General features: G+C 33.6%; 66 protein-coding genes, 9 long non-coding RNA genes, 1 other non-coding gene and 4 pseudogenes across 120 annotated transcripts; 46 read left to right on the top strand and 34 right to left on the bottom strand.

Annotated features, from left to right (window-relative positions):
- Positions 1-957: 957 nt before the first annotated feature.
- LOC117132056 lies at positions 958-5,284 on the bottom strand. Its single transcript, XR_004455499.1, has 2 exons — positions 3,249-5,284; positions 958-2,870 (listed from the first exon to the last, which is right to left on the bottom strand). It is a non-coding gene; the product is annotated as an uncharacterized LOC117132056 (long non-coding RNA).
- Positions 5,285-18,520: 13,236 nt separating this feature from the next.
- Positions 18,521-21,743, top strand: LOC103851548 (protein UPSTREAM OF FLC). The gene is made up of 4 exons (XM_009128414.3): positions 18,521-19,849; positions 20,090-20,159; positions 20,242-21,075; positions 21,352-21,743. Exons 1-4 carry the CDS (start codon positions 19,312-19,314, stop codon positions 21,464-21,466), a joined length of 1,557 nt encoding a protein of 518 aa, XP_009126662.2. The 5' UTR covers positions 18,521-19,311; the 3' UTR covers positions 21,467-21,743.
- Positions 21,744-23,347: 1,604 nt separating this feature from the next.
- On the bottom strand, positions 23,348-28,934 carry LOC103851546 (subtilisin-like protease SBT5.4). Of its 2 annotated transcripts, XM_009128411.3 has the most exons (13): positions 28,592-28,933; positions 28,403-28,515; positions 28,222-28,319; positions 27,965-28,129; positions 27,583-27,679; positions 27,335-27,504; positions 26,967-27,220; positions 26,800-26,894; positions 24,290-26,710; positions 24,088-24,219; positions 23,923-24,015; positions 23,703-23,813; positions 23,348-23,605 (listed from the first exon to the last, which is right to left on the bottom strand). In XM_009128411.3, exons 1-9 carry the CDS (start codon positions 28,661-28,663, stop codon positions 25,597-25,599), a joined length of 2,178 nt encoding a protein of 725 aa, XP_009126659.1. In that variant the 5' UTR covers positions 28,664-28,933; the 3' UTR covers positions 23,348-23,605; positions 23,703-23,813; positions 23,923-24,015; positions 24,088-24,219; positions 24,290-25,596. The 2 variants fall into 2 exon arrangements, with proteins under 2 accessions (XP_009126659.1, XP_009126658.1); XM_009128410.3 differs by having other exon boundaries at positions 26,967-27,504; positions 28,592-28,934.
- Positions 23,552-24,403, bottom strand: LOC103851547 (methyl-CpG-binding domain-containing protein 7). The gene is made up of 5 exons (XM_009128412.3): positions 24,290-24,403; positions 24,088-24,219; positions 23,923-24,015; positions 23,703-23,813; positions 23,552-23,605 (listed from the first exon to the last, which is right to left on the bottom strand). Exons 1-5 carry the CDS (start codon positions 24,401-24,403, stop codon positions 23,552-23,554), a joined length of 504 nt encoding a protein of 167 aa, XP_009126660.1.
- A 188-nt stretch (positions 28,935-29,122) lies between the features above and the next one.
- On the top strand, positions 29,123-33,597 carry LOC117131760 (annotated as a pseudogene).
- A 2,890-nt stretch (positions 33,598-36,487) lies between these two features.
- On the top strand, positions 36,488-40,471 carry LOC103249160 (zinc finger protein ZAT12). Of its 2 annotated transcripts, XM_033282833.1 has the most exons (2): positions 36,488-37,681; positions 39,774-40,471. In XM_033282833.1, exon 1 carries the CDS (start codon positions 37,184-37,186, stop codon positions 37,655-37,657), a length of 474 nt encoding a protein of 157 aa, XP_033138724.1. In that variant the 5' UTR covers positions 36,488-37,183; the 3' UTR covers positions 37,658-37,681; positions 39,774-40,471.
- Positions 40,472-40,823: 352 nt separating this feature from the next.
- LOC103851542 lies at positions 40,824-43,091 on the top strand. 3 transcript variants are annotated; one of them, XM_009128405.3, is made up of 6 exons: positions 40,824-41,193; positions 41,365-41,392; positions 41,465-42,367; positions 42,442-42,507; positions 42,582-42,780; positions 42,857-43,091. In XM_009128405.3, exons 2-6 carry the CDS (start codon positions 41,390-41,392, stop codon positions 42,919-42,921), a joined length of 1,236 nt encoding a protein of 411 aa, XP_009126653.1. In that variant the 5' UTR covers positions 40,824-41,193; positions 41,365-41,389; the 3' UTR covers positions 42,922-43,091. The 3 variants fall into 3 exon arrangements, with proteins under 3 accessions (XP_009126653.1, XP_009126652.1, XP_009126651.1); XM_009128404.3 differs by having other exon boundaries at positions 40,826-41,193; positions 41,276-41,392; XM_009128403.3 differs by having other exon boundaries at positions 40,828-41,193; positions 41,340-41,392.
- Positions 43,053-45,481, bottom strand: LOC103851543 (ras-related protein RABE1c). 2 transcript variants are annotated; one of them, XM_009128408.3, is made up of 9 exons: positions 45,113-45,436; positions 44,961-45,038; positions 44,799-44,871; positions 44,594-44,694; positions 43,916-43,981; positions 43,746-43,843; positions 43,594-43,656; positions 43,394-43,486; positions 43,053-43,290 (listed from the first exon to the last, which is right to left on the bottom strand). In XM_009128408.3, exons 2-9 carry the CDS (start codon positions 45,031-45,033, stop codon positions 43,207-43,209), a joined length of 651 nt encoding a protein of 216 aa, XP_009126656.1. In that variant the 5' UTR covers positions 45,034-45,038; positions 45,113-45,436; the 3' UTR covers positions 43,053-43,206. The 2 variants fall into 2 exon arrangements, with proteins under 2 accessions (XP_009126656.1, XP_009126655.1); XM_009128407.3 differs by having other exon boundaries at positions 43,746-43,981; positions 45,113-45,481.
- A 1,342-nt stretch (positions 45,482-46,823) lies between these two features.
- LOC103851538 (gibberellin-regulated protein 10) lies at positions 46,824-47,579 on the top strand. The gene is made up of 2 exons (XM_009128395.3): positions 46,824-47,132; positions 47,232-47,579. Exons 1-2 carry the CDS (start codon positions 47,051-47,053, stop codon positions 47,417-47,419), a joined length of 270 nt encoding a protein of 89 aa, XP_009126643.1. The 5' UTR covers positions 46,824-47,050; the 3' UTR covers positions 47,420-47,579.
- Positions 47,580-47,639: 60 nt separating this feature from the next.
- LOC103851540 (40S ribosomal protein S15a) lies at positions 47,640-48,794 on the bottom strand. Of its 5 annotated transcripts, none has more exons than XM_009128396.3 (4): positions 48,673-48,794; positions 48,353-48,515; positions 48,107-48,267; positions 47,640-48,029 (listed from the first exon to the last, which is right to left on the bottom strand). In XM_009128396.3, exons 2-4 carry the CDS (start codon positions 48,483-48,485, stop codon positions 47,931-47,933), a joined length of 393 nt encoding a protein of 130 aa, XP_009126644.1. In that variant the 5' UTR covers positions 48,486-48,515; positions 48,673-48,794; the 3' UTR covers positions 47,640-47,930. The 5 variants fall into 5 exon arrangements, with proteins under 5 accessions (XP_009126644.1, XP_009126646.1, XP_009126648.1 ...); XM_009128398.3 differs by having other exon boundaries at positions 47,657-48,029; positions 48,353-48,520; XM_009128400.3 differs by having other exon boundaries at positions 47,657-48,029; positions 48,353-48,486; positions 48,673-48,792.
- Positions 48,795-48,969: 175 nt separating this feature from the next.
- On the top strand, positions 48,970-50,588 carry LOC103851541 (cold-inducible RNA-binding protein). The gene is made up of 4 exons (XM_009128402.3): positions 48,970-49,161; positions 49,252-49,320; positions 49,400-49,506; positions 49,812-50,588. The coding sequence occupies exons 1-4, from the start codon at positions 49,125-49,127 to the stop codon at positions 49,929-49,931; spliced, it is 333 nt and encodes a 110-aa protein (XP_009126650.1). The 5' UTR covers positions 48,970-49,124; the 3' UTR covers positions 49,932-50,588.
- LOC103851537 (probable histone H2A.7) lies at positions 50,490-51,251 on the bottom strand. Its single transcript, XM_009128394.3, has 2 exons — positions 50,975-51,251; positions 50,490-50,887 (listed from the first exon to the last, which is right to left on the bottom strand). Exons 1-2 carry the CDS (start codon positions 51,182-51,184, stop codon positions 50,651-50,653), a joined length of 447 nt encoding a protein of 148 aa, XP_009126642.1. The 5' UTR covers positions 51,185-51,251; the 3' UTR covers positions 50,490-50,650.
- Positions 51,252-59,085: 7,834 nt separating this feature from the next.
- On the top strand, positions 59,086-60,405 carry LOC108870933 (actin-depolymerizing factor 3). The gene is made up of 3 exons (XM_018656864.2): positions 59,086-59,254; positions 59,667-59,932; positions 60,026-60,405. Exons 1-3 carry the CDS (start codon positions 59,252-59,254, stop codon positions 60,174-60,176), a joined length of 420 nt encoding a protein of 139 aa, XP_018512380.1. The 5' UTR covers positions 59,086-59,251; the 3' UTR covers positions 60,177-60,405.
- LOC103851536 (actin-depolymerizing factor 4) lies at positions 59,141-62,021 on the top strand. Of its 2 annotated transcripts, none has more exons than XM_033284305.1 (3): positions 59,141-59,254; positions 61,344-61,609; positions 61,693-62,019. In XM_033284305.1, the coding sequence occupies exons 1-3, from the start codon at positions 59,252-59,254 to the stop codon at positions 61,841-61,843; spliced, it is 420 nt and encodes a 139-aa protein (XP_033140196.1). In that variant the 5' UTR covers positions 59,141-59,251; the 3' UTR covers positions 61,844-62,019. The 2 variants fall into 2 exon arrangements, with proteins under 2 accessions (XP_033140196.1, XP_009126640.1); XM_009128392.2 differs by lacking the exon at positions 59,141-59,254 and adding an exon at positions 60,762-60,976 and having other exon boundaries at positions 61,693-62,021.
- A 619-nt stretch (positions 62,022-62,640) lies between these two features.
- Positions 62,641-63,321, top strand: LOC103851535 (histone H2B.7). Its single transcript, XM_009128391.3, has one exon. It carries the CDS (start codon positions 62,709-62,711, stop codon positions 63,135-63,137), a length of 429 nt encoding a protein of 142 aa, XP_009126639.2. The 5' UTR covers positions 62,641-62,708; the 3' UTR covers positions 63,138-63,321.
- A 112-nt stretch (positions 63,322-63,433) lies between these two features.
- On the top strand, positions 63,434-66,876 carry LOC103851534. Its single transcript, XM_018656372.2, has one exon. The coding sequence runs from the start codon at positions 64,657-64,659 to the stop codon at positions 66,733-66,735; it is 2,079 nt and encodes a 692-aa protein (XP_018511888.1). The 5' UTR covers positions 63,434-64,656; the 3' UTR covers positions 66,736-66,876.
- Positions 66,877-67,068: 192 nt separating this feature from the next.
- LOC103851533 (THO complex subunit 4A) lies at positions 67,069-70,870 on the top strand. 4 transcript variants are annotated; one of them, XM_009128387.3, is made up of 6 exons: positions 67,070-69,674; positions 69,781-69,909; positions 70,034-70,102; positions 70,182-70,351; positions 70,443-70,591; positions 70,634-70,853. In XM_009128387.3, exons 1-5 carry the CDS (start codon positions 69,531-69,533, stop codon positions 70,588-70,590), a joined length of 660 nt encoding a protein of 219 aa, XP_009126635.1. In that variant the 5' UTR covers positions 67,070-69,530; the 3' UTR covers position 70,591; positions 70,634-70,853. The 4 variants fall into 4 exon arrangements, with proteins under 4 accessions (XP_033140194.1, XP_009126635.1, XP_018511676.1 ...); XM_018656160.2 differs by having other exon boundaries at positions 67,076-69,674; positions 70,446-70,591; positions 70,634-70,870; XM_033284303.1 differs by having other exon boundaries at positions 67,069-69,674; positions 70,443-70,853.
- On the bottom strand, positions 69,307-69,380 carry TRNAV-AAC. Its single transcript has one exon. It is a non-coding gene; the product is annotated as a tRNA-Val (tRNA).
- Positions 70,871-70,961: 91 nt separating the features above from the next.
- Positions 70,962-73,633, top strand: LOC103851531 (protein GAMETOPHYTE DEFECTIVE 1). Of its 3 annotated transcripts, none has more exons than XR_004455122.1 (7): positions 70,962-71,444; positions 71,535-71,609; positions 71,685-71,765; positions 71,874-72,028; positions 72,115-72,992; positions 73,072-73,268; positions 73,365-73,578. XR_004455122.1 is itself a non-coding variant. In XM_009128384.3 (7 exons), exons 1-7 carry the CDS (start codon positions 71,004-71,006, stop codon positions 73,478-73,480), a joined length of 1,956 nt encoding a protein of 651 aa, XP_009126632.1. In that variant the 5' UTR covers positions 70,962-71,003; the 3' UTR covers positions 73,481-73,633. The 3 variants fall into 3 exon arrangements, 2 of the variants coding, with proteins under 2 accessions (XP_009126632.1, XP_009126631.1); XM_009128384.3 differs by having other exon boundaries at positions 73,059-73,268; positions 73,365-73,633; XM_009128383.3 differs by having other exon boundaries at positions 72,115-73,268; positions 73,365-73,633.
- Positions 73,634-74,686: 1,053 nt separating this feature from the next.
- Positions 74,687-86,300, bottom strand: LOC103851530 (zinc finger protein CONSTANS-LIKE 5). The gene is made up of 4 exons (XM_033284302.1): positions 79,976-86,300; positions 79,435-79,593; positions 78,444-78,621; positions 74,687-74,836 (listed from the first exon to the last, which is right to left on the bottom strand). Exons 1-3 carry the CDS (start codon positions 80,366-80,368, stop codon positions 78,448-78,450), a joined length of 726 nt encoding a protein of 241 aa, XP_033140193.1. The 5' UTR covers positions 80,369-86,300; the 3' UTR covers positions 74,687-74,836; positions 78,444-78,447.
- Positions 74,990-77,777, top strand: LOC103851529. Of its 2 annotated transcripts, XR_004455123.1 has the most exons (7): positions 74,990-75,414; positions 75,509-75,623; positions 75,705-75,962; positions 76,045-76,126; positions 76,232-76,298; positions 76,448-77,275; positions 77,365-77,777. It is a non-coding gene; the product is annotated as an uncharacterized LOC103851529 (long non-coding RNA). The 2 variants fall into 2 exon arrangements; XR_004455124.1 differs by lacking the exon at positions 77,365-77,777 and having other exon boundaries at positions 74,999-75,414; positions 76,430-76,661.
- Positions 86,301-89,768: 3,468 nt separating the features above from the next.
- Positions 89,769-103,964, top strand: LOC103851528 (putative respiratory burst oxidase homolog protein H). The gene is made up of 13 exons (XM_009128381.3): positions 89,769-97,836; positions 98,198-98,360; positions 98,445-98,607; positions 99,193-99,996; positions 100,109-100,207; positions 100,328-100,443; positions 100,605-100,707; positions 100,818-100,927; positions 101,068-101,227; positions 101,320-101,493; positions 101,692-101,820; positions 102,201-102,279; positions 102,427-103,964. The coding sequence occupies exons 1-13, from the start codon at positions 97,392-97,394 to the stop codon at positions 102,534-102,536; spliced, it is 2,655 nt and encodes an 884-aa protein (XP_009126629.2). The 5' UTR covers positions 89,769-97,391; the 3' UTR covers positions 102,537-103,964.
- Positions 103,965-105,852: 1,888 nt separating this feature from the next.
- On the top strand, positions 105,853-108,434 carry LOC103851527 (laccase-17). Its single transcript, XM_009128380.3, has 5 exons — positions 105,853-106,251; positions 106,342-106,493; positions 106,569-106,942; positions 107,019-107,990; positions 108,059-108,434. The coding sequence occupies exons 1-5, from the start codon at positions 106,162-106,164 to the stop codon at positions 108,187-108,189; spliced, it is 1,719 nt and encodes a 572-aa protein (XP_009126628.2). The 5' UTR covers positions 105,853-106,161; the 3' UTR covers positions 108,190-108,434.
- A 1,837-nt stretch (positions 108,435-110,271) lies between these two features.
- LOC103851526 (nucleolar protein 58) lies at positions 110,272-111,285 on the bottom strand. 2 transcript variants are annotated; one of them, XM_033284339.1, is made up of 2 exons: positions 110,569-111,285; positions 110,272-110,535 (listed from the first exon to the last, which is right to left on the bottom strand). In XM_033284339.1, the coding sequence occupies exon 1, from the start codon at positions 111,160-111,162 to the stop codon at positions 110,605-110,607; it is 558 nt and encodes a 185-aa protein (XP_033140230.1). In that variant the 5' UTR covers positions 111,163-111,285; the 3' UTR covers positions 110,272-110,535; positions 110,569-110,604. The 2 variants fall into 2 exon arrangements, with proteins under 2 accessions (XP_033140230.1, XP_033140229.1); XM_033284338.1 differs by having other exon boundaries at positions 110,272-110,529; positions 110,563-111,284.
- A 53-nt stretch (positions 111,286-111,338) lies between these two features.
- On the top strand, positions 111,339-119,911 carry LOC103851524 (DNA-directed RNA polymerase III subunit 1). Its single transcript, XM_009128376.2, has 28 exons — positions 111,339-111,513; positions 111,588-111,671; positions 111,758-111,887; positions 111,969-112,118; positions 112,266-112,440; positions 112,636-112,829; positions 113,002-113,111; positions 113,203-113,302; positions 113,404-113,616; positions 113,707-113,855; positions 114,188-114,329; positions 114,411-114,551; positions 114,945-115,133; positions 115,520-115,724; positions 115,819-115,912; positions 116,125-116,341; positions 116,633-116,824; positions 116,969-117,067; positions 117,183-117,386; positions 117,473-117,688; positions 117,772-117,919; positions 118,023-118,174; positions 118,306-118,458; positions 118,543-118,653; positions 118,741-118,835; positions 118,991-119,195; positions 119,284-119,486; positions 119,683-119,911. Exons 2-28 carry the CDS (start codon positions 111,604-111,606, stop codon positions 119,738-119,740), a joined length of 4,113 nt encoding a protein of 1,370 aa, XP_009126624.1. The 5' UTR covers positions 111,339-111,513; positions 111,588-111,603; the 3' UTR covers positions 119,741-119,911.
- Positions 119,825-123,711, bottom strand: LOC103851525 (BTB/POZ domain-containing protein At5g60050). The gene has a single exon (XM_009128378.3). It carries the CDS (start codon positions 121,431-121,433, stop codon positions 119,946-119,948), a length of 1,488 nt encoding a protein of 495 aa, XP_009126626.1. The 5' UTR covers positions 121,434-123,711; the 3' UTR covers positions 119,825-119,945.
- Positions 123,712-123,928: 217 nt separating this feature from the next.
- LOC103851523 (putative serine/threonine-protein kinase) lies at positions 123,929-126,091 on the bottom strand. Its single transcript, XM_009128375.3, has 5 exons — positions 125,877-126,091; positions 125,136-125,287; positions 124,876-125,065; positions 124,383-124,804; positions 123,929-124,293 (listed from the first exon to the last, which is right to left on the bottom strand). The coding sequence occupies exons 1-5, from the start codon at positions 126,040-126,042 to the stop codon at positions 124,063-124,065; spliced, it is 1,161 nt and encodes a 386-aa protein (XP_009126623.1). The 5' UTR covers positions 126,043-126,091; the 3' UTR covers positions 123,929-124,062.
- A 1,138-nt stretch (positions 126,092-127,229) lies between these two features.
- Positions 127,230-133,556, bottom strand: LOC103851761 (probable serine/threonine-protein kinase PBL1). Of its 2 annotated transcripts, XM_009128633.3 has the most exons (5): positions 128,796-133,556; positions 128,379-128,521; positions 128,111-128,300; positions 127,590-128,020; positions 127,230-127,507 (listed from the first exon to the last, which is right to left on the bottom strand). In XM_009128633.3, exons 1-5 carry the CDS (start codon positions 129,226-129,228, stop codon positions 127,277-127,279), a joined length of 1,428 nt encoding a protein of 475 aa, XP_009126881.2. In that variant the 5' UTR covers positions 129,229-133,556; the 3' UTR covers positions 127,230-127,276. The 2 variants fall into 2 exon arrangements, with proteins under 2 accessions (XP_009126881.2, XP_033140223.1); XM_033284332.1 differs by having other exon boundaries at positions 128,111-128,521.
- On the bottom strand, positions 129,651-130,382 carry LOC108870757 (two-component response regulator-like APRR3). Its single transcript, XM_018656395.1, has 5 exons — positions 130,357-130,382; positions 130,228-130,261; positions 129,965-130,153; positions 129,812-129,879; positions 129,651-129,720 (listed from the first exon to the last, which is right to left on the bottom strand). The coding sequence occupies exons 1-5, from the start codon at positions 130,380-130,382 to the stop codon at positions 129,651-129,653; spliced, it is 387 nt and encodes a 128-aa protein (XP_018511911.1).
- Positions 133,557-133,816: 260 nt separating the features above from the next.
- LOC103851522 (AP2-like ethylene-responsive transcription factor TOE2) lies at positions 133,817-136,321 on the top strand. The gene is made up of 8 exons (XM_009128374.3): positions 133,817-134,565; positions 134,662-134,718; positions 134,804-134,891; positions 134,978-135,123; positions 135,294-135,346; positions 135,439-135,542; positions 135,629-135,745; positions 135,837-136,321. The coding sequence occupies exons 1-8, from the start codon at positions 134,156-134,158 to the stop codon at positions 136,152-136,154; spliced, it is 1,293 nt and encodes a 430-aa protein (XP_009126622.1). The 5' UTR covers positions 133,817-134,155; the 3' UTR covers positions 136,155-136,321.
- A 247-nt stretch (positions 136,322-136,568) lies between these two features.
- LOC103851520 (B3 domain-containing protein At5g60130) lies at positions 136,569-138,198 on the bottom strand. Of its 6 annotated transcripts, none has more exons than XM_033284333.1 (4): positions 137,917-138,198; positions 137,755-137,860; positions 137,103-137,693; positions 136,569-137,020 (listed from the first exon to the last, which is right to left on the bottom strand). In XM_033284333.1, exons 1-4 carry the CDS (start codon positions 137,973-137,975, stop codon positions 136,757-136,759), a joined length of 1,020 nt encoding a protein of 339 aa, XP_033140224.1. In that variant the 5' UTR covers positions 137,976-138,198; the 3' UTR covers positions 136,569-136,756. The 6 variants fall into 6 exon arrangements, with proteins under 6 accessions (XP_033140224.1, XP_033140225.1, XP_033140226.1 ...); XM_033284334.1 differs by having other exon boundaries at positions 137,103-137,675; positions 137,917-138,196; XM_033284335.1 differs by having other exon boundaries at positions 137,103-137,666; positions 137,917-138,183.
- Positions 138,199-150,941: 12,743 nt separating this feature from the next.
- Positions 150,942-152,454, top strand: LOC103851518 (dof zinc finger protein DOF5.3). Its single transcript, XM_009128372.2, has 2 exons — positions 150,942-151,250; positions 151,439-152,454. The coding sequence occupies exons 1-2, from the start codon at positions 151,227-151,229 to the stop codon at positions 152,189-152,191; spliced, it is 777 nt and encodes a 258-aa protein (XP_009126620.1). The 5' UTR covers positions 150,942-151,226; the 3' UTR covers positions 152,192-152,454.
- Positions 152,455-153,790: 1,336 nt separating this feature from the next.
- Positions 153,791-157,892, bottom strand: LOC103851517 (interactor of constitutive active ROPs 3). 2 transcript variants are annotated; one of them, XM_033285688.1, is made up of 4 exons: positions 157,668-157,892; positions 156,050-156,151; positions 155,578-155,752; positions 153,791-155,356 (listed from the first exon to the last, which is right to left on the bottom strand). In XM_033285688.1, exons 2-4 carry the CDS (start codon positions 156,067-156,069, stop codon positions 153,950-153,952), a joined length of 1,602 nt encoding a protein of 533 aa, XP_033141579.1. In that variant the 5' UTR covers positions 156,070-156,151; positions 157,668-157,892; the 3' UTR covers positions 153,791-153,949. The 2 variants fall into 2 exon arrangements, with proteins under 2 accessions (XP_033141579.1, XP_018512443.1); XM_018656927.2 differs by lacking the exon at positions 157,668-157,892 and adding an exon at positions 156,312-156,418 and having other exon boundaries at positions 156,050-156,152.
- Positions 157,893-158,222: 330 nt separating this feature from the next.
- LOC103851516 (L-type lectin-domain containing receptor kinase I.7-like) lies at positions 158,223-160,468 on the bottom strand. The gene is given in 2 exon segments (XM_009128370.2): positions 158,223-158,877; positions 158,880-160,468. Coding segments are annotated over 2 exon segments (1,992 nt in total). The 5' UTR covers positions 160,368-160,468; the 3' UTR covers positions 158,223-158,373.
- A 1,264-nt stretch (positions 160,469-161,732) lies between these two features.
- Positions 161,733-164,294, top strand: LOC103851515 (putative L-type lectin-domain containing receptor kinase I.10). The gene has a single exon (XM_018656605.2). It carries the CDS (start codon positions 161,845-161,847, stop codon positions 163,813-163,815), a length of 1,971 nt encoding a protein of 656 aa, XP_018512121.1. The 5' UTR covers positions 161,733-161,844; the 3' UTR covers positions 163,816-164,294.
- A 229-nt stretch (positions 164,295-164,523) lies between these two features.
- Positions 164,524-165,609, bottom strand: LOC103851514. The gene has a single exon (XM_009128369.3). The coding sequence runs from the start codon at positions 165,156-165,158 to the stop codon at positions 164,679-164,681; it is 480 nt and encodes a 159-aa protein (XP_009126617.1). The 5' UTR covers positions 165,159-165,609; the 3' UTR covers positions 164,524-164,678.
- A 51-nt stretch (positions 165,610-165,660) lies between these two features.
- On the top strand, positions 165,661-167,397 carry LOC103851513 (RPM1-interacting protein 4-like). The gene is made up of 2 exons (XM_009128368.3): positions 165,661-166,484; positions 167,083-167,397. The coding sequence occupies exons 1-2, from the start codon at positions 166,100-166,102 to the stop codon at positions 167,247-167,249; spliced, it is 552 nt and encodes a 183-aa protein (XP_009126616.2). The 5' UTR covers positions 165,661-166,099; the 3' UTR covers positions 167,250-167,397.
- A 702-nt stretch (positions 167,398-168,099) lies between these two features.
- LOC103851512 (thiol protease aleurain) lies at positions 168,100-170,678 on the top strand. The gene is made up of 8 exons (XM_009128366.3): positions 168,100-168,523; positions 168,610-168,731; positions 169,211-169,326; positions 169,418-169,491; positions 169,551-169,815; positions 169,897-170,028; positions 170,134-170,269; positions 170,389-170,678. Exons 1-8 carry the CDS (start codon positions 168,327-168,329, stop codon positions 170,424-170,426), a joined length of 1,080 nt encoding a protein of 359 aa, XP_009126614.1. The 5' UTR covers positions 168,100-168,326; the 3' UTR covers positions 170,427-170,678.
- Positions 170,679-171,302: 624 nt separating this feature from the next.
- LOC103851511 (exonuclease V, chloroplastic) lies at positions 171,303-173,359 on the top strand. 2 transcript variants are annotated; one of them, XM_009128365.3, is made up of 7 exons: positions 171,304-171,712; positions 171,791-171,895; positions 172,000-172,121; positions 172,242-172,397; positions 172,463-172,616; positions 172,743-172,819; positions 172,896-173,359. In XM_009128365.3, the coding sequence occupies exons 1-7, from the start codon at positions 171,335-171,337 to the stop codon at positions 173,194-173,196; spliced, it is 1,293 nt and encodes a 430-aa protein (XP_009126613.2). In that variant the 5' UTR covers positions 171,304-171,334; the 3' UTR covers positions 173,197-173,359. The 2 variants fall into 2 exon arrangements, with proteins under 2 accessions (XP_018511773.1, XP_009126613.2); XM_018656257.2 differs by lacking the exons at positions 172,463-172,616; positions 172,743-172,819; positions 172,896-173,359 and having other exon boundaries at positions 171,303-171,712; positions 172,000-172,125.
- A 286-nt stretch (positions 173,360-173,645) lies between these two features.
- LOC103851507 (elongation factor 1-alpha 1) lies at positions 173,646-175,883 on the top strand. Its single transcript, XM_009128361.3, has 3 exons — positions 173,646-173,796; positions 174,306-174,769; positions 174,857-175,883. Exons 2-3 carry the CDS (start codon positions 174,308-174,310, stop codon positions 175,742-175,744), a joined length of 1,350 nt encoding a protein of 449 aa, XP_009126609.2. The 5' UTR covers positions 173,646-173,796; positions 174,306-174,307; the 3' UTR covers positions 175,745-175,883.
- LOC103851509 (elongation factor 1-alpha 1) lies at positions 173,774-183,266 on the top strand. Of its 2 annotated transcripts, none has more exons than XM_009128364.3 (3): positions 173,774-173,796; positions 181,625-182,088; positions 182,179-183,266. In XM_009128364.3, exons 2-3 carry the CDS (start codon positions 181,627-181,629, stop codon positions 183,064-183,066), a joined length of 1,350 nt encoding a protein of 449 aa, XP_009126612.2. In that variant the 5' UTR covers positions 173,774-173,796; positions 181,625-181,626; the 3' UTR covers positions 183,067-183,266. The 2 variants fall into 2 exon arrangements, with proteins under 2 accessions (XP_009126612.2, XP_009126611.2); XM_009128363.3 differs by lacking the exon at positions 173,774-173,796 and adding an exon at positions 180,914-181,118.
- Positions 176,116-178,704, bottom strand: LOC103851508. Of its 2 annotated transcripts, XM_018656713.2 has the most exons (3): positions 176,853-178,704; positions 176,661-176,812; positions 176,116-176,562 (listed from the first exon to the last, which is right to left on the bottom strand). In XM_018656713.2, exons 2-3 carry the CDS (start codon positions 176,741-176,743, stop codon positions 176,346-176,348), a joined length of 300 nt encoding a protein of 99 aa, XP_018512229.1. In that variant the 5' UTR covers positions 176,744-176,812; positions 176,853-178,704; the 3' UTR covers positions 176,116-176,345. The 2 variants fall into 2 exon arrangements, with proteins under 2 accessions (XP_018512229.1, XP_033141580.1); XM_033285689.1 differs by having other exon boundaries at positions 176,661-178,703.
- Positions 183,267-183,392: 126 nt separating the features above from the next.
- On the bottom strand, positions 183,393-184,311 carry LOC103851506. Its single transcript, XM_009128360.3, has 2 exons — positions 183,939-184,311; positions 183,393-183,846 (listed from the first exon to the last, which is right to left on the bottom strand). Exons 1-2 carry the CDS (start codon positions 184,289-184,291, stop codon positions 183,633-183,635), a joined length of 567 nt encoding a protein of 188 aa, XP_009126608.3. The 5' UTR covers positions 184,292-184,311; the 3' UTR covers positions 183,393-183,632.
- A 2,705-nt stretch (positions 184,312-187,016) lies between these two features.
- Positions 187,017-192,646, top strand: LOC103851505 (E3 SUMO-protein ligase SIZ1). Of its 5 annotated transcripts, XM_009128359.3 has the most exons (18): positions 187,017-187,339; positions 187,429-187,571; positions 187,665-187,745; positions 188,042-188,084; positions 188,180-188,252; positions 188,336-188,498; positions 188,585-188,715; positions 188,980-189,048; positions 189,438-189,525; positions 189,603-189,752; positions 189,861-189,968; positions 190,228-190,389; positions 190,495-190,599; positions 190,690-190,770; positions 190,845-191,994; positions 192,075-192,169; positions 192,286-192,339; positions 192,443-192,646. In XM_009128359.3, the coding sequence occupies exons 2-17, from the start codon at positions 187,548-187,550 to the stop codon at positions 192,322-192,324; spliced, it is 2,562 nt and encodes an 853-aa protein (XP_009126607.1). In that variant the 5' UTR covers positions 187,017-187,339; positions 187,429-187,547; the 3' UTR covers positions 192,325-192,339; positions 192,443-192,646. The 5 variants fall into 5 exon arrangements, 4 of the variants coding, with proteins under 4 accessions (XP_009126607.1, XP_009126606.1, XP_009126605.1 ...); XM_009128358.3 differs by having other exon boundaries at positions 192,286-192,645; XR_629790.3 differs by having other exon boundaries at positions 187,023-187,339; positions 192,075-192,339.
- A 2,201-nt stretch (positions 192,647-194,847) lies between these two features.
- LOC108870859 lies at positions 194,848-199,299 on the top strand. The gene is made up of 2 exons (XR_001957425.2): positions 194,848-196,937; positions 197,195-199,299. It is a non-coding gene; the product is annotated as an uncharacterized LOC108870859 (long non-coding RNA).
- Positions 199,179-203,683, bottom strand: LOC103851503. 6 transcript variants are annotated; one of them, XR_004455505.1, is made up of 7 exons: positions 203,301-203,683; positions 202,590-203,101; positions 202,429-202,477; positions 202,072-202,119; positions 201,852-201,981; positions 200,565-201,763; positions 199,179-199,466 (listed from the first exon to the last, which is right to left on the bottom strand). It is a non-coding gene; the product is annotated as an uncharacterized LOC103851503 (long non-coding RNA). The 6 variants fall into 6 exon arrangements; XR_004455504.1 differs by having other exon boundaries at positions 199,215-200,089; XR_629785.3 differs by lacking the exon at positions 199,179-199,466 and having other exon boundaries at positions 201,472-201,763; positions 202,590-202,683; positions 202,774-203,101; positions 203,301-203,672.
- A 298-nt stretch (positions 203,684-203,981) lies between these two features.
- LOC103851500 (agamous-like MADS-box protein AGL62) lies at positions 203,982-214,422 on the top strand. Of its 2 annotated transcripts, XR_004455503.1 has the most exons (3): positions 203,982-205,257; positions 205,495-212,232; positions 212,592-214,422. XR_004455503.1 is itself a non-coding variant. In XM_009128354.3 (2 exons), exons 1-2 carry the CDS (start codon positions 204,934-204,936, stop codon positions 206,014-206,016), a joined length of 846 nt encoding a protein of 281 aa, XP_009126602.1. In that variant the 5' UTR covers positions 203,982-204,933; the 3' UTR covers positions 206,017-214,422. The 2 variants fall into 2 exon arrangements, 1 of the variants encoding a protein (XP_009126602.1); XM_009128354.3 differs by having other exon boundaries at positions 205,495-214,422.
- On the top strand, positions 212,595-213,020 carry LOC103851501 (agamous-like MADS-box protein AGL62). Its single transcript, XM_033284216.1, has one exon. The coding sequence runs from the start codon at positions 212,595-212,597 to the stop codon at positions 213,018-213,020; it is 426 nt and encodes a 141-aa protein (XP_033140107.1).
- Positions 214,423-219,888: 5,466 nt separating the features above from the next.
- Positions 219,889-224,110, top strand: LOC117132169. Its single transcript, XR_004455693.1, has 2 exons — positions 219,889-222,996; positions 223,357-224,110. It is a non-coding gene; the product is annotated as an uncharacterized LOC117132169 (long non-coding RNA).
- A 3,302-nt stretch (positions 224,111-227,412) lies between these two features.
- LOC117132117 lies at positions 227,413-234,401 on the bottom strand. Its single transcript, XR_004455615.1, has 2 exons — positions 228,461-234,401; positions 227,413-228,367 (listed from the first exon to the last, which is right to left on the bottom strand). It is a non-coding gene; the product is annotated as an uncharacterized LOC117132117 (long non-coding RNA).
- Positions 234,402-234,806: 405 nt separating this feature from the next.
- LOC117125687 (agamous-like MADS-box protein AGL62) lies at positions 234,807-235,229 on the top strand. The gene has a single exon (XM_033284215.1). It carries the CDS (start codon positions 234,807-234,809, stop codon positions 235,227-235,229), a length of 423 nt encoding a protein of 140 aa, XP_033140106.1.
- A 15,085-nt stretch (positions 235,230-250,314) lies between these two features.
- LOC103851497 (serine/threonine-protein kinase GRIK2) lies at positions 250,315-253,330 on the top strand. Of its 2 annotated transcripts, none has more exons than XM_033285579.1 (13): positions 250,315-250,526; positions 250,746-250,936; positions 250,968-251,313; positions 251,385-251,459; positions 251,536-251,580; positions 251,663-251,737; positions 251,822-251,909; positions 252,011-252,135; positions 252,222-252,317; positions 252,392-252,458; positions 252,557-252,678; positions 252,762-252,840; positions 252,937-253,330. In XM_033285579.1, the coding sequence occupies exons 3-13, from the start codon at positions 251,026-251,028 to the stop codon at positions 253,098-253,100; spliced, it is 1,224 nt and encodes a 407-aa protein (XP_033141470.1). In that variant the 5' UTR covers positions 250,315-250,526; positions 250,746-250,936; positions 250,968-251,025; the 3' UTR covers positions 253,101-253,330. The 2 variants fall into 2 exon arrangements, with proteins under 2 accessions (XP_033141470.1, XP_033141471.1); XM_033285580.1 differs by having other exon boundaries at positions 250,316-250,526; positions 251,016-251,313.
- Positions 253,331-257,704: 4,374 nt separating this feature from the next.
- LOC117131935 lies at positions 257,705-263,234 on the bottom strand. Its single transcript, XR_004455404.1, has 2 exons — positions 259,164-263,234; positions 257,705-258,209 (listed from the first exon to the last, which is right to left on the bottom strand). It is a non-coding gene; the product is annotated as an uncharacterized LOC117131935 (long non-coding RNA).
- A 242-nt stretch (positions 263,235-263,476) lies between these two features.
- LOC103851495 lies at positions 263,477-266,372 on the top strand. 5 transcript variants are annotated; one of them, XM_033285139.1, is made up of 9 exons: positions 263,477-263,559; positions 264,020-264,084; positions 264,319-264,813; positions 264,872-265,031; positions 265,101-265,383; positions 265,499-265,571; positions 265,662-265,752; positions 265,839-265,918; positions 266,001-266,372. In XM_033285139.1, exons 2-9 carry the CDS (start codon positions 264,022-264,024, stop codon positions 266,196-266,198), a joined length of 1,443 nt encoding a protein of 480 aa, XP_033141030.1. In that variant the 5' UTR covers positions 263,477-263,559; positions 264,020-264,021; the 3' UTR covers positions 266,199-266,372. The 5 variants fall into 5 exon arrangements, with proteins under 5 accessions (XP_033141030.1, XP_009126592.1, XP_009126595.1 ...); XM_009128344.3 differs by lacking the exon at positions 263,477-263,559 and adding an exon at positions 263,577-263,722; XM_009128347.3 differs by lacking the exon at positions 263,477-263,559 and adding an exon at positions 263,579-263,910 and having other exon boundaries at positions 264,322-264,813.
- Positions 266,357-270,994, bottom strand: LOC103851496 (protein disulfide isomerase-like 1-4). The gene is made up of 10 exons (XM_009128349.3): positions 269,395-270,994; positions 268,168-268,463; positions 267,966-268,084; positions 267,805-267,885; positions 267,585-267,674; positions 267,431-267,505; positions 267,296-267,364; positions 267,006-267,221; positions 266,868-266,927; positions 266,357-266,776 (listed from the first exon to the last, which is right to left on the bottom strand). The coding sequence occupies exons 1-10, from the start codon at positions 269,940-269,942 to the stop codon at positions 266,564-266,566; spliced, it is 1,767 nt and encodes a 588-aa protein (XP_009126597.2). The 5' UTR covers positions 269,943-270,994; the 3' UTR covers positions 266,357-266,563.
- A 241-nt stretch (positions 270,995-271,235) lies between these two features.
- On the bottom strand, positions 271,236-278,849 carry LOC103851493 (probable aquaporin PIP2-4). Its single transcript, XM_009128343.3, has 4 exons — positions 272,918-278,849; positions 272,442-272,592; positions 272,004-272,289; positions 271,236-271,904 (listed from the first exon to the last, which is right to left on the bottom strand). The coding sequence occupies exons 1-4, from the start codon at positions 273,216-273,218 to the stop codon at positions 271,791-271,793; spliced, it is 852 nt and encodes a 283-aa protein (XP_009126591.2). The 5' UTR covers positions 273,219-278,849; the 3' UTR covers positions 271,236-271,790.
- A 5,047-nt stretch (positions 278,850-283,896) lies between these two features.
- Positions 283,897-285,472, bottom strand: LOC103851492. The gene is made up of 2 exons (XR_629781.3): positions 284,381-285,472; positions 283,897-284,288 (listed from the first exon to the last, which is right to left on the bottom strand). It is a non-coding gene; the product is annotated as an uncharacterized LOC103851492 (long non-coding RNA).
- Positions 285,473-293,475: 8,003 nt separating this feature from the next.
- LOC103827856 lies at positions 293,476-296,361 on the top strand (annotated as a pseudogene).
- A 7,602-nt stretch (positions 296,362-303,963) lies between these two features.
- On the top strand, positions 303,964-304,796 carry LOC103851491. The gene has a single exon (XM_009128342.3). It carries the CDS (start codon positions 304,056-304,058, stop codon positions 304,554-304,556), a length of 501 nt encoding a protein of 166 aa, XP_009126590.1. The 5' UTR covers positions 303,964-304,055; the 3' UTR covers positions 304,557-304,796.
- Positions 304,797-326,241: 21,445 nt separating this feature from the next.
- LOC103851488 (homeobox-leucine zipper protein REVOLUTA) lies at positions 326,242-332,296 on the top strand. The gene is made up of 17 exons (XM_009128340.3): positions 326,242-328,344; positions 328,418-328,580; positions 328,673-328,746; positions 328,817-328,907; positions 328,977-329,072; positions 329,326-329,439; positions 329,529-329,768; positions 329,847-329,921; positions 329,990-330,096; positions 330,163-330,337; positions 330,413-330,601; positions 330,682-330,762; positions 330,999-331,133; positions 331,212-331,552; positions 331,629-331,737; positions 331,809-331,958; positions 332,020-332,296. The coding sequence occupies exons 1-17, from the start codon at positions 328,106-328,108 to the stop codon at positions 332,179-332,181; spliced, it is 2,541 nt and encodes an 846-aa protein (XP_009126588.1). The 5' UTR covers positions 326,242-328,105; the 3' UTR covers positions 332,182-332,296.
- LOC103851489 lies at positions 332,151-339,909 on the bottom strand. Its single transcript, XM_033284955.1, has 3 exons — positions 335,495-339,909; positions 333,968-334,638; positions 332,151-333,382 (listed from the first exon to the last, which is right to left on the bottom strand). Exons 1-3 carry the CDS (start codon positions 336,571-336,573, stop codon positions 332,361-332,363), a joined length of 2,772 nt encoding a protein of 923 aa, XP_033140846.1. The 5' UTR covers positions 336,574-339,909; the 3' UTR covers positions 332,151-332,360.
- A 1,896-nt stretch (positions 339,910-341,805) lies between these two features.
- On the bottom strand, positions 341,806-346,371 carry LOC103851487 (E3 ubiquitin-protein ligase WAV3). Its single transcript, XM_009128339.3, has 2 exons — positions 345,556-346,371; positions 341,806-343,958 (listed from the first exon to the last, which is right to left on the bottom strand). The coding sequence occupies exons 1-2, from the start codon at positions 345,754-345,756 to the stop codon at positions 342,072-342,074; spliced, it is 2,088 nt and encodes a 695-aa protein (XP_009126587.1). The 5' UTR covers positions 345,757-346,371; the 3' UTR covers positions 341,806-342,071.
- A 6,523-nt stretch (positions 346,372-352,894) lies between these two features.
- LOC103851486 (ATPase ARSA1) lies at positions 352,895-355,936 on the top strand. The gene is made up of 11 exons (XM_009128338.3): positions 352,895-353,697; positions 354,035-354,249; positions 354,326-354,388; positions 354,462-354,566; positions 354,644-354,718; positions 354,788-354,856; positions 354,940-355,005; positions 355,075-355,155; positions 355,238-355,336; positions 355,409-355,543; positions 355,672-355,936. Exons 1-11 carry the CDS (start codon positions 353,568-353,570, stop codon positions 355,807-355,809), a joined length of 1,176 nt encoding a protein of 391 aa, XP_009126586.1. The 5' UTR covers positions 352,895-353,567; the 3' UTR covers positions 355,810-355,936.
- A 490-nt stretch (positions 355,937-356,426) lies between these two features.
- On the top strand, positions 356,427-358,610 carry LOC103851485. The gene is made up of 4 exons (XM_009128336.3): positions 356,427-356,748; positions 356,876-357,013; positions 357,295-357,366; positions 357,769-358,610. Exons 1-4 carry the CDS (start codon positions 356,590-356,592, stop codon positions 358,438-358,440), a joined length of 1,041 nt encoding a protein of 346 aa, XP_009126584.1. The 5' UTR covers positions 356,427-356,589; the 3' UTR covers positions 358,441-358,610.
- A 235-nt stretch (positions 358,611-358,845) lies between these two features.
- On the top strand, positions 358,846-366,686 carry LOC103851484 (P-loop NTPase domain-containing protein LPA1 homolog 1-like). The gene is made up of 7 exons (XM_009128335.3): positions 358,846-363,358; positions 363,852-364,159; positions 364,242-364,323; positions 364,412-364,795; positions 365,047-365,763; positions 365,967-366,083; positions 366,194-366,686. The coding sequence occupies exons 1-7, from the start codon at positions 363,179-363,181 to the stop codon at positions 366,563-366,565; spliced, it is 2,160 nt and encodes a 719-aa protein (XP_009126583.1). The 5' UTR covers positions 358,846-363,178; the 3' UTR covers positions 366,566-366,686.
- Positions 366,687-367,107: 421 nt separating this feature from the next.
- Positions 367,108-384,065, top strand: LOC103851483 (high affinity nitrate transporter 2.3). The gene is made up of 3 exons (XM_009128334.3): positions 367,108-371,877; positions 372,273-372,388; positions 372,494-384,065. The coding sequence occupies exons 1-3, from the start codon at positions 371,056-371,058 to the stop codon at positions 373,164-373,166; spliced, it is 1,611 nt and encodes a 536-aa protein (XP_009126582.2). The 5' UTR covers positions 367,108-371,055; the 3' UTR covers positions 373,167-384,065.
- On the top strand, positions 375,336-384,065 carry LOC103851755. Its single transcript, XM_033284317.1, has 2 exons — positions 375,336-377,460; positions 377,540-384,065. Exon 1 carries the CDS (start codon positions 375,385-375,387, stop codon positions 376,483-376,485), a length of 1,101 nt encoding a protein of 366 aa, XP_033140208.1. The 5' UTR covers positions 375,336-375,384; the 3' UTR covers positions 376,486-377,460; positions 377,540-384,065.
- Positions 376,561-377,599, top strand: LOC117131762. The gene is made up of 3 exons (XM_033284211.1): positions 376,561-376,574; positions 376,662-377,460; positions 377,540-377,599. The coding sequence occupies exons 1-3, from the start codon at positions 376,561-376,563 to the stop codon at positions 377,597-377,599; spliced, it is 873 nt and encodes a 290-aa protein (XP_033140102.1).
- LOC103851753 (uncharacterized protein At4g04775-like) lies at positions 377,879-378,407 on the bottom strand. The gene is made up of 2 exons (XM_009128626.3): positions 378,234-378,407; positions 377,879-378,166 (listed from the first exon to the last, which is right to left on the bottom strand). Exons 1-2 carry the CDS (start codon positions 378,405-378,407, stop codon positions 377,879-377,881), a joined length of 462 nt encoding a protein of 153 aa, XP_009126874.2.
- On the bottom strand, positions 383,945-385,636 carry LOC103851481 (heavy metal-associated isoprenylated plant protein 3). 3 transcript variants are annotated; one of them, XM_009128332.3, is made up of 5 exons: positions 385,402-385,636; positions 385,146-385,284; positions 384,811-385,043; positions 384,636-384,723; positions 383,945-384,524 (listed from the first exon to the last, which is right to left on the bottom strand). In XM_009128332.3, exons 1-5 carry the CDS (start codon positions 385,408-385,410, stop codon positions 384,157-384,159), a joined length of 837 nt encoding a protein of 278 aa, XP_009126580.1. In that variant the 5' UTR covers positions 385,411-385,636; the 3' UTR covers positions 383,945-384,156. The 3 variants fall into 3 exon arrangements, with proteins under 3 accessions (XP_009126580.1, XP_018511708.1, XP_018511707.1); XM_018656192.2 differs by having other exon boundaries at positions 385,146-385,281; positions 385,402-385,538; XM_018656191.2 differs by having other exon boundaries at positions 385,146-385,287; positions 385,402-385,497.
- A 276-nt stretch (positions 385,637-385,912) lies between these two features.
- LOC103851480 (transcription factor RAX1) lies at positions 385,913-392,005 on the bottom strand. Its single transcript, XM_009128331.3, has 3 exons — positions 388,569-392,005; positions 388,302-388,431; positions 385,913-388,102 (listed from the first exon to the last, which is right to left on the bottom strand). The coding sequence occupies exons 1-3, from the start codon at positions 388,702-388,704 to the stop codon at positions 387,379-387,381; spliced, it is 990 nt and encodes a 329-aa protein (XP_009126579.1). The 5' UTR covers positions 388,705-392,005; the 3' UTR covers positions 385,913-387,378.
- A 258-nt stretch (positions 392,006-392,263) lies between these two features.
- LOC103851479 (serine carboxypeptidase-like 47) lies at positions 392,264-394,841 on the bottom strand. Its single transcript, XM_009128330.3, has 9 exons — positions 394,445-394,841; positions 394,152-394,320; positions 393,873-393,992; positions 393,650-393,793; positions 393,435-393,585; positions 393,250-393,338; positions 392,908-393,166; positions 392,582-392,715; positions 392,264-392,481 (listed from the first exon to the last, which is right to left on the bottom strand). The coding sequence occupies exons 1-9, from the start codon at positions 394,777-394,779 to the stop codon at positions 392,368-392,370; spliced, it is 1,515 nt and encodes a 504-aa protein (XP_009126578.2). The 5' UTR covers positions 394,780-394,841; the 3' UTR covers positions 392,264-392,367.
- A 1,874-nt stretch (positions 394,842-396,715) lies between these two features.
- LOC103851477 (vacuolar protein sorting-associated protein 24 homolog 1) lies at positions 396,716-400,930 on the bottom strand. Its single transcript, XM_033284318.1, is given in 7 exon segments — positions 396,716-399,114; positions 399,117-399,165; positions 399,251-399,445; positions 399,651-399,772; positions 399,880-399,982; positions 400,052-400,128; positions 400,335-400,930. Coding segments are annotated over 7 exon segments (687 nt in total). The 5' UTR covers positions 400,447-400,930; the 3' UTR covers positions 396,716-399,085.
- A 334-nt stretch (positions 400,931-401,264) lies between these two features.
- On the bottom strand, positions 401,265-404,961 carry LOC103851476 (cation/H(+) antiporter 3). The gene is made up of 3 exons (XM_009128327.2): positions 404,644-404,961; positions 403,514-404,572; positions 401,265-403,269 (listed from the first exon to the last, which is right to left on the bottom strand). Exons 1-3 carry the CDS (start codon positions 404,905-404,907, stop codon positions 402,148-402,150), a joined length of 2,445 nt encoding a protein of 814 aa, XP_009126575.1. The 5' UTR covers positions 404,908-404,961; the 3' UTR covers positions 401,265-402,147.
- A 3,050-nt stretch (positions 404,962-408,011) lies between these two features.
- Positions 408,012-411,333, top strand: LOC103851475 (protein SENSITIVE TO PROTON RHIZOTOXICITY 2-like). The gene has a single exon (XM_033285907.1). It carries the CDS (start codon positions 408,075-408,077, stop codon positions 409,194-409,196), a length of 1,122 nt encoding a protein of 373 aa, XP_033141798.1. The 5' UTR covers positions 408,012-408,074; the 3' UTR covers positions 409,197-411,333.
- A 922-nt stretch (positions 411,334-412,255) lies between these two features.
- On the top strand, positions 412,256-414,591 carry LOC103851474 (protein SENSITIVE TO PROTON RHIZOTOXICITY 2-like). Its single transcript, XM_033285908.1, has one exon. It carries the CDS (start codon positions 412,568-412,570, stop codon positions 413,675-413,677), a length of 1,110 nt encoding a protein of 369 aa, XP_033141799.1. The 5' UTR covers positions 412,256-412,567; the 3' UTR covers positions 413,678-414,591.
- A 193-nt stretch (positions 414,592-414,784) lies between these two features.
- On the top strand, positions 414,785-416,177 carry LOC103851473 (uncharacterized protein At1g08160). The gene has a single exon (XM_009128326.2). It carries the CDS (start codon positions 415,477-415,479, stop codon positions 416,074-416,076), a length of 600 nt encoding a protein of 199 aa, XP_009126574.1. The 5' UTR covers positions 414,785-415,476; the 3' UTR covers positions 416,077-416,177.
- A 323-nt stretch (positions 416,178-416,500) lies between these two features.
- LOC103851472 lies at positions 416,501-424,201 on the top strand (annotated as a pseudogene).
- A 2,003-nt stretch (positions 424,202-426,204) lies between these two features.
- On the bottom strand, positions 426,205-428,697 carry LOC117132172. The gene is made up of 2 exons (XR_004455698.1): positions 428,095-428,697; positions 426,205-426,739 (listed from the first exon to the last, which is right to left on the bottom strand). It is a non-coding gene; the product is annotated as an uncharacterized LOC117132172 (long non-coding RNA).
- A 211-nt stretch (positions 428,698-428,908) lies between these two features.
- LOC103851470 lies at positions 428,909-433,354 on the top strand (annotated as a pseudogene).
- Positions 433,355-438,531: the final 5,177 nt, after the last annotated feature.

Here is a 438,531-nt window from a genome sequence, read left to right as displayed (position 1 = left end):
ACCATCAAATCATCATAATCTCACTCTCACTAATACGCATCTCTTCGCTCTCAAGTCTCAACTGGCTATTTTCAACCAGTTGTTAAACAATTTTTTTGATTTCCGGCTGATAATGATCCTAGCACTGGTTGTTTTCTTTTTTTTATTTACTTTCTGTTTTTAATACATTTAGATCTCTGGTTGCTACCATTAAAATCAGTGGAAGAGACTTATAATTGAAAAATGCATGGACATTGGCTATTTATAGATTTTGAAAATTTATTTCAATAGTCACATATTTTCAATTTAAATGGTTACATCATTTCAATTTAAAGGTAGTTATTTTGAAAATATACTTATATGAATAGTCACAACTTTTTAAATTTAAAAAGATACTTATATGAATGGTCACAACTTTTCAATAGTCATAACCTTTCAACTTAAATGAGATTCATAACCTTTGGAATTAATTGGGATTGCTATTATTAGTAGATATGATTTATTGGATTTCATTGACCTTACACAGTTGCTCACGTGTGCAATTTATATGGCTTACTTACGTCTTCTAGATGCATGAACAAGTAAAGTAGACAGGGTTCTAAGTACCTGATGTGCTGGTCCATAGAAGCAGAGAATAAGGAGTATATATATCCTTCTTTTCTCAGCATATATCTCTAATTGGCAAAGAGTTCCCAAGATTCTTCAAATTGTTTTGTTCTGTGGAAAACTCTGAAAATGACCTAGAAGAATATGATAAGTATACTCAGATTGATGTTGCATAGTCGTTCTTAGTTCTTACGTAGAAGCAAAAATAAACCGAAACACTAAAAAGTTTCCGGTTTAATTTTATTTTTATGGGCCGTGAAAAAAATCAATACTGATTTACCAAGGTCACAACATCCCTAGTTCCCTTCACTTACCTTCGATCCTAAAATTAAGCTAGAGCTCTATGTGTTTGTGGTTACTATTTCAATTGTATTTTTTTGTGTACTGTACAAGTTTTGTTTTAATAGCTCAAACCTGAAACATTTTCTTTGTGCTTGCATTTTGCAAAGATATCTTTTTTTTTGTAACACAGTGCAAAGATTATCTCAAACCCGAAAACGTTTGTGTTACAAAAATGTTTTTGACTCAAACTTTATGTTTGAAAACAAGACTGTCTTTTACAGCCTTCCAAAGTTCACATCTATAAATTCCATGTTGGTGACTTTTAACGTGGAAGTTTAGACAATTGAATTTGAAACATACATGGTCAGATGGTCTAGTATGAACGATTTGGCTATTCATATATTAGTTCCGGTTTACCATTTAGGTAGAGAAACTTGAGAGCAGGAAGTCAGGAACAAGTCCTCTTATTTTCTTCGAAAATGAACTAACATGCATATCTATTCCATATTCGATTCGCAATAATTGTATCAACTAGGTCACTACGAAAGTTACATGGTCGACCTTTGAGTGGCGCGAGTGCATCTAATGGGCGGCAAACTTTTTCTCTCATCTTCAAGCTTCGTGTTCTCCATGAGTGGAGGCGCTGCGTGTCTTCCGCTGACCTCGTCGGAGCTCGTCTCGTCTTCCCACCCGGTATCTGATCAACAAGACAGAGGATTAATCGTCATGTATCGTCAAGGTGGTATATCTCTCTCTCCCCTTCCGGTTGGGTTAGGTCTCTGGCAGAGACGTGCTTACCATGGTTTGAAAAAAGGTTCTGAAAATGTGCAAATTTAGGCCCCCTAGTTTTATAAAATTATTCTATAGAGCTAAATGTATAGTTTTAGATAGATTTTCACCTGATTCTGAATTTGATTTTTGTTTTTGCTGAATGTTTTATCCTAATCAATTTTAATATGTGTTAACTAAAATGCAAATAATTAATTTAAGAACCGATACGCTCCAACTCACAATTCTGATTTTTGTTTTGCTTTTGTTACTTACTATAATCCAATTTTTTCCTTACCAAAAGTTAGTTGTTTGTATTTTTATTTATACATTATGATAGTTTGATAAAGGAATTCATAAAAAAATAATAATAATAAGTTTCAACATACATATTTTATCTATCAAAACTGACAAAATGTTGTATACTTTACCTACCATTATTTTTATTCAATATTATGTTATTATCACTTTTATTTTTATTATTTTTATCATTTGTATTTAAATGATTATCTTTATCTTTCTAAAATACCAGATTATTATTTTAACTTTCTCTAAAAATACCAGTTTTCTACTTATGATTTTAACCTTTACTTTTAAATTACTAATAAAAATGGTTTTTGTATCACAATTAAAATTCATATTTTCTATTACATATTTTAAAATTTTATTTTTAAAATTAGCCATGAGCTCCCAAAAGTTCTAGCACGACACTGGTCTATGGTGCTGCAGCTCTCTAGGTGAGCACCGTCGCTCTGGTGGTTCGTCGGTGAAGGTGTCAGGCTGTCAGCTTCCTATTAGAAGAGCGGGAACGGCGCCGTTAACCGCTAGTCTACTACCGGAGTTTGGTGCATGGGTGGAGCGAGTTTCTATGTTGGAGGTTCTACTATATGGGATGGCGGTTCTCTTGATGGCTTCTCTCTGGTTCGGAATCTTTGTTTCGCCGCCGTAACTGTGAGAAGGTATATGTGGTCTCTCGGACCTAGGAGGAAGGGTGAGTTTCAGACGGATTACGGCGTTAGGGTTATAGAGCCAACCTCAATCTTTCAGTTCAGGCGTTTGGGGCCGCGGGGCGACTCTACGGGTGGTGCTTTGACGGTCAGGCGAAGGAACATGCGTGGTTCTTGGACACATCGGCACCGTGAGGTCCCATCGAATTGGATTTCTTGCCACCTGTGTCCACCAGAGTTTAGAGCTTTCTCTATTTAGCTTTCTTTCCCTTGACTGTACTCTCCTTTCTGCTTCAACATTTACTTAATCATGTTATTATACCTGATATTTTCACATTTTGTTTATATTTAAAAGTATCTATTTTTTTTTTTTAAACAGAACCGGCGATTAGTTCAACTTTGAAATTTCTAAGTAAATATAAGATATGATATTATCTTTGTTTGGTCAAACAATAATAACTTAGGGGGGGTTATTGGATCGAGGGTTTCACAAGTTTTATGGGATTTCAGATTTGATAGAATTTAGATGGGATTTATAGATTTTGGTTGGGATTTTGAGTATTTGGTGGAAATTTAAATAGGTGATTTTGGTAGAATTAAAAAATAAAATAACAAAACAACCTAAAAGCTTTCCAAAAATCGAGCGTCACTCTTACTTCTATTTACCTCGTGCAACATCTTCATTCTTCATTGCACAAACAAATTCTGTGACGTGGTTCAAATTGTTTACTTGTTCAAAAAATTCTACAGCTGATTGTGCCACCCCACCAGCATCAACCTGCACCACCCTCACACAAGGACAAGTCGATGGAAAACATATAATATCTTCACTGAACTTCTAAACAAAGTTGGCCTCAAGGTTAGCAAGCTCAGACTTAAATGTTACATGTACGTGTGCACAACGTATCAGAGTGAGATGTACCTTGAATTTTTTTCTTTTCTCTGGTGTAACTTGTATGAAAACAAAACCCAATTTGACTTTAACAGTAAATACAAAACAAACGACCACTTGAACCACTTGATTCATTAAAATCAAAAGATTAACTATTAACGAAGAGGTCAAAATTGAAGATGATTGATAGAATTAAAATATCAATACAGTATTAGAGCGGACAAACCCAGTTCTCCGATTTTAACTTCATCTTTATAGTCTTCCCGATCCTCCTCTTGAACTCGTCTCGATCGGATTCTTCTCCGATCATATTGTTCTCCTTTTCAAGACAATTCCCTTATAGGTTTACGGGAGCTTCTTCCAGGTGCAAGCAGGTAACACTAGAAGGAGCCGACACACAAAATTTCAGCAGCTTTTTAATCACCAAACCAGCAGTTCTCAACTGATTCAATTACCTCTCTTTTTTTTTTTATAGCCATTAAGGTCTAAACGATAAAAATCAAAGAACTGTTCTGTTTTATCAAAAACCATCTCATTAGGTGGTATTTGTCACAGTTGTATTTTAACTACAAACTAGATTTTGACCCGTGCTTGAAAAGCGCGGATTTGTTTTTATAATTAAATATATTTTAAACAAATTTCTATATAAGATAATGTATAAGTTTGAGCACATTTATCCAAAAACACAGACCAATCCGTACTAAACTGAAAAACCAAAATTGAACTGAATTGCATAAATAATAGAGCAAACCATATATCTATGACTGAAAAATTAAAACCAAACCGAGAACCAAATGAGTACCTGAATTTTCAAATAAAAACTATATATTTAAAAATATTAATTACATTCAATTTTAAATAACCAAATATCATAAAAATTCTATTTATAAACCGGATAACCCGAAAACTTGAATTACCTGAATATTTTTATTTGGTTGATAAATAAATTAGTTAACCAAAAGTATAAATTATGTATATAATTATTTATTTAAAATATATATATAACTATGTTTAATATAACACATAGTATCAAAACTATTTTCAAAATAATATTATGTTTTAAAATAAGTAAATTTTGTTCTAAACACACAATTCTACTGCTAACCTATTTTAAAGTATCGATATAGTGTTAATACATAACTATGTGTTTTCAAAGTTTTTAGAAGTTATCACTAACCGATTTATAATTAGTTAGACTAAATATTTAACAGAACCAAAGATAAATAGCAATTTTCTGAAAATATAGCAGATGGAAAGATTGAACCAGTTTTATGTAGACCATAATCATATATATGGATTCGTATAAGAACTGGTTTGGTATTAAATAATACAACCAATTTGGAATATTAAGTTGTGACAAACATCCTTTAGTTTGTGAATGATAATGCTGAAGTGTCCATATATATAACATGGTTAATGAGATCAGTTTAGTTAATAAGGTTGGTATAAAATAATGGTTGATCTTTGTAAAAGATGCAATTTTTTTTACAATAGATATTGTATTATGTTTATAGTCTCCAAAGATATTTACTATTAAATAAATTACAAGTAATCATTACAAATATAGGGTGGACATTATTTAATAATAACACAAAATAATTATGATGGAATAATGTGTATATAGTAAATGTATATGTAGAGAATTATGTTAGTATCATTTTTTATGACTAATTTGTCTTTAGTGAAGAATAATGAAGTTAGTAGTATGAGAAATAATAGGAATTCTAGTTAAATGAAATGGTCCAATTATGACTTGTTTTAAGTAGTTTTTTAGGACTCCTTCCCTTTTAATAGTATTGATTACTTCTCAAACCATCTCAAATCACTTTTGATAAAATCCATTGATGAAATTCTTATTTTCCAATAAGGGAGGATTTTATGGAATTTGTATGAAAAACCAATCCAATAAGCTTGGATTTAGTAGAGTTTCTATAAATACTAAATTCAATAAGAGTGGATTTCAAGAAAAAATGAAATTCTTTCAAATTCCCAATTCAATAAGCCCCTCTTAGTTTCCAACAAGAATCAAATCCAAAACAGACAAATTTAAATATATTTATACTTCTTCCTTTTTTTAATGATAGACTTTTTTAAAAAAAAAAATTGTTTCAGAAAGATGTATTTTTTTGTATTTTCTATGAAAAAATTATAAACTTTAATAAAATTAATTGACTTTATTGAATTAGTATTAATTAAAAATTATTAAAAATTAAAAATTACAGAAAAAATACATTTATTATGGTAGTTTAATGTGTTTTCTTAATATGTACGAAAATACTAAAAAGTCTATTTTTCGTGGAACGGAGGGAATACATTGTTTTAAACCAATCCTTACTATCAGGCTGCCACTCATTACTAATTGTTTTCCCTCTTAAATATTGCGTGGTTCTGCTTAATGCCTTAAATATCCTGGTGTGGAATATTCGGGTTCTAATGCATTTCTTAATGAATAAATGCTTCCTCTGTTGCTTTCAGTTTCTCGAATTGTCCATTGTCCAATAGCGAATATAAAAATTATGCACAGCACCACAATCTGAAAGCTACTACATATTATCGCAGTCTGGTTGGTGTGACAACAGCCGTTGCAGTGCAGATGCATGTAATTACAATTTTAAACATTATTAAAAGATTTGTAAAACTGATATAACGGTTAAAATTTAATTCATTTATAAAATAATTATGACTGATTAATTATTAAATACATTAGTGGTTAAATAATAAATTAATAATATTTACATTTTATATAAAAAATATTAAAAATCATATTATTATAGTAAATATAAAATTTATATTTATAAAATTATACTATTAGATTTTCTATAAAAATTAAAGAGAATATTTTTGTTCTAAATTTTTATAATATAAATTAAAATAATATATATATATATATATATAAATATATAAAGTAGTATTTCTATTATGTCAATATAATTTTTTTATTGATTTTTTTATCTTTATGTAATTTTTTAAAAAAAAATGTTTACCTTCCGCAACCGTAAACACTATAGCTGAAAATATCTTTAAATTTAAGAGATTTGAAGTAGTTTGAAATGATTTGTAGCATTTTATATGATTATTGCAAAACACCAATAACCTCTACCAATCATAAAAGTTGCGTTTGCGGGTGGTGGCATGAAGCAAGTTATACTTATACTTAGTAGTTGGATTTGATCACTTATATTAAGCTGTTAACAATGAGGACAATTAGAGTACTGCATTTGGAAGAATATGATTAGTAGGTGACTGAAGCAAAATGATTAGTTAAAGTAAATATCAGTCTCATTTTTGTTAATTGGTTGGTCATCATATAGATGTTAGTCCGGTGTTCAGGGACCGTCTAGACACTAGACAACTTGATTAGTTTTTGGATATTTTCTAAATATTTAATATGTTTCTACTTTTTAATATATTTAATAAAAAGTAGTATTGTTTATAATACGTTTAATGGACACTATTAATAGATTGTCTATACACTAATCACGTCAAAAACATTAACCTTAATTTACCGGTGTTAATCGATTTGGTCGGAATCAAGCCCATTTATTAACATATTGGCCAGACTCATATTTATTCTTCTAAAATATATACTATAAAAGTTATCACAAGTTGTGTAAAATTGCAGAATTCAAGTATTGGCCCCTTCTTTCTGAAGTTGTCTTTGTAATGGAGGCGTTGTCTTTGTAATGGAGGACCCAAAGTTCTGAAGAGATTGGAGTGAAGTAAGAAGACAGATATAAGACTGAGATACGTGGACGGCACCACTTACTCTATGGCCACTCCACTAATTAAGTAAGATTTTTTCCCCTCCAATTCTTCTGGCCCCTGACTTGTGAAGGCATCACGCACTTAAAACAATTTAAGATAAGGCCCTTTTGGTCCCATACTATTGTTTTTCTTTGCTTAGATCATAAAATGACTTCAGAATCCTATGATCTGTACTTTGTTTCAATTTGTAATTTGAGTGCCTTGCATGTGTCTTCACTCTAAATGCAAGCATTTGTCATGCATGCATATCTACATGCAATAGGGATTAGCTATAGAACTTATGTAAACCAGACCATTAACCCATCACAGCATATCCCTTTTTGGGAGTAGAGTAGTGATTGTGTTCTTCTCTGCAACTTTCTTCCACAACATATTTTGGTTTGTCTAACTGGTTTGAGTCAATAAAGAGCATTCAGGAACAAAACTTAGGTTCACCCCCTAGGGTGAACCTTTAAATTCATCCCACCATTTATAACTAATCAAATTTCCACTTAAATTATTAATTAGAAAACATTAAAATAAACAAAAAATAGCTGTAAAAAATAAAAATGCTAATTTTAACGACGCTAACGCTTCCAGCGAATCCCTAAACCCTAAATTTTAAATTCTAAACCCTATATCCTAAATTCTAAACTCAAATCCAAACCCCTAAACCCAAACTCTATACCCTAAACCCTAATCCTAGACCCCTAAACCCAAACTCTATACCCTAAACCCTAATCCTAGACCCTAAATCTAAACTCTATACCCTAAACCCAAACTCTATACCCTAAACCCAAAAACTAGACTATAAACCTAAACTCTATACCCTAAACCCAAGTCATAAACCCTAAACCCAAACCGTAAACCTTAAACCCAAATTATATACCCTAAACCCAAAACTTTAACCATAAGTCCAAACGGTAAATCCTAAACCCAAAACCTATACTCTAAATCCAAATCTTAGACCTAAAATCCAACCGGTAAACTCTAAACTCAAACCCCAAACTTAGATGCTATAGGGTTTGGGTTAAGGTTTACGGTTTAGGTTTAGGGTCTAAGACTTGGGTTTAGGGTATAAGGTTTAGGTTTATAGTCTATTTTTGGGTTTAAGGTATATAATTTGGGTTTAGAGTCTAGAATTAGGGTTTAGGGTATAGAGTTTGGGTTTAGGGTCTAGGATTAGGGTTTAGGGTATAAGGTTTGGGTTTAGGGGTTTGGATTTGGGTTTAGAATTTAGGGTATAGGGTTTAGAATTTAAAATTTAGGGTTTAAGGATTCGCTGGAAGCGTTAGCGTCGTTAAAATTAACATTTTTATTTTTTGTAACTATTTTTTATTTATTTTAATGTTTTTTAATTAATAATCTAAATGGAAATTTAATTGGTTATAAATAGTGGAGTGAATTTAAAGGTTCATCCTAGGAGGTGAACCTAAGTTTTATCCATTGTAATAAAGGCTTTAGGGTTATCATGGTCTCATGGGCCGGGAGCCAGAACAGGTTAATGATTAGTCCCTTCCTCAGCGGTGAGATCCTCTTACCTGAGATATTGAGGTGCACTTTCTTTATAATTTTTACGTATGTGAAAAAGGTATAGGCATGGAGACTTTTAATAATGTCGAGGACTCTGGATATTCTCGAGATCATTCTCACTTAACATTATAACGTACGCCATGAGTTATGATCCACCTATGGGAATAATATTATACATCAACAATACAATAATAATGCTAGTGCTTTAGAAAAATTAAAATACAAAAATATTCATTTGTCTTTTGGCTATATACTTTAAGAGAGAAGATTATATATTCCTCTATATATAGCGACATCCTGAAATCAGGACCACGTGGGTATAAGCGACCGTAGAGCAAGAAAAGTAGATCTGGTTTTTTGGGGCTGGTGTACGGCCGGCGCGTGAGCGACCGTGCCGTCACCGGAACCATCCTTCTCCCGTCAGTGAGTTAGTTCTTTGCTTCTTTTTCGATTCCATCCTCTTATCGTCTTGCCTGAGCTCTGGTTCGGCTTCCAGCTTCGATTTCGTCTTTTGCTCGCAGAGATGTTTGATGTAAACGGTGGTTCTGCTTATTCTGGAGTCAAGGCACGGTAGGATGGAGGGTTTTCGCATGGTGAAGTCAGTTTGTCAGGTTTCCAGAGAAGATCCAATTACGCTTCCTAGGGTTTTCTTTCTCTTGCAATCTAGTCTTGTATCAGGGTTGACGATGCGCTTTTTCCGTTCTGTTATAGCGGTGGGTTGGCTACGTGGCCTTGGTGCCGTAGTGGGTGATAGAGAACGCTCCTGAGGCATTCTTGTTGGGTCTTGGTGTTTGGCTTCTTGGGTTTGATTACAGCAACGGTGATAGAAGTGGTGTGCTTTTGGTGTGTTTTGTGTGTTGTTGGTTAGGTGGTGTGAGGATAGCAGAACAGGTCTAACACCTTTGAGAAGATTCAGGTTCTTTTCGCCGCTATCTCCGTGTTTTGGAGTCCTTCTCCTGGCCTTTGAATAATTATCTCTTCCGGAGAGTCTTGTGTCCTTCTTGTCCTCAATGGCTTCGGTTAATGGAAGCTTTGCAAAGAGGTTGGGGATATTAGGTTCTCCGATGAAGGCTCAGTTGAGGAGGGAGCTTAATCTCATGGCGTTTGTTTGTTTGCTTCTTGGTGGGTGTATGGTGTTAGGCTATCGAGTTCGAGTTCGGGTTTGGTACTGTGAACTGAAGGTTCAGGTATTATTAGTCTTATGCTGTTGTGAAGCCTTTGCATTGCTGCTTCTCTCTTGCGTAGTTCGCGGCAAGGGGACCGGCTCCTCAAGCTCAGAAGTCTTATCTCCAGTCCTAATTGCAAGGTTTGTTTTCAAGGCTGGATGCAAGACTGAAGACCAATCTAGTGATCGTAATCGGTTATGTATGTCACCCTTTGTTTGGGTTTGTGCTTCCCTTCTTATGGGATTTAGGTTCCCTTCCTATGGGATTTAGACTCCCTTCTTATGGGATTAGTTGCTAAGTATATCTACCTTTTCCTTCAGCTCATGTAGAAGGCTTTGTATTCCTCTGTTGTGTTTGTTCTAATAAAATCCAACTTGACGGGAAAAAAAAAAAAAATAGCGACATCCTGAAATCTTGCTACCGCTAATTATAACTTGTCTAGTCCAAATGCCTAATATTTTCTTTCTTTTTTTAATGCGTAATATTATCTTCTTCTTCTTTTGAAACTCCACTAATCCATCTTGAATAACTCAACCCACACGGCCACACATATCAAACTAGTTATCTTGGATAAACATCGCATTGGATAATTATATTGATATTTGTCGTTAGAAATGCATTATCATATTTGTTATATCAGTAGAAGCTTTTTATCATATTTCACACAATGATCTTATTACTTACGACAAGCAATCTAATATCATATACTAAAAGCACAAAACGCTTCCACAACGTACAATTTAAGCTGCGCAGTGCAAATATCCATATATAATAGGATTCTGCATGCAGCATGCACCATGCTTATATTATTTTAAAAATGAAACTCGTGCGATGAAAACAAAATAATTCACGCAATCGTCACTTTACCAAATTAGTTTCAATAATTTCCTTGCTCATCTAGACATTAAAATATATTCATTTCTCATTTTCTCTAAATAAGTTATTACATAGATACAAAGTGTTGTCCAGTTAAGCAGTCACTAGCTTTAGCTTTCGTGATCGACTAGAAAGATAAGGCTTTCATCAGCCTTATACTCTATCTAATGCGTACGATTCTTTTTTATAGGCGTCATATACTAAACAAACCAATCAGCTCTATAATGTTGATACATACTTTTATTTAGATATTTAATCATATCTGACTTTTCGCTAGTGGTATGGTATGTACTCATTTGAAAAAAAAACATCTCCGATGATACTCTATTTTCACTAAAATTAGAGTTTAAGTAAATATATTCCAACAGTATTCTTTTTTTTATTTCATAATAGAATGAAAAATTAATTTATTTTAGAGATAGAATAATTGATTTATTTTTATTCATCATTTTTTTGTAATTCTAAAATAAAATATCATTGATGTAGAATCCAATTCTCTAAAAAAAATTTTTTTAAAAAATAAACAGAATGAACCATTGAAAATTGTCTAATTTACTATTGAAACTAATAATATCACAATTTTATATTAGAGTATATTTGTTTAATTAACTAACTAATAATCTGTAAGTTTGTATCATTACCATAACCAACCAATTGATCAAGTCGGTAAAAAAGTTCATGCCTTGTTTTAATTTTGAGCTCATACATTTTTATTTACTCAGGATTCACACAAATAACGTTTATAAGACCAAGAACGTACATGTACACTGTACACTATAGGTGTTTCTTTTTAGCTATTGAGATGGAGAATTTAAGGTGGTCCGCAACGTGAAAATTTACCTTTAGGTAAAATCAAACAACTAAGAATAACTCAATTAGGTAAAAACAAACAAAACATCTAAACAAACATAAAGCTAGGTGAATTGAATACTACATCAATTTATTCACTCAACCTTCTCGTGATTGGACGACATCTTCTATGTATTTTAAGCTCCTTGATTTTAGATTTTCTTTCCAAAAATTTATATAACAAAATAATGATGCTACAAACTAAAAGAAACTTAAGTCAAAAAAACATAAGAGAATACAATTAAATTTATCTAGACAATATAATCCTTTTTCTATCTCCATAGCCACTGAAAAACAGGATAGAAGATTCAATATGAACAAAATCAGACGGAATCACATAATAAAAAATATATACATAAGATATCCAAAGCAATAGGACGTCACTTAATATGATATAAACTAAAATATAATTTAAAAAGATAAGAGATGATGAATAGGGTTTTTTTAATAATATTATCGTGTGAATAAAAAGATAACAATTGATTATATATATATATATATATATATATATATATATATAATCTAGCAACATTATATATTCTTTTAAGTAAAACTATTAATTAGAATTATCAAGTATATGATAAATAACCAAAATTACCTAAAATTATAAAAAAACGTGACAAATAAGCAAATAAACTAAAACTATGGAAAGCATGATAAATCATCAAAATAACTTTATAAATAATAGTATAAATAATAATAAATAAATACATAGTCGACAACATTAATAAAATAGTTTGCCCTAAAAAGAAAAGACCCATTAACTTACCCATGCGTCCTCGATGCTTTACTTTGGGCTTAGTAGCCCAAAAATATATAACTACAAATATTCATTAATTTTATATAGCCTAGAATTTTGCATTTGCATTAAAATTAAAAATACAATTTAATAAGAATCCTTATAAATACGAAACAAGTTTGATCCTCAAGTGTTTTTGATGCAAACATACACAAACTAATTATTTTATTTTGTATAAAGGCAGGGCCGGCTAAACAGGGGATAAGCAGTGCGATCGTTCCGGATCCAAACATGTCTCCCCGTATATTAATAGTTAAGAGGTCCAAATTTTTTATAAATCTATATTTTATATAAAAAATATAAATACAATAAATAAAATTAAAAAAGATCTAAAACTATTTGATATGTATATAATTTTATTTTCATAACAAAATATTACTGATTAAATTTTAAAAATATTTTAAACATTATTTGAATATAAATTTTAGAAGGTAAAAAAAAAAATTGTCCTAAGATTCATAACATTTTTAAGCCGGCGCTATGAAGAGGAACAATGACTCTTCTTTTGTTTTGGCATTTAAGTTCAAACTAAAAATTAGATTTTGTTTGAGACGACTATGTGAGTTTGTTTATGTAGATCTTCGTAATGGAAATGCAGGTATTAATTTTAAATTCTACTTCGTTACACTTTATATATCCAGTAAAAAATGAAGATTTCATTAAAATTTGTATCTCCATGGTAAACTGAAATATATCCAACAAGAAAAAAAAAACGTGCTTGATCATCAAATCTCTACTATTTATTTTTCGATCATTAAGAGAACCAGGACTGGACTGTATGTATATAATTCAATTGCTATGCAATGCAACACAGACTTGGTGCGAAAGCTATGCATCTGTGTCTCTGACTTTATAAGAGATCCAACACACTTTTAGCATTTTGTATTCCAATGTTTTCAGATTTTCACGCTCACATTACCATTTTGATAAATCCCTATTTGAACACAAACCTAGACACATCCACACGGTTGCTTATTCTTCTTTTTATGTATGCAACTTACATATCTATTACAATAAAGTTAGTTTCTCTCTCTGGTTAAAAAGCCAATTCCGCAAAGGCTAATCCAAAATTTTGAAACATGTCATAAATTTATTAAAATTAATAAATTATATCATAGTATATCTTTATTTTTGACAAATCTATCACCGAAACATTTAATAATCCATAAATATTTTATAATTAGTATTCTATTCTTAATTTAACTAAAAATTTGATATCGATCATTCTATCCACAGTATTAATTTAGCAACAATAGATAGTAAAAGTAAATAAATTTTAATAATAAATAAAAAAATCCAGAAGGCAACAAGACAACTATTTATGATATTTTAGATGTTTCATAAAATCAAGCTAAAAAGGTAAACCTTAAAAAAATACTTTCTATTTTATGGTACCAACTTACGATATAGTTTTTCTTTTTTCATCAAACATAGAACAGAAAAAGAATGAATTCACATAAATTTATGTTATTTCTTTCTCACTAACCTCAAGTTTAGAAAAATAAAAAAAATAATGAAAAGCATAACAAAAAAATCAATACATAATGAAAACAATTTAATCGAAAATCAGTTTGAATATAAAAAGAAAAAAAATAACAAGATAAATTGTTTGAAATACCATAAGTTGACTACCACTTTTCGAAAATACACTTACTCAAAAGTATCATATCATTTGGGTTTAATGTTTAGAGTTTATTATTTAGGAGTGAGATTGAGTTTATAAACATAAATACTGAAGATCAGTATTATTTTTAATTGCGAGTAAAATAAGTTTTAAAAATATGTATTAAATTTAAAATATTATTTTATTGTTTTTATTTGTTCACCCATCCGTATGGCTGGCTTAATTCTAGTTTAATTATATAACTATGCTATTTAACTTCTTATTATCTCCTATTTAAACTATTCATCCTAAAATTTGAAAAATTAAATTAAATATTTAACATTACGATTTTAGTTATGGTTGGCTATTGCCTATTGGAGATGTGTTTGCATTGGATGATATACTGTTTTTTACTATCTGCATTAACAGATTAACTCTCTTTTTCAGTGGCCACTGTAACAACTGACCCCCAAAATCTCTTATAAGGAGGAAGCTTGGTGGTACGTTGTTTGATACTTCTTTTTTTTTTCACCAGGAACTCGTATTCAGCTTGGAGGAACAATAAATGGAACAAAGTATAGTGTCTTGGTTGTATCAAAACTAGTTAATGTGGATAGTAATTTATTTGTTACTAATAAACAACACTACTCCATATGTTTGAGTTCCCACGTGAATAAACAAAAATGGAATGGACGACCGACGGCAGTTTTGTTTTGTTTTTATTTTTGTTGGCCATTGTTATGTCAGCTTTGATATTTTGTCATACTATTTAAAACTATGCCTAGTTAACCTGATATCACTAATTCACTATACACTGGAATCTAAAAACAAAAACTGTTGAATATCTGATACAACAGTGTTTGTATTCATTATTTAGGTTATTTATTGACCGAACAAAATACCAATTTAAAGCTATACAAATGTAATTATCATCCATCTTCATTGAAGAAGAGATGTATGACCCAAAAGAATCAAAATATGAAGAAAAACGAATGTGAGATGTTTGTGTATTACAACAAGCGGTGTATTGATAAATCTCAGTCGGAGTATGAGAGCCATTCGATGAATGGAAGAGAATAGTTGGATTTTATAAGTGTATCTATGTCCAGTGACTCAGACCGTATACAATTACATAATAATGCAGCTGATGAAAGAAACAGTTGATCAAAAAATCTCTTCAAGGGACCACATTGATCCACTGTCCGTGAACTCATTGTCATGATAAAAAAAAAGTCAAAGTATAACCTTTTTCCTTCGAGGAAGACATAAACATTTAAATGAAAAAGAGAAATCTATATGATTTTTAAATGACAAAACACCAGTCATGGTTTCATTTCATTGTGGCCCGCACCTAAAAGTTTAACTTTATTGTGGTGGCTTGTAGCCTTGCAGCATGAAGGTGAAACAATTTCTCGTCGTGCCCGTGAGGATGATGCTATATTAACTTCAGTTGTGAATTTGCGACCAAAGCGTTATAAAAATTATCAATTATGTATTTTCTGTGGGTGTGTTTGAAAACATTCGAGACTGTAAATTTCGAACATAAGAAGCCTACGTCCCTAGAATAGTCTGCATAGAGATCATAGTTGCCAGTATATGGACCTCCGTTTTCACCTTTTTGTATCACTGTTTTGTAAGCAGTAAGCTTATGAGGATATGCCAAGTGGTAGAGGTCCACGGATAACAAGTAGTAGTTGAAACGGACGACACATTTAAAATTGTCGCTTTCATACTTGTAGTCAATAAGACTCTTAACTGGTATCCATTAGTCAACTTCATTAACACTTTAAAATCTTGTGAACACTTTAAAACGCTTTTAATAGCGCGATGCTTGACTCGATATACTGCACAAACCTTATTAAATTAGTCCACTTAATGTAGTTATGCCTCCGATAATTTGGTTTATTCGTATTGACAACTTTTAATTCTAGAAAAAGTACAAAAAAAAAAAACTAGAAACAGTACATATAAGTTTTTTTTGTCTTTTGTAGTTTTATTTAAGTGTATCAAACATGTACATGAATTATATATAATCTCTTTTACCAAAAAATTATATAATATCTCGTAAGTACGTAAGTTTATTGGTCAATAGTACTAGGTTCTTGTCCGCGCTACGCGCGGATTATTGGTCTGTAAATTTTGAAAATGAAATTTGTTGTAAGAAAAATTGAAATCAAGGAAACAATCTATAATACAAACTATTTTAGAGTTTGTCATGGTACAACATAAATACATTCATTATTTTATTGAAATAATTTTGAGTGTTGTTTAGATTCGATTATAATTTGTTTTTTCAATTGTTTGATGTTAGCTTTCCAATAAGTTTGCACTGGTATCAATTTAATTTTATATAAATAATTTTTTTTTGTGTACTATTTTATATTAATTTAATAGACATGATTCTTTAAATTAATACTTTTTTTAAAAAAGTTACATTCTCTAAAACATTTTTTGTTATTTAAGATTTTATATTACTTTTAAAATAGTTATTATATATTTCATGTCAATTCTTTTATATTAAATATTATACATGTTAATTTTAAGTTGGCTTTTAACTTATATATATATAATAAGATGGATGTTTGTGACTAACATAATTTTGCTTTTCTATTTTGATGCTCAAGTATTGATGGGTGCACGTGTGATTTATATATATTAATGTAATATTATATTGTGTATTATTTATATATTTTTAACTATTTTCTACGTATAATAGTGTAGTAATGTAGTATGTGGTTGTAAACGTATATTCTCAAACCATTATAAAAGCATGTAATCGTAATTTATTGTAACTTAACCATATTGATAAATCTATATTTATAAAAAACATATTATTGTATTTTTGGTGGAGTTACATTTTTGTGGTTTAAAATTCAACTAATAATAATTTGTAATTATATTTATTTTGTATAGCAGTATTGACGTATTTATATGTGAATGTACTTATTAGTTTCATTTTGATTTGTATTTAAAAAAAGTTTCATTTTGATTAGAGAATGTATTCAGCGTAAGTGTCTTTGTAGCGGAAAATCAAATCTACAGTTGCTTTAATGCTGTAACACAAAATTTAGAATTTGGTTTTATATAGAAATAATTGGATTAAGAATTAGAACATTTCAAATTTCTCCATAAAAATAAGATATGTTTGATTTCTTCGACCTTCGTAGGAAATATAGTTTTGTATTTCTTAACATTTGTACCAAAAATAGAAAAAAAACAAAGTTTAATTAAAAAAAAGGGTAATGATGCGTGTATCTTTATAAAAATGTTATTGTATTAATAAATATTTATTAGAAAAATATTACGTTTTTGGTTTAGATTAGCAGCGTTTATATTCAGATATACATTTTCATATTGGTATGTCTGTATGTATGATAGCAAAATAGGTACCATTTGGCAGCCTTTAATGCCAAATAAGTAATTTAATTATTTCCAAAACAAATGGTTAGAAATTGAAGGGAAATGAATTAATTTTTTTATATAATAATATATTATCTATGAAAATAAATACATAAAAACTAAAGTTTAATATTTTCTAAATGTTTTTTAAAACCTAAAATAATAGTTTAGATATGTATATATTTTATGTTTAAAAAATATTTAGAAAACACTTAACTTTAGTTTTTATATTTTTATTTTCATTTGACATACAAAATATCAAAAAATTATTTAGACTATTTAAAATTTTATGTAAAAAAGTAAAAATTATGACATCTGAAAAAATCAAAATATATAAATGTCTAATGTGAATAATAAACTAAACTTCAAATTCTTATAGGCATATTATATTAGTAACTAGATTAAGATTCACGTCTTACACGGAATGAACATTATCTATACAAATAATTTTTATATATTATTATTTATTTTGTGTTCAGTTACGTATTATGTATATAATTAAATTAGAGTAATCACATAAATCAAAACAATACATCTTGTTTATCTACAATAATGTTTTTGGTAAATAAATCAAAATAATTATTTTATTTATTTTATATGGTATATAATGATATTGACATATATATAGTATATTTTAATATAAATATTTATTATTGAGAGATTCTACTCATATGATTTTATTAACATTTGTATATTTGTTCTAATAAACAAATTTAACCCATTAATCAAAAAAAAAATCAATATATGAAATATTAAGATCTTAATACATTTTCAATGAAAATTTTGAAATTAACGTACTGATCTATTTTAATTTGATATATAGTTTAATTTAAACAATACTAAGATAGATATAAATATATATACATATATACATATATATATATGAATATCTATTAAATGAGGCTTCATATTCATACGATTTTATGATCATTTGTATCTTGTTATAACAAAAACAAAAGTTAAGACATTGATCACAAAAATTTCAATGTGGGATTTTAAACATTTTTAATAATTTATAATTGTTTAAAACAAATTCAAAATAAAAAATATAAGAAAAAATCTAAATTTTTATTATATGTTTACCGTGATTGTTTAATTTCTTTCAATAACATAAAATTAAAAAAAAAAGATGATACAAAAATTATTATCTAATATTTATTATTCATAATCAATAATCGTCATATATATGTTAGTCATATTAGGTAATTTTGTAACTTTTATTTAAGTAAATAATGGAAATATTCTTTTGTGCACTTTTAATTAATCAATTTGATAATAAGTTTAATTAAATATAATATATGTTTAGATGGATCGACCTATATCATAAAAATCATCATTCTGATATCACGTGTCTATGAAAAAACATTATAATAATTTTTAATTAATATATAAAGGATAGTAAATAGAAATATAATGACATAAAAGGATCACTAAGTCGATGATCTTCCGATCTAATAACATTATGAACTTATACAAAAATGTACACCAAACTTACTAAATTATAACGTTTTTATTACTTAATATTCTTTAAAAAATACAAATAACACGAAGGTCCCATAAAACTGAAACTTAGTGGTCTTCTAATTTGAAAAAGCTGAAATTTTGAAAATTCTTCAAAAATCTGATGTTTCTTTTCGGGTAGCCTTCAAAACCTAATGTTATTCTCTATTAGAGATTGAATTAATTACCCTAGTTCAAAATACAAACATTAGTCTAACAATGAAATGATTAATTACTTATTCAAAATCTCTACCAAACCCTTATACAAAATTTCAAATTTGAAAAATACTCCCCTAAAACAAACTCCCAAAATAATAGAATTAGCCAATTAGGTATGACAGGAATTTAAATGACATTGACTTTAGAAAATGCTTTTCTACTGGCGTAAAGTAAGAGCTGATATCAGAGTAACCAGAAGAGAGAGATTGAGACCAAAGTTTTATTTGTTGTGTAGTCATTTGTCTCTCGCATCCCATTTTTCAAAAAACTCCCCTCTCTCCTCTCCATCACTCTTCTTCATTTTACTTTCTATAAATCCAAAACTCATAAACAAAAGATTTTTGTCTTTCCATCAACATCACTTCCCTCATAACTCTCCCCCAATAACTCTCACTTCGTGTTCTTCCTCTGTTTTCATTCCATCACTTCCAACAAACAAAAAACACAAAATAATGAGTTCAAGAGCGTTCAGAGAAACACCAGATAGCAACTACTTGGTCCCCAGGAGATCTAGAGACCAACAAGACACCAGTCCTGACCGGAACCGGATCTGGACCGAGCCTCGTCATAAACCGACTCTTAACCGGAAAGTCCCTGTCGTCTATTATCTCTGCCGGAATGGTCAGCTCGACCATCCTCATTTCATTGAAGTCACTCTTTCTTCCACCGATGGTCTCTATCTCAAAGGTAATAACTAAACCCTTTTGAATTTTTCTCACATCTTTTCTTGATCCGCAACTGAAAAAGACATGCTTTTCAAAAATAAAATAAAAAAGTTGCTTTTTGAGTTCAAAAGGTTTTGAAACTCTCTTTTCTCTTTGGCTGTTTACTCTTTATTACTATTACTGGAACAGAACAGTGATAAAGGTGGCAACTTTTCAAATTGTATCTTCAAAAACTTTCTAATGTTATTCCAACTCTTTTCAGATGTGATAAACCGTTTGAATGATCTTAGAGGGAAAGGCATGGCAAGTCTCTACTCTTGGTCTTCCAAAAGGTAACCGTATCTCCTCCACCGTCGATTCTATTTATTCATCTGCCTTTTTAAACCTAAACCGTCCGATCTTCTGACATTTCAGGAGCTACAAAAATGGATTTGTCTGGCACGACTTATCGGAGGACGACTTCATCTTCCCCGTTCAAGGTCAAGAGTATGTACTCAAAGGCTCCGAGGTTCTTGATTCTTGTCTCCTCTCTAACCCCAGGAGCCTCCTCGGAACGACGTCGTTTAGAGATACGAGCTCTTTAAACCCAGAGAAAAACTCCAACTCCGTCTCGCCGGCGAGTCGCCGGCGTAACCAGTCGTGGAGCTCTATCGATCTCAGCGAGTACAAGGTCTACAAAGCAACAACCGAGTCCACCGCCGAGTCGACTCGCAGAGTCGCCGCGGACGCTGCCACGCAGACGGAGGATCGAAGGCGGCGGAGAAAGCCGGCGAAGGAGGAGGAGGTGGAAAGTCCGGCGAGTTTCGAGAATCAGAGCACTGAGCTGAGCAGAGACGAGATTTCTCCTCCGCCGTCGGATTCGAGCCCCGAGACTTTGGAGAATCTGATCAAAGCAGATGGACGGCTGATACTGCGTCAAAACGAGAGCGCCAGCGAACATCGGACGGTCGAGAGCTTATCGAGCGGGAGGATGAGGGCTTCGGCTGTGTTGATGCAGCTGATCTCGTGCGGTACGATGTCGTTTAAGGAGTGTGGGCCTGTTTTGTTGAAAGATCATGGGCTGTCGTTGACTGGGCGTACGGTAACGCGAGGAGCAGGGGATAACAGTCTGGAGAGGGCAGAGAAGGAGTTAGCGAGTTTTGGAAGGGTGAAATTGGAAGATAAGGAGTATTTTAGCGGGAGTTTGATTGAGACCAAGAAGGAGCTTGTTCCTGCTTTGCAAAGATCCTCTTCTTACAATGCTGACAGGTAAAAATAAATTAATGGATTTGAAAACGTCGAGCAGTTCACTAGCATTGATAAGAAACGGCGCGTAGTCTGCTTCGTTTCGTTATACTTTCATCCTGTACATGCCCAATAATTGGTTATGGCGTGGGTTGATTGAAGAGCTGAAAATGGTAAAAAGTAGAGAAGTACGTTTTGGTGTGTCTTTCAAACATGTCTTCATAGTAGATTTCTTTTCAACACAAATATGAGATATTTGTGAATGTTATAATAATAATTCAATATTTCATTATGTATTAGGAGTTCAAGAATGGGACCAACTACTGAAAAGGATGAAGAAGAGGCTGTTCGAGCAAAGTGTATTCCGAGGAAACCAAAGTCGGTGGCTCTAAGGAACAATGGTGTGCATCAGTAACAAAAATCTGCAATGAAACGGCACGGAGTCAGACAAGCTTATTGCGTGGGTTTAATAACAAAAAAATGAAGAATAGGGAATGATGAGTAGTTGTAACTTGTAAGCATTGTAATATGTGTAGGTAACTACTACTAAAAACCCCAGTGGGTGCCCAAAAAGTTAAAGAGTAAACATGATGGGTACATATAAAAATCTTGTAGTTTGAGCCTAGGTGTACTTTGAGGTTAATTTCAGACTCGTTTTATTTTACCGCATAAGTTATTGGGAATCTCGCTTAGACCATCTCCAATGCTACACTATAATTTTCTCTATATTTCACTCTAAAATAGAGTAACTGTATTATAGAGTTGGATTTGCTCCAATGGTTCACTCTATAATAGAGTTACTCTATAATAGAGTTACTCTATAATAGAGTGAAATATAGAGTATTTTTGTTTTTTCACTCTATATTTGGAGTAAAAAAACAAGAATACTTTATATTTCACTCTATTATAGAGTAACTCTATTATAGAGTGAACCATTGGAGCAAATTCAACTCTATAATAGAGTTACTCTATTTTAGTGTAAATTATAGAGGAAAAAATAGAGTCCCCTTGGAGATGCTCTTATAAGTTTCAGTTAGATTCAATTGACAACTCTGTTTGAATGTAATATTTTTTACAGTTTAGCATATACTTATAAATTTACAAATTGACTAGTTTGGCGTGATTTGTTAGGGGAGTCAAATATTTGTTACTGGAAACTACCTCGAAATCATAATAGTATATGGAATAAGTGCCATTGAAATGTGGTAAAGTGATATTTGTCCTTGAGATTATAAAACAGCAGAGAGTCAATGTTGGGGTGGTGCCTTGAGGTTACAAATTTATAATTCAGAAAAAGTATGTGACCTTTAATTTTAGCTTATTCGCACTCTTTTGGCGTCAACTTCGATTTCAAATTGTAGCATGTATAAATATTTTAATAATCATACCAATAGAAATTTCAATAACCAACAATGTTGTCTTTTGACTTTGAAAACTTAGAAGTTTCCATTTACCTATATCTAGAAGTCTTCAGTAGCACTGCTTTTCAAAGTCTTTTTCATTTATATCATAGTAAATTTCTATGTCAAAGAAAGAGATACATTAACCCCACAATAGCATTTACTAGAGTGGACATCCATTATACTTACAACATGAACCATGCTATCAAATAGTGAAACAAGGACAACTATAATTAGTGATTAGATAACAGAAAGGATAGAAACAGATGCTTGTTTGGGTTATAGCTTCTTTGGTCTTTAGTGTCAAGATTTATACTTTATCCAGTTCCCTGTCGAAAATGACATGAAATATAGAGTTGTTCGTTATTAACATATTCTAACTCATCTATTAGTAACTAGTATTGGGTTAGTTTCCTACACTTTTGATCAAGAGCGAGTTCGGCTATTCCTCATGCATGGGTCAGACATTTCAAACAACCACCCACATGATATGGAGGGAAAGGAGTCGTAGAAGGCATGGAGAGAACCCATTACCCTCGACGCAGTCAGGAACTGACTTGCTACCATTCGAAGACAGGGGATCACAAGTATGATGAAGGCTTGAGCATTTGGTTTGGCTCCAGAGGAGACAAGGTTAGCTAATTTGTTTCCTTTTCTTTTAGTCTATACTTTATTCCACATTATAAACACCATCGTAGCACTTGATGTACATAAGTTTTTTTATGAATACAATTTACCATTCATTCAAAAAAGAATGTTGGTTAGAGGTTCTTGACCAAAAATGTATAGAGTATATTGCTATATAGGACATGGATCAATCTTTTTCCTCTCTCGAATTAGACACCCGTTGTAGACATGATCATTTGCTAAATACATATCAATTCATATACTGTTTGTAGTTTTTCATCAATAAATTGAAAGAAAACTAAATAATCTTTTGCACAGGAACAAAAAGAAACTGTGCATAATCTTAGTCTGTTAAACAGTCAGACTTGTTGCTGTACATTCAAGATTAGATAGAGACCATACAAATACATATAGATCTTGCAGTAGGCGAGTGACTTCACTGGAGTAAAATCATATTTTGGTTAAAAGACCTGTCATTGCGTGTACTTCACCGGCGCATATCCAGTACCATTACAAATCGCCAAAAGCTGAAAAGGTGTTAAAGAAGAAAACCAACGTCAAACCGGTTCATGCTGTTAAATCTTTTACCCTTCTAAATGATGACAAAAGCTTAGAAAAACTTACCGGAACAGAGTGCAAAACCGACGCAACTGTACCGTTCCCGACAGAGTTCAAGTACCTCTCAGCGGAAACAAGGGACCGGAACCGTTTTCCCGTTTCTTGCTCTGTATAATACTGCAACGAACCAATACAAATGGTTAGTGATACTTCTTTGTTCAATCCTTCTTACACTTAACTAGCCCACATGTGAAACTTGCTGATTCCTTTTGTCTGTCATAAGCACCTTATCAATACTACGAGGGGAGTTTCTCCTCGGAACCTCTTTAACGGTCCATCCTCTAGGCAAACGGAAATCCTTGGAAGCAACGCGATTACCCTGCAAAATCCAAAACACGGTGATTTCAGACAAGAACCCCCCCATATGCTTGTCCACATATCAAATAGAGACCTGTTCGGTTCTGCGTTTCTCATAAAACTTTGGACTTCGAGACAAGCGTCTGTCGTCTACTTCTCCAACCAAGTGTCTTTGAACAGATACTAGAGATGAAATCTCTCTACCACTCCCTGGCTCGTTAAAGCACTGACACACACCAAAAAAGGAAAGATGAGATTTTTCTTCACTCTACGATGGCAAGATCTGGGTCACTTACGGTATCGACACTGCCTTTCGAAGTGGGGTCCACGATGTACAGCTGGGGTTCGCGACGGTGGCGCGGCGGAAACTTGACGAGAGGGACAAGGTCCTGTGGAAGACTCGTCTGCATCTCTTTTGGTTGCCGGGTGTAATGTAATCCAGTAACCCGAGTGAGTTTTAGTAATGGGTCAAGCTTAGCCAATACACACTCGCACTTTATGTAGTACGTCTCGTACTCCTTTTGTCACTGGGACCCGGATAAAGCACAATCCATTTGTCTCGCTCACTCAAATTAGCACTTGTCAAAATATTATGTCAACATAAACATTAGGAGAAATTAAATAATTACATTTCGTTCAGTCACATTAACACTTGTCACAATAAAAAGTTTGCACAAAATATTATGAGAAATTAAATATTAGTATTATCCCACTACTATATAGTCTATAGCATTTATGAGCTGAGCGATTTTTATCACGTAGACAAGAACAATTACATCATTACTTTCGTGATTATAAATTTATAACCATAAGTCCATAACTCCTTTGTGTTTTTTCCGAAGATAACTCTCCAAGATATGTCTTCCAAGCAATAACAAAGAAAAATGTGACACAAATTTGGTCCCAATTATACACTTCCATTGCACATAAGACATATGATATTAGTGCTGATCATGTCTCCATATCAATTCCAGTTGCACTAAAAATCACGACTTTGTTCTTCTTGAGACCAAATTTTCAAAAAGGTTTCACATTTTTGCTTCAAAAACAATCAGCAATCAGAAAAATCTCAGCTTTGACTTACCGTTTCAACACTGCCTTTGCTGCCACGAGACGACGATCGCTGCCGTTTTAGCACGTCAAGAAACCAGGCACACTTTATGTAGTAGTACTACAGTAGTACCCTTGTCACTAACACGCAAACTTGCACTTGGCAAAATATTGTATTTTCGGAATGAATGTAAAATTATATTCAAAAGACATTGGTTGCTCAAAGAAAAATTCAAAAGACATTGTTACATTGCATCTAGTGCTTCTATAGTTAAAAAAAAATTAAATTGGAAAGTTTTTAAAAACAATAAAAGAAGATCCTAATTGGTTGGTCTTGAGCCCACTTGGCAAAATATAGCATAAAACTATCTGAAACTACAATATTATCCTAGAAAAGATTAGATTATGCATGTCGAATTGTTTTTTTAAACATTAAGCTGCCAAACTTAGCTCAAAATTTAAATATTATCCAAAACTAATAGAATGTTCGATATAAAAATAAACGCCAAAAGATAAAAAAAAAAAGTAGAGTGATGAATAAAGTAGCTAGAGACTAGCTTGAAAGTTGGACGACAATGGGAGTCCTGACGTAGTATTTTGAATCAGTCCACGTCAGCTCTCCAAAGACGTACCCTAAAGCCTTCTCTGACGTGGCCCCGATAGTCATCTGAAACATCTTCTCCTCACCAACTTTGCTGAACGTGAGCTGTTTGGGCTCTACGGAGACTTCAACTCCAAGGGGCGCATGGAAATAGGATCTGTACGTGGACGGAGGTCCAACGTTCGTGAGCTTACGAGTGATTGTAACAGAGTCCGTGAGTTTAGGGACAGTGATCGAAGGGTAGTTGAAGTCCAAAAGATTAGCTCCTTGACGGCACGTGTATAGCGGATCATCGGCAAAGAGTTGAACTACCTTGTTCTCGTAACCAATGGCGCAGAGGAAGTCTAAGTAGTCTCCAGTGTTGAGATCGTAGACAAGACCTGGGTGGGAAGCTTTATTGGGCTGAACATGGCCCGACCCATACCCAAAAGGAGTTGCTTTGTGGAACGTTGCATCAACCATTGGCTTTCGAGTGTTATCTCTAGTTCTTGAAGTAGTCATGATGGCGGAACGGATCGCGGCGGGGCTCCATTGAGGGCGGAGAGTCTTCAAGAGACCGACGATGCCGGAGATGTGAGGACAAGACATGGACGTTCCCGATTCGACGTTGAAAGGAGTTCTACGGTTGTCGGATTCTATGTCTGTAGGGCCTGTGGCTTCCGTATAGGCGGCTACTACGTTGACACCCGGTGCGGTTATGTCAGGCTTGAGGATTCCTGGGGTAATGGTGTTGGGGCCTCTGGAAGAGAACGAGGCCATGAAAGGAGCTGGCTTCGTGTGTAGCTGAGTGTTGGGTGCAGTTATGTAGCCTTTGGGGTCTTTTGTGGAGTTTAGGTATGAAAACACAGCTTCACCGTCTTTGTAATTAATCTGAGAAGCGGGAAGGACATGAGCGTCGGAGATGATCTCGTTTCCACTCGCCTTGTCGTTGCATAGTATCATTCCTACGGCACCAGCAGTGGCTGCTTGTTGTCCCTTGTCCACACGTGCGTTGTCTCCTCTTAGACACACGACGATCTTGCCTTTTACTTTCTCCGGGTCTAGGCTATCTTTCTTGCATAGCAATCTATATATATTCAAACATTAGTTAATACGTACTTATGTTATTAGTTTATTACATGCATTACGAAAAAAATGGACATAGCTTTTACTTACGCTTGTAACGCTGACGCATTGGCTGCTTTACCGTCCGCGGCACTGATCAGATCGTACATCTTGTTTTCAGGCAAAGGCGTAGAGAGGCTTGTTCCCTGCGTTCAAACCAATACTTGTAGCACAAGGAATGAAGAGATATTGGACTATTATTATGTTAAGATCAAAACCTCGAAGCGTGAGCCGTTGCTGAGCTCTACAAATGCTTGAAACTCCCGATCCATGGAGCTAGCTCCGACGGTTATAATCCATGGTGCAACGTTAGAGACCGTTCCAGGTTTAGGCCCCGAGTTACCAGCAGAACACACAACCGTCACACCGTTCTTGACTGCTACGAAGGAACCAATGGACAAGCCATCATTCATATAATCTCCTGCATCCCCGCCCACTGAAGCCGATATAACATCCACACCGTCACCGATAGCTGCATCAATCGCTGCCAAGATATCAGCATCAAAGCATTCGGCACCTTTAAAAGGAGGCCAGCACACTTTGTAAGAGGCGACTCTCGCCTTAGGAGAACCGCCACTAGCCGTACCGTTGCCAAGTCCAAATACATTGGCTCCGGGGACAAAGTTTCCTCCCGCTGTGGAGAGAGTATGGGTGCCGTGACCGTCGAGGTCACGAGGGGTTTCAAAGGTAGAGTTGGAGGGGAATTTTGCGTACGCTAAGTAGCCTTTGTTGAAGTATTTTGCTCCAATGAGCTTCCTGGTTACATGTGATGAATCAAACAATAATAAAATAAATTAAAATAAAGTTGTTGATAGTAAGAGAGATTATGTGAACCTGTTGCAAGGAACATCACCGTGGCAACTGCCTTTCCACCTAGCTGGAACATCTCCATACCCTTCATCGCTGAAGCTTTTTGACTCAGGCCACACACCTTCATAAATATACATATTTTAAATCTTCCAAAATTTACAAAGAACAACATAGTAAAATGTCCACTACACCAAATATTTTGCGACTGTTTTTTTAAACTAATATGATGCATTAGAATAACTGTAACCGATATAGCCATAGAGTTTGTTAAAAGTCTGATGGAAACAATAGAACTTTTGAGATGGTCTTGACGGTTATAATATACATATATAATTATTATGAAGCATGATTGTAATAGATAGACTTCGACTTGTGAGCAAATCACACTATTTCTTTGGAAGTTTACCTGTGTCAAGATTAGCGATGATTGTGTCTTCTCCAAACCTTGCTTTCTTCCACAGAGAAGACTTGTGAACGACTCCATGTTTCTCAAGAAGCATGAAATCCCATGAATGAGTGGTATGCAGTTTCCTTCCTTTGTTTAAGAATATAGATGCTACATTTGGATGCTCTACATTTACAAAAAAACTTATTAATATTTTTGGTAGGTGAAACCAAAGGGACTGAGAAATGCATCCATAATCTTAGGATCGATGATCTTACTGGCGATTTCTGAAGCTTTTTTGTCGTCAAGAACAGCGGCGAAGCCATTGATATGTCTTTTGTATGAGTAAAAGATGGCGTCTTCTGCACTTTGATGGCTGCAATATTGAGAGGCGGTTTGTTTCATGCAGTGTTGAGAAATAATTAAATGATCAAACACCCTTATTTTTTAGGATGATACCTTCCCAAGAAAGAGGCGAGAAAAGTGCGATGTGAATGAGCAACACGATCTAGATGAGCTTGAGAGAGGAGAGTAAAAGGATGGGCGTGAGATCCCAAATACACTATATAGGACTGTACACACAATTAAACAATCAAACATGTTCATATTAATTTGTAAAAGCAACGTAAATATAGAGAAAGAGATGACCTTCTTAAGAGCAAACGCATGTGAGTAAAAGAGAGTGAAGATGATGAGAAGAGTTAAACTTTGGAGGCACATTTTGTATTGTGGTTAAATGTTACTCAAGTATCTTCTCATTACACACTCTCATATACAATTTTTTTATTTTTTGCATAATTCTCTCTTTTCTCTCAGTCTATATTTGGAAGATGGATAAAATCACGCACAATCTTAACTTACTATCAACGATTATTTGAGTGATTTTGGCAAAAAATGTCGGCTCTCCTTTTCATTTTTTTCCATGTAACTGAAAAGAGAGTAATAGGATCTTCCTTATTCTCTTTCTATTTTTTCTCCCCATCTTTTGGAGTTACGTTCACCACAGAAATGGAGTAAAACTCTATTTTTTCTTCCAAAATGGAGTAAAAGTAAAAATGGAGTAAAATTGCTCCAATCCTACTCCATTTTATATTCTATAATGGAGTGATAAACAAACAAAAAATAGATTACTCTATTTATAAATTTCACTATAAAATAAAATATTGAGTTGAGTTGGAGTATTCCTTACTCCATATTCATTTTTACTTTATTTTAGAAGAAAAAATGGAGTATGGATAGAGATGCCCTTATCCTCTCAACTTGGCTATCGATGTTTTCAAAAGTATTAAAACTATATAATAATATATACTTGGAAATAATACAGAAGAGAAACGAATCAATCCGTTGCGTTATATGGAATAGAGTCAACGGGGCCGTTCGAGACTAGTATTGGGTTTGAAATCGCACATTTTCAGGTCTAACAAATCATACTAATAATTTTAAATAAATTTGAGAATATAATAATATTTTCCCAATGCAAATATTAAGCAACTAGTGTTGATCATGGTAAAGTTTTGCTAATAGGATCAAACAATTTTGTAGAGAATAACCAACAATAATAAAATTTCATAGAAGTGTAAATTTTATTTGTGATTGTTCATTGTTCGTATGATCTGGCGTACGAAGCAAAACCGAAAATTGATAGATATAGTGAACAAAAAAACGAAACTAAAGAAACAAATACAAAACAAGTTGTCATATCATATGGTCATATGACTTTTATCCATTTACACGTTTGTTGGTAATCCTATAAATCACCAACCATATAAACTTGTGACTTGTCCAGTCATATAAACCGTTTTATAATCGACCCCCCGAGGCTGTGAAAATTAGAACAAGGGTCGGTAGATAGTGTGAAAACAAGAATCTTAAGGTAAAAGTACAAGAAGAGTCACTCTCTCTTTTTATTTTCCTTTTTTTTTTAATCTCCTCTACTTGCTTCTCACGTTTCCATCAAGTTTCCGTACATATCTTCTCGTTATTTACTCTCACTTACTCCCCCACTCCACACGCAGCCGCCCGACGCGTACGTTTCACGCATTTTTGTTGTCATGCCTTTGCTGAGATTGTCACAATGGTCATTGCTGACGACAGTTTTTGAAAGAACATTCTAAAATGAATTTGCTTTTTTCAGCTTAAGTATTCCATTTTAAAATTAGATTTTAAGAAATTCCTATGGTTTAAACCAAAAACAAATTTGCTATGGAAAAAGAGACATGTATACAAAACTAAACTACAAGAAACCAAGCCCAAATATTTAGAAAAAAAAAACTAAATATGTTTATAACCGTTATGTTTCTATATGTTAAAAGCTCATAAAATAATTTAGAAGTATATCTTAGAGTATAAATCAATATATCTAGAAGACAGGCTGAGAAATCACGCGCCGTGCGTGGTAAATAGAAGATCAAACTCAGCGTAGTTAAGTTATCAAATAAAAATATCTAAAAAGGGTTCTCGAGAAAGCAAGAGGAAAATTCTCTCATCCAAAGGACTATTTCCTATCTATCAGTCTCCCAAAGCTACGCGGTTTCGCAAATGGTGAGCATCTTCGCTCTTTACCCTTAATTTTGCCACGTAATTACGATAATACCACACTTATACGCTGCCACTTCCTTACCAAGCAAGTCACAAAGGTCTTATTTGTCATCTTCACACGTCTTCAGTCCACCACACAACTCGATATCTATAAATACATCTCAAACAGACACAAAACACAACAACAACAATCACACCAACACACAAACATCATTCTAACTGTTTAGTTCTATATCATCAGAAGAAAGAAAAATGGTTGCGGTTTCTGAGAATAAGTCGACGGTGGAGGCTACGGCAGCTAACTGTCTGATGCTTTTATCAAGAGTCGGACAAGAAAACGGTGGAGATTATAAAAAACGCGTTTTCACATGTAAGACGTGTTTAAAGGAGTTTCAGTCGTTTCAAGCGTTGGGAGGTCACCGTGCAAGTCACAATAAGCCTAACAACGAGAATCTGTCTGGTCTGATAAAGAAGGCGAAAACGCCGTCGTCTCATCCTTGTCCTATATGCGGAGTGGAGTTTCCGATGGGACAAGCTCTTGGAGGACACATGAGGAAACATAGGAACGAGAATGGCGGCGGCGTCACGTAGCGTTATTGCCGGAGCCGACGATGACGACGTTGAAGAAGTCGAGTAGTGGGAAGAGGGTGGCTTGTCTTGATCTGAGCTTGGGGATGGTTGAGAATTTGAATCTCAAGTTGGAGCTTGGAAGAACAGTTTATTGATTTTTTTTTGTGTGGATATATTAGTTAGTTTCTCTCTTTCTTTGAACTTTTTCTTAATATTTTAGATTGTTACATATACATCTGCACATTAAGGAAACTTTCATAGGGTGTAATATTTTCTTGACTAGTGAATATATATTTATTTAGCATTGGAGATTTTTTTATATATTTGAATATCTTTTGCAAGCTAGATATACCGTCAGAAACCTTTTATCAAAAAAAAAAATAGATAATACCGTCAGAAAGTAATACATAGTGACATTCACGAAAAGTAAGGCAAGTGATTCATTCAAAAGAACTAGAACACTTGCTAACTACAGAAAAGACACATATGCATGTTGCTTCATCCCAATCCCAATATGTAACTAAAAATATACAAAAAGCCTAGACACTCAAGTAAAATCTGAGCAAAATTCAGTTAGGTTCGGATAATAATATAAGAAATTAATTAATAACCACAAAATTAGGATCAGTTTGGTTATAATGTTGGTTCGGTTTAGATTATCTGAAAGAATAGAAATCGAACTAAAACCAAACCAAATCCAAATTATAACTATTTATGACATAAAATGATATGAGATATATCAAATTTTGGATGAACAAATATGAATGATACAAGTCAATGTGATGGATGCTCTCGCAAAGGAGTTTCATTATCAAAATGTAAGCTTTCTTTCTCATTTTTATATTTCAAGTTTCCGGTACTAATCCTTCATGTAGGATCACTTTCATCTCTTTGAACATTTGTCATAAGACCATCTAGTAACTCTATAATAGAGTTGTGATATATTTCAATGATATTAAATTTTAGAGTGATGAACAAATAAGAACTTACTCTATATATAGACTGAAAAATATAACACCACTAGAACATTTTTACTCTAAACTCTATTTTAGATTGAAAAATATAATGGAGTTAAATTATGAAAATTTAGACGTTGAAAACAAGAACGGATCAATAAGTTGCGATATGGATTAGGGTCAGTGGATCCGTTCGAGACCAACATTGGGTTTGAAATATGGACTAGGGTAAAACACGCCTTCGGTTTAATTAAATTTTGGTGATAAATTCCTATTTTTGGAATGGAATGCTTTGGAATGATCAATTCCATTAATTTCATTAAAAAAATTACCAGTTACCATTAATGGAATGAAATGCTCATTCTATCAATTCCAAAAAGAAATAAACCAAATACAAAGAAAACCATTCCATAACAATTTTGTCAATGAATAAATAGAATTGATCTATTCCATTTTTCTACTGCATTCCATTTCTCTTATTTCATTCATTTCTATTCTTTTTATTCCATTTTTGATTCACCGGTTACAGCCAAAATATTTTTTTGTGAATATCTAATCTATTAAAATAGAGTTCTATTTTTTTATCTACTATTAATAAGTCATACTAGGACCATCTAAAAAATTACTTAATATTACATATTTCATTATTTATATTAATAATAAAACAAATATAAATATAAATTTATTTTAAAGTATAATAAATTCTGTTGAGAAAGAATCTAACAAAATCTTACCAACCTTTTAAATATTTTTATAAAATAACACTTAATTAATTTCGTAAATACTAATATAATTTTATAATTCAATGTTAATTAAAAATTTATTATAAAATAAGAAAATAAAATTCTATACTATTATATATATATATATATTAATTATATTATGTATTATATTAAAATAGAAGTACTTTATGAATTAAATATGGGTAAATTATCTATTTTATTTTTAAAATAGTTTCATTTAAATAAATTATCACTCATCATCAAAATGTGTTAGAATTCGTAAACTATATTATATTTTTTAGAAAAATAAATTTATAAACATAAATTCATTAACATAGGTTAAACTTTTATATTTACAACTACATATTATTTTATTTTTTTTTTGAAACTCTCAATAATATATTGTTTAAAAAATAATAATATACAAAAATATAATAGTTTATAACTAACCTTTAGTTCATATACTATTTAAAAATATGTTATTAGAAAACTATGAAATTTTAATTATTCATTCAAAATATTAATGACAAATCAAATATAAATTTAATATTTATATTAATTATAAACATATTCTGAGAGATGAATAAAAATCTTACCGAAATTAAAATTATTTATATAAAATAATGTATTAATTTAGTAACAAAACTATTTCGAAAATCATATAATCTCCCACCTCAAATATAGTTGTGTAATTTTCCAAACAATTTTGACAAAATATAAAATTTTAAAAATAAGTATGCAAACTTAAAATGATAATATTTTAAATTTTTCAAAAGGTATAATTATAGCTAATAAAGAATAATTTCTTGAAATGTAACACGGAAAAACAAACTATGTTATAAAAATTAAAGTAATCTAATATTTTGAAGTCTTAATTTAATAACAAAAAAACTTAATATCATAACATCCAAAAATATTCTATATCAATAAAATTTACTAAAATAATATGATGGATGCTACCATGTATACAATTTACTAAAATAATAGGTTTATATTCATAATATATAACACTAAAATTAAAATTATATGCTTAAAATGTTTATAATAAATCAAAAGTATACATTCATAAAATAAAAAATATCCGCACGAATGTACGGGTCAAAATCTAGTTCCTATTAAGCCAGGGCCAAAGAGCGTTGATCATGAGAAAATTATGCTAACTGGGTCAATTAATTTAGAGAAAACAACCATAAATAATGGAGTAATAGAAGTTGTCAAAAAGGATAAATTTTATTTTTGATTGCTCGTATGTTCTGACGTACAAATCAAAACAAACAATTGATAGTTACAGTCAACCGAAAAAACAAGTCGGTCATATGTTTTATCCATTTATACGTTGGTCGGTAATCTTATAAATGACCAACCAGATATACTTGTGACTCTTCTCCAATCATATAAACTGTTTTATAATCAACTCTTATCGTCTAGCTGCATAAATTAGAAGGATAGATAGTGTGAAAACAAGAATCTTAAGGTATAAGAAGAGCCACTCTCTCTTATCTCTTCTACTTGCTTCTCACGTTTCCATCAAGTTTCCGTACATATCCTCCACTTATTTACATTCACTTACTCCCCACTCCACACGCAGCCTTCAAACGCGTACGATTCACGCTTCTGTGTTGTCATGCATTTGCTGGGATTGTCACAATGCTCATTGCTGACGGCAGTTTTGAAAGAAAAATCTAAAAACGAATTGCCTCCTTTTTCTTTAGAATAATAAGCACTACCTTTCCAAGCTAACATAATTCTTTTTTTTTTTCATCTAAAGTTTATTAAAGGGTCAAAGCCCAAAAGACCAAGCTCAACCGATACAAAGAAAACATAAAGTCCAACAAACTAGGGCTAACCAACCCGCAAATCTATTGGTCCCTAAGTCCAACGTCTTAAACCCAAAAGGCGCCTCTTCATTTACGCGTGATGCGTAAACGGAACACGTGTAGAAATCCTCACAGCGAAGAGCACGTGTCACCAGGCCGCCATATATTGACCGTAACACCAAGAAGGGCACGTGTCATGACCAAAGCCCCCTCACTTCACCGGCATGCAACTTTCGTCGCCGCAATAACCGGACATCCACCGGAAGGAACATCGACTTCCGTCGGAGTCAGAGAAACGACGCGACCAAACTCCACCATAGAGGCCAAACCGATGAAACTAAAGATCTCCAACCATCGATCTACGCTCCAATAAAACATCAATCATCTACGATCGATCCAAAAAAGCCACACGATTTTCAGATCGAAAGTCGATTGGACAAAGAAAACCCAAAAACGTAGATCAGGAACTAGTTCCGGAACAAACCGGAGAAGACGCCGGCGAAAAGACAATGCTATCAGAGCCACCGCTTTCCCGGGACGAAAACCGGCGAAACCGGTGCTGTAGAGCCACTGTTTCCCGGAAACAAAGCTGGCGATAGCGGTGTAAAAGAATCACCGCTTCCCAGAAACAAGCTTGTTAACCGGAGATGGATTTGGTAGAAGCTCCGGTTGAGATTTCATCTCAATCCTTCCTCTGTGTCTGATTTTTAGAGAGAGGACAGAGCAGAAGGAGAGAGAAAGGTTTCGACTTCTTCCAAGCTAACATAATTCAATTTACAATAAGATTTAAAAAAAAGACTAGAGGAAAAAACTTGTATACAAGACTAAATTACAAAAACAAGCCCAAATATGTATTTCTTTGTCGGCTGCCCAAATATGCTTATAACCGTCATGTTTTAGGGGGAACTGTTTTATGTTATGAATTTAATGGCAGGGAAAACACGACAATGACAGAATAATTGCTTTTGGTTTTACTGCTTTTGATTTTGTCATTCATGTTTTCCTGAAACGGTAAAAGCAGTAAACAACGTAGCTGCACACAAACAAATATTTTTGTCTTTTTCTGTATAAAGACAGATGTCCTGCACGACATTCTATCCCTCCAGTTTTTGTAGATGTTCAACTGTGGCCTATTTTTTATACATCGAATAGATGAATTTTTATAAACTAAAACTAAACAAAAATTATTTACTTTTTCTATAAATAGCTAACTATTTGTAACAAACTCACACACTCACATTTTAGTTTTACAAAAAGGCCATCAGCTCCGTCTCATTCTTTTTCATCAGTCCCATGTAAGGTTTTTTTGTTGTTTGAAAGGTTTTTTTTGTTTGAACTGAATTTTTTCTCTTTTTTAAATATCTTATAAATATATTACAGTCACATATGTTAATACATGTAATGGTTATTGCAGTCATCATTGGAGATTCCTTCATTGGTAAGAAAATATGACTCGTTTATTGAACTAAGTTTTTCCAACGTAAGTTTACTTCTTTTATTATATTTATATAATATATAATAGTAATTGTAAATAACAGATTTAATTGAGAAAATATATATATCTTGAGTATATTTTATAGTTTTACCTTTAATACATGCATGTAAATATATATTATAAAGTATATATATGTATTAACTGAAAATAGAAATGTGTAAAATTTTAATTTATAGATATTAAAGACAAACAGTATATATATAAAATCTTTAAGAAAATATATTTTTCTCAAAAAAAATTAGTATAAGAAAATTTATATAATTATTGTAAAATAAAAGTAAGAGTAAATTTATATACATATATGTATGTACATATATTACGTGTTTTGATATTTTGATGTAATTTTTATTAAATTGTTTTATTTTTGTTTATGTATTGTTTATAAATTACTTGTTTTGATATTTTGGTGTAATTTTTATTGTTTAAATATGTGATCTACATTTTTGAACTGTTTTTATCTTTCATAATTTATAATAAACTATTTGTTCTGCTTGATCTGCATTTTTCCTGCATGATTCATTTGATGTGCATTTGTTCTTCTTGATCTGGATGATCCGTTTGAACTGTTTTTATCATTTACAATTTTAATATATTAAAAACAAAAGGAAAAAAAACTTAGAAGTATATCTTTTGACCAAAAATAAAACTTAGAAGTATATCTGGAAAAAAGAGCTTTTTGTCAGAAAAGGTATATCTAGAATATAAATTAAATATATCTAGAAGGCGGCTCAGAAATCACGCGCCGCGCGTGGTAAATAAATTAAACTCATATCGCATAAAAATATCTAAAAAGGGTTCAAGAAAGTACGACGAAGATTCTCATCCAAACTACTATTTTGTATCTACCAGAGTCACCCAAAGCTACGCGGTTTCACAAATGGTGAGCATCTTCGCTCTTTACCCTTTCTTTTTTGGCCAGGTATTTACGATAGTACCAAACTCATACGCTGCCACTTCCTTACCAAGCAAGTCACAAGGTCTTATTTGTCATCTTCACACGTTTTCAGTCCACACAAACTTGATCTCTATAAGTCTATAAATACATCCCGACCAGACACAAAACACAACAACAACAATCACACCAACACACAAACACAAACATCATTCTAACTGTTTAGTTTTATCATCAGAAGAAAAGAAAAATGGTTGCGGAGATTAAGTCTACGGTGGAGGCTACGGCGGCTAACTGTCTGATGCTTTTATCAAGAGTCGGACAAGAAAACGGTGGAGATACAAAACGCGTGTTCACATGTAAAACGTGTCTGAAGGAGTTTCATTCGTTTCAAGCGTTGGGAGGTCACCGTGCAAGTCACAAGAAGCCTAACAACGAGAATCTGTCTGGTCTGATAAAGAAAGCGAAAACGCCGTCGTCTCATCCTTGTCCCATATGCGGAGTGGAGTTTCCGATGGGACAAGCACTTGGAGGACACATGAGGAAACATAGGAACGAGAATGGCGGCGGCGTCGCGTTGGTTACAAGAGCGTTATTGCCGGAGCCGACGGTGACGACGTTGAAGAAGACGAGTAGTGGGAAGAGGGTGGCTTGTCTTGATCTGAGCTTGGGGATGGTTGAGAATTTGAATCTCAAGTTGGAGCTTGGAAGAACAGTTTATTGATTCTTGTTTTTTTTTTTCTGGATATCTATATTATTAAAACTGAAGTACACTTTAGTACTATTTGGAAACATGGATAGTAGTATAATTAAAAATTATTTGGAAATGAGGATAATAGTATTACATTAATTGTATTTCCATATTTCACTCATATTAACAAATTTATTAAATATATTACCTAAAAAATATTTCACATCATTAATTATATTTCCATAATAATAATAGTGTAGATTTATATTTAGTAGTTATTCAAAATTAATTTTGTGCTAATTATAAAATTAAAAAAAGTAAAATAATTGAGTTTTGCATAAGGTTAAATGTTTGGTTTAATTTGTTTTACTAAAACTTTTTTTTTTAATTTCAATCGGTAGAAAATTACGTAGCCAAAAACATAATTCAAAGACATGTTTTGTGAATAAAATCATAACTTAAATCGAAATAATAAAAATTATTTGGAAATGAGGATAATAGTATTACATTAATTGTATTTCCATATTTCACTCATATTAACAAATTTATTAAATATATTACCTAAAAAATATTTCACATCATTAATTATATTTCCATAATAATAATAGTGTAGATTTATATTTAGTAGTTATTCAAAATTAATTTTGTGCTAATTATAAAATTAAAAAAGTAAAATAATTGAGTTTTGCATAAGGTTAAATGTTTGGTTTAATTTGTTTTACTAAAACTTTTTTTTTTAATTTCAATCGGTAGAAAATTACGTAGCCAAAAACATAATTCAAAGACATGTTTTGTGAATAAAATCATAACTTAAATCGAAATAATAAAAATAAATTACATTTATTGTCACTTAATTTTTCACTCAATATAATTGTCTTACTAAATATAAAACTCTTTATGTTTCACTTAATTTAGCAAAACACATAGAAAATGTCTTTTTATTAGTTTATAAAATCAGTTAGACATGAACACTAGATATCCACTTAGGTACGAGTTGTTCCTTTCGGATATCATTTTTTTTTGTTTTAAAATTACTACATCCTTAAATATTATAAATTTATGTGTAGGTTTTGAGTTGGATCATTTTGAGTTTCGATGAGTTTAGTTCTGATGTATATGACCCTAAAAATATTTAAATAACCAATATATTTGAAACGGGTTTGGATATTTTACCAAAAAGTAACCATATTATCCGATTCGATCCAGGTCTTTTGAATAAAATTAGTTATATTACGATATATCTAAAATATAAAACACTAATTATGAAAAACAAATATATAAATATAGTGTTATTTTAGTAATTTCATTAATTATACTACTTTAACAATATATCACATCATTAATTATATTTACCGTAACAATACATCAAATCTTTAATTATAATATACCATAAAAGTAATAATGCAGATTTTTTTATTAGGTAATAATTATTAACTTTGTGCAATTATAAAAAAAAACAAAAATGTAAGATAACCGAGTTTTGCATATGGTTAATAGTTTGGTTTAATTTGTTTTACTAAAAACTTTCTTTTGTCTTAGTTCCAATTGGTGAAAAACTACATAGCCAAACACATAATTCAAATACATAGTTTATGTGAACAAAATAATAATTTAAATCAAAATAATTTAAAAGTTTTACATTTATTGTCACTTAATGTTTCACTTAATGTTTCACTTCATGTAACTATTTTACTAAATAAAAAAATTCTTTCTATATTTCTTATTTTTTCCTAAAATATAAAAAGAGTTTTTTTTTTAATAATAGCAGAATCTTAAGTATGGACATTTGAATACTCATTGAGGTACAAGTTGTTTCTTTCGAGATTAATTTTTTTGGATTTTGAAATTAGGCGCCACTTGGATATTATAAATTTATGTATGAAGTTTGAGTTGGGTCATCCCGGGTCTGAATGATTTTGATTATGATGTGTAGATACATAAAAATATCTAAATAGCCAATGTATCTGAAAGGAGTTAGTATAACTGCACCAAAAATAATCATATTACCCAATTCAGTTCAAATCTTTTGAATATAATTAGTTATACGACGACACATCTTGAATATATAACACTAATTATAAAATAACGAATAAAATTTTATAAAACCGTAAAAATTAACACCCGCACGGGCGTGCGGGTCAATCTCTAGTATTAGTTAAGTTTCTCTCATTCGTTGAATTTTTCCTTAATATTTTAGATTGATACATAAATCTGCAGATTTAGGAAACTTTGATAGGCTGTAATATTTTTTTTACTAGTTGAATATATATTTTACGTACTAACCATTGGAGATTTAAATAAGATTAGTATATCTTTTGCAAGTTAGATATACTCATATACTAACTATATATAACCCGTCCGCAAGTAATACATAGATAAACTAAAAAGACAAGTGATTCATTCAAAAGTGTACTAGTGAAATACTAGAACACTTGGTCTAACTGCTAACTAAAAATTCATCCCAATAAATGTAAATAAAAATATAAATACAATAGAAATTCAAGTATTCGGTTCATGTTGATTATTTCGGATATCAGATAATCTAGAGAGAGAAAAAATGATTACGTTTCATTTTATATCTGAGGAAAATTTTGTTCGGATCAAATCTTTAGTTCAGTTCAGTAATAAAACTAAAAACTAGATTTTGACCCGCGCTTAGAAAGCGCGGGTTTATTTTTGAAATTAAATAAATTCTTCTTATATAAGAGATAATGTATAGGTTTGAATACATTTATCCGATTGCACTGAACCGTACCAAATTGGAAAAAAAAAACTCAAAATTAAGCTGAATTTCATAAATAATCGAGCATAGAAAAAATAGAAACCAAAATAAGGACCAAATAAATACTTAAAATTTTAAAATACAAATTATATAACTATTAAATATAACTAAACCATTAAAAATTTATACTATTAATAGAATTATATGTGGTAATGATCACATTTGAATAATCTATCATATATTCATATGGATTTATTGTTAGAGCAATTATATAATAGATTATGAGAGAATAATAAATGAATTCATTTAAATTATGTAAAGTATTTATATAGTTAGAGAAATATAAGTTAAGACCAAATAAATAGTTAAATCTAATAAAATGGTCCAACAACCTTGTTTAAGTAGATTTTTTAGGAGTGATTCCCTTTTAATAGTATAGATTCAACTAATAACCAAAAGGTAGGATCAGTTTGATATTAATTTTGTTTTACTTCAAATTATCTGAAAAAAAAAAGAAAAGTAAAACCAAAACGAATCAAAATTGTAAGTTCATCTTTAGTAAAAAAAACAGGAAAAGTACACAAAGTGGTCATCTGAAAAGAGTTGAACGTGAATTGGGCCAAATCTATTTATGACATCAATTTTTGGGCCTACAAGTGTTGTAGAGATGAACGGTCAAGATCAAACGTCAGTAAGATAACCTTCGTGGTAACCATAACATCAGATCAAAAAAAAAAAAGTCGAAGCAAAGTTCTGGTGCTTCTCGCGCACCCTATCATCCGATCAAACTTTCTTCTCCGGCGAAAAATCACTCTCTTCCGATCGAGTTCCCGACTATCAAATCGAGGTACCCAATCTTCCGATTCCTCCAATTCTCAGCCATTCCCGGCGAATTTTTTGATTTTCAACACTCTTCACTGAGCAATTAGGTTACAGTGTCTCATAGATTCATATATATATATCACTCTTCACTGATTCGAATTCGTATCAAAGGTTTGATTTTTTACAAAATCTCCAGCTAAAGAGGGAAGCTTGAATCGAAAATGGTAAGTCTTTGCATTAGGGTTTACTCTTCACCCATTCGAAATGCATTCACTTTTTGATTTTGTTTTCTTCAGTCATATGAAAGCAAAGGCTTCTGGGTTCTCAAGAACACTGATAATGCAAACGAGGATGAAGACTCTGTGTATGTTCATCACCATCCACCAAGAGAAGATGCAAAGCGTCCTTACCCTTGGTTTAACGACTCCTCTTCTCGCTCTGAGACCTTCCCAAACAAGAAGCAAGCTGTTTCCCAAGATCCAGGGAAATCAAACGTAGTAGGTCTAGGTCTTCCTCTATGGGAAACATCATCCGTGTTTCAATCCGTCTCGAACCAGTTCATGGATAGGCTTCTCGGCACTGAGATGCCTAGACCCCTTTTGTTTGGGGACAGAGATAGTAGAACAGAGCCCAAGAGCTATATGGAAGACAGATCTGTGGAGTTGTCTATATCTAACGGCGTTGAGGTTGGTGGAAGCTGTTTTGGTGGTGGTGATGGAGGAAGTAGAAAGCTTCAAGTTAGTCGTGTCAAGGAGACGATGAGTGCTACTACACATGGTGGTTTGATAGACGGTAGGAAGATGGAGTCGTCTTCGATTAGAGCTTGTGGTGGGAGGGAGAACGAGAGTAGTAGTAGTAGTAGCTTTGTGAATTTCGCCATGGAGGGTGGTCATCCTTATGGTAATGATGAGGACGCTCATGGGATCACGTTTGGTGAAGAGCTTAACGGTGTTGGCTCTGGGAACTATCAGTCTTATGTTCAAGATCCAGATATGGTTTACGGACAAGAAACTGCACAGACCAGCAGCGAAGTTGTGAGTGAGCAACCGCAAGTGGGTAAACAGAGTTTGGAGTCTCTTCCGAAGAGTAAGACGTCAAAGAAGGAAGCTTCTACGAGCTTTCCTTCAAACGTAAGAAGCTTGATATCAACTGGTATGCTCGATGGTGTTCCTGTGAAGTACGTGGCTCTCTCTCGTGAGGTAAAACACGCTTTAATGTCTACATCTCAACTTATTTTAAAGCTTTGCCGTATTGTTAACAATCTAAAACTCAGGAGCTTCGAGGAGTCATCAAAGGATCAGGCTATCTATGTGGGTGTCAAGCTTGTGATTATACAAAGGTGAGTCGTCAACATAATAAAGCTCTGTTTTGTTGAGGAACCGTGACTGATTAATGATTTGGTTATCATCGAAGGTGCTTAATGCGTATGCATTTGAGAGACACGCGGGATGTAAAACAAAGCATCCAAACAATCATATTTACTTTGAGAACGGGAAGACTATTTATCAGATAGTTCAGGAACTTAGGAACACTCCAGAGACTATGTTGTTTGATGTTGTTCAGACTGTTTTTGGCTCTCCTATCAACCAGAAAGCGTTTCGCATATGGAAAGGTCCAACCAAATCTTCTTCCTCTTCATTGATTTGTGTTGTCTTTCAACTTTCTGAACTGTTTTTGTTTTGGATCAGAATCATTCCAAGCAGCTACTAGGGAACTTCAGCGTATCTATGGCAAAGAAGAGCGTTGCTTCTGAATGTATAAATATTATATTAATGTGGAGAATTCTAAACTTTTACTGGATCTTATAATGTATAAACTTCTCTTCTTTTTTTGCTTTGATTGTGTATATAGAGAACCTTTAGTAAGCTTTAAGAACTGATGATATAACAGAGAAAGCAAAAGCTAAGAAATGATTTTGAGTTATGAGCAAGAGTTTAGCAATCTAGCCACAGAATCTGATATCAAATCAATTTGAGAAGATTCTACTACCCTCATGACAAATTAGTTTCTTTCCCACTCCACTTCAACTTCGGACCTTTTAAGTTCCACAGCATGCAGAGTTCTGCGTGGCTTGTCCGGATCCAGACGCCTGATCTGTTTGGCTCATCCTAACCGTCGCAGGCTGCAATCAACGAAGGAGTGTTGTGACAAACAGAAAAGAGATTTTCTTAAAGTATTGTGCACAAAAGATGTGAAATGGAAGAATTGCTGAAGGAGAATGTAACCTCAGCTCTGGAGTCAGTATCAGTGAGTCTCTGCTTAATGTCCTTTGCTAACGAGAAGAAAACTTCTTCCACATTCAGATTTGTTCTAGCACTCTTGACATATGAATTATGAAATAACTTATTAGCAATGGTAAGTAAAAACGAAAACGACCAATGTAGTATTCTAAGTTGTACTTCTGATGAGACAATGTTTGGCTTACTGTTTCAAAGAACTTGATTCCGTATTCATCAGCAAGTGCTTGACCCCTCGATGTTGGCACAGCCTACAAAACAAAAGGTTACCAAAAACGCTATTCATTTGATTACTCGTGAATCAGGAATTTGTGAGAATGAGCTCGCGTGTACTATATACCCTCTTGCTCTCGTCCATATCAGCTTTGTTCCCTACCAAGATCTTGTTGACATTATCTGAAGCGTGCTGCTCGATATTACGAATCCAGTTCCTGATGTCTGCAAATAAGATCAAGAAAACAGATCCAGAACAAAGCAGAAACGTAAAAAGACCAAAGAAGAGAATTTTACTGTTGAAGGAAGTTTCGTCTGTGACATCATACACCAGCAAAATGCCCATTGCCCCACGGTAATAAGCTGCAAAAATTGAAGTAAAAAAATAAATTCTGGCGCAAAAGAAAAAGGTGCTTATCAACTTAAACAACTGAATAATGATATCACCAGAACATGCACTGAACAAAAACAGCATAAGCCATAACGTTAAGTAGACTGCACAAACTAAAAAAAAAAGATGCCATTCGACTCTTAATCCTCTCTAAATCAGTTTCCAGTGGGAAAATTTATGTTAAGGACACAATTCGATCAAGTAGCTCATATGTAAAGAAGGTCTCACTCAGCTCTTAATCCTCTCTGATTCAATATACAATGGGAAGACCTATGTTAAGGACACAATTCGATCAAGTAGCTCATATGTAAAGAAGGTCTCACTCAGCTCTTAATCCTCTCTGATTCAATATACAATGGGAAGACCTATGTTAAGGACACAATAAGATCAAGTAGCTCATATGTAAAGAAGGTCTCACTCAACTCTTCTGACTCTTAAACCCCTCTAATTCAAAATACAAGGGGAAAATGCATGTTAAGGACACTATTAGATAAAGTAGCTCATATGTAAAGAAGTCTCCCTCGACTCTTAATCCTCCTCTCTGATTCAATTTAAAGGAGACAATTGAAGAAAGTGTGACTGACCAGTGGTGATGGTGCGAAAACGTTCTTGACCAGCAGTGTCCCAAATCTGGAGCTTGATGCGTTTATCATCAAGCTCAATAGTTCTTATCTTAAAATCAATTCTGCATCACCACACCACATGATAAGAATACTAATAACTCAGTGAAACAAACAAAGACAGTCTCTCTCTCTCTAATCTCTTCTTTGAAGAAAAACGAAGACAAACCCAATGGTGGTGATGAAGCTAGTGGTGAAGGAGCCATCAGAGAACCTCAACAGCAAACAACTTTTACCCACACCTGCAACATTAGAATCCATATGTGATCTTATCACACACACACATACACATTGTATAGATTCCGCGATTTCGAAATTGATCGATACGTACCGCTATCACCGATGAGGAGAAGCTTGATGAGATAGTCGTAATCGGCTCTAGCTCTAGCTGGTGGGGCAGCCATCGAATCTACAATGGAGATCAGAAACCGAATAGACTAAGAGATCGATGGAGAACGGAGATGATCACGATGAATGGCGTACCAGATGATATGATGCAGAGACGAGAGCGTGGTGATAGTGATGATGAGCACAGAAGAACGAACGAGAGAGAGAGTGTTTTGAAATGGTGGAAGGCTAAAATACGCTTGTTCTGATTTAACTTCTGCTTCTTTATTATACTACGCCCTTCTTCTTCGATATTTTACCTCCGGCGTAAGTTAGCATCTGAAACCGCGAAGAGAGGGAGAGATAGCGTAGTCTGGCCCAGAAAGCATGAATGGGCCTTTTTTATAAGCTTGTAAATACAAAATATGAGGCAACTTGGGTGAGGTATAGAGATATATGCTTATAAGCTACTCTTTTGCCAACCAAATTCCACTACAACATATTTCTAGAATTACAATGACTTGATGGGTTAAATAAGCAAAGCTTTACGGTGAATTTTGTGAACTTAAATATTTTTACTGATTTCTTTTGTAGAATAAATGTATGTATGTGTACATTAGTGCATAATACACATTGCACACGCATCTGAATTACTAGAGAGAAGATATAAATAGCGGAAGTGAAGAAAAATGTGGTATGCGTATGCCTCATAATTGAAAAGGTGGATATACCATAGATTACTGAAATTTCATCAGGAAGAAATAAATTAAAACAAAAATATAAGTGATGCTTATAATAATCTAAGTTTTGCATACCAATGTAATGCACACTGAACATATTGCTAATGGTCCCGAGAATAATGAAGTTGAATCCATCCCATTTGTTAGCCTATATATTGGTTTGACTAGATTCTTGTACGGATGAGATCTAGTTTAACAAATGTCGTGACAGAAACACACTTCGTTACAAATAGTGTTTAAATGGGTGGTCTATCAGCTAAGTTATTACTCTTGATCTTATTGCTAAGCACACCTAGAATTTTGGTTAACCAAGTGATCTTGATCTAGTGGACTAGGCCAAGGGGTTCATGGACCTTCCGTCATGGGTTTGATTTCCCTTGGTCACCCATAAACGTTTTAAGTAGTAAAAAAAGTTAGATTTTTATGGGTTTTTTATGATTAGTCTTTAGATCTAAAAAGCATTTGGGATCACACCAAAATTATTTTTTTTAAAGAAGAAAAAAATGGTTTTGAGATAGTATAGATGCTGAAAGCAGAGGCTTAACAGAGGTGAAGAGGTATAACTTTCTTATTTCATAAACTCTCTTACATTGTTCTTGTTATTACAAATGCTTAAATAGAGAATTCTACTAGGGTTTAAGATGTCTCTGCCAGCTCATCACATAGAACTTGGAATCTATTAGCCGTTGCAATCACATGAGCTGTCTGTGAGCTTGTGATTGCTTTTACGGACGCCGCCTTCAGACATTTAGCATTAGGAGCTTTAATGTCTTCTTTGTCTTCTTTGCAGGTACGGCTTGTGGCAGAGACTAATGCTGCAGCGTCGTTTTGTTTAATCTCGTTCTTGGGCCTCCATACTTGATGTGGTTTTGGAGTGGGCTTGGGGCTGTCACTAATAGATGCATGCATTGCGTCAAACAACAACTTTGAAGGAAGAAATCTCTAGAAGTTCCCCCTGCCTCTAGGTTCCGCTTACGTGTATCACTCTTGTTATAGCTTTAACGCGATGGTCGCTCAACGTGAACGACATTGTGTCTCCGTATTTCTCCTTTTAAGCAAAATAATAATCTTTGATGTATTGTATATCTAATTTCATCATAACAAGAGAAATACTAATATGATTTTATAGAAAAGAATATAACATAATTTCTATTTCTCTAACCAAACAAATACACAAAATCCATAAGAAGCGTTTCACCTACTCCAAGGTTGTTACACCATATATAACTTACTTTGCTCATCCCAAACCATCACTTCTTTTGCATTGTGCGGAAACTCTTGAGCTTTTGTCTTCATCTTCCAAAAGTAACAAACCTCATCAAATCAGATTAGAATAACTTCAACCTCGCTAAGAATGAAGATGAAACGAGCTGTTGTGTCATTCGTCATTATCTCTCTAATCCTCTCATCTTCTTTGTTCATGCTTTCAGAAGCCTGTAAGTATGCATAATTCATTTACTTATTTAAGAATTATATTTTCTAATCTCGCTAGTTACAACTTCTTAAATATGTATTTGGACTGATACATACACTAGCACCATGTGACGGAAAATGCAATGCGAGATGTTCAAAGGCAGGAAGAAAAGATCGGTGTCTCAAGTACTGCAATATATGTTGCGAGAAGTGTAACTATTGTGTTCCCTCGGGCACTTATGGAAACAAAGATGAATGTCCTTGTTACCGTGATATGAAGAACTCCAAAGGCCAACCCAAATGTCCTTGAACATGTTTTCAAGAACATCCTCATGGACATCATATATATACCCATAAATATTACGTTTGTGGTAGACGCATGATATATAATACGAGTTTGAAAATAATTTTATGTATGAAAATATGGAAGATCTTGATAATAAACGAAATAAATGTACTCTTTTATTTTTTTTGGTCGAAACAAAATAATATACTTTTATTTAAATTAAGAGAATGGTAATCGTACAATATAGCGAATCAAAATTTATTTAGAAAATTGATTATACGATGCTTGAACCATCGAAACAAGACAGCACACATGTCTCATGAAGTGAAGATAAAAAAATGTCTGAAAATAAGCACTTCTTACTGTCTACATTTGCGAGTCTTTTGCGCAAAACAAACAAAATGGCATATTAACTAAGAAACCAAACATCAAAAACTCTACTACCCTCTTTGACCTTTGAGCTCAATTCGAATTCCTCGTCTCACCAAAAGGAGAAGCAAAGTATACTCGGGACAAAGAAGAGTCTCTTGCTTCTTCAGTAAAAGAATCCAAGAACCTTGCCACCAACATTCTTCCTCCTTGCTTCTTCGTGGTCCATGATACCAGCGGAGGTTGTAAGAACAATGTAGCCAAACTGCACAGTTCAATAAACCAGTGTCAGACACAAATCATATGACAAAGGAATACAAGGCATAAAGACTTAAAACAGACCTGTCGGGAAGGAAGAAGACGAGCGGTCCAACCCTCAATCTCCTTAACTCCGACATCAAAACGAGGACTAATAACACCACACTTGTTAAGTCTTCCATTGAGCTCAACCACAATCTTACCAGACCTGTGGTCATCAACGTACTCGAACTCACCAATGTAACCTACAGATTCTCACACGGATGAGCAAGAACAAAACAATCATGAAAAAATAAAACGAAAATGAATATAAGCTTCTCGACATTATACCGTGTTTCTGCATGACAATGAGAAACTTGATGATGACCTTGGAAGAAGGCCTGATCATAACTTGCCTCTTCCCTCTCTTCTCCGCATTGAACATACTCTTCAGAGCATCGTTAAGCACACTGATCCTCACCATTCTTCAGAGCTCCGCAACCAAATAACGAATCTAAACTTTAATACAACAACCTAATGTAAACGACGTAGACAAAGATCTTGCTTCAATACTTTCAGTATGCTATTGTAAATCGAGCTCTAATTAACATGGAAGTAGATCCGAGAAGCGAGAGGAGTATACAGTACGATGCTATGGAGATTTTGCTAACCTTGGAATCGAAATGGCAGCCGCACAAACCTCTCCAGCTAGCTAACGACGAAGACACGAGAGGAGTAAATTTGATCTGAGAATTAGGGTTTTTGACGGCGCCTTTGAGACTCTTCTTTAAAGGTTAAGGGATCTAGGTTTAATTTAATGGGCCTAACGATATAACAATTGGACCTTACTGGGCCTTTTGTAAAATCTCGTTTGTGGTTTTTCTCAATTGTGTGGATTCAAGTTTCAATTAACGGTTAAGATTGACATAACCGAAAAAAGAATTAAACCGAACCAAACATAAAATACCTAAACCACAAAATCAAATGTTAACAGAGAAAACCCTACACTCATACAGCGAAAGTCGTCCTTCCCCGAAACGACGCCGTTTCATAGTAGCTTAAGCTCGCATCAGGAGGTTTCACTTCTTTGTATCGAATTCAAGAATCTTCCTGTGCAATAACGATGGCTAAGAGGTTCACAACACAGCTCTTCGTCAGCAGTATGATAAATTCCTTTCTCATCCTCAGATTCTGCTTTTTTATTTTTCTGTTTCTCAGTTTTTGTCATTTCAATATGTTCTGTTGCAAAGGACTCTCTGGTTACACAACAGATCAATCGCTAAGGCAGCTATTTTCACCCTTTGGTCAGATTAAAGAAGGTATTAACTTCTGATGTCTCAGTCTCCGACTATGTGTCTAAGCTGATTCTGTTGTCTGTGTGTGTGTTTATTATGATAGCTCGTCTTATTAAGGATTCGCAAACACAGAGACCTAAAGGTTTCGGCTTTGTGACTTTTGAGTCTGAGGATGATGCACAAAAGGCCATGAAAGCTTTGGATGGCAAGGTGACGATCTAATTCTTGACTAAATGTTTTTTGATATGAAACTCTTCAAACAGAAAAATCAATTCAGGGAATGTTTCCAGGATTGGTGTATATCTTGATAGAATAGGAATATTATGTGTAACAACTCGGTTGAGATATTACCGTAGATATGAGATTGTGTAGATAAGATATCTCAATACTTTGTGTAACTAATCTGGCTATTTAAAGCCGGTGAATATTGCGTGAAAAGGGAGGGGAGTTTCCTAAAATTTCATATCTTTCAGATAATTTGGGACTGAGATTTGCATTTGGTTATTTGTTTTCAGATTGTTGATGGCAGATTGATATTTGTAGAGGCTGCCAAGGACGTAGAAGCACCAACAACAAATATGAACTCAGTAACAAAGCTTGATGAGAACACACACAGCCATTACAAGACTAGTTAAGACTCTTCACCAAAATCATTGCAATTCGAAAGAGTGAATGTAGTTTCCTGAGTTATTATGGCACAGATTTTAAGTTTCAGATCAGTTGAAAACTCGAGATTTAATTCTGTTGTAGGTTGAGAATATTCAACTCTGATCAGTATCTGCTTCCGAGTAACTGAACAAAGGACAGGCAAAATCAACTTAAGACGTGTGTATGTGACTCTATAAAAGTAGTAAAACGTGTTGTTCGAATGGAATGTATGCACTTGAATTGTTTGTGTACAGGCACAGAGCCATAGAAGAAGATAATCATTACAACATTACAAGCATCTTCAAAACAAGTTCATTAGTATCGAGACTAAGCCTTGCAGAGGTGTTTACACTTACCGTGGCTGCTCTTTCACACATAGATAGGAACCGAGTCCTTTAACTGTTCTACGTCATACAAATGATCTAAACCTAACAGATAAATATGAAAAATGAACGTATATGGGAACATTTGATATTTTCTTTTTTAAGATTGAAATGTTTTCTAAACTTAATTAAAGTGTACGATAAACGATTTGCTATAGATTATTAGCAGAGATTTGCAAGATTTTATAAATTATAAAATAGAACAATGGATCTGAGGAGGAATCAAACCCAAATTACATAATTAAAAAAAAAAAAAAAAAACTAGAATTTTCTACATATGCATTCACGAAACTCAACACAACGCATACAAACGAAAGTATGAATTAAGCTTTCTTGGGAGACTTGGCTGGTGACTTGGACACAACATCCTCGGTCGACTTAGCAGACTTCTTAGGCAAAAGCACAGAGTTGATGTTAGGCAAGACACCACCGTGAGCGATCGTGACTCCACTCAGAAGCTTCCCCAGTTCCTCGTCGTTCCTGATCGCCAAGAGAAGATGCCTCGGGATGATCCTCGACTTCTTGTTGTCTCTCGCTGCGTTACCAGCAAGCTCCAAAACCTAACCGTAAAAAAAAAAAAAAAAATCAAAATCAGAAAATGATTTTTCGATATAAACAAAATCAGATCTGAGAGAACGAAGACTTACTTCGGCGGCGAGGTACTCGAGGACGGCGGCCATGTAAACCGGAGCTCCGCCACCGAGTCTCTGTGCGTACCGTCCCTTCCTCAGGAAACGAGTGATTCTTCCTACGGGGAATTGGAGACCGGCTTTGATCGATTTCGAAACCGATTTGGTTTTGGGGCCGCCGGCTTTCCTTCCTCCGAATGCCTTCTTCACTTTTCCGGTGGTTTCCATCGCGACGAGAGAGAGATTATAATGCAATGAAAGAGGTTATGAGATTTGTGATGTGTAGTACCCGTCCCCTTCCTTGTGGTTTTTATAGGTGAGAGGGAGAGAGGAAAGGGGGAGGTTTGTATCCGTTAGATTTAGTCTTATCGACGGTTGAGGATAAATTCGATAGCGATCCTCGTGCTTGCATTTTTAGCCAATCAGAAACGTTTCCTTGTTTTCGAGATCGCGCCAATTTTTTTTTGTTTTCGTTTTGAAAGTTTTCGCTTTCGTTCTTTTATAGTGATTAATTTTGCTATTTACGCTAAGAAAATGTATAATTGGTAACTGAAAACAAATATATTATATTTATACTTTTATCTTTTTGTTCAAATATTATATTTACTTTTAAGGATGCAGTTATTAAATAAAGTATCCAAGAAAATTTATATTAAACCTAGCACACCAAATTTAAGATTCTAAAAACAGCATCAATTTAGTATCAAAATAACTGAAAACCCTATTGTGATGTTGAAAATTTTAACCTCGTAACATTTATCCTCTTCCACATATGTAGTTGTGTAAAATCAGTGTCTTAGATTTTAACGTGAAGTTTTTTTTGTTAAGAATTACATCACACCATATGTGTGCTTACAAGGAATACATATCATTTCATGTTACAAGTCTGCTTATTCAAACCGACACGGGAAGGACATCTTTCAATGTGGACTATATAAATACATGTTATTTCTGCTTTTATGAACCATGCACTATGAAACTTTTCATGTTTTCTCAAAACAAAAATTTCAATCAGATATTTTTCGTGCGAATGTGTTTTGGCATCTTTTAAGATTTTACCATTGCGAGTCGAGTACATGACTTATCTCTTGCCTTCATTATTGATCATTATTTTCAACATCTTAACAATTGTTCTTAGTATTGTAGAAAGCCATACACCAACTGTTCGGGTTTGTCTTCATAACATAGTCAACGATACTTGAATGCTGTTGAACATCTTGTCAAGATTCTCTCCATTGTATGTCTCATTGTAGCTCAATGCGAGTTTCTATACATGTAGTTTGATTAGTTTTTTTCATGTTTAACTTTCAAGCTTCTCGTATATGTGTCTGGCAAACATTTTATGTCCAATCTCTGGTGACTCTTATCCAGCAGTGGAAACATAATCATATATGTAACCATTTGACAATAAGTACAAACATACTCATTCACCGATCTTTTGACGATCTGAAACAGTATATATCCCTCGTCAGTGTCTTCTAATCCCAAACTAGCTAGCTAGCATTCGCCTTCTTCCTAAACCACATCCAATAATTCAATATGTCTTCTATTCAAACAACGTCCATGCTACATGGTAGATATCATTATCAACATCCTGTCATAGCTAGAGAAACAAACAACTAGCTAGCCTTTAATTTCATTTATATCTTAAAAGCACCTACCAACTCTTATAAGTTGCTTACATGTGGATTTTCCTGAGATTATGTATTGTCAAAGTAAATGTAGAGCACCTACACAAAACTAGACTTCCTCGTTTATGACCATATCCACTGTCACATAAGAATTAGGATTTGACTCTAGCATCTCAACCCCTTTACAGACTGCTCATCATATACGCTAGCTCTCAGTCAGCATCGGTGCTTTATTCCTAGCACATTAACATGGAGATCTTGATACTGTCTCTTCCACCTTTCACTAACCATCTCTTCTATTTTATAGGCAAAATATACTATATGCTTACTCACTTAAATCATATATAAACAATCTTGTATTAACCGAGACTCTAACCATCCGGATTAAACTAAATTTGTTTTTGATATGTTCTAAAAAGATTTTGGCATAGTAGTCAAAATACACTCTGAAATCTCGGCTACTGGAAATCTTAATCAGGATCATAAAAAATCGAGATATACTCCAAACAGTTGGATATTCGAAGATTTTTTAACTAACCAACGAAAGTTGAATAATAAGATTTTCGTCGTTTGAGATATTAGCCATGTTCGTCCCGTGAACGCTGCGGCAGCAGCAACGATCATAATTATCAAAAGAATGTTGAATTTTTTTTGCCTCCGTAAGTTGCGGCGATCACTTTAATGGTGGAAATAAGAGAAACTATGGGAAATTGTGGATCGCTGAATAAAACGGCGGCATGCTCCGTAATTAATTTGAGCCACCAGCGGCATCTTTTGCTCCTTCTCTGTTTTCACCACTGTCTATTAATTCTCGGTTCTCCGTGTTATTTTCTTGTCGCTGCCGCTGCCGCAGCGTTCAGGAAACGAACAGGGCTATTATGTAGTGCTGGTGGAAGCTTGTTACAGCTTGACAGGGTGCCTCTATGTGCTGGCTACATGCCTTTTTACATCTGAATATTTAACTAATCAGCCGACGGTCAAACACCTTCAAAGTCTACTGACGACAACGGTTCTAAATCTTACCTCATTCTATCAATATGCATACTTTTATGGATACAAATTGCTCGAAAATTATACAAACATTGTCGTTGAAGGCATGCCAAGTTTCTGTCAAAAAAATGTGTCTTGCTTTTTAGAGATTTTTTTTTCCACTGGACGTAAAGGTTGTTGTTGCAAAGTGACCCGTGCATGGTTTACAATCCCCTATATATTAATTGAGGAACATTTGAAAAGATGTAACCTCAATTTTGTATTAATTAAAAGAGACCCCAATGCATAGGTGGCACTCAATTAGGTAGTCAATTACATTCAATTGAAAAATAAGTAGGTCCACATTCGATTTTTATATGTTGTTAGATACATAAGTTGGTCAAACTATATGATATAATGATATGATATGATATTTTCTTTCCTTAAATAAAACCTACGGAATTACCATAAATGATTAATATATATATGACAATTAATGATTTTAATAATAAAGATTTGATAACAATTTATATCTCCTCCATCATTTTTTGTTTAATTTTATATTATTAAAATAAATTAAACAATCAAATTAGCAATAAAAATAAAATTTAGATTTTTTCGTATATGTTATATTTTGAATTTTTAAAAACGACAATAAATGACTAAAACTATTAAAAATATTATGTTAAAAATTAATGATCAATGGTTTAACATTTTTATTATAAGAAGATACACATGATTTTAAAACCATATGAGTAAAAAATATCATTTAATAATAGAATAAATATATATATATATATATATAGAGATTAAACACTATATACCATAAGATTACATAAATATTTTAATATCAAAACTTTCTAGGAATTTTCAAGAACATTTATAAATTATAAACTTATTAAAGATTTCAGATTGAAAATTTTGTTATCGATGATTTAAATATTTTGTTATAAAACGATATGAATGATCATAGAACCGTATGATTATAAATTCTTATTTAATAAATAACTATACAAAATATACTATTCTTAGAAAAATAGGTTGGTCCATCTTAACTTATATTATACTTTTTATTAAACTAACTATCGAATTGATAAATAACGTACCAAAAAATGTTTTGCACTTTCCTTAAATAAAAGCTACGAAATTACCTAATATGATTAACGTATATGTGAAAATTAATTATTATGAATAATAAATATTTGATAACAATTTTTGTATTTTAGTTCTTTTTTTTAATTTTATATTATTAAAAGATATTTAAAAATCACATTAAATATATAATAAAAACATTTATATTTTTTCTTATATGTTATATTTTGAATTTTTCAAAACGTCTATAAATTATTCGAAATTTGAAGATTCCCACTCTCAAAATTTTGTGATCAATAGATTAGTTTTTTGTCATAATAAGTTACAAATGATCATAAAATTGTATTAATATGAACTTTTATTTAATATTATAAGAAGACACATATGATTTTAAAACCATATGAGTAAAACATATCATTTAATAATAAAACATATATATATATAGATTATACTATATACCATAAGATTACATAAATATTTTAATATTAAAACTTTCAATGAATTTTCAAAAACATTTATAAATTATAAACTTATTAAAGATTTCACATTGAAAATTTTGTTATCGATGATTTAAATATTCAGTTATAAAATGATATGAATGATCATAGAACTGTATGATTATAAATTCTCATTTAATAAATGACTATATAAAATATACTATTCTTAGAAAAATAGGTTGGTCCATCTTAACTTACATTATATTTTTTATTAAACTAACTATCGAATTGATAAATAATCTACCAAATATTTTTTTGCACTTTCCTTAATTAGAAGCTATGAAATTACCTAATATGATTAACATATATATGAAAATTAATTATTATGAATAATAAATAATTGATAACAATTTTTGTATCTTAGTTCTTTTTTTAATTTTATATTATTGAAAAATAATAAAAAAATCACATTAAATATATAATAAAAACATTTATATTTTTTCTTATATGTTATATTTTGAATTTTTCAAAACGTTTATATATTATTAGAAATTTGAATATTCCCACTCTGAAAATTTTGTGATCAATAGATTATTTTTTTTGTTATAATAAGTTACAAATGATCATAAAATATAATGCATATGAATTTTTATTTAATAAATATTCAAACTAAATAATATATATATATATATATTATATATATATATATATTACTAACCGAAATACCGAAAAAAATCGAACCGAACCGAAACCAACCCGATATCCGGATTGAACACCCCTAATCCAAATGAAGCCAAACTATTGTTTCATTCTCCAAAATATAATAAAAATAATAACTTAATCCCGCGCAAGGCGCGGGTCTTATCCTAGTTGTGTAAATAAAAGACTTTTAAAACCTAAAACGAACCCTGATTTAAACCAAGTTGCCTACTCTGACTTTTCCTAAAACAGAGGAAACAATAGTATAACTATCATTCTCTCAACATTTTAATATTCTAGTCGAGAACAGTCTCAGCTATAGTTGCATAGTTATTAATGAGACAGATATTTTTGTCCAAGAAAAAGCAAGAGGCCTGCATAAGGAGCTTTCTCATTGTCGAATATCTGAAATAGCACTACCAGTAATGTCGTTAGTTCGCCGGAGGAGTTGTTTCTCACTGGAGTAATGAGATCGATGGATGCGCGTGGTGGTTACACCTCGTTCTTAAGTGACAGCAATGTTGAAAGATATGACACATAGCAATGTTGTTTCTCCTAATCATGTTATATATTGACATCAAGGCAGTTTGACTTTTTATAGTTTTGAAAGATTTGCTAGTTAGTAGAGAATCAGATTTGTTAATTGAAAACCCTTTCAGAAAAAGGAGAAAGAATCATATTTGTTAATTACTACGACGTTGATATAAAGTTTGACTACTTTACATTTAATTGGACAATGAATAAAAAGCAAAGGTGACGGTTTAGAGCGTGTGAGCATCATTACACTGACAGTGTATACTTTTACGGAATATCACACAGTCGATGTTGAAATACATAAATTCCACGTACTGTCCTTGAAAGGAATATTCCAGCTCCAGCAAGCTGGCTTCCATTGCAGTTTATCATAAACGCTGAGCCACACCTGAGATTCTCAAAGAGAGCCATATGCGTGCGTCTTCGACCTTTCATTCTATTCTTCCCTTTACAAGTTAGGAAACTACGTACAACACAACTTTTAACCTTTAAATATAGACTATACATGATCTGTTGATCTATGCGACAAAGCAGATTTTATATTAAATTAATTAAATCACTTTTATAAACTAATTGAATGTTGTTTAGTGTTAACGGTTAAGAGAAATTCTAGATGAATAATATTTATTTTATGCGACTTAATTAATATTATTCTAATTTTTATGCAATTTATCTTTCTATTAAACTGATTCATATTATAATAAGTTTAAATTTGTTATTTATAATTAATGTTAAACATTTATCTTCAGATAGTATAGATTTTGAATATTTTCACAACGATTTTTATTATGTTTATTGTAAAATATAGTTACTTTCAATATATCTTTAGATAATAACATTTGTATAAGATATCATTTAATTTAATTTTAGTTATTTCAATTCTTTTGGTTATGAATTTCTAATAAAATCTCTGTAATTTGTTTGATTATCTGTATGATATATTTTTATAAAATTTATTAGATTTCAGTTTATTATACATATTATTTATATATTTTTAATTTAATACGAAAGTTTATTTAAATTTAAATGAATGTAATTTTTAGTTATACAAATATAAATAAAATAATCCATTAGCTTATTTGATTTGATATCGATTAAAATATTTTGTAGTATTACCTGCAAAAATAAATCATACTTTTTTTTATTTTTTCATAAATTATTTGAATATTTTAGTAAATTATTTGATTTATCAAATAATTTGAAAGAAAATTAATTAAAAATCATCAAAACAAATAAGACATAATAAAAAAAATGTGTATTTAATTTAAAATTTTATAAAAAAATTAGGTTCAACAAAATGTTATTGTTTTAGTAAAAGAGCAAACATGCTTAATTATATCTCTCCTTGTTTTCCAAACGCCACAAAGTTTTGAAAACTAAAAAGAGACATCATTTTGCAGATATTTTTTTTGGGAAAAAAAAACTAAGCATAATCATCTGTTTCTCTCTAATTTCCAAAACGGTGTTGTTTGCACTGGCGGCATATCTTATAATTGGTTAATTGAATACAACTATTTACTGAAAACAGTAAAATATATAAATTACCAAAATAACATATATATACATATATATATACATATCTATATATATATATATTATGAACTATTATTAATAGGTGAACAACATATAAAATGTAAAATAGTAATCCGAACCTGAAAAAATTCGAACCGAATCCGTACTGAAAATTTTAAATATCCGAATGAGCCTGAATTTGTTTACCCCAACTAGAACCCTAGGCATCTGTGTTTATATTTCAATAAATTAAGAGTGGGCATTCCGGTTATTTTCTCGGTTTGGTTCGGGTTCGGTTCGATTTGATTAGCTCGGTTCTAGTATTTTCTAACTGAAATAAACCGTAGTTAGTTTGGTTATGTTTAGTTTATATTCGGTTCGTTTATTTTTGGATCAGTTTAATTAGGTTCTTCTTAGTTTAATTTTTAAAAAGAAATTATGTTTTAAAACATAAATTATGTAAATATAACTATGTGAACTAAATTCAATATAAAACTGAAACAAAAACCTTCCAAAAATCACACAAATATATAAGAATTAAAACAAATGAAAGTTAACTAAAAAAAGCCAACATCATTAGTAATGTCGCTTATATCATTATTAACTCTGTAATGAATCATCTTCCATGTGACACTGTGGAAAAGAACTTTTGTTTTTAATAAAATTTGCTTTAGGTTTTAGGTTTAGATTTAACATCCACGTTTACATATATAAGAATATAAAAATACTAACTTTTCTATTATCTTTTAAATCAAATATTTTGATGATTAGATATTAGGTTAGAAGAATATATGTTAATGAATGAAAAATGGAGAATACTTTGTTTGATATTAGAATTTTAGTATATTGATATTACTAATATTTTTAATTTATATAATTACAAAAACACATCAGTTTTTCGATTCGGTTTTAAGCCGAACCAAACCATTCAGGTTGGGAAAATCTTCAACCGAATAGTTTGAAATAGATTTTGGTTCGGTTTGAATCGGTTTGGGTTCGGTTGATTCGGTTTGAATCGGTTTGGGTTCGGTTGATTCGGTTTGACTCGGTTCGGTTCGGTTTTTTTTGTCTAGCCCTACAATAAATTACTGACCTTCATTTCATAATAAAAACTTATAAAGCTATAATTCATTAAATAAGTATGTATTTAATAATCAGTCCTTAAGTTTAATAATGTTTTATGAAATATTATGCTTTTATACATAAGCAATTAAATAAGTAAAATAATTAGTTGTAAAACAATAAAAATCAAAAGTGCTGGTGCTAATTAAAAACCTCAAACATATAATCATTTGGAGTAATAGGCTTCCGCAGAAAGCCGAGGAAAAAGAAGAGAAAAGACGCACACCGAAGAAAAACACAAAGACTTCATCATCATCTCCTGCTTTTTCTTCTCAGCAAGAAACTAGTTTGATTCAGCCATGGTAAGCTCGATTCGAGTTCCACTTCGTCTCGCGTTTTTGATTATTCAAATCTCGGTTCTCGCCTAAAGTTTAATTAGATTAGACCTGGAGATAGATTCACTTGTTGGTTTAGATCTCTGATGTTCTGGGGTTTGTATGCTCTGAGTGACTGATCTAGGCTAGCAATCGGACGATAAACTCTACAATTCCAGCGTTACTGTTTCGATTAAACCAATTGATTTTGAAATCATGCGCGTTGCCAGCGATGAAGATTCATCGACTGTTAGATTGTTCATTTCTGATTTGTTTTACTAGAGATGTTTAGTTGAAAGCTGTTTCAAGGAGATGGGTGGAGAGTCTACTAGTGTCTATGTGTTTGTGTGTTTGAAGAGAGTTGTAGATTAATGTTTATTTGTTTTGTTGGTAACAACAGGCTAATGCGGCGTCAGGAATGGCAGTCCACGATGACTGCAAGCTCAAGTTTCTGGAGCTGAAGGCCAAGAGGACATACCGTTTCATTGTCTACAAGATTGAGGAGCAGCAGAAGCAAGTGGTTGTAGAGAAACTCGGCGAGCCTGGTCAATCCCATGATGACTTTGCAGCTAGTCTTCCTGCTGATGAATGCCGATACGCCATTTTCGATTTTGATTTCGTCACTGCTGAGAATTGCCAGAAGAGCAAGATCTTCTTCGTTGCATGGTAACTAACTTACATACATACCCTCTCTGCTAAAACCGATTTATAACGTGCTTCAGTTCCTTAAAATCTCTTGTTGTTGTTGTTATGGCCAAGGTCTCCGGACACGGCTAGAGTGAGAAGCAAGATGATCTACGCGAGCTCTAAGGACAGGTTCAAGAGAGAGCTAGACGGGATTCAAGTAGAGCTTCAAGCAACCGACCCAACCGAGATGGATCTCGACGTTTTCAAAAGCCGAGCCAATTGAGGAACCGGTTGAATCGAACTTCTTTCATCTACTATTGCCGAGTGATATGCTTTTACTTAAGGTTTGCTGTGACGGCACCAACCAAAAAAACAGCTTCATTTTTATCTGTCTTTATTTTATTTTGGTCCTTACAGTGTTGTCGTCTTAAAACTCAAGAGATCTGGCTCGTGCTCTTATTACCCTAAACCCTCTATCAAAAAATGAATCCTATTAGCACATTTTGTCTTAAGCATGTTTGTGAGACTTGTGGTCAATATACAAAACCTACTTAGAACGTAAGGATTTTGATCACTAGGATTCCAAGTTAGTTGCCTTGCCAGCATCTTCTGATGTTTTTGATGCAACAAAAAACCAAGTTAGAATCTTAGCACATATATGCAAAGTTTTTAAAAAAAATTCAGCAAAAAAATACAATTATTTGAATCATAAACTGCTATTAATGTTGACTAAAACAAAATAATAAGCTGACCATACAGTTATAGCTCATATTAGATGTTGACTAAAAACAAAACTAATAAGCTGACCATGTACAAAGTTGCAAGTTCATATTATATGTTTGACCAAACACACAAAAATAAAAAAGCTGACCATATAGTAACAGTTGCATAAATAGAAGAATATATAAAGTAGGTTGAATGAATTTTGTCTACATTAATAATTATTCAGGATTATATATACTATAGCTTCCAAATAACGCCGAACAAAAAGGAAAAGAAAAGACTCATATTCGAAAAAAGATCTTCGTCGTCTTCTCTGCGTCTCCTTTCAGCAGTCTTTGACATCGTCTTGATTCAGCCATGGTTAATCTCCGATCTTTCTTCTTATTCTCATATCGTTTGTTTACGATCTTTAGCTCACTAGATCTAGAACATGTATTTGTTTTCTCCGATTAGATCTCTTAGATTCTCCGTGTGCGCGCGTGATCTAGGCTAGAAAAATAAAAAAAATCTACGAACAATTCACAAACACTGTAGTTCGTCGCTAGTAAGAATCGAATCATGGACGAATCATGTGTGTTTCAGGATATTGCTTAGACTCATCCTTTGGTTTTAGCATTCATGTGTGGATACGTTTACAAGCATAGCTTTGATGGATCTGGAAATGTGGGAGAAGAGTTTGTGAATCTTATTGTTTTGTTTGTTTGTTGTGTTTTGATGATTTTATTAGGCTAACGCGGCGTCGGGAATGGCAGTCCATGATGACTGCAAGCTAAGGTTCCTGGAACTGAAGGCGAAGAGGACACACCGTTTCATTGTTTACAAGATCGAGGAGAAGCAGAAGCAAGTGGTTGTTGAGAAGGTTGGTGAGCCTATTCAAACCTACGAGGACTTTGCTGCTAGCCTCCCTGCTGAAGAGTGCCGATACGCCATTTATGATTTTGATTTTGTCACCGCGGAGAATTGCCAGAAGAGCAAGATTTTCTTCATTGCTTGGTAAAAAAATACTGAAGATTCTCATCTCTCTGTTCTTATTGTTTGCATGTATTTATTGTTTGAATGTTGTGGTCTGCCGAAAGGTGTCCTGACGTAGCGAAGGTGAGAAGCAAGATGATCTACGCGAGCTCCAAGGACAGGTTCAAGCGTGAGCTTGATGGAATTCAAGTGGAGCTTCAAGCGACTGATCCAACTGAGATGGATCTTGATGTTTTCAAAAGCCGTGTCAATTAAAAAAAACAAATATTATCTCTCTCTCTTTGAATAAGCTACTTTGGCTCTTACAGTTTCCTGTGACTGTTATAAAAACATAACGCTCTTTTGTTCTATCCTTATCTGGTCTGTCTTCTGCGTCGTTGTTACCTAACAGTGTTTTCATCTTATATTGAAAGTTTATCCCAATGTTTGCATCCTTTGTATAAAGATGATTCCTTTGAGCGTCCTTGGATACATGGTGATGAAAAAATGCTAAAGAATACCGATTGAGATGTGATGGAATGTTTCAACTTATACAATTTACACAAGGGGTCATGGCTTCGAACTAGAATCATTCAAAATAGTTGTTCAAGCCTTGTCTCAACATCTCATCCCTGCAGTTATGACGCAGAAAGCTTTATCTATCACCAATTCACCATAGAAAATACATTGTCTGTGTTAACAACAAACCAAGAAATTTGTATTTGAGAACCGGACGTGTCGGGTTCAAGTCTGGGTTGAGAAGGTTACGTCTCGATCTCACTAATTCTAAATGGGCCTTAGGCTGGATTCAATATAACAAATGGGCCGATGTAGAAAGGCGGGAAAGGAAAATTTTCACGAGGAGCTAAAAATGCGCCAAACTCGACACGTGAACATTCCCCGCCACCAAGTGGTATCACGTGTGAGAGCTTTCCTTATTTTTAAGACTCCTTTTAAACCGTAGATCTCTTTCTATTTAAAAAAAGAAGATCCAATGGTTGACACACCGATCCGCGTCAAACTATTTCATCCAATCACATCAATCCGTACGATCAATATAAAAAGAATCTATCAAGTCATTGTAGACAGACATCAAGCAAAAAACCAAAACCGATCTCAGATTCGTAACTTCCAATCATCAATGGCGCCCAAGACAGAGAAGAAGCCCGCGGAGGAGAAATCGAAAGCCGAGAAAGCTCCGGCGGAGAAGAAACCAAAGGCCGGGAAGAAGCTACCGAAGGAGGCCGGAGCAGGCACAGGCGGAGACAAGAAGAAGAAGATGAAGAAGAAGAGCGTCGAGACGTACAAGATCTACATCTTCAAGGTCCTGAAGCAGGTTCACCCGGACATCGGAATCTCGAGCAAGGCCATGGGGATCATGAACAGCTTCATCAACGATATCTTCGAGAAGCTCGCTGGTGAGGCGTCGAAGCTCGCGAGGTACAACAAGAAGCCAACCATCACTTCTAGGGAGATTCAGACCGCGGTGAGGCTTGTGCTTCCCGGAGAGTTGGCGAAACATGCTGTATCGGAAGGGACCAAGGCCGTCACGAAGTTCACCAGCTCCTAGACTATGAGTTGAATTAGAGTTCCTTTCTTGTTATTTTCTGTATTGCAAATTTGCAATTTCACGGTTTGTATGTAGTGCCTATTGATATGTTTCGAATCGATGTATCTCGTTGAGATTAAAAGCTCCCTTCTTAGCAATTGGGTTGTTAATTATATCATCTAGAAACCTAATTTCGTTGGTCCAATTCTAAGTTTGATTTCTTATAATCTGATCATATGATAACGTGAGTTGTGTATGAGTTGTTTGACTACTGTCTATCGTACTATTTTTTATGTCTTGTTCTTTACACTAGAGGTTTGATGTTTTTATTTGCTTTTGTTAAATCAGTTTTCATGTCCTTGTTTGTCTCTAATGTTGCTGTCTGCTTTTGTGGCATTCGATCCTCCCTCCATAGTTGATATTTATTTGTTTGTTTAAGATGCTCTTTTTTTTTCAAGATTAGATCCATTTACAAACGTTGATTGTGTGTGTTAGGTTAGTGTTTAACCTGTTGAGTTTAGGTTTGTGTTTGAGAGCTTAAAAGATGTTTTTATCAAAGTTGTGGGGTCTTACTCATCACAAATCTGCAGTCTCCATGCCTAACTTACCATCGTTTTGTCTTATGGAACTATGGAAGTGGAGTTTTAAAATGTCAATGGGACGATGTCCGTATTATAGCTTAAAATGTCAATGGGACGATAGTGTTACACTCGCCTACACACCATCTCCACCCACACCAACCAAAGCTCCGCTCAGCTCAGCTACAAATAGAAATCAAGTTAAGACAAATTTAATCAACTGGCTAGGATAGATACAACTGGCTATTATCATATGATCAGAATACTAGAAAACCAATGTATGATTCTCATTACTATGATTTCTATTTGTCTGCATTTACAAATAACTTGGGTTATATATACTATATAGTATATGCAGTGGTACCGTAGGTGTCTTTGGGATGATATAACATTTTGTATTTTAAATAGAGTTTATGTGCTTGTTTCAAGTTTATTAATGCTTTTGCGACTGCCTTTGAATATGTATATCATGTATATTTCACATTTTGTTGTTGACAATTTGTAACCATAACTAAGTACATTTCAAACAGAGATATATCAACCATGGATATACAAAGAATATTAAAACTTACTAGTCATAAATATTTTCCCATTTTCTTCTCTGCAAAGTAATACCCTCAAGAAAATTGAATCAGAGATAACTCAAACAGATAGAATAGAATATAGAAATAAAGCATATATCTTTTTCTTGTTGAATGAGAGAACCATATTTTTGTTTGTGGTTTCTGAAAGAAAGCATATTTTCAGGTTTTCAGAAATAATCTTAACCTCAATCATAGTCAATCTTATACTTGTCTCTACAAAAAAGCAATCTTATTCGTATTCTTTTATAGGAGAGGTGATCATAGGCCATTACCGTATTTCGAAGGCAGAACGTGATTCTTTGTTTATCTGCAAAGATAAGTTCTTAAAAAATTCTTCTCGATGTTAACACTTATTATAAGTCAACAAATACACATAAAATGAGGTCTTCCGATTCCTATTTTTTTCACCTCATCTACCAACCTTCTTTAATTCGCATACATATTGATTCACACATGGATACAACGACAACAATATATAAACCACACATTCACGAGCATCCCCTTTCCTATTCAGCTCGGTTTACTATTGATGGATCATATTCACATAGATGCAGTGGCTGCCAGACAACTGACAATATGTACGGTGTTTATTTCTGCAATAAATTTGGCTGTTCGATTTGGTTACATAAAGAATGTACGGAAGCTCCATTGGAGATCAACCATCCTTCCCACCCCCAGCATCCTCTCATGCTCAACAATTATGATGACTCGTCAGATCAATGTGTTTTGTGTAGGGGACATCTACCGCCTCTGCGTTATACTTGCTTTACATGTAAAATCACGGTGGATATAGCTTGTGGGATGAATCCATGGCCACAAGTTATCGAACATCCCTTGTGTCATAGCCATCCACTTATCGTCAATGGATACGAGGTGTCAGCTTCTTGTGGGGTATGTAAGGAGTCTAATTATGGACTGTTCTATTTATGTATTGAATGCAATGTATACTTCCACGTGGAATGCGTCCGTTTCTCACAAGAGGTAAATCATCCTTGTCATTCGAATCATCCTCTCAAGTTAATCGCTTTTGATGCACTTACTGATGATGCCGAGAAGACTTGTATTTTATGTGCAAACTACCCAAGAAATGTATGTTATCATTGTTTCATTTGTGATTTTACCTCTTGCCTTCGCTGCACCAGAAGACCACCTCCCCTTGTTGTTGAGGATATGAAAACCCACCAACATCAACTTATTCGCATATCTAAGAGAATCTTATATGCTTGTGATGTTTGTGGGCTGAAACGCGACACAAAATACTATCATGGATCATATATATGTCACCAGTGTGATTTTGTTGTCCATGGAATGTGTATTGGCTTGCCCCGTGTCATCAGCATCAATCGTCATGATCACCGCATTTCTTTCACTTATCATATTGGTCCTGATTATTCAAAATGTGGAGTTTGTCACCGAAGTATAAGCCAACACCATGGGGCTTATTCTTGCTTTGTTTGCCCAAACTATGCAGTTCATTCCAGATGTGCAATAGAGCGTGATGTATGGGATGGTGTAGAGTTAGAAGGGATTCCATATGTTATAGAAGATGTGACACCATACAAGGTGGTGAGTGATGGCTTGATCAGTCATGTTAGTCATGTCGAACACCCTTTAAAGTTACACAAGGGCAATATCCTTTATGAGTGGATAAGATGTGAAGCATGTAGAGATCCGGTTGGATTTGACTCCGTCTTTGTTTGTGAGAAATGTTGCTTCCTTCTTCATCAAAAATGTGCTAATCTTCCCATGAAGAAAAAATTTATCGTGGACACTGAGTTATACAAGTTGGAAGTTGACAAACTTAGAGTTGCAAGCTATTGCTCGGAGTGTGCAACATTATCTGATGGGTTCAAGTATTCAAGTCATGATGAAAATAGGAAAGTAGACGTTCGGTGTTTTTCCCTTTCTGAGCCATTTGTCCATGCTGGCCATTCACATCTACTATATTTTAGAAAGGCATATTACAGGAGGTCCATATGTGATGCATGCATGAAAATGAGTAATTCTCGTTTTACGCTCGACTGTGAAGATTGCCGGTTCAATTTGTGTTTTTTTTGTGCTACTTTGCCTTTAAGGACATGGCATAGGACGGATGAGCATCCTCTCATTTTATGTTGTGACAAAAAAGCGGGTGGTCAAAGCTGGTGTGACATTTGTGAAAGACAACTAAATCCAATGTTATGGTTTTATACATGTTCTAGCTGCGAAGTCGCCATACATGCTGAATGTGTAATAGGAGATATCTCACGTATTAATCCAGGAAGCACCATTGAATTTGGGGGGCCTGAACTTGGGTGGAGGAATAAAATCTTTGAAGTTGTTCCTAACAATCAAAGCACTCGGCCATTATGCACTAAATGCCGTTCTCGATGCAAGTTCTCTATCTTCTTAAAGGAGAAGAATAAAGCCAGTAGGTACTTCTGTTCAAGTAATTGTGTGTATTTTTATTTTAATTAGACATTTATTGATGAGTGCTTTTTTCATGATTGTATTGTTTTATTCGTGTTTCTATAACTAATGTCACGGACGTATTTCTATAAACCTGAAATGTAATAAGAGTGAATTTCTTTTCTATTAAGGTGATGATTGTTTGTTTGATTTCTAGATTTTTAGTTTTGGTTTTTGGTTTCTAGATTTTAGATTTTGGTTTTTGGTTTTTGATTTTGCAGTAGATTTTAGTTTTTGAAAAAACATGAATGCTGATTTTAGATTTTGATTTCTAGTTTTTAGTTTTTGGTTTTTGTTTTTAAAATAATAAAAATAAAATATTATTAATAGTTAAATATTTATTATGGAAATAAAAAATATAAAATATTGTTACCAAAACACAGAAGCTTATTAAAAAACAAAAGCAGCAAACACAAAATAATATAATTCTATGTTTAAATATAAACTTAAAATATTAATTTTATGTCTAAACATACATTTATATGTATATATACTTTATATTAGAAACTTGTACATATAATATATGCAGAGATCCGTACATATAAAAATAATGCGCAGACCAAATTTCTTACTAAAATTTTCCATAACTATAATATTTTTTTTTGTAAAAACGATAACTATAACACACACACACACATATATATTTATTGACGGTTAACTACAAAAAAATATTATGCGTAGAATTTAACTATATACGCATTATTTTTATATAAAGTTTTAGAATTAAATAATTATTGATAAATAATATTTACAAATTTAAATTACAAAGTTAACAAAAATTAACAAATATTTCTAAAATTAGGGAAAAATATAAGTCTACGAATATGATATAGTATGCAATAATAATAATTATATTTCAATAAAATTTATTGTACAAAATATCAATTAAAACATTAATAAATGAATTTAACTTAATACAATTTTAATGGATTTAAGTAGTGAAGATAAAACTTTAATTATTTTGGGCAGTTTTACGTTTTTTGTGTGCTTTATATAGTGATAACTGTAAGTCTTATATACTACATTATTTATCAAAATTTAATAATATGTTTTAAATAAGAAAATAATTTTTGGTTTTTGCTCGTAGCAAATTGTAAAGAGAAACCAAGAACAAATGGATTTTAGTTTTTAGGTAAAAAGAAGTAAAAAGGGTCAAAAATTAATTTCCCTAAAAAGTAGGAAATCTATTTTACCTAAATCATGATTGGGTAGAAAATAGATATTGGAAAATCAAAAACCAAAACTACTTTAAAAACTCAAAACAAAACAATCAACCTCTAAAACACTTGTCGGTTGTTATACACTATATATACCTACATACACCTGTGCAAGAAACTATACATAATCAAACTCGTTTTTGTTATAGTGTATGACATTGGGAAAGCCAAGAATTTTTTTGAGGGGTCACTTATATTATATGATAAAGATGTCGGTAGTGGTATCGAGCCCGGATCCATGGGTTCATAGAAACTCCTTTCATCCTAAAGGATTTTAATGCAGAGAATGGATACATTTGTTCTCGTTCATGCTTATTAAGTTATTTGGGTTAATCATTTATGTTCGTGTGTGTACAAAGTTTCCTTCTTTTAAGGTTGTAAGATTTGCTTATTCCAAATATTGTGTTTACTTGGTCATCTACTTTTCACCATAACAATGTATATGCTTGTGGTTAGTGTGTATGTTCATGTTTATTGTAAGTGTTTTTTTTCCATGGTTGTTATTTGTTCGTGTTCTGATCTAATATGACAATTGCTTATTATTTTCAAGAAATGAAATGTAATTGAGAACGATTTTTGTTTTCTAGTGAACACTGTTGGTTATTGTTATAATTAACACCAATACATAAACATCCACTTGCAATCGCAAGAAACAAGCACAATCAAAAGTCACTGTTATATATGAGCGTGTCTAAAATCATACATGAAAAGCTCATAAACATATTAGATCATAAGGTTGAACACTTTGGAGGAATGGTCTCTTGAGTACACATCACGGGTCCGTAATCGTCTGCATTGTGTATTGGGCAGACAGTGCGACTAGGGACAAGCGGTACCACTCTTACATGGCGCAAAATGGTCCTAGTTGGCTTAAAGTTCAGCTTATCTGCGAGGCTAATTCGGCCTAGCCCTCAACTATCTCTGCGGAATCAAGGAATGGGAGACTTGTGTCATTTGCCTTTCATAGGCTCTGTTTTTCTCCCACCTTCACTGTTGACACTACTGGTGCCTGTTGGTGTTTTTTTATATTCTGGTATTCTGTTTGGTAGGTTGTGCTGATCTTAATGATTGTACGTTCAAACAACCTTTTAACACTTTGATTTAATATGTGACAAAAGATAAAACATATTAAATCATTGGACACAAAGTGGATTACAGTTTGTCTAGGCCGGAAATTTCTAAACAACAACAAATCATTACCCATTCTCAATTCAATGGTTGTTTCAAAATTTTAAACATTAAAGGCAATATTTATAGACACGAGAAAACTGTATGAGACTTAATTAACAAGCTTTTAATAATTTCTTCAGAAGTTAATAGCTAAGCAAAAGAAACGGATTAAAGCAAAGGATAAATAAAAATATGGCTTCGCCCGGGTTCGAACAGGAGACCTTCAGTGTGTTAGACTGACGTGATAACCAACTACACCACGAAACCTTGTTGCCAATTTTCACCCTACGTTTTAAATAACCGTTTATAGTATCAACTTCCGACATTACTTTTGTCGGCTCACCTTTCAACTTCCGTTGAACTCTCCTCTTCGTCTCGCTCTCTCTCTCGCTCCCGCCCAAAGAGAAAACTTTCGAGATGGCGACCGGATTAGATATGTCTCTGGACGACATGATCGCCAAGAACCGCAAGTCTCGTGGATCCGGATCCCAACCGGGTCCGACCCGCCGCAACAACACTAATCGTAAATCCAACCGATCTGCTCCGTACCAATCAGCCAAGGTTCAAATCCATTCTACATCTCTTCCCTCTCTCTAGTTTCGCCGGAAGTGTTGATGAATCTCTCAAAGAGGAAAGAAAAAGAAACGGATTGATTTGGTTGTTATAGGCGCCGGAGTCCACCTGGGAACACGAAGCTTTCCCTTCCCGGTCAACCCGTTCTTCCGCCGGGATCGAAACCGGGACGAAGCTCTACATCTCCAATTTGGATTACGGGGTCATGAACGATGACATCAAGGTGTCAAAAATCGTTCCTTTTTCTCAACTCTGTTTGATTCTTTGCGTTAGGGCTTGTTGTCTGAATTTGAGACCGAAGCAACTTGGAACTGATATGAGCCTCTGTTTGTTTGTTTCGTATGTAGGAACTGTTTTCTGAGGTTGGGGAACTTAAACGCTACACAGTACACTTTGACAGGAGTGGAAGATCAAAGGTAAGCTGAGATTGTACTTCTTCTTTGTCGCTTGTCCTCTGTTTTTTTGAGTCTTGAAGATTTAGTCTTATACCATTAGGGAACTGCTGAAGTAGTATACTCTAGGCGTGGTGATGCAATAGCAGCTGTGAAAAAGTACAATGATGTTCAGCTGGATGGGAAACCCATGAAGATAGAGATCGTGGGCTCCAATCTTCAGACCCACTCTGCTAGACCAGGGAATGCAACTTTCAATAGTGGTTCAAGGCGGTAAGTATTTATATACTGTTTCATTATTATGTAAAAGCTTTCTCTATGTTGTGGGGGTATATTGAAAAGTCTGTTTTATTGTTTGGGTTAGCAGAGGAGGACAAGGGAGAGGTGGTCAACAACAACGTGGTGGTGGTCGTGGCAGGCGTCCTGGCAAGGGTCCAGCAGAGAAGGTATCTGCTGAAGATCTTGATGCGGATCTTGATAAGTACCACGCAGCAGATATGGAGACCAACTGAGGCTGCTCTTTGTGACAAAAAAAAAAAAAAAAAAAAAACTGAGGCTGCTCTTCTCAAACCGCGAGTGGGATGATTGAGAAAGAGAAGATAGAAAACTTTTTGCCTGCTGATTAGCCCTCCATGGCTGTGTGTTGTTGATTTGTTTTTCTTACAAGTGACCCTTTAGATTTGCGAATCTGTGTTTAGACTTTGTTATTGTTGTCTTAACAAATAGGCTCAACACGTCGCCGTTTACATAATATGGGCTGTCAAATTTTATTTTATTTTATTTTTTAACACGTCGTCGTTTCGTAAATTTCGACACGTCATCGTCCACAAGCTGAGCAAGTTTATTTGAATAGAGACGAAGAACACAAACTCAATTGCTTAAACCCTAATCGGAAAATCTCTCCGCCGTATCTCTCTCTTCAGTCATGGCCTTCTTCGACCTAAACGTACCGTACAGCTACCCGTCCCAATCAGGCGGGAAGGAAGCCGCCGTCGCCGTCGCAAACAAACTCCGCGTAAAGCTCGCCACGAAAGCCATGGAGCTAGGCTACGTCGGAATCGCGCATAACCATTCGATCGGCGGCGTAATGACGGAGAAGGACTCTTGCACGATCCCTCTTCTCACTCTCGGATCTCTCATCAAAGCCGCTCCGCGATTATCATCCTCCGTCGCGTTCCATCGCGACTTGCTCGGCGTCCCTCGATCCACTCCGTTTCGGCAGTACACGCGCGCCACCGTCAAGCTAGAGAGCAAGGCTCAGTGCCTGGGGTTGAACTCCGGGAATCCGGTTCTGAAGAGCTATGATATCGTTGCCGTTAGGCCGATGAATCAGTACGCGTTCGATCAAGCTTGTACGAAAGCTGAGGTGTTTAAATTTTCTAAGTCTCTCTCTGTGTGTGATTGAGGTTTCTTGTTGAGTCTGTGGTGATTCTTATTCTTAGATTTGACGTTGTAGGTTGATATCATCTCGATTGATTTCTCGAATTTGCCGTTTCGGTTGATGCATCCCACGGTTAAAGCTGCTATTAAGGTTTGTGATTCACAGATTGTTAACTGTTACAAGAGTCTCTGTGTGTATCTCATTGTGTTTTTTTTATATGAGTAGCGAGGAGTTTACTTTGAGATCAAGTACTCTGATCTCTTAAAGGATGCTGAGAAGAGAAGACAAGTTATATCCAATGCTAAGGTGAGAACTTTGATTGTGTATTTAGAATCTTAGATTACTTAGTTGATGAGTATGTTAAGAGTTTTCTGGTTAAATGCTTTATACGTTCTTGTGATATGGCATTACTAGTTACTGGTGGATTGGACTAAAGGGAAGAATCTGATTATATCGAGTGGTTCACCTTCAGTCACTGAACTTAGAGGTCCAAACGATGTTATCAACCTCATGTCTTTGCTTGGACTCTCTACTGAAAGAGCCAGAGCTGCAGTTTCAAAAAACTGTAGGTAAGGTATTCGACTCTTGAAGCAGTTGTGTTTATCTGATGCAGTGTTGAGCTTGGCATTTAGTCTCTTTTAAAATTTGCTTTCAGGAATATGATAGCCAAGATTTTAAAGAAGAAGCGGTTTCACAAAGAAGCTGTTAAGGTTGAGTTGCTTTCTTCTAGTGATACCTTTAGCCTCGAACAGACTCTGTCTGGTGATTTCATGAAATGGGATCCCATCTCAAGTGGTGAAGGTGACATGCTCTTGGAAGATCTCGCGAAGGCTTTTGATGCCACCACACGTGCTGTGGCGAATAAATCCTCTAAGGCGATTGATGTCACCTCTGATCGTAAAGGCTTGCCATCACATGGTTTCCGGCTCACTGATATTCTAGGAAGTGAACCTTCGACTCAGGAAACTGCAGATAAGATGATTGACGACGCACCGGTGCACTGTAAGAGTCAAGTTTCTGATGCATGTATGGCTGATTCAGATATACCTTCATCTGTTGATAATCGTCTGGAAAACAAAACCATTAGCCAAATTGAGATATCTGAAGATGACAACAAAGTGGAACCTACAACTATTGTCCCCCTGAGGAAATGCAGTACCAGCCAGAGACAGGGGCTTTCGGTGCAAGATCAAGCATCTGCATCCGTTACACTGATAAGATGCACAAAGTCTGATGCAGCTTCTGATGTCAACATGCAGACTGAGTTGGAGTCGGAAGATAAATCTGTATCGCCATCAAAAATCGGCCACGTGGTCCCACAAAGTCTTGTTGAAAATTTAAAGATGGAAACTATCCTTGTTCATGATCAGGTCTCACTGGACGAAGTAAGCAAAGAAGAAGCTATTTCTGGTCATGCTAAGATTGAGCACTCTGTATCAATTGATGGCGTTGAGATGGAAATCGATGGTTCTTTGGAAGCAAATCATGACCAGTACATGGAGGTGACAGTGGAAGACCAGAAGCATGAAACAGGTGACAGTAATATAAATCTTCCTAACTTATCCTCCTCTGAGGCTACTGATTTGCTAAGAAATTCAGACAACTCTCTCAGTCCAGAGGCGGCTGGACAAGACCATGACCAAGTACCAAGCTTAGACTCCAGTGAGGCGGAGCTTGGGGAAGAACCAGCAGTTCCATACAACAACACCATTGAAATATCAATGGAAGACAAGAAAGAAAGCGGGAGAGAAATTGAAACTAATCAACAAGTCCATGTCCAGTCTGAAAGAAACAATGTCAGAAACTCAGGTATGGATCTAAATTTCATCATTTGGAAACCTTAACGTAAGTTTTGGACTAAGCTTCAGTCTAATGTTATCTTAATCTATTTGTCATAAAATGCAGGGAAGACACGAGCTAAGAGGAGTAGAACTCGATTAACGCAGCTACAACCTTTGAAGCCTTTTCTACTTCATCGTTTCAAACAAATCAGTAAAAGACGAAAACATAGAAGAGGTTGAGGATATTCTTAAACCCTAGTGAAGTTTTGCTCATTTAATTTAAACCCACAAGAAATCTTTAATTTGTTTCTAAAGTTTATAGTTGGTTTCTTCGTGTACTCGTGCTTGAAAAAAATCACTTTTACTTAAAATAATAAAAAGAATTAAATAAAAGTGAAAAACACATGTTAAAGAGTGGAGAGTCGGTAAATCTACAGCCGGCCGACAAAAGTCGGGGACATGGTCGCCGGAGGGCCTACATCTCTCTTCATAGCCTTTGCTAAAGAGGAAAGACTGCTCAAGCTGTGGCTCATTTGAAAAAAAATACGAATATTCTCTTCTCTTATAAATAAGACAATTGGTGTTAGGTTGATTACTTTACTTTTGTTTATTAGAATGGAACCTTCTTTGATTTCATAAGGATTTTATAAGGTGTTAATGTATGCTTACTTTTGGAGATTGCTAGTACTTAGTAGCACGATGAGTACTTAACGTGAGGGTAATGAAATCATCAGAGTAACATGACCATGTTTTTCAATGCTAAAAGTTATCATCTTTCTACTTTCTGATTATTTTTGTAAATCAAGTGGGTAAAAGACAATTCGGACCATTAAGGAACATAATAAACTATGCATTAAACTATTTACGGGCCCCTAAGTAATAATGATACGGAATGAAATAATTTGTTATAGTTGGAAAAATGTGCTGATATTATTTTTCCATTTATAGAACCAACCAAACATCAACCTCTGGTTTTTTTTTTTTTGCGTAAATTCACATACCCAGGTTATCGGATACAACATCGACGTTAATATGAATCATAGACATTGTGTTTTTATACAAACTAAAATCAGATTACATGCTCGTTCTAAATTGGTATGTTGTTTCTATATTTATTTATTTATAGAAAACAAAAAAAAAATTCTTGAATGATATGATCCTTTCCTTCCAAGTAGATTGATTCGAACTATGATCCTTCTATTTCAAGAGAATCACTAGACCAAGATTCACTCAGTTAAAATTGCATATAGTGATACTGTTTTCATCTTGTTTTGCCTTAACCTATCCACTAAACCATTTTAACTCAACTATATGAGAACATAGAGTGGGAAATGTCGATCTCCCTCCATGCCATGACAAGAAGATTACCAAAGTGGTTCTATTCCGTTCTTTCCGAAAATTTTCTGGCCAGTCAAATAGATTATTCAGCAAAGATCTCCGAACAAAAATATATAATACTTTAATTTATTATTCTTATTTACAAAGAAAACACACATAACCTACATGAGTGCAACATGGAGAAATCTTTCACGCCAAAACAAATGAAAGTGCCATATAAACATATATAAGAAAGAGAAAAACATAAATATAATTCTATACTAAAAGCCCGATATAGAGTGATTTCACAGTGTCCACGTCGACAAATTTATTCGGCCAATCAAAACATTTCAATAATACACGTATGATCTCCTAAGCTGTTACTTTTGTATGGGCTTCAATGTGGTTTTACTGGGCTTCGTCGGTTTCAATCTACCGGTACAATTAGAAAAAAAAACCACACGATGCTTTCTCCTCTATCTCTTCGTCTTCACCGTTTCCTCTCTATTGTTTCAGTTCTCTCGATCCTCATATTATAAATATTCGAGTACTAGGTTGCGATTGGGCAGGTGCTTTTGTCTGTGAGGTGTAAGGATTAGGATGGGCATGGTCACCATGCTCATGAGGCTCTGAGGAGGGCTAAGTTTAAGTTCCCTGGTCGTCAAAAGATTATCGGCAGCAGGAAATCATATTTATCATTTTATTATTGGTTTTTGAGGATCAAATCCTTTTTAAGAACTTATCATGTTTTGTTGCTTTTTTTGCTTTTGTTTAGGGGTTTCACTAAGTTTAACAGAGCAGATTTCATGAAGCTGAGGCAAGAGAAGCGTGTTGTTCCTGATGGTGTTAATGCTAAGGTGTCTCATTCTTAGTATTATCACAACTTTGGTTATTGTGTTGTTGTAACGTCTTTGGTCTGTGAGTTTGACAATGTCTTGGTTCTTTTTGCAGTTCCTCTCATGCCATGGACCTTTGGTTAACCGTCAGCCGGGAAGTGCATTTTTGCCGGCCACCTATTGAAGTTTCAGAGCTGAATTATAGCCAGTCTGAAACTTTATCCTTGAAAGTATTGTCTTATAATTTTTATTTGGACACATTCAGTATTCTGAAACTTTATTTGAACCTAATGTGAATGTTTTTGATTCAGTATGATGAGTAAATCGAGGACTGTGATGAGTCTGTTGAAAGAGCTAGAAAGCTTAGTCTAGGAACGGAACAGCTCTGCGGAAGATGGAAAAAGTCTCGACGGACCATGAACATATGATTCAGACTTACCAGAAAGCTCTTGCAGAGCACCATAACCCAGACATGTTGAGGAGTCTGGATGAGACTGAGAGAATCTAGAAGGAGTTGGCGCAGAAAGAGTATTCTGATCCCAATATTGGTGAGGCAGAGCGTGAGAGAGGTATTTTGGTCTTACAAGTATATCTTGCCATCTTGGTAAAGCGAGTTATACTAAAATCATGTCGTTTTTGTAATGTAATGAGTGAGTTTTTCAAGGAGCGGGAGTATCATGATGCTGTGAGACACCACACTAAAGCGTTAAAAAGAAATTCAAAAGACCCGAGCGTAAGTCCATTCTAATTATCTTATCTGCTTCACTGGTCTGTTACGTCTTCCTTTTCAGTTTAGATAGAACCAGTGATCTTAGCATATTTTATTTTCTTCTTGCAGGCTAGGGCCTAGGGGAATGCAAGACCCGGCAATCCAGAACATTCTCGCAGATCCTGTAATGAGACAGGTAATGAATCAAAATTCGCTGCTCTAGATTTCTTCTCTATTCACAAATCAATGTTTGGTTAATATTTGCTGCCACAATCCATGTTGGTGTTAATGACACCTCACCAGAATCAACCACTTCACTTTGAACAGATTCTGTCTGATTTCCAGGAAAATCCACCAACAGCACAAGAACACATGCAGACCCCGATGATCATGAAGAAATACAAAAGTATATCAACCCATGAATTGTCATGATGAAATAGACATTAATCCATAGTTTTTACTTTTTGTAACTCTCGAACTAAACTCATTCTTCCATTGTTTCAGGATAATCTGATATAACATTTTCCCTAATATCAGTTGTGTTTTTATAAGACAGATATTTGAATTGCTTACATTATTGCACAGCCCAAAAGAAATTCACAAAAATTCTTCAGTACGTAAGGTTAGTTCTGAACAAGAAAAATAAAGTGTCTTCACCAGCAACTTTTCATCCTTGGACGAAAAGACCAGAGGAAAATGCAAGCTCTTGGTTTTGTTATGAATCGTTATGAGATTCAATATTACAAAGACCATAAACTAAATGATTATTAATAACTCATACCTCTTCCAGTAACAATCTCAAATAATAAACAATAACAACTATTGAAAGCTTGGAAGAAAAAAGTACGATACAAGTTTTGCAGGAGGTAGGTTTGGAGAAGCCATTGGTGTCATTTGAAAAACCTAAGTTTGATAGCGAAGAGCTTATGAGTACTATATCTAAAGTAAAAGTCCATAGAATAAGTTGGAACTCTGTTGAATCAACGAACTTTGATGTTAAGATCCACTAAATCAAAGCAATGGCTAGACAAGCCCGGGAGATAGAAGCTGGTTAAGGAGGAGTTTTGGGAAGTGATTCTGAACCGACCAAAAGTATCAAGATCTCGAATAATATCCCTATGGAAAGATCAAGCTGCAAGGAATCCATAGAAAGATACCGTGTTCAAATCAAAGGTAAAATCCATCCAGAAATCTTTGAGAAAGTTGATGAAAAGTTTTATGATTCTCTGATCCAAAAACCTGCATTTTACCTTTTAAATCAGTGTGTATGTAGGCTACTTTGGAGGTGGTTTCCGCCGAGATATAAGGAAACTGGATCACATTAAGGTTATATATGGAAATATCCTATTGCAGAGAGCTCACTAGATCAATCGAATTATGAATATAAGTTATAAACAATTCGTATTTCACCTTCAAAGTTGGACCAGAAACATCTGAATCTGCAGAAACAGAGAAAACTTTTCTGTAACAGCATCTTTAGGAGATTGTTTGACAAGGTAAACATATCCTGATCGATTTGAAATTTTGTATACATACTCATGGCATATCAGGATTCACGATCAACGGTGGGATTTAGGAGTGAAAGGTTCGTTTGTTAATTATTCATGTCTACTTGAGCCTGTTTGATACAGTATAAAACAGTGTGACATGTATGACAAATGTGATGTTTGGTTAGGCAAAAGAATTCGGTTTGACCTAAAAATTGGCAAGAGTATTGGAGACTTATGGATATATGTCCAGGTTGAAGTAGATATGGTCTAGAGACATAATTTACATGCATCATTGTGCTGTTACCAAAGCTGTTGTTGTCCTCAAGTATACAGCTTTTCTATTTATTCAAAATGTATATTGCTGCTTAAAGGAATGTAAATTTAAATGATGATTAAATTTATATTCTCAGATGCACACTAAAATTTAGGTTGTCTTTATATCATTCACTCATTTAGTTATCCGTCCACAAGGTTGGTTAAAACATAATATAGTCTCAAAAATATAGTTGTTTAAGAAAATGTTTCAAATATATATATGCATGCTACCAAATTCCAGAATAAAAATCTATATTTCTATAATAAAAATAAAACCTGCCATATAAAAACTTGACAAAAATATATAAATTTGAGCAGCCTATTGAGATCATCATCTGAAAGCAAAATAATAGTCTCCTATAAAAATTTACTAATTAATACATACGATTTAAAAAAAAATAGATAAACTGTTTTAGTAAAAAATATGAAAATTAATTTTTATTTCAGTTAAGACTAAGACTATAAGTTAAACATATTAAGTAATTTGCATATTATTTATTTCCCGCCCGTAGGGCGGGCCTATACTAGTAATTCTAAGGACTAATTAAGGAAGTGATTAGCAGAGAAAGAATCAAGAAAAGATGCCCACGTGTCAATATCTCCAACCACGGCTTCAATAACATCAACTTGTTCTTGTTGTGAAATCTCATCATTCCTTGCAAATCTCCCCCTTATTCTTGGCCTACTGTCCGCTAATGTCTTCCTGCATTCATACTAATTGAAAAATAAATGTATTAAATCCGTCTCAAAACAAAGGTGATGGTTATATTATGTATTTATATCGTTTAATTAGCTGGATGAAGTAACTAATAGGATACTCTAGTTCTTTTCCTAGTGTTTTCGATATTCGAGGACCTTCTCATTATAAAAATAAACAATGGGGGAAATAAACTTATGGCAACCTTGGAGCTTCATTGTCTATCTCAAAATATTCCCTAAGACCAAATATGATGTGACACTACATTAATTCTAATTCACATACTAATGAAATTAATATTTATGTTTGAAGATAAGATTAAAAGCATAGACAGTGTTACTTTTGAGGTGATAGTTATTGACATGATATGTTGAGCCTATTTGTTTTTTTTTTCTAGTCAACGAACCTTTTATTTCTTGAGACATCAACGAACCATTTAGTTTTGTATTAAAGGTAAATTCTTGTATTATTTAGATCTAATAAATTTGATTTTTAAAAGAGGCATATGAATGCTTGTTTTTTAAATTTATAGAATTCATTATTAGTTGCTTAAGGGAGACAATTATAAGAAAATATATGCTTGATTTGAAATGAATGGGTTAGTTAGCATCAATAAGTGTGCAGGTGCATGTCACTGTTTCATACAACTACATGTCAAGTCCTCAAAAGTTTCCATGGGACATAAAATACATGCATATTGAATATATAGGTAGGTGTTAAACTGTTCATGCATCTCTCTACGTGTTGAAAAACAATACGAATTGAAAAATAAATCCACTCATATAAACCAAATAGATGCTACAAACATATAAACAAATGTAAAAATTTACCTTAATCCTCTTGTTGAAATTCCTAAGGTTTCGTTTGCTACGATATTTTTCGATCTTCTCTTTCTTCTCCTCAGGACTATACTTATATGCTTTACTCATTCCTTCTATTATTGCATTGCTCTCACTCAACACCGCACTGCTCTCTCTCCTGCTACTCCTCTACACACGTACCAAAACGTTTGTTTGCTTTTACATTAATTTACATAATATAGTAAAGTGCTTTTACCAAATAAAACCCCAAAACGTTCATTGTAAAAGCTAGTAGTTCCATCTGCGTTTGCATCTTTTTATTGTCTCTTAAAAAATATGAAAGTTGTCTTATGTAAACGCAGATATAGCAAGTGCGTTTGGAAAGATAGGAACATATATATAGGTTCCAGTTGTTATTTTTGTGTTTGTGTTTCTATCTTATAATATTCTAATCATCGCAACCAAAAGAAAAACACAAACGTAAACACGGAAAAGAAACACACAATCGGGGCTAATAGGTTTGAATTATCAAAATTCGTCGTGCAAGTGTGTATATAATAATATTGCTTACGGGTAGATCTCCGGCGCTAAGGGCCCGTCTCACTGGCCCATCATGATCGTGAACGAAATCGTGGGCCGTCGTCGGTAAATTACCAAAAAAGCCATTATGGCTACTCACACTCCTCTGCATCACAAGACTCTCTCCACCGCTCCCCATCGAGCTCGGCGAGTCGCAGCTGCTGCATCCGCCGCCACCAGTGGTCATGGTGGAATCAAAGTAACCAAACCCTGAAACTGCCTCGGCCGTAGCTAACGAGTGGTGGCTCATCATAAGAGGCGGCGGAGGTAAGAAGTAGTGAGGATGATAATCATGCGGCAGAGGAGGAGCCAGTATGTTCTCGGAGTATAGGAAACCTGGACACGTGTCATCGGAGGCTATGGAGCTGCTGATATGTCCATACATGGTGTGGTTTTAGTTTTTTGTTGTGTTGTGTGTGTGAGTGAAAGTCGAAGTGGGTTTGGTTTCTATTTAAACAGAGGGAGGAGAAGACAAACTTGACGGTGACGTCATTTGTCGTCATATTTGGTCAACTGATTAACCGTTGACTTATTTTGACTGACTATAATAAAAGGAATCTTTTTTTTTTTTTTGAACTTAATAAAAGGAATCTTTAGTTATCGAAGAGTGTTGCTCCAAAAAATAAGTTATGAAAAGTTTGCCTTTTGTTTTCACGTCGCTTCTCTGTGGCTCCGAACGACACTTCAGTTCAGGTGCGGTGTAATGACCCTACTTATGGTTTAACGATATTATTCATCAACTTTTAGATGATAAGTTTGTTACAAATTATTTACTCAAATCACACTAAACAGGTGTAATTATGATGTGTTCTGGAAATGACCATTGAACATGTTTAAGTCCATCCTTTTTTTTTTGGGTCGAAGTTTAAGTCCATCCATTATAAAAAAAGTCTTTCCATCATTTTCTAAATCTTAGATTCTATCGAAAATAAATTTAAATCTGAATGAATTTGATCAATAATAAAAATTTAAACACACAAAATTAAAATTAAAAACTAATAAAAGCATAGTTTGTCATTTAAAAAATATATAGCTCTTACACAGTAACCAAAATCAAACATAAATAGAAGTACCATGCAAGCTTCTCTCATTCATCGCTATTAAATTATTTTATTTAATTTACTTGTGTCTAACCGGTAACTATCACGAGAACATAGGAAAAATATAGAAAAAATATAAAAAACAGAAAAAATAATTTATAGAAATAATGAAATGTAATTATTTTTTTTTGTCATATTTAGCGAAGAACAAATTTATTCTATATTTTTTACAATAAACGGAATGAGAACAAATAAAAAGGAATTTTCTTTTCTATGAATGGTAATTTTTTAAAGAATATTAAAAAATGCATAGTAAAATTAGATAATAGTGTTGGGGTTTAAGAAAATTAAAAGTTTTTTTGTTTGGGTAAAAGAAAACTAAAAGTTATGAACATTACTTGAAATATATTTATTTAAGAGGACATTTGGAGTCTTATACAGATTGTATACTTTTATCTTTCTATATGATCTATATTTGGAACTGATTGTGAACTTGTGTAGTGTGTAATATACTGCTTTAACTGATATTTTTGTTTTTTTTTTCCGTCATCGACTTAAACAAACTTGATAAAAATGTGAAGACTCTGTGTAATGATAAGACGGTTAATTCTAATCAAGATTATCCGCTTTTTGTGTTCTGAGCATGGGGGATATTTTGTTTTGTTTAACTTTGCACTTTTATTTCTGTTAGAATTGTGTTTTTAGGATGCTATGTAATTACTTAAAATAATAAATGTTAAATATCATACTTAAGAACATTTTGTTTTATTATTAGTGATGTACATGCTTTAAATGATTGCTAAATTATATGCTAAATTATTTGCTCAAGTGGAGATTTTGATCTATGGGTATTTTCCGTTGAATTCATGAAATACGTAGAATATGTTTCGATCATTCCGGTTCAAAATTTATGCAAGAGAGGGGTCACAGAAGTGAACTAGTACTGTTTACATCTAATACCTCTTCTTTTTGGTAAAATCTAATACCTCTTTTACTGGTTAAGGTGGAACATATCACATCATAAATCATATGGGAACTTGGGTTATCTGCCATCCTCCCTAAAAAAAATTATAATTAGTGTATCATAAACATGCCATATATGAATTGATGATCCAAAACTAATCTCTAATTTTTAATAATTTTGATCCGCTTCTATTTCTAGTGACCACGCTTTGTTTCTTATGTTTTTCTGAAACTTTGTCTATTTGATGATTTTGAAAACCAAATTAAAAGAATACTTTTAAGTTTAAAGTTTTAAAATATACATTTCCAAAATATAAGAACAAAATCCATGGACTTAGTGTAGCTATTTTGCTTTGGTTAAGCTATCAATTATATACGCAGACACAATATTATATTAGGAAAATAGTCATTTTTAGAGTTCTCTAATCCGTACTCTTTTTTACCTTTTTGTTAGGTTAACATGTTAGCTTAAATGTCATAATAACATTGTCTTACCCTTTCCAGAAAACATTGTTTTAGATTTAAGTGTAAATTATGTTTTAAACAATCTAACTTAACATCAAATAAAACTAATAAAGATTACATAATGACATTTTTGCAGGGGCATAACAATTATACCATATTTTCCTATCTGGACATATACATTTTGAAGTTTTCATGCATATTTAGAAAAATATCTTAAATTTTGATTATAAATAAATTATTTTATAATTTAACATTTTCACAATTTTTAATCAATCAAAATTTAATAAACATAATTTTGGTTTTTTGAAGTTTACAATTCACCACTAATACCTAATAAAAATCATTAAAAGTATATTTTTTGAAATATTTTTTTTCTAACTCATAAATCATCATGAAATGGAGTAAATAATAAATAAAAGTAGTTAAACCAAAATATTCCAAGAGACCCAAACTAATCTTCATAAGACTCATAACTTTCATCAATATATTCTTATCATTCAAAATATATACAGTGGCCTGATTAAATCGTAGTGGGAGGATTATATATAAACCGTATATAATATATCGTGCAACATTCTTAATAGCAAATGAACAATGAACAGAAAAATTAAATAAATAAAAAAGACACAGGTTAACTTTTTAGCTCGAAACGTAGGAGAGACAAAAAGATTGTTAAAAGCATTATTTCACGCATACCCATGTGCGCAGCATACAAATCCACTTTATCACCTAATTAATCATACAGTTAATCAATACTGTATTAATTAAACTCAAAATCTTGATGTGCTTTGGTCGTGTTCACATCAAATGGGGGGTTGTCCGATCCAGCGAGAACCTAAATTCAAATGTAAATGATTTGGGTTAATATATTATAATTGTGTCGCTATCAAATATTAACTAAATATATATACAAAACGAAAATTACAATATTCTAAACTTCAACATTTGAGCGATTCTAACCAAACCAAAAAACATTTCTGTAAATTTTTGTTCTGAAGACCAACATTTTTGTAATTAAATTAAAAAATATAAAAATCATAACAAACAGATAGATAGCGATATTCTGGTCCAGAGAATACATATCTTTTGGAGAAAAAAATATATGGTGTAATGCATATTTTATGGGTGAGAAAATCACATAGGATGAAAGTTTTCAGGTGAGAAAATGTAGTCGTTGAACCATAAGAAAGATGTGTTGGATCGGCACACAAAGCTAAAAAAGAGAGATTAAAGATGCAGCCATAAATTTGTATAGATCAATAGTCTGCGTTGAAATAACTGATGATATAAACACTGATATAGTTGCTGGTGCAAGAGATATGCTGGGTGGTGAAGACAATGTAGATTCAAGATGTTGAGCTGGAGTCATGGAGATTTAGAGAGTAAATATATATTTTGGAGAAAAGACAAAAAAATAAATTTGAAAAGCATGTTTATTTCTTAAAGAAAAGTAATATGTGCACTTACAAAAAAGAAAGTTGTATTTATTATTATGAAAGATGTTCATATCCATATTGTCCTGGATAAAGAACTTTGAAAACGTTGAGATAACTATAAAATAGGTATGAGGTCATCTGTATTCGACAAAAACACATAGGTTAATGATAGAGAAAGAGAATCTCTTAGAAATGTTTTTGGTCGTCATTAAATAGACACTAATATACGTGAGGAGGAGAAACATAAGCTGTATAGCTTAAAAATATTTCAATAACACTTGTTAGAGTGTTAAAGCTGATTAACGGACTGTATAAAAGCTGATTAAACAAATTTTGTAATAAATTGTTTAAGACGGTTTTTAATAAAACAAAAAAAAATGTTTGCTTATATATCCATTCTCTGTAATTAACCATATGCATTATTATACTGTGTTTGCATATTGCAATGGATCCATGTTACATTCAATTTCGTTCTAGTAACCATTTTCTGAAATAAAATTCATTAAACCAAAATTTAAGTCGTTCTAGTAACCATTTTACTCAGGAGACCAGCCGACACATTTATCTTGAGTGGTTTTATATAGGAGTATATTCGAATCAAACGTATATCCATGGTTTTGGAACTAGAGTCCTAATTTTAAGGCCTCGGATGTTATTCTTAAGTGTGCCCACTGTTGAAATTGCATAAGTACAATTTATATCTTAATTAGATGGACTATTGTCTTTGCACGTTTGCCAGATTCTTGTTGGAATAAAAGCGATTTAAGCAACACATCGAAACAAATATCTCAAATATTTTTTACCTAACCCTAATGCAAACTGTATATTATTTTATAGATACTTTTTTTGGTAATCTTTTATAGATACTTTTACTTTACGATTTATTACAATCCAAGAATGGCATTCGAATAGTAGGAACACGTTTTAGTCGGTAACTAGATCGGCCTAATATCATCATTATACATCATAATAATTCCAGTCAAAGCCTCATCGTATCGACAGTTTTAGAATACATAATTTAGACACTCGCCACTTTATTTCGTTTTTAATTATCTATATTTTGGATACTACAGGATGATATTGCTTTGATTTATCCAACTCCGACCCAGTTGAAGACTTGAAGTAATCCAAATTTAAACTAAATGTTTATGTTTTTTTTTTGTTCTTTATATAAAATCTGACTGATCATATTTAAGTAGTTAAATAGAGGTGGCACAATTAATTGTTACATACTCTGTACTCTCGTTATTTGATATCTATTTGATCCATAAAAATGAGTACTTGGCTTGACCAAATCGAATACCAAATAATCTATTTAAATTACTTATAAACAAGAAAATATCAAATATTTAAATAAAAATTAATATTTGGAATTTTTGGTTTGCTATTCATTTTTGTTAATAAACAAAATATATTTCCTTTGTTTATAGTAAAATAACTTGTTTATATTTTATTTAGAAGTGAATTAAAAATAAGTAATATGTTTATAGAAGTAATTTAGATTTTTTTCTTATATATTTTGTCTCACACATTAACTAAATAAATATAGAAAAAGCAATTAAGAAAATATTAATATAAACAATAATATTTTTATTTTGAAATTTTAACAAATTATCAAGTAGCTTACAAATGCTTATCAAGTAAATTATAAGTACTTTACAAGACAAGTACTTTACAAACCGTTATTTTCTTAGCAAATACTTAAAACTGTAAATATTTCTTTTTAGGAAACCAAGTACAAGTCTAAATTTTACTATCCGTACAAGCTATTTGTCGAATACCAAAGTTTTCACAAGTAAAAGTTCGTTTATGCCTTTCATTGTTCTTCTCCATTTCATTCTGTATTTATAATATGGTTTCATCGATAAATGTATCTGAAGATTTATGTCCCTTCGAGATCACTATAAGTTAATCCTCTGAGTCGATTATATAGTTTTACTTTATATATGGGGTAAAAGGTCTAACAAAAGCATTTTTTTGCACTTAAAGGATCGGCTCTGTAGGTCCATCAGAACTATCTAAATATGTTTTTTTTTTGGAACACAAATATGCTAGCTTCATTTTGCTGGTACAGATATAAAATATGGTCATCAATGATTTTCTTTTAAGTTGATCTGAAATCTTAGCTAGAGTTTGGACTGGAGGGTAAATATTTCGTCAAATCTAAGTCAAAGTCTGAATGCAGAAAGAGGAAAAGACAATATTTCTATGTATACTACTGTATATGTATACGACTGTATACTATAACACTGAAACATGCAGTCAAAGTTTTTGAAAGTTTTAAACTTAGGGCCTGACTGGTTCAACCGCAGCGGTTGCGGTTGCGGTTGCAGGAGTTTGCGGATGCGGGTGGTTACGGTTTCTAGCGGTTTTAAGAGATTTGTACGACTGGTTCTGCGGTTAGAAATTGGTGCGTTTGCGGGATACTTATGACTGGTTAACTACCAAATGCAGCAGCGGTTAAATAATAAATTAATAATATTTACATTTTATACAATTATAAAAATATCAAAAATAATAATATTATAATAAATATAAAAGTTATATTTAGAAAGTTATAATTTAATTTTTTTTAAAATATAGAAAATATTTTTATTTTAGAGTTTTATAATATTAATTAAAATATAATAGATATATTTTAGCATTTTTATAATTCCAATTTAATTTTTTTATTGAATATTTTTATTTTTGTATTTATATTGTTTTGGAAAAAAAGAAATTTTTTTTATCCTTCCGCAACCGCAAACGCTAGCTGGAACCAGCTTTTGAATTTATGAGGTTCAGAGCGATTTAGAGTGGTTTGGAGCGGTTTGAGCGATTGTTGCGAAACGCCAACAACCGCTACCAACCGCAAAAGCTGCGTTTGCGGGTGGTAGCGGGAAAACCAGTCATACCCTAAATATAAAAACGTACAGCTTAGTGAATTCCAATCTCGTTCGACTAAAAATAATAATATACATTCCCTTTATTTTATAATATATAATATTTTAGCTAATATAACATATATTATTTTTAATGTTTCTTAAAATATCATTAAATATAAATATAAATAAATTTGGTTGATTATAAATGCAAATAGTAAAATGTAATTGGTTACACGATATTTTTGATAAAATTAAAATAAAAGTTAACTATATACGTCCTAGGTTCTATTTTATAACACGTCCTAAGTTCTATATTATTTGGATTTGTACTTATGAGATCGGGATTGAATATAACATATCAGTTTCGGATCGGGTTTGTATTACATCCTACAACTCATAAAATAACCATATATCGTTTGACTCAGGTTATATCGGATCGGTTTGGATATACACGAAGTAAAATCTAAAACCTTACTTATTTAGTTATTTATATAGAATTGAGTATTTAAAGCAATTATTTAATTTTAAATACTTATTGTTAGATATTATATCGAAATAAATATGAAATTAATATTTGGGTAAATATTTATGGTTGAGGTACATATTTATGGTTTAAATATTTATATTGTATATTAATTTGAATATTCAGATCGTTTTCTTCAAATTTTTCTATTTTTTGGGTTATCCGTTCGGGTTTGATTAATAACTCTTTAGGTTCGAATATATTTTGTAACACCCTAAAAAAAGATATTCATATAATTGTTTTATATTTCGGATCAGGTACGAATCGGGTATTTCGGTCTAAATTTCAGGTTACATATTTTATGTCCAGCCCTAGTATATATTTTAAAACACCTTACAATGTGAAACAAAAAAAACTTATCCAAAACATCTTACATATTAAAACTGCTGGAATGTATATTATCATTAACAAAAATTTATACTACTTAAACGCATCCACATATACATATCTATATACCAGTTACATATGTATAAACTATATCTAAAGAATATGGGTAGATATAGAACAAATATCTAGATTTTTGGAGATATTTATGATCATATCAATTTCATCCGGATCACCAACTCTCCATTTTTATTCGATCGTAGCCAATCATATATCCAATGTTAAGATGTCCAAAAATTATATTTTGACTAGATATTCGATTCGGTCCGTTCAAATAAAATAAAATTTTAAAATTAATATAGAATAATATTATTTTATAAAAAAATAAGATTTATTTATTTTAAAACTCTAATAACTAAAATAATCAATTTAATGAATATTTTTTTTGTACAACTTACATAAAATATAATCATTCTATAATTTATGTATATAATTCTGTATATATATATATATATATAATATATTGGATCAGAGTCTAGGATTTATGATTTACTTTGTTTTACGATTTTTGTCTATTAATATTTGTTTTGCTTTGTAGAGTTAGAAATATTCAGATTTTTTGGTTCGATTGGAAGTGAATAACAAATCAAAATTTACGGATACTTTGTTTATCCATATTAGATAGAGAGAGATACATAATAACGTATTACATTGTCCCATTCTTTCACATATGTATCTACCAGTTACTGCTAGAGATTTTTAGGCAACGTTGCTGACATTTCAAAACATAATATAAAAAGTCAATAGGAATGTGTCCCACATAAAGAGGAGACAAGATAATAATTCGCAATCGTTACGAGGACATAGGATCTCTCGATTCCTACAGTAGATAGATGTACTGCGAGACTAACTAGAAACACATTTTATATAGGCAAAATCGCCACAAGTTGATGGGAAAGGTCATGCAAAAGCAAAATTTATAGATCAGTCGATGACAACGAAGACTTTTTCCATATGATGGTAAATTTGCTGCATAATGTACCAAAACTAAACGTTTCATGCTACGGTTGGTTCATAACTACTTCAAGTTTTAACGATCCAATAAGAATTGTCTGTGTCTTGTAATAATTTTTATTTTGTTTTGCTTTATATCACCATGGAAAAATTATTGGTTTACTTTGGCAAGCTTCTGTCTTCAGTACCCCACTTTGGTTATTTGACACCCAAAGATTATAATTATTTGTAGTTTTAACAAGGTCAACGGTTCAGGAAACCTACAAGTCTACGAACGAATTGGGGATATATATATTAATTTTTGTATATTTTTATATAGTAGTTGAAAATTTACAGATAACTATAGTTGTTAAAACTATACCAAATGATGTGAAATGATGTATTTGAAATATATATCCTGCATATTAATAAATAAACTAGGTGTTTTGCCCGTGATACGGACTTAAACATTTTCATAATTTTTGAAAAGTTATTTGTATACTATATTCATAATTTTAGTAACAATTTTATTTGATTAATATTTAATTATATAATTTATGTTTTTAACTTTTTACTTAAAATTATATTTCAGATAATAATACAATATATATATATATAGATTTTTTTTTATATTTTTATATTTTGGTTAATTCAATATTCTATTTTTAATTATATAATTAAGAATTTTATTTGATTAATATTTAGTTATATAATTCATGTTTTTAACTTTTTACTAAAAGACTTTTTCAGATAACAATATAATATATACATAAATTATCTCTTTTTAAAATTATATTTTCAGATTTCGGATAATTCTTACTATTACTAATTTTAATCAATTATCTAATCAAATAAATTAAAATTTTCTTTTTATTTTTTAATTTAGTTATACATTTTATTCATTAAGGGTATAAACGATATTAACCACTCTAACTTTTAACGTGAGAACTCGATTTCAAAAATAATTTATGTTTTTAGCTTTTTATTACTAAAATACTTTTTCGGATAACAATACAATATATATATAAATAAATTATATTTTTTAATTATATTTTTTAGATTTTGGATAATTCAATATTTTATTTTTAATTTTATAATTAAGAAATTAATTTGATTAATATTTAGTTATATAATTCATGTTTTTAACTTTTTTCAGATAGCAATACAATATATACATAAATTATCTCTTTTTAAAATTATATTTTCAGATTTTGGATAATTCTTACTATTATTAATTTTAATCAATTATCTAATCAAATCAATTAAAATTTCGTTTTTATTTTTTAATTTAGTTATACATTTTATTCATTAAGAGTATAAACGATATTAACCACTCTAACTTTTAACGTGATAGCTCGATTCTAAAAATTTAGTTTGCAAATAATAGTATAGATACATCCTATAAATATGAACTAAACACTACGTCTATGATATGAATTTAAGGTCGGTCGGATCAGTATCTAGATGGTGGCAGTAGAATAAGAGGTGAAAAGGACATATCACACCATAACAAATATGGATAGTTTGTGATAATTAGGAGAACAACACCCATTTCAAAACATGAGTTGAATGATCGATCACTAAAGGAGTATAAATCACTACCAAATTTTGACTGATTTTGTTTCAACACTTTAGAATGATCGTAACAACTTTGTTTAACAAAAAAATAAAAAATATCAATTGAAGTAACGAAAGCTAAACGTTCAACTTCTTACGAACTTTTGACTTGGTTATAATGTACAAGCGTGTAGGACAACTGTACCACAGAAAATTTGGGTAACAACACGCGCTTTAAATGTTAAAAAAAAAGAAGACAACACGCGCTTTAACCTTTTGTAATAAAGTTTTAAACGATATAATCTCTAATAGCACACAAATTTCTGATAGCTGATCACATATGTTAAAGTTAAATGGTGATTTACGTAGGAAATACGTGTATCACCATTTACGCTTAATTATTGTAAGAAAAAAAATGATTAGCTATGTTATCTGAGTTTTCACTTTTCTGATTATTAATATTTGATTAAATCATGTTAAACACCAGCATAGCATGCATGCTGAACCTTGAATTTTGAATTCTCTTGTAGAAAGAAAAGAGACATGGATAACGTATACTGTAAAATCTTTTCATAGTATTACTACAAAAATGTAAGTGTTAGCTATGTAATATGTAATATGTTGTACATATAATATAATTATATAAGTATTTTTCATGTTCTTTTCGTTTGGCCTACTGAGTGTATTCTTTGTCCAATGGAATATTAGTCTAGTGGCTACCACATGCAAGTCCACATAAATCCTGATTTCGATCGAATCTGCAGTACTGCATTACTTGAGTGAACTCTTAATAAAAAAGTGATCAGCGGGTCCGGGACTACACAACGCGATAAGTTATTTTTGTACAAAATATTAATGGCAATATGCAAATTATATAGTCCATGCCTATAGAAAGCAATGATAATAGCATAAATGTAGGCAATGAGTGCACAAAGAGTTTATGATCAAAAGAAAGGAAATGTGTAGGGTTACTCTTCTTGGTTGAAAGAAAAGTGTGTTCATGACAAATCAAAGAATAGGACGGTGTGATTTAGATGTTTTTAAGTGATCCCATCATGTTGTTTTCTTATTTTTTAAATTTACTAATTAAGACTCGTGCATGTGTTCTTATGCGTTTGTCCAATCTTTTGGAAAGGAGAAAAGGTCAACAAGCACAATAGCGTCTCCACCATTTTCACATATTCTCTATTGTATCTTTACTCAGTCGTTTCATCTACATCGTCATTTAAACATTGAAACTTTGAATTTTGTTTTGGTTTAAACATCAATTTTATATTAATCAAACTGGGAGTACATGATTTTCACCCCATAGGATTCAACCACACTTATATACAAAGTCATCTAGTATCACACATGACCACTTTTTTGGATCCAGTGCTACCGGACCTCAACTTTGATGTAATTTAACCTATGAGAACAAACCCTTCCTAAGACTCAGAAAGAGTTCTCTTAACTTGTTATTTCGATTTTTGTTTTCGTTTACCTTAGAAATTATTTTTATCATATAATATTGTTTTTCAAGTTGTCAGATAATTAAATGGTATAGTAGCCACACAAAAAATGATCAAATTACACTTATCTATAAATGGGTGGACGTATATATCGAGATAGATATTATGCTAGATATAGGAAGACCTTAAGGCCAAAATTAAGAACAGGATGAAGAAGTAACTTTCCAAAACAGGTAAAATGGGTTAGGCTAAAAAAAAAGTTAGGCTTTGAACGTAATGATACCTCTTTTTATTTCGAAAGTCAGCGGGATGCGAAAATGCGTAGTAACTTTGAAATTAAAAACATTTTATTTATTTCACTTTCATGTTCATGTATTTATCATCTAACTGTAATATATACATGTATGTGTTATACCCAGACGAATTTCTTTAATTGAAAGCACTAGTTCATGTCAAGTACATACATATGATCAATGTCAAATCTTAATGAAAATGAAAATTTGAAGGGAGGAAACAGAGGTGCGAAGTTGACTAACAGTGACAAAGAAAGATTGGTGTGGCAAAATGCACCTTCTCTAAGATAAGCCTTCCCCATTACTGTCCTTTTCTTTCTCTTCCCTTCCCTCACCTTTTAGTCTTTTAATTTTTTCTCTTGGTTCTTTATTTAAACTGATTTGCCAAAGATATAATAAAATAAAACGAAAATATTAATTTTTCTTATGAACTTATGTTTATAGATTTTTTCATCAAATTTATCTGCTGAAAGAAGTATGCTTATGAGATTCAAATTTATAGGCTAAAAAAATATCTAAAAAAAAATCTGTAAACTTAGATATATAAAAGAAGGCAAAAGAGATAATCAAACTTCTATGAAGTGAAAAAGTTTTCAAGACAAATTTTACATATACTAAAATATATACTGTTTTAAAATATAACTTATTACAGTCTACAACATTGTTTTTCTTTTGTATAATTGGGTCTTCAACATCGTGTTTGTTATGTTGAAAACTGCAAAGGAAAATCGAGATATGGGCTGTTCGTTTCACCATCTTTCATCTCCATCCAGATGATCAATTTGTATGATCTATCCAGTTGATCCATTTAGATTTTTAAAACTGTTTGTTTGTCCATCCAAATGGCTCGTCTAGATGATTCATCTGGATGGATCTTGTGTTTGTTTCTTTATTTATATTTCTATCTAGATGAGTTTAGTAAACAAATTACTAGAATACCCTCGTAATAAATTCTAATAAACAAAAAGATTGATAAACATATATTTTAAAAAACTTTAAAGTTTCAAACTAAAAAAAAATATTAATCATAAACTGATTGTAACTTCGGTTTTGGCGGAAAAAGAGATTTTTCGATTTTGGCGGGAAAATACAATTTTTGGTTTTGGCAAGAAAACAATTTTTTTTGGAGTTTGGTGGGAAAACATGATTTTTGGTTTTAGCGAGAAAACGAGATTTTGCAGTTTTACGGGAAACACACATTTTTTGAGGTTTTAACGAGAAAACTAGCGGAAAAACACGTTTTACGATTTGACGGGAAAACACATTTTACGGTTTGGACGGAAAAATGCGTTTTAGGTTTTAACAGGAAAATGTGTTTTGTGGTTTTGTTATTTTTTGTATGTGACAAAATGATGTTATGTTTAGGTTTTAATTTGTGAATTACATCAGGGGTATAATAAACATTATATCATTTGTGACAGAACCATCTCCATCTAGATGGTTCAATTTGGATCAGCCAGCTGAATTTTAAAATTACGTTTAAATTTCTGAAAGTCATCTGGATGATCCATCTGAATGAGTTGCACTTTTAGTGTCTAAACGTACAGATCTCTCATCTCCATCCAGATGGCTCATCCAGATGGAGAAACGAACATGTCCATAGAAGAGAGGTAAGTGCGACACATTGCAAAACAAACACTTAAGATTGAATAATATCATATCAATTTTATTGTTCGTCAAGTGAATACATTATTACTGAGCATAGCGACGTGTGTGATTTTTTAGATGTTACAATACTAAGAGCATGATTAATAGAGAGTTCTTAGGATGAAGTTCTTAGCGAAATATAAGAAACCGTCTCTTAACTTTTAACTAAAAAACTAAGAACCGGCTTTTAAATAAGATATTTAAAAGCTGATTCTTATTCTTAGTTAAATTTTAAAAGACAAGTTCTTATATTCTTTTAAGAACTTCATCTTAATTAAGAACCTCCTATTAATCATGCTCTAATGCGTTAAATCCACGATTTCGTGAATTATTCGGTTGACTAGCTTATTTCAAATATTGATATATGTTACTTTGACACGACAGGTTGATGTTGCGTAGCGTGAGCATTGTTAAAGATGCAATGTAACAGATTTTGATAACATCCGCTATTTTATATCTATATATCTTACCTATATAGAATTTGGTAAGTTCACACTAAGCTTGTGAACATAAAGAACCATTATTATTGGAACAATGTACATAAGGCTAGAGGAACATCTTTTTTTTTGTGGGATGTCGCAACGCTTTTAATCTCATATCGAAACTTGAGTTTAGTACATGTAAGCAAGCTTGTTTTGCTAATAGATCCGTCATATGATTGGAACACTGAACACAACGCTTTATAAATAGGGAAAAGCTGACAAACGACAAGGCATTTTTACGTTTGGTTTAATCACTACTTAACGGCCTTATATTATACACCAAAGTATAAACAAATGAATAAAGTATATTGTAACATTCTAACTAAATCGGAAGTAAAAATATAGTAAAATATGTGATTTCAATATCAAATTATCGGAAAAATCTTGTCCCATATTCTTTTGGTTTTGTTTCAACTACTAAATCCATCGTGATGAAACACGAACCTTTACAATCTGAAGCATTTTTGTCCGAGTCGTACTAAACGTACGGTTTCTCGTGCTACTCCAAAACGTGAGTCGCTGTACAACGCTCCTACACACATCGTTGGCTACCACACTCTAAATCGCACTTCTCAGCAATGGTATTGTCACCGGCAGGAGATGGGAGATCTCTATGGTACAACTTTTGACCTACTTGTACGAGTATGGACTACTAAATCCATCGTGACGGGAATATCGCCCATGATAAGAGAATCTCCAAAATCAACCTTATTTTTACAGTTGAGTGAACCTCAAATCTGATATTCTCTAGTGGTAAAACCTTACATCTGATTTTTTTTTAAAAATATTTGCATTATAGTCCTTAAGATTGATTAAAGATAATAAAAATTACAAACATTTATAAATAATAAAATATATATTAAAAAGTATCACAAACAGTATTAACATTATATTATAATAAATGAGAATTATAAAAACACAAATTAAATCATAAATTATTAGTGAAATACCAAATTACTCAATATAATTATTTTTACAATGTTCAAACACAAGATCAATTAATAAATGTCAAAATAATATAAAACACATTTATTAAATATACATAGGTTATGAGCTTAAATTTATCGAAACTAACAATTATTATGCAAAATATTTAGAAAATATCAATTATAAGGACTAAAATGACAAATATAAAAGTTAACATGGTTATTTAAAAGATACATAACTGTAGAAATGAAAAAAAATTTATAAAACTTAATATATAAGATTTTGACAGTCAAACCTCAAATTTAAAATTTTACTGTTCAAAACACTAAAATTTGAGGTTTTGAAGTTGCTCTTGGAATATATAAAACTTTATATTTGATGTTTTAAACTTGTTCTTAGAGATGTTTTAAGGCTGTCCATAACTTTGACTTCATTAAGAAAAGCTATCAGAATAAAAATATATTATATCTTGTAATGTGAAAATAGTAATTTTGAAAACTTTTTAGATATTCCTGACATATTCACGAGGTACTTCTCACAATTAGTTATAAGAGGCCTTTAATTAAAAATTAATTATAACTAATTCATATTAAAATATTAGTAGTGTTTTTTGTCTGATTTTTTTTTTAGGATGAAGGTGCTAGGTCCAAAATATTAGTATGAGAAACTGCCCCTTATATACATAAAAACACAAATTCACTATTTAACCAAAAATATTCGCTCTCTTCGTTTCTCTCTTTAATCTCTCGCTAAAAATCTAATTACTCTTTTTGATTATTTGGAAAATAATCCCTAATAATATTGACCACTTTTTTTTTCTTTGGGTGTCAATAACTTTACCGATTCAAAGATGATTAATATCTAGATAATCAGCTGTGATTAGAATTTATTATACATTGTTTGGTTTTGTAATAGCCCATCAAAAGACTGGTTATAAATCCAAGTCTTGAAATCTCACTTAAATTATTTTTCCATTTGGTGTTTAATTGTTTTATTTAGACACATAAGGTATTACCCCATCCGCCACTATACTTTTTACTTATTAGTGATGATAGAGGTTGCACATGAGCATAGGGGAAGATTTATATATAACCAGAAATTTCCAGTTAACCATATTAAATAAAAGATAGTTTGGAGATATTATATAAACTGCGCCTCTGTGGTTTAATTTATTTTAAGATTATCAACTTTCTATTTGTTAGAACATATTTTCAGAGACTAAGGCTCTAAATGGTAACTGCGGTTTGAGCGGTGCGGGACAAGCGGTTTAACTGCGGTGCGGTTTTAACAGTTATAAAAATGTATAGATATATGGTATATGTATATATTTTTGTTACTGTTAACTGTAGTGCGGGGCAGTACGGTTCGTAACATTCGAAGCCTAAGAGTTCTCCCCTTGTCACAAACTGTTCCACTGATTTGGTTTCTCGTGCCTCCAGTTCTATTGTTTCGGACATTGCAAAGATTGTTTGTGATGATGTACGATGTTGGAAACGGGCTTTACCCCCACTTCATACCCAGTGTAAGAACTCGGTTTAGTGTCAACAATTTCCGGTAAAAAAGTATATATGTTTTTGAACCCACTCTAAGCTGTACTTAGCACCAAGCTGAACTGTCGGACCAAAATGTAAACGAAATCAAGACAGTAAATGTAATTTGAAAGGCATCTGATACCCAGCGAATATCACGTCGCTCTTATGATCTACTTTCAACACCTATAAAAGAAGAGCCAAGGAAAATGAGAAGGGGATCCAAGTTTTATATATCAAGCTTATATTCTAACTACTATTGTACTCTTTTATTTTCATATATCCTACCGCTCTTCACAATTGTATCAAATCATAAGATCAATAATATACATTTTTCTTACAAGATCATCAGTAGACATTTTTTTATAGATTACTTACTCGATATGCTAGTCTAAATCATAACCCTAATTTTTGAAGTGAATTTTGAGCTACCGTTATATCTTGTCATGGGAGGTCCTGGTTGGTTATACAACCGCTAATCATGGCGTTTAATTTTGTATTTGTGTTTTTCTTCTTCTTGAGATTCATTCTTTTGAGCTAATTGTTATTAACAATTTTGGAAACTGAACTCAAACGGGGGAAAGAAATGACTTTTTATATATATATATGAATTAATTACAATAAGTCAAATTGATTTTATAGGTCTTTGATTGGTCGTCTGTGTGGTTGACCTGAAGAGATGCTTTCCTCAGGACTTTCTATTTTTAGTAATCACTTCATGCGTATTGATCATTCCTAACTAAATAAACATAAAAATATACAAACGATTCAAAAATCAGTGCCTCTCCTACTTTTTCTCCTTGTCGAATAATTCGATTAAACCAGAAAAAAAAACAAGACAAACTAATAGGAAATAAGATAGAATTATAAGATCTCCGACGATTCTTTAATCAATTACTGGTCCCGGAGAAAAAATGATGAAAAATAACAGTCCTAGCGATGAAAAATGGATGTTAGAGAGTGTAGAGATCGATACAATGGGTGATACTTCTTCCAAAAAGCCAGACATTAACGTCAAGAAGAACGAAGGTGGTCTGAAGAAGACTGCGTCAAGGGGTGTGGGATCGATAATCCGCACGTTGAGCGTTTCGAACTGGAGAAAGAGCGGTAATCTTGGCTCGCCAAGCACGAGGAAAAGCGGTAACCTGGGCCCTCCAGGTGCCGCGGTCCTTCCAAAGAAGGGTCCACAAAGAGTAGAGAGGACAACATCTAGCGCTGCTAGGGGACTCCAGAGCTTACGGTTCCTTGATCGGACGGTCACGGGAAAGGAAAGAGATTCATGGAGATCTATTGAGAACCGGTTTAATCAGTTTTCTGTTGATGGCAAATTGCCTAAAGAGAAGTTCGGCGTATGCATTGGTAATTAACGAAACTACCAATAATTGATAGGGCTTGGACAGGACTAACCCTGAAATTTATGGAGTTTGAAACTATTGCTAAACATATATTATTTTTAAATTATTTAGAAGTCAGGTGATATAAAATTATTAACCATTAATATTTTGGGGCTATATGCGAATGTTTCTTTTGATATACTCATGGCCGGCTTTGGGGCTTGGCAGACTAATACCAATGGATATGTACATCTGATTTTCATTTATTTGTGTGTGTGTAAAGGTTAATTCCATGCATTAGATTAAATGTTCATTCCATGCATTATATTATCACCTTTTTTGTTAGGAAATAAAATGTATAACGTCGATAGTGCATATATTGGTAGGAATGGGAGATACAATGGAGTTTGCGGGAGAAGTTTATGAGGCATTGGGTCGGAGAAGGCAAATAGAGACAGAAAGTGGTATTGACAAAGAACAACTTAAGCTGTTTTGGGAAGACATGATCAAGAAAGATCTCGATTGTCGTCTCCAGATATTCTTCGACATGTAATTACTTATATAATCTTATACGTTTTCACATATATCTAAATGTGGTTAGTTTAAAAATTTGCGGTTGTGGTTGTTGATTAGGTGTGACAAGGACGGAGATGGGAAGCTCACGGAAGATGAAGTGAAAGAAGTCATTGTCTTGAGCGCAGCCGCTAACCGCCTAGGGAACCTTAAAAAAAATGCTGCCGCTTACGCTTCTTTGATCATGGAAGAACTCGATCCTGATCACAAGGGATACATCGAGGTTTAACTTTCTTTTCTTTTTCAAAATTTATATCCGTTTTGGTTAGCGTCTAAGTCTAGAGAATAGTTTTAACAACGTACTATTACATATAAATATCCAAAAAATTATCGTGATTATCGGAACAATTATTTATCAAATTTATCATCTCTTATTGCAGATTCATACAAATAGATTTTTTGAATATGCCGTCTGTTCTAGAGATAGCTCATGAGATTCTGGATAAACAATATTGAGTAAAATGAATTAGTATGATAATCAAAGTTTGTTACATGGGATTCTTTATATATTACATCGGTTTAGCAAAAGGAAACTAAACCAACTGGTATATCTAATTAACATTAACCGGATTTAATAAACAATTTAGTCAAAGTTTTAATAAAAAAATCATTACAAATTGGAGGTCTATGTTAATGTAAATCATTTTTAAAATTTTAGGGATCATAGACCAACATTTTACTTACGTATGCCCATAACCGCCATGTCTAGGGTTATCGTTCTTCCGAAAAACTTGTGTTTTTCTAATTTTTCGCTTTATCTCAAAACATAGAGTTATGTTCTGACCATTTTATAGTTTATATCAAGCAGATGTGGCAGTTAGAAGTGCTCTTAACAGGGATGGTGTCAAACGCTGATACGGAGAAGATGAAGAAATCTCAAACGCTGACTCGAGCCATGATCCCAGAGCGGTACAGGACGCCAATGAGCAAGTACGTTTCGGTGACCACAGAGTTAATGCACGAGAACTGGAAGAAAATATGGGTCCTCACTTTGTGGCTCCTCATCAACGTCTATCTATTCATGTGGAAGTACAACGAATTCATGAGAAGCCCTCTCTACAACATCACCGGACGCTGCGTTTGCGCCGCTAAAGGCTCGGCGGAAACGCTTAAATTCAACATGGCTCTAATCTTGGTCCCAGTCTGTAGGAAAACCCTGACTATGCTTAGGTCATCGTTCTTGAGTCGCATGATCCCATTCGATGACAACATTAACTTCCACAAGGTGATTGCGTATGCTATCGCCTTCCATGCATTGCTACACACGCTGCTACACCTTTTCTGTAACTATCCTAGGTTAAGTACGTGCTCTTACGACGTGTTCTTGAAGTATGCTGGATCTGCCTTGGGACACACGCAACCGAGCTATCTTGGTTTGATGATGACGTCAGTGTCAATCACTGGAGTTTTTATGATTTTTTTCATGGGATTCTCGTTTACGCTCGCGATGCATTATTTTAGAAGGAACATAGTGAAGTTGCCAAAACCGTTTAGCGTTCTTGCTGGGTTTAATGCGTTTTGGTATGCTCATCATTTGCTGATTCTTGCTTATGTTCTGCTCATTCTTCATGGTTACTATCTTATCATCGAGAAGCCTTGGTACGAGAAAACGGTAATTGAAACTAATATATGCACTAATATAAAATAACTTAATTCTGCATTTCATTTTTTTGTTTGTTTGTTTGTTTGTTTGTTTTTCAATTTGTTGATAAATGGAAATGCAGACATGGATGTACGTGGCCGTTCCGATGCTGTTCTACGCAAGTGAGAGGCTTTTCTCACGTGTTCTTCAAGACCACAGCCATCGTGTCCACGTGATTAAGGTAATCAAAAGGGTTACTATTTGTTTTTTTAAAAGAAAAAGTTACTATATTGTCAATATTAAGTAAAACACATATTTTCATTTTTCAAATATATATTTATTTTCGTTTATCTTATTATAGGCTATTGTATATTCGGGAAACGTTCTTGCACTTTACGTGACCAAACCTCCCGCGTTCAAATACAAAAGTGGCATGTACATGTTTGTCAAGTGTCCTGACCTCTCACAATTCGAATGGTAATCTAAATATTAACAGTCAATGCATTTATAAGTTAAAATTTAAATCAGAATTATGATTTTAACTTATTTAATTATATTCAACAATAAAATAATTTAAACCATAATATTTATAAGGTTAATACTAAATAGTAGTATCGATTATTGTTATTCTTATTCAGGCATCCATTCTCCATCACTTCTGCACCTGGAGATGACTATTTAAGTGTTCACATAAGAGCCTTAGGTGATTGGACAACTGAACTTAGGAACACATTCGCAAAGGTAATTTCTTGTAACTCGTTATTTTCAGTATAGCCATCATGATATTTGTCTTTCATGTTACTTATACTCAAGTATACTCAACTATTTTATTATTTCTATTGTGTTTGTAGACATGCGAGCCCCCTCCTCAAGCAGCCGCAAAGCCTAAACCAAATAGTCTTATGAGGATGGAAACAAGAGCAACAGGTGCAAATCCCCACTTTGAAGAATCACAAGTCTTGTAAGTGAAAATATAATAAACTAACAATTACTTAAAATGCTATTATATATCAGTTTTTTTCTTCTATATACCTATATGTATGGTTGGGTGCCTCAAAAGTGTAAAAGGCATGTTATAAAATAAAATTTATTTCATACCAGGTTCCCAAAGATATTCATCAAAGGACCGTATGGAGCTCCAGCACAAAATTATCAGAAGTTCGATATTCTTTTGCTGGTTGGACTAGGGATTGGAGCAACTCCATTCATAAGCATATTGAAAGACATGTTAAACCATCTAAAACCCGGGATTCCCAAAGTTGTAAGTAGTATAAACATTTTTATCCATATAATTGTGTGAGGTTGAACAAGATGGAAAAAGAGGGACTATATTATGAATATTGGAAAATATAGGGGCAAAAGTACGAAGGAAGTGTAGGAGGAGAGAGCGTAGGAGGTGATAGTATTAGTGGTGGTGGAGGCAAGAAGTTTCCTCAGAGAGCATATTTTTTTTGGGTGACAAGAGAACAAGCTTCCTTTGATTGGTTCAAGGGAGTTATGGATGACATCGCCGAGTATGATAAAACCGTAAGTTATCCATCTTAATTTTTATTGTTTAATGCATATTTACAAGTTAAATGCATACATGAAAAACTGAAACAGTTTCAACATTCTCATTTCATAAAAATGTAGGTATAAAAAAGCATAAACTATTTTCAAGGTTTTCAGATATGAAATTCTGTAAAAAAAAATGTAAAAGTCTATTTGTTTTATTTTTTTTGGCAGCATGTGATTGAAATGCATAACTACTTAACAAGCATGTACGAAGCAGGAGATGCAAGATCTGCCCTAATCGCTATGGTTCAGAAACTTCAACATGCTAAGAATGGTGTTGACATCGTCTCCGAAAGCCGGGTAATAAGTTTTCAATTTTTTATAATCATAAATCACCAAAAACGAGGTGTCCGCTCTAGCTGTCGCTTTAGCATTTTTGGGTTTAAAAAGTATATAATTATTTGCCATTTTATATAGTTCAATCGGTACGGTATCTTAACTAAATATTTGAAGGGATTAAGAAAAGAAAGTGTTCATGTTAAGAGAATTAATCACTTCAATCGTTGACAAAAATACTAGTCCAATCTTAAACATATAAAGGCCAAATGACACTTGTTGGTGTGGATTAAGCACTCTTAGGCAATAATTACACATGTATCTTGATAATTTATTTTATTTAGCAAAAAGAAAATAATTTAATAATTTTTTTTTAAATTTTAACTTCTTAAAATACAATTCAGATACGAACACATTTTGCAAGACCCAATTGGAGGAAGGTTTTTTCTGAATTGTCAAGCAAACACGAAGCATGTCGAATAGGTAATCACTTGTTAGCAATTCTTATTTTTATTGTTTATTTTCTGAAAGTTCATTATGTTGTTCATAAAGTTTCTGAAAATTCTTACTTAAAAACTATTTTATTTATATGATTATATCTGCATGCAATTCTTGACATGTTTCTTTCAGGCGTGTTCTACTGTGGAAGTCCAACACTGGTTCGACCACTTAGAGATCTTTGTCAGGAGTTTAGTCTCGAGTCATCCACTCGTTTTACTTTCCATAAGGAAAACTTTTAACCAAAACTACATTTTTTGGCAAGCATGTTAAGTTTTACGTACCAAAACTAATCTTATTACTATTATTGAACTAAAGAAGCCGATTTTGATGATCACATTGTAATTAGTTGGTGACATAATGTAACGTAATCATCCCGTAAAATGTACAGTAACATTTTGATTAAGCAAAAACCTCGAGTATATTTTGCTTAACTTGTTTGAATATCAAGAATTTGTTCTTTAATTTCTTTTTCTTCTCTTAGTAATCTTTTTGATTGTTGCCAAAAGTCTCAGAAATGGACATTTCAAAATGTTCATTTTATTTTTGGAACCAATTTTTTTTAATAAGCTAATATTACATATACAAAATTAAGGTGCACAAATAAAAAATACTAAAAATAGAATTATAATTTAGTTTTAATTAACTATTTAATCTACCTGATTTTGATTTCTTTTTCTTAATTAACGTACCCCTCATGTATGGATAGGAAATGCAATTTGATATTAGGAAAGGTTTCTATTTCGTGACATAACATATGTACGACAGTTTTGTTTTAATATATGTTTCTTGTTTTGCTACTGTAGTTTTCTCAAGGTTTAAATTTTCACCAGACAAATCCACAAGCGTAGATTTTTTTTTTCAAACATAACACAGATTTGAGTACTAGTGTGAATGTGCTATAGTTAACATTTTTAAAACAAAACGAATGTGCAGAAGAGTAGGTAACATGAGAACGAAGTGTAAAGGAGAGAGTCCAACCTGTTAAGCAAAACGTAGTTTGGTACGTAGCCTAAATCATTAAGATATCCATCTTCTATATATATTTATATATCTTATAACATAGATTCTATGTAACTTTCTGAAGATTTGTGAAAATAGATAGACGAACAAACAACTATTGCAAAATTTGCATTACTTCTAAAAATATTCCTTGGCGATTAGAACTATATAATCATGTTACCTGCATACTTGTTAACTAAACGAAAGCGTTTCACCTCCAGCAAGTAAACCAGAGTGATTCGGACATATTTGAATTCAATAACTGTATAATCCTAAGGAATACTACTCTGCTATTAAAAAAATTGATTAAAGCATATAAGCATTATTCATCAGTTCTATTCAAAGATTATTAAAGAAAGTCTTTAGAAAAAGATTAAGAAAAAGAGTTGATTATATGTAACGCTAATTGTGCAGGTAGAATTTTGGTTACTCTTACGGGAAACTCATATTTTCGTAGAGAACTTTATAATTATTCGGATCTTTATATGTTCACGTAAAAGGTGGCTAGTAACTGTCTACACTGATCTACATATATATGCGTATTGTCTAATTACTATATGTATACATACCTAAATCCATTATACTATATTTTATATGTAGCCTTACTTAGAAATCAAGGTTGGTGCAACTACAATATATATGTAAAAAAATAAATAAGAGAAAAACATGTACAATACAAATACGTACCCTCCAATCTAATCAAACTCTCTTGACATCATGTGAACATCTTACGCGTATTGATTCGTGAAAAATGCTAATTGATATAATGTCAAATCTAATTATTATGTTTAAGCAAGGATAACAAAACTGGAACAAGAGATACCATTACAAAGGATGTGTGCACCAACCAAAATACAATTCAAGGAGAGACGAAGAAGCCATCGGATTTAAGTCTGAGTTTAAGTGTTTTTTTTTTTGCTAAGAGATATAAGTCTGAGTTTAAGTTCCATATAATGCTAAGTAATAGTATATAATATCAAATATCTAGTGCGTGTGTGTTTAATTTAGCATGTCTAAGCCTGCCTTTAAGTCCAATAATTTCATCTTGTTAGTAGACTACCAATTCATATATGTATTCATTTAATATTGTCTGTAAATCAAAGACTAATTTAGGTTTCAACTTAAGATTGATATTTAGTTGGTAAGTTGAAGAATACACATTGTGTTTAAATTGGAGATCGTTTGAAACTGGTCTGATGTCTGAATACTTAGAAGACCAAATATTTTTAGTTTAATGTATTAGATCATAACTATAGTTGAAATCGTTATAGAGATATCGGAACTTCGTTATCAAATAATTTGGGAAATAATTGCCCGGACAAATAGTTTCTTAAATACCCCGGACTGAATTAAAGATCTCGAGTGTCACGGGACAGAAACATGCCTAGTTAAATAAATATCTATAACTATATTTACTGTTATTGATTGTGAGTTACCAACTAAAATATTGTTAAAGACATAACTGTAAAAACTCACAAATGGTTTGAACTACATTTCTACATCATTTGTTTAAAAAAAAAATCATTTTCAAGATGTTATAAAGAAAAACTATATATTTTAATTACCGACTTCTCATAGTTACGGGATAAGTTGAAACCTACTTGTCAGCAACCTTGTCTACATCATATTTCGATTGTAAATTGACTGTAAATTTCTCAAAATTATAAATATGAAAGACGAATAACAAGCAAACATATCCCATATATACATTATTATTGCAATAATAAATATGAATATTACTCCATCCGTTTCAGATTACTTGTCGTTGTTTGAAACAACTATCGTTTTATAATTTTAATGCACAATTTATTGATTTTATATTTTTATCTATTTTTAATTAATTGAAATGTGATTAGGTATATTGGTAATGATGTTTTTATCTAGTAATATATAAAATTAAATATTTTCTTAATTTGTGTGTCAAAGTCTAAAACTACAAATAATCTGAAATAAAAGGAGTATATGTTTGTGTCGGAGAAGCATGCATAAGTGGCATGCCTTTGAGGATACGAACTTAAAAGGGAGTTAGGTCACTTGCTTGGGAAATAAAAGAGCCAACCTTAATTTGAGGTTTCCTCAATGTTTTTGTAATCCACGATATATTGACAATAACCTTCATGGATTTTGATATCTAACCCTAATCGTGACCTTCTATGATAGCTACAATCTCCCTCTCTTTGCTTATCCATAAAGCAATTTTAGCTTACGAATGTTCTGACTAGCTCCACGTCGATTGAACTCCTACAAAAGTTCCCACCTGCAAAACAAAATTAAATAAATAATAAGCACATGAAGTACTAATCACTTAAAAATTAAAATGCCTTATGAAATGATGAAATCCATTTACAGTAAAAACATAACTGCTAACGACAAAAGTTACCCTTCTAGAAGTTTTCTATCAAACGATATCAACTGCCACATTTGGTCCAAGTTACTATAAATGACAACTTTGCATTTCATATTTAATTCTATGCCATAATCTTGAAAATGAAACTAAGAGATTTTGAGGGGTTTAAGAGGGTCAAAGAGTTTGACTTATCTTTGACACCACTCATTGATAAGCTGTTCATATATGCTCTAACAGCTAGTCAAAATCAAGAGTCTGGAATTACATAGACTTCTCTACCAATTATCTTTTTGTTTGTACATAAACAACTACTATAATTTTTTTTCTCCATATTTCCTGCTCAAGCAAGAACCTAACTTTCCTTCCTATATATATACACTAAATGTTGAAACAATGAATCCACACAGAAAAACAAAAAAAAAAGAACAGAGGCAGAGGCAGAGGCAGAGGCAGAGGCAGAGGCAGAGTATTAAGTAACCTTTACCAGCCCACTTAAACTTCCTAAGGATATATAACAAATGGCGTCTTGGCTTCTCTTTTCTGTGTTCTCTTGTGTTCTTCTTCTTCCTGAACCTGCATTTGGGATTACTAGGCATTATACGCTGGACGTATGTAAAGATTTGTTTATTCTGTTAAAATGTTGGGATTACACATGAAAGGTTGCAGATGATGATAAGATGTTTCATATTTTTTTGCAGATAAAAATGCACAACGTGACACGTCTTTGCCACACAAAGAGTCTTGTTTCTGTAAACGGGAAGTTCCCAGGGCCTAAGATTATAGCTAGAGAAGGTGACCAGCTTCTGATCAAAGTTGTTAACCATGTCCCAAACAATATCTCTCTCCACTGGTAATAATAATCTTTGAAACACTTTGAAGCACCATTAAGAAGCAATGTTTGATTACTAACACCTGAAAATCTCAGGCATGGGATCAGGCAATTAAGGTCTGGTTGGGCTGATGGGCCAGCTTACATAACCCAATGTCCTATCCAGACAGGGCAAAGCTATGTATACAACTACACCATTGTTGGTCAAAGAGGCACTTTATGGTACCATGCTCACATCTCATGGCTCAGAGCAACGGTCTATGGTCCTCTCATCATTCTTCCCAAACACGGTGTTCCTTACCCGTTCCCCAAACCTCACAAAGAAGTCCCCATGGTCTTTGGTGAGTGGTTCAACGCAGACACTGAGGCAATCATCCGCCAAGCAACGCTGACAGGAGGTGGTCCAAATGTCTCTGATGCTTACACAATCAACGGTCTTCCTGGTCCACTATACAACTGCTCAGCTAAAGGTAAGTGTTGATTCCTACTACAACTAATAATGGTTTTGATAAAATATAATAACCAACAATGATGTTAAAAAAACAGATACATTCAGACTGAGAGTGAAGGCAGGGAAGACATACCTTCTCAGGATAATCAACGCTGCACTTAATGACGAGCTCTTCTTCAGCATCGCAAACCACACGGTCACAGTCGTTGAAGCTGATGCCGTCTACGTCAAACCATTCGAGACTAACACCATCTTGATCGCTCCTGGCCAGACCACAAACGTCCTGCTCAAGACCAAACCGAGTTACCCTAGCGCCTCTTTCTTCATGACCGCTAGACCATACGCCACGGGTCAAGGGACTTTCGATAACACTACAGTCGCAGGCATCTTAGAATACGAACAGCCTAAACATTCAAAGACCAATATAAAGAATCTACCTCTCTTCACACCGGTGCTCCCCGCTTTAAACGATACAAACTTCGCTACCAAGTTTAGCAACAAGCTGCGTAGCTTGAACAGCCAGAAGTTCCCGGCGAACGTGCCTCAGGAGGTTGATAGGAAGTTCTTTTTCACGGTGGGGTTGGGGACTAACCCTTGTAACCATAAGAACAACCAGACGTGCCAGGGTCCTACCAACACCACAATGTTTGCTGCATCCATCAGCAACATCTCATTCACACTACCAACGAAGGCTCTCCTTCAATCTCACTACTCTGGGAGATCTAATGGAGTGTATTCACCAAACTTCCCGTGGAGTCCCATTGTTCCTTTTAACTACACAGGCACTCCGCCTAACAACACCATGGTCAGCACCGGGACGAACGTAATGGTTCTGAGGTATAACACGAGCGTTGAGCTTGTGATGCAGGACACTAGCATTCTTGGGGCGGAGAGCCATCCTCTTCACCTTCATGGGTTCAACTTCTTTGTCGTTGGCCAAGGGTTTGGGAACTTTGACCCGAAGAATGATCCTAAGAAGTTTAATCTTGTTGATCCGATAGAGAGGAACACGGTTGGTGTGCCTTCTGGTGGATGGGCTGCCATTAGATTCCTTGCAGACAACCCAGGTAACACTATAAACCAAAGAAATATAGCTTTTATGTTAGTCTAATCTTATATGAAAATGTAATGACAGGAGTGTGGTTCATGCACTGTCACTTGGAAGTGCATACCAGTTGGGGTCTGAGGATGGCTTGGCTTGTTCTTGATGGAGATAAGCCTGATCAGAAACTGCTTCCTCCTCCTGCAGACTTGCCCAAGTGCTGATAAATCTTGCTATCTTTTTTGTTTCTTGTCTCTTCTTTCTTCCAAGCTTCATGTATTTGTTTTTTTTTTTTTTTGTTTACGGCCATATTCATCAGTTTGACATGAGGTCAAAGTCCTGTTCAATAATTTGACATGAGGTCAATTTATGTTTCTGTTGCAAAGTTCTGTTTTCTGTAACTGTAGATCTGTGTGCCATGCTATATATACATAAACAATTTAATTTGCAAAAGTTGCGGTTTCTCACTCGTTACTCTTCCCGTCACCGTCTTCATCGGAACTTAGCTCGAAGATCAGCAGTCAATCTCTCTAAGCGACTTAACACAACTGTCGAAATCAAACGTTTAAGAAAGATAAGTATAAGAAAATGAAATTTAAAAGAAAACTCAAAAAAACACTATATATATAATATATAGTCGTGCTTTCTGCTTGTTAGTTTCAGGAAGTACTCCTTATTGCCAATCTTTCTCCGCAAACAACTAAAACAGAACAGATGTAAGTAGCACTTTTGATATCCTTCTTCTCGGAGCAAGTTCAAGTTTTTCATGACTGATGATATTTCATCCTCAGCATCCGTTTCTTTGAAGATGTTGGAAGTGTTGTTTCTGTTCGCCTTATTGTAGACCACGAGTGTAAGCATGTGGGCTATGGCTTTGTTGAATTTGATTCTTCTTACGAAGCAGAGAAGGTAAGACTAGTAGTATTAATGATGTTAAGTATTTTGTAAGTAGTAGGGCTGGGCAAATAAACCGAACCCGAAAATCCAAACCGAATCCAATCCGATAAAAATGAATCCGAACCGATCCAAACCCGACATAAATACCGAATGGATCCTGTTTTTTGGTATTTTGGGTTATGGGTATTATCCGAACCGAACCCGGACCTAAATGGATATCCGATAGAACCCGAAACATTTAAAATCACAAAAATAACTTCTACCAAATATGATCTTAATTCTTAATATGTATCCAAAATACTTCTGGATATTATTGAACTTCTAAAATAATCATCTATTACATGAATGTTGATGTTGGAATGTGGCGGTTGAAGCCTGAAGTTTTTAGATTTTGGTTTTGTTCTCATTGAATAATGTTTCTCATTTCACGAGAATTTAGTTTTTGTTTTATGATTTCATTTATCTGGTCTTCTTTCTATCACTAACTATGTTTATCTTTGTTTGATGTTTTTTCTTATTTTGAATCGATTTTACTTATGTTTTGGCTATTAAAATATGTACAAATCATGTATTTTAAATCCGAAGAACCGATTTCATTTATGTTTTAGCTACAAAATATGTACAAATGAGATATTTTTAAACCGAAGAACCGATTGGGATCCGAACCCGAAAGTACAATAGGTTATACCGGTTCCTTGAAGATTTACTAACCCCGACCCGAACCCGATAAAACCCGAACCGGTCCCGAACCGAACTTTTATATAACCCGAATGGGGTTGATTTTGATAAACCCGAAAAACTGAAACTCGAATGGATAAAACCGAAACCCGACTGGGACCCCGAATGCCCATGCCTACTAAGTAGTCAATATGCTTTTATTTGGCCTTGGAAACAAAGCGTGATACCAGTTCCCATTTAATGAGGAAATGACTGCTTTGGTGCTAGAATGCGCCTTTTTTTTTGCACTATTGCGTTTGAGATTCTCCTTGCTGTGCGCTCATAGGTCTTCCTTGGGGATTTACAAGACTCTAAATAAGCTGAGAGTATGGTGAACTCAAAAGTAGCCTTCTTATCAATAAGTATGAAGCTGAATGATTAGAAACTAATGAATCCATGCACTGCCATTTGGAGATACACACCTGGTAAGGGTTATTGAATATTGTTAGACAGACAAGACTGAAAAGAAGCTTCTCCACCCCACCCACCAACACTATTTGGCATTCTCAAGAACTTCACATTGGATAATGTATATGAAAGCAAATGTTCTGCTAACAGAACAAAAGAAGCGCTGTAATAGACAAAAAAGCATGTAAACTTACATACCAGACGACGATCTGCTGACTATCTGTCCTTGCACTAATTTAGTTGAACTGAACAGGATTATTAAATCCTCCTTCCTTGATACACAGAACTTTAACTCCATAGCAATTATGCGGTTCTATGCGTTTCAAGCATCAGACTTTCAAGAGCCTAAACAGAACTGAGTCCTTACATAAAAAAAACATGCGACTTCAAGATCCAAAATCTAAAAAGCTTGCAACTTTGCAATCAAGGATCTTCCAGATATAGTAACGGTACAGAGGGCAATAACTCCATTGAAGATAACTAAAGACTATAACAAAGAGTCACCAAAATCAAATCTTTCTCAATCTTAGGGACATCATTAGACTACACTTACCCGAAACTTTTGAAAATAAATCACTACAAAATTGTCTCCAAGATCACCAAAAGTAGAGGCAAGTTCAAGCATCAATCTCCTTTGATTTCCTCTTCTTCTTCTTGCTCTTTCTCTCCTCAGAACCAATCTCTCCATCATCGCTCTTCCGTTTCTTCTTCTTCTCCTTTCTCTCTTCATTCACATTCTCCTCAACAACATCTTCACCTCTGTTCTTCTTTCTCTTCTTCTTCTCCTTCCTCTCTTCTTCCAACTTCACAATCACCTTCTCCTCAACAACATCTTCATCACCTTTCTTCTTCTTCTTCTTCCTCTCTTTCTTCCCTTGCTCCTCTTCCACCTTCACCATCACCTTCTCCTCAACAACATCTTCTTCTTCTCTGCTCTTCTTCTTCTTATCCTCGAGTTCGACACTCGGATTATTATGCTCGTCCTTTGCCTTGGTGGATCTAATCTCTCTATGGAAGCTCTTCAGCTCAGTGAAGGCAGCTGAGGCGCGTCGGAGGTACGCGGCAACGTCTTGAGAGGCCTCTGTCTCAGAGGAAACGAAGCTTGAGAGAAGCGTAGCCGCCTTTGAGAGAGAGATCGGTTTCTCACTCGTTACTCTTCCCGTCACCGTCTTCATCGCCGCCTGCTCTCCACACAAAATTAGGGCAATCTCTCTCTCTAACCCGACTTTACACAATTGTCGAAATTTAAACCTTCTTAAAAATAAAATAATATAAAAGGTGAAATAAAAACCTCAAAAATAAAAGGTTATATATTATAACTTGTAACCTAATTGTAATTCACAGTATATAGCTCCGTGGTAAGGTATCCTAGATTCTGCAGCCAGAGGTCGTGAGTTCGAAGCTCGATTAGGTTTTTTTCCTCTCCATCGCAGCTCTCTTTTTTTTTTCTTTCTCAGCCGTTCTGTATCTCCCGCCTGTTACTCGATCTGCTGCTTAAACCCTAAAACCCAACCTCCATCGCCATCGTAAGTTGATTCCTCCTGAGTTTCTTCATCCTCTTGACGTCGATTTGAACTTGGTTCGGGTTTTGATTTTACAGCTTCGATTGGAGAGAGATGGAGACGAAGACGGAGATCGAATTCACCAAGGAGCCCTACATCGAAGACGTTGGTCCTCTCAAAATGTAATCTTTCACTCCTTTTTTGCTCAATTACTCGTGATGTGATATCTGATTTGAAGGAGAAACTGAGATTAACTGTTAATATGCAGACAAAGCATAAACTTCTCAATGCTCTCTGATATTGAAGTCATGAAAGCTGCTGAGGTTCAGGTCTGGAAGAATATGTACTACGAGTCCAATTTTAAGCCTATTGAAGGCGGCTTGTTGGATCCTCGAATGGTATATCTGATTTTTCTTTTGGATATGTGTCTTTTGGTTTAAGCTTTCTTATTAATGGCTATAACCATGTCTATACAACAGGGTCCTCCTAACAAAAGGTCTACATGCGCAACCTGTCATGGCAACTTCCAAAACTGTCCTGGACACTATGGCTATCTGAAGCTTGACCTTCCGGTTTATAACGTTGGGTTCTTCAATTTTATCCTTGACATTTTGAAGTGCATCTGTAAGGTAGCGCAGGGTTACCAGATTCTCTCTCTCTCTCTCTCCACCTTTTTTAGTTTTGTTGAATGGGGAAAAAGTTGAGGAACGATAAAGCATGAGAACTTATTGACAATGACTAATTTGTTTTTTTCATTGTTTTCCCTTCTCACACAGAGCTGTTCCAGCATGCTTATTGAAGAGAAGATGTATGAAGATCACTTGAAGAAGATGCGGAATCCAAGAACGGAGCCATTGAGGAAGACTGAATTGGCCAAAGCGGTTGTCAAGAAGTGCAGTCTGATGGCTGGCCAGAGAGTTATTACTTGCAAAAAATGTGGATACCTCAATGGTATTACTTTTTTTCATTCCGCTAAAACATGTAGTTCCATTTAGATGACTTCACAATCTTGATTTCTTTTCTGGTGTGTTTCATCTTAAATGCAAAAAATTAGTTCATATTCATATAAGTTAGTTTAAGTAGCAGTAGCAGAAAATTATGATTCTTCTGCTTATATCCAATGCTTATATCACTGATCCTTTTCAGGCATGGTAAAGAAGGTCGCAGCGCAGTTGGGTATAGGCATCAGTCATGACCGATCTAAAATCCATGGTGGGGAGATTGATGAATTTAAATCTGCAATATCCCACACAAAAGAGTCTGCTGGTGGAATAAATCCTCTTACCTATGTTCTTGATCCTAACGTGGTGCTTAGACTTTTTAAAGGAATGAGTGACAAGGTATTTTTTTGAGTTTGAATCTGCAATCCATTTTTAACTTGTGCTTGGAATATTTCTACCTATTTGTGCTGCAGTTAGAGGATGTTCGTCTCTCTCAAAACATATTATAGGGATTATCTTATTTTCAAATATTTCAGCCATACTGATTTTTTTGTTTCTGAAATTGAAATAGGACTGCGAACTTCTGTATATTGCTCATAGACCTGAGAATCTCATCATAACGTGCATGCTCGTGCCACCGTTATCAATCCGACCGTCTGTTATGATTGGTGGTACACAAAGGTTAGCTATCATTTTGTTTATCTTTCTCATGTCAATTATATTTTTCTACTGCTGGTTTTTCTTGAAAGAATGTGTGTTTTTTTTGCTGCAGCAATGAAAACGACATAACAGAGAGATTAAAGAAAATCATTCAAGACAATGCTTCTCTTCATAAGATTTTAAGCCAACCTACCACATCGCCCAAAAACATGGTACAAGGAGTGTTAGTTTACGTTTTGATTCATATTTTCCTTTGTTACTATTTCTAGTTCTGTTATTTTATTCAGATTTGTTGAGTATTTTTATTTTTCAGCAAGTATGGGATACAGTTCAAAGCGAGGTTGCACAATACATTAATAGTGAAGTCCGAGGTGTCCAGATCATGCCAAACACCAAGCCACTGGCTGGACTCCTTCAGCGTCTCAAGGGAAAAGGGGGACGTTTCCGTGCAAACTTGTCAGGGAAGCGTGTCGAGTTCACTGGTAGAACTGTTATTTCACCTGATCCCAATTTGAAAATTACAGAGGTAACTCATCATGGAAGGTTGTTTGATTGTTACTTTTGTGTATTTATATTATTAATGTAAACTTAATTCAAAGGTAAATAAACTTTTCAGGTAGGGATTCCTATCCTTATGGCCCGGATCTTAACTTTTCCTGAATGTGTGTCCCGTCATAATATTGATAAGTTGAGGCAACGCGTCCGCAATGGCCCTAATAAATACCCTGGTGCCAGAAATGTCAGATATCCAGATGGTTCTTCAAGGTATTGTTCGTTACTTCTTGGTTGATGAATATCTTTTAAGGAGAGGAAACTGATCCTGATTAGTTGATATATCAAGATAGATAGTTTTTGTAGTCAAAATGGTCTTTCAGTTTCAGTAAAATTATATAAAATTGTAAATTATGTTGGGGCGTTGACTCGTATATAGGTTTGCTTGATGGTAGTGGCGCACACACAAACATGTAAATTATATAGGTAGGAATTTAAAAATGAAGTAGAAACCTGATACCACCTGAACTGGAGTCCTGATGGGTCATTTGCATGTGTTTGGGTGTTTATCGATCATATGGGGGCATTAACACATTTCACTTCAGGACTTTGGTGGGTGATTATCGGAAGCGTATTGCTGATGAATTGACTTATGGATGCATAGTTGACCGTCATTTGGAAGACGGGGATGCTATTCTTTTCAACAGACAACCGAGTCTGCATCGGATGTCTATCATGTGTCACAGGGTCAGTACTGATTTAGAATTCTGAGTCATACTTTTCTATTGCCCTTATACTAATCTCAATTTTGCATTTGTTGTTCCGCAGGCAAGAATAATGCCTTGGAGAACATTGAGGTTCAACGAATCGGTTTGTAACCCATATAATGCTGATTTTGATGGTGATGAGATGAACATGCACGTACCACAAACAGAGGAGGCTCGGACAGAGGCTATTACATTGATGGGGGTACTTTCTCTTTTACTTAGCATCATATCAAGTTTCTTGGACAGAGGCTGGTAATGCATTTATAAGTAGCAGATGATGATGAGACAGAGTCTTTCTTAACAAATCCAACAAGTGGCTTCTCTACATAACCTTTAGGCGTTTCTTACAATATAAAAGAGATTCTGGAATTTAGGGACTGATAAAATTCTAGAAAAACATTTGCATTAGAATATCTGAACAGTGTCCATAAACAAAAGTGATGACAGAATAAAAGCGCGTAAATATTTTCATATATACTGTTTTGCTTATATGAGCAGCTGGTTCCTAGTCTGTACTTCGCAGCAATGTTTATTTTTATAGCTCAGTTTTCTGTTCTGGGTAGTAATTTGATTTCTCTTTTGGTTGGTATCTCAGGTACAAAACAATTTATGCACCCCAAAAAATGGAGAAATGTTAGTAGCATCAACACAGGATTTTTTAACATCTGCCTATTTGATAACGAGAAAGGACACGTTCTATGACCGTGCAGCCTTTTCACTTATATGTTCTTACATGGGAGACGCCATGGATTCCATAGATTTGCCCACGCCCACAATCTTTAAGGTATGAGACTTTTTGCTGTCATACTTCTTCTTGTTCTTGTAATCCGCCGTTACTGATTCTGAAACTGAGGGATAAGGGTTCCTAGCTTTGCAATCCGTATCATTGCTTATCTCAGCTTAGCTTTCTTTTGCTGGAGGCATGTCAGTCCAATGGGATGATCTTTCCCCTAATGTTAAATGCCTTTTCCCATATCACGTGTTTTGAATCTGCTCCAGTTGCAGTTACTCCCTCAATCTGAATTTTTGTCTACATTATTGCCCTAGTTTAATCATTGATTTCAAACTGTCAGCTACTGATATTTAATCTTTATAGTTAAATGAGTGCCAATTTTTAGCATTTTCTTTGCTTGTGTTTAGTATCTTATCCGGATGTTACTTTTGATGCAGCCAATAGAGCTTTGGACTGGTAAACAGGTTTTTAATGTTTTGCTGCGTCCAAACGCAAGTGTCAGAGTCTACGTAACTCTCAATGTGAAAGAGAAGAACTTCAGGAAGGGAGAACATTATGATGAAACAATGTGCATAAATGATGGATGGGTTTATTTTCGGAACAGTGAGCTAATATCAGGACAACTGGGGAAGGCTACGTTAGGTTGGTTGAAGATGGAATGCAAATATGTTGCAAGTGCATTAGATAGCTGTTCATTCTGGACTTTATTTTGAGCATTTCATATTTTTTTTTCCAGGAAATGGAAGCAAGGATGGATTATATTCAATTCTTCTTCGAGATTACAACTCCCATGCTGCTGCAGTCTGCATGAATCGTCTAGCAAAGTTGAGGTGCGTTCGTTTTTCAGCATATAGGATTATCTTATCTCTTATGACTGATAGTTCTTGATCTCGGCGAAACATCTCTATAATAATTTCAGCAGTTCTCGCTTCTTGCTTTGTGTGTGCTGTGTTTTCTGTAACCTTTCTCTGCTACCTGCCATTGCTGAATCGAGTAAGTTAATAATTTTCTTCTCTAATTGATTTTTTCTTGTTTTGTGCAGTGCTCGATGGATTGGAATCCATGGCTTCTCCATTGGGATCGATGACGTTCAACCTGGAAAAAAGTTGAAAGAGGACAGAGAGGTTATAGTGAAACGCCGATATAAGGATTGTGATGAATTACTTAAGAACTATGAAAAAGGAGATCTAGATGCTGCAAAAACACTGGAAGCTAACTTAACAGGGTTTCTTAATAAAATTCGAGAAGAGACTGGGAAGGTGAATACGTAACTTCTATTTCCCCTTAGGCATGAACATGTGTCGCTTACTATTTACTAAGATACATACGTGAATGGATTAATGGCATAGATGCTCATGATTTCTGATTCTTAATCTTCCATTAGTTTCTTGTTTCAAATGTGGGTTATATATTTCTGCTAGGTGGTTTGGACAGTCAAGGAAAATGTTTGATAGTTTGTCTAATTTATTTAATTGGCAATGAATCCAGATCCTAGTTACATAGCTACATACTAATACTTCTTTTTGTCACTATATCTAAATTATATACAGCTCTGTATGGACGGATTACATTGGAGAAACAGTCCCTTGATCATGTCGCAATGCGGTTCCAAGGGATCCCCTATCAATATCAGTCAGATGGTTACATGTGTTGGTCAGCAGACAGTTAATGGTAGCCGTGCTCCTGATGGATTTATAGATCGAAGTCTTCCTCATTTCCCTAGAATGTCCAGAACCCCTGAAGTAAGTCAACATCCATTCCTCGGAGGTGTATAATCTGTAGTAGGCTTTCTAGGACATCACTCTGTAGGAGCCTGGTTACAATAACTTTTCGACCGCATTTACTGCTTTGGGAACCCTTATCTCATTTCTTCTTTGACATTGCAGGCTAAAGGTTTTGTTGCTAATTCGTTCTACGACGGCCTTAGTGCCACAGAGTTTTTCTTTCACACTATGGGTGGACGAGAAGGTCTAGTTGATACAGCGGTATGCATATATCCTTTGTTTTTTTTTTCATCTTGTTCCACTGGAAAGTAAGAAAAAAGTTGTTCATTGAAAGAGAGCGGAAGATGGAGCTTCACCTTTTTTGTAACTATTGCAGGTGAAAACTGCCAGTACAGGTTACATGTCTCGAAGACTGATGAAAGCCTTGGAGGATCTCTTAGTCCATTATGATAACACAGTGCGAAACGCCAGCGGAAGCATACTTCAGTTTACTTATGGGGATGATGGGATGGACCCAGCACTGATGGAAGGAAAGAATGGAACGCCTTTAAATTTTGATAGATTATTTCTTAAAATTCAGGTGAATTTTCTATGTTGTATATTGGTTTTGATCTCTCTCTCTCTATTTAGATTTTCATCATACTAATTTTTTACTTGCGTTTGCAGGCCACTTGTCCTCCTAGATCACATCACAATTATCTTTCTTCAGACGAACTGTTGCAAAAGTTCGAAGAGGAGTTAGTCAGGCAAGATACAAGTCGGGTGTGCACTGACGCCTTCGTGAAATCTCTAAGAGAATTTGTTTGTTTGCTCGGAGTAAAGTCTGCAAGCCCGAGCCAGATTTTCTCTAAAGGATCTGGTGTGACTGATAAGCAACTCGAGGTTAACTTTTAAAAAGATACTCAGTGCATTCTGCATCTCCGTAAATATGAAACATTGCCTCTGATATATATATAAGCATGCAGGTATTTGTGAAAATTTGTGTATCTCGATACCGGGGGAAAACAATTGAACCTGGGACTGCAATTGGACCAATAGGAGCTCAGAGTATCGGAGAACCAGGGACACAAATGACTCTGAAAACTTTTCACTTTGCTGGAGTTGCTAGCATGAGTATCCTTGTTGAATATGCTTCTTTTTGCTATACATAACTCGTGCTTATTTGACCATATATGTATGAGTAGTTAGTTGTTTTGATTTCCTGAATCTGCTTCAGATATCACCCAAGGAGTTCCTCGAATCAACGAAATCATAAATGCTACCAAAACTATAAGCACACCCGTCATCTCTGCAGAACTTGAGAACCCCCTGGTAGAGGCTAGTGCCCGAATGGCCAAAGGACGCATCGAGAAAACTACTTTAGGACAGGTTCTCTTTCCTCTAATTTTTTTAATCTGAATTACTGTACATAGCCACTCTTTAATAGTCGCTGCTTCTTGTTGGAAACTCTCTGTTTTTAACCAATCAGATTGTCAAAATCCACTTGAATTGTGTATCAGGTTGCTGAGAGTATCGAGGTGCTAATGACTTCAACATCAGCGTCAGTGAGGATAACCCTTGACAAGAAAATAATAGAGGAGGCGTTTTTGTCTATAACCCCCTGGTCGGTTAAAAATTCCATACTAAAGACCAGAATCAAACTGCAGGATGAGGTAAGATCGTTAGATGTTATTTGATGTATTCGTTGTGATGCACACAGGTCTAACTAAGTCTCTTTGCAATGTAAAATTGTGCAGAATATCAGGGTCTTAGATACGGGATTGGATATTATTCCAAAGGGAGATCAAAATGGGACTCATTTCACTCTCCACAATCTGAAGAATGTGCTGCCAAATGTTATAGTGAATGTGAATATCCGCTGAACCCTCTCTCTCGCATATATATATATTTTATTTTGGTTTCTCTTTTATTGACTGCAAGAATTGTTATTATAGGGGATCAAAACAGTTGAGCGAGTCGTTATAGCAGAGGATACAGATAAAAAGAAAGAGATTGGTGGGAAGAAAAGATTGAAACTGTTCGTGGAGGGGTAAGTTTTCTCTAGCTTCAAGATATGATATTGTCCTCTGTTCTTTTTTTTCTTTCGTGAATGCTAGTTTAGGAGATAGAACATGTACCTTTTTTTTTGAATAAATGAGTTTTGCTTGATAGATTGTGAATCTTTTGGCTTGATATATGTTTCAGAACAAACCTCCTGGATGTAATGGGCACTCCGGGAATCGATGGGAGAACTACTACAAGCAACAATATTGTCGAAGTGAGCAAAACACTGGGAATTGAGGCTGCAAGGACGACAATTATTGATGAAATAGGGTCAGTTATGGGAAACCATGGAATGAGTATAGACATTCGTCACATGATGCTTTTGGCTGATGTCATGACTTACCGGGTCAGTTCTAAGGATTACTTGAATCTGCTATTATTATAGTTTCTAATAACTCTTTTGCCAACCATGTCACTTCAAATTTCTTGATCAGGGGGAGGTACTTGGGATCCAAAGAACCGGGATACAGAAGATGGACAAAAGTGTGCTGATGCAGGCATCTTTTGAGAGGACTGGAGATCATTTATTTAGTGCAGCAATTAGCGGAAAAGTTGATAACATAGAGGGAGTCACAGAGTGTGTGATTATGGGCATACCAATGAAACTCGGAACCGGAATCCTCAAAGTCCTCCAAAAGTAAGATTTGCTTATGACATTACTCAATATCATAAGCCCTTCTTTTATTTAGAAAACTATGTAGAAGTTATATATTCATCCTTTCACCTGTCTTCAGAAAATTCATGTGCCAAATCTCATTTTAGTTCAGTCTTTGCCATTTCCATAGGAAGTTCCTTTGTAAAACTAACTCTGCTGTTAAAACTTTGATCAACAGGACTAAGACTGAGGATCTGCCAAAGCTGAACTATGGTGCTGATCCAATCATCTCTTGAAAAGACAGTTCAACGCTTCAGAATATATAGATATATTTTCTTCTGTTATGTTCTGATCATTGCTTAGACACTAAAATATCTTTTGAGGCATTTTCTTTTGAATCTTTGTGTCACATTGAAAGTCACAAATAGTAACAGTTTACCAACAAAAAAAAAAACAAAGATTTAACATTTTGAGGGGTAACAATCTTATTCTATTGAGTTATTAGTCATAGAGTGTCATCTGCAGCTGTGATGCATCCGGCTCTGCTATAACCTGTCTTATGAAAGCCCTTCTCCACCAGACCTCAAAGGCTCGTTGAACATTCGGACAATCATCACCTTTGCTCAGAAACCTATCAAACCACTTCATCAGAATCACCTGCTGTTGCCTCAACGACAAGGTCAGTATAGTCTGGCTGAGCCCATCCTCCACCAGCTTCCTATCAAGAGATCTCGACGACAACCGTCTCATCCACCCAAAATCCTCATACAAAGCCTCCAACCACGTGTTCAAAACCGCGAACCTAGTCTCCCTGTTCACCAAGATCCTCCCTCTACCGATACCAACACATATCTGCGCAGTGATCTTGCTTATCTCGTGCCTATACATGGTAGGTATCTTGGCATGAAGCTCCGCTAGCTCCTTCTGATCCGCCCAAAGCTTCGCAAACTCGTCGCACATCTTCTTCTCAATCAGTATATCCACCATCCACAGCATGTTGTCAGCTTCTCTAGCGATCTCTCCCATGAGAGCGCCACGGTCTTTCCCCGGATCATTCATCTGCGTGGTCACTTCAGATAAGCAAAGGACAAGAGAAGTCAAACATCTATGGCACAAACCGTAGAGAGTCTCTTTAGAGACTTCGTGATCAGCTTCTTCTCTAACCAACTTAAAGATCACAACTTTCATCTCTCGTCTCGCTTTATCATCCTTGGCCTGTAGTACACCAGTAAGAAGCTTCAAGAAGATATCATCCGTTCTATCTCTCGTCGGCTCGGACGAAACTCTCTGAAGAATCAAACCGACCGAGTCCTCAGGAAGATGAAGCTCGTCAAGACACGACACGACAACCTCCTCCTCATCTCCCGACCAAGGAGCAGCTTCCAAATGCTCCAAACACGACACCACTCCCTCATCAAACGAGATAGCAGCACTCACCTTGAGCAAAGCCAAGACCTTGACGACGTTTTCACCAACCAGCTTCTTCTTGAGATCGTCGCAGTACATCAAGACAACAGTCTCCACGTAGATCTCCACGTCATCGCACTCGCTGATCTCCACCATGTGGGAAACCCCTTTCTCTCTCCTGGAACTCATCTTCGCCATGAAGAACCTGCTCTTCTCCGACAGAACCTTTCTGTGGACGTCCATGGTGACTCTGTACCCGTCTCTTCCGACGACCGTCAGCTTGACGTCGCTGGGGGCGTCGTAAACGACGCCGTTCTTGAACTCGGCCATGATCTGAGCTACCCGCGCGTGGGACTTCCGACGCGGCGGCTGCTCGCGGTGGTGCTCCTCCGACATCATGTCGAAAAGGGTCGGGTTTGAGTGAGTTGGCTCGTTTAACGGCGGCGGCGGAGGAGACGGTGGTGGAGGAGAGGAGGAGGAGAGTTTGGCCGGAGATGTGGTGGTTCTTGAAGGGGAGAAAGAGAGAGAAGGATCTGCGATGAACCCGTGTTTGATCATCGTTGATACTTCTCTTGACGCCATTGAGAGAAGTAAAGTATCAAACTTTCTCGAGGATTTTCCCGGGAAAGTATCAGAAGAGAATTTTCGCGGGAAAATTAGCGAAGGTGTTTTGGAGAGTGAGACAAGAAGAAAAACAAGAGAGGGGAGAGATGACAATGAGCTTCGAGTGAAGAAAGAGACAAAGAAAATTCTGGAAATTTGTTATTTTCTTGGGAAAGAGAAAGAGTAAAGAAAGAAAGGTGGAGACTTGGGGAAGATGAATCAGAATCCAAGAAGAAGTGAGAGGGCTTTGGATCTGAGGTTTACAAAAATACAAATACTACAGTTGCAATGGCCGAGTGTATTTAGAAAAAAAAATGATTTTTAAGGGAAACTGAAAGAAAAGTTACTTTGTTTTGCGTCTCTTTTACAGATAGATTATTTTAGATCATTGCTTCCATGTGCTCTCCCCTCCTTTATCACAAAAAAAATATATATACATACTGATAAACACCCTGAGTTTAATAAGTGAAAATGTACAACTGAATTATTATCTTTGGTTTCTTATTGGACCTTTCTTTGGTTTTGAACAGAACCGAACCGAAGGTTTGGTTGAAGTTTGATTTGATAGGTTATGTAGAAACTTTGGTTTTTCAGTTCGGTTCGGGAATCAGTTTCTTTGGTTTTTTCCTTTTTAAAAAAAATTATACCTAAACGTACTAAAAATCTGTACCGAACTAACTAAATTTGAATCGAACTTTCTGAATTTAACTGAAATCAACTGAATTTATCCAAAATTTTAACAAAACTAAAACTAAAATTAACTAGACCTTAAAAAAAAAACTTTTGTAGGATTTTTAAAAGTCAAATGAACCGAACCAAATAAAACTTTATTCAGATTAACTCGGTAAAATTTATGAACCGAACTAAGGAAAAACTGAATAACCAGAACTAACTGAACCTGCAGGCCTGATTCATGTGTTTGTTCCTACCCGTTTAATAAGGATCGGATTAGTCCGGTCTAGCTCCATCTGGCCGGGGGGACAAACGGACTTGAAAGCCGGGGTGAGTTTTTAAATGATCTCTGTTCATACATTACAACTATGCGTTTGATCAAAGCACTTGGATTTTATCTCTTGGATCTTGTCAATCAACTACAACTTTGTCGTTTATGTGTGGAAAGATTGTAATAATATTCACTTACATATTCCATATCAAGCTCAAACGTGTTGTACCACCGACTACATAATTTTTATTTTCCAAAGTTTTGAAATGACATTGCAAAAAGAAAAGATGTTTGTGGGGAGGCAATAGTGGCCCAAAACATTAACTTCTATCGTTATAGACTCTGTAGGTTATAAGATTCTCTTCAAACAATAGAATTTATTTCTCCAATTGAAAACTTTGGTTACCTCTCTCTCATGGCGTATGTCGCGTTAGATGTTGTAATCACGAATATGATATAACATTACATGTGTTTGTTCATGATACGAAGAGAGAATTTGATATACGTTCATTAACTTTCTAGTCCATTTGTTCATGTATGCAATATATATAGTATATTATTTTCTTTCATTTATTTCAAATGTATATACAATTGATATCACGGACTCGTTTTGTAAGTGTTAAGAGACTTCTACAAAAACTCACACAACTTCATCGATAAAATCATCTCTTTAGCTTGTATTTTACAAACATTTGATTCCTAGAAAACGTGATTCGAAAATCGAGAATATTCATGGATAAATGGTATAACGACGCCTCGAGAGAAGTCCAAACCTGTCTACAATGATAAACCGTCTAATCCTTGATCAGATAGTGGATCAATTAAATTACATTTATTTATTTTTTAATCAGAATTTGGATCAGACCAAATAATCATAGTTCATTTTCACTATACATTCATAAGTATAGATTTAATTATAATATTTGTGTAAGCTGTGAATCAATTGTATAAGTATAGATTTAATTATAATATTTGTGTAAGCTGTGAATCAATTGTACATTTCACAAGTATCTTTTGGGGTCAAATTTCTATCTTAAAAAAGACAACACTAGATATCATTAAAATGTATAATTAACAGCTTACACTTAGTTTAATCATAACAGCAGGCCTAAATATTTGGGGCTGATGTCAATGTTAATGCTTCCTCCATAGATCAACTCCTATATCAAATGGAATGAAGAACAACATTAGTTTTAAATGTTAACCCTAATTATTTCTTGTAACAAACAAGAGATGTGTGGCATGTTAATATCTAATAACCAGGAAAGCTTACTTGTGTGAGAAGCTTCTCGGGGTATCATATGATCAAAGCGTAAGACCTCTCACAAGATGCCATGTTCTGTTGCAGAATCATAGAGATTGTTTTGAAAAGACTTTAAGATCTAATAAGGTAAGAACTTCTCTCTCCTGTTTTTTTTTTCTTCTCTCCTATTTTAGGAAAGCTTCATAAACAGAGAAATAAAGGCAAAAGATATTCATTAACACCTATTTACAGATGGCATTATATCTCAAAAGTTCACACACTGATCTCTATCTCAAATCATAGAAACAATTGCTGCAAAATCATTCAGTTACACATCCAAGTATTATAATATGTTTTTTTCATGCTATAAAACCCAAAAAAAAGCGCAGCCTAGCTATATAAAACCGTCTGATGAAAACTTCCTACACCAAATCCCTCCTCAGCACTGGAGGCAGCGTTGCGACATCATAAGCTGCAGCTTGACGAACCATCGTCTCCACAAAACGCATAGTAGGCCGTGCCAGTACATTTGGGTCCATACACATCCTAGCAGCCTGAAATAATCTCTTTATACCTTCAGCCGAATACGTATTGCCCAACGCAACATCAAGAACAATAGGCAAGTACTCTTCTCTCGTCCATACTGACATCAACTGCACAAAAACAAAAACAAGATTCATATACTAACTTGCAGAACACGAAACGTATGAAAAGTAAAAACCGTGGAGTTAAAAATGCATACCCATCCATTGATTTTCCTTGAAGCAACAGGTCTCGAACGATCAAAAGCCTTCCTTCCAGTGAAAAGCGTGAGCAAGAAAACTCCATAGCTATAGACATCAGACTTGCTCGAAACCAGACCTGACCCTTCTGTCTCCGGTGCGATGCATCCCATAGTTCCCTTGATAGGATCGATCTGGCTCTGCTTCTCAATGCCGTTCGCATCATGAGCCATTCTAGTCGCTAGCCCAAAATCAGTCAGCTTCGGCACAAAGTCCTCGTCTAGCAAGACGTTAGCAACCTTGAGATCTCTGTGAACCGTCTTGAGCTCCTCGTGTAGATAGATCAGAGCCTCAGCTACACCCAATGCGATGCTCATCCTCCTCTCCCAGCTCAAAACCGCATTTCGTTGCTGTTGTAAGCCCGGAGCTGGCCTCGTGTCAGCTACAAAACAAGGGTTTAACATTAAACAGAAAGAATGAAAACAAAGAGATTCATTTAGGTTAGGTTCTTACCATAGAGGTGGTGGTCGAGAGAGCCTCTAGGCATGAACTGGTAGACGATGACACGGTCTTCGTCGGTGACACATTGTCCGAGAAGGTTGATCACGTTTGGGTGATTAGCTCTGTGTAACGTTGTGATCTCCGCCTCGAACTCGGTTTTAGCCTCTTCGTTCTCTACCTTTTGAATCTTTGCAGCTCCAACCTAATTGAAAAGAAGAAACAAAAGTTACTATTTTTAGCACAAAGGAGAAAGACTAAAGAATGGTTTAGACCTGATTGAGTCTTGGGAGATTGCAGCGATAGACTTGACCGAAGTTGCCTTCGCCGAGCAAGTTAGTGTTATCGAGGTTTTGAGTTCCTTCTAAGATCTCTTCCCATCGTAACGTGAAATAAGGAAGTCGAGGTGGAGATACGCGAGGAGATTCTGCAAATGAACAAGAACCCTAATTCAATCTCTTGTGGCATTAGCGAATCAGATAGTTCCACAAGATCCAAACTTGTTTTCAATACACAAGAACAACTCTAATACGATTACTTGCTTAAAACCTAATCGCTGTGATTCAAAATGAAGTAACTCGATGAAACAGATTGCTTGCGGCACAAGAAACCAGAAAACATCAGATTATTCCACAAGATCAAGACTTGTTTCAATAAACAAGAACAACTCTAATACGATTACTTGCGTGAACCCTAATTGCTGTGATTCAAAATGAAGTAACTCTATGAAACAGATTGCTTGCGGCACAAGAAACCAGAAAACTAGATTGTTCCACAAGATCGATACTTGTTTCAGTAAACAAGAACAACTCTAATACGAAGTAACTCTTAAGAAACAGAGTGCTTGCGTCACAAGAAACCAGAAAACGAGATTGACTTCACAAGATCAAGACTTGTTTCAGAAACAAGAACAACTCTAAGATAACTTCTTGTTCTCACGTAAGAAACAGAGTGCTTGCGCCACAAGAAACCCTACTTTGAAAGATTGAAAACAAAGAGAAAGCAAAAAGGGGAACCTGGAGGAAGACGATCGTCGGGGAGCTCGAGATTGTTGCGCCACGCGTTGTTGAGGAACTCGTTATCGCCAAATGGCCGTTGTCGATTTCCTCCCGATGATTGTGGGTTTCGCGCTGCGCCTTGACTCGAGCTTTCTCCTTTGAAACAACATAAGTACCTCTTCATCGTTGCGATCAACCTTTCTTGAGACTTTCTCTCTTCTTTCCGAGAAAGTGTTTTCCAGGAAAAGTTGCGGTTAAACAAAGAGGCTCTCTGCGAGAAGAGTAGAGAGCGAGAGAGAGTGGAGGGGATATATATATACGAGAGCAAATGCGTTTCAAATCGAGCAGCTCAATAAATCATTTTGAAAAGAAAAAAAGAAAATTAGCAAAATTTAATAATACACAAGTTAGATTCATGGCAAAGGCAAACTCCTTTTAAATTAATTATTAAAATACTAATCAAAATTACTGAGTAAATGATTGTTGAGTTTGTAGAAAAACAAATACTATGCATTTTACCCCTCAAAAAGAAGCAAATACCATGCATGGCAACAGCCAACAATATAATTTTTTGTAGGAATACAAGATTTTAAACAAGACTACCTTTTTTGCTAAACTAAACAAGACTACTTACAAACACACAAGGAAAATTCTCATAGCAATAACTTATGTATCAAGGAAATAATTTTTTTTATACTTTATCAAACAAAATGGGGGAAGCAATTATTAATTACAACATAATGAAACAAACCAAAAGAGACTGTACAGATACAACACTCCTGTGTGAAACTTTCTTTTGTTCTTCATATCTTGGAAGTGACCTCTCTCATTGTATACCACTTTTGTTGTTCTAACAGTCGTCACTACTCGGACACTCATTTCCTGATTTAGAATCACTCCTCCAACAAATGGATGGATCCGTGTGAGTACAATACTGAATAAGAAAACGTTTTGTAAATCCATAGAAATGATAACTTCCATATCACACCAGAAATGATAACTCCACATCTGTCACAGGTAAAGCTTACTTGCATTAGAAGCTTCAAGTGGTAAATATGATCAAGAGTGAAGCTGTTACGACCCTCAGGACTTGTAAAGTTTCAAAGTTATCCATCCCATCCAGTTAATTTAACAAAGTGATGATTTTTAAAAAAAAAAAAGAAAAAAAGATTTAAGATCTAATAAAACCCAAAGGTAAGAACTTTTCTACTATTTTAAGGAAGTTTCATAACTGAGAAATGAAGGCAAAAAATCTCAAACATTGATGATAACACTTATTTACAAATTGCATTGTCTCAAAAGTACACAACACCCTGATCTCGTCTTAAATCTTAGAAAAGATTACAAACTCATATGCATCGTTTATATATAATTACATGTTTCTGAAAACCAAAATGAAAGCCGCCTGATAAAACATCCTATATCGAATGCCTCCTCGTCAGCGTTGGACACGTTGGGACCTCATAAACCGCAACGTCACTAACCATCGACTCCACAAAACGCATTTCAGGACGTGCAAGCAGCTGCGGATCGACACACATCAAGGCCGTCTGAAATAATTTGATTAAACCTTCACCCGGAAACCTATTACCCATCGCAGAATCAACAACCAGCGGAATGTTATCTCCTCTGCTACATACTATCTTTAACTGCAAAATCAAAACAATATTTTAATTACTTGCGGAACAAGAAACAAATAAAAACTAAGCCCTAAAGTTATGGAATCATTACCCAATCAGTCAGCTTCTCTTTCCCAGAACCTCTCTTAGAATCAAAAGCTTTCCTTCCAGTGAAAAGCGTGAAGAGGAACACTCCATAGCTATAGACATCGTTCTTGCTCGAGACCAAACCTAACTCCTCTGTCTCCGGTGCGGTGCAACCCGGAGTTCCCTTGATCAGAGTGATCTCGCTCCTCTTCTCAACGCCGTTCTCATCTTCAACGATGCAAGACGCTAATCCAAAATCAGTCAGCTTCGGCACAAACTTCTTATCAAGCAAAACATTCGAAACCTTGACGTCTCTGTGAACCATCTTCAGCTCCTCGTGGAGATAAACAAGAGCTTTAGCTACACCCACTGCGATCCTCAGCCTCATGGTCCAACTCAAAACCTTGTATACCTGAAGTAAGCCACGTCCACGACCTCGAAGTAGCCTCGTGTTTGCTACAAAACAAAAGAGGAAAGTTAGTGAAAACAAAAGTAGAAAGAATCAGTTTAAGTCTAAAATGGGTATTGTTTGTTTGTTGTGTTTACGAAAGAGGTGGTGATCGAGGGAGCCTCGATGCATGAACTCGTAGACGATGACACGGTGGTCTTGGTGGAAACATTTTCCGAGAAGAGTGATCACGTTTGGGTGATTAGCCGCGTGTAACGTTGTGATCTCTGCCAAGAACTCAGCATGAGCCTCTTCGCTCGGATTATTTTGAACCTTTGCAGCTCCGGTCTGACAAGAAACAAAGATTTTTAGCAAATGGGTTTCGAGTTTTGGGACAGTAAAGGACAAGACTTTGAGTTTTGTAACCTTGTCGAGTCTTGGTATATCGCAGCGATAGACTTCACCGAAGTTGCCTCGGCCGAGATAGTTGATGTTACGGAAGTTTAGGGTTCCTTGAAAGATCTCGCTCCATTTAATCTTAGGTCCAGGGTAAGGATCATGAGTCGCAGCTACAAAACGATGAGTGACTAACACGTTAAAGAAAGAGAGGTAACAACTATGAACAAGAACCCTAGATCAAGTTCCAAAAAAACAAGAACAGAGCTCTACTACGGTAACTTGCAACGCAAGTTCAAGATTGTTGTGATTTAAAACGAAGTAAAACAACGATGAACAGGAACCCTAGATCAATCTTGTTACGCAAGTTAACGCTTGTTGTGATTCAAAACGAAAGTAACAACCCTAAAAACAGAGTGTTTCAAGGAGGAGAAACAAGAAAGGAACCTTTAGCATCTTCGTAGGATTTCCAAAGGTTGCGCCAAGCAAGGTTAAGGCCTTCGTTATTGTCAAAGAGGTTTTCATCAAAGATGGCTTCGTTCTCGTCTTTGACACTTCTCGATGAGGCTTGTGGGTCTTGCACTGGTTGCGATGATGATGGTTGCAGTTGCACTGGTTGCAGAGGTTGCGTTTGCTCTTCCGCTTCTACTGCTCCACTTGAGCTTTCTCCTTTGTGACAACAGAAGAACTTTTTCATCGTAGCAATTTGGGGATGGAGAGGTATAACTTTCTTGAGAGTTTTCTTTAAACAAAAGAGACTCTCTGCGAGAAAACTAGAGAGAGCGGGTGAGAGGTTAGAGGATGAACACTTAAAAATCTCTTCGAAGAGAATATATATATAGGAGAGCTTAATGTGTTCTAATAGAGCGCCTCTATGCATGGATCTTCTTTTTTAAAAAATAATAATTATACACAAATTAGATTCATGAGAAAATCATTTTTAGCCTCAAATAATGCGAGCAATAAAGTTTATAAGAAAATAAATAGTTTAATTTTTAAACGTTTTATGACCTAATAAGCAAGTGATTGTACTGCTTACTAATACACTGAAATACCTAAAATAGCTCATGGCAAGAATAATTTATTTATTTTAGAGAAATACTCTAAAATAGCTTAAAATTTTAGTTTTTGAAACTTTTTTTTTTGGAGAATGTCTTTTATTTATTTCCATGGAAAAAATCTTTTCTATTATACAAAATGGAGAAAAAAAATACATACAAAAACGTAACCAATTAAATAATCCAAAAGGTCACTAAATAGAGACGCTTCTACAGATACAATGCCACTTTGTGAACCTCTCTTCTATACCATCTTCGTTGACTCAGCTGTCGTCAGTCTTCGGACACTCATTTCCTGATTAGAATCATCTCTCCTACAAAGGCAATGGATCCATGTGAGCACATTATTAAATAAGGAAACCTTTTGTAAATCCAGACACTTTGAGGAAGAGTAAAGAATCTTACTTGCGAATGAATTGACCTTTGACACGAGGCCGTTGCTCAGCTAGTTTCCTCCTACTGTGATACCTTACCTAAAGGCAAAACAGAACAACACAAAAGCATGCCATAACTTCGTGCCTCCCACGAAATAAGAGCTTAAGCTTTGCATAGAGATACCTTCTTCTCAAAGCATCGCTCTTTACGTTTAAGCCGAAACTTCATCAAAGCAGCCTCTCTTTGTGTGGCACGTTCGCTTCCACTAGACTGCTGATTCGATGGATTGTCAATACTGCTCAAACCTGAACCCATTATTTTTGCAACGGAACTGTCACCGGGAGAACAACTTCCCACGTTTTCTTCTGGAGCCTACTCAGCAATAAATTAAAGCTTTTGATGAAACCGGCTTAGAGACAAAACCAAACATTGTAGACAATACATACCTTATTAGCAGAAGCTACACCGTTATTATTACATCTGCGTGTCACACAAGAAAAAGAAAACAGCTGCAGATTAGTCCCATGTTCGACACCGTTTAGGTAGGACTGCGTCTGGCTTGGGATGGATTATACAGAATCATGTGGGGACGTTTCTTCATTGTGCTATGGGCGGGCTAAGTTACAATCTTAGAGTCGACTGTTTAAGTTACCTAGCTCTAGCTGCCCAGAATAGTTCGTACGTGTGTTTATTTGTGTCTTTGTTTCAAAGTAGTTATAGTATTCGAATTTGTGTTCCTTTCTGTCTAGGAGGAGAAATCTGTACCTCACATGATCAGAGATAGAGCAAAAATGTCAATCAACATCCCACTCCATAATGTCGAATTTCATTTTATAACAAAATTAAATGACTATACAGTCTATACTCATCAAAAGTAGTAAGTAGCAGCAGCCGCATTTTCATAGCTATTGTATCAATCTGAGCCAATAATCTTATAATTAGGATCATACCAAATCCGTTTGTTAGGCTGCCCAACCTATGAATGAGATTTAGCTTCATTGTCATGGTTTTCTCTTAGTATTAGTGAAGTTTTCATTTTCTTATAGCTTATTTTCTATATATCAAATTATCAATTAGTAAGTGACAAGTTCTGGCTTTTGTTGTCTAATCGGATTAAAACCAAACCGATCGGACTAAAACCAAGCCGAACTAAACTGAATCAAACTTAAACTAAATCAATCAAACAAAAAATTATTTAAAACAAAATTTAAATTAACCAAACCGAACCAAGTTCTAACAATACTCTCGTTCTCCTCAGATTTTTATAATGTGTACATTAGAACACCTTCAAAATTAAATCGTTGATAATGAACTTATGACTCATAATAGGGCATCAACAGAATGTATACACCATCGTACACTTGCATAGTCAAACTCACAAGGTTTTCATGATGAGAAAGAGGCAAATCACGGATGTTATCCCGATTTTTTTTGGTTTATATATATTCTACCGAATTTGAATCCAAATGTTAATACAACAATACTACAGCAGATTAGAAAGTTAGATGCTATATATTGGCTGTTACCTACAATCTTATTAGATATCAATACGGTTTCGGTATTGTTTAACAGAAATCATGAATATTCTTTAATTAGAACAAATAAAACATATCTGTTAGTCATATAGGTAGTATCATTCTGTTTTGAGTTTCCCTTACTTTAAAACCGCTTATATATTTAGTAAAAAAAACGCTTATATATGTATATATGTGTCAGTTCCTTATACAAACTACTCTTTTTTTTTTAAAACTACATTTTGATCCAAACTGAAACTAAAACCATCTTCAATAGAGGTTTTTCAATCAGAACTCTCGTATTAAAGTTAAAGAAATAAAAAAAGAAATTAAAAGAGAGTGAAAAGAAGTTTTAAAAACTTTTTTTTAGAACTACTTTTAAACTTTTTTCATCTACATGTCAGGCAATTAACATTTTAATGATTTTAAAAATATAAAATTTAATTACACAATTAAAATATGGATATTTTTAATTTCTTTTGGAATCTTACATGATTTCTAATAGTTGGAAATAGTATAAGAACATAGTTAATGGGAATTCTTAAAATGAAGTTTTTAACTGAATATAAAAAACTTCATTGTTCATGCTCTGATAATCGCACGATAAGAATGGGCACTTGTTCTTGCCGTGTCGCATCGCACTAAAAAAATATACTATATTAGGTACGAAGACATTGCTACCAGAAAAAATAAATTTCCTTTAACGGGTAGGACTGCGTCCACGTCTTTCAATTCAACCTCGTCTGCCTTATATGATTAAATGTAGTTTTCAAAATGTGAATGGATATATCTTACGAAAGTGACAACAAGATAAAAAAAGAATATAACAAGAGTGATTTTTTTCTTTATGCTAAATAAATGGTAGCATTTTCTAATATTTTTTAATTATAGTTAGAATCTAACTTTTGGTTTAAAAATGCGATTTTAGCAGGTGACTCTAACATACAAGTTTCACTTTGAAACTTTGGCAATGAAACTTTGGCAAACGCAAACATAATTTAAGTCATGATTATTTACAAATTAAAGATTTTAGATTTTAGTGTTTCAAAAAAAAAAAAGATTTTAGATTTTAATTTTGGTTTTCAAACTTTCTTAGTTTTTGATTTTGGTATAGACGGTAGACGGTAGTAAAAAAAAATAACGAATGCAGAACTTAACTATGAAAAAGAAATGTTAGGAAAAAAATAAAGATTAGGTAGAAAAAAATCCGGAATTTGAGGAAAGTCAGAACAGACGTGGGCCGTCAGATCAGATAGACACATGAGGAAAGACGCAGAGAGTAGCTGAATGGCTGGGGTGTAAACTCTGTTGTACACGTGGCTGCATTGTACTCGTTAAAATCATGATCTTCTCTGACATTCCACTTTTGGCAACCGGCTAAAGCCAGTCAAAATTTATCATTTGACGACATCTACCCCACTAATAATAATACTAACATTTAGAAAGAAAAAGAGATTCGTATGGACACAATCAAATAAATGTATATATTTGTTGAGGTCATTCTCATTTTTCACGGCTAAAACCTGAGTTCGAACTTCGAACCCATTCCATGATTCCATCAATTTAATTAAAGACGTAACGTTCACTGCTCTATATATTTTCATTATTTATGTAAAATATACAGTACATTCTTTTAACTGCTTTTTGCACATTTACATAGCTACTTATAATTAATCTCCTAGTAGACGAGAGTAGCTAAGCTTTGCAAAAGAAGAGCAATGATGTCTTCTTACGTTACCTTTTATGGATTACCCTCTTGAACCGTATCATCTGCTTCATTGCTATAATCTCTTTGTTTCATTATTGCTCTCAAGCTAGAGTCAGCCAAGCCATATAATTCGATGTGACTTAACTATATGTGTTTTTGTCTTCCATTTTCTTTTTGGTTTTGTCGTTTATATGCAATAACTATTTCAAATCACATGTTCTTTACTTAATTCAACAATAAATTATCAAAGAAAATGACACACAATTGATGTACATGTAAAACTCTCAAAATTTGATAGATCTGAATTTACAATAATGCTTTGATATTTTGTACAAAGCATATGATGAAGTTAATAATGCTCTAAAGTGGATCATATTGTTTGTACTTGGTGATAAATCATGTTGTCTCATGGTCTTCTTCTTATAGTCCTTTATTTGGTGAGAGACATATCTGCAAATATAGGACCCGCCCATAAATGAATACAAATGCTTTGTCTTCAAAGTTGCAAATGAATAGATTCGTTTTTCTTCTTTTTTTTTTTTTTTGATATCTACTTAATAGTGTTTAGTGCATATCTTGGTTTAGTAAAGAAAAATCACATTCAAGTACTCGTTTTCGTGAATGCTTTAATGGTTAACAGTCCTATTAATGTACTAATTATCATATACTTCAATTTCTTACATTAATTTGTACTTTCCCCAGCGGAACCGGGAACCGACATAACCGGTTGTCCAATTGCCGAGAAAGATGGAGAGAATAATAATAATAATAAATAATTTATATAAGTGTTCCTTTGTGATGTTACAAAAAAAAAAAAAAAAGTGTTCCTTTGTTGCCACTAACCACAGCTTACGTCCCATCATTCCCCGGCCGACGACGATAATCTCATTCGTCCGGCGAAGCTATTAGTCTCTCAGTCTTCTCTTTTAAAAATCACCATGTCTCCTTAAGTCTCCGTCGTGACCGATCTTTCCTTATCTGTAAATTATCCTTAATAATCCTCCGCAAATCCTGGCCGTTCATTTCAGAATCTAATGTTCCTGTCCTAATGTGATTTTCGATCTGGTCGGATTAGTGGGAGCTTTGATCAATGTGTAAGAGAGCTTGAGGAGATAGCTTTTTCGCCTTTTTTTTAGTTGACTTTTGAGAGTGATGATGCTGGATCTCAATCTCGACGTGGTGTCGGCTGAGTCAACTCAGATGGATGAATCGGTGACGTCGAACTCTTCGGTGGTCAATGCGGAGGCGTCAAGCTGCATCGACGGGGAAGAGGAGCTCTGCTCCACACGCGCCGCCGTCAAGTTTCAGTTTGAAATATTGAAAGGAAGAGGTGGAGAAGAAGAAGAAGAAGATAGAAAGACAAAGGAGTTTTTTCCTGTTGCGCAAAGTTCGAGGAGCTCCGTTGATATCTCCTTCCAGAGAGGGACACAAGGCGGAGACTTTGTACAGCCACCACCAGCACAGCCGGTGAAGAAAAGCAGGAGAGGACCTAGGTCTAAGAGTTCTCAGTATAGAGGTGTTACTTTCTATAGGAGGACAGGCAGATGGGAATCTCATATCTGGTAAAAATCTACATCTCGCTGATTGATATGTTCCTTATGATAGAACATGGTAAGACTTTGAGATTTTGTATTAATCTTTTTTTTTTCTGTTTGTAGGGATTGCGGTAAACAAGTTTATTTAGGTGGATTTGACACTGCCCATGCTGCAGCTAGGTAACACCTTTGGACCTTATGTTGTTTTTGTATGGTCTAATTGATATCTCAACTGCTTTGGAGTTTCAACATCTTGCTTGTGTAGGGCGTATGATAGAGCTGCTGTCAAGTTCAGGGGTCTGGAGGCTGACATTAATTTCATTATCAGCGATTATGAAGAGGATCTCAAGCAGGTTTTGATTTGCAGATGTTGAAAATGCTATGAATGATTTTCTCAAGCAGATGTGCTGGTTCTTATCTGGTGTTTAAACCTTTACAGATGGCGAATCTTTCCAAGGAGGAAGTTGTGCAAGTACTTCGGCGACAGAGCTCTGGTTTCTCCAGGAGCAATTCAAGATATCAAGGAGTTGCTTTGCAGAAGAATGGCGGGTGGGGAGCTCAAATGAAGCAGTTCAATGGAAACATGTAATCAACTTCTCTCGAATAACTTTGGGGTTTTTAATGTGCTTGTCTAAAAAGAGTGAAGTGCCTCAGATAAAGAGTTAGTTATAGAACCGAATTAGTAGGAAAGCCTATTTGTGGTTTTGGTTATTAACTAGAGATTATTCTGATGGCTCATATGATTATGGAATCAGGGCGGTTGCTTCCTTAATTGAGCCTCATGCATCCCGGATCATTCCCGAGGCAGGTAAATGTAAAATCGATGCTTGTTAAACTGGTCACTGCTATGTGACAAGCTACTACTAACTTGTTAACGCGTTTTCTACTTTCCTCATATAGCTAATGTTAAGCTGGACCTCAGTTTGGGAATCTCTATTTCACTAGGAGATGGTCCAAAGCAAAAAGATAAGGCTCCCCGGCTTCATCATCCTCCTAACAGTATGGTATGTGGAAGTAACTCTGTCAAATGTTTCTTAGATCGTGTCTTCATGGTTCTTCCTAGCTTCATGAGTTTTTTTTTGTCTTACAGATGGACAACCACATGGCTGCAGCGACATGTGATACGCCTTTCAATTTGTTAAAGAGGGCTTCAGACCACCTTATCAACCGCCATGTCCTCCATCCTTCTGCGTTCTTTTCACCCATGGTAAATAAAACACCATAGCCACACATCTCTTTTATGTCCAACTCGGTGAATAATATTGTGCAGTAAAAAAATTCATTTCTTGTCTCTACAGGAAAGAACACCAGAGAAAGGTTTTATGTCGCCTTCTCCTCAAAGCTACCTAGCCAGGACATGGCAAGCGCAAGATCAGTTCAGTGGTGGAACCGCCACAGCAGCTATTGCATCGCCACTGTACTCAAATGCAGCATCATCAGGATTCTCACCCTCAGCTACACGCCCACCACCTTCATCCACTGCTAGTGCTACTCTTCATCCTTCTCAGCCCTTCTTCAATCTGAATATGCCTAGTCTCTATGTCATCCACCCATCTGATTACGCTTCTCAGCAACAACACCACCATCTCATGAACCGCTCACAACCACCACCATAAGCGTACTTGCTTCTTCTGTATTTGCCATTGTTTGTAACATAGAGTGAAGACTAATAACAAAACATAAACAAAAATATATATTCTCATATCTATAATGCCTCTGAAATTAATATGATGGATAACCTTTGTTCAAACAATGCAAGTCTAATGCAATCTATTTGTATCAAGATAACGACAGATGTTTCCCATCTTAAAAAAAATCGTTTCAAAATGATATATTTTTGTATTTCTAATGCATTTTTATCAACTAATAATGATTAATTGTAAATTTCAAAAAATTAATTATATTTTTTGGATTTTTATTGGTTTAAAATTATAGGAAATAGATAATCACAAAATATTATGCATTTAATATTAAAATTTAATAATTTGCGTAAAAAAACTAAAACATATATCATTTTGAAACAGAAGAAATATTACTAACAACACTCTCGACATATCTGATTAAGATTCAGAAACTACAAACTCGTACTTGATTTAACTAGAATACTTAAAACAAATAGATAGTAGCTAAACATTAACTCAACAAACAACAAAAGAGATAACCATAAACACACGTCAACAATCAACAACGGCATAAGACTCATATAAAATGAGCAAGTCTACTTGATAACGTGAAACTTGATAGTGTGAACCACATTCTTGTTACCCGCCTTCTTCAACTCACATATCATTTTGTCCGTCGACCTCACTCCATTCCTCCTATAAATAGCTCCATACCCTTTGATAAACACACTCCCATTCGTCTGAACCTTAATTTTCTTCGTCAGCTTCCCGAACTTCTTCACTAGTGGATCGATGATATTCATACTCTCGGTCTCGGAGAAGGATAAGCCGTAGTCATTTATAACCTTAGACGGTATCCGCTGCAAATCATCACAAAACAAAGCATAAACTAATCATTAGTCACTCAAAGATTGTAACATCATTCATTATTTTGTTTCTTACCAATTGGCTTATCTTCTTGGGATTGATCTTCACTCGAAAAAACGCGTTGCTGCGATCATCCAGATATCGTCTGTCATCATCATGGTTTGCCTCATCATCATCAGAACCATCAAGCGCCACATCATCATCACCAGCCGCAACACCATGATCATCATCTTCAGCACTAGCATCATTATCGTCAGCACAACTGTAATCAGAATCCTGAAAATCATCATCATCATCATCATCATCATCATCATCACTAAGTACCAAAACGTTATCAGCATTTTCGGTTTCTTGCACTGAAGTTGTTGTTCCGAGTCTTTTACACATGGTGAGAGGGTCGTAGATAGAGAAGTTGAAACACAGCGAGCCATCATCATCCAATTGAAACTCCAGCACGTTTCCAGTGGTCAGAGACTCGTCCTTCGCGATCCTCTTCCACCCGTTAAGCAGCATGTATCTCTCAGCGTCACCACCACATCTCCTCAACGCCATTCTCCAAATCTTCCCGTAAATACTTTTAACCGTTACGTGTTTAGGCAGAGGCTTTGGTAAGAAGCTGTTGAAGCAAACAGGCAACTCCTGCAAAGTCTCAACCAAACTAGAGATCTACAGACAAGTAAGAAAAAAAAACAGAAACAGAGCGAAGAGAGAAGTCTTGTTTTTTTACCAAATCATCTCCTGATATACCAGGCATGTACACTCTGAAGAACTTAGGAACACAATCTTCTGCAGGAGTAACTGTTACAAAGAACGGAAACCAAAATACATCAATTAATAAGTTGATTCGAAATTTCGGTATCAACCTCTTGGCCTAAAAAAAACAATCTTTTCTTGAAGAAGAAGAATCAAGAACAGAGGAAGGAGGAGAAAGGAGAAACCTGGCTTCATAGTTTTCACCGTCTTTTTGCTTGTAGCCGCTGCTATCTGGTAACCCTAGTCCTGAGAGATAAAGTGAAACTAGGTCTTGCAAACACTTATGACCGCAGATCTCATTGTTTTGGTGAGTGGTTTTAGTCTTTTTGTGGCAAAATGTTTCAAAAACAGAGTATGTCTCTGTTTCTGTGCTTGTTGCTTTAAACGGAAATAACAGACCATTAGTAGTAAGGAGACTCGTTATAGAGCCGAAGAATTGCTAAGGCCCAACAAAAACAATAAATGGGCCTAAATTTCGGTCCACTCTATACGGTTTTGATTTTTGAAAGACTATATTATCTTGACAGAGAAGAGGAATCGTGAAGATTAACTGATGAAGAAAAACCAGTGTTTTGAAACCCGATCCGGATCCGCGGTTGAACCGTTAAATCCGGCAACTCAAAAAAAATCCGGTTTAGGTTTTGTGCAAAACCCAATATTTAGAAACCCGTAAAAACCCACAAAAACCCAGCAGAACCCGGAATCCGATACCGGTTGAACCACTGGTTGAACCAATAAATAACTTTTATTTCTTTTAAAAATTTTTAATTATGTTTTATATTCTAAATTTTTAATTAAGAAGTTATATACTGACTAAAAAGGTTAGATTTTTTCTTTTCAATTTTATATTTGTGATTTTTAGTTTTTATGAAGATTTCACTATGTCACTTGAAGAAAATAAAGTGAACGATGGTAGAGAGAACCAAAACTATTTGATGTGATTTGGTGTTAGTTTATTTCCGTTATTGATAATTTATTATAATGATATATTACTTTTGGTTTATTTTGTATTTGAAATTTAATTTATTATTCACATTAAACATTTAAATATTTATAAATTTTATGTTTTGATTTTTTTAGTTGTCATAACTCTTACGTTGTTAGACAAAATTATAAATAGTCTAAACTATTTTTTGGTATTTTGTATATCAAATGAAAATAAAAATATAGAAATTAAAGTTAAGTATTTTCTAAAAGTTATTAAACATAAAAATATACATATCCAAACTATTATTTTATGTTTATAAAAACATTTAGAAAATATTAAATTTTAGTTTCTATATTTTTATTTACATAGCTGATATATTATTATATAATAAAATTAATTCATTTATTAATCTGTGGTTCGCCCACGGTCGACCCAGCGATCCGGTAAGTCGTCCGGTTCAGTGTCCGGGTCAGATTTAAAAACATTGAGAAAAACCAAAGACATTTACTCGTTGATTTTCCGAACCAAAATCCCCAGATTTCAACTTGAGAACTTAAGTAGTGAACGAACGAGAAAACACTATAGGAAGATAGGGCTCAAGGTCAACAAAATGAGTAATGGGCTTGGAGTTTGGCCCATTTTATTTGCAACAAATGAGTAAGTGACAATAACGCCCTGGGATTAGTGAATAACGTTGTGTCACTGTCAACTGTTTAGAGCAGACCAAATTGAGTAAGGGTAGTTTGGTTGTTTCGCCTGATCCAATCGTCTGTCTTCATTCCAATTTAAAATTTTTTCCAACGTCTTTCCCGCTTAAGATGCTGGAAAACTCTAGTTTCAGTTTGTGATTCCCTACCGTGTTCCGAGTAGCTTTTCTCGGTCTAGGGTTACTGATTCCGGATTTCTCCTTCTTTATATCTTGGTTGCTTCTTAGTGAGTGTAGGAATGTATATGGAGCTCTTAGATATCTATGGGAAAGACGAAGACAATTGGCTTCCGAAGAAAAGTGATTCAGAAAAGAATTATCTCGATTGCTCACCTCCCCGAATCCCTAGATCGAGTCGCTCTGTTCCCACTCGGCCTCCTTTTTCTTCAACTGTTAAGTGCTTTGATTCCTGGATCTATCTTTCGTTCTGATAATCTCTTTCTTCATTTTTCATTTTAGTGATATGTTTATATGAACATTGTTTTAATTGAGCTCAACATCTTATACCATTTGAATCTTTGTTTGAAAATTAGAGAATGGCTATTTTGGGTACTCAGTTTGCAGTGTAAATTTGTGTATTTTTGCGGTTCCTTTTGCAGGAAGATTAACAGGCAACAACAGCATGGGAGCATCCAAGTCCTTGTATTGATACAGACAATGTAGGCAAGGAGAATACCAATCTGAGAAAAGTTCAATTGAGTGTGGAGCGACAAGTGATGAAAAGGAAGAAAAGAAAAGCAGGTTTTAACTTGCGGAAAAGCTTAGCATGAGATATAGCTTTTTCAACTGAAGAAGGTGACTTGTTAGTGTTTTATGGATGTATCTTTTTATTCTCCTGTTTGGTATATGGTACTAAGTTGTTCAGGATTTGAGGAGCGGTTCGAAACGTAGTGGCTGTCCCCAGGGCCGGCCATGAGATTTTGGAAGCTTGTGACTGTGTTCACGTAAAAATATTTTTTTACAAATTTGGAGGTCTAAAATTTTTTTTTCGGGGCTTATTTGTATATAATTTTTTCAAAAATTTTGGGAGCATGTTGCGAATGTTTCACCTAGCATGACCCTGGGGCCCTAGCTGTCCCCGGCCGCCTCCTTCATCTGCATATCCTATTTTTATAGCACAAGAATGCTTAGTGAATGCTAGCTAGAGTTTTGAGGTTGTATTGTATGCCAAATGACTATTCAAAACCTAGACACCACTTTTCCAAATAGATTAACGGTTAGGATATTTGCCTTCCAAACAGTAGACCTGGGTTTGACTCCCAGCGGTCAAAGAGCCATCAACTTATAAGTTCTTACATAATTCTGTAAAAAAATCAGAAACAATTTTCTTAGGAACACTCAGTTGTGTATATATTTATTAAAAACAAATATAGATCACTTGAAAGTTTTTGTAACATTCAAAAATTCATGAAATTATCACCAGAAAAATGTTTCGTCGACTATTGTAAAGTATTTCCTCAGACAGTTAATATAAGAAAATATTCGTTCAGGGATCCCAAGATGATCGAGGACCCTCGTGATTTTACACTTGAATAATTTTTCTAAAATCATCATATATCAGGCAATGGTTGAAACAACATGAAAAAACTAGTTTTGATAAATCTAAGTAATTTTGTTTCACATCTAAAATAAAATTAAAGTACATATTATATAACAGTAATGTCAATCAAAACCAAAAATGTATAAAATTAATGTCAATTATAACAAATTAATCGGATATCTGTAATTTATATTATATTTTTTTGTGTTTTTTTTTATTCTAGTTGTCTAAAAGAGAATAAAACTTAAATCATAAGAAGAAGAAAAATACAGCGCTTCAAATACTGTAAGGGGAAAGTATTTTGTTTATCCCTTATTATCTTCAAAAAGTAATGAGAGACTTTGAAATAAACTCTTTTTACACATAAAGTTATCAGTGAAGAGTAGATGCTACCAAAAGAATGATTTTTTACAGGAAGTAATTTCCGATATCGTACGAGTGAGGTCAAAGTACGAAGAAATATCATGTGGTGATTGCAAAGTCAGTAAACAACGATTTCGAGCTTTAGAAAAATTAATGCATCGCACGTTAGACGGGATGGGCCCACGAGTAGAGTAAACGGGCATGGGAGGTCCATTAGCCGTGGTTTGGGCTTACAAGTGGTATTAGAGCCGAACTCAGACGAGTGTGGAGTCAGTGAGGGCTCACACAAACATGGCTAACAATCTTGGAGCGCATGAAGATGTTGCATTCTTTGAGAAGGTGTGAATTGTAACATTCTGGTTTGTGGTATATGGAAAGGCTTAACATAGTTGATTTGGCTACATATGTCACCAAAGTGTACTTACTTTTACCGTCATACATCCGTTTAAAACTCTAGGGTTAATCGTGCTTGATCCGGTGTTGTGGAAAGACTGGGTGACCTTTCAGGAAGTGATTCCCGATATCGTGCGAGTTAGGCCTAAGCACAAGAACATGTCATGTGATGATTGGAGGATTAGTAAACAATGATTTCAAACTTTGGCAAAATTAACGCACTACCCGTCCGATGGAATAGAGTCAACAGGAGTGAACGGGCGTGGAAAACCCATTTGCCTTGAACAGCCGGAGCGTTACAATATTAGAGTTTACTTGTGTACTACAAAGAAGCCAACTCGTTTCTCTATCACAATAGCTTTATGGGAGAAAATAAATGGAATGTGAAATAGCTCTACAAGGTGTTTTCTCCATTTGTGTCTAACCGAGATGCAACATACAGCGGATGCAGTGATATACTGCATAGCAAATGAATGGGTCCGATACGAATGTGGTGTTACCTGCCAACGGTTTTAGCTCTGGAGGAGTGAACTATCGGAATGGGCTGTGGTTGGCTGATGTAAAGGAGATTGCAAGATCTAGTTGATCATTTGGGAGAAGAGTTATTGAGGCTGATCAAAAGGTTTGTGACGTTTGTCTTAGAATAATGCGAGTAAATGAGAAGTTGGTTGTTGTCTTTTAACTGTTTACCTGAATTACTGAACATTTGATTTTTCACCGGTTATGGAACCACCAAACTGTTCTGCTCTACTTTTTTCCTCCTTTGTGCAACTATCGAACACAGTTTGTTAACTGTTTATTTCATAAAAATATCAATTTGTAGTTAAAGCCCATCGGCCTGGTGACTCTAGGCCTAATTTCACGCAGTGTGATAAAAGTTATTAGTTATTACAGGTCCACCGTGTGATACGCGTACCTGCAAATCTGTATGACTCGTCTACGTCACACACTATTTTTAAAAATGATAAAGTTCTTCAAATAAAAATTATCAAATGAAACAAATCTGTAAGATGATGGCATAATTTTTTTGTCAAAAAAAAGAAGATGCCATTGTTTTTTTTTTCGTATATTTTCGGGAGTAAAAAATACCAAAAAATCGTATGCAATTTTTTTTTTAAAAACTGCTATTCTTTTTTTTTTTTTTTTGGTAAAAAAAAAACTGCTATTCTGAGGACTTTCGGTCAGAACTCACAACCTCACATAAGATTTAAAAACTGTTGTTATTTTCTTAGCTGAAGACTGAAGTTTATGATTATTTGTGAATGCGGAGAAGTTTTCTTTCGAAACGGTTTAACTTTTGTTAAGTTACAGTACATTGTAATGAATTGAAAGCACATGTCATCATCTACTTTTGAGAAACTAGCTTAGATATAGAGGAAAGAAAAGTTTCTTAAAACAGAAACAGATAAAAGATCATATGCTGATATGCTTGCGTAAGAAGAGCACGTTATAATACCAATCAAAACTTAATGAATGAATAAAAAGAGCATAGATCGTGAAAACGAATCTATTTTCGTAAATCGAGAGAATTTTTCACTAAAGTGGAGATAACAAAAAAAGCTCCGAAGATTTAAGAAAAAAAGTAACGACAAGAACTAAAAAGAAAGAGCTGCATGGGAATCTACGCTTTTGTGCCTTGCTTGAAGATGGAGGCAAGAATATATGCGGGTCCCTTTGGAAATTGCGCCTCAAATCCCTAATCCGATCCTAAATCTTCTTTTATACACGTTTCTTGTCTTGGTTAGTGTTCTCTCAACTAGTAGGTGGCTTTTTTAATCAGAAGATTAATGATCAAACGTTAACGAAAAATACACAAACCTAAAAACACAGCGGTGAGTTTATAAATTCGTAGAACCAAAAAAAAACAGCAGAAAAGAATGCTAAAAATATGTGCACAAAAAAAAAGAATGCTAAAAATATATCCCAAATATAAGTTAAAAATCATAGATTAAAAACAACTAAACACCATTAAAACCAACCTACCTTATAAAAGATAATATGTTAGAATAATCATCTAGATATTTCTTTTTGGTTACAAACCTAAAGTTAAACAAAAAAGAGTTCAAATAGAAAGGGCAATAATTTTTTCTAGACGAAATCCAAAGTTATAATATACAATATGAAATATTCCAAGAAATTAAAGTCAATACACAAAATTTCTGGAAAACAAATTATTGTATAAACATATACATGCACCATATATGTTGAAGATGATAAAATATGAAAAGTGAATTTGACGATATTTTCCCAAATAAAGACTTATCCGCTAACAAATATGTTACTTTGTTTTCTTTTTTTCATAATACTGAACATGAAATGAAAGGATTTAAATTTTCTTAAACTAAATATTAGATCCAATAAAACAGGAATATAATATTTAACAAAAAAAAATATGGGTGTACATAATACAGTTGAATCGTGTTGGATAAAATCATAAAATAAACCGAAAATATTATTTTTCAACACATATATGACAAATCTTGTATAGGGTCAAATCCTAAATAATATTATTTTTACATATTATAGGATGCAAAACTTATCATAACTTTCAGAGTAATGCATGCAGGTCCATTCATTATGGTCGTCTGCTACGTAAAGAATCTATCTATCGAGGATATCGTATATGCAAAACTGCCTACCGATCTACTAAGTGATTAGGGAAAAATTTCATCTTGAAATCATTATCCATAAAATTGTTCACCAATATCACATATATTGCACGTAATTGATCACTATGTGTAATAAAGTTATAAATTTATAATAATTTAATTAGTCATTTGTCCAGTATTAAAATATACTAACTGTATACAACTAACTAGAGTATAATGAAATTTGATTCTAATGATTTTGTTAGAGACTTAAGAGTAGAATGACACTTGAAAAATGTTTGGATTAAAGTACACTGACTGTGAGTGAGACCCCACATGCAAAACCTATCAGGCTGCAACTTCTTGCTCTCACTTATCATCCTATCTTCCCTCGATATCCTTCCTCCAAATTATTCATTTCATAATGCCGACAAGCGTCATGCAATATACGGCATATGGGTCCCAATTATACCACCGGCCAATCACTCTGAGTCTTCTGCTCTTGGCCCTACAACCGAATATTTGCCCGGAAATTTCCAGGTCTTCTTCTTAGAAACGTTTTATAATTCAGAAATTAGGGTTTGTTTATTTGCTTCACATTTCTCTTTTGTACAACCCGTGTTGACATTCATCAAAAATCCTATTGCTAATTATGGATTTTAAACAAAAGGTGTAAGTCCAATTTCAAATGTGACCTAAGTTATGACTTAACTGATTGATGATTTTTAGTTCCATATACACAATTAGTTTTGAAAAATTACAAAAACTACTAGATACGCAAATTAGGTTTAGAAACTGCTTCTTAAAGTTGAGTAAGAGAAAAGCAAATCATTTATGGCGAGTTTCAAAACTGGTAGAAACCCAATTTGTGAATCCATTTTTTAACTAATCCAAATTAATTTCTTCGAACAGAATCTTAGTGCACATATAGACCAACAGTTTTTAAACATAATTATGAGATGGACCAACTCAATGATGCTGACGGTAATAAAGATTTGGACTTCACCATTGCTTACACCATCAACCACACATACCAACGGTACAATCATCATCTAATGGAAAGACTAACGAGCAGAAAAAGAATAAAATTACTCACATTTCTGCCAACTACTCAATTTGGCAACATTATCAATTAATTATAGTTAGCATTCACTTAGGATAAATCAGACCAACACTGTTAGAGACTATCAGCAGTGGATTGATTCTTAAAATGAATCTCTAACCTTTGCTATATTGATATTTTATTTTATTTTAATTTTAATATGATTTACCAACTACGTGATCAACGGCGGATCTACCTTGTACATAAAGAGGGCAGCATCCACCACATAAATGTAAAATTAAACTCAAATGCATATAGGTTGCTAAAAATTTCACAGCTTAATTGGTTAAAAACCATTTTTTGCCCTCGACTCAATTAGAGTTCAAATTTCATTATGTTATCTTTTCTTTCATTTTTCGGATTTTTTCATCTATCGTATTCACTATTTTTTCAAATTATAAAGTAAAATATTTTTTATTAATTAGTTAATTTTTATGTGCTCATTTAAAATATTATATAGATCCGCCACTTTACATGGTAAATAGTTTCTCAACAGTTATTGGGAGTTTCTTTTCTGAGCTCGAATCTTAATTAAACTTTTTTTTCTTATTTTGCATTAGTTAATTAGTTTTTTTTACTGAGAAACCAAGTGAAGAAATGTTTTAAAACTTTTTAAGTATTGAATCATTAGGTCCAATAGGAATAATAATATAAATACTGCTTTAATCCATTTCAAGGGTACAATATATATAGAAATTACGATAACGATCACTCTTACTACAAACTATGATAATGAGTACTTCATCATGTCGAGATAGGTTGAAGTATGATTCATACTATGTGAGAGCTCTCTTATCAATACGATCTGCTTTATCTTCTTTTTAGTGCCCAAGAAATTCCAGTTTTGTCACTTGTCTACTAAAGCAACTGAATTAAAACAACTTTGACCGGTCAACCCAAAACTCTGTTATTTTTTCAAATTCTATTAATGTGTAGACATATTATATTGTTCGATTCTTGGTTGCTGATTTTGAATGGAAGATCCATGTTGTCACACTATAATCCGGTTTCCTGACCTCCACAAGTTTTAATCCATATTAAGTTTGTATATTAGTTTGATATACCAATATAATCATCATATTTATCTTTTGGACATATATGGTACTTTTTTATTACAGTTAGACTTGTGGTTCTTGTGAGTTACATTCTTATACACTCTTTGCTTAAAAACAAAAACAGATAAAATTTGATAATCAGGGAAAGGTGTCTGAACTGTTTGTGCTTTAATTTTCTTTTGAATATGGTCATGATTATGAGAAAAAACTGGGTGCCACAAGTAGGTAGGGTCCAAAGGGAGGTATAATGATCGTCAGTTTATATTTGGAACCCAATGATTGTTTGTGAATGAATCACAGGCTGCTAAAAATATGGTATTTTTATCTTATCAAAAAATAAAACGAAATAAGAAAACTATGCTAATGGATTTAAGAAATTTAATACTATATTTTAAAAATCATAACCCAATACTATAAAACTGAATAGTTTTTGTTTGGTAATAAAGAAACATATGTTCTGTAGTAAAACAACAAAAACAAATCTCTTCCCACGATACAAAGTTTAAAAATTGATGGGAATTACTACTCATTCTCTCTTCCCACGATACAACGTTCAAAAACGCATAAAATTACGGAGTAAAAATCAATATAATATACTATGATGTATATGTGTGGATATGGTATGGTCCTTAGACCAAATCTTGGTCTTCATAGAAGTCTCTTTTCCGAAAACCGATGTGCTAGTGTGATTTGTTGTCTCTATGAACTTTAAATCCCCATGGAATAATACAACTATATGCAAGCACATCATGACCTACACATTCTTCGGCCAATTCTGTGCTTTACTCAGTCATGTGCTTTATTTACATATAAAATTTAAGAATTTAAAACATGTAACTATTGAATCCTGTTTACATTAGATTTGGAATATACTAAATGTAGGTCATATTAAATCAATTATATAATATCCATAACCAGTCGGTTAGTATTGTAGTTGGTATATGAAGATAGTTGTCATACCTTATTGGTTGAGTTTCACTATTGAGTACTATTGCATTATGATTTGTTTGTTTCCCCGCAAAATATTAATATACACATTACTTTATAAAATGCAGAATAGGTACACATAATACTAATGGGTTGAGATAAACCTTTAAATATAGAATAATTCTCTCACATAATCATTTTTAAGTTTTGTCACCAAAATATTCCAAAAAGAAAACCAAAGTAGCTCTTTTTATTTTGAAAATTATAATATTTATTTTTTAGTTTTTAAAATTTTAAAATTCCACCCTCAAAACTTCACTCTTTAACTATAAATCATAAATCTAGATTAGTTAACCCTAAAGTATAAATGTATATTTATTATTTAATAAAATCTCTTTTGGTCGTTTTTGAAAACTATTTCTATGAAAATAAATTAAAAATGGTTATCCTATAAAATTTATTTTAAATATATCTCAAAGCCCATTAGTAACCTAAGTAGCTATATATTTAACATATTGTACAAAGTAATATATATCAATAATTTATTCCCATATATTAAAAAAAGAAAACAGAAACGTTTTGCGGTCCTATATATCACATTCACAGGCTTGTTCCAAGTCACTATATATGTGTATATATTTTTTTGAAATATATGGTTTCTATTTTTTAAAATAAGATTGGTGATGGATGTGAAGGCCAAATTTCTACAATCTTGAGTAACCTTACCATCAAACAAAAAGTTTCAACAAATCATTTATCTTGACTTCTATGCATTTCACAACATTCGATTTTACATTATGTTAACATTTTGTCATACAAAATTATCTAGATTATTTTTAAAAAAATATTTCATAGGCCTTGGGCAAAAAAAAAATTATTTGTAAAAGGATAAAAGAATTAGAGACCCAATTATAATCAATTAAGAAATTGGGGGCTCATTTATTAATGATTTTTTGATGATTTTTTTAAAAAGGTGGGGGTCTCTAGGCGATCGTTTCATCCCGCTCCCGTCAGGAGCGTCCCTGGTAATTAGTATTTGTGAAATATTTTTGTTGTGTTTCAAGGGCATACTAGATTTTGACCCGCGCTTTCAAAGCGCGGAATTATTTTCGAAACATTCCAAATTTATTTGATATAAATTTGTATTTTAATTGTATCTACACTTAGATATTACGAATGAAACATTATATTCAATGTTTTGAAACCCGATCCAATCCGCAGTTAAATTGCCAAATTCGGTAGTTCATAAGTAATCCATTTTAGTTTAAAAAAAACTGTTATTTAAAAATTCTATAAAACCCGTAACAACCGCTAAAACCCGAGATCTGGTTATCGGTTGAACTGATAGATGACCCAATATGTAATCCGGTTTGATTTATTATTATATTTTGAGTATTGTAATATATATTCATGAATGTTCAGAAGAATAGTGAATATATTATGAAATTGATATTCCAATTTTAATACAATTTTAGTCCAACTAAAATTCCATCTTGTTAATGGATTAATATTTGAGTGGATGCATGTTAAAAATAAAATAGATTTGAGCAATAATGTGTATACGTCTATTACAAATTAATGATTTACATTTTCAAAAAAAAAGTATAATTGTTTATTTAGTTATTAGATACTTTTTGATGTTTTATCTATGGCTTATTTTAAATTTTAAATTTAATTTCATTATTCGCATTAGAAATGTAAATATTTATAATTTTAATTTTGATATATATTTTAATATATTTAGTTCTTAATTTTTTTATAATTTATATATATAATTTTATTTTTAAACAATTAAAATATTGACTCTTACTCTCTGGCTTCGATTTATGTTAATGTAATGTTTTATGATATATTTGTGTTAATATATTTGTTCAATTAGTATATATTTGATATATATATTTTATGTCTGTTTGAGTAATCCGTAAAAATATATTCATAAAACTATCAATAGTAACATGTTACATCATATAATTACTGTTAATATTTATTTTATAATATGTATTTATATATATTTTAGTACTCTACTATAAGAATTATATTTTTATGTATTTGGTGAGGGTTTTGAACAATTTTTTTTTTTTGCATTTGGATTAATATATAGTTGTATATATACGAATGAATATATATATATATAATTATTTATTACATTAATAACTAAAACATAATTGATTAGTTATTTGAATTTTGAATTAATATAAATTAAATTCATTAGTTTAAAAATAATAGATTAGTTAGTTAGTTCCTTAATTTTAGGTATAATGTATATTTAACAATTAAATTAGATATGAGTAGAATAATAAAAAATGTAATTAAATATAATTGTCCAACCTAGACTATTTGTAAGTAGATAAAAATTGCTTCTGTTTTAATAGTATTGATTAGATTTCAGCATATATTTGAAATGTATTGATCATGGTTTGTTTTGCCCTTAACAAATATATATAGTATATGATTTGCTACGTGTAAGAGTAAGAGATTCACGTTTTTATTTGTTTTTAGATTGATGAATCAGAATATATAATATGGATCACAACGGGAAAAGAGATATTTGCCCACTCCTCTAGTACGATATGAAGGTAATTACTTGAAAAGATCGGTCCCATAAGGAAAAAAACAAGACGTAGCGATGACTAAAGGTCCCATGTGGTGACACATCGACGAACTATTGAGACATAAAAAGAGGATGAGAGTGCGTGGAGAATGAGAATCCGAGGTAGAACACCATCTCTCATCCATCATCGTACGGTCACTGTTCATCTTAATCAAGTATATCGATTTCACATTTTTGATAGCGATTGAAACTCATCATCATATATATTTGACTGCTAAAAAAATTTGACCCGTCCATTATTGTGGAGTAACATAGCGAGAACTTGAAAGACAATTTTAAGACATCATTAAAAACGGCAGAATTTATTTGACTTTCTACATGAGGACATATTAGATTAGTGATTTTGATTTATATGGATAGGTTCAAATCTTAAGAAGATGTTAAAGAATTAAAAATCCAGAATGCCTTAAATAAATCTTCCATTTCAAATTTTCTTATTTATCATCATATGAGGTTATACTTATATATGCTGATTTTTTAAACCACAAATAATACTCAAATATTTAAGCAAGAAAAAATAAATTCACTCAAATCATTCCAATTTTTATATATGCCTATTCTAAAGGAAATTTCTACTTTTCAGTAATAAAAATTTTAAAATGATTTCTATGATAACTAATCCAATAACTTTGGATTTTCAATAATTTCAGAAAATGTTGAATACATTTTAATATATAATAAGGAGATATTTTGTTAAAAAAATCTAAAACTCTACAAAATCATTGATCCAATTGTCACCTCCTGTTATACTGCATGTACACAAAATTTTAAAAATACACCAGTGGAAAAATCATTATACAATTATAAAATGTAATCAAGTAATTTATTGTTTAATTAGCTGTTCACAAAACATTTCAGTGAGGTCCAAAATACTTCATTAATGGACAGTAAGATACGATTACGTAAAAATATATTAAAAATCATAAACGGCGGCTTTATAGTCTGTTCCAAATCACGTTCCGAATTGTGGTTCACATTATTCTTCATACAATTGTTTATGAATATCAATAAATCGCAGAATATTACATTACATAAATAATATTAGATCGAGGCCAGGACAATAGCGTGTCACCCTCCTCCCACATTCCCATGTATAAATACATATGCTTGGCGTTTCCTTTTGTTTCTACTCATATCCATCATTCTCTCTGATCTCAAGAAACAATCTCCAGCTCCTTCACATAACCCTCATACTCATCTAATAATCTTCAAGGAGTCTCAGATTCAGCTCTTATGGATCAGTTGTTACATCATCAGGTAAACGATTAAGATCCACAATTTCTAAGTAACTTTTTTTTTGAAACATTACAATTTCTGAATAACTTTTTTTTGAAACATACAATTTCTAACTACTTGTTTTTGTTTATTAAAATTAGAATCTTGATGGCTTTTTTTCTTCTTTTCTTTCTATATTAGAATCTTGATGTGGTTTCTTTGTCTTTAAGGATGTTTATGGGAACTATAACAAAGCTAGAGAAGCCATGGGAGTACCATGTTCATCAAACCCAACACAACTAGATCACGATCAGAAAAAACCTTCTCCCGCGACTGGGGCGGCGAGGCCACAGCCACCGGAGCTATCCCTGAGATGTCCACGTTGCGACTCAACGAACACAAAGTTTTGCTACTACAACAACTACAGCCTCTCTCAGCCCCGCTACTTCTGCAAATCATGCAAGAGATACTGGACAAAAGGTGGAACCCTAAGGAACATTCCTGTCGGAGGCGGCTGCCGGAAAAACAAACGGTCCACATCTTCGGCGACAAGAAGCCTCAGAACCACCCCGGAACCAGCTTCCCATGACGGGAAAGCGTTCTCGGCGGCGAGTTTCGGTGGGTTCGGTAACAATGAACACATTGATCTTAGCTTAGCCTTTGCCCTGCTGAACAAGCAACCTCCGGGGAGTTCTTCACAGCTAGGGTTTCCTTCAGAGTTCGGTAGCTCTCATCAGTCTGACATGGAGAGTGTGTTTGGAACAGGCCAGCAAAAGGAGAACACTGGTTATGTGTTTGGAAACGGGAGTAGCGGTTTGGAAATGGCCATGAGTGATCCGAACAAGGTCTTATGGGGATTTCCATGGCAAGTAAATGGAGAGATGAACATGGGAGGAGGAGGAGGTGGTCATGTAGATCACATTGATTCAGGGAGAGAGATTTGGACCAACATGAACTATATTAATTCTGGTGCTTTAATGTAGTTCGAATTAAAACCTCAATTTTAGTTGGGTTTTAATTTAGGGTCTGAATATCATATTTGTATTGGGATGAAAGATGGGGGCTAGCTATTTTATGTAATGGTTAAGATAATATTAGATATATTAGGGCTTTTCAAAGAGTTTCAAACTTTAAGTATGGGGTTGGGGTTGTTCTTCTGATCTAAATTAATGTTGAGTTTTTTTCTTTTGTATGTTCATTGTTTCACTATGTTTTAAATGAGACATCTCCTTTGTTTTTTTTTTAATTTCCAAATAATGTCTATGGAGTTCATATAGTTGCTGGTGAAAAATAACAAAGAGAAGATATCAATGAATAGTTTACCAAAGAAATGGAATTGTGTGTGTCAATTTTAAGCCCTATTTTCTCACACTGAATCCCACTAGTTATTTCTCTCAAGAGGCTTCTTAGTGGCGTGGTCAATGACGTTGATGTTTCTACTTAATTGATTTGTTTTGTCTTTTTGTCAACAAACTTAATTGATTTAGTGACGTAAAGGATCAATTTTGGTAATTGTTGTTGTATAGTTTTGATTAAATATTGGTATAATGTGGACTGGTCTTAGTTTAATATATGCGATGGAATATACGAGTACTCTATGTAGTTATTTTAATTTAGACGAGAAATTTTGATTTTGTTTGATTTAAGCGGTGAGAATGTAAGACCAGTAATGATGACTAAGATCTCACCTAACCTAATTTTGATTAGATGGGCTAATACATACTTAGGAGTTAAGAGAATGTTTTAAAATGAATAGAAACATATCTTAGTTGGTTGGTAGTTTGCTTTATATACAGAAACACGCGTTTGTGTATGCATGTAGGCTTGTAGCAACACGCATTACGTATTTATTATATATGTACTTTAAATTAATGAATCAAATATGCCAATTACACTATGTTTACATACTGAGTTTAGTTATGGAACAAGTGAATATAGGTGTTGAAGATGATGAATTTTCGGAGAATATCCAAACATCAACTGACATTTGGGTGACCGATTATGAACCATATAAAACTGTTTTTACTATTTACCTGGAACCTAGTGTCATGAAACTGTGTTTTTACCATAAATCGTATTTTAATTTGGTTACAAAAACAAACACTCTTTTGTTCTAACTAACTCTAGTCTTAATATTTTTCACCAAAAAACTAAACTCTATTCTCATAGAATTGTATTGTAATTTCGATCTTTGTGAATTTGATCCCGGTTGGTTTTAGTGGTTAAAACCTAATCAGAGTTTCGGGTTAATGGAACTGTGTCATAATCTAGCATCTGAATCAGAAATACTTCCACAGTCTCATTTCTACTATTACATACCTTCCCCTTAAGACTCACGGCCTCTCTACGTAATTGTAAGCTCAAAAAAAAAGGTAAGTAATTGTAAGCTCAAACAACATCACTGTTGTGATGCGATTCTTTAAACTACACGGCCTTTGTCCGTTACAGAAGCCGTCATGGGCCTTATTTTAGGCCCATCGATAATTCCGTTCCTGCTAACTGAGCCAGAGGCTTTGCTGCCTTTGATATTAGCAGGCAACAAATAAATCAATAATAGAATTAACAGTCTCCCTCCCTCCTGAATACTTGCTTAAACATAAAATTACCATAGCTCAAATCTTTCGAACAAGTGTTTTTTTTCTTTCCAGAACATAGTTCAAACTACTAATTAACATCAATACCAGAGTCACAGGAGTTGCTCTTATAATCCAACTCCAATTATTATATTAGTCATTCTCCAGCTATTTCTGAGGCTTCTTCCACAAAACACCAATCTTCTTGAGCACATTCCCATTTTTCTTCTTTGTCACTTCATCATCAACATCCTCAGCGTAAGGAGAGTTCGTCTGATCACAATTCTCACCGAACTTCCCATTATTGTTCCCAGCAGAGAGCATGGAGGTAGCTGCTTCAGCAGCTTTTCTCCACTGGTTCGACTGAACTTTGAGCTTCCTGAGTTCCGTCTCCATCTCTGAGTTCGACGCTTGAGTTGCATCTAGCTGCTCGGCGACTCTAACCGCTCTCTTGCTACTCTTGTCAGCCTCTTCCATTGCAATCCCTAACTTCACCAGCGCGTCTTGTACATCTCTCTCCCTCTTGTGGATATCTGACTTCAGTGTCTCGTTCTCGTCTGAAACTATCTGGAGTTCTGTCTCTTTATCCATCATGTCCGCCTTCAGGTTCTCCAACTCCTCCCTTAGTTGCTTCAGCTCAGCTTCAACATCTGTCTCCTTCTGGTTGTCCATCAGTTTTGAGTATAGGTTATCTTTCTCCTCTGAAACAAACTGTAGTTCCGTTTCCTTGTCTACCAGCCTCGCCTTTAGCTCGTCTATCTCGGACTTAGCTATCTTTAGTTCAGACTGGAGTTCAGCTTGTATCCTTAACCGAGAAGAAGCCTCTACGTTCCCCTCTTGGTCTTTTTGTTCAGAAGCTTCTAGAGCTGCTCTCAGTCTCTCTACCTCACATCTTAAGGAAGATACTTCTTCATAGTCTTTAAGAAAAGTCTCATTGTTTTCCAAATCCTCTGGATTGGCATGAAGCTTAGTCACAAGACCTTCAAGCCATACCATTCTAGCTTTCGTCTGTTCAAGCTCTGCCGCCATCTTCTTATAGCTTTCAACTGCTTTTGCGCCATCTGACTTCAGTTCCTCCACTGCCTTTTTAGCATTCTCCAGTTGCCTAAGAGTTTCAGTGGCTAAAGCCTCAGTTTCAGCCTCTGACACCTCACAGTCCTTGAGCTGGTCCCTAAAATTCTCGACTAAGAAAAGTGTGTCCATTAAGTTTCCCCTCAGAAGGTGAATCTCCGAGTTACGCAGCTCAGCCTGTTTCACATGACCAGCTTCAGAAGAAGCCACCATCTCAATCTGAAGCTTGAGTTGTCTGATCTCCTGAACAACAACACCCAATCCTCTCCTTTCATCAAACTCCAAATCACATTCCTCCAAGGCTGAAACTTCCAAAGACTGGTTCTGGGACTCCTGGAGCTTAGAGGAAACTTCTTGTAGCTCTTTCCTGGACTCTTCTGCTTCTTCCTCTGCTTGCTTCTTTGCTGTCTCAGACACTGTCACTTGATCTTTCGCCTTCTTTAGCTCCTCTTGAAGTTGGGAGACTAGCGATTCAAGCTCCGTTATTCTGCTTGGCCTCTTCTTCTGTTAACAAACAAGCATGGAGTGTTACATTTTCATCTCTCAACAACTCCAAACTAAATGCTCTACCTAACTATATATCACATAGGCCCCAAAGTCAATACAGAAGCATGTTATGATGGAAAGGTTTATTTTGGATCATGCAAATAAAAGAGAATCTATGAAATATTTTTCAAGACACTTAGATTGAATCTGATACAAGCTTTAGTACAAGAGGGTCATACCTCGGAGACAGGGCTGCGTGGAGACCTACGGTCTGGAACTTTTGGGCTTTTATCCTTTGGTGTTCTGCTATTAGCTGAGACAGGAGATGAAGAGGAGTCAGGCTCTAGCGCTGGTATCTTCAGTGGCCGAGCAGCTCGAGGAGACACCTTCTTGGGAACATCTTGAGATCCATTTCTGCCCCCAAACACACACAGATTAAAACCACAAGAAGATATTCACACTCAACGGTTGCAAACAAATGTGCCAGAGAAAGGATTTTTTTTTTTACTAATAGTAACAGATCATTAGAGGTTTGATAATGGATTTTGATTAAACAGAAAGCAATAAGTATTGAGGACCACAAGAATGCAACCTTTAAGATTCATTGTAGAAAAAACAAATCCCACAAGAAAACCACACAAGGGGAGAAGAATCAAGCCATAAATGCAAAGAAAAAACTACTATATAGAAAGACAAGAACCAAGATTTTACCTTGCCTTTTGGGTCATCATACTGTGATATTATCCCTCAAATGCACAGGATGAGTATCTTTTGGGTTTACCGAAAAGATATGTCCAGCTTCTTCAATGTAGCCCTGACCCACCAAGAAGTGTAGAGAGCTCATGAATATTTATTGCAGAAAGATGGAGACACATATAACAAATCCAATGGCAGAAAAAACATGATAGGAGTTATTACAAAGAAAGAATAAGAGTTCAAAAAATATACTAACGTCTGTAATCAAATCTATTACCAGAAAATGAACATTTTAAAGAAGATATAAAATGTTTTCTTGCACTTCTTACTAATGTCTTATGTTGACATAAACATTGGAGATTGGACTGTGTCCTGATCAAACATCTATATAACACCACAAAACAATCTTGGTCATTAATATTTCACTCAAAGGATAATACAAGAGTTGAGTCAATAATTTATAAATGAGACAGATACATTCAGTCAAAATCTCAGGTGAACCATAAGCATAATGCCAAAATGCCAAAATGCCAAATGATGATTTTAGAGACTGCATAGCTGAGTTTTTGTTCCGGAGTTACACAAATAAACCCAAACAAAACAAAGAAAGACCAATTCATATCATGACACTGTAACCACTGATGTTAACTACACAAGCAGTTTGAATATAAAGTCACAAAAAAAAAGGAAACGTCCTTTTGTTGCCCTCTTGACTATGTAATGTTCACAACCTATCATCATGTAAGGCTGGTACCAAGGGGTCCTACACACAACTACACAAGCAGCACATAATGTGGTAGATTTACATTAATGTCCCTACAAGATTAACACTCCTAAATGGAACACAAGAGGGGTTACAACTGTCGTTTTTTTACATCAAGTTCCAACCTTTCCTCCATTATTGCCGTGAAAGGAGGCGACTTAGACGTTGAAGAACTACTACAATGATTCATAATGAAGGACTAAACATCTTTCACATAAAATTTATATAAATTACTACTAAACTCAAAGACAAGACAAGCAGAAATAAAATAAAATATAGTAGTATATGATTTACTGAATGAACTTTTCCATGAAAAAGGAGAATCTAGTTTATAAAAAAAAACTTGAGTGAATCAAGCAATCACATAAAGTAAGCATAAGCAAACAATCACAGGGCAGCACAGAAGTAGCTTCAACATTTAACCTTAAAAGTTACAAAACAAAGAAAAAAAAGAATTTTTTTAAAATATATAATTAGACTATATATGAAGAACTATAAGCTGAAATAAGAATACCACAAAATAAAAGAAGAAACATCTTTAGTGTTTCAAGCACCAATAAGGCTAAACCCTATAGTTGTAATTCCATGGAAAAAAATAATTCAAGTTCCAAGATATTCATTTCATTTACAGGAATGAAAACACACAAAGACTCGAGCTTTCTTCAATTAAACGAAACTAGAAACGTAGAATGTGGAATATCCAAAAAAGGGAACTTTTCACACGGAAAAGAAACTACTTTTTTTTTTGCAGGAAAGCAGTGTAGCTAAAGGTCTTGTGATACAAATAAAATATGATCAGAACAAAAATCAGAGGAACAACAAAAATGTGAAAAAAAAAATGGGTAGAGAGAGAGATTTGAGAAGCAAAACCTGAATCAAAAGAGTAAACAGTGGGAGATGTGAGAGAGAGAGAAGTGGGTAGAGTATAGTGTGTGTGTTGTGTTGTGGCTTTGGGCAGTGAGTAGTTTGAGAGAAAAAGAAAGAGAGGAGAGAAGGGAACATAAAGGTTATTCCAAAACGCAGCCAGACAAAGCGTACTCCTTTGTCGTTTTGACTGTATAGTGTGTTTCCATTCATTATTTTTTTGAATTTCAATTTCCGGTTTTCAGACCCGGGAATCTTTTATACGCTACATGTATGCTAGGTTACTTTTGGTAATTATTTATTGTATAGTTTACATTAGTTGTATAGTTTCTTATTCACTTGTATTTTCTCAACAATTGATTTATTGTCTATTTTCGCCAAAGCTTCCGTTTACATTAGTTGTTTAGTTTCAACATGTGTGTCTAGATGTAAATATTTAAGTAAATCATCTGTTGTCAAAAAAAAAAAAAGTAAATCATCTCTCTAGTTTTGTAGCTTTTGGAAAATCTATAATGCTTGACTGTCTTTACTCTGTAACTGCCTCATGGCCTTAGAATAAAAGAGTGACAACAACTTGCCTTATATTTAGAAAAGCAATTGCAAGAATTTAAACAAAATATCAGTCTTGACTCTTGAATGGACATGGTGTGAGCCTATGAATGAAACAGTCGATATTAAGAGGGCCAAAAAAGAGGGAAGTTGTTAGAAACTTTCATCGTCCACTCCCGTAGACGATTGAGTGAGTCATAAACATAGAGTTGTTGGATGAGTAAGAAGACAGTGATAGTGAAGGGAGCATGAGCTGTGGTGGTGGGATGATAACTCCAATCCCGGGAGAATATGGCCAAAACTCCGGCAAAGCTAGGTTCCCGTTTAAGTATTGCACCACTTGTTCCATGGACGGTCTTGCACTTGGAGCAAGGTTTGCACAAAGCAAACCGACTTTCAGAACTCTCTCAACTTCTTTTGATGAGAACTCTGCCAACCTTGGATCTATAGCATCAATCAAAGAAGATCTTTTCCAGCAATCACAAACCCATTTGATCAGAAACCGCTTCGCAGCCGACAAGCCAGGTTCCACTGGTCTCCTCCCACAGGTTACTTCAAGCAAGAAAACACCAAAGGCGTATACATCAGTTCCAGTGGAAGGTCCCATTGTTGTAATCTCAGGTGCCATGTAACCAACAGTTCCAACTGCAGCCGTTGTGGTGTTGGATGATCAGTCCCTCGGTCGTATAACCTGGACATACCAAAATCTCCCAACCTTCCATTAAACTCTGCGTCCAACATAACGTTAGCAGCTTTGATATCTCTGTGTATAACAACTTGTTCAGCTTCCGTATGCAAGTAGCTAAGAGCTGACGCAATGTCATTGAGGATGGCAAATCTTCTCCACCAGGGGAGAGTCGATCTATCATGATTAAACAAGTAATGGTCAAGGCTACCATTTGGCATGTACTCAGAGACTAATAATAACTCATGTTTCCTCCTGCAATACCCAAGAAGCGGCACCAAGCTTCGGTGTTTTAGCCTCCTCATGCAAACGATCTCAGCCACAAACTGCTTCATACCTTCCTCACCGTCATGTGAGACTTTCTTCACAGCCACTTCTCTAAGTTCTAGTGTTCCTTTGTAGACTTCTCCAAAACCTCCTCTCCCAAGAAACTCGTTTCTACTGAACCCTTTAGTTGCTTTGTATAGAGACTTATATGAATACCTGAACGGACCATATTCCTTCTCCCATTCCTCTCTTACCTCGGCGTACAAGTTCTTCCTATACATATAAGCTGCTCCAGTAAGAAGACCCAAAACTAATAAACTTATTAAACCAAGGAGAGCATCAAGCACCAGAGATGTAGACTTGATTTTATTGTGGGGATGGGGAACTTTGGGGAGCTTTGAGACGTCAATCTTCTGAAGAGACGCCATGGTTTTGCTAAAACTCCACCCGAGTATGTACTGGTAGGTCATGGTTGACCCGGTTGCACCAGAAAACCCGACAAACATTCTTCTGCCTTGCACAATCTCGGTAAGATTGATGGACGTTGATGACAAAAGAGGCTGGCTTGGTTTCTTGTTTCTGAGAGGAGCCAGTGAAACGTTGAGTGTTGTTCCTTCATAATCCACCCAAACCTGAATAGGATCTCCACTTAATAGTTTCATGTCTATCTTTCTACCTTTCTTGTCTGAAAAATAAGATGCGTTGGCAGAGATCACGGACTTTGCACTGTTCACATCAATCCCAACATGATTGTCACTGATGTCTCCCACATCTGGAGCTTTAGCTATATCAAGCTCAACAGCCAACACACGCGTGGAAGCAGATCCGTTGGCGTTGAAAAGACCGAAGAATCGACTAGGTTCCGCGCCTTTGAAGTCAGTGGAGTGAGACACAAAGAACGCCATGCCGTGGCCACTGGTCTCGCCTACAGGGAGCAGCGCACAGACGAAATGTGTGGAGAAAGAGACTGGCTCGGATGAGTTGAAGTCAACAGGCTCCTGAAAGAAAGCGTGACCTATTTGCGTTGCTGTTGCATTTGTTAGTTGCAGGACATGTTTTTTTGGAAGGATTATTGCACTGCCGTCAAGATGAAGACGATGATCTCCTTGGTCAAAGCCGTTGTAGACAAACGTGGTGTCTTGTTGAAATGATGGGCAAACACAGTATAACATCAAAATGATTCCAAGAAGCAATCCTCGAATCATCGGTAATGAAACAAGAGAGAGTTTTGTTTCTTCCTTTTTTGTTTCTCTGATCCAAATGGTTGTAGTAGAGACCCCATTGAAGATGAATTGACATCAAAGTTAAATATTGATTGAATGATTTAGAATCTTTTACGGTATAATGCCTTTTCCTTGGTAAGACTTTCAAACACATGTCCTAGTCAAGACAGCAATGGATTTGAGTATGACTTCAAAGTCAACTCATTAAACTTACAAATTAACGAATAACACCTCTTCTCTATAATATAATATGCATATTTTATACGTCAATATCATTGTCAAGATCAACTTTTGAGGAAGAATAGTATTCATAACCAGAGTATAACCTTCCTCAAAGTTGACTTGAACATTAGTAAATGAGGAAGATAAATCTTCAATAATGTGCTCTACATCTTCCAAAATTATTCAAAATTAGAAGAAGTACATAAGAGACTTGCTTAGTTTAATCCAGAGCAATTTAAAAAAAAAACATATTATTTTCCCATTTTTGAGTATGTGATAACCATAACCATAGAAAAAACCTAGAGAATTCAAATGCAAGGAACAAAACCTTAACCATGGTCAAGTCAAATCGTATAATCCATGACACTGAGATGTAAATGGAGAGAAGTGCTGAAGCAAAAGATCTTGCAGAACCTATCTCAAAATCAGTCTCAAAGCCCCCTTGTACCTAGATTTAGACAAAATATCTAGACCCAAAAATATAAACCGAACCTAAACCGAAATAAAAATTTGAATGAAATACAAATAATTTGAAAGTTAGAATCAAGCCAATCAAATCAATAGCAATGTCATACACTTTCTTATGCTCCTCATCATTTATTAATGTTTGTATTAAACTTTGTAGTATCATGGAAAGTTTTTGTACATTTGTTATCATCTATATACTTTGGTTTGCATGGTATATGCATCTTTAATTGTTCAGTCAATAGAAAATACTTTGGATCAGCTTTTTCATCATGTACATTAGAGGTACTGAAACTATCAATATTTTCTGCATTTGACTATTATTGATTTTTGTAGCCATAAAAGTATATATGTATGATGAAGACCATGTTTCTGAATGCATAAACTAGTTCCAAGTTGAACAAGTAGGAGTAAATTCCAATGCAAGTTAATGCACATCTAGTCCAAGACATAACTACTGTTCTTAAAATTTTGTTTGACCCGTTAATACCGTTTGTGAGCGCATCACATGCAGCATTGCGTAGTCTCTTTTATCTCATTTACGTTCAGATATTGTGTCAGATGAAGAATCTTTATTGTTAATTTATCCAATACTATATTAGCATTAAAGAAGTCCAGTTTGTAAAGGGAATAAACGGCGAATGCTTTTGCTGCTAATATTCCCTTTGGATATAAACAAACAATACTTTAACACTTGCATCACTAAAACACAAGCTCACATCCTTCTTTGTTCTGTCAAAACAGATCCAGACTCTCTAGTTCATCATCAGCAATGACTTATGGATTGCTTCAGAAGATCCTGGTGATCACTTGTTTTCATCTGATGTATCTATCAAGTCAACAAGAGTCAAACTTTGTCTATCACAGCTTTGGAGGGCAAGAAAATCTTTATCTTGATGGATCTGCAACAGTTCTTCCCAATGGATTACTACAGCTTACAAACGCTTCAGACCATCAAACGGCTCATGTTTTCTACAAGAAACCAATCGGTCTCAGTTCCTCTAAGACACTCTCCTTCTCAACACACTTCATTTGTGCTCTGGTGCCTCGGCCAGGCTTTGAAGGCGGCCATGGCATGGCCTTTGTAGTATCACCTTCTATGGATTTCTCACACGCAGAGTCAGATAGATACTTGGGGGTTTTCAACGTATCGAAAAATGGATCTCTATCTTCTGATGTGCTTGCTGTTGAGCTTGACACTATTTGGAATCCAGATTTTGAAGACATTGATAGCAATCATGTGGGGATTGATGTCCACAGTCCTCTCTCTGTAGGAACAGCTTCAGCTTCTTACTATTCAGACATTAAGGGTAATAACCAAAGCATAAACCTCCTTAGTGGAAAACCATTACAGGTATGGGTGGAATATGAAGATACTATGCTTAATGTCTCAATAGCTACTCTTGAAGTCCAGAAACCAAGTCAGCCTCTCTTGTCCCAACCCATCAATCTTACAGAAGTTTTTCCGAATAGTTCAAGACTTTTTGTTGGGTTCTCTGCAGCAACAGGCACAGCTACAAGTTATCAATACATTCTTTCATGGAGTTTTTGCACAAACGGAGGATCTTTACAGACACTTAACATCTCAAGACTCCCTGAAGTTCCTCAACCAAGATCTGAACATAAGAATTATTCTCAACTAATCACAATCCTGCTTGGTTTTATAGCTACCATGGGCTTGGGTGTTCTTATAGGAGTGTATCTTTTCAAGAAGTGTAAGTATGCAGAAGTAACTGAAGAATGGGAAAAGGAGTTTGGTGCACACAGATTCTCTTACGAGTCCTTATACAACGCAACAAAAGGGTTCAACAAGGATGGGTTTCTCGGAAAAGGAGGCTTTGGAGAAGTGTACAGAGGAACTCTCCTTCTAAGCAGAGAGATAGCTGTTAAGAGAATGTTCCATAATGATGATCAAGGTGTGAAGCAGTTTGTGTCTGAAGTGGTGAGCATGAGGTGTCTGAAACACAGGAACCTTGTTCCACTTCTTGGGTACTGCAGGAGAAAGCATGAGCTTCTGCTGGTCTCTGAGTACATGCCCAACGGTAGTCTTGACGAGCATTTGTTTGACGACGAGAAACTTGTACTTTCTTGGACGCAGAGACTTGTGATCCTTAAGGGAATAGCCTCAGCTCTTTGTTACCTGCATACAGGTGCTGACCAAGTTGTTCTGCACCGAGATATCAAAGCTTCTAACGTTATGTTGGACGCTGAGTTCAACGGAAGGCTAGGGGATTTTGGAATGGCTAGGTTTCATGACCGTGGAGAGTATGCATGCCCAACAGGAGCCGTTGGAACTATAGGTTACATGGCGCCTGAGATAATTGATATGGTGGCTTCCACTGGAACCGATGTGTACGCCTTTGGTGTTTTCATGCTTGAGGTAATATGTGGGAGGAGACCTGTGGAGCCACAGTTACAATGTGAGAAGCGAGTACTGATTAAATGGGTATGTGAGTGCTGGAAAAGGGATGCTTTGCTTGATGCTGTTGATCCTAGATTGGGAGATGAGTTATTACCTGAGGAGGTGGAGATGGTTATGAAACTTGGTTTGCTGTGCTCAAATATTGTGCCGGAATCAAGGCCTACGATGGAGCAAGTGGTTCTATACTTAAACAACAGTCTTCCTTTACCAGATGTGTCACCATATACTGTGGGGTTTAGCAGTCATTCTTCGGTTTTGATTGATGCAGCATCTCTTGTAGCTTCAAGGAGCTGGTCAGCTTCCTCAGCCTCTTCTTCCTAGGCCAATAACTAAAGGATTAGCCATGGTGACACACAATGGAGTCTAAGAACTCTCTTCATATAGTTGTGGAATAGAAAAACCTTAGTATATAGCAGAAAGCAGATTTTATTTGCTTTCAAGATTGTTTTATATCTCTCACTTAGTCCAGGATCAATGATTTTTTTTCAGAAAGTAACTTGTAGTCTTATAAACACCTGATGGTATAACCTTTCATATTTTGAATCTTCTTGTTCTCCCTTCAAATTTATAAGTGTCAAATAACAAAATAAACAAGAACGTGCCAGATGATAAGTCTTTTTCTTTGATTTATGCATTGATTTATACGATATAAACAAGAATTTGCAAGATCAACAAATGTTCTATTAGTCATTTTGCAGAGAATATCGCCTCTGCTATCAGTTACCTGCATACAGGAGCTAACCAAGTTGTGTTACACGGAGATATAAAAGCTTTCTAATGTAATGTTAGATTATGATTTCACTGAAAGGTTAGGTGACTTTGGAATGGTGAGGTTTGAAAATTATGGAGATAGCTGCTTACCTGCAACGGCTGCTATAAGAACAATGGGTTACATGGCACCTGAGCTAACAAACAATGGGAAATTTTTTACAAGAAGAGACGTTTATGCATTCGGTGCTTTCATCCTTGAAGTAAAGAGTGTGTGTATATTGGTTAGAGCATTGAATGTGAATCTGTGATAACATCATGAAAGTTTATATAATAGAAATTTGATTGTAATTATTAATGAAACTTACAAAGTAGATCTCACAAAACTTGTAAGGAAGTTTCCGACCATAGTCTTCAAAGATAATATAAATGAAAGAAACAAAAAGGCAGAACAAGAACATAGTACTATTGCTTCCTTAAGCAACATGTGATACATTTGTGAGAAGTTTGGAGCTATTGCTTCCTTCAATCTCCAAATGAGTTGACATTGGACTTTTTGGAATCACAATTTTAATCTCGATCTCACCCGTGTCACCTTTCTTCAGAGCTTGGCCAGAAGGTAGAGGAGATGATGAAGAAGATATAGTGACGACGTTTGTGAGATGATTCTCGTTGGATGGTTTTGGTGATCGGACAATCCACATCAGGTTGTAACCTCTAGTCTTATAAAGTAAAATGACAGCGGAAGTGACCAGAAGTTGAATCATCCAGGGTAAGGTTATGAGTAGTGTTCCTGATATCGAAAAGAACTTGATGTAACCGAAATTGTGTCTTTTCGTGGTTGAGAGAGTGAAGAGAAGGATTCCAACGAGAGTTATCCAGAGAGAATGAGCTAGGATTGATCTGAAAGGGACGCCTCTGCTTTCCATGTTTGCTCTTGTTTTCTTCAGTCTCATTGAAAAAGTTATTAATCTTTTGAATAGTATTAAGAGGTTGTTAGAGAGATTACGGCTGCATAGTTTAGATTTTCTCTCAAAGTCAAATTTATTTTTAGTTATAGGATTAAATACTTTTAAATAATCTAGAAACTGAATAACAATTATGAAGAAAAAGCATTTATTTTCTTCCTTTGCCAGTAGATCTGAGAAAGAAATTATAGAGGCTTACAAATGTTGGATATGTTTCCTGTCATTATGGAATTGTTGTAGCCTCTCAGGGTTTGATAAAATTGGAGTAGCTTCACCATCAAGAACAACAGGCTCACTGTGACTATTGATGCACTTGGTTGAGAATTTGACACTAACAAAACAAAATGAGGATGTAGTTATGATAGAGCATAACAAGATATTTAACTTTAGTATTTTAATAAGGTAGCTTATATTTACTAATCCGAGAATTTTATCCCTCTATGTACACGGGTGGTCTAAATGCAGAGTTTATACAAACACTGCCCCAGGCTGCAAAAGGACCAATAAAAAGATTCAATCATGTCTATGTCACTATAAAAAATGTTTTTACGTAATTTCTCTATTGTTAACTGGTCCCGGGCATGAAAGAAAAAATCAACTAAATAGAAATTTCGAATAATTAGTAGTCAAGGTGACATAATCAAATAATCAATGGCATGGTGGTCAAATAAAGAAGTAAAATGATCAACTTAGTGATGAACTGGTCATTGTTTAAGCGCGTTTTGTGGGATATCCCGCATATCCCATCAACTTTGATCTCCCTCCCTCTCCGTGGCGAGCATAAACATACATTTACATGAAACTGTATTATATAACATACACATAAACTAAACTGAAGTAAAAAAATTCCCTTCAACAAGCTCGATTCTATCAACATCTAAAGAACAAAACAAAAGATCTTTGATTGAAAAACTTTTACAAAGGAAGTTATGAGAAACGGATGTCTCGCAAAACTGAGAAGCAAATATCTCGGGAAAATGTGTAACAAAGGAGAAATAACGTCTGAGAAAAGCAAGGAAGAGTGGAAGCCCAAGGTTGAAGAATGTTGGAAAAGAAAGGAGGTAAAAGACAAGTCACAAGTACATGATCCAAGCACTGCAAACACGAACATTAGCTCGCGTGAGAACCAAGTAATCAAGGAAATGGCAGATAAGAAATTTGACGACACTCCCGCCCTTTATAAAAGTATGGATACTGAAAAGGATGAAAACTCAAATGAGAAACAAACGCTTGAACGAGGATCTGGGAAAGTGGATGTCAATCGCACAAAGGCCGGGCAAGATTCAACTCAAGATCAACCAAAACCAAGCCGAGGTACACATACTATGGATCAATTTTAATCATTACTTGGGGGTGCGGTTGTAATTTCTTATTAAAGTTTTTGCCTTAAAAGTTATAAGAACCCACTCTGATATGTATTATAATCCGTATTTATCCTAATGGACATTTTTTCTTTTTTTCTTTTTTTGAAAAATATGTTAAATTTATTCGAATAAAAAAAGACCTTTGTACAAGCTAATGCAAATGAAGACTAGAGTAGTTTGAATGTTTTAGAAGCAGAAACCAGATATAAAATAAACTTCTATTATCTAGACTTGAACCAATCCGTATTTATCCTAATGGACTTATTAGTTACATAGGTGTAAGTTATGCTTTGTTCTAAGTGTCAATCATTTAGCTAATTAAACATCTTATACAGTTTGTTTGTCATAGTTGAATTCTCTACAAACGTTTCCTTAATTAACCTGGTATATAATAAGTTATGAAATTGAGCTGGATTAGTTATGTCTTTTGTTTGTTTTAATGGTCTGGCGATCTAAATTTTCTTTAAAGCATGTCGATCTTATTGTTTTTTTCTTGGAGCAAATAGTTTAATTCTTAAATGTTCCATTTATACTGGGTGTATTTGAAGTTTTGCCAAAGTTTGGCGAATGGGACGTACGCGATCCCGTTACTGCCGATGTTTTCAGAGTCATATTCAATAAGCCGAAGGATGAAAGACGTGGGGCTCTGAATGATGAGTTTTACAAGGTCAAGACTTTTGATCTAAGAGGAATAAAGAGCGGTGGAAGGAAGTAAAAAGCCATGGCTCCCGACATTTTTTTCAGTGAAATGAACAAATTTGTGGTTGAATAAAATCGCATTCGCATTCGTGTTAAATGTTATATGTATTTCATATTTGCTCTAACGTCCTACCATTCTCACTTTTTCTGTGTTTTTTTTTTTACTCTTGTGATTGAGAATCTGTCTCCCGTTTGGTTGCTGCAATTTCACCACATATAATATTTGATCTTCTCAAAAATTAGAAGACTCGGTGTGTCCATAGACCATAGTAAACTAAAGCCGAAGGAGGATCTAGTTGAAAACTACAAATTTATAAACAGTTTTTTTGCTCAATGGCTTGATAAATTAGTTGACATGGACTTATTCTTTGTTTCTCTTAAAGTATTACTACAGGCTGCAACAAGACCAAAAATCATGTTTCCGTAAATATGTAAAAGATGGATAAATGCTAACTAAAACTAGATAACTTACAAAATGGGAGGTGATAATACGGAGTATGCCTTCTAAGTTCCAACCCTCGGAAGCATGAATTAATGGAAGAGCAGGAAGACTAAGAAAGAAGCAAAGGCGGCTCCTAAAGGCAAGTCACATGTACAGTCCAATGATAAATCTTAGGATGGTGATTAAACATAGAGAAAAGTGCGCTGAGCAAGTAGCAACCACAGCGCGCGACTATTGCTGATGGATTCAACAAAGTAAAGACATTTGACTTGAGAGAAGTTAAAAGCAACAGCAGGAGTAGGGCAAATCTACTTGTGTTAATGGTACTGAACTGAACTAGGCCATAATCCATGGGCTATTTTGCAAGTATACCGTATTAAAGTTTCAAAAGAAAAAAGTATACTGAACTGCACTAGGCCGTAATCCGCGGGGGATAAATCATGAAACATATGATTGATATCTTAATGGTATACAATGACATCAATATATAGGGGTTAGCATCCCAAGTAAATAGGAGAAATAACGGTCCATTCACAAACCACCACCTGTCCCAATCTCTCTCTCTTCCGTCTTCAAGTCAACTCACATTGCTCTCGAGCTAAACACTTAAACAGCAGCAGAAGCTTTGGTTGAGAGAAACAAAAGTAAGCCATGTCTGCGAGAGCAATCCTATCATCCTTGCTTCTGCTGATACTCATCGCCGCATCGGCAACGGCGGAGGATATCGGATTCGATGAGTCAAACCCGATCCGTATGGTCTCCGACGGTCTCCGGGAGGCAGAGGAATCCATTGTCCAGATCTTAGGCCAATCTCGTCACGCTCTCTCCTTCGCTCGCTTCACTCATCGGTAAGTCCCATCCTCCACTACGAGTTGCCTTCGCCGTTGACTTTTTTTTATAATAAACAAACGTTTGTTCGTTTTGTGTGATGAAGGTATGGGAAAAGGTATGAGAACGCGGAGGAGATAAAGCTCAGATTCTCTATCTTCAAGGAGAGTCTTGATTTGATCAGATCCACCAATAAGAAAGGCTTGTCTTACAAACTCGGTCTCAATCGTAAGTCTTCCTCCTTTCTTGTGGATCGCTGAACTGTTTGACTGTTTTTATCTGCGTGGCGTTTAGGATTCAAACAACTGTCACATTGATATAAATACGTTGGGGGTAAACTAACTTTATTCTTCCGTAATATACTACGTGGAATTTTTTTTTTAAATTTTGATTTTTAGCTTTTGCTTTGATTTACGTGAGTCAAATTCTTATTGGTCCAAAGTTTTGCAATCAAATTTATTGTTTCTCGTTCTTTGTGAATGCTTCTTTGTCCTATTGCAGACATTACTAGTGGTTTGAGAGACTAGTTTAGTGTTCTGCTTCTATGAGAATTAGCTGTCCTTATTTAAGATTCTTCTTGTACTTTATTTTTCATGGGATTTAGGATGTTTGTTTTGTCCTAACGGCAGACATTACTAATGGTTTGAGGGCAATGATTGACCCATTTTTAATCTGAGTTATGCTAAGTTTCTGTTGAATCAATACAGAGTTTGCTGATATGACCTGGGAAGAGTTTCAAATGAGCAAGCTTGGTGCGGCTCAGAACTGCTCTGCTACTTTAAAGGGAAGCCACAAACTCACCGAAGAAGCTCTTCCGGAAACCGTAAGTCCAGTTCCTGTTCTTCTGCTTTAAGAAAACTTATTTTACCTTCTTTTTTAATTTTGCTCTGAGTCTTTTAATTGTGTAAATGCAGAAAGATTGGAGAGAAGATGGTATTGTTAGTCCAGTCAAAGACCAGGGCAAATGTGGATCTTGCTGGACTTTCAGGTAAAACAAAATGATATTAGCTACTATTGTTGTGTCATATGTTTGATTTCGCTCTGCAGCACGACAGGAGCTCTTGAGGCAGCATATCATCAAGCATTTGGAAAAGGCATTTCTCTCTCCGAGCAACAGCTTGTGGATTGTGCTGGAGCTTTCAACAACTTTGGCTGCAACGGTGGCCTTCCTTCCCAAGCCTTTGAATACATCAAATCCAACGGTGGCCTTGACACTGAGGAAGCTTATCCTTACACCGGCAAAGATGGAACCTGCAAATATTCATCTGAAAACGTCGGTGTACAAGTCCTCGACTCAGTCAACATTACTCTGGTAAAGCATCTCTTACGGATTCTTCTTTAAACATATACATTCTGTCCTCTGTAATGAGGTTTCAAACAACAATTACAACAGGGTGCTGAAGATGAACTGAAGCATGCGGTTGGGTTGGTGCGACCAGTAAGCATAGCATTCCAGGTTATACACTCGTTCCGGCTTTACGATGGCGGAGTTTACACAGATAAGGACTGTAAAAGTTCACCAACGGTGAGACTTTCTTCTTCAAACTGTTTTAAAATGCTACATCAATGTTAACACTCTGTTAGCTTATTGTTAGCTAGTGCTCAGTTAGATTTTTTAATGTGGCATTAGGATGTGAACCACGCGGTTTTGGCGGTTGGTTATGGAATTGAAGGTGGTGTTCCATATTGGCTTATAAAGAACTCATGGGGAGCTGGTTGGGGTGACAAAGGTTACTTCAAGATGGAGATGGGCAAGAACATGTGTGGTAAGTTCTTTTAACCCTCATTAAAACATAAATACCATTATCATATGATGCTCACAGTCTCAGCTGTTAACTGTTAGTCTCTCGCTCTATCTGTTGTTGATACGTTCTTGAATCTGCAGGTATTGCGACATGTGCATCCTACCCGGTTGTGGCCTAAAAGGATGATCAGAGAATGTGGTCGCCTAATGACTAGATTACATTCACGTTTGCATGTTTTTATTGGATTATGGCATTACTTGAAAGCTGGCCTGCTTGAAAGTTGGGGCTTGAGAGTGCATAATGCTTGTTGTATGTACAATAAGGTCTGTTCATATGTACAATATATAATGGAACAAACTACAGACGGTAAATTAATAAACATATCCAATGTTAAACTTTAAAACAAACTGATTTAAGACCTTAATAGATTTGTTCTTGATCCCAAGTCAATTTCTATTACATATAGGCATATAGCTTACAAAATTAAGCTAGAAAATAAATTGATTTACACATAGCTTTGTTCTTTGCTCTTATATTATCTCTAATGATAAATCATTTTAAAGGAAAATATCAAAAAAATGAAAGAAATTCTTTTGAGGAGAAAATAAGAATATGAATAGCATCAAAACAAATTTGAAGAAATACTATTCACAAAACTCATTTTGATGTTAAAACTTTTTATTTACAAATAGATTTTTAATTTTTTATAAAATTTTGTTTATATTTAAAATATTAAATAAACGTGTTTTATACTTTGACATAATTATTAATACTTTCATTAACCCAATTATAAATTCATTTAGTTTATTATATATTTCATTAAAAACTAAAATTATGTATTTACAGTAAAATTATTGTTGGGGAAAAATTTGCAAATTCTTTAAATATAAAACATTATTAGAATTTAATAAATTATATTCAAGGAAAATCATTGGAGTAAAATTCAAATTTACATCATTTTGAGAACTATTGGAGCTCCCTTAACTACTTAAAAAAAAAAAAAAATTTTACCTTGAGAGTTTTATATTTTTCAAATGGACACGAAAGGACAACAACACCACACGTTCCTTCCTCTTTTTTAAAAAAATGGCCGAGTCACACTCCGAGTCAACCTCCGACTCGCTCACCACCACATCCGATCAATCCGCAACCATCCCTATTTCAACCCCAAGATCCAACCATGTCCCCGAGATCCCAATCGAGATCATCACCGAAGAAGAAATGGCCATCCTCGACGCAGCCTTCGCCGCCACGCGCTCCTTCCTCCCTTCCGCGATCCGCTCGGCTGCTTCTTCTTCTTCTCCGTCGCGGATCATCGCCGGCGAAATCTCCAAGACCGCCCGTTCAGTAGCCATGTTCTCCAAAAGGAAACTCTCTGCTTGCTCCTCGGTGGATATCGAAGACTCTCTCCTGCATCGGTTTAGAAAGAACCAAGCTTTGGGTGTCACGGATCTCACCGGCACTGTACGATTCAAGTCTCTTCCTTCCTTCATCAATTTGTGATTCGAATCACTGATTTGATTTGATTTGGTTTCTTTATAGGAATGGTGTGAGAAGCAAATGGAGAATGTTCTTTGTTTAGGCAGGAGAAAAGTGAGCAAAGCTATGAAGCTTGGTCAAGCTCGTCACTTGGAGCTTGAAGAAGAGGTCTTTTTTTCATATGATATGCTTATTGATAATCTCTAAGTTGTTTTTTTTTTCATGGTGTCTCATTGTTTCTAGCTTTTGTTCTGCTGATAATGGATGGATAGGTAGTTAAAAGGGTTCGAGTTAAAGTTGAATCAAATGAAGATAAGTGGGCATTGAAGCTACTCAGTTCCATTGCTGGCGTTAATCAGTTCTTGTTCGAAGGACGAACTCGTGAATTGCTACTGTGAGTGAGTTGGTTAATCACCTCTACTTCTGTATAAAATGTATAACTAGAATCCACCCTTTGTTAGTTTCTTAATAAGGTATTTAGCTTGTGCATATTTGTTATTGTACATATCATCAGCATAGGATTTGTTGGAGGTCAGTGGATTGTGGGGGTTATTGATGAGGTTAGAAAGGCATCTGCAGAAGAGTCTTCGGATACTGGACCGTTATTGATAGATACCAAGACTCGAGGCCGTGACACACTCCCAGCTGAGCCACAAAGAAGGAACGGAAGGTAAGAACTTGGTATAGTAATGCTCTTCAGCAGAAGCTCAAATGTTAAACCATAAAATTTAATAGGCTACAGGTGATGCTTTACAAGCTTCTATGGGACACTGTTGTCAGAGAAGAGTTCCCGGCCACACGTTTTTTCAACTACTTTGCTTTAAACCGCCACGAGGTCTTGTCTCAAGATGTCAGAGATAACATTGCCGGTGCAGGAATCTCAGCACAGGTATACTAATCCATCACTTTGCACAATATTCTCTCAATAGTCCTCGTTTGTGATCGTGTGGAAAGAAAAATACTCACTTGAAAATGAGTTTCTTGATATTCATATAAGTTTTTTACTCTGATGCAGACTCTTGAAGAGATAGTTAGGTACTATGAAAGCACTTTTAAGATGCTTCCTGTGGCGAATGATCAATTACTACTACGGTAAGAAGAAGATTAATAAAATGTGATAATCTGACTGTTGCAAACCCTCTAGCTGATTGGGACACTTTTGACTCAGGTATGAGTTTCAGAAAGACCGATCTATAATAGCTGAGATTAGATTCGCTCATGATCCTGAGTGGGTGATGAGCAAATTCAAAGAAGTCATTGAGTTTTGGAGAAGTGAAAGAGAAGCTGAGTACACTCCTGAAGAAGAGCGTTGGAAATGTCGGTATTGCCAGTTTGCTAAGTCTTGCCCTGGAAACCCAAGTCTCCAGTCTCCTGAGTCCTGCTACGAGCTCACCACCGAGAGAGCCTCGTCCTTTAGAAAGCTAACATGTGTTTCATCAAGTGCTAACATGTGTTTGTTTAGTGGTTAAACCGTGATTCAATTAGGACTGGTTCTCTCTGCATACCGAGATTGATTTTATTATGTTTGTACACACAACTCGTATGTACACATTGTTGCCAGTTTCTAAAGGTAATCCATGTTCCATAGTACCATTTAATACGTATATTAATTAAAACATATTTAATAAGGTTCGTCAATTCTTTTCTTTAAATCATCTTAATTTTAGTTGACTATTGATAACATGTCGTAATTAAATTCGTTACGAAAAGTTAAATTCTTTTCTTTAAATCATCTTAATTTTGTTTGAATATTAGTAACATGTCCTAATTAAATTAGTTATGAAATGTTAAATGTTGTTATTTAATTGAGGAATCAATTTGTTCATGTTTTTGTGAATAACTTCTGTGCAGTTTGTTAAAAGTTGTATCAATTTGATCAAATAAAATTTGGAAATGCCAAAACACCAAGGGCAAATTAGTAAAACTGAAACCCTTGTGAAACGAAAATGCGAAAGCCCTAGAGCTCCTAGCTATAAATACACTGTTTTGTTCGCAGGGTTCACTCTCATTTAGTTCTCTCTCGCTCCGTTTTCACAGCCGCAAGACTGCTCTCAGATTCTTACTTGCAGGTGAGCAAAGCTTCCTCTCTTTAGGTTTATCATTCACCATGTTCTAATGATTCTCGATGAGGTCTCCGCAGTATTGTTAATGTCTCTCTTGTTTAGATTTCACTTCGTAAGCTCGATTTGACTGTGATTATCGTTTGCTCTGTGATGTTGCACTGGTTTCGATTCTCGAGTTCAGGATCTGCTTGTTCATCGATCTATTAGCTTAGCATGATTCTGATGAAATCTTGTAGAGATTCGTCTTGTTTACTGTTAGCGTTTACTTTATTTCATCTGGATTCTTGAATATCTGATGTGATAGTAGTCTCGCTTGTTGTTATGGCTTAGAATCGTTTCGTCTAGTTGATGATGATGCATAGTGAGCTAGAATTGCTGTATTGTTGTTAGATCTTCGATTTTAAAAATATGTTAAACCTATGGATCATCGTGATGTTGTGGCTTTATTTGATTCTGTTGGAGATAGTTATTTGTTTTGATTCTAATGATTTGATTGCTTTTGTATTTATATGCAGCTATGGGTAAAGAGAAGTTTCACATCAACATTGTTGTCATTGGCCATGTCGACTCTGGCAAATCGACTACAACTGGTCACTTGATCTACAAGCTTGGTGGTATTGACAAGCGTGTCATCGAGAGGTTCGAGAAGGAGGCTGCTGAGATGAACAAGAGGTCCTTCAAGTACGCGTGGGTGTTGGACAAACTTAAGGCTGAGCGTGAGCGTGGTATCACCATTGATATTGCTCTTTGGAAGTTCGAGACCACCAAGTACTACTGCACTGTCATTGATGCCCCTGGACATCGTGATTTCATCAAGAACATGATTACTGGTACTTCCCAGGCTGATTGTGCTGTTCTCATCATTGACTCTACCACTGGTGGTTTTGAGGCTGGTATCTCTAAGGATGGTCAGACCCGTGAGCATGCTCTTCTTGCTTTCACCCTTGGTGTCAAGCAAATGATTTGCTGCTGTAACAAGGTTAGCTAACGTTTCATTGTTTTTTTATTACCATTGCACACTTGTGATGCGATTCTAACATCTTTTGTATACATTTGCTTGTTTCAGATGGATGCCACTACCCCCAAGTATTCCAAGGCTAGGTACGATGAGATCATCAAGGAGGTGTCTTCCTACTTGAAGAAGGTCGGGTACAACCCTGACAAAATCCCATTCGTCCCCATCTCCGGATTCGAGGGTGACAACATGATTGAGAGGTCCACCAACCTTGACTGGTACAAGGGACCAACTCTCCTTGAGGCTCTTGACCAGATCAACGAGCCAAAGAGGCCTTCAGACAAGCCCCTGCGACTACCACTTCAGGATGTCTACAAGATCGGTGGTATTGGAACGGTGCCAGTGGGTCGTGTGGAGACTGGTATGCTCAAGCCCGGTATGGTTGTGACATTCGCTCCTTCAGGGTTGACCACTGAGGTCAAGTCCGTTGAGATGCACCACGAGTCTCTTGTGGAAGCGCTTCCAGGTGACAATGTCGGATTCAATGTCAAGAATGTTGCTGTCAAGGATCTTAAGCGTGGGTATGTTGCATCCAACTCCAAGGATGACCCTGCCAAGGGAGCTGCTAACTTCACTTCCCAAGTCATCATCATGAACCACCCTGGTCAGATCGGTAACGGTTACGCCCCTGTCCTTGATTGCCACACCTCCCACATTGCAGTCAAGTTCTCTGAGATACTCACCAAGATTGACAGACGATCTGGTAAAGAGATCGAGAAGGAGCCCAAGTTTTTGAAGAATGGAGATGCTGGTATGGTGAAGATGACTCCGACCAAGCCCATGGTTGTCGAGACGTTCTCAGAGTACCCACCATTGGGACGTTTCGCTGTTAGGGACATGAGGCAGACTGTTGCTGTTGGTGTCATCAAGAGCGTTGACAAGAAGGACCCAACCGGTGCCAAGGTCACCAAGGCTGCAGTCAAGAAGGGTGCTAAATGATGAGACTTCTCTATTACTTTTAAAAAAACTTTGATGGCGTTTGAGCCTTTTTTTATATTTTCTGCGACATTGTTTCAATTATGCTGTTTGTGGATGGTTTTGGCTAATGATTTTTAGTGCTTCTTTGTTCTTGAATGTCCTTGTTAGTTGCTTTTACTCATCTAGAGTTTTTAGACCAGTCTGTTCAAGATTTTGTTGGGAAGCAACGACTAGAAAACGTTTAAACCACCTTGGTGTTCAATATTCAATTTTCATGAGATTTATAAGACAAATTATCCCCTTGTTTGTTAAAATATTTCAGAACAATACGATGTATCAATAAAGGTTAAAGTAGTTAAAGCTTAAGGAGCATTATCCAACAAAGAAAGGTATGAACTAAAAACCAAAACTATAGGATAAGGCCAAAAGAGGCATCTAAGCAACCACGGCACGGCAACGACAAATAAACGTGTAAACAAACGACTGTGAAAACATAATGTTTTAAAGTTTTTTTCCAGCTAAAGATTCTTGATGTGCAGTTTTACAAGAAACATGCATAACTTAAAGAAAAGAAACAGACATTACTTAATCTAAAGTGTTTTTTATTTTGGGTTTCTCAACACTAAGCAGCTTTGGCTGTGTGAGAAGAAACGCTCCACGATACTAGATCTTGGAACAAAGCAATTAGATCTCTGGCATCCTCACTCTCTCTCATCTGTTGAATCCATAGCTCATCAAATCTTTCCACACCCACCATTTCTTCTTCGCCATGGCTCATGGACTCTTCTGATCTCCTTCTCTTCTTCATTCCCTTCCTTCTCCTGTCATGATCTGCCATTCTTCAACATAAAGGAAGGAGATATTAGAGATAGAAAGTAAACAGAGGAGAGATGTCAAGAGAGAGATAGAAGAGATGAACATAAGAAACATATTATACTCTTTGGAGATAGACAACTGTTGAGCGATCCTGGAGATGCAGAGAGGAAAGCCATAGTTGCCACTAAGAGTTGTTGACTGCATTTCTTTGTCTCTCAAGGATTCAGAAATTGTGATCTTTGTTTTTTAACAGAGAGCTAAAGAACGAGAAAAGAAAAAAAAAAAAAAAAAAAAAAAATAAAGAACGAGAAAAAGGACAAGATCTTGAATTGAGTAAAAGATTTAGGAGGGGTAGATCATATACTAGTACTCTAGTATTATGTGGTTAATACCCACTTTACTATTGTAACACATGAGATAAAAAAAAAACTTTTGTCATGTTGATATGTGGAAAGAGAGTAGTGGATATGGTCTGTGACTCAACCGAAAAGATTCATCTTTACAATTTACTTGCGGTGAAAGTAAAAGTATTGGTTCCACTTTGCATCATTTCTCCGCAGTATAACAACAACTCGAGTTTGGATTCTTCTTTTTCCCTTCCTTTTCTTTTCCTTTTCTTTCACTCATTTTGGATTTGATAGAGTAAGGACAATAAGGGTTTTCAGTTTTCTTTTTGAGCGGGAATAAATGCAACGCTCACCTGTTAAATCATTAAAGTCTTCAACTGGTTTGCTAAACCAACTTGTTCAGTAAAGTAATTTCATCTTTTTTTTTTTACACAGTAATGTTATTTTTTTGTGTAAATTTTAAGTAGTAATGTTGGACTGTTGGTCTTGCCACCTCTGTCACCATTTATTACACAGAAATACATTTTTTTTTTTAAGTAAATTTTTATTCAACTCAATAAAGGGGATTCAGTTCCGGTTACAAGCACGATTTGAACAAATTCCCAAATCAACCTATTACATCCTAGTTTCGCCCACCCACTCAACCCGGCACGTTCCACTATTCTGTTCTAAGAATCCGTAAGACTCAATTGCTGTTCTCGACCATTGGCGATGACCCCGAAAATGTGAGGTTCTCCTCGTCGCCTCGGATGCCGGGACTTCCCGGGTCGCCAAAGGCATAGCTAGCTTTTGAGGAACTCCTCGTACTTGCAACCATCCCTGCCGATTAAGTGCTATACGGTAAATAGAAGTGGAGGTTCCAAGTAACTCTTACCAAAGAGAGTTCCAAGAGACCAAGCTGGTTATCAGACAAGACCATTTAATAGTGATGATTGGCATTTAATCTTATGTTTTGAAAAAAAAAAACATAAATATATATACATATATATATATATATATCAAAATAACTACTCTTTGATCAAATTTTATACTAGATTGTAGTTAGGGAAGTCTTACAGTATATACCACTTAGAGTAAATATTTACTCTCAATTCAGTTGTTACTCTCTTTTTCATTTTTTTTTGCCTATCAAGTGAAAAAGTTTTCCACCAGTTTACTCTAAAAATGAAGGTAACTAGAATAAATTATTACTTCACTTTAAGCAAGTGGAAAATTTTACTCCAACTTTTAAAAAATTTATTTCCTCTCTTTTTTTTTCTTTTGAATTATACAGAGGTATTTTGGCCCAACAGAAGTGATCCAGACTAGTCACGTGTTGCCACGTGTCGGTCCTCTGTTCTTGGCGATGCCGAAATGTTAATTCCCCAGTGGCCGGGATTCGAACCCAGGTAACGGTACTCACAGCTGTAAGCCCTTTACCACTAGAGCTAGAAGCCCCGGTTTATTTCCTTTCTTTCCCACTTCATTTTCCCACCATTTTACTCTTACATTATCCAATCACTCTATGTGTATGGTTAGAAACTTAGAATGTGTAAATCTTAGTGGGTATGACAAGTTTCACAACGATCCAATAGCTCAGCTTGTTCTATGAAGTGACAATTCAGGAGCTATTATTCATGGCACCAATATACAAGGACTAGTTAAATGAAATGTTAATAGCTCTACTTGTACTTGGAAGTGACAGTCCAGGAGCTATTCATAGTACATATAATACCAACAATATACAAGGACTAGTTAAAGGATAAGGTAATAATTTTTGAGCCTTACAATGGGACCTTCTGACCTTGTTGTCGCGTCTTCCCCTCCATATGCATGAGAAACGTAACAAACAAAATTTCACCACTGTCAATGAAGTTTGTACGTATGTTACTAGTGATAAATATGGAATCAAAATCAAGAGCTCAGATTAACTGAACAAATGCAAAATAAATGTAACGCATAAGGCAATGCCAAATCATTGGAGATGGTGTGAACACGATGACCTCACTTCGGATAATAGTTCATTTGATTATTGCCACATAGAAACCCGCAAACTAAAGTGATGGTATTAGTTTCGTTAATTCCTTTCTTTTTTGGTAAAGTTAGTAATTTCTTGTTACCCTTATGGCAAATAGCAACCACATTGCATGAGTTTTCAACTTTGAGTTCCTCACAAAAGTTTTTAAAAATAGTATTGAAAAGAAACTCATCCAAATGTATTCCAAAATGAGACATTTTGACATTGTTGAATGAGTATCTCAACATGTGAGATATTCTTTCATTTAAATACTATATTTTTTCTTAATTTTTTAGAGACTCAAAGTTGAGGACCCATGGAATGTGGTTGCTCTAATAATATATATATATATATATATATATATATATATATTGGTGTAATGAATTTAATAGAAGAGTGATTACACATATATACACAATCAACATATGAGTGTTCTTGCCTCTTCTATGCATGGTTTCCAAAATGCAAACAAATATTTGTTTAGCAAGAGAGATAGCCTCATCACCCTTTTGTATGAGTTTAGCTTATAGTGACATTTCATTTGAAAAACATAAGGGTGAGTTTCTCTAGTTTTGAGATACTCATTTTAGACATTCTTGTTATTTCTTTTATATATTTGTTGAGATACTTTTGTCACATATTCTCAATGTGGGTACTCTCATATGTGCATCTACATTCAGAAAGATGAAGTCTGAAGTATTAAGGTATTTCGTTATCTTGATGTAGTTTTCTATTCTCTTATTACATTTTCCCTCTAACAAAATGATGCAAGCAATTTCAAGTCATAATTCTTTTTATTTCCTTCAAGAACAGTGTCGTCCACTTTCTGTTATCGTTTCACTTTTACATTGCAAGACAGACAAAGCATATAATTGGTCATTACATAGTCGCCTTGGTTTGAGCATGAAATGATAATCAGTTTCAAGACTGGTTCTTGCTCTTTGCTCAAAGATGTTTTGCTCTTTGTGAAGTTTTCTTGTCTATGAGCTCTCAAAGATGAGCACCCTAACTCTGAAAATTACAAGAAATCGTTGTGTTGCTGAATTCACAGAATTTTATATATAGTTTGATTCACACCCACAAGAGAAAATGTATTTCTTTCAATTTTTGTTTGTTTTGCTTGTATTTAATAGGGGGCCTATTAAAAAGGTTGACAAATCTATGAAAACAATCAACACCAAGAGCTCAAAGATGATTTTTTTTTTGTTTTTTACCATCATTTTCTACACTCATGAAGAAGACGAAAATATCAGTATAGTCCTTTTGCCAAGTCTTGCCCTATAAACCCAAGTTTCCAATCTCCTGCCCCGAGCTCACTACCAAGAGAGCCTCGTCCTTTAGAAAGCTAACATATGTGTTTCATCAAGTTCTAACATGTGTTTTGTTTAGTCTTTGCACATTGGTATGAAGGGGCGAAGCCACCGCTTAGACTATGGTGGCATGTGCACCCGTAGTTTTATAAATATTATACTTTCGTATTTAAAATATCAAAGAAATCAGCTAGCTGAGTTGGTTTAGTAGAGTTCTGCACCCTCTCATGGTCCAAGTTCGATTGCCCTGTAGGATATTATTAAATTTTGCACCCACAAGATATTTATTCTGGCTTCGCCCGCCCCTGTTGGTATCCCTCTTCATTTAGTTCTTGCTTAGTGGTTAAAACCGTGATTCGGTTAGGAACTGAGGATTGGTTCTTGCATACCAAGATTTATCTTTTTATGTTGTACACACAAACTAGCATGTACCATTGGTGCCAGTTTCTAAAGTAGTCCATATTCAATGGTATCATTTATATACGTATATTAATTAAAAAGTATCTAATAGGGTTAGTCAAATTTATTATATTTAAATCGTCTTAATTTCAGTTAGACTATTGATAACATATCGTAATCAAATTCGTTGTAGAAATTTAATTGTTCATATTTAATTTCTTCATGCTTTGTTGAATACCTTATGGTCTGTTTGTTAAAAGTTGCAGCCATGATCGCCTACCTACTAGATAATAAGTTTTGATTAAGCAAAAGACCAATTCGATTAGTGTAGCAAATCATTTTAAAACATTAGAAAGGCTAAAATGCCTAAGGGTAAACTGGTAAAAAACTAGTACCGCAAACGAAAATGCGAAAGCCCTAGAGCTCGTAGCTATAAATACTCTGTGTTGTTCATTGAGCTCACTCTCCTTTCGTTCTCTCGCTTAGTTTCGTAGCCGCAAGACTCCCTCTCAGATTCTTACTTGCAGGTGAGCTAATCTCTCGCTCTCTTTAGGTTTATCATTCTTCTTATGATTCTTGATGCGATCTCTGCAGTTTTGTTTGTATCTCTCTTGTTTAGCTTTCTTATCGTAAGCTCGATTTTGACTGTGATTATCGCTTGCTCTGCGTCGAGTTTCAGATCTGATTGTTCCCCGATCTATTAGCGTAGCTTGATTCTGATGAAATCTTGCAGTGAATCGTCTTGTTTACTGTTATCGTAGCTTCGCTTGTGATTCTGACTTAATAATCATCGCGATCTATAGGCTTCGTGTTGGTTTCTTCAATTTGTATTTGATTTTGCTATGAAAGCGTTCATGATGGTGCATATGTAAGGTAGATTTATAGTATTGATGGCAGATCTTTGTTGCATTGATGTTAGAACTTTGATTTTGAAGATATGTTCATGTTGATTGCTGTTTAGGCTTTGGTATCTTGAATTGTTGCAGGTGGTTGTTTGTTATGATTCTAATGGTTTGACTTCTTTGATTTGCAGCTATGGGTAAAGAGAAGTTTCACATCAACATTGTGGTCATTGGCCATGTCGACTCTGGCAAATCGACTACAACTGGTCACTTGATCTACAAGCTTGGTGGTATTGACAAGCGTGTCATCGAGAGGTTCGAGAAGGAGGCTGCTGAGATGAACAAGAGGTCCTTCAAGTACGCGTGGGTGTTGGACAAACTTAAGGCTGAGCGTGAGCGTGGTATCACCATTGATATTGCTCTCTGGAAGTTCGAGACCACCAAGTACTACTGCACTGTCATTGATGCCCCTGGACATCGTGATTTCATCAAGAACATGATTACTGGTACCTCCCAGGCTGATTGTGCTGTTCTTATCATTGACTCTACCACCGGAGGTTTTGAGGCTGGTATCTCCAAGGATGGTCAGACCCGTGAGCATGCTCTTCTTGCCTTCACCCTTGGTGTCAAGCAAATGATTTGCTGCTGTAACAAGGTTAGCTAACTTCTCGTTGTTTGCTTGTTGATTGTACACTTGTGTTACCACTCTAACGCATAGATTGTTTTATACGTTTTCTTGTTCCAGATGGATGCCACAACCCCCAAGTACTCCAAGGCTAGGTACGATGAGATCATCAAGGAGGTGTCTTCCTACTTGAAGAAGGTCGGGTACAACCCTGACAAAATCCCATTCGTCCCCATCTCTGGATTCGAGGGTGACAACATGATTGAGAGGTCCACCAACCTTGACTGGTACAAGGGACCAACTCTCCTTGAGGCTCTTGACCAGATCAACGAGCCAAAGAGGCCTTCAGACAAGCCCCTGCGTCTACCACTTCAGGATGTCTATAAGATCGGTGGTATTGGAACGGTGCCAGTGGGTCGTGTGGAGACTGGTATGCTCAAGCCCGGTATGGTTGTGACATTCGCTCCTTCAGGGTTAACCACTGAGGTCAAGTCCGTTGAGATGCACCACGAGTCTCTTGTGGAAGCGCTTCCTGGTGACAATGTCGGATTCAATGTCAAGAATGTTGCCGTCAAGGATCTTAAGCGTGGGTATGTTGCATCCAACTCCAAGGATGACCCTGCCAAGGGAGCTGCTAACTTCACTTCCCAAGTCATCATCATGAACCACCCTGGTCAGATCGGTAACGGTTACGCCCCAGTGCTTGATTGCCACACTTCCCACATTGCAGTCAAGTTCTCTGAGATCCTCACCAAGATTGACAGACGTTCTGGTAAGGAGATCGAGAAGGAGCCCAAGTTTTTGAAGAATGGTGATGCCGGTATGGTGAAGATGACTCCGACCAAGCCCATGGTTGTTGAGACTTTCTCAGAGTACCCACCTTTGGGACGTTTCGCTGTTAGGGACATGAGGCAGACCGTGGCTGTTGGTGTCATCAAGAGTGTTGACAAGAAGGACCCAACCGGTGCCAAGGTCACCAAGGCTGCAGTCAAGAAGGGTGCCAAATGATGAGACTTCTCTCATGCTTTGTTCACTTTGCTTAAAAAAAACTTTGATGTGTTTTGAGGCTCTTTTTGTTTACTACACTCATCTCTCTACTTTTTTTTTTATATCTCTGTTACTTATGGTTTTAGTTATGCAGTTTCTGGATAATTTTGCCTAATGCTTTCTATTGTTCGTTTAAAGTTTATTCAAATTGCATGTTCTTATCTTAGGCTGTTCAAGATTTCATGGGAAAGTAACTGAAATAACATTAAGAAATTCATTGTTAAAGTGTTAATAATGTTTATGTTAGACGTTTCAGCACAAATCCAAGTTATGATTGTTGATTAGCAAACGACAAGAAAAGCTTTAATTAGATAAAGCACAAAGCAGTTATCCAACATAGAAGTTATGAACTAAAAACCAAAACAATAGGATAAGGCCAAAAGAGGCAGAAATATCCACGCCAACGACAAATAAACGTGTAAACAAATGACTGAAAACATTAGGAATATTTTATAGATTTTTTCCAGCTAAAGATTCTTGATCTGCAGTTTTACAAGAAACATACATGACTTGATGAGATCTCAACACTAAGCAGCTTTAGCTGTGTGAGAAGAAAAGCTCCATGACACTAGATCTTGTAATAAAGCAACTAGATCTCTAACATCCTCACTCTCTCTCATCTCTTGAAGCCATAGCTCATTATATCTCTCCACACCCAGTTCTTCTTCACCATGGCTCCTGGACTCATATGATCTCCTTCTCCTCTTCACCACCTTCCTTCTCTTGTCATGATCTGCCATTCTTCAACACAAAGGGAGAGAGAGATACAAGTCAAATAAACTCAGGAGATCTCAAGAGAGATAGAAGAGACCAAAGTAAGAAGCATATGTTACTCTTTGGAGAGAGACAGCTGCTGAGCGATCCCAGAGATGCAGAGAGGGAAGCCATAGTTGCCACTAAGAGTTGTTGACTGCATTGTTTTTCTCTCAAGATTCAGAAATTGTGATCTTGTTTTTTTTTTAAGAGAGCTAAAGAAAGAGATAAGAAAAAAGGAGATAAAGGACAAGATCTTGAATTGAGTAAAGATTAAGGAAGGGTGTAGTTTATATACTGGTACTAGTACTGTGTTGTTAATACCCACTTTACTATTGCAAGACACGAGATGAAAGACTTTTTGTCTTGTTGATATGTGGAAAGAGAGTAAGTAGGCGTGGTCTCTTCCTGTGACTGAATCGGAATGATTCATCTTTTAAAATTTACTAGCGGTGAAACTAAAAAAATATTGGTTTCACTTTGCCTCTTTTTCTGATTTGGATTTGATTAAAGTATGTGGAGGACAATAAGGCTTTTCAGTTTCTCTTTTTCAGCGAGAATAAATGCAGCACTCACCTGTTAAATCAGCAAAGTCTTTAACTTGTTTCTAAACCAACTTGTTAAATCAAGTAATTTTAACTGTAAGCTCAGACTCTTCAAAACTGTAATGTTAGTTTTGACATCATCGCTGTCATCATTTATTACACAGAAAGACATACCAAGCAAGTTATCAGACGAGCATTTAATAAAAAGGATGATTGGAACCAATCTTGCAATGTTTTTGCAAGAAAAAAATCTTATACCAAAACAACTACTCTTTCATCAAATGTTATCACTAGATTGCAGTAAGAGAACCTATCTAAGGGAGGTCTTACAATTTGGTTTGTTTAAGATTATGTGTATAACTAGAATGTCTATATCTTAACTGGTATGGATACGTTTCACAATGATAGACTATATAGCACTAAGTACAGACCTGATAATCAATAGGATCTATCAAAACAAAAAACGATTCACTAACTCAACCTGAATCCAGGAGCTATTCATAGTACATATAGTACCAACAATAAACAAGGACAGGTTAAATAATAACTTAATAGCTCTACTTGTGCTTAGGAAGTGACAATCCAGGAACTATTCGTAGTACATACTATACCATCAATATACAAGGACTCATTAAAGGTGATACATTAATACTTTTTGGTGTATGGGACCTCTGTTGTCGACTTTTCCCCTCCACATGCATGAAACATAACAAAATTTTAGCCACTCTCGATAAACTTTGTAGATATGTCCATATGAGCCGAGAGAGGAAGTGTTAGAATTTTAGCCACTGTCGACTTTCCCCTCTAACAAAATGATGCAAGCCAAAATTCTTTTTATTTCCTTCAAGTAACAAAGTCATCCATTTACTATTCTCTGTGCACTCTTACATCGCAAGACCGTTAAAGCATATAATTGGCCTTTTTTTTTTTAAAAGAGATAATAATTTTGGCCATTACATAGGTTTTTGCTTTTTGCTCAAAGGTGTTTTGGTCTTTGTGAAGTTTTCATGTCAATGAGATCTCAAAGATGAGCGATCCTCAGCCTGAGAATTACACAACAAATGAGTTATGTTGAAGAATTCACAGAATTTTGGTTTGATTCTTACATACAAGAGGAAATGTATTTTCTTTCTTTTTCTTTTTGTTTGTCTTTGACAAGGGTCTATTAAAAGATTAAGAAGAAAAGGTCGACAAATCTATGAAAACTATCAACACCATGAACTCAAATATCTCGCTGTTAATTTGCTTACATTACAAGCAAAAAAAAATTCATCTGAGTGAGAGCATCTCCCAAGACTCGAGAATCTTCACTAAATAATTTTTTCGTTGAAATCAATCTTCCTCATGTTCAACATCCTAAGGAACAAGTATGACATGTGACCGACCATACTGAAAGTTGACATAAATGTGGAAGTAAATATTTCTCTGTTCTTCATTTTTTTTTTAATGAAGTTTAGCACAAAAGCTACATTTCAAGAGTTTGCAAAAACCAACATTAAGACCGGAAAAATATATACTGTGGAATTTCCTTCCACGACTGACGTACCTTCTTGCGTCACGTTGGAGAAAGTGTGAAGGAAAAGAGAGCTAGCTAGAGAAACCACACAATTTGCTCATAATACGATTGGAGCCGTTGTTTTCTCTTAGTCTGAAGTATGTTTTCAAGAAACGAACTTCATGTCTTTGTTATTTCATAAATTACTTGCAACAAATAGACTCAGATACGCATGATAGTTACTATTCATCTAGCTGAACTGGTTATCAGTTTGGCAAACCACAAATATCTACACATGCCATTAGATATATATACACATATTTACGTAAACGTAAATCAAATAATTATCACAATCGTGGCTGAAGAACATATAATGATAGGATCGGATCAACTGATACATACTTGTTTTAAAATGTTTTTTTTTTTTGAAAAAAAAGGGTTAAACCCGGATCTATTAAAGACACAGATCTAACCTCCGGGTGGAAGTACAGCCCACAGATAGACACTCTCCTGGACATTCAAATGAGCCGAAAGCAATAGCTCATATCTGTATGGCCAGCAGGGTTCGGACCAGGATTCGCCGTATTGGATTTAGTCTCTCAAGCGCCACTGGACTACCACCACTGGTTTTGTTTTAAAATGTTTTAGCAAGTATTTTTAAATTGCAAAAGTCTACATATTTGTACTAATTTGTTTCCCTGTAATTTTATATTGTTTTTGTAATCACAATTTGAAATTAATGAAAATTATCCGTTTGCCTGATAAAAAAGTCTAGATACAGATGAATCGAATAGATATGATCTTCTAGAATACCTTTTTTTTTGTTGGGGGGGGGGGGGATTCAATATATTACCTGCCAAATTAGACCAAGTACTCCAATTATGTAAAAGAGAGCATTTACATCCAAATTGCTTTGAAAAATTACAAACCGGTAATTTAGGAAAACAAAGAACAGAAACCAAAAATTACATAAACCGGCCCGGTTGAACCAATGGCATCCAACACGTGGGAACGGTCGGAATGTTCGAGTAAATTTACACAAGACCAAGGAAACGACAACGTTATATTAGCAAATCTAAATGTAGTAGTGGGGGGTGAGAGAGGAAAAAAAGAAAACCCCGGAAAGTCAAATAAAACACGTCAAGTTTTTTGGAATGTGGTGGGTTGGACCGTGCACGTGACCGCACAGAAACTAAACCCGGACGTGTTGCTGGTGAGTAAACCGGATTAGATAATCGGCGACTGGTCCGGCTACCCTTGTTTTTGTTTCTCCTACCTCTCCGAGAGAGGGATCGAAACTTTCCCCGTCTGCTTGTTGGTGGCTCTATTCCTTTCTCTCTCTCTCTCTTTTTCTTTTCTTCTTCTTCTTCTTATCGAGAGCTGTGAAAACCCTAATCTCTCATCAGCTTCCCTGTGTTCTGATTCAGTCTCCGGTCCCTTGGTTTGTGTTTCCGTTTTTCAATTTGTAAATTTTTTAATTTTTGGATACCTCTCCTTGATTATTAATAACTCTTTTGTGTGGTTGATTAGATCGGTTGCTGTATGGGAACTGTATCTATCAGCTGTGTCAATTTCAAAGCTTTGGTACTAGATTACAGGAATTAAACGTCGTGTTTTTGAAACTGAAGCTTTGGTTTTGGATTCAAGAAATGGACTTGGAAGCTCGTTGTAAGGTACTTGTTGTCTGAAAGGTCTCTCCTTTTTTGATGGGTTTGCTTTATCTGTTCTTGTTAGGCTCAAAGTTTAGTTTTTTTTTTTGTTTGCAGGATAAGCTTTTACATTTTAGGATAAAAGAGCTCAAGGATGTGCTCACTCAGCTCGGACTTTCGAAACAGGGAAAGAAGCAGGTACCAATATCTTTCATTAGTTACAGTTGTGGTGCTGTTGTTGTTTTAAATGATGAGTGTTGCAATCATTGCTAGCATCAATCTAAGACATAGTCACATAAGTGTTATCTGTTTTTTTTTTTTTTTTTGATCAACAACATAAGTGTTATCTGTTTCGTTTTAAATTACGTGGTTTCTTTTCAAGTATTATGTGGGAATGTACTGTGTAGATATCAGATAAGGTTCATGGTTCTCATAGGCTACTGTTGAATACACATGTGTGTGTTTTGAACTCTTTTTGAAATCTTCTTGTACAGGAACTTGTCGAGCGGATCTTGACCGTTCTTTCTGATGGAAAATGTTAGTTTGAACCCCTTTCTCTTTGTTTATTCTCACGTCTTGGTGTATTTTGCGTTATCTTCTCTTAAACATTTGTCTTTGTTTCCCACTGACAGCTGCAAGGTTGTGGTCTAAAAGGAATACAGTGGCGAAGGAAGAAGTTGCAAGACTGGTGGATGATACTTATAGGTGTTGAATCGTTTCTTTACGGGATTGCCTTGCTTTTCTTGTACGATTCTAACGCAATGTTTATTTTCTTTTGTGTTCAATAGGAAAATCAAAGTATCTGGAGCAAGTGATTTGGCATCAAAAGCACAAGTAAGCTCAGATACGAGTAATCTGAAAGTCAAGGGGGAGCCTGAAGCTTCCTTTCGACCAGAGATGAAAGTTCGGTGTGTCTGTGGAAGTTCACTGGAGACGGAGTCAATGATTCAGGTAATGCTCGGCGTGTCTATTCCTGTTTGAGCTAGCGTTGGAGAAGTTACATGTTTGTAATTTTTTTTAATTTTTTTTGGTTTCAGTGTGATGATCCAAGATGCCATGTTTGGCAGCATGTTGGGTGTGTTATTGTCCCGGAAAAGCCGATGGATGGAAATCCACCACTTCCTGAATCATTTTATTGTGAAGTCTGCCGACTCACTCGAGCTGACCCGTAAGATTTTATTTTCCCTGTCTCTGTTTGAGTTGTGAACAATTGTCCATATGAGTTAACTCTCTACTGCATGATAACTCTGTCCCGTTAGTTCTGAAAAGCAAGACGTATTTTTCATTTGATATGCTTCCCATTCTAGTTTTCTATATCTCCTTGCATTTGTAGTTGTTCTGCTTCTAGTTCTGAAATTTTAATGTTATATTTACATTCGTTATCCATTAGTATTGTGTTTCACGTTTGTCCTACATGGTCTTCCTTGTGCAGGTTTTGGGTTACAGTGGCACATCCACTTTATCCAGTGAGGTTGACTGCAACGAACATCCCAACTGATGGGTGAGAAACTTCATTTTCTTTAAATTTTTCTAATTCTATGCCAATTCTTGAAAATTACAGTTGTTGACGTTTTTCTTCTTTAGAAAGCTGAAGTACTCATTGGGCTTATCCTAGATGATACATCACCATCTGTCTCATCCTGCATTAGCCACTTTCACGTTTTTTTTTGTTTCCTCTAATGGTTTGCAAGAAAACTCTCTCACTAATGAATCATCTGCATCATGATCCTGCTAGTCAGTTGACTTTTCAACTTGGAATTGCAATAAGTCGATCTTTCTAGTGTCTAGAGAACAAGAATCACAATTGTTTTGTAGCTAGATGCACCCCTACTGAAAAAATAATGCTACTAGCTTTTATTCATTCTAATACTACGATCAAAATTTTTCCAGTTCAAGCGCAATGCAGAGTGCTGAGAGAACATTTCAAATCACAAGGGCAGACAAGGACTTATTGGCCAAACAAGAGTACGATGTTCAGGTTGGGTTTTGCAAAGTACTTTAGTATAACACTCTTATCTATTTTATGCGTTTCTAAAATTTACTTCTTTTGTTTAGGCTTGGTGTATGCTATTGAATGACAAAGTTCTCTTTAGGATGCAATGGCCTCAGCATGCTGATCTGCAGATCAATGGTATGCCTGTACGTGCAATTTACCGACCTGGGTCACAGCTTTTGGGGGCCAACGGCCGCGACGATGGACCTATTGTATGTTTTTTCATCCCTTTTCAACATTAACCCTTTTGACTTAAATATAGTAGTCGCTCTCTCATACATTGGTAATTTGTTTACCATCTCATTCTACTGTTTTGGCAGATCACACCTTTTGTTAGGGATGGAATCAACAGAATATCCTTGAGTGGAGGTGACAGTCGAAGCTTTTGTTTTGGTGTTAGACTTGTGAAGCGCAGGACTCTACAACAGGTACTGATCACCGATATTGCATTTGCATGAAAAACATTCAAAAAGGTCTGGTCGGTCTATGGGGGCATTAAAAACATAAGTGAAGAAAGATAAAACAAAACGATCGGTCCCTTGTTCATTTCGAAAAAAGTAATCTGTGAAAGTTGCCTGTGGATGGATGCATACTTACATTTAAATTTTCCCTTGTTCATTTCGGAGCTCAGGAATTCAGTTATGCTGATCTAAGTTACCTCAATATTTACTCGTTTTCCCCATATAGGTTCTTAATTTGATTCCAGAAGAGACCAAAGGGGAGACGTTTGAAGATGCGCTTGCACGTGTTCGGCGATGCATTGGAGGTGGAGGTGGAGATGATAATGCCGACAGTGATAGTGACATTGAAGTTGTTGCTGACTTCTTCGGTGTCAATCTCCGTTGTCCTGTAAGTTACCAATAGCTTGCTTATTCAGTCATGTAACTGATGCTGTACACGTGTGCATGTCCTTGCAGCTGAATTTTAACCGTCTTTTTCTACTTGTGTCATTAGATGAGCGGTTCTAGGATAAAAGTTGCTGGGAGATTCTTACCCTGTGTGCACATGGGAGGTTTTGACCTTGAGGTGTTTGTGGAGTTGAATCAACGTTCCAGAAAGGCAAGTTCTCCTATCCTTGTCAAAAAATTTTGGATTATTATTCCTCTAATTTTCTGATTTCATTTGTTCTGTGGCTTTCATTACATGCAGTGGCAGTGCCCTATCTGTCTGAAGAACTACTCAGTGGAGCATGTAATCGTGGATCCTTACTTCAACCGCATCACGTCAAAGGTATTTTTACTATAACTCTTGAATCTTTGTATCTTAACGTTATTTATTGAATTGCTTTCCTTCCTGCACCTCAGATGATGCATTGTGATGAAGAGGTGACTGAAATCGAAGTGAAACCTGACGGCTCTTGGCGCGTCAAATCTAAAAAAGAGAGTGAGCGTAGGGAACTAGGGGAACTCACGCAGTGGCACGCACCCGATGGCACTCTTTGCCCCTCTGGCGACGAGATTAAACGGAAGATGGAAACGATGATCCCTGTTAAACAAGAAGGCTTCTCAGATGGTGGTGGACCAACCTCTCTGAAACTCGGCATAAGGAAGAACCGCAACGGCGTTTGGGAAGTTAGCAAGCCTAATAATGCAAATGGAATGTCTTCCAGTAACAGGCAAGAGAAGAATATTATACCGATGAGTAGCAGCGCTACTGGAAGTGGTAGGGATGGTGATGACACAAGCGTCAACCAGGGCGCTGCTATTGGAACAACCTTTGACTTCGGAACCAACGGCGTTGATCTCGATTCCGTTTCCATGAATGTAGATTCAGGTTATAACCAAGCTGGAGAGGATAGGAATAATGAAGTTATTGTTCTGAGTGATTCCGATGAAGATAATGATTTGGTCATCACTCCTGGACCTGCGTACAGTGATTCAAGAACCAACGGTGGGGTGAATTTTCCGTTGAACCCTTCTGGAATCATCAACTCTTATAACGAAGAGCCACACACCTTAGCTGGGGGAAGCTCGCGGTTAGGTCTTTTCAATGATGATGATGAGTTTGATACGCGCCTTTGGTCGTTTCCTTCTGAGACTCCAGAAGCCTCTGGGTTCCAGCTTTTTGCATCTGATGCTGACGTTGATTTGCATCATCAAGGTTCACTGAACTGTGGTCCTGAGATAAATGGAGACTACACCATGGCTCCTGAGACAACATCAATGGCGTCTATTCCTCCTCCAGTAGTTCCAGATGGAAGAGCTGAAGCCGTTGCGAATGATGGCTTAGTTGACAATCCTCTTGCGTTTGGTAGAGACGACCCCTCGCTTCAGATCTTTTTGCCGACGAAACCGGATGGTTCAGCTCAGTCTGGTTTTCGGAACCAAGGTGATGTGTCGAATGGTATCAGGAGTGATGACTGGATCTCGCTTAGGCTAGGTGATAGTGCTTGTGAGGATCACGGAGAGCCTGCTAATGCAAGGGAAGGTTCTTTGGATGATACGACAGAGAATGGTGAGACACTAAATAATTAATGTGGATCTGCTTGTGTTTTACCACAGTTACTGACTGGTTAGTGTTTTATTTATTTGCAGATTCGTTGCTGCTGGGTATGAATGAGAGTAGACAAGACAAGGCAAAGAAGAGAAGATCAGATAATCCATTTTCATTTCCTCGACAGAAGCGTTCTGTAAGACCTCGGATGTTCCTCTCCATTGACTCGGATTCTGATGAGTGATATTTGTTCCTGTTTTGATCTGTCTCTCTCTCGGGGTGTTCCTTTTTGATTCTTAACGCTATGCACAGAACAATCAACAGGATCATCAGACAGCATACCGGAGTTAGCCAAGATTTGAACCGGTATTGATTAATAATAATAATTGTTATGCTTTCTACGATGATGTTGAACTCTCTCTCTCTCTCTCTTCAATATCGGTTCAGAATCTTGGGCCCTTGTCTGCAGGGTTGTATTTTGGAAAGAAAAGCACAGAGGCTGATTTTAGTTTTTACTGAATAGGCAGAAAAGTGGGCACAGGTGGTTCCGGTTTTAATTTGTTTACTCGGATGCCCAGGAGCCATAGAAGTCGTGTAGCATCATTGTAAATTATTGGCTCCCAACTTTTATTTGTTTATTATAAAAAAAATCAGCTCTTCTTTTACATTGCAAGTTACGTGCATTGAGTTTTCATCATGTTTCTGGCAAAGTGCTAGAAACAATGGTGAATATACTTCTCTCCATTGGTGCTAGAAACAATGTGTTCAAAAAAAAAAAAAAAAACTTCTCTCCTAGTCAAAATATCAGTATTACTATTATTTTTGTGGTAATTTTTTGAGCTTAGATCGAATTTCATGACGATTTTGTTGTGTTTTTTCAAACCAAAGTCGGATCAAATCTTCATGTTTCTTTGATCACAGTTTGTGATTTGGTTATGCGATTAATCTTATCGTACTTTTTTTTGATATTTGTTTCACATTTAACTTTAACATATTAAAAACTAATTTTTTTTTTAATTCCTTTACTTATTAAATCAGAAACATAATTTTGGACGTAATATTTACACATATATTATATCTATCTTATTAAAATATAAATCTAATTTGGGACCTAACTTTTACACATATGCTAGCTATACTATTAAAGCATAATCATTTTAAAAATCTACTATAAAATGTTGTTGGACTATTTCATTACTAATTTAACCTATTATATACAACCAAATAAATCATAACTTAATTCTATTATTTTTACAATTACCCTTAAAAACCCATGGCCTATTATTTTTTGTGCTTTCATATTAAATTCTTATTCTTATATTGTTTTTATTCTTACGAGTATATATGCGAGATTATCTTTGGTTTAAATTGATATCAAATAATTTTTATATAAATAAAATGTTAGAGTCAATAAATTGGTATCAAATAAATTTAAAATTTATTAAAATAAGTATATATTACACAATTAATCAAACAAAAAAATATATATTTTTATCAAAAATTCATAACAAAACAACTAGAAATAATTAAAAAAAACAAAACTAAGTAATATCTTATATAATTTTCATATTTAACATAAATAAAAATAATTTAATTATATAGTTTTCATGTACACTAAGGAAAAAATGTTAAAACATTATTACAAAAGGTTAAAATATATTAACTTTGTAAATTAAATTTTTGTAAAAGTTATATTCATGCTTTTAAAGTACAGATTAGAATCTAGTTTTAATATTAAATTAAAATTTCTAAGAACTTCAATAGTTACAAATGCATTCGACGACAAGACAATAAAAGAAAAATACTATAATATGATAAAAGATAGGATTGACAAAGGAAAAAAAAACGGAGTGTAACTCAATTTGCCTCTATCACAAAAAATCATTCTCAATACCCTTCACTTATTTTCAATTAGGTGTTATGCCCGCACATGCGGACATAATATCCTTATAAATATTTATCTGTTTATAACTATTAAATCAAAACCAACATAATAAATTATTAATTATATTTTTAAAAAGATAAATTAAACGTTAAACTTTATATTTTATTATAAAAATATTATTTCATTTTTGAAAATTTTATTATATTTACTTATAGTCAATTATAAAATATAACATATAAATAAAATATTATTAATATATATTCATTAGTTTTATCAAAAAAAATATATTCTTGTTCTTGAGTTAAATTTTAAAAACATTCACATATATTTTAGAAAATATATTTATTTGTTTGATTAGCATTTAATTATAAATTGTTTTATATCTAACTATAAATTTTATAATAAAATATTATTTTCAGATAACAACAGAATATATCTAAGAATTATCTTATGTCTTAAAACATGTTTTTATTTTTGAAAAATTTATTATATTTATTTATAATCATTAAGAGTATAAACGATATTAATCGCTCTAACTTTTAGTGTAAGAGCTCCGTTGCAAAATTTTATTTCGCAAATAATAGTATAGATAGATACCCCTTATCTTTGTCTCTTCCAAATATACCCTTTTTTTATCTTTATCTTTTTATTTACCACTTTTATTTTTTTATATTTTTTTTCTTGCGGCAAACTTTTTCGTGTGGGTTCCTTCCTGTTTTTTTTCTACTATATATTTACTTTAATTTGTTTTTGTCTGGAAAGTGACAGATTCTTTTTGTGGTCCCAGACCCTTTTTGTTTGTTCTTTATTATTTAATTTTATCACTTTTTTTTTGTGAAACATATCTATGAATTATATTTCATTTTTGCATTAACAAAAATATGTTCTCTAAAAATAAATAAAATTAATTATAAACTGATATTTTAGTTACTAATTAATTTAATTTTTTAAACTGTTTTATGGATTAATTTTCGTTTTCCCGTATCATTTTCCATTATTGATGAATTTAAATTTTTTGGATTTTAAATGTCATATTTCTATTCTTTTATTATTTTTATGTTGATAACTAAATTAACATTTTTGTATAATCTAATATTTAAAACAATTTATGTATTATTTTATGCTAATTTTTTTTTTCATAATATATTAAATGTTTATATTTTCATTATATTATTGAAAATGTTCAGTGTATATCAATTAAAACTTAAATTTTTATTGTAAGAGCATTTAAGCAATTAAATACATAAGATATACAGTTTAATCATAGATTCATATGTAAATTATTATTTTTGGATATTACCAAAGCGACTACTATTACTAAATATGATAATATTTAAATTGGAAACAAAATATAAATTTTATGGTTTGATACACAATATATCATATATCCTTCTAAAATTGACTAGTATTATTGATATCCATAGTGTTATTAAATTAGTGACTACTACTAAGAAAAATCGGATAATCACCGGTGATCAAATGAGGCAGTGGAAAATTACTCAAGGTTGTGTATTTTGCGGAAAACGAAACGAGACCAGAGATCACTTGTTCTTTGCATGTCCATACACCTATACGGTATGGACAAATCTTGCTGACAAATTATTTGGCTGTTTCATTACACCGGATTGGAACGACACTGTTAGGAGCCTGTTGCAGACGACTCACAGTCAGATAGACAACATTCTCTTGCGTATGTTGTTTCAGACAGCTTTACATGCTCTCTGGAGAGAGAGAAATTCTAGACGATATGGAGGAACCCGTGTGTCAGTTGGATCATAGTAATAAGCTGATTTCATTAAGGGCATTGATGTCTTTAACCACGTTTTGCATTTAAAAGAAAATAAAAAAAGAAATTATTCTTTATTGGTGGGATAAAATAGAATTTTTGAAGAGAGGGTGGGGTATATTGAGTTAAAGTCCAAAAAAACCTTTGGATAAGCTACACTTAAAATCTTATTCCATGTTCGAAAGAACACATTGAAGTCGGATTTAAGATTGATGTTAAAATATCCAACTGATGCGATTTGAAAGTGTGATTGAATACCGTGTCATATGATGTTCGACTATTAGCCAGCAAAAGATGGGAGATCTCTAGATCCGTAGCCTAAAGTGAACCATAAGGCTTTAATTGCCCGAATTTTAAAATAAAATTCCGGTGTACTCTAGTAGGGTATGAGGGTAGGTGACCTTGAACATAATTAGCCCACTTGAATTTTGGGACTAGGGCTAATAGCCATATCCATTGAAGATGTCCATGACCATGGGCACTCAAATGAACGCATGATTAGGGTTAAGCTGGAGACGATGTTGTGTCGTCGGTGGCAGAGGAGCTGCAGCGGACAGTCGGAAAGGATACAACAGTCAGGGCTGGCTTAACACTGCTACGGGTCCTAGAGCAAAAAATTTTTTTTACTCTCTAAGATTTATTATCGTTTAAAATATTTTTAAAATTTAATTAGCAATATTTTGTGATGAAAATAAAACTATATACATATCCAATAATTTTGGGTCATATTCAAATTCATTTATTATATTTATAATTTTTTATATAGAAAATATAAATTTATAAAAAAATTAGGCCTTTTTATTATTAATATACGAAAGACATGGGCTTGAGCCAGGAGCGGTCACACAACCGGCCCTAACAACAGTGCAGAGGAGAGGCGTCAGTGCTGGACTCTGTTCTGATGAATACATGGTGTGACACAGTGGAGAGTGACTAGAACCGGAGGAGAAGAGATGCGTAGCAGAGGGGGCAAAGGAGAGCTGAACAGCTCAGGCATATCGGCTTGCGCTAAGAGAAGCGGCGTGCGAGATGTGAAGCATCGTTGGTAGGGCACAACGACTATAGGTGTTGAGAAGCGGTGACGAAGAGGAGATCTCCCTAGAAGGTGTCGGGTCTGGTAGAGCCAGATCCATAGTACGACCGCCAAACATTTCTTCGACGGAGCACATATGTATTGTCAGGACAACAAAAAGTGAACCCGAAACTTAAAGCTGAAGGTGGAGACACATCGGAACTAGAGACACAACAGAACCATAGCCAGCTCAATATAATCCGGGGTCCCTGGGTGGCTGGGTAAGTTTTTTTAAAGGCCCTTGGGCAAAGTTTGTTTTGAGTTTTCTTACAAATATAATTATTAATTTTTTTAAAAAAATATTATTTTGAAGAAAAAATAATATTGTTACCAAACTAATAATTTTTTTTTAAAAATATATTACGCTATCATATTAATTTATAACAATATTAAAATTTTAACATAATATTACATAAAATTTCTACATGTAAACCAAAAATACAAATTTTTTTTAAAAAAATTTTGGACTGGATCCCAGGGCAGTCGCACTGACCGGCTTCCTATGTTAAGTCAGAATTAGAGTAGAAAGCGAGACGGATGACTAAGGTTTGAGGCCGATGACCAAAGACACCGCCAGCTCGTCAAGAGACATCAATGACGGTGGAACTTTGCCCGAGAGAAAAAGAGAGAAATTAGCTAAATTTCCTATATAGTTTGACTAAATAGTTTAGTATTGTAAACTATATATGCCAGTTTTGTATTGTCGTTGCTTACCAAATGTGTTGCGACTTTAACATTTTGTTCACTCTACGCATATGTATTTATTTTTCATTTGTTGGATGGAGGAGTAAGACTTCACAGTGTGTTTGTATCAGACAGAGTTCGAACCAACCGGTCGGAAAAGAATAAACACCAATTCTAATATTCGAGAGATAGAAGTGATAAAAGCAGCCCCTTTCCGATGCTCAGATGGAGTAGTTGGGGGAATCACAGTTCAGAAAATAATGCTAATAGGAACGCATACATGTTCAGTCATGTTTGTCAACTTTTTCCTTGTCTAGTTGCACAATGTAATAAATATATAGGTTCCTACGTATTTTATGCAACAAAGAAGTACAATTGTATTGTGACATAGTAGAGAACTTCCATTATTATAACATTTTTAATATAGTATATATGTCAACCTGTATACACAACAGTTTGTCTATATACAGTTCTTCTATGTTAGATTCCACCATTTGGGACCCCCTTAAGTTCACTAGTTATAGCCTTTTCTTCTTCTAACGGCAGCTAACACATTTTTGCAACTGATAAGCCCAAGTGTGGTCTCTTGTACATAACATAGTCAAATAAAAAGGTCATTCTTACACTACTATACTACATATTGTAAAGTATAGTATTGTATGGTGTTAAGTGATGCCTATGGTTATACTAAATGAAATATAGTATAGTAATATTTGATAGCTTTTCGTTGACACATACGTCGCTAACATAGGACAGTCCTCTAATTTTGTGTCCTTTACGTTCAAAAATTGTCTATGCATATTTTATTGAATCGAAGTTGACATGCGTCTAACCGAGCCACCCCATTGCGTTTACTATTTGTGCAACTTATGTAATATGTGATGTGCTCTGTACGGCTATTATTATCCGACTATACACTATGAGTTTTCATTGTTTAGTTAGTCAGCTGCTTGAATACACTTAAATATCAAATTTGTATATATTACCTCCAAAAGTTTCGCTACCCCTATCCTCAGTTCTATAATAGTTGCTTCTTGCATCCTAAAATACATTCTCCCAACACCTAGCTTCCATCTGTTATACCTTTGTCTACAACATATATGCAACTAGAACCATATACACCTTTGACGTGAGCTCATCTGGTTCTACGGTGACCATACTATATTATATGTAGTATAGTGTTAACATTTGTATAAGTGACTTAAGTGTGTATAGACGCTTAATTTAAAAGAAGATATAATAAATATGATTATATTTTAAAATAATAGGCGAGAACTTATCCTTTTAAAATAACTAGAGTTTTTCCGGGCTACACCCGGATTTTTCCTCTATATTTTAGTTTTATTTAGTTTATAATAGAGTTTGTATTTGACTACATATTTTATACTTAGACTGAATATCCTGTATGAATTATCAAATAAATTTGCAATTTTTGTATTGTATTTGGTGACTAAAATTTTAAAATTATGAAAACTCATTTTTTTCAATATCAAAATACATATAAGTTGGTAACCAAAATAAATGAAAAATTAGTTCACATTCAATTATTATTTTATCTTATTTATTTGAGTTTATGAACATATGGTTAAATTAACATATAATCTAAACATTCTTAACGTTAAAATCAACCAATATATATTTTAAATTTTTAATATTGATTATTTATTATTTGGTGATAAGAAAACTTATATGAATGTGTTATTAAGTGTTAAGGCAGTAATGAAATGAAGAACAATTGATATTTTAAAGTGATGTATATCAAAAGAATCCTGAAATTATGTCAAATACATTTGTTTCCATCCAACAAAACAAAATATAAAAAATTAAAATATAATAATATTCTCTAATAGCTATTTGTATGTTTTCCTTAAGAAAATCAAAATAATGTTGTTGATATTTCAAAAATGATTGACAATTTATGTCTTTTAATCGACATTCATGCTCACTACTGGAAATTCCGGTTCTTATGTGCATTAGATAATGTGCACATAAGCACACGTTTCATCTAGATCCGCTTCATCAAACATTTTACTACTCCTTCAGCCATCTCAACATCACCAGGTTTCCTGCACGTAGAAAGAAAAGAGCTCCATATAATAGTGGCTTCTTCCACTGTTATATATCTGCTTTATCATTGTTCTGGCTTTCTCCAATAGATATACTTCATCCAACACGTTAACCATGCAAGTGTAGTGTTTTATCAATGGCTTTATAAAATGCTTTTAACTCATCACTAAACCGATTAAAAAACAGTTGGCTGCTTTAATTCAGGACAATAGTCTGTCATCTAAATCCAATCTGTCATCTCTTTCGAAATCTTTACCTAAATCTCAGCTGCAAGTAAAAGCGAATAAAAGATGTAGATAATTTAAGGTATACCAATGTAACTTCACATAAATAAAGAAAGACGAAACCTAAAATAGTGCCTTATATAATCATTAATATGATAGGTGCAATAGTTTTTCCAACATAAGATTTGTAAGTCTCTAAAAACTCTTATTTTAATAAAAACTAACAAATAAGTTAAGCAAATATGAGTGTTTCTCCCTCTGAAATTCCTGCAACTTATTTACAAATTACAATTCCTCTCCCGCACCGCACATGTCTGATCCCAGACAGTTTATCACAACTGACCATAAATTTACAGTTATCAAATATCTAATCACCTTCCTAGCAAGTGACCATTGTTCTGCATAACACACACATATAACCAGGTCACAAAATTTAAATAATGACTGAAGCAATACAACATGTTTGCAAACTATATGAAAATAGGAACATCTAGTAATAATAAAGAAGGAATTTCTAACTTAAGCTTCACAACAAACAAAACTCACTAATATTAGTATCACGAAGGTTTTGGTTCTAACATTACATAACTGGTTAATATATATTACTTATAATAGAACACACTATAAAATAGCAAAAAAAGATAAGTAAGAAAAATAAAACTAAGATATACAAATTTTCTTAAGAAAAATATCATATTTATATTATCGCCAAATTTTCTTAAGCTTTTATATTAATTTATGTTGATATAAATATTTGATTATATGGATTATATATGCATATCAAAATTAAGATTAACCCAATAGTATTTATAAACTGAAATATATTGTTTTCTAGCTCCTCCGTATAATTTCCAATGTCGTCAGTAAACTCACCTTCAGTTTCATTGGCCTCTGTTTCCTCCTCAAGTTCTTCATATAGTGGTAAAATCTCTTCGGTTGTTGATTGTAAGATCACCTTGGTTATTGATTTCTTCTGTCACTAATGAGACTAATGAGACTTTATGACGTTATAAAGTTGGATGCCGAAGTTAGGGAGAATCGGAACAGGCTGCAACGGATGGGTTACGCAGATAGGAGCGAGGAAGATGAAGAGTGTTTGGCGATGAACGATAGAGTTTTAGTTGAGATCAATTCAGGATCAGGATATGGGTTTCAATGGGATAAAAAAGAAAGGCCCATTTGTTTTCTTTGATCTACGAAGCAGTAGGAACATGGCAGAATAACTCTTCTTTATTGGCTGATTAAAATATAATAATATTAGTATAACCAAATTTATTAATTGTATTCTCTGTTTAAACATTATGTTGATTTTGTCATTATGATTTGAAAATTTAAATTATTGTAGACTAAAAAGATCTCATTGATTATAAATATATTTATAACAATTATATTTTATATGAAGACATTTGCGAATAGATTAGCTCTTTTATTGATTTCCAAAAGCCGGTTTAGGTAAATAAAACATCACAATTTGTTACTGTAAACTGAGAACTCAAAACAAAATCTCATGTTTTTCTGGGATTATAAAAACAGGAGTGACTTATTCACGGACTGAGGATGCTTATGCATTCAACGATTGATTTCAGATTGTGGGTGTCGACGGTGTTTCTATTATCAGACACGTTGCTTGGAGTATGGAATCATGTATTCTTGCCATGAATGCCAATTTTCAATGAATGAGTTCAAGATCCATGGATAAGTTCTTGAAGGGTGACTTTGTGTTCACTTAGTTACCGACAAAGGAACCTCTACAAACGCACCAACAAAACAGGAACACAAACACACAAATCATCAAACATTTTAATAACTTGTTGGTTTCACAGAACCATATATATTTGAGCTCGCTGTATTTGAACTGAATAATACAAAATGTTTATTAATCATCAGTTTTGTAAATATTTCCTTTTATTCTCTTATTCACCACACAAAATATAGTTTCAACTGATCGGCTTACAACCTCAACCATTGCATTGTAAACCACAACATCCTTCATGTTGGTTGCATTGAAAATCTCTTCGGCATATTTAATATTTGCTCACTTACTCTACACATTCCTCTTTGTCGAAAAAAATCTGAAAGAAGTAAGAAGAGGCTGGCGGTAAGTGATAAAGTTTCAGAGGTGAGTTAGTTTCATTTTGGAGGTTAATACAGAGAAAATACCTTGAATGTTGTCTAGTGTCCAGTTAAAGAATTATTTTCGTTGTTCCCCTGTGCGCTGCCTCCAAGCATGAGCCAAGAACCAAACTATGGCTGGCCTTGTCTGAATCTGGTTGGATCTCTGACATAGTATCTGTGTAGATAGGAAAAGGTGCCTTAAATTAGAGTTTTTGGTGAAGTTTGTATATGCTTAAAGGTAAATAAAGCAGAGAAATGCACTGACTGACTCAGATTTGGATCTTTGGCTTGTGATCCTAACGCTTGTCTTCCTCTATATATAGAAAACATTGTCATGTAATGGTGGTTAGCAAAAAAAACTTAATCTCCTCGTTCAGTCTACTAATTGAACCACAGAACCATATTAAGGACACAACCAAGAAGCCAGATTTCACAAAGCCTTTAATCTCCTCGTTCAGTCTACTAATTGTACCACAGAAGAACTTGTTCAAAATCACAAATGTGAATGCATTTGAAATGTAGACGTCAAGGCTAAGGAACCATATGAAGAAAAATTATTTGGTAAATAGGCAGTGTTCTCTCTGTTCAGATAAGACTAACATCAAGATCATTATAGAAGTACCTGAGGCAAGAGTGGATGTATCGGTTCCCTTTAGTGGCAGCATCTAGATCTGCAAATTCATACAACACAGGAAAAACAGTTCAAATTGATTGTTCATTTATAAACATAAAACTGGATCTATCGCTTCAAGGCTTTAATAAGATTACTGATTTTAATCTTACCGGTTTCATGAAGGCATCCTGCAATCTTCAAAGAAACTAATATAATCAACTGAGATTTCAGTAGACTATAACACCATCAAGGAGCCCTCATTAGCTACACAAACAAATAACTTTTAAGTAAATAAGCCATCATGTGAAAGAAAGAAACAGCTTTTACGATACAAACAGAACAAAAGCATCAAACTTGGAAATGTTTTCATCGTTCTACTGGAGAATCTTATAAACCTGTCAAAAACAGTCTTGTTCAGAAAGATGCAAATCATCAGCAGTGATAGTGAATAAGAGTGAAACATTGTACATGCTGCAATCTCTTACCATAGACAATGTTGAATCATGAGGACAGAGCAAATGAGTGTTGATGATTATAACTTGTTGGTGAGCATCATACTGTAAGGAAGAACTGATTTTACATATAGCAATTGTGCGGCTCGGCCACCAGACTCACCACAATCATTGAAAAGCAAAAGTCTCGATCTTACATATCTAAAGTACTCCAACAGCTGTGGGCAAACCTAATTGACAATTAGAAGAAGAGAAAGAAACACACATTGACCCATCTTTTGATTGAAGAATGAATCGAGAAAGAACATGAAGCAGCTTCACAAAAATTGAAAGAAACTAATATTACAAAATGGACAAAATTATCGGGTTAGAACATGATTTCACAGATGATCATCTATAAAAGAAGATCCAGACCAATTAGGAAGCTACCTTTCGTTGTGTTCCTCGCTTCCCAGAAATTGATTAACTGAAACTGTAGTAGCTCTGAGTGTATCTCTGGACATGAGCGATATCATTTTAGAACAGAGCCGGTTAATTTCTTCATTCGGTCATCGTTTTTGTCTGAAAATTTCGTTTGCCTGAATAGGGTGAGAATGAGAAGCCAGGAAGAAGGGAGATATATATAAGTGTGGAGATGATGGGATAGGAGGGGAGGGGAAAAGATTCATGTCGTTTGGGTTACGATAAATACATGAACTTTATGAGACTTAGATGTGGAGGCGAAGGAGAATCAGAAGTGATGCAATGGCGGTTTGCTTCCGTCGCTTTGGAAGAAGACGAAGCGGAGAGGTCGAGGCAATTCTGTGTTGGGGAGATGAGCGAATGACGTGGCAAATTAGAGACATATGATTGACTGATTAAATTTACTGACGTGGACACTCTCCCTGCTCTAGTTATTTCCCTGATTTATTTTTGTTATGATATAGATGTGACTTAAAAGAAAGAAAAGAATCATGTCTTTTAGCTTCCCTTGTCAGTTTCACGCGCTGCCAAGGAGAGAAACGGAAAAATTGTGTTCTAATTGTCCCATCCATTTCCTGTAACTGTAGCATTGGGTATATTTTTCATTTTCTTGTCTCCTATGAATATTAAGCCCTTCCTGATAGGAATTGAAATATGATATATTTTGGCAATAGAAAAAATATAATAATATATAATATATGACATATATAGTATCCTTAACGTGTATTCTATAGGACGTAAAATAAAACGTGTATTCTATAGAATGTATTGAAAAATATAATATTATACTTTTTGATTTAATATTTTCTTGTGTCAATTGGTACAAATGTTTGTTTTCATATTATGTCTCGAGTGTATTGAAAGTATTACAATTTTTCTTAATAACATTTTCCCACTGATGTGATATCCCTATTAGTTATAACTTGTATTATCTCCGGTGCTACTCACGAACAATATTTATAAAAACGAAATATAATATATATTTGCAATGAAAAGTGCTGTATTAAATTAAAAATATAAGTTTTCTGATTATATCTTACAAAACTCCAAGACAAATGTAAAATCTCTTTTCAAAAACTATATTAATTGACTATATATAAGAGTTTTAAAACATTTATCAAATTTTTAGTGATAAAACTCGTCAACTAAGTTTTCAACATTAAAAACTCTTATCTTACAAATCGTTAATGTATTTCACCCTCCATCTAAAATACTATGACGGAAGGTAACATACGTTAATGAAATTAAAGTTTTGTATTTCTTTCATCGAATATTTAGTTGAGAGGTTGTTCTATCACCATCTTTAGTTGAGGGATTTAATACTATAACAGATTATGATAGATTGAAACAAACTAAATGAAAATATTATAGTCAAATAAATATGAATTGCATACCTTATATTGATGGAATAAAAAGATATTGAAATGTATCAGAATGGTAAAATTGATATTCAAATATAAAACTAGCAAATTTGAATTGACCTTGTTTCTAGATAACTCAAAATACTAATTGCTGGTATCTGACATTTAGCTATAAATACACAAAGTTCCTTCATAAAAACACCAACCAATATTTTATTGTTCCAGTTATCTCTAAAGAAATGATGAAAAAAAGTAAAGGTCGTCAAAAAACAAAAATGGTCAAAATGGATAAAGAAAATAACCTTCAAGTTACGTTTTCTAAAAGAAAAAATGGTCTTTTCAAAAAGGCTTGTGAGCTTTGTACACTTTGTGATGCTGAGGTCGCTATTTTTGTGTTTTCACCTAGTGGAAAAGTTTATTCTTTTGGTCATCTAGACGTAGAAACTATAATAAATCGATTCGAAGGCATTGAAAATCCACCTCTCAACCCACAACCCAACATGCAACTTGATGAAATCCATCGAAACTCTCCGATTCAAGATCTGAACAATGATCTTACTGAGGTAAATTTTATTGTGTTATTTATAAATTTTGTTATGTTTGAGAAAATTATAAAAACCCTGATCTACGAGTTGTAACCATTTTTCAATATTTATGAATATGGTGTGGAATCATATGGCATGGATATTGATTCCATAAGTGATATTCTTTTGTATTATTTTATGTTTATTGAAAAATAATTTTTGAATACCTACTAGGGTTTATACATAATTGTTTATAATACGTTTTTACATTTTCAGCTGATGAACCAACTAGAATTAGAGCAAAAAAAGACTGAAGACTTGAAGAACAAAAGAAAAAATTCCAAAGTCCCTGAGATTTGGTTGAAAGATTCCATTGGAGGACTTGACTTAGGTCAAGCCAAAGAATTCAAAGGTAAACTTGAAAATCTGAAGAAACAAGTGAGATATGAAGCTTTCAAAATCCTCCAAGGAAGATATCCTCATCCAAGTTTCTATGTGGGAAGCTCTAGTAATGCTCTTTTTGGGGTTGATGGTGGTATTAATATCAATCCAAATATGAACCTGTTTGATCAAAGAAGAATGGTGAACATGAATAATTTCTACAACCATAACATGGCTCTCCCCAATCATCCATTACCATTTGGAAACTACGGTCATGCTGAGGGATTTGTTCCGGGATACAATTACATACCAGAGCCTAATCCAACTGAAAACCAAAACCCGAGTTCCAAAGAAGAAAATGAAGCTGGAAATGAACATCATCATGATGGCCATTCTCCTGACCCTAGATCTGATTAATATTAATAATTTCTGATGTGGTGCAGTTGAAGACAAAAATCATGTTTTTAGGTTGTACTCATCTCTTCTAAGTATGTTGTGTTTATCTTCTTTTGCAGTATTCCTCATTTCTCCTTGTTATGTTGTGTTTTTCTTTTGCTTATTCAGAATTATGCTATTGTTATATTTTCCTTATTTTTCTCTGAAGTGTTCCTTTTAAAAGAAAAAAGATTGTAACATTCTCTATTTTATTAATGGATTTCATTATTCGATTATCGTCGGTTATTGTAAAGATAGAGCCTTGGGCGGTGTCAGTTTGATGAATCATGGCTCGAGATGATTGGATTAGTGGAGAAGGTTGAGTTCTAACTTCCGATTAAAATCGTTGTCGCAGGTCTTAATGGTTCTAGACGTTGTTTAATTATCTCCTACTCATGTGAAACTTACCGATAAGAAGAGTTCTTGCTGAGAAATGTTCTGGAGTATTATACGTATATGAAAGCATATTACGTATATAGTTTACTAAAATAATAAAATTCTTTCGAGGACAAATATCTAATATGTTACATATTTTTCAAAAATGAATTATAACAAATTGAAATCCAATCTCTCTAAAACCAAGTTACATTGGTGGGCCCTCACAGCCATACCGGTCGGATTTGTTCTACTTGCTTCTATAGCTTTGTGGTGTTTCAGCTAAGTGTTTTTTTTTCTTATTTCGGATATATATCTAGATCAAAATATTTGAAGTTTCTTTTTTGATTTCCGGGCTTGGGTGCATGTCCTTCCGTTTTTTTTCTGATCCTCGTTGTTATTGTGTTTCGCTGGTCTTCTATGGTGGCGACGCTGTTGGAAATGTTGCAACGGTTACGTTATCTTGGTGGCCGACTCTAGTTTCTTTTTTGTCTCTTTGTAGAAAATTTTCGTCTTGTTTGAAGGATCTGGAGCTTCGCTTATTTATCATCAAATTGTCAGAAGCTATCAGGTTAACCAATTACTTCACAGCGTCTTCCTTGATTGAGTCAATGCGGTCCTGCTCGTGGCTCCTTCAGTAAAGTTAGGCTGTAGAGGTTTTTTCCTTTAGATTCTTAGCATGTAATTCTTGTTAATTGTTTCGGGACACACAACTCGCCTGCTTTGGATTACTAATGTGTAATGTTTGGATTAATATCAATCTAATGTGTAATGTTTTTTCCCCTTTAGATTCTTAGCATGTAATTCTTGTTAATGGTTTCGGGACATACAACTCGCCTGCTTTGGATTACTAATGTGTAATGTTTGGATTAATATCAATCTAATGTGTAATGTTTTTTTTTCCTTTAGATTCTTGGCATGTAATTCTTGTTAATGGTTTCGGGACATACAACTCGCCTGCTTTGGATTACTAATGTGTAATGTTTGGATTACTATCAATTTAATCTTCCGGTGAGAAGAAAACCCATACATTCACATAAAATACTTTCAACCTAATAAATATAGTGTAATTATATTGAAAACCTAAACCCAATGCACACCATCTCAATAGCAAATTCACGACCTCAATCCAACCAAACTCATACGGTCCTCCACACATCCCATAAACTCACAAATCTCTCAAGAGGAAATCCATGAAGACCAGAAATAACACACACAAACACAGAGACATGTCCAAGAGAAAGACAAAGAGCAAGGTGATATCTTTTATGCCTTATGCAAGCAAAATACACTTTAAAGCACAAAAGTAAAGATGCTTCTTTCTGGTTTGTTAATATCAAACCCTAGGGACCGTTGGGGAGAATCAGGCTGGCTAACAGAAGATGACTTTGATGTTTCTATCATGGGAGCTGCTTGTTTTAAGGAACTACTCTTGTTATCATCATTCACATTCTCCACTTTCACTTCGTGTATAACAGTATAATTGTATCTTCAACACCACATCAAGTTAGCATGGACAAACTTACTGCCATGGGTCATCGCTAACGACCATCATATCGTTCTCACTATCGGTGTACAAGATCCTCCATCCATTTAGGGTTGCCTGAGAAGCCCTTCCATATTGAACAGGCATTCCATCTCGGAAAGAAGATCATTTTATAGTTGGAATAGGTCAATAGCTCTGCCCACCAGGCTTCCTTGCTTGTGAACCTTTTGAACACAAGAAATCATAAGAGGAGACGTCAAGAGATGCAGCTCCAAGAAACGAAATATTTGATAAAGAAGTGTTTGCTGACAAGAACTGGAATATAATTTATTTTCAAAATAGCACAAATGTAATATCATATAATACCATAGCATATATACTTATAAAAAATTATTGGAGAATATAATAGTGTACGTACTATATGATAAAGAAGTGTAAATTGAATGCTTCAAGAACTTAAAATTGTTTAGAAAAGACAATATCATAAATCAAGCATAAAAGTGCTGATCAGACTGATCAAGCAGTGAAAACCAAAAATCTTCACTGCTTGATCAGTCTGATCAGCACTGTTATGCTTGATTTATGATATTGTCTTTTCTAAACAATTTTAAGTTCTTAAAGCTATAGTCATGCTGAGGGATTTAATCCATGCTACAGTAGAGCCTAATCCAAAATGAAAACCAAAATCTGAGTTCCAAAGAAGAAAATGAATATGGAAATGAATATCATCATGATGGCCATCCTCCTCACCCTTAATCTGATTAGATATTAATCGATTCTGATTAGACAATGTCATGCTTTAAGTTTCCCTCATCTCTCCTAAGTATGTTGTGTTTATCTTCTTTTGCGGAATTCATTTTTTTTTTCTTGTTTTGTTTTTGAAACTCAATCTTAATTAAAAGGGGGCAAAGTTAGTTGGGAGCCATAATGTCTCCATCAACCACCGAGTGTTCAACAACACCGAGAGCAGATTTTGGTAAAACATCATCTTGGCTATTCCTCTCTCGAGGAATACAAGAAAAAGAGACAAACTCAAACACAAATGCAAAGGATAAAATGTATGCAACCACTCCATAGAGCTCTTGTATGCAATTTCCTTAGTTTACAGATTTGATGAGCTGGGCAGAATCCAATTCGAAGCACACTTATAGGTTATGGATTTTACCCACTTTTGACCATGATTTATATATGTTTTTAGAATCTTTTATATGCATTTGGAGCTTTTTCAGAGTTTTTACAGGTTTAGGTACTCATTTGAGGAAACTTGTGACTATGGAGCATTTTGGAACATTTTTGAGAGCTTTGCTGAAATCACTAAGACGGATCGATTATTGAAGACAAACATCGATCAACAGATCAATACCAACATTGATCGACGGATCATTGACGCCGATCGACGGCGAACCATCCGCGAGAATCAGCATTTAAAGAAATCACAAGTTTCACCCAAAACTCCAATAATTGCACCATAAGTCCCTGAACACATGTTAGGCTATTTATTAGGGTTTTGTATCATTTTAGAGGCAGGTCTTCTTGAGACTTATTCCACCATTGCCACACACTTGAAGAGAAGGCATACTTGATAGCTTGGAGAGTTTGGGATAGGAGAAAGAGATCTGAACTTCATAACAGAGAAGATCTTGAACTCCCTTGTTTCTTTTCTCTGTCTTGTTTACTTTTCATACTCATTTAATTTAAGTATTATCATGACCATGTTTCTTATGAATATATCTGAGTAGTTTTATTGTTCGATTAAGGTTTTTCAAAGGGTGATCTTGCTAATATGAACTGTTGTTAGGATGTTTTAAGCTGTTCTTGATTTAGTTTCTCTTAATGATAAGTCTAGGATTGATCACCCTAAACTTAGATCTTAGATTTAATTGGCGCAAGCAGAAGCTTGGTTAATTGCCTCAAATTAAACTAGAATGATCTAATTGACTAGATACACACGTAAATTGGTCTAGGAGATTAGAGAACCCATCAAACCCGTTTGCAAAGCGTGCTAGAAGGAACGTCGATCGACAACTCCATATTTGCATCGATCGAGGGACTGAAAGGTGTATCGATCGACATTCATATAGAATCGTCGATCGACACTTTCTCAAGATCAACAAGCGATAACTGAGATCTTAGATCTAGACATTAGATAATCTAAACAAACACAAGTTGATAGATTACACTTACGTTTGAGTTCGAGAACATATCATTTATAATTCCTAATAACTTAATTAAGTTTGCATACTTGTCACACCTGAGATTTATCCCAAATCTAGGTGTTTCCCAAATAGTTTTCCTAAATAGGGTATATGCGGATATATACTTTTACACGAAATATAAGTATAAGATTAATATATATACATTATTTTTGAAAAAACTGAACATAAATATATTTAAAATCCACTTTTATGTATAAGTATATAGTTTAACATATATAAATAGTTTTAAATTATAAAAATTAAAGTCATTTTAAATATATAAAGATGATAAATTAAAATGATTTTGCAACAATTATACAGATATCTACAATCATATAAATACATAAAATAAATAAAAGTAATATAAATAATAACATTAATAAAATATAATAATAATATTAATAGTTTATTTTTTGAATATTAATGCTTAAAATCCGCTTAGACATCCGCGTGGACCGCATAATGTCCGCCTAAACGCTATTATTCATCTGAATTATACAAATTCGTATAAAATACTGTATAATATAAAAGAAATTCGGTTGGCTACTGTATATCGTCTAAACGCCGCCTATTAGAACACTGCTTGGTTGTGTATAGCATTAAATACGTGCTTTATGGAGAACCAAGCTGCCTTAGTTGAGGCTGAACGTATCTATCATAACTGATTATCTATGAGCACCTTAAAATCTAAGACTTTCAATTGATCAATTTGTTGGCCTAGATATCAAGTGTACGCATTACTCTGAAAAACCATTGGTTATGATGGTTCGACGGTATGTAACACCTTCGGAATCACTGACTTCGTTAGAATCATCGCCTACACATATAACATTTGTTCCGTTTGTTATGCGGGCTGTTCATTTAAAACGTAGCCCACACAGCATGCAAACTCAGCCAGAAAACAACGTTAAATGACTAAAGTTTAGGATGCTTACTTGTCAACATGAGGGATGCCCTAGCTGAGGTGGCTTCCATAATACTATCAATAATATTTTTAAGATTCAAACGTCTTATTTTCACTTTTTAATATTCCACATCGTTTTCAACCTAAAAAATTCAACACATTCACTTATTAGCTAGTAAATGATTTTGTTCAATAAAATTCAATACTCTATTTAACTAATTAATAATTATTATTATTTTTGTTCAAGTAAATTATAAACTTTATCTATTTCTATAAATGAATTTTGAAATACGATGATGTGCACTTTTTCAATTATCGTTAGTCACTGTAAATATAAGGAGCCTATACATTGTATGATGTCTCTATTAGCATAAATATAAGAGAATGCAATACAATCATATATACTTATCCTTAAATTTTCTTTTATAAAAAGTATAGGAGAATATAATAGTGTACTTTTAAGTTTAATATTTTCTTCTAATGTTAAAGCTTTTGAGGGTCAATTGGTACACATGTCTAGTTTCATACTTTGTCAAATATTATAATTTTTATAACATTTATACACTGTGATATATCTACTAGTTATAATGACGTTGTTATCTTTATAAAAAATATAAATATCATAAATAGTCAAATATAGTAGATTATGATACATATCACAAATTAAATGAAAATATTAGAGTCAAATATATATGAATTTCATACCTTATTTTGATGGAATGTAAAGAAAGTCAAATGTATCAAAATGGTAAATTGATATTCAAATATAAGACCTACAAAAATTGAATTAAAATTACTTTTAGATAACTTCAAACATTAACTGCTGGTATATGATATTTAGCTATAAATATACAAAGTCATCATCATACAAACACCATCCAATATTTTATTTTTCCAGTTATCAATATAGAGAAACAATGAGAAAGACCAAAGGTCGTCTAAAAACAAAAATGGTTAAAATAGAAAAAGAAAAAAATCTTCAAGTTACGTTTTGTAAAAGAAAAAATGGTCTTTTCAAAAAAGCTAATGAGCTTTGCACACTTTGTAATGCTCGTGTTGCTATTATTCTGTTTTCACCTAGTGGAAAAGTTTTCTCGTTTGGTCATACAAAGGTGGAAACTATAATAGATCGGTTCGAAAAAACTGACCATCCAGATAGCAACATACAAAGCAATATGCAACTTGGTGAAATCCATCAAAATTCTACAATTCGAGGTCTGAACAATCGTCTTACTGAGGTAATTTTTTTGTATTATTATTCAGAAATATTGTTATGTTTGAGAAAATTATAAAAGCCATAATCTACGCAGTTATATTTCTTTTTTAATATTTATTCTTATTAGCTGTTATAAATAACGTATATACTGTATAAAATACATATTCTCCATATTTAGAGTTGATATACTCATAATATGGAAAATAAATGCTAATAATATGATGTAAAATTTGATGCCCTAAGCGATATTCTTGTTGACATATTTCTGCAGTATTAATTTTTAGTGTAGGTATATATGTTTATGTTCATTGAAAAATAATTTGAGATATTACCAACTAGGGTGTTACAAAAAAGAAACTAAATAAGTTTTTATATATGCAGGTGATGAAGAACCTAGAATCTGAGCAAAAAACAAATGAAGAGTTGAAGAAACTAAGAAAAAAATCCAAATTACCTGAGATTTGGTTGAAAGAATCCATTGGAGGACTTGACTTAGGTCAAGCCAAAGAATTCAAAGGTAAACTTGAAAATTTGAAGAAACAAGTGATATATGAAGCTTTCAAAAGCTTCCTAGCAACACCATTTCCTCATCCTGGCTTTTATGGGGGAAGCTCTAGTAATGCTCCTTGTGGCGGGGTTGATGGTAACGTGAATGCTTTCGACAACCATAACATGGTTCCCCCCAATCATCCTTCACCATTTGTCCCCGGATTCAACCATAACATGGCTCTCCCCAGTCATCCTAATCCGAATGAATCTGGAAATGAACATCCTCATGATGGCCATCCTCCTCAGCCTAGATCAGATTAATATTAATCATCTCTAATAAGATACAGTTGAAGTCTTTAGACAAAAGCATGTTCTATTTTATCCTCATCTCTCCTATGTATGTTGTGTTTTTTCTTCTTTAGCAGAATTCCTTATTTCTTCTTGTTATGTTGTTGTGTGTGTGTTTTAATACAATGTTGTTGTTTTTTTTCCTTTCTTTTGCTTACTCAAAATTATGTTGTTATCCTCATCTTCATATAAAAAATATATATTTAAGAATATGCTGTAGTATTTTCTTTCAAAAAGCAGTTTAATAAAAACATAGAATTATAAACTTATCTTATAGAAAACTTCAAGCCATAACTTGGTTCTCCCTCAACACGACTATTACTTGAGCAAAGGAGAATGGTTAACATGAATGCTTTCGACAACCATAACATGCAAGGTTCTCCCCAATCATCATTTACTAGTTGGAAATTATAGTCGTGTAGAGGAACTTGTCCCTGGATTCAACCATAACATGGTTCTCCCCAGTTATCATAATACAAATGAATCTGGAAATGAACATCCTCATGATGGCCATTCTTGTTGATGCAGGTGATGAACAACCTAGAATCTGAGCAAAAAATGAGTGAATAGTTGACAAAACTAAGAAAAAAAATTCAAAATACCTGAGATTAGGTTGAAAGAATCCATTGGAGGACTTGACTTAAGTCAAGCCAAAGAATTCAAAGGTAAACTTGAAAATTTGAAGAAACAAGTGATATATGAAGCTTTCAAAATCTTCCTAGCAACACCATTTCCTCATCCTGGCTTTTATGGGGGAAGCTCTTGTAATACTCCTTTTGGGGTTGATGGTGGTATTAATATCGACCCTAATTTGAACCCCTTTGAGCAAAGGAGAATGGTTAACGTGAATGCTTTTGGCAACCATAACATGGTTCTCCCTGATCATCCTTCACCATTTGGAAACTATAGTCGTGTTGAGGGATTTGTCCCCGGATTCAACCATAACATGGCTCTCCCCTGTCATCCTAATCCGAAGTAATCAGAGGAAATGAACATCCTAATGATGGCCATCCTCCTCAGCCTAGATCCGACTAATATTAATCATTTCTAGTGTGATGCAGTTGAAGTTTTTAGACAAAATCATGTTCTAGTTTATCCACATCTCTCGTGAGTTTGTTTTGTTTATCTTCTTTACCAGAATTCCTCATTTCTTCTTGTTATGTTGTTGTGTTTTTTTAAATCCAATGTTGTAGTTTTTTCTTTTTCCTTTCTTTTGCTTATTCAGAATTATGTTGTTGTTATCCTCATTTTTATCTAATTTTTTTTTGAAAGAGTGATGTTGTAGCATTTAAAAAAAAAAAAAAAATTTAATAAAAAACATATAATTATAAATTTTTTTTACTGAAAACTTCAAGCCATGCACATCATCTCAATAGCAAACTGAAAACCTCAATCCAACCAAACTCTTACGGTCCACACATCCCATAAACTCACAAACTCTCTAAGAGTAAAACGATTGAAGTACACGAAGACCAGAAATAACACAAACAAACAAAGAGAAAGACAAAGATGAAGGTGAAATATTTTATTTATGTCTTTTGTAAGCAAAACACAGTTGAAAGCAAAAAGGTGAAACCGCTTCTTTCTGGTTTGTTAATCAAACTCTAGTTACCGTTGGAGAAGAATCAGGCTGGCTCACAGAAGATGAGTTTGATGCTTCCATCATGAGAGCTGCTAAACAACTCTGGCTATCACCATTCGCATTCGCAACTTCCTCTTTCGTATATAAATGTATCTTCAACACCACGTTGCAGAATTCACTGTCCACACAGCACAAATAAATCATTTTCAAGTTAGCAGCTAACAGGTCTTGACTGAGCTTTAAAGATAAGGGCAGACTTACTGCCATGGATCATTGCCAAAGACCATCATGTCGTCCTCACTATCGGTGTACAAGAACCTCCATCCTTTTTCAGGGTCCCTGAGAAGCCCTTCCATGTTAAACAAGCGTTCAAGCTCTGTAAGGAGATCATTGTATCCGTTTAGTGGGATAGATCAACAGCTCTCCGCAGAAGGCTTCCTTTCTTATGAAACTTTTGAACACAAGAAACTATAAGAAGAGATATCAAGAAATGCAGCTCCAAGACACCAAAGATATGATAAAGAATAGGATTTGCATGGGGCTGCATGGCAAAATCCAGTATCAGATAAGGAAGAAGTCTATGTACATCAGCATCAGATAAACTAAAAGACCAAATAAGAGGTAATGTCAACATACACTAATCCAAGACACCAAAGATATGATAAAGAATAGGATTTACGGCCTATTTTTTTCTCAAGTCGAAAAAACATTTCCTGGTATATCCACAAGTGACGTAGACAAAAGGAAAGATCAGCACTTCATTAAGTGGTTGCGGAATCAGGTATTATAACTCAAACTATTTTTTCATACATGATTTGTATTTTAATGTTCTCTTTATTTTTGCAGGTTGATTATGACGACGATGCAGATTATCCTAAGTGGTTACACGAAGTAATTCAATCTCCACTTGTAAAGGTCACCACATCACAGATGTATTTCACACGAGGCTACACTTTTCACACATATGAGTATGGTAGACAGCGAGCGACCAGTAACTATGGAATATGTGTGAAAGGGGAAACAGATTTCTACGGGATCTTGACGGAGATTATTGAAGTCGAATTTCCAGGGATACTGAAGCTGAAATGCGTCATCTTCAAATGTGAATGGTTCGACCCCGTCGTCAACAGAGGTGTTCGGTCTAACAAATTTGGTGTAGTTGATGTCAACGGTGGACGTCGGTACAACAAATTCGAGCCTTTCATCTTAGCTTCACAAGCAGACCAAGTTAGCTTCCTTCCATACCCTCGGATGAGAGATTCGGGTATAAATTGGTTAGCAGTGATCAAAGTTACACCTCGAGGACGAATCATCAGTGGAGAAGAACCACCATTGCAAGAAGAACAGATAAATGAAGTCGAGGAACCTGAACAAGAAGTTGATGACATCCTTCTCATTGATCCGCATAACCACGAATACGAAGATCTTACCGATGATGCCACAGACGAAGCTGTAGAAGACGAGTTTAATGAAAATGATGATATTTCTAGTGATGACGAGAATGTCGATGTATCCGATTGATGTATTTGATTTTGTGTATTTTGTTTTATGAATAAGGTAATGTGAGAGTTTGTTTTATGAATAAGGTAATGTGGGAGTTTGTTTTATGAATAAGAAATTGTGGGAGTTTGTTTTATAAATAAGTAAATGTGGGAATTGTGGTTTGGAATGAAAATAAAGATGGGGTTTGGAATATATGAAGTAGAAGATAAGGAATATGGGGTTTTGGGGTTTGGGGTTTCGGATTTTAGGGATTTAAACGTACTGCTCGTTAATTCCTCGTAATCTGACGTCGAATGTACGACGTAATCCTCGTTTATTCCACGTAGGACAGAATCGTCGTAAAGACCTCGTAAGGTAAATTGACGTAAATACCACGTAAAGTAAATGACGAAGGAGGCACTCGTTTATTCCACGTAGGACAGAATCGTCGTAAAGACCTCGTAAGGTAAATTGACGTAAATACCACGTAAAGTAAATGACGAAGGAGACACTCTTTAATTCCACGTAGGATGATTTCGTCGTAAACACCTCGTAAGGCCACGAGGACTTTACGACGAAATTAAAAAAGCGGGGCACGCTAATTCCACGTAAGCCAAAATCGTCGTAAAAGAGTCGTAAACTAACGACGATATTACGACGAAAATATTAAAAATACTAAAAAAAAGAAGAGAAGAAAGATGCTTGAATCACATTTGGCGAGACTTACGTAAGTCTCGACCACATGAGTTCCAATATCTTCTTCTCTTCTTTTTTTTCCAAATTTTCTAAATTGGTGAAAAGCGGGACTTGCTACTTCCTCATAGTATAAAAACTAGAAAAAAGAAAAAAAAAAGATACTAGAATTATATGTGGCGAGACTTAAGTCTCACCCACATAAATTCTAATATCTTCTTTTCTTCTTTTTTTTTTCAAATATTTCTAATTTGAAAAGTATTTTGGTGAGGAGTGTGATTTGAGATAGGGTGTGTTTTGTGAGTTTGTGTGTGTTTTGTGAGTTTGAGAAGGTAAGTTGTGGGTATTTATAGAAAATAAAGGCTCGCTAATTCCTCGTAACTAGTTAACTCGTTAATTCCACGTAACCCATTTCGTCGTAAAAACGTCGTTAACGAAAACGCGGGCCTTTGTATTTCGTCGCTATTTCGTCGTAACTGAAAACGCGGGCCTCTGTAATTCCTCGTAAGTTTACGAGAAAATTATGAGGACAAGTAATCTTATATATATCCCGAGCGAGCTCGCTCCGTCTTTCCTCTCTACTTCCTCTCCACTTCCTCCCTAATTCGTAGCAATGGTAAGTCTCTCTAATTCCTCTCTAGTTTGATTAGTTTAGGATAGATTAGGTGGTTAGTATATGGAATTTAGATAGGTTTACGGATCTTATGTTATTTAGTGTTGATTAGGTGGATAATGTTGGGAAGTATATGTTCACGAAAATTTAAAAAATTAAATTTTTTTCTCAGGTTCGAAAAGGTAGACTTACTGCCCATTACAGAGAGATGTTCGGTGAGCCAGGTAGTAGTCGTTTAGACCCGTCGTCTTCTTCAGCTCCCGGTTCTTCGGGTCAGGAGACTGTCCCCGAGACTCAGTACACTCAGAGAGTCATTGGATCTCCTTCTTCTAGTGCACCATCGGTTCTTCACGTGCCTCCCCAGATGCCTCCTCCTCCTGTGCCTCCTACGATGCCGGCACCTCCGATGCCCGCGGGCGAGATTCATCCCGATTTGATGGTGCCTCCGAGTGCTCCTTACTCGCAGTACACCGTAGAGGACATTCTCCGTCTGCCAGGCAGAGAAGGTTTACCAGTCATCGACCCCGACCGACCGGACGGAACTTTATGGTATGTTTCATTATTTTTTTATTCTTTTTAAATTCTTTTATAACTTTAAAAAATAATTTATATTTTAAATTTGTATTTTTCAGGTGGGGGATTGACGGATGTCTTGCATCGGACGTAACCGATACGATAAAAGGTTACTTCTCCATGGCACATCCGAACTGGAAAATGACGCCCCACTACGTCAGAAAGACGTGGTTCAAAATTTACGCTGTAAGTTCTATTAATTAAATATATATCTTTAAATTTTTTTATTATTTATATATATATTTTTTTCTGAAAAACTAATTATAAATTATTTTTTCCAACAGCAAAAATATAATTGGGCCTTGGGGATCACTGAGAGGGTGAGAAAGAAGTTTGAAGCGAAGGCGAAAGTTCGCTTGTTGGACACGGTCTCCAACTGGAAGGGTGACTGGATCGTGAAGGGGTATGAGCGTGGCAAACCCGCTGAGCTCACCACGGATGTCTGGGATGGCCTCATCCGATATTGGCGTCTTCCTGATTCCATTAGAATCGCCCAGTCTTGCTCTAACTCCCGTAACACAGTCGATGAGCACGGGAACGGGCCGATGCTTCACACTACGGGCCAAAAACCCCACGCCGGTGTCCGTTTGGAAATGGTAATTAAAAATTTAATTATATTAAATTTTTAGTATATTTTTATATATATTCTAATTAACAACTTTCTTAAATGTTTTTTTAGGCCAAAGAGACGGGAGAATTCCCGTCTCTTATGCAACTTTACGAGAGGACCCACAAGAACAAGGCGGGCCGATTTATAGATGGCAAGTCCGAGCAAATCTACAACGATTTGGCTGCTCGGGTTGAAGAACGCCAGACCCAGCTGACCCAACAGTCCACCGATGGATTACCCGTCACCTTATCCACACCTGAAGTGGATAAGCTTTACGAGGAGGTAAATTTTCTAAAATTTTAATTTTTTTAAATATTCATTTAATTTAACTTTAAATTTTTACTAACAAAATTTATTTTTTGTTTTTAAGGTTGTCCCTAAAAAAAAGGGACGGACGTTGGGGATTGGTTCCGTCAACGATGTTCCGAGAGCGACATCGTCTTATGTTCAGCGACGGGATGAGGAAGTCTCTCAGCTGCGTAGGGAGTCCGAAGAGCTGCGTAGAGAGTCTACTCAGCTGCGTATAGAGTCTACTCAGCTGCGATCTCGTATGGGTGGACTCGAGGGCTTCTTGGACGTTGTAGCGGCCACAAATCCGGAATGGGCGACTTTGTTGAGGACCATGCGACAACAAAATCCTATCCCAGGCCAGTCACCGACCGACGACTCACATGCCGAGGCGGATGTTCAGGCGAGGAGTGATGAATTCTACGAGGCGATTAATTAACGACCACCCTTAGTTTTTTTAATTTCGGTTCTTGTATTATGAATTCAAAACTTATTTATATATAAAATATTTTGGTTTTGATTTTTTTAGAATTTTAATTTTATTAATAATTTAAATAATTTAAATTATATTTATAATTATAATTTTTATATTTCTATAAAATAATGAAACGAAGTAAATTCGTAGCTAATTTTGCGGCTTCTTTACGTGGAAGCTTAACGTGGTTTTTACGAGGAAACATTTACATGGAAATAACGTGGAAATCTATCAAGGTTTTTACGTTTTCTTTACGTGGAAAGCTGTCAAGGTATTTACGTTAATTTTACGAGTATTTATTTACGTGGGTTTTACGAGGAAAGCTTTTCGTGGTATTTACGAGGAAACTTAACGACGTCCTTACGTGGAATCTTTACGTGGTCTTTACGACGAAATATCCTCCTTCGCTTTTACGACGAAATTATTTCCTCGCTAACTTACGACGAATTAGCGAGGATATATGCGTTACGACAAACGTATAACGACGAAACGGGTTTCCTCGCTAATTCGTCGTAACACTGCTTTTACGACGAAGTAACGAGGAAAACTGCCCTCGTAAAACTTGTGTTTTCTTGTAGTGATTTCATATTTTAATTGAGGCCTAAATTCTATTCACCCCTAACTATACTATTATATCTTTCTTAAATTTCAGGATGCTCTTGCGCTGAATGTAGCCGGAAGCTAGACAAATATTTTCAAGCTCTGCTTAGGTGGAGAAGAGAGATGTTCTGCTTAGGTGGAGAAGAAGAGGAAAATAAATCATTGGGCCAATGACATTAGATAACAAAAATGATTTTTAAAACTATACAACCGAGATAAAAAAAAAACTAATTAAGAGAGGGAGAGGGAAAAATAAGGATTGGTGCTGTATTACAAAGAAATCCACACAAATACAAACCAGCCGAATGAAACAATTACTATAAAAGTATAAAGAAATAAAGATACAAATTACTATGAAATAAAAATGCAAAGAAGCTTCCGTATGTGTGCGGGGGTGTACGACGCGTAGATCTAATATGGCAATTATATATTTAAATAGATTAATTATTTCTAATATCTAAAAAAAAAACAAAATGTACTCAGAATAAATACGGGGGTGTGCTCGTATGTGATATTTTCTCTTCTCCTTGCACTTCTCTGTTTTTGAGTTTCTCAATCTCATCTGCAGTCTCATTCAAAATAGCAACCTGATGTTGTCTTCTACAGGTGTCGCACGATAACATCTGCCCCAGTGAGATCATTGCTAATTCCCATAATCACTCCCCGATCACCCAACAGAACTTTTAAACAATCGAACTTCGTCCAAGAGTCAAACCAGAATGATGTTCTCCGACCGTTCTAGACTTCAACTCGATGGAATTTCCTCACTAGATCCCTTAAATTTAGTAGTTTTCTCCACACCCACAATCCATTGTTTGATTTTTCTCTGATCAAGCAATACGATCCCTTACAAATCAAGTATTAGTAATAATGACATTGCTATCTTTATTTAAATAAAAATATCATAAATAGCCAAAATATGAGATTATGATACATTGTAACAAATTAAATGAAAATAATGTATATAGTCAAATAAATATGAATTTCATAGCTTATATATATAAATATATTGTATCAAAATAGTGAATTGATATTCAAACACCAAACAATATTTTATTTTTGCAATTATCAGTAGAGAACTATGAGAAAAAGTAAACGTTGTCAAAAAATAAAAATTGTCAAAATGGAGTAAAAATAACTATCAAGTTACATTCTTAAGAGAAAATGGTGTTTAAAAAAAAGCTAGTGAGCTGGGTGAGACGGTCATATCTCTGTTATTGTGTTTTCACCTAGTGAACAAATCTATTCTTTTGGTCATCCAAAGCTGGAAACTATAACAAATCGACCAAAAACATTGACAATCCACCTCTCAGCCCACTCCTCAACATCAAACTTGATGAAATCCATCAAATATCTACAATTTGAATCTGAATAATCATCTTACTTAGGAAAATTTATTGTGTTATTCAAAAATATTATTAAGTTTGAGAAAATATAAAAGCCTTAATTTACACAGTGCTATTCATTTTTCAATATTTATGATTATAGTACCGGTCATAATTAATGTATATACTATATAAAATACATATTTCTCCATATTTAGAGTATATATACTCATAACATGGAAAATAAATGCAAATAATATGGTGTATACTTTGATGCAATAATCGATATCAAGTGTACGCATTACTCTGAAAAACCATTGGTTATGATGGTTCGACGGTTTGTAACACCTTCGGAATCACTGACTTCGTCGGCTCATCGCCTACATATATAACATTTGTTCCGTTTGTTATGTGGGCCGTTCATTTAAAACGTAGCCCACACAGCATGCAAACTCAGGCAGAAAACAACGTTAAATGATTAAAGTTTAGGATGCTTACTTGTCAACATGAGGGATGCCCTAGCTGAGGTGGCTTCCATAATACTATCAATAATATTTTTAAGATTCAAACGTCTTATTTTCACTTTTTAACATTCCATATCGTTTTCAACCTAAAAAATCGAACACACATTCACTTATTAGCTAGTAAATGATTTTGTTCGATAAAATTCAATACTCTATTTAACTAATTAATAATAATTATTATTTTTGTTCAAGTAAATTATAAACTTTATCTACTTATATAAATGAATTTTGAAATACGATGATGTGCACTTTTTCAATTATCGTTAGTCACTGTAAATATAAGGAGCCTATACATTGTATGATGTCTCTATTAGCATAAATATAAGAGCATGCAATACAAGCATATATACTTATCCTTAAATTTTCTTTTATAAAAAGTATAGGAGAATATAATAGTGTACTTTTAAGTTTAATATTTTCTTCTAATGTTAAAGCTTTTGAGGGTCAATTGGTACACATGTCTAGTTTCATACTTTGTCAAATATTATAATTTTTATAACATTTATACACTGTGATATATCTACTAGTTATAATGACGTTGTTATCTTTATAAAAAATATAAATATCATAATTAGTCAAATATAGTAGATTATGATACATATCACAAATTAAATGAAAATATTAGAGTCAAATATATAAGAATTTCATACCTTATTTTTGATGGAATGTAAAGAAAGTCAAATGTATCAAAATGGTAAATTGATATTCAAATATAAGACCTACAAAAATTGAATTAAAATTACTTTTAGATAACTTCAAACATTAACTGCTGGTATATGATATTTAGCTATAAATATACAAAGTCATCATCATACAAACACCATCCAATATTTTATTTTTCCAGTTATCAATATAGAGAAACAATGAGAAAGACCAAAGGTCGTCTAAAAACAAAAATGGTTAAAATAGAAAAAGAAAAAAATCTTCAAGTTACGTTTTGTAAAAGAAAAAATGGTCTTTTCAAAAAAGCTAATGAACTTTGCACACTTTGTAATGCTCGTGTTGCTATTATTCTGTTTTCACCTAGTGGAAAAATTTTCTCGTTTGGTCATACAAAGGTGGAAACTATAATAGATCGGTTCAAAAAAACTGACCATCCAGATAGCAACACACAAAGCAATATGCAACTTGGTGAAATCCATCAAAATTCTACAATTCGAGGTCTGAACAATCGTCTTACTGAGGTAAGTTTTTTGTATTATTATTCAGAAATATTGTTATGTTTGAGAAAATTATAAAAGCCATAATCTACGCAGTTATATATATTTTTTAATATTTATTCTTATTAGCTGTCATAAATAACGTATATACTGTATAAAATACATATTTCTCCATATTTAGAGTTGATATACTCATAATATGGAAAATAAATGCTAATAATATGATGTATAATTTGATGCCCTAAGCGATATTCTTGTTGACATATTTCTGCAGTATTAATTTTTAGTGTAGGTATATATGTTTATGTTCATTGAAAAATAATTTGAGATATTACCAACTAGGGTGTTACAAAAAAGAAACTAAATAAGTTTTTATATATGCAGGTGATGAAGAACGTAGAATCTGAGCAAAAAACAAATGAAGAGTTGAAGAAACTAAGAAAAAAATCCAAATTACCTGAGATTTGGTTGAAAGAATCCATTGGAGGACTTGACTTAGGTCAAGCCAAAGAATTCAAAGGTAAACTTGAAAACTTGAAGAAACAAGTGATATATGAAGCTTTCAAAAGCTTCCAAGCAACACCATTTCCTCAGCCTGGCTTTTATGGGGGAAGCTCTAGTAATGCTCCTTTTGGGGTTGATGGTAACGTGAATGTTTTCGACAACCATAACATGGTTCTCTCCAATCATCCTTCACCATTTGTCCCCGGATTCAACCATAACATGGCTCTCCCCAGTCATCCTAATCCGAATGAATCTGGAAATAAACATCCTCATGATGGACATCCTCCTCAGCCTAGATCAGATTAATATTAATCATCTCTAATAAGATACAGTTGAAGTCTTTAGACAAAAGCATGTTCTATTTTATCCTCATCTCTCCTATGTATGTTGTGTTTTTCTTCTTTAGCAGAATTCCTTATTTCTTCTTGGTATGTTGTTGTGTGTGTTTTTAATACAATGTTGTTATTTTTTTCCTTTCTTTTGCTTACTCAGAATTATGTTGTTATCCTCATCTTTATATAAATATAAATATATATATATATATGTATATTTAAGAATATGTTGTAGTATTTTCTTTCAAAAAGCAGTTTAATAAAAACATAGAATTATAAACTTATCTTATAGAAAACTTCAAGCCATAACTTGGTTTTCCCTCAACACGACTACACTACAAGAAAACAGCGGTATTCTGACGGACGTTCCGACGGAAAATGAATTCCTCGGAATATACCGAGGAATTTCCGAGGCAATTCCGAGGAAACACAAAATTTGGCTTCCTCGGAATTTCCTCGGAATATACCGACGGAATTCCGAGGAAAATTCAGTTCGTCGGAATATTCCGACGGAATACCAAGGAAAATTCAGTTCGTCGGAATATTCCGACGGAATACCGAGGAAAATAGTATTCCTAGGAAAAAACCGATGAATTCCGAGGAAATATTATAGACGTTAGAGAACCGTTGGGGGGATTTTAAAAATTCCGAGGAAATTCCGAGGGCAGAAAGGTTTTCCTCGGAATTTCCTCGGAATAGATCTTGTCGATTTAGGGATTTGATTATACATTCCTTTTCCTCGGAATTTCCTCGGAATTTTCCGAGGAAATTCCGACGACGATAGAGTTTTCCTCGGAATTCCCTCGGAAAATTCCGAGGAAATTCCGAGGAACTTGGGGTTTTAAACCGAAAACAACGTTTTACGGATTGAATAACACGTATATAACCTTCATTAAGTGTCTTAACCAGATTATGAAGTCAAACTTTGGTGTTTTACCCAATAACAAACACTTTTACGATTGCATGAACGAAAACCACACAACATAAGAGAAACACTTATACACTTTAACAAACGGTAAAGAGAATACTTACAATTATTTTTGAAATTTTGTTATTTCATGGTTTATGATCATCTATACAAAGAATCCTCAATGGTATGCATTATAATTGTATAAGAAATGAAATACGGCGAAAATAATCGATGTTTTGAAACCCCAAACCCTGGTTCCTCGGAATTTCCTCGGTAAATTCCGAGGAAATTCCGAGGAAACCTGGTTCCTCGGAATATTTTCATTTAACCGGGTAAACCAAGCCGCCAAATATTTCGCGAAAATTGAATTAATGATTTCCGAGGAAATTCCGACGGATATAGTAAATATTTCCGAGGAAATTCCGACGGATAATTTCCGTCGGACCCCTCATTTTATTAGGTCGAGCCCGACCTTCTTCCCCATTTCTCTCCGCCGCAATCTCTCTTTCTCCTGCGATTTCGTCGACTCCTCTCTTCTCCCTTGCGATTTGCGGCGCTTTCTCTCTTCTCCCTCGCGATTTCCACCCTAATCCTCATGTATGAACCCTATCCCACTCTTTTAGGTTAGATTTGTATGGTTTTTAAGTAGATTTGATGATTTTGGAATGAGATTTATAGATTTTGTTAGGGTGAATGGTAGATTTATAGATTTTGTTAGGGTGAATGGTAGATTTGATTTGTATCACTTGATTTGAATTTTTTTTTTTAGTTTTTATTAATTTTGTGGTTATAAAAATCGAATTTGTAATTATATATATATATTGAAAACGTTTTTTGTATATAAAATCTATTTTTTGCATTTTAAATTCATTTATATATTTATTAAACATTTTTAAAATCTATAAAACTTTTTAAGATTAAAAATCATATATATAATATTTAAAATCATTTTTTTGTGGTTATAAAACGTTTTATGTATTTTATATAAAAAATATAAATTTCTATATTTATTAAACATTTTTAATATTATGAAAACTATTTTTTGTAATTATTTAACATTTTAAATATTTTTAAAACTATTTTTTGTAATTATTAACCGTTTTTGTGATTTATTTAAACTATTTTTTTAATTTTTATACTATTTTATATTTATTAAAACTAATTTTGTATTTATAAAACATTTTTTTTATTATAAACACTATTTTATTATTTTTTGTATTTATAAAAACTATTTTGTATTTATAAAAAGATGATTTCATATTTATAAAAATATTTATATTTATTAAAACTAATTTTGTATTTATAAAACATTTTTTTGATTTATAAACACTATTTTATTATTTTTTGTATTTATAAAAACTATTTTGTATTTATAAAAAGATGATTTCATATTTATAAAAATATTTATATTTATTATAACTAATTTTGTATTTATAAAACATTTTTTTATTTATAAAAACTATTTTAGTTTTTTTTGTATTTATAAAAACTATTTTGTATTTATAAAAAGATGATTTCATATTTATAAAAATATTTATATTTATTATAACTAATTTTGTATTTATAAAACATTTTTTTTATTTATAAAAACTATTTTATTTTTTTGTATTTTAAATATATTTTCTATTTCAATTTTAATTTTATATTTTCGAATTTCAATTTAAAAAAATAAATTTATATTTTTTTTTTTAATTTTGGAAATATTCCGAGGAAGTGTATCCCTCGGGATATTCCGACGACATCTTCCTCGGAATATTCCGAGGAAATTCCGACGAACATGTGGTCCTCGGAATTTCCTCGGAAATTCGTTTCCTCGGAATTCCGTCGGAAATTTCCGAGGAATTTCCGAGGAAAAATGAAATTCCGAGGAGTTATTTCCGAGGACTTTTTTCGTCGGTATGTCGTCGGAATAGCGTTATTCCGACGACATACCGACGATATTTTCCCTCAGTATGTCGCTGTTTTCTTGTAGTGCTATTACTTGAGAAAAGGAGAATTAACAACATTAATGCTTTCGACAACCATAACATGGTTCTCCCCAATCATCCTTTACCAGTTGGAAACTATAGTCGTGTTGAGGAATTTGTCCCTGGATTCAACCATAACATGGTTCTCACCAGTCATCATAATACGAATGAATCTGGAAATGAACATCCTCATGATGGCCATTCTTGTTGATGCAGGTGATGAACAACCTAGAATCTGAGCAAAAAATGAGTGAATAGTTGACAAAACTAAGAAAAGAATTCAAAATACCTGAGATTTGGTTGAAAGAATCCATTGAAGGAAAGTCAAGCCAAAGAATTCAAAGGTAAATTTGAAAATTTGAAGAAACAAGTGATATATGAAGCTTTCAAAAACTTCCTAGCAACACCATTTCCTCATCCTGGCTTTTATGGGGGAAGCTCTAGTAATACTCCTTTTGGGGTTGATGGTGGTATTAATATCGACCCTAATTTGAACCCCTTTGAGCAAAGGAGAATGGTTAACGTGAATGCTTTTGGCAACCATAACATGGTTCTCCCTGATCATCCTTCATCATTTGGAAACTATAGTCGCATTGAGGGATTTGTCTCCGGATTCAACCATAACATGGCTCTCCCCAGTCATCCTAATCCGAAGTAATCAGGAAATGAACATCCTAATGATGACCATCCTCCTCAGCCTAGATCCGACTAATATTAAATATTTCTAATGTGATGCAGTTGAAGTTTTTAGACAAAATCATGTTCTAGTTTATCCACATCTCTGTTGTGTTTACCTTCTTTACCAGAACTCCTCATTTCTTCTTGTTATGTTGTTGTGTTTTTCTAAATCCAATGTTGTAGTTTTTATTTTTCCTTTCTTTTGCTTATTCAGAATTATATTGTTGTTATCCTCATTTTTATCTAATTTATTTTTAAAAGAATGATGTTGTAGCATTTAAAAAAAAAGGAAATTTAATAAAAACATATAATATAAATTTATTTTACTGAAAACTTCAAGCCATGCACATCAATAGCAAACTGAAAACCTCAATCCAACCAAACTCTTACGGTCCACACATCCCATAAACTCACAAACTCTCTAAGAGTAAAACGATTGAAGTACACGAAGACCAGAAATAACACAAACAAACAAAGAGAAAGACAAAGATCAAGGTGAAATATTTAATTTATGCCTTTTGTAAGCAAAACACAGTTGAAAGCAAAAAGGTAAAACCGCTTCTTTCTGGTTTGTTAATCAAACTCTAGTTACAGTTGGAGAAGAATCAGGCTGGCTCACAGAAGATGACTTTGATGCTTCCATCATGAGAGCTGCTAAACAACTCTTGCTATCACCATTCGCATTCTCAACTTCCTCTTTCGTATATAAATGTATCTTCAACACCACGTTGCAGAATTCACTGTCCATACAGCACAAATAAATCATTTTCAAGTTAGCAGCTAACAGGTCTTGACTGAGCTTTAAAGATAAGGGCAGACTTACTGCCATGGATCATTGCCAAAGACCATCATATCGTCCTCACTATCGGTGTACAAGAACCTCCATCCTTTTTCAGGGTCCCTGAGAAGCCCTTCCATGTTAAACAAACGTTCAAGCTCTGTAAGGAGATCATTGTATCCGTTTAGTGGGATAGATCAACAGCTCTCCGCACAAGGCTTCCTTTCTTATGAAACTTTTGAACACAAGAAACTATAAGAAGAGATATCAAGAAATGCAGCTCCAAGACACCAAAGATATGATAAAGAATAGGTTTTACTTCTGTGCAAATCCTTTTGCTCAGGTTAGATGCAGGTGTCTCCACATGTAAGGAGAATCCAAGAAGTCTACAGCCTCTTGTTGAAGCATTCATATTAAGGTCGCCGCCACCTTTCTGTTTTCCCTTCATTTTGTGCATCAAAGTTTACTGCACGAGAAGGTTTGTCTCCCGCATTGTAAGGATTCTGATATGGAATATGCATACTCCTTATTCCTTGTGACGCTGGTGGATAGAAACTTGACTTGTATACGCAAATGGACAGGTGTATCCAAGATTAGAGTTTTCTGAAGCAGCAGTTAGACTGAAACCAGCAAGTTGAGGGAATGAACGAAGGGAGCAAATTTCTTGACCTTGCAAGACCCTTGGAAACCTATCCATGTCTATAACACGTGAACAGGCTGGGTCCAGGAGAATATAATCTACAAACTCACCACTTTCCTTCACTCTACTCGATAAAAGAACTGGATTTGCATGGGGCTGCATGGCAAAATCCAGTATCAGATAAGGAAGAAGTCTATGTACATCAGCATCAGATAAACTAAAAGACCAAATAAGAGGTAATGTCAACATACACTAATCCATAGTATATTTCATATTTTAATTGAGGCCTAAAATATTTTCACCCCTAACTATACTATTATATCTTTCTAAAATTTCAGGATGCTCTTGCGCTGAATGTAGCCGGAAGCTAGACAAATATTTTCAAGCTCTGCTTAGGTGGAGAGGAGAGATGTTCTGCTTAGGTGGAGAAGAAGAGGAAAAGAAATCATTGGGCCAATGACATTAGATAACAAAAATGATTTTTAAAACTATACAACCGAGATAAAAAAAAAAACTAATTAAGAGAGGGAGAGGGGAAAATAAGGATTGGTGCTGTATTACAAAGAAATCCACACAAATACAAACCAGCCGAATGAAACAATTACTATAAAAGTATAAAGAAATAAAGATACAAATTACTATGAAATAAAAATGCAAAGAAGCTTCCGTATGTGTGCGGGGGTGTACGACACGTAGATCTAATATGGCAATTATATATTTAAATAGATTAATTATTTCTAATATCTAAAAAAAACAAAATGTACTCAGAATAAATACGGGGGTGTGCTCGTATGTGATATTTTCTCTTCTCCTTGCACTTCTCTGTTTTTGAGTTTCTCAATCTCATCTGCAATCTCATTCAAAATAGAAACCTGATGTTGTCTTCTACGGTGTCGCACGATAACATCTGCCCCAGTGAGATCATTGCTAATTCCCATAATCCCTCCCCGATCACCCAACAGAACTTTTAAACAATCGAACTTCGTCCAAGAGTCAAACCAGAATGATGTTCTCCGACCGTTCTGGACTTCAACTCGATGGAATTTCCTCACTAGATCCCTTGACTTTAGTAGTTTTCTCCACACCTACAGTCCATTTTTTGATTTTTCTCTGATCGAGCAATACGATCCCTTACAAATCAAGTATTAGTAATAATGACATTGCTATCTTTATTTAAATAAAAATATCATAAATAACCAAAATATGAGATTATGATACATTGTAACAAATTAAATGAAAATAATATATATAGTCAAATAAATATGAATTTCATAGCTTATATATATAAAGATATTGTATCAAAATAGTGAATTGATATTCAAACACCAAACAATATTTTATTTTTGCAAAAATTAAAGGTTGTCAAAAAATAAAAATTGTCCAAATGGAGTAAAAATAACTATCAAGTTACATTCTTAAGAGAAAATGGTGTTTTAAAAAAAGCTAGTGAGCTGGGTGAGACGGTCATATCTCTGTTATTGTGTTTTCACCTAGTGAACAAATCTATTCTTTTGGTCATCGAAAGCTGGAAACTATAACAAATCGACCGAAAACATTGACAATCCACCTCTCAGCCCACTCCTCAACATCAAACTTGATGAAATCCATCAAATATCTACAATTTGAAATCTGAATAATCATCTTACTTAGGAAAATTTATTGTGTTATTCAAAAATATTATTAAGTTTGAGAAAATATAAAAGCCTTAATTTACACAGTGCTATTCATTTTTCAATATTTATGATTATAATACCTGTCATAATTAATGTATATACTATATAAAATACATATTTCTCCATATTTAGAGTATATATACTCATAACATGGAAAATAAATGCTAATAATATGGTGTATACTTTGATGCAATAATTGATATTTTTTTGTTGACTTGTGTTGAGTTATTTTAAACACTCTCAGTATAGTTATTTTTTGTTGACTTTGTTTAGTATATTCAGCTAATTTGCTCTATTTAAAAATAATATGAGATAACCAACTATGCTTTTACACACAAAAAATCAAATAAATAAGAGTTTTTATATTTGCAGATGATAAACCAACTAGAATCAGAGAAAAACAACCATCATATCGTTCTCACTATCGGTGTACAAAGATCCTCCACCCTTTTTAGTGTTCTCGGAGAAGTCCTTCCATATTGAACATGCATTCTATCTCGGAGAGGAGATCATTTTATAGTTGGAATAGGTCAATAGCTCTACCCATCAGGCTTCCTTGCTTGTGAACCTTTTGAACACAAGAAATCATAAGACGAGACGTCAAGAGATGCAGCTCCAAGAAACAAAATATATGATATATTTTCAAAATAGCCCAAATATAATAACATATAATACATAGCATATATATATATATCCCCATAAGAAAAGTATTGGAGAATATAATATTGTATGCGCGTACTATATGATAAAGAAGTGTACATCGAATGCTTCTTCCTTTTTTGATCGAAGTGTACATCGATGCTTCAAGAACTTAAATATGTTTAGAAAAGACAATATCATAAATCAAGCATAAGGGCATCAGCATCAATGAACCTTAAGGGAGGTTCATAACTTTAATTTTTTATTATTTTTTTTTTAACTTTTCTGTTTGATTTCTTTTAAAAAAAAAAAAAAAATTAAGCGGACCAATCACGGGCCGCCACATGGCGTGAGGCCCGTGATACTCCCAGTGACCCTGCAAGAGCTAAGTTCACCAAAAATAAAATATTTTAATATTTTTTTTTTGGGAAAATGTGTGAACTTCTGCATTGAACCTTCAATGCAGATGCTCTAACAGTGCTGATCAGACTGATCAAGCAGTGAAAACCAAAAATCTTCACTGCTTGATCAGTCTGATCAGCACTGTTATGCTTGATTTATGATATTGTATTTTCTAAACAATTTTAAGTTCTTGAAGCTATAGGTATGCTGAGGGATTTATTCCATGCTACAATTACATTCCAGAGCCTCATCCAAATGAAAACCAAAATCCGACTTCCAAAGAAGAAAATGAATATGGAAATGAACATCATCATGATGGCCGGGATTGGTACACATGCCTCAATACAAAGTTCTGTTGCATAATTTAAGTTATTCCAAAATATTATTAAGTTTGAGAAAATATAAAGGCTTAATTTACACAGTTGTATTCATTTTTCAATATTTATGATTATATTAGTTGTCATAATTAATTAATGTATATAATATATAAAATACATATTTCTCCATGTTTAGAGTAGATATACTCATAAATTGGCAAAATAAATGCTAATAATATGGTGTACACTTTGATGCAATAATTGATATTCTTGTCTATTTGTGTTGAATAATTTGAGGTATTACCAACTAGGGTTTTACACACACAAAAAAAATTAAAATAAGAGTTTTTATATTTGCAAATGATAAACCAACTAGAATCAGAGCAAAAATGAATGAAGAATTGAAGAAAATAAGGAAACAAAATATAAAATGTCTGAGAATTGGTTAAAAGAATCCATTGGGAACTTAGGTCAAGCCAAAGAATTCAAAGGTAAACATGAAAATTTGAGAAAACAAGTGACACACGAAGCTTTCAAAAGCTTTCAAACATGCTTTCTCATCCAAGCTTCTATGTGGGAAGCTCTAGTAATGCTCGTATTGGGGTTAATGGTGGTATTAATATCAAAGAAGAATAGTGGACATGAATGTGTTCTACAACCATAACATGGCTCTCCCTAATCATCCATTACCATTTGGAAACTAAAGTCATGCGGAGGGATTTGTTCCACATACAATTACATTCTAGAGCCTAATCCAAATGAAAACCAAAATTCAAGTTCCCAAGAAGAAAACGAATATGGAAATGAACATCATGATGGCCATCCTCCTCACCCTAGATCTGATTAAATATTAATCATTTCTGATGTGATACAAGTGAAGTCTTTAGACAATATCCTGTTTTAAGTTATCTTCATCTCTTCTAAGTATTATTATTATGTGTTTATCATCTTTTGCAGATTTCCTCATTTCTTCTTTGTTATGTTGATGTGTTTTTTTTTCTTTTGTTTATTTAGAATTATGTTATGATAATATTTTTGCTCAATTTACTCTGTAGTGTTTTTCTTCTTCTTTTAAGAATGATGTTGTAACATTTTCTATTATATAAATAGATTTTAATATAAGACTGTGTTCACTTATTCGATTATTTGCTGTCATTATAGGGATAAGGAGCCATTTATAAACGTTTATATTTCTATTAGAAAAAATATAATAAAATATAATACATAGCAAACATACAGATCCTTAATATTATTTTATAAAAAAGATTATCGGAGAATATAATCGCCAACTTTTTAGTTTAATATATTTTTTAAAAAATGCTAAAGCTTTTTTTCAATTAGTACACATGTCTGGTCTCATATTTTGTGAAGTATTATAATTTTTCTTACTAACATTTATACACTTTGATATATTTATTAGTTATGATGACATAGAATATTGTTATGCAAATATAAATTGGGGGAGATCTGTGTTTTGCACGGGATATGAAAATGTGTTAATGTATATGTTAGGAAGTGTTGTTATCTGACATAGACTTCATATGTATTTTCCAAATGTTGAAGATGAGTATATTTCAGTAATTAGATGGGGTGATTTGAAGTGTTTATAGGTGCAGTTTTTTTGTGGATGTTGTAATGGTGGTTTATTTGGACCTGAGGCCGCATATATATGTGAAGAATGTAACTATACACTGTATGATGTCTCTATTAAACACTGTAAATATAAGGAGCCTATACACTGTATGATGTCTCTATTAGCATAAATATAAGAGCATGCAATACAAGCATATATACTTATCCTTAAATTTTCTTTTATAAAAAAGTATAGGAGAATATAATAGTGTACTTTTAAGTTTAATATTTTCTTCTAATGTTAAAGCTTTTGAGGGTCAATTGATACACATGTCTAGTTTCATAATTTGTCAAGTATTATAATTTTTATAACATTTATACACTGTGATATATCTACTAGTTATAATGACGTTGTTATATGTATAAAAAATATAAATATCATAAATAGTCAAATATAGCAGATTATGATACATATCACAAATTAAATGAAAATATTAGAGTCAAATATATATATGAATTTCATACCTTATTTTGATGGAATATAAAGAAATTCAAATGTATCAAAATGGTAAATTGATATTCAAATATAAGACCTACAAAAATTGAATTAAAATTACTTTTAGATAACTACAAACATTAACTGCCGGTATATGATATTTAGCTATAAATATACAAAGTCATCATCATACAAACACCATCCAATATTTTATTTTTCCAGTTATCAATATAGAGAAACAATGAGAAAGACCAAAGGTCGTCAAAAAACAAAAATGGTTAAAATAGAGAAAGAAAAAAATCTTCAAGTTACGTTTTGTAAAAGAAAAAATGGTCTTTTCAAAAAAGCTAATGAGCTTTGCACACTTTGTAATGCTCGTGTTGCTATTATTCTGTTTTCACCTAGTGGAAAAATTTTCTCGTTTGGTCATACAAAGGTGGAAACTATAATAGATCGGTTCGAAAAAACTGACCATCCAGATAGCAACACACAACGCAATATGCAACTTGGTGAAATCCATCAAAATTCTACAATTCGAGGTCTGAACAATCGTCTTACTGAGGTAATTTTTTGTATTATTATTCAGAAATATTGTTATGTTTGAGAAAATTATAAAAGCCATAATCTACGCAGTTATATTTCGTTTTCAATATTTATTCTTATATTAGCTGTCATAAATAACGTATATACTGTATAAAATACATATTTCTCCATATTTAGAGTTGATGTACTCATAATATGGAAAATAAATGCTAATAATATGATGTAGAATTTGATGCCCTAAGCGATATTCTTGTTGACATATTTCTGCAGTATTAATTTTTAGTGTTGGTATATATGTTTATGTTCTTTGAAAAATAATTTGAGATATTACCAACTAGGGTGTTACAAAAAAGAAACTAAATAAGTTTTTATATATGCAGGTAATGAAGAACCTAGAATCTGAGCAAAAAACAAGTGAAGAGTTGAAGAAACTAAGAAAAAAATCCAAATTACCTGAGATTTGGTTGAAAGAATCCATTGGAGGACTTGACTTAGGTCAAGCCAAAGAATTCAAAGGTAAACTTGAAAATTTGAAGAAACAAGTGATATATGAAGCTTTCAAAATCTTCCTAGCAACACCATTTCCTCATCCTGGCTATTATGGGGGAAGCTCAAGTAATGCTCCTTTTGGGGTTGATTGTAACGTAAATGCTTTTGACAACCATAACATGGTTCTCCCCAATCATCCTTCACCATTTGTCCCCGGATTCAACCGTAACATGGCTCTCTCCAGTCATCCTAACCCGAATGAATCTGGAAATGAACATCCTCATGATGGCCATCCTCCTCAGCCTAGATCAGATTAATATTAATCATCTCTAATATGATGCAGTTGAAGTCTTTAGACAAAAGCATGTTCTATTTTATCCTCATCTCTCATATGTATGTTGTGTTTTCTTCTTTAGCAGAATTCCTTATTTCTTCTTGTTATGTTGTTGTGTGTGTTTTTAATACAATGTTGTTGTTTTTTTTCCTTTCTTTAGCTTACTCAGAATTATGTTGTTATCCTCATCTTCATATAAAAAATATATATTTAAGAATATGCTGTAGTATTTTCTTTCAAAAAGCAGTTTAATAAAAACATAGAATTATAAACTTATCTTATAGAAAACTTCAAGCCATAACTTGGTTCTCCCTCAACACGACTTTTACTTGAGCAAAGGAGAATGGTTAACATGAATGCTCTTGACAACCATAACATAGTTATCCCCAATCATCCTTTACCAGTTGGAAACTATAGTCGTGTTGAGAAATTTGTCCCTGGATTCAACCATAACATGGTTCTCCCCAGTCATCATAATACGAATGAATCTGGCTCAAATTTTGTTTAACATATGTTCAATAACTGATTTCAAATAATAAGTATTTAACAATTTATTTCATCTAAATTTTGAAATTACAAAATTTTGTACCAAATATTATATAGAAGCGTATTTATAAAACTAATTAATGAAATATATTTATATATGTTAGTTACCTTTGAAATACAAATTTGCATTTTATCAAGTAATATATGGCTATACAAGCATTTATCTGTAGACAACAAATCGTTTCACTATATGTCACTTATCAACATATTGGATTGTTGTTACGGATAAAATCGGATAAGATCGATCATCACATTAATAACAAAAACCCCAAACATGCAAATCATCTAAGCTAATATTTTAAATTATACAATAATTTCATTTATTAGTTATTAAATTACTATAAAATAAACATAATCTGCGTTTTAACGCGGATCAAAATTTAGTATGTTATAAAATACTGTATGTGCTCTATTAAGATATATATATATATACTATTTTCCTAACAATATTACACTTCCAACAAATTTCTGCAATCTTAGACTTTTGGTTTCTTTAGTTATAGTGGTCAACTTTAATTTATTTAATCTGATCTTATGGATTTACCTTACTTTTCGACACCGAATGCTTCCCCAGCCATAAGTTTTGTTGGTCAATTTTGTGTCTATATTTAGCTATCACCTTAAGATATTGTTTATGACAAATAGAAACTATAAATACTACACCTTTGAGTCTTTAGCGTCTTTAGATCTGAAAATGAACCACCTCATTATATCTGTATTAGTTATTGCTATGTGTTTAGGTTTGAATGAAAGTAAATCTGGATGCTTTCCAAACACTGTAGAGTTTAAAAATCAACTTGGACCTGGCAGTGTACTCAAAGTCAACTGCACGTCCAACACAAATGAAAATAAAGGTATCCGTGATGTCAAATTCAATGAAAAATACCAAATTTCATTTAACGAGGCAGGGAAAGAGAGAATAGTATGGCGTTGTCATTTGAGGCAGGGTAAGAAAATGGAGCATTTTCAAGAGGTATGGAGTCTTTATGTAACAGCGCGTTCAAAATGTGGTCAGATGCGCTCATACACTGCTAAACTTGATGGGATTTACTTAGTGACAAATAATCAACCCATCAATCCAAAACTTCCTTGGAAGTAATGTGTTTTTTTTTTCTTTTCTTTTCTTAAGAACTAATCATTAAAATATACAATGTATAATAAAACTAGATTAAGACATGCGCCTTGCGCGGACTGAACACTATATATATATAAATTATTTTATATATTATATGTTTTTACATATTATAAAATAATAAATATATATTGAATCATTAAAATTCATTAATTATCACATATATAATTAAATTGGTGCGAACATATAAATCTATTTTATTAATTCAAACAATTTTTTTTTCTATTTGATAAGATATATAATTAAATTTAAATGATATTAACATACATAGTATATTTTTAATATTGATGTCTATTAAATGATGTTTTCTACTCATATTTTGTTTGATCATTTGTATCTTTTATAACAATATTTTTAAATTATTGATAACAAAAGTTTCATTGTGGGATTAATAGTTTTAGTAATTTTAAAGTTGTCAATGTTTATTCAAAGCTTTTATAAAAAAAAGTTGTTCAAAGTAAATTTTGAAATTAAAATATTTATATATTTTATATGGTATATAGTTAGTTTAATTTAAAACGATATATATATATATATATTAATTCTTAATAATTAATTAAATTAGAATTTTTAGTTATATGATTTTGTAATCATTTATATTTTGTCATAACGAAAATTTTAAAATGGATCACAAAATTTAAATGTGAGACTTTTAACAGTTTTAGTAAACTATAGTCGTTTTTAAAATTCACAATATAACATATACAGAAAAATATAAATTTTATTGTATGGTTAATGTGGTTGTCTAATTTATTTTAATAATTTAAAAGTAAACAAATATGATAGAAAATACACTATTTTTTATAAATATTTATTAATCAAAATCATTAATTGTTATATATATACTTTAGTCACATTAGGTAATTTCGTAGTTTTTATTTCAGGAAATAACAAAGAATATTAATAATGAATTTATGGTTAGTTTAATAAAAAAATTATTATATAATTAGGTGGACCAACCTACTCTTCTAATGATTCTAAGAATCATCCTAATGATGACATATGACTACAAAAAAAGTTGTAATGTTTATCAATTAATATATAGGGAATATGAGTTTACATGTACTCATAATTATAAATCTTATAAATTACATCGCTTTAATTTTGTTTTCCAGAAGTATAATAATTATAACGCTTATAGACAGTGGCATTTTTCCAATGATAATAGTATTAGTGTTAATTAAAATTCTAATGGTACAAAAATCTTAGATTAAGTTATAGGGAGACAAACCCAAGTTCTAATTGTACCATTTTTCCAATTTTCTTTAAAAGTTATCGATCATGTTTAATTTAGTTTTTAAAAATAAAGTCAAAAAGAAAAAAATGGATGTAATAGCCTTGTTTTGTAAAACACAATTTTGTAAGCTATAGACAACAATATAATTTTTGTCAGCAGAGTTTTTTTTTCGTTTAATTCTTACAGCTACATTAGATACATATAAATAAGAAAACAATTATAGACAAAATTCTACAATAAATGTTTTACAGCTACAACCCAACTATATCCAAAGGTATATTCTCTTCGAATACAAAACCAAAATTCACTCACACAAAAATGAAAAAGAAAAACAGTTCGAAATCATATTGCAAATTCCATGATATTCAACATGGAAATAACATTCTCAAAATCATCACATGGAAGAAATCACTTGGTGCGAAGATAGTGATTCCATTGTCGTAGTTGTTGAGCTGAGCGTAAAGAGGAGGAGGTCTATGTGTGTTGCATGGATATATATTTACTGTTGTCATGTTCGTCTGCCATCATACTTAGTTAAGTCATTCACCTCGAGCGCCTCAGATGACTCCTGGGATCTCGTCACCCCCCCCCCGCGCTATCACGAGTGTTTCTCTCTCTCAATCGCAACTCTTCTCACAAATCTCATGATGAGATAGTAATCATGTTAACGTTGGTCAACGATGATATGATCCTGACCAGCATCAAAGTCCAAGGTATGAAAGCATCATATGAAGCAGCTAAGCCATTGATCATGGTTTGGTTTAATGGTCATTTCAAAGGCTAATTGGATTGATCTATGAAGTTTTGGACCGAAAAAAAGCTACTGAATTTGGGGTACCACATGGAAGCCTTTTAAATGCGGTTTGTGCTTTTGTGTAAGCCAGGGAAAGGGCCCAAGAAATTAGATATCAGTGCCAGCCCATTTTCACAAAGTTACAAATTCATTAGGAGTCTAAAACAAGAGGTTTATTTGTTTGCCAAGAGGATGGACGAAAATCAGATATTGGATTGCATGGAAAGCTTCTCTCTCTTGCATGCAAATAAGCACTTAAAGTCTTTTATATTTACTAAGTATTTCTACCATTTCTCATGCTGTTCATGCAAGTGTTTTTCTTTTCCTTACTTTATTTTCTACATTTCCCTATGTTGATCATGCATAGCTAGTTGTTTTCTACTTAAGCTCTTGTATGTTTGATTTCAAATAATTCAACCCTTTTAATAAAAATAATCTTCTTTAAACTTGTTGAATCCTTTCTGATTGTTGGTATGTGATATCCTTCAATCAAACTTGCTCTAATCTAGTGTGTCACATCTAGAGGCGACCATTATAGTGTAGTATCAAGAGAATTTCTGCGCCTCTTGTGTCACCTTTCGATCCACATCCCTTAATTGTTTGTAGCTTTCTAGCTCAATCGGTGCAAGGTTTATCCATTACCAATTTCAGAGTGTTGATCTTTGGGAGGATCTCATCAAACGAACCGGACCTGGTTTGCAGTATCTCATTGTTCTTTTAGTTATTTGTTTTAATGAGTTTTGTTGTTAATCATGGAGATTGATTCTTCCTAATGTTTAGAAACTTAATCATCCCACTTTTCCCATTTCATCGTTGTATAGGGATCATGATCCCACAATTGCTTCTTGTAACTTTTATCTATTTAAATCAATGAAAAAAATAAAAAAGAGGTAGTCTTAACTACCCAAAGAAAAGTGTGTTCTTAGTTTGTTCTTGACAAATTATTTCTGATTTGAAGATGGACCTTATTTGGTATCAAATCACATGTTTCTAGATCAACAATAAATAAGCCTATAACTGGGACCTATAATCACAGAGCAATGTTCATCGTTTCTGGAGGCATGCAATCATTGATGGAAATGAAGGAGATATGCAAGTGAGAGAATGCAGGATGATGTTTGTGTGGTGAGAGCAGAGAAACAAGGAAGAAGATGATGATGTGGCTTGTGGGTTTGAAACAGGTTATTAGGTTAGGCTTAATTAAGTTTTGGTTTATTATGTGTAACTTCATTTAAGGTTTAATTTGTTATTGATTGGTTGTTTTCAAATTGAAAAATATTAATCCGATGTAAATCAGCTATGTGTCGGTTCTAGTTTCAACTTTAAAGATTATGTGGTTTTACAGTTTAAAACATTGAATTGGGAAATAATATGTTGAATAACTTTAATTAAGTGAAATTGAGATAGGATTGAAAGTTTGTGTGTAATTGTAACTATATGATAATTCTGCTGTTTTTTTTTTTAAATTAGACAACTATTCTATTATTCAAACTTGAGGTTGTCTGTGGAATCAGACCGGGACAGAACAACCAATGTATTACATACTAGATTTTGACTCACGCACCGGCGCGTATGTATTTTTTTCAAAAATATTTTTCTATTTATTTGTCATGTCACTATTAGGGCTGAGCAAAAAATTTGAATATGAAGAACCGAACCGATTCCGATTACCAAACCCGAACTGAAATTGATTAAATATCCTAATTATTCAAATTTTGGTATTTAGAGAACCGAAACCAAATCTTTACGAACCGAAGTATTTCGGGTTCCTGAGTGTATTCGAAATAGATTTATATATTTACCTATATTAATTATTTTTAGATTTAATGTATATAAAAACATCCAGAACATATATGATACTTTTAAGTTGTCCAAAATACTTAGAAATATATACAAATAGTCAAAAATAAATATCTTAAATTGTTAAAGTATACTAAAAACACCAAAAATGCTTAAAATAATTATTGACTCTCTATCCAAATATTCAAACCAAACCAATTTATATGTTAAGTTTATGTACTCTGACATATTTTTTCAAATTTATGTGTAATATATTATTTTTAATAGATTTTGAGAAATTTAAAGTATATAATAAATTTTAAAATTTTAAAATTTTTAAAATAATTTAAATGGGTTATATGAACCCGAATCGAACCCGCAAAGATCCGAACCAAATCCGAACCAAAATTTAGAAATATCTGAATGAGTTTAAAATCTTTGACCTTGAAAACTCGAAACCTAAACAGACATGAACCAAACCCGAATGGGCACCCGAACGCCTACCCTTAGTCACTATTATATGCGTCATCATATAATTAATCGTATTTTATATGTACCATCATATAAGTAATAACATAATTAATAGTATTTTATATGTACCATCATATATATAATCACATATATTATATTTTTAGAATTTAATGTGAAATATAAAACCAATAATTTAAGTTGGTGTTTGAAATTGAGCTTTGTATTGTATTTTCTTATAAAAAAAAAATATATATATATATATATATATATATTGAAAACATTTTTCTTATAATGCTTATTGGAAAATATTTTAGTAAAACTCAATTATTGAATATATGTATATTTTTGAATCAAGTTTTTATATAAATCAATTTTAAATTATTATTTTGATTTGAAATATGTATATCAAGTTTAAATTTTGTTTTATGATTATTTTAGACAAAAAAACATGTTTTTAGGTAATTAGATTAGTGGACCATTTTTGTATATTTTAAAACTGGTCTAGATCTATAGTTTCTCATAATATAATGAACTTTCAATTTTTCTTAATAACATAAGCCCATTACTTTTTTTCTTATATACTGCAATTCATGTTTCCAAACAACATTATATTCTTTTTTATACCGCTATTCTTGTTTCCAAACAATTCCTAAAGACACTTCTACTTTAATATAATAGATATATGTGAAAGGATATTGCTATCTTAGCTAAGGAATTAGACGATACGTTTTCAGAATGAGGAATAAAAATAATTGAGAAGTCGAAGAATCTATTCTTCAATCTTGACAACTCCTTCAGTTTAGTGGAAAAGTTTGTCCATACTCCTGGATCTTGAATCACAAGGTTAAATCCTTAAAATCGGTGCCAAAATCCGGACGCGCCGATAGCTATAGCATGCACTCAATTGCCCATGAGAGAGCCTCAAGTTCCGAGTGTATGATAATTCTGATGGATAAAATAAATCGTTTACCCTGGTAAGTATGGTTTAAATCGGTAATTTTCAACCGAAAGTAAACATAGATACAATCTGATTTAGGTATTTTATCCAAAACATCCATTTCTATCAATAAATACCTCAAAATAATTAATATATTTAATTTATAATTTCAATTTTATGTATTAATATCAATATATAATTACAACTCATATATATATATATATATATATATATATATATATTTTATTTATTTATTTATTTATATATATTTATATGTTTGGATACAATTCTCATTCAATTCTCGGTGCGGATCGGATTCAATATGTTTGAAATTTTGAATTGGGAAATAATAGGTTGAATAACTTTAAATAAGTGGAAATTAAGATAAGATTGAAAGTTTGTATGTAACTGTAACTATATGATACTTATGATGGGTAAAATAAATCGTTTACCCTAGCAAATATGGTTTAAGTCAGTTTTTTTGTCTGAAAGAAATCATAGATACAATTTGATTTGGTTATTTTGTATTCAAAACATATGTTTCTATCAATAAGTACCTAAAATGGTTATTATATTAAATTTATAATTCTAATTTTAGGAATCAATTTTAATATAAGTATAATTATAACTAATATTTATGTATATATATATATATTGGATACTCATTCAGTTCGGTGCGAATCGGATTTGATATCGATACTTTGGGTTTGAAAAGAGTACATGTTCGGATATTTTGGACGGATCCAATCGAGTTTTGTATCCTGATTTTCAGATTCCTTGTCGGTTTTTTAGATGCGAATATTATGTGTAGCCCTAGTATCTAGGATGAGAAATTCACAATTGACAAAGAGATGAGAAAGCAATAAAATTATGATTATTAAATTGGTGAGCTATTGGGTAGAGTATCTCTATGCTAATGATGCTTTTAGCTAGGGGTGAGCATATAGAATTTTGATTTGATTTACTCTGGAAATATATGGATATCCAGAAAATTTGGGGATATTTACGGATATTTGTGGATATCTCATCCACTTTGTTTAATACAAGTAAATCTATAAAACCATATAAATTTGTTTTCAAACATATTCTTATATAATAAGATAATAAGTAAAAAGTAGTGAAAGAATATGTTCTGTAAATATTTAGATTTTATTACTTGTCACAAAATTTAAGAAAAATTGTAGGTTTTATAATGATTTTATATTGTTTTCTTAATTTCATAATTTTATAAGTAATTTTGTGAATAAAATTATATGTTAAAATAATAATTATACAAAACTATACATTTAAAACTATATATTTGATTATATATATTTTTTTTTGTATATAAGCCGGAGAGGAGCGGGTATCCGCATCCTAAACTTTTAATATTTGTGATTTTTTTCGTTTTAATGGATATATATTTTTAATATTCGAATCAGAACGAATAACAGATCAAAACAAATTTTATGCATAAAATGTAGAACCTACTTTCAGACTCGTGTTTCTTTAGTTTTAGTGGTCAACGTTAATTTGCAATTTAAATTTATTTGATCTTATCTTATGGTTTTACCTTACTTTTCGACTGCGAATGCTCCTCCAACCATAACTTTAATCGAGTAATATGTGTGTCTATATTTAGCTTCTTACCTTATTCATCACAAAAGAAACTATACATAATACGCTTTGGGTCTCTAGCATCTTCAAAAAAAAAAAAAAGATGAATAATCTCATTACTTTTATGTTAATAACTGTTATGTGTTTTAGTTCGAAAAGAACTTCCGGATGCAATCTGGTGGAATTTCAAAACCAACTTGAACCTCCTCGTAGTGTCAAAGTCAACTGCACATCGAACAAAAAGGAAACTATAAGTGTTCAAGAAATAAAATTCAATGGTAAATACAACTTCCCGGTTAGGGAGAGAGGCAGCGGCGATAGGATAGTATGGCACTGTTATCTAAGGGATGGCAATCATTTTATTGACATATGGAGAGCATACAGAGGAGCCTCCAGGAAACGATGTAATCAGATACGCGCATATATTGTTAAATCTGATGCCGTCCGCTTAGTGAGAAATAATGAACCGACCAAGCAAAGTTTTGTTTGGATGTTGGCACGTTTCTAAATAATTTGGTTTTGTTTCCTTACCATTTTGAAGCTGTGTTTTTTGGAGCCTTGTGCGCTAAGTCCTTTTTCAAATTTGGGATTATAATATAAAAAAAGAGAATAATAAAGTATGAGTTTATTTGATATATTTATTGTATTGTATCCATCTTTCAAATTATATCGCATTATATTTCCCCTACTTGTGTATGAATTTTCTCTTCAAAAGACATTTCTTCGCTCGTACATTCTCTTTTTCAATATTCTGTTTGAAGAAAAATAAATAACTCCACGAAAATGGAAAAAAAAAAACAGTCCCAAATTCCATGGAAATAACTCCACAAAATAACCAGTTGGAAGAAAAATCATGAGTAGTGACAAACCAACTGATCATCACAAGACATCGCCGGAGAAGACGAAACTCTGAAACCACCTCACCCAACTTTTTCGCATGGACTCTTTTCACCAGAGAGCGTCATCGAGACTATCTCGAGATCTCCTCCAGAGCCACCAGAACTACGACTAACAAATTTAAGAACCACACCCATCTCTTTCTCCTTCACCGCTTGAGACCTTTCCACGGAGAACTTTCATCAATCCGTAGCTGAATCATTGAAAGAGCCTTGCAAAGCTAAAACTCCCACTGTCATCGTGATGAAAGAGATAAAAACAAGACTAACTAGAACAGCGTGAATGTATGGACTCAGGACAAAGGCGGCTTTGGTTGTTGCAAGTGGTGACAATTCAACTTCCCCCCCCACATTTTTTTAATGAGTTTTGTTGTTAATCATGGAGATTGATTCTTCCTAATGTTTAGAAACTTAATCATCCCACTTTTCCCATTTCATCGTTGTATAGGGATCATGATCCCACAATTGCTTCTTGTAACTTTTATCTATTTAAATCAATGAAAAAAATAAAAAAGAGGTAGTCTTAACTACCCAAAGAAATGTGTGTTCTTAGTTTGTTCTTGACAAATTATTTCTGATTTGAAGATGGACCTTATTTGGTATCAAATCACATGTTTCTAGATCAACAATAAATAAGCCTATAACTGGGACCTATAATCACAGAGCAATGTTCATCGTTTCTGGAGGCATGCAATCATTGATGGAAATGAAGGAGATATGCAAGTGAGAGAATGCAGGATGATGTTTGTGTGGTGAGAGCAGAGAAACAAGGAAGAAGATGATGATGTGGCTTGTGGGTTTGAAACAGGTTATTAGGTTAGGCTTAATTAAGTTTTGGTTTATTATGTGTAACTTCATTTAAGGTTTAATTTGTTATTGATTGGTTGTTTTCAAATTGAAAAATATTAATCCGATGTAAATCAGCTATGTGTCGGTTCTAGTTTCAACTTTAAAGATTATGTGGTTTTACAGTTTAAAACATTGAATTGGGAAATAATATGTTGAATAACTTTAATTAAGTGAAATTGAGATAGGATTGAAAGTTTGTGTGTAATTGTAACTATATGATAATTCTGCTGTTTTTTTTTAAAATTAGACAACTATTCTATTATTCAAACTTGAGGTTGTCTGTGGAATCAGACCGGGACAGAACAACCAATGTATTACATACTAGATTTTGACTCACGCACCGGCGCGTATGTATTTTTTTCAAAAATATTTTTCTATTTATTTGTCATGTCACTATTAGGGCTGAGCAAAAAATTTGAATATGAAGAACCGAACCGATTCCGATTACCAAACCCGAACTGAAATTGATTAAATATCCTAATTATTCAAATTTTGGTATTTAGAGAACCGAAACCAAATCTTTACGAACCGAAGTATTTCGGGTTCCTGAGTGTATTCGAAATAGATTTATATATTTACCTATATTAATTATTTTTAGATTTAATGTATATAAAAACATCCAGAACATATATGATACTTTTAAGTTGTCCAAAATACTTAGAAATATATACAAATAGTCAAAAATAAATATCTTAAATTGTTAAAGTATACTAAAAACACCAAAAATGCTTAAAATAATTATTGACTCTCTATCCAAATATTCAAACCAAACCAATTTATATGTTAAGTTTATGTACTCTGACATATTTTTTCAAATTTATGTGTAATATATTATTTTTAATAGATTTTGAGAAATTTAAAGTATATAATAAATTTTAAAATTTTAAAATTTTTAAAATAATTTAAATGGGTTATATGAACCCGAATCGAACCCGCAAAGATCCGAACCAAATCCGAACCAAAATTTAGAAATATCTGAATGAGTTTAAAATCTTTGACCTTGAAAACTCGAAACCTAAACAGACATGAACCAAACCCGAATGGGCACCCGAACGCCTACCCTTAGTCACTATTATATGCGTCATCATATAATTAATCGTATTTTATATGTACCATCATATAAGTAATAACATAATTAATAGTATTTTATATGTACCATCATATATATAATCACATATATTATATTTTTAGAATTTAATGTGAAATATAAAACCAATAATTTAAGTTGGTGTTTGAAATTGAGCTTTGTATTGTATTTTCTTATAAAAAAATATATATATATATATATATATATATATATATATTGAAAACATTTTTCTTATAATGCTTATTGGAAAATATTTTAGTAAAACTCAATTATTGAATATATGTATATCAAGTTTTTATATAAATCAATTTTAAATTATTATTTTGATTTGAAATATGTATATCAAGTTTAAATTTTGTTTTATGATTATTTTAGACAAAAAAACATGTTTTTAGGTAATTAGATTAGTGGACCATTTTTGTATATTTTAAAACTGGTCTAGATCTATAGTTTCTCATAATATAATGAACTTTCAATTTTTCTTAATAACATAAGCCCATTACTTTTTTTCTTATATACTGCAATTCATGTTTCCAAACAACATTATATTCTTTTTTATACCGCTATTCTTGTTTCCAAACAATTCCTAAAGACACTTCTACTTTAATATAATAGATATATGTGAAAGGATATTGCTATCTTAGCTAAGGAATTAGACGATACGTTTTCAGAATGAGGAATAAAAATAATTGAGAAGTCGAAGAATCTATTCTTCAATCTTGACAACTCCTTCGGTTTAGTGGAAAAGTTTGTCCATACTCCTGGATCTTGAATCACAAGGTTAAATCCTTAAAATCGGTGCCAAAATCCGGACGCGCCGATAGCTATAGCATGCACTCAATTGCCCATGAGAGAGCCTCAAGTTCCGAGTGTATGATAATTCTGATGGATAAAATAAATCGTTTACCCTGGTAAGTATGGTTTAAATCGGTAATTTTCAACCGAAAGTAAACATAGATACAATCTGATTTAGGTATTTTATCCAAAACATCCATTTCTATCAATAAATACCTCAAAATAATTAATATATTTAATTTATAATTTCAATTTTATGTATTAATATCAATATATAATTATAACTCATATATATATATATATATATTATTTATTTATTTATTTATATATATTTATATGTTTGGATACAATTCTCATTCAATTCTCGGTGCGGATCGGATTCAATATGTTTGAAATTTTGAATTGGGAAATAATAGGTTGAATAACTTTAAATAAGTGGAAATTAAGATAAGATTGAAAGTTTGTATGTAACTGTAACTATATGATACTTATGATGGGTAAAATAAATCGTTTACCCTAGCAAATATGGTTTAAGTCAGTTTTTTTGTCTGAAAGAAATCATAGATACAATTTGATTTGGTTATTTTGTATTCAAAACATATGTTTCTATCAATAAGTACCTAAAATGGTTATTATATTAAATTTATAATTCTAATTTTAGGAATCAATTTTAATATAAGTATAACTATAACTAATATTTATGTATATATATATATATATATATTGGATACTCATTCAGTTTGGTGCGAATCGGATTTGATATCGATACTTTGGGTTTGAAAAGAGTACATGTTCGGATATTTTGGACGGATCCAATCGAGTTTTGTATCCTGATTTTCAGATTCCTTGTCGGTTTTTTAGATGCGAATATTATGTGTAGCCCTAGTATCTAGGATGAGAAATTCACAATTGACAAAGAGATGAGAAAGCAATAAAATTATGATTATTAAATTGGTGAGCTATTGGGTAGAGTATCTCTATGCTAATGATGCTTTTAGCTAGGGGTGAGCATATAGAATTTTGATTTGATTTACTCTGGAAATATATGGATATCCAGAAAATTTGGGGATATTTACGGATATTTGTGGATATCTCATCCACTTTGTTTAATACAAGTAAATCTATAAAACCATATAAATTTGTTTTCAAACATATTCTTATATAATAAGATAATAAGTAAAAAGTAGTGAAAGAATATGTTCTGTAAATATTTAAATTTTATTACTTGTCACAAAATTTAAGAAAAATTGTAGGTTTTATAATGATTTTATATTGTTTTCTTAATTTCATAATTTTATAAGTAATTTTGTGAATAAAATTATATGTTAAAATAATAATTATACAAAACTATACATTTAAAACTATATATTTGATTATATATATATATATTTTTTTTTTTTTTGTATATAAGCCGGAGAGGAGCAGGTATCCGCATCCTAAACTTTTAATATTTGTGATTTTTTTCGTTTTAATGGATATATATTTTTAATATTCGAATCAGAACGAATAATAGATCAAAACAAATTTTATGGATAAAATGTAGAACCTACTTTCAGACTCGTGTTTCTTTAGTTTTAGTGGTCAACGTTAATTTGCAATTTAAATTTATTTGATCTTATCTTATGGTTTTACCTTACTTTTCGACTGCGAATGCTCCTCCAACCATAACTTTAATCGAGTAATATGTGTGTCTATATTTAGCTTCTTACCTTATTCATCACAAAAGAAACTATACATAATACGCTTTGGGTCTCTAGCATCTTCAAAAAAAAAAAAAAAGATGAATAATCTCATTACTTTTATGTTAATAACTGTTATGTGTTTTAGTTCGAAAAGAACTTCCGGATGCAATCTGGTGGAATTTCAAAACCAACTTGAACCTCCTCGTAGTGTCAAAGTCAACTGCACATCGAACAAAAAGGAAACTATAAGTGTTCAAGAAATAAAATTCAATGGTAAATACAACTTCCCGGTTAGGGAGAGAGGCAGCGGCGATAGGATAGTATGGCACTGTTATCTAAGGGATGGCAATCATTTTATTGACATATGGAGAGCATACAGAGGAGCCTCCAGGAAACGATGTAATCAGATACGCGCATATATTGTTAAATCTGATGCCGTCCGCTTAGTGAGAAATAATGAACCGACCAAGCAAAGTTTTGTTTGGATGTTGGCACGTTTCTAAATAATTTGGTTTTGTTTCCTTACCATTTTGAAGCTGTGTTTTTTGGAGCCTTGTGCGCTAAGTCCTTTTTCAAATTTGGGATTATAATATAAAAAAAGAGAATAATAAAGTATGAGTTTATTTGATATATTTATTGTATTGTATCCATCTTTCAAATTATATCGCATTATATTTCCCCTACTTGTGTATGAATTTTCTCTTCAAAAGACATTTCTTCGCTCGTACATTCTCTTTTTCAATATTCTGTTTGAAGAAAAATAAATAACTCCACGAAAATGGAAAAAAAAAAACAGTCCCAAATTCCATGGAAATAACTCCACAAAATAACCAGTTGGAAGAAAAATCATGAGTAGTGACAAACCAACTGATCATCACAAGACATCGCCGGAGAAGACGAAACTCTGAAACCACCTCACCCAACTTTTTCGCATGGACTCTTTTCACCAGAGAGCGTCATCGAGACTATCTCGAGATCTCCTCCAGAGCCACCAGAACTACGACTAACAAATTTAAGAACCACACCCATCTCTTTCTCCTTCACCGCTTGAGACCTTTCCACGGAGAACTTTCATCAATCCGTAGCTGAATCATTGAAAGAGCCTTGCAAAGCTAAAACTCCCACTGTCATCGTGATGAAAGAGATAAAAACAAGACTAACTAGAACAGCGTGAATGTATGGACTCAGGACAAAGGCGGCTTTGGTTGTTGCAAGTGGTGACAATTCAACTTCCCCCCCCCACATTGATTTGGTATTTTAATTAATCTTAATATTTATAAGAAAATTAGATTCTTTCCTGAAACTGATAAAAAACATTTTTACTATTTAGGAAAAATATTTAAAAAAACGGAAACAAAAGGGCAGAGAGAGAATCAAAGCCCTCTTCTTCTTATGTGTCTAATCTAATCTCTAATCAAATCTCTCACGCACGACTCTGAGAGAGAGAGAGAAAGAGTCCATCGTCTTCTCCGATCGAAATGTAAGCTTCTCTCCTCCTTTATTCCCATTTGGGTTTCTCTTTCTGCTGCCATCGATTTCGAAATTAGGGTTCTTGATTAACCCTTTTCGCCCCAATGTAGTAGTGTATTGGATTTCGATTCGTGTTTACTCGCTAATCATAACCCATAAAGTTTTTAACTTTAATGAGAATCTCAGCGAATCTAATCAGAAATTTGACTCCTTTTTTTTTTATCTGCAGAAGCATTTTATATTCATCGTCACCTTATTGGCTATGCAGTTTGCTACTCCTGAAGAAGGAGAACTAAGACCAAATTTATATAAATGAGAGACATGTTATGTTTAGAATGCAGTTGTTATGATATTCATCTCACTGAGTGGCATCCTTTGGATTCTTTAAACTCCTCCTAAACCCTCTTTTTTGACTCCAGGGTAAGGCTTGGATTTTGATTATTTGGTACAGGTTCTTGAGTTTTATATTTCAATTGTTTGTTTTTTTTTGGGGAGAAGGAAGGGAGATAATGTTTCGTGATAGTCTTTGGTTTTCCCGTACCATTGGTTGCTTTGGATGCTTTGGCACTTCTACTAGAACCCGAGAGTTGCCGCCTGAGAGGCCACTCCAACATGATGATACGCATTCCTCTGGTAGTGAGGCAACTAGCAGTTCCAGAAGCGAAGAGGACGAAGAAGAAGTAGAGCAGAAGAGCCGCTCTAAACGGTCTGACGAAATTTTGAAATTTAGATTAGATCATGGTTTGATCTGCAGGCAAGTTCCTGTGAAAGTCACTAATCAACTTATCCGTGGAGAGGTACAGTCATCTTCTCTCATATTCTGCTATTGCTTTGAAGAATATTCCATGATGTTGTCTGATGTTGTCAGGATGAAGATGGTAACAAGATGATCAATGAGTATGTTCGTGTGTGTAAAATTGGATCTGGTAGCTATGGCAAAGTGGTAAGTGTGAAGGAACTCATTTACAGTAACACTATCAAAAGCATCCCATGACATTGTTCATTGGCATTTATAATAGGTTTTGTATCGAAGCTCTGTTGATGGCCTATCTTATGCTATTAAGGTAAGCTATTTGTATTATTTCATTTGTTTAATTGATTACTCTTAGGGCTTTAAGATCTTTTGACATATTTTGATATTTTTAGGCGTTTCACAAGTCGCAATTATTAAGGCTAAGGGTTGCACCTTCTGAGACTGCTATGAGTGATGTTCTTCGTGAGGTATATCATCCCTTTTCATCACTGGCTTCATTGTAGAGAAGTTATGTTTTACGCTTCTTTATCTTCATTCTTCACCGCTTCCAGGTTATGATTATGAAAATTTTGGAGCATCCTAACATTGTTAATCTCATTGAGGTGATAGACGACCCAGAAACTGATCATTTTTACATGGGTAACTCTTTCTCCTCTTCTCTTTTCTGTTGTTTCTGTACTTACTCTCTGTGGAAAATAGCTTCTTATCTTGTAATGTTTTGCCTCTTTGGTTTCACCCAGTTCTTGAATACATTGATGGAAAATGGGTTTATGACGGTTCTGGACCGCCTGGTGCTCTCGGGGAGAAAACCGCTAGAAAGTATCTGCGGGATATAGTTGCTGGCCTCATGTATCTTCATGCTCATGTAATGATCTCTTCTTTCTTATGTGTGCTTCTCTGACTTCATTGTTCATTACCTAATATACTGTCTTGATTCAAAAAAAAAAACAGAATGTGATTCATGGGGACATCAAACCTGACAATCTGATGGTTACTAGTAGCGGTACTGTGAAGATAGGAGACTTCAGTGTCAGCCAAGTGTTCAAGGTAATCATCGATTCTTGAATATTTATCTTGTGACCACCTGAGTGTTGACAATTTAATTGGTTGTGTTATTACAGGATGATGATGATCAACTGCGTCGATCTCCAGGGACTCCAGTGTTCACTGCTCCAGAATGTTGTTTAGGTCAGCTTCCTTCTCTAATATCTTTAAGCTTGGTCCTAGCTCATTAGTGTGTATAGAGAATAAGCAAATATCTTTTTGTTTTTGGATTCTGGAAACAGTGTCAGGTATAACGTATAGCGGCAGAGCTGCTGATACATGGGCAGTGGGGGTCACTTTGTATTATATGATATTGGGACAATACCCGTTTCTTGCTGATACTCTTCAGGACACCTACGACAAGGTATGGTTCTGGTTTTGATCAATGTTTTTTCTTGGGGCTCAAGAAAGCTCTTTGAATAGCCCTAATTATTTATCTCTTAACAGATTGTTAACAACCCTTTGATACTCCCGGATGGATTAGATCCTCTTTTAAGAGATTTGATGGAAGGTCTCCTTTGCAAAAGTGAGTTGCATGTTTTCATCATTATGGTGTGGTAAAGTACACAACTGAGTGATGCTATAGTGGACTAACGGTGGAATTCACATGTTGTTGCTGCAGATCCGAGTGAGAGAATGACACTGAAGAAGGTGTCGGAGCATCCTTGGTTCCTTGGAGAAGACGGGCATGTTCCTGAGTATTTTTGTTGCTGCAAACGCAAGTCTGCCTTGAAGATTGAACAAGAAGAAGAAGCTAATGGGATGTCTGAAGACTCAGATTTCTAGCTAAAAACTTTGGAAGCTTTTTGATTGTTTAGAAATGTATAAGATTGAAGAACATAGATGCAGGAAACGTTAACATCAGGCTATCGCATCTCCTTAACCATACAAGTTTCCGGTCGTTGTGTTTCTTTTTTTTTTTAATTTTCTTTAATATACTAGATAGTTTTCATATTATTATCATGTGTTGTTTTATGAGTTTCAAAATTAATATGACAATGATTTTTTATTTTTTTTATGGCTCAAGTTTGATAATTGTCCTGCAAGTAAACTATCCTTCAGTTAATAGGCGTAAAAACATTTTCATTAGAGGAAAGAAGTCTCTGCTTCTGCTACAGCTTATGTAGGAGTGAGTTCAAGTGTAGGAGAGAAAATGATCATCGCGTCAGGTTAATGTCGCTCTAGATTGTCTTGCATGTGTTCCAATGTCCGAGAGTTTCTCAGCCTTCATTCACTTAGTTTTCAAGCTTCAAATCTTTTGTAAACGACAAGATCATGATCTAAAGTTCAAGAGGACCTGAGGGTTTGCATAACATGATCAAAGCTTTCCTTGGATATCAAGAGATCTATTTGTAAAAGTAAAACTTAACCTCCGACTATTTATCTCTTCATAAATTGTTAACAATACTTTGATAATTTCGGATGGACTGATCAATCCACTTCTAAGTGATTTGATCGAAGGTTTTCATTGCAAAAGTGAGTTGGTTTCATCCTTTTGGAGTTAAGTTTGTAGACTAATAGTGTGTAACTTGTAATTGTAGTTCCAACCTAGATAATGACACTGAAGAATGTTTTTGAGCATCCATGCATAGGTCAAACCTGATCCGATGGGATCTCCAAAATTTCAGATACATCAGTCGTTTAAAATGTACAAGCTTGAAGAATAGAGGCGTCTCCCTTAAAACCGTACAAGTTTGATCTCGCTTGCGGTCTTGTAGATGGTGTGATGTTTATGTAACCGTCCACGGTTTCTTAGGGGTCAAACGTGAGAACTTTTACGTACGAGTTTGTACATAACGTATGAGTTTACATATATTAATTGGTGATTCTTATGTATTGTTTTGTCATGGAATATAAGAGAAAAATCACTATATTTATGAAAATTTGAGGTTAGATTGTTGAATTTCCGTGGAATTTTTGCTAAATAAAAGGGAACCAAATCCTTTTCTTTAAAAGTATTAGTAAAGTATTAGTTGACAAAAGCTAGCATTTTAACAAATAAATTGTATGCGAAGGTCAGCAATAAATTATCTTATATATTAAAACAGAAGTCACAACTTTGATTCATATGTGATTTTTTAAAAAAATAGACACTCACTAAAAATCAGTTATCATTCATTTAGTACTAATAATATGGATTAATAATATATCATTGTTAATGTAACATCGACTCCTAAAAACCCGGATTAGTTAACAAACTCACATATTCATGTGTGATATTTTTATTTGGATCATCATTTAAAATTTGTATTAAATGTATTTCATTAATGCTAATATATAATGTTGTAACTACTTAAATCATAATATAATTTGATATATTTTAATTTAAAACATAAATATATATATTTAATTTTCTTAACAAATTTGTTGAAAAATATTATAACAATATCTTAATTATCAAAAATTGTATATAAATATTTTCACTAATTTTGTAATTAGTAATGAAATTAATGTTATTATACATTAATATACATATATATAATCAGTTATCTTTTATAAAATTAAAAAAAAATATATCAAATTTACTATTTTATAGTTATATCTATCATTTTAAAATAAAACATTGTATTTAACTAAATATGATAAAATTATTTTAAACTGATAAATTAATATAATATGTTGGTAGAACGGATTAATATTAGTAAATTAGATAATTCTTGTATAAATTTAACTTATCTTAAACATAAAAAAATATTGATAAAAAAATAGTGTTTTTAATTACGGATCAGGATCATAATAATTGAATAAAAAATAATTTTAAAAAATGTAATAAAAAATACCAAATATATGTGATGATTTGAAATAATCAATTAACTTGCAGCATGAAAACTATCAAATTGTTATATTTAAAATAATTATATAAACATTTAAATATATAAGTAAGTTTAAAAATATATTCTAATTATGTAAAATATATATATAACCATGAAAATTAATACCCGCACGGTTGTGCGGGTCTAAATCTAGTTGATAATGTTAAAACTCTAGTTAAGAACCAAAATGCTAGAGGATAGTCTAATAAAACTACTTTTAAATTAATAAAAATTGTTTTTGACCAAAACAAATTAATAAAAATTGTCAAGATATGATACTTAAGAATGAATATTTAAAATTTTCCTAAAGGAAAGACAAAAAAGTCATGGTGTGCGTCAGAAAAAAATTCCCACTATAAGACTCCTTATTCTAAGGCTCCGAATGGTAACAGCGGATTAAGCGGTGCGGAACAAGCGGATTGAATACTGCGGTGCGGTTTAACTGCGGTTTGTGTAAGAGAAACACACACTGCGGAACAACTGCGGTTTGTCTAAGCGGTGCGGTTCAAAATAAGATATGAATGGTGACACTTATAATGAATAGTGTAACTGCGGGATATATATAATATAATTTATATTTATACACTAAAAATCACTGATACTAATATAATTTTAAAAAATATATATATTAACTATTTAAAAAATATTTATATAGCTGAAATATTAATAATAGTTTTGGATATTTCGACATATAAATAACAGCTTTAAATTATTTGATATATATATATATAATATATTTATATTTTATAAGCTAAAAATAAATGATACTACATTATTTTTAAAAATTATACTACTATATATTTTCCTACACCACAAACAATATTGCTTTAGTAAATAAAGGGTTAACAACCGTATTTTATTTTCTCTTTGATGTAGTTTTAAAATTGACTTTAAAACATAATTGTTAATTTTAGAAGTTTTAGAAAAAAAATAAAGTTAAAGCATGCATCTACAACTCAACCTGTCACTTCGAATATAACTAAATATGTTTCGGTTATATGCAGTGTTTTTAAAATTAGACCAGAAGCTAAATCGGATCATATTTGAATCACGGTTCCATATGGTTTGACCAGATTAAACATAGTTCAATAATTTTATTTAATATATACTTAGTGTATAAATTTAAAATTAATGCTAATAAATATTATACATAATTAAAAAATAAATGAATTTAAAACTTAAGACACTATAAACTAATTTTATGTTAATATAGATGGTTTATAGATTTTTGATAGTTTTAATGGTTTTTATCTATTTAATAAATCGGTTCATGGTCAAACAAATTATTATCTAACCCGGCTATGTAACCGGTTCATGGTCGAACAAATGATTACCTAACTCGGCTATGTAATCGGTGGTTCATAGTCGAACCAGGTTCAAACTATCGGATTGGTCCGGTTTTGAAAACAATAGTTATATGCTTTAATTTATTTTAATATTTTTGAAAAAGTAATTTGAAATATTGTGTAAACTGATCAAATAAATTTATATTAATTTTAGAGATATTTGATCACAATAATTATTTAAGGAAGCTATAGTAAGGCTAGATATAATTAATTAGCAAAAAAAAAAAGAGATTGACCGCACTTGACCGCACTTAACCACACCAAAAATGAGAGGTGAATAAAATGCAAAGCGGTTCGTAATTTTGTACTGACACGATTCTCAATGGCGGAACAAATCATTTGAGAAACGCACTTTGCTTTTCATTTTAATATTTGTTGAATGGTAACTAAAACCCACTTAACCCAACAACTACACCCTTCCCGCAGTATACATTCACAGCCTAAATAATATTCTAGTTGATTCTTGAGATTATTGGCTCAAAATACCATAATGGAGGAGAAATTGGCAAACTACCCAAAATCAAAAAGAACCCATTAACACTGTATATATTTGTCTACCAATTGACCCTTCTGTCCCTATGGAAAATACACGTAAGAGAGAAAGATGGAAACAGCTGGCTTTGGCGTGATCTCTCCAAGTACGGTTAGATTTGGCTTGATATCTCCAAGTACACTCGTAGGTTGCTGTTCCTGGGTAGGTCTGAAGCTATATCTTCCCCACCTATTCGTTATGCTTTAGAATCGTGTAAGGTACAATACGACATCCCCAATTGTTTAGGGTTTCTGATTGTGTATTGTAAAGGTTATCTCCAATTGGTGAGAGTATGTTGCAATGTGTATTATGTATGTTCTTGTTGTCACATGTATTGAGTTATATTCAAGATTCAAAAGAATAGGAAGCAATCAAGGAATGTCATGGAGACTATATAGCAAACATTCATAAAAGTAGTTTGTACAGAAGAAGAAGAAGCCATTAATGATAAGTTATTTTGTAGCAGCTAATATGGTATGCTACATATCTAATATATATGTTAACAGTTAAATTCGTTGTTGACAAGTGTTGAATATATTATAGAATGTATAACTCTGTAACTTAGCGGATATATATTATGTTAACTGCAACTAATTTGTGGTCATGATGTTACCATATTTACTTAATTATTAAATAATATGTTATCTCTTAACTTGTTTGTTAGTGCTAAAAAGAGCAGTTAGAATGCAAAAAAAAAAATATGAGTAATCATTGGAACAAGTAAACTTAGAAGTTAACAGGGGATAGTGAGATCACAAAATTAGTTTGTGGGCGAGGATACAACATCTAAATGTAGAACAAGTAGCGAGAAAAAGTAAGAGTTTCATGCTTAAAAATATAGAATTTTTTAAAAGAATAAGGAGTAGCGAATCAGAGAAGTGATAATCCATCGATCTTTCATGCTGGTGTTATGTCTTGATAAACCAGAAAGGCCATGAGTTTTGCAGGCAGTGAAGCTTCAGTGACCTATTTGCATCTTTCCATTCCATTTGAAGTGTGGGCCTGTATGAGAAACACTGTCATAACAGTTGAGTCCCTTGAATTGGGATTCTGTGGGATGCCCTTCATCCTAGACAGAACAAAGGGTGCACTGGTGGACACTTGCCGGCTTGCAGAATTGAGGATGTGAGGGACGACGGTGGTGATTGGGTTGATATCTTTTTGATCTGGCTCTGGATGCGAAAACCACCATTGCATCTAAGACCTGAACAGTGCATTTGGGCAAGTCAAACGAGTCAGGTCAGCTGCAGTGAGTCCTCCACCAAACAATTTTTTTTTGAATATCACCTCAACTTGCAAAAACAGACAATCGATTCCATGAACATTTTTATACATTACACGTTATTATGAGATGTAGCAGTCACTAGTGAGCCTAGGCCTCTACCAATGCATTCGGTGATATAATCCATCAGATAGGGTAACACCTCAGATAATAAATAACACTAAGCCCCAAGTAAATATTAAAGCACTAATATAAATCGTAGCAAGTACTTGGTCTAATAGTTACCCGGAAAATCTTAGCAGTTACATGTCAATAATATCTAGTTCTGTATATTTTCAGCTTAGAAGTAAGCAAACACTGACCAAGTGTTAAAACCTAATCAGTTAAACGTTAAGTGTTATCGATAACTGCTAACAAACAGTCTACTAATAACCAAATTAGGTAAATTTTAAGTAAACAAACATTCTACTAACAACCAAATTAGGTAACGTTAAGCGTTACCGGTAACTGCTAACCGACCAAGTGTTTCAAACCTAACCATGGTGCATTATAATACATGAATTAGTCGCTACATTACGGGCTGCGTTAATAAAAATAAATGGTGAATATAATTAAGCTTCAATGCTAAATCCTACGTACTCGATTAGCATCTGTGAACCAGCCTATAATGTATTTCTTCCCACAACTTTTGCAAACTTTAGTGATGCGGTTCTAGTTATATCATTAGCATCTATCTAGGTACATCGCAACATATCTAGGTAGTTGGCAGACAACAAGATTGATAACCGCTACATATCAAATTATTGAGGCAATTGTATTTAAAAAACTTAACATCTATATGTTTCCTTCTCAAGATATTATAGCTAGTTAGACGACAACAACATTGATAGCCGCCACATATAAAGGATGGGTTATAAATTCAGAAAACACACTAACCTTTGCTTCTTCATCTAGGTCTCTGACGTGAGTTGGGTTGAAATAGTAGCGCAGCGTCTTTGGCGGAGACGGTGGGGCGTCGGTTTCTTCTTCTACTTCTGCTGCGGTGTCATTACATTCCGACTCAGTTTCACTGTCCGATTCAATCAAGACAACATGTTATGTCTACGGGAAAACCTCTTTAATCTGGGGAACGACGTCCATGAATACAAGCTGAATCGCATCTACGACCCCAGGTAATGCAACACTGAGTTGTGAAAGTAATTCTTTGTCCTTCTTCTTGATTCCAGTAGCAAGCATCTCGAAGGTTACTCTACCCCAGAGATGAAAGTATTTTTGTAACTTCTTCAAAAATGAGAAAGGATGAAGAGCTTGAGAAAGTGAATAAGTGAAAGAGAAAGACAGGGCTTTCCACATATATATTAAACTAAATAATAATGTAATTGAGGGTTCTTTAATTACTCTCAGCGTCTTTTTGGGGGGGGGGGGGGGGAGGGGGTTAGCGTAGTACATTTGCTGGAGTGTGGTAGGTTTAGCTCTATACTGATGTCTGACACATAGGGTGCTAGAGCCAGATGCTATGAAAGTAAGAACGTAGGGGTCTTTCGGTATTAAAAAAGTTTGTACAGTGCTTTATACAGTGAAATGGTATTTCGCTAATTATAGCGATTTCTATGTGTATAGTGCCTAATTACTCTTGATTCTTTCTCCCCCAACAATGTGGGTCTTTGAGCTTGATATATATATATATATATATATACATTTTGTTTATATTATTATTTATAACTACATATTATATATGGCTCTATTATATATGGTTCTATTATATATGGATAATTCAAACTTACCAGAGAGAAATAAAACAAAAAATATTTATACCAAAGTTAATTAGATCAAACAAGCTTTTTGTGAACATTAGATCAACTAAACTCCACTTTACCATTGTATTATATAAAATGTATATAGCTTATTCTAACTTCTAATACATGCTAAAAGAAGCTTATTATGCTACATGTAAAATAGTCGATCGTACAATCATTGCATAAAAAGAAATAATAATCTTATATATGTAGAGTGTGAGAGAGAGAGAGAGAGAGAGTGCTTCCCTATGAATATGCTTTAGCCTTTCGTGTGTCGGCCAATTCTGGTATGGTTTGGATAATTGGATCATCTTTACTTTCACGTAATCGGTAGGTTCCATTCAGATATATAAACATCAATTTAGATTTTTTTATTTTACTTATTTATATGGCTTTTAATTTCCTCATATCTTTATACTTATTTTGTATATTGTAGCAAACTATGTTTTTTTTTTGTAAAGGATGTAGCAAACTATGTTTTTTTTTTTTTGGTAAAGGATGTAGCAAACTATGTTGTTATGCTCCGTATATCGTTTTTATTTGAAATTTCCATAACAAATTAATATGTTACAAAATGGTGATTTTTGGTCAGTGTGTTTAAGATCTTGTGGGCCAAAACACATGCAAGTTTTCAGGTGTGTATCCTACAATCGTTTTAGGTCTATGTTTTTGTTGCCGTTAAATCTGTGTTATGAATATTACTGTATATAGTGTAGTGTTATTTAACAAGTTTTAAAAAATGAAGATCCTTGCCATCTACCAAACTACTCCATTTTTATCAGCACTTCGCACATCTATTGACACAATAACAATACTAATATAAACCGTTATAGTCCTTATTTTCGACTTTCATGGTTTTGATATGTACTATTGTAGAGTATTATTTTGTTGATCATAATTATTATGAAATAAAAAGATGATTTACTCAAAATAGAGAGACACAAATCTTCGATAAAGAACGTACAAACCTATTTCTCAAAAAAAAAAAAAAAAAAAAGAACGTACAAACCCTTCAGCTTTAACACCTCCGGTGAAGATTGGCTGTTTTTTTCTGAAATCAAGTCAAAAGTAGCTTTAATCATACAATTAAATGATTACTCACACAATGTTTAAAAAAGCAAAGATTTCTTCTTCGTAAGAAGCAAAACATGGAAAATAAAGTCACTTTAATCTTGAGCATCATTCCAACTCGAATTCAAATAATGGAAATTGCATTGTATATATACATCAAATAAATTATATTTAATAATTAGCAAAAAATCATCCTCTATCATATACTCCCTCCGTTCCTAAAATATAGATTTTTAGTGTTTTCACACATATTAAGAAAACACATTAAATCACTATAATAAATTTATCGTTTTCTATAATTTTCAATTTTCAACAACTTTTAACCAATAGTAATCTAATAAAACCAATCAATTTTCTTAAAATTTACAATTTTCTCATAGAAAACATAAAATATACATCTTTTTGAAACAAATTATTTTTCCAAAACATTAATCTTTTAGGAACAGAGGAAGTATATCATATCACCCTTTTTATTTACTTCATTAAATGTTTACTTCTGTTTATGTCTTTCCCCTATGACCATATTCCTTATATATTCTTCAAACTATATAATAAACAAAATTTGAAATTCAACTCAAAAAGTATAAATCTTTTTCAAATACAACATGATTTGAATTTTTGAAATTACACACTTTTCAAAAATATAGATAGATAATCATAAAATTTTTTATTTCATACTATATAGAACATATATGTTGCTTTATTCTATATGTTTATATTTCCTCAGTAGTCATACATTTCTCTGTTATTAATTCTACCATAACTCTATATTATTTTTTATTTGTTTTATACTATTTTGACAAATCAAATTCTCAGTATTCAATCGTTTAAAACAACATTGATCAACAATAAATTCTTCCTACATTTAAATTTCATTTATTACTTAACTTAATTTAGTTTCATTAACATCTATCAATATATAGTATCATATATCTTCTAGTATGATGACAAAAAAAATCTTATAGTATACTATTATGTGTTTATCCTATATACAGGAAGTATAACAAATAGACAAATAATATAACACTATTATGTTTATAGTTAGAAGGGTAAAACATAAAAACAGTGTTTTTAGCTATTGACTTTATTTCCCACTTACTAGTGTTATATTCTTAAGGCTTATTGAGAATTTGGTTAATCGGCAAAATGCACCCTTCAAATAAGGTATTATATCGACTTTATCTTTCATATTAAAATTGGCATATACAAAGATGTGTGTATAAAACATACAAATTGCATGAATAACTTTTTAAGGTTCCGTATGTTTGTGGTTCTTAGCTTTTATCCACAACATATAATATATGAATTTTAAGTTATATGATGACACACTGATAATATTTTCAAAGTATGAGAGTTATGAGATTTTTACATACAATCTTTTTATATATTCAAAATCAGCATTTGACTTTTTAATTTAAATAATAATTAGTCCTGAGAAGGATTAAACTCAGAATATTTATGTTTGTAGTTATTCGTTATCAAAATATTTATGCGGTCATGATAAAATAAGCAGAATATATACTACTATAATTTCTTTTATCAATTCTCTTTTGTTTTGTTTTCAACCTAAAGCATTCTAACGTGGACTTATAAACAAATAAAACATAGAAAGTGGCAAATCACATCATTATTATCATATTCGTAGTTGTCGTATAGAATAATTATTTAAATGAGATAACTACGCCACCTAAATAAGCACAAACTTCTTCACTCAGGAGTCGTAATCGTGATATAAGAAACTTGGGTCATATCAAAAGCAACATCAAAAAGGAGATTTAGTTGAAATAAGAAAGAAAAAGCCACTATAACACTACACATGTCATACTTACACACAAAATATAATTAAGAAAACGATTGTAGAAGTCGTCTTATTGAATTGTGTGGCACAGAAGCTTAGTAGCACACAATAGTTTGTTTGTGCGATAGGTAGACAATAATTGTTTTTTTCCAAAATACTGTATATCTGTACATTTCTACCGGCTTCTTTTGTTAGGATTATGTGGGTATGAATAATACATTGCCAAATTAAATTGGAAGTCCACAAAATAATTTATATTTTAGAAGAAATAATAAGAAGGTAGTGAAATATAAATACTGTTGGTAAAAAATCCTGTCAATATAAAATTTAAAGTTAGAGGGGCATAATTTAGAAATCAAACGTAGGATATAAAGACTAGTAGTATAAATTTTCACGCATTATCTAAATTAATACTAAACATATTTGTTCTTTCTATATAATGGCAAATATTTGTAGCCAGTAATTTGCAGAAAAATGTTATTTTCTTCACATTATCACATTTAATAAGATTTATAAGCCCAACACTGGTGACTATCCAGAAACAAATTTGAGAATTTACATCAAAATGGCATAAAAATAAAACAGGAAATACTCGTACTGCTTTAAACAAACAAAATAGTATGAAAATGAGGATGAAGTGGGCAAATCTTTAGAGAACAGCAGTGAGGTAGGCCCCCATCTTTCTCTCTCTCTCTACATGAGAATCATGCTTTTCTCTCTCCTTCCTCATTCTTCTTCCAATTTTCCACTATCTAGTCTTGCCCATGACTATAAGCACCAATCTCGAGAAGATAAAAGAAACAGCATCCCTCCCTCTCTCTTGTTTCAAAGTTAGTTTCTTTTTGGAGTGTTCTGTTTTAAGGGACGTTTCTTTTGTTTCTTGTACTTGTGGGTTTTTGTTTCTACTTGCTGCTGGTAGTGTGTCTAGTCACGCTTTTTCTTCTAACTAACTGTGGAAGCTTGTGACTACTCTGTCATTATTCTTCTGAGCTCTTGTCTGTTTTGTTCTATTGTTAAGGTTTCTCTTCCTCTCTCACACTGCTTTTGTTTGGTGAATAATAATTTTGAGTTTTTGTTAGAATATTAAAAGGTTTGTCTGAAATTCAATCTCTCCTTGTTTGTTATAGTGATGGCTACTGAGGAGAAGCCTCTTGATTCAACCCATGGTGACTTTGCCACTTCTTCAAATCAGGTACATACAACATATGTATATGTATGCAAATATGAATTTTTGAATGAATTAGACATGTCTATAAGAAAAAATTGTGGTTTTGATGATGAGAGCCTTTTTTTGTTTTAATTGCTTGATATGTACAAAATTAGTAATTTTGGAGCAGATCAAATTGTTATGGGAACCTTAGTGTCTGATCAAATTGATAAGTTCTAATAGAACTCTTTTGTTACTTTCATCTTTGTTCTTAACAAGAAGGCAGAAGGATCATATGCTATAACAGAAGGGACTTCTACAAATGTTCAACAATGGAGGAGAAAGAACCTATCTTTGCAGATACCCTCAAGAACAACTGGTCTCTCCCCTGAAGACTCAGTTGTAATCAAAATGCCTCCAACTCCTAGTCCAACTCCAAGAAGAGTGAACTTCTCTTTGACTTCAACTTCTCCTGGTCCTGGTCCTACTTCTTCTAATGTTCCTCCCAGGGGAAAATCATCCCTGAAGAATCTAATCCCAAAAGCTGGCTTCAAACCAAAAACCTCTCATACCGATATCGAAAAGGGACAAGGGGATGTTGTATATTCTCCTTCTGCATTACAGGAGAAGGCTTCAATATCAAGGTCACTATCACTCTCAAAGCTGTTCACCCCTAGGATCAAGAGAACTTCATCTCTACCTGTGACTCCCATTGTTCTTTCAAAGTCAGAGTCAGCTCATGGAGGAAGCAGTGCTGCTCCTCATACTCCAAGTGTAAGCTCTCTTTTTGTATGGTATACTATCGTTTAGGTACTTATACTTGGTGTTGCAGAGCAAAGGAAGGGTGCAGATAGCTAGATCTCTCTCTGTGCCTGTTAATGACAAGGAGGCAAGCTTAAAGAGAATGGACTCATTCTTCAGAGTGATTCCTTCCACTCCTCGTGTTAAAGAAGGAGACGTTTTCTCAAATGCATCAGAAGCTGGTAATACCGGTAAGTAAGTTCATGGTTCTAATCGGTTTTATAATTATATGTTTATTCACTGTAAATCTATTGAAACAGAAACATGTGAAGCTGATGGAGAAGACATACCTGAGGAAGAAGCAGTGTGTAGGATTTGTTTGGTGGATCTCTGTGAAGGAGGAGAGACTTTGAAAATGGAGTGTAGTTGCAAAGGAGAACTTGCTCTTGCCCACAAAGACTGTGCTCTTAAATGGTTCACCATAAAGGGTAACAAAACCTGCGAGGTGTGTAAACAAGAAGTCAAGAACTTACCTGTGACTCTCTTACGGATCCAAAGCATGCGACTTTCTGGTGTTCATCAGATTGATGTCACTGGTTACAGGTAATAAAAAAAAATACTATCATTCTTGTCCATAGTTTCTGCGAGAAGTTAGAACTTTATAGAGTGTTCAAACATTCTAAACTTTCTAATTGGTTAAATGGTTATTTATTTACAGAGTTTGGCAGGAGATCCCGGTTCTTGTAATCATCAGCATGCTTGCTTACTTCTGCTTCCTTGAGCAGCTCCTGGTAATCCATCTCTACTGTTTTATATAAACAACAATAATCATCAGGATTTAGACATTCATACACAGATTAACAGTAAGTTTCATTTTGCAGGTTGAGAAAATGGGTACGAGTGCAATAGCGATATCACTACCATTTTCTTGTATTCTTGGTCTTCTTGCATCCATGACCGCATCAACCATGGGTATGTACCTTTTTGAACAAAACTTTTTCAATGTGCTTCCTCCTATTATCTGATATGTTTTTGGTTATGGATTGAATGTTGTGCAGTGATGAGAAGATTTGTGTGGATATACGCATCAGTCCAGTTTGCTTTGGTGGTTCTCTTCGCCCATGTATTCTATTCCGTGGTTAGTACTCTTCACCGCTTCTCTTCTATAGACGCAAAGTTGTTGTTGTTGTTATAATTAAGATCACTTGGTTTGTAAACAGGTGGAGTTGCAACCGGTTCTTTCAGTTCTTCTGTCAACATTTGCTGGATTTGGTGTCTGCATATGCGGAAGTTCAGTGATGGTTGAGTTTGTTAGATGGAAACGTAGATGGCGAGCCAGAAGCCTAGATCAGCAGCAGCTGAACCATGCTCAGACGCTGGATGCAACAACCTCTCAGCATCATCCAAATGCCTCGTAGTAGGCAAAGATGAAGCTCATTTAGTTATACAGTAGTTGGTTAAATGTTTGTGGTATGGTTTGTATAAGAAAAAGAAAAGTGGAAAGACTCTTCTTTTGTTTGTCTTTGCCTTCTTTACATTATTGTAAGTTTACAACTTTCCCAATCTCTAGAAATGAAAGGTTTGCAGTAGTATTGGATTTTTATTAATTTGGTTTGTGTTACCACACCTACTTCAGTGTATGACAGTTCTATAAGCTGGCCTTTGAAACCAGATTCAAGAGTTGAGATTGTCTTTAAGTCAAACTAAATATAACCTGATCATGCAGTATAACTTTAAGGAGATGTATTTATCTATAACTCATACCCTTTTGCTTAGCTTGGGATCACAATTCGTCCTTGGAATCACTTTCAGTACTCTTTGTGGTGGTGCTCTCAAGCTTTCCTTTGGTCTCAGTAGTTTCTACTTTTGGTGTGGACTCGGCAGCTGTAGGAGATTCAGTTGATGCAGCAGGCTTCTCAAGTTTGAACGGAATCGTTGCGTGTTTCCTCAAAAACTTGTAAAATGCAACCACAGTGCGGTCTGCATCTACCGTTATCTGCTCCACATACAAACAAAGGAAAGACAATTCTTTGTTTTAGAGGGAGTTTAAGAACACAAAACCGTTGAAGCCAAGAAGCAGAACTTACCGGTTCTGAGGAGGTCTTGTTTCCTGCAGGGAAGAAGAGAACTGTAGGGAATCCTTCAGCCTGCAAACAATTTTATGTCAAAACCAGATAAAGAAATCAACTCTTGAGGCTTTGAAGCTTGGAAGGCTTTCAATGTACCTTTGCCTTGGGATGTTCATTGGTTGTTCCATCCATCTTGGCTATAACAACAGAATCAATGCTTCTTAAATGTTTAGCAAGCTTGTTATACATTGGTTCCAGGGCTTGGCAATGCCCACACCATGGTGCATAGACCTCAAGAAGAACATCCTTAGACTCGTCCAGGACAATTTCATCAAAGTTATCTCCAACCACGATTTTCACATCTCCATCATTCTGTATGCACCAAAAAGTTAAGTCCATTGTTACATGAATGATAAAGAAAGAGACAGCTTTCTTTCTTTCTTTACCTTTTCAGGAATGGGGTCTGACTTATAGAAAGGCTTTAACTTGTCGCTCAAGAACTCTTCCCCAAATATCTGCAAAGAAATTACATTTTTAAACAAACAATCTATAGCCAGTAAAAAAAAACTTCAAAGAAGTACCTTAATTTTATCTGACTTGATTTCGCCTTCGAAGTAGTGTTTTTGAGGATCTTCATTTCCTGTGAAGGCAACAAGCTAGACACACCAAAAGGATGTATAAATATCAAATGTGCAACTCTTTCAAGCCTATAAGTAACAAAAGAAAATGACTTACTTTAGGAGCATTGCTACTAGATACACCAAAGTATTCAGCAACTGGCTTCCCATAATCCTCGTTATCCACATCCACAGATACAAATATGAGCTGTTGCAACAAGCAAAGGCTTCTTAGAAGTAACCTTAGCCATCGTTGCCCCCAAAATATCATATATATTCTTGATGTGAAGAAACAAAGCATATCAAAATAAATTTAAGAGTACATATGTTCCTCCTACCTTTCCTTTAAATAATGTTGCTGCTTCTTCAAACTCTTGAAGAACCTTTTCAGAGCCGTTTTCAGTTGCAAACAACAACAACTGCAAAGAGAACATATATGTTCTATTCATGTAAGTAAATTCACTAAGCCATCTTCAAATTTAAGAAACATTTGACACACCTGCTTCTTGATTGCACTCTCAAAAATTTCCTGGGAGCTCTCTGGGGTGAAAACAGTGACCAAAGGAAGCTTGTTGGCGGACACAAAACTAACTAGACCAGACTTAACAAACTCCCCATCTGCAGATTCATAATCACCAAAAAAAATATATAAACAAAACAACACTAAATCAAATGACATAGTAAAGGTTTAAAGAACCAACCAAAATGGCTAATCTTCTCTTCTTCTCTCTTAACTAGGACAAGAGCAGGCCGTTTAGACTCCGGATCAATATGAAACATCTTGGCCACATCAGGGTTCACTGTTTGGTAGAAGTTCACATCGTCTTCAGCTTTGGAAGCAGCAGCAAGCTGATCGTGCTCAACACCAACCAAAGAGTTCAAGTAACCCAAGACGACTTTGTTCCCAGAAGTCAACACTTTCTCAGCATCATCTAACGTCGTCAAGTTATACACACTTGGACCTATCTTCTTCTTCACCCACGTCACTATTGTCTCTCTAAATTCACAAAGCAGTAAGCTTTTTCAGTAACCCTTACTCCCTTAGCTTTAAACAAATCCAACAAACGCCACAGTAATACAACTCACACTAAAGATTTGAACTTTCAATACAATTCACACTGAAGATTTGAACCCTTTTAAATTAATTCAACCAAAAAAGATTTTTTTACAATGACTGTAGCTTGAGCTTTAAATTTGAGCCAAAGGATCTAGTTTTACATCAAAAACAGAGGAGACTTATAAGCGAGAACCATGTTTCCATTGCCTAACCATATAGTACTAAAGATTTAAACTTTTAAATCAAATCACACCAAACATTCAAACTTTCAATAAAATTCACACTAAAGATTCAAACTTTCAATAAAATTCACACTAAAGATTCAAACTCTCAATACAAATTACACTAAAGATTTGAACTTTCAATACAAATTACACTAAAGATTCAACCTTTCAATACAAAAACACTAAAGATTTGAGCTTTGCATACAAAATCACACTCAAGATTTGAATTATCAATACAAAAACACTAAATATTTGAGCTTTCAATACAATTCACACTAAAGAGTTGAACTTATAATACAAATTCACACTAAAGATTTGAATTTTCAATAGAAATCACACTAAAGATTCAAACTTTCAATACAACTCACACTAAAGATTTGAACTTATAATACAAATTCACACTAAAGATTTGAATTTTCTATAGAAATCACACTAAAGATTCAAACTTTCAATACAACTCACACTAAAGATTTGAACTTTAGTTTCACTTACTTGGTCTTGCCTCCAGTGTAAGATTTGAACTTTCAATACAAATCACATTAAAAATTTGAAGTTTCAATTCAATTCACACTAAAGATTCGAACTTTGACTACAAATCACAATAAAGATTTAAACTTTTTAGTTTCAAAATCGAGATCATGACTTACTTGGTCCTTCCACCAGTGTAAAGCTTGTGCTCGCCATCTACGAAGAAGAGAATAGTCGGGAAGCCCTGAACACTATACTGATGAGCGAGCTCGTTCTCCACCGTAGCATCAATCTTAGCCAAAACGACGCCGTCCCCTTTAAGCTCCGTCGCGGCTGCTGCGTACTCGGGAGCAAGAGACTGGCAATGACCACACCACGGCGCGTAGAACTCAACCATGACGTACTCGTTGTTCTCGATCACGTCTGTGAAGTTACGCTCCTTGACGACCACGACGTCTTTCTCGTCGACATCCGACAACGGGAACGGATCAGAATCTTGGTTGCTTACATCGGAGAAATGTTCTCCGTCTTCTTCTTCGTCGTCATCGTCCTCTCCTCCTTCGAAGTCGTCGGTAAGTGGCTTAGCGGGAGCTTTGACTTCTTCGGTGAGGTCTTCGAGGAAGCTGAGATCCTCCTCGTCGTCTACGTCGGCGGAGAGAGAAGGAGAAACGGCGGAGAAGATGAGAAGAGCGGTGAGAGAGAGGAGGAGGAAAACGCGGGACGCCATTTTGTTTTAGTGCGAAACTCTGATCGATCACACTGAGAAGACAAGACGAAGGTGGTTTCTTAAGTTGACTGTAACGTCGTCGTTTTCGTTGGAGTTGAGTTTATTACGGCAAGTACTTATTTCGTTGACCACGTTTAATGGGCTCTCTACCAGAATTTAGTAACTGAATCCAAACTGAATAATATTTTTTTCTGACAGCAACTAAATTTTATTTAAGGGGTTTACATTTAATTTATAAATGCATGAAGGAGTATTAACGGAATATTACTAAAACGATTGATTTTAAAGTTTATTCTATAGTTTTTAATAATCAGCATGATTTATTGGCCCTCGTTTTTGGGTTCGACTGATGGAAATTTACTTCCTTATGTATCTGCTTCTACGTTAGATGTCTTTGAAAAGGTGAAGAGGAAAACGATGGCAAGTTTTGTTGGTGGTTTATTGTCAGCGAGAGATATCTTGGGTGAAAAAAAATCGTAAGCTGATATGGAGAGAAAGCAGATAGGTTTGAATAAGCTGGACCATGAACAAGTCTGCTTCCTGCAATGGACACACATATAAGCAATGAGAAAGGTATGTCATGTTTTTCTTCTCTGCGATATCTGTTAATGTTTGGTTTGGTTTTGTTTGTTGTATGTGTGTGTTTGTGGGTTTTATCTGTTTAATAGATGAGATAGTTCATAGTTTTTTTTTTCGTCTATTGAGATAGTTCATAGTTGTTGCTTGATTTTTTTTGTGCACCAAACTCTTATATTAAATTAAACATCTGACAAGTTTGAACGGTTACAATCAGAGATAAACTCGACAGCTAAACAACAAATTAAAATTACTACAGCGATACGAGTGGCAAAAGTGTTAAAAGAGTGAAAATACCGGTAAACATGCTTCACTTGAAAAGCTGAAACTGATGTTCTCAAGAATATACTAACGTGGGGATAAGGATCGGCGAAAAAAGACCCTAATAAAAGGGTTTGAAGATGGTCGGCCACCACCAACACTGGTGATAAGGGGCTCGCCTTTGTTTCAGTGATTAGAGACCATAGAAACAATGGAGGAGGAGAGTGTCTGAGGTTCCCAATGGAACTGTGTCGAAGGTGGAAAAAATTGTATGATTGTACAATGAATAACAAAAGAAGAAAGGGTCTTTCGAATGAGTGAAGAAAAGTCATGAAAACCAATTTGGTTAATGCAGTTATTTTTGTTTGTTTGTTGATTTTCACTCTTTTGTGGAATCTCCCTCGAATCATTTTGATTGACATTGTTTATATATGGTCTATATATAGATCAAATAAGTTATAAATTTGTGACACTCTTCTTGTGTTTGTATACTTTATTCATATCTATTGATTCTCAAGAAATTAGGATAACCTCATTGGTAATCTCTTTAGTAAAGTTCTTATAATTAAATTAAGAGAAATTACTTATAATAACTCTAATCATACATGTAATGACTAAACTAACTCTTATAATTTTATAATTACTAGAATAACACACTATCCAGCAAAGTTACACAAACACCTTTGTTCATTCATTTATTCATCCAACTTTTTGTTACTTGAAATTTAAAATAACAAATGATACAAGTAGCTTACAAATGAAATTAACGTTAACTCTACTCAATGAAAAAAAAGGGAAATTGAGATTTATCTTAAAGCAACATTAATTAAAACCAGGTTTGCGACCAATGGGAAAATTCCAAGAAATTATAAAAACAGAACATATAAATAAATAAAAGATACAGGTAGCTTACGCTTCTTTTTTTTGAACTTTAGGTAGCTTACGCTTAATACAGGTAATCATCATCATTTTATGAAAGATTAACTTGTGGCTTAATTCAAACAATTCAAGTTAAGCAGAGCTCCTAAAGGAGCCAAGAGATTTAATTCCAGCCGCTCGTAGAACAAACTGATGGTATAACGCAGCCGCCGCTGCTCCGATCATCGGTCCCACCCAAAATATCCACTGCTCAAATAAATAAGATAAAATAATTAAACATCATTAATTTCATTTGTATTTTAACTGATAGAAAAACGTATCCATATAAAAAGGTTAATGACGTACTTGGTCGTCCCAGGCCTTTTCTTGGTTGTAGATAACTGCGGCTCCGAAGCTACGGGCCGGGTTGATTCCAGTTCCGGTGATGGGGATGGTGGCTAAATGAACCATGAAGACGGCAAAACCAATGGGAAGTGGCGCCAAAACAGGAATATGAGAGTCACGTGCACTTCGCTTCGGGTCGGTGGCCGAGAAGACGGTGTAGACAAGGACAAATGTTCCGATGATCTCGGCACCTAGTCCGGTACCTTTGTTGTAGCCTTCCGCAAGCTGGTTGGCTCCACCTCCATATCTAGTGTTATTAACAATTTTGTTAGTTAATAAAAATCGTAATCATATATTAAAGCGATATCTAGACGGTTTGACTGGCTGATGCTTAGACAAAATAATAATTGATCGGCTCTTTTAAAATCTGGACGCATGAGTGTTGAGACATGATGGAACCTGTTGTAGTAAGAACTTTGGAACGCTTTAACCAGACCGCAACCGCAGATGGCACCAAGGCACTGAGCCACAATGTATAACACTGTCCTCACCAATGACACTTTTCGAGCTAAGAACAGTCCGAACGTCACAGCCGGATTTATATGACCACCTATAAAACACCAACGACACAAATAAATTAAATAATCAACTTAAAATGTAAGGTTGATCTTGATTTAGATAAGCCGACCCGAAGTTACTCATACCGAACTTATCTAAAACTAATTCAAACTGAACAGGAAAATATATATGATAACCTAAAAGTGATATGTATTCGACAAAACACTGAAATTAAAACTGTACCAAAGAGATCTATATAAATTTATGTCAATACAATTAATATATTTTGATGTATTTGCTGTATAAACTATATCATATTTCTCTTTATTTGTTATGTGACAATCTATGTACCGTGACTGGAGCGTTAGTATACGTACCGGAGATACCGGCGGTACAGTAAACGAGAACAAAGATCATTCCACCGAAAGCCCACGCAATCCCCAATATCCCAACACCGCCGCAGTCAGCTCCTCCGGCGCTTGCGTCGGTCTGAGCTTTGTACCCGATTACGGTGAGGATTGAGACGTAAAGGAAGAGAAGTGTAGCCACAAACTCAGCTATGACCGCTCTATAGAGCGACCACTTCCCAAGCTCCTCCATGTCAAACAATGGGGCCGGGGGTGGATCCTGGTAATCCCTCGCTGCTCTTCCCTCTTGCACCTCCAAGTCCTTCGCCATGGCCAAAGATGATGATGAGAGGGAGAGAGAAAGATAAATGAGTTTTAGTGTTTGTTGTAGCTCTTGGGTTTAATTGTGTGTGTATATATACGCAGACTGTGCAAAGGTTCGGCATAAGTACATCATAAGACAGATCATTTTTGTGGTTATATAATCATGTGTACAGTTAAGTATATATTATATAATATTATAAATAATTATGGATGGAATCATATCAAATCCGTATATGCCTCAAATGAGCTGGTGGTATATTTATGCGGAACATCTCAAATTTGCTATCACTTTGTAAATGTTATGAAGGAATGATTTTCATAATTGCATGCAGCATTATGTTTTAACTTTCTGAGTTTTGATATTAATTGGTTTATATATCAACATTCGTTTATGTTTTTTATAAACTAGGTATGTTGGATTTAATTTCAGTCTGGTCGTATTTGGGGGATTGGTTAGGGGCATTTAATGGCTAAACTCCTATTGGAATATCATATAACAAAAACCAATGTTTTTAAGAACCATTCTAAAACTTGGATAATCTTAGACTTCCGTATCTTATTTCATAGCAATTGTTGACTTTGATTCTTTTCCATTTGTAATCAACTTGTCACATGTTTTGATAATGAAATCTTCTCTATAGCATTATTGGTTTTATAGTGGTTTCCATGGTCCATAGACGTCTTGGTATTGACGATAAATTCATTAAGATTTGTATACAGCTATGATGATTCACTATACAATCACAATGACCACTGCAAACTATACCAAAACTAACCATAGAAGTTATAATGGACAATAACTGGCTTAAAATATCAGACAACCGCCAACATATTTGCTGGACGTTACATTTTGATGAGACCTACAAAACATCCGAAAGTGACTTAAGTAGCTACTCAACAGATGCAAACAAAGTTTAAACAAAGAATAGTTAATGACGTTGAATTACATAAAGGAAATAAACCCTGGATTACCACGAGGGAACTATTGTTGAAGAATGACTACCTTTGATAATGACAAGTTGCTTACATGCCATTATTATTTTTCACGTTAAATAACCAAGGTGTTCGAAATCAATTAAAATCCAGTAAAACCATAAACCAAATTCTTTATGAGATTTTTGTTGATGGTTTTGTAGTTTATTCTCCACACGAACACTCACCAACGAGAAATCATCGCATTCTTTCTATTCCTATATTGTAACTTGCACAACTTATATTTCTTTATTTTTCCTTGCTCTGAGCTTCTAATTTCATTGATACATTACATACTAAAAAATAAGGAAGCAAATCTTCGTTTTTTTAACGTGTGATTAATTATAATATTACAACGATGAGAAATATTACATAAACGAATTTAGAGCCGGTAATTCTACCATCATATGAGAATGCACGTCTGACTGCATCACTCCGAGTCTCTTTATGAGATTTATGTTCGATGATACGTCATGCACCATGCTAAATACCTCTTGTAATTTTTTTCTCCATAATATGTATAATTTGCGTTTTCTAGGATTTGAACTTCAGACCTCATGGTATAGAATCATTAATGGACCATTAGTTAAACCACTGGACTAAGGGCTTCCACAAACAAATCCTCGTTAAACACAAAAAAATTTCTTCAAGTAAACAAATTAGTCGAGACTGTACAAAAATACATTCATATATTCCTCTATCTCCAGAGTCTCCACTAATCTTTTTTTTTTTTGAAAAAACCACTAATCTATGTTGATAAAAATAAATAAATACAAAGAGAAAAAAAATTTTACATCAAAAATTAAGGGCAGACATACATTTTTAATAAAACATTATATAATCTAGTTTTTTTTTTGCTTAAAGGCGTTCAAATATAAAAAGAAAAAAAACTTGTTTTTTTCAAAAAGAAAGGAAACTAGGGACAAAGATTTTTTTCTAAACATATACGGACATTAAGATAGTTAAACTTTTTGTATCCATAATCACAAACGGACATTTATTACCTTTTAAAATTATACAAGATAGTTTTCACAATTAATATAGCTTCATTTTTAGTACCTTTGTCTATATTATCCCTAGTTAATTTTATTGAAACTACTATTGAAGAATCTTGAACTGCAAAAGTTAAAAAATAGATAGCCAAAATTAAATTAAAAATAAAATGTAAAACAGATTTCATATCTTTTTTTTATAAGACAAAGAATTCAAACCTAGCAACATCCCTAATATATTAATTGGAGAGCATAACAACATTTTTTATAATAACGTGTCATCACTACGATAATTTTTGGAATCTTTAGAAAAATTAGTTGGTTCATCTGAATTTATATTATATTTTTTATTAAACTAAATATAAAATTGATTAGTAGTGTACACAAAACATTTTTATTTATTTCCTTAAATAAAAATTACGGAATTATCTAATATGATTAACATATATATGATAATTAATAATTTTCAATAATAAATATTTGATATCAATTTTTGTATTTTTCATCATTTTTGTTTAATTTTATATGCTTAAAATAAACTAAACAATCACATTAATCATATAATAAAAAATTATATTTTTTCTTATATGTTATATTTTGAATTTTTTTAAATGACTATAAGTTACTAATATTGTTAAAACTCTGACATTAATAAATTTGTGATGAGTAGTTTAATTTTTTTTGTTATAACAAGATACAAATGATCATAAAATCATATGAAAATTAAACTATATACTATATAAAAATACATAAATATGTTAATTTCAAAATTTTCATTGCAAACATATTGAGACCTTAATATTTTAGTTTTGAAGTTTTATTGAATTTTTTTAAATAATTATAAATTACTAAAATTATTAATAATTTCACCCTGAAAATTTTGTGATTAGTGGTTTAATTTTGGGGGTAAAAAAATATACAAATGTTAATAAAATTATATGAGTATGAAGCCTCAATTAATAAGTATCCATATTAATATATACTATATATATATATATATATTTGTTCATATAATTTAAATTTAATTATATAATATATAAAATAAATCTAATAATTTTATTTATTTATTTACCAATAAAAATATTGTTAAAAAACAAGAAATATTATTTTGATTTATGTTATTATTATAATTTAATTATATACATAAAAATTACTCACTTTTCTATTATTCAATATATTTATTATTTCAAGACATGTAATAAACACAAAATAAATAATAATATATAAAATTGATTTGTATATATAATATTTTCCGCATCTTCATGTTGCGTAAGGCGTAGATCTTCACCTAGTTTGGTATATTATAAGTACATTTTTTGAATTATATAATTACGGATGGAAGACACAGAGGTGTCTTAAAATTGTATGATTATTGGAAGATAAATTTGTTTTAAGTCGTCCAACTAACCTTCCATTTAGACATTATATTGTGTTTGCATAAACTAAGTTGGACCCTTAATTAAATATTTTCAATTGCAATGTCAAATTTCATCTCGTTATTTATTTTTCTTTATCCAATCCCTTATATATTAATTGAGAAACATTTAAAAAGTTATAACCTGTATTTTGTACTAATTAAAAAACGTCTTTGCTTATGTGTCAGTTAATTAGGCTATTAATTTTGCTTACGTGTCACCATATGAATCAATTGAAAAATTTGTTTGTCCAAATCCAATTGCTAGGGAATGTAATATTTAAGGGAGGTGTAAGTGTATAATATGTATACGAAATGTGAAATATGATATACGCTAACAAACATAAACTATAGGTGAGCATAAAAAGAGAACATAAATTGCGACTGATTTACTCGATCATAAGAACATGGCGATTGATAAACAATACTGACGTTGGGAAAATAAAAGATGAAAAGCAATACTCTAGCGTAACAAGTTGATAAACAATACTCGGCCATACAAAGTTGACACCCAAAACTATGATGATAACTTATACATCCGAACAAGTTGACAAACAAACAAAACCTGACACCTTCTTCTGTTAGTATATAGTAACAATTATAATAGTTAATTTCTCATGAAAATTTTCAACATAAAACCTTGGTAGCCATTGTAGTTATGATATTACAGTTCTGTATAACGGAGAATTGAAAAACAGAAGAAAGTGTCTGGTTTTGTTGAACCCGAACAAAATTGAAAAAGAATTGGTAGGTATAGAATATAAATTTTCCTAAACCAGCAAATCAAAGAGATTTACTTTTATTTATGTATAAATGATGTTTTCCTTTTTAGATCAAACAATTCAATAATACTAACTTAATAATCTTATAGTTAAAAATCGAATAACATAGACTTGGTACACAAATCGGAATGATCAAAATATAGAAAATTTATATTTAATATGCAAAACTTTGGCAGCAAGGCTATAAGTCTATAACCTAATAGCTATCTTTTATATATTAATAGAAAAACATTAAAAAAGATGTAACATGTAGTTTGTAATAATTAATTTTTTTTATTAATTATCACTTAATTAAGATGTCAATCAATTTTATGTGACAACTTAAGGATACAATTAAAAAAACTGTTAGTCCAAAATCGATTAGGGGATTCACTAGGGATATAATATAAACAGCTACGAGTTATTATTGGCTTCACTCCGTAGGATAAACCACTAGGTTCACCAACCAATAGTAGTTGGCTATTTTATATTTGATATCTTTAAAAAAAAAGAAACAAAATAATAAGGAATTTAATTTATATTATATTTTAAAAATAAAAAAATAAAAAACCTAAAAATACTAATAATTGCAAAAAAATAATAATATCGTTAACACAGTCAGTACAATACTAAACTCTAAACCCTAAATTCTAAACCGTAAACCCTTGGATAAATCCTAAAACTTGGGTAAATCCTAAAATTTTGGATAAATCTTAAACCCTAAAAACATTAAAAATGAAATCCTAATAACATTAAACCCTAACTCTAATCACTAAACCCTAAACTCTTGGATAAACCATGAACCCTTGAATAAATGATAAATTCTAGGGTTTATGGTTTATCCAAGGATTTAGGGTTCAGTGTTATTAACATTTAGTTTTAAATATTTATGTTTTAGGGTTTAGAATTTACCCCAAAGTTTAGGGTTTATCAAAGAGTTTAGAATTTAGGGTTTATGGTTTACTATTGTGCTGACAGCATTATCAATATTAGTTTATTAATTGTTTTTGTAATTATTACTATTTTTAAGTTTTTTTATATCTTTATTTAAAAGATATATTATAAATTAATTTCTTTATTGTTTTTTTTTCTTTTTTAAAGATATCAAATATTAAATAATCAACTACTATTGGTTGGTGAACCCAAGAATAACTCAACCGCTACTTAGAAGATACGTATATTATTAAGAAATAAAAAAATTAATGTTTACAGACTATACTTATTTTATCGATATGATCTTAAGACGTTAATTTAAATAATTGGTTATTTTTAAATAAAGATTTGCAATGACATACATATTGTAAACCTACATTCAGCATTGTATTCCAATCCTCTATATATTATATATTATTTGAGAAACATTACAACTTCTTTTTGTAGCCACGTGTCATCCCTAGGATGATTCTTAGAATCATTAGAAAATATGTTGATTTATCTAATTATATAATAATTTTTTTATTAAACTAACCATAAATTCATTATTAATGTTCTTTATGATTTCCTTAAATAAAAATTACGGAATTGCCTAATGTGGCTAAAGTATATATGGCAATTAATGATTTTGAATAATAAAGATTTGATAAAAAAAAAATAGTGTATCTTCTATCGTATTTGTTTAATTTCAAACTATTAAAATAAATTAAACAACCACAATAACCATATAATAAAAATTTATATTTTTCTGTATATTTTATATTTTGAATTTTTAAAATTGACTATAAATTACTAAAACTGTTAAAAGTCTCACATTCAAATTTTGTGATCCATGTTTAAAATTTTTGTTAGGACAAAATACAAATGATTACAAAATCATATAAGTAAAAAGTCTAATTTAAATAATTATTAAGATTAATATATATATATCTTTTTAAATTAAATTATAAACCATATCAAATACATAAATATTTTAGTTTCAAAATTTAATCTGAACATTTTTTTTTGATAAAAGATTTGAATGAACATTGACAACTTAATTTTAAAAAAAAATATAAATTACTAAAACTATTAATCCCATGAATATTTTGTTATCATTAATTTAAAGTTTTTACTATAAAAAAGACAAATGATCAAAAAATCATATGAGTAGAAATCATCATTTAATAGACATTAATATTAAAAATATAATATGTATGTTAATATCATTTAAAATTTAATTACATATTCTATCAAATAGAAAAAAAATATTGTTTGGATTAATAAAATTGATTTAATTATATGTTCGCACCAATTTAATTATATATGTAATTGTTAATGACTTTTAATTATTTAATATATATTTATTATTTCATGTAAAAATATATAATATATATAATTATTTATATATATAATGTTTATCCCGCGCAAGGCGCGGGTCTTAACCTAGTATTCTGTTAAACTAGTCCAACATGTTCCATTAAATGAAAGTTATCTAGAAATAATTGAATTCACGTCTAACAAGATGATCAAACTATATACAATGGCTGAACCATCCCTAGTGTCATTAATTAATTATGTGGTCCAACTAAGATGACTTGGATATTAAACTCAAACATAATTTAAGATATATTTATATATGCACGTTTTTATTACAAATATTAATCATTTTTAACTGTAAGTTATATTAATCTTGTATTCATATATGTGACATTAATGTGGAAGAGATATCTTAGAATATTATTTACTATTTACTATACATATCTAAATAGAGTTCCACACTAAAAATACTCTCTCTGTTCCTTATAGATCCATTTTTTAGAAAAAAAATTTGTTTTCAAAAAATACATTTTTTACATTTTCAATACATTAATTAATAAAAAATTATGTTTTTCAAAAAATACAATTGTGTTTAATAAAATTTCATTGATTAAAAGTTATTAAGAATTGTTAATTAAGAAAAACAATGTATTGGAAAATACGATTTTAAATATTTTTTAATAATTATGAAAAAACTATAACATGGATTTTTAGGAACGGTGGGAGTATTAGGAAATGACAATATTGTAATGGTTATGTAACTAATAAGCATATGAAGAATGCCATATTTCGGGTATTGCATTTTAGCGCACAAGCATTTTCTGCATTTAACGTTTTGTCGGTGAACACAGTCTCATCCCACCTACTTTTTAGGGCCTGACTGGTTTAACCGCAGCGGTTGCGGTTGCGGTTGCGGGAGTTTGCGGATGCGGGTGGTTGCGGTTTCTAGCGGTTTTAAGAGATTTGTACGACTGGTTATGCGGTTAGAAATTTGTGCGTTTGCGGGATACTTATGACTGGTTAACTACCAAATGCAGCAGCAGTTAAATAATAAATTAACAATATTTACATTTTATACAATTATAAAAATATCAAAAATAATAATATTATAATAAATATAAAATTTATATTTAGAAAGTTATAGTTTAAATTTTTTAAAAATATAGAAAATATTTTATTTTAAAGTTTTATAATATTAATTAAAATTTAATTGATATATTTTAGCATTTTTATAATTTCAGTTTAATTTTTTTATTGAATTTTTTTATTTTTGTATTTATATTGTTTTGGAAAAAAAATAATTTTTTTTTATCCTCCCGCAAACGCCCGCAACCGCAAACGCTAGCTGGAACCAGCTTTTGAATTTATGAGGTTCAGAGCGATTTGGAGCGATTTGGAGCGGTTTAGAGCGGTTTGAGCGATTGTTGCAAAACGCCAGCAACCGCTACCAACCGCAAAAGCTGCGTTTGCGGGTGGTAGCGGGAAAACCAGTCATACCCTTAATCAATGATTTTAGTAGCTTATCGACTATAAGATGATTTATCAAAAGAATTCTGGTTTCTAATTTTTTGGATTTTATTCTGGTTTCTAATTTGATAGTAGAAGATTTCGACAACTATAAAAGAATATAATAAGAAACTAAAGACAATATTAAAATTGAGAAAGTAACTAATAAAACCTCAATTTAACACTCAGTTATCAAAAGTTAGATTTGAAAACTGAGGAAACTGTTTTTTTTTTTCTAAAACACCAAATGCTTATACGATAAGAATGAGATCTCCTGACATGCAATATCCGGACAAACGTTGAACCTGTTATTATATGTTACAATTGCCAGACAATTTCTTCTGTACATAGGAGCATTATCTCACATTGATTTGATCCTGATTTTTCCAAATATTCAATTAACGTTGGACTTACATGCTTGATGCATGCATATATTATATATCTAGTTATATATAGGCTCCGAATGGTAACTGCGGTTTGAGCTGTGCGGGACAAGCAGTTTAACTGTGGTGCGGTTTTAACAGTTATAAAAATGTATAGATATATGGTATATGTAAAGATTTTTGTTACTGTTAATTGCGACGCGGATCGGGACGTTTCGTAACATTCGAAGCCTATAATGTATTGTCATAATCTAACTGTTACATAAATAAAATACTAAGGGTAGAGTACGTCAACGTTAGTAAGCTTGATATCAACGTCCAATAAACTTTATTATAATAAACTAGGGTCGATCCGCCCTACGGGTGGGATATATATATATATATATATTAAACATTAGTTGAATTGGTATATCATATATTTAATATGTATTTGTATTATATGAAATACATATTAGTTTGATTTTTACATGTTTTGGTAACAGCAGACGACTAATAAAACTATACAGTCATATATATATTATTCTTGTTTGCTTATAGTTATGTATTTTTTTGAATATTTGAGTGTTGATCGTAGGAAGAAATTCTTATGGGTTTTGTAACTAATTATTGACTTTTTCGTAAATATTATGGATGAAATTTAAAAATGATTATTGATTAATATACATGTCCTTATATCAGAAGATGCGATGTACACTTTTTCACCTAGCAATATTATGGGTGTACAATCTATTAATATTATTTTATATTTTTCTACATATGTGAGAATAATTTTTAGTATATCGATTATATATCTACTGAGAATTAGATGTATTGTAATTTAAAAATGTTATAGAAAATCCGACCTTGATTTATGGCCAAACCGATAAATTTGGTGATTCGGCATATAATCCGATTTGAATTTTAGAAAAAAATCATGATTTAAAAACCTGGTAAAATCCACACAAAAAAATCATTACAACCCGAAGCCCAACTACTGGTTAAGCCAATACATAACATTTAATTATTATTTTTAATGGGTTTTATTAACTAATACAATATTATATAAAAAATTAATTAATTTAGTAACTCGCAATTTTTTTGGTGTCGACTCGATAACCCAGTAACTCGGTAAGTTGTTCAGTTCAGTATCCGGATCAGGTTTCAAAACAATGGTTATAAAAGATGTTGTGGAGTGATTTTTTTTGTTAACAATAAAGATATAGTGATTCGGATGAGCAGAGAATGATTCAATTGTTGTTGTCTTAGAATTGTAGTCTTTTTACAACACGTTTATGGTCTTTGGAACTATGCTTTACGGAGCCCATATTTTGAATTTATTTGACTGTCTATATTTTGTTGCTGGATGAGGTGTGGGTTTTTATGGATTTGTGCTGATGTATAATAATTGATATTATGATATGGTTAGAGTTGTGATGTTTTTGATATGGGGTGCTATATAACTGGCTTTATTGGTTTGTTATGTATGGAGTCAATTGATTGTACGTGATTGTATAACAAAATATAGATTGTAATGTGTTCATTAAGTATGAGGGTGACATGTGTTTGACCTGGTATGGATTTATGGAACCTTCCTTTGGTATAATGTGCGCATTCTTGCCTCACTGATGAGTTGTTAGATATACTGAACTCTTTTTAGCACTTACTATTCTGAAAGTCTCTTAGTTCAGTTACTGTGACGGCCACTATGTCTAATTTTCTTTCCTCCTTAGTCGTAATCTCACTGTCGTGCCCACACCCATCCCCCATCTGCTCACTTCCTCGAATGTTACGTACTTGAAAAGGCCAACTGCAATGTTCTTGTTATTGTTAAAACAACAATGTGTATATCGCCGATGCTACGGCTCAGTTGTTTATGCTTTCACAGTTTATACAACTTCACTTTCAAGCGCTTTTAAATTATCTGTTTAGGTCATGTATTTGTGTGTCTTTGTTGTGCATTTATTTCAGTTTGTTCTGCCTTTATTCAAGGCTTAAAGCACTGCTTACTTGTTTTTTTCTCATGTTTTTAGGCTGCGGCCTAGTATGTTGCTGTGCATACTGTGTGACAGTGTTTGGAAAGAGATGTTGCCTACAGTGGTGGCCCTGTGGGCCTAAATTTTGTATCCTCACATCAACTGTGAAACGTGTGCTCTCTGATTCTAATTATAATATTATATCTTCTCATGCTCTGCAAACAGTTGCAGGAGAATAAGATAGAGAAGAAGAAGAAGAAAAATAAAAACTGTCTAAAAGACCACGAAATCAAATGCACAAAGCATGGAGACTTTTAAGGATAAGAACGTTCAGAGTCTTAGGCCAGTCTCTTTACTCAGAAACTAAGGTAGAAAGTAAAAACTTGCAAAATACTGATCATCCTCGAACTAAAAATCTTTTGATGTATAATATTCTCAGAAATAACTTTGTAGTTAAGACATAGCAACCTTTGTATTAAATAAGTAACTAATCTTTTTTATTAGCTTGTAGATTAGAAAAGATAGTTTTTGATTCTGCATAGATCTTTCAAGAACACACACACATATAACAAAGGCAAAAAAGAAACAGAGGACATAACAGAGAATAAAACATAATACGGAGAAATTGGACTGAAGCAGCCACTTATTTACTCTGAGCATTATTACTGTGACTGAAGCAGAACCTTCATAAGAAAAAGAGAGAGTAACATCTATACTAAACTTCCTCAAGACGGAAATCCAAAACTCTTTCAAAATGCCAAAAAGCTTAAAGTCTATAAGAACTGTGAAGGAGCTTAAAAAGCTCTCTTTTTTTCTCACTTCTTCTTGATCTTTGATTTTCTTGCAATATCTTTGCCAAATGTCCCTGAAGGCACAATAACACACACACACACACACACACTTCAATCCCAGCGAAGAGGAAACAAAATCTAAAAAGGGAGAAAGCGATATGTGAACCTCGAGCCACTCGTCAAGTGATGCGTACGTAGACCTTTGTTCCTACTTCCACCTTTGATACCTTTTTGGTTTTCTGGTAACAGAGGGTATGCACAAAAGCTTGATACGCTGCGTTTCATTTAAGACAGGTGTCGGCCGGACATCACTTGAATTGTTGCGCTGGCATCTGATGTGTACACCCTGGGAGTGATTCAAACTGTATTTTATATACAAAGATAACCATGCTTGAAGTGGGCTATATAATATTTGAAGCATTGCAATTCTGGTTTTAGTAAATCAACGATTATATAATTCTCAATGACATTGGAACTAGCGAGAGAAATGACATCACTAATCAGTGCCGGTCCGGATCAATTTGGCGCCTAAAGCACAACCATAAAATTATGCTCCATAAATATAACTAATTTACTGTATTTTTAATATATAATCAACTACATATTATTAGAACTTAATTAGTATACAAAAATAAATATAAACACACAAACAATTCTTGCAAAATCATTTGATCAATTTTGAATAACCATGTTGCTGTGAGCTTGAATTATTATTCCATTGACAATTCAATTAATTGATTCTTAGTTCTATTTTAGCATTTTTATAACAAAAATTGTATATTATAGCAATACATATGATCAAAATCACCTTAAAATTAACACCAATTAGTTTTAAAAAAAATATTAACACCAATTTCATTTGAGAAATGTCTCACAGAATATCAGAACATAGTTTATGATATTTTGCTTTAAGATTTTTGAATTTTTTAAATAATTATAAAGATCTACAGAAAAATAAAGTAACAGAGTAAAGGTGGTACATTGGAGATTGGGAGAACCAAAAAAAAAATATCTCCTTTAAAAATAATTAGGATTTTAAGTAGTTATATAATTTATTAATAATATATCATCTAATGACTAATATAGTTTTGTAATAAAAGTAACTAGGTGTTTTGCCCGCGATGCGGGCTTAAACATTTTCATAAATTTTTGAAAAGTTCTTTGTATACTATACTAGTTATATTGTGTTTTCCAAAAAGAATTCTTGCGATCAATTTAGTATCATCTATGCATTGTCTACTCTCGAATATATAAATATATATATTTCTGAACAATTAAATATTAAAATATTTTAGTGGTATAATTTAAACTTGGGTCTCTAGTCAAAAAACAAAACTTGTTTCCAATTTATGTAAAGAATATTATTTTTTTGAATGAGCAAAGATTTAAGGATGGTTATTGTTTTAAGAAGTGGTATAATTTAAACTTGGGTCTCTAGTCAAAAAACAAAACTTGTTTGCAATTTATGTAAATAATATTATTTTTTATGAATGAGCAAAGCTTTAAGGATGGTTATTGGCAAATAAATGTTTGAGAACTTTAATTTTTTTTTTTTGAGATTCTACAGCTATAATAGTTTAAGGGTTTTTGAAATATTACTAATTAATTGTTATTGATTCGAAAATTTTCAAATTTCATCAAAATTCTTTATTTATTTGTGATAATAGTTTTTCATTCTATTTTAACAAAACTTAACGTTATTAAAATATAATTTACCTTTATTATTCATAAAATACAACTTTCAAAATAGTTTGGCAATTAAAATAATGGATGTAAGATTTAAAATCCGCTATGTATTTTGTTATTTGAATATCACAACAGCAAATTACATATCGGTAGAGTTTAGGTTTTTTTTAACTTTAAGTTTTGAGATTATTTTTTAGTGTTTAGGGTTGGTAGAGTTTTAGCGTTAGATGGGATTTATGGTTAGGTTTAGGTAGGGTTTAAGGGTTAGGTTTAGGCAGAGTTTAAGGTTAGCAGGGTTTAAGGGTTAGGTAGGGTTTAGGGTTAGAAAGGATTTAGGGTTACGTAGGGTTTAGGGTTAGTAGGGTTTAGGGTTAGGAAGGGTTTAGGGTTAGGTAGGGTTTAGGGTAGATAGGGTTTAGGGTAGATAGGGTTTAGGGTTAGGTAGGGTTTAGGTAGGGTTTAGGGTTACGTAGGGTTTAGGGTTAGTAGGGTTTAGGGATAGTAGGGTTTAGGGTTAGGTAGGGTTTAGGGCTAGAAAGGGTTTAGGGTTAAAAAGGTTTTAGGGTTAGATAGGGTTTAGGTTAGGTAGGGTTTAGGGTTAGTAGGGTTTAGGGTTAGGTAGGTTTAGAATTAGGTAGGGTTTAGGGTTAGCATGGTTTAAGGTTAGAAAGGGTTTAGGGTTAGTATGATTTAAGGCTAGAAAGGGTTAGGTAGGGTTTAGGGTTAGGTCAGGTTTAGGGTTAGATGGGGTTTAGGGTTAGGTAGGGTTTAGGGTTAGAAAGGGTTTAGGGTTAGAAGGGGTTTAGGGTTAGGTAGGGTTTAGGGTTAGAAAGGGTTTAGGGTAGGTAGGGTTTAGGGTTAGGTAGGGTATAAAATCCTTGGTTTATTTAATCATCAGGGACTCCCAAGCACGGGTTAGGTAGGGTTTAGGGTTAGGTAGGGTTTAGGGTTAGAAAGGATTTAGGAATAATAGGGTTTAAGGTTAGTAGGGTTTAGGGTTAGTAGGGTTTAGGGTTAAGTAGGGTTTAGGGCTATAAAGGGTTTAAGGTTAGAAATGGTTTAGGTTAGGTAGGGTTAGTAGGGTTTAGGGTTATGTAGGGTTAGGATTAGGTAGGTTTTAGGGTTAGGGTTAGGTAGGGTTTAGGGTTAGGTTTTAGGTCAGGTAAGGTTTAGGGTTAAAAAGGGTTTAGGGTAGGTAGGGTTGAGGGTTAGGTAGGGTTTAGGGTTACGTAGGGTTTAGGGTTAGGTAGGGTTTAGAATTAGGTAGGGTTTAGGGTTAGTAGGGTTTAGGGTTAGTAGGGTTTAGGGTTAGGTAGGGTTTAGGGCTAGAAAGGGTTTAGGGTTAGAAAGGTTTTAGGGTTAGGTAGGGTTTTGGTTAGGTAGGGTTTAGGGTTAGTAGGATTTAGGGTTAGGTAGGGTTTAGAATTAGGTAGGGTTTAGGGTTAGAAAGGGTTTAGGGTTCGTAGGATTTAGGGCTAGAAAGGGTTAGGTAGGGTTTAGGGTTAGGCAGGGTTTAGGGTTAGGTCAGGTTTAGGGTTAGGTAGGGTTTAGGGTTAGATGGGGTTTAGGGTTAGGTAGGGTTTAGAGCTAGAAAGGGTTTAGGGTAGGTAGGGTTTAGGGTTAGGTAGGGTCTAGGGTTAGAAAGGGTTTAGGGTTAGTAGGGTTTAAGGTTAGTAGGGTTTAGGGTTAGGTAGGGTTTAGGGGTAGAAAGGGTTTAGGGTTAGAAAGGGTTTAGGTTAGGTAGGGTTTAGGGTTATGTAGGGTTAGGGTTAGGTAGGGTTTAGGGTTAGTAGGGTTTAGGGTTAGGTTTTAGGTAGGGTTTTAGGGTTAGGAAGGGTTTAGGGTTAGGTAAGGTTTAGGGTTAAATAGGGTTTACGGTTAGGTAGGTTTACATTTAGGGTTAGGTAGGTTTACAGTTAGATAGGTTTAGGGTTTAAGTAGTATGAAGGGTTTAGGGATTAGGGTTAGGTTTATGTAGGGTTTAGGGCTAGATAGGGTTAAGGTCTAGGTTTAGGTAGGGTTTAGGGTTAGGTAGGATTTAGGGTTTAGGTAGTAGAAAAATTTTAGCGTTTGGTTTAGGTTGGGTTTAAGGTTTGGTTTAGAATAATGCTTAGGATTATAAGGTTTAAGGTTTGTTTTTTTTTTGTTTATGCATTTAGTGCTGAATTTTTCGGATAAAATTAATATTATTGATTCATAATTTTTCTTAAAATGTTAAAAGTTTTAACGTGATTTTTAATGTTCTTTAAACAATGTATGTATTTTTTTATTAAGTTTTTTGTGACAATAAGTTGAATATATATTAAATCACAAATCATTAATATTCTCAGTCTTATACATTTTGTTCTTCAAGTTATTGTTACTTTTGTTTCCTTTTATACATTTCACTAAATATTTATGTATGCATCCATAATACTTTTTAAAAAGGATTTTTCATTAACTAATGTATTTGTTGTAGTTTTAAATATATTATAGTTTTTGTGCACTTGATTAAATTTTTTTGGCGTTGGTGATATTTGAAGTGGTTGAGAATCTCAATGGATATTTGCTTTCATAAAGTTTTTGGTGTATGTTTAAAAATAAAAATTTGTAAATACTTTTAAATCATATGAATATAATATTCAACACACTACTGTTGACTGTTTATATACTTAAAATTTTGAGGTACATACGGTAAATATTGCTTTGATAATAATATAACGTTCATATCGTAATACGTGTTTTTTTTGTTTTATCTACTATGTATTAAGAAATAATTAACACATTCAATAATATTTAAGAGTAAAAAGTTCCTTTCAATTGTACTTTATAGTATAAGCCTAAAGTTAAACTCAAGTCTAGCGAAAGTAATAAAATCCAGAGACACGTGTCAGTCTGTCAGAGAGTGACTTTCCACGTGGATAGTTTAGGAGAGAGGCAAACATATTTTTATATATATATAAATAAAAAAAATATTTGATTAATATTTAATTATATAATTTATGTTTTTAACGTTTTACTAAAATACTTTTTCATATAACAATACAATACAATATATATATATATTATCTTTTTAATTATAATTTTTAGATTTTGGATAATTCAATATTCTATTCTTAATTATATAATTAATAATTTTATTAAATTAATATTTAGTTATAGAATTTATGTTTTTAACTTTTTACTTAAAGACTTTTTCAGATAACAATACAATATATACATAAGTTATCTCTTTTTTAAATTATATTTTCAGATTTTGGATAATTCTTATTATTCTTAATATTAATCAATTATCTAATCAAAATCAATTAAAATTTTATTCTTATTTTTTAATTTATTTAAATATTTTATTCATTAAGGGTTAAACGATATTAACCACACTAACTTTTAATGTAAGAACTCCATTGCAAAAATTTACTTCGCAAATAATAGTTTTAAATTATATAATTAAAAAAAATTGTTTGATTGATATTTAATTATATAATTTATGTTTTTAATGTTTTACTAAAATATTTTTTCAGATAACAATACAATATATATATAGAAATTATCTTTTTAAATTATATTTTTAGATTTTGGATAATTCAATATTCTATTTTTAACTAGGTATTCTATCCGCACATGCGAGCATAGTGTTTTTATAGATATTTATTAGTTTATAATTATTAAATAAAAAACCAACATAATAAATTATTAATTATGTTTTAAAAAAATAAATCAAACATTAAAATTTATACTTTATAATAAAAGAATACTATTTTCAGATAAAAACACAATATATTTAAGAATAATCTTATGTTTTATAGAAATTTGTTTTTTAATTATTTATATTTTAGATAATTCTGATTATTATTAATTTTAATCATTTATTTAATCAGATAGATTTAAAATTTGTTTTTATTTTTGACTAATTTATATAATTGATTCATTAAAGGTATAAACGATATTAACCGCTCAAATATTTAACGTGAGGGCTCAATTCCAAAAAATAATGTTATTTTCAGATAAAACACAATATATTTAAGAATTATCTTATGTTTTATAGAAATTTGTTTTTAATTATTTATATTTTAGATAATTCTGATTATTATTAATTTTAATCATTTATTTAATGAGATAGATTTAAATTCATTTTTATTTTTTGACTAATTTATATAATTGATTCACTAAGGGTATAAACAGATAAAAACACAATATATTTAAGATTATCTTATGTTTTATAGAAATTCGTTTTTAATTATAGATATTTTAGATAATTCTAATTATCATTAATTTTAATCATTTATTTAATCATATAGATTTAAAATTCGTTTTTATTTTTGACTAATTTATATAATTGATTCATTAAGGATATAAACGATATTAACCGCTCTAACTTTTAACGTGAGAGCTCGATTCTAAAAATTGACTTTGCAAATAATAGTATAGATTAAGTTTGGCTTAAGTTTGTTAGAAAAGAAAACCAAACCATGAGGTCAAATCTTTATTACTACTTTCCAAAAGAAAAATAAAAAATAATAAAGGGATGAAATGTCGAACTCGTGACCATAGTACGGGAAAAGCAGCACCCAAAACCATTAAGACAAAGTGACTCTGCTAACATTTTGCACCCCCTAAAATATATGTACACTCTGGCGCCTAAAGATATTGTTTTATCAGCTTTACCACAGGGCTGGACCTGTCACTAATAGACGATTTTAGTTGTTGTTTTTTCAAATATTTTTGACTCGAGTACGGTTAAGTACAGCTAACCTGATCAGATGGTAACCAACCCCAAAGACACTGCTAACGCAATCAACCGAACTACCATTTTAGGAACTGGTACACTGTCACATTTCTGTCCAACAAGTTTTTAAATAGCAACTGCAAACTATAACATTGCGCATTAGACCAGTCAAACTAACCACTCTGTACTGTTGTAAAATTATGTTGCATTCAACAATGTCGTTATATTTGAATAATCCAAACAACCCAAACTTTTTTAGTATATGCAACACTTCCGACAAAGACATCAAAACCTTAGTTATGATTTTTCTTCAATTCACTTTCTGATTCATACCAAATTCAAAAACAAAAAAAAAATCAATTGGCGCGGATACAATCATGCTAACGAATCTTGTGATGCATTCAAAAACTAAAATCCATCTTTATCATCCCAAAAATTTCAGACATTCAAAATCAAAGATAGATTAAAGATTCCAACTTAAATGATTCAACTCCAAAAATTTATCCTCGTATCTACATAAAGAACGATAAGACAACTATAAGGAACGTTTTTCACTAGTTAGGAACATCAATGTCACCATTGACAATCTCCTCCTGAAGCTCCTTAGGATTTCTACCATCAACCTCAATTCACATTTTCGCAATGCTAATTTGGGAAAATAGCTTTATTAAACACAAAATTTCTTCTTTTTCTTTGAGAAAGAAACATACAATTTTCATGGGCCTGGTTTTCAAAAAGAAAGTTAATGGATTCTTGTTTGACTGAATACGGCTTCAGTAGGTTTGATAACACCTTTGTGGCTGGTTAGAGTTGAGGATACGTCACTCATTAGTGCAGGAACGTACGCTAACCTTTGTGACGTTTCCACCACGGGTAAAGGAGAAGAGATAAAGCCTTGTCTTGGGCCGAAGCAATGGCTTATCCAGTTGACCAATCCGAACCCATAGTTACATATTCAAGGTCTGTGCCACTCGATATGATTACTCTGGGCTTGGAAATATGGCATAACAACTAAAATCACTAGACGGGCGAGTGGCTTTCTGTTTTTTTTTTTCTTTTTTCCTTCTCATTTTTGATTGTGTTTATAGCTTTGAATGTCACATTCCCGTATTTTGCAAATGGATATTTCATTTAGTATGGTCCATCTAGTTTGATTTTCGGTTTAAAAGAAATATAAATGAAGTGAATGTAGATCTAGTAGATCGGATGACTACATGTGTATTTCTGAAGTCATCATGTTCTTTGAGATTGGCATTAGTTGGCCTTTAGTCCATTTAATAACTATGGTTATAATTCTTGTTAAACTTCATTCGATGGTTATACCCGATTGTTTTTTCATATGAATTATTATGCTATATACTATGGAAATGTAAACGCATACCTAAATGGAAACAAATAAAAACCTTATTAAGAATCATATTTACATTGAGCAATGAGCAGCTGATAGCCTGATACAACGACACAGCCATAGTGTTCACGATACATATAAGCAAAAGCTTTGCGTCTCTTTCTCTCCACGGGAGTTCTAACAATATGACACGGACAAGGGACGATTAGGTGATGATCTGCTTGATGAAACACGTGTATGGTACGAAACAATTTGTAATTTCTGCTCTGGAATTATGGTACGATATTTTTTTTTTATCAAGAATTATGGTACGATATATTTGCATTATATAAGCTCTAAATGTTGTCTTGAATCATAAATGGAAAACTTCATTTAATAAAAATACTGAATACATTAACTTCACATCATCTGTCTACCTAAAAACAAGCTAACCGATCTTATATATTGGTCAATAATACATGTCCCGAAATCATATGCAAGCGATATGTCTACCTAATCACATCATTTATCAGTATAGTTGCGATATGGAATATACTATCTGCTTCCGGTACTTTGCAGTGTGTTGAATTTTCAAAGAGAAATGGGTCTATACGTACATAAATTTATTTCAGTATTGAAAGCTGAGAAAATTGATCAAAGTTCAAAGGATGTGAGTAAGACAACGCCAAAGACGTATATGTATACCCATACAAGAGATAAAGCATTTTCTGAACAAGTTTTTTTTTGGGATACATTTATGAGTTTTGCTGATGTACACTTCAATGACATTCACCACCAACGATTGAGCACTTAAAAAGACTACACTAAACAAAATATAAAATAGGCCAATGATTCACCACTAACTTAAAAACTGTTTGTATAAACCATATTCTCACTTTTCCCTGAGCCTTGTGACTGGCTGCATCTTATTTAAAAACGATTTCGAGTTATAATACATTTATTATCCTATATTTCACATCTAACTTTATTAAAAGGCTAACATGATTGGACGAAGCATTTATATTATTATTTCTCGCAATAAAAGTCACTTTATCATCATCACCATCACATAGCAGTATTTTAACTTTACCTTTTTTTAATCATTATTTAATTTAGCTAATAATTTAAAGATGTGCCCACAATGTCGACACCCAATTTTTATAGATAATGCTTTTATCCGCGTGAACAAACATTTCGACTTGATTAAGGGTATGATTGGCTTTTTCGCTACCACCCGCAAACGCAGCTTTTGCAGTTGATAACAGTTGTTGGCGTTTGGCAACTATCGTTCAAACCGCTCTAAACTAATCTAAACCTCATAAATTCAAAAGTTATTTCCAACTAGCGTTTGCGGTTGCAAACAGTTGTGGAAGGATAATTTTTTTTTTAAACAAAAATAAAAATATTCAATAAAAAAACTAAATTGAAATTATAAAAATACTAAAATATATCTATTATATTTTAATTAATATTATAAAATTTTAAACTAAAAATATTGTCCATAATTTTAAAAATCTAAACTATAACTTTCTAAATATAATTTTTATATTTATTATAATATTATGATTTTTGATAGATTTATAATTATATAAAATGTAAATATTGTTAATGTGTTATTTAACCACTGTTGCATTTGGTAGTTAACCAGTCATAAATATCCCGCAAACACACCAATTTCTAACCGCAGAACCAGTCGTACAAATTTCTTAAAACCGCTAGAAACCGCAACCACCCGCATCCACAGACTTCCGCAATCGATGCGTTTGAATCAATCAAGCCCTAAAATGGTTTATAATCTGAATTTATGTCTTCCACTCATTTCAACGGACAAATAAAATCCATCCACGGTGCATTAGTTTTTTAAAGGTTCATTAGTCATGTTTATTGATCCAATCACCACCTAACTTTTCTTTGTGCGAATGACAACCAAGTAGGTCACTCATCTTTCTACTACTCTAGCTCAAGCACGCTTAATTCTGGAGTTCTAAACAGATGTGTGACAGAAAAAATAAGTGTACTTTGGTGACATAGGTAACCAAATCAATTTTCTTAAACATTTTCATATTTCACAAACCGGAATATTACAGTTCACCTTCTCTCAAAGAACGTAACATCCTCATTGCACCCCAAGATCGTTACCCATGTTAGTGTGATCCCTACTCCACATTCATCTGAGTTTCAGGTACCAATTGTAACACCCCGACCGTCCACAGCTTAATAGCCACCCACACTCGGTCCATGGATTCCATTTCGTGGAAATGACGGTGTGTTAACTTTTTTGGGAGGCTCATTAGTCATGTTTACTGACTTTGCAATCACCACATAACCTTTCCACGTGTTTTAAACTTACTTACACGATATCACGAATCACTTTCCGATATATCATCCATCGTTCTACTACTCCAATTCAAACACGTTTAATTCTAAAGATTTAAACGGATGTGTGACCGAAAAATAAGTGCATTTTGATGACATAAATAGTCAAATCAATTATTCTAATATTTTTCATATACCACAAAGTGGATATTACATCAGCATCCAACAAAACATCCTCAAATATTCATTATACGTTGTAGAAAATAAACCTAATTTTCTAAGACACATCAAATATGAACCATTTGAGAGTTAATTAAGTTTTAGAATTACGATTTCATCAGTTTTGTTCTAACCATCTTTTGATTTCAATTGTTTTATACATGGAAAGTGTTAACATTTACCTTTTTTGGGCTTTAGTTTCTCTCTCGCTAAGTATCCTTTTTTTAGTGAGTGGAGCACAGCTGTCTTTCTAAAAAGTGACACGTCCACCACAAAACTTATCTCTTCTGGTAGTTTTGCGGTGTAATCTTCAAAAATCTAGGGTTTGTTCATAACTTTTACCGGCGGAGAAGTTAAATTTTCAGAAATTTCTGTAAAATCAAGATGTCATACGCTATGGATAAAGCGTTGATGGCTCTATCGTTGGAAGAGGAAGATGAACCGTTCGATATGCCTGATCTTCCTCAGTACAAATCGTGTGAAAGGAACTCCCGAAGTATTATCGGAAGGATTCTTAATCCAGACTGCCAGAAGATGCCGGGTTTGATTCGCGAGATGCCAAGAACGTGGCAGAAGCAAGGGAAAGTTAGAGGAATAGCTTTGTCCAAGGAACGGTTCCAGTTTGTTTTCGATCATGAACATGATCTGCTGGAGGTTCTAGAAAAAGGTGTTCATACCTTCAACGACTGGACTTTAGCGATTGATCGATGGGTGGAGAAGCCCCCTGAGGATTACTTACAGTTCATCCCTTTATGGGTTCAAATCAGAAATCTCCCTGTCAATTATTATACGAAGGAAGCTATTACCGCTCTTGGTGAGAAGATAGGTGCAGTCAAGGTGGTGGCTTTTGATCCTGACAAGCCACAAGTGCAAGACTATGTAAGGATCCAAGTACGTTTCGATGTCTCCAGACCACTACGGAAATCAAAAGTTGTTAATCTTCCGGAGGGAGGCTCTGCAGTGGTTCTCTTTAACTATGAGAGAATAAGAAAGTGATGCTATGAATGTCAAAGATTGAACCACGAAAAAGATATTTGTCCACTTCTGAATAGGAATCGACGGGAGGCTGCTGCTCTGAGGAGTGAGCGGGTTATCATGGACAGTCACAGAAATGAAGTCATCTTGCATCAAGACGATCCTCTGTTTGGGGTTCTTTCTGAAGATCAAGTTGGAATTTGCAAGATGACAGGAAGAAGGAAAATAGCGCCAGAGGTTTTGGAAGAAATGAGAAGATATTTATTAATGGCAACAGAGGAAGATAAGAAGATTAGAATTGACCGGGTCAGATCATCAGTAGCTGAAGCGGAGAAGGACCCTTTTCTGCAGAAGACAATGTTGCGCCTAGAAACTGCTCCGACCTTTACCAATCAAATTGACAAAGGAAAAGGTGTTGTCTATGATTTCGACCTTAATACTTCCGCTGAGCCAAGATTGGAAGCCAAAGATTCTGCTGACAAACTGATGGCTTCTGCAATCAAAGCTAATATCGCAGGTAGCTTGGTTCATCGCTGGGAAGATTTGAGGGTATCAGATAGAAAGGCGGATCTTGGGAGTATTGTTCATCAGGCCTTCCTTCCTCATGAACCTTCCTCGTCAAGGGTGTCAGAGAGAGGTCATGATTCGACAGCAAGCTTACATGGAACTCTACGGAATATGGTCCTGGATACTTTGTGTCCAAGCCATCTGGGGTTGTCCACAAAAGCTCTAAATCGAGGAGAAGACCTTACATCAAGAAAAGACGTGAACAACAAGGTCAGTCATCAGGAATTCTTCACCAGCTCTACGGTGAAAACGAAGGAGCAGAGAAGCTCGGTTCTAAAAGAAAGGCGGAAGACGCTATTTTGAAGGGTGACAAAATGGCGCGACTCAAAGAATCAAGGGTGGTCCCAATGGAGGGACCGCCGAAGCCTCAATGAGCATTATCTCCTGGAATTGTCAGGGCCTGGGGCGGCCTCAGGGTCTGACAATTCAACGCCTTAGGGAAATGCGTCAAAAACGTTTCCCTGAGGTGCTACTGCCTATGGAAACTATGAATACTAGGAATGTTTTGGTTGACCTTCAGGTCTGGTTGGGCTATGATCATGTATATACGGTGGATCCTGTTGGACATGCTGGGGGTTTGGCTATTTTTTGGAAGAAATCTGTAAATATAAAGTTTCTGGATGTGCATAAGAACTTGGTTGATTGTATAATTCAGTTTGGCGACACCTCTTTTTTTGCGTCCTGTATCTACGGGCCGACGCATTATAAAAGAAGGGTCAATCTCTGGGAAAGGATCAGTAGAATAGGTGTGAATAGAAAGGAAAGCTGGTGCGTCTTTGGTGATTTTAATGATATTTTGCATAACGGAGAAAAGACGGGTGGTGTCTGGAGACAAGATGAGTCCTTCGCTCCTTTCAATCAAATGATTAATGCTTGTAAGCTAGAAGAGCTTCAGAGTCATGGGAACGGTTTTACTTGGAGCGGGTTAAGGAGTAACTCTTGGGTTCATACCAGACTAGACAGATGCTTTGGAAACAGGGCTTGGTTCAAGAAGTTCCCTTGCTCTAACCAGACGTTTTTAGATAAGCGTGGATCGGATCACAGGCCTGTTCTTATACATCTGATTGAAAGCCAAGAAAAGTACAGAGGTTGGTTCCGGTTTGATAGAAGATTCTTGGAGGTAGAAGGGGTTCATGATAGTGTGGCAAATGCCTGGGATTTTGCTACAAGTAACGGTTTGGGCTCAGTCTCAAAGGCTCTAAAAGCTTGCAGAAGATCTCTAAGCGGTCTAAAGAAGCATTCAAACATGAATTCAGGCGATAGAATTCACCAAGCTGAAGCTGCTCTGGAGCATGAACAATCAGCTTTACAACAATCAACTGCTCGAATTCGATTGCTGAAAGAAGATCTGGTTAAGGCCCAGAGAGATGAAGAGACATACTGGTGGCAGAAGAGCAGAGACAAATGGCTTAGTCGAGGGGATCGTAACTCTCATTTTTTTCACATCTCTGTGAACGCTGCTCGTGCAAGGAATAACATTGACAAGCTTGTCAACGCCGAGGGAGAGGAGGTCTTCTCAGAGGCTGCTAAGGGTGAAGTTGCAGTAGACTTTTTCAGAAATCTCTTCAGGTCAACGAACCCTGCTCCATTTACTGACTGGTTCAACGATATGCAACCAAGAGTTTCTGATCAACTAAACATGGATCTGTTGAGACCTGTGACGAATTTGGAAATCAAAGAAGCGGTTTTTTCAATAAATCCGACGAAAGCTCCAGGCCCTGACGGTATGTCAGCCCTTTTCTTTCAGAAATTCTGGACTATCATTGAAGAGCAAGTGATAGCGGAGGTGCAGAAATTCTTTAACTTTGGTATTCTCCCAAAGGAATGGAATTACACACACTTGTGTCTGATCCCTAAGATTGCAGATCCAAAGACAGTTTCAGATTTAAGACCTATTAGTCTTTGTTCGGTGATCTACAAGATTGTTTCAAAGATTATGGTCAGAAGACTTCAGCCTTGGTTGCAGGTCTTGATCTCTCCAGCGCAGTCTGCATTTGTCTCCCAGAGACTGATGTCTGACAACATCACCATTGCGCACGAGTTAGTCCACTCGCTAGGGGCTTCAGGCTCGTTTGCTTCAGACTTTATGGTGGTAAAGACAGATATGTCAAAGGCTTTTGACAGAGTGGAATGGGGTTATTTGAGATCACTCCTGCTAGCGCTTGGATTCAATGAGAGATGGGTTAACTTGATCATGAAATGCGTCACCACAGTAACGTATTCAATTCTGATTAATGACCAGCCTCATGGAATGATTACGCCTAAAAGGGGTCTTAGGCAGGGAGATCCCCTATCCCCTTTTCTGTTTGTGCTGTGTACGGAGGGTTTAACTCATTTGCTGTCAAAGGCTGAAAGGGAGAACAGATTGTCAGGTCTGAGATTTGGGGAGCACGGTCCCTCTATTCATCATCTTCTTTTCGCTGATGATTGTTTATTCTCTTGCAAAGCTGATGAAGATCAGAGTAAGACTTTGATAGAAATACTACATCGCTTTGGAGCAGTCACTGGTCAGTCGATCAACCCAATTAAATCTTCTATTATCTTCGGGAAAGACGTTCTTGAGGAGAACAAAACTAAAGTAAAGCAGAAATTGGGTATTGAATCAGAAGGTGGTGAGTCCAAGTACTTAGGACTTCCAGAATGCTTCAAAGGGTCAAAGATAAAGCCCTTTGCCTATCTTAAAGAGCGGTTAGGTAGGAGGATCTCGGGCTGGCATGCTAGAACGCTCTCTCAAGGTGGAAAAGAGGTGTTGATAAAAGCAGTGGGATCAGCTTTACCTGTCTCTGCTATGTCGGTTTTCAAAATACCAAAGACGGTCATTTCTTCTCTCTCGAATGCTCTAGCATCTTTCTGGTGGAGTAATGTTGAGCACAAAAGGAAAATCCACTGGTTGAGCTGGGAGAAAATGTGCTTACCAAAGGCTTTATGGGGTATGGGCTTTAAAGATTTAGAGTCTTTTAACCAGGCTCTCTTGGCAAAACAAGCGTGGAGGATCTTTCACTTTGATGACTGTCTGATGGCGAGAGTGCTTAAAGGTAAATACTTTGAAAGTTCTTCTTTCTTGAATGCGCAGTTAGGAAGAAGACCTTCATATGCTTGGCGCAGTATTCTTAATGGGAGAGAGCTACTGATGCAAGGGCTGAAGATATCAGTAGGTAATGGAACTAGCCTAAAGGTTTGGTCTGATCCTTGGATGGAGGATGAGGAGGGTTTGTGCAGGCCTCCTCTGAGGAAACAAAGTTTTTTCGACGCGAACCTGCAAGTCTCTTCACTGATCAACGCTCAAACAAGAAGATGGAGCCGCAGTCGTTTGCAAGAGCTCTTTGTTCCTGCAGATATTAAAGTTCTTATGCGCAATCAACCGGTGGTATCAGAGCCAGATTCCTCTTTTTGGAAGCACACTCCAAATGGAATCTACTCTGTCAAAACTGGATATGACCTTGCTTTTTGGAGAAACAACTCGGCTCTCCTTCACTTACAGCAAGCTCAACCGTCTCTGCATCCCTTGACGGCTCAGGTATGGAATCTGAAGGCTCCTCCAAAGGTTAAGGTCTTCGTATGGAAAGCTCTTTCTGGAGCTTTATCTGTCTTTGATTGCCTTAGTGCCCGAGGAATAAAATGTGACACGGTATGCCAATCATGTGGAGAGGACGGTGAGTCTATTAACCATGTTTTGTTCTCCTGTACATTGGCAAGACAAGTGTGGACAGTTTCAGGGTTTCCTTCGCCTCGGGGTGGGTTTGATGCTGCGTCTATTTATGCGAACATGGCCTTCCTTTTTAATTCCTTGCAAGTTGATGAAACAATGAGTGAAATGACGAAGGTTTTCCCGTGGATACTTTGGTATTTATGGAAAAACAGGAATCATTTGCTATTTGAAGGTTTTTTGTTCGACAGTGAGCATTTGGGAAACAAAGCTCGAGAGGAAACCCGTTTATGGTATGTAGCTCAGAATTTGGAAAGGAGGGCAGATGATCATAGGGATCCATCTATCCAAACCCCAGTTGCTTGGAAGTGCCCTCCGGTGGATTTCCTCAAGTGCAATATTGGTTTCAAATGGGAGAAGAAAAAGAAAATTGCAGGGGCGGCTTGGGTAGTGAGAGACTCATCAGGTACAGTTCTTCTCCATAGCAGACGGTCTTTTGGGGAAGTGGAATCGAAAAGTGAAGCCCAGTTTGTCAGTGTTGTTTGGGCTATTGAAAGCATGAAGAATCACAGATACTTAAAAGTACACTTTGCTTTTGAAGGAAGAATGCTAGTAAATGCCATCATCAGACCTCGCGAATGGCCTTCCTTCAAGTTCAAAGTGATGGAAATCAGATTATTACTAAGGAATTTTTTGGCATGGCGGGTGCTCTGTGAATCGTTTGAAGCTAATAGAGGAGCACGCCTTATAGCTACTAGTGCAGTTCAGGACTTCAGATTTCAATCCTACGTTGCAACTGGTGCACCTCGATGGTGCTCTCATGTTTTTTGATGTTTATATACCTCCTTTGGTTAGTCTGTGTTGTACAAAAACTTGAACCCTTTGTCGTATGAATGCAATATACTAGATGGCAAAAAAAAAAAAAAAAAGTGTTAACATTTACCCAAAAATATATATACTGAAAGTGACACCTCAAATAATATCACCATATGATTTTTTAAATTAACACTAATCTATAGTTTTCAAATGTGTAGATGTGGATATACACAAAAACTTAATGGGGAAACATAAAATAAAGCAAGTTTTATTCGAACAACGACTTAAAATAAGTAAAGTGGGACCTACAAAAGTTCTACTTTCGACGAATATGTGAAACTAATAGTTAAAAAAAAGCCCACTCGCGGGTATTTTTCAAACGAGTAATTCTTAGGTTCATCCCCTAGGGTGAACCTATAGGTTCACCAACCAATAGTATTTGAGTATTTGATATTTGATATCTTTTAAAAAAGGAAACAATATTAAATTTCCAAATAAGATTATTTTTTTAAAATAAAACAATAAAAATACATAAAAATAGTTACAAAAAATAAATAAATAAATATTTTTAAATCTTCAGCAAAATACTAAACCCTATACCCTAAATCTTAAACCCTAAACCCTAAACCTTAAACTTTGGATAAACTCTAAACGTTTGAAAATTCTAAACCCTAAATCATACATTAAAAACTAAATTTTAATAACACTAAACCCTAAATCCTAATCACTAAACCGTAAACCCTTGGGTAAACCCTGAACCCTTGGATAAATCATAATCTCTAGAGTTTAATTTTAAATATTTTTGATTTACAGTTTATGATTTATCCAAGGGTTCAGGGTTTATCCAAGGGTTTAGGGTTTAGTGATTAGGATTTAGGGTTTAGTGTTATTAAAATTTAGTTTTTAATGTATGATTTAGGGTTTAGGATTTTCAAACGTTTAGAGTTTATCCAAAGTTTAAGGTTTAGGGTTTAGGGTTTAAGATTTAGGATATAGGGTTTAGTATTTTGCTGAATACTTAAAAATATTTATTTATTTATTTTTTGTAACTATTTTTATGTATTTTTATTGTTTTATTTTAAAAAGATAATCTTATTTGGAAATTTAATGTTGTTTCTTTTTTTTAAAGATATCAAATATCAAATACTCAAACACTATTGGTTGGTGAACCTAGAGGTTCTTTTCAAACACCGAGACGAACCTCAAAGAGATGAGAAAATATCGAGATATTATATTTATCAAACTGTTACGAGTCTGTCGCGCGTGGGAGAACATCGAGAAAGAAAGAGAGAGAGAGAAGAAAACGAAAGGACTTTAAATAAAAAACGTGAATTTCTAGCCGGTGAGATATAAGCGCGTTAGATCCAAGTAATGAGTGGGTCCTACTCCCACGTGGCGTCCATCCACGCTAAGCGGCACCACGTGTAGTAAGATGGGGTTTTTAAGACACGTGTTTTGATCTTAGAGACTATGCTTTGTCTCTCTCTTTGTCTTCGGAACTGGGGACGTGAGAAAGAGAATCCAGCCCCACACGAGTCACGACAAAAACTTGACCAAGTTATGATTTTATCAAAAATGATATTTTAAGAGTTTGAAGAGTGTTTTCGTTCAAAAAAAAAAAAGAGTTTGAAGAGTGTTTTCGTTCAAAAAAAAAAAGAGTTTTATTTAAATTAAATTTTTTTTCCAACAATAAAAAAATGTTAAGATAGTTTGAAGAGTGTTTTTTAAAAAAAAAATGTGAAGAGATTCTATACTTTCTTATTTTAATAAACTTCTTAAAGCACATCTTATAAATATAAATAATAGTAATAATCATTTCGAAATAAAACGGATTGTAGATCTTATGGTAATTTCCTTTTTTTTTTCCTTAAATAAGTCGTTTTCGTTTTCTTGATACTACCTAATATTCCCCTACTTTTGTTTTCTTGTAGCATAAGAAACACCAGATTTGTACCGGCATGATCCGTTTCTTTTATAAGTATGTTTTTTATAAGAAACGCAAACTAGCTTAATTAGAGAAGGTATATTTGTATAAATACTCATTTAATATCAACAAAATTTATCTCCTTCCTTTTTTATCAGCAAAAAAGTTATAGCAGAACATTTTCTGGTGATAACCATTGGCGTAACGGGCTTTCTCAGTTACGGATTTCGATAGTACAACATAACATTGTTTATACCCAAATAAAAATTCTAAGTTAAGCAGAATTAATAACCTAATTTACGTGGACAAGAAAAACCTAGTTTACAATGTTTTGTTAGTGTGAACTCTGGAGTCTGATGTTCGTATCAGACAGTCAGACTCTATAAAATATGAAGAAATAGAGCGAGGCGATCATGGTCCAAATCTGATAGTCCACATAATTTAGTAGTTTAATACTTATAGGGAGAGACAGTATAAATTATGAAACTATTTATAGCTTTAGCAAAAAAAAATATTAAAAGAAACTATTTATATAGGGAGAGAGACAGTATAAATTAAATAACTAATAACAGAGAGGAAGTACGAGTAGAGAAGCTTTGTGCAGATTGTTATTGGATACAGATGTATGAAAAACAAGACAGGTTATTAAATAAAATTCAAATGTGGAACGGCTAAATTGACGAGTGATGATGTAATCCTCGACGGTTCTGGTTCTCCGCGCCGCTAACACCGACCAACCTCGTAAGTTTCCACACGGTGGAGGGCCTCAAGGATATATTTTTTTTTTTTGTAACATAAGGCTTAAATTATTATTTTTTAACTACCATAATATTCCCTGTCCCTGCTCTTTATTATAGAGCTTTTTTTTATTATAGAGCTTTTTTTGTAGTCTCTTTTGTTTTCTTCACAAAATTGCAAAGGATATATTTCCTTTTCAACTATTTACAAAAAAAACTATTGCAAAAAATGAATATATTTCTTTGTCTAGTCGAAAACACACAAGAAGGAAAGAGATTTATATACATCATATAAACTACAATTATTTTATTTCCTAATTATGTAAATTAGTATATACTATTATTTTGGATATACCTATATTCAGAAGAATATACTGGTTTTATTTATCTCGTAAATAAAATACTGTTTTATTCACACTAAATAAAAAATCTTTATAGTAATTTTCTTTTTGAAATTTTTTATATAAAGCAGAATTTATAATCAGGTACCAAATATAAATTGAACTCAATATAAAGTAAATACAAAAGAAACTGTAATTACGTATTATATTTTTAGCAAAAATATTTTTCAGACGACAAAAAGAAAGTAAAAAAGCAAAACAAAGTGGTAAGAATATGCCAATACGACACATGTAATATTCTCCCCCACGAAAAGAGCAATCTCTTAAAAATCCTTTGAGCTCGTGGCATTAATCGACACTTCATTTAATTTCATCTAAAAACTAAGGGTAGTAATGTAATTTCACACTGACGGAAACTAGAAGTTAAGAGAGAGAGAAGGTAACCTTATCCATTTTATCCACCCCAAAACCTGTATAAAACCATAGACCCCCTCACGACTAATTCTTCTCACACCAAAACCAAAACTAACACTCAAAATTAAATATTAATAAATTTTATTAAAACTTTCTTCTTCTTCTTCAATGGCCACCGGAAAAAGCTACTACGCTCGGCCAAGCTATCGCTTCCTCGGCACCGATCAGTCCTACTTCGCCGCCACCGATTCAGGTCTCGAGTTCGACGAATCCGATCTCTACTCATCCGCCGGTTCCGTCCACTCCGCTTCGCCTCGGAAAAAAATCTCTGCATCCGTCAGATCCGGTAAAAAACCGTCGAACCGGCCGTCCTCGTGCGCCGGCGCCGCCGCGACGTCGCTCCCGATAAACGTGCCGGACTGGTCGAAGATTCTCCGCGAGGAGCACCGCGATAACCGTCGGAGGAGGATCGAGGACGACGACGGAGAATCGGAAGACGGAGAGGAGTGGTTGGACGGTAGCGGCGGGAGATTGCCGCCGCACGAGTTTCTGGCGAGGACGAGGATGGCGTCGTTCTCGGTGCACGAAGGAGTTGGGAGGACGTTGAAGGGGAGAGATCTGAGTAGGGTCCGAAATGCAATTTTTGAGAAGATTGGGTTCCAGGATTGATATTTCGAAAGTTTTCCCAGAGGTCCCTTTATTTTTGGTTTACTTCAATCGTTTCCTCTTGGTTTTTTAAGTAACCGCGTGAGAGAGAGAGAGAGAGAGCATATAATATTTATAGAAATGCCCTCGATTTATCGAATTTCCTAGAATCTTACCCATGTAATTTTTTAATATTGAGATAATATCACATTTTGCGTATTGAGTAATAGATATATAAACTTTCCGGAAGAAATTATCGTTTTATTCAACGAGTCAGTTGTTCATTTGATGCTAAATAAAATGTGGAATCAAGATTTTTGGAATTTTCTTTTGAGAATTTGTACTCCCTACACACAACTTCCTCCCTATTTGCATTTTATAGCCTATTTCCCTTCAATTTTTTCCTCCCCTCCATCATTACTATTTTCCCCCAATTCAGTGGTATCTTACTCTTTTCAGTATATTGAGCTAAATTGCTCTTTTCGTTTATGAAGTTAAGATTTAGGGTATAAAATGTATAAACAGAGAAATTGGGGGCGAAAAAGTTTAAATACTGGTGGTATTTGGTGGTTGATGTGTTTGGTGGTGGGTAAAGAAAAAGCAGAGGCTACGAATACATGATAGTGACATTGTTGCTTAAGAATTATTCTCTTAATTTTTATTTATTTATACTGCAACATTTAAATTATGGTTTTACGACTTATGATTCTCAACCAAATTCGTCTGCTTCTTTTTAAGAAGGGAAATGTCGAAAAGTGATCAGTATAAGCTTCTTATCTAAATTAAGATTGGATTGTTTATTAAATTAAGCAAACGAATACGTGAATGGTTATTGTGTTATTAAGGGACATAAAATTCATGTGAATATGAAGATTATGCTTTCCAAAATGTAGAATTTTGTCATTATCCAAGCACAAATTAAAAACAAAATTAATTTTGGAGTTTATCTTTATGTCCAATAATCTATAGAGGTTTGTAATTACCTTATACGGAGTACAGTATATGAAACTAAAAAGTTGTATTCATCAAAGTTTTCCAACTAATACTATCATCTTATCCTCAACATAATTTTGAAACTATATTTTAATCCGCGCTATGCACGGATTTATATACATTTATATTCATGTTTTATGTTCTTTAAATTAACATTCATTATTTAAAAGTATTTTATAAATTTTGAGGTAAAATTTCGTTGTTTTTGAGTAAATAAGAGCATTTAGATGAATTACTTTTAAATTAAGAATTCATGATCAATGGTATTTTATAAATTTTGCTATTTTGAATAAATTAGATTAAGTTATGTTTGGTTAGATATTATGGTATAATTGTAATATACCCCGCATAATTAAAATATGGTGGAAATGTTTTTTTTGTTCAAATTTAATTAAAATAACTGATTACTGTGTTTTATATTATTAAAATATGTTTAGTAAATAATTTAGGGTTAAGCAGATGTTAAAAATATATATTTTTATTTTGTAATATTGTTTGTGTACGAAACAAAAGAATGTTATTTTGTCATATTATTATTCGGGAGTTTTTTAAACTTTGGAAAGATATCAAAGAATCATTTATGTTTTTGTTAACATTATTAGCTTAATGTTAGGAAACTGTTTGAGATAAATATTGTATGACCAAATTATAAGAGATGTTAACTTTAATTAATTTCTAATGAATGGTAAATATGTCTAAAACTTAAATGACAATTTTTTAAGTAGATAAAAAGTATGATTCTATTTTAATAGAATAGGTAGATATCTCCTTATCTTTTTTACAAAAAATAGAAATAGAGACTCATGAATTTCGAAAATAAAAAGTACCATTGATTGTTTGACCAAAATAAAAGTACCATTGACCATTGTATAATTGTAACATAAATGTGAAATGGGGTCGTAATGGCCCAAAAATGTCAATGTAATGACTACTGAAGTCTCAAGTTGGGTGTCGTATTCTGATCAAACGCCTACCGTTTCGGCCCGGGTGTAGGCCATACGCAATATGAGGACAACAAACATATATATCAACATAATAAAATATCTCAATGAATTTAGAAAAAAGCTATAAAAATAACGAGCGTGATTGCCCCGAACCGAAGTTTTTGGTTATTGGTTAGCGGAGTGGCTAGTAATAGTGTTTAGTGTAGCCAGATAGATATTCATATTATTAGTATCGTCATTATGTCACTACTGATTCAAATTTCTTAAGAGTTTAGACTAAAAGTAAACTGTCTTGTTTTGTGACATATATATATATATATATATATATATATATATATATATATATATATATATATATATATATATATATATATATATATTAAACTCTTCAAGTTAGATGAACTGTCCACATCTGTTATTGTCACTAATCATCATTTTGTCTATTTAATTCAAGATGTAGTATGACACACTTATTAGTAAACTAATATGATTGTGCATATATACACGTACTTCCACCACAAGGTCAAATGGCCCACGAATATAAAGCCCAAGTCTATTATAAGTTTTTGGAGATATAGATGATTATTAAAATGCTGACAAAATAAAGATCCTTATAAAATTTATGTTTTTTAATCTTTGTGGGCTTATCTATTCAGAAACTGTAACTAGCATTTAATCTTCAGATAAACCAGACCATTTCTTATACAAAAACTACTGCAGATCGATCTTCACATCAGATGACATAGGTAAAAGCTAAATTACGATCTTTATTTTGTTCATCTTCAACTCTATTTCATTTATAAGAAAATACTTTATTTCATTTTTTCGCAAAATAGAATTTGAAATAAAAATATTCTAACCCGACGTCAGTTTCTACTCATAGTTATGGATTAAAAAATAAAATTAATTTATAAATAAAATAATAATTTTAGTTTTTATTTATTATTATTTTAATCTAAAATAGAATAAAAATAAAATAAAATTTAACTTCATTATGGATTTACTTTACTTTTTTATTTTGAAATAAAAAAAAGTAAAGTAATATACAGTGAAGTAGCTGATACATCAAATCTTGGCACATCACCTCTTCATATTAGCAAGTGGAAATTTTTCTTCTTTTGTTACAAAGTGGCAGGTTTTAATTCGCTTTTAAACATATACTAGATCTTGATCCGCGCGTGTATCTTTTTCAATTCATATACATAAATATTTATTTTAGATAATTGGTAGTATACATTTTAACGTTAATCATATATTTAAAATATTTATATAACTATTTCAAATACAATAATTTTATAGTTTATATGTTATAATTAATTACTTGTTTAAAATTGTCATGTGCATTTGTCTTTTCTTATTATGTATTTATCTTATTGTATTTGCATTTAGTTACTGAAAAAATTAATATATGCATGAAACAACATATCTGAAAATTATTTTGCGTTTAGTTTATACTAAATTCTGATCCGTCGTCCTTCAAAGCTGGATTTTCTCTTAGCAATATTTTTTACGTTATTCATTTTAGATAATATATTTGTATATACAAAATTTTAAGATATGTAAAAATTTTGCTAAACTATTTACGAAAAATGACATTGGTTTATAGATTATATGTTTATAATTAGGTCGAAAAATCTTTAAATTAGTAATGAATGCATTAATAATTAATTATAAGATGTTTATAATGTTTATAATGAGGTCGAAAAACACCTAGTAAACATGTAATTTAAATTTTAAGGTAGGTCGAATCAGTAAATTTCTAATTTATTTTGTTGATTAAGATTTTGTCGCTTATTGGTACTTAGTGTTCATATGTAAACCTATGTGATGATATAGGTATTGTGATCAGTCTCAATCGTGGGGAGTTTTGTTTCTATCATATGTAGATTTTCTAGTATGACTGCGTTTTCTCATGCAATGTCAATGACAGTTGATTGTTATAGATGTTAAAATCTTGAAAATGCCTATATGTTCCAAAAACTAGTTTGACTTTGGTTCATAGAAGAAAACAAAAGGTTGAGGAGAGAGTAGGAGGTATAATCATGAGAGCCACGGACGTTTACACAAAAATGGTAAATCGGCAACAACACATTAGTGTTCAGTCAACTACATTGATTAGCTAAGTCTTAAGCAATACTCTTCGAGTTGTCGTTATCAATGTTAATCGACGAGGACCAATCCTCTGTGTTCTCCTAGTTGGAGATTTACATATGTATTATTGTTTGTTTGCTTTCTCGTGAATCCTTAGTGAATATTCTTTTTCTAAGCCAATCAATCGTAAAGCGGAAACGGCAAATACAAACGAGGAAGAGCCTTCCGTTTTGTATTTATTTTTCATGTAAATTCGAACGCAAAAACTGCGTTTACAACAATCAAGACCGTAGTACCATGAGAAAGCATATGATCAAAGGAGGAGAGGGGCACAGAGACATCATCAAGTAAAAACCTGATAATCATTCAGTTTGTTGACAAAAAGGAATATATAATGAAGGGATATGATGATGGGTTCCACTTAGGTCAGGTATCCACATTTTATCCCTACAAGTACTGATGAGCCCCATCATAGGACAGAGTGGACCCATATGATTGGATCTCTTATTGGCCCAAACTATTTGGGTTAACGGACTATGTCCCATTTCGTAAATTATTCTCTTACTAGTATTGTTTCCCTTTCCCGTGCCCGTGCTTAATTGTTTTGTAATCTTCAATGAAAATAAATACTTACTTTGAGGTTATAAAAGTTACAAAAAATAAATGTTATTTTGAAGGGTATTTATCGGTAAATTTTAAAAGAAAATTAAAAGCTTGTTGTTTATATCTCCAATAGTTATATGTTAATCGCTTTTCTAAACCCAAATCTCCTGTATATTAATTCTAGAGCATTACAACATATTTCCGTAGCCATGTGTCATCACGAGAATGATTCTTAGAATTGTTAGAAAAATAAGTTGTATGTATAAATATATACTATGAAATTTATTAAACTAATAATTAGTAGTGTACAAAAATATTTTTTCTTTCCTTAAATAAAAGTTAGAAAATTACCTAATATGGTTAACATATATTTGATAACAATTTTTCTAACCTCTCTCTTTTTTTTTAATTTTATACTATTAAAAGAAATTTAACAATCACATTAAAAAAATTATATTTTTCTTATATGCTATATTTTGAATTTTTAAAAACAACTATAAATTACTAAAAATGGTAAAAATCCCACATTGAAAATTTTGTGAACAGTGATTTAATATTTTTTTTGTTCAAGCAAGATACAGATGATCAAATATCGTAGGGCGGACGTTCGGATACGCGTTTGGGTTCGTATCGAATATTTTAGTATAAAAGTATAGAACCCATTCAGATATTTCTACATTTCGAGTATTTTATGTTCGGGTTCAGATATTTTGGGTTGGGTTCAGATATTTAAATTTTGAAGAAAAAATAAATAAATTATTGTTTAATTTTTTGTATTTAAAATATATTTTAACTTAACTTGTTTTCTAATTTTTAAAAGAATAAACTATTAATAGGTTAGAAGGACGCTAATTTAATAGTTATTTTGAAATTTTAGATGCAACTTTTGTTAATGCAAGAAATAAGAGCTTGATATGTATTTTAAGTGACTAGCAAATGATTTTATCCATAATTGCATGTAGATTATCTAATTTTGAGCAATAAACATCATTATTACAAATATTTTGAATAAAGCGAGAAAATAAACTAGAAATATAGGGTTAAATATACTTATGTTTGGTTATCTTGAAATATCCATTTGGGTTCGGATATTACCCGTTCAGATTCAGATATTACCCGAAGTGGTGAAATAAGTCATTTGTTTTGTTGTTCTTGAATTATATGATTTTTAGACTGAATTGGTGAATACATACTAGACATACATTTATATTTCGAGTCTGCACTTATATTCTATAACAACTTGATATATTAGATTTGAACACTAACATGTTAATATAGTTTGTCGGTGATTTTTTTTAAAAACATTATTCTTAGATATGTATCTAAAGTGAAACTAGCTTTTACAAATGTCTATTTTTTAAAATTGACACTTATGTAATTCACCAAATTCATAAAAAAAAATTAAAAAAGAAATTTAATTCATATCAATGAAACAAAGACGGAAACGAAAGCACAATTTTATAGAGGTAGAAAATAAAATTATTTATGGAGAATAAATAGTAAACAAATCGAGAGTAGAAAACCTAATCCCTTTTCGTCATTAACAATTGATATTGCCTATTTGGGTTTGGTGGTTTGTATCAGCCGTAAAACTTAATTTCTTTTTGTGCATATAGAGTCTTAAAAATAATTAAAATTAGATGTAATACGTTAGTTATTCAACAACGATAATATATCTAAGAGATCAACATTTGTATTCGTCATTTTACAATCGATAAAAATTGTAGTGTTGCAAAATGTCAAAACCATTTAATAAATAAACATTATTATAAAAACTCACCCGCGCATGCTTCTGGGTTATCATCTAGTAATATTATTACATTTGAAAAATCAAATTGAGGGAAAACATAACCATGATTAAAATACCAATCTTTAATTTTGTAGATGGTTGAAGTTAATATCTTTTATCGTTTCCTTCTTCTATTATGTATTTTTTTTTCTTTGTACTCTTTTACATTTCTTTATTTGATTTCTACAATTGCTAGAAATTTTTGTTTATAACAAAATCTAAAAATAAAATACAAAAGCAAAAGTGTGTATATATGTATATATATACATAACAAAATTTAAAAATATAAAATATAAAAGCAAAAATGTGTATACATATATATATATTGTTCGAGGAGTTAACAAAAGTAATATCACCACATTCCTATAAGATTATAAGCAGACCTGAATTTTTTCGTTTGGTTTTGATCTAGAGGGCAGACTTGAATTTTTTTCGTTTTCTCTGCCACCTGAATTTCTTAAACCCTATTTGTTGTTTTCTAGTCATCCTTACAAAAAATTTTTTTTTTCTTCTAGTCGATACTTCTCAAGTGTCTTAGGGATTTTATATGTGTGCTTTACGGAGAGACTCTATTGCTCTCCTTCTCTGAAGCATCACCACGACACCAAATAAATATATTTCAGAAAATCGAGAATTGATTTAGTTCATTTTGAAAATATTATTGACATATTTTGGAGAGTATGAACATTTTTTTTTTCACTAACCTGGACTTTAACCTTCATCTCCCAATTTTGCAGTACGCCTATCAATCATTATATTTGTGTTCTTCCTTTTCTTATTTCATTGAAAGAAATCTTTTTCAAAGATGATTGTTGTGCTCTCGTTGGCCAGAAACTATTTTGGAGTGGGTTAGATTTTTTTGTATATTTAGCGATGCGGATACATTCATTAGAAGTGTTGATCACTTTATCTGGTTAGAGTTTGAAATTTAAGAGAAAACAATAGAGTTTTTGTAGATTTAAATTCGTTTTAGTAGATTTAAAATTTTACAATATCTGATTGCGAGTAAAAATGAGAAACATTTTCAAAGATAGTGGGATTATGGGTGTAGTTGAGAAAAAATAGGTTTTGTATTTTACATAGAAAATAAATAAATATTAACCAGTTAATAGACTTTCAATTTTATTTTTGCATTTACGTTTTTTTCTTTAACTTGTAAAACATATGATGTCAGAATTTTATTATTTGTGTATTAGTTTTCACATGTTATTATTTTATTCGCCAAACGACTTACGCTTTAATATATAAATGATCTTCAAGCAAAGGGCTCAACAGATCTGTAAATATGGCATCAACCACTCTGATCGCAATAGACTGCACACACACCAACATTACCTAACAAAGTTGTTTGACCCAAAAGAAAAAAAAACATTTTTTGCTTAGAAAACTTAATTCATTAATCGGGTTCTTTTTTTAAGCAAGTATAGACACTTTAGGTAGATATACATACACATGGACTTTTTGTAAGACAAATGACATACTATTGAAAAAAGAACTTAACTGTTCAATTATATGAGCACGGCTTTCAACAAAACTAACATAGAAAATATAAATGGGAGTTATTAACTATTGTATTTTAATGAATCTGAATCCATAAATTATGTTATTTATTAATATATTTTTAAATTGTTAACATCATCTATTATTCATTTAGTTAATACTCCCTCCGTTTTTTTAATATAAGTCGTTTTAGAGAAACTTTTTTGTTCCAAATTATATGTCGTTTTCGGTTTTCGGTTTTCTATGTAATATTTATTAATAACTAATATTGTCTGACCAATAATAATATATTTTCTATTTTTCTATTGGTTGAGTTATGGTTAAGTATATAATTAATGATGTTTTTGTTTAGAAAATATAAGAAATTAATGATTTTCTTAATCTATGTGCATAGCTGTAAAACGACTTATATTAAAAAACGGAGGGAGTACTATTTAAAACCAATATTATTCAATTCTACTGATTAGATGTAGTTATGGATATGATTTCACAATATATTTTATTGAAGTTTAAAATATTTGTATATTAACAGCATAGACATAAATCTGAAAAGACTTACGAATTTACAAATACTCATTAAAATTCATTTTGTAAATTTGTGAATCATTAATTTTATTAAATTTTATATGAATATAAATTAACTAAAATATATAATCGAACACATACCTCTAATTTGAGCAAATTTGAGATACATGACTTCTGAGTCATGTTATATGTGATATGTATGGGATCTTGATAGCTACATAACATATGTAGTACCAATAGTAATAAATGTACATAAAGCTATATGTTATATTCGGAGGCAAGTAAATTGTTTATCAAAAGAAAAAAAAGGTGAGTAAAGTGAATAATAAATAGGGAGAGACATCTTAAATATGGGTGGGGATGTTAGGAGGGGACAAAGTGGAGGAATATTAATATCCCGCCCTGACCAACACCATCAACAAAAAAGAGATATATGATAATAGAAAGTAAGATAATATTTAAAATTTAGAAAGCAAGTAAGAATGTGACATTTTGACTTTTTCCATATAAAAATTTGGATTTGTTTTGGCCGAATGGTTTATCTCAGGATCAATCAAAATGTGTATAATTGAGTTTTGTACTACAATGTGAAATTAATGGGGACAGTTCTTTTGTCTTTCCATGCATAGTCAAATTAGGACTTGTCGCAACTCGCAACCACTTTGATATGGAGACATCCTTCTTCGACTCTCACTGTTTTTTACCTTAACTTTTTTACACACTATTAAAATCATATTTAAAGTGAAAACGCTTTTAATCCAATGGTACTTTAGACTAAAACTAAGTCAATTGTTTTCGGTCTCATTGTCATCCATGTTAAAAAAGTTGTGTTTATTTTCATGCTTATTAGTATTTAGATTTAAGGCAGGGGAAATTTATAAGCAAATAAAAATTAAAGAGAAAATGTCTAAGATAGTTTTTTTTAAACTTTTGTCACAAAAATAGTTTTCAATGAAGAAAATGACCAATATAAATTTTATTAAAGGGTAAAAACATATTTTTACCATAGATTAACTAATCTAGACTTAAGGTTTAGAGTTAAGGGGTAGGTTTTGGAGATAGGGTTTCAAACTTTAAAAAATAAAAAATAAATATTAAAATTTTCAAAATAATAATGAGCTATTTTGGTCATTTTCTTTTTTGAGAGCTATATTTTGTGATAAAAACTTAAAAATAGCTATTTGAGAGAATTACCCAAAACTAAACATAAATTGATATTTCCAAATTTAGTTGATTATAATATAATCTAAATAAAATACAAATTTATATACTAGATAATCCTAATTAAATGACCTAATTTTATAATATAAAATAAAATAAAAACAATAAAGATTAATTAAATTAAAATATTCAAATAAATATCTTTACAGTGGTGTAGCTTACAATATTAAATAAAAATTATTATTTTGTAATTTTATCTAAACTCAAACCGAACCAGACTAGTTTTTAAATACTCATATATATATATATATATAGCTTTGCATGTGCTGATATAATCTTCTTTTTTTTACTAATAATCTTAAAGAAGTATTCTTACTCTATGTTTCACAGAGATAGTGAAATTACCCAACTCTATGTCTCACAGAGATAGTGAAATTACCCACAAATTAGTCGTATTTAGATAGTAAGCTGGTATTTGACCAAAAACAAAAAAAAGATAGTAAGCTAGCACTTTTACAGTAAAACAGTTATCCTTTGTAAACTAATTGGTCATGTTATCCAATTATTTGGATTTAACACTACTCTCAGCTTTTTTTTGTTCTAAGCTTTTGTCGTCTTGCTAAGCATATATACACATTAATCTATATGCATACGTTAAATATATAATTGGTGGAACATGTAGCTCATAACTTTTATATACCATTTGAAATAATTTCACTAGACGCTATGAAATAAAATAAGGTAATCATTGTAACCGAAAAGAGTAATTTCAACCGCATGTTAAAAAGAAGAATTTGATTATATAACCATTTTGATTTAGCAATTTTAAACTGTTTAGTTTGTCGCTTGTAAAACAATCAAACACATTGGTCAAATATATCAAGACAAGTTGAAACTAGTACTATATAAAAATTGCCCGTTATCATTATGAATCCACAGCTAACGACAAGTTACCTCAAATTTTGAATTAAGCTTGAAAACCATGACAGAAGAAAACCCTTAAAAGCAACATATATATCATAATAACAACGATCACCTTTTTTGAGCAACAACAATCACTTATTCCTCTAGATTCATGTTTTAGTTCTAAACAAAATATGATAACAACAATCACATACACACATAAATCAAACTGATCATAAATAAACAAATAACTACTCACTATGTTCCTAAATATAAGATGTTTAGAATAATTTTTATGTTTCAATATGTAGGATGTTCTCATATTTCTAGGTACCTTTAAGTTTATCAAAAAACTGTGTAACCAATCAAATTTAATTGTTCTATTTTGTAGTTGGTTGAATAGTTTTTAATTTAAAATTTTAATGATATTATTTAGATAAAAAGTAACTTTCTTAATAATTGTGTTTTACCTAAAAAATCTTATATTTAGGAACAGAGTAGTTATTTGTTTATTTATGATCAGTTTGATTTATGTGTGTATAGTTCAAGCTAATTATAAACATGCCACTTCGTTGATCCAACAATCCAAGTGTTGTTCTGCATTCAAAGTTCTTTACCATGGCTAAATAATATTACAATCAGGTTAATCCTACTCCTAATTAAAGTATACTTATATATAATCCAATAATATATGTAAATTGTGTGAAAATAGTCAAAAATAGTATAACACAGATTTAAAGATGTTTCACTAGATTTTCTAGCCGTAAATAGAGTTTTTGAATCTCATTTAAATATCCAGAAAAAAATATTCGGGAACTACGCATTCATTTGAGTATTAGTCTGAGTTTTTTTCATAGACTTGAAATACCATAAGTCAATAATAAACAAAAAATATACAAACAAACGTATTTTCAAAAATATAGGACACTAGTGGTATTCCGGCGCTACGCGCCGGGTTCGTATGTTTTATGTAAATTCATTTTATGGTTTTAGTAAAGAAAATATGTTAAAAGAGAATGATATCTATTTGGTAGTAGTTAGCGACCATAGTGTATTATTTGTTTTGAAGTTGATTAGTTCAAAGTGGAATATCATAAGTGGTTGTGACTAATCGATTCGATAAAAGTAAAATAAAAAACAGATAGTCGTAACAAATTAAAGTTAATTTAATTGAAATTTAAATATAAAGTAAAGTTGATGTTTTATTTAGAAAACATTCTTATACTTTTAAGTACCAGGTGGACAGTATATGGAAGGAACATAATTTGAAATTCTATTTTAGAGACTAATTTGAATTTAAACGTGTGTAATAAGCCTGGGTGTTACCAGCGGAAAAAAACATCTCGTCATTTGTTCGTTGTATTTTGTTAGTAATTCTAGTAGATGGTTTGTCAAAATGTTGATGTTTATATTTTTGTACGCCCGTTTGATTTGAGCGGCCTTGATGTTGATGATTTCGTGATCTTATAGATGTTGCCCCCTCGAAGATTGGCTAGCACAAGTGATGATATTTTCTTTGATTTTAAGAAGTTTTTTTAATGCTTGATAGTTGATGATTTGAATTCATTTTTTGAATTTTAATGAAGATAGCGATATTGAATTGGTATTACCAGTGACTAATTATGCTAAAAAATTATAAGTAAAGTCTGAATTGCTAAATTTTATTATTTGTTAAGGTGGACCCATTAAGTTTTAAAATGATATTTTGCAAACTCAACTCATTAGAATGTGGAATGTCTTAAACATTCTTAAAAGTTTTCTAAAAAAATTTATTTATACTCTTATGAAGATTGCATCATGCTGTAATTTTCCTTTACTTGTAATTAATGTTATTTTGCTAAGTTAGAAATTTATCTGATATATTAGTTAAGGGAATCTTTTATAATAATTTTGAAATGACAAAGACGTAAATTATCAATCAAATTATCAAATTATATTACTTTTATTCAGCTGATTAGACCATTATAATAACACAAAATTAATTTTCATTTCTTAGTAGTATAGAAATAAATTGATTACATATTCATATATAATCATTTTTATAATTTATCTCCAGCTGTAATACATATAATAATGTTCATTTCCTTAATGCGTTGGAATTTTACACACAAGTCTTAGAATCAATATTCAAATTTTCTTAATAATTAAAATTAATCTATACAATTTAATTTAAGTGGGAGGAGATAGAGCCAACACCAATATACATTGCATTTCCCCCTGATTGTATAATTCCTAATACTTCCTAGAACTTGTACTCAGACCGGGGCGACTTGGTAGGATGACTCCACCTTTCACGGCCATCTCCTTTGTATTCGCCACCTCGTCTAACTTAGCTCAATGAATTTTCCGACTCATTGAGAAAGAACATGATTACTCATTCCTTATGCTATCTGTCGAGTAGATCATTTTATCTTATTTACTCTGTTTGTAACATGAGTTTTAAATTTTCTAGCAAAAGATTCAATGTTATTTTATATTTGAGGTAGAACTGGACTTGACAATGGATCAACCATCATTTACATCAAGTAATGCCCAATTTACATCAAGTAATAAATATCTCGGGCTCCCGGAACACTTTGGCCGGAGAAAGAGAGATCTATTCACTTCTATAGTTGACCGTATCCGTGTCAAAGCCAACAGCTGGTCCTCTAGGATGCTATCATCGGCTGGCAAACTGGTGATGCTTAAGTCCGTCCTCTCGCCCATACCAACTCACGCGATGTCGTGTTTCCAGCTCCCTCAGAGCCTATGCAAAAGAATACAATCGGCTCTGACCAGATTTTGGTGGGACAATGCGGAGGATAAGAGGAAAATCTGCTGGATCGCCTGGAGCAAACTGACTCTACCAAAACTGATGGGCGGGCTGGGCATTAGAGATATCCAGCTGTTCAATACCGCCCTACTGGCTAAGCAAGCTTGGCGGGTATTAACCAACCCAGACTGCCTTCTAGCTAGAGTGCTTGTGGGGAAATATTGCCAAAATGAAGGTTTATTATCAGTTAACCCAACGACCTCTTGCTCACATGGATGGAGGAGTCTCCTGCTCGGCCGGGACCTACTCGCAACACAAATAACAAAGGCTATTGGAGATGGAAGTACAACGCGGGTTTGGACGGATCGATGGATACTAGATGACTCTCTTGGGACGCCATTTGGACCGGCAAAGGAGGTAGACCAAGATCTTATGGTCTCTGATCTACTGTGTAGAGGAACAAATGAATGGAATGCCGTAAGGGTCGAGAGTCTCTTCCCTCTGCTCGCAGAGAAGATATTGAGCATCAAACCCAGCACCATGGGAGCTAGGGATAGGTTCGTGTGGCCACTGAACAGAGATGGAAACTACTCGGCAAAATCTGGCTACATCTCAGCGGTTAAAAACCGAACAACTCTCGACATCGACAGTCAGGTACTCGAGTTGGAATGGGCAAAAAAAGTTTGGCCCGCACCTTGCATCCCAAAGATCAAAATGTTCACATGGAAACTGTGTCAAGGAGCACTCCCCCTTGGCGCAAATTTAGAGAAAAGAGGATTTGGAACAAGCATCCGCTGCCCTAGATGTGGAGAGAGAGAAACAGCGGAACACCTGATTCTGCATTGTCGCTTTGCCCAGGAAACATGGACGAATGCCCCTTTCACAAAGAGATTTGATACAAGCAGCTTAAACTCCTTGAATGACGCAATCCTTATTGGCATGAAGCTGGTTTGCCTGCCACCCACCGGAGTAACCACATCTGCCTTCCTTTGGATCTGCTGGGGACTGTGGACAGCCAGGAACAAATTGGTCTTTGAAAACAGAGTGATCTCATCTACTGAAGTAGTTTCAAGCGCCATCAAGAACGCAAGAGAATGGCTGGTAGCGCAACCATCTATATCACCGCCATTAACGCTGACTGGCCAAGGGCCAAACATCGTTACCACACGAAGTGAATGTGTCTCATGCTTCACGGATGCAGCTTGGAGAGCCTCAGATGGAACCACAGGATGCGGATGGATCTTCGAGTTCCCAATACCACATGATAGCCACCAAGGAACCTCTTCCTTCAAGCACACGCGATCACCTTTGATTGGAGAAGCGCTTGCGATGCGTTCAGCACTCTCCCATGCCCTGGACTTGGGAATTACCAGAGTCTGTGTATACTCAGACTGCCAACAGCTCGTCAGAGCAATCTTGTCGAAGTCACCACCGGTAGAGCTCTACGGAATCGCCCGGGACATCGATACTCTATCCTTGCAATTTGATGTTTTCTCCCTGTCTTTTATTTCTAGGAACTTTAATGTCACGGCTGATTTGCTAGCAAAAACAGCATTATGTAATATTCCCTACCTTCAGTAGGGCAATCCATCTTTAATGAAGTTATGTGTTCAAAAAAAAAAAAAAAAGGAACCACAACCATAGTGTAAACACAAATCTGCAGTCACATATCCGGTTGCACCAAACGCAGTCCCATCGAAATCTACTCTTTGAAAACGCCAAATACAATAACATTTGGATTACTATCAAGTTTTTTTGGAAAAAAAATGTGGGAGAAAACAAACTTGAGCGAACGAAATTCTGTTAACCAAAAACACACTCAAGGTAATAGAAACTCAGATTAAAAAATATTTAAAATACACATAACATCAAGATTGCTGGAAACGAAAAAATGAACATCTTATTATTAAAGAAGCAGACACGATTTCTTCTTAAAATAAAATTTGTTAAGAGTTATTCTTGTTGGCGATGAAAAGTTTCATTTTTGTTCACCGACGCATTTCTCTCCAGCTTGGCCTTCCTTCTTCCAACAATGTCCTCGTAATCCTCCTGCATCTATTTGATATATAAGCTTTGTTACATAACCAAAAAGAATGAATAGAGACAGCTTCGAACGTTGTCAAACATTTATGTTTTTAAAAAGAGAGTGAAAGTTCGTGACAAAAAAAAAGAAGAGAATGAAAGATGCTCACTTTGGATAAGTCGGAGATGAGTTCCACTTTTTCTTTCTCCACCATGTCCAGTTCACATCTCAGGACTCGCATAAACTGAATATACAAAAGAAAAAACTATGGTAAAAAATATTAATACTATGTTTCCAAACATTAGATTCATTAGATCACCTGATCAAAATACAGTCATATGGTATCATATCACTAAAGCCAGCGTCTGTATAGCATATACAATGAATATTTGTGTTACAAGAATTAGAGTCTGACAAAGGGTTTTGACACACAAAGAAGCACATATCATTGACAAAGGAAAAAAAACTTCAAATATGCTTGAACATCATGGAGATCATATCCTCTCTGTTTGATGTACTCTGGACACTCAAGAGATGGAGCTTTCAAGCTCCTACAGCAGTCACTGATGAGCCTGGTTTAAGCCAAGTGAAGAAAGCTTGTTTGTCCTATAAAGAGAGAGAGAGAGAGAGAATGAGTTAAGCATTCACTGTGATAAACTTCCATCTTTGAGGTCTTTGGCTGCTTCAGTAAGTGCAATGAACTTATTAAAGCCAGAGGTTGCAGCTCCTCTACCAAGAGCTGCTCCCTCGTTAACACATCATTGCTGTTTGCTATAAACCCATCTGGTGTACCCGGATTAGTGATTACCAGCAGCAGTGCAGGTAAACTGGAACCATTTGTGGCATTGCCTCTGAAACAGAGGGCCATGTGAACCGTGGGCCATGCTTGTTGAAATCATCAAGTATGATCTGCTGATCAGCTTTCTTAAGACCCTGCATCAACACCACAAAATGTTTCAGAGTTAGTGTCCGGCAATCCAAATATTTATATATACATATCTATGTGTTAAAGATGGTGCCATGGTCCTTTTTATCTAGACTCAGTAACGTGAGAATGTAACATGACTTTCAAATAGATGATATTGTAGACAGGACTCTGCCTTCAAGCTAATTGGTTTTAGAGAATATGAGTATTAAAATCACCTCGAGTTCCAAGATTCCTTCTGGAAACAAAGCACGATAAGTGTCTACCACTGAATCTTAAGAAGTTCTTTAGCTCTGCTAATTTCAAGCTCACAAATTCCCAGTAGATGGCAGCAGTTGAAGTCTGCAATTATCACAAACTTCATATTTAAAAGACTAAAGTATATACAATAGCATACTGAAACACGAATACTTTATGATACCAACTGTTTTTTTTTAGCAAAGGCATTATGATACCAAAATGCTTCATGCTCAGATAACATCAATAAAATTTTTTTTAGAAAACAGAGACACCAGCAGAGGTACATATCCATAAATTGGTATTATGAGATGGCTAACCTATCTGGCAAGGGAAGGAATTTCTAGAAGAATTGTCTTCAAGGCTTGCTTATCTAGTAATATCTGTGAAACCAAGAAGAAAAAAAAAACAAATAATCATGTTCCAACTCTAAACAGATGAAAAATAATGAACAGATGAAAAATAAGGCTCTCTTACATAACCTGAGAGAGGGACGTCATGCCGATTTACATCGAAACCACTAAGTCAAAGTTGTGGTGTTGTTCATTGCTGGAAGATGGGATATTTATACTCGAAGTTTCAGTCGGTTACTTTGGGGATGCGATGAGGTCAATTGAATGATCCAGAGTGGGAAAAGTGGGTTAATCACGCAGAAGTTGGGAGTAAAGAACGTATCAATGCAAGGAGGATACGTTAAGGAGAAGCAATCGACGTTTAAGTTTTCTGGAACTTTCGTCTGGTAAAATACCACGGTCTAAGGCGAGAAGGTGAGGAAACTTAATTTTACAATGGGCTTGAATTGGTTTCTGAAGCCCATACGCAAGTGCAAAGCAAAAAAACAGTCGCAAGTAAAGTTTCGTTGAAGATTTTTTAATGCCACGTGTTCTTAATTGCTCCCCCCTTCTCGATGACGTGGAGGCTTAAGAAGATAGAGAAGGTAACTTTATTAATATAGATGGCTTCAATAAAATTCCAAAATAAATCAAATAAAAGAGATAAAAGGGTGTAAATGTGTGGTCAGCACGTGAGAGTTACTTTTGCCGCATGCGAAATGCTGATGGAAATACCACCTCGTCAATACTTTTCATTTTACTTTTTATATTATTATACTTAAATCAAAATGGTTTCAGATTGAAAAGTAAAAGAAAAACATTAAAATCAAATTTAGTTCGGTAAATTCATTTGTCAACTTTTTTTTGTCAGTGTCAGTTCAACTTATAAATACCAGATAACATATAAAAACATTTTGGCTATTGGCTTGCAGTAAAAATGCGGCCAATGTATTTAGTTTTAACATCAACTTACATCTTGCAACTATAAGTGGACCATCTCCGACCCGCTTTTATTTTTTTTTCTATAATTTCTTCTAAAATAGAATTTTTTTTATTATAGAAGTAAATTTGCTTCAATATATATCTCTATAATAGAATTTCTCTATTTATAGAAGAAAATATAAAAATATGCTATTTTTACCTTTAAATATATAAGTAAAAAGTAATATTCCTCTATATTTTCTTCTAAAATAAAAAAAAACTTTATTATAGAGTCATACATTAGAGCAAGTCCACCTCTATAATAGTAATTTCTATTTTAAAGAAAATTATAGAGGTGTACATTAGAGATGCTTTAAGAAAAGAGGGTTTGCGACATACGTGATGTGGTATACATGTTTACGATAAATGATTTACACTTTTACATTTGATTGGTTGGCATTAGGCTTAATTTTAAAACTTTCAGTGTTTGATGAAAAAAAACTCAGGTTTTCTATTTAAACTGTTTGAATTGTAGAATTTCAATCATTTTGACATAATAATCATATAAAGAAGTTATTGTTTTCATTTTACTCTCTACATTAGGTGGCTGAGTTATTTGCCTTAAGAATAATAATGTATATTTGTACGTACGGTTCGATTTTGTATATCAACATTCTCACAGTATTAAAATGGCTTAAAATGGTTGGTAGCAATGACGTTCTGCATGATACTGATACATGAGTATATGTCATTTCGTAAGTATACAATGTAATCATATAGCACCATTTATAAAAAGAATGACATGTTATATGCGTAAATTAATGGGTGTGATAAATACAGTACAAGAACAAAGAGTTAAGAAAAAAGAGAAACAGTGCGGCGATGTGTGAGAGAGTGGCCTACCGGACCGCGCCATAAAAGAGACGCAGATTGTCACAATCTGGAACTAAGGAACCATTATTATTCTCTATTTCTCCTTCTTTCAATATTTTCTGCAAATTAGTTTCATTATTTTTAAAAAATAATATATATACATAAACTCAAAACCCGGGAACAGTTACAATCGGAAAAGTTTTTGGACAAAGCTCGGCAACAAACAAATAAATAACCAAACTTCTAAAATGTAATTAGGTGAACAATCTAAGTTTTGAGTTTAGTTTATCTTATTTATGTTCAAAACTATCTGACCAAAACTCAATCGAATTTATTTATTCTTTATTTTTGGTCAAACAAGTCGAATTTTTTTTTGGGATCTATTATTAGATTTTATAAACTAAAAATAACTTATAAGATTCAGTTAAAAAACAATAACTTATAAGATAATCTTTTAAAATCAACTTTAATGTTTTAGACTGGACAATTGCACAACTTTCACGATTGTGTATTGTCGTTTCCTGTTTAAGGAAAAACATTAATGAAACAAAATACTTCATCCGTTTTTTAATAAGTGTCACAATGATATTTTTCACACAAATTACTAAAGTTGCTGAAATATATGTAAGTTGTTATTAATTACACATTTCTAACCAATAGTATTTGAGATTAATAAAATTGTTTATAAAATCAATGCAGTTTGCAGTTAATTTTCAGTTGAAAGTAAAAATAATTTGCATTGAAATTGTAAAGTAAACTTTTTGTGTAACAAGAAAAAATATTAAAATAACACTTATCATGAAACAGAGAGAGTATAATCCAAGAAAAATGACAACATCTTTTTTAATACTCCATATGTTCCTAAATGTAGGATGATTTACAGAATTTTGATGTTTTAATATATAAGATGTTTTCATTTTCCTAGGTAACTTCTATTTTATTAAAAACTGTGTACCAATCATATTTTAATAGTCTATTGTGGTTGATTGAACACCTTTAATTTATAATTTTAATAATATTTTCTAGACAAAAAGTAATTTTCTTAATATGTGTGTTTCTATCTAAACAACATCATTAATAAATAACGTTTTGGTTACGGATTTAAACTTTTCAACATCCATGACACATAGATTGACATGTAAAATTAATAGCGAAAAATCACAGAGAAAAGTGAATAAAATTTGAAAGCAAAAGAAAGTAACTTTTTTTTTATAACTCTGTAAGAAAGTAACTTTTATATTTGGAACAAAGAGAAAGTAAAAACGTTTTTAGAGGAAGTAATTACACTAACAGATGAGATAAAAAGGGAGTGCCACTGTGTGATTATGATATGTAAAATGTCAAAGAGGTTTAGTCGTATCACTGTATTTGACTGATCATTCTGATTCCTTTTCAGTTTATAAATTGTAAATTTTAAATTAAAATATTAGCATCTTTAATCAGTTTGTAGATGATGGTTTGATAATTAACACTAGAGTAATACTATCTGGTTAGCTGCTTAGCTCCTCTAGCCTCAGCCCTCGCTCTACAATATTCTCATTAAACTTTTACTAATTATACCAATCATACCGAACTATGGCATCCTTGAAGTGAAGAAGGTCAATTTAGTACGTAAAACTAAATGAAGATAAGACATCCTAACAAATGATACACATCTTACCACAAAGGGATAGTGAGAGAATGTGTTTTGATTGTTTGATGTGTCAAAATGATTATGTCAGAGACTGAGGGCGATCATAGGCTTTTTGGTTTGTTTTTCTTTCTTAAAATAACGTCGATTTTACAATTTGAATTTTCCTTATTTACATTAATAATGAACAGTACATAGTAGTTTAACATATCAATCACGCCTTATGCACACATGTAAAATATCATTATAGGGATCCTGATCGTTTCATTTGGAATTTTCCAGAATAATTTGCTTTGACAACTGAAAAAGAGAAGATAAATTTTTTCCATTGTCGGAAAAGAAAGCTAATTCTTATATTTTTTGTATTATGAACATACAGTGATATGAAAATAAAGTGATATGGATATGCCATACAGAACAACACTACGTATCTTGAATATTATGTACTCTATCTCAATGTAATCCATGAATGAATCTGTCTTTCAGGACCTGGATAACGTTCTCATCCATCTTCTTATTGACTGTCGTTTAAGTTTTAACTTGTCTCACTGTTTAGCTTGTTACTAGTCTAGCTTTTCTGCTTGCAATTTCATTTTGTTGCCGCTTTCCGTCTTTGTGTAGCATTCCGCTATTAATCTCTATTAATTTCTCTGCAATTGTTATCAAATTTTGAAAATTTGGTAAAATGTTAGCATTTTTTTTTTTTGGCAAATCCGATAGTTGTTGAAGGTATTCCGATCATGGGAATTTGGATCTCGCATAACTTTAGGCAGTTTGATTCTTTTTGATTCGTTCTTACTTTATCCGAATTTGAGTTCTGATATACTTTTTTTTAGGAACTTCTACATACAAAAGTTTTACATTCACATACTAGATCTGTACAACGATATACAATGATTTCACATTCACCTGCTAGACTTGTACAATATACAATAATTTCACATTCACCTACTAGACTTAGACATATATAAATATATTTTATTAGAGATATTGTACATTATCATTTCATCATACAAAATAAAATTAAAATTAAACTCAGTTGTGAACGCATTTGAATTAGATTAAGGGTCTGGTTTAAATGCAGCGATTGCGGTTGCGAGTGCATGAGTTTGCGGATGTGGGTGGTTGCGGTTTCAAGCGTTACTAAGCGTCTTGTATGACTAATACAACGTTTGAAAATTGTTGCGTTTGCGGAATATTTGTGACTGGTTGATTATAAGATATTGCAACGGTTTAATAATAAATTACCCGTATTAACATATTATAACATTGTAAAAAATATAAAAAACATACTATTGTAATAAAATATAATAATTATCAATATAATATGATTAATAAAAAACAATTTTTATTTAGAAAAATTTTAAATTAGTTGAAAGTTATAATTTTAATAAAATTTGTTTTGAAGATTTATATTTAAAAAAAAATAAAAAATATTTAATTTCGTTTTATATATGTGTATATCTTTATATATGTGTATATAAATGTTTAAAAATTCTAATAAATAGTTGGTTTAATTTTTTATAAAACAAAGTATGATCTTGTTTGTGAATTTTAATTAATATATAAAATATATACATATTTTCATTTATAATATTTTCATTTTAAAATATTTTTTTAAAATAAGTTTATATTTATTTTTCTACCCGCAATCGTTCGCAACCACAAACGCTAGCTGAAACCAGTTTTTGATTTTAAAAGGTTTAGAACGGTTTAGAGCGGTTTAGAGCGGTTTGTATAATTGTTTCGAAACGCTGTCAACTGCTACCAACTGCAAAAGCTGCGGATCGTAGCAGAAAAACCAGTCCGGTCCTAAATCGAGACTTCTCTCTTTTGTTTTTTTTTGCCATCGTCTTCACAGCTGACGATGATGATGTGAAAGACCTCGATTTAACTTTTTCTTTTGGTGGTATGGCTGGTCGTTTTGGTTATATGTTAATTCGAAACTCTCTTTCCTTCTTTGACCGTGTGTGGTGAGGAGACTGATGGAGCTACGACGGAAGATGCTTTTGGAAACAAAATAAATTATTAGAGCATGTGTTTTTTAATTTTTTTCTAAGCATCTTTTAGAGGACGACAGGTGGAGAAAGTTTTTTCTAGGATTTGTTTTTCTTGTTAAAGTGGTGAAATCCGCGTCTTGTAACTCCATTGAAGTCGATGGAAGGCATGCATGGTGAGTCAAGATTGGCTTTTGAAGGTCGTCTGCCCCCGACAAATTTCACTGCTCTGGCGAAATTCACGTAGGACTTCTATGGTTTGCGTTTTCTAACGCTTCGTGTGGTTACCGCGAGAGTGGTTACGATTAGCTGGAGAGACTGAGATACACATTGTTGAATGCAGCCCGCAAACTCCGAAGAAAGCGACGGTAAAAGTTATGGAACGCCTGAAACGTTAGAGCTAACTTTTTGCTTGGTTTTGGTTTAATGTGGTTTTAATAGAGTTTATTTTTTGGAATTTTTTATTGTAATTATTAACCATCTACCAAGCGGATATTTAATATAAAATATTTGAATTAAAAAATGATATGAAAAATAAAATAAAAGAACACAGAAAGTCCTAAATTTCATTTCTTATAAACAATGTGGACAAACATTGTAAATGCCTCATACCAAAAAAACATTGTAAATGCCATATAAATACTAAACAGATTAAATAAGAAAGACAAAAAAAAGAACAACTCTTTTTTTTTGCTTATGAACAGCTTGTCGGTTTGCGTGCAAATCCTCTCTCTCTCTCTCTCTCTCTTTTATTCTTACCTCTGTTCTAATTTCAGCGAGCGGACACACATCACTTGCTCTCTCTCTTTCTTTTAGTCTTTACTTTTTTCTCGCATAACCACTCTCTTTTCTTTCCATTAAATTCTCTTCAGAATCTTGAATAAAACTTTTAAGCTTCTTCAACTGGTACCAAGTTATGCTCTGTGTTTCTTCTATACATCACTCTCCACAACGTTTATCTGTCCCGAAGAATTCTGATAATGCTCCAACCAGTCAGTCTCTCTCTCTTCTCTGAGAGAATTCTCCCTTTCCCGTGAAAAGTTTACTCTTTTCCCACAGAAAACTTCAAACTCTGTAATTGGTTGGTCTTATTCTGTCTCCCTCCAAGAATCTTCGGATCCTCTGAATCTTTATCTCTGTTTCTTCAAACTCTCAAGTCTCCACATGTCGTTTATCTTCCGCTACAAGCCACGCCCATAGAATCTTCTTTTGTCTGAAAAAATACAAAAAAACAAAAGGATTAGAGTTTACGTTTCTCTTAAGAAACAGACGGACTTTCCTAAGAAAAAAATAAATAAATTAAAAAAAGAGTAAAGAAGAAAGAAGAAGAAGCAAGTTTTTAAACACTTTGGAGTTTTGTGGGGTCATAATAAAATGGAGATGATGGAGGTGGCTAATCACGGAGAAAGAAGCACCTCTGACAGCATGAACAGACATTTAGACAGTAACGGTAAGTACGTTAGGTACACGTCTGAGCAAGTAGAGGCCCTCGAGCGTGTCTACTCCGAGTGTCCTAAACCAAGCTCCCTCCGGCGTCAGCAGCTGATCCGTGAATGTTCCATTTTGGCCAACATCGAGCCTAAGCAGATCAAGGTCTGGTTTCAAAACCGGAGGTATACACTCTTCCACAGATTCTATGCTCTAATCTTGGGAAATTTTGGTTATAACTGTTTTGTGTGGTTTTAGGTGTAGAGATAAGCAGAGGAAAGAGGCGTCGAGGCTACAGAGCGTGAACAGGAAGCTTTCGGCGATGAATAAACTGTTGATGGAGGAGAATGATAGACTCCAGAAGCAAGTTTCTCAGCTTGTTTGTGAAAATGGATATATGAAACAGCAGCTAACTACTGTTGTATGTTAACTTCTTTTTGTTTGAAAATTTCTTCTTAAAAGAATGGACCGTGACGTGTTAAGTTATTTGACTTGTGTGTTGTGATTTTTCAGGTGAACGATGTAAGCTGTGACTCTGTGGTCACAACTCCTCAGCATTCTCTTAGAGACGCTAATAGTCATGCTGGGTAAAGTTTGTTTTATTTGAATTGGTTGTGACTTCTCTTGGGGCTTAATCACTTGTTTTTTTGTTTGTAGATTGATCTCGATAGCAGAGGAGACATTGGCAGAGTTCCTATCCAAGGCTACAGGAACTGCTGTTGATTGGGTTCAGATGCCCGGGATGAAGGTTATACTCCTCTCCTCTGATTACTTATGTGTTGGTTATATTGTAAATAATGTTTTGTTGTGCGTTTAGCCTGGTCCGGATTCGGTTGGAATCTTTGCTATTTCGCAAAGATGCAGTGGAGTGGCAGCTCGAGCCTGTGGTCTTGTCAGTTTAGAACCATTGAAGGTAAGAATGGGCCACTGCTATATAGACTATGTTCTAGAAATCGTTAGGCGGTAATTAAGTGCTTTATAGTTGATTATTGATTAGGCGGGCACCTATACAAAAAATTTTGAATGCACACTGATTTCTTTATAAAGTCATTCAAGAAAATCGTTTGTTTAGGTCTGATTTGCCGCCAGGACCGATTTTTAGAATACTTAGTTACAGACTATGTTGCATTTTCAACTGGTTGTTTGTTTTGGTTTTACTCTTGCAGATTGCAGAGATCCTCAAAGACCGGCCATCATGGTACCGTGAATGTAGGAGCCTTGAAGTATACACTATGTTCCCAGCAGGTAATGGCGGCACCATTGAGCTTGTGTATATGCAGGTGAATCTTTATTCTCTTAATGGTTTAGTTTTCTATCTCTTAACAATTGAAGATGCATATAATAAATTTGAGAAATGACTTTTGGTCAGACTTATGCACCAACGACTCTGGCTCCTGCCCGCGATTTCTGGACCCTGAGATACACAACTAGCCTCGACAATGGCAGTTATGTGGTATGTGAGAGGTCACTTTCTGGTTCTGGAGCTGGTCCTAGCCCTGCTTCAGCTTCTCAGTTCGTGAGAGCAGAAATGCTTTCTAGTGGGTATTTAATAAGACCTTGTGATGGTGGAGGTTCAATTATTCACATTGTTGATCACCTTAATCTTGAGGTAATTAATCATATTCTTTACTTCCTTAAATTTGGAAAAAATAAAAAAGATTATAATTCTTGTTTTCTTGCATTGTAGGCTTGGAGTGTTCCTGATGTGCTTAGACCCCTTTATGAGTCATCCAAAGTCGTTGCACAAAAGATGACCATCTCCGTGAGTGTATACATATATTATAAAACAATCTTGAGATATGATGCATATCTAATGGTTTCATGTTTTAGGCATTGAGGTATATTAGACAATTAGCGCAGGAGTCTAATGGTGAACTAGTGTATGGATTAGGAAAGCAGCCTGCTGTTCTTAGAACCTTTAGCCAAAGATTAAGCAGGTAATAATCTAATTCCTCTTTGTTCTCTATTTGCTATTCTTGATTTTTCTTCTTGATTTTCTTAAGGGGTTTTAATGATGCGGTTAATGGGTTTGGTGATGACGGGTGGTCTACAATGCATTGTGATGGAGCCGAAGACATCATCCTTGCTATTAACTCTACTAAGCATTTGAGTAATATTTCTAGCTCTCTTTCGTTTCTTGGAGGTGTGCTTTGTGCCAAGGCTACAATGCTTCTCCAAGTAAGTTAGTTTCTGTCTAATTTTAGTACTTTGTGTCTCCTTTCATTGGTTTGTAATGTGTGTTCTTTTTTGTAGAATGTTCCTCCTGCGGTTTTGATCCAGTTTCTAAGAGAGCATCGGTCCGAGTGGGCTGATTTTCATGTTGATGCATATTCTGCTGCGACGCTTAAAGCAGGTGCCTTTGCTTATCCGGGAGTGAGGCCTACAAGGTTCACAGGGAGCCAAATCATTATGCCTCTAGGGCATACTATAGAACACGAAGAAGTAAGGCTTTCAAAGTTGTGAGAAAAAAACATTTTATCTTTGTGTTCTCTAGTTAATGTATTTGGTGGTGTTGTGTTCAGATGCTTGAAGTTGTTAGATTAGAAGGTCATTCTCTTGCACAAGAAGATGCGTTTATGTCCCGGGATGTTCATCTTCTTCAGGTATGTCTTTTGGTTCTTGAAGTTTCTCCCAGTTTCATAGTTAAAAGTCAATATTTGAAGGGATTATTGAGTAGGCGAGCGCCTAGACCGATTTTTTTGAATGCATGTTACCGATTTAAAAAAAGTTCTTTCAAGAAAAGTTGTTTTTATTAGGTTCGGATGGCTGCTTTCGCTTAGGCGCTGTCTAGACCGATTTTTAGAACACTGGTTAAAATGACCTTAATGATGTATGGCAGATATGTACTGGGATTGATGAGAATGCAGTTGGAGCTTGTTCAGAACTAATCTTTGCTCCTATTAATGAGATATTTCCTGATGATGCTCCACTTGTTCCTTCTGGCTTCCGAGTCATACCAATTGATGCCAAAACCGTACTTGTCTTTGCTTCATCACTGATCACATAGCTTGTGTCTCAAGTCTTAACATTGTTTTTTCTTTTACTTATACAGGGAGATGCGCAGGACCTAATAACGTCTAACCACCGGACATTAGACTTAACTTCTAGCCTTGAAGTTGGTCCATCACCAGAGACTGCTTCTGGAAACTCTTCATCTAGCTGCTCAAGCTCGAGATGTATCCTCACTATCGCGTTTCAGTTCCCTTTTGAACCCAACTTGCAAGAAAATGTGGCTGGTATGGCTTGTCAGTATGTGAGGAGCGTGATCTCATCGGTTCAACGTGTTGCAATGGCCATCTCACCGTCTGGGATAAGCCCGGGTCTGGGCTCTAAGTTGTCACCGGGGTCTCCTGAAGCTGTAACTCTTTCCCAGTGGATCTCCCAAAGCTACACGTGGGTTTTGTTTACTTTATTACAAACCTCGAGCTAACTAATGATGATGTCTTACGTCTAATGTTTGTTGTTGCAGTCACCACTTTGGTTCGGAGTTAGTGACGATTGACTCACTTGAAAGCAATGACTCGGTGTTGAAACTTATATGGAATCACCAAGATGCTATCTTGTGTTGCACGTTAAAGGTGAGAGTGTCCATCGGAGTGTTAACTCATTTAACCGCCTCGGTTTAATATAGTCTTGGTTATGTTTGCAGCCTCAACCAGTGTTTATGTTCGCGAACCAAGCTGGTTTAGACATGCTAGAGACAACGCTTGTAGCCTTACAAGACATTACACTCGAGAAAATCTTTGATGAATCTGGTCGAAAGGCTCTCTGCTCCGACTTCGCCAAGCTCATGCAACAGGTAACAAAACAAACCGGTCATAAGATAATGTCTGCGACACTCATTTGTCTTGTCTCTACAGGGATTTGCGTGCTTGCCTTCAGGAATCTGTTTGTCTACAATGGGGAGACATGTCACTTATGAACAAGCTGTTGCTTGGAAAGTGTTTGCATTTGAAAACGACAACAACAATAATAATCTACACTGTCTTGCTTTCTCTTTTGTAAACTGGTCGTTTGTGTAGTAATCTCATCTCTTGTGAGTGTATTAGAAAAGGCTAATCAAATTTACATTTAGACAACTCTTTTCTTTTGGTTGTTTGTGTGTATGTTTTGATCAAATTTTCATTGTGTTATACATATTTTTAAACCTTAAATCATGTAGTAAAAAAACAAAGAATCATCCGTTAAAACGGAACTATCTTCAGAACTTCATGCACCTAGCTGGTAAACCTGTTTGATGATTAACAGCAACAATCTCAGAGACATTGTTGCAACGAAGAACGTCTTGACCAAGCTTAGCTCCTGCAGCTTTAAGACCTTTAAGAGAAACCGGGACGTTAAAGAGGTTAAGTGATGGAAGCTTCGATGCCGGAGGGAGTTTCAGGTTCGGCAAGAAGTTTCTAAAATCATCCATAAGCAAAGGAACTTCGAAATCAGTTTTGTCGTGTTTCACCACATTGTCTTTGGCTGCAATGTGAGCTCCTGGCTCCATGTGGTTGGTCGAGAAGCTTTGTTGGTTAGGGAAGTTAGGGTAGAGACTAACGTAACCTCTAAGGTACATCATGTCGATCAAGAACTTCTTCCAAGAAGCTTGCCAACCGTTGGTTCTTGATTTAGGTATCTGAACCGGGTTTTCTTTAGCGTTTTCGGTGAATCTCATGTTCATGTAGACGTAGAACTCTCTCCACTGCTTTGGGAAGAACACAGCTCCCCAGCTGCAAGGTAACTGGTGGAGGTAAGGTGTGTGTGGATGGATCTGTTTGAAGAACTCTGTTGGGTTCCATTTAGGTCTCTCTTTAACTACCTCTACGATCTTTGGTGTGTAAAGAGAGATGGAGGAGAGCTCCGGGAAAGATACTTGAGGGTCGTAGTGGTAAGCGAGGAGAGCGTATTTGATCCAAAGGTAGTAGTAAGGAGAGACTTCGATGTCGTCTTCAAGTAAGAGACCAAAGTCATCATCAGAGGCTGGATACCAACTCTCGCTCACTGCTCGGATTAAGCCTCCTTGGATGATTCTTCTTCTTAATGTTTTGGGACCATGAGGCCAGTCGAATGTGGTCACTACTTTTATTGTCTCTTCATCCACTTTGCTATCCATGTTGAAGCTGAGAGGTATCTCGTCGCCTAGGTAGTACGCATTGCTTAAAGACTTTAGAAGTCTTAATAATGATTGAGCTCGGTTTTGTGTGATGATGTTCACTGAGACTCTCATCTTATTCCAATCTGCAACCATGTCAATCTCAGGTTAGCCAAATTACAAGATATGGGATCTCCACAGATCCGTTAAAGACAGATCAAAATTATAAATAAAATCTGCTACAATGGATCGTCTAAAATACAGAAGCAAATGTGATACAATACAAATATGCTATAGTTAATTGGATTTTGACGGAAAACTCTTTTTTTGTGGTTATTACGGAAAACAAAATTTTATGGAATTTTTTTTTTTTTTTACCGTTTTGTGGAAATTTTGTTATGTGATTTTGGCGGAGAAAATCATTTTGGAAAAAACTTTAATTTCTGATTTTGGTGAAAAACTTAGTTTGATGACCGACAAGAAAATTTAATTTTGTGGTTTTAGTGAAGAAAAATTATATGTGGATTTGAGAGGAATCTTGTTTTACGGTTTTGGCGAAAAACTTTTGTGGTTTTAGCGAAAAAAACAAGATTCTGTGTGAAGTCAATACTTTTAAACTCTTATTTTCCTCAAATTTGATTTAAGTCAATACCTTATTTTAGATTATTGGACAGACCTTGTCCCCTAATGCCCAACACCAAAAGCAAAACCAAGAGGGTAAAGATTCTTACTTGGCAATGCTGTTGATCTTAAATCAGCCATCCACAGAACCTTGGAGATAGAAGCTCTCGGGAGAAGAACCAATGCAGTACCATTAACGTTTGTTTCAGTAGCCATTTTCAAAGCTTTCTTCACATTAGGATCAGCATCAGCTACAGTGATCACCACGCTAGGGTTATGGATCTTGATAAGCCCTTTCATGCTCGAATACACAGCTTGCAACACAGGTACCTCTGAGTTCGACACACCCAAGATAGCTCCAACTTCCAAATCAAAAATCTTGAACCTCCTCTCACTGCAAACCACCTTAGGCCAGTTCAAAGCCGAGGCAGCATCCTCGCACGGACAGAACTTCCCACCGGACACCACGATGTAAGCCTTTTTACCAACAGTTGTTCTGAACTTTTCAAGCAATGGGCCAAGTGCTTTGACCTCATCGATCGAATGCGCGTAAAAGAGAGCGTCGATCTTTTGCGGATACATTGCAGCCCATTGAGTTATGTAACCCGTTGAAAGCGCTTTCCACCATTGGTTGTCTCTCACTTCTACGATGTTTTTGAATATCACTGTGGTCTCGGACACATAAGCGAGCCTATGTTCACTATCTCCCCATGTCTCCTTGTCATTTTGATCCACAGGAAGAACAAAAGAAGCTGCGTTTCTGTACTTCTGAAGCTGATAGCTACAAAACACACAAAAACAAACCCTAACCATTACTTGAGAAACAAGTTTCCTTTTAAAACTTTTATCAGAAACAATACACGTGAATAGCTCTCGCTAAGAACATCATCCCATGGCCAATAGTCAAGGTCTGCGGATTTGAACCAAACCAGGAAATTAAAATTTCGGTTTAGTTTAGAGTTCGATTCAGTTCGACAATTTCATTTTTTTTTTCAGTTATTGCTTTGGTTACTTTTTTTTAAGAGAAAAATTTAAACCAAACCATACTAGTTTTAACAAATTTCGAACCCCGAATTAACCTCTTACTAAAGAGAAATTTTCTAGGATAGCCATTTTTAAATTTTTGTTACAAAAATAGCACTCAATGAAAAGAATGACAAAAATAAGTTTTATTTAAAAGTAAAAATGTTAACTAATCTATACTTAAGTGCTTAGAGTTAAGGGGGTGGAGTTTTGGGGATAAGGTTTCAAATTTTAAAAAATAAAAAATTAAAATTAAAATCTTCAAAATAGTCTATTGGTCATTTTTTTCTTAATAACTATTTTTGTGACAAAAACTTAAAAAATGGTATTTGAGAGAATTGCTCTTAACTAAATTAATCAAGAGTTCAACCTAAAGAAACTGTATTAACCAAAATTTTAAACCGTATTAAACAAGTTATTAATCAATTTAAATAAAAAATATAACCAAAAACTTGAGTTAAATTCGGCAATGTTTTCACAAACAGAACTAATCAAATACCAAACCGAATTCGTTTTCGGTTTAACTCGCCACAATTTTAGATGAACCGAACTAATTGAAAACCACCCAAACCGAACTACCAAACGAACCGAACCGGCATGCCTGCAAAACTAACCTCAGGTGAAGATCTTCGCCAGTAGCGAATGTGAATGGCTTTTCGATGAACAACGCTTTAACAAGCTCAGCCGATAAGAACCACGAGCTCGACAAAAAATCAACCTGTAGGATCCGATCTAGAGTGATGTCATACGCCGGATCAGGCAAGTAAAGCCCCGCCTCCTTCGATCGGAACTTCCTATAGCTCGGAAACGTGAAATCCTTCTGCCGGAACGGAAGAATCCTCCCGATGCTTCCCAGGACCGAGTTCTCGTACTTCTCCGTCCCCGCGACGTGCGCGAGCATCTGAAGCATCTTCTTCCCGGGGATCATATCGTCGTCGAGGATGTAGACCAGATCGGCTTCCGTTTGCAGCGCGATCTGGAACCTTCCGTAGTATTTGAAGTCGTAGTTGGAGCTGATGAAGCTGATCCGAGAGTCGTTGTAGCTTCCGGCGATTCGCCGGAGAGAAGCTTCGTTGGGGCTCCCGAAGGCAAGGACCCAGACATGGTGAAACGGCAGCGTTTGGTGGAGGAGGGAATCGAGCTGCGCGCAAAGCGTTTTTCTTTTGAAGTGGTTTAGTATCACTGTTACTTTGGGCTTGTTAGGCCCGTTTAAGGCCCATTTAGACTTCATCTTCATCAGCTCGTCTAGACTCTCGGAACCAAGGTTCTTCTTCTGGAACGACAAAACGTCGTCGTATAGCTCCCTTTTCATCTTGATCATCTTCTCGTCGTTTGATTTCTTCTGCGAGAAATCTATCTTCTCGTACTCGCAGACCTCCGCCGGAGATAACGTCGCCGGAATGTTAGAGTCTTGGAAATGGCTGACGACGTGAGGGGTGACAATGTAGCTACGCATGTTATGGGCCCATTTAGTGGCCCAAGTGAAGTCCGGTTTGGTCCGTAAGTCAATGGAAGGACTCATGTAGTAAAGAAGCACGGTGGCGTAGACGGCAAATGCGAACTGAAGAAACGTAAGCGCCGTCACGAAGTTGAGTTTCCGGCCAGGCTTTGGTTTACCGGCGGAGTATTCTCCGAAAATGCTCTCTATATAATCCCCGCCGCTTCTCACCGCCGGTGGCCGGATGAAACCCATTTTCTCAGAATCCGAAACCTTATTATTATGAAGAAAACAAGAGAGACATATAAGAACGTAGAGGCTGGTGTGTTTTTAACTTTCTCTGTGAGCTTTTTATAGCAATGTATATATAGTATGAACAAGAAACAAACACAATATGTATAAAGTGAGATTTGTGGGTGAAGAAGCATTAGATAAGGAGGAGATCACATGGGACAAACGTTTACTACATAAGGAGGGATATCACATGGGACAAACGTGGATTTTGAATAAAGTGTTAATAAAAAAATTAACGGTTTTATTTTATTGGTTGAATGTATTAAAAACAATTAGCGATACCGTTAGATTTTGCAACGTATTCATCAATTGTTATATTTTATTTTAGAAAATAGTGTTTTGAAAGGAATAATTGGGAGGGGAAAGCCGGGTTCATTGGCGTATAAAAGGGATACATTTGCATTTAACACTTCCATATGCTATGTACTAGGTGTGAAAACAAAATAAAATTTAATGCATTCTATTTATTGGTACTATACTTCAAAGATTTGTGCAGCTTAATCGAGAAGGAGATAGTAAAGTATATTACCTTTGTGTACATGATCGATCTTATTGTGGGAATCAAACCTTTTCTTCTTCAACAATCGATCCACAAGATATCTTATATTATATTACAGATTCTCCTTGAATAATACAAACCTGAAGTGAAAAGAGAACAAGAATCGAAAGAAAGAAAGAAAGATTTGAGTCGAGAACGAGTTATTGAAAGTTTTAGAGTATTATAACATTTTATACAAAATGTTCCGGACAAGCGACGGTTTGACTTTTCATGTAGATACGTAGTTGAACTTGGCAGCAATTTCGTACCTTTTGCTTATATTATAGTCTCTCTGTTATCTTAATATTCTACTTTTAATGGACTTTAGCCAAACATAATTTTACCAGAAAAGCTCCATTTTCAACCTATACATATATGTTTGACCAAAAAATTATACATATATATTAAATAGTAAGAAGAAACAAGACTTTTTATGCATAGTAGTATATATCTTTTCTCCTGGATAAATAATATCATGGTAATTAACGTTATGATTAGTATAGCTATTTGTTACTTAGATTACGAGTTTTGTGGTTAGTGACGCATGTGTGACTTTAATTAAGAATATAACTATCCCAATAACTAAATCCAAAATACACTACGGTGAACATGATTGCTACCTTTTTTTGACGTCGATAGCTTCTTCTGATTCATTTAATGTACAATAATATACACATATGACATATATACGCGATATGTTCGTGACAAATTAGTTATAAAGTTATAATCTATTTTTTGGTGCAAGTAGAAGTTCCCAGTAGTGTTCCTCACATTGATCAACATTCACATCAGATTTTCTAGCTTATACCATGTACATAATATTCATCTCAGATACATTTCATTATGCAATACATGTGATTTCATTTTCTTAAGCTGCTATTGATACGTAGCATAAACAATTTCGAGGACATTTAGTTACTCATGTGAATTCGCTGTCAGATATGAATCAAGAAAGACAATGCGTTTTCAAGATGTGACTATGATCTTATATATCAACGATCAAGAAGACCAAACTGTTTTAACCAAAAAGAGAGAGATAAAACAGCCATATTACAAGTTGTTTCAAAAAAAAAAACAGCCATATTACAAGCACTTAGTTGAACGATATGCTTATTTATATATACGTTTGTGTGGAAAGGGTAAATATTAGGCCCCTAGTGAATCAAGTTTGGAGACTAGCTAGCAAAAAGGTAAAATTCTAACTAAAGCTGAATCATGATGGTCGATCTCTGCGGATATAGAAAATTTTGTAATTATATTTTTTTTCTTAAGGAGTTGTAGTTTGACTTATTGGAAACCAACCATTTTTGACGACCAAGCAGCTTCGTTGTTCTATTGTACCTAATATATGTGGACCGACACATAGTGATGAAGACACTAATTGTATAGTGTAATTAACTTCACCAAACTTAGCATTTAGGCCGCTAGTAAAACAAGTTTGGAGTTGATGGCCGGTCTCTCCGGTTATAGAAAATTTTATAATTATATACAGTTTTGCTAAGGAGTTCTAATTTGACTTATCAGAAACCAACCCTGTTTTTGAGACCAAGCAGCTTCCTTGTTCCATTATACCTAATATATATGGACCGACACATAGTCACGAAGACACAAATTGTATAGTGCAATTACTTATTACAACTTAACCAAACTTTTGGATTTTGGTTCATTTTTCGTGAATCTAATAAGTAATAATTTGTTTGTTTTGAATGATTTCGTTTCATGTGTTTGAAATTTTAATTACTAGGAAAGTGTTTTATTGAATTAAACAAATACGACGTTCGCATAGGCTGTTTATGAGCTCAGGCTCAGCAAACATGCAACGATCAAGAATGTCCTGTTTTAAGGTTTCATGCAGCCGAGCCTGAAAATAGATCCAAACAAGATACTGGAATATACAAATTAGAGAAGTGATATACATCATTATGCTCTTTTTTGGTGATGCAACTTGTATTTAACATATTATTACAAAACACAATAAATGCAAAAATACTAAAATGTCAATTTGAAACGTACATAAACTCGTGTGACTAAACTCTTTTCTCAAAATTAAAAACTCTTGTGTGCTGCTTAGGATGTCGCCATCTAAATACAGTCAAATCTAAGACTAACGATCCAATAATTGATTGATCTAAGATATGACTATAAATATCAAACTGTAAGCTAAATATTAAACTCATGATCATTGATCAAACCAATTTTATTTCGCATTTTGTCTAGAATTTTCATGTGTAAGATTACATCAAATTAGGCTAGTTTCCATATATTTGTTGATTTTTCTAAGCCTAATATGTTTGTCACTGGACATATATGGTCGTGTCATCTAATGAACATATATTAATATAATCAAACTATTACGACCAACACCCTTTAAAAAAGAGAGGATATATTATAATGAGGGTTATCTCCAACATGATCACAATCAAAATTTATGAGTATATAGTCTCTCCAGCCCAATTTTGTGTTGTTCCTACTCGATGTTAAATTATATTCGGAGGATAAGAACATTAGTATGGAAGAGAATATCCTTATATATATTGCTAATGTGTGCATGATTAAGGGGACTACTGGTTTTTCCGCTACCAACCGCAATCCACCCGCAAACGCAGCTTTTGCGGTTGGTAGCGGTTGTCGGCGGTTTGCAACAATCACTCAAATCGTTCTAAACCGCTTCAAACTGCTCCGAATCTCATAAATTCAAAAGCTTGCTCCAGCTAGCGTTTGAGGTTGCGGACGGTTGCGGGAGGATAAATTTTTTTTTTTTTTAAAATAATATATATAAAAATAAAAAAATTTAATAAAAAAATTTAAAATTGAAATTATGAAAATATTAAAATATATCTATTATATTTTAATTAAATTATAAAATTTTATAATAAAAACAATTTCAATAAATTTTAAAAAAACTTAAATTATAACTTTTTAAATATAAATTTTATATTTATTATAATTTTATGATTTTTGATATTTTTATAATTATATTAAATGTAAATATTATTAATTTATTATTTGACTGTTACCGTATTTGGTAGTTAGCCAATCATAAGTCATCTACAAACGCACCAATTTTTAACCGCAGTACCAGTCTTACAAATCTCTTAAAACCGCAACCGCCCACATCCACAAACTCCCACAACCGCAACCGTAACCGCTGCGTTTGAACCAGTCAGACCATAGTCAGAAATCATTCCATGAAACGCTAACAATATATATCGTCCTATGATTTAATATGTTTTATAGGTATACAAAAAGAAATAATGAAAGAAAAACTAGAATAAAATTCACAAAAAATTACAATGTGACAAAAATAATGAGGAATCACTATCTACCGATATATGCAGAAAATTTGAAATGTTCTTCATATGTGAATACTATCTTTATCCTTTTCTTATAAATATTAATAACTGCTCAAACAAAAATACTCATTTGTATATGTGGTACATTAACTGATCTATTTTCTATCAATTTTATTTATTTATTAAAGATATATTATTAAAAATATGTTAAAATATAAAAATATAATCTTAATAAAATAAAATATAATAATATAAATATTTAGACCACTTAGTCCGTTTTTGTTTTATTTGATTCGCTTGATCCGCTTTATTTCACTATATAACAAATTAACAACCATCCTCTAACAGAGCGGACTTTGGTGGATGTAAAAGTTATAAAATTCAACTGACACACAATTCTTTAATTGATTTAACCAGCAAATGCTATTAATAACTATTTGACTTTATAAATATAAGTACTTTGACTTTATTGTGAGAATTTTGGAGTTAGATCTTGAGATCCAATAACAAAGGCTTCAAGCACGTGAGCAAGTTGTCTGTCGACTGTCTTCGGTTTTTAAATTCCAAGCCATCTTTTATGATATGCACTGAAAACAATATAGATAGTACTGATCAGGCCTGGTAGTGACATATCACATTAGTGCAAATAACTGTATAGTCGTTGGCGTTGCAACTTGCATCATGCCCCTCCTTTAGCGTTGTTTGCGCGTATATGAATGTCGACTAACGACTTGATGTGTATGTCCAAATCAAACTACGCGACAAATCATCCATAGTTGTCCCATTAATATGGATTCATTTTATCAATGGGCTAACAAGCCCGATGGATGTTCAAGTAAAATATGCAGGCCTATTTCGGCTTGGATTTGTAGCATACCAGAAACTTATGTTAATAGATTTATAATAGTTTTTTTTTTTGTTCAAAAAAAAAGAGGGTTTATAATAGGTTTATCATCAACATTTCTCTATAAACACATGACTATCTATTTTCTTCAAAAATCTGCTAAATAACTTATCTATTATTTCACCTGATATTTTCCCAGCCATTAAGCATATAAAATGGCAGTTGTGCACGATATGTTTTTTGTTTTGGTTTTTTCCCATAATTTTAATTTATTATCTTAGCTAATAGCTACTACAAATTTTACCATCAATTATCTGTTAAAATCCATTAGTCTGTCAAATTTTGTTATCAAGAACACCCAAATGGAATACTAGAAAATTCAGCTATACTAAGTTTTTTTTTTTTTATAATGGGAATACTTTTGGAGTTTTATGTATTTAATTTTTAGAATATTTATGGGAGAACATTTTCTCCACAATCACAAGATTCACAACCACACGCTCTCCAAACACATTAAGGAAACAAATTAACAAAATTATAATTATTTTATAATTAGGAAACCAATAATAAAGCCACTCTTGCTAAAAAAAGGCCATTATATATACCTAAGCCACATTTGTCCCATTTTCTTGTTCTTTGTTTCAACCCCCACAAGAAAGCTAATCATTCAACTTATACCCCCAAAATTGAGAAATTAAACATAAACTACCCCTCCCAATTGCAAAATAAAAATCATACTAAGCAAAAAAAAAACCACAATGTTCAAACCCCTTCCCACAAGCAATCACCTAGCTCTTGGCCTCGCTGGAAAAGTAAGAGCCTGCCGAAGTTTCCTCCTAGCCGGTGGATTCGGATTCGAACTCGAGTTCGCCTTAGAACTAGCCAAAGGGGAACCAAAGTTCATGGTCTGAGAAAGATTCACCATATCCACCATCGACCGCGTCTGGTAACTCATTGTCGTGGTATCACTCATGTCACCTCTCGCCGTGGCTCTCTGCCACGAGTGCGAGCTCAGACCAGCGAGCACGTAAGCCCTACCCGAAGTCTCGTACACTTGTCTGCTCGCCATTCTCTCCTGCGTCTCCTTCAGCTCAGCACACAAAGACACACACAACGGATCTCCTGCTTTCCCCGACACAGACTCCGACAAAACCCCACGACAAGTCTCAAGAACCGAAACAGCTTCAGTTAAATCACCTCTCTCAGCTAAAACCCTAGCTTCAGAGATTGCTTCCGCCGCACGTAACCTTATTCTCTGTCTATCAACTTCAACCGAGACAACAGCACTCCCTTCCGACATCACAACCGGTCTGAGAATCTTCACTTCACTAGCATCACTCAAATCAACAGTCTCTTTCGTCACCGGATCTCTATAAACACATCTAACCTTAAGCAACGACATAGGATCCGAAACGACGCCGTTGACAACAGGAACATCAAGATTCACCAAGAAGTTCCTCTCTTCCTCAGCGTAGAGATCACCAACTCCTATAGTCCCCGTACTCGAATCAAACCGGTAGCTTCCAGCTTTAACCGAACCAATCCTCAACACAGGATGAACACACTCAATCTCAACCCTCAGCTCTTGCACCACCACGCTGAGAAGTCCACCAATGCACTGCGCAAATGCGTCTTGTATAACAGTCTCAGACTCTATAAAAGAAAACGTCCCTCCAGAGTTCTCAGCAATGGAATGCATCAAAGAAGCGTCATGGTCAGCGCCAAACCCAAACGCGTGAACCGGGATCCGGTTTACTTCCTTAGGAAGAAGCGTTTTGTAATCAGCCCCTTTACCGTTGGGACTAGTACTCATGGTGTATGTATCTTGACCGTCTGATAAGAGAACAATGCTAGACACCGAGTTCTTGAATCTACGGTCGATCAGAACCTTGGCGCCTTTCTTCAACCCTTCGGCTATGTTAGTCCCTCCGTTAGAGACTAAAGAGTTAACCGCCTGCAGGGCCTCTTGCTTACCGGTCTCGTTCATTAGACGGAGAGGGAAGCTGCGGCGCGATGTTGAGGAGAAGGAGATAACCGAGAGACGGTCGAACGGGCCGAGGTTCTGTATCACGAACCCCATCGCTCGTTTCAGCAAAGCTAGCTTTGTTCCCGCCATGCTTCCGCTCACGTCAAGAACCGTCACTAGATCAACGGGCGCGCGTGAGGAGGACTTTGCAGCGGAAGGAGCTTTTAGGTTGATGAGTACAGCGAAGTCTTTAAACGAAACCGATCTCAACACTTCTGAGACTTCTGTATACGTTTTAACTTCTAACTTCCCTGTAACACCAGTCTCGGTTTCAGCAGTACGGTTTTGTATCTTTTGATGTTCCAGAGCCTCGTCGTCGTTGAAAACAGCTGGCTCGGTGTTGAAGATCGATGATACGGGTCTTGGACGTGGAGAAGGTTGGTTTTGAGCAGACCTGCGCGGTGGTAGTGTCATCCAAGCATCATCTCTTGGTCTAATTATGGGTTTTACAGGGGACTTGGACTTAGCGTTAGGGCTCTGAAGAGGGACCTCGTTCCATTTGGCGCGGCAGACAGGACATATCTGGTTGCCGTGTTTGACGTTGGTGGTGATGCAGTGGAAATGAAACGAGTGTGAGCACTCCGCTGTGAAGATGGCGTGGCCTTGTCCAGCTTTCATCGCCGTTAAACATATTGCACACGTTTTCTGCAGATATATGGATAAAGATTCTTAGTTAAAGTGATACAGAGTGAGAAGGGTCATTGTTGTAATTACAAAGAATCTAATGAAACACTGACATGAGTGAGTCATGTCATAGTCTTTCTGACACATTTGTTTCTGTTACTATGAGGCTCTATTATTGTTGAATGATGCATAAAAAGAAGAGCAAAATGGAATCTTTCCATTTACCATAATCTAAGAAAAAGGTCAAAGAGACTTGTGTTTGAGTTTAACCATTATAGGTTTAGTAGTTTGACCGTTTAATAAGATTGGACCAAGAAAAAAAATGGTTTCTTTGTTAGAATATGGAATCTAAGAGGTCAAACAATTAAAAGAACAATAGACAAAAGAGAGGAAAAGACAAGGGACACAGCTTTATAAAGTTAAGGAACAGTATTAACCAAATCAGTAATTAAAAGCTTTTTAGGCAAATTCAACCCATAAAGATCAAAGTTGAAATAACAATAATGCAAAAGCAAAGTTAAAAGAAAATGTGAACTTCAAACCAGATGCTTATGTCTCTAGTTATCTAATTTAAAGGTTAAAATTTACAGTTTAGTTTATAGTAAGGATAATATCAGAGTAATAGCAGTAGATTTAGAGCACTAAGAAGGGTATCTTTCAACAATAATTGAAAAGTTGAATGCAAAAAAAAAAAGATTGGTCCTTAGAAGTGCACTTGACTATTCACCAAAAACTTTATACCCCATAGTGGCTCCATTTGGGAGAGTTGATAATTACATCACAGCAAATTGCTCATTTTTATCAATAAATAATGGAGAAAGACAGAACAAGAGGCACTATAAACCAGGGACAAAGACAGAACCCAATCTTACTATCTTAGAGCAGTTACGTATTGTCAAAATCTTGATGAGTATATAGTGGTTCGAATTATAAGATAAAGTTGGTTTGAAGGAGAGACCTTCACCCATCCTAGTCTTCACTAATCAGTCTACATTTTCATCTACTGATCCTCATTAGCCCCAAGGCATTATTATTATTTGACATTAAAAAAAAAAGATTTTTCTTTCACCAATAGTTTTCAAAAAGGTCAATACTTTGAAAGTTTATGAATCTCTAACACAAGATCTATTGGCAGAAAAAGTTGATGGTGAGAGAAGTTGAAAACCCACATCTAATTATATGAAACATTCTCCATTTTAAGCTTCTTTTCATAATTTTATTCCCTTGAAAAAAAAATAAACGAGTTTTTGTTTAGTCAAAAAGATCACTTGTGTGTGAAGATCCAAACACTTTTTAGAAAAAAAGAAGTAGTTGAAGATTAAACAAATTAATAAAGTTAAAAAATAGATAAAAATAACAATTAAAAGGTAAATTAAATTAATTTGGTGGTTCCAAGAAAGATTAGCCCTTGGATTCGCTGCCTCCCCGTCGATCCAACGGTGACCCGAAACGAAATTTCACAACTTTTTTTTTGCTAAAACAATTTCGAAATTAGCAAACAAATTTGACCGGAAAAATTCAACCTTTAGAGATGAAATGGAATCAAACGCATAGATTATCAACACACGAGATTTAAAAAAAACGAAACTTTGAATCTTTAAGGGTATAAAAAACAAACCTTTGATGAGGATTTGCTAAAGGACCGAGGCAATCGTAGACCAGAGGAGGAAGGAACCGGCGTCGTGGGCCTTGGAACCGTTACCGGAGAAAGCGAAACGGCGTCGTTTGATCTTCTTGACTCTTCTTCGAGCGTTTTGGGAACGTAGAGGCACAGATTTACACCTAAAGCTATCTTTGCTTTTCGCCATTTGCTTCCCATTTCTTCTTCAGACAGGAACAAAACACAAAGAACAAAACTTGGGGGCTTGTCTGATGTCCGGATGGAGAAGATATCTTCACCTCTTAGCTTCTGTAGACATTTTTTTTTGGTTAAGAGAAGATGGGTACAAATAATAATGAATGAGTTTGCAAATTGCAAAGCTTTCTTTGTCTGCGGGGAGGGAGAGAGAGAGAGAGGGTGAGGAAGTTTTTGACCTTTTTTAGATGAATGATGGGTGAAGGGTACTTTGGTCAATATCTTTCATCATGAGAACTTTGGGATTATACCAAAGTTAAATTTGACCTTTGATTTTTATGTTTTTTTAGTATTCTTTTTAGAGATCGGCGACTTTTACTTTTGTTTTCTCAAATTAAAAATTGTTGTTGCTAAACAAGCTAGTAGTAGTACATTTCAATTTGGTTTTGATTTTGATTTTGATTTTGATTACATCCACTAGCTTTGTTGTAATCATTTCAGTATGGGACATTGTTTTGGTAAATAGTTGACATCATATCTTAGAATTACGGCATCATATTTTGATAATTTATTAGCGTTTCCAAAGTTTAATTGATGATGTTTGGCAACATACTATAAGGAAATATCATCATCTTTGGCTTTTAGTTATATGACTCGCTCAAAAACATTTTTCAAAATAACAAGGCTAAGATATGAATTTTCAGTTAGACGATCTTTTCTTCAATATTTTCTTCCTAAGAAAAAGAGTTCCAACACAATTTCATTCCATGAATGCTTTGTTCTCACAAGAAAATGACTTTGTATTATAGTTAGCGCTCATTAAATGTTATATGTCCAAAAAAGAAGAAAACAAAAATAGATTGAAACTTGTAAGATTTAAGCCGTTGGAGTTGCTGGAAATTTATCAATGCATGCATGCCTTATAGGCTTATACATATTTTAAAAAATTGATTTAAAGAAATTCATGTTGACTTGGCTAGGTTTTACTTATTTATTTACTTCTTATGTTTATTAAAACTATCTACTTAAAAAAAATTAGCTACTTATTTAGTTTGTTTCAACTTTCAAGCAATTTCAGAAGTTGATATTTTCAAAATATAAGTCATACATTCCATAATTACGGCCTTCACTTGCAAAATTTTCTAAATTACAGTTCAGTAGTAATGCCTAAACAGTTGATTGTCACGATTCATGATCGTATCATCATCAAGTGTATTTTATGATTAAGAATTACACATTGTTTTGGATTTTCTCTTCGTCTCACAAGTAATAACTCTTCTCAATGGAATTTAATATACAGTCATAGAATGTTGGTTCACCAACTTCTAACCACTGCTATAGAGGAAAAAAAAATATTACATAAATTTATGTAAAACCAAAATTTCAAATCCAAAGATAAACTAGATAGTTTATGTAAAATAGAAAATTTGGAAGGTATCTCTTATTATATTATAAATTATCGCGTTCTAATTTAAATGATTCATGTATGATATAACTCTTTTCTATCAATGTACCCAAAATACATTTTGAACACAGGAAGGATTCTACTTAGTGACATTAGTTGGTATTTTATGAAAGTTAACTAATAATGTAAATCGTCCAAAAAACTAATAATGTAATAAGTTCTTGTGTTTGTCAAAGTCATTCTCCTAATACACGGCTAAACTACTTAGATGCTATCGGTGTGACTGTGTGAGGTATGTAATAGGCGCGGGGGTGTGTCGTGTGTGCATAGATTTATGGGAGCGTAGTCTCTTTATACTATAGAGGAAACTGATAAGGAAGTGCATTAAGTATGGTTGAAAAGAGAGGAGAAATGAGTTGAGGATAGGAGAAAAGGAGGGGACAAATATAAAGCAAAAACCTTCACAGCCATTAATTAGAACCCATTCAGTAGGTGGAGAATATTGAATTTGTAGTGTCTATTACAGGGTGTCAACCATCATAATTTTTTTTTTTTACAGAAACACACAAATCTCATGGCGAAAATCATATTTTTTATGAAGGACGTTCGAGAGAAAATCATATTCAGTGAAACAAAATATCTAATATTGACATATTTTGTATTATAATAAGTTGCTTAATGAGTAAATCTTGAGGAATCTTTTCATTTAGAATACAGGGGATATGATATATATGTTCGCTCTTAAAGAAATTAAGAGAGCAGATATAACTTTATAAAAATTGAAGACTCATGTGAAAAAAAATTATTAAATTTGTTTATACCTTATGTCGAGTACATATGTCATTACAAAAGTGTTTCTTTCAAGAATAATACGATTTTGTATTGCGCATATTGTGCTTTATACAATAAAATGTGTATTTTGTTTAGAAACTATGCATTAGATATCCAAGGCATCGTATTAACATCTAACCAAGACTGGGAAATGTAAATAAATAAAACAATACTAGAAGATATCCAAGGCACCATCAAAAGTCAATCTCCGATACTAAAGTCACCCCAAAAAGACGGTCTCATTTATTTCCATCCTCGGTATCTTGTGACTTTGTCATGTTATTAACTTTGTTCTTTTGATTTTCTAAAAATTCCACGCGCATATTTGTGTATATAAAAGTATATACTTTTTTTTTGGTAAAATAAAAGTATATAGTTATAATCCTACTATATATATATTCGTCTGTGCTTTTGTTTCAAAATCCGAAATAATAAGTTTGAAAATCAGATTGTCTATCCTCTAAAAAACTTATGAAATCAATGCCAAAAGACTATATCTCTGTAGAAATCACATTCAATTCATACTCGGGTTGAACATAAATTATAAAAGAGTAAATTAGCTAAATATACTAACAAATGTAGGATATCATTGAATGGGGGGGAAAATGGTAATGTTGGGGGAAGAAAATTAGAGGGATATAGGGTATGGAGTGCAAATAGAGGAAAAGTGGTGTGTAGGGAGTACAAATTCTCATTATAAAATCCAAACGAAGTCTATATCAAATAACTTAACTGTCGTTTAGATCATTTTGAGTTGAATTTATCAAAAAGATTATGTCAGTATATGAATTTGGCTTATGTAGTTTATATCTCTTTCATATATTTTACTCTGATTTAGTTTTGCTTGCTTGAATATCATCTTTTAAAAGTTCACTTTAGTTTGCTATGGGGTTTACTATTTAGTTTATGTCCAATCCTAATATTCATCATCAAAAGAGGTGAAGACCATTGTAGCTAAGTCTTGTTTTCTTCTTTTAGTAGTTTTGATAAGTTGGAACATCACAATTTGTTACTATAGGTGCATTATCATATATGTATTTTATATTGATTTGATTTGAGATAATCCATACGGTTATTATACTATGAAAAATGGATTTTGGATAGCATGTCAATTTGTCAAAGACCAAAGCCGAAAGTTTCTCATTGGTTTGCGCTGAATGTTCCATCGAATTCTCTTGCTTACACCACCGCCGTTTTCTTTGAACTAAACATCATTTTCTCTTCTTAAAGTACAAGTATTTATATGGTATTATATTATCGAAGATACGTGTTGCCTTTACTCACCCTTTGTTCGTTAATCATTATTCCAAAATTTATGTTTTTATGTAACATTGTCGAAAAAGTTTGAAAATAAAAACGATAAGATTTACAAAATAACAAAACAATGGATATGAATCGAGATGTATCTTATCTATCTTATGCATCTCTGGATTTATGAAACTATATAAATATAATCATTTTAGAAGGTTAGAATACCGAATGTTAGGCATTTTACAGGCCATACTTAGTAGGGTTCTTTAGTGTAATGTAAAGTTTTTGTACACTAATATGCTGTCTAGTCAAATGATGACACGATTTTAGAATTCAAAGATAAAGTTTTGGTCAATAAAGCAAATCTAATACATAACTTTTTTTGATGTAAATGTTAAATTAAAATAAAAAGATGTACAACAAGAAAACTTCCCGAAAAATCAATCTTCCTAGTATTATTCTCGCTCAAGTGCATTAGAGATGGTATGATCGCACCCATCTAATATATAACTTAGAGTTTAAGGATATATTAGTTTTACCATTTTAGTTTACAACTAGATTAAGACCCGCGCCTTGCGCGGGACAAACATTATATATAAAAATTATTTCATATATTATATGTTTCTAACATATTATGAAATAATAAATATATATTGAATAATTAAAAATTCATTAACTATTACTTATATAATTAAATTGGTGCAAACATATAAATAAATTTTATTAATCCAAAAAATATTTTTTCTATTTGATATGGTATATAATTAAATTTAAATGATAGTAACATATATATAGTATATTTTAATATTAATATTTATGAAATAATGTTTTTTGCTCATATATTTTTCTTATCATTTGTATATGTTATAGTAAAAAATTAAAATTACTGATAACAAAATTTTCACTGTAGGATTAATAGGTTAAGTAATTTATAATATTTTTTAAAATTAAGTTGTCAATATATTTTCAAATTTTTTATCAAAAAATTGATCAAAGTAAAATTAAAAATTAAGATATTTATATATTTTTATGGCATAAAGTTTAATTTAAAATGATATATATATATATATATATATATATATATATATATATATATATATATCTTTTATTTTTAATACTTATTAAATGATACTTCAACTTATATGATTTTTTAATCATTTGTATCATGTCATAACAAAAATTTTAAACCATAGACCACAAATATAACATATAAAGAATTTTTAAATGTTTATTATAAGGTTACTATGGTTGTTTAATTTATTTTTATAGTTTAAAATTAAACAAATATAATATAAGATACACTTATTTTTTATCAAATCTTTATTATTCAAAATCATTAATTGTCATATATACTTTAGTCATATTAAGAAATTCCGTGATTTTATTTAAGAAAATAATGAAGCACATTAATAGTGTATTTATGGTTAGTTTAATAAAAAACTTATTATATATTTAGATGGACCAATATATTTCTAAAAATTCTAAGAATCATTCTAGTGATGACATGTGGCTACAAAAAAATGTTATAATGCTTTTCAAATAATATATAGGGGATATCACTAAAATATGTCGAAAATTACTAACACGAATACATTGTCAAAATCATTACTTCTAATTGTCAAAAAGCATTACTCCTATTTATAAGAAAATGTCAATATTAGCGAAAATGGTCAAGATCAACATTTAATTATTAATTGTTTGAACGTGACAGAGAATCCATATTAGCGAAAATGGTCAAGATCAACATTTAATTGTTAACTTAAAAGTGAAGATGACAAGCTCAAGAGCTTGAAAAGTTGAAATGCACTTGGAATCCATAGAACTTGAAGTGAAGATGACAAGATGCAATGCATGAAAAGTTGAAATGCACTTGAAATTCATAGAACTTGAAGTGAAGATAACAAGATGTAATGCATGTTGTCATAATCCATGTTCTTGAGAAAGAAAAAAAGAATGTAAGATGGCCATAAGATGTAAAATGATCATGATCAAGCATATACATGTCAGTATAACAATAATTCATATATAAAATGTAATACAAACTTTTTATTTAAAAATACTTTTTTACAAATGTAACGAATAAAAAATTAACATATATTTTAAATGGCTAAAATATACTGAAACTCAATCATAAGGTATCTTCTCAACCACCGGAAATGAAGAAGAAGATTTGGGATTTTGATTTTTAAAAACAATCCACCATTGATTTCTCAAGAAACCAGAAGTTGGAAATTGGTTGTTAACCCCTTTTCAGTATGTGACAACGGCGGAAAGATGGAGAGGTTAATTGTTTTTAGATTTTACACTAGTTTAAATTAGTTGATTGTTTTTAGATGTTACACTACTTTTTAGTTTTTGATTTTTGAAAAACCACTTTTTATCCAATCAAGATTTTTAAAAATTGATTTCTTAAAAATAAGGGAAACAAAAATTCTTCCTATAGCCAATCAAGATTTTAGCAAAAGAGTTTTCTTATAAACTACAGAAACCAGTTTGTACATACTACATTAACTTTTAAATGAAAAAACAGAATCCATGTTTTTTTAGTTTTTGTACAGGAGCACGTAATTGTTGTTAAATAAAGTAGAGGAGTACGTATATTTATATATATAATCTTAGCTTTTGTTAATATTAATATAGCATGTGTCAACAATGAATACATGAATTTATTTGATTATATTAATTAATGAGCTAAGAGAATAAAGATAAAATTAGAAAAATAGCAATTAAATGTATTAAAAACACAAAGCGACACTTAAAATGAAACAAGATTAAACTCTAAAACAACAGTTAACTAGGTTAAGATACGCGCCTTGCGCGGAATAAATATTACTTATAAATTATTTTTAAGTATTACATATTTTTTAAATATTATGAAATAATAATATATATTGAATAATTAAAAATTTAGTAACTATTACGTATATAATTAAATTGGTACAAATACTTAAATAAATTTTATTTATCCAGACAAACACTTGTTTTCTATTTTATATGTTATAAAATTAAGTTTAAATGATATTAACATAGATATATAGTACATTTTTAATATTGACATCTGTTAAAAAATATTTTATACTCATATTATTTTTGATCGTTTGTATTTCTTTATAACAAAAATTTTAAATCAATGATAACAATAAAAACTTTATGGGATGTTTAATAGTTTTAGTAATTTATAATTTTAAAAACATTCAATACAAAGTTTAAAATCTAAATATTAAGTTGTCAATAATTGTTCAAAATGTTTATCAAAAAATTTCAAATTAAATTCGAAATTAAAATACTTATGTATTTTATATGGTATATAATTTATTTTTAAAAAATATTAATATGCATATATATAATATTTATTAAATGAGACTTCCTACTTATGTAATTTCATAATCATTTATATCTTGTTATAACATAAATTTTAAACCATGGATCACAAAAATTTCAGTGTGAGATTTTTAACAATTTTAGTCATTTATATTCGTTTTTTTAAATTCAAACTATAACATATACGAAAAAATCTAAATTTTTATTATATAGTTAATGTGGTTGTTTAATTTATTTTAAAATGAATTAAAAATTATAGAGAATAGACTGATTTTTATCAAATCTTTATTATTCAAAACCATTAATTGTCATATATACTTTAGCCACATTAGGTAATTCCGTGATTTTTATTTAAGGAAACAATGAAGAACATTTATGATTAATTTATGGTTAGTTTAATAAAAAGCTTATTATATATTTATATGGACCAACATATTTTTCTAAGGATTCTAAGAATGATTGTGGTGATGACATGTGGCTACAAAATATGTTGTAATGCTTCTCTTTTAATATATATAGGATATAAGTATTTAGAACGACTGTGTATCTAAAATCGATTTCACTAAAAAGCATAATAATAAATTTAAATTATTTCATCAACATACATAGTCAAGAAAAAAAGAAAAAAAATATAATTAAGTTCCCTATCTCTAATTTATTCTCCAACTTAATGTATAGTTACTAACAAAAATGTCCTGAGATAAAATAATGTCACATTTGGTCTTTGAACATTATATGTCAACTAATGTGACCACACTAATTACTAGTAACTGGTTTAGTTTTCCAATAATGCCGTTGATGATAAAATCTGGTCCGACCGGCGGGTTCATCCGGGTTTAAAAAAACATTAAACTGGGTTTCTTTTGTCAACAACATTAAAATGGTTTAATTTGCAATTTTCTGAAAAGTGAAGGATCATATCCTAAAAACCTCGCTAAAACCCTCCTTCCTCCAGTCGCCTGCTCCGCCTTTTAACTCTCTCGGCGTCCTCCGGAACAGTCTGCCATTCACCGGTTTCTCTTCTTAAATGGCGGCCTCCCTTCTTCTGAATCGTGTTTCACGCTCTGTTTCTCTCCGTCGGGTCGGACCAGCTCTGAGTTTCAATTCCCTCGATTCCCAAATTCACGGTGGGAGACTCTCCGGAACACTCTTTCCAGGTACCCATATGTTAAAGCAAACATTTTTGAATTCACGTAGTAGAATCCCTCTGGTTTCAGATCTGATTAGGGATAAAGTTTCAGACTTTGATTACTGACTCTGTCCTTCACTTGTTAATTGAGAGACAAATGTTCTATCTATGTGTTAAATTTTCAGACTTTTAGATTCTCTGTGAAGTTTTAAGATGAGAACTTTCTTCTACTGATTAGTGATGGAATCTGTAAATAGATTGCTGTTTGATCACATAGTGAATAGTTAGTTATGTGGCTCACCTTGCTTCAGTTTGATCCGTGGCATTAAGATTTGCTTTCTCCCTTTTGTGCGTGTACTCTGTAGAGAGATCATTGGCTACTCTTGCTGAAGGAGGAGCTTCCCGTTTTGATGAGATGGTATCAGCAAATCAGCGAAAGTATTACCTTCTTGGTGGTAAGGGAGGTGTTGGGAAAACAAGCTGTGCTGCTTCTCTCGCGGTTAAGTTTGCTAGCCATGGTCATCCCACTATCGTGGTCTCAACTGATCCTGCTCACTCCTTGAGTGATTCTTTCTCTCAGGTCTCTCACTCACCTTCTGATTTGGCTCTCAATATCTTTAGTTATAAGCTCATCTCTTCGTTTTTGTGGCATCCAGGACTTGTCGGGAGGAGTGTTAAAGTCTGTTCAAGGTGTTGATTCTCCACTTCTAGCGCTCGAGGTGATTAACATTAACGAACTTACACACACTCCTTGATACATAGCATATGTTACTGAGTTTTTGTTGAAAACAGATAACACCGGAGAGAATGAAGGAAGAGATTAAAAGCCAGGCTGGTGGTGATAAGAGCGTTAAAAACATGATGGATAGCATGGGGCTAGGAATGTTTGCCGGCGAGGTTTGTATTCAAGATCTTCCAGGATTTGTATTCTGTAACTATCTTGAAGATAATGTTTTCTATTTTTTTTTGGTTAGTTAGGAGACTTGAATCTTGAAGATATGCTCAATGCTGCATCACCTGGTATTGACGAAATAGCAGCTATTTCCAAGGCACGTATGTTGTTACCTTCTTAATTTTGAAAAAGATGATCTTTTATAAATAGTGAGATCTATTTACAGGTTCTTCAATTTGTGGAGTCACCAGAATACAGTAGGTTCACACGTATAGTTTTCGATACTGCTCCCACGGTTAGTTTATATATATACATTCTAAGTTTGAAGTACATTCCACGTGGTGGATTCTTCTGTTGATTCATATAGTTTTCTTGCAGGGACATACTCTTCGGCTTCTTTCTCTTCCTGACTTCTATGATTCATCCATTAGCAAAATAACAAAGGTTTGGGCATTCTGTTTTGGTATGTTTTTAGCTTTACTTGTATCTAAATGAATGATTTGATCATTTCAGCTCAAGAAGAAGATCACTGCTGCAGCTTCAGCCTTTACGTCTGTCTTTGGCAAAAAAAAGGAGATACAAGAACAAGGACCTGTAAGTATATAGGTTATTCAGTTTGAACCAATACCTCTTGTTCACCTTTTAGAGCTCTAATGATTCAATTTTGTTTAAACAGTCCAATGAGTTGGACCAACTGAAAGAGAGAATGGAGAAAGTTCGAAATGTTTTCCGTGATGTGGACACTACTGAGTTTGTCATTGTAACCATCCCAACGGTAACACCATTCTCTCTTACTTGTTCATATGATTCATTAAGGTTACTGATACACTTAGCTTTACTCTTTTAGGTGATGGCAATAAACGAGTCTTCGAGGCTACATGCATCTTTAAGAAAAGAGAATGTACCAGTTCAGAGGCTTATTGTTAATCAGCTTCTACCTGATTCCCAATCCGACTGCAAATTTTGCTCAGTGAGACGAAAGGTAACTTTAAGTTAACTCTGTGCAAGCAAAACTTTTGATTTGAATCCAGTATCAGCTTTTGGTAGTTCCAGTAGACATGGCCATTATATATTAACCTTTAATGTTGTATGGTTTGTTGATTTTTACAGGAACAAACGCGTGTGCTCGGACTTATTCAGAAGGATACAGAACTTTCAGGGTTGAAAGTGATCCAGTCCCCATTGCTAGATGCAGAGATAAGAGGGGTGCCAGCACTTAAGTTCATGGGTGATCTCATTTGGAAATAAGATCATCAGTTTTCCGCTTTTATTTCTTTTTTAAAATATGAAATTTCTAGATGATGAGAGGAAAACAAGTTATTAGCTTATAAGCCAAGAAAGTAATGGAAGTTCTTGCAAGTCTTTCTTATGTACACTTCTACATTCTTGAGTTATAAAACGGAAGCGATAGCAAACATGAAAAAAATACAGAACCACTGGGAAGCATTACAACATGAGAAAGATTACATATACAGTTTTGTTGTCGTTTGTACTGGTGGCAGTAGAAGAGTAAAATGCTCATCTTCATCTTGTAAGAAGCATCTGGAGGAGAGGAGAGTCCGATCAAGACTAGAAGATCCGCAGCACATACAGATTCTGTAAGTAGAGTACGCACTGAAGATACAAACTCGAGTGAAATGTATCAGCTTTTGTAGAAAAGCAGCAAAGATTTGCTTAAAAGGTCAAAACGTCTTTAATAAGATAGAAACATCCTCCATGAGTCTAAAAGCTCAAAACTCTTTCTTCTTAACAAGGAGTGAAAGACTCTAACTAAGAGAGAGTATTAAGCTTTTTCTTTTCCGTCTACGAAACAAGAAAATTACCAAATTGACCCTTCTCTTTTTGTTTGCGTTCAACCACACCCAAAATTGGTTTCGTCCTCCTTTCGTCACGAAGAAATCCCCAAATCTCCCAAACCCTAATTTGGATTTCTATCTCTCTCTCCTCTGATGAAACTGAGGAGAAAGTCTTATTAGCTCCTCTCACTTGTGCGAAATCAATAAGCAGGGGGTCTCCTGAGATTCTCCCATGTTGACCTCACCATGCTCTTCTTCGTCTCTCCTCTGCCACCGCCCAGCTCTCTCCATCTCGCGCTCCAAGTTTAGGCTTCCTCGTCGAGTTCTAGTCTCCCCTGCTCTCACCCACGTTTCTCCTCTCACTGCTTCCCCTTCCAAGTCCACCAAGCACGTACGCCTCTTCTCCTTCTTCTTCCTTTTCAATTAATTTACCGGATTGGCTTTGAATTATGATGAAATTTTGGAATCTTAGAGTACAGTAGCACTGTATCAAAACTTGGATGTGATATATTGTGCAGAAATGGAAGATTCAGTGCTTCAGAAATGAGGATTCTGCTCCCGAGAATCCAGAGCCGGAGGAAGTAGTTAAGAAGCCAGATCAAGATGTTCAGCAGCCATGTACTGATCAAAAACCTTGGAACACAACTCTCCAAAAGGTAAGCATCGCCTCAAGTTACTGAACAAGAGAATAGGGTTGCAGCAAAATCTCATCTTTCGCACTAAACTCTTATGTTTCATCATCATCCACTCGATCTTTGTTTACTAGTCTTTCTCAACAAAGGAGTTTGAGATTTCTTATCATTTGGAAACTCTTACGCCTTGGTTTTATTGAAATTTATGGGATAATGCAAATTAAGGCGACTCTGAAAAAGGTCTTGTGTTCATAACATTATTATTATTGGGTTTGAAGTAAACTTTTGTTTCGTTGGGGTTTCAGGCTGCAGATGCAGTTTTGAAGGGCATTGGTACTCGTTGGAAGGTACCATGGACTGCCGAGACCATTGTTCAGGTACCTTAATGCCTCTTTTTTGTTGCCAATTTTGGGTTCACACTTTTACACTAGAGCATTCCTACTAGAACCTTTACTTGATGGAGTTGTATATGAATGAGTGATATTGAGTCTGCGTATGACTTAGAAGTAGCACCTTTTAACGCCGGCTACTATACCTGACTAGAAACTCTGGATAGGACTACATCTTGCCTCTGAGCCTGTATTAGTTGGGTTTAGTTTTTGAAAGTAAACTTTTGAGTTTGAGCTAACAGTACTATAGTTGCCGTGGTGCATGTAGGAGATGAAAAACAATTAGTGATGACAAATGAGTTAAATACCAAAGCTTTCAGTTTCACTCAGATTAATTCCTTAGTTAAACTTGCTATTAACTCTCATGTTCCCCAACTTAAACTTGTTCAGGTAATGCTACTATGGGTAGCCGCCTTCTGGTTCATAGGATCATGGATGATCCCATTCATGGCTCATATATCAGGTTTCCACAAGGACTCTCTCACGTTTAGAGGCCAAGCTTTGTTCAGTCTTATAACCGATGTAACAGAAGGACTAGCCGGGATTGCCATCCTCCATCGTTGCCTCTCCATGTTCCGTCCACTTGCAAGTGATTGGTTCCGCTTTACCCTCAAAGGAAACTGGCAGCTAGACGTCATCATAGGCTGTTTCATGTTCCCTTTCGTTAACCGTCTCTCCCAATTAAACCTGAACCTCTTGCCACTCCCACCAACCTCGAGTCCTGTCTCGCTCTCTAGTGTGGAGCAGTCGATAATGGCAAGAGACCCTGTCGCGATGGCGCTTTATGCGGTTGTGGTATCCGTTTGTGCACCGGTTTGGGAAGAGATAGTGTTCAGAGGGTTCTTGCTGCCGTCTCTGACTAGGTACATGCCGGTTTGGTGTGCGATTCTGGTGAGTTCTGTTGCTTTTGCGTTGGCGCATTTCAATGTGCAGAGGATGTTGCCGTTGGTGTTCCTTGGAGTGGTTTTGGGATTGATATTCGCGAGGTCAAGGAACTTGTTACCTTCGATGCTGTTGCATAGCTTGTGGAATGGCTTTGTCTTCATGGAATTGATGCGGTGATGAGGAGGATGACTATATCTCTTTATGTAGGGTGTCTGTGTCTTTTACCCCTTATTCTTGTAATCGATTCATGTTATGATTCTTAGATATTTCATTAAATGGACAGTTCAACTGTAAAAAAAAAGAAAAAAATTGTTAAAAGGAAAGCGAAATGAGCAGATGATCAAAGACATAGAAGAGAGTTTAACACTTCTAAATAAAACTTTAAAATGACCGTTCTGAAACAATACTAATTTACACAACTTCAGAAAGTTAAATAATCAAGAGAACTGGTTATACTTTGATTTGGTCTTTTCAACCTTCTCTTTCAAGCGTTAGAAACGATTCGACTAAGTTTCCATCCCGATGGATATGGACAAAAGAGGATATGAAAACGACATTCACATACGATATATATAAGGAAGATGTGAGTAAAAAAAAGGAAAAACAAGAGTGCATATCTTTAGGTTAGTCTTATCACTTTCTCAAGTTAAGGTGGTGAAATGAATTATCCGGCCCTTGAGAGTTGAGATCAATTAAGGCCAACTAATTGTTCTTCAGTCTATAATTCCATTACTAATAGTCTAATTAATTCTAACAAAAATCCATCACTATTTTTTTTCTTAAATATATATATTCCCAACTATTATTAAGAGCAAGCGTATTGAAAGTTTATAACTGGAGTTCACACAGTTTTCAAAAAAAAAATATTAAAATAAATAAAAGAAGTGAACCTGTCTCCTGCGAGGTCACTGCACTGAACCCGGATCATCACTGTAGCGCGGGTCCCACGGTATGTGGCGGCCCGTGATTATTCCGATTAATTAATTTTTTTTTTTAAACAAAAATCAAACAGAAAAAAAAAAATACTTTGTGAACCTCTTCCATGTAGTTCACTGATGCAGATGCCCTAAGAGTCGGTATATTTTCATATTTTCTATTTATAAAATCCGAAGAGTAGTATTTTAGAAGAAAAAAAATACACTGAAATGAAGAAGTTTACTTTCGGCTACTTATCTTTATTTTTTTGTTGAACGAATATATTTATTTATTGCATATTTTCCCCTGATCAAACCTCTTCGCTCTACCTAAAAATATAGCTTAGAGGGTATCGAACCATCGACCTCCTCGGGATCGCTGGGAATGTCTGTCTAGTCAACAGAAGCCATCGCCGTCAAATCAGACACATTAATTTGGTCAGCATGTATTTCAGGCCAGGGTCAAACCTCCGATTCGTGTGTATAATTGGATATGGTAGGTGTTATATTATTATTTGGTTGCTTAGCTAAATCTATTCCCACTCACATCACATGCAAATATATATTGCAAATCAAATATATATATATATATATATTTATTTATTTATTAAGATTATGGTACTTTCTTCTCATACATAAAAGTTAAACTGCTTCGCTGCTTATCAGTTGTACGTAAATCACACCGAAAATATTGAATAAGTTAAGTTTACAGACAAGGTAAGATCTAGCTCATAATTTGTTAGAGAGTACAAACACATGATTCAATTCTAGACCTACTAGTCTTTTTATATTTTAAAATACACTACAATAATTAAAATAAAGAACTAAAATATATTTTTCTGATGTTGTAAATGGCTGCGTCCAATCTTTCAGAGTCTCTCGTCGCAGTAATCTTTCATAGTAACAATTTTTTTTACATATTTTATTACTATTAAAACGTGGACTGTACGTTACCATTCGGACTCACGATCAACCGAGAGACATTGGATTGGACGCTTTGGTTTTCTACAAGATGTGATAGCCTCTTTGGCACTAGAGTATTGAAACATACAACTTTGTATAAATATAATAGTATACATTAGAAAGAACAAGTAAAGGAGGAAAAAATCAACGGAGAAAAAAAAACGATCGTTGAAGTTAGTCATAGTGGAAAGAAAAGATCAAGATAGAGTCCACAAAGCAGCTAGTGTTTGTAGTTTATATATAGTAACTCTTATTTGAATCATTCTACATGACTATCTATAAAATATAGACTTACACGTGCACTGAATATTTTCATCTGTTAACTTTATTACATCTGAACAGCCATGTTCTTTTAGAAGACTATGCGTCAGATTGCGGCCAAATTTATAACTGTTTTCTTGTTCACGCAACGGGAGAGTAACACCGGCAGCAACGGTGCTTTTGCCTATCAAAAATAATCGCAGAGATCATTCTAACTGCTGCTATTTTTACAGTGTCACAGACCGGAAAAATTTACCAAAGTAATCGCAGCGTCAGCTTAATTAATTTTCCACCAATTTGTGTTTATTTTGATTTTCAGTTTTTGATCCCTTGACGCAAACGTAGCGTCCTCTAAAAGCACAGGGCTAACCTTTAATCTCATGATTACTGTAACAATCAAGAATAATCTTAGTTGGCCCTTCCCATTCGTAAATGAATGCTGAGAACAACAAATCCAAACCGACATGTTGTATACTTGTATTCAAAGTGATTGGAACTCAATTACTACCTAACGCTTTAAAAGATCTTTTGCAAGAAATTGAATAGCAAATCATATTTATGTTCCAACATGCAAAAGATAAAGCATTTCTCCTTGTTATTGAACCTGTAACTTAGTGGTGGGTCTCCACGAAGACCCGTTATATATAGGCCAATGGCCATAAAGACTAACCAATTGCTATTGGTTGAATGATGAATCCCATTGGTTTAACTTATGTTCCAGGAAAAAAGATGTTCAAGAAGTTAGAAATTATTTTCCTATATGAACTTCAGTACATAAAATTCGCAACAACAATAATTGTATAGACTTTTTGTGGGAATATAGGTTCCTTTTCCGCATAAAATGAAACCAATGAAGCTATTTAATTATTTTTAAAAAAATTCAAAAAGCTTTTTAGCAATGCAAATATATTATGGAGATGAATATTGAATTATTTCAGAAGAGCATTATGAGGAGCATAAAGCATGAATTATGTGATTTATAGAACGAAAGTACAATCTATACTAAAATACGGTGAAATTACCATCGCATACTTTATCAAAAGTGGTATTAGGCAATACAACAAATCATAGGTACCGAATTCAGATTCCTCCAACCTATACAATGTTTGAGACGAATATATTAAACCCTGGTCTGCAGGAAACTATGGAGCTCCGTTACAAAGGAAAGAAAAAGAACAAATAAGAAAATAGTTGACAGGGTCCAGTGATGGCTGTTAGTAACACCTTCATGGATGTAACGTCTGTACTCTGACCCGATATGGGCCCATTCTTCCTGTCCTTTTCACACAGTCAGCTGCTTTACCTTTGTTCTCACGTGATAATTACAATGTTACCCCTGCTTGATCATCGTTTCTGGCTCCACATGTTGGCCTTTGAATGCGATCAAGAAGGCCCATTAAAATTTCCGGTTGGTTTTCCTAAAACCACCCTTTGATAGTGCTGCAACGCGTTGGTTGAACACGTGATTTATGACGGAGATGAGGGTGACTGTCGTCATTTCAGGGAAGGAATGATTGTCCCAGGAAGACTTACCGTTAAGTTTTTCATTAGATGAAAGATACATGTGACTGAATATTCAGTTAAGTTCGTTTTGGTTTTGGAAATCAAATGGTTTTGGACAATGAATTGAAAGCAAACATAGGTGAAAATATAAATTTAATTATAGGATGAGTTTCTTTGGGTAGTCTTACAATTTCGTTTACAAAATCAATAATTTTGTACAGTACAAATTTGTTTTAAGTTACAATAAAAACAGAAAACGATTTCTGGTTACTTATCAATTTTGTGTTTATTTACGTATATATTTGTGTGTGGTCATCCTACTATGGTTAGGTAGTGTTTCAGTATTTTCTGGATCTTAGAATGAAGAAAAATATCCTTAAGAAACCCACCATTTTGATAATGCTTTTGATATTTTGCCAAAAAAAGGTTTTGCAGAAATTGGGTCATACATATGATCCGTTCATTTCAAACAAAATAAGTAATATAAATTTTGTCAAAACAGATTATTCACCTTTGTAAGTTGGAACACGAAAATCTTGATTTGAATTTTTCTTTTACAGGAAAACTGAGACCATAGATTCTAAAACCTATAGTAAAACTACTAGTAGTATACTAGTTTTTTTTTGTCTATTTGCTTCAACATATTACTACATTTACTACTGAAAATTGGATCCTAATTAAATGTTGACAAAGACCGGATCAAACGAGGTCGGCTGAAGACTTGGTTATAGAAAATTTTAAAATAAATGTTCTAACCATAGAGAAACCAAAAATGACAAATTTAAAATCAAAAGATTTACCTAACACGTGTTGACTTGGTATGTGAATTCTGAAGTAGGGATCTAACTTAAAATTAAACTGAACTTGAATTGTAATAAAAAGTAGGAACCCGATGCGGATTGGAGATCTAGTTGGGTGCAATTTGATTAAAACAAAGTTAATAATAACATTTGTAAGGAAAATATATAGATACGGTCCGAGCTAGAAAAGAACCAAACAACAAGCCAAGTAAGAAAACATTCTTTAAATCCTCTGTAATGAAAAACACAGAGAGAGAGGAAGGTGGATCCTTTAAAGAGAGACTCGTGGAGGCTGTACTGGAACGAAGCTGACACAAAATGGCCCCAACATCTTCTTCTGCTTCTCCGCCTTATAACGTCGATATATTCATCACGATCTCCGCTTCTTAACCCTTTAAGTAAAAGGATTCGCATTCCTGCAGGCTGCATGTTATCGGTTTATCATCAGTTGTAGTCTGGTTTTGTTGTGGAAACATGGCGGAGACGACGAAGGTGATGTACATAGTGGTGGTCGACGACAATGATGTTGATACGACGACGGCGATTGTGGAAGAAGACGGAACCGGGAATTGGAAAGATTCGTTCCGGTATACGCGTCCGGTTTTGCAGAGTACTCTTCAGCTAATGGGTTGCAAAGCCCGTCACGCCTTCAAGGTCTTCTCTCTCTTTCTCTTACAGATTCTTTTTTTTTTTTTTTAATTTGTTTCCTACAAAACATCGCTTTCCTCGGATTCTGATTCTGTTTTTGTCGTGTAATGGTTTGAGATTTAATTTCATATAAATTGCATTCTGTTATAAACTTATAGTGATGTGTCTAGATTCAGACAAAGATCAAAGCATGTTTTTTTTTTGTCTTAATTTCGTAGTTTGGCATTACTAATGTCTATTCTTTCATTGATGTTAATGCACTCACAGCTCCAGAATTATTATTATTTTACCAAACTTGTGTCATGTAGTCTAATTGTATTCTCTTGTTGCACTCATTAGTGTGTGTGTGTGTGTGTGCTCAAAGTCTTTTTCATGACTCTCTTTGATACCTTGTAAAGGTACCCTTTTGTGTTTTGTCTAAAAGTAAAATACTAAAGTTTCAAGCTTTATGGTGTTTGTAATCTCAAGTTCTGTTTTTTTTTTTGTTGCTTGTGGTCAGATTAGCCGGAGGGTTTTTGAGTTAATAAGAAGTGAAGGCACCCTAATACTTTCTCCCACGCACGGGAAAGAATCTGTATTTGACAAGACGTGTGATGCTGCTTCAGCTTGTGCTGGTGTAGAAAAGGTTAGCTTTTCGTCTACTACCGATGATGTTGACAAGAGTAAAAGTAAGCCCTTTGAGATGCATAAAAGGCGCACAACCGTTGTTGTTCCACGAGAAATATTCGTTAACGTTGTCTGTCACGCTCTCGCTGAATATAAGTACGTCGGCCATGACCAAAGAGCAGACTTGATCCTGGCCTGCAAGTAACTCTTCTTACCTTTAACTCAAGAAACATACATATATGTGGTGGAAAATCATCTAAATAGTTCCTATCGTTTCCTGCAGGATTCGAGAAAGAAAAGAATCTGTGACTGTTCTACTATGCGGCACTAGTGGCTGTGGCAAATCTACACTCTCCGCACTTCTGGTATTCTTAATTACAACCACTGATGAGCTTTAAATAAACATAAGAAGCTTTGCTCTTTTACTTACAGTGTTGCATTTTGTGTTTACAGGGCAGCAGGCTGGGGATTACAACAGTAGTCTCGACCGACTCAATCCGTCACATGATGAGGAGTTTCGTTGATGAGAAGCAAGATCCTTTGCTGTGGGCTTCAACTTACCACGCGGGAGAGTGCCTTGACCCTGTGGCAGTCGCAGAATCAAAAGCCAAAAGAAGAAGAGCCAAAAAAAATTATGGAAAATCAACAGTTGAGGATGACAAACCAACCACCACTACCACTGTTGCAGCTTTGTTAAGTCACAAGCAGATGGCTGTAGAAGGATTCAAAGCTCAAAGTGAGATGGTGATTGAGAATCTCGATAGGCTCATTACAGCTTGGGAAGAAAGGAAAGAGTCTGTGGTTGTTGAAGGTGTCCATCTAAGCCTTAACTTTGTGGTAAGCCCCACTCTTTAGATGTTGTGAACAAACACGAATCAAAAATTGAAGAAAACAAAGACAAATATCCGTTTAGAGTTTGTATATTATTATGTTAATGAATCACTTTACAATCACTTAGACCTTTATTTATATCAGCCCCGACGAATGTTGGGCTTTTACTGGTGCACTGAGATTTAAGACATTTCAAGATGTAACACTAGACACATTTCTATTTTGAGAGTTTAGTTATAACCATCTTCCTCATGCAGATGGGACTGATGAAGAAGCATCCGTCGATTGTTCCTTTCATGGTTTACATCTCGAACGAGGAGAAACACTTGGAACGGTTTGCAGTCAGAGCCAAGTACATGACCCTAGACCCAGAGAAAAACAAGTACGTCAAATACATACGCAACATCAGAACAATACAGGACTACCTCTGTAAACGAGCTGACAAACATCTCGTCCCCAAGATAAACAACACCAACGTCGACAAAAGTGTGGCTGCCATCCACGCCACGGTCTTCTCCTGCTTACGTAGGCGTGAAGCAGGAGAGCAGCTCTATGATGCCACCACGAATACCGTCTCTGTGATCGACGACGAGTACAGGAACCAGTGTACAGCTAACTCGTTGAGTTCCAAAGGAATGTTTCAGCTGATTCAAAGACAAGGCTCTTCTAGGCATCTAATGGCTCTTCTCAACACCGATGGAACTTTCTCAAGGACTTGGCCTCTTGGTGGTAAGGTTGATGAGACGATGGAGGGGAATGGAATGGTGCATCCGGTTTATGGATACTTGCAGAAAGCTGAACCGGTGAATCTTCAGTTTGGTTTGTTTGGGATTAGTGCTTGGCCTAGTGATGGAGCCACGAGCCGTGCTGGGAGTGTAGATTATGATTCTAGAGCTGACTTGGGGGAAAATGGAAGTAGGCATTACTCTTCTTGCTGCAGTTCTCCTAGGATGTCTGAAGGAACTTCCAAAGAGGTACATGAAAAGCTCTATAAATTAATATTGTAATATAAATAAATTATTAATTTTAATGAGACTATATATTTACCAAGGATTTTCTAAAAAAAATATTATTTTATTATTTTATCGGTTTGTTTTATATTTTGATAAAATTTATTAATTTATAGAAGTTCTATTTTGTTTTTCTTGTATCTTATATGTTAATCTTCTTCCTTCAGCTTAAGGAGGAGCAGTCCGTGCATGGTAGCGATGAAGAAGGTGAGGACGATCCTCCTGATGAGCATGATACAGATTTTAGCGATGACGACGATGATAACAAGCAAGACCATGAAGAGGTACAACCGTAAAAGTATTTTCATATGGTCTTTTTGTTTCATAAATTAAAAGAGTGCTTTGACCAAAAAAAAAAAAAAAATTAAAAGAGTGTTGGGGTGGTTTTCTAAAGGTGGGATCAGTTGATGAGGAATCTACAAAGTCAGATGAGGAGTACGATGATCTTGCTATGGAAGACAAAAGTTACTGGACGGATAACGAGGAAGAGTCACGAGATACGGTGGCGGTAATGTCTGAGAAAAAACACAAGCTGATGACGAAAGATGACAAATATGTACAGAACTTAGACCTTTTTCTTCGTACAGCTGCGAACAAGCAGCTGGTGGAGCCGCTTGAGCTATGTGCATCGCTGTTCACGTGTGAGAATGGGAACACAAGACGCTTGTCGGGTAAAGAGAAGATGAAGAAGCGTTCTCTTAGCATCTCGGCTCTTGGAAAACGCGGGTCGGGTTTGGGAGATACGATTGTTTTGGGTGCCCCATGATCCTTTGCAAGTAAATTCCTGAGTTCTGTGTAGTCTGTAGTTTAAGTTTTGTGTGTGTGTGTATAGTTTTAACGTGTCTCAAACTTTGGGTTGTCTAAATACGCTTTTTCTTATTCTTGTCACTTAAAGAGTTTAGATTCTAACTTTTGACAGTTTATGCAGACGACAGTGCAGAATTAAGACACGGTCGGAAATAGTGGTCCAGAAATAAACACATTTGAGGGTAGTTAGTGTGTTTTAATGTGTTATCTATTGCTATTGTTCCGAATGCGCAAGTATTCTGTAGGTTCCAAAAAGTAGTTTGTGTAATTTTGTACTTAACATCGTTTTATATCTTAAGAGTACTCCCATTAGGGAGTTCTAACAACATATATACAAGATGTGTGTGTATATATAAATAAAATTATTTAATTGTGGAATCTTGAAGTTACGGAAAATTTAACCAAAATTTTTAAAAGCAGAACCTTTCGGTTGGGTTTTCGTAACTTTAAAATATCCACAATTAAATACTACTATCCATATAGACATACATATATGTATGTTTAGAACTTCAAAAAGAAAATTTTCCATCGGACATGCTCTTAGCTTTTTCTGTTTCAGTAGTATTCTTAGTGGGATTATTGGTTGTTATATTTTAATGGATTTGAAAATCCGAACTAAATCTAGTGTTATTAGTTTTATGATTTTCAAATCTGTATTAAAATAATGTGTTATTGGTTTAATGATTCATAAATTATATATCAAATCAAGTGTTATTCAATTGTACGGATTTATTAATAAATTTGATTTAATAATGGATTTTTGAATAGATTTTTTTGGATTTTTTTGTTAAAAATACAAAGACTCAAATCTGAAGGAAAACCTTCGGATTTGTAAATACTAATCCGAAAAAATTTAAAAATCTGTATATTTTACTTAGATTTATAAATACTACATGAATTTCTAAATCAATCAAAATATATAAACCAATAATAACACACTCATTTGAGCAAAAAAAAGTCATCGAGTCGAATAAGGCCACTTCTCTCTGTTCCATGATAGCATCTTGTGCTTTAAGGGAGCTCATCAAGCCCCAACTAAATTTCTGTCTCTTCCTCACAGTTTGCTTAACTTGTAGGCAGCCATATACAATTTGGGTGTCATTACTTGCTTTTCTTTTTTCCACTGTAAATCTTATGCCGAAAGTTAAACTAATTTCAAAAATATATGCAACGATAGATGTTTGTTATTCAAATTAGAAGGATTTTGGGTTCAGCTTTTGTTTTATTCTGGTAAAGTTAGCTATTAATCATAACGAAAATATATGCAATTTAATTAGTTTTGTAAAAAATATTGCAAACATCATAAGAACTTTTGTCTACCGGACGAGAGTAAGATAACTAGATGACGTGTAAAAAGTTCAATTGTTTGAGTGACGAGGATTACAGTCAGAGAGAGAAGGCCGTACTACTTCCGCATCATACGGACAGAACCTAATGCTGTGATCTGTACGGTTTTTAAAATAGTATTCACAGATAAGTCAATTGAATTATCATTAATGTATGTTAATTGTTACGTAAGTCAATAGTTAGCACCTATCAGAACAAAAAAAAATTATAACATTATATGAGCACGTTAAGCATCAACCACTTTTCTGGTGAACAAGCTCCAGCTCCACGTTCATCTTACCTGAAAATTGCCGTCATTCAAAAGTACATATCTCTTTAACCCACAACTTTTGACTCTAATCTATTTCACACCGTTTACTTTTGAATGTAGCCACTTGAAGTCTATATTAGTGTTTGTTCACTCCAAAAGCCCGTATCTACCCAATCCAAACTATGTTGAAAAGCCAATCTAAAATCATATCTGAATCTTTCAATTTGTCTGATTCGCATATTAAACTTGAACCATTAGAAAAAGGCAAAAATTATAATAAATATTTTGTTAAAATAAAAAAAAGAACTTAACAATAAAAAGATATACAATGTTATTTATTTTGAGCAACTTAAAGACATAACCAACCCAAACTGGTTTAGGTATCAATTCATTGTATATATATATATATATATATATCTCTTAACTAAACCAGAACAGTAAAGGCTATTTTCTTATAGTATATGCTAACTTAAACAATTTCTTAAAATTGCCAACTTTGTTTAATTCCAATTTTCTACTCCCTACTTTCCTAAAAGATCCATGTTATAGTTTTTTCACACTTATTAAGAAAATATTTAAAATTATATTTTTCAATACATTATTTTTCTTAATTAACTATTCTCAATAACTTTTAACCAATGAGATTTTATTAAACACAATTGTATTTTTTGAAAAATATAATTTTTCATTAATTAATGTAAAAAATGTATCTTTTTAAAAACAATTTTTTTCCTAAAAAATAGATCTTTAAAGAACAGAAAGAGTATTTTTTAACAACCGAGTTCCCAAAAAATGTAAGTAATAACATAGATTATTTAATTTTTTGATCCGTTATATCCAAATGAAATTAACCAACTTGATATGCAGAAGAAATTAATATACCATCTAAGCTGTTTGCATTCTTATTTTAACATATATATGATGCTTTGAAAGTCTACCAAATTGCAATAAGATAAGCCATGGACATTAACTTTTTTGAACAAATATATAAGAAGTCAATGAGCCATTACTCATGTTAGGAAAGAGTTTTTTTTGTCTGACTTCCCCACAAGATTTGAATTTCATAACCTATAAACATTGGACTTTTATAGTTGCCTTCCCTACATGAGAAAACAATAAAACTAAAACCATTGGAAACAAAAACATTATTAAACCTTAATTTGTTAAATGGTCACTTGTAAAACCTCTTAAGTTTATAAGATTACAAGAACTTAAAATCATAATTATCCAAAACAAAATGTGACGAGTATAGAAGTTATGCATTGAGATGATACAATATTAGGGAAGGTTAAAGAAAATCAACTTATCATTTCGTTTAGTGAGCCATGAGAATATGCGAATATCTTGCGAAATTTTCTAAATAACCTATGTAAGATCTATAAAGTTCAGAAACGTTAGAGCATTTTTGTGGGAACTTGTTTTAAGATAATGAGTCGACCACATGGAATGCTCAAGAGACATATTTATAAATTGGTAATGACATTTTCACGCTTTTTGCCATCGTTGATGTGTACGGACCATTAGGCTTTTTTTATAGCTATTGTCATTTGCCAGCGGAACGCCAACTGTAAACTTATGCATCTCTACCGCGATTTTAGAGAAAATACCATTAAATAATAATATATATTTTTAGCCTTGCCAAGCCCAAAAAATTTTACTCACTTTTTTTTTTTTGTAGATCGCATAATTTTCCTTTCCATATTTTGAAATTCTACTTGCACGTCCGTTCGTATATTTTTAAATTTGATAACTGTATTTAATATTATTACAAACGTTTTATTTATATAATTTGCATTTTAGTGTTATGTATTGTGTAACTCTATAATATTGTTGTTTATATTTCTTATTCGGAATTATTATATATAATGATTTGCTTAATATATTTTACTTTGATTATCAATTTTTTTACTTACTAATATATTTTTATATTAAGTACAATAAAATAACAATATGACATAATTAAATAGAGAACCTCCTTCAAAATATGTTTTTTCTTTAATTTATACATTTCTCATATATTACATCTTTAAATTTATTTATATTATAGAAAATAAATATGTTTAAAATAATTTATACTTACATGTGTTTAATTTTTTTTAACATCTATCATTTTAGTATTTTACGAATTTATAAGTAAAAACACTGTAAAGTTCAAAATAAAACAAATTTTCTTTTTCTTATACATTTTTACTCAAAATCATTAAATTTCGTCAAACAAAAAGTGTAAAGATACTACAAAATCTTCCAACTTTACGAGGTTGCTTGAAATTTTCTCATTAAATTTGATAAAACCTTACGGTTCCTGGAATATATATATAAATCTTTACCTTTCTTATCAAGAAACAAAATAACTAAATCAAAAACCCATAAACCGCATTAGTCTGAAGAGAATTAATATATTTTCGGGTTAGTCATTTCTCTAACAAGTTCTTGCATCGCGTTGTCGGGCAAAACTCAAGATATAAATATGGTACACGTATGAAACGTACGTAAGTAAATGATCAAGCACGTATTATTAGCAGCTACATTATGCATGACGAATATGTTTACTTCTCAAATTCTAAAACTGATAAGCCTTTCCTCCGCCATTAATAATCAAAGTTAGAAGTCATATATAATTAAATGCTGCTATCATCCAACAATTGTTTTTAATCATAATTTGGTACTTTTTCTTCTGTTATTCAAATCTCATCTTTGGACCCATCTTACCCTACCCACCAGTTGATATTCCCTCTGGCTCTATATATAGTTAGCATTTGTCAATCTCTCAATTACACCAAACACACAAAAAGAGCAATAAACCTTCTCTTCTCACCCACTCAGAGTCTTTCATCTCACTCTCAAACCCTAAAATGGCTTCTAATGAAGAAGGCTCTATTGGAACCTCCTTGCATGGAGTCACAGCAAGAGAACAAGTCTTCTCCTTCTCCGTAGATTCTTCATCCCAAACCCTCCAATCAGACGATCCAACCGCTAAGTTTGCCCTTCCGGTTGATTCCGAACACCGAGCCAAAGTGTTCAAGCCACTCTCATTTGCTAAACCTCACATGAGAGCCTTTCACTTAGGATGGATCTCATTCTTCACTTGCTTCATCTCAACCTTCGCAGCGGCACCATTAGTCCCCATCATCCGTGATAATCTCGACCTGACCAAAACTGACGTCGGAAACGCAGGAGTTGCCTCCGTCTCCGGTGCCATTTTCTCAAGGTTAGCCATGGGAGCCGTTTGCGACCTCCTCGGTGCACGGTATGGAACCGCCTTCTCCCTCATGCTAACCGCTCCAACCGTCTTTTCAATGTCGTTTGTGACCGGCCCTGTCGGATACTTAGCCGTCCGGTTCATGATCGGCTTCTGCCTGGCCACGTTTGTATCGTGCCAGTACTGGACCAGCGTCATGTTCAACGGCAAGATCATAGGTCTAGTCAACGGATGTGCTGGCGGGTGGGGCGATATGGGCGGCGGAGTTACTCAACTACTCATGCCAATGGTCTTCCAAGTCATCAGGCTCGCTGGAACCACTCCATTCATGGCTTGGCGCATAGCATTCTTCATCCCTGGCTTTCTTCAAGTCGTAGTGGGAGTTCTTGTCCTCACTCTTGGCCAAGATCTCCCCGATGGTAACCTTAGTACCCTTCAGAAGAGTGGTCAAGTTTCTAAAGACAAATTCTCCAAGGTACTTTCATGTATAGTGAATATTAATAAATATATATTTGATACAAAACATTATCAAGAGTATTATTGTTTAGTATATTTCTCATGGATGCCTTTTAGCATGTGCAAGAGGAACATAATAGAACCTAAATCTAAAAAAAATAAGAATTTTTAAATGAACATGTAAATTATAGTCTAAAACTTTGAATTTAGATATATTTATAATTTTATAGTTTATAATTGCGAAGACATGTTAAAAATATATAGATGAAGCCAATAATTTAAAACTACTTTACTACATTGTTAAATATACGGTTAATATTTTTTATAAATAGATAGAGCCTAAAATAATTTGAGATGGCACCAATATTTCCAGTGGCTAATGATTTTTCTTGCTATTATGCTAATTGTGTTTAGGTTTTCTGGTTTGCGGTGAAGAACTACAGAACATGGATTCTATTCGTTCTTTATGGATTTTCCATGGGAATTGAATTAACAATCAACAACGTTATCTCCGGATACTTCTTCGACAGGTTTGGTTTCTTCTTCGTTAAACTGAAATAATGATCTTTAGTTACTTACTTCTAGCACAAGCAATAACAACAACAACTTTTGTTTTCTTGTTATGCACGCTTCAGGTTTAACCTAAAGCTTCAAACAGCCGGTATTGTAGCAGCCAGTTTCGGAATGGCAAACTTCTTCGCCCGTCCCTTCGGTGGCTACGCATCTGATCTAGCAGCCCGGCTTTTCGGCATGAGAGGTCGGTTATGGATCTTATGGATCTTTCAAACAGTAGGAGCACTCTTTTGCATCTGGCTAGGTCGTGCTAGTTCACTTCCGATAGCAATACTAGCAATGATGCTCTTCTCAGTCGGTACACAAGCCGCTTGTGGAGCCCTCTTCGGTGTTGCACCATTCGTCTCGCGCCGCTCACTAGGGTTGATATCGGGACTAACTGGCGCGGGAGGAAACTTTGGTTCCGGTTTGACTCAGCTGCTTTTCTTCTCAACTTCTAGGTTTAGTACGGCGGATGGACTCTCGTTGATGGGAGCTATGGCGGTTTTGTGCACCGTCCCGGTTGCGTTTATACATTTTCCGCAATGGGGAAGCATGTTTTTGAGACCGTCGAGTGATGGAGAAAGGTCGAAGGAGGAGTATTATTATAGCTCTGAGTGGACAGAGGAAGAGAAACGACAAGGGTTGCATGAAGGAAGTATCAAGTTTGCTGAGAATAGTCGGTCTGAGAGAAGCAGGAAAGTAGCTTTGGCTGATTTTCCGACACCGGAGACAGGAACTCCAACTCATGTCTGAAGACAAACCACAAGAGATGTTTACTTATTATAGCTATAACCATTTAATCGTTTCATTATATTCCCGTTGTGATGTAACTTATGTGTAGTGAGTAAGATCTTTGCTTTGAGTAGGTAAGGTTCGATGAGCTCGGTACTTAGTAATGTTGTTTCAATGAAAGGGAAAATATTCTACAACTCTTTTTATATAACAAAGAAAAGCTTTTCGTTAGTCAGATGTTTAAGAGTGCATATGAAGAAAACATTATGAACATAGACTACGGTAGAAGCAATTGAAAGACTTGAGTTATCTTCAAACTATATTAACAGATGAGACCAAAGAATCTAAAGAGGTTGTAAGAAACTAATAAACATGAAAACCTGATGTTGACTTAGGTTATCTTTGAGTTAAAGAAACTAGCTGTCTCAGATTTGCTTCAGGAGCTTTGCAGCACCAAGAATCGTGGCTACGAACTGCTATAGAAGCAACCGTTCAGCTAAATTGCAAACACACCAAGAACCACTTATTAGCTTTAGTCAGATTGAGTAAATAACATAAAATCGTCAAAAAAATCCTGCAATAACACCACCAAAACCGTTCTTTGTTTAAGAATCAATGTTTTCCAATGTTGTACCATGGTTTTAATTAGATATGTGAAGAAGAGATTAGGATTAGTGACCCACAAAAAAAGAAGAAGGTTTCCTCACACAATTGAGGCTTTACTTATTGTGAATGTATCGGTTTAAGATAAAGAACATGGCATCGATTAAACCATGTGTCTACCACTGCGTTCCTCTAAGAAGATAAAATTCACATTTATCTAAGATGTTTCAAGGTATATGCATTTAAAAACCATTGATGCCATGTTCATATCATGACTTCCCGTGGTAATAGGTTGGCTCAACCTCGATGAAACGTGGTTTTGTAAAATATGTAAAGCATAGATTAGGACCAAAGAAAAAAAAGGATTGTGTCACACATTCAAGACCTCAGTTGTATGTATGTAAGGCCGCAAGGGGGTTTAGAAAAATTAACAAGGCAACGATCGTTTTAGTTCTAAATGTAATTTATGTGTTTGCGTCTGCGTTTATATGAAGAAAGTCACATATTGATATATAAATATTGTAATATACTTTTGCAAATGGTAAACCATACAAACATCATTTCCATTTGCGTCTAGCCTTAGTTTACAGTGAACAAGCTGTTTAAAGGGTTGGTTCATTTGAAAATAAAATTATACATTGAATGCTCAAGTAACTTTTTTACAGTTGTGCTTTACATGTTTGATGCAATCAAGTTCTGTTCTTTCTATGCAATCCATAATGTTGAGAATCTGACGCTGATGTAAATAAGAAACTCATTCTCGAAGATGATCATGATGACTGATCATGAACATGTTAGGTCTTATCGAAAAATTTCGTCAGCTTTTGTGTTCTATTCATCTTGTAGATAGACTGTAGAATGTAGTCAGATTCACGAGTGTACAAGTGGGAAGAGTTATCCTTGTAAATAGATAAAAGCTGATTTTACTTGGAAGTTGAAGACCTCCATACAAGTAAATGAATTGTTGTTCATCTGATATGATGTATCATCAAGATCTTCATCATACCATTAGCTTTGTAGTTTACAATAAAAATACATAGATGCATATGCAATTTAACTATGCGTATTTTTATTTTATTTTTTGCTATGTGCAACAAAATAAAAAATTGCCTTAATAAGAAATGTGGCATTACATGTTCCCTAACCTTGATTTTTGAGATATTGATGAGTTCATATTCGACACTTATTTTTTCAAGTGTCCTTGGTTATAATGAAATGCAACTCCAATTTGTTTTTGCTAGTTGACGATCTATTTCCCCCTGAGAAGTATCATATATCACTAGATACACACAGACTTTTGATCCCGTTCTATTTCCCCACAAAATAAAAGTTCGAATCCTATATCCCCCCAATTTGAAAGATCGAGTTCTGTTTCCCCATACCGTCGAAGTTAAACATTGCAATACACATAGGTTTGGATTAACACCGGTTTACTGTTTATCATTTAACCGTAAACCTATTGTTGCCCAACAAAAACCGCGATTTAACCGAAAAGATCCGTTTAAGATCCGATTAAAACCTGATTAAAACCCGATTATAACCCAATTGTTATTGGTTTAACCCGAAAACATAAACCCCCAAATCCCCAGTGTTCTTCATCGACAAAGAAACCTAGAAAGATTTACAAGTAGAAAAAATGGAGACGGTCAGTGAAAACACGATTCCTTCCCTTAGGGATGAATCAGACGACGAAGAAGAGATGGAGAGACACGCTTTCCGGGTTGAAGAAGATGTAGCTGCATTCATCAACGAACCTCCCATCCGACATAACATCTATCCCGATACCGAGAATGATAGTGATACAGATGAGGAGGAAGATGGTGAAGAACAACAAATGAAACGACAGAGGACAAGAGAGCGTTATCGAATTAGAAGAGGTGATGGGAATCTCTTCGAGGGCCAAGTATTCTTCAATGGAGTTGCGTTCAAAGAGGCGGTATTGGACTACGCTCTAAAGACTGGTCACAATATCAAGCAGTATAGGTATGACAAAACCAAACTTGGTTTTAGTTGTGTTGGTCGGAATGTGGATTCACACTGTCAGTGGCGTGTTTATTGCTCGAGTAAAGGAGAACCAGAGAGATGGTATGTTAAAGTGTACAAGAATGAACACAGCTGTGTTCCAAATGGAGAATGTGAGATGCTTAAGGTCCCTGTGATAGCTAGGCTGTTTGTTGATAAGATAAGAGAAGAACCAAAATATTTCATGCCAATGAAGATAGAAGAACTGATCAAGGAGAGGTGGAAGATCACGGTTTCTAGAGCACAATGTCAAGCTGCTCGAAATAAAGCAATGGGGTGGATTCAGAAGGAGTATGAGACTCAGTTTGCTCGAATCCGAGACTATGCTGCCGAGATTCTCGAGTCAAATATCAACTCTTCGGTGGAAGTCGAGACCAAGAGAAATGAGGAAGGAAAAGATGTGTTCGACCGTTTCTATGTGTGTTTCGATGTGCTTAGGAGGTCATGGCAGGCTACATGTAGACCTCTTATTGGGATGGATGGCACATTCTTGAGAGAGAAAACTAAAGGACAGTTGTTAGTGGCTCTTGGTCGAGATGGGGATAATTCAATCTACCCCATTGCTTGGGCAGTTGTTCAAGTGGAAAACACTCCAAATTGGGTGTGGTTTGTGAAGCATATCAAGACAGACTTGGGTTTAGGACATGGTGATGGATATATTATGGTCTCCGATCGTCAGAAGGTAAGCTTTGATTATCATGTAATTTTTTTCTAAAAATATAATTTTCTTATGTTTGTGTGTGGTCGGTTTCAGGGACTGATCAAGGCAGTTCAGTTGGAGCTTCCGAAGATGGAGCATAGAATGTGTGTTCGACACATTTATGGAAACGTGAAAGCTAAACATGGAAAGAAGAGTGACATGAAGAAGTATATTTGGCAACTTGCTTGAAGCTACAATGAGGCGGAGTACAAGGAGAATCTAGATAGGCTGTTCAACTACGACTCAGAGGTGTATGCAGATGTGATGAAGACTAATCCAATGACTTGGGTTAGAGCTTTCTTCAAGTTGGGGAACTATTGTGAGGACGTCGAGAACAACTCAACTGAATCTTTCAACGCCTCCATTGTTTCTGCCCGTGAAAAGCCAATGGTACCAATGTTGGATACCATTGCGCGTCTTGCAATGGTGCGTATCGCTTCTAGATATCTGATTGCTCAAGATCACAAGAGCATATGCACACCTTACGTGGTTGATATACTCGCTTTGGAGCACAAAAAAGCATCACAGTGTACTGTTTATAGAAGCACAAATGGTATGTGGTTGGTGAATGTTGATGCTTGTTCTTACCGTGTCAATTTGGAGAAGCGAACATGCACGTGTTCCAAATGGGATATCACTGGGATCCCTTGTGAACATGGATACGGTGTCATCTTGGATAGGAAACTAGAGGCTGAGGATTTTGTGTGTCACTGGTTTCGGACCACAATGTGGAGGAGGACATACGAAGAAGGCATAACACCATTAAGAGGAGCACGATTTTGGCCAACTTCTTCAGCCCCTGAAGTGCATCCAGCTCCTGAGCCAGACCAGCCTGGTCGCAAAAAGAAGAAAGACAACAAAAGGAAAAAGGGCAAAAATGAGTCTCCTGTGAAGAAGAAACCGAAGACGTTGAAGCGCATTATGCATTGTGGACTTTGTGGTGCGCCTAACCACAATATTCGTTTTCATAAGGAGGGACCCCATAAGAAGGTATGATTCATTTTTCATATCCTCTATATGGTTCTCCTTTCATTACTTACATAAGACTCTTTTTTTTTAATCTTTATAGGCTCCACAAGCTGAACCATCTCAAACCTTTGCTAGTCAAGGTGAATCCTCTCAAGCTTGATGTTCTTTAGCGGTAACTACAGTAGGAAAGGAAGAGCAAGAAGTATTTTTTGGGTTGTGTCTTCTCTCTTTTTTCGGCTATTTTGTTGTTGTCATCTTCATGGTTGATGAACAAGAATCCTTCTACTTATTTTGGTGTTTTCTTCCTTATGTATGGACATGACTCGATTTATAACCAAGAAGTTACCAACAATTTCATTCATTAAACAACATAAAAAACGTCAAGTACAAGAACATACTACTTCATAGCATTAAACAACATTTATCGAAATGAAATCCATCACACAAGCTTAATGATGACAAACCCAACAACACAAGCTATTACAATACCAGCACACATCTTCTTCATGCTCCATTTCGCTTCCTTTAACACTTCTTCCATCTTGTCGAAAAGCTCTATCTCTAGCTTCATCTCCATCTTCTCAAATACCTTCTTCTCACTTTCTCCTCGTTCCATCATAACTTCTTTCACCAATTCTTCAAGATTACTCATTTTGTTCTTCAGAACATTAATCTCTTCTAACAATGCCTCATCCACCCACTTGAAGAAATGATTATCATTCTCAAGCTAAAATCGATCAATCAAGTTAAAATCTGAGTTATTGCACAATCAAATCAATAAGAGTAAGCATTACCTTTTTTGAAACAGCATAAGAACACCTATGGTAACGACGATACGGATTTTTGTCTGATCTTGACATCAAAGTCAAGATTTCATATCCGCACCAACACTGTTTTGGGACACCCACGACCCTTTTCCTTGAACGCACCATTGACGACCCACTTGAAGCTCCAGAAACATCACTCATCTTTCAATTTCTCTTATATCTCCCACAAATCAATTTCCCCAATTCGATTTGTTAGGGTTCGTGACTGTAATTGTTTTAGGAATCGGGGATTTTAAAGACTAGGGTCGGGTTTTCAAACGGGTGTGGTTATGTTTAAAATGGGTTTATTTTGGTTAGCTACTGGTTCACCCAAGTAAACCATTAAATTCGACGGTATGGGGAAACAGAACTCGATCTTTCAAATTGGGGGGATATAGGATTCGAACTTTTATTTTGTGGGAAAATATAACGGGATCAAAAGTCTGTGTGTATCTAGTGATATATGATACTTCTCAGAGGGAAATAGATCGTCAACCCTTTAAAATCTCATGCATGCTTTGTATGTTGAAGTTTTTGTTATGCAATTCTCGTACGTCTTAATCTATAGTGTTATCTGACTATTTATTTTTATATATATTTTAAAACTAAGAAAGTTTAAATTGAAATATATGCATGTATTAGATTTGTATTGTTTATAATATTTTGTAAATGTATTGATGCCACATATACACTCGTTCATATAAATACTTTATGCAACCTAGGCTAAAACTTAATGTAAAAGTTTAATCATTGACCCATATTTGTCAAGTCAACCATATCGTCTGGTCTGGGAGGAAGATTAAACCAAACCATCAATTACGTTATGTCTCCGTTTAATGTATTCATATTGGATTTGAAGTGTTTTTCCAACGAAGAAGAAACTTCATCGTCCTTTCATCACCCACTCATTGTAAAAGAATTTTGGAAATTAGTGTCTAGAAAGAAATCAAATCAAATATAAATTCCACAAAGTACCAAAGAGAGAAAAAAAATGTGAAGATGAAGACAGAAAAAGGGCAAAGGGCTATGGCATTGACTCCTAGAAAGGCTTCATGTTTTTCTCTTTTCCTCCCTTTTTCAATTTGATTTTTTAATTATTTTCTCATTTTGTGGACCTCATCATTACCTCCTTGTGCAAGAAGGTGTTGTTGTGAATAGACCCTATGTCTTGTATACTTTTATGTATATCCACATGGTCAATTTGATCAAAAAAAAAAATCCACATGGTCAATTTTTTTGTGGAGCAAGGATAATAATATAAGCAATGAATCAAATAGTTTGAATATGATTTATGTATACCAGTGGCCGACGTGATGGAAGGTCGATCCTCAATTTGTAAAATTCAATAGGTTTGTCTTCTATTTACTAGAAATCTTGATAATAAAAAGCTATAGTAGTGTTAAAGAAAAATCTAAATTGTTTTAAAATGGTTGGAATTGGAAAGGAAAAAAATCATTTTTTTCAAGGAGATATGTTGTCTCTGATCCATTGTTTCCGTATTAAACGAGGTTAGAGCAAATAAATTAAATCTATAATATTGTAATGTGTTGTTTATTGAGTGTGTGTTTATTACAGAACTAATTGCTACTCCCTCTGTTTTTAAAAGATATATATTCTAGATTTTTCACATATATTAAGAAAACTCATTAAATATACATTGTTTTTTGTGAATAACAATTTTTTATAACTTTAAGCCAATAGAAATTCAATAAACATCATTAATTTTTTTGAAACTTACAATTTTTCATAAAATCATACATTTAAAAAGTAAACAATGTATCTTTTTAAAACAAATTTTTTTTCCAGAACATATATCTTTTAGGAACGGAGGGAGTATGAGGTATCTACACTTCTACTTAGTCCAACAAATGCAAATTATATACAAATCCAAAGATAATCGCACCCAAACAAAAACTACGCATTCAACATTGATTAACTTAAGTTCGATGAGCTAAGAAACCATCATTTTCAGATACATTGTTATAAAAAATCTCACATTATCAAAAGCGTTGGAGACTTACAATGCCGTATGGTATCACTTATTTCTTAAGAGATCAAAATAGTTGGTATTCAAGATTGAGTTAAAACTATTCTCATTGCATACGCGTATCAAAGGACAGCAACACTAAAAACGGATATTCATTACAAGAAGTTGCTTTCGATCCAAAACTGATGGTTCTATGCTTTATGAGATTTAATCAAAACTTAGTGTTTTGGTTCAAAAAAAATTGGTTCAAAAAAAAAAAGTGTCAATGTTTCATAAGTTTCCTTCCTAATCGCTGTTAGCTGTTTATGAGATGAAACTCTTGAAATTTACTGCTTGATATTTCTTGGTACCTCCAACAAGTGATAAACTTAATTACATCAATTTAAAATGTGTTTTATGATTGGTTTTGGGTTTTCAATTCTCTTGATATAAGGTCGTACATCTAATGCCACCTGCACTGCAATTATGTATATGAAGAAAGTGCACCATGAACAAAAAGTTATATATGCATGTAGTAAAGAATCCTCGAATATTCTGGTTACAGTTTCGTTTTACTTTTGTTTTATCCGGATAATGATGTGCATTATAATTTATAACATCTTCCAATGTATTTTTCTCTCTTTATTTACTTTTCTTTATCTTTATCTTTTATTTTATGGTCTTTTGGTCCACTTTCCTTGACATGCCCCCACATGGTAAGAGGCAAAGACAATCATCAAGCCTAAAAAAGAATCATTTTTATCTCTTATCATCACTAAACTATTGGAAAACATTTAACATCTTAGTCATTTTTGGACAAAATGCTGAACAAACTTCTTGCACTGCAACCAGCTCTAATTGTTGATAAAAGGTGTAAATGAGGAATATCATGTGCCTTCCGTAATATATTTGTTCTCGATCATACCCTTCTTATATCAACCTGCAATAACTTACTTGATAAGTTCGCTTAGATTATAACATTATTTTCTTGTTCTACCATTTTTACTATCTATAAAACTGAATCTGTAGAGCAGAGTATGAAAATTTTTGAAGATTAAAATTATATAAATGAATCTGTAAAGTGTATCTAATAATTTTTGATATTTTATAAATTTTTAAAATATTTGTTTGTCTAAGGATGTTAAAAAGAATTACAATGTAGTTTCTTACTATTTATTTCTTTTGGGTTAAATAAAACTTTCAAATAAAAATTTAACATTTAAAATGTATAAAGTATATATTTTTTTTGTCATCATGTATAAAGTATATAAAATATTCCAAATGAAGATTTGTAGATTTTACGATTCAAATTTTGGCTTAGATTCATAAAATATTATTAACCACTTGAAAGAGAGCATTGAACCACTACTAATTGAATTATTTTCCTCAACGTCTCTTTTTTAACTCTCGTTTAAATCTTAGTTTTTCTTTTTGTAAACTTCGTTTAATTCTTAGTTTATAATATAATTTAAAAGTTCAAGCCTTCAAGTAACTTTGGACTACAAATAAAGCTTTTTTTTTGGTAAAATCTACAATTAAAGCTTCTCGCCAAGCCTTTTGACATACAAAGGTAACTTTGAATATAGAAAAACTTTTAATTTTTATAAAGTGAAAAAGGTTTCTTACAAAAAATATTCCCACCTGTAATTGTTGATAAGAAAAGAATAAAGAGAAATGAAATGTATAAGCGTGTTGAAAAGCTTGATTAGTTACTTTTATGTGAATTATTTTTAAATCCTTTAGTTTCCTCGAACGCGAATGGAACTTTCCTAGAAAAGAAAGTTGAAAACTAAAATGTATGATAATTATGAATGATGATTAGTGGAATGCATCATGTTTGCATGGTATGAAGCACCCCGCATCATGATCCCAAAATTCTTAACACATGTTTATGGATGTATTAATTAGTTAACGATTTTAATTAATATTGAATGAGATGTCGCATCAAACGCACATGCATAATAAAAACATGAATACGACGACTATATTGATGTTAATTTATTATTAATGATATTTTTTCCACAGAAATAAATAAATAACTTTTGGCTTTACGTTACCATAAAAGAGTGAAAGGAAAACAAGTAGTAATGTGAGCATTGATGTCATGGGTTGGCATTCACTATATGCTGACTTACCTATTAGATTCCTAACAAATAACTATACCTATTTTTGACCAAAACTATAGTTATTTTGCTTTTCACTTGTAATTAAGTTCACCGAAGTAAACCAAACCGTAACGTTTGAAAGACCAAGGACATATACCAAATCTAACCTTGGCTAATCGACAGGTAAACAACAATAGGTTTCACTTCATTATAATCTATCAACCATAAATTTGATGTCAATAAGAACTTAACAAAAATAGGTTTTGTTTCTTTGGCAAGAAAACACTCTTTAAATTACAAAAGTAGTTTCATATCTCCATTATCAGGTAGTTGCTTGTTTTGTTTAGTTGTTTTTTTCTGAGTAGGCAATGCTACGACTCATTTACTCTCTCTTATAAAAAAATAGTAGATATTTAAAATTGTACTAATATAAAAGGACATGTTCTAGTTCAGTACTTCAGTTTGATATATTATATGGGCTCGTATGTGTCCAAAAATGAAGGAATAATAATATATTCCAACAGTTACAACTTACAAGACGAGAGAGGGCATGAAGCAGAGGACAAGACTCGAGAGCACTTCCATCCAACTCAACTGGCTCAAAGTTTCGTAGAGACACCTAATACCGACAACATTTCCTCAAATCCTAATTTTATTCGAAAATTGATACAAAACTATATAATAAAAATGTAGATTTTTTGGTCGAATTTTTAAAACCACAAAAGAGCAATTGAGACGACAGGGATTGCCAATCAAGCGAGTGGTGAGAAGAGCAAACTACGTAAGCTAATTTATTACAAAGGGAAAAGGAAGAGAATGGTAGTTATATAATTATGCATTTATTATGTACTTTTGACTCAGTATTTATGGACATTCACCACTGCGCTTTTAATTTGTATAATTTATTAGTCATTCAATTTTTGTTGGTAAAATTAAAACTCAGTAACTCATTATAGGCCAAAAAACTGTGCAGACAGACATACAACATGACAACTCTTCTATGTTTGTACTTAGTATTACTAGCTAAAAAAGTAGTTAGAAAGTATAAAAAATTGTTTTTTTGTCTACAAAATAAATTATATGTATATCTTAAGGTACTTTTATATATTTAAAAAAACATTAATGGAGATATTTGAATTGATTAAATATCAATGATTGATAGTTATATAAATATCTACATTAAAATAAATAATAAATTTAGTTATAAATTTTTAATATGTGTAGATAGTTTAGAAAATCTTATTTACGGAAACTGAAAGAACATGTAGTTGTCTAAATAAGTCGTATTTGGAGATAATACACCGCACCAAAAAAAATTGATGACTAATTGTGACGTTTAATTTTAATTTGCCGTGTCATTATCAACAGTACAACTTAATTAGATAATATGCTTTTAACTTTAACTTGACAATCGCAGTTCAGTTCAGAGATCGGGTGAATTAGTTTTACATTTTAGAATAAAAAATAAATTAAATACATCTTCTGCACTTTCAAATTATCTGGTTGTATCTTAAATGACAACAATCCCTTTTTTTTTTGGATAATATACAGCATATAGAATTGCTGGTAAAAAGGTGTTAGAATTTAACTTAAATTTATATATATTCACAATTGAAACAATACCTATGAAAATATCTTAAAAATTATTATTATTAAACTTAGGAAATATTTGCATGTTTTGACTTAAAATTAGAAACGAACATAAACAAAAAGGAGAAATTCAAAACTGAAACAGTTAAAAAAAAAAAACTACAAAATAAAAACTAGTATTTCCCGGAACACCCCAAATTATAGAATATTTACAACTTCTACCACCCTCCAATATTTTTCTTCCGCCGCCTCACATAACGACGCAAGCATTCACGTTCTCATCGCTGAACATCTGAGGCGCGTGGGCTTGAATCGGGTATCCATACGGCCCACCCGGATAGTAAGCTGCCCCGTAAGCAGGCTGAGCCGCCACGTACTCCATCGCATTCACCCCCTCGCCCCCTTTGTTATCCTTTCCTCCGCCGTCTCCTCCTTTCTTCTTGTCCCCGGACTCGTTCTCTTTCCCCTTACCATTCTCTTTATCTTTCTTCGCCGGCGGCACAACCTCCACCTTACGCTTCAGCTTCTCCGACAAAGTGTCGGCGAGCTTCTTGACATCCATTGTTCCTTTCACCGTCAGTAACTGCTTCTCTTTATCCATCGTCAGCCCATTCACACCTGCGTTTGCGTTTGCAAAGACAAAACAGTATATGAGCTTTGTTAAACCCAAAACAGCGTTTCGAAACGCGATTATAATCATTGGTTGTGTTGTGTGTCTCTCTCTCTAACCTTTGGTTCTAGTGACAGTCTTTTGGATCTTCCCGATACAACCTTGACAATGGAAGTCCACCTCCAACACCGCCGTTGTAACAGCAGCCTGGAAACATTAATCAAAGTTATTAACTTTATCATTTGTAATAATCAGACAAAACCAAAGTTTTAAACTTTAATGTGTTTTTTTTACCTCTTTGGGTTTCTTCTCCTCTGGTTTCTTTTCTTTGTTCTTGTCTTCATCGTTTTTAGTTTTGTCCTTGTTGCTGTCTTTCTCTTTCTCCTTCTCCTTCTTGGGCTGAGGAGAAACCAAGTCGACTTTCTTCTTCGTCTTCTCTTCAAGCTTCTCCCGGAGCTTCGCCGGATCTACATCTCCGGTCACCGTTAACTTTCCACTCTCTGATTCCGACTTTACAGTCTCAACGCCTGAGAGAGACATTTATTGTTAACAATTCAACCAATTAAATAGGGATATTTAAACAACCAACGAATAAAAAGGACTGTAACGTTAAAAAAATTAAATCAAACCTTGGAAAGTACGAACGCATTTAACGATCTTGGAAGCGCAGCCTTCGCAATGCATATCGATCTTCAAAACGACGGTGACTGACGCCGTTTTCTTCTCGCCGCCGCCATCTCCTTTGTTCTCCTTGTTGTTGTTGTTGTTCTGCTTAGAAACAGAACATAGAGAGCAAATCAAACCCATTAGATAAGAGTGAAATGAATAAAAAAACAAAAAGAGAAGACTCGAGAATGTTGTTAAGGACGGTTTTGACTCGGTTACCTTGCCCATGATGACTCGGTTAGTTAGTGAGAGAGTAGTGGGTGGAGACAGAGTCGGAGGATTGAGAGAGAACACAAGTCTTTGAGAAAAACTAGAACCTTTCGTTTCTATTTATAGTAACGAGTCCGTTTTTTTATGACGATGATGATGAATGGTGTGTTTATGACATGTATGTATGTCTACCATGTTATGTTCCATCACATACGTTTTCGTATTCCCCTTTCCGTTTTTTCATATTATTACTACAATTATAATGTTGAGTTAATATATGCACGTTCGTTATTTTTTTATCTCGGGTATTTGCTGCGACGGGCGACTATTACTTTTATTTGGTTGGAAATAAATACAGCTGTCGCGAAAATTAAAAAATGCTACAGAAGAATCAAAGGTTTTTTCTTTTGTCAACGAATCAAAGGTTATTTTTGTATAAACATCTCAATTTAGGAAAATATTTAAAAGAATCATTTTCTTTTCATTTGATTATAAACTGCTTGCAGGTATTTTTTTTTTGAAAATTTTCTTCTTTTTTTTTTCTTTTTTAACGACATCATTTTTTCATTTTTTTCAGTTTCAATTGCTTACATTAGTTATTCAATTTCATAGAGTGGACTTCATCGATTCTCCAAAACCAATATAATGGGCCTTATTGATCCCAATTATTGCCTTAGTGCTTTTATTCAACCAATCCAACCAACGAACTTGGTGTTTGTCATCATTTCATCAAAGTCTACAGAGCCGTAATTAGCCCAGATAAAAAGATAGATAGATATATAGTGTAATTATCTAATGGGCCGTCTAATAATATGGACAGTTGAGTCATATACGGTTCCAATAGACGCTTAGAATGACTGGTTACGAATCAAATGAATCGGCTTTAAACCATTTAAAAGAAAAAGTGGGTTGTAATGTTTTATTTACCAAACAACCGGTTAGATTGTGTATAATGTATATTTTAATCGTTTTCCTGTAAATCTTTTGCTGCTCATCTTCTTGTGATTAATCAAAATCGTCTTACGAATTGTAGAAACTCTTCTGGTTGAAAAGAAAACGAAACTTAATGTTAAAACAGAAACGAACGGACCATGAGATCGCATTGAATAGTGAGAGTAAATATCACTTGTTCCCATTTTGTAAACCCTCACCACCTTCAGAAAATAACACTACTAGGTAACGTCTATTAGGCTGGCGCGTAAGTGTAATATTTCTGTCGCTACACTTTTGTTTTCCTTTGTAAAATTTTGAAAGAAAATATACCAGTCTAAAACCATTTGGCAGGGGTATATATGTCATTCGGAACAGATGAATAAAATCTGTGTGTTCCATCAATCAATTTCTCTTAGCCCCTAGAGACTGACCAGAGGTGATGACTTTTATACACGATACTTTCTTCTCTCTCTCTACTATGCAACCTAGTACTATTTATATTTACAAAACAACTAAATATTCTAAATATTATTATATAATTTTGATTTAAAATATAAAATTCATATTAATTTAATTATTCTTTTAAATACTGATTAAACAATTCTATTGAATTGCACACTCATTTACAGCCTTAAAATAATAATTACTTCATCTAATTTTACAAACAATAACAATGAACTATGCCATATACTTTCCTCTTTTTTTGTTAAAGAGTATAACATCATATACTTAGATGTTTTAACTAAAAGCTGATATGATCTTTTACTTTTCACAACAAAAAATGAGCTCGTTCAACGCTTCAACCATGAATACATCCTTTTTGGTTTCATCAAATCAAATCGCCCATTGTCTCTTTTTAACTAGATATCTCTTACAAAGATCGAAAATATAATAATAAACGAAAACACAAAATTCCATAGAAGCTGATCATAGTCTTTCTCTCTTACACACACATTCTCATTCTCTCTCCTCCCATACCCCATCAAATCTTTGAATTTACTAACAGTCAGTCCAAGATATATTTATATAAGAAGACAAGAGAGTCTAGAAGAACTAGGAGTAGAAATAGGGCAAACACTTGTGTTGTAGGAGGCTACCACTGCTTTTGTTCTCAGCTAGATTGCTTATGGAACTAGAAGATGAAGCTGATTCTGAACCTGAACCACCCATGTTTATGTTAGAATTAGTGCCTGTTCCACTAATCATTTGCTTCAAATCCCCATGTCCATTAATGAAGTTACTGTAATACCCCTGTGTGAAATCCCCGTTGTACCCTTTTGTCCTCTGGTCAATGTGGTTGTCTATCATCATCAACATCATGATCTCTTCTTGCTTCATTATAATCTCTGATCTATTTCCACTAACGTCTGAGGAGAAATGGTTGTGGTTGCTGTAGTGACCACACATATTGTGGTTGAGCGAGAAACCACTTGTGCCCGAAATGTTGTTGTTGCTGCTCTCTGATAGAGAGATATCTTGAGGATAATTAGGGTTAACAAAGGGAAAGATCTGGTGGTTATCAGCTTCAAAGCCATCGATGTTTGAGATGAGAGCTTTTGTTGGGTTTTCAAAATACGGATTGTAGGAAGAAGGTGAAATTGTGGTTGATGGTCTTTTCACATCCTGAGAATTAGGGTTTAGAAAAGGCGAAGTCATGGCTGATGATGAGTGAGAGAAAGACGAAGAAGACATGAGTTTCTTCCTTAGCTTTGTGTTCCAATAGTTTTTGATGTCGTTGTCTGTTCTTCCGGGTAGATGAGCTGCTATTATTGACCATCTACAAGTTTCAATATAGATGTCTAGTAGTAGTTAATGCCGGAAGAAAATGTTGCAAAACTAGATGAATAGATGGTACTTGTAGCTAAGAATTCTTTTGATAAAAAAAAACATTTTGATCACTAGTTCCATATAACACTGTGGTCTTAACTAATTTCTTATATTAAAAAGATAACTTTCAAGAACTTAAATAGGGATACCTGCTTCCGATGGCAGCAAAGAGGCTGAAAATGATCCTGTCTTCTTCCTCAGAGAAGTCACCATGTTTTATGTTTGGTCTCAAATAGTTTAACCACCTCAATCTACAACTCTTCCCACATCTCCTCAAACCTTAACAACAGCAACAATAATAAAAAAAAACAACAACAATAAAGAACGGTACAAGCTCTTGTTTATGCTTTGAAGTTCAAAGAAGGTGAAGCAGATACAATTTTTTTTTTAATTTAGTTTAAAACATATTTTCTTACCGGCTTTGAGAGGAAAAGAGATCCAGTTTCCACCATTACCATACTTCTCAATGTAACCTCTAAGTTTAGAGTCTTCCTCGGGAGACCAAGGCCCTCTCTTCACCTTTGTCTTGTCGCAACATGGAGCCCTTCCCATTCGCTCGTTGGTGTATTGAAGATCAGAACAAAAAAGAGAGAGAAGTGTTTTCTTACTTGCTTTTTTTAGATGAACCTTTAGAGATTATTGAGGAGTGGTTGAATTTGTGGCCTTTTAATAAGAGACCTGGATTTGGACTCATCTTATCAATTATTATTATTATTATTATTATTATTATTATTATTAAACATTGATTTTAATTCACTTTGTCCCAAAAGCTATGGGTGTGAGAGAAGTCAACATGATTGACATGCATGCATATTCATTGTGCGTGTTTGAAAAAAAAAGATTTTCAATGATTTTATTCGCGCTTCGTTTTGAGGAAATTACATCAAAATGTTTTTTTTTGTTTTGGTAATCATGTTAAATAATTACATGATGATGACTTCAGCATGCCCAAAATATAGAAAATGAAACTTATGTGGCCGTTCTTGATTTATTTATATATATAATTTTGATATGGTAAACCCTCCCTCACTCTCGATGTATATCTTCGGATCTTCATTCCGTTCCCTAAACTTCCTCTTTAATATTTTTTCCTCCGGATAACTTACTTCATATTTTTATTCTACAAAATTAAGCATGCGATTTAGATATGTAACAAACAAGGCGTTCCCGAAGAATATTAACTATGGTATGTAATTCATCCGTTATTTGTAGAGTATTCACGCAGATAGCCAGTTCAAACAATTAAACTTTGATTCGGTTTAACTTTTTATACTTCTTACGGAAAACTCGAAATACAACTTGTGCCGAGTTTTGTGTTAAAAAAACACTTGTGTTGAGTTTTTTTTTCTGAAGCTTTGTGCTAGGGTTGACAGAAAAATAGACCATTAACTAAAGTTTGGGCTTGATTTGATCATTCAGTCAAAATTGCACAATTATGCATATCAACTATTTGGTATTCATCATGAATTTCAAAAAAACAAGAGGAAAAGGAAAAAGTTATGAAAAGGTGGTGGTATTACACGGATAAAAGGAGGAAAACATGTAACAAGCGATGACTGCATCGATCGGACCAGTGAACTATATGGAACTGTCTGGCTATAAAGTGACAACAAAACAAAAGCCCATTTTGTTGAATGGCATTAACCAAAAAATTTACTACCATGAGTTGACTTGCCAATGTTGTTTTCATTATTACATTTAGTAAAGTGCCAAAAGAACCCTTCATAATTATTCGTATCGTACTACTTTGATGGACACTTGCATGTTTGAATAAATGTTTAAATTATTTCACACAAATGATATATATATTTCATGATCAGGTGTATATTTAGACCGAGACCGACTAATCAACTTTAGAGCTAACGACCCATCACAGGTATGTAACCATATATGTACAGTTGATAGATCTACTGTTTATATCATTTAAGGTACATGTGTTTTGATGAACATGATTCACGTTTGTATTCTACAAAACGTATGTAGGCTCACTAATTCATCTACGTATCCACATTTGTGTAAGTTACTAATATGTATGTAGGCTCACTAATTCATCTACTATAATGTGTGTACAAATGGCCAAAACAAAAGTTTCCATATCCACGATGTGTACATCCTTAGATATGGCTTTTCTCCAATTTTCTTTATTAATGGATTTCAATTAAACATCAAAATGATAGGAATAGTGCTGGTGAACAAAAAATCTCGATTGTGTATATAATATAAAATTGGAGATAGTGGCCTTTAGTGGTAATGTTCAATGCATATGTAAAAACCCATATGTAGAAAAATGCATTTGTAGAAAACTAGTATATGAAAAAATTTGCATATGGAGACAATTATTGTCTCGTATGTTCCATGATTTTCTGACGTAATTGAAAACAAATAAAACAAAAAGAAGGTTGCTTCGCATTAGTTTTTTCACATGTGTTTCTATCTCTCTTGTATCACATATAGCTTCCCTTTCATCTGTTGTTTAAACTGACTGTTGCAAATGGTGTACCTCATTTGGGGAGGGGGGGAATGAAGCATAAAGCATTTCTTTTTAAGTCCCATAATTGCTTTTGAACATTTTTCACCAAAACATTTAGTATCATTGAATAATTCTCATGTGCCACCTCCTAGACAGGCAAGTATGATATCATGTGGTTTGTTCATAATATAAACGCATGCATGAATTATTAAAAAAAAATCTTACAACCTAGGAAAGTATTTATATGTGTATTAAAAACAAATTTCTTATATGCGCCTGTAAAGGATCAATAAAATATATGCAGATAATCTACAATGCACCATGAAATAAAAATATATATCTATTTACAGAAAATAATACTAGATATATTTGTTGAGGTAGAAAGTTTGATTTTGTATTGGGTGACAAATTAAATTTCGCCGAGTGAAATTATGATTGGATATGATGAATACTAAAACGACAAGAGTCATTTTCTCATTTGACTCTCGGTGCATGCGTTAATAGTTCGGATTTTCCTTTTCCTCAACGGTAGGCAAATTAAAAAAGTTGGCAAATGACCAAAAAAATTCAACATATCATTTTTTTTTGAACGATTCAATATATCATTTTCTAGACGCACTTCTTATGTTAAACATTAAAAATATATTTAAAATTTAATTATTGTAAAACATATTCTAAAAAGTGCATATATATTTCATTTACCTATTATTTTTACTATAATTAATACACACTAATGATTATAATTAGCGGTAAATATGTTTATTTTTAATTTTTTTTTAAATAGTAGATCATGTCTTAGACACTAATGGGTCCGCCCCTGCTTCTGACGCTGCGAACCATCATGGTTTGTTATCTTCATCTTACGCATTTGATTGTTAACGAGATTCAAATGTCTCTTCGCCTTCTTTTGGTTTCGATAATCCACATGTGGCTTATCAGATGAGAAAGACCACTATTTCTAATGTGTTCATTACTTTCCTAACAATGAGAACCTCATGTTTGTCAAGCTTCTATCACCTAAACCATCACAAAAAGGTACTTTGCTATTAATTAGTTCCTACTAGTAATTTGATCACTTTCCAAGATGAACGTGCATGCATGAATCCCAACTTTTTAACCATGTTTCGTACCCTCCAACTTTCGTAACAAACAGAGAAAGATCTTAAACCCTATACCTCTCAGTACCATTCCACATAAAAGTTATGTATATCCAAGGAACTTAGACCTATTTTCTTTTTCACCAAAGCACCACAATGACAAATATGTTCTCCTTCGTCGACGAATATTCAAAAAACGTTTTAATCCAACCAAATTTTTGACGATTTTTATTTTGAGGAAGATGATGAATACAATGGTATAAAACATAGCCTACCATATAAGAATATCGGTCCATATATATATGTCCCAAATACAGAAATTTGTTTGACACTTCACAAATATTTGCAGCACATATATCATTGACTCACTACAAGAATGAGACCGTCCAGGAAATTTTTAATTTTTTTTTAACTAGTTACGTTTTTTTTCTTACGTGTTTGGTCAACTCTCAATCTTTTTACTTGACATAACTTTGCTATATATATATATATGATTCATTAATGTAGGCACACGCATAGAAAATTAAAAAAGAACGCTTTTGAATTATCGAACTGGAATATATTTTAATCTTAGTTGAGAGATTATTAGAAAATGATTAAACAACCAGTTTTTATTCTCTTAACAAATATTCGGCTTAGACTTTAGAATCACGGACGACCTGTTGCACCAGGAGCAGCGAGTTTTCCTTGCATCCAAGTCTGAAGCATTTGCAAAGAAGCCTTTGGCTGATCCATGGGAACCAAGTGTCCAGCGTCATGAACCTATCCCAAAAATTGAAATTACAAAATGGAAGGAAAAAGTCTATTTTCAATCGTATTTACATTAGTAATAGGTTTGGTTCATCGGCATTATTCGGTTTACCTTAAGAAAAGTGAGAGGACCGTGATTCTTCATTAAACCGGCTTCTTTACCATCTACCAGGAACGGTACTGTCTTGGCTGCTCCAAAATCCTTTTGGCCTGACCAATTCATCTGCTCAACCCACCTTGAGTTACCTGCATATACCATGTAAATTACATCAATCAATCGCTCAGCTAAAGTATATTCAAACCGGAAAAGACCAAATATATGCAAATGAAACTGCACCCACGACCTTTTGTTCGGTTCCCGGTTGATACCTAAACCGGAATCAAATTTATAAACATAACATGCGACGTATCGTGGCAACAATATATGATCAATCTTACCAAGCCAGTTACATATGAGATCATATTCTCCGGCATAGACAAGGACATTGATTCCATCTTCGACAAGAGCTGGAATCTTGACAGCAAGATTAACCATCCAATCCTCCAGCATTCCATCATAAACTGTGGTACTACACGACACAAATTTGACATCTCCAACCCCTAGAGCTTTGCGGACGTTTTCTTGGTTCAAGAATGTTTCCATCTTCGAAAAGTCATAGCACAAATCTCCCACACATTTCTTCCTCAAGTCATAGTACTTCAAAATAACCGAGAAAATATTTGTAAAAAAAAAACATAGAGAAATAGTTTAACTGGTGTGTTCTATATAACTAAGCTTACATTTGTGCCTTCTATTTTGCTCATTATCTGGTCGAAGATGTTGGTGCAAGTTCGGTAAGCAGAAGTACATTCTTCACCACCATTAAGGTCTGAAATTGTAAAAAACAATTTTTTCTATTAGACTCAAAGCTTTTAAGTCTGAACCTGAATCACAAAAATATTCAAAAGAAATTTATGGAAGTTACTGCATTGTTTGGTAACACTTTGACAATCAACATAGTCTTGTTTGAGACTCTCGTGATCAGACTCAGAAATCAACTTCATTTCCAGTGCATAATCCCCATATGCACCATATTGAATCTCCGGGTTGGTTAAACCGTTACCAATCGCAAGACCCTGATTCAAACCGAGATTAAACCAGAAATTTTAGTCACTGATGAAAAGACAATGAAAGACTTACCTTAAGGTTGATTGGAACTCCTTCGTTATTCTTGTTTCCACTGTGAACTCGTGAAGCCAAAGCCGGAATGTAGTGGCCAGCATAAGATTCACCGGTAATATAGAAATCGTTTTTTGCATATTTTGGATGTTCTTTGAAAAAGGCCTACCAATATTTAAATAAAACCTCAAACCATTGAAATTATAATAACAATCATTTTGCAATATTTAAATAACAATCAAACCTGTAAGAAATCGTAAAGATCGTTGCTGACACCAGTCTCGTCGTGCCGGAGATCGCTAAGGTCAGAAACGTAACTGAAACCGGTCCCGACCGGTTGGTCCACGTATATTAGATTGGATACCTATCGGAACAAAAGTAATTGAGTAATAAGAATATTGTATATCAACATGTTTATTGCGTAACAAGAAATAGTAGTTGAGTTATAGGAAGGTTGTAGATTATAATATGTTTCTTGTGTTACAAGAAATACGCTTGTCCCATCTAAACTAAACCAACAAACCTTGTCCCAACCAAAATCGTTCCAAGAAAGAGAGAGATCATCCGATATTGTGAAAGGACCGTTCTCATAGAACAGAGCCACACTGCTACTACAACCCGGTCCACCGGATAACCATATCACAACCGGATCGGTATTGTTGGTCCGTGACTCAAAGAAGAAATAGAACATCCTGTAGGAAAACAAAACATGCACATTAAAAACAAAACAAAATCAATTTGGTTAAGTGCTAAATTTTCGACCAACGACTAAACCGATTTAATTAAAACACATCCTGATTAAACCGGAAATATTACTTGGCTGATTTCGAACGAGTGAGGCTGTAGTAACCGGCATAGTGGCCGAACTCTTGGACAGAAGGACCACCTGATGTGTTTCTCATACCGATCATTTCCTGAAAATTGATTTGGCTTTCAACGAGTCGTGGACCATCAGGGCTTCCCTTTGCGATGACATTGACGTCATGCTCAGGCATGAGATTGAAGGATCTGATCAGTCTCTCCGCATTTCCACTCGGCAAACTTGCAGACGATGAGAAGTTCGAGGGTTTGTTTAGGATCCTTGAAGAAGCTGAGTCAGAACAGATGAAAACGAAGAGGATGAAATGGAGAAGAAATGATTTCGCTTCCATTTCTTTTCTTTAATGATTTGTTCGAGTATTGAGGTTTTGGGGTAGAAAGAGAGGTATTAATAGAGTTAGCATGCAGTTATATTTAATTTATAACAAAATTAAAATCGTGTCAATCTAAAAGATAAATGAAAGATACATTTCCAAAATGTTTCTAGATATTTTATAAGAGTTTTCAAATATTAATTATGTTGGCTTGATATGTTTCCTAAGTTAGGAATATGGAATATTAAAAAAAATATTATAGTCAAATTTTCTAAATCTACCAATATTTTTAAAACAAACAAAATAATATAATCGTGTAAGCCATTACTCAAGTTTCTAAGGGCTTGACTGGTTCAAACGCATCGGTTGCAGTTGCGAGAGTTTGTGGATGCGGTTGGTTGCGGTTTATAGCGGTTTTAAGAGATTTGTACGACTGGTTCTGCGGTTAAAAATTGATGCGTTTGCGGGATACTTATGACTGGTTAACTACCAAATACATCAGCGGTTAAATAATAAATTAACAATATTTACATTTTTTATAATTATAAAATATCAAAAATCATAATATTATAATAAATATAAAAATTATATTTAGAAAGTTATAGTTTTGAATTTTAAAATTTAAAGAAAATATTTTATTTTAAAATTTTATAATATTAATTAAAATATAATAGATATATTTTAGTATTTTATAATTCCAATTTAAATTTTTTATTAAATATTTTATTTTTGTATTTATACTGTTTAAAAAAAAGAAAAAAATTATCTTCCCGCAACCACCCGCAAACGCAAACACTAGCTGAAACTAGCTTTTGAATTTATGAAGTTTATGGCGGTTTGAACCGGTTTAAAACAATTTGAGTGATTGTTGCAAAACGCCAACAACCGCTACCCTTAGCCATAACCCCCAAAAATTTAGAAGTCGAACCTTTAAATATCAATGAAAGGTTTATTCCCATAATTATTTATTTATCCCTTTTTAATAGATATTGTTCTCAGAACCAGCATTTATAATTTGTTGACTAAAGTGCACATGCAAATTTTAACCAAAAATATGCATTACTCATTAATAAGAGTGAATTGTGAAAGAGCAAAAGAGAAGGTGTTACTGGCTCGATGCATTGTTCTAAAACTAGGTTAATACCAGCGCTTCGCAGCTGGAAATTTTTTTAATTATTGATTAGGTATATAAGATTAGGTTAATGATATGAGTGTTAATGTTGAAATTTTCTAATTTTAGCTATGATTTTCTTGGCTTAGCATTATTTTGGAACAAATTTAATAACAATTGAAAATTGTTTTGTATTTTAGAGATGGAAGATGCTTTTATAGGTCTCGAGTTTAAAAATTAACTTTTATAATTTCTCCATTTTCAATATATGCTATATTATAATTGTGTACATAAGTTAATAATAACAAAATAATCTTTTAATTCTTATATATTTATATTTAACACACATTTAATTAATTATTTACATAATCACAATGCAACTAATGATAAAGAAACTGAATACAAATAGTCATATAATACAAAAACTAATAATTTTACATTAAAAATTAAAAACATCATCTAATATAAAACAAACAAAATTCTCTAAAAAGTCAAGTAATAAAAAGGAAAAAATATTTATTTTGGGTTATAATATGTTTTGTGAATTGTCATCACTTAACAAATATGCAAGAAGTGCGTACATCTAATTAGACAATAGGTTTATGGAGTTTTGAATCTGTTGCTGTTTTGTTTACATACTCTTTCAAAGTCTCCTGCTTCATATAAACCTGTTTTACACCAAATCTAAGATGAACCTCTTTCAAATTGGATTTACTCCACTCTTCCAACCTTTTTTTTTATCCCTTTGGTGTTTCATGAAATGGTTGTATAGGCTTTTGGTATCCCAAGTCTTGTGTAGATAGGGTCAATCTAAACAATGTCTGGATAAATGGTTGATCCTTGGAACGCAAGCATTAAATTTTATTTTTTTTGAACAAATTTTTTTTGTTGTGAAATTTGAGACATTAGTTTCATTCAACATTTTCATGCTCTGAAATGTGCTTCTCTCAGTGGATCCAATTCGAGATATCTATAGCTTCTTTTCCTGATTTACTTCTGTCATGCTCTGTCCAGCATTCTTTGACTTAGTGAATTCTCCCAGTAAACATTTTTTTAGTTGGTGTAGAAGCTGCAAGTACAACCCTCTTGGCATAGCCCACCTTATACACTACTTGCTTTATCCTTTCTAACTTGTCCCTCTCCTGTGATATATTTTTTTATCACGTCCTTGAGAAGAACAACACATCATAGACATCCTGCTCATTTCCCACCACAATCGAGATGTCTCTATATGTGTTGTGTTAGACTTCAAACTAATTCACCAAACTTAACACGCACATTTTAAGGAGTTGAAAAATCTTGACATGAATCTTGACATGAACTTCCTTAAGAATTTCCACTACATGCAGTTTATGAGCTCCATCAGATGTGCCCTTCGTTTGCTGTCTCAGCCAAAGAGACTGACATTCTTTAACAAACTGAAAATACAGAACCATAATGAACTGACTTCCCATTCCCACTTTCTTTTGCCTGGTTTGAGGTACCACAACTCAGAGCAGTTCCCTTTTCTCCACATACTGAGGTTATCACTTTCATATTAGATGCATCCCATGAATCCACTGCACACAAGAACATGAGTTTCAAATTATCACTGAAAATCTCTGTCAAGCTTCATAAATCAGAACTCTTCCTGTTTAAACATCACCCATGACGTGTCTACTTGTGAAATCATTCTCCGTCTTCGAGAAATACTCGTTTTCTGAATTTCTAATTTAAACTCTAAGTTTTGAGGCATTTTCTCTGCTTCTTGTGACGTGTTATTTGTTCAGAATTTCTAATTTAAACCCTTGTCTACTGTTGCAGTTTGCATCTTTATCCAGTCATTCGCTTCTTTGACAAGTAAAATGTATGGTTCTTCTTGCTGAGTGACCAAAACAGCTTCAGATCGTGAGGCTGTTATGTCCTGCAACTGATGTTCTAGACTCGAATTAGTCATCTCCATAGCTGCAACTGGTGATTCACTCTTCTTCTCCGCACCAGGACACCCGAAAGCAACACCAACATACAATGAAGCAGAACCGGTTAATATTACCATACCATACAAAAATCACCGGTTATGAGGACTCTCAAAATTTTCTTTAAACGAAATTAGATTCGAACCGATTTCATATCTTACAACTCCTAGAACCCTAGAAGTCCAAATCGTGATGCGGCTGGAAAAGAACTCGACGAAGACGAGGCCCGATGCGGCTGAAGAAGAACTCGACGCCGACGAGCCCGGATGCGGCTGGAGAAGAATTCGACACCGACGAGGCCCGATGCGGCTGAAGAAGAACTCGACGCCGACGATACCGGACCGTCTGAAGAAGAACTCGACGCTGACGACCTTGAAGAGTGCCGCGGATCCCCTGTTGTTTAAGCTAGATCCTCGTGATGCGGCTGGAGACGAACTCGACGCCGACGAGCCCAGAGAGTCTGAAGAAGAACTCGACGCCGACGAGGCCGGAGAGTCTGTAGAAGAACTCGACGACGAGCTCGGAGAGGAGGAGGAGGAAGAGATGAGATAGAAGAGGAGGAGGAAAGGACTCGACGACGAGCTCAAGACCACGGCTCAATTCCAGTGACGTGTTTTATCAAAATGAATTGATTGGTTTCTCAAATTTTTCATTTGATGACATGTCAATCCCACAGCCATTTTAAGTGCTGAAGTGTCATGCTCTTGAGAGAACCTAGCCTAATTATTGTGTTGATTATGATTTATTAGTGTAGGCAGAGAGTCAATCCAACAAAGTTAAATTAAGATGGATGCATGTACCTTACAAATCAGTCGAATCTCTCAAAATACCATATGGTTATAATGCATTAACTTGTAAATTACACAATGAAGTAATTGATGTATAATAAAGGCGTAGAGACAATATATCTAACTGTAACGCCAGTTATTTGTGTTTTACTCTAATTACTTCTGGGACTGATGATATATGATGGATGGTGAGTGAGTGATGTTATCAAGTGTTTGGTTTCAGTTCATGAGCATCTCTGTTAATGGCCAACTTTCGATCATACAGGTTTAGGTGGTTCTTTGAAAACACAATATAGCACTCGGATTGTTTTCAATAACTCCAAGAAACGAAATTTGTTAACAAAAGGTGGCTTATGGTTTCATTGTATACAGTAATTCAACTAATATTATATACAATACACTGGCTGCAACCTCCTTATATACTCATCACCTTTCAAGAGTAATGGTGTGTAAAGAATCATTGGAATCAGTTAGGATCTAACTTTAGCGAGCCGAGCTGAATCTCTTCCACTTCTTCCTCATCATCAACACCTTCTGCAACTGCCTCTTCCTGCAAAAAAAAACATTAGAAAGTATCAAACTTTGTTTCTCTCACTCTCGCAATCATGTAATACTTTTTGATGGATGGGCTTTACCTCGAGGGCAGTGCTGGCCTTCTGCGCAGGTACCTTTATCCTTTCCTTCCTGACAGCTTCTGGGAGCTCAGCAGCGGTTTCTCCAGCAATAGCAGTCAATACTTTATCAACCTCCTCGTCGATCTCTTCTTCCATACCCTCAGAATCTAGTGCATCGTCAATGGCATCACTCACAAACTCCTCAATAACTCCAGCCTGCATTATACCAAAGCAACAAAAGATTCACTCAGGATTATGTAAAGCCAAACAATTTCAAACAGGCTCAGATGAAAAAAAGAAACTAATATCAAGTATCAAAAAAAGTAATGCCATGCTTTAAAGGTGTGAACCGTGTGATCATCATCGATAAGCATACATGATCAAATGAGAGAGAGAGAGAAAGGGAAACCAATGAAGAGACCTTGGTCATCTCTTTGCCGAACTCCTGCATAATAGCAGCCATTTGTGGAGCCTTCATGAGATCATTAACAAGCTTCATAACCTCTGCACTCTTGGAGAGATTCCCAACTGTTCCAGCAATAGCTGAAGATTCACCAGAAAAAAAAATAAAAGGATACACAAGTGAGAGTCACATTGCAAACATAGTCTGACAAAGTGATGAAAACTCTCAAAATCATGCTTTTATATACCAATACTCTCTCCGAGATGCATTGATATAGAATTCATGTGAGCCTTGTTTTCATATAACTTGTTAACTGTTCTTCTCGAACTCACAATCTCCTTAGCAAGCGCCTTTAACACCACCACAGAACCAAAATCACTAAAACACATCCAAAGATTACATTTTTATTAAGAATCTACCTTAGCTGAGACCATATCATTCCGCTTAGCAGCCTCCTTAATAGCTTTCTGTACCGTTCTCTCTTCTTTCTCTATATCTGAAAAAAACCAAGAATCTCAAAATAAAAAAAAAACACTTGCGATTCCCGATTCAGAGTGATTTCTCGCAGTTTTGAGTGGAATCAACCAAACCCATCAGTCTAATTTCGTCGAATTTGAAAACTTTTTTTTTTCTTGAATCTAAAAAAAACCCTAGATTCAATCACCGAGGAGGAAGAAGAGATGTGAAGAAAAAAAGTAGAACCTCGGATTTGGCGTTCGATGTCACGGCACTCCTGGCGAAGTTTGCGTTGCCAATCACGTAAGCGTTGCTTTGGATCAGGCTTCGGCTTGATGATCTTCATCACTTTCTTCATTTTTTTCTAAAACCTTCGCTGCTCTGTTTTGAATCTTGATGGATGAGTAACGACGAGTAACTAGTAACGACCCCTTCTCCTCACAACTAACTCTTAAATACCTTTTCTTTTATAAAATAAATTTATTTTTATTTATTTATAAAATAAACGGTTCAATTAGAAATAGTCTCAACGGTTCTGTTTATTTTGATCTCATAAATACCTTTTCTCTATATTTTGATCTATTAGATTAACCAACCTGTTTTGATCTATTAGATTAAAACTTATATTTAAAAAAACTTATATTTTGATCTATTAGATTAAAACTTATATTTTGATCTATTAGATTAACCAACCTGTTTTGATCCAGTTAACCAACCTGTTTTGATCTATTAGATTAAAACTTAAAATGAATAAATAAAAAATTAAAAAAATCTTGAATTTTGAAACATTAAAAACAAAATGAAAAACTTAGACTGGCTTAAAAGAAAAATACTAGGATAGCACCAAACCAAGTTTATGTTCCCAAAGTAGCACTCAAGGCTCAAAGTCACAAAAATAGTTTTCATTAAAGAGGTAAATATACACTTATACCCCTTGGGTTAATTAATCCAAACCTTAGGGTTTAGAGTTAAGGGGTGGGATTTTAGAATTAGGGTTTAAAATTTTATAAAAAAAAAATACTAAAATAAAAAATAAAAATTTTAAAAACAGTTTCAAAAAGTATTTTTAAATGATAAAAAGAAAATTTGAAAAAAAATTAAAAAAAAAAATTTGAAAAAAAAAATAAAAAAAAATTCGAATCTGAAAAGTGAAAACATATAATCTGAAACTATAAAAAAAAAATTTATTTTTTTATTTTTTTTATTTTTATTTTATTTATTTTTATTTATTTTTGTTTATTTATTTAATTTTAAACCAAGGGTATTAGGGATATTTTACTCTTTAATGAATGTCATTTTTGTGACTTTCTCCTTCTTGTGCTATTTTTGAGACATAAACTTCAAAAGGTGCTATTATTGATAATTGCCCCTGGCTTAATGGTGACAGAGTCTTGAATGATTTGGAGGAAACATATTCCATGGCCGAAAGTTTTCACCTACTGGGAGAAGATTCTCAACGGTGGTCACCACAATAAAGATCACGATCGATGATGATTCACTGGGTTTCTCTGGATTAGCTGAGTGGATGGAGCTTCAGGAATTAGGAGGCATCCGGTTTGCTAGCATGCATATAATAAGACATAATTTTTTTTACTTGTATATATAAATGATTTTAAATGATAATTTTACTTGTATATATAACACTATACAATTTCACATGAATAAAAAGACACAAAGTTTTAAGTGAACATAATAAGACAAAAAAAATTGAAAATGTTAGACCGGAGCGGCTTGCATCGAAAGATCTAAGAACTAGAGTTTATGTTTTTGTAGCTCAACAACGTGAGTGTCACATGTCAATGATCTCACCAAACAGAGAAGTGGTCTTCACATCATGGGTGAATCCACATTATGTTGATGATACATGACATACACCAATCTTCTGATGAACAAAGCTTTATCTTAACGAGAAACTGAGTTTTCCAGAAAATAAAATTTGAATGGATTAAGTGAAATTTACAAAAGAATATCATAATTACAATTAACTTTCGAATGACTATAGTGAAAAGAAAATTGGTAAGACTACAAATGAATTGCGTAAGTAACAAGGAACATGGACCTAAATCATAAGCTGTTGTTGTTGTATAACCAAAACAGAAGCCTGAGAATTGATATCATGTGAAGTCAGTAGATCACCAATAACACCAAGCTCCTTAAACTCACTCCACTCCTCAAGCCCATCCGTGTACACACTCTTCCTCCCTTTCCCTCTTCCCACTACTATCATATCGAACTCACTCGCCAACGATTTCATCACACCCGGTGTCTCAGTCGCGTCTAAGATCGCCTTTTCAGTATAAAAGACATCTACTGATGCGTTGCTCTTCATCTCTCTAAGATGTTCATCGTCAAGCATTTTATCCCACTCCGAGATTTCTTTCTCTTTGTCATCGACAGTAGTCATTCGGACCACGGTCAGGTTAATCCTCGGGTCACGTGACATTCTTGTGGCAAGTGTCACGGCTTCTCTATCGTCTCTACCACCAATGAAGATCATACATACTTTGTAGGATGACATGTTTAAAACCGTGTCATTGATGTTTCTCCGACCGTGGCTGCTTCTATAGACAAAGATTCCGACAGAGCATGGCGCTACTTGAAGAACGCTCTGGTTAAGGTTCCTGATCATGTTGCTGTCCGAGATGAGAGCTGATCCGTCAGCAGACCAAGTCTGGTGAAAAGGAAGGAGGATGAGAGAAGTAGTGTTGTTTAATGCAAGCATGCATACGTCTCCATGCATCGTATCGGGCATAGACACGGCCGTGAAAGTGCTTACGAAGACCGAACCGAATAAATCTTTGTGGAATTTTTCAAAGGAGAGAACCACGTTGTTTGAGAAAGACGTCTCTTCTGTTTTGCAAGTCTGTAACTTGTGGGAAATGAAGATGGGGTTGGCTTGCCCCACGAGCTCTAACAAGTGGAGAACGTAGGCTGCTACAGGAGCTTCCCGGGACGGGCAAATGGCTTCGAGGAGGTTGATCATTGGGCTTATGTCATCTGTTCTGTAGATGCACGACAAGATCCTCAGCTCGGAGTTCGGTTTCAGGTGCTGCACGTTCCGCTTCTCGTACCCTGCGTACATCCTCGATGGGTCGTATAAGTACCTCAGAATCGGAGGTACGATTGCGGAGTTCAACGTTATGTAAAGACATGCAACGGTGAAGGTCTCAGGACGGACAGACTGCAAATGTTCAAAACATAGACATGAGATATATTCTTTTTAGTATTAAAATGATTATGGTCAGTGATCTAAAAAACTGGGGTAGGCACAGCCTAGACGATAAATTAATCATAAATAAAACAATTTAAAGAAAATTTGGTTTAGGCGGTGGCTACTAAGCATCCACCTAAACATTAATCTTCTAAAAAAACGTATAACATTTATTATGGTTTGTGGGGTATATATGTGTCTAGTGTCTACATACCCCTCTTTGGAAGGCCAAGGCGTAGGCACCGAGCTCGAAGATGCCTTTGAAGGACATGATAAGAGAGATGGCGAAGCAGTCTTCCATTGGCATACCGTAGAACAAAGCAGGAAGAGTGGTCAAAATAAACTTGACGACGAAAGAAGTTACCATGATGTATATAATGCCATTGAGTGCATTCCAATTAAGCAAAGCCCAAATGTCTATCTCACTTGAAGATGAGGCAACGAAAAACGGAAGAAAAGTGCCGAATATTGCTGACTCAAACTTCTGAACGATCGCTGAGCCTAAAGGAGGGCCATGTGGAACAGCGAGACCTAATATGAAAGGTCCCATGAAAATAGATTGTTTGCACCAGTTGGCAAGTATGGCTGATCCAGAGACCATAACAATGATTATAGCTAGGTAGATTGGCCTGACTGGCCGACCAGAAGGTGTTTTCCTAATAATGTAGAACATCAACGGTCTGAAAACATATATGGCAACACAAACAAAGAGAACAGCTACCGCTGCTCGCATCAAAGGACGGTTCCCAGCGATGACATCTCCTATAAACATGCTCCCGAGCCGTGTTTGCTCGTCCTTGAGCTCCTTCATGAAGATGAGAGATGAAGAGAGAACCGAGGTGCTGAAGTCGCTGATGACGGCAGCGGAGATGGCGAGACGACCTAGCTCTGAGTTCTGTAGCCTTAGCTCAAAGAGAAGGTTCCCAACGACAGGGAAAGACGAAAGACATTGTATCGAGTAAACCACTACGGCTTCCAAAGAACTAAGCGTATTATCCGATCTCTTGTTCCCCACGTCTTTCAAGTTTCCGAAAAAGATAACTGAACAAACCAAAATAGAGAGTAACACAGAGGAGAGACCAATGGTTATAGCTTTCCTCCCCGAGGTTCGGATCAAACCCATGTCCATTTTAACTCCCATCAAGAACCAGAACATCATGTAAGAGCAAGCAGAAACAAGACTAAACACAATCTCTTTGTAATCCTCTGAAGCGAAGAATCTCCTCGCAGCTGTATTCTCATTTATAAAAGACTTGCTCAAGAGAACACCAGTCTACAAAAAAAAAAATATATAAATACCAAACCTCAAACTCAAAATCTAGAGAGATCGTGATAATAACTCACAAGCATATGGGACGTGAAACGTATCATGCCGAGACGGCGGAGGAAGAAATGCAAGAACTGCCATAGGAAAGAAATGACGAGAAATATCAACTGTAAGTGTGGAAACGCGTGGTCCCAGAAATGAATGTTTATATTAGGATCTGTGAAGTTAGGAGAAGGCCAAACGCCATTAGAGCTAGGGTTTAGAGGCGTGACGTCGCAGATCATGTTTGATTCTTTCCATGTGTCTCTCAGGTAAAGCATCTTATCATCTCCAAACTCCATTGTTGAAAACCCTCAATGAAGACGAAGAACAACAACAAACAAAAGGAATTACAGACCAAAGAAAAGATTGCACTAACAATTTTTTTACGATGAGACGATTATAAAGATTTGTTTTTTAACACGAATAAATTCATTTAATTAGTTTTTACTGTTGGAAACAAGAATCGAAGTGGGAACGAAAGTTTTTTTTTCATGTGTGGTTTTCGAAAACCCTAAGAATAGTAAGTGTGTGAATGTGCAAAGAACTAACCGGAAACAAGATTAATAAGATTCTGCTTACTGTTAGGTAATTTTACACGTTTACACAACTTAATTGTTATTTTTCATCTATGTTTTAAAAAAAAACCTGAGAATAGGAAATTTGTGAATAGGCAAAGAACCAATCAGAAACAGGATTAATAAGATTCTGGTTACAGTTGGTTTTTCTTACAGTTTTATAAAACTTAAATCTGCTAATTTACAGGTCACCGCCTACTATAACAGAACACCAAAAGGAGAAAGAAGAGAGAATAAAAAGAACAAATGATCCTTTCAGTCCATTTAAGATAAATGATGAAATTTTGTGGACTTTATATGAATTAAAAATCTTCCATAAAAAACTTCACTCAATAATCCATTGTTAAAAGGCACATGTTCGATCATAGAAAAAGCATAATAGTTGCTTTAATGGGCAACAAATCTTACTTTTATTTGTGTTACTTTTTTTGTTCATCTACTTTTGTTCCGTTCGTATTTTTACAACACACTTTTTCTTCATTTCTCACTACTAGAGAGACCACTCTAGTCCATCAGATCTTTCTTATGGTTGATTAATCAATAATAAACTAGTTTTTTGGCTAATATATAAAACTAAGAGTTGTAAGGGCATTTTAACCGTTCAAACTCCAAATTTAATCAAAAATGTTTTAAATGAATGAAATTAAAACTTAAAAGCATGAATATGGAAATTTCTTAAAAAGGTTAAGGATGATTCATGACAATTGGAATATCAAATATCATTCCACTCCTGAGTCAATCTGACTAGATCAACTCTGATTTTTCCAACAAATTAAAATATAATATAAGTTGGCTGGTCACATCTTCTGGCGTCGTTTTCCAATTTTCTAGTATCGACGAATCAGTTTTTTTTTTTGTAAACTAAAATAGTTAAAATACGTCTGTTTGACATCCGATTTGGGTATTCGATTCGTTATCCGTTTCGATTCAGATTCATTATCCTTTTTGATTCGGATTCATTATCCGTTTCAATTCGTTATCCCTTTGATTTGATTTGTTATCAATTTTGAACCGAAAAATTTAAGTATTCGTAACTCTACGACACAAAAGGAATATTAATATGTAATATTTGTAAAAAATGTAACAATCACATTTTTAAAAAATTAATTATTTTAGTTACTAAAATTTTAAGTAAATAATTTTTATTTTGTAATAAAATATTTTTATTTTTATTATTTTGTTTTTTTTTGGATATTTGTACACCGAAATTCGAATAGTTACAGATGGGATAACATAATCGATTATTCGAACAAAGCGAATTAGATCACAAATACCTTAAAAATCCGGATATTCTATTCGTGTGGACCAGCACGTATAGCAGAATTTCTAACACAATTGTATTGACTCGACATTCTTCCACAAATAGTTCACCAAAGCTACAAAAAGAGCATTGATCATCCATCCATTTTATATAAATGCCAGTTATTCATTAATATAAATATGTTCCAACTAAAGTTATTCCCTTTGAAATATAAAATGAATACGGTTGACCCAGATTACTTTACTAAAATTGCAAGGCATGCAGATTGCCTCATTGTTAATGTTCCCTGTAACATCCAATTATATAGCACGCGTTTACATATGCGCATAAAAGCAAATACGAGGAATGCATGTTGAAGAATATTTTAAAGCATTGTTTTGTTTATACATGTGACATAAGATAGTATGTAAGCTTCACCGTTATATGAATGTATATTCAATTAATACGTGAAGAACAGGCCATGAAAAACTCTAAAACTTGACTTAAGTTAGTTACATTTAATTTAACTTAATTGGGAATTTGGGATTGACATTCTTCGTTTATTTTAAGATATATACTCCATCCATTCCTTAATGATAGACTTTTTAGGAAAAAAAAATTGTTTCAGAAAAATGTATTTTTTGTATTTTTTTATGAAAAATTGTAAATTTCAATAAAATTAATTGACTTTATTGAATTACTATTGGTTAAATGTTATTGAAAATTGAAAATTACAAAAAACGATATATTTATTACGGTAGTTTAATGTGTTTTCTTAATATGTGTGAAAATCCAAAAAAAAACTATTTTTATGGAACAGAAGGAGTATATATATAGCTGAAAAAATATTAGTAAGTTTATGCGAGGAAGGTTTTACTTGCTTTTTCTAATCTAGTTGACTTTCTTGTTAATCACATCACATATCTTTATTAATCAACTTTTAACCCAGTGTAAATAATTGATATATATATTTCTATGGGAGAAATCATCATTCATGACTTCATTTCATGTATTGTGTCATAATTACTGTCCATAAATTAAGTTACTCACAACATTATTCCAAATATTCTTAGGTCTTTATTAGTGGATTGAGAGGTCTTAATTAATGGATTGATATCCACAAAAATATATATAGACGACAATCTGAAACATTTTTCTTTCCACAAATCACCATATAGAAAATATTTAAACGCTTATTAAATATGAAATCAAGATACGCCTATCCGACTTTGAATTCATCGATGAATGCAAGGCTCGAAGATATGAAATCAAGATACGCCTATCCGAGCTTTACACGGCTTAGCCGCATTATAATTGCCGGTTTCTCCTTTGTGTTTCTTTTAGACTAAATACCGTTGCCAGAATTTATTTTCTCAAATGTTTTCCAAATTAGAATAGTAGCTGATTTATTTAAATTGTTTTGATAAATTAATACCAAAATAAAATAAAAAATCGTAGACGTGAATCGTATACATTGTGTGCGTGAATGTATGCCTAGAAGGTAGGGTGTCTTATTCAATAAGCCACCCCTCTAGGAAGGCTGGCACATATATATAAAACAAATACACCACAAAGAATTTAAGGAACCAATAAAATCAAAAGAACAAATAAGGTTAAACTCAAGTTAATTAGATTATTCTTATATACAAAAATGAATCAAGAAGATCATATGAATCAAGGAGACCATATTATGAACAACGGAGAAGGCTCAATGCCTTGCTTCTCCGAGACGACCATTACGTCCTCTAATCATCTCTATCCCATGACGGCCGCGACGAAATCTTCGGAAGAGGACCACAGCATTTCGCTCTCTCTTCTACTCAATCTCTCCACAATACAAGACAAAGTCCACCACATCCAATCTCTGGTCAGCTTTTTCATGATCTCTAACAACAACCAATCCTCGGAGTCAACGTCGTCTTTGGCCGTGGCTAACATCGAAAGCTTGGTTCAAGAGATCGTCACGGCAGCTACTTCAATGATGCTCACTTGCCAACAACGCCACATCCCATCTAATAACAACAGTAACTTCAATAACGAACAAACCGTAGATGCAATCGTTATGAAGTATTCCACACAAGAGACCGAACCGGATCATGACTTCACGCCAGAGTCGTCAACCAACTTTCTTGGCGTCCAAGAAAGAGGAAATATTTCGTTTATTGACCAGAATCTTGACTGGCACGGCACACAATCCATAAACCCTAAAAAAGATCAGCATCGTTTTAAAACAAGACCCGGGAACTATGAGATACTGGAGCTAGGCGCAGACGACCTACTAGCAAAGTTCACGCATTACTGCCAGATTTGTGGAAAGGGGTTTAAGAGAGACGCGAATCTAAGGATGCATATGAGAGCACACGGAGACGAGTACAAGACACGTGAAGCCTTGATCAGCCCAACGAGCCATGACAAGAAAGTTGAAGAACACTCGTTGATGAGACATTACTACTCGTGCCCTCAACATGGGTGTAGATGGAACCAGAGGCACGAGAAGTTTCAGCCGTTGAAATCTGTGATTTGCGCCAAGAATCATTACAAGAGAAGTCATTGTCCGAAAATGTATATGTGCAGGAGATGTAACGTGAAGCATTTCTCGGTTCTGTCTGATCTTAGGACGCACGAGAAGCATTGTGGGGATATAAAGTGGGTTTGTTCTTGTGGGACTACGTTCTCTAGGAAAGACAAGCTTATGAGCCATGTTTCTTTATTCGTGGGCCACTCACCGGTCCATGGCCCGCCGCCGCAGCAGCGTCCGATTATCACAATATAAAGATTTCTACGTATTATCAAATGACTTGTGCATTAGCGTTAATGTTACAAATTATTTTGATTACGATACTGCATTATGGATATGTTAAAAAAGAGTACGTAGTTTTTCATCATTCTTGCTTCTGCTAAGTTATGGGTAATAGTTTTGGTTAATCCATGCAACTTCTGATTTCTGAATAATAGTTACAATGTTGAGAAACTAACGTGACAATGGCTCATCTGACTTCAAACTAGCAATGTAACATCTTATAATATATTTGACATATGGTTACGATTGGTATCAGTTGGTGGCAGCGCTAAAGATAGTATCTTCGTCCATATATAACAATTTAAGAAAGACATAATTATCTTCTCTATGCACATACGCAGCAATTTTCATCCATTGTGATTTTCTCTCATGAATAGAAAAAAAAGAAGAATTTTTTAATTTTAACAATACATTTTCAACGGTCCATTTCATCTGATATAGATGTACAGTATAGACTAACCTACTTGACAATGATAACTAAATATTTTAAATAAAGTATATAAAGCAAAAAAATGTTATAACACCATATTTTGGTGGATTGGATCATAAAAGAGATTCAAAAATGAACTCACATTGAAAACTCGTGTTTGCAGTTTGTGTAGCGATGTGTCTCTTGACTCGATAGCATCATTTCTTAGGGTATGTTCGATGGTCAGGTCCAACATCGCGTGAACCAGTGTTTATGTCAGGTCCAACAACTTAATTGTAATTTTTTCATCTGTGTTTAAAAATTCCCTAAGAATAGTAAATTTGTGAATAGGCAAAGAACTAATCAGAAACAAGATTAATAAGATTCTGGTTACAGTTAGTTTTTTAATAGTTTTAAACAACTTAAATCTGCTAATTTACGGGTCCCTCACCACCTAGCTAGTAGCCTAGTACTATAACAGACAATACCAAAAGCAGAAAGAAGAAAACTATCATTTCCTTACATTTATGATAAATGATAAAAGAATTTGTGGGATATATGAATAAAACACGATATAGAACATTCCATAAAGAATATTTCACAAAATAATTAATTGTTAAAAAGTCCATGTTCGATCCTAGAAAAAGCGTAGTTGCTTTTATGTCAACAAATAATCAATAATTGTTAAAAAAGTCCATGTTCAATCCTAGAAGGCGAAATAGTTGCTTCAGTGGGAACACATTTTTTAATTTTATTTCTGTTACTTTTTATTCTTCTTCATTTTTGTTCTTTTTTATCTCACAACTAGAGTCTAGAGAGACCACTCTAGTCCATTAGATCTTTCTTTATGTTGATTAATCATTTCTAAACTAGTTTACTGTTTTTCTTCTTCTTTTTGTTAGCTAAGAATCTAGTAATAAAATTAAGAGTTGTAATGGAATTTCAATTGTTCAAACCCCTAATTCATACCAAACATGTTTTAAATGAAATTAAAAGTAAAGATAATTCATGGCAATTCGAATATGATCATCATCCTCCCAATCCAAGTGTTCCGACTTTCCAATAAAATTAAATAGAATATGATCCAGACCTTAGGTCTGACTAATCCTTCCAGACTGGAAGCAGTGGTTGATAATATGGAGAATTTAACTAGAAACATGAAATTGATTCCAAGCGCTAAACCACTAACCTAACGCATAGTTGGTAATATAGCTTGTGTTGGTCACATCTTTTTTCATTTTTGAATAAAATGATAAATTTGATTCAAAAGAAAATAGAACTTGTTTACAGACTGTAAAATATTTTGCTATGTAAACAAGTTCTATTTGTTTTTAACAATGAGACTGTTAAAATATTTCGCTATGTTCCCACAGCCCCAGTCCAGCTTTGGTAAGCATTCACCATCCTTTTGTCTTGCTTTAGAGTCATTGTTATGTTCTTCACATGTCTGTCGATTGACCGAAAGAGTACATCATTTTTTTTTGATAAAGGCGTTGGTCACGTCTTTTTGCGTCACTTCAGTATTCTAGTCTAGACGAATCTACGAAATTTTATTAAATTAATTAGAATAGACTTGTTTGTTTATCACGCGAAATAGATTACAGTTTTAATTAAATGAGGTAGCAGTAATTGTTTAGAACACAATTGCGTTAACGCGACGTTCTTCCACAAATAATTCACCAAAGCTAACAAAGAAAATAACATTAATCATCCATCCACTTTATACAAATTTTGTTCATTAATATAAATATGTAACAAATAGCTCTTTTGAAATCTAAAATGAATACGCTTGACAAAGATATTTTACCAAAATTTCAACTCATGCAGATTGCCACATCTTTAAAGGCCTTCATCATGCAGACTGCCACATTGTTAATGTCCCCGGTAAGATCCAATTATATAAGCACGCGTTTACAAGTGTGCATGTTATAAGCAGATAACAGGATTAATGCATGTAGGAGTTCTTTTCTAAAGCATTGGTTATACATGTGACATAAGATAGTATTAGGGATGAAAGCTACACCCACCGTTATGTAAACTTCACCATTAAATGAAAATATATTCAAATAATACATGATAAAATACTATGTAAGTTTCATCGTTATATGGTCTATCAAATATATAAGACGTGAAGAACATGCCATTAAAAACTCTTTTTAACTTTTTCTTAAATATATTAAAACTCTAAAACTTGCTTAGGTGATTCACTATTAATTTTTTTTTGTCGGCCTTTGATTCACTATTAATTTAATTCAACTGGGATTGACAATTGACATTCTTCGTTTATAGCTGACATAATATTAGTAGGTTTATGTGGGGAAGGTCGTAAGTGGGGATGGCTCTTATAATTTGCTTGCTCTACTCTAGTTGACTTCCTAGTTTAACCACATCACATATCTTTTTTAAGCTAATGTAAATAATTCATACACAAATGACAAGTGCAGTTTCAAAGGGGAAAACATCATTCATGACTCCATCTTATGTATTGTGTAATTGTATCATGTCATAACTACTGTCCATACGTTTGATCAAAAAAGAAAAAAAACTACTGTCCATATAATTACCCACAATTCTAAATATCAATAGCCAATATTAATTGCCTAATTCTCCTTTGTATTTTTATTACTCTTATCCAAATTAGTATGATATTGGATAATATTTTTTTGAATTTCTATTTGATAAAATGATACCAAGATAAAATAAAATAATTAAAAGTAGATGTGAGACATATTTTGTTTGTGTGCGTGAATGTATGTCACAACTAACAAGTATTTTATAGAGGCCTAGACGGTAGAGTGTCTTCTTCCATCCATCCCTGTATAACGTCTGGCATGAATATAAAAGACAGACACCACAAAGAATCTAAAGAACCAACAAAATCAAAAGAACAAAATAAGAACAAAACTCAAGTTACTTAGATTCTTCTTAGACACATATGAATCAAGGAGATCATATTATAAATAATGGAGAAGGCTCAGTGTGTTGCTTCTCTGAGACAACCACTACGTCCTCAAATCCAGTCTACAATAATCCCATGACGGCCGCCACAAAATCATCGGAAGACGAGGACGACATATCGCTATCTCTTCTACTTAATCTCTCTACCATGCAAAACAAAGTCCATCAGATCAAATCTCTGGTCAGTTTTTTCATGATATCAACTAATAACAATAACCAATCCACGGAGTCAACGTCGTATTTGGCCGTGGCTAACATCGAAAGTTTGGTTCAAGATATTATCACGGCCGCGAATTCAATGATGTTCACTTGCCAACAACTCCATATCTCATCTAATAACAACAGTAATTTCGATAACGATAAAATTGTTACGGATTTTTTCCCACGCGTAATCGACAGGCATAATGATTTCACGAGAGAGTCGTCAGCCAACTTTCTCGGTGTTCAAGAAAGAGGGCGTAGTTCGTTTCTCGACCAGACTACGCAGAATCTTGACTGGTACGGCACCCAAACCATAAACCCTAAAAAAGAAGATCATCGTTATAAATCAAGATCCGGTGACTATGAGCTAGTGGAGCTAGGCGTAGCGGATCTACTAGCGAAATACACGCACTACTGCCAGATTTGCGGAAAAGGGTTTAAGAGAGACGCGAATCTAAGGATGCACATGAGAGCGCACGGAGACGAGTACAAGACACGTGAAGCCTTGATCAGTCCAACGAGCCATGACAAGGAAGTCGAATGCTCGTCGACGAGACATTACTACTCGTGCCCTCAACAAGGGTGTAGATGGAACCAGAGGCACGAGAAGTTTCAGCCGTTGAAATCTGTGATTTGCGCCAAGAACCATTACAAGAGAAGTCATTGTCCGAAAATGTATATGTGCAGGAAATGCAACGTAAAACATTTCTCCGTTCTGTCTGATCTTAGGACGCACGAGAAGCATTGTGGGGATGTCAAGTGGATTTGCTCTTGTGGGACTACGTTTTCTAGGAAAGACAAGCTTATGAGCCATGTTTCTTTGTTCTTGGGCCACTCACCGGTCCATTGCCAGCCGCCGCAGCATCCGATTATTCATTATACTTAACATGCTTCTGCTAAGTTATGGGTAATAGTTTTGGTTGATTCATGCAACTTTCTGATTTCTGAATAATAGTTACAATGTTGAGAAAACAACGTTACAATGGCTAATCTAACTTCAAACTAGCATTTTAGCATCTTAAAGTATATTTGACTTATGGTTCTGATTGGTGTCCTTATATGGTGGCAGTGATAAAGATTGCATCTCCATCCATAATATATAACAATTTAAGAAAGAAATAATTATCTTCTCTATGCACATACGCAGCAATTTTTGATTTTACTCTCATGAACCAAAAAAAAGAAGAAAAATTTAATATTCGAAAATACATTTTCAACGGTTCATTCATCTAATATTACATGTTGTGCAACCTACTCGACAATGAATTAAATACTTAAAATAAAAGAAGTATGATAAAACAATTGATATAACACTATGTTTTTAGATGGACTGGATCACAAATGAGATTCCAAAATGATCCTCACATTGAAAACTCATGTTTACAGTTTGTGTAGCCATTTGTCTTGACTTGATAGCATCATTTCTTAGGGTAAGTAACGTAAGTTAGATAGATCGTCAGGACCAACATCACGTGAACCAGTGTTAATGTAAGGTCCTCTAAACGTTGCTTGAGGAGGTAACGGTTTTGTTGGATCAATCACTGGTTTCTTGGACGATCTGCGATCAAATGAGACAAGGAAAAACATCATTCCACACGACGAGAAAAGCTTTTAAACAGTAGAAAAACGAAGAGCGGGGGTAGAAGGGAAAAGCTAAGCCTGCAGAGGCGAAAACAACCAGACCAGTGGCTACAATGACGTTACGCGACGGTGCCATTGCAACTAGCCTTTTAGCAAATAGGCTCTAGTGAGAAACCAAAAAAAAAAAAAAATTGGAATCAGTCTCAAAGCACATAACAATGAATTCATCCAATACAAACTAAAATTACTCGTTTGCGATGCGCAGAGAACATCCGAATGATTTTCAACTAATCAATTCCATTACACTGATAAAAAAAAAAGAAGAACAAAAATCTAACTTGGGATGGGATGTGGAGGCGGTCGAGTCGACTCAGTGAAACATCTTGGTGCTCGGATATGGGTTACGTGCACCGAGTCGCGGATGTCTACAAAACTCGGCGATTTGCACGTGACAGCTCTATAATTTGTTGTTGGGCTTACTTGGGCCTATTCCGATAACTTATCCAGTTTTTGTTTGTATCGTTATTGAGCTTAATTGGGCTTATTCCGTAAACTTGGTATCCAGATTGATATTGAGTTCATTATCCAAAATAAATTTCTTGAACAGAGATAATCTTAAAGAAGGTTTCTCTAATTTTTCCTTAAGCCTGAAAATAAGTTTCTATCAAAATGTCAAAATAAAACCATTCAAGGTTCCATGCAAGTAAAAAAAACACAATCAAATCGTAGAGTTCTTTGTTAGAAAATGTTTATAAAATGTATTTATAGTATTTACATTCATAAGAAAATTATTAAATTCTATATCATAAACAATTAAGGTTTTCACTTTATTCTCAATTATTTTTTTTTTTTTGGTAGGGCATGAAAATATAAAAACAAATTTAAAGCTTCAAAACATAAAATTGCTAAAAGCAAAGTATAAGGAACAAAACGTTTTAAAGCTGTAATAAAAAACAGAACTCATTTATCTACTGATGAAGCAAAGAACATAAGAATCCAACGTGTTTTCCAGATTTCTTGCATGACAAGTATCCACTCTATATATATAAACAAATAAGCCAATGTTTGACTCCAAACCCCCTTAGCTATAAGTACGTAGACCTAATGCCGACAACAGCTTCTCCAAATCGGCCACTGCATCCCCGCCGTTCCCGTGTCTGCTACGTTTTCCTCGTCATTCTAACCCTAATCTTTATCATTGCTGTAGGTTTTCTCATTACATGGCTTGTAACCAAACCCAAAAAGCTTCATTACAGTCTCGAAAATGCCTCGGTCCAAAATTTTAACCTCACGGACGACAATCACATGTCCGCTACGTTCAAACTCACCATCCAATCTCATAACCCTAACCACAGAATATCTGTTTACTACAATTCCGTCGAGATATACGTGAAATTCAAGGACCAGACGCTTGCGTTCGACACGATGGAGCCGTTTCACCAACCGCGGATGAACGTAACGCAAATTGATGACACTTTGGTTGCACAGAACGTCGCCGTTTCAAAATCCAGTGGTAAGGATTTAAGGGATCAACATTCCTTGGGAAAGATCGAGCTTGAAGTGTACGTTAAGGCGAAGGTTAGGTTTAGAGTCGCGGTATGGAAATCATCACATCGAACGGCTCATATTAAGTGCTCTCATGCCACGGTCTATTTGTCGCAGTCAAACAAATCGCTGAACAGTTCTTGTGAGGCTGATATTTGATTAGCATGTTTGTATTGTCACATTAATAATGTTCTTGTTAACAGTTGATATTCATTTCCTTCCCATTGTGTATGACTTTTATTTTAATAGTTTACTTCAAACGTGCAAGATCTATATTGTTATAACGGATAATAAAACTAAACAAAAAAAGCGAATAACGGATTTATGTGGTTCACCAATGGGACATTGACTATATATGTCTACCAGCAAAAAAGACCAATCTATCAATAGATGCATCAGATTACAGTATGATAAGGAAGAGGGAAGATATATATAATTTAACTCTGGTGATTAACTATAAACTAACTTTGGCCTTAACTATATACCGAGATAAGAAAAAAGAAAACCCAGACTGCGGTCCAATTACTTTTTTTTTTTTTGAAAATGGCTTTAATGAGTGATATAAATTTCCGTGTAACTGTAAAATGATACAAAGTATTTGTTTTTGGTACAAAGTAAAATATTTTATTAAAGATATTGCGCATTAATCGAAGTTGCAGTCGTTAAAAAAAAAAGATATTGCGCATGGCTTTCAAATTTAGTGAGAAAAAAATAAAATTAAGTTTTAGAAGACCCCAAGGTGGAGAGAAAATACGCCATTTTACATAATTTTAAAGGACCATTTTAGTTTGTATTTTTTTCATATATATATATATATATATAAGATCATCTTCAAAAGAAAGATAAATTTTTTTTTTCTAAAGAAAAACTTCAAAACTTCATATTTAAAGTTTTAAGAAGTGAAATTTCGTATTTAAAAATTCACTACTCAAAACTCTAAATTTGAAGTTTTATTTTCTATTTACATATTTAAATCACATTTATGATTTTAAGTATTTCTCATTTATTGTTTTAATCTTTACAACTTTTGTATATCTTAAACATTTCAAATTTATTTTTATAAATTTACATTTTACACATAAAATGAAATGGAAAATTTAAAATAAGATCTATAATATTTTAAAACTAGAATTAGACAACAAGAATATTACAAAAGAAACTTAATTAAAAAATCTAAAAAAATACATGAAAACATAATTATTTAAAAAAATTTAATATTACAACAACAATAATAATCTAGTAAATTTGCTCCGAAACTTTTAAAATCTTGTCCAAATAAATTTTGTGTAACCGAAAATGGAGCATCACGGAAATAATTTTATGTAATAATATGATATTTTGCTTGTAGTTTAATGTATTTCTATTTATAATTTTATATTTTAGTGTAAGATTTTATTAAGTAACATTACTATAATATTTATATATATGTGCTAGTTATTTATAAAAGTTTTAGGGTTTTATATTCATTATGACAAATATAAGTACTATAGTGTAAGTTTTAAATAATTTTGAAGTCAAATTTGAAATTTTGTTTTTTGGAAAAGAACACTTTGAAACTTTAAATATATAATTTTGCAAACTATAAAGTAAAAAGACTTTTTGGAGATGCTTTAAAAGCTACAAGCCCCATGGTTGATGTTCTTCGACTAAGGGCTAACGATGGTGCTGCCTTGTGAAAGAATAACATAATCATGGGATGTGTTTGGATATATATTGAAAGCATTGTAGCTTCGAATTTAATACCAGTTCTCAAAAATAATAGCAAACCAGTTTTCAAATAATGAAAAAAACTTGAGAATTTGTATTCCTTACCCACCAAATATCTCATATTTGCACTCCATACACTATATCCCTCCAATTTTCTTCCCTCTATCATTACCATTTTCCCCCCATTCTATGATATCTTACCATTTTTAGTATATTCAGCAAATTAGCTCAAAAAACTTCTCCTTCCTAAGACCTTTTGTTTCACCAACGGCACGATAGGTTAACGATTTAGTAAAAAAAGAGTTTTGTTGTGCCTTTAGTTCATGATCAACGATATCGATCATGATAGCTACCGGTTGATTCATGATCTAGAATGAAATTTGAGTATTGTCCACACTCTTCTCGATTTTACAAAAAAAAACATTTATGTTTTTTGTTATTTAATTTTTTTATTAATCAGAAATATTTCGTGCATATGAGAAAGTCCACACTAATCTTACAATTTCTCTAAGTACTCAAATGTAACCCAAAACATAGTCAACCACATATGTTTAAGTAGCGGAATTTTTTCGAATCCAGATAGTTTAAATCACCGGATTGTCTATCACTAAACCATTTATGTGTGGTTTTATTTTCTTTTGTTGGCAAGGATAAATGTTTTACTAGATGGTAGTTAATATATTCTGTAAAACAAAAACTTTTCAAGTATAAGAAAATAAGAAATTTTACAAAAAAATTTTGGAAAAATGTTAAATTTATTCAAATCAAAAAGGCATTTGTACAAACTAATGCAACTGTGATCTAGTAAAGTTTGAATGTTTTAGAAGCAGAAACCAGCGAAAACTGAATATTTGTCGTAGAAAAGGAGACTGGTCTCGTTCTTAAATGCTTAAATTTTAATACGGAATTACGCATAGAGAGAAAACTGGTCTTTGTGAATCATCAGTGACCAATGGTATTTAAAAGCTGCCCGTTGTCGATCTGGAAATTTTAAAAAGAAAGTGAAAGTTTGGGCCAAAGGCACCACTACATATAAAGAAATAGGGTCACAGCTAAAAGTGATTTAAGTGGAACATAATCGAGTGGAATGGATTATTTTTGGGGTTCCCACTAAAACTTCACCATTAGTTTATAAAACACATATAAGAAAAATCACTCCCTCGTTCAAAAAAAAGAAAGAAAAATTACTCCCAACTCCAGCGGATGCACAAACATAAAGTCTCTTCAATATGATGTGACAAAAGAATAGCTGAATAAATAACTGAATAAAACGTTGGATAAATAATAAGATAATATAAAGATATAGATGTATATATATCAGAAGGAAAATGTATTTAATAAAATAGCATATCTTATATTGATGATTCGTTTTGTTAACCAAAAAAAAAAAATTATCGATTTATCTCAGTTCTTTACTTGGTCACCCATTGAACATCTTAAATGATAAAAATTTCGGAATCTTTGTGGAGTTTATGATCAGTTCGGATTTTTGTTTAGAATAGTGTTTGGTTAAAAAAATACATGTTTATGTATCTATCTTCTTTATTAAAAGAGAAGTATACTTTGAATTTAACCATAATATGATGTGGGATATTACAAGAAATGCCATTGTATTTTAACGTTCTTCTAAAAATTCATTAATGGTATTTAGATCTTTTAATTACTCCTAAAGCATATAAAATCTCTTCTATCTAATATTATTGTTTGGTATAAACTAAGCGTATATCACATACACTTTATCATTATCTACCCTTATCGCATTATTAATTATTTAGCTATGTCGATCATTTCAAAACGTGACCTTCTAAATGGGCAATTGTTTAATATACATGCCACGAATCTAAGACATTTTAGTAGTCATAGTTAGGCTCATTATCAAACGGCAACGTGATCCAAATTACTATTACGTGTTAATATATGTGAATTGTAAAAATAAAAAAAAATTTAAAGTGAAAACATTCGTATAAAATTTAAGATTTTTCTAATTTTGGAATATATTTGTCATGTAAAATAAATGGTGCGACATATTAATTTGGAAAAATTTCAAATAAAAAAGGTTTTCAGAAAATATATATTATGGTAATTTATACAACCATACTAATTTGTAACATTTATAAACAAAAAGATATATAAACGATCTACTTGAATACAAATTTATCTAATATATTACTTATTTATAGATCAACCAGCAATACAATATACATGAACAAAATTATACATATATACATGTATTAACTGGAAAATAAAAATGTTATACATAACAAATTAAAATAATACCCGTATGGGTACACAGATCAAAGTATAGTTTTCAATATTTCTAGGACTCTTTGCTAGACAATATGTTTTACAGAAACTGTTTTGGAAAATTGTAAATATATTAGGTGTTTTCACCTAGTATTTAGATAAATACTGTAATAGTATATATATTATGGTAACGTATTATATTATAAAATCATATTCGTGAATATTTTGTCAACTATATATATATACAAGGAGCTTAATGTCTTTGTAATCGGCATAAGTAAGTACATAAACAAAAATTTAACAATGATATATACTAGAAAAAAATAATACATATTAGTATATACTTTGTTGGTTTATCATATGTTTGTAGTTTTACAACTAAATGAATATGTTTAAATATGCATATATACACTTACGTTTGTCATGGGAGACTTCTTGCAAAACCTGATCTAATATATAATATATTGCATTGTATCTTTTGGGATCTATATATAAATATATTGTTGCATGAGCTCGAGGAGCCAATTTGCCTAGTGATTCAGTGAACATAGTTTATATATAGCACATTAAGTTACTAAGAGAAAACAAAGCACTCTAAAAATGTATCTTCCATTTACGATTCTCCTACCATTTGTCTTCACAATATTGTCACCTTATTTCGTATCTCTCACACACTCCAAAGTTGCTCGACTTGGTATTTCCACAACAACGAGACCGACAGAAACAGTATTTGCCTCAGCTGATAATTCTGATCTCAATTTCTTCTACTACGATCAGAATCTCGACCATTTTACATTCACCCCGAAAAGTTATCAGACGTTTCAGCAAAGATACGTCATCAATGCCAAGCACTGGGCTGGATTCAAAGCCAACGCCCCTATCTTAGCTTTCTTGGGGAGGAAGCGTCAATAGAGTCTGATTTGTATGTCGGTTTTTTCCAAGATAATGGTCCTCGTTTAAAAGCCCTTCTCGTCTACATAGAGGTGTGCGTCTTTATATATGAATATACACTAAGAACTCTATAAAATTAATAATATAAAAATAACAATATTTTATTAATTTATGAAATTATTAATTTACTAAAAATATTTTAGATATATATATATATATATTCAAAATATTTTTTATACAAAAAAAAGTAGCCGGTTTCTTAATAGATTATTTAGTGTATAAAAGACATGTACCATATACTGTAAATACGTTGTATAATCTGATAAAATAATAAATTTTTCTAAATATCAAGAAATAATAAAGATGGATTCTATTTTGAATAAAAAGAAAAAAATAATATATATATATATATATATATTATATATATAAAATCTATGTTTACATACGATTTTACTTAAAATATTATATCATTTAATAAAAAATTGCCATATTTTGAATCAACTCAACTTGAAACCAATGAAATTTATAATGTATTAATTTATCATGTATAGAGTTTCTATTGTACTAGTCTTTTATACTGCATATGTATAAATTGTATAAAATGTATACTCTACTGTATGCAGCATAGGTATTATGGGAAGTCTGTGCCATTTGGATCGGCGGAAGAAGCACTGAAGAACGCCAGTACGTTGGGGTATTTGAACGGAGCACAAGCTCTGGCTATGCCGCGATTCTCATGCACGTTAAGGAGAAATATTCTGCGAAACATAGCTCAATTATCGTCGTCGGGGGATCCTATATGGTGGAAGTAAGTCCATGTTATTATGTGGTTTAACCAATCTAATAATTTCTCTTTAACAACTTACAATATATGAAATATTGTTTCGAGAAGAGTATTGTAAAAAAAAAAAAGTATTGTACATAATGATCTTCCTTCAACGGTCATTTTATATAGTGATATACATATGAGTAAAAATACGGTACCTTAAATAATGACAATCCTTTTTCATGGTACAAAAGTGTTAGCGGCGTGGTTCAGGCTAAAATATCCACATATAGCACTTGGGGCATTAGCATCCTCAGCTCCTCTTCTCTACTTCGAAGATACTCGTCCTAAATTTGGTTATTATCATATCATAACCAAAGTTTTCAAGGTACTAAATTATTTTAAAATATTAGACCATCTCAACATATTAATTTTTTATTCGGTTTGATATATGATAATTAATTCATTTCATTTATGACATTCTCATTAAAATTTTGCTGTTATAAGCTTAGTCTTGACTAATATGATTTCCTAAAATATATTTTACAAGGAAACGAGTAAGAGATGTTATAAAACAATCCGTAAATCTTGGAAAGAGATTGATAGAGTTGCTGCCAAATCCAACGGTCTCTTGATCCTTAGCAAAAAATTTCAAAACTTGCGCGTACGTAAGAATGATAGTGTTTCCTTCTCATGCTTCTAAATATGTAACCTACATTAGTACTTAAGCTGTTCTGTAACAAAAACAAATTTTCAGTCCATTGAGCCGTAGCTTCGATATCAAAGACTTTTTGGACTCAATATACGCAGAATCAGTTCAATTCAACGGGAACCCCGGTGATTGGGTGGCTACATTATGCAACGCAATCGACAACCCAACAAACCGTAAAAATTATGTACTTGACCGGATTTTTGCAGGTGTTGTTGCCTATTTTGGCAACCAATCTTGCTATGATACTGATTTGGTTATACAGCCCTCAAACAATGCAATTGCATGGAGTTGGCAGGCATGTAAACTTTGGGTTATAAAGCATATACATAAATTAATGCTATTATTCTAATCAATATATGGAAGAGATAACTTATACTAATGATCTATCAATAGGGCTGCAGCGAAATAGTGATGCCAATAGGACATGACAAACACGACACAATGTTCCAAACGGCTCCGTTTAATATGACCAGTTTTATTGACGACTGTAAGTCCAAATATGGTGTTTCTCCTCGGCCGCATTGGATCACGACTTATTTCGGCATTCAAGTAGTTAACTAATTTTAAAAGTCATATTATAAAAGGGTAGTTAATTTGATAGAAACTAATTAGTCATGTACAATATATTTATTACAGGATATCAAGTTAATTCTCCGAAGATTTGGGAGCAACGTCATTTTCTCTAATGGATTAGCAGATCCTTACAGCGTCGGCGGGTAACTAAACATAATAAATTTTACATCATCTGTTTAAATAGGTTACTGAATCAATACATATCATGGGCTTTCAGAGTTTTGGAGAATGTTTCAGGTACTGTAGTCGCCCTCAAGACACTTAATGGTAATTTGTTGAAAATTTCAGTTTAAATGAACTCTTCCCTCCTAAGCCAGACCACCATTGTGCATGAATTTCACTCTTTCAAGGAGGCTCTGGCCTCCCTTCATGGCGTGGTCTCTCTACCTCCACTAGGAGTTTCAATTGATTTGTTTCTTTGGATCTGTTGGGGTATTTGGCTGGCTAGGAATAAAGTGGTTTTTGAAAACAGAACATCGTCCCCTTCGGAGGTCTTTAGCCAATCAGTCAGGTATTCTAGGGAGTGGCAAAATGCCCAATCACACCAAGGTCAACAGCACACGCCTACCAATCTGCATGTTCAACCAAGAGTGGGTCGAGACACTATCATCTGTTACTCGGATGCAGCATGGAAACATAGTTCGCCGGTGGCAGGATGCGGGTGGTCCTTTCAATCTCCACAAGGACGCATACTGCTAAATGGTTCATGCACTCATCTCCACGTCAAATCTCCTCTACAAGCGGAAGCTCTGGCCCTAAGGGAAGCTATCCTCAATGCCAAGTCTCTCGGTTACTCAAAAATCTGCTTTAAGTCAGACTGTCAAGGGCTGCTAGCAGCTATCAACTCGAAGGTCCCTCCGGCTGAGCTCTTCGGAATCATCCGGGACATCGAATCTCTATCTTTCTCGTTTTCTGCATGTTCTTTTGTGTTTGTTTCTCGTACTGCTAATTCTCTGACTGACTCTTTGGCCAAGAGTGCCCTCTGTAATGGCTTCGCCCAGAACTAGTCTGCTTATTAATTAAAGTTTGTGTTCAAAAAAAAAAATGAACCATTACTCAAAACTCGAGTAAGAATTGAATTTCTTTGATACTGCGAACAGGAACACATTGCAAGACCTCAGCTCGAGGAGAAAAGACGATCCTAAATGGCTGGTGATGCAAAGAGAAAAAGAAATTAAAAATTGAATCTTGGATTTCAACCTATCAAAAAGATCTAAGAGGTTCAACATGTCATAATAAGCTTGGGTTATAATATATAGTCATCGTAAACAAATAAATTAAAAGTTCATAATATATCTTTAGTATGTAGGTCAATATTTTGTACTTGTCGTGGAGTCAGTCACTCGTCTTTAAAAATAAAATGGATATAAAAATTTATATTTACTTGGAAATTTTTATTCTTTTTTTTTTGTCAATGAAACATTTATTCAAGATGTTCAAGTCAAACGACTTGGGAACAAAACAGAGTATTTGAAATAATGAAAACAACAACATCAGAAGATGCCTTCAACACACCGAGACCTTCATGAGAAGGTAAAGGAACTTAACCCTCCTACCGGAACAAATAGAAGCCGCATTTGTGGCACAATTTATGAAGAGCCACCATTTGTAGCCTCAACGATCAGAGAGGACGATAGCCACCTAGGCATGTTCCTTGCAATATAGGACTGAAACCGACGGTATTTGGTGACTCATCGCAATCTCCACAGCTAAAAAAAATGGCATAAGAGGAGACAACCAGCAATCTCCCCAGCTATCGAACTGGAAATTTTTATTCTATTATGTTTTTTACACTTTTTTTCAAAAAAGGCGGAGTTTCTTACAAACATTCAAAATTTTCTTTATGATATAGAGGCGAATAAAAGTTCTACGCAATATCATATTTCCGCATTTCTCCATGATTAATAAATTCTTACAGTTCTACCATCTCAATGGAACTGGTCAATGGTGATACTATTCAGGAAAGTACATTACTAAAAGATGCGATTCCACCTTCTTCGTGGGGTTTGTTAATCAAGATAATATTGCTTTTTTCCGATAAAGGCTTTGCTCTTTCTTAACTAAAGTTACTATTTATGAGGTACCTAGAATTTAAAAACTACTATATCTCGATCCGCGCAACCGCGCGGATTTTTATTTTCATTTATTTTTATATAAATATTTTGTTTTCAATTCTAAATTGGTATATATTATAATATATATGTGTCTATCAATTTTTAAAATATAATAAGTTTACGGTATATTTTTTTCATTGAATAGATTGTTTCAAACTTTCACATGTATTTGTATCTTTTTCTATATATATATTTTCAGATTATTATTTTATTATTAAAATCGTAACTATATATAAAAATATTAGTAAAATATTGTTTTATTTTCATATTCAAAAATATTGTAACATTTCACAAGTTTAGAAAGTTTTTTTTTTAAATTAAACTTTTTGCTTCATAGATTTATATTATCGAGTAAATAATTAAATATTATCGAGTAAATAATTAAACATTTAGTTTGTTTAATTTTTAAAATAAACTATATAATTTAAATTTGTTTTTATTGGTTTAAGGTACTAAAGATTAATCATTGTTAGATAATATGATTTTTTATTTTAAAAGAAAATCTTTATAATTTTAAAAGTTAACATCGATAAATATTTAAATATTTAACATATGGAGGTATAGTATTACAATATTAAATTATATCTATTTAATTTATACTATCTATAAATCCAATAATTAATAGTTCAATAAAAAATTTGGTATGCCCAAAATTTAACTGATAAGATTAGAGATTAAATGTAACATGACTTTCTAGGAATAAATCCATTAAATCCAATTTTTAAAAAATCACACATGAATCAAGGTTGTGAGATTGCTGGTTGTCTCCTCTTATGCCATTTTTTGAAATTTTGAATGTTTGTAAGAAACTCCTCCTTTTTTGAAAGCGGCAGGATTTTGTTTTTTTTTTTTAAATATTCTATGAAAAAGAATCGTTAATTATAAAATTATGTTTTAAATTTTGATAGCCTAATATAGGGCATGTGCATAATATCTGCACCGGAAAACGCCCGAAGTTTAAGATACCGAACCCGATTGGATCAGGCTTAAATATATGAACGGGTCTATCTTCCAAAATCCCAAAAATCGATGCCAAAACTGACCCGTACCAAGAACCGAATGAGTATCCATACATATCCGAACATATAAATATATATTAGTTATAATTATACTTATAAATATAAATAAATTCTTTCGATACAATTTATCCAAATCAGATTGTATCATGGTTGTTTTCGGATAGTATCTATAAAATAATTAATATTAATAATTAGTCATAAATATAGGAATGACATTACATTGTAATTATCAAACTAAATTAAGGGCGAAATCCTATTAGGGATTTTTCCTTAATAGTATATATAATTATTTATTTTGTAATAAAATATTCTTATTTTATATTATCTTTGATTTTACTTTTTTACTTCTTTTTCAAAAATAAATAAATTTTATTTGTGCGGATCAAATTAGATATGCGATTAACTATATAAAAAAATTGAATATCTAAACACTAAATATCTGGATAATTGTAGATCGGATCGAATAAATGATTATTCGGACCACACATATCAGATCACAAATACCTCTTAAAATTTGGATATTTTTTTTTATATATCCACCACTAATTTGAATATGAAATTACGTATGAAGAAAACTGCTCTTTATGAATTCATGAAATGACCAATGGTATTTTTTTTTTTTAGCAATACCAATGGTATCTAAAACCTACAAGTTGCTGATCTGGAAATTTTTTAAAGTAAGTGAAAGTTTGGGCCAGAGGCACCATTACATATAAAAGAAATGGGGTTACAGCTGAAAGTGATTTAGTGGAATATAATTGAGTGGAATGAATTATTTTTGGGGTTCCCACTAAAACTTGACCATCTTATATATTAAAACAGAAGTCATGACTTCTTTTCATGTGTGATTTTTTTAGTTTGGACCATTCTTAGAGAATATCATATTTTACATAAATTCATTATTATATCTTTTAATATCTTTATCTTTTTAATTGAAATACAAGTGAAAATATTTAAAATGTTGTAACAAAATGTTTTTAAGATCTTCTTAGAATCTTTTTAAATTTACTTTCAAAAATTAGTTAGTTTAATTTAAATTATCATAAAATATAATAAGAAATTAAAATTGAATATAGTTTTGGTTTATAAACGAAAATTTAAATAAAATGAAATTAATTAATTTCAAAAATAAATTTACAAATAATTTTTAAAGATTTTGTTAGAAATAAATATTTTATTTCTATTTTAATTTTTTCAAATTTTTTTTCTAATAAAATAAAAATCATGATTTTTTTATGAGTGATATTTTTATTTGGACCGTCATTTAAATTTTCTATTAAATGTATATCACTAATGGAAATATATATAATATTTTTAACTACTTTAATCATAATATCTTTTATATCTTTTAATTTTTTTAAAAAAAATTAAAATTTTAACAAATCTCTTGAAAAAGATTATAATAAGATCTTAATTGTCATAAATTGAATATATATATTTTCAACTAATTTTGTAATTAGTAATGAAATGTTACTAAAAGAATAAAATTATATCCTATTTTATCAATTTTATAATAATATCTATCATTTTAAAATAAAAACGTTATAGTGAACAAAATATGATAAAATTATTTTAAATTGATAAGTTAACATATTTTATTTTCATAAATATAAAATATTTATGCTAAAAATATAATATGTTGGTAAAATAGATTAATATTAGTAAACTATATAATACATGTATAAAAATTTAACTTATCTTAAACTTTTTTAATATACAGTAATTTATTATATAAAATTAATAAACATTAAAAAATTACTAAAGAAATCTAGCGATTTGAACTACGGATCATGATTATAATAAATTAAATACAAAATTGTTTTCATATATGTTGTTTCATGCATTAAAAAATTTAGTTTAGTAATCAAACGCAAATTCAATAGGACAAATATATAATAAGCAACATATATATGCGATGATTTTAATTTACTACATGAAAACTATAAAATTATTATATTTGGCATAATTATACAAATATTTAAATATGTGAGTAACATTAAAAATATATAATAATTATGTAAAACAAATATCTATATATACAAATGTGAAAATATATACCCGCACGGGTTGAACAAAAAAAAAATATATCCGCACGGTTGTGCGGGTGGAAATCTAGTTAGTTTATAAAACACATGTAAGAAAAATCACTACCAACTCCAACGGTTATATGTACAGACTAAAAATATTTTTAATATGCATGATGTGCTAAAAGAATAGCTAAATAAATAACTGAATAAAACGTGGGATAAATAATGAGAACATATATATTAATATATATTGAAGGATAATGTATCTTATTTTGCAAAGGATAATGTATTTTGTAAAATAGCATATCTTGTTGAAGATTTGTTTTGTTGGTCCAAGCCGGGAAACAAATTCTCGCAAACATGGAATTATATCGGTTCTTTACTTGGTCATCCATCTTATATATTAACAAAGAAATCAAAACCTTGATTCATGTGTGATTTTTTTTTAAAAATGACTTATGGACCTATTACTAGAAAGTTATTTTATATTTAATCTCTAATATTATCATTTAAATTTTGGGACTACCAGATATTTTTATTCGACTATCAATAATTGGATTTAAACAATTGATGATCCATTGGATTTATAGATAATATTAAATAAATAGATATAATTTAATGTTGTAATACTATGTTAATTATTTAAATATTTGTCGATGCTAACTTTTAAAATTATAAAGATTTTTTTTAAAATAACAAAAATCAAATTATCTAACAATGATTAATCTTTACTACCTTAAATCAAAGAAAACAAATTTTAAACTAGATAGTTTATTTTAAAAATTAAACAAAAACTAAATGTTTAATTATTTACTCGATAATATAAATTTATGAAGCAAAAAGTTTAATTTTTTAAAACTTTCTAAATTTGTGAAATATTAAAATATTTTTGAATATGACAATAAAATAATATTTTACTAATATTTATATATATAGTTATAATCTTAATAATGAAATAATAATCCAAATATATATATATATAGAAGAAGATACAAATACATCTGAAAGTATGAAATAATCTATTAAATGAAAAAATATACCGTAAACTTATTATGTTTTAAAACTTGATAGACACATATATTATAATATATATACCAATTTAGAATTGAAAACAAAATGTTTTAAAATAAATGAAAACAAAAACCTACGCGGTTGCGCGGATCAAGATCTACTTAAACATCTTAAATGATACAAATTCCCAAATTTCTGTGAAGTTTATGTCAGTTTGGATTTTGGTTTAGAATAATGTTGGTCCTATAATACACGTTTGTATGTATTCATTTTTTTTCAATTTTTACAGACTCTTTGCTAGACAGTATTTGTTTTTTTAGCAAAATGTTTTGGCAAATTATAAATAAATGATGTGTGTTTCGCCTATGATTTTCTTTTTGAAAAACAATACCGCAATATCATATAATCATAACGTGTTATCATAAAAAATCATAGTCGTGTTTATTGTGTCAACTATATAAATACTTGTATCCATAGATTCATGTAAAACTAGGAGTTTTATGTCTTTGGTAATCAGTTATAACTTATAAGTGAACTACTCTACAAATATGAATTTAACAATGATATATAAAGTACAAAAAAATCCAGAGTATTATAACAAACTTAACAAGGAAAAGATATATACTTTGTTAGTTAATCATATGGTTGTAATTTTACAATTAAATGATTATGTTTTTTTATATCAAAAATGATTATGTTTAAGTATACATATATACACATACGGGAAAACTTGAACGGACAAAAAACTAATGTATTATATAATGTAGGGCAAATCTCCCAAAACTCCTGAAATTTTTTTACCAAAAACACACAAAAATAAAAAATAAAATGACATTTTTTTTTATGAAAGGGTAAAAGACCATTATACACTTAAGATATATAAATATAAAAATAAATATTTTTTTTTTTGAAAAAAATCAAACTCAACTTTTTCTATTTTTCGAAATCTTTTCTTTGTTAATTTTTATTTTTCAAATTTTCTGTTTTGAGATCTGAAAATTTCATTTTGAAATTGTTTACAAAAAATATATAACTCGGTGATTTTCATGTTTTCATGCACAGATATAAATATTTATAAAGTAAATATATTATAATAATTGATTGCTATTTACTTTTAATTATTGGAAAAAAAATCCTAAAACGCTATCCGAGAACTCCATCCCTCATATCTAAAATATAAGTCTATATTTATGATAAAAAAAATCAAATGTCATAGAATTTCTCTATATTATATTGCATTGTGTATCTTTTGGGATCTATACATAAATACATTGTTGCGTGAGCTCGACTTGAGAAGCCAATTTATATAAAGCACACTAACTTACTAAGATAAAACACACTCTAAAAATGTCTTTTCCATTTACGATTCTCCTACCATTGGTCTTCTTAATATTGTCGCCTTATTTCGTATCTCTCACACACTCCAAAGTCGCTCGACTTGGTATTTCCCCAACAACTAGACCGACAGAAACAGTACTGGAAAAAACAGAAACTTCTGATCTCAAATTCTTCTACTACGATCAGATTCTCGACCATTTTTCATTCACCCCCGAAAGTTACCAGACGTTTCAACAAAGATACGCCGTCGATTCCAAGCACTGGGCTGGTGCCAACGCCAGCGCACCTATCTTAGCTTTTCTTGGAGAGGAAGCGTGGTTAGAAGTTGATTTGCACGATGTCGGTTTTTTCCAAGATAATGGTCCTCGTTTAAAAGCCCTTTGCGTCTACATAGAGGTGTGTGTGTGTGACTTTACATCAGTATATTAATAGAGCACATACACCCGTAGTGTGTTCAGCTGAAACTCTTAAAAATTTAACAATAGTACTCTCTCTGTTTCTGTTTCGTAAAAAGTGTGACATTTTGGAGAGATTAAGAAAATGATTGAAATTCATTTATGTTTATATTAGTTACACATGTTTAACTAGTAATATTTGAAAGTATTAAAATTATTTATAAAATAAATACATTTTATAATTAATATTAAGGTTAAAGTAAATATAAATTGCACTGAAATTAAAATATCACTCTTTACCTAACAAGAAAAATGTCAAAATGAGACTCTTTGTGATAGTGGTTAATAGAATTATTAATTAAATTTATAAAATAGAAAAGCAGAATTAACAAAATAGGACTCATAAATTATGAGTTTCTCATGATTTTTTGAAAGCTTTTCAATGTAAGAACATCACTTGCTTTCTTTCTTTCATTTTTTTTTATTTTTTAGTGATGAGAGATTTAGTGCGATATCACAAATGTAGATGATCTTAGTTTCTTATATAGCATATGTATAAATGTATACTCTAACGATATGCAGCATAGATATTATGGAATGTCTATGCCATTTGGATCGGCGAAAGAAGCATTGAAGAACGCGACTACGTTGGGGTATTTAAACGCTGCATAAGCTCTGGCAGACTATGCCGCGATTCTCGTGCATGTTAAGGAGAAGTATTCTGCGAAACACAGCCCAATCATCGTCGTCGGAGCATCCTACGGTGGAAGTAAGTCCACGTTATTTTATATAGCTTACTTAATCTTTCTCTTTAATGTATATGGAATATTGTTTCGAGAAGAGTATTCTACGTAATGATCTCCCTTCAACGGTAATTTTAAAGAACGATACATATGACTAAAAATACAGTATCTTAAATAATGACAATTCTTTTTTTTCGTGGTACAAAAAGTGTTAGCGGCGTGGTTCAGGCTAAAATATCCACATATAGCACTAGGGGCATTAGCTTCTTCAGCTCCTCTTCTCTACTTCGAAGATACTCGTCCTAAGTATGGTTATTATCATGTCATAACCAATGTTTTTAAGGTAATATATACAATAGACCATTTGAACATATTAATTGTTTTGGTTTGATATATCATAATAAACCCACTTCAGTTATGCCATTCTCATTAAACTTGTGCTGTTAAAAGTTTAGTCTTGACTAATATGATTTCCTAAAATTTAATTTGACAAGGAAACCAGTGAGAGATGTTATAAAACTATTCGTAAATCTTGGAGAGAGATTGATAGAGTTGCTGCCAAATCCAACGGTCTCTTGATCCTTAGCAAAAAATTTAGGACTTGCGCGTACGTAAGAATAATAATTTTTCCTTTAATGCTTATCAATATGTAACCTACACTTCAGTACTTGAGTTGTTTTGTAACTAACAAATTTCAGTCCATTGAGCCGTAGCTTCGATATCAAAGACTTTTTGGACTCAATATACGCAGAATCAGTTCAATTCAATCGGAATCCCGGTGATTGGGTGGCTACATTATGCAACGCAATCGACAATCCACCAAATCGTAAAAATTATGTACTTGACCGGATTTTTGCAGGTATTGTTGCCTATATAGGCAACCAGTCTTGCTATGATACCGGTTTGTTTATACAGCCCTCAAACGATGTCATCGCATGGAGTTGGCAGGCATGTACACTACACTTTGGGTTATAAAAGATACACATAAAAGTAGTACTATTATTCTAATCAGTAGACAAGTTAAATTACATTAACGATCGTTAATAGAGCTGCAGCGAAATAATGATGCCGATAGGACATGACAAACACGACACAATGTTCCAAACGGCTCCGTTTAATATGACCAGTGCTATTGACAACTGTAAATCCAGCTATGGTGTTTCTCCTCGGCCGCATTGGGTCACGACATATTTTGGGATTCAAGTAGTTAACTATTTTTAGTCTTATTATAAAGGGTAGTTTGATAAAAACTAATCAGTCACAATATATGTATTGCAGGATGTCAAGTTAATCCTCAGAAGATTTGGGAGCAACATCATTTTCTCTAATGGATTAGCTGATCCTTACAGCGTCGGCGGGTAACTAAACATAATATATTATACACCAACTGTTTAAATAGGTTATTTAATCAATACATGTTATGGGATTTCAGAGTCTTGGAGGATGTTTCAGATAGTATAGTCGCCATCAAGACACTTAAAGGTAATTTGTTGAAATTTTCAAATTAAATTAAGCATTACTCAAAAGTCGAGTAAAAATTGCATTTCTTTAATACTGAGAACAGGTACACATTCTCAAGATCTCAGCACGAGGAGAAAGGACGATCCGGAATGGCTGGTGATGCAAAGAGAAAAAGAAATTAAAATAATTGAATCTTGGATTTCAACTTATCAAAAAGATCTAAGAGGTCTTAACATGTCATAATAAGTTTAGATTATAATTTATATCCTTCGTAAAAAGTAAGTCTTACCAGAGAGGGTTCATAATATATCTTTAGTATGTAAGTGAATAATTTGTACTTGCCGTGGAGTCAGTCAGTAGTCTTTAAAAATGGAATGGATGTGAAAAACTATCCCCTTATAGCTTTATTTATTTTATTTTTGGTCGAATTCCTTTATACCTTTATTTGTTAATCCATCTGGACTAATTTCTCTAATTTATATATACTTGGAGAACTTTTTTTTTTTTTTTACAAACATTCAGAATTTCAATATACTATAGTTTTTACAACCCACTTACAAATACATATTCAAAAATGTACCGCCTGATGATGCCATGGTCTAAACACACGTTTTCCTATTACCTGTCTTGTGCCCAAAGCCGCTCCTAAAATTTGATGGTTCCAAAAAGGCCTAATTAATTAATATTTGATCAAACCAAGCACCTCTCTAGCTTAGTAGCAGCCCACAACCAACCTTGCTTGTACCCGAACTTTAGGAACTGCATTGCAATAGTCTCTAAATCGCCTCTGTCAAAATTTAACTTCATGAACGACAATCACATGTTAACTACGCTCAGATTTTTAAAGTAACCATCCGATCGGAGAACGCTAACGAAAATCTTTTTTTTTTTTGTTAACAGAACCCTAATCACAATCACATATAAGGTTTACTACTGCCATAAAGTGAACAAACATATAAAAATATGACGTTAAAATATATGCAGATAAATTACTTCCCCGTACATATTCTAACGACAAATAAGAGTTTCACAAGTTTTTTTTTCTCAGCATACTTATTTTATTAAATACAAGACGATTATTGACCTGCAAGAACAAAATTTTAGACTTATTTTAGAGATTTTTAGAATTTGTTGTTAACTTTAATAAATTAAATAACATTAAAATCATGGACCAAAATACCTCAAGATAATGTCATATATATACGCCATCATGGGCTTTCGACATTAATTTCCAACCTTTGAATTTAATAAATTTATAGATTTTCCCAAAAATTTCGAGCTGTTGAAAATATCTTATGTTATATTTTTCTGTGGGCATCTAAATTTATTTGCTGATTTAAATTAGATTGGAATTATCTTTACGCAAGAATACTATTCTGAGAACATAAAAGTCTATATGATTGAATGGAATGAAACATATTATAGTCATAGTCTTAGGTAACAATTAACATCCTGTAATTAAACGTATTAATCATAATATCAAGTTATTGATAAAATTCGATTTTGATCTAATTAGGTCAAAACTTCATGAATACATGATAAGAAAAGTAGCTCATTCCGATTGAAAGTGTTCGCATGAAAGAGACATAAAAATAAGATGTGAACACAGACTAGATAGTCTGAACCTAATGAAAGAATAAAATTACCATTTGAAGTGAAGAACTTTATTAAATAATATATACTTTTCAATAGAATTTTGGTCAAAATTAATGGTTGAAAAATAGCTCACTCCCATTACAAGCAAAGAGGCTGGGTCCTCAAACACACTCGGTAGAAACTGTCCCCACGCAAATAAAAATCATATATATGATTGAGTGTTTGATTACTTTTAGTTTTAGCAACGGTACATATGTTGTAGTGTATGAGTGCATTATGAAAATATTCACTTTAATTTATCTAGCATACGGGTTGATGAATGTCATGTTCCGAAACTAAAGAACGGAATATTGGTTCACAAGGAGACTGGTTTCTTAACTTTTATTCGTTCTTACGGACTAATCTTGTCTGTAGAATAATGATTTATGTTTGTTTCCTATCTGTATAAACTATAAGTTGAAGATTCTATATGTTTTATCCACAAAATGGAAGTGAAAGTGTGAGCAATTGTTTTAAAAAAAAAAACTCTGTCAATGGCTGACTCATAAAGGATTTTCTTTGTATTCACAGTTATTTAGTTATTTGTTTGCTTAATAAAGTATATCACCCATTATAGAAAAGGTCTTGGCCAAAGCACTAATGTATGATAAGATCTGGTGTTTATAAACTATACATAAGAGACAGGGCCGTCTAGAATTATTTACGGACCCTGTTCAAAAAAAAATTAATTATATATTTAACAATGTGATGGAGTAATTTTAAAAAATATATAGCTTTATTTATATATATTTGACGTTTTTTGAAATTATAAGCTATAAGCTCTAAATTTAGTGCTATATCTAAAAGTTTAAAGTTTTATATCATAAATTATATATTTATTTACAAAAATTCTTCATTTTTTTTTATTTTTTACTTGGACCATGTTTGACCGCTCCACTTGAACGTGCTGTTAGACGGCCCTGATAAGAGAAGTAAAGAAACGATAGCAGATTCATGAAGCAAGCATGTACATTTGTGGTGCCAAAAGCCAGATCTGGATGAAAATATGCACGTCGCTTTGCACGCGCAACCTTTACCAGCATGACAACATCAATATATGGAAAGTAAATTATTTGAGTTACTTTAACGCAACATCCTTTTATAATACTATATAAGACTATTTATGACATCATTATTAACATTCACTGCTACAACGATAGCATTCAGAAAGTTAAAAAATTAGGCAGCAATAACAGGTGAAAATGATAAATTTCGAATTAATTATGTACAGTACACAGTACAAAAAACATTACAAATGTCCAACCAAAAAGAATATCTCTCATATGTTAAAATCATCAATATGCTCAATGTGCTCTCTATGTAGTCAATACTGTAATAGAAATAAAAATGAAGTTAGCAAATGCATATTGATAGTGGTTGATAATATTCCATTGAAACATCAGGAACGAGAGCACCGTTGTTGGAGGTCGTTGTCCCCCATCAAACATTTCGGACAAGTCAAAGAAAGTGTTTGGTTAAAATATTGACCTACATTTTAACAAATTTTAAAAAAAAAAAAAAAAAAAAAAAAAAAAAAAAAAGTTTCAAGTAGGCTAGTGGTTAGGACCACCTTTTTAAGCAAACGAAAGTTTAGGTTTTTCTCTCTCATCTTCATTTCTCTCTCGCCTCTCTCTACATAAGGTTTTCAAATTAGGGTTTTCGCCTTCCCCGGCGGCCGCCGTGTCCTTTCTGGTGGTCGCCGGAGCTTCCGGGTGTCTCTCTCCTCTCTTCTCCTTCCGTTCCTCTTGTTATCTCCGTTGTCTTTCTCTTTGTTTGCGGTTATGGGCTGAACGCAGTCGGGTCCTCCTTGGTACAGATCCGGCGGTTCCTGTTACAGATCGGACGCGTTCGTGGCGGTTCAGGTGAGGCTTGAGGACGGTCTCTGCCTCCGCCGTGTCTCTGTTCTGTTCTGTTGAGGGGTCTCTGTCCGAGGGATTTTCTCTGTCTCTGGCTGTGGTTCTTCGAGATGTGGTGGCGTGTGAGTCGTTAAACAATCTTCCTGGGTTCTCTACGGTGTGGCGTGGCGTTTGGCTGTGCGGTGGGACTCCTAGGTGTGGATTGGAGCAAGTGGGTTTGCGAATCTCTTGCTTCTCTTATCCTCTTCGGTCTTCTGGTGGTCTCTGGAAGAAGCGCGTGGAGTGTCTCCTTTGGTGGGTCATCGTCTCTCCTAGGGTTTCTCTCCGGTGGCGGCGCGTATTGGAGCGATCTCCTCCGCTTGTCTCGACTTGTTGGTCGGTGGAGTGGTTGATTTATCCTCGAAGACGGAGTAGGTTTAACGGTGTGGCACTCAGCGCTCCTTTCTCTTTCCTCTCGTCATCTTCTCGACGGTTGACTGCGTGAAGGAGGATTGGGTCCAACGTTTGCGGACTGGCTCCAGTTGGGTTATCGGACTCCTTGGTAGTTTGATGGTCTTTTTCTCCGGAGGCGGATGTGCCTAACCAGTCCCTTTACTCTATATGGGTCTCGGGTTAAAGGAGTGTATACGGTCCCGGGTTGGAGTGTTTGAGGCAGCAATCTCTGGCCCTCCTCCTCGAACGACGGCATTGCCGGTTATGGACTTCGCTTCGTGCTGCCGGAGAGGGATATTGGATGAGCTTGTGAGTTCGAGTTGTGTTTCTTTGCGCAGGTGTTGTGGTGGGGGTCGAAGCAGAAGCTGTAGGAGCCGTGTGTTTCAAGGTTTGAGGGCGCCTTTCTCTCCGGTAGCTCGCGGCAACTGTATAGACCATTCCACTCATTCCTCGTCTAAGAACCTTCACTTCTCCGTTGGCGTTTGGTTCAATTTCAGGATTCGATTTTATTTCTTTCGGTTTGCTGTCGGTTAGGTGCTTTGTTTAGATTCAATTACTGCATTCTGCTTCTTTGTTTCTATGTTGTTCTGTAAAAAACTTGAAAAATCTTGGTATAATAATTTAACATTTTACCAAAAAAAAAAATTATAAACAAAACAAAAATTTGTGAATCTTCTAAATAACGAAAATTGTCCTATATATGCAACTAACGAAAAACCTTAAATTATCTAAATGATCTGCCAAGGATTTTCCACGGATGTTCCATTACCGTGTGAGTTTTTTTTTCTTTTCTTTTGAGAAAGATTACCGTGTGAGTTGGTTCTACGTAATAAGTTAAAGGTCACATAATATGTATAAGTTTGTGATAAAGTAAACATTGCAATTCTGACTAGTATATGTATGTGACAAAAATCTTTTTTTTAAGGATACTATGCGGCTTAAATGTAGCTAGGTAGCCAGAAATTGGCTTTGGCTCATAACGTTGGCAATGTTTCGTTTGCCACACAAACATCGTGGCCAGGCTATAGCTGAGACGAACGCATAGCCGTATAGTTTCACTTGCAAGTTGAACGGTCAAAAAGATTCTAAAACTTTAAATTTTTAATTATACTTATAAATTCAAAGCACAAAATTTTAAAATAAAATTAAAATATATAGATTAAAGTATTAACTTTAAAAATAAATTATTAATTTCTTTATATAATGTTGTTAATTTTTTTTTAACAGGCCCCTAAATAATTTGAGAAGAATTTTTGTTTCTTTGTCATTTGATTAGCCATACTTTGACAACAAATTAAGTAGAAAACAAATTTGTAGTCAATTGTGACAAATTTGTGGTAATCAAAGAGTTGTCTTTGTCCAAGTCCGTGGTTAAAAGATAGATTTTTTTTAGTATACATTACTATGTTTCACGGAAGCTTCATCCGACGTCCGGTTCCCAACCGGAATCGGAAACTTGCGCTTCCAAAAGGTTTCTAAAATATTTTCTTTAAAAACCTGTTAGAATCACGCTTCCGTTTTTAAAAAAATGCAATGTATATCAGTAAAAAATAAAACCATAGTTTTAATCTATATAAAATAAAAATAATAATAGTAATGAATATTGAGTTATAAATATACAAATATTAAAACTAATACTATAAATTATCTTTATGCATTGAAATTTTTTATTAAAGATATAGCACATTGA

This window comes from Brassica rapa, chromosome A02, assembly GCF_000309985.2.
Source record: "Brassica rapa cultivar Chiifu-401-42 chromosome A02, CAAS_Brap_v3.01, whole genome shotgun sequence".
Lineage (NCBI taxonomy): Eukaryota > Viridiplantae > Streptophyta > Magnoliopsida > Brassicales > Brassicaceae > Brassica > Brassica rapa.
Note: the sequence above shows the minus strand (reverse complement) of the source record. Positions and strands in the feature narration are given on the sequence as shown.

Coding starts and splice junctions, on each gene's coding strand:
- LOC103851548 (XM_009128414.3), top strand. CDS start 19,312: ATGCTTTTCTACTGGCGTAAAGTAAGAGCTGATATCAGAGTAACCAGA. Junction 20,160..20,241: donor TACTCTTGGTCTTCCAAAAG/GTAACCGTATCT, acceptor CTGACATTTCAG/GAGCTACAAAAATGGATTTG. Junction 21,076..21,351: donor TCTTCTTACAATGCTGACAG/GTAAAAATAAAT, acceptor ATTATGTATTAG/GAGTTCAAGAATGGGACCAA.
- LOC103851547 (XM_009128412.3), bottom strand. CDS start 24,403: ATGCAGACGAGTCTTCCACAGGACCTTGTCCCTCTCGTCAAGTTTCCG. Junction 24,016..24,087: donor AGAAACGCAGAACCGAACAG/GTCTCTATTTGA, acceptor TGGATTTTGCAG/GGTAATCGCGTTGCTTCCAA. Junction 23,606..23,702: donor CGGTTTTGCACTCTGTTCCG/GTAAGTTTTTCT, acceptor ACACCTTTTCAG/CTTTTGGCGATTTGTAATGG.
- LOC103851546 (XM_009128410.3), bottom strand. CDS start 28,663: ATGTGCCTCCAAAGTTTAACTCTTCTCATCATCTTCACTCTCTTTTAC. Junction 28,516..28,591: donor ATGCGTTTGCTCTTAAGAAG/GTCATCTCTTTC, acceptor TTGTGTGTACAG/TCCTATATAGTGTATTTGGG. Junction 28,130..28,221: donor AAAAGCTTCAGAAATCGCCA/GTAAGATCATCG, acceptor TTGTAAATGTAG/AGCATCCAAATGTAGCATCT.
- LOC103249160 (XM_033282833.1), top strand. CDS start 37,184: ATGGTTGCGGAGATTAAGTCTACGGTGGAGGCTACGGCGGCTAACTGT.
- LOC103851542 (XM_009128405.3), top strand. Junction 42,368..42,441: donor ACGTGGCTCTCTCTCGTGAG/GTAAAACACGCT, acceptor TCTAAAACTCAG/GAGCTTCGAGGAGTCATCAA. Junction 42,508..42,581: donor AAGCTTGTGATTATACAAAG/GTGAGTCGTCAA, acceptor TTATCATCGAAG/GTGCTTAATGCGTATGCATT.
- LOC103851543 (XM_009128407.3), bottom strand. CDS start 45,033: ATGGCTGCCCCACCAGCTAGAGCTAGAGCCGATTACGACTATCTCATC. Junction 43,657..43,745: donor ATATGGACGAGAGCAAGAGG/GTATATAGTACA, acceptor TTTGTTTTGTAG/GCTGTGCCAACATCGAGGGG. Junction 43,487..43,593: donor GAATCAAGTTCTTTGAAACA/GTAAGCCAAACA, acceptor TCATATGTCAAG/AGTGCTAGAACAAATCTGAA.
- LOC103851538 (XM_009128395.3), top strand. CDS start 47,051: ATGAAGATGAAACGAGCTGTTGTGTCATTCGTCATTATCTCTCTAATC. Junction 47,133..47,231: donor GTTCATGCTTTCAGAAGCCT/GTAAGTATGCAT, acceptor TACATACACTAG/CACCATGTGACGGAAAATGC.
- LOC103851540 (XM_009128396.3), bottom strand. CDS start 48,485: ATGGTGAGGATCAGTGTGCTTAACGATGCTCTGAAGAGTATGTTCAAT. Junction 48,268..48,352: donor CATTGTCATGCAGAAACACG/GTATAATGTCGA, acceptor GAGAATCTGTAG/GTTACATTGGTGAGTTCGAG. Junction 48,030..48,106: donor GTCTTCTTCCTTCCCGACAG/GTCTGTTTTAAG, acceptor TGAACTGTGCAG/TTTGGCTACATTGTTCTTAC.
- LOC103851541 (XM_009128402.3), top strand. CDS start 49,125: ATGGCTAAGAGGTTCACAACACAGCTCTTCGTCAGCA. Junction 49,162..49,251: donor AACACAGCTCTTCGTCAGCA/GTATGATAAATT, acceptor TCTGTTGCAAAG/GACTCTCTGGTTACACAACA. Junction 49,507..49,811: donor TGAAAGCTTTGGATGGCAAG/GTGACGATCTAA, acceptor ATTTGTTTTCAG/ATTGTTGATGGCAGATTGAT.
- LOC103851537 (XM_009128394.3), bottom strand. CDS start 51,184: ATGGAAACCACCGGAAAAGTGAAGAAGGCATTCGGAGGAAGGAAAGCC. Junction 50,888..50,974: donor TCGAGTACCTCGCCGCCGAA/GTAAGTCTTCGT, acceptor TTTTACGGTTAG/GTTTTGGAGCTTGCTGGTAA.
- LOC108870933 (XM_018656864.2), top strand. Junction 59,933..60,025: donor AAGATCTTCTTCGTTGCATG/GTAACTAACTTA, acceptor GTTATGGCCAAG/GTCTCCGGACACGGCTAGAG.
- LOC103851536 (XM_009128392.2), top strand. Junction 61,610..61,692: donor AAGATTTTCTTCATTGCTTG/GTAAAAAAATAC, acceptor GTCTGCCGAAAG/GTGTCCTGACGTAGCGAAGG.
- LOC103851535 (XM_009128391.3), top strand. CDS start 62,709: ATGGCGCCCAAGACAGAGAAGAAGCCCGCGGAGGAGAAATCGAAAGCC.
- LOC103851534 (XM_018656372.2), top strand. CDS start 64,657: ATGAGGTCTTCCGATTCCTATTTTTTTCACCTCATCTACCAACCTTCT.
- LOC103851533 (XM_033284303.1), top strand. CDS start 69,531: ATGGCGACCGGATTAGATATGTCTCTGGACGACATGATCGCCAAGAAC. Junction 69,675..69,780: donor CTCCGTACCAATCAGCCAAG/GTTCAAATCCAT, acceptor TGGTTGTTATAG/GCGCCGGAGTCCACCTGGGA. Junction 70,352..70,442: donor TTCAATAGTGGTTCAAGGCG/GTAAGTATTTAT, acceptor TGTTTGGGTTAG/CAGAGGAGGACAAGGGAGAG.
- LOC103851531 (XM_009128383.3), top strand. CDS start 71,004: ATGGCCTTCTTCGACCTAAACGTACCGTACAGCTACCCGTCCCAATCA. Junction 72,029..72,114: donor GCAGTTTCAAAAAACTGTAG/GTAAGGTATTCG, acceptor ATTTGCTTTCAG/GAATATGATAGCCAAGATTT. Junction 73,269..73,364: donor AAACAATGTCAGAAACTCAG/GTATGGATCTAA, acceptor CATAAAATGCAG/GGAAGACACGAGCTAAGAGG.
- LOC103851530 (XM_033284302.1), bottom strand. CDS start 80,368: ATGTATGGACATATCAGCAGCTCCATAGCCTCCGATGACACGTGTCCA. Junction 79,594..79,975: donor TTAGCGCCGGAGATCTACCC/GTAAGCAATATT, acceptor GTACGTGTGTAG/AGGAGTAGCAGGAGAGAGAG. Junction 78,622..79,434: donor ATTTCAACAAGAGGATTAAG/GTAAATTTTTAC, acceptor TTTTTCAATTAG/TATGAATGCAGGAAGACATT.
- LOC103851528 (XM_009128381.3), top strand. CDS start 97,392: ATGATGAAAAATAACAGTCCTAGCGATGAAAAATGGATGTTAGAGAGT. Junction 101,228..101,319: donor AACCCGGGATTCCCAAAGTT/GTAAGTAGTATA, acceptor TGGAAAATATAG/GGGCAAAAGTACGAAGGAAG. Junction 101,821..102,200: donor ACATCGTCTCCGAAAGCCGG/GTAATAAGTTTT, acceptor AATACAATTCAG/ATACGAACACATTTTGCAAG.
- LOC103851527 (XM_009128380.3), top strand. CDS start 106,162: ATGGCGTCTTGGCTTCTCTTTTCTGTGTTCTCTTGTGTTCTTCTTCTT. Junction 106,943..107,018: donor ATACAACTGCTCAGCTAAAG/GTAAGTGTTGAT, acceptor TTAAAAAAACAG/ATACATTCAGACTGAGAGTG. Junction 107,991..108,058: donor ATTCCTTGCAGACAACCCAG/GTAACACTATAA, acceptor ATGTAATGACAG/GAGTGTGGTTCATGCACTGT.
- LOC103851526 (XM_033284339.1), bottom strand. CDS start 111,162: ATGAAGACGGTGACGGGAAGAGTAACGAGTGAGAAACCGATCTCTCTC.
- LOC103851524 (XM_009128376.2), top strand. CDS start 111,604: ATGGAGACGAAGACGGAGATCGAATTCACCAAGGAGCCCTACATCGAA. Junction 115,725..115,818: donor ACTGGGGAAGGCTACGTTAG/GTTGGTTGAAGA, acceptor TTTTTTTTCCAG/GAAATGGAAGCAAGGATGGA. Junction 116,825..116,968: donor GAATGTCCAGAACCCCTGAA/GTAAGTCAACAT, acceptor TTGACATTGCAG/GCTAAAGGTTTTGTTGCTAA.
- LOC103851525 (XM_009128378.3), bottom strand. CDS start 121,433: ATGGCGTCAAGAGAAGTATCAACGATGATCAAACACGGGTTCATCGCA.
- LOC103851523 (XM_009128375.3), bottom strand. CDS start 126,042: ATGAAGAGGTACTTATGTTGTTTCAAAGGAGAAAGCTCGAGTCAAGGC. Junction 125,066..125,135: donor ATCTCCCAAGACTCAATCAG/GTCTAAACCATT, acceptor CTTTTCAATTAG/GTTGGAGCTGCAAAGATTCA. Junction 124,805..124,875: donor TCTCGACCACCACCTCTATG/GTAAGAACCTAA, acceptor CTTGTTTTGTAG/CTGACACGAGGCCAGCTCCG.
- LOC103851761 (XM_033284332.1), bottom strand. CDS start 129,228: ATGCATAGAGGCGCTCTATTAGAACACATTAAGCTCTCCTATATATAT. Junction 128,021..128,110: donor CCTCGATCACCACCTCTTTC/GTAAACACAACA, acceptor TTTGTTTTGTAG/CAAACACGAGGCTACTTCGA. Junction 127,508..127,589: donor AAGAGAAGCTGACTGATTGG/GTAATGATTCCA, acceptor TTGATTTTGCAG/TTAAAGATAGTATGTAGCAG.
- LOC108870757 (XM_018656395.1), bottom strand. CDS start 130,382: ATGAAGAAACGTCCCCACATGATTCT. Junction 130,262..130,356: donor AAACGTCCCCACATGATTCT/GTATAATCCATC, acceptor TGTGACACGCAG/ATGTAATAATAACGGTGTAG. Junction 129,721..129,811: donor AAAGGTCAATTCATTCGCAA/GTAAGATTCTTT, acceptor TTGCCTTTGTAG/GAGAGATGATTCTAATCAGG.
- LOC103851522 (XM_009128374.3), top strand. CDS start 134,156: ATGATGCTGGATCTCAATCTCGACGTGGTGTCGGCTGAGTCAACTCAG. Junction 134,566..134,661: donor AGATGGGAATCTCATATCTG/GTAAAAATCTAC, acceptor TTCTGTTTGTAG/GGATTGCGGTAAACAAGTTT. Junction 135,543..135,628: donor ATCATCCTCCTAACAGTATG/GTATGTGGAAGT, acceptor TTTGTCTTACAG/ATGGACAACCACATGGCTGC.
- LOC103851520 (XM_033284333.1), bottom strand. CDS start 137,975: ATGAAGCCAGGTTTCTCCTTTCTCCTCCTTCCTCTGTTCTTGATTCTT. Junction 137,861..137,916: donor TTGATTCTTCTTCTTCAAGA/AAAGATTGTTTT, acceptor AATCAACTTATT/AATTGATGTATTTTGGTTTC. Junction 137,021..137,102: donor CCAAGAAGATAAGCCAATTG/GTAAGAAACAAA, acceptor GATGATTTGCAG/CGGATACCGTCTAAGGTTAT.
- LOC103851518 (XM_009128372.2), top strand. CDS start 151,227: ATGGATCAGTTGTTACATCATCAG. Junction 151,251..151,438: donor ATCAGTTGTTACATCATCAG/GTAAACGATTAA, acceptor TTTGTCTTTAAG/GATGTTTATGGGAACTATAA.
- LOC103851517 (XM_033285688.1), bottom strand. CDS start 156,069: ATGATGACCCAAAAGGCAAG. Junction 155,753..156,049: donor ATGATGACCCAAAAGGCAAG/GTAAAATCTTGG, acceptor GTTTGGGGGCAG/AAATGGATCTCAAGATGTTC. Junction 155,357..155,577: donor CACGCAGCCCTGTCTCCGAG/GTATGACCCTCT, acceptor GTTTGTTAACAG/AAGAAGAGGCCAAGCAGAAT.
- LOC103851515 (XM_018656605.2), top strand. CDS start 161,845: ATGACTTATGGATTGCTTCAGAAGATCCTGGTGATCACTTGTTTTCAT.
- LOC103851514 (XM_009128369.3), bottom strand. CDS start 165,158: ATGAGACTGAAGAAAACAAGAGCAAACATGGAAAGCAGAGGCGTCCCT.
- LOC103851513 (XM_009128368.3), top strand. CDS start 166,100: ATGAGAAACGGATGTCTCGCAAAACTGAGAAGCAAATATCTCGGGAAA. Junction 166,485..167,082: donor TCAACCAAAACCAAGCCGAG/GTACACATACTA, acceptor GTGTATTTGAAG/TTTTGCCAAAGTTTGGCGAA.
- LOC103851512 (XM_009128366.3), top strand. CDS start 168,327: ATGTCTGCGAGAGCAATCCTATCATCCTTGCTTCTGCTGATACTCATC. Junction 169,327..169,417: donor AAGAAGCTCTTCCGGAAACC/GTAAGTCCAGTT, acceptor GTGTAAATGCAG/AAAGATTGGAGAGAAGATGG. Junction 170,270..170,388: donor GATGGGCAAGAACATGTGTG/GTAAGTTCTTTT, acceptor TTGAATCTGCAG/GTATTGCGACATGTGCATCC.
- LOC103851511 (XM_009128365.3), top strand. CDS start 171,335: ATGGCCGAGTCACACTCCGAGTCAACCTCCGACTCGCTCACCACCACA. Junction 172,122..172,241: donor CGAACTCGTGAATTGCTACT/GTGAGTGAGTTG, acceptor ACATATCATCAG/CATAGGATTTGTTGGAGGTC. Junction 172,398..172,462: donor CCACAAAGAAGGAACGGAAG/GTAAGAACTTGG, acceptor AAAATTTAATAG/GCTACAGGTGATGCTTTACA.
- LOC103851507 (XM_009128361.3), top strand. CDS start 174,308: ATGGGTAAAGAGAAGTTTCACATCAACATTGTTGTCATTGGCCATGTC. Junction 174,770..174,856: donor TGATTTGCTGCTGTAACAAG/GTTAGCTAACGT, acceptor TGCTTGTTTCAG/ATGGATGCCACTACCCCCAA.
- LOC103851508 (XM_018656713.2), bottom strand. CDS start 176,743: ATGCAGTCAACAACTCTTAGTGGCAACTATGGCTTTCCTCTCTGCATC. Junction 176,563..176,660: donor CAGTTGTCTATCTCCAAAGA/GTATAATATGTT, acceptor TTTATGTTGAAG/AATGGCAGATCATGACAGGA.
- LOC103851509 (XM_009128364.3), top strand. CDS start 181,627: ATGGGTAAAGAGAAGTTTCACATCAACATTGTGGTCATTGGCCATGTC. Junction 182,089..182,178: donor TGATTTGCTGCTGTAACAAG/GTTAGCTAACTT, acceptor TTCTTGTTCCAG/ATGGATGCCACAACCCCCAA.
- LOC103851506 (XM_009128360.3), bottom strand. CDS start 184,291: ATGAATCATTCCGATTCAGTCACAGGAAGAGACCACGCCTACTTACTC. Junction 183,847..183,938: donor CAGCTGTCTCTCTCCAAAGA/GTAACATATGCT, acceptor TTTGTGTTGAAG/AATGGCAGATCATGACAAGA.
- LOC103851505 (XM_009128357.3), top strand. CDS start 187,548: ATGGACTTGGAAGCTCGTTGTAAG. Junction 190,600..190,689: donor TGAATCAACGTTCCAGAAAG/GCAAGTTCTCCT, acceptor CATTACATGCAG/TGGCAGTGCCCTATCTGTCT. Junction 190,771..190,844: donor TCAACCGCATCACGTCAAAG/GTATTTTTACTA, acceptor CCTGCACCTCAG/ATGATGCATTGTGATGAAGA.
- LOC103851500 (XM_009128354.3), top strand. CDS start 204,934: ATGATGAAAAAAAGTAAAGGTCGTCAAAAAACAAAAATGGTCAAAATG. Junction 205,258..205,494: donor TGAACAATGATCTTACTGAG/GTAAATTTTATT, acceptor TTACATTTTCAG/CTGATGAACCAACTAGAATT.
- LOC103851501 (XM_033284216.1), top strand. CDS start 212,595: ATGAAGAACCTAGAATCTGAGCAAAAAACAAATGAAGAGTTGAAGAAA.
- LOC117125687 (XM_033284215.1), top strand. CDS start 234,807: ATGAAGAACCTAGAATCTGAGCAAAAAACAAGTGAAGAGTTGAAGAAA.
- LOC103851497 (XM_033285579.1), top strand. CDS start 251,026: ATGTTTCGTGATAGTCTTTGGTTTTCCCGTACCATTGGTTGCTTTGGA. Junction 252,318..252,391: donor GTGTCAGCCAAGTGTTCAAG/GTAATCATCGAT, acceptor GTGTTATTACAG/GATGATGATGATCAACTGCG. Junction 252,841..252,936: donor GGAAGGTCTCCTTTGCAAAA/GTGAGTTGCATG, acceptor TTGTTGCTGCAG/ATCCGAGTGAGAGAATGACA.
- LOC103851495 (XM_009128344.3), top strand. CDS start 263,590: ATGAGAATCATGCTTTTCTCTCTCCTTCCTCATTCTTCTTCCAATTTT. Junction 264,085..264,318: donor TTGCCACTTCTTCAAATCAG/GTACATACAACA, acceptor GTTCTTAACAAG/AAGGCAGAAGGATCATATGC. Junction 265,032..265,100: donor ATCAGAAGCTGGTAATACCG/GTAAGTAAGTTC, acceptor CTATTGAAACAG/AAACATGTGAAGCTGATGGA.
- LOC103851496 (XM_009128349.3), bottom strand. CDS start 269,942: ATGGCGTCCCGCGTTTTCCTCCTCCTCTCTCTCACCGCTCTTCTCATC. Junction 267,506..267,584: donor CTAGTAGCAATGCTCCTAAA/GTAAGTCATTTT, acceptor TGGTGTGTCTAG/CTTGTTGCCTTCACAGGAAA. Junction 266,928..267,005: donor ATGAACATCCCAAGGCAAAG/GTACATTGAAAG, acceptor AATTGTTTGCAG/GCTGAAGGATTCCCTACAGT.
- LOC103851493 (XM_009128343.3), bottom strand. CDS start 273,218: ATGGCGAAGGACTTGGAGGTGCAAGAGGGAAGAGCAGCGAGGGATTAC. Junction 272,593..272,917: donor CTGTACCGCCGGTATCTCCG/GTACGTATACTA, acceptor GGTGTTTTATAG/GTGGTCATATAAATCCGGCT. Junction 272,290..272,441: donor CAAAGTTCTTACTACAACAG/GTTCCATCATGT, acceptor TAATAACACTAG/ATATGGAGGTGGAGCCAACC.
- LOC103851491 (XM_009128342.3), top strand. CDS start 304,056: ATGGCCACCGGAAAAAGCTACTACGCTCGGCCAAGCTATCGCTTCCTC.
- LOC103851488 (XM_009128340.3), top strand. CDS start 328,106: ATGGAGATGATGGAGGTGGCTAATCACGGAGAAAGAAGCACCTCTGAC. Junction 330,602..330,681: donor ATACTATAGAACACGAAGAA/GTAAGGCTTTCA, acceptor TGTTGTGTTCAG/ATGCTTGAAGTTGTTAGATT. Junction 330,763..330,998: donor GGGATGTTCATCTTCTTCAG/GTATGTCTTTTG, acceptor GATGTATGGCAG/ATATGTACTGGGATTGATGA.
- LOC103851489 (XM_033284955.1), bottom strand. CDS start 336,573: ATGGGTTTCATCCGGCCACCGGCGGTGAGAAGCGGCGGGGATTATATA. Junction 334,639..335,494: donor GGCGAAGATCTTCACCTGAG/GTTAGTTTTGCA, acceptor TGTGTTTTGTAG/CTATCAGCTTCAGAAGTACA. Junction 333,383..333,967: donor AAGATCAACAGCATTGCCAA/GTAAGAATCTTT, acceptor ACATGGTTGCAG/ATTGGAATAAGATGAGAGTC.
- LOC103851487 (XM_009128339.3), bottom strand. CDS start 345,756: ATGGGAAGCAAATGGCGAAAAGCAAAGATAGCTTTAGGTGTAAATCTG. Junction 343,959..345,555: donor TTAGCAAATCCTCATCAAAG/GTTTGTTTTTTA, acceptor ATATATCTGCAG/AAAACGTGTGCAATATGTTT.
- LOC103851486 (XM_009128338.3), top strand. CDS start 353,568: ATGGCGGCCTCCCTTCTTCTGAATCGTGTTTCACGCTCTGTTTCTCTC. Junction 354,389..354,461: donor CTCCACTTCTAGCGCTCGAG/GTGATTAACATT, acceptor TGTTGAAAACAG/ATAACACCGGAGAGAATGAA. Junction 355,156..355,237: donor AGATACAAGAACAAGGACCT/GTAAGTATATAG, acceptor TTGTTTAAACAG/TCCAATGAGTTGGACCAACT.
- LOC103851485 (XM_009128336.3), top strand. CDS start 356,590: ATGTTGACCTCACCATGCTCTTCTTCGTCTCTCCTCTGCCACCGCCCA. Junction 356,749..356,875: donor CTTCCAAGTCCACCAAGCAC/GTACGCCTCTTC, acceptor TATATTGTGCAG/AAATGGAAGATTCAGTGCTT. Junction 357,014..357,294: donor GGAACACAACTCTCCAAAAG/GTAAGCATCGCC, acceptor TTGGGGTTTCAG/GCTGCAGATGCAGTTTTGAA.
- LOC103851484 (XM_009128335.3), top strand. CDS start 363,179: ATGGCGGAGACGACGAAGGTGATGTACATAGTGGTGGTCGACGACAAT. Junction 363,359..363,851: donor AAGCCCGTCACGCCTTCAAG/GTCTTCTCTCTC, acceptor GCTTGTGGTCAG/ATTAGCCGGAGGGTTTTTGA. Junction 365,764..365,966: donor CTGAAGGAACTTCCAAAGAG/GTACATGAAAAG, acceptor TTCTTCCTTCAG/CTTAAGGAGGAGCAGTCCGT.
- LOC103851483 (XM_009128334.3), top strand. CDS start 371,056: ATGGCTTCTAATGAAGAAGGCTCTATTGGAACCTCCTTGCATGGAGTC. Junction 371,878..372,272: donor CTAAAGACAAATTCTCCAAG/GTACTTTCATGT, acceptor AATTGTGTTTAG/GTTTTCTGGTTTGCGGTGAA. Junction 372,389..372,493: donor TCCGGATACTTCTTCGACAG/GTTTGGTTTCTT, acceptor TGCACGCTTCAG/GTTTAACCTAAAGCTTCAAA.
- LOC103851755 (XM_033284317.1), top strand. CDS start 375,385: ATGGAGACGGTCAGTGAAAACACGATTCCTTCCCTTAGGGATGAATCA.
- LOC117131762 (XM_033284211.1), top strand. Junction 377,461..377,539: donor AGGAGGGACCCCATAAGAAG/GTATGATTCATT, acceptor TAATCTTTATAG/GCTCCACAAGCTGAACCATC.
- LOC103851753 (XM_009128626.3), bottom strand. CDS start 378,407: ATGAGTGATGTTTCTGGAGCTTCAAGTGGGTCGTCAATGGTGCGTTCA. Junction 378,167..378,233: donor CTTATGCTGTTTCAAAAAAG/GTAATGCTTACT, acceptor GATCGATTTTAG/CTTGAGAATGATAATCATTT.
- LOC103851481 (XM_018656191.2), bottom strand. Junction 385,044..385,145: donor ATGCGTTCGTACTTTCCAAG/GTTTGATTTAAT, acceptor TGTCTCTCTCAG/GCGTTGAGACTGTAAAGTCG. Junction 384,525..384,635: donor GACTGTCACTAGAACCAAAG/GTTAGAGAGAGA, acceptor ACGCAAACGCAG/GTGTGAATGGGCTGACGATG.
- LOC103851480 (XM_009128331.3), bottom strand. CDS start 388,704: ATGGGAAGGGCTCCATGTTGCGACAAGACAAAGGTGAAGAGAGGGCCT. Junction 388,432..388,568: donor CTCTTTTCCTCTCAAAGCCG/GTAAGAAAATAT, acceptor GCTGTTGTTAAG/GTTTGAGGAGATGTGGGAAG. Junction 388,103..388,301: donor TTTGCTGCCATCGGAAGCAG/GTATCCCTATTT, acceptor TGAAACTTGTAG/ATGGTCAATAATAGCAGCTC.
- LOC103851479 (XM_009128330.3), bottom strand. CDS start 394,779: ATGGAAGCGAAATCATTTCTTCTCCATTTCATCCTCTTCGTTTTCATC. Junction 394,321..394,444: donor ACTCGTTCGAAATCAGCCAA/GTAATATTTCCG, acceptor GTTTTCCTACAG/GATGTTCTATTTCTTCTTTG. Junction 392,482..392,581: donor GTCCTCTCACTTTTCTTAAG/GTAAACCGAATA, acceptor TTTTTGGGATAG/GTTCATGACGCTGGACACTT.
- LOC103851476 (XM_009128327.2), bottom strand. CDS start 404,907: ATGGAGTTTGGAGATGATAAGATGCTTTACCTGAGAGACACATGGAAA. Junction 404,573..404,643: donor GTTTCACGTCCCATATGCTT/GTGAGTTATTAT, acceptor TTTTTTTTGTAG/ACTGGTGTTCTCTTGAGCAA. Junction 403,270..403,513: donor CCTTGGCCTTCCAAAGAGGG/GTATGTAGACAC, acceptor GAACATTTGCAG/TCTGTCCGTCCTGAGACCTT.
- LOC103851475 (XM_033285907.1), top strand. CDS start 408,075: ATGAATCAAGAAGATCATATGAATCAAGGAGACCATATTATGAACAAC.
- LOC103851474 (XM_033285908.1), top strand. CDS start 412,568: ATGAATCAAGGAGATCATATTATAAATAATGGAGAAGGCTCAGTGTGT.
- LOC103851473 (XM_009128326.2), top strand. CDS start 415,477: ATGCCGACAACAGCTTCTCCAAATCGGCCACTGCATCCCCGCCGTTCC.